The sequence below is a fragment of the Schistocerca nitens genome, chromosome 1, assembly GCF_023898315.1.
Source record: "Schistocerca nitens isolate TAMUIC-IGC-003100 chromosome 1, iqSchNite1.1, whole genome shotgun sequence".
In the NCBI taxonomy this organism is placed as follows: Eukaryota; Metazoa; Arthropoda; class Insecta; order Orthoptera; family Acrididae; genus Schistocerca; species Schistocerca nitens.
In genome coordinates, this window is record NC_064614.1 from 419,660,126 (window position 1) to 420,146,881 (window position 486,756).

A 486,756-nucleotide genomic window follows, 5' to 3' on the forward strand; every position below is an offset into this window, starting at 1 on the left:
TCCGTCGACAACGGCATCATTAGAGATGAAGCGCGGGAAAGGAATCGGACGTGTACGTTTCAAACGAATTGTCAAGGCATTTCTCTTAAGGGGGGTAGGACGTCAAACGGGCCGACTTGGAGCAGGAGAGTCACCACAGGACATTTTAATTTCTACTGTCTATACTTTTACAAATAAATTCGTAAAACTTTGTCACCAGACCAGGAAGGATTGAGGACTCACACTCATCGCAGTGGAAGTTCAAAAACGTAGCAAAATACCTTTTTTTTTTACATGTGAAATTTCATCATTTTTTCACTTATTACTGGCTGCATTTGTTGCTATAGGTACACTTTTCTTCCTAAGTAAGAGAGATTCTTCGATGAATTTTTCATAGCATACAAACAGTAGTTACAGGTGTATGAAACTAGAATTTTCCAAATCTATTAAAAAACGGTGCAAAAGATTGAGATAATTAACTATAAAACTTGAGTTTTTTCTAAACACGAAGTTTAAAATGTAACAGTTCATTGATTTTTTCAAACTTCTAGAGTTTCATACACCTGTAAGTATGGTTTGTATGCTGTGCAAAAGTCATCGAACAATCTCTCTTACTTAGGAAGAAAAGTGTACCTATAGCAACAAATGCAGCCAGTAGTAAGTGAAAAAAATGATGAAATTTCACATGTAAAAAAAATGTGTTTTGTTACGTTTTTGAACTTCTACTGCTATGAGCGTGAATCCTGAATCCTTCCTGGTCATGCTGTTAAAGTTTTGTGAATTTATTTGTAAAAGTATAGACAGCGGAAATTAAAATGTCCTGTGGTGCCTCTCCTGCTCCAAGTCGGCCCGTCTGACGTCCTACCCCCCTTACGCGGAATAGCAAAACTAGTTTGGATCAGCGGATGGGGATTTGAACAACCCCCTCCTGAGCGCATATGAAACGAGGAGTATCTCACTGCAACTACTTCTACCGTCATTTTCTCTGTAACACGCCTAGTGTCTGCAGCAAATGCGCCATAACTCTTCTGTCGCTGAAGCGTGTCGCCGGCCGGAGCGCCCCTCAGCCTCACTTCGATTGCACTGAGCCTCGCGGCGCTATAAAACGGGGAGGGGTAGAGCGCGATCACAGGCCGGTGACGGGGGCCATACGGTGCGGTTTTACTGCGGAGGAAGTGAGGGGAAAATAAAACCTCAGCGCCGGCGCAGGGGATCGATCCCCGTACGGCGACGGAGGCAACTAGCGCCGCGCCAGCACTTCAAGGGGCAACTCCGCCAGCATAGTTGCTGGTCACGTCACATGCTGCGGACCTCCACTGCAGGGACTTTAAACACAGGACACGCTGAAACCATTACACAAAGGTACCTCTGGTAAAATGTCTTCCAGCAATATCGTCACTGTCCGAGTAATAATATACATGCCTCAGTCTATACCACGGACGTAGTAGAATAATGGTCAACAGCAAGATAATCTCTGTTATACAAAAGAAGAATCCCTGACGAGCTCTCGGGCGGTTCCAGAGCTAACTCTAGTCTAAAAACAAACAACACAACTTTTCACAGTGAAGTGCGTGGCAGAGGTTCAATGACCCACCTTCATGCTGTCTCTCAACCGTCCCAATTTCGAACGCGTGCGGGAAAAACGAGCACTTCAATTTTTCCGTGCGAGCCTTGATTTCTCTTATTTTATCGTGATGATCATTTCTCTCTATGTAGGTGGGTGCCAACAGAATGTTTTCGTAATCAGAGGAGAAAACTGGTGATTGAAATTTCATGAGAAGATCCCATCGCAATGAAAAACGCCTTTGTTTTAATGATTGCCACTCCAATTCATGTATCATTTCTGTGGCATTATCTCCCCTATTTCGCGATAGTACAAAACGAGTTGACCTCCTTTGTTTTCGATGTCATCCGTCAGTCCTACCTGATGCAGATCCCACACCACACAGCAATACTCCAGAATAGGGCGGACAAGCGTGGTGTAAGCAGTCACTTTAGTAGACCTGTTGCACCTCTTAAGTGTTCTGCCAATGAATCGCAGTCTTTGGTTTGCTCTATCCACAACATTATCTATGTGATCGTTCCAATTTAGGTTATTTGTAACTGTAATCCCTAAGTATTTAGTGGAATTTACAGCCTTCAGGTTTCTGTGACTTATCGCGTAATCGAAATTTAGCGGATTTCTTGTAGTACTCATGTGAATAACTTCACACTTTTCTTTATTCAGGGTCAACTGAAACTTTTCGCATAATGCAGGCATCTTATCGAAATAATTTTGCAATTTTTTTGTCATCTGATAACTTCAGAAGACGGTAAATGAAAGCATCATCTGCAAACAATCTAAGAGGTCTACTCAGAATGTCTCCTATGTCGTTAATATAGGTCAGGAATAAGAGAGAGCCTATAACACTTCCTTGGGGAACGCCGGATATTACTTCTGTTTTACTCGATGACTTTCCGTCTATTACTACGAACTGTGACCTTTCGGACGTGCTTTCTATTAGGGCTTTGAGCTCTGGTTCTTTCCCAACAGAGCACAGCTACGACACTTTACAGGAACAATACGGTACCGATCGGTTCTACAACTACCTTACTGTGTTTTACCTGCCCCCTTTTAGACTGACGCCCTTTCTGTGGTTTCCTGGGGCCCTGTAACCTAAAAAAACGCCCAGTCCCTTCCACACTTCCCTTGCTACCCGTGTAGCCGTTTCCTGTGTGTAACGGTCCTACGATTTTTCGTCACTTATCGCTTGATTTACCTCTAGCAACGATTTCTTAATGTGGAAGATACCCACTGCTTCGGACTGCAAGTTAAGCAATAGTTTCCCTACAAGCGGCTGGGTAAGTCAGTTCAGAGGTCGGGCATGCGACCTCCAATAGGACCAAGCCTAGTAAAGCGCTGTGCTGTTCAGACATTCAGGTTGTGTACAGCTTTTTCTTTTTCTTTCTTTTTTTTAACTTACAGTTCTGTTACTACAAGTTTTATTTGACATCCTTCCGGTATCGTATCTGTCACTGTGATTTCCATTTCGTATTTTTGCGTTAAGGTCGATGTATTCGAGCCAGTGTAGCAGTTGCAAAGTAAGTAAGATTTCTCCGTATATAGGGACAGTATGCCGTCCTAATTCTAGAATGACAAGTTTCAATATCTTTACCAGATGTACTTAATTCGGGCTTCCATTTCCAATCACGATTATTAATGGAAAGATCAAAGCAAGATACACAAATTGTTGCATATATCAAACGTTTGAAATGCCAACCCTGTACTGCAACGTAACTTTGCAATCGCTGGTGTAAGTATTATTGGACAGACTGATCAGATTCCGTACAGATCACTGCACATGTTGCAAATCATCTTGGGTCGCCGGAACCTGTGCATACAGTCCACCTTTTGATTTCCCGCTAGCGTAAAAGTCTGTCGGCGCCAAACCAGGTGAACGAGCAAGCCAAATGATCCCATGCTCACGCCCTATCCAGCGACCAGGAGATAGCCGGGTGTGCGCGTTCCTAGACACAATCTAGTAGCGACGCGGGCACCCATCGCGCTGGTACCACACACATCTGCGTAATTCAAGTGATACTTCCTCTAGGAGGGCCGATAGCACTCCGTATCTTTTAGCGGGTAACGTTTCTTTAATGAAGTACGCACCAATCACCCAGTCTTCAATAATCCAGCACCAACCTCTCACACTCCACTACCGCTGAAGCTCAGCTGCCCCAGCCAAGGCGTATTCTGAGCGGTCGAATAATGCATATTTTTTACATTTAGCTTTCATTATATGTAAAGGTAGCTAGCGCCATTGGTACAGACAACTATTTGAATTAAGAACCTACTGTTCTGATGTCGCATCAGAAACGACCGACGGAATTCCATGCGTCTTCTGCAGTCCTGCTGGTGAAGTGACACGTGTTGCACATGGAAGCTGTCTGCAGGCAAAACGCGAACAACGCTGGACTGCATTATTCCAGAGGCACTCGCTCTTTCTCTGGAGCTAACACGTGGATCATTAGCAACAGCTGCCAGAATATCACTTCGTTCGCTCTACTCGTTGTAGGTTTGCTCCTTACCCACTGGTCAGTACACCAGAGCCCTTCCAAAAATAATTTTTTGCACAGTCGCTGAATTGTCACTGTTTCTGGACAGAGTCTGTCGTGATACTTTTTTGCGTAGAACTCTATTCTTCCCTTCGCTTTCCTTCTGCACTCTTTGTAAAGAAGTAGTATATCCAGTTCCTCTTGGTTTTTTGAGGACATAAGGTGCCTTGAAAATCCTGAAAATATCAAAATTCTTTTCGCTGGTTATTATGACTGAGTATGCGTTGTGTGAATATAAAAGTATTTTACAACAAATCTTTATTTAAACGCCCTAAATGTCAGTTTCAATAGCAGCATTCAGAGTCGTACACGCCCACTTGCTGCTCTTTGACTTCTCTTCCTCGAATTCTTAAGTAAAGTGACAATGTTTCCACTTATGTGAGCTCTGAGCTATTAGCTGCACTATTAGTGTCTTATACTCAGTTGTTTCCTACATAGTAATAACGTAACATGGGTGTTTCTGGTTTCTGAGCACACAAATGCCGAGAACGGCCTTCAAAATTGACAAGAAAATGTCTGGAGGAAAGGAACCTGTGAATATCATAAAAATAATACTAAGTTTCTGGATAGAAAGCACACTATGGGAAACGTGTTAACAGCAGGGCAACTTTATGTGCCATATGAACTTACGACGCTACAAAATTTCAGGAATATAATTCTTTACTGCATTTTGCTTCCAAATTCGTGCCAGAGTAATCTATGATAAATGTCTTGAAAGAAGCTGTAAATTTAAATGAGACTGTGTAACAGGAATCTGTTAAGACCCTGTAAGTGCAATGAAACATTGAACTCAGTTTCCCATACATTTTGTTTTTTCCAGCCTTTTCTCTGAAACCATTTATTCCAGAAATTCTAGCGGTCAGTTCTCTTTGTACACGTGTGTAAACTGGAATTTTTTTTAGCGTTCAAGCTTCATTATAAAGGAACCTATAACATTTTTTTTATTTTAAAAATTTGCCCGGGTAACGGGTCATTATTAAACATTTTTCAAAATTACAATTTCAGTACACTTGTCTTACAAAATGTCTTCTTGTTAGCAAATAATGTAAAAGTATGAGAAAAAATTTCACTGATCTACAGTTAATAATTCCTGAGAAAAGGTGCAGTGAAAACCGTCAATTTACATTGTGCAGATAGACGTTATGTTCTCCCCTTAAATTAATTTATTGTTTCAAACTAACCAGTACTTGACACACGACTTGAAAGTTACATTTCTGCTGTGACTCTTTACTATTGGCATCGCGGCACTGAATTACAGTTTCCTGCTTATATGACATCATGTATTCCCTTATTGGAGTATGAAATCACAAACTTCCGCGTAAGACAGGAATCTGTTTCATGCTCAAAACAGATAAATATAATTTCCCCGAAAGTACTAATCGCATTCTGAGGAACGAAATGCCACTGCTTTCACCTCTAAATGGTTCAAATGGCTCTGAGCACTATGGGACTTAACATGTGAGGTCATCAGTCCCCTAGAATTTAGAACTACTTAAACCTAACTAACCTAAGGACATCACACGCATCCATGCCCGAGGCAGGATTCGAACCTGCGACCGTAGCGGTCGCGCTGTTCCAGACTGAAGCGCCTAGAACCGTTCGGCCACAACGGCCGGAATTTCGCCTCATTTAGATTGACGATACTAGCAGCAGAAATTACTATGGGCCTAGTTCCATTTGAAATAGCAAAGTGGATACAGATACCTACTTATTACTACAGACTTAGTTTCATTTGAAAAAAGCGAAGTTGACACCGATATCTCTGCAACGCTATGGAAATGGGAAAAGGCTATGCGTCATTTAATGAGGAATTGATCACAATTCATTTGGGTAAAAGCGGAATTACGATATGTTAAACGGTTCCCCAAATATCCGCGGTGAACAGATAAGCTGAATCATAGTAAATTTGGAGGAATGGTCAAAATTTAATAATCTACGGGTGTAGAGATCATTACAAAGTACATACAGTATGATGTCCAATTTTATTCCTGGCATTTTTCTTTTTTATCCAAATGGTTAATTATGAAAAAGCTCTTTCCAAATCCTGCTCGTTCTTTAGATGGTTTCCCTTCAGCGCAAGGGCGGTCAGGAAATTGGCTCGCGAGACGTGCCTTGGCACGAATGCCTTAGCGCCAGGCTCTCACATTTCCCTCATCGCCACAGCACACTGTCTGAGCGCGAGGAAGAAGAGACGGAAACTGTGAACGTGCCGCATGTCAATGGCAATGCAGTCGCACTGCATACTATTTGGTTTTATATTTCACATTTCTCAAGAACATAGATCATAAATAAAACAAATGTTCGTCAATATTTATTTTTGGCGCGCCAAAGACGTAATTTAGTTTTTATCTGGTGCAAACTGTCGGCATACGGACAAACACAGACATTTCACAGATTTTCGCACTCAAGTTGCCATGTAATCGTGACTTATTTAGTTTCAAAATCTACAGAAAGTCTTTCACAAACATATGTTCTTCGAAACATTGCAGCACTTTTGCAACATCATTGTGGAGATGTGGAAACTGTACCTGAGGAAAAGAGTATAGACATCCTGGACAGTTTTAACGTGAAAGGTTTTGTCTTTAAAACGGCCATTACACTGCAGATCAGTCAGTTACTTCTGCACATCCACAAAGTGCGCTTTCAACTGAAATTGCAAGTGGTCTCGAAAACAGCTGTGACTGATTGGCAGTGTCCTGAAAACGCTTAGGAAACCAACCTTGTAATTCATGTGTCCCTTCTACAACGCGATGTTATTCTTAAATGCGTCCCTATCAGATCATAAAGAAGTTGTTTCTCAGTTTCCAGTGTCTTACTGTGGGCACTGTGCAGTCCACTTCAAATGCGAGGTCTGCAATCCATTCCGGATGATCTACTTTTCGTTCCCGCACTCCTTTTTCCTTTATAAATTCAACAATGATGGGTTTTAAAATGAAAAATCGTTCCAGGCGTGCCCTTTGACTAAATGAAAGCACTTTGCAGTAATATATAAAGTCTGCATACTTTTTCGTTCACTTCCAGCGAAAATTGTTGCCATTGACAGTGGAATAATGCGTGTGACTTAAAAAATTTTACTATTCGTACCACCAATTCACCACGTGCTCCATGTCTACAAATTTAGCACAAAGTGCTTCCTGATGTGCAGAACAATGAATCGCGTCCGCACGCGTGAAGTTTCGCACGCCCTGCTTTAGGTTTTTGAAGACCGTTACATCAGAAACGTTAATTGAACTACCGCTTGTGTGTAACATAAAAAAGGCAATCAAATGACAACCAGAATTCCTAGTTCTGCTTGCATTACCGCTAGAGAAAGGCGAGACAAATTCGTAGATCGAGAAAGAGTAAAATGTTCACTAGTGTAGTCGAAAGACGACGAAAAGCTCTAACAGCAAAACAACCCGATCCGAAGGATTCCTGTTACTTCCAGTGAATAGTTTCTCCGTGCGAAATCGTTTGTTGGTTGGCACAGCTCAGCAATGAAAAATCGACACAATATTTCGTTAATGTACAACAGTACTTCGTAAGTCAGATACTGTGAACAAGCTTTCACTGAAGTGAGTAATTATAACAGCGTTACGAGTTGCATGTCTGGTTGTAAATGGTACAATTGCAGGAGAGATTCTGTGAAGTTTAGAAAGTATGACAGCGGTATGATAGAACTTACGCTGCTTACGCGCATCATGTGTTGTACCTGGCTGGCCCAGTCGGTACGCGCAATGCTCGGAAATGGAGAAATTCCAATATCGATCCGACAGCCCTTAGTCGTAATTTGCCTGGGACTTCAGAGGCGTCGCCAGTCTAATATTTCCAGGGCACTGATTTTTCAGTACCTGTAACCACTTGAAAATGACCTACGGTCTAATTATCAATAGTGGATATTATAACAAATACTGCAGTCGATGGCAAATATGACGTCATTTAAAAAATATACGAGACTGAACGCACTACAAATACAGTTGTGTAAGCGTTGAGGTTTGACGAATGGCTGGAGATGGTTACCTGCCATCAAGCGTAGTTCCAGCAGTGAAGTATGGAAGAGGTTGTGTTACGTAACAAGGGTGTTCCCTTTTTGCACTTACGGAACGTCAAACGCAGATGGATATCAACACACTGTACAGCATCGTAAATTGCGCGCAGTAGAGGGACAGTTCAGAGATAATGACTGTATCAGCACGACAATACACCCATTCAGTAATATTACTACCCAACCATGAGATAACTGCATTTTTCCTCCCGTGGCCCTTATAGGAAACATGTGGTGCCGTTACAGAAAACATGCACAGTAGTGTTTAAGAAAAGCGCATCGCACTGAGAGTGATAAGACAATTGTGCATATTTTATCAAGTGCCGACCGAAGCGCCGTCACTCCCAAGTGCAACAATAATGTGGTCGACTAATAACTGTGAGGCAATGGTTTGTGGACAATAACTTCCCTGAAACCGACTGATCTGCCCAGAGTCCCCACATAAACCCAGTGGAGCATCTATGAGATGAGTTACAACTTCGACTTCGCTTCAGGTCCCAGCTTACGACACCACTCTCTTCTCTGGTTTCGGCTCCTGAAGAAGAATGGCCTGCCATTCCCCCCACACACATTCAGACATGTCACTGGAAGAGTCGATAGCGGTTCTCGAGCCGTCACAAAGGCCACTAACAGATGTCCGGATACTTCCGATCACTATTTTCTTACCTTACATTACACATCGTTTTACTATTTAACCTCTGCCAAACTATTGATGTGAACAATTAGAGTCTTTGGATGCATATGCGGGCTAGCAACATCGTAGTGAAATATATTTGCGCAAGTCTCTTCTTCAAACTTCATACCTACACTCAAAGCACATGTGAAATAAAATCGTATTTTCATCTTCATTTTTTTAGGAGAGGTTCCTAAACAAAATATCTTTGTACCAAAGAAACTGCATGTGAACCAAGCACCAAAAATATCTGTAAAGACCAAAAACGGTAACAGTCGTTTAGTACCTCAGTAATTCACAGTAACAACCGCGGCTAAAACAAGCTGTGACTAAGTTCAGACAAATTACGTTCGGAATGTTGTGCGTTTTAGGATAGCTGCAAGGGTCACAACGAAAATGAACGTTAAGATCATACCAGTTAAAGAGAAACCTCATTCTACTCATCATTAAGGACTCCACTGGATGTGCCGAATGGAATCGAACCCGGACTGTCGCTTTCGCGCGCAATGTACTTATTTCCATGCAGCAGCTATAAAGACACACCTCGCGATTCACTCACCGCTTCATTTGCAAATACCTGTCTCTTAATTTTCCACATAGGTTCAGTTGTATGTACTGTTCAATTTCCACTCCGGGGAGAATACCTTACGTAAGGCCACAGAGATGCTGCTCAGTCATTTGAACTTCCTCGCAGACTGGACACGCAACTTGTTAAGTGCCGACATGGTATTCTGCGGAATATTTACGACATACAGTAGCAAACATCCGCAGTTCGGTCCACTTTATTTAAAGACAACGTTAATGGTTTCGAATTTACAAAATCTGTATGTGCACATTACATTCGGCTTAGAGAAAAATCTCTAGTTTTCTTGATTGTGACATCTTTTGTAAGCATCGACAGGTGAAGTTATGAAGAGTAGTGTGCTATCCCCATATCCCAGTAAATTTTATTTCATATGTATCTCGGAATATGATTGAATTGAGGATACAGAACCTCTCAGTTTTTTCACATTTTATGCAACTTTATGCTACGCGATAGAGTGCATCCAGAGACGATGTTATGATTTTAGACAGTTAGCTGGATGGTCTTTGGACATTAAACGAGTCTTACTCCCAAGAATTAAAAGATGGAATATTCGAAGGGACTTATATACATCTATCTGCATCTACGTGCTTACTCTGCTATTCACAATAAAGTGCCTGGCAGAGGGTTCAATGAACCACCTTCAATCTGTATCTCTACCGTTCCACTCTCGGACGGCACGCGGGAAAAACGAGCACTTAAATTTTGCTGTTCGAGCCCTGATTTCTCTTATTTTATCGTGATGATCATTTCTCCCTATGTAGGTGGGTGGCAACAGAATGTTTTCCCAATCGGAGGAGAAAACTGGTGACTGAAATTTCATGAGATCCCCTCGCAACGAAGAACACCTTCGTTTTAATGATTGCCACTCCAGTTCACGTATCATGTCTGTGACACTATCTCCTCTATTTCGCGACAATACAAAACGAGTTGACCTCATTTGTTTTCGATGTCATCCGTCAATCCCACCTGATGCGGATCCCACACCGCACAGCAATACTCCAGAATAGGGCGGACAAGCGTGGTGTAAGCAGTCTCTTTGGTAAACCTGCTGCACCTTTTAAGTGTTCTGCCAATGAATCGCAGTCTTTGGTTTGCTCTACCCACAATATTATCTATGTGATCGTTCCAATTTAGGTCAACATATAGTTGAGCTTCAGCATGTGACGCATTAGAACTCCGTGTATTAAAGAAATCGATATTAATTCTGCGTTATGTTATAGAAAGCCATAATGCAAGAAACTGTAAAGTAATGAAGTAGTCTGTGGCCGAGTATCTGTAACAATTGCTAAGGACGTCGTTCGGGATTGTGAACGGATAATTAACACCCTTTGGGCCATATCTTATGCATAACTAATCTCTTCAGCGTAAGTTGCAGGAATGTGTGAAATATGACGGGTTAGTAGAACCCTTCTCCACGATCCTTGCACTTCTGCGTGAGTTTATAATCATCGTAATTGCAGGTCATGGTACAACATAATTCAAATCCGTTCAACCTCCATGCAGTGCTTCGCACTGGCACAGATATGCGAACTTAATTTTTCTTTATTAAAATGCAGAAAAAAAATCCGAAGATAATTGCTTCGCTAACAAGCTGTATTACCGCAGTACGTGCAATACTGGTGAATGCAAACTCCTCAAGGCAATAATATTCGATAAATATGAAATTTAGAGAAAGATATTTAGTGCGTATTCTTGATACACAAGTTACAGATTAAATTCACTCTTACAATACAAACGTACACTTGTGTTATTGTAATTGCTGCGTTTCATTTAGAGATACAATAATACTAACGTTTCGATTTTTTTTTTCATTATGTTAGACCTACACATTTGTTAACGGCTAGCCGTCCAAAACACACGTTTTTGGTGGTAAGCGCCACCTATTACCGTACTGCAGAAAAGTATAGACGAACAGCAGAGCTTGTTCTGTCCTAAGTTTTCGATGGGTAGCTACTGAGCATTTGCATTTGTAATTTATTTGGTAAGAACTATTGGAAAGAGTCAGTTTAGACAGATCACTCCTGAAATGGTAGACCCATTCTTTTCGTTTGATAGGCAGAAACTGACATCTACATCTAGATATTTTCTTTTATTATTCCTTTCTAGGGAAACGACGAGGCAAGGTGAAAAAGCACATGATTTCATACGCTTATTACGCTACAGCACTATTGTACTATATCGGTGATTAAAATTTTGTACGTTGTTTTAAAGGAACCTCGCGTGGGAAATGTTAGCAAAATAGTAGCTAACGTTTTAATTAAAATGCGTGGGCACTAAATGTATTGTAAGCTTGTCTGAGCGTTAAAGCTGAGATTTAAAAGTAAAGTTATTTAACGATGCTACACCCATTACGATCACTTTTAGGGATACGAAGAGAGAAAAAAGATTTAAACCAAAAGACGAAGATTGGTGTGAATGTTATTTATAAAATAAAAGCCAGACTAGATTCTTTATTTCAGTTTTTTCCTCACAAACGCCGCGTTACCATCAGTACGCAATTGATTCCTTTGCAGAGAGAGAAAAACTCTCTTTACAACAATAAAATTTCTACCACAACACACTAAATTGTTCTCAGGTTTAGTATTTTTCGATACTTTTCAAGAGTCAGAGGCGTTCAGTTTAATATATGTGGGTTTATATTCGCAACTTAATTTTACGCAAAGGGGATGATTTGTTATACACATGAAAAGAAAAACAGAGAAGAAACGAGTAGCTGTACTGGCGAAAGCAAAATTAATATCTTACACTTCTCGCAATACTAAGAAACGATTGAGGTATTAATAAAGACATTTTATTAATTCATCTGAATCAAGAATTATCATTCATTAACCAGCTCATTATCTTACGCAAGTCATGAACCTGCTATCGTAAAATTCGATTATATTCGTTATCGATTTAAACCCATTGAGCAGGCCGCTTCGGAGTGTTGGGTCGCGTTGCGCGATTTTAGAGCGAGATGGAGCCCTGCAACGGCGTTCATTATGTTATGTTCAAAAAACACGATATAGTCTTTAAAGATATGCTGCCGCGAAATAACCGCTTGGCAGATTTTACTTCAATCTAAGCCGATTAACCTTCATGTTCCCCGTGAGGTATGATCAGTAACATTAAGTGGTCATCATCATTATTTGTTGGACAAAAGCACTAGTTGTTAAAACGCACATGTTTCGACTCGCTCCCATTGATTATAAGTGTGTGCCGGATCGGCATTGTAAAACACGTATTCCTCCTTTCGCAATAAACGACTGAGCAAAATGGGCGGACCTGTCGGCGAGTTTCAGGTTCACAGATTTAATCTGTCTGAAAGTTCCATTATACCGTACAATTCGCACAAGGTGGAAAGAGCCAGTGTGGCGTACGTTTGCTCAAGGTATCCCTTCAGTAATTCCCTTAGCTGAACCGTGCAGACTTTTAATCACGCCATGGGAGCAAGCTCTACTTCGTCTTTATTTATTGTATTTATTTGGCTTCTAGTTGCCCCGCTATTTAGCAAATTATATAGTCGTCTATATTGCCATATAAAGACTAGTCGTCGTCTTAATATTATTACCAGAAATCTTGAAAAGTTCTTGATCGATGTACTTCAAATTATTAGACGATACTGTCATGAACATTCGGTCGGACATACGCTACCTTCCTTAATATAAAAAAATGTATAAGCAATACATAAATGGAAAACATTGTTCCCAAAATTCTCGACGATTTCTTCGCCGATTTACTTCAAATTTTTATACGATACACTAATAAACATCCAGACAGACATAGGCTGCATATTTTTTTACACGACAGTGTACAAGTTTTCCGTTACAACTGACTGCGAAATAAAAAACGTCAAAGCGTGCTGTGAAAATGCGCGGGTTCATTTTCTTTCTTGCAATCAGTTTCAACTACGACAGCATGGCATGTACAACGTTAGATAAACCGTTTCTCTCTCTCTCTCTCTCTCTCTCTCTCTCTCTCACACACACACACATACACACACACACACACACACACACACACACAGAGTTGACGCACTCATTTACAGTCCAGCGTTCGTCAACACTGTTAAGCTGAAACTTTTAAGCTGAAACTTTTACCTTTTTCTCCCCATGTTTCTTCCTGTGATGTTACCTACGTCGTCGATATCATTTTCGACAATTTTTCCGGCGAAATGGACGTTTTGAAGTTACGCCATTTTGATTTAACACTGACTTGCTGTATTACTATTTGATGAATAAATCCACGACACGCAAATAAATTTCATACTAACTTTATATATCATTGGCCTCCTCTCATGTTAGCAACAACAAAAAGGAAACGAGAACATCTCGAACATGCGGAATGACACAGGAGAATGAATCTGACAAAAAAGCGTTGTACAGCTTCACTTCTCATTTACATCCACAATATTCTCTGGCAACTTCAATGATTCTAATTTTATTAGACCACATGCAGTTATGTTTCACCAATAAGTAAGTATTTTCTTATACACCATCGTAGAATAATCTTTTTCCTTTACAAAATTTTCGTGACATAGCAGTAACAGCACATACAGAATATAACTTGAAAGTTTAGAATCATAACCATTCGCAGATTACAGCTATGCGAGATACTGCCATCGAAGCTACTATCCTCACAGAGCCAGCAGTTGAGGACTCTCAATATCCCGCATGGCAATGATTCCAGTCGATTTACCCATTCGTTTCAAGCGACTTCAGTTCCCAATTAAGGCTTGGTTTGGAATAACAATACACAAGAGTCTTGGTCATAGATAGGGGTAAGGAGAACAGAGGCGGGGGGAAGAGAGAATGGACACAGAAAGGGAGGACGTGATACAGAGAGGGAGCGGACAAAGAGAGGAGAGAGGAGAGAGGAGCAGATGGGGAGGGGAGAGAGAGAGAGAGAGAGAGAGAGAGAGAGAGAGAGAGAGAGAGAGGAGGGGGGGATGGTAGTTTAGGCTGTATATCCTGTTCCCACACATATTTAGCAACTGAGAAGCTCTGCCGAGTTCGCTAGTCTAATATAATTACAATCACATGTTGTTTGTTATGTTATTAGCTGATTTTCGATACACCTTGCTAACTTAATTATTACTGCTACAAAAAGACGAGCTTCCTTATCCTACTTGGACAAATGAAGGGTAACTTCGGCGATTCGCCGCCACGGGGCTCTGGCGCTGGGATCGCGGAGTCTGTGGAGAACAACGGCCTGAGGAGCGCAGCCAGCATCGACCGGCGCCCCTTTTTAAAGCGACGGCCAGCCGCACTGATTCACAGCTTCCGTTACGTTACGTTAAATCCCTTGTCTCAACTGACTACACTAGACAAGTGACTCTACTGTAGCGCCCCTGGTGTTTTAGTCCTGAACTGAGTCTCGTCTGTTTCGAGTGGTCATTTTCGTTTAAACGTCAGCGCAAAATTGCGTATGTTGTGCGAGCGGTGCGCTGTGCAGTTTGGCATCCGCACGACGAAAGTAAGGTTATGAGGGACTACCCTTTTTACAAACAAATCGAAATATAGTACAAAATGTAGGAACAAGCAACGATAAAGAGTTTATTAATGTCCAAAGCAGAATTCATAGTGGAGGTTCTTGTCACCCAACGTCATCTGATAAATTCTTTACACTCCTGGGAACCTAAAGAATACGAGAACAGTCATGCAAAAATTTCTGAACAAACATTTGTTGGAGAAAATATATATATATATATATATATATATATATATATATATATATATACACTTGCAAATACATCAAACAATGCTTTATTCTTTGTATCTTGTTTTACTGCTAAGTGCCAAATAACTGACAAACTGCCTACTGCGCCCGCGAGCTCGGCTCCAGTTCACCACCGGCAATGGAGGGTGAAGCTTTGACAATGGCAGCCAATCGTGCTGGCGAAACGTCAGAAAAATCATTAGATGAACGTCGACCGAAGAACCCGAGACAGAAGCCAATAGGCAGTTTGTCAACAAGTGGCCACGAAAGCCTTAAAAATTTTGTGCCAAATAACTATTTTTCTCGTCGAATAATTGACTTTTCGCTGTTGAAATAATTTTCAATAATACACGTTTATCTAGTTACGTTTTTATTTATGAATAGTGTAGACTTTTTCTCTGTTAAACGCAAATGCCTTTTTGCTTTCAGATACTTCGCCTCTCTTGTACGAGAACAGAAGTCGGAAAAATACCAGGACCTTGTGTAAGTTTTCAGTGTGTCATGAAAAGAAAGCAGACAACACAATAAACATTAAGACGACACGGAAACACAAAATCCGTTTCTGTAATACGAGTCAGCTCAGCCAGAATAGGTTAACTTCCGTTGTTAGCAGGCGTTCCCCCCCCCCCCCCCCCCCTTCCCGCGCCCAATGTTTCTGCGCATGCGCAGTGTCCAGCGTACTCGGACACAGTCTATAGATCATTGACTTCATACACACAGTCTCGCATCGCCGTTGGGTACTCATTTACACGCAGGCACGAAAGGCGCACGCACTTCGAGTTGTCAGTTTTGACCAGAAAGTTGCTCGGGTGAAATGGCCTTTATACCGAAGCCGGCAGCAGCAGTAGCTGATCGTACGGCCGCCCCGCTTCCTCGCCAAATGCGACCACACTACGCGAATGGCGAAACGTCTTAGCTCCGCTACGGACCGCAGTACCGGTTTTCACCACTACTCTGTGTGTGACAGGAGCATTTCGGAGACGTTTCAAATAGCCTGTATAGCCAAAAAGGAAACAAATCCAACCAAGTACGAGTGCCATACTCAGATGAATCCAACAGAGGTCGAAATACTTAAATAATAGACACAGATCGTTCATATTGCACATGTAGTTAGTTGCACATGTAGTTACGGTCAAAGTAGATCCTATTTACAAAAGTTCATTTTATTTTCAGTTGAACAGTGAATTATAAGCAGAAGTACAGGGCTATTACAAATGATTGAAGCGATTTCATAAATTCACTGTAACTCCATTCATTGACATATGGTCACGACACACTACAGATACGTAAAAAAACTCATAAAGTTTTGTTCGGCTGAAGCCGCACTTCAGGTTTCTGCCGCCAGAGCGCTCGAGAGCGCAGTGAGACAAAATGGCGACAGGAACCGAGAAAGCGTATGTCGTGCTTGAAATGCACTCACATCAGTCAGTCATAACAGTGCAACGACACTTCAGGACGAAGTTCAACAAAGATCCACCAACTGCTAACTCCATTCGGCGATGGTATGCGAGTTTAAAGCTTCTGGATGCCTCTGTAAGGGGAAATCAACGGGTCGGCCTGCAGTGAGCGAAGAAACGGTTGAACGCGTGCGGGCAAGTTTCACGCGTAGCTCGCGGAAGTCGACGAATAAAGCAAGCAGGGAGCTAAACGTACCACAGCCGACGGTTTGGAAAATCTTACGGAAAAGGCTAAAGCAGAAGCCTTACCGTTTACAATTGCTACAAGCCCTGACACCCGATGACAAAGTCAAACGCTTTGAATTTTCGGCGCGGTTGCAACAGCTCATGGAAGAGGATGCGTTCAGTGCGAAACTTGTTTTCAGTGATGAAGCAACATTTTTTTCTTAATCGTGAAGTGAATAGACACAATGTGCGAATCTGGGCGGTAGAGAATCCCCACGCATTCGTGCAGCAAATTCGCAATTCACCAAAAGTTAACGTGTTTTGAGCAATCTCACGGTTTAAAGTTTACGGCCCCTTTTTCTTCTGCGAAAAAAACGTTACAGGACACGTGTATCTGGACATGCTGGAAAATTGGCTCATGCCACAACTGGAGACCGACAGCGCCGACTTCATCTTTCAACAGGATGGTGCTCCACCGCACTTCCATCATGATGTTCGGCATTTCTTAAACAGGAGATTGGAAAACCGATGGATCGGTCGTGATGATCATGATCAGAAATTCATGTCATGGCCTCCACGCTCTCCCGACTTAACGCCATGCGATTTCTTTCTGTGAGGTTATGTGAAAGATTCAGTGTTTAAATCTCCTCTACCGAGAAACGTGCCAGAACTGCGAGCTCGCATCAACGATGCTTTCGAACTCATTGATGGGGACATGCTGCGCCGAGTGTGGGAGGAACTTGATTATCGGCTTGATGTCTGCCAAATCACTAAAGGGGCACATATCGAACATTTGTGCATGCCTAAAAAAACTTTTTGAGTTTTTGTATGTGTGTGCAAAGCATTGTGAAAAAATCTCAAATAATAAAGTTATTGTAGAGCTGTGAAATAGCTTCAATCATTTGTAATAACCCTGTATTGCGCTGTGATGTGTTCTTGAGGAACGAGCCGTGCCAGCTGTCCGGCGTCCACAACGAGCGACACAATGGTACGGAAGTGACAACCACAACTAACACTTTAACGCCGAGAACCGTCATATGATAGTTCTACGAGGGCGCACCTTCACTACCACACGAGACAAAAGTTTTAAACTGCTCAGTATTCTCAACGAAGGGTTATAACATAACAACCAAGTTCCAATTCCGACCTTGTTTCACTGTCGAGCAAAGTCGGATATTCCTTTTGAGAACGGAGATGAGCCTAACATCTACTGGCCTTTCTTGCGTAAAATTCTAGGTTTCAAGTGAAAAGAAATAATAACGAACAGAAACACGTACTTATAGCCTGAGCAGCGTGTGTCCAAAAACCTGATCCAAAAAACAGGTCGGGAAACATGTACTTCTTCCCGGCGTCTATAGTCTCGCGTAGGTTCGTCGATAATTCTCGTGCACAGCGGTGCTCGATAGCGCAGACGATTCTCTACTAGTTGATGCATAAATTCGTAACGTTTGTGTTTTGCATGTTGGTGTTCACTTTGCTACGGTTTTTTTATAGTCTTAATATTTAATATAATCCATTATGGAGTCGAGGTAGCAGTTGTTGTTATACTGGTTATCACTGTTAGCATTCAACCGCGATTCTTATACATACATTTTAACAACGCGTTTCAAGAGACAATGCTCTCATCATCAGGTTGTAAAGTCTATGTCATGAAATTAAACGGACTAAAAAGACAAAATACCATCACAAATAGTTGGGAAGTCCATAGAGTAAAACAGAATTAAAAGTATATTGGACTGTGGGTCCTCGTCTTACATTGAAGTTGTTGACACAAGTCGATGGCCGTCCCATAGCTACCAAGTATGCTGTCGCACTGTGCCGGCTCGGAAGCTGTTGTGGACTGACGTGCCTAGGTGTTATGGCGTGGTAACAGCCGTGTGCTTGACGGTATCGCTATGCTATTGGGCGCCTTCTATTCTTATTGCATTGGTCTGCCATCGTCAGCCTCTCGCAACTCCGCCAGTGACCTGCTACAAGTTTAAAGTCGCATACCTACCCTAAAATAATTCTAAAAACCCGCTAAAAAATCTAATTTCTTTAAAATTATTTTGTGCATTTAGAATATTGCTTTTTTTCTTTTCATGGATAGCTATCTCGAACTCCTCTAGTAAATCAAGTTTCCTCCCTTTCTTTTCTACATGCAATATTTCTACGTTATCTTCTATGCTATTAAGGGGATGGCCTGTTTCATATATATGGTTCGCAACAGCTGATTTGTCATAATTTCCTAACCTGAACGCATCTTTATGTTCTTTATACAGGATCGCGAATGATCTTCCTGTCTGCCCTATATATTTTGCATCACAAGTTCTGCACTGAATCTTATAACCTCCCGATCTTTCAAACTTATTTCTCTTCTCGCCAATATCGTGCTTAAGGCTATACCTCACTAGGTTTTATAGTCTTTTTTTATTTGTAGTTCGTTGTTGCTATTCGAGTTTACATATTGTCAGTTTATTACTTGGAGATAGTGGAGTCGTAGATGCTAGAAAATGGAGTGCCAAGATGGGAAATCTGAACAGTTCCGACATATTCTTCTGTCTGAGTTCAATAGAGGTGTGATAGCAGCGTAGTCAGCCCGAAACATTTGAACTGTGTTTGGAGACAATGCCATTAGACAGAGCATGACAAGGGTTTTCTCGTTTTCAGGAGGATCGTTTTGACATTAGTGAGTATCCACGTACGTTCAGGAAGACCTTCGGGGTCTGAAGAAGATCGTTTAAATGCACTAATCCGCAATGATCCCCGTCATTGTATTCGAGAACTGCCAAATATGATGAACTGTGATCATTCCATCAGCGAGTAACATTTTCATGCAATTGCGAAGGTTTAAAAATCTGGTGTATGGGTACCGCACGCCCTAAGCTAAAATCACAAAGATCAGCAGGTGGCCATATGTGCGTCTCTGCTTGCTCATCATCAATTGGCTCGTGAATAACACTAACCATTCATACCCTGTACCGTTACTGGTGACGAGAAATGGGGTCCTCATGCTAACGTAAGGAAATGTAGAGCCCAAACAATGCAGGAATTACCCGTACAAAGATCTGTGGGCATGCACAAAAGATAATATTACGCATCTGGTGAAACAGCGACGGTGTGATGTACTACGAATTGCTTCACCGAGGTGCAAACATCACTGTTGACATGTACTGTCAACAACTGAAACATGTTGCAGACGCATTCCAACAACAACGACCAGGAAGACTGCGTGATGTTACTCCACATTAACGCCCGACCCCATTCTGCTAGACAGAGAAATAATACTATACACGAGTTGCGTTGGAAAGTCGTTCCGCACCCACCTTATTCACCTGACCTTGCGCCGTCACATTTTCACCTTTTCCACTCTCTATCAAACAATCTTTAAGAAACTTCCTTTCCGGATGAAAATGCGCTCCGAACATGCCTCGATGAGTTCTTCGTGTCAAAACCGCGTCATTTCTACAATCGCGGTACCCAAAAGTTGATTCCAGCTTTGGCAGACTGTTGTAAATAGTGAGGGAGAATACCGATGACTAAACCTCTGTTATATATCCCCGCTGTGTTCATTAAAGTTATGGAAATACGCTGCGAACTTATGCACCAACCCAATCCGTGATGCCATACAGTGAAGCTGTCGCCGGCGTTAAGTACAAAATTTGAGTTTTGTATATGAAGGGCTTATTTCAATAGTAGTACAAGTACATTTTCGTTCATTCTGAGATACAGAGTCCTAAAGTTAAATGAGCGATGAAAACTCTGCAGTTGAGATAACAGAAATATTCAATTATATATATATAATCTTGAAGTATATATACCTTGAATACATGCTTGAATATTTCTGTTATCCCAACTGCAGATTTTCCAGCGCTCATTTAATTTTAGGGCTCTGTATCTCAGAATGAACAAAAATGGACTTGTACCACTATTGAAATAAGCCCTTCATATATATCGTAAAAGTTGTTTCGGAAACTGTATTCAGAGTGACAGCTGCAGCACGATTTATGGGAAAGACGTATGTGATTTTGTACTGACTGCTTCAACATCTACATGTTTGCTCACATGCCACTGCATGATGTATGGTACTTTGTACAAACATCAGTTTTCTGTGCTTTTCCTTTCGCGTATCGAATAAGCAAGAATGTTTCTCGCGGCAAAAGTCGACTTTTCTTTGAGGAAGTTAGCAGTCAATGGTTGTGTGAAGATTTTTTACTTTCTGTCTAGATTGCAAACACTGTATTTAAAATTTTATGACTTATTTCGGTTCTCACAATCCATCTTCAGATCTGCGTGTTGTTCTACGACGTGGCATGCATGTGCGGACGGAAACCGGCGGGTTACGCTTGCAGCCGGCATACTCGGAACTGAAGGACAACCGAAACCGGTCACGACATTAGAAATATATGCAATCTAGACAACAATAAACTTGTTACTGTTTCCAGTAACCACGCTGATCTCTGTTACAAACTGGGCATTTTAAATTAATAAATGAAACCTTAAGCGGACTTTTGTACTAAACCTGCCATCCTCCTCCATTTTCTGTTACGCGACTGTGCCATTAACAGTGAGGGGTACATAGATAATGCTCTTACTAGTGATTCCCAAAGTGGTCTATATCTACTCCCCAGAGGTCGACACCAACTTGTAAGGGATCCATGTCGGCGAGGTGGGAGTCCACGAGACTGAATCCTATGTAAGCGGGTCGCAACCAAACAACCAAATTCTTCTCAGAGTTGAAGCATGCTCCAGTGTACGTCACCGTTCGTCTCATCGAGTGAGAGAGAGGGCGGAGCATCTCTGTTTTCTCTCTTTTTCTCGACATTCAGCGACGTTATTAATTATTTTTCTCGCAATTTGAGACACTACACGGCACAACTATCAGTTCGCTAGCTGTATACGCAAGGTTGTGTCTTACGTTGCTGAGGTTGCCAACATGAGCACGCCGGAGTCGACAGACTTCTGCCGATCCAGAACTAAGAAGTCCTCGTTCATCTCTTTGTGAACAGACTATAGTTAGATACCATACAAATTAATCACTGTCGTGTCGTTTGTAAGTGCCGGAGAAAGACAAGTAAATTATTATTTTTTTTTTCTTGTAGTCCTTTGATAGCGTAGAGGCGTAAATTGAAGTTCAAAGGGTTGGTTTTAATTGTTATGTCTTATATTTACACAAATAGCTTAACTTCCGTTCACAGATAAATGATACTAAACATGGCCATATTTAAAAATAAACGTAGACAGTACAGTCGGGCCGGCCGAAGTGGCCGTGCGGTTAAAGGCGCTGCAGTCTGGAACCGCAAGACCGCTACGGTCGCAGGTTCGAATCCTGCCTCGGGCATGGATGTTTATGATGTCCTTAGGTTAGTTAGGTTTAACTAGTTCTAAGTTCTAGGGGACTAATGACCTCAGCAGTTGAGTCTCATAGTGCTCAGAACCATTTGAACCATTTGAGTAGAGTCGGACAAACGATAACCAATGTATCTTATATGCAACAAAGTGATAAGCAATGACGCTGAAACCTTGCAAGCTGGGGTATCATCTGAGGTGTCACCCTGATAAAACAGGTAAAGATTTGGAATACTTTGAAATACTTAAACACTTCAAAAGAGACCCGCATTGGAGTAGTGGACAGCATGTTTGCTTCGGCGTCGCGAAGAAATAATGATGGGTTTGCGGGCGTTTTGTAGTATACCACTACTTATAGTGAAATCTGGAAAACCGCAAACTGTCGGTAACAACTGATTTTGCCATGCATTGAAGATTTTTTAAACGCTGTTCTATAAAAACCTGCTTTTGGGCAGCAACAAAAATGGTTCAAACGGTTCTGAGCACTATGGGACTTAACATCTGTGGTCATCAGTCCCCTAGAACTTAGAACTAGTTAAACCTAACTAACCTAAGGACATCACACACATCCATGCCCGAGGCAGGATTCGAACCTGCGACCGTAGCAGTCGCGCGGTTCCGGACTGCGCGCCTAGAACCGCTAGACCACCGCGGCCGGCGGGCAGCAACAGCTCAAAGACGTGTTGATGAAGTTAGTTACCATATTTAAAGAATATGGTGTAATTATCTGCAAATGACCCATTTCTCCATAAAACTGGACGAGTCAACAATAATGAAACATTATTACTGGGCTATGTTCGTTTTGTTATGGACAAAGAATCCATGGAGAACTGCTCCTCCCGAGAACTGAGACAGCAGACACTAAAGTTGAATCCACACCTAACATTTTGCAAGATTATTTCACGGAAAAAACGATCCCTTCATCAAATATAATATCAGCGGTGGCAGGTGGAGCACCTGCCATGTTTGGGTGCTATCGTGGGGATTTATAGGACATTTAAAACAAATATATCCGGAACGTTTGCAATACACTGCCTCCTCCTCGACTGCATCTAGTTCCTAAACATCTGAATGGTAGATTGCATCAATCTCTTCAGTTTTTCATTAACGCAGTAAACGAAATTCGAAGCAACGTGCTAAACTGCGGGTCATGTGTGCAGTTTCGTGAAGAAAATTCTGAGAACTTTGATCAATTACTCCTCCACACTGATGCATGTTGGCTGTCGAAAGGCTTATGTATTATAAAATTTTTCTCACTTTCTGACACTGTTTTATAGTTTTTGGATGCTAAAAATACAATTTTAAAAGAAAATTTAGTCGAGTGGAGACCAGACAGCTTATTTAACAGACTTGTTTATTAAATTTAATGGGATTAAGTTACACGGCGACAGACTAATCTGACAAAAAACGAAGTTCATCATTTGAACTTTTCTCGTCAGAATTGAACTAATGATGCAAAACATTGGACAGCGCGTATTTTCCCAGTTTCCCAGTTTGTCACAGACAAACTGCCAGGGTGATGACTTTTCAACCTACGCTCAACATTTAAGTCCTTCGCAAAGACTTGATTATATTCTGACTATAGCGGATTATCAGACTATACAATGATACTGCACAAACGGATGTCACATTACAATCACTGACGAAGAATGTAAGGTAAAGTTTGGAGACGGATATCAGCAATTCTGACTTAAGAGAGACGTACCTATTCCTTATCCTGTATTATGGAATATCGCGAGGAAGTTTTTGATAGCTCCTCCATTTTCGTACCTCGTGGAAAGGGATTTCGAACACGCTTGCGGAAATCAGTGACCGAGGAAATTTTTTATTATTACACTTAATTAAATTGAAGCCAAAATTGAAAATTTGCTAATAAAGCACCAGGCTCAGCCCACCGACGAAACTCATTTATGTATAATTTTACTAAATTTGCATTTTGTGTCGTTTAAATAAATACGTGTATAAAAGTTGACACTCTACATTTCTACAGTTAAATCTATCACAGTGAGCAGCACTGTATTCATACTATGAAAGGCAAGGGGGTCTAAGCAAAATAGAAAAAATTGGCAGATGGCCTTAGAGGCAAAAAGCTTGGCGACCTCTGGACTAGAACAACGGTTGCGAGAAACTCGTACGTTACGCGCTTAAGAGAGCTGACAATGTTGTTCCTCGGACGCGCATCGGGGTTTGTAGACATTTGTGTTTGAAAGCATGCATCGCAGTGACACCTTGTGCGACGAACAGCAGGGTCGCCACACCACACAGGTCAGAGATCACTGTCTTCGTTGTGTGCAAACCGTAAAGCGGGAGATTTGAAAGTAATTCGACATTCAAACTCATTTCACAGCCAAACATTTCAGACGACGGGCTCCTAAACCAAACTCTGGCTGCTAAGTCCCGCGTACAAACTCTAGAAGCCATTAACAGGAATGTACATAATCGTGAGGTGAAAGAATACACATGATGGAATGAATACATTTCCCCACGTTCATCACTGCAGAAGCAGACCCACCGGTTGGACAGCACAGGGGATGCGCTGACTGAAGAGAAAATTGTTCTTGACTTGTTTGATTTTACGTTTATCTAAACATAAAAATCACTCAACAGCGATGCTAAAAATGTAAAATTTCGCTAACAGCTGAAGAAAACGATTGAGCTAAAATGCCACAACGTTACAAAGTATAAAAATTGTGTTGAACACTTGAAGGATTAATACATTTGAGTATAATCATTACTGATTCATTAGTTTATGGAAAGCACTTACAATCGATGCAACTGAGTCTGTGATAATGTAATTTCAGTAATTGTTACGGTTGTTTGTAGAATCGTAGGAGAGACGTGAAGATTATGGTTTAACAGATGAAGTAGAAGTTCATATTGGGAAAGCGTGTGCAGGAAATCAGCCGTATCCTTTTGCAAGTATCCACCTCGCACCGTCATTTTCCTTTGGTGACTTAGAGAAACTATATCTGGGTGGCCGGACGGAGATTTGAACCGCCATCTTCACGAATGACACGTGCTAACCATTGCGTCACATCACGATGTGCAGAAATGTGAAGTGCAAAAACTAGATCTTGTTACGTGAGAGCGATTAATTATCTTTGTAATTGCTATATGCAGTAAATTTTATACTGTCGCCACTTAAAAGTGGTACACTGTGAATACCCTGTCCTAATGCCATGGAACATGCTTCAGTATTTCCAAGTCAGTGCGAGATTTTAGTTAAAAATTCGTCCTTGTGCAATCTTATTTTCAGCATTGAAGAAAACCAATCCATGCAGAATGTTGTTGAGTACATGGTTATTGGGTCTGCCTAACATCAGTGGAACCTTTCCGGTAGAAATCGCAACACAGCACGCGGAAAGGACGAGCAGCTACCGCCATCTTTCGGACTCTGGTGGCCTAAATATCGAATCATTAACATGAGGGACATGGGACGAACTTGCCGACAGATCGCATTGTATTGGAATGACTGTGGAAAGTGTGTTGACGAGATATGGGACTCCGGACAACAATGTTGCACATTAATTCTGAACAACAGACGTCTTCAGACGTAGAAGTAATTTCGGGCATTCCCCCGGGGAGTGTTATATGACTCATTACTTTTCACAGTGTACATATAAACGATCTGACAGATAACGTAGAAAGCTCCATGAAGCTTTTCGTTGATGACGCTGATATATATTGAGAAGTCGCAACGCTGGAAATTTGTAGCGGAATGCAGGAGGACCTGCAAGGTATCGATGCTTGGTGCAGGGAGTGGCAACTGAGCCTCAACAAAGACAAATGTAAAGTGTCGCGAATACATAGACAAAGCCGGCCAAAGTGGCCGAGCGGTTCTAGGCGCTACAGTTTGGAACTGCGCGACCGCTACGGTCGCAGGTTCGAATCCTGCCTCGGGCATGGATGTGTGTGATGTCCTTAGGTTAGTTAGGTTTAACTAGTTCTAAGTTCTAGGGGACTCATGACCACAGCAGTTAAGTCCCATAGTGCTCAGAACCATTTGAACCATTTGAACATAGACAAAGTCCATTTATTGTATGATTACAAAATTGCAGAACAGTCACTGGAGGCAGTTACGTCCATAAAGTATCTAGAAATATCAGTACGGAGAGATCTGAAATGGAATGACCCCACATAAAACTAATCGGTGGTAAGGCAGATTCCATACAGATTCATTGAAAGAATGTTCAGGAAATGTAGTCCATCGATAAAGGAAGCTGCTTACAAAGCGTTCGTTCGACCAGTATTTGAATACTACTCGTCAGTAGGGGATCCGAAGCAGATAGGACTGAAATAGGAAATAAAGAAGATCCACAGAAGAGCAGCACGACTCGTTACAGATTCATTTAGTTAACGCGAAAGTGGGACGGAGATGCTCAGCCAGCTCACTGACAGACGCTGCAAGAGAGGCTTTCTGCATCACATTATAGTCTACTGTCGAAGTTATGTAAGAATAAGTTCTTAGAAGAGTCAATCAATATGTAGCTTCATCTACGTATGTCTCACGAAAAAGGCACCGAGATAAAATTAGAGATATTCGAGCCCACAGGAAGGCTTACCAGCAATCGTTCTTCCCATGAACCATTCGCGACTGGAACTAGAAAACGGAGAAGTGACGCTGGTACAAAAAGTACCCCCTGCCACACACCGTAAGGTGGCTTCCGGACTACAGACGTACCGGGTTGTGATTAAAGTGCGGCTTCTCACAGAGGTCTAGAGTGAGCTGTAATTATCGTATGGGAGCGAAACTTGGTAGATATTCTAATGCGTTATTGCGAAACCAAAAAAATGTGTTCCAATTTTTGCCACCAGTTGCAAATCCGGCTCTGTGAATGCTAGAAAGACGTATAGAAATGTTTCCATATATAATGGATTAGTTACGGAACGTGGGGGAGAAAAGGTCAAACGAGTGAGAAAAACATAACGTTCGTTTTATTATTAACTGCCGCTTACACAATTCGTTCAACACGAGCACCAGAGACGTCGACGAGATGCTGTACAGCGCCACATTTGCACCTGCTGGCGAAAACTGGGATTAATTTTTTTTCGGCGTAAATCGGTTCCGCAGCACGCATTATCATATCTACGAAATTTCTCTGCCATACGATAATTACAGCCACTCTGGACCTCCGTGCTCAGGCAGCATATGCTTTGCTAAGGTAGAGTACAAGCTTCACACTGAACGTCTCCAGTTTTCGGAAACAAAAAAATGGAAGTATACTGTGCCGAAAAAGTGTGTTTTCTGTCTAGCCCAAACACCAGTTTTCGTCATATTAACATCCGTCAATAGCGACGGCGATAGATTTCGTAGTTTCTGCTCCAACAGTAAGGTCAAATATTTTGTGTAGCAACTGTAGTTTTCAGCTGATCATCTCGAATCTTCAGAAGCAGAAGAAGATAACCAAATCAGATCGCAAACGATCGGGTTTACAGGGAAAATTCACAGCTGCAGGACAAACACTGGAATTCTGAAGCAGTTTCCGTGACCATTCAAAACATTCACAAAAAAAACCATACTCATACTAGTACAGCAGCCATGCTTCTCCGGTAGCTCCTGACTTTTTTTAAAATTATTATTACACAGCTTTCATAATCTCCCAGTTATTATTAGGGCAGAACCATAATATATCATATACTATTGTATGGAGTACTACCTGTGTGTTTTTGACAAGGAAATCTTACTGAAGCAAATTACTGCGCAAAACAAATGCATTACGGATCACGGGAAAAAATATGAATCCCAGTATGGTGGAAATACCACGTTACTCTATTTCAGCCAATCACGAACTGCAGACGTCGGCAAGCGGCAGGGAAAGGATGGTCATACTTTAATTATCCAGAGCTTTAGTAGTTAGAGTCAACAGAAACACTGATAGGCTTTCTGTCGTGTTCACTGAAGAGTCAATTCTTCTTTTCGGCCGGGCCCGCAGCATAGAAGTCATATGACTTTTGTAATAAATAATTGTAGGTAAGCAGCAAATAGTTTAATTAGTAATACTTATTTATTATAAGCTTGTTTTGTCTCAAGTAAACACGTAGATGTTACATTTGGTGAGACTGCTCACGTTTGTAAAAGTTGTAGGTAAAGGTCAGTTTGCGTACATACATACGTCTAGTTGAAACAGAAACCCATACTGCATCAATGAGGTAATATTTTGACTGTCTACCTGTTGTTAGATCGTCATAATCAGTAAGCTTTGTTTGTATAAATTATTTTCGTGAAATATTTTTGGCAGTCTGGTGACAGTATTTCACGAAAATATTGTATACAAACAAAACGTACGTCATTATAACAATCTAGCAACACGTAGACGGTCGACAGTTTACTCACTGATGAAATATGGGCGTCGATTACTACTAGATGTGCAAACTGACCTTCATGTATAACGTTTACACTGAGGTGAAAAAGTCACAGGACAGCGGCATCTACGTACACAGTTGGTGGTAATATCGCATACACAAGGTATAAAAGGGCAGGGCATTGCCGGAGCTGTCATTTGTACTCATGTCATTCACGTGAAAAGCTTTCCGACGTGATTACGGGTGCACGACCGGAATTAAACTCTGAACGCGCAATGGTAGGTGCGGCTAGACGCACTGGACGTTCCATTTCGGAAATCGTTACGGAATTAAATACCCCGAGATCCAGAGCGTCACGGGTGTGCCGAGCATACCAAATTTAAGGCATTACCTCTAACCACGGGCAAAACAATGCCGAAGGCCTTCACTGAACGACCGAGAGCAGCGGCGTTTGCGTTGAGTTTCTGTGCTCACACAACAGCAACACTGCGTGATATGACCGCAGAAATCAATGAAGGACGTACGACGAACTTATCTGTTACCACAGTGCGGCGAAATTTGGCATTAATTGGCTATACCAGCAGATGACCGATGCCAGTACCTTTGCTAACAGCACGACATTGCTTGCAGCGCCTCTCCTGGGCTCGTGACCATATCGGTTGGATCCTAGACGACTGGAAAACCGTGTCCTGGTCACATGAGTCCTGGTTTCACTTGGTAAGAGCTGATGAGTTCGAGTGCGGCACAGACCCACGAAGCCATGGACCCAAGATGTCAACAAGGTACTGCGCAAGCTGGTGTGGCTCCATAATGGTGTGGGCTGTGTTTACATGGAATAGAGTAGGTTCTCTGGTCTAACTGAACCGATCATTGCTCAGAAATTGTTATATTTGGCTACTTGGAGACCGTTTGCAGCTATTCATGGACTTCATGTTCCCAAAAAAACGATGGAATTTGTATCGATGACAATGCGCCACGTCATCGGGCCACAATGGTCCGCGATTGGTTTGAAGAACATTCTGGACAATTTGAGCGTATGATTTGGCCACCCAGATCGCCCGACACGAATCCTGTCGAACATATATGGGACAGAATCGAGACGGCAGTTCGTGCATACAGTCCTGCACCGGTAACACATCCTCAATTATAGGCAGCTCATAGAGGCAGCATCACTCAATATTTCTGCGAGAGACTTACGACTTGTTGAGTCGAGATGCTGCACTATACCGCGCAAAAGGATGTCCGACGCGATATTGGGAGGAATACCATGACTTTTGACACTTCAATGTCTAAACCGCGTAGACTCATCAAATTAACACCTACAGGTTTACTTGAGAATGGTGCTAGCTATGGCCGAAACAAGCTTACATTATTTGCAGCTTAGCTGCAATAATTTATTTAAAAAAGTTTCAATTCTGTCTGTCGCATTTCAGATCGACACAGAAGTGTTTCTAGATGACCTGAGGAATTATGGCAGGAAGTAGTGATTCTGTAGTCCCATAACTTCCATGAATCATGTTGTGAGGAGGTATAGGATATCACAACATGACTGATTTGGTGATAGGTGAAGAGTTGTTGTCATTCCCTTCATTACCGCGATACTAAATGTCATGCTCCAGTGGGATAACACAGGACTCCACACAGCAGTTCACGGCATAAACGCCTCGTGTAATGTACAGAACCTTGACTGGCCTGCTCGGTGTCCTCACTTGTCACCCATAAGTGTATGTCTGGAATGTGGAGGCAAGACTTACGTCTCATACTAGTCTAAAGCCAGCAATCTTCATGGCGTGACAAAGAATATACTTCACGCACGACAATAAATTCCTTGCGTGATATTTGGGAGCTGTTTGCTTCCATGTCACAACAAATACAGGACTGTATTGCCATCATACTGATGATGATGAATGTTAGTTCCAAATGGAATAAAAGTTTGATAACTTATTATCCATTATGTGATGAACATATCAAAGTTTTTTAAATATCGGACTGGTGTTTCATGGTGTAACGGTTTCCACTTCCGTCTTTGTAGTTTGTACGCTACTGGCCATTAAAATTGCTACACCAAGAAGAAATGCAGATGATAAACGGGTATTCATTGGACAAATATATTATACTAGAACTGTCATGTGATTACATTTTCACGCAATTTGGGTGCATAGATCCTGAGAATTCTGTACCCAGAACCACCAACTGGCCGTAATAACGGCCTTGATACGCCTGGGCATTGAGTCAAACAGAGCTTGGATCGTCGTAACACATCTGAAATGAAACGTCCACTCTTCAAAGAGCCGTCTATGTGAACAAGAGGTAACCGAGACGAGTAACCAATGGCACCCCATACCATCACGCCGGGAGATACACTAGTATGGCGAAGAGGAATACACGCTTCCAATGCGACCATCATGATGCTGTAAACAGAACCTGGATTCGAAACTTCATTCTAGAACCTGGATTCATCCGAAAAAATGACGTTTTGCCATTCGTGCACCAAGGTTCATCGTTGAGTACACCATCGCAGGCGCTCCTGCCTGTGATGCAGCGTCAAGGATAACCGCAGCCGTGGTGTCTGAGCTGATAGTCCATGCTGCTGCAAACGTTGTCGAACTGTTCATGCAGATGGTGGTTGTCTGGTAAATGTCCCCATCTGTTGACTCAGGGATCGAGACGTGGCTGCACGATCCGTTACAGCCATGCGAATAAGACGCCTGTCATCTTAACTGCTAGTGATACGAGGCCATTGGGATCCAGCACGGCGTTCCGTATTACCCTCCTGAACCCACCGATTCCATATTCTGCTAACGGGAATTGGATCTCGACCAACGCGAGCAGCAATGTCGCGATACGATAAACCGCAATCGCGATAGGCTACAATCCGACCTTTATCAAACTTGGAAACGTGATGGTACGCATTTCTCCTCCTTACACGAGGCATCACAACAACGTTTCACTAGGCAACGCCGGTCAACTGCTGTTTGTGTATGAGAAATCGGTTGGAAACTTTCCTCATGTCAGTGTAGGTGTAGGTGTCGCCACCGGCGCCAACCTTGTGTGAATGCTCTGAAAAGCTAATCATTTGCGTATCACAGCATCTTCTTCCTGTCGGTTAAATTTCCCGTCTGTAGCACGTCATCTTCGTGGTGTAGCAATTTTAATGGCCAGTAGTGTATTTTAATGTTGGAAAGGGGCTAGGCGTACTCAGATAACACGGCGCACCGGCCGCAACATGCGCAACGACGCAACACTACAGACTGTGTTAGTGTGGCTCAGTGCTTCTCGAAAGTGAAATACGTCATGGCAACGCTTGTCTGTTTTGCAGCATCCTATCATTTGCAGGTGTTGAATGGAAAGGTGTAACCGTGTCGAGAAGACAGACTACAAAATTAAATTGTGTGATTGGAACAAGCAGCGACGACGAGTGATTCAGGCAGAGCAGATGCAGTGGTGTGGAGAGTGGAGCGGGCGGCTCCAGCTCCAGCGGCAAGTGTCTGCCGGCCGCGGCTGCTACTGGCAGAGGCGGCGGCGATCAATAGGCAGGCAGCGCCGCCCACAGAGGCCCGGCCCGGCGCCGTCGCCAGCCGGCAGGCGGCCTCTCCGTCCCACCTCGCCAGCCTAACAACCCACCTTCTACAAAGATACCGCTACACCTCTGTATCTCATCACAACCGCAGCCGAGATCAACTAGACGTACGTATGCAATTGGGAACTTACTACCATTTTCCGGATTTCTGGTTCTCTGTTGCAAACTGTGATGCAATATGTGTAGTATGTCGTGCAGAATGAAACGATGTCCATGCGCAATGTGTTTCAAATGTCTCTCTCTCTCTCTCTCTCTCTCTCTCTCTCTGTGTGTGTGTGTGTGGGGGGGGGGGGGGGGTTTCGGGCGCTAAACAGCATGGTCATCAGCGCCCAAACGCATAGAAACAGGAACACATGCGGTGAAGGGACGAAGATGGACAGCAAACAAGGAGAACGGTTAAAAGACACAGACCTGACGCAGTTCCAAATCCTCACATACAGAGGCAAAACAAGAGGAGAAGAAACGCACTAAAAAAGGAAAGGAAACAAGGAAAAGAGAACATATCGAAGTGAAACAAGTAGATAATCGTGACTGGCGGACCTCTTACCTAAAACCTGGGTGATCCAGTCACCCAGCAGCACATTAAAATCCTCTCCTTAAAATCCGAGGCAACAAATTGGACAGTCGTCTTGCAAAATAGAGGGCAAATCCGGTGGCAAGGAAACCACCGCCCTCTGGTCAGAGAATAAAAGACAGTCAAGTAAAATGTGGCGGACAGTAATCTGGACGCCACAAGCACTGCAGATTGGGGGGTCCTCCCGCCGGAGTAAAAAACCATGTGTTAAGGGACTGTGCCCGATGCGGAGGCGAGTGAGGAGAACCTTATCCCGCCTGCATGACTGATAGGACGTACGCCATGGCCGCGTGGTGGCCTTGACCAGACGCAGCTTATTTTCACCGACTGCCAGCCACTCCTCTTCCCATTGACGCATAACACGAAAACGCAGAAGGGAGGTAACAGCATGGAGGGGGACGGCACATTCAACAACGTGAGGGAGGGAACATGCATCTTTGGCAGCCACATCCGCCAGTTTGTTTCCCCTAATACCCACGTCCCCCGGCACCCAGCAGAAAGAAACGTCCTTCCCCTGCCGTTGCAGGCGGAGTAGGGCATCACGGATGCTCTGGACGACCGTATCCACTGGGTACAAGTGTTGCATGGTCTGAAGGGCACTCAGGGAGTCAGAACAGGCACTATGGGACTTAACATCTGAGGTCAGCAGTCCCCTAGCCTTAGAAAGACTTGAACCTAACTAACCTAAGGACATCACACATCCATGCCCGAGGCAGGATTCGAACCTGCGACCGTAGCAGCAGCGCGGTTCCGGACTGAAGCGCCTAGAACCGCTCTTCCACAGCGGCCGGCGCAATGTTTTTCTTTCATAGCTTGTAATAAAAAACTGAAATCTGTTCTTCCCTTTTGAATCACCCGGTGTGTCTACAGCAAGGGTTTTGATTTTGTTTCTGACATCACGATATCACAAACAATTGACAGACAATGGAAAAATCAACTTCAGATACGGAAAGTTTCGAGGTTTCTTATAGATCTAAGCAAGGTGTGCAATGAAATATTATTAAAAATTTGACAGCATATGCTAAATTGCTGGCTAACACTGAATCAAGTTACACTTCAAACATTATAGCACGTTGATACGATATAGCACAATAATGATGGTGTTGTGTTTCTAAATCGTACAGAGCAATTAATTTCAAATGCCATTTCTGTATGCATTGTATGGTGTTTCCTTGCACGGTGATGCCCGCTGCCTCACACTCAAAACATTTCAGAATTTCACTAGTTACTTGTTGCCGCTCTCTAAACTGTGTTAAAATTTATTCTCGTGAAGTTACGTACGAGGGCAAGAAACAGCTCGTCGATTTTCGATCAATAATTTCTAGATATCAAGCAACCCAAAAATAAGACGTCATAGTTTATGACATAACGGTAGCATTATTTGAGGGGGAGAGGAAAACAGCGTTAGTGGCACGACATTTCCTGTGAATCCACTCAGGGAGGTATTGCACACTTATACCTAGCAACAAAAAAATGAGACGTTTGTGCAATTCCACGCGGTGGCATTGTCGCTCGTAACCGGACCAGTATTTAATACCAGATGGCCTTCGGTAAGTGGACCTTCAGTACTGACGGACAACAATGTTGTTGGTACTCGTTTGTTGGCGAACGTTTAAACTGCTGGCTTCCGTGCTTCGTTCTCATATACTGGAGTTTTCAGTCAATAACACGAAACAGACCGAAATGTTTACTCTTTAGGTTTCCACCTGCATGCTGCCATTGAGGAGGACTATTTTCGAGTCAAGTACAGCCTCAGAAGGAGGCAGCTGTCTGACGCAGTAATCAAACTGTAATCACAGATATAAACACTGTGTACGAGAGTGATGATAGTAAGCTTCGTTTGTTACTGCCAATATCACAGCGCTACTGCGATTCTGATTATGCGTCCGGAACGGTGGTTATTTCGGGACTGCTTTTAGTGTGTGTGTGTGTGTGTGTGTGTGTGTGTGTGTGTGTGTGTGTGTGTAATAAAAACATGAAAGCAGTATCATCTACTCTGAGAGATTACGTAGACGAGGTAGTGAGTCAATCGACGACTCATGAGCCGATGGAATTTTTAAATTCTGAAAACGAAGATACTCGTGGTGAAGAGCGAGGAAGGCTACTGCCAAATACGACAGGATTTGCCTAAAAATGTTTAATGCTCGGATAAGACAAAGCCTACACATCGCGATGACGCCACTTGAATTCGCTTTTCAGAATATTACCGAAAAACTGTGCGTGAAATAGCCATGGATACAACCGACATATTCCTCTGACGACGATACAACTCGTTCAGCAATAAGCATAAAAGCAACTGAAGGTAACACGAGTACTTCTCACATGCAATGCAGATCAAAGAGCGTCTCCAACCAGAGGATCACCTACTCACGCTGCATCACGCACCGGCTCCACGGGCCACCCAAGGCTAGCAAAGCACACCATCCTTCACTAAGACTATTATATTCGACGTCAATATTACTAATTTTGTATATTAATACTGGCAACAGATCCGTTTCCTACGAGTGATTTGCTTCTAAATACTGGTGCCTCACATGTTTGAGTCCTCCTTCACGCTGGATTGCAACCAGCAAAAAAGATACTACTATCGAAGCACAAAAAATTCGAATATGCTCCTGTTTAAAAGACTGACTGAAAATTGCCTCATTACCTTCCTCAGCACCTTCAAAAAAATTCCAAAGATTTTGGCATGCGAACATATTTGCGCTCTTTTTAACATGCAGCACACCTCTCACCCCCATGAGCTCGCCTAACCGTAACTCGCTCACACACTAGTGAATCGCTGTATGTATCTCATATCCATCCACTACCACTTGCCAGTCTTCACACACTCATTCAGCCCAGCGCATTGTCATTATCTCTTTATCTCTAACTTCCACAGTCTCCTCCGTTCCGTCCTACCACTACAGTCACTTCTTATTGCTCTCTCTTACTGCGAATATCTCATTCATTCCTTCCCATAGCTGCTGTCTCCTCTCACTATGTCTCTCTCCCTCGTTGTCATATACTCTGTCTCTCATTACCCGACTCTCATCCACTTTCTCTTTCTCTTTGTTCCTCCCCTCTGGCACTGTCTACTTCACACTTTTCCTAACACTGTTCTGTCACTGTCCCTATGTTCCACTGCCACTGGGCCCCTCTCTTTCTCTCAAACTGCCGCTGTCTCGTTCGCTCTTTCTATAACTCAACCACTGTGCACTATCTTCCAGTATTTATTACTCTTCCTTCGCTTTCCCACTCTCATTGTTTCCTTCTCTCTCAGCATAAAAAATCATGAATACGAAAGCCGGCCGAAATTTTTGGGAAATTTTTTAAAGAAGCTGAGAAAGGTAGAATGAGGCAGCTGGTGTCCCACATTTCAGTCGGAGTCTTTTTGATAAACAGGAACTTATCAGCATTTTCGTGTGCTCCGATAGGAGTATTTTTCCACTGGTTCCCTTCTTCTATCTGCAACAGCAGGGTATGTCATTCGCACGAAAAGAACTTTAAGGTCAGTAAAATTTTTATCGTTTACTTATGCGAAATTGAAATAAAGCAAAAGTAACTTTGCACCTCAAACCGGATTTTACGTGTACAAAATCTTTTACGAGCTTCAGCACTTCAACATGAGGTTCCCAGAAGCCTTCTGATGTAACGGAAACACTTAACAGCATATTTCCCCGTGCTACGTGACTTCATAAACTGTGTTTTCGCCTCATACCGCATTTTACGTACACAAGTAGGGTAACTTTGAACCCCTGTTCCTCGGGAACAGATACACATGTCACGAAAATTTTGAAGTTTGTTCCAGATCTGGATCTTCGGAATATATCGTAAAAGTTACCGCCGTATGCGGTGCATAGTCATCTTGGAATCGGCGGCTCGGTTTTGGTACCCAAAAACCACGTTTTTCGGGTGTTTTTCAATAACGAATGGTTCAAATGGCTCTGAGCACTATGGGACTCAACATCTGTGGTCATAAGTCCCCTAGAACTTAGAACTACTTAAACCTAACTAACCTAAGGACATCACACACATCCATGACCGAGGCAGGATTCGAACCTGCGACCGTAGCAGTCGCGCGGTTCCTGACTTAGCGCCTAGAACCGCTAGACCACCGCGGCCGGCTTTCTATAACGGATAAAGATTTTTGAAAACGGGAAGATGGCACTTCTAGATAAATGGGTGGAGAATACACCAATAAAAATCGGCGCAATTTGCTGCGGTTATTATTTAGACAACCGCTGCTGACGAGGAAAAAAAGGAATAACGTTGTTTTCGGTTTTTTTCAGGAAAGGCCATGAGCTAATGGTGGAAAAAGAACCAACCGATTTACTGCATTTGACTATGTGGAAGTGAGTGTGCAATGTTAAAAAAAAACTGACCGTGTAATGTAGGATAGTTACAGTAAGACGATCCTTCAGTTGGGTATCCAAATGGTCGCTAGCCCTAGGACTATCCAAAACACTGGACCCTACCTATCGCCAATAGAACCGGAGGTACGAGCCCTGGAAAAATCCCATTTTTATGCTCCGCGTTTTGGAACATATTACTGATACATTAAGGATTTTGGGAATACCAAAGCTCGGAAATTAAATTTGCTGTTAAAATTTGTTATTTTTGAAATTGGGTGACTGAATATATCTTTTCGTATTGTATCTCTGACAAATAACTATTCTATAAAATTAATACCCTAAATAATTTTTGAATGCTAGAATTGGAACAGCTAGTCAACCTAATTTCAATATCGGCTGGGAGCACCAAGATAGAGCCCCCTTGCGGGCGACGGACAAGATACGACTGTCTCTGTCGTCAAGAAGGCATCGGAACTAATGTTCGTTAAGTACAACGGATCACCGACTCTCCAGCTTGTTCCAGGCGAAATGTGCTGATGCTAGTGGATGAATTAATGCACAAACGTCATTGCATCACATTTCACTATAGCAGTTATTATGAACAGCGGGGAAATTAAAACAAGTAAACAGGCGGTAAGAAAAACGCTCGACACACAACGGAAAACATTGACGGATTATTTGTCCGGAACGTATTACATCTGCAGAAAGCTGTTGTTAAATACGACAGCAATACAACGTCATTTGTCACGGTTATTTGCGAGCAAGAAGATTGCTGAAAGCCGTGAGTTATCCTCGCACTGTTTGCTTTCTCTCAGATCTCTACTGAAATGTCACTTTCGCTGCTGCTCTTCTCCAGCGAATCCGTGAAGCGTGCATGCCTACCAATACTTCAACACGGGTCACCGAGGACGAGAACACTAAAGCCTTTCGCAAAATACTGTTCCGAAGTTTCGTCTTGGAGACGAAGCACAACATGGTCAAAAACTTCCGGCGTATTTCTTTATGAATCTTTTTACTCTATATTAGATGCATCGTGGAAAAAGATTAGGAAAATAACGAAACTTAGAAAGTGAGACATTTCTGACACGTACAGAACAAATGTGTTATTTACAAGATACGTTTTTTTCCAGTTTCAGTCACTTTTAGCCAATATTTATTGGCACTGCGTGTTTCGGCAGGATACTGCCATCATCGGGCGCCTAAATATAATTTATACATCAATTGTTAACTGTCAATATATGTGAAGTGACGATACGATTTTTTGATGTGTGATTAATAATTGGTGTACAAATAACATGATTTTGTTTGCACATGTGCCAACAGCCTCGATATGTTTTTCAAATGAAAACATTCTCTCTTACGACTGTACAGTTTTCAAATTTGTTGTCGGCCAATTTCGACTTTTTGGTCATCATCAAACAACGACTTCCGTAAGTTCCGCAGCGGCGCACAGCAGATACAATCCATTCGTAGAGGATAACAGAGAAGGCAGGCGATAAGAGTGACGACTTCCTAGCAAACAGAATTCAGTATTCAGTTCTTAACGTAGAGGCTTCAGTAGGGCCATTATTACATCTACATTGTTACTCTGCAATTCACACTTAAGTGCCTGGCAGAGGGTTCATCGAACTATTTTTATACTACTACTCTACCATTCCACTCTCGAATGGCGAGTGGGAAAAAGGAACACCTAAATCTTTACGTTCGAGCTCTGATTTCTCTTATTTTATTATGATGACCATTTCTCCCTACGTAGGTGGGTGTCAACAAAATATTTTCGCATTCGGAAGAGAAAGTTGGTGACTGAAATTTTGTAGATAGATCTCGCCGCAATGAAAACCGCCTTTGTTTCAGTGACTGTCACCTCAACTCGCGTTTCGTATCAGTGACACTCTCATCCCCATTGCGCGATAACACGAAACGAGCTGCCCTTCTTTGCACTTTTTCGATGTCCTCCGTCAATCCTACCTGGTAAGGATCCCACACCGCGCAGCAATACTCCAGCAGAGGACGGACAAGTGTAGTGTAGACTGTCTCTTTAGTGGGTTTGTCGCATCTTCTAAGTGTTCTACCTCGTGGTAGTGTGGCAGGAGCTACAAACAGTAGGGTCACACTTCCATGCGCGAGAAAACGATAACTGCAGAAAGTACAGGCAATTTGCAGACGGTAATTTCTTTTTTTTTTTCGCTTGGCCAACGTTTAGTCAAAAATTAACACCAAGGTGTTTTGTTTATAGGAACTATCTTCACAAAGTGCGTGTAGCTAGGAAAGGAAGCCGCGTGCGGGTGACACATCAAGTACCCACGCGGACGTCCTTGTTCGTGATGACAACACGTGGCGGATGCATAAGCCACAGGCTCTTGAAGGGACTCGCCACGCAGCTGTTAGACGCAGTGCGATCTGTTCAATGTTACGACCTTCTTCCGTTCGGTTCTCTACTGAAACTTTTTTCAGTTTCCAAAGAACACGATTCGTTTAGCCGAAGCAGACCCTTGTACCTCTGTTTGTTATGACCAGTAGCGCTGTTAACAGGACCACTCGGCCGGCACTGTGGCCTAGCTACCACCATATGTTAAATATGTCATCTTCATCTACATCTATACTCCGCAAGCCACCGTAAGGTGTGTGGCGGAGTGTACTTTGTGCCACCACTGGTCAGTTTCTTCCCTGTTTCACTCGCAAACGGAACGAGGGAGGAACGACTGTCTGTATGCCACTGGTTGATCCCTGATTTCTCGTCTCTCATTTTCGTGGTCCTTACGCGAAATTTATGTTGGCGGCAGTACAGCCGTTCTGCAGTCAGCTTCAAATGCCTGTTCTCTAAGTTTTATCAACAGTGCTCCTCGAAATAAACCTCGCCTTCCCTTCAGGGATTCCCAGTTCAGTCTATGAAAGACATGTTGTTCGAAGCTACCAGTAACAACTCTAGCAGCCCGCCTCTTAACTGCTTCTATGTCTTCCTTTAATCCAACCTCCTGCAGATCCCAAACACTCCAGCAATGCTCAAGAATATGTCGCAATAGTGTCCTACATGCAGTCTCATCTGTACATATGGAGCACGCTTTCCCAAAAATTCTCCCAATGAACCGAAGTCGACCATTCACCTTCCCTGCCACAGTCCTCACATGCTCGTTCCATATCATATCGCTCTGCAAAGTTAAGCCCAGATATTTAAACGATGTGTCAAAAAGGACACTACTAACCCTGGTACGAACATTACGGGTTCGTTTGCTATTCATCCGCATTAACTCCAATTTTTCTACATTTAGTGCTAGTTGCCACTCATCACCCCAACTACAGTAGACATTTTGTCTACGTTATCTTGTATCCTCCTACACTCACCTCCGACACCTTCCCGTATTCCACAGCATCATTAGCAAACAACCGCAGATTGCTGTAATATTGTTAATATGTACAACGATGCTAACCAGTTTTTGCGATGCCAATATGACTTCACGATATTAGGACATGTTTTAAAGCAGGTATGCCTCGTCGTATTTTAGGCACATGTTATGCACAAGTAATTACGGCATATTTTATTAAGACGTAGACTGTCCATTAGTCGTTTTAGTTCTTCCATGTTTTGCTGCGGATCAGAAGATGGTCATCGCTGACCGAAACTGGCAAGCTAAGGACTAACAGATTGTGTGATCATAGACGGACATAAAGGATATCTATTGTACACTTTCTGAATCAATATTTTGTTCGCGACTACATGGGAGCTTGTGAAAGCTCCATGAAATGATTATAATATCGCCCATTTTACTCATGAATTAGTTAATGTTCTTTCGATTTGTTGCTTGTGAGCTACATGAGAGTATGGAAAGCTCCGCAAATGTTCAAACAAATTTCGGGCTTGCAGCCGGTCGTCATTCAATACTTTGCACGATATTTCAACTGGGCACCTGCCAGTCATCTTCAGGTGAGCCGTCGCAGACTGGCGAAAACGTCCTCCGTTCCACAATATATAGAGTACTGTAACTACTCTGCGCATGCGTCGAAAATTTGTGGACCCGGAATAGCAGATTGAACGTACGTCGCATAATGTTGCATTTATATGTAGTCAAAACTTCAAACGCGTTTTTCTCGAAATGACTTTTTTTGTATCGCGCGGTATGGTAACTTCAAATCTACTGAACCGATTGGCATTATTCTTTGTTTCCGAAGAAGCTAACTAAATTGTCTAGGAGTTGTACCACTTTTATTCCGATCCATCAACTATAAATGTTTTTACTAGGCTGACGAAGTCGAAAATCGAACGGAGGACGTTTTCGCCAGTCTGCGACGGCTCACCTGAAGATGACTAGCAGGTGCCCAGTTGAAATATCGTGCGAAGTATTGAACGACGACCGTCTGCAAGCCCGAAATTTGTTTGAACAGTCAATTCGCCGGGAAAATTTTAAAATTCACAGCTCCGCAAATATTGGTTTGCGTGAAACATGCTACATCACCTTTCGATTTCAGCATTTCCTGTACCTACCTTCCTTTTCCGTTCACTTCGAGAAGCCATCCTGCATACAACTTACATTACACGACAGATAACAGCCGTCAGGCTGTTAGCAGATGACGCAGTTGTGTGCGTGTGCGATGGGTTCGTATCGTTAGTAAGTGGTTACGAGATGCTGGAAGAACATTTGACGATGGTCCCTAAACATAAATGTATCCAAAATAACGTATGTAAGTACACGAAAAAGACCTTAACTTTGTTAGAAAGATGATCGACAGTCAGTCATCGGAATAATTCACAGCAGCGTATATACTGATGGACGACAACATTGTGAGACAGAATGCCGCCTAGTGGCGTTGAAGACGCGTGTCGCGGTTAGGAAATATACAATGCGGTGACAAACGTCGTGGGATACCCCCTAATATCGTTTCGGACCTCCTTTTTGCTCGGCGTAAAGCAGCAACTCCACGTGGCATGGACTCAGCAAGTCGATGGAAGTCCCCTGCAGAAATACTGAGCCACGCAGTCTCTATAGCCGTCCATAACTGCGAAAGCGTTGCCGGTGCAGGATTTTGTGCGCGAACTGGCCTCTCGATGAAGTCCCGTAAATGTCCAATAGGATTCACGTCAGGAGATGTGGGTGGCCATATCATTCCCTCGAACAGTTCAGAATGTTGATCAAACCATTCGCGAACAGTTGTTGCCTGGTGACAATTCCACCGTTGTTTGGGAACATGAAGTCCACGAATGGTTGCAAATGGTCTCCAAGTAGACGTACATATCCAGGATCCAGTCAATTCCAAGTAAACACAGTCCACACTACTATGGAGCCACTGCCAGCTTACACAGTGCCTTGTTGACAACTTGGGTCCGTGGCTTCGTAGGGTCTCCTACAAACTGTAACCGGAACTCATCTGACGAGGCCACGGTTTTCCTGTCATCTAGGGTCCAACCCATATGGTCACGAATAGAGGAGATGCCCTGCAGGCGATGTCGTGCTGTGAGCAAGGGCACTCGCGTGGGTCGTCTGCTGCCATATCCCATTAAGGGGAGCTTTGCTATCTCTGGCCCGAAAAAAGCATTTTCTTTGAGGATTTTTTTTAGGGATGTGTTACAGATATCAATGTCAAATTTGGTCAAATTGTTTATTGATATTTCCTCTACAACATGGAATTTTTTCGACAGGAAATGTCGAAAAGCAAAGACGGAAGTGCCGTCGGAACGAAACAAAATTTCGATGTGGACCTCCACGCGCGGTACGTCACAGGTCAGCCGGCTCGTCTGAAATCAAAATTAAGTTGACGTTAGCGAAGTGTATAAGATTCTTTAGGAGTTGTACCTCGCTTAAGATATTTGGACCATAGGAAACAAAATGGCGGCCATTTGAAAAAGATAGGACTTTTTCATCGATTTTCGACTTCGTCGGTTTAGTAAAAATATTTATAGTTGATGGATCATGGTACAACTCCTAGACAATTTAGTTAGCTTCGTCGGAAACAAAGAATAATGCCAATCGGTTCAGTAGATTTGAAGTTACCATACCGCGCGATACAAAAAAAGTCATTTCGAGAAAAACGCGTTTGAAGTTTTGACTACATATAAATGCAACATTTTGCAACGTACGTTCAATCTGCTATTCCGGGTCCATAAACTAGTCCTTCCTCTTACTCATAGAGGGCGTTCTGCTCGATCTGGGCCATCCTGCGCTGCTCCAGAGCCGCTCGTACGGCCGGTGACAAGCTGTTTTTGGCCGCTTGAATCCGGTAGTTGTCTGAATGCTTGGCGAACTGCGTCGAATAGTGTCCCAGGGTGACGTCCATTGTTGTCCATGATCTTCAGAATTGCTGAATACCCTTCGCTGAAGCCGCTCACTGCCAGGAAAGTCGCAATCTCCACAGTCTTCGCACCAGAATGCAAATGCTTGGGGGCTAACTTCCAAACACACACGTTCAAACTTTCATTTGAATTTTGTGTGTTTCCTCCCATGCACCGGTACAATAACTCGTCCTATAAAAGAAAAAACTGTTGCGTGAAAAACGCCGATTTCAGGCAGGTGCATTTTTTGTTCAACCGCGAATAACAAACATTTCCGTTCCGTATTCGGAAAAACCGTTTCAGGGTGGATTCTAAACACTTATATGGATCCGAAAATGCATGTTTTTTTAAAAAATCGTTTTTTAACCAAATGATAGTAAACCTCCCCTTAACGCCAAATTTCGCCGCACTGTCTTAAAGGATACGTTCGTCGTAAGTCAAACGTTGATTTCTGCTGTTATTTCACGGAGCGTCGACTGTCTGTTAGCAGTGACAAGTCTATATTAACGATGCTGCTCTCAGCCGTTAAGGCCGTCGGCCATTGCGTTGTCCGCGGTGAAATGCCTGAAATTGAGTATTCTCGGCATACTCTTGACACCGTGCGTCTAGAAATGATGAATTCCCTAAAGATTTCCGAAACGGAATGTCCCATGCTTCTAGCTCCAACTACCATTCCGCGTTCGAAGTCAAGTCCCGTCGTGCCGCCATATTCACGTCGGAAAAGCTTTCCACATGAATCATCTGAGTACAAATGGCAGCTCCGCCAATCCACTGTCCTTTTATACAATGTCTACGATACTAGCGACATCTGTATATATGCATACCGCTATCCCTTCAATTTTGTCACCTCGGTGTATAAGCAGAGCAGAGAGAATGGGGAATGATTCTAGCGATGACAAGAGAAACCACTGATATAAGCGACTTGGACAAAGGTCAGATTGTTTCGGCCAGGCGCCCAAAAACCGACATTTCGGAATCAACGAAGCTGGTCGGCTGTCCGCGTGATACTGTCGTGTACACCTATGGAAAGCTGTCGAACGACAATGAAATCCTGAGTACGTGACAAGCGGTTGAATTTCCTCGCCTCTTTGCAGAAAGACGATGTCGAAAGCTTCCCGCTCTGTAAAACAGGGTAGTCGGCAATTTGTTGCAAATTTGACGGCAGAGCACAACGCTGGTGCAGTTGGAAGCGTTTAGCTGCGTACCTTTCAGCGCACATTGCTGAACATCCGACTCTGCAGTAGGCGACCCGTACGTGTTTTCACGTTGAACCAAACAGCCGGCCGCGGTGGTCTAGCGGTTCTAGACGCTTCAGTCTGGAATCGCGCGACTGCTACGGTCGCAGGTTCGAATCCTGCCTCGGGCGTGGATGTGTGTGATGTCCTTAGGTTAGTTAGGTTTAAGTAGTTCTAAGTTCTAGGGGACTGATGACCATAGATGTTAAGTCCCATAGTGCTCAGAGCCATTTGAACCATTTTCGAACCAAACATATTGTTAGTTACGATTGCTACGGACACGTGATCACGGACACTGGACTCTTGCAGTGAATACGTGTCACCTGGTCGGATGAACCACGTTTCTTATAGCACGAAGTTGATGATCGTGTCTGGATACCTGTCATCTAGGCGAATGGTTGTTTAAAACATGTACGAAGCCGCAAATGTTGGCAAAGTATTTTGGAGTACACCGTTCAATGCACATTGTTGTATGTGGGGTTCCGCAGATGAATAGTCCTACGAGTTCCCATGCTGACTGAGTGACACTGTCAATTACGATTTCAATGGGCACTGGATCTCCGAGATTGGAGCGTAGATCAATGGAAACCTGTCTGCTCGGAAGATTAATCACGTTCCTTGTTGCACCCTGTCAGTGGTCGTGTGGAGATACACCGTCGTTCAGGCGAACCGGAGCTAGAAACACGCACCGTTCCATGGAAGCAGGATGATGGGGTAATATGCTACGTGGGATACTCACCTGTGCTTTCAAATGGTTCAAATGGCTCTGAGCACTATGGGACTTAACATCTGAGGTCGTCAGTCCCCTAGAACTTAGAACTACTTAAACCTAACTAACCTAAGGACATCATACACATCCATGCCCGAGGCAGGATTCGAACCTGCGACCGTAGCGGTCGCGCGGTTCCAGACTGAAGCGCCTAGAACAGCTCGGCCACAACGGCCGGCACCTGCGCTTTCATCGAAAGTGTTGTAGTAACAAAAGGCACCATGGCAGCTATGGACTACATGAACAATATTGTGGACCAGCTGAATCCTTCCATGTTTGCCGACGTCATTGGTATCTTCTAGCACAATAACTGTCCCCGTCACAATGCCAGAGTAGTGCTACAGTGGTTTGAGAAGCAGGATAGTGACCTCACATTGACGTCTTTGCCAACAAATTCGCCTCACCTTAACCCGATGGAAAATACACTCTAAGAGAGGAAAAAAGGCACATCGCGAAAATCCGAATGGGACGGAAATCGGTAGATGTAATGTACATTTAGGGATACACAAATGAGTACACTTTCAGAAACATTGGATGATTTATTTACGCGAAAGAGCTTCAAAATTGAGCACGTCTATAACGTGTTGGTCCTCCTCTGACCCTTACGCAAGCAGTTTTCGACTTGGTATTGATTGATAGAGTTGTTGGATGTCCTCCTCAGGCATATCGAGCCAAATTCTGTCCAATGGGTGAGTTGGATAGTTAGAATCTCGAGCTGGTTGGAGGGCACTGCCCATAATGCTCCAAACGTTCTCAGCTTGGGAGAGATCCGCCGACCATGCTGGCCTAGGTAGGGCTTGGCAAACACGAAGCCAAACACCAGAAACTTTCGCAGTGGGCGGGCGGGAATTATCTTGCTGAAATGTAAGCCAAGATGGCTTGCCATGAACGGCAACAAAACGTAGCGTAGAATATCGTCGACGTACCGCTGTGCTGCAATGGTCCCACTAAAAAAAAAGTGGCACCTCAGACCATCACATTTGTTTTTTGTGCTGTATGGCGGGTGACAGACAGGTTGGTCTCCCACCACTGTCCGGGGCGTCTCCAGGCAGGTCTTCGCTGATCATCGGGGCTCAATTCAAAGCGGGACTCATCACTGAAGACTCTTCTACTCCAATCACTGAGACTCCAGGCTGAAGAAGTAACTGGAGACGCCATCCTGGGCTTACATTTTAGCAAGATAATGCCCACCCGTACACGGCCAAAGCTTCTACTGCTTGTCTTCGTGCGTGTCAAAGCCTACCTTGGACAGCGAGGTCACGGGATCTCTCCTCAATTGAGAATGTATGGAGGTTTATGGGCATTGAGATCGTTCGTTTATGGTGCTTTTTTTCCTTAGGTGTATCTGGAATACTATGGGGCACGAGCTTCGTGAGCACAAATGAACGAAGGACTTTCAGAGTCCATACCAAGCACAATAGTTGCTGTATTGTGTTACAGAGGTGGACCAGCAAGCTACTTAGCAGGTGGTCATAATGCTTTGGTTCATCAGTGCGTGTATGAAGGAGTATCTGCCCAGTGTAGTTTATAGTGGAACGACTACCAACTCTAGCAGTAGAGAAAGCAGATAAGACATCGAGATTTTATGTAAAGAAATCTAACAAAGCATGACTGACCCATGACTGGTACTGAATTATCTGGGACTCTTAACGAGGTCCTCGCCAGGCTGTAAAGGCTCCTAGGGATGTGCAACGACCGCCGTGTCATCCTCCGGCTTGCAGCCATCATGCATATGCAATATGAAGGTGCATATGGTCAGTACGCCGCTCTCCCGACCGTTTTTCACACTTTACAGACCGTGGAGTCGGTCAACCAACTCCTCAATTGGCATCACGAAGCTAAGTGCACCCAGTAACAGCCGGTTCCTCCACATGGCAGCCCGCCGTGCTGACCACTCAGCTACGGAGGCAGACTTAGAGCTATAACCACTTTGGATTACCAGATACGAAAGAGAAGATGCAAGACGAACACTTCACAAAAATACTCCGCAAACACCAGTGGGAGCCGTCACACCATCAAGGAGAATTTTACTTTTACAAATTTAGGAGACTCACGTAAAATACGAGTCACGAAACACATCTCCTCCTGCAACACACATCAGACACGTGTCGACGATCTTTCTACCTTGTTACAATTCGCCACTGAAATTGGAAAGCGGGTGGAGGGAATTAAAGTAAACTGTTTGGCAATGGTGGTTCTGTGCAGTACTGTTACGGTAATAGCATACCTACTTTATCTGTCAGGTACTCTACTGTTCGGAACTTATTGCTGTTTTCGTAATTTTTTGTAATTTACAGAAGGAATTTAGGTTTCATGGTAGAGGTGTCCCTTTTCCAAAGGCAAATAAAGTTATGTGGCTATGATGGACGATGAATGCGCTCAGCTACGTGTGTAAACTTCTTAAAAATGTTAATCTCTGAAAGCCGCCAGAGTCCCCTTTAACACAGACGAGCCAGTGTGTTCTCTTAGCTTTGTTTGCAGCTCTTACCTTGGTTTCCGCGATGGGTAGCACGTCGTCCATAGTGCAGTAGGACTGGAACCTGTGCGCCGCCGGAGAGGTGGTGTATGCATATGCTTCCTTCCCAGCCTTACACGACATGCATGAGCCCATAAATGACTGGTTTTGTGGCACCGGCGAACGCTGCAAACGGTTTCAACGTAAGCCATTTAGTAACAACCAAAGACTTGTATGCTGCAAGTACACGTTTCAGTAAGATATACTGGCCGAAAAACTTAAAATATTACATGCAAATCTAATGGCTAACACCTTTAACAAGTTAGCTACGATTTATTGGGTTCGTGCATACGTTCGTAGCGTTTTTGTTTTCCATGTTGGTATCCCCGTTGCTACGGGTTTATTTATCGATTGTCATTTTTTATTTGTAGTTCACTGTCGCTATCAGTGTTAACATATTGTCATTTGAATATAGTGAGTGAAGCTGCGGACGCTACAAAATGGAGTGTCAAGAGGAGAAATCGGAACATTTCCGACATCTTACTCTGTTTGAATTCAATACAGGAGTGACAGCAGCGGAGGCAGCCAGAAACATTTGCGCCTTGTATGGGGATAATGCCTTTAGACAGAGCATGGCAAGAAAATAGTTTTCTCGTTTTAAGGAGGATCTTTTGACATTGGTGACTCCCCCACGTCAGGAAGACCTTCGGGGTTTGATGAAGATCATTTTAACGTATTAATCCACCATGCTCCAAGTCTACTGGATACACGTCATGCTACACGTAAGAGGTGTCCCACGAGTATATGCCTAACATACGATTACAAGCAGATAGAAGAAGTGGACGGTGTTAAATTCTTGGAATTACAGCTTGATAATAAATTCAACTAGAAAAATCACACCACAGAACTGCTGATGCGTCTTAACAAATCTCTATTTGCAATGCGAATTGTGTCAGACATAGGGGATATAAAAATGAAAAAGCTGGCATAACATGCTTACTTTCATTCCATAATGTCATACGGGATTATTTTTTGGGGTAATTCATCAAGCCAAGCTAAAGTTTTCCGGCCACAAAAACGTGCAGTAAGAGTTGTGTGTGGTGTGAACTCAAGAACATCCTGCAGAAGCCTCTTTAGGGGACTAAGGATACTAACTACTGCTTCCCAATATATATATTCTTTAATGAAATTTGTCATTAAAAATATATCACTTTTTCAAACCAACAGCTCAATTCATGCAATCAATACTAGAAATAAGAATAATCTTCACAAGGATTTAAAGTCACTTAGTCTTGTACAAAAAGGTGTGCATTATTCGGGAACACACATTTTCAATAACTTGCCAGCAGGCGTAAAAAGCTTAACAACCAATGAAATTCAGTTTAAGAGAAGCCTAAAGGATTTATTGGTGGCCAACTCCTACTCCATTGATGAATTTCTCAGTAGAACCAACTGATTTGTGTATATACAATTTCAGTGCAGTAATGTGTTCATTGTAAATAAGTATTATAGGAGTTGTATTACACGTTTATGACCTTATAAATAAATAAATAAACTTTATTTTAAATTCAGTGCATTAGTATCTGTAAAATGATCCTTTCATATAGTCTTCATTACAAAATGACGATCATTCCACCTGTGACCTGTGGAAGGGTACATTAGCTTATTTGTTTGAGTTGTAAATATTTGTCATCTTGTTTTTCTGACATGTTCTACATCGTGGAGGACCTCCTCACTACGGATCAATTGGAATGAAAGTAAATCTAATCTAATGTATGTACTCGAAAGTGACAAATGTGATGAACTGTGATCATTTTACTCTCGTGCGACATTTTCATACAATGGCGAAGGTCCAAAAACCGGATGTATGGGTACCGCATGCCCTTTCACTAAGATCAGCGGATGACCATCTGTGCATCTCTGCTTGCTCGTCATCAACTGGCTCGTGAACGACACCGACCATCTTTATCCTGAATCGTTACCTAACTTAAGGAAAAGAAAGGAATGGTTGATCACTAAGTAGCAACTCCCCATACAAAAACTTACGCGAATCCTCAAGAGACTTCATGCATCTGGTGGAACAACCACGGTGTGGTGAACTACCAATTGATTTCCCGAGATGGAACCATCGCTGTTGACATTTATTGTCAACAACTAAGACGTGTCGCACACGCAGTCTACGAACGACGACTAGGAAGACTGCGTGAAGTGATGCTACTCCAAAACGCCCACCCGCATTCTGCTGGACAAACAAAAACGCTATGCAGGAGTTGGGTTGGGAAGTCATTCCGCACTCACCTTATTCACCTAATCTTGCGCCCTCAGATTTTCACCTTCCCTGTTGTCTATCTAACAACCTACAACGAATTTCCTCTCCGGATGAGAATGCGCACCGACAAGTTCTTCGCAGCAAAACCAAGTAATTTCTACAGTCCGGAACCGAAAAGTGACCGCAGCATTGGCAGACTGTTGCAAATAGTGAAGAACATACTATTGCTGACTGAAGTTCTTTTATCTGTACCTGTTGTACTTATTAAACCTATGGAAAAACGCTACGAACTTCTGCACCAACCTAATACAGAGACAGCTGTAAACTAAGGGATATTGCCACCAAGATATTTTGTGCATAATATAGATTGACTCTTACATAGAAGATAACGGCAACCAGTCACTTTTAACAATGCTATTTATTTGAATAGCGCCGTTACCGGTTTCGAGCAGACAGGTTCATCTTCTGACTGCTACCTCACGTTTTACAATAGCTTTCGCCTTTTGTTTCCCCAACTGACAAAATTTCCTTGGGGTGGTGCAGCCTATGAAAAATCCGCGCCATTATGTTCCAGTGCAGACTGGTTATAATCCTGCAGCACGAAAACTGTATGATGCACTGTATGATGCAGTTTCAGCACATGGAGGTGTGGATACAAATATAGCGGTATTACATGTATTGTATACATACTTTCATGTGATGAAACTTGCTAGTGCGTGAGTAGTGTTTTACATTATGTGCATACATATACATAAAAAATTGCATCATACAGTTTTCGCTGCTCTAAGATCATACGCAGTCTGCACTGGAACCAATGGCGCGGATTTTTCATAGGAACCACTACCCCAAGGAAATTTCGTCAGTTGGGGAAACAAAAAGGCGAAAGCTAATGTAAAACGTGAACTAGCCATCTGAAGATGAACCTGTACGAAACCGGTAATGGCGCTATTTAAAGAAATAAATAGCATGGTAAAAAAGAGTTGGTTGCTGTAATCTTCTATGTAAGAGTCAACCTATATTTTGTACACAGCCAAGGGCGCAAAATGACATTTTTCGACCAAATAGGATTTTGTGCATACAGTTTTATACAGGGTTATTACAAATGATTGAAGCGATTTCACAGCTCTACAATAACTTTATTATTTGAGATATTTTCACAATGCTTTGCACACATACAAAAACTCAAAAATTTTTTTTAGGCGTTCACAAATGTTCGATATGTGCCCCTTTAGTGATTCGGCAGACATGAAGCCGATAATCAAGTTCCTCCCACACTCTGCGCAGCATGTCCCCATCAATGAGTTCGAAAGCATCGTTGATGCGAGCTCGCAGTTCTGGCACGTTTCTCGGTAAAGGAGGTTTAAACACTGAATCTTTCACATAACCCCACAGAAAGAAATCACATGGGGTTAAGTCGGGAGAGCGTGGAGGCCATGACATGAATTGCTGATCATGATCTCCACCACGACCGATCCATCGGTTTTCCAATCTCCTGTTTAAGAAATGCCGAACATCATGATGGAAGTGCGGTGGAGCATCATCCTGTTGAAAGATGAAGTCGGCGCTGCCGGTCTCCAGTTGTGGCATGAGCCAATTTTCCAGCATGTCCAGATACACGTGTCCTGTAACGTTTTTTTCGCAGAAGAAAAAGGGGCCGTAAACTTTAAACCGTGAGATTGCACAAAGCTCGTTAACTTTTGGTGAATTGAGAATTTGCTGCACGAAAACGTGAGGATTCTCTACCGCCCAGATTCGCACATTGTGTGTGTTCACTTCACGATTAAGAAAAAATGTTGCTTCATCACTGAAAACAAGTTTCGCACTGAACGCATCCTCTTCCATGAGCTGATGCAACTGCGCCGAAAATTCAAAGCGTTTGACTTTGTCATCGGGTGTCAGGGCTTGTAGCAATTGTAAAAGGTAATGCTTCTGCTTTAGCCTTTTCCGTAAGATTTTCCAAACCGTCGGCTGTGGTACGTTTAGCTCCCTGCTTGCTTTATTCGTCGACTTCCGCGAGCTACGCGTGAAACTTGCCCGCACGCGTTCAACCGTTTCTTCGCTCACTGCAGGCCCACCCGTTGATATCCCCTTACAGAGGCATCCAGAAGCTTTAAACTGCGCATACCATCGCCGAATGGAGTTAGCAGTTGGTGGATCTTTGTTGAACTTCGTCCTGAAGTGTCGTTGCACTGTTATGACTGACTGATGTGAGTGCATTTCAAGCACGACATACGCTTTCTCGGCTCCTGTCGCCATTTTGTCTCACTGCGCTCTCGAGCGCTCTGGCGGCAGAAACCTGAAGTGCGGCTTCAGCCGAACAAAACTTTATGAGTTTTTCTACGTATCTGTAGTGTGTCGTGACCATATGTCAATGAATGGAGCTACAGTGAATTTATGAAATCGCTTCAATCATTTGTAATAGCCCTAGTGACGCGAGTGTCGCTTCGGAAATTCGAAATTCTTAGTTTCACATGAGCTTAAATTTTCCCAACAGCTTAGAGAAAGCACAATGTAATATCTGTTTAGAAGTGTGAGAATGGGAGTGAGGTTATTGTACGAAGCCTGTTCAAAAAGTATCTGACCTTATTTTCTGTTGAAACTAACAATGGTATTGGGGCGCGAGCGCGCGATCTATGTTCGTAGGGCACCTAGTACGCATGCCTAATTTTTTTTCGCGACTGCGGAAACAACCATTGCTGGCTACACGTTAACACGTTTAAGTGGTAGTCGTCGGATTTTGTGTTGTGGGCAAAATGACAGAAAAAGTGGAACAACGTTATTGCACCAAAAATTTTAGGCTTGGCGATTCTCAAGTTGAAACATTCCACACGATTCGACAAGTGTTTCGGGACGAATCAATGCGTACCAAAAAGATAAAGTAGTACAACTGCTTCAGAGATGGCTGCTCATCAGTGAAGAAAGAAGGCCGTCAACATCTGAAAATGAGGTTTATCTTGGTCATGTGAGAACCCTGATGATGCAGGATAGACGAATCACAATCAGACAGCTCACAGTCGAGGTCAAAATTAGTACCGAATGCGTTCATTCCATTTAATGTAAAATTTGGACCTCAGCAGGGTCTCACAAAAATTTGCACCAAAGTTGCTAACAACCGAGCAGAATCAACTTCGTTTGGAGATGGATGGATACTGTGAACAGTAATCCCAACTTTCTCAATACAGCTACCACTGGTGATAAGGCCTGGATTTATGTGTACGACTCACGAACAAAGTTCCAGCCATCGCAATAGAAGCATCCACCATCCTCTAGAAACAAAACGCGTCGTGCGAAAGGTAAAATAAGGAAAAATCGTGACTGATAGCAGAAGATTTATTTATAAACAAACCTATTGTTTTCACAGTCGCATGCTTTCAAAAACCGTTTATAACAGGTCAAATTAGACAGAAAGACTAATATTACTAATAAATGTCAGATACTTTTTCAACAGTCCTCGTGTATCTGGAAACATCTAGCAGTCACAAACATATATTTATGATTTATCTGCGATTGGAGTTCAACATGCTCACAGAATTTTTCACTAAGAGCAAATCAGTATGAGTCCGAAGGACACCCCAGCAGATGCTTCAGATCAAATGTAAACAAGACCTGAAGATAAGTAGCAATCTCGAAACGCGACGTACAGCATTAATAAAATTATTTGGGAGTGGTTATTTGTGTTTCTGTACTCTCGTTTTGCACAATCACGGTAAGCGTACGCTATGTCTGCTTTTGAAAGTCAAAGAAATTACTTCCTGAACTAGCAAGGTTCTATTAATCCCCATACCGCCCTCCGGCTTAAATGCCTAAGACGTACGCGATAGACTTTCATCCCCGTACCTGTCCTATCCGAGCTTCTGCGCTGGCTCTAATGAGAAAATTGTCGAGGGAGCGCTAAACCCTATCTTCCTTCCTTTAGAAAAATTAATTTACACTTTTATCACACCCAGGAACGAAGAGAAATGGCTTTGTTGGTATGGAAATTTTGTACTATTCGAGAGAATTACCTACTTTAATTATAGGTGTTTTAACGCATTTTATACTATCTTACATCAACTGCCTTGTTTTGATATTACCACGAGGTTTCAGCTTGCCTTAGTTTTCGTTGCTTTATCCTTCTTCACATGTACTCTTTGCATTTTACTGTGATGAACTGACTGGATTGTGGTTCTACGCTAGAAATTATCTTTCTTTATGGTCAGAACACGAGGTGTTGAAACATGTGCAAGTTTAGTGAAAGTAAGTGACTGCCTTGCAAAAAGCGGATTTTTCACAGATTTTTTTCTAGTTGACATTGTAGTCTAATGAGCACGGTAAGAGCATGGTATGGTGAAATTCGGTAAATGATCCAGTGAAAACTGGTAATCATGCTAAAGCATTTCGGATGTTTCACAGTTGCTTTTAAAAGGAGGTATGCCATTTGATGATACCCGTCGCAAACACACAGACTGCGTATTCTGGAAAATATTTAGATGTTTCACCTTCTGTCTAAATAATTCTCAACAGCCCGTAGTCCTGTCAAGTTCGCGCAAAGTACAGGCAATCAAATTTTCTATGCAGAAGGAACTGGGTGACTGCAGCCTGTCAGAAAGCTACAAGAGACCTGATTTCCGACATTTTCATGGAGGAAATTAGTTTCTTCCTAATAGGTTCGGGACTAGCGTATTCAGGGGCATCTCAGTAAGTGTTTTGCACGTAACATGCAAACAGAAGATATGAACAGAAAAAACCAGTGAATTCTATGCAAAAGGATTTCTTTCAAAAATACGAACTGGAATGATTACTACCACGTACTAATAAAATACACTAGATGACGATACATAAAATAAGGAATCTATCATGTTAAGATAACACTTGCCGACAACGGCAGTCTGCTGTCTTCTTTCACGTACTGTAATGTTACATGGCACCATAACCAGTCAGTTTTTGTAAGCAAAAGAATGTACTGCTGCAAAGCTTGAATCCACAATATTGCTTACAACAGACGATGTACCATAAGGAATAAACGAACATACACTATTACCCATGTGTAGTGAAAAGATTAACCGCGCCAGAATAACAAGTCGACCATAAGTTTAAAAAACACCTAGTCATGTAATTAAGGGCAGATATAGAACCTCTTGTAGAGGTGTTACTCTTGGCTAACCCTGAATTAACCTACTACGAAGATTCAAAATTGTCGCAAAAGCCTTGAAGCGATATCGAGGGGCACATCCACCGCACATAAGACCGCGTGTGTGTGTGTGTGTGTGTGTGTGTGTGTTTCAAGGAGGCATTCTACATGTAGAAAGGCTCAAAATGGCGTCTTTTCTACCTCACCTAGTAAACTTCAGAGGAATTACATTCTCTTCACAATGGTAGCCCAAATACCACTGAGACATCTCGGGTCTCGTGCACTGATTATCATCTGCGTGAATCATATGTCGATACGAACAACGACTTCTACTCTCCTGCAGATTGTACAGCTGAAACCTTAACTGTCATTTCACTGACTACTCACCTTCTGTCTCTCCCGTACCACGTTCTGACTTCTAAAGACAAGTCTACCTTTTGGGGTAATGTAGATTTGGAAACTTTGTCGGTTGGCTGACTGGCAAGTTAAGGGAGTAAACAGCGAGGCCATCAATTTCTATGTCAAGAGATGGGTCGTCTGGAGTTAGTGACGTCGGCCAGACATTCGATCAAGTCACCAGTGACTTGTTTCTTGGAGAGCAATGCAGATTATAGAACTAGAGTAAATAAGTTGTTCTGACAGATGGTATCTCCATCTGTTCTAGATCAAAGTAAGGGCTGAATAAATTGTTTTGTTCTCAGTCTTCTGGTTCTGGCTTTTCCCTCTTCCCATCAGCTAGCCAGGTTAGGGAAAGCAGTTGGACAAACTGTCGACACTGAAATATCTGTACCACTGTGGAGACATCTAGATTAGCACACCTATTATTTTGGTTCATGTGCAAAGCACACCTACTCCGTTCATGATCTCTCCGCCGGGGTGGCACCCAATCACAGCAAAGTTCATCTGCCACGACCGCCATTCCCGGGAATCGTGATGCCCCTAAAATGTAGACATCTATTACTTGGCATGTGTGGGGAAAGTAACAGCTCAGACACCAGATTGGATTGGATTGATGTGGTTAAAGGAATCAAAGTATTAGGCCTTCAGCCCCTTCATACTATATACATCAAGCTGGGAAGTCACCAGAGAGGAAGGGCACAGAAGACAAATCCTGATGAACCCACTTGTAACTGGGAATTAATAAAACAGGGTAAGAAGTTAATAAAAGTGAAAGAGGCTAAGAGGGTGAAAAGCGAGAGAGTAAGAGGGTGGAGCTGGAGGACCCTGGTACATGTTATGCAATGGGAGTCGTGTCCTCTGCATCTGACCAATGTTTCCTCACCCTCAGTTACCACAAGAAAACTACCAATGTGGGCAACTTTATGAACTCTCAGGAACGAGAACAATGACGACGAGACAGGAAACCGACAGCAGAGGTAATAGAATAAGACGAATTAGAAAGGTGGGGAGTACAGGAGCCAGGCCAGACCACCAAGTAAGCACAGCTATGGGTCCCCCTGGGTCAGAGCCGGTGATGGAGCTTCCCTCCAATCCATCAAGTGGCTGAAAAGGCCAATGTGCCCTTCCTCACAGACGAGCAGAAACCACTTTCATGGGTGGAATATAAAACCAGACCAGCCACTTTCGCGTTATCCACTAGTACCAGAGGTAGCATGTCACCAATTTTAACATTTTGCTTTAGGGTGGCCAAATGGGGGCAGCAGTCCAGTAAGATGGGTGTCATATCAGATGGGCACCACACCAACAGTGGGGGGGGAGGAGGTTCTCATGTCATAGAATGTGACCATGAGCCAGCCAAATGTGGCTAATGCGAAGCTCACAGGATGGTAGAATCCCTGCAAGAAGCACGAAGGGAAGACTGCCACATAGTCGCGGCCCCCTTTATTGCTTGCATTTTGTTTGTAGAAACCAGTGTACACCAATCCTTCTTCCAAGCCTCCAATAACTGAGGACACATGGCTGACAGAAAGTCTGGCTCCAGTATTCCCTCTCTGAAGTCAGCATATTGGTAGCCAACTGGTCAGCATCTTCATTCCCTGGGACCCAAACGCCACCTGAGGTCCAGACAAAGACACTCGACCATCCAGCTTGATGGAGGTTGGACGAGAGATTCTAGACAGTCACAATCAATTGACGTCAAGGGTAGCACTGCTTGATAGCCTGAAGACTGCTCAGGGAATCACTGCTGATTAAGGACATCTCACTGGTGTGAATATAAACATGACTTAGGCCTTGGGCACTAACCATCAGTTCTGCAATGAATAAACTGCATCAGTTCAGCAGGGAGTGTAGCTCACTGCACCTTTCATTTGCGTAGGCAAAACCAGTTTATCTGTCAACTGTACAGCTGTCAGTATATACCACTTCTAAACTATATCATGGACTCAACAGAATCTTTCAGTCCATAGGATAAATCGACAAATATCCAAGGATGATGTAAATACTATGGTGGCATATGCAACTGCTCCATGACAAGAGACAACAGTGGGGCAACTCAGAATTCCAAACAGAGACCTGGTACGTGAACTGCAACTGTGACCCCAGTCCTAGGCCACTGTTGTGAGAGGTGGATATCACTACCAAGAAAAAGGACATAGTAGTTCAGACGCTCAAGGGAGCGGTGAAAGTATATCATATAGTTGAGGAGCAGTCATTGGTGCCTGTTCTGCAGTGGAGGGACTTCAGTCTCTGCGAGTAGGTTGTTCAAAGGGCTGGTTCAAAAAGAACCTGTCAGAAGTCTGACACCACAGTAGTGTACCTGGTCCAGCACCACAGCAATGAAGGCAATGCTCAGACATATGCCAGGCTATCATAATCAAGACAGGATAGGATCACAGCTTTGTAAATTCACAAAAGTGTAGAGCAGACTATGCCGTGGCTGGTGTTACTCAGGCAGTGACGAGTATTAAGGTGTAATCAGCACATTTACTTAAAATGGTGAAGCTACATCAACCAGGCATTGAATACCAGATATAGAAAGTGGTAACACTCCACCACATTGTGCAATTGGTCGTCAAGGTAGATTTGTGGTTACGGATGGAGAGTATGACAGTGACAGAAGTCCATGATTTACGCCTTTGTGGCTGACTACTGGAAGCCATGGGTGACAGCCCAAAAGTGGGCCTTTAATATGGCACTCTGTAGTTGCCGTTCAGCAACACCCACACTGGAGCAGAAATAACTGCAAAAATTGTCAGCATACAGAGATGGTGATACTGAAGACCACACAACTACAGGCAGACCACTGATAACATAGAAACATGGGCACATTCAATAAAGCTCCCTGAAGGACCCCATTCTCTTGTATATGGGAGGGGGGGGGGGGGTACTGTGGAAGCACCGACTTGGATCGATAAACTACTGTGACAAGAAGTTCCAAACAAAAATCTGGAGTGGGCCCCATGGACTCAGATTGTAGGGGAATGAAGATGTGATTACATAAGCCTTTTGCAAGTCAATCAAGACAACGGTAAGGTCTTGATGCAGAGCAAAAGTTGGCCATATAGCACACTACACAAAGACTAAACTGTCAATAATAGAATGGACTGGATCAAAATGCCCCAAGATCAAGAAGCCATCACTGCTGCTAGCTCACCATTCGTTCGAGCAACTTGCAAAAAACATTAGTGAGAATAACTGGGCAGTAGCTGTCCATATAAAGGGTGTGTGCACCCAATTTCAGCACTGGGACGATCAGGCTTTCTAGCCGTTGAGATGGGAACTCACTCTTGCTCCAGATACAGTTGCAAATTGCAAGGAAGTGACATTGGCAATCCACTGGTAAGTGTTTGAGCATTTGGCTATGGATGTCATCTGGTCGTGGAGCTGCGTCATGACAAAGGTCCAGGGCACTGAGTACTTCTCACTCACTGAACAGAACATTATGTGACTCCAGGTGATGTCTAATAAAAATTATGTGAATTCGCTCCACCTGCTGTTGAGGACACTAAATACTGGTTGACAATATAGGACACAGAGGCTCTAACGTAATGCAGGGCAAAAAATTTCAGCAACCAGATCCAGGTCAGCCAGCCGGGGTGGCCGAGTGGTTCTAGGCGCTACAGTCTGGCTCCGCGCGACCGCTACGGTCGCAGGTTCGAATCCTGCCTCGGGCATGGCTGTGTGTGATGTCCTTAGGTTAGTAAGGTTTAAGTAGTTCTAAGTTCTAGGGGACTGATGACCTCAGAAGTTAAGTCCCATAGTGCTCAGAGCGATTAGACCCAGGTCAGTGCAAACAACAACATCCAGGGAGGCACCAGGAACACATGTGGGGGACTGGTGTCCATAAAGGCACGAATTTTTGTCCAAATTTGCAAAGGAGGGGTAAGCAGTCAAATGGTAGTAACATACTGTTCCCAGCACTCTTTTTCTGTCGTTTTATTGGGTGGCAGATCCAGGCACAGAGCTGTTTAACAGCAGTGATATGCTCCTTCGATGGATGTTGCTTTTGGCCTTGGAAAGCCTGTCTGCAATCTCTAAAAACTATAGCGATTTCTGAAGTCCACCAACATACTGTCTTCCAACAGGGGGATTCTGAGGAATAGGGGATGACTAAGTCTGCTGCCGATAGAATGGCTGTCGTCGTGCTGTGGACAGGTGCACTGATACATCCATGTGGTGTGGTGCTATGGGTGACAGCATAGGCAAAGGCATCCCAATCAGCATCGTTCAGAGCCCATCAGGGCGGACATCCCAGCAAATGACGCTGAGGGAAAGACAGGACGATCAAAAAAGATCACTGTCACACAGGTCATCATGGACTCTCCAATGGATGGAGGGAAGAAAACAGAGCTGCAGATGGAAAGACCAAAGGCCGAGTAAGATCCATACACCACACCGAGGTGTGTGTGGGCAAGAGAAAAAGATTGAACTCTGTGAGCAAAGTTGAGATACTTTCCAACGTCCAGTGGTCGTGGTTCCATCCCACAAATGGTTGTGGGCACTGAAGTCACCCAAAATGAAGAAGAACGGGGGAGCTGAGATATCAGTGCAAACAATGCATTCTGATACACCTCACAGTTGGAAGGAAGATACACATTACAGACAGTAAAATCCAGAGGGCCTCAACATTAACAGCCACAGCCTTCAAAGTCGTATTGAGCAGCATGTGTTCTTTGTAGACAGAGTCCATAATGTTGTGCAAACTCGGATCGAAGTTTGGTCACAGACAGGTAGATTCTTCAAATAGCCTCAATGGCATGGAGGGCATAGAACTGTAATGCTGGGAACCACATTCTCTGGAGGGCAACGCAGAAAGCAAGCAAAACATTAAGACATGGTGTAGCTCAGGCAGGTTGTCGAATAAACCGCTACAGTACCACTGGAGACTCACTCTATCAGTATCCTGTGGGAGCATGAAGGGATTGAGGTAGCATATTACGCCCTAGGGTAGCCTGCTACCACCAGTTCCAAGGATACAGCATGAACACTAATCAGTTCTGAAGCAGGTTGTGGGGAGGAGGGGAGGGAATCCTATGCCACAGGGGCGGCCAGGAACTATGCCTTTGATACAGAGTTCTCTACAGGCACCATACAGTCACAGAAAAGCTACCTGGCTAGGTAACTGTTGCCCGGAGTACCCGTTCCCAGGGCACATACTCATAGAAGGCACCAACAGCGTGATCCCTTCGTGGTCAAGTGGCTACCACCTCACAGATACCTGACGGTCTCCTCCACAATGGAATGACTACTTTGTTGGGTTTTGGGTATATTACTTTTTGTCAGAGAGGAAGGGTGTAAAGAAAGAACAGCATAAAAGATGGAATGTACAACACATTGAGTGACCTTTCCCGCATGGCTCACACTTCTGTAAAATTTGGAAGAGGAATGGTAGGTCAAACCCAACAATGAGGACCATTCTACTGAAGGATGAGAAGTCGTACAAAGTGCTGGACGAGAAAAAACACGAGTCTCTAAAATCATAAACAAAAGCCAAGCATGGTCAGCACCAGTGGAAAGGCAGAAGGGTACAGGAGTAGTAGAAGGGTGTACTTGCAGCGGGAAGCATGTGATGGCCAAGCACGTACACACAAAAGAGACGTGACCTCCATGGGTGGTCAGCCATCAGAAATGTGATCCCTGTGTTGTCAAGGTACATAATGACCCAATCATGTCAGATTGGCTACCATGGTGGCTTTTAAATGCATGTATGGTATGCCTCCATACTGTAGCGTATGGTCCGCCTCCACAGCGTAGCAGTAGCGTTACTGCCTAAAACGCAGGAGGCCTGGGTTCAGTTCCCAACAGGGGACTGGGTGCTGTGTGTCCATCATCATCATTTTCATCATCACTGACTCGCAAGTCGCTGAAGTGGCGTCAACTAAAGAGGATTTGCAATACGGCGGCCGAACTCCCCCAAATGGGGCCTCCCGGCCAACAATGCCATACAATCATTTCAATGCATGTATGACTGTGTAGTTAATATGCGCAGAAGATCTTGAATGCTGTAGACAGATGGCGCTATTTAAGATATTCTCTCCCCAGTCAGTCCAGACTCCAGAAAAAATTCTGAACATGGAAGTCAAACGCAGAAAAGGACCAAAAATTACTTTAGCTAAAAAATTTATGTAAAGTAATGTGTTAAAGAGGCAAACGAAAGAAAGCAGAACCTATAGAAATAAATGGGTCAACATCAAAGACTACCATCATGGGAAAGAAAGTAAGAGAAGCCCTGAGGGGGCAAATTTATAGAAATGCCGCCGCCATGAAGGAAGAGACTCAGAACAGTTGTCGATTTTGATGTAGCCTGTAGAGATTGGTTCACACAGGATGGAGAGGCATAAATTTCCAAGGAGGCGACGTAGCACTCTCAGAATTACTTCTTACTGGATTTTATTAGATACCAACCCTCAGCACGAAGCTGCTTAAAAGTGAGAAGTGTTCTGTGAAAGATGTAGCTTGAGAAGTTGCAAAACCCTTCAACGAGCTTGAATAACTGTTGCAATATCTTTGGTCCATCGTGGTACTGACAGCGGAGGGGGCCTATAAAAAGGAGAATAGCAATTTCAGCAGCATGGGCGATTGCATCAGATATGTCTTCCAGATGGCTCTGAGCACTGTGGGCCTTAACATCTGAGGTCATCAGTCCCCTATACTTAGAACTACTTAAACCTAACTAACCTAAGGACATCACACACATCCATGCCCGAGGCAGGATTCAGACCTGCGACCGTACCGGTCGCGCGGTTAAAGACTGAAGCGTCTGGAAGCGCTCGGCCACACGTCTTCCGCAAGCCTGTCGACGCAGTCTGACGAGATGGGACGAAGGTAGCTGCAGAAATATAGAACTGCCAGTTGGCTCTTCGAAGAGCCCAGTATGGTATCTGCTCCATGAGTGGTGGCAGGATCAACAGAAAAAGGCCACAAGGTAACCATTGTAACGAAGACAAGAGAGTGGCAAAAAGAGACTGTAACTAGAACTTGATATTTTTAAAAATATTGGGAATCCAATACATCGATATTTAAAATGTATCATTAACTGCTCTCGATATATCAAAGAATAGTATCGATATATCAACAGAAAGAATACCGACGTACCTGCCTATAAAAATATCAGCTGCATATTATGAATATACTGTCTGTTTTAGAGCTGTATATTTAAGTATTGATTTATTATTAGATATCCTGTATATCGACAAGCTAGCAGCCTACCTATACCCCTTACAAGAACTGAAAAGAAAACGACGCATGTTCACTTTTGGCGATAACCACTTTCCTAACAATGGTGACAGCACACATGTGGCACAATGAAGTGTGTCTGATGGGTACTTCGTTCGGTTTCGTCACACGTCGAATTAGTCGGGAACATTTCATTTCACGTCGAATTCCCTGTTTTCTCATTTTTGCCGTCGCCAGCGACCTAGCAGTTGTAGAGTCAAAATTGCGTGGTGAAGCTGAACGTTACAGCTTCTGTTGGTAGTGCCGAGCGTCGATTACGTTAGTATTTCCCCCTCACACGTCTCCGCCCATCGTAAAGACCATTATTTTCATTTAGAAATTGTTTTTAACGCAACTAGTGTGCTATTTCTTCATATCGGAAAGCTTGTTATTCCGTTCACACACCTTTACCCTACATACACACACACACAAAGTGCAATAGGACTACTATTGTTCCACAGTACTTGCTTCACACAGCCAAAAAAAAAAAAAGATTGGACGTGATGAAAGCTCAAAAAGTAGTGAGACTCCTTCACACAGTAAAAATAAAACTATGTTATACTGCAGTTTCAAAAAGATAACTTCAAATATTAACCGAAAATTGTGAAAAAATATAATATAAAACAAAAATATAGGCACAGGATATTGTCATTTTGATATCGATATATCGAGAAAAATATCTCATATTTTTGCTTTGGAAAAGATATCTGTGTATCGATCTTTTATCAACAGCTCTAACTGTAACGTCGATAGCTGGAGAGGTGCAATGAGCGGCACTGAAGTGGGTACGAGTAACCATATTTGAAGAGATACATTTAAAGATCAGATTGGTTGGTTGGTTGGTTTTGGGGGTGGGGACCAAACAGCGAGATCATCGGTCCCATCGGTTTAGGGAAGAATGGGGAAGGAAGTCGGCCGTACCATTTCAAAGAAACCATTCCGGCATTTGCCTGAAGCGATTTAGGGAAATCACAGAAACCTAAATCAGGATGGCCGGAGGCAGATTTGAACAGTCGTCTTCCCGACTGCCAGTCCATTGTGTTAACCACTGCGCCACCTCGCTCACCATCAAGATCAGAAAGAAGTTGGTCAATGAGAACCTCCTTACCAGACAAAGTGGTACTTCCCTACAAGTGGCCCCTCAAGGGTAGCGTTCTCCCGTGATTTCTTCCTTTCCTCTTTCACTGTTTTAGGCAGCCAGGATTTTGCGAATGCTGAATGCTTATCCACTGTGGATATGTGAGTGGAAGAGGAGTGAGTAGCCCTCGGACAAACAGTCCGTGACTTCTTAATCCACAAGCTGACGTCAGGTTGCTCATCTGTGGATTTCCAAGGACAGGGTTCCCAAAAGGGAAAGCTGTATGCAGGGAGTGGTTCCTGAATAAGACTGTGCTGGAACCACGAGAAGTAAGGACCTATTGCCCTCACAGTGTAATTTATTTGCGTGACTATCAGAGCTCGACATCAATGGAGTAAATGCACTAGGTACCTGCCCACAGCAATGGCAAAAAATCGATATCATGGAGACAGTATATAAACCATCTATTTCTTTCCAAGCTTCAAAATATGAAACGTGATCAGAGACCTTCAGTTCCTGTATTTTGTGTTCCTTAATTATGGTAACACAGTTCAGGGTTCGGGGAGGGCGATCCTTCCCGCAACTGACGCAGAAAGTTGAACTCATCGTGAATGGTTAATTTCTGTTCGGTGGCTGGCCACAGTCTCTACAAATTGGGTCATACATACACTGGGAAGAGACAGGCCAAAAATTGAGATTTACAGCACCCCGTCTAGATTGCAAAATACATAGCAGTGGTAAATCGTGATTTTGACCTTCTATGGAAGCGAATATCCCTCAAAAGTGAGAACGGTTGCTCAACCTTGTTGTCTGACAGGTCTCGACCTTTACAAGGACAAAGTGGATTCCTCACTTCTCCAATTCTTTGTGTAGTTTTTCATCCATCTGTCATATTATGTCCCGCATAAAAATTAAACCCTGCACCATGTTTAGCGTCTTAGGTGTAGTATGGTAACAGGTACATCACAAACGTTTTGACAAGAGAGTAATGTCCAGGACTGAATAGGATTTGGCATCGTAATTAAGATACATCTATTTTGTAATTTGTTAAGGTAAAAGAGCTCAATAAATACATTTTCAGTAGTCGTCACAAACAACACTGGTTTAATAGACTCCATCTGTTCGGATACAAACCACGAATTGAGAGGAGTAAGTGTCCAACTCGTGGCCAAGGGGGAGAAGTTCCTAGCATTGTAACAATCTGCACCAAATTGCGGTCTGTCTGAAGGAACTGTCAGAGTCTCGCATCCACCATCTGATAACTTTGATCATTTCATAACACCGCATATCCATCATGATGCTGCCTACTCCGACTGAGGGCTCTCCCCATGGGCGTCATTCTACCACAGCAAAGGCCACGTAGCATAATCGCCAGTGTCCGAGGTCCCAGTGCCCACAAACGGACAAACACCTACACCGTGGCATGCGCGCATGTCAGTTCAAATATCAGTCGTGCGATCCCTGTGTGGTCAGGTGTTTACGACTATACAGATATGTGATGACCTCATACGGACCGGCTACCATGCGGGGTACTGGGCTACCTTCCTCACATAATTTGTTACAAAAATTGTGAGATGAAAGTCAACCCTAGGTGTGGGGACTGAACATACACTAATCGAAATATGTGGTGCAAAATAAAAAAAAGTTGGAGAAGCCATACTCTATATTCTATGAGCGAGATAGTTCGACAGTAGGTAGTCTATCCTAGACACTAAGTCAGAGAATACAAGTGCAGCACAGGAAAGAAAGAATTACTGCAATAGCTTCGGGCCCCGCACTCGGCACGCACGTAAAGAGTGGGGCAAATAAAAGTGACCTGAATGAGTGGATACGATTGGATGTGAATGTATGCACCTAACAACCCCCCCCCCCCCCCCCGGTCCCATGACACGCACACAACGATTATGTCTGCCACATGATCCACACTGGTTCAGAGTATAGTGCAGGCTGTATCAGTGTGAGTGGAGCAGTTCAAAGAGGGCGTGGTACCCACAGTTCAGCAGCGGGTGTTCGTTGTGGAAAGTTGCATGACAGCAAAGTCGTAGAAATGGTGTGATCAGTTGTTTGCTGAGAAGTTTAATGGTGTCAAAGTGCCAGCAAAGAGAGCCATGCAATGTTTAGTACGAAAATTGCGTCAGACAGGATCTGTTTTGAACAAATCAAAAAACATTCCAAAACGTGCTCGCACACTAGAAAATGCTTCAGAGTCCTACCAAATCAACCAGCCTGTCGCAAGAGACTGGCATATGACGTCGATCTTGCAGACAAATACTCCATCTGGATCTCACGTGCATCCCTAGCAAGTGTCTGTTGTTCATGCATTAAATCCAGCAGATGCTTCTCAGCGCCTCCAGTTCTGTGAGTCGCTTTTCTCTGAGATAACAGTGAAAGGCTTGGATGTGGATCTGTACTTTACGTCTGATGATGCTTGGTTTCACATTAGTGGTTATGTCAACTCACAGAATTACAGGTTCTGGGCAGTGGAGAATCCACGTAACTTCCACGAAACACCGTTGCATGATCAGAAGGTTATTGGTCCCTTCTTTCATCCTATGCTGACTTTGTCACGTTACATTGCCAACATTTTGAAACGCAGCATTAACGGAGGACGAAAAGACCTACACTTACTTCCGACAGGATGGGGAAACTGCCCACATAGCCAGCCGAACCTTGGAGCACATTTTCACTATCTTCACGCCTGACCAAGTTGTTAGAAGAGGTCAGTCAGGTTGCGGCCCTAGCCGTTCATCCAGGTCACCTGATCTGTCAGTGGGGAGATTTGAAGTCTAACGTACATTGCAACAACCCCCATAGTCTTCAAGAACTGCGGCGTAACTTTTTGGATAACACTGCAGTAATTCCATCAGACTAACTTCGATCTGCCTTTAGCAACTTACTGACCACGCTTCTTTCTCCTCTGGCAATGGTTTGTTAAAATGAGAAATGTTGTCGTGCTGTTGTTCGGAGTCCACATTAAACCCTAAGTACCCCCATAACTAACTAGGTCCGTCAGCCATTTCAAAAATCGAAGGAAGGTAAGAGCACACCACAATGAACAGGACCCGAACTAGTGAAACACCGCCATTTTCAGGCCAACTTTTCGGTATTTGTAAGCAGCTGAGTGTTGCTTGCATAAGGAAATCTCGAACCTAATTTCGGACCAAAATTACTTTACCCATTAAAAACAAACGCTACTGAAATTTCTTTAGGTCTATTCAGGCAATAAGACATACACAAGCTAACTGCTGATTTATCAGAGTACATGTAAGGATAAAAAGAGTCACACATTGTTTAAATTATATTGGAGCTGCCTGATTCATATGTCTGTCCAGATATAACAATCAAGATTCCCGTCATTTCCTCTCAGTCGGTCAAGGTTAAAGCAGGAGTCGTTCCTGAAACAGGTTACAGTTGATCTCCCTCCTAGCCACAGCCAAATTTGATCGAGCACAAAGCCACTAACCGACCTTGCCAAAAACAGCTATTAAATCTTAACTAGGAACATATACTGTGAGAGTATAATCTAACATTAGGGGCACCGTCTTCTACACCCAGATAGCTAGAGCTAGCTGTTGATGCAAACTGTCGCTACATGCATTCTTCAAATTATAATGTACGAAGATTAAAAGACGATGAGACTAGGTGTTCACGAAGACATCACGTAATTGCTGTAAACCACTAAGTATTGGGTTATTAGTTAAAACTTGAATCTCGATGATTCTATAATGTGTACGGCATATATGGTATAATATGGTATGCGTCGGATAGCGTGTTAACGGATTTCACTGTCGTGTTCCTGAAACCATTTTCCTGTACAGTGGGTGAACCACGGGTATTCCGGATGCATTTCTTGCTTCTAGGACATGGTCACTACGTTGGTGACGATATGCACATAGTTTTACAAGAAATGTAAAGCTAAAGTTGGTTTGAACAATGCAGTGCTTCACTAGACGTGGTCTCTTGAAAGTGGTATGCCTTCCCTCTCCCCCACTTCCGAACCAACTTTTACTGTACACTTGCAACCGGCTAAGTAACACACCATTTTTCACGCAGACAATTCATGGCAAGACGTAAAAGAAGCTATAAGAGACAGAAACATCCTTAGACTCACTGCAAATCGAACCCCCCGACTATGGGTTTGTAGTCCAACACAAACTATTCACAGAGCTAACGAGCTACAATTTTCTGAAAATATCACCATCTGAGTATGATTTCCCACAGGCTTGCAAGTTAGCTCATGGGAAGATAACTAGCTCACGGGAAGATAATTTCAAGAGAACTCTCGCAACTGGTTGCTGTTTCTGCCTTCATTTCTTTAGCCTACTCTAGCTCCAATATTCATTTTCTCTCGTTCATTTTTCCAGCCTTTTTTCCTTCTTCTCGGCCGCTGTTTCCGCCTAGTGGGAACCCTAAATACTGTGTTACCTTTTATCTAAATGTTATTGTATAACAAGTTTCGTTCTGTATAACTTTTTCTTCAAAGTACTTCTTGATCGTTACAAACTTTTCCTGTTGGCCTTCTTGAAGTAGTGGAAAGATATTCTTAGTGAGGGAGCTTAGTGTCACTCATTGACGACATGTAACTAAAAATTTTTATTTTCCCGTGGTGCTGATATCCCGCCACAAGTTTTATAGATTAATTTGCTTTGTGCACGCACAGCTGTGCGTCTGCGGTTTCTCGGTCCGATGATTCCTCCTCCTCCCCCCCCATGTATTTTAAACGTAAACATGGTTACACTGTGTAAAAACGACTCATGCGTTTAGAATAGAACGTGAAGATGCAACTGCAACTAACAGGATTTGTGACGGTATAATAGAACATGCGAAAAGTGACAGCTTACGGGATACGACGATCAAATGTTGCCGTATGCTGTAATCAATTTGAGGATATAATGTTCTGCATTTGCCATTCACGTTGTAGCGCTGCATTGACGCAGTCGCGGTGGATGGGACCTGTTGCTACCCTAATGACAGAGTCAAGCAGACAGCTGACTGAAGTAATTTCGACATTCGCTAGAAATTATTTAGGTGTAAGCCATAAGAGACTCACATCGTGGTGGCCGAGGACGACGATCATATTCAACTTTCCAAATTAAAGAGTTGTAGCGTTCAGACTTCTGGATTGCACCAATCCAGAGCCATGTTAGTTTAAACAAAAGTTAGCCTTCTCTCAGTTATCGTTCAGATATTTAGCAAGGTTCGTCAATCTCTAAAATAAGACCACGAAGATACCCATATCAAGAAACAGTCAACAAAAGATCTGATAAAAAATGATCAAGTGTCTTTCTCAAAGCCAGGACTTCAAACGTTCTGGTGTTGTGTGTGTGAAATCTTATGGGACTTAACTACTAAGGTCATCAGTCCCTAAGCTTACACACTACTTAACCTACGGACAAACACATACACCCATGCCTGAGGAGGACTCGAACCTCCGCCGAGACCAGCCGCACAGTCTATGACTGCAGCGCCCAAGACCGCTCGGCTAATCCCGCGCCCAAACGTTCTGTAAGGAATAAACTGCAAAGATCAATTTCAGAAATTTTCGCGCAATTTGTGGACTTCCGTTTAATCAGCTGCATGCTTAACATCTGAGCGCGTTATATTGCTTTAAGGGCAATGCTCAAGAAGACAGCTTGGCCACCCGGGCTACAAACCTATTACAGTATGACTAACTTTCATAATGTTTAGTAGACTTGCTTGGTAAAATAGGATAAAGCTTAGGCTACCGACTGCAGCATCACCTACAGCATTTCTCCAAATGGTTGCAGGACTCTTGTTCCGATTCCCTTTACTTTTTGATTTCGCGACAAGCATAGGACGAAAAGAACGTCTTCGGTGAAGCGTGTATAAGTGTTGCACATATCCAAAGCCGTCAAATGACATGGAAACAAACAATACCTGAAAATAAGTTACCGTGTACTGGATGCCAGCATCGCGACTAACCAGAGTACAATTTGAATGTGTTAACTGTAATAAATTTCGGCACTGTTTATATGTTACACAGTCGTCAAGTCTGCCCAAACAGAAAATAGAGGGGCGAAACAGGGAAGCACAGGAAAAGTGCGCCAATACACATTAATATCCCTCAAATACAATTTTATTTACGACTACAACACCTGATCTGTAGATTTTACCTGACATTTCAGCATCTATTACACATGTATTACCTGCGAATATAAACAGAACCATTCTTTCCATGTAGTTGCAGTACATGTTAGGCATATCAATACAGTCCAACTTTCCCACTTTAATCCCAAAACAAAAAATAAGGTTCCCAGGAAAAAAAAAAACACATGCAGAGTATGTGTATGAGCTTCTTTTTTCATTTGCGAAATACCTGCATATGCTTGAAGATCAAATTTCAAAACATTGTTTTTATTTCCCATGACCAGCAGGAACAAGCTTCATTAAATTAAATGTATTTTGGTAAAATTATCAAAGTTGTGAAACTTGGGGAAAGAGAGAAAGTTGATTAACCCTGGGTTAATTTTTTAAATTTTTTATTAACTTTTTCAAACACTATTTCCACACAGTATTTGCTGAATATTTATTTTGTATTTTAAATGAAAAACATCTGGACACAAGGTTTTTTACAGTACAATCAGATAACAGTGTAGCGTTCATCCTATGACACAGCATAATGAAAGTGTTTTTTTATTAAACATCTTTTTTAGTCCGTCAGTTGCTTTTTATTATTTCATGATTACCTGTCTCTGACACTATTGCTCATCCACTAATCATACTCATATTTACAAAATTATACCTGTAAGGCTGGTTACTGCGTAGCTATGAATATGATCTGGAGTTGGGTGACAGTGTCTGAAACTAGTAAACAGGAATAATAAATTACGACTGACCGACTGAAAATATGTTTTTTCTATGTAAACAGATTGCAGATCACTCTTTTACTGCCAAACATGTTCAGTTTTGGAAGATACTAATTCAAATCAGAAGCACTGTTCAATTAATTTCTCATTTCTAAGAAGACTTTATCTTTCCCTAAATGTGACGATGACTTGTACGGAGATGCAGTACTCATAGGCCTGCTACTTAATGGGTTAAATTATCTTTACTGCATTTATGTGATTTCCCTGTAATGTGCTGAACAGCTCCACTGCAGCTTCATACTTGACATTACCATCTTCCTGTTGTAGCAAATACAGCTGATCTATCACTATCAATACTTCTCTCTTACATTCCCCACTTCTCATGTAGGACTATCAACTGCAAGTACTTTATTTATGTCTTGAAAAAAATTTCTCACAGTGAAAAAGGAGGAGGGAATGGAGGAGTTAAAATGCAAACAATACCAACAAAGAAGGCAAATAAAAGTGAAATGTCATATTCACACTGAGGTTGTTAGGGTCTCACAGTAGCTCACCTGAACAAAAGATTTCAGACAGAATTCATTATGACCTGCTAACAGGACCATCCCAGAATTTGTCTAAAACCATAATACAGACACCATGAAACATCTAAGTTACGGTGGAAATTTGCCCTCAATACAAGTCATGAACAGCACCACTGTATTAAAACAGCACCAGAACTTAATAAAAACATGAGCTACTCAGAGTAAATTAAATGGAAAGTCCCTACTGAGCAACTCTGAATGTAACTTCCTCGCAGCTTAAAGCTGAGTGCCAAACCAGGACTCAAACATGGGCCCAATGCTTTTTGGGGGCAGGTGTGACTCGTGACCCATCCTCACAACTTTACTTCCGTCAGTACCTCATCTCCTGCCTTCTTAACTTCAAACTCCAGAGAAGTTTCCCAGTGTAACTGGCAGCATTAGCATTCCTGCAAGAAGGGATATTATGGAGACATGGGTTAGCCACAGTTTGGCGGAGGTTTCCAGAATGAATTTTCACTCTGCAGCAGAGTGTGTGCTGATATGAAACTCCCTGGTACATGAAGACTGTGTGCCAGACCAGGATTTGAACCTTGGACCTTTTCCTTTCACGAGCAAGTGCTGACCACATTAGCTACCCAAACACAACTCTTGATCTGTCCTCACAGCTTTACGTCCACCAGTACCTCATCTTCTCAGATCCTGGGCTCGAGTCTCAGTCTGGCACACAACTTTAATCCACCAGAAAGTTTCATATCAGCACACACACACACTGCTGCAGAGAAAAAAATTCATTCTGGCAACATCTGACAGACAGTGACTAAGCCATGTCTCTGCAATATCGTTTCTTTCAGGAGTTCCAGTCCTGAAAGTTTTCCAGGAGAACTTCTGTGAAATTTCGAAGATTGGAGATGAGGTACTGGCAGAAGCAAATCTGTGAGTTTGGATCACAAGTTGTGCTTGGGTAGCTCAGCTGGTTGAGAACTTGCCTGTGAATGGCAAAGGTGCCAGGTTCAAGTCACTATCTGGCACACATCTTTAATCTGCTAAGAAAGTTCATAACAGCGCACACTCCACTGCTGAGTCCAAATTCACTCTGAAATTCTATGTGTAATTTATGAACATCATAGTGCTGCAGTTAAAAAAAAAATATTTATGACAAACATCAATGCTCGTGCAAAGGAAATGAGTAGGTGTTGAGGAAAAGATAAAATCTGACTAACTGTATGCTGACAATAAATGACGCAGAACCAGAAATAATGTCTGAAAGCTACAGTCTACTACCCATTCACCTGCACATCAACTTCCACATGTGATACCCTATCCTACATAAAAGAAAAGGTCTATGTCAGTTTTCACAATATAACACACATTGCAGCAAAATGTCTAGAGTGAAGCCTGAAATGTGGGCAACCAATATCCCGACATTTCTGTACAAACATTACTCTTCCCAGTTAGGCACCATAAATGACAATCACTGGAACTTAAGTTACTAACAGGAATTCTGGGCAGAGATTGAACCACTGATTCTCTTTGAGAATGTGATTGTTCTGACACACATTATGTGCACAGAGTATAAATAATAATGTAAATAATAATAATAAATACCTGCCACATAAACATACAAGGTTGCTTAAGAGCATTCGAAAGAAGGCTATGGTACAGCTGTATGTTTCACTATTGGATTATCTGGCAACTGTGTCAGATGCACTAGGAATAACGGCATATTAGCTTGACAATGAGGCATGTTATACCTACAACAACGCAACAAACATTTGAACTGTTACGTACCAAATAATAACAGACAGTGCAAAACATTCTCTCATTCATGTGAGAATCTCTAACAGTGACAGTGTGTTAAAGCCTTTATTTGTTGTGCCTTGTCCCACATTGGCACAGGTTTGGCATGGTTTTTAACGGATTTAGCAGGGTTAATTTAAGAGGTGGTCGGATGCACTTCCTGTTGCCAACCCATAATCCCCGGTATGGTGTAAGTGTATCCCAATGGTCTATGTTTGGTATTATTCATGTGAAAGTGAGTTTTTTAAATATTAGCAACTCATGTAACTGATGCAGGACTCTGGTACCAGCCCGGAATTAACCTAATGGGATGTAGGAACCACCTAAAAACCACATCCAGGCTGGCTGGGACACTGACCCGCATCGTTAACCTGCCAGGCAGATACAATCTGTGTCCGGCGCACCTCCCTGTCCCACAAGTGGTGCTGTAACATGCATGGCTATCCACGTGTGAAGTGCCTGTACGAAAGACATGCAAGTAATGACCCCTCTATAATATCAGCACAGTTTATGAAAGTTTGGCATGTCATGTGGAGATATATTCACAACAGATTATTATTCTAATAGTTTTTGTTGCAGTCTTACCATATTTGTCTTTGAAGTGATTAGTTACTTATGGAGACTGCACACAGCACATAAAACTGATGGTTCTCTGCAATTACACAGAGTATGAAGACGTTCAAAATTTGAACAAAACTGGTAATCATAGTAATGACAAATATGACAAAATGATATATTTTTAGAGTGATGCTTGAGTTATTTCTAATCTTAAAAAAAGCCAATTTTAGATTTAAGATATTCACTTAAAGCCTCAGTTTTCACAGTGATTGATGCTGTTGAAATGTAGAATATTGCTATAAATCTACATGACGAAAACATGGATGATAACTTCAGTAAAAATAGTGATGAGCCACTGGGATTCAATTTCTTGGCTAATATTACAAATCTAACTAGGTGCATCCTATGAACTGGGAATGTAAAATGCTTTTGTTGATGATCCTTCCTATCTTTGTTGCTGCTTGAAAGAGTCAGACTGCACAAATGAACTAAGCTTCTGTTTCGTTCTTCTCTGCAGCTAAGTTCTTATTACCAATAAATTATTAAATTTAAATAGACACATATTACAATTATTTATATTGTATCACTATATGACATTCTGTGCATCAGGTTAGAGGATGGGCAAAATAAGAAGTCACTATTAGGACATGACTTCAGACAGTGTATGAAGTTTGTTGCTACAATTATTTTAGATGCCAATTTAAATAGAGTAACACAGTTTTAGAAAGACTGAAATCAATACCATATCATATTGAAATAGAACCAAACAGATCAACTGTATTAGGTCAGACAGCATAATATTTGCACCAAACTGAAAGGCCAAGAACAGCAGCAGCAGCTCTTTCCAGTGCCTATCATAATTCTCTCCCAATACAATAAAACTACATGATTCTTCTCCTCTCAGCTTACAGGGGCAATTTTAAACACACACACACACACACAGTTTCATCGCAGAAGAAAGTTAAACACCCAGCACCTGCAAGAAATATTCATCTATCATGATATCAGTGGCATTATTTTCGATCTCCAGGCATTAAGAAATGAAGAAAATACTTACTACTAACTATGAAAAACCAAATCAATTCTTTGGGAGGTCTCAATTGCACGGACGAACTTCGATTTTTTTTTTTTTTTTTTTTTTTTTTTTGCCCACGTATGTCTGATGTAGCCCACCACACGTAAATTTCACTTGTGAAACTCTTTAACCTGCTATTCAATGAGATACTAACACTCCATAAAAAGTCAATTTGGTTACGTCAGCGCAACATGAATGTTGTTTGTTGCACGAAAATAACACTGAATGTAAGTCTGTCAACTGAATGCACAAAACTATTCATTTGACAGAAACGCTACAGCTATTAACTCACGAAATACACAGGGGCATAGAATACTCCTCGAGATCGAAAATGCACCACATCCAACTAATAATTGATCGATTATCATTAATTCCACATGCCCCTTCCAAGCACCCATTCCTCCACCATGCAGCAGACACTGATGCAGCAGGCTTGAAAACTGAAATAATACTCACAAATATGAAAAATTAGTAACTCGGATTGGACTCGTGGGAGTCGAAGGGCAATGACACGCTGTAAACAAAATATTTTTGCAACCAGCTAGAGATACAAACTCCACATACACTGCCAAATCATAATAAACAAAACTGTATATACGAATTTCCCACCTATTGTTTTAGCTATCTAAATTATGTGGTCCTGAACAAAATCCAGGAACTGTAAGGGCGATTCTTACAAGCAGAAAGCTTTGTAAAAGTTAGGTGTTCGTAGAAAAACTTTATTGAAGTTAACAGAAAATCCATTCCTAATTCTAATCAAGTAAAGTTCCACGTCGTTTACTTACATGGGGCAATTAATGAGTCGTGAGCACATAAAATATAACTTTCAAACATATTACACATAGCTCCGTGCTTTATTGACCATGGGAAACAAAACTTCACCACCGCGCCTCTAACACACCCTCTCCCTTCTTGAACTCTCAATACAAACAGACCACCTGTCACATAGCATCGCGCCAAAGATCTCACGACAAAGAGAACACAACAGCAATGTAAGCACACTGTGTCTGTACGTAAGATCTATGAAGTGGCACCAGCATAATGTATCCATGGTTTAAATAGTTTATTACAATAAATAAGCAATATGATGCCTTTGAATTTTCGTATTTTTATACACATCCTTCGTAGAGCATATTGTGATTAGGTGTTCTTAAAATAGCACGTCTGCAATGTATGAAAGCGTACGATGTCCAGAATGACTTAGGCCGATTCACACTAGACGTCAACGGAACGTGTGGAAGCAGCACCTCAGTAGGGGGTGCTGGTTGAAGTAATGTCGGTTTCATAATTATGCTTTGATTTGTTTTCCATTTGTTTTCTGTACGTGATTTTTTCAGTGTTTTTTCTTATGTCGGTGCCTGTTCTTCATGATTGCACTGTGGGTGTTGTTGTTGTTGTGGTCTTCAGTCCTGAGACTGGTTTGATGCAGCTCTCCATGCTACTCTATCCTGTGCAAGCTTCTTCATCTCCCAGTACCTACTGCAACCTACATCATTCTGAATCTGCTTAGTGTATGCATCTCTTGGTCTCCCCCTACGATTTTTACCCTCCACGCTGCCCTCCAATACTAAATTGGTGATCCCTTGATGCCTCAGAACATGTCCTACCAACCGATCCCTTCTTCTAGTCAAGTTGTGCCACAAACTCCTCTTCTCCCCAATCCTGTTCAGTACCTCCTCATTAGTTATGTGATCTACCCATCTAATCTTCAGCATTCTTCTGTAGCACCAAATTTCGAAAGCTTCTATTCTCTTCTTGTCCAAACTATTTATCGTCCATGTTTCACTTCCATACATGGCTACACTCCATACAAATACTTTCAGAAAAGACTTCCTGACACTTAAATCTATACTCGATGTTAACAAATTTCTCTTCTTCAGAAACGCTTTCCTTGCCATTGCCAGTCTACATTTTATATCCTCTCTACTTCGACCATCATCAGTTATTTTGCTCCCCAAATAGCAAAACTCCTTTACTACTTTAAGTGTCTCATTTCCTAATCTAATACCCTCAACATCACCCGACTTAATTCGACTACATTCCATTATCCTTGTTTTGCTTTTGTTGATGTTCATCTTATATCCTCCCTTCAAGACACCATCCATTCCATTCAACTGCTCTTCCAAGTCCTTTGCTGTCTCTGACAGAATTACTATGTCATCGGCGAACCTCAAAGTTTTTATTTCTTCTCCATGGATTTTAATACCTACTCCGAATTTTTCTTTTGTTTCCTTTACTGCTTGCTCAATATACAGATTGAATAACATCGGGGAGAGGCTACAACCCTGTCTTACTCCCTTCCCAACCACTGCTTCCCTTTCATATCCCTCGACTCTTATAACTGCCATCTGGTTTCTGTACAAATTGTAAATAGCCTTTCGCTCTCTGTATTTTACCCCTGCCACCTTTAGAATTTGAAAGAGAGTATTCCAGTCAACATTGTCAAAAGCTTTCTCTAAGTCTACAAATGCTAGGAACGTAGGTTTGCCTTTCCTTAATCTTTCTTCTAAGATAAGTCGTAAGGTCAGTATTGCCTCACGTGTTCCAGTATTTCTACGGAATCCAAACTGATCTTCCCCGAGGTCGGCTTCTACTAGTTTTTCCATTCGTCTGTAAAGAATTCGTGTTAGTATTTTGCAACTGTGGCTTATTAAACTGATTGTTCGGTAATTCTCACATCTGTCAGCACCTGCTTTCTTTGGGATTGGAATTATTATATTCTTCTTGAAGTCTGAGGGTATTTCGCCTGTTTCATACATCTTGCTCACCAGATGGTAGAGTTTTGTCAGGACTGGCTCTCCCAAGGCCATCAGTAGTTCTAATGGAATGTTGTCTACTCCCGGGGCCTTGTTTCGACTCAGGTCTTTCAGTGCTCTGTCAAACTCTTCACGTAGTATCGTATCTCCCATTTCATCTTCATCTACATCCTCTTCCATTTCCATAATATTGTCCTCAAGTACATCGCCCTTGTAGAGACCCTCTATATACTCCTTCCACCTTTCTGCTTTCCCTTCTTTGCTTAGAACTGGGTTTCCATCTGAGCTCTTGATGTTCATACAAGTGGTTCTCTTATCTCCAAAGGTCTCTTTAATTTTCCTGTAGGCAGTATCTATCTTACCACTAGTGAGATAAGCCTCTACATCCTTACATTTGTCCTCTAGCCATCCCTGCTTAGCCATTTTGCACTTCCTGTCGATCTCATTTTTGAGACGTTTGTATTCCTTTTTGCCTGCTTCATTTACTGCATTTTTATATTTTCTCCTTTCATCAATTAAATTTAATATTTCTTCTGTTACCCAAGGATTTCTACTAGCCCTCGTCTTTTTACCTACTTGATCCTCTGCTGCCTTCACTACTTCATCCCTCAAAGCTACCCATTCTTCTTCTACTGTATTTCTTTCCTCCATTCCTGTCAATTGTTCCCTTATGCTCTCCCTGAAACTCTGTACAACCTCTGGTTCTTTCAGTTTAGCCAGGTCCCATCTCCTTAAATTCCCACCTTTTTGCAGTTTCTTCAGTTTTAATCTACAGGTCATAACCAATATATTGTGGTCAGAGTCCACATCTGCCCCTGGAAATGTCTTACAATTTAAAACCTGGTTCCTAAATCTCTGTCTTACCATTATATAATCAATCTGATACCTTTTAGTATCTCCAGGGTTCTTCCATGTATACAACCTTCTATCATGATTCTTAAACCAAGTGTTAGCTATGATTAAATTGTGCTCTGTGCAAAATTCTACCAGGCGGCTTCCTCTTTCATTTCTTAGCCCCAATCCATATTCACCTACTACGTTTCCTTCTCTCCCTTTTCCTACACTCGAATTCCAGTCACCCATGACTATTAAATTTTCGTCTCCCTTCACAATCTGAATAATTTCTTTTATTTCATCATACATTTCTTCAATTTCTTCGTCATCTGCAGAGCTAGTTGGCATATAAACTTGTACTACTGTAGTAGGTGTGGGCTTCGTATCTATCTTGGCCACAATAATGCGTTCACTAAGCTGTTTGTAGTAGCTTACCCGCGTTCCTATTTTCCTATTCATTATTAAACCTACTCCTGCATTACCCCTATTTGACTTTGTGTTTATAACCCTGTAGTCACCTGACCAGAAGTCTTGTTCCTCCTGCCACCGAACTTCACTAATTCCCACTATATCTAACTTTAACCTATCCATTTCCCTTTTCAAATTTTCTAACCTACCTGCCCGATTAAGGGACCTGACATTCCACGCTCCGATCCGTAGAACGCCAGTTTTCTTTCTCCTGATAACGACATCCTCTTGTGTAGTCCCCGCCCGGAGATCCGAATGGGGGACTATTTTACCTCCGGAATATTTTACCCAAGAGGACGCCATCATCATTTAATCATACAGTAAGGCTGCATGCCCTCGGGAAAAATTACGGCCGTAGTTTCCCCTTGCTTTCAGCCGTTCGCAGTACCAGCACAGCAAGGCCGTTTTGGTTATTGTTACAAGGCCAGATCAGTCAATCATCCAGACTGTTGCCCTTGCAACTACTGAAAAGGCTGCTGCCCCTCTTCAGGAACCACACGTTTGTCTGGCCTCTCAACAGATACCCCTCCGTTGTGGTTGTACCTACGGTACGGCTATCTGTATCGATGAGGCACGCAAGCCTCCCCACCAACGGCAAGGTCCATGGTTCATGTGGGTAGTAATAGTAAATGCGATAAGTAATAAATTGATGATATTTATCTAGATACCTGGTAATTTCTAGCTTAGCAACAGATTATGGGCTCAGGCGCCATCTTTTACAGTACAACAAATAAAAATTGAAAAACTTATTAATTCAATACATAATTCACAGTCATGGCTCAAGAGATGGAGAAGTTCGGGACACCATTCTATGATTGGCACGAAATTCAGCAACTGAAAATTTAGGATTGAAACATGTGAGATGGAATTATTGAGTTCTGTGGAAAATCTCTACACAGAAATGGTGGAGACTACTCAGTATTACAGCCGAACAATGTGTACAGAAGGTAGCTCTTATGGGAGAAGTTAGCAAAAACAATGAGATGTGTAAGTTACTAATAACCCAAAGAATTTCACACAGTTACTTGTAGTATGTCAAGGACAAGGAAAGTGCCTATGATCTGTAGAACTCATTAACTCAAACTCCTGCATGAGTAGGTATGTCTAATAAACTTTTATCAAGAAAGACCCTATTGGCAATGAAGTTTAATGTAAATGACGATACTGCTAAAAATCATTTTCTGAAGTTTGATGATATCTAATCAACTGAGTTGTCGTGTCTTGAAAGCATTGTGTAGTAATACTGAAGAAGCTGATATATTGCGCAGGTTGCTACTAACAATGCCTTTAGAATACAAATTTGTTGTTACTGCTCTAGAAACCTCATCAACTGAGTAGTTGAGATTGAGTTTAGTAAAGTGCAGATGAAGAAGCAAAACTTAATACTGAAATTCTAAAGGTAATAAAAGGTCATTAAATCAAATGTCTTTGCTGGCAGCATTTGTCTTGCAGCAAGGTCAAAGGAAATATCAAGTGACAACTAAGTCCCAATATTTTGTATAATGCAAACAAAGCGCTATTTAAATACCTGTTGCTGGTGTGAATACCAGGTCATATTGGGGCACAATGCAAAGTTAAATTGCCAAAAAAGCATAAAAATGACAATTCTACAAATGTAGTGAACATCTGCAAGAAATATATGAAAGTGTGGATAAGTTTTCTTTCTCAGCTGTTACTAGATGTTTTACAGATGATAAAGTACAATGGTTTCTAGATTCGAAGCCAACACAACATTTGGTTAATGAATCTGTTCCTTTCATGAATGTGAAGGAACTGGAAAATCCAATACGAGTAAAGGTTGCCAAAATACATAAATTTTTGTTTACAGAAAGGTTTGAGAAGCTGAAGTTGAAAACACTGTTTGTGGTAAGAAATTTCAAATATATGTATAAGTTGCTCTTGTAGCGTCAGATTTATGAAATACTTTATTGTCAATGTGTAAACTAGATAGCTCGCTACTGAATTGTTTTTGAAAATCCAGTAGGTTCAACTCAAAAGGGCGATAAAACTATAGCTGTATCTCAAAGAAAGTATTCAGGCATGTATAACCTTTTCTTCAAACGTACCAAGAGTTCTATGTTTAGTGATTGTGTTTCAGATAGTGATGTAGACTTATACACGCTTAGGACCTTGAAAATATGAAGAAACGTAATTATCTAGCAAAGGTACTGGCTGAAACAGAGTTTTCTGAACTTGTAAATAAATGTTTTACCTGCTTAGAGGGTAAAAACGACGATTACCACTTATTCAATTCCGTGTTCGAACCAAATGACAGCTTGGTCAGATACACAGCGATGTGCTTCGTGCTGTAACGCCATCTCTTTTGATGGAAAGAAATATATAGTGATTTCACTGTTGATTATACTGACTTTACAGCTACCTATAGTCTTCAATCAAAGGCAGAAGCATATCGATATTTTAAAGTATGCTGCAGAATGGCTACAGCTCATTTTAACATGAAAATCAGCAGATTTAGATGTGACAATGGTTGTGAATACGTTTCAAATGAAATGTTCAAACTCTTTGAAGAAAACGTAATGCAGTTTGAGTAAAATGGAGTTGCAGAACTACTAAATCGTACTATCATTGAAAAGACTCATTGTAAGATTCCTGGATGCAAACTTGGAAAGCAGTTTTGGCTGGAGATGGTATTGGCAACTGTTTTTATCATTGACTGTTGTAATCCTGCTTCAGCTTTAGATAGAGAAATTCTAGCAAACCCTATGGTATGAATGGAAGCTAAATTTGAAGAAACTACATCTGTTTGGATGTGTTCCATACTTGCACTTTCTGAAGGAAGTATTCACATGTAAGTGTGTCACCAAGTCATTAAAATGTTTCATAACTGGGTATTGTTCCAATGGTTACAGATTATGGTGTCCCAAACAATGCAAGACTGTATTTTGAAGATATATATTTTTTTAAGAAGACAAGTTTCTATTTGAATGAGCAAGTAGCGATGATTGGATCTTGAAGGAGGCTGTTCAAATGGACAACATAATGCAGAACATAGTAGAAAACCAAGGACATCAGAATGAAACTAACTTTGAGGAAACTGAGAAAAAAACTATTGAACATATTTAGAGCGTATGACTTCAGAAGAAATTAAGGAAGCGCAACCTCCACATAAAACTAGTATATCAAGAAGAAAACCTAGATACTTGGAAAATTATGTAGTGTTAGCCTTGACTGCAGAAGCATTTGTGGAAAATTTGCCTCAGAATTTTGAATGTGAAGGGTCAGTATGATTAAGAAGAATGGACACAAGCATTAACATCTATATCTACGTCTACACTCTGCAAACAACCGTGAGATGCATGGCAGAGGGTACATCCCAATGTACCAGCTGTTAGGGTTTCTTCCTGATCCATTCATGTACAAAGTGCAGGAAGAATGATTGATGGAATGCCTGTGTACATGCTGTAATTATTCTAATTTTATCCTCATGGTCCCTATATGAGTGACACACAGGAAACTGTAGTATATTCCTAGAGTCACCATTTAAAACTGGTTCTTGAAAATTTGTTAACAGATTTCCACAGGACAGTTTATGTCTATCTTCAAGTGTATTCTAGTTTAGTTCCTTCAGTATGTCTGTGACACTCTCCCATAGATCAAACAAGTTTGTGACCATTGGTACTGCCCTTCTCTGTATACATTCAATATCCCCTGTTAGTCCTATCTGATATAGGTCCCACACACTTGCGCAATATTCCAGAACCAGTCCCACAATTGATTTGTAAACAATCTCCTTGGTAGAATAATTGCACGTCTCCAGTATTCTACCAATAAACCGAAGTCTACCACCTGCTTTTCCCATGATTGAGCTTATATGACATTCCATTTCATGTCTCTACAAAGTATTACACACAGGTATTTGTATGAGTTCGCAAATTCCAGTAATGACTCATTGATACTATAGTCATATGATACTACATTTTTTTCGTTTTGTGAAGTGCACGGTCTTACATTTCTTGAAGCAAGTTGTCAATCATTGCACCACTTCGAAATCTTATCAAGATCTGAATGAATACTATAGCAGCTGCTTATAGATAGTACTTCATCATAAATAACTGCATCATCTACGAATGTCTGAGATTATTGATATTGTCTATGAGGTCATTAATATACAACATGAACAGCAAGGGTCCCAACAAACTTCCCTGCATCACACTTGAAGTTACTTCTACATCTGGTGATGAATCTCTATCTCCAAAACACCATAAAGAAAAAAAATAAAATAAAAAGGAAAGAAAAACCCAAATCCAGTCACAAATTTCATTTGATACCCCATATGATGACACTTTTGAAAATAAGCATGGGTGTGGTACTGCGTCAGATGCTTTCTGCAGATCAAAAAAATACTGCATCTACCTGGTTGCCTTGATCCAAAGCTTTCAGTCTGTCATGTGAGAGAAGTGCGAGTTGAGTTTCACATGAGCGATATTTTTGGGAACCATGCTGGTTGGACTTGAGAAGGTCATTCTGCTCAAGATACTTCACTCATTATGTTTGAGCTCAGAATATGTTCTAGGATTCTACAGTAAATCAATGTCAAGGATATTACACAGTAGTTTTGTGGATAACTTCTAATGTCCTCCTTGTAGAGGGATGTGACCTGTGGCTCTTTCCAAGAACTGGGCACTGTTTTTTGTTCAGAGGAGCTGCGATAGACTATAGTTAGAAGAGGGTGTAACTCAGCCACAAATTCAGTACCGAATCTGGCAGAGACTCCATTGGACGTTGGAGCGCTGTTCAGTTGTGACGATTTCAGCTGTTTCTCAACACCACGGACACTAACACTTATTTCAGTCATCTTTTCAGTGGTATGAGGAATTTGCGTACTTCTCCTGAGTTTTCCTTTGTAAAGGAAGGTTTGAAAATAGAGTTAAACATTTCAGCTTTTGCTTTACTACACTCAGTTTCAGTTCCCATCACATTCTTTAGGGACTGGGCACTAACTTTGGTGCCACTAACAGTCTTTACATATGGCCAGAATTTCTTTGAGTTTTATGAAATATCATTTGGCAATATTCTGATATGGTAGTCACTGAAGGCATCGCACATTACCCTCTTGACACCCACATACTTTTCATTCAGCATCTTTCTATCTGCCCTACGCTTTGTTTTACACCTATTACGCTGTAATGTCTGCTTTTTCAGAAGTTTCTTAATGGTGAGTGTATACCATGGAAGTTCCCTCCCATTATGAACTGTTCTATTGGGTACCTATCTATCCAGCGCTTTTTTTTCTTAAAGGGTGGATCCTCTTCACGCCCACACCGACATGGTAACTATCTCAAAACACCTACAGTCACCCTTGTATTTATTAGTTACTAATCGATGATTTCACAGGATGTGGGGCTGTGATGTTGTCCGAATGTCTGGGTAATGTTACTCTCTAATATGGTTGCATTGAGGAGATAGATAGTGTATGAAAAGGAAATGAAGGGTAGTTGTTTCAGTAGCAGAAGGAAAAAAGTGCCAAGACAAGCGCCAAGGGAAAAAAAACCTCTGTGATAGTCTGGATGAGCAGTAGTGGATTTCTTGCTGCCTGCGACAGATCATGCAAGGATATATTACGTTAGTAGTGGGTATCATGCACTGATACCGTGTCAGAGCCAAAGGTTGTTATAGTAAGAGGAATCCAGTGTAGCGCCAGCCGAAGTGGCCGTGCGGTTAAAGGCGCTGCAGTCTGGAACTGCAAGACCGCTACGGTCGCAGGTTCGAATCCTGCCTCGGGCATGGATGTTTGTGATGTCCTTAGGTTAGTTAGGTTTAACTAGTTCTAAGTTCTAGGGGACTAATGACCTCAGCAGTTGAGTCCCATAGTGCTCAGAGCCAATCCAGTGTAGCAATGCAGTGTGGTGCCATGAACATTCAGGTGTGCCATGTCAGTGGTGACTTGGTGCAATATTAGGCCGACGTTAGCCAGTGGCATCTCCCTGGTGTTCGGCGTCTTCGTTACTGCATGGCACAGTCCTTCTGCATGTGGTCCTCGAGCAGTCCCCCCTGCTCACAGAGCATCGCTACGGATACATCTGTGAGATGCACGCCGGCTTCTCACGCTTTGGCGATGGCTGCTGCTCTTCTCTCCTTGTCGGTGGTCGCCCCCACGGCGTTAGGCGTTGCTGCCATAGCCAGAAGGGCGATGGGCGTCTTCTTGTTGGCGCCTGACTGTTGCAGTGCTGCTGGTGAAGCTGCAGGGGCAGGCACTCGAATAATGGCCGTCTTCTTGGCGGCGCCTGTGTCCTGCATTCCTGCTGGTGCAGTCACTGGGTTAGGCACCAACCTAGCTGCTTGGAGGCCGCAAAGCTCTGCAGGAAGTTGCCATAGGGCCTGCTCCTTCTCAACAGCTAGAGAAGCCATGAACGTGACCCTCTCTGCCGCCATGGCGGCTTTAAGGACCGTGATTGCTTGGCTGACGACATTACACACAACTGCATGCTTGTTCTAGGTCGTCTGTTGCTATGTCGTCTTCTCTGGCCTAGGTTCTTACCGCACCTCCTACCTCCTGCTGCCGGTCCTCCCTACCGCTGGTGGGGCATTCAGACCAGTCGTGGACGGCGGGAACCGCCGCCAGTTCTCCTTGCTACTTCCCTGGATTCCTCGTCGCCTGGCGACGACCTCTTCTTCTTCTCCTGCATGGTTTTACGGTTGGGGCCGTCACCCTGCCACTGGTCTGGCTGCGGCTTGAGAAAGTCAGGCAGCCTCGCCAATGAGGAACACATCATCGAGCACACGTCGCAAGCTCCTGCTGCAAGCATGAATGGCGTGTTTTCTGGAGCACTTGATACACTTCGCGCTGTTGCGGTAGTATTTGGTCACATGCCCGACTTCCTGGTGCCTGAAGCACTGTGGGTTTGTGTCTAGGTCAGGTAGGAGCTGCTTGCGGTTGGTCTTGTTATGCAGTTAAACTGACGCATCACTGAACCCTGCTTGTCGCTGTCCTTCTGCTCTGTGGTTGGCCCCGTTCGTCACCTGCAGTTCGACGGTGGTGTTGTCGCCCATGGACGAAACAACCACTTTTGCTTACAGCAGCCAGTGATGATGTCATACAGTGTTGTCCATGCTGTGTCTCTGCACAGAATGTACTGAGGCGGGGCAGGTGTAAGGTCAACTTCTTCTTCTCTCTTCTTTTGCCGTTTCCGATAGGCGCTTTTGGCAATCCGAACGTCCGACCCACCCTTAACAGCGTCGGTTTTCACGTGCGCTGAGCGGCTGCTCTTGCCCATACTGTGGCGCGACAGATACGACAATCCTCTCCTTAGAAGCACAACAGCACAGGCGAGCCTTGTCAGCTCTCTGTCAACCCATGTAAGCGAGAGCGGCTGCTTGAGCCGAATGTGCCAGCTGCGGTGGCCAAGGGGTCCTAGGCGCTTCAGTCCGGAACCGCGCGACTGCTACGGTCGCAGGTTCGAATCCTGCCTCGGACATGGATGTGTGTGATGTCCTTAGGTTAGTCAGGTCTAAGCAGTCTACGTCTAGGTGACTGATGACCTCAGATGTTAAGTCCCATAGTGCTCAGAGCCATTTCAACCATTTTTTGAGCCGAATGTACTAAGTATTCAGTGCATGGTCAACAATTCTTTTGTACACGAGCCATAGTTCGTCTACATGTTCCTGGCCTGTGCTGAAAGTTTCAAGTTCGTCATTGAGATGTGACGCTACTGATATTTTATGTAGTTTTCTAAACATATATATCTATCTGCTTGTTGTTGTAGTTGTCCCTTGTGCTTTGGTAATGATTGTTGCCACAACTGCATCATGTTCACTGATACCAGTTTCAATGTGGACATCTGCAAATAGGTCAGGTCTTTTTGTTGCCATTACGTCCAGAATATTACCATCATGAGTGGGGTTCCTAAATATCTGTTCTAGGCAGTTTTCAGGAACAAATTTAGTAATGTTTCACGGGATATCACGGGATATCACTAACAAAACTCAAATTTTTTTAACATATTTTTCAAATCTAATTTTTCTAATTAATTGTTGTATGATTAAAGTCTCCTGGATGATGAAAGTCTCCATCAATGGTTATAATATGACTGGGGAACTTACGTACAAGTGAACTGAGATTTTCTCTAAAGTTTTTGGTCACATTAGGAGATGAGTCTGGTGGGCGATAGAAGGAATAAATTATCAGTTTATGCCCATCCCTGGTACTGAGTCTTGCCCAAACAACAATCACATGTAGCTTCAGTTTCTATCTCAGTGGATTTGATGGTATTTGAGTTTCTTCTCTACTATGACAAATACACCGCCCCCATTCCCCATTTGTCCATCCTTTCAATATACACTTAAATTTCCCACAATAATCTCAAGGCTGTTAATTTCAGTTTTCAACCCACTTTCTGTACCTAGGTTGACTGCTTTTCATTTTCATGAGTGGTTCAAATTCTGGCACTTCGTTGTGAATGATTCAACAGTTTACCATTAGTATTTTAATACTCTCGCCATTGGGAGGTATTTCTTTCGATTTTACACTGATACTTCTAGCTTTTCTACAGCTACCCTTTTCTGGATTGGATGGAGAGTCGCATAATCTAAAAAAAATCCTTGTGTGCACCCATCTCACGGTCAGCTACCGGAGTAGCAGCCTCTGATGTGTAGTGCACACCTGAACCATTTATGGGTACCCTACAGTTCTCAATATTATGGCGCAAGTATGGGAAATCACGACCTAGCTTGTCACAGAACCTTTGAAGTCTCTGGGTCAGTTCTTCCACTAGACTCAGAACCAAAGGGTCATGATCAGTTCTTTGGACAATGCTGCAAATTGTGAGCTTCGTTGAAACTACGTTTGCAAGATTGGTATTCTCAACGTTCTCTGCCAGTTGCTAGAATGAATCGAGAATGACCTCGGAGCCCAGATGACAGACATCGTTTGTTCCAACATGCGCCACAATGTGGAGTTGGTTGTACCCTGTTTACTCAACAGCTGCTGAAATAGCCTCTTCAAACATGTTGAATGAGGCCTTCAGGTATACACACTTGGGACCTTTCCTGTCTCTTGCTGCCATTTCCCTAAGGGTTACCACCATACGTCATATGTTTGAACTGTAAACGACTCATAGGTCCTTACCCTTTTGCGTTTGTCTACTCTTCACACAGACAAAAGAAGTTTCCCAAAAACAGGTGAAGTGAGTCCTACTGGCTCAGTTTCAGTTTCAGTGAAAGACAACACCTCAGACGTGTTGGTTAGGGGGCTCGATACAACACCCTGAGTGCTTCCTGGTCTCTGTCCACCTTGTACAGGGCGCCTAGATCTACCATTGACAACGCATTCGCAGTCAAGTGGACGAAAAAAGACAGATCCTGCACTTTGTGCAGAGATGACATGATCCAGAGGCGAGGATAGTACTTGAGGTACCTCTGGTACCAGTACCACAGGTACATGACTCTCGTGAGCTCTTCCAGCACACTGATTGGAGCAGTTGACAATCGTCTGGCAGTAGTCAAGGGGCTTTCCAGCTGCTTACGAATGTCACCCAACTCATCCCATGTTTGAGAACAGCATTCAGAGTGGAGCTGAATTTTGGCTTGTGCAACACATTACAAGGCAGCTAATAAAGAACTTTGAATCAAGTCTGCCGATTATCTTTTAATCTGTTGAGCTAAAAGTTGCTAATTCCCTATAACAATTGAAGCAAATACTCTAAACGAGATTTTTATAAAGGCAACACAAAAACCTGTGGCAAAAATGAGTATTTTTTAAAACGTTTTGTGGTTATAGTTGTTAGCAAACTCGAAAACAGAGTAATTTACAATAAATGCAGATAATATATAGGGCTACTCCTTTTTAAGGGAAAACTAGATGTGACACAATATGTTAGTTAGTATATCTACTACAACACTAAATCACAAACGCCAATTTACTACAAACTGCTCGTAGATTATGCAAGGATAATGGCAACTTCCGAAAATTATATAAAAAGAACCGCACCTTTATTTCCATTGGTGTACAATGACATTCAGGAGTGATGTGTTCTTTGGCAGAATTGTGAGCCACAAACGCTGATTTGCTATGAAACAAGTTACGTATCCAAAATATTCGTGCTAGTAACTTACGAAAATATACGAGGGCGGTTCAGAAAGTAACCTCCGATTGGTCACAGTGCGGGTTGTGGGGGGAGTAGCGACGCCATCTGTGCGTTCACGCACTCAACAGGTCAGTCGGCATCAAGCCGTGGTCGAGTGAACGATGTACCTGCGCTAGTTTAGTTTTTGTGGCAGTTTGAAATGTGTGCTGCAATAGAAAACCCCGCCAAATGTGAAGTGCGTGCTGTCATAAGGTTTTTTACAGCCAAAGGATATTCTGCAGCAGCTATTCATTGTGAGCTTTGTGCCGTGTACGGACCAAGAGTTATGAGTGAAGGAGTTGTCCGTGAATGGGTACGTTTATTTAAAAGTGGACGAGAAAACGTTCATGATGAAGAGAGGAGTGGTAGACCATCATTGGTGACTGACGAACTCGTTCAGACAGTTGATGCAAAAGTTCGTGAAAATCGACGTTTCTCAATGTCGGAGTTGTCTACTGGTTTTCCACAGATTTCTAAGACTCTCTTGTGCGAGATAGTGACAGCAAGATTGGGTTACCGTAAGTTCTGTGCACGATGGGTGCCGAAAATTCTTACCGACCACCACAAAACTCAAAGAATGGCCTGTGCATTAGACTTTCTGTCACGTTATGAGGACAAAGGAGAACCATTGTTAAACAGAATCGTGACTGCTGACGAAACCTGGATTAAGTACGTGAACCCTGAGACAAAAGAACAATCAAAGATGTGGGCACATTCAAATTCGCCTACCAAACCAAGAAAAGCCTCGCAAGATTTTTCTGCCAGAAAACTGATGGCAACGGTGTTTTGGGATGCCAAAGGGGTGTTGTTGGTTGAATTCATGGAACGTGGTACGACCGTTAATCAAATAAACAATAAAAAAGTTACGACGGGCTATACAGAACAAACGCCGTGGTATGCTGACTTCCGGTATCGTTTTTTTGCACGATAACGCCCGTCCTCACTCTGCTCGCAGAACAACGGCCCTTCTTGAGTCCTTCAAGTGGGACGTTATCAACCATCCACCTTACAGCCCAGACCTGGCGCCAAGTGATTATCACCTCTTCATGCATTTGAAGAAATGGCTCGGGTCACAGCGGTTTGATGACGACGAAGAGCTCAAAGATGCGGTCACAGGCTGGCTCCAGGCACAAGCGGGTGATTTTTATGCAGAAGGAATTTCAAAGCTTGTGAAGAGATACGATAAGTGCCTCAATCGCTATGGAGACTATGTAGAAAAATAGTGCAAAGATGTAGTTGTAAGATGTATATATTAAAATATTTTTATTTAACTTGGTGTATTTTTTTAAATCAACCGGAGGTTACTTTCTGAACGGCCCTCGTAGTTTTGTAAGTCTAGAAAAATTCTCAAAAATAACCTATTTCTCATGCAATAGTACAATGAAATTAAAGAATAATTGTTTTGAACAAGGATACACCTACTGTTCTCAAAAATATTAAGAGAGCACAATTAAGTTTGTTTAAGCCTGTAATTGTCGATAACGGTACGAGTTTATCGTGGCACTCGCGAACGTTCGAAATCTCACTATGTATCGCAAAATAAACGGGTATTAATACAATTAATGAAAGATTATGCAGAAACAACGCAAACAGTAAAATATGCGAATCTAGAACTTCAATTCGACACATGAATCTTGTACGCGCGATCTCATACAAAGGAAAATTCCGAAATCTGCTTTTATATATAAATAAAAGTGCTCGTGGTCTCGCGGTAGCGTTCTCGCTTCCCGAGCACGGGTTCCCGGGTTCGATTCCCGGCGGGGTCAGGGAATTTTCCTGCCTCGAGATGACTGGGTGTTGTTGTGTCGTTTTCATCATCATCATTCATCCCCATTACGGTCGGAGGAAGGCAATGGCAAACCACCTCCACTAGGACTTTGCCGTATAATGCGGCGCGGGTCTCCCGCGTCGCTCCCCTACGCTGTGTAAAGAAGTGTGGGACTCATCATCATCATCATCATCATCATTGCACGGATTTTTCGCTTAGCAGTTTCTCTGTACACTTCTACACTGGCGTGCTGAAGAAGAACATTGCAGTGTAAGTTTCTCTCGGTAAAAATCGTTAAAATGTGCAGCAGCCCCAACAAAGCACATCTTCCGCCTGTTGCAGCTAACTATGCCACTTGAAGGAAGAATTGGACTCTCTCTCATGTAATGGGAGTTGGACTTATGTGGAGCTTCCAGTAGATAAAAGAGCCATCGGCAGTAAGCGCGTATTCTACGTAAAAAGAGATGCATCTGGAATCAGTAAAAGGTATAGGGCACATTCGGTGATTAAAGGCCGCACTCAGGTAGAAGGATGTGACTACTGAGGAGACATATGCTCCAGTTACTCGACTCACAACAATGAAAACCTTTCTTAGTGTGATGACTCAACATGATTTTTTTACGGAACAAATGGATATACAAAATACATTCCCACATGAAGAACTGATGGAAGAATTTTATATGAGAGTTCCTCAAGGTGTAAATATTAAGGAAGGACTTGCATGCAGACTCAATAAAGCTTTATATGGACTCAGACAGGCACCAAGAACTTGGACATCTATATTTGACAATTTTATGAAGGAAATTGGGTTTTGACAATCCAACGTTGATAGATATCTCCATGTTGAAAACACTGTTGGTTATAATACTTACTTGTAACTGTATATAGATATCATAATTGCTGAGAATTATAAAAACAAAATCATTGATATTAAGAAGAAGTGAAAATTAGAATTTGGAATGCGAGAATTTGGAGAATCATCATTCCTTGGAATAAATATACACAGGACCAAAAGCAAAATGTTCCTTAGTCAACGTGTTTATCCCGAAAAATTATCGAAAAGATTCAACGTGGGAGACTGTAAGCCCTGTAAAACACCGATGGAAGCCAAGCCTAGTGAAAAAGGTTGTGTGAATTGGTGTAAATAAACCATATAGATAATTAATAGGTTGTTTGAAGTATATAATGACAGCTACAACACCTGACATAAGTGCATCAATCAACTATTTTAGTATACATAAAAATTAACCACCATAATTCAACTGGAAAGGTTTGAAACGAATGCTTGATGTTCATCTGTGTTACAAAAAGGGAAAAATAAATGCTCTTCTCTGCTCTGTTGATTCCCACTAGGGACCTGAAGAAGAAAGAAGTTCTACAACAGGATACATAGGCCAAGTTTTTGGAAATACTCTTTGTTGGTCTACAAGGAGACAGACATATGTTCACAATAGTCAAAAGAAGCAGCTTTGGTAATGCTAGAGCAGACAGTCTGTTGATGAGGAATCTTCTTGAAGAATTTAAAATATTTGTGAAAACTTCAACAGTCATGCCTCTTGGCTAAGATCAAAGAGTAGTATCAGTTCTTATCAGCTTAATAACTGATATATCCTGCGTCGGACGTTTCAGATATCATACATCTATTAGAGAATTGAAGAAATAAAGAACTGAATAATGTGAATATTTGATGCCATTTCGTAAGTCAGCTGCATAACAAAGGACATCTGAATGTGAATATGTTAGCTCCGAAGAAAAAGTGGCAAATATTTTAACAAGAGCAGCTATGAGTTACGGATCAGTAGACTATGCCTGAAGATGACGGTAGTAAAATTTGAAGATACTTAATGAAATTATCAAATTGTTGTTGACATAATAGCAAATGAATAATTACACTCAGACTTATTTTCTCTTTGTTTTCTGTATGTGCTTTTGCCTGTTTTTTCCTTCTCTCTGCGTCTTGTCTCCATCATTGTACTGTGATTGTGGTTGTAATTAAGATAAGTAATAAAATGCTATTACACATCTAACTGCCTGGTACTTTCTGGCATTAACAAAGAACAGGACGTAACTTCAGATGACATTACAATCAAATACATTAAATGAATTCGAAATTGCGAATAAGGACATCTATCAGCTATAGAATGGAATGACGACAATGAAAATTTGTGCCAGACTGTGACTCAAACCAAGATTTTCCCACTTATCGCGAGCAGTCACCTTGCCATTTGGCTATCCGTGAACGACCCATGGCTAGATCCAAACTTCCATATGTCGTCAACCACGCATCCACTGAATATGCATGCATGTCCAAAGGAACTTTTCATCGTAATCTGAATAACATGGGCACTGCAATATCGTATTTATCTGCCGATACTGGGCCAGCGACTTTCAAGTAGAATGTCTAAGCTGTATAGGAATATAAATAATTGGTGTGCGAGTACAGGTTGTAGACGCATGGTTGATGACATATGGAAGTTTGAGTGTGGCCATGGGTTATGCACAGATAGCCAAATTGTAAGGCGACCGCTCGTGATAAGCGGGAAATCCAGGTCCAAGTTCTGGTCCAACACAAATTTTCATTTTCGTCATTCCATTCTACAACTGATGTTTGTCCTTATTTGCAATAGCGAATTGATTTAATGTGTTTCATAACAGCTGTAGACGCTACAGTGCTTGTTCCTTTGGACATGCATGCATGTCCAAAGGATCTTTGCATCGTAATCAGAATAACACAGGTACTGCTATATCGTATTACTATCGAATGATGGAGGGTTCACACTAGACAGGACCTCTAAACGATATCAGCTCGCTTAGCTAGTCCCAAATGACATGTCATTAGTTTAGAAATATATCAATCAGAAGTGCCATTGGATGTGACATGTCTCTTTATGATCTTTGCATCATATACTAGGAAATAAACAGCCAACTATTTGTGACCACGAAGAATTATCACTCTTATCGCTCCTTGTTTTTCTTGCAGCAATTTAAGCTGTCCTCTTAGGTTCCAGCCTAACTACACATTCGGAAATCATATTTATTTCGTCCTTTGCTTTCTAATCAGATGGAAGTGTAAATAGCATAGAATATAGCAGAATGTAATTGTATTACATTCATTAAAAAATCGTCAAATAGTTAACAATGCCGACATGAAAAATGTTTGGATACAGCAGCACACAAAGCTACTTCCATCGACACTGTAGTCTACGATATCATCCATTATGTTACATCAACATCATACAAATTTTCATTTTTCTCTTGGTCACCACAGTATCTCTGTAAGTCTTGTGTTGTTGATGTGTCATTGACTGACATTTAGTGATAAGGACATGTCTGCGATAATTCTTCAATTCCTGAAATTGCATACCACAGGTTATAATACAAAACAGCTAAATACACCAAAATGAATAAGGCATCTGCTGGATCGAGTCAAAGATGATATCAATGTGATGTAATAATCTCTGGCCCTAAACAGAAGTGGTGTAATTCTGTCATTAATGTATATTTATTGAATGCACCTATCTTTGTTTGCACAATGTTATGACAGGTGCTGTGGCTGCACTCCTTTCAAAGATATACTTTGTCTGAGGCCCTATTGACAAATGCTGTCCCAAACGACTAGCATATTGAGGATCTGTCGAAAGGACATAATTAATTGATGTTAAATGTCAGGTAATGAGTTATTGGCCTTAAAAAGCTAATTTGTACTTGCTGCCACAGCACAGTTACCTCACATCACGTCACCATCACATCCAGATGTATTCACACTGTCCATCATGTCACGGAATGCCAAGTCAATTCGTGAATTGCGATCTTTGCAGGGTGATTTTCAGCTGTTTTTATGTGTGAGGTACAGTTGGAGAAACAACTTGTATGTTAGACAGGAAAGACAAAAGTGCAAAACAACGAAGATATAATGTGTGTCCAAAAAATGTCATTACATGGTACAGAAGGGGAATTTCACAGACTGTACAAGAAGTTCAAGGCCGACGAATCTGCATTTTATAAATATCTTAGGAAGTCGAAGCGCCAGATGTAAGGATTAGTTGCCAGTCCTGTGCAAATTTTTGTGAAATAGCCACATCTCCCAGAAAACATTTTCCTTCAAGATTTATAGGTTTTTTTACATCTTGTATTTTGCTTTTAATAGTTGAGATGCCTTATTCGTACTGGGTTTAGCTACTGAAACCCCATAATTTTGGACCACTTATGCTTGCAAAACTGTTTCACTCACAAACCATAGAGCTACTTAACAATAAATGAACCTGCCACAAACCATATTTAAATAACTCTAATACGTTATTTGATGTATATTTAAAAAAATTCCACTGTTGCAGTGCCTGAAAGTTCTGGTTCATTTCTTCATGATATCACAAATGCCTGACAGCACATAAATAATTTCAACTTACTAATGAATCTGATTCTACCCACAGTTCCTTTTTCACTTCAAGTTGCAGCCATATTGCAAACCACCTCATTGTAAAATATTAAATATGTTACTGGAACATACAAAAATGAGCTTTATACATGTAGTAGAAAGCAAGAAATTTAGTACACTCATGTCGTACAGTTCAGACTGCTGCCTCATTGCTTCAATTAATCTGTTGTCATTTTTTGTCATATCATAAATCTTAGCGAAAGAAATAACGAAACAAAGCAAATTATAACAAATAATGAACGAAAAACATCTGATAGCAACCTGAAAACCACAATGAAACGAAGCATGGCGACACGTAAATAGCTTTGTATAGGGTGGAAATGGGCTTTGGGGTCACATGATCAACAATGAATCGAAGATGTCAGCCACCAAAATTTTCTTCTCTTGAAACCTGGATGGTGCTGTGACATTCTCTGGTTGTTTCAGTTACTTTCAAGAGCAAAGGAAGAAATTTGCTTTTCTGGCAGTGAACTGTAGTTTTTCGTGCAAATTAGAACACACTTCACACAACTGGCACATTTATTTAGCGTTGGAGGAAGTTCTTAAGTGCTTTTATATTATGTACCGTCATGTAAAAAACGAGTGTGGAGTGGGCAGATTCTCACTTTCAAAGAAAGAAAAAAACAGCAATAGTTTGCAAATTTGCAATGAATGAACCAGCTGAACATGTAATGAGCTGCTGTTTTAATTCGTCTGCTGGAATGGCTGCCGCAATCGTAATGATACCTTAACAACAGAGACATCAATCGATGCCTTGGAGACAGCCAAAGTATATTTTTGAAAGAGGCGCAGCCACAGTACCTCTCACAAGGCATTTACAAACAAATGCATGTGATGTCGTTGCACAGCTGTTTCTTCAACTGTAAATTGCTGCATTTTCCCCAATCGTCCATTGCAATCAGTCACTGTCGGTCAAAGCAATCAGCTGTCTTGATTCCATTCCTTTCTTTTCCAAAAATCTTCTTTGTTGGGTTCAATGCAGTGATGTTTAATTGTGAGTCATCAGCGACAAATGTCTTTGTGATAACTATCTTTAGCTATTAGGTTTACAGGTTTTATAATAATTTTTCACGAAAAAACAGGTTTCTCTTCCAGTATCCTTTCTCACCTATTTGTTTAATATTCTTTACTTTCATCAATCTCTTATATAATGAAGTCTAAGTTTTTGCTTTACTTTCAAGAATAAACAGTTATCACCTGATCTACATCCAGCACTGGGGTCCTAGAAATAACATGTCATGTTCAAAGTGCCTGTAACTGAAATCTTCTTTATCTTTAGTTATGAGCTGTGCCTTTGGATGTTTCTCGAACTTCAGCTCTGTCTCTTATTGTGTTAAAATTTGGAATTGCTGCAACATATTTCTACAAAATACCATGCAAAATTGCATTTAATAATTTGTGTGTTCTCTTCACAAATCATACTTTAACCAGAGTACACTAACACCGTTTGGGTTCAATATACAGAACTGGAATAAGTAAAAAAGATTTTTCTAACGTTTTTATGAGTAACTTCCATTGTTTGGTTAGCTATGCTTGTGAACTCTGCATATCTTCAAGGCAGGCCAGCAGTCCATGGGATGTATATTTCCAGATCTGAGCGTGTGTTTCCTCTTGTGAATTCGCTGCAGTTGGTGTTCCACATTGAAGATGAGTGTCGTCCTTCTTCACAGATCACCACATGCAAAATAATAACATCCCTGGACATTATATGTTTATATTTGATTAATTATTTTATAACTTTTTATTGTGAGATCATTTGTCTTTAAGAAAACATAGAGATATACATTACTCCTCTGGAGTGGTATGTATCAATATAATACTCAAGGTTCTTATATTGTTGATTCTTCACTCTAAAACTTTGACAATTTTTGGAATAAATTCCAGTTTTATTTTATTTTTGCTACCAGTTTCATTACTACATTATGCCATCTTCAGCTCCCATCGGCATGTAGGAAAAATCACATCTCTTGTATAATCGAAATATAGGCCAACATACAGTCACTGGTGTCTGTAGACTACGCCGTAACATAGTGATCCCTTCGATCATCACTTGCATCACATCACCAGCAATACAGTCACCGGTATCCATAGACTGCTTCTTAACACAGCAATCCCTTCGATCATCACCTGCAAATGATGATCGAAGGAATCACTGTGTTAAGAAGATGTCTCGGATACCAGTGACTGTATGCTGGCCCCTGTTTCGATTGTACAAGAGGTGCAATTCTTCCTACATGTCAGTCAGGATCCTGAAGATGGCGCATTGCTATGCTGAAACTAGTAGCACAGATACAATAAAACTGGAAATTTAGATAGCTGAAGGTCTTTTGATTCGATATTTTGTATTGAACAGCTGAGGTCCCGCAACCATCTTGTATAAAGATGGATTTACAGAGATTAGCGTCAATGGCCTTGCTGCAGTGGTAACACTGGTTCCTGTCAGATTACTGAAGTTAAGCATTGTTGGGCTGAGCTAGCACTAGGATAGGTCACCATGTATGTCTGCCGAGCACTGTTGGCAAGAGGGGTGCACTCAGCCCTTCTGACACATACTGAGAAGTTACCTGATTGAGAAATAGCAGCTGCAGTCTCGTAAACTGACATACAGCCAGGAATGTGGGGTGCTGACCATATGCACCTGAATATCAGCATCGAGTGACACCTGTGGGTTGAGAGTACAGAGGGTTGGTCGGTACTGTTGGGCCTTCATGGCCTGTTCAGGTAAGGGTTTAGTGTTTTTCATAGAGATTAGTTGCAAATGTGAGAGGTGTTGCATAATAGTAAGTAATGGGATTTATTGCACATCTCGTGGGAAATACCGCCATGGCTGGCGGAAGGGTGGGGGTGGGGGTTCAGTGGAGAAATTAAAAATAACAGTCACTCTATCCTGAAACTGCTGTACTGATACGGAACCAAGGAACAGGAAGGGAAATCTTGTACTTTTCAAGGAAAACTGGAGTGAGCAATTAAAATAATACTGAGGATTAGTGTAAATTGTGGGGAGAAGGGTGGCTGGGAACGTTCAGGTGTCAGAAAAGTTGTGAGAAATGGGGTATGAGCTAAATTGAAGTGGAGATGAATCTAATATGGGTGGTAATCTGCATAAGACCGACTCTCAGACATCTGGCACCAATGTGCCCCTTGGTAAGCTGTTCCAATCTATGTGTGACATTTGCTGCGATAGGCACAGTTCGGAAGGTGGTTGTGGGAGTATGGCATGCTCTAATTCAGCACAACAAACACCAGAGAGATAACTGTTACTTCATTTTTGTTTGAATGTCACCAGTGAGCAGTTTTTCTAACTTCAGCATAAGTTCTTGAAGGAAACACCTCTCCTTCTTGAGGAATCGTTCTGTCATTCTGGATAGCTCGGTGACAACAGAAAATACGTGTATTGAGAGATGTGATGTCCACCATTCCAATCAATATCCAGCACAACCAACGATTTGTTGTACATACACAGCTTTATTGTCTTCTCATCATATGACCCTTGTCTACTCCCTATTTATTCTCACTATAGTGAGCAATTACGGTATGTCTTCATTTTCATCATCATCGTTATTAGTGTCATCAAGATGTTGGGCTCTTAGAATTCAAACTAATTTTGTCCACCAACTAATCCTCAGATAGCGGTGTGGAGTAAAGACATAATTGTAGTGATTCTTCTTAAAGCCTAAAGATGTGGTTCAACCACTTTCAGCACAAGACACTGCCTTACTCTCTCTGGTTGTCCTTCATGCCTGCATATACTTGTAGATCATATAGATATTGATTTTTAGCATCGGCAGATACCAACATTTTTATTTTGCACTTTACCAATTTCGATTTCGTGTACAGTCTAAATGAGCAGTTGCCTCAGGGAGTTTCCAGTTTTTCATCAACAGTTAGGTACTCAGCGGCGCTGTAATTTGTTATGCATACATTCACAAAGGGGCTATTCTGTGGCAAATAGTCTAATTTCAGAAAAAGTTCCCACATGACAATCACGGACTTTGCTGATATTTTGTATAAACATTCGCACATATTCCCAATGAACATTTGTAAATTTTTACTTTCGCCAATTTAATATTTGCAGAGGTATAGTCATTTTTTGACCACAATAGGCAGCTATCAACAGTGCACACTTGACTTCGTGGCACTTTGAGTCATACTCTCTCCCGCAATATTTTTTTTAAAGAAACAAATCTATTCCAGCTTGCAATACTTTCTGCGGTCTCTTAAGCGAAATAATAATAAAAAAAAGATTTCGTGAGTGATCTGCATGTGGTTAATTTGAAGCAAAGTCAGCCAAAAAAACAGATGTTCGAAAAAAATGTGAAGTTTAATTTTTTATATCTCCGGAAATAAAAAAGGAATACACCTGAAAATTTGCATGTATAACTTACCATTACAAGATCTAAAAATATAAAATATCATTCTCCTACTCCTTTACAATAGTTTACAAATCGATGGCATAACACGATTTTTCTAAAAACGAAAAAAAGTGTCTTCTGCAAACTGTTTTTGTTTTTATTAGAAAGACCATATTCTAAACTACCTAAAAACTATATTTCGTTTTGCAATGCAAGCATGTCAGGCTTTAAAAAGAACGACAAGGTAGAGATGCATTAAAAAGGGCTCCATTTTCTGCTGGTACTCAAATTAAATCTGACATCTTTTATTATGTTCTACAATTGTTCATTACTCTTTATGGAAGGTAATTTCAAAAGTCCTAATGGCTAGGAAATGACAAACCACCTGTTGGCTTCTGTCTCAGGTTCTTCGGCTGACATTCGTTTGATGATTTTTCTGACGTTTCGCCAGCACAAGTGGCTGGCATTGTCAAAGCTTCACCCTCCATTGCTGGTGGTGGATTGGAGTAGAGCTCGCAGCTACATATTATATGCACCTGGACTGCCAACGTCCAAGGGCTTTTCTGTGGTCACCTGAGCAGGCCTCCCCCTGTTACCTGCAACAGTCGTTTGCTTCGGCATGGGAATCCATGATCTGTTCACCTTGAGGTTTTCTTCTTTCCAGTTGAAGCTACTGCCATGTTTGTGTATTTCTATAGCTTCGCTGAAAAAGCGTGTGGGATAGCTCTTCTCTGACGCAAGAACTTCAGTGTCAGCGAATTTTATGAGTTTTCGGTCTCACACAGTGCATGTTCTGCCACAGCCGATTTATCCACCTGCAGCAACCTGCAATGCCTCTTATGTTCGGTGATCCTAGTGTTGATTGATCGTCCAGTCATTCCAACATAAACTTTTCGGCATTTACATGGTAGGTGGTCTATTCCTGATATTGCAAATGGGTCCTTTACTCCTTTACCCTCTGAGACACTGTTTAATGTTTTTTGTCGGTCTATAAATAGTCGTTATGCCGTATTTGCACAATATATGGATGATTCTGTCCATCAGTCTGGGAATGTATGGTAGAAAGGCCGAACCCAACATTTCTTTTTTTGATGTGTCACTTCGACGACTGTTTGATTCTGTGACACTTATTATGTAATTGGTGGGGTACCCATCGTTCCTCAGAACGCTTTCCAGGTGCTGCATCTTGCGTATGAGTTACTGCGGCTCACATATTCGTCCTGCTCGCTTTTCGAGCATATTACTCATTCCTCTTTTCTGGCTCTGGTGGCGATTTGACAGTCTGTGCAGGTATCGCTTCGTGTGCATCGGTTTTCGACACACATGGTGTCCCTGGATTTCACCATCCCTTGTGACCAGCACATCCAAAAAGGGTAACTATTTGACCTTTTCTACCTCCATGATAAATTTTATGTTAGCATGGAGGCTGTTCTAATGCCTTAGGAAGTCACTGAGCTGTTCCTCACCATGGCTCCACCCAACAAAGGTATCATTGATGTATCTGTACCACAGTTTAGGTGACCATTACTGGACTACGCATAGCGATGCCTTCCAGCCATTCGTAGAAGTTGTCATTCCACAGAGCTTGGTGATGTCATGCAGGAAAATGAAACCAATGTGTTCCGGAGTGTCACTGAGTGGCACTTTGGTAAACAAAGTAACAACATCAAAGGCGACCAGACTGTCGTTTGGTCCAAGCATTAGTTTCTTCAGCTTCTCAATGAAATGTCCTGAGTCCTTTATGCATGTGTCAGTCTTTCCCACGTGTGGCTGAAGCAGAGGAGCCAAGTTTTTCGCCAGCTTTTATGCGTGGGTGAGCCAAGAGGCTAACAATCGGTCTTAATGGAATATTATTTTTGTAGATCTTTGGTAATCTATACAGCCGAAATGGCAGGGTTTCTGTGTTGCTCAGGTTCCTCTGTATGTCCGCCAACAGAGAGGACGCCTTGATTAACCGATTTGTATTCCGTGTGATCCGTTGCGTCGCATCTGCTCTTAGTTTACGATCCGTCGTCGGATCTAGTAGGTCCCAGATCTTCCGCTCATGATCTTCGTTCTTCATTGCGACGGTCGCATTATCCTTGCTTTTCAACAAATGGCCACAAAAGCCTTAACAGTTTTGTACTATGCCTCTACATGGAAGAGTTTTGCAGACTGGAATGAAGCCTTGACCAATGATGGAAGAAGAAAGTGTGGTTTGTGTGATCTGTTGCCTTTCTGTCGTGGTGCTGAGATGAAGGTGCGACACCAAAGCTCTTGAAATGTAACCGCCTATTTACCACTGCCGAAGTACGTCGTATCTAAGACATAATGGAACGGGTTTTTCTTTGTGAGCAAATTCATGCAACCCGGAGATACTTAACAAGAGCAGAAAAGAAACTTTTGGACATTTTCTATCAACTAAGTAGCAGACTGCATCAAGACGACCGGCACAAAATCGACAGCATCACTCTCAGAAGCATGCACAATGAATTCGAGCACTTCACTGAGTGACGGAAGAAGTACTTTGTCAGACGCGGGAAGCAAATTGACAAGGCTTTTTCCGGCATGTCATGCACAGTTGTCAACATCGCTGAACAACAACTGATGAATAATCTTCGGTCTTCATTACGAAGGTCGTATTTCCCTTGTTTGTCAACAGGTGGCCACAAAAGCCTTAATAATTTTGTACCGTGCCTCTATAGGGATTATCACAGTAACTGCACCTATGGTGGACATAACTGCTAATACCAAAGCAGCCATTTCGTCCCTTCCTTGTGAAAGAGCTGAGGAAATACGCATTGAAATTGCCATGATATTCTGCTGAGCTAAACCACCAGCTTGCAGGCTGAAGAAAGAAGAGTTAAAACGACAAGAGTATTTTCGTGCTAGCTGCCCATAAGAGAAATGTAGCAATCATAATGAAGACCTAAGATTATGAGAAGATCGGAGAGCTATTAGATCCAATGACCAGCGCAGCGGATCACATGGAATAGAAATCGATTAATCAAGCCATCTTTTCTTTCGGCGGATATACATAGGAACCTACACATCACAGAAGCCCTACTACCTCTGCTGTAAGGACTAATAAAGATCCAAAAAAGAATATGTTCCATAAAACCGATTGTTAGCCTCCTGGCTCACTGAAGTATAAACTAGCAAATCACTTGGTCCCTCTGCCCAAGCCACACATAAGAAAAACTGACACATACAGAAATGGTTCAGGACATTTAATGGAGAAGCTAAAGAAAAAAAACTTTGAACAAATGACATCCTGGTCATCTTTGATGTTGTTTCTTCTTTTTACCAAAATGGCCCTCAGTGATTCTCTGGAGCACATCGGTTCCGTTTTCCTGCAAGACATCACCAAGCTCTTACATGCATGTGGAATGCGGAATGGCAATTTCTACAAACAGCTGGAAGGCATCGCCATGGGTAGTCTACTTAGTCCAGTTATGGACAACTTCTTCATGGAACATTTTGAAGTGCAAGCAATGGACTTCGCACCTCATAAACCTTAAGCGTGGTGCAGGTACATCGATGATACCTTTTTTGTGTGGAGCCATGGTGAAGAACAGCTCAGTAACTTTATAAGACACTTGAACAGTATCCACGCCAACATAAAATTTAGCATGGAGGTAGAAAAGGACAAACAGCTTGCCTTTCTAGATGTGCTTCTGACGATGGATGGTGAAAACCTGGGACATAGCGTGTGTCGAAAACAGACACACACGAACCGATACCTGCACAGACTGTCAAATCAGTTCCCGAGGCAGTAAAGAGGCATGATTAATATGCTCGAAACGCGAGCAAGACAAATATGAGCCAGAGTGCCTCAGGCGCGAGATGCAACGCCTGGAAAGCATTATGAGGAGTAATGGCTGCTCTACCAGTATCATAAGAGTTGTCACAGGACCAAACACTCGGCGAAGTGACGCATCGGAAAAAGAAATGTCAGCTACAGCCTTTCTATCATACTTTACCAAAGTTATGGACAGAATCAACCACATATTGCGCAAATAAGGCATAAAGACGTTGGCGTGCCAGGTGCATATATGTAGTAGGGCAATAAGAACGCCACCCATGTTGCAGTGTTGCCAAATTTACTCAGGATGGCTCATCCAAGATGGCGGCGATAGATGTGGCAACATCGTAATGACGTCGTGGCTAGAAGTTCAAATTTTGGCGGGAAAAGAGGTCAATTGGACTACCTCCACTAACCTAATGCCCCTCCCCCCCCCGAAAATGGCGGAAAGTTCAAATTTTAGTGGGAAGAAAAGTCAATTGGGCTACCTCCACTAACCAAAGAAAATGGCGGGAAAATTTTGGCGGGAAAGAATGTCACTTGGGCTACCTCCACTAACTTCGTTGGGATTGGCAGGAAAAGGACTCAGCTAGTTCTGGGCTGCTGGCTAGGATGGACATAAGTCCTTATTTTCTTTTGCATGTAGTGTTTATGTAAACAATTTGAGTTGTTATAGGCAGTAGCTCCATCCAGTGTATTCACCATGAGGTCTGGAGTCCAACTGACCTAATACACAGTACCAAACCAGTGGGCACTTTCGTTCCTTCCATAATGTAATCGTAGATGGCGGGCTGGGGAAAAATGACGGGAAAAGGACTCAGTCTGTGTCCAGCTGCTGGAGAGAAGAAGGAGTGTACTTTCTTTCTTTTCCAGGAGAAGTTGGAACAGATTATATAGTGACGGATTTCACACAGTTCATTTATTACATTGATACAAAACGCTCGCCCTGGCGTGCTTGGGGTCACAGTAAATAGCCTACAGACGTGCAAACTACTCATAAATCACCGAAATAATGCAGTACACTGATGTACAGACACGCAAACAATTCGTAAATTGTCAAAAAATGCATGTACGAGGGCTATTCAGAAAGCAGGGAACGTTTTGGCATTAAAAGAAACTAAGTACATTTTATTACAAACATCTGAAAGAGCGACTGACATACAACTTTTCCACATAGTCACCAAACACATTGAGGCACTTATCATAGCAGTGGACAAGCTTTGAAAGACCTTTGCCATAAAATTCTGCCGCCTGAGACATCAGCCAGTGAGTCACGCCTGCCTGGAGTTCCACGTCGTCATCAAAGCGTTGCATTGCAAGCCAGTTCTTCATCTTGAGAAACAAGTGGAAGTCGCTTGGTGCAAGATTATGGCTGTAGGGCGGATGAGGGAAAATTTCCCATTTGAATGAATTAAGGAGTTCCTTAAGCCCGGTCTACATGCAACGATCTGTCTGCGCAGACATCGTCGCAGATGTTTGTACATGCCAAAGATCGCTGCAAATGTGGTGTCTTCACACGACACAAACCCCAATCTACTACTCGCACGCCATCTGTCGGTATAGAAAAGAAATATCAGTGGCAAGCGACTACGCTCCCCGTAAACGTCAAAAATTTAATTCAGTTATTTTGAAATATAGAAATGGAGGAAGGGTTGTTGTGATCTGTGTTCGCAACTTGTGTTGCAAAAAACATTCAGACCAACCGCAGGAAACAGAGAAAGCGGTCAAAATGGTGTAGACAGTGGCTGCTAAAGCGAAAGCAGTTTTCTCACGTAAATTTGCTGCGAGAGTTGCAGGGCGAACCTAACGACTGGCGAAATTATTTGCGGATGGATGTCGAAACTTATAATTATATCTTAAAGCTTGTAACCCCTCATATTATGAGAAAAAATACTTGTATGAGAAGGGCAATTTCTCCCCATGAACGGCTGGCGGTAATATTAAGATTCACAGCAACGGGAAGGAGCTACAAGGATTTGGAATTTTCAACTGCAATATCGAAACAACCGTTGAGTGAAATAATACCCAACACATGTGAAGCTACACTCCTGGAAATTGAAATAAGAACACCGTGAATTCATTGTCCCAGGAAGGGGAAACTTTATTGACACATTCCTGGGGTCAGATACATCACATGATCACACTGACAGAACCACAGGCACATTGACACAGGCAACAGAGCATGCACAATGTCGGCACTAGTACAGTGTATATCCACCTTTCGCAGCAATGCAGGCTGCTATTCTCCCATGGAGACGATCGTAGAGATGCTGGATGTAGTCCTGTGGAACGGCTTGCCATGCCATTTCCACCTGGCGCCTCAGTTGGACCAGCGTTCGTGCTGGACGTGCAGACCGCGTGAGACGACGCTTCATCCAGTCCCAAACATGCTCAATGGGGGACAGATCCGGAGATCCTGCTGGCCAGGGTAGTTGACTTACACCTTCTAGAGCACGTTGGGTGGCACGGGATACATGCGGACGTGCATTGTCCTGTTGGAACAGCAAGTTCCCTTGCCGGTCTAGGAATGGTAGAACGATGGGTTCGATGACGGTTTGGATGTATCGTGCACTATTCAGTGTCCCCTCGACGATCACCAGTGGTGTACGGCCAGTGTAGGAGATCGCTCCCCACACCATGATGCCGGGTGTTGGCCCTGTGTGCCTCAGTCGTATGCAGTCCTGATTGTGGCGCTCACCTGCACGGCGCCAAACACGCATACGACCATCATTGGCACCAAGGCAGAAGCGACTCTCATCGCTGAAGACGACATGTCTCCATTCGTCCCTCCATTCACGCCTGTCGCGACACCACTGGAGGCGGGCTGCACGATGTTGGGGCGTGAGCGGAAGACGGCCTAACGGTGTGCGGGACCGTAGCCCAGCTTCATGGAGACGGTTGCGAATGGTCCTCGCCGATACCCCAGGAGCAACAGTGTCCCTAATTTGCTGGGAAGTGGCGGTGCGGTCCCCTACGGCACTGCGTAGGATCCTACGGTCTTGGCGTGCATCCGTGCGTCGCTGCGGTCCGGTCCCAGGTCGACGGGCACGTGCACCTTCCGCCGACCACTGGCGACAACATCGATGTACTGTGGAGACCTCACGCCCCACGTGTTGAGCAATTCGGCGGTACGTCCACCCGGCCTCCCGCATGCCCACTATACGCCCTCGCTCAAAGTCCGTCAACTGCACACACGGTTCACGTCCACGCTGTCGCGGCATGCTACCAGTGTTAAAGACTGCGATGGAGCTCCGTATGCCACGGCAAACTGGCTGACACTGACGGCGGCGGTGCACAAATGCTGCGCAGCTAGCGCCATTCGACGGCCAACACCGCGGTTCCTTGTGTGTCCGCTGTGCCGTGCGTGTGATCATTGCTTGTACAGCCCTCTCGCAGTGTGCGGAGCAAGTATGGTGGGTCTGACACACCGGTGTCAATGTGTTCTTTTTTCCATTTCCAGGAGTGTATTTACGCTATCCTGAAGGATGAGTTCGTGAAGGCAAGTCAAGTAAATTATGTCTGTCAAGTTACAGATAATATTTTTCGTGTTGTAGACGTGTTTGAAACACAGTAGGCCTATATTATTAGAGATTATATACATACATGACCAATGAGCTACAGTTTACTTTGTTTCTGAGTAGGCATTTTCAGTTCGCTACTGTGTAGAAGTAACCTGTTACAAACTTTTGTTCCAGGATACAAAACTCCACTTTGAATTCTAGACAAAGTTTCGTTATCTGCCTGAAAAGTTTTACTTGTAGTACTGTGGTGGTGAATACTATAGTTAATCTCTAAGTTACTATTGTTATGAACCACATGATAGGTAGTAAAACAAGTGTAATAATCCTTCTGTCCAGAACACACAGTTGCAAGACCTTCCAATAGTAGCTTAACACAATCTTCTGACTGCACTTTCTTCAGAACAGATAGGGCATGCTTTTTCTTATTGCTAGAATGTCAAATAAGATTATGGCATAGGACAGTACTGAGTGGAAGTGTGCTAACAATCCCTGTTGCAGGTAAACATAATGAAAAAGATTTCAAAGGGCAAAGCAAGCAAATTTTCCAATTTTGTTTAAGTTATCCAAATTGTGGTCCCACCTAAAAATTTTGATGCGTAAGGTACACCTGGATCCTCAGCGCCTACTTCAGTTTTGAGTATGCCTTGGTAAAAAAGAAAACAATTGGATGAAATTTAAACATTTAATAAGGATTATTGCTATCCTTTTAAAACTACATTAATCATTTCTGGTCATATCTTATAGATGTTATTTAAAAAAGGCAGTGAAGTACATAAAATATATAATGTGAAAAATATGGCCTACTTTTCCAAAGTCCAACACATCAGCTACAAATAATAAGCTAAACTGAACACATTTAAACACAAAATAGAATAATCTTCAAAGCAGTATACCAAAAGAAGAGTGCAAATTCAGTGTATAAATTTCTGCAGGGATAACTTATGGGGTGATTTTATTGCAATGTTTTCAGCTGAATGACTACATCATTTATGAAAACAGTACACAGCGATATAAATTGCTGTAAAATCTTAGTTTTTGCTCATTCAGTTCATTTCAGTACTTTTAATTCACACACACTACATACACTTTTAGCACACAAAACAATGGAACATTCCAAACACAACAGTGCTCAACATCTGGTCTTTCTCCTCTTTGACTTAGTCATAGAAGCTTATGCCATCAATAACAGTCTAGTGGGTTGTTTAGAGTACACATAATATCTTCCTCATTCATTTTTCATAAGTATGTTAGCATTAATCCAAAATATTTAATATGATACTGGGAAAAAAACCTTTCACTCAAGGGACACCTGGCTCCTTGGGACCCTATCAACTTAAAAAAAGTCAGACTAGCAAAGGCACACCTGCAACAAGGTTGAGCTGGTAGCCAACTGACTGCTGGGTAAGTTCCAGGGGGGGGGGGAGAGAGAGAAATTTATCTTGTAGAGAAGAGAATAGTAGCAAAAGTCAAGTAATAGTGTTATTTACAAGAGAAATCTTAAACTGTTTCTTATGATCCATCTTCAGTGGAATCACTATTCCTGGAACTTCTGTGGTGGTACAAATAAGACATCACATTGATTATTGATAATGCACTGCCTATGATGAATGAATTATTTGTTGCCAGAACTTGAAAGATCTGAGGATTTCTTCAGATCATTTCCTGAATAACTAATTATTATATAACCTTCATTATAGCATATCTTTCTATTAAATTCTCAAATACTTTAAGGAACAACTATAAAAGTTTATGTCCCTATAAGGGACACAGTCAGGTTTCAATGATACAATAAAAGAAATGAAATTAGTCTCTCCCCAGGTACTTCATATATAAGGCAACCCACCGCAATTTACACAAGACACTACCATAATTAGGTATTCTAGAAAATATGTGGTACAATAATAACATGCAAGGCACAAAAGATTTAAGGCAACAAAACATGTTTTGAAATATAACTTTATTGGCTATCAACTGTTCACAGTATGCATCACTTGCACTTATAATGTGACATTAAAAACAACATACGGAAACTTTTGCGTTATTGAAAACCTTTAAAAAACTGTGTCAGGTTTTGGCTTTCCATGTTTGAAAGTGTCTCAACCTCAACAACCTTAAAGTTTCTATTTAAAGATTCCATGTCACCTTCACACAGCACATCATTGATTAATTTTTGTGCAATGATATTCTGTTGGGGGGTGCGTGCACGTAGCTTGTTCACCACATGCTGGCCAAATGTGTCGAATGGATCTGGTGGCTGCATTGTGTTCAATTTTTTGCCCACCAGTGACAATATTTCATCTGTTTTATCCTCCATTGAACGTTTCCGCTTCCCACGAGGAGCGTCACTCAAGCTGTTATTGGAGTTTGATGATCTCGGAGTAACTGGTGTCATTGGAGTTGACTCTCCAGTTATTGGTGGCACTGGATTCGAGTCAGTATCTTCAATGGCTACATTTTCTATGCCATTCTCTCCTTAAACCTGAAAAAAAGAAAGACTGTATGTTAGTGATTTTTGCTTTGGATTTTGTTTCTTATTATATCTTTATAGAGCCTATGAATAATTTTTGTAAAAGAGTATGCATATTGGAATGTACAAAACGGATACATTGTGATACGAGCCAAGCTGTAAGTATTGTGGTGGTATATGATTTGACATGGTGTAATGAAAAACTTAACAAATATGTCTAGCTAACAAAAACTGAGAAATTGTTAATAAAAGGCCTTATAGATTTCCATAATCTCACATCTTAAAATGAAAACAGGAATGCTTACGAAACACACACTGCACTGAGCAACTAACTCTTTATCCACATAAAATTCTGATATAGTGTAGAATGAGTACTGAACAAAAACACTTTCAGACAAAGAACAATTCGATGGAGTTTCATTTTTCTGTTACTGTTGCGATCATGTACATTAACAATTAGCTGAATGTTACTGTTAACAGAAACTTTACACAAATTTATTTTAATTCTTTTTGTCATTGCAGTTCCCAAAATGTGAAGAAGACTGGCTGAGAATTGCAAGTGATTTTGAAAGCAAATGGCAGTTCCCTCACTGTTTAGGAGCTATTGATGGGAAACACATCATAATTGTACCTCCTAAAGAAAGTAGATGGTTTTTCTTCAATTTTAAGAAAACAAATAGTGTTGTCTTAATGGCTGTAGCTAATGCGAATTATGAATTTGTGTACTGTGATGTGGGAGCAAATGGGAGAGCATCCGATGGAGGGGTTCTGCAGAATACTAAATTTTACGAACTTCTTGTTAATAATAGTTTAAAAATTCCTCAACCTCAATGAATTGCAAATTCGCAGGAAATAGGCCTAATGGAGTATGTTTTTGTTGGTGATGATACCTTTGCAATTCGCAAAGATTTAATGAAGCCATATCGTCAAGAAAAATTATCAAAGGAAGAAAGAATCTTTAATTACCGCCCCTCTAGGGCACACAGAGCTGTTGAAAATACGTTTGGAATATTGGCATCAAGGTTCCATATTTTCCATACAACCATAAACTTGAAGCTGGAGAATATTGACACTGTGGTATTAACTTGCTGTGTTTTACACAACTTTTTGCGCAGAAGAAACCTGCAATTTTATACACCATATGAGTCACTGGATCGCGAAAATATCAACGAATGTTCTGTTGAACTGGGCGAAAGATGTGATGAAGAAATTATGCACACCCTGCAACGTGGAAGAAGTGGACAAATTTTTGAAAGCGCAAAAACTGTTAGAAATAAATATAAACATTATTTCAGTACTACTGGAGCTGTTCCTTGGCAGGATGGATTTGTTTCGTAATAAACTTTGTTTTGTAAAACATGGACAAGTATATTCACGTTTCTTTTTATAACAGCAGTTAATTTTCTATTATGTTTGCACACAAATATATTCTTTTGAATAAACGTTTGATATACGTATGTGAAATATATTGTTTTACATTACCTTGTGTTCCATTTCCTCGCACATTGACACTCCAATTCCATCTTCAATTGTACTCCTGCTTGGTATTGGCGTTTCTTGATCACTAAGAAAGCCAAGCAGATCAAAATACCATAACGTTGGCTGGTATACTTGATCTACTCCTACACCAGATCTTCTAGATTTCTGTGCTTTGGACAACTCTTTTCGGTAAACAATTCGCAACGAATTTTTTTTTATTACTTGATCTACTCCTACACCAGATCTTCTAGATTTCTGTGCTTTGGACAACTCTTTTCGGTAAACAATTCGCAACGAATTTTTTTTTATTACTGTTTCTCTGTTTGCCGAGGCGTCAACTGAATTCAATTTTACAATTAGAGAATTGTATGCTGCTGCCTTTTTGTCTCGGTCACTATATTCTTTTTATCTACCACAAACATGGGTGGTTTCTATATAATTCAATGAATTCACTAATAAACTCTCGAGAACACTGACGAGTATCAGCCATTTTGATGTCCTGTGCGCACAAATACAAACACTAGACAGAGCATACAGCTGTTTCGCGCCAGATTTGAGGCGATCTCCTGTCCACATGCTCCAACTTGTCTGTGCAGATATGGTTTGAACCCACAGATTTGAGAGGTTTTGCTTAAACCTCCAACTCCAACTTCCAGATTTGCACACACCTCAGGTTGGTGCAAATCTTCTGTCTACACGCAACGATCTGTCTGCGCAGATGTGATGCGCGCAAACATTTGCGCAGACAGGTCGTTGCGTGTGGACGGGCCTTTAGTGCGGTTTGCTGTGAGGTCGGACATTGTCGTGCAAAAACAAAATTTTGGACTTCAGCTTTCCTCCGTGTTTGTTTTGAACTGCTCTTCTAAGGCTGTGCAAAGTTTGCAAGAACTGAGCAAAATTTATGGTTGCTCCAATTCCGAGAAAATCAATAAGAAGCACACCTTGCCTATCCTAAAACACTGTCACCATCAACTTCGTTGCTGACAAGGTTTGCAAACATTTTCTTGGTTTTTGGAGGGTCCTTGTGTGCCCCCACTCCATGGACTGCAATTTTGTCTTGCAATTGAAATGTTTCACCCAAGTCTCGTCACAGGCTATGATTCAAGCCAGTAACGAATCACCATGTTTTTGGTAGGTCTCCAGAAATATCATTGCTGTTCTTTATGGCGCTCTGCAAGCATTTTGCCACCTGTCATGCACAAAATTTGTGGTAGCCTGGCTTTTGAATGGCTATTTCAAACAACAAAGTCATGTAAACTTGTGGAAAAGAAAGCGAAAGCTCCGTTATTGTGCAGCGACCGTTTTCACGAATTGTTTCAACTTTAGCAACAAGATCGCCAGTCACAATGCTTGGGTGTCCACTCTTCTCTTCATCATGAGCGTTGGTTTGGCCATTTTTAAACCGAATGCACCATTTCGGGACGCAACATTCAGTCAGCACCTTGTTTCCATACACTTTGCACAGTTTATGATAAATGTCTAAAGGTTTTAGATTTTTTGCCAACAAAAACCTTATCACAGACCGCACCTCACAACTGGCGGGATTTTCGATTGCAGCGCACATTTCAGATTCGAATATCGAAAAAACCAAACGCTCAGCGATGTTCCCGCTGTCACGGTTGGATGCCGACTGAGCTGCCGAGCACGCACTTACCAAAATATACGCGATCGGCGCGCGCCTAGCGGCGTCAGACGGAAACGTTCCCTACTTTCTGAATAACCCTCGTAAAACGCTCTGCAAACACGCTCATTAATTATAAACTGTCAAAATAATGCACTGCACAGCCTACAGAACTGTTCACAAATTAATACAACAGACATGTTCACTAGGCATGAAATCGTAAAAAAAAAGTATGTATTACACTCTGTAAACACGTTCACAACGCTTAAACAGCTGAAGTAATGCACTGCAGAAACACTCATTGCACTTAAAAACACTTTCGAACTACCATTAGGAAATTCGAGCGCGACATACAAGCAAACTGTTCCCTACAGATTTCCAAGGCGGAATGATGACTGGATGCTTTCTCCCTAGCGTTCCTAACGGGACAGCCTGTCCCACGTACAAGATGTGTCCAGCCACGCACATGTTTACTGTGGCTGACGCATATTTTTCAGAGTTGCTTGTCCAGCGCCGTTTAAATAGCCCACAGTAGACCTGAGTTACCGTTCGAGTGTGGATCTGATACGCATTATATCCAGAGTGATGTTGGGATGTGGATAAACAATATGCCATGTCTGGGATAGGGATTGAAGGTCGATCTGCCAAGTATAATGTCCAATGTTAGGATGCAGGTACACAATATACCACATCCGAATTTGTGTTTGAGTGTGGATCTGCCACGCATTATATATCCAGAGTGATGTTCAGAGGCGGATCCACCACACGTCATATCTGGGCAAGGGCTCGCAGTATGTCTGAAGATGTGTTCTATGTGTGAGGTTGGGTCCACCAGTGGGAAGACCAGGACCTGGGTGGAGGCCATCCACGACACATGCACAGACACAGACATACAGGAAACAGACCAAGCGCGAACGCGACGTGTAGTCATGATTTCATGTATCGAAGTGACATAAAATCGACAAAGTTACGAAAAATGACAGAAAGTACGTACAAATTGAGGAAAATACACCGAAATGTGGGGAAATTGAGGGCGTACTTGCGTGCCTTCTGGCTGGTGTAGAATAATTCTTGTACTTGGAAACGAGTATGCGACAGCAAGAGAAAACGAGAAAACGTTGACATGGAAGCATTGGGAAGCAAGAAAACAGTCATTTTTTCATTGAGGCAGCATTCTAATGTATGTCTATTGAGGTAATACAGATACAGGTAAGTTGACTACTGTCTTTGATGCTTTCCTGGGAAAACAGAGAACCATCTGCGTTAAAGGATGACAAAGAGTTGGCGGAGTGATCAGTCGAGACAGAGTTGTAACGAGGTATGATTTAATAGTAGACTGATGATGCATTCCAGAGACAGAGGGAGTTGTTGCTGCAGGTCATTTGACCATTTCTTTCCAATGTTCTGTCAACATGCATCAGTTGCGTGACATACCCTGTGTTTGACTCGTATGCAACTGCATGTTCTGCGTGTGTCTTAGAGCACTGTCTACTTGCAATCGTTAATAGCTAACCTCGTGGTCATCATAGGACTTCCACCTCATGTGTGATGAAATGTAACCATCCTGTTCCAATGCATTCCTCTAAACGAACCAAGATTTATGCGATGTACTCCATTCTGCTGTTGCATCTTGGGTTTAAAATCGAGACTTCAGTTTCATAACTAAGATAATTCTAAGTTAGCGATAGGTGTTTCTGAGGCACTGCAATCCCCATTTATATATACATTTGCTTGATAGATGTCCTATTTACATAGTTAGTGGCTTAGTGGTGGCATGGTGTTTAGTTTCACATGTCAAACGCCACTCCATGTGTTTATCTGTTTCCTTGTAAGAGGTATTCTCCGTTACAAACCATCATTTTAAATGGGACTGATGCGGGCATAGTATAATTCCTGAACCATGATCAGATGTGGACGTTATACATCTCTGGAAAGCTATATTGTTAATGTATTAGGCAGAACCGATGTTTTAAGGAAGTAGTCTCTTCAATTTGCAGTTTGTTACCATAGTTTATCGTAGAGAAAAATGCGATAAGCATGTGTGTCATGCGCTGGAAATATATTTATTACATTGGAATATTAACAGCGCTGCATACCACATGACTAATAGGTTGGAAACTGAAGCGATCTAACATTATAGCCTGTTTTAAGTGCAGAAGCGTGTAGCCTTAGGAGCGCATGTGTTTATGTTCTCTCTTACCAATACCGTCCTGGTACTGATCCAAAGCACTAGAACAATACTTTAGTTGCTTTTCTTCTAAAAAGTCTGCTATTACATAACAACAATTTCAAATCTACTACTACTATACACCGATAAGACTTGCTAACCTCCTCGACATGTGTGCATCTGTAGAAATCTTGTGCACTTGGATGGGTGCGGACTCGGCAAGCTCCATTCATTCACGAGACGTGGAATGTAGCGGTCTACTCCTGGTCAACTGCAGATTAAATCAGTAATGGTGCTGCAGGGCGGGTGGTCAAGGACTGTGTGAGGGGGTCTTTCAGTCTCTAACTTTATCCTAAGAACGCGAGAATGTCTTGTGACTGCCATCTGCATAGAAACAGATCGTAAATTACGCACTATGCTCGAGGTGTTAGAAGAATGTACATCACTGTCTCATATACTTTGAAGATGTATAAGTTCGAGGATTAACAATGAATGGATATACTGCACAGTTATCTATCTACATTCGCAATGGTACTTGCAAAGTAGAGGAGGGGTGGTTTTGCGATGATACTGAAACGGGGAAGTATGCTGTCGCATCATAGGTCAGTGTTGAAATTATTGTAAAATTGCTAAAACTGTTTGCACTATCAACTGCGATGTTTATTATTACAGTACATCAATGGTGTCTGTTCCATCCCATCTTTCCACAGGTGCGCTGTTGATTACCACATAATGACTGACTGATATCACTTGTTTGAGATGGAGGAAGAGTGTTGGTGGCGGCCAACGCCTTCTGGGGGTGGCTAGCACCAAAACAGTGATCACGTACATGACTGCAATATGAAGAATAAATCGAAATGGAACACAGAGTCATCAGCTATCCCGTCACTGTGACAGATGAGTTTAAATGTAGATGTTGTCAATCATCCTCTGAGGGAGAGCAGTTTGGAAATGCTTTACAAGACCGCAAAACTCTTCCAGTTTCCTTATGTTGTGACTTTTATTTAAAATCATACAGTGTGTGTGTGTGTGTGTGTGTGTGTGTGTGTGTGTGTGCACTTGCACGTGTGTGTGTATTGTGGTAGCAACAGCAACAACATCATGATTTATACTGTGCGACATTAGTTTTCTGTGAGAGGTAATGGATCGGATCGTGTTAATGTCAGTTTAGGACCTGACACAGACCTCGAAGTCGTGGCGGTAAAAACAAAATGTATGACAGTGTACAAAATGTGTTACGGCAGAAAAACCACAATGTTTGAAACGATGACACAGGGAGCCTCTCTTGTGACTGACAGTGTTGCCTGTCGGATACGGTCATCTTCCTACAATATGGGAGTTGACACTTTACACTGGTCTGTGCATGCGACTTCGCTCACTGGCCACATGCTCAAATGGTTCAATACCTGTATATTTAATTGGATCACCAGATACGCTCGATGCCGGCAAGTAGATGGTATTTGTTTTCGTTATATGGGAAGTGAGAGGTGCAGTAAAAATCTGGTCAAGTTCTCCATCGGATGAAGTTAGCAGAGCTTTTATAGTTCGTGATCTTTCTTTGTTGGATGTTGGGGGCATAGACGTGAACGGACCCTGAGGGATGCGGATCTGCTTTGGACTGCAGTACCTGTATGATGTTGAGTCTTCCTAATTTTCCTGATAAGAAACACCACCGTAACTGTTCGTACTGTCTGTATACTGCCTCGTGTTCCAGGAGAGGGCTTCCTTTGGCGCTGAACTTACACACCGTACACTGTTGGCAGAGCTATGACAACATGTTCCCATTTCCATCGAATGGCCGGCCAGTGTAGCCGTGCAGTTCTAGGCGCTTCAGTCTGGAACCGTGTGACTGCTACGGTCGCAGGTTCGTATCCTGCCTTGGGCATGGATGTGTGTGATGTCCTTAGGTTAGTTAGGTTTAAGTAGTTCTAAGTTCTAGGGGACTGATGACCACAGTGTTAAGTCCCATAGTGCTCAGAGCCATTTGAACCATTTTTTCCATCGAATGGTCAAAACACGGTCCTTCACACTAGCTCAGCTTAGCCTGCAGAATGTGGTAGATATAGCTCTCTCCGACTTCTGCTCAGTTCTGACTTAAATTGGAACTATCACGTGCGCAAAACCGCAGGGTGGCAGCACAGAGTCTGAGGGGTAGTTGCAAGATGCATGGGGACTATCTAATATTTTACTGTGGCAGATAGGTTCGAAAAACGTGACCCGTTTCGAGATATGAGAGTGCCGGAAATATGATTCACTAGTGGCTGTAATCATTAAGAGACTACTCCATAGGATCCAACACAGGTATGAGGTTGAATGGAAAGACTTGATTCCAAATCGCAGACAGCATTTCTACTGGAGAGCGTAACACTAGAGATCTGAAAAGCCTGGTTACATTTCTTACGACCTCAATCAGCACAGCATCTACTGTATGTGATACTTCTCAATCAACCATCGCCTATAACCCAGTGGATATAATGCAGAACCTCTGACATGGTGTCAAGACATAACGCGTTACAAATACTGGAGAAATACAGTATCTAGCTCTGGCGTGAGGGAGTTGTTAATACAAGGTTCATACCGTATTCCTTATCTGAATCACTTTCTAAATTCGGTGATTTTTATTATGAGGTTGCGCCGTCGGCAACGTGTAACCACAATGTTGGTCTGATAATATTCACTCCTGTGATCACCATCTATATTCAGTGTAGTGGTATTTGTCTGGAAAAGACAATTTCATTCGGAGGAAATGCAATACCTCGATTTATAAAGTCAGTATAGTTTTTAACATGGATACTTGTGTGTGCTGGTAGAACCAAAATAGTTTTGCCGCTGAAAGTCTCGTCTGCAGAAAGAAAAAGGCGGACAGTTCTTCCACACTGGCAGCATCAGTAATTTGGCGGGTAAATTCAGTAAGAACCTATCAGAATGTTCCATTCATTCAAAGACGTCATTTGTGCTGGGACACAGAAGCCTGTAAATAGCGGTGAGAACGTTTACCTTTTCAGAGACATTTGTTGAAAGCATGATGTCACGATTTCCAGGAAGGGTGCCTCATTAGGACCACCAAGAGGAATGCATTTGGCGTTATTCTGGGCTATTTTCGTAAGCAGATCCTGTTAGGACAAGAATGTCCATGCAGACAAGCTAAGACATCACAAAAGGTACTACACCAACAACAAAAAAATGGTTCAAATGGCTCTGAGCACTATGGGACTTAACTTCTGAGGTCATCAGTCCCCTAGAACTTAGAACTACTTAAACCTAACTAACCTAAGGACATCACATACATCCATGCCCGAGGCAGGATTCGAACCTGCGACCGTAGTGGTCGCGCGGTTCCAGACTGTAGCGCCTAGAAACGCCTGGCCACACCAACAACAAAAGCGACCGTTAACTATTTCAGCGACACTTTACACTTTCTGAGATGTAGACTTGGCTCTTATTTACATAGACATATGACGTCAGTATAAAACTGACAACCTTTTAGCATTGTCTGTGAGGGTGAGGTGCTATGCAAACATTCTCGGTCAGCACTGGACTCACAGCTCTGTAAATATGTATCAGCCACGGTAAACACAGGCGTGGCTAGATGCATCTCGCATGTGGGACAGGCTGTCCTGTTAGGATCGCTATGGAGAATGCATCTGGTCACCATTCCGCCTTGGAACTCTGTAGGGAACAGTTCACTGGTATGTCACTTATTTCTTAATAATCCGAAAGCGTTGTTAAGTGTGATGAGTGTTTGCGCAGTGCGTTACTTCGGCAGTTCAAGCGTCGTGAGTGTGTTTACAGAGCATAATACATGTACCATTTATGACAGTTTTGCGCCTAGTTAACGTGTCTGTTGCATTATTTTGTGAACAGGTCTGTAGGCTGTGCAATGCATAATTTCAACATTTTACTAGTTGCTTGCGTGTCTGTACATCAGTGTACTGCATGATTTCGGTGATTTAGTTTGCAGATCTGTAGGCTATTTACTGTGACCCCAAGCACGCCAGGGCTAGAGAGCCTAGGGAGTGTGTGGCCAATTGGCCCATGGTCGCCGTGATTTTACCAGATTGCGCGTGAGACGTGCAATTAGGTAGTGATGTCAAAATAGATAGCCAGTCACTTCACGAGTAAAATAAGGCATGTGTTTGACGCATGAGACCGAAGCAGATCTTCTAGCTTAATACTCGGTACATGATTAAAACAAATGCCATTCGTCTATGTTTATATAGGCCTACTAAATTTGTTAGCAAATGAAAGCATCATGGACAGTGTGTATGTCTGCCGAATTTCAACAGCTGTATTTCATGATGCTATATAATAATAGGCAACTGATTAATAAGAAAAAGAAGTTTCATTTAATGTATCTCAGAGTACATGATGCGATTTCAGAGTTTTCTGTGCAGATATTCATCGCTGAAATTGTTAACTCTTGTGTCTTTCCATCCCCACATAATGCATTTTAAGTGTGTTATAGCCCTTAACATAAAAACACTTGCATGCGGTGCAATACCTTCATGAGAGGGAAGAGTTGCATTTCCAAAGAAAGAGACTGTTGACATATCAAATTCCCTATTTGGAATTATTGTCATCTCGTCAAGCAGTAACAACAGTCACGTTCACTGTCACTCATTGCTTTCACTTCGTTCATCATAAGATCAAACACTTGATGTAAAATTCCAGAATCAAATTTGAGATTTTGGAGTTGCCTTCTTAGTGTTCGTTGAGAAGGTAGAGGAAAATGATTACTGACTAAAAAGTCATAACCCTTGCTACCACATGCAAATTTCAACTTCAGTGCATTTTGCACTATATCTTCAGACCACCTCACTTTCTTTTGATTCAATTTTAGAATCTGATTTTCAATAAGTACTTTCTTAACTACATTAGTTTTCAACTTTACTCTAAGGCGTGAATGCTGCAGTGTCAGACTGCTTATCTTCTTTTTCATAACTGAAATTTGCGTTTGCTGTTTCTTTGTGGCATCTTCTAACCTACTTATCTGCAATTTATAATATCTGTCACTGTTTCTTAGGCTTTGAACATCTGCTGAAGTAGAAAATTGTGGTGCATTCTCCACCTCAACTGTAGAGATGTTGGCCTCTTTGGTATGCACAGTAGGACATGGCAGGTGGTACTCCTTGGGTTTCTTTCTTGGTGTCTTTGGCACAGAGTGAGAGAAAATTGTGGGTACAGCATTAAACTTTAGTTTCTTCTTTCCATCAACTCTGACTTTCTCCCGCTGATCATCAGCAAAATGTTCCTGTTAGGAGAAAAAAAGAGTGTGTTGCTTGTATGATAAGTTAGAGGCAGTAATGTAAAACAGAAATACCTAGTAGTATTACCAGCTAAACCCACACATTGATTAAATTGCTTGTACTGAAATGGTTATGATACCATAAAAAATTGTTTACTCTTCTAACGGATGCAATCTAAGAACTTAACTGCTATTACAACCCAGTAGACTTTTCCCCGAATTACTGCCTTCAGTTACAAGAATATGAATTTGACCCTCACTACCCCAGCAGAAATAATGTCCATCATAAAATCTTTAAAATCAAAAACATCTAGTGGGTATGATGAAATATCAACAAAATTAATTAAAGAATGTGATTGCGAGTTAAGTAACATATTAAGCTATCTGTGTAACCAGTCGTTTATCAGTGGAATATTTCCTGAATGGTTGAAATATGCTGAAGTTAAGCCACTGTCTAAGAAGGGAGATAAAGAAATAGTATCAAATTTCCATCCAATTTCTCTTTTGCGAGCATTCTCAAAAATTTTAGAAAAGGTAATGTACAATCGGCTTTATAACCATCTTATCTCAAATAACATACTGTCAAATTCACAGTTAGGATTTCTAAAGGGTTCTGATATTGAGAAGGCTATCTACACTAACAGTGAAAATGTGCTGGAGTCATTAGACAAAAAATTGCACTCAACTGGTATATTTTGTGATCTGTCAAAGGCATTTGGCTGTGTAAATCACAATATCCTTTTAAGTAAATTAGAATATTATAGTGTAACAGGAAATGCTGCAAAATGGTTCAAATCTTATATCTCTGGCAGGAAACAAAGGGTGTTATTATGAAAGAGACATGTATCAAGCTATCAGGCATCATCCAACTGGGATCTAATTACATGTGGGGCCCTTACTTTTTCTTGTGTATGTCAATGACATCAGTAACATTACCAGATGCAAGTTTGTTTTGTTTGCCGATGATACAAACATTGCAATAAATAGCAAATCAGGTGTAGTCTTAGAAAGATCAGCTAATAAAATATTTGTGGACATTAATCACTGATTCCTAGCCAATTCTTTGTCACTAAACTTTGAAAAAACACACTACATGCAGTTCAGAACTTGTAAGGGGTGTCCCACGAGTATATGTCTAACATACGATGACAAGCAGATACAAAAAGTGGACAGGGTTAAATTTTTGGATTACAGCTTGATAATAAATTCAACTGGGAGGAGCACACCACAGAACTGCTGAAGTCTCTTAACAAATCACTATTTGCAATTCGAATTGTTTCAGACATAGGGGATATAAAAATGAAAAAGCTGGCATACTATGCTTACTTTCATTCCATAATGTCATAAGGGATTATTTCTTGGGGTAATTCATCAAGCCAAGCTAAAGTTTTCTAGGTACAAAAACGTGCAGTAAGAGTTGTATGTGGTGTGAACTCAAGAACATCCTGCAGAAGCCTGTTTAGGGGACTAGGAATACTAACTACTGCGTCCCAATATATTTATTCCTTAATGAAATTTGTCATTAAAAATATATCACTTTTACAAACCAACAGCTCAATTAATGGAATCAATACTAGGAATAAGAATAATCTTCACAAGGATTTAAAGTCACTTAGTCTTGTACAAAAAGGTGTGCATTATTCAAGAACGCGTATTTTCAATAACTTGCCAGCACCCATAAGAAGTTTAACAACCAATGAAATTCAGTTTAAGAGAAACCTAAAGGATTTATTGATGGCCAACTCCTTCTACTCCATTGATGAATTTCTCAGTTGAACCAACTGATTTGTGTGTGTGTGTTTGTGTGTGTGTGTGTGTGTGTGTGTGTGTGTGTGTGTGTGTGTAAGTACAATAAATAAGTGAGAGAGAGAGAGAGAGAGAGTGTGTGTGTGTGTGTGTGTAAGTACAATCTAACTTCTGCACCATTTCAGTGCAGTAATGTGTTCATTGTAAATAAGTATTATAGTAGTTGTATTACACATCTATTATCTTATAAATAAATAAATACACTTTTTTATTTTAAATTCAGTGCATTAGTATTTGTAAAATGATTTTTTCATATGGTGTTCATTAAAAAAAATGACGATCATTCCACTTGGCACCTGTGGAATGGTACATTAGCTTATTTGTTTGAGTTGTAAATATCTGTCATGTATTACTGTTTTTCTGACATGTTCTTCATCCTGGAGGAGCTCCTCACTACAGATCAGTTGGAATGAAAGTAAATATAATCTAATGTAATCTAATCTAAATGTCTAAACATCAGCCTCTTTCTGTATTGTTTCCAGGATAAATGTAGTGGATCTATGTTATCTGTTTACAATCATAAAAAAATTATTTTGTGCAGTTTGCTAAAGGAATAGGAGACAAACATACTTATAAAATACGGTCACAAATATACTACAAATCTCAGTATCTCTCTGCACAACTACGGATATTTGCATGTATTTTACTGTATAACGTTGAATTTCAAAATGCTTATAATTATTATTACAATTGAAAAGAAACTGAACTATTTACAGGCCAGTGCATTTTATTGCTCGTATAGAAAGGCACCATATAAGTAAACAGCCTGTGAACCTTCCAAGTAAAACAAAATATTATTGCTTGGGCCTTATTAATGGTGTATCACAGGAGAAAATTACTTATTTCACACAGAAAGGAATAATTTGTTGGTTTCCATATGTCGCCTTTACAATTCCCACTTTCTCGGTTGACTTTTAGTGCCCACTGTTTATGTCTTTCTTCATTTATTGGAAAACGAGCATCATATATCCATCTTCACTTCGGTTTTTGCATCCAACAGTGGAGCAACCAGGCATTCCTCTTGACTGTCCTTGATGATTTTGTAGTTTATATTATTAGTGACACCCAGTAAATCACTTTAAATAAAAATTTTGCCTCTAAAATTGCTGTGAAGTTCTAAAAGTATCGTCATAGATCCGACCAACAGAGTAACTGTAAGATAATTTACATAAATAGAACCAACAGAGAACATGCGAAAGCCCGTCAATTCCTACCATATTACAACTTGTACATAATTGTACAAAGGAATTGGCGTTTGAAGTGTTGAAGAGAACAGATAGTACAGACTCACACACAGTATCTATTTTTACTACTACAAAGTCAGTGTCAGTTTGGTAAAAACATGGCATCCTCGGCTCTCAGCCTATCAGCGATGCTATCACCATTGGCCACACACTCTCTCTCTATATATATATAGGCCAGAGCGAGTGTTCTGTATTGGTGTAATAAATAAACTATGTGAAATCCATCCCTAAATAAATTGTTCCTTCCTGTCTGCAGCAGCTGGACACAGACTGAACCCTTTTCCCGCCATTTTCCCCAGATTGCCATCTCGGATTATGCCACGGGAGGGACGACAGCACCCTCTAGTGGCGGTACTGTGTACTAAGTCAGTTGGACTCCAGACCTCATGGTGAATACACTGGATGGAGCTACTGTCTATGACAGCTCAAATGGTTTAAATAAACACTGAATGCAAAATAAGGACTTATGTACATTGTATCCAGCAGCCCAGAACAGACTGAGTCCTTTTTCCACCAATTCCAAAGAAGTGTTGGTTGATGGATGACTTAGGTTAGTGGAGGTAGCCCAAGTGACCTTTCCTCCCGCCAAAATTTTTGTGCAATTTTCTTAGGTTAGTGGAGGTACCCCAATTGAACTACACTCCTGGAAATGGAAAAAAGAACACATTGACACCGGTGTGTCAGACCCACCATACTTGCTCCGGACACTGCGAGAGGGCTGTACAAGCAATGATCACACGCACGGCACAGCGGACACACCATGAACCGCGGTGTTGGCCGTCGAATGGCGCTAGCTGCGCAGCATTTGTGCACCGCCGCCGTCAGTGTCAGCCAGTTTGCCGTGGCATACGGAGCTCCATCGCAGTCTTTAACACTGGTAGCATGCCGCGACAGCGTGGACGTGAACCGTATGTGCAGTTGACGGACTTTGAGCGAGGGCGTATAGTGGGCATGCGGGAGGCCGGGTGGACGTACCGCCGAATTGCTCAACACGTGGGGCGTGAGGTCCACAGTACAACGATGTTGTCGCCAGTGGTCGGCGGAAGGTGCACATGCCCGTCGACCTGGGACCGGACCGCAGCGACGCACGGATGCACGCCAAGACCATAGGATCCTACGCAGTGCCGTAGGGGACCGCACCGCCACTTCCCAGCAAATTAGGGACACTGTTGCTCCTGGGGTATCGGCGAGGACCATTCGCAACCGTCTCCATGAAGCTGGGCTACGGTCCCCCACACCGTTAGGCCGTCTTCCGCTCACGCCCCAACATCGTGCAGCCCGCCTCCAGTGGTGTCGCGACAGGCGTGAATGGAGGGACGAATGGAGACGTGTCGTCTTCAGCGATGAGAGACGCTTCTGCCTTGGTTCCAATGATGGTCGTATGCGTGTTTGGCGCCGTGCAGGTGAGCGCCACAATCAGGACTGCATACGACCGAGGCACACAGGGCCAACACCCGGCATCATGGTGTGGGGAGCGATCTCCTACACTGGCCGTACACCACTGGTGATCGTCGAGGGGACACTGAATGGTGCACGGTACATCCAAACCATCATCGAACCCATCGTTCTACCATTCCTAGACCGGCAAGGGAACTTGCTGTTCCAACAGGACAATGCACGTCCGCATGTATCCCGTGCCACCCAACGTGCTCTAGAAGGTGTAAGTCAACTACCCTGGCCAGCAAGATCTCCGGATCTGTCCCCCATTGAGCATGTTTGGGACTGGATGAAGCGTCGTCTCACGCGGTCTGCACGTCCAGCACGAACGCTGGTCCAACTGAGGCGCCAGGTGGAAATGGCATGGCAAGCCGTTCCACAGGACTACATCCAGCATCTCTACGATCGTCTCCATGGGAGAATAGCAGCCTGCATTGCTGCGAAAGGTGGATATACACTATACTAGTGGCGACATTGTGCATGCTCTGTTGCCTGTGTCTATGTGCCTGTGGTTCTGTCAGTGTGATCATGTGATGTATCTGACCCCAGGAATGTGTCAATAAAGTTTCCCCTTCCTGGGACAATGAATTCACGGTGTTCTTATTTCAATTTCCAGGAGTGTATTTGCCAAAATCTGAACTTCCCGTCACGACGTCATTGCAACGTTGCCACATCCATCAGCGTCATCTCAAATAAATTTGGCAACAGTGAAATCTGGGGTGGTGTCCTTGTTGCTCTAGTATTCATATAATAAGCAGCCGCAAGCTCTACTCCAGTCAACCATCAGCAATGGAGGGTGAAGCTTTGACAACGCCAGCCACTGGTGCCAGCGAAACATCTGAAAAATCATCAAACACACATTGGCCGAAGAACCCAAGATAGAAGCCAACAGGCAGTTTGTCAACAAATGGCCACCAAAGGCTTAACAATTTTGTACTAGGGAATGAGCTCTAGTCAGAAAAACTGCAAGTAAATAGTCTTTTTTGTTTCTTTTTTAGACTTCTCTACAGTGTTCTGATCTACAAAAGTCTTTTTATGAATAATGAAATGGGATAAGGAATCCCATAGAAAGAATAGATTTCTCTGTTTTGTGGTTCTAATAATCTGAGGTAATTACATTTAAAAGTGCAATGTTTAGGAGTCTTATCTTTTCATAAGTTCTTCCCAAACAATCCAGTGACATTATCTGGCTGGCAGTATAGTTTTCCTTGTGATAGTCTACATTAAATTGATGAAACCTGTAAAAAATCAAATAGTTTGAAGTGAACGTAAGCTTCGGAGTCTAAAGAGACCTCTTCTAGCATTGGCCTGTGACACCTGCAGAAATATATCAACAGCTGTGTAAAGAAACCCTTATCAGGTTTCAGAACCTGGTGGATGCTGGTTTTCTCACTTTAAAAGAAACAATCAGTGGTTAAGCCACCGTGGACCTTACCAACACATTTATACAATTTTTCATGTGTACACTACTGTTCCACATTAAGTGCAAACTGTGCTAACACAAAGTATGCAATACCTTAAACTAGAATTAAACCAGCACATCAGTAGCATTGCACAGTAAAAAGACTTATTAACAATTCTCAATAACATGAATCCATTCAAAAAAAATGTAAGGAAGAACTTCATCAACATTTATGCCATGTGACAACTGAGTAAGACCTGCAGTCTATTTACATGACGTGTGCGGCAGCCATTGTAAGATAACTATACTACCAAGAACTCCACTGCCTTGGTAAAGTACAGCCAAAACGTGAAATTTATAAGCATTTTGATTTTGTAGTTAAAGCAGAAAAACATTGAAATATGTCACGATGAGTCATTGCAACAGGTTTTCCTTTTTTAACGTTTTTCAAGTTATTTGGACTTTATCTCACTTCTTAGTCATCCAGACTGTTGATATTGGTTTCGCCAGAGAGTACTAAACAACTGCAGAAAAAATAAAAGATTTTAGATTTAATTTGAGTACCAGCAGAATATGGGTCCATTTTCAATGCACCTCCACCCTGTCGTTCTTTTTAGGACCTTACACACTCACGTGACAACAGTCTTGGGATAACTATTAATATCGTGTCTGACCTCCTTTTGCCTGGTGTAGTGCAGTAACTCGAAGTGGCATGGACTCAACAAGTCGTTGGACGTCCTCTGTAGCTATCCATAATTACAGAATTGTTACCGGTGAAGGATTCTGTGCACGAACTGACCTCTCGATTATGTCCCATAAGTGTTCGACAAGATTCGTGTTGGGCTATCTGAGTGGTCAAATCATTTGCTCGAATTGTCCAGAATGTTCTTCAAACTAACAGCAAAAATTGTAGCCTGGTGACATGATACACTGTAACGAAGCCCATGGATGGCTGCTAGTAGTCAAACATAACCAGTTCCAGTCAGTGATGGTTCAGTTGGGCCAGAGAATCAGGTCCATTCCATGTAAACACAGCCCACACAATTATGGAGCCAGCACCAGCTTTCACAATGCCTTGTTGACAACTCGGGTCCATGGTATCATGGGGTCTGTGCCACACTCGAAATGGACCATTAGCTCGTACAAACTGAGATCAGGACACATCTGACCAGGCCATGGTTTTCCGGTCATGTAGGGTCGAACCGATATGGTCATGAGCCTAGGAGTAGTGCTGCAGGGGATGTCGTACCGATACCAAAGGCAATCATGTCTGTTTTCTGCTCCCACAGCCCATTAACGTCAGACTTCGTTGCACTGTCATAACGAACACATTCCTTGTACATCCCACATTGATTTCTGAGGTTGTTTCATGCGGTCTGTTGCTTGTCTGTTGGCAATAACTATTCGAAGCAAATTCTGCTGCTCTCAATTGTTAAGTGAAGGCCATTGGCTACTACGTCGCTCATGGTGAGAAATACTGCCTCAAAATTGGTATTCTCGACACACTCTTGTCTCTGTAGATCTCAGAATACTGAATTCCTGAACGATTTCCAAAATGGAATGTCCTATCACGCTGGGAATCTCTTCACATGAATCACCTGAGCACAAATGAAGGCTCTGCCAATGCACTGGCCTTTTATACCTTGTGTACGCAATACTACCACTATCTGTATGTTACGTGCAAATTGCTCTCACTAAACACAGGATGGAATAAGACAAGGAAACCATGGAAGGGTGTAACTAGAGTAGCAGCATCATTGCAGCAGCATTAAATATTTGGGCATAACATTGCAGAGCGATATGAAGTGGGACAAACATGAAATGGCAGTTGTGGGGAAGGCAGGTAGTCATCTTCAGTTCATTGGTAGAATTTTGGGAAGATGTGGTTCATCTGTAAAGGAGACGGCTTATAAAACACTAATACGACCTATTCTTGAGTACTGCTCGAGCGTTTGGGATCCCTATCAGGTCGGATTAAGGGAGGACATAGAAGCAATTCAGAGGCGAGCTGTTAGATTTGTTACTGGTAGGTTTGATCATCGCGCGAGTGTTACGAAAATGCTTCTGGAACTCGGGTGGGAGTCTCTGGAGGAAAGGAGGCATTCTTTCGTGAATTGCTACTGAGGAAATTTAGAGAACCAGCATTTGAGGCTGACTGCAGTACAATTTTACTGCCGCCAACTTATATTTCGCGGAAAGACCACAAAAATAAGATAAGAGAGATTAGGGCTTGTACAGAGGCATATAGGCAGTCATTTTTCCCTCGTTCTGTTTGGGAGTGGAAAAGGGAGAGAAGATGCTAGTTGTGGTACAAGGTACCCTCTGCCACGCACCGTATGGTGGATTACGGAGTATGTACGTAGATGTAGATGTAGATCACATGTCGTTTGAATGGTTACATTTATTTAACCACCACATAATAGCATGAATAAATAAATACATTAATCACAAATAATTATGAGTGACAGAGTAACACTAATTAGTAGCTTACAGCAATAATCAGCTTTAAAAAATGATTTTAACTCAATAAGCCACAAGACACAGCGCCAGAACATATATAAAACAGCAATTTTTTTTAAAAAGAAAAGCGTCTTTCCTTATTAAACAGAAGCTGCTCATGGCAACAGCAAAAATCTCTAAAGACAATATAAGGAACATCGCTTAAGACCTTCAAAACATTATTGAAAAAATAATTAATTTTTTTAAAAAATCAAACACGCCTTTAACACACAAGAGGACAAACACTATGTTAAAATCAGCATAAAATCTACTGAAAATTTTGTCAAGTACCGAATCAGTAAAACAGATTAAGGTTATCCACATGCCAGGTAAGTATAATCCCAAAATAGGCTCAAACCAGTAATTATGGTTAATGTTTTGGAAATATTCATGTAAGATAATAATCAAGACAGTACCTTGTGCTTAAGCAAGTTAAGAAAAAAACTTATCTACCTGAAATTCATAACATGGGCAATACAAGCATATTCCAAAGGAGATGTACAGCTTTAAGTAAAATCTTAAATAAAGTTCCATAGATCAGAACATTAAGTAATACAGCCACTACTTAACTTAAAAATTTATGAGCAGACAGCATGAACCAGCGAGCTAAGTGCTATAGTGAACATGCCTCAAAGGCAGCCAATAAACACCAAGGCATTGCGTAGCAGCAACAAGCCCCCGTGGCCACTGGCCACTGAAATACAGGGAACAAAGCTCAGAAAACGAAGTAGGTTAAGCAAATATTAATGGCCACTTTCTCAAGAAATCGTCAGCACAAGGCATCTTAATATGCCACCAAATTTCAAAAAATTATCTTTAGCCAAATTTACAAAATATCAAGAATGCATAGTAATGGCAAAGGTTATGTCTCATAAATCATTTAGCTGAATGAAACTTGATACAGGGAAACCTAACACATGCCCAAAGAATAAGATGTGACAGTAATTTAGCCACACCACATGGCAAGGAACCTTGTGTGAACCAACAGTTGTGTATAGAAAATGACAAGCTTACCTCTACAAGGTGGTACTTAATAATTGGATCTTACAAGCAATGCTTCCTTCCAAGGAATTTAGACATGAAAATCTACAACTCAATTTTAGCACACACATTAAATACAGGAAATTTCTGTTAAAGCAAAAAAAATATTTAATTATAAGACTAAATGCAAAATCCTTAAAACCACACGAGATCACAACTTAATCTGCAACAGATTACTGTCAGAACACTACCAGAATAATACAGCAGAAGAAAGTCAATGGCCATATCAATGGAAAAATCTAATGATGAGGTTAACCACTGAATTTAGTCTTTCACATGGTGTGCAGCAAACACAGATACACTACAATGAAGCTCTCAGTGGTACACAGAAATCCCCAATATAGACACAATTACAATTATAGCCAAATATTTGACTGATCAGAAATATAAATAATCTACAGCAACAGAGTCTTATCTCAGAAAGCCACAAAGCGCAGGCAATAGAGGTGGACGTACCATAGTGTGAGAAATATTGACTATAAATGCGCAATGTGGCCGATATTTGGTAATCCTGGAAATACCCAGTACAGCTCCCAGCACACAGTCCCACACAGCATGGAATATCAAAGCCGAATAAATAAGCGGGCGTGAACAGAAGGATGCTATATCCAGCTACGTGTCGTAACACCGACTTCACCATTTACACCAATTCTTGGCATAAACAGAGCTAATGGCCAACTGACCCATTACGTCTCGAACTCAGCCCTTGATGCCCTCTAGTCCGGTGTCACTCTCTGCCTTGCTCTTACTGCCCCACCAACACTGCTTAAAGCCTACTTTAGGACTCGCTGTGCCAGAGATGATCAGCGACAAGCTACAATTGATTCGCACTGCCAACATAGTGAATAATGCCCAAAATCAAGGCAGATGAAATCGATAGTGAGAGCCCCCCCACCCCATTGCTCAGGTGAACTGAACATACATGAAAAAGTTGATCTTCATCTTAGTTAAGAGTTGATCATCATCTTAGTTGATGTTTTCTCATAAATTTTCTGCCCTGGTGACCGTCATTCGATGCATTTCACTCACTCCTATGACATCATCAACTTCTTCAATAATTTCAACAACATCGTTTTCATAACCAGAGTACTCCAAATCACATATTCAGATCTGTATCACACATATAATCTTGATTAGCAATATTTACAATCCTTTAAACTTGCTCAGACTGTAATGCTTGTACATGTACTCAGAAGTGCAAGCTAAAAATGCCGCAGATCAAAAGAATAACAAAGAACTCTAATAAAACTCATTGCACCATAGCAACAATATTGCTAATAATGTAACTTTTGCTGCTTCTGCGAGGAGTAACAAGCTACAAATGAAATTCTATTTGGTACAAATTTCATAGCAAGCACTACCAAGGGTGATAACACTGCTCTACACGAATAATGGAAAATAAATAAAACATGGGTAAGGACAGCTGGATGTACAGGGTGCCCACAATTAATGTTCCATTTCCAAAAAGCTGTAGAAAGAGAACCACTGCTCTGAATGACATCAAATTTGAATAGTACATCATTGATGAAGGCAGAAAAGTCATGGATCAAAAGGAGTTTAACAAATATTTGTCTAATAGATGGCACTATAAGCATCTGAATATTCACACAACAAACATGAGGCACATGGCTGATCGTCAGTTTGTGCGTGAGATGCCCAACATGACTGTCTCCATGAAGGATTGCATGCTGCTGGGAAAGCTGTTTTACAAGAATGGTGACAGTGCACCAGCAGCCCTGCAGAAGTTCTGGACACTTAAGGGTATAAAAAAAGGCACTGGTCCAATATCTGGTAAGAATCTGGAGAAAATGATAACAAATTTTGAAAAAAAAAGGAAAATAAATACAGTGTGGGAGAGGGAGGAAAGCAGATGATCTGATGCTTGTCAAAGACATAGCCTCAGCATTACAAAAGGGGTCAAGTGATGGTACGTAAACATGCAATGCACAGGGAATTGCCCAAACATTCGGCATGTGTGCAAGCACAGTGCATAAAATCCAACAAAACATCCTGCATTGCTATCCATACAGAATCACCCATGCTCAGGAGCACCTTCCTGCTGACCTGCCAGCAAGACAAACATTCGCTCTGCAATTTCTTGCTTGCATGGAAGTGGACAATGAATGGCCATGGAACATTCTGTAGGCAGACAATGCCCATTTCCATCTCCAAAACCATGTCAATACAAAGAATTGTAGAATACAAGCAGTGGAAAATCTGCATGCATATCAACCGGTACCACTTCATGCTGCAAAGGTGATTGTATGGTGCGGGTTGACAGCATCGATGTGTGGGTGGTATCTTTTTTATCCAAGATGCTGCTCCATCACACGTTGCACAGCTAATGAAGCGGCTACTGCAGAGACATTTTGGAAACGCTAGAATTATCAGCCATCATTTCCCTACAGCCTGGCTGTCCATAGCACTTGATCTTAATTCGTGTGACTTCCGGCTGTGGTGTTATCTAAAAGATGTGTTCAGAGCTCAAATTACAAACACAGTTGACTTGAAGTCATGCACTGCACAACGTATACTGAATGTGACCTCTGAGATGGTCCGATCTGTTATGGAACATGCTGTTTCTCGATTTCAACATGTGGCAGAAAACGGCAGACAGCAAATCAAACATATCTTGTGCCAGTCTCACAACTGGAAACTGATGTCATTTTCCTTTTTATATAGCTTTTGGCTCCATGACAATTAAAAACTAATGTCATTTTGCTTTTTTGTGGTGTTTGGCTTGAGGGCAATTAAAAACCGATTTTCCCAGCTGATGTGGTATGACCTTGTCATGATAGATGGACTTACTCACATAACAGTGCCACAATGTCGACTGCTGAACTTGTGGAGTCATATACATTGAATAGCACAGATTGTGTAATGTGCAGCTCACACCATAGCCATCCTACTGCGATTCATCTGCCATTTGTAGGTGACCTCATTTACGTTAAGAAACTTACAGTGCCGTCTACTGATAAAATTTTCATTATATTTTTCTTTTAATTTCATTATTTTTTTCTTTTAATTTCATGACATTTCCCACCCTGCATCAATAATACGTTATTCAAATTTGATGTCATTCACAGCAGTGATTCTGTTTCTACAGTAACTGGAACTTTAATTTATGGATAACCGGTGTAAAGTGAAAAACACCAATGGATATATAGTGAATATATACACAGACTTTCCAAATGTAAGCAAGAGTGGAAGTATGAACATACATGAAAAATGTTAACTAGGGAAATCCCCCCCCCCCCCCAATCCACCATCCCCCTTGGTAGCAGAAGTGTTACTGGCTGAGCCCTAACAAAGGACAGCTTCTTGAGCATAGGACAGTCTGAACAGATAATACTAAACATCTCTTGGCACAGAAAGAGTATTTGTGTAATATGAACTTATTCCCAGGGGTGTGGCCAATGCAGCTGGCTTTTGTTGCCAATAACTCAAACATCGTTCAGTCACAAAGTAACAAATTAGCACCAAGTCTTGCTACTACATGATAATGCACTCCGTTGATTTTACAGACAAAACTTTTTAGGGAAGTAATCCCTTGCATAATTATTCTTCTGGTCTTAAGCCCTCATACAGTGCCATATTTATGGGAGCGAGGGATTTTGGGCTTAACTTACCACCACCCCCCCAAAATGTGGCATTATAGACATGTTTTTCTTACACATCTGCACACAATATCATAATAATATGGGTAGAAAACAAGGGTTAACAACACCTCTGCTTCAGTATATGATGAAGTGGGTTGTATGCTGCCACAGTAAGCCAACAAAAGATTGTTTCTGAATGAATCTGAGCACAAAAGAGGATTGCTCATAACTGGCATGGTTGTACATTGTGACTGGTTAATAATAAAAGCTTTTTTAAACAATAAAGATTATTTATTCAAGCAATATGCTCCATTATATAGAACATTGCATGCTTCCAGTTTTCTTTTAGTAACGCATATCAATTTAATATCAATGTCAAATTACACACGAAGTTTATGAGCTAGGTCTCAGCATATTACAGTACCCATAAATGAACATTAATGAAACAAGGTGGTGGACACACTGTTGGAGCATGTGCAGACCAGGAAATGTTCTAGTTCGTTTTGTACATGATTTTCTGTGTAACCTGTTATTAAATCATTGATGCTAGTGTAGTGAAACCTTGATTTTGAGAGCTATGACAATGCAATTATTTATTTCTTAAACCATCCACCCACCCACTCACAACATGGATATTAACACTTTCATGACAATATGATAATCACATGCACATTTTCACAATATTATGCTTTCACCGTCACACTTCAGTAGTGTACACCACATACTGAAAAACCTTTGCTGACTTACACTCTGGCAGCCTCACTTTGTAACAGCATCCCTTCCAATGCCCCTAAAACAAACAAAAAAGGGAAAGCAGCAGCGGGATCATTCTTATACAATAAGGCATTAGATGTTTTCTATATTTTTGCTTACTGGTTTATGCATCGCAAAATAAAATGTGGAAATATTTTTAACCCCTACTCCAGAATGCCGCAACTAGAAGAAACTCTGCTCCCCAAGGCCGGGAAAATTGATACTCCACAACCAAGTGCCGCTGTAACGTCACGAGTTAAGTGCGATAACATTCGTTGCTATACAGCCCGCAGTATTGGAGCCAGAGGCTGTGAAAGAAACTGCCACTTTTGGCTTAGCCAGTGAGTCATGTACACCTGCTACTACGGCAGCGTGAGAACGGCTCCTGTGTCACTTCTTAGCGACTGCGCATTCACCACCTATAAGAACCTAAATAAATGATATTAAATATTATTCAATCATTTTCAAAATCAGTACACTACTTTTTGACATTCAGGAGAAGATTGTATCAAAATTTCAGCTTTATAACTATCATGGTTTCAAAGATAGAAAAAGGTGCTAAAAAAGTAAAAAACTGACACTTACGGAACTAAATTCAGTTTGGAAATATAATAGTTTATCTTTTGGTATAATTGGAAAACATAACCAGAACTCTCAGTGTGCAAAATTAATTAATTGAGATTTTTCATATTAAAACTTTAATTATTTTTCATTGTGATACACAAATCAAACAAAATTATTATTGGTGTCCAAGATTGTTGTGGGAGTATATGTGAGTGAATGAGAGTGTGTATGTGGGACATTCGTCAAATTTTAATGTCACATTGTATACCGTCTTAAGTAAGCGGCAAGAGTTACACAAACCTGTAGTGGGAAAATGGTCGTAGGGAATTTACTCACTTTGCTGATGGCGTATGTCTAGGTGTGATTGCTATTGTAACAGAGCAGCCAGAAAGTCAGCTGAAGTATTATCTGTATCTAAAGGATATTTCCAGATTTATTGCCTTTTTTCATTTATTGAACATTACTATAATATTGGTGTATCAGAATGACGAAGATGGGTCTGTATGTAAGGATGGTGCAGACCAGTTTTGGCGCGAGTATGATCATGGAGCATACTGATAGGCAGCGAAAATGGTTAGCCAATTAGAATTGAGACGGTTCTCGTTTGTTACCTGATAGTTACACTGGGAGTGAGGCTGCAAGAAAAAGAGTTGCTCGCCAGCTTCGGTCGCAGAAAGGTATGTTAAATGTGATGTTTCTCATTATAAATTTTTTAATGAAAGTTTTTTTTTTGCAGAACTTTATTTCATTACTAGAGTTTTGTGGCCTCAGAGTAATTGTAGGTATTAGGTGGTGTTTTTAATCAATGCTGCTTTTACATCATCTTGTAAGTATCTACGTTGCCGAGTGAAGGGATATCGAACAGTCACCGTTCTGAGGTAGGTGAATTCTAATTTGCAGCCAGCACACGGAATGTCAAACCCCACCACGCCGCACTGCCACGTCAGTTTTCAAACAATTGAAGCCTTATTGCTAATTCAAAATCACCTTTGTCGGGTCTTGAAGCAAAATCAACATCTCTCACTGACACATCAAGCTTTGACAATCCAGCACCAGGCTGCGAGTATCTCATATGTAACTTCCTGGCAGATTAAAAGTGTGTGCCGGACCGAGACTCGAACTCGGGACCATTGCCTTTCGCGGGCAAGTGCTCTACCAACTGAGCTACCCAAGAACGACTCACGTCCCGTCCTCACAGCTTCAATTCCGCCAGTACCTCGTCTCCTACCTTCCAAACTTCACAGAAGCTCTCCTGCGAACTTGCAGAACTAGCATTCCTGGAAGAAAGGATATTGCGGAGACATGGCTTAGCCACAGCCTGGGGGATGTTTCTAGATTGAAATTTTCACTCTATAGCGGAGTGTGCGCTGATATGAAACTTCCTGGCAGATTAAAACCGTGCTGGACCGAGACTCGAACCTGGACCTTTGCCTTTTGTGGGCAAGTGCTCTACCAACTGAGCTACCCAAGCACGACTCATGCCCCGTCATATCAGCGCACACTCCGCTGTAGAGTGTAAATTTCATTCTAGAAACATCCCACAGGTTGTAGCTAAGCCATGTCTCCGCAATATCCTTTCTTCCAGGAGTGCTAGTTCTGCGAGGTTCGCGGGAGAGCTTCTGTGAAGTTTGGAAGGTAGGAGACGAGGTACTGGCAGAATTGAAGCTGTGAGGATGGGGCATGAGTCATGCTTGGGTAGCTCAGTTGGTAGAGCCCTTGCCCGTGAAAGGCAAAGGTCCCGAGTTCTAGTCTCAGTCTGGCACACAGTTTAAATCTGCCAGGAAGTTTCATATCAGCGCACACTTTGCTGTAGAGTGAAAATTTCATCCAAGAAACTATCTCATATGTGATTGTTTATTATCAAATAATTAAAAAGTTGATGACCACATGAAGCTACATTTCCGAAACCTTTTCGTGCAGGACGTGACTTACAAATTTACCCTCACTTTGCAAAGTGGCCAATATCGTAGTTCAAATTAAGTTGAAAGGAGAAATATTTTTGGTTAGTATACGCTCCCAAAGTGGACAGTCCCTTCTGTAAGTAATTGCATTTTTCGCTAAGACAATTTCGTCAAGATTTTGGAGCCCTGGTAATCTCAAAGTTTTCAAAGTGGAAGTGAGTATTTCGACATTCATGTGAGCAATGCTTACCATAAGACTGCTGTAATCCATGCGACCATTTTGTTCATTTGGTGATGAACAATTACCTAGACCAAGCAGGTGGAAAAAGAAGAAGAAACAGAAAATGCTTAGTCTCTTTCTCATTGAGGTGTTGATCTTCTGTGGACATAGGGCAATTGCATTAAGGGGACACTGGTCCTTGGGCTATTGAAGCTGACAAACAAGATATGAGAAAGTTTGAAAGGAACTGGTAAATGTGAGAAGTACATTAGTGTCCCAATCCAAAATCAGATCATCAGTTGCCTCAATAACCAACTCCTGAAAAGAATTGTTCAGTGCATTAAGCTGCCAAAGATTTCACGGTTCTAGTGGTGATACTGCTGATGTTCTGGAATAGAGTAACTCCCTCTTTGTATTCATTATATTCTCTGGACCTCAAGATCCTTGAAGATTTCCTGAAGTTTGTTCCAGTGTTTCATGTGACTGGCAAAGGATTAAATTGATTTGTAATTGAAAACTCAGTGAAATTTGGTATGATCACAGAGTTATGATACTGCTGCATCCATGTCAGGAAAATCCCATAAGGCTCATGCATTCCTACAATTGGACTACCCTTTAGCTGTATATTCTCAGTGTACAGTTCAATTTAAATTTGATAGTCACCAACATATGCAACCTTCCACTTGACAGGAATCCACTAGCAACACAGGAAATGGCAAGTAATTTCTTTGGGCCACCAAATTGTACGCAAATATTAAATGATGCCCTTCAATCATTAACCGATGTTCAAGTCAGGAGTTTTGAACATACCACACTCACTAGATGGATTGAAAGTCTGCAGCACACAAGAATTCAAGGAAATCTGTGTGTTGTTTTGGCTCTCTGGAAGATTCAAGAACTTGACAAGACCACTTCCCATGAAGCCATAATATTTTCTGTTAGCAGCCATCACCAAAGGAGATTTTATCATCTGCTCGGTTATACTTTCTGAGCTGTTTGCACTGGGCAGTTCCATCTGTCGTCAACTTCAGAGCTGATATATATAGACTTTGGAGGGTTAATAAAAATTGCCAGTAATCTCAAAAAGAAGCTGCTGGCAATAATAGAAAATGTTGTGATGTTTTCAGCTGCCTTTTCTTCAAAGACAACAAATTACCTTTGGCCGATTGAACTGAAATCAAGCAACCATGCATTTCTACCAAGCAAATGCATCACGCAAATAAGATACTGGTGATGATATTGAGGGTAACTACAAAGTGTCTGTATTCATACCCTTTCTAAATACCTTCCTTACTTCGCTTCAGTAGTCTATTAGTTCTTGACACACTGTGAATCTTCTTAACAGCTTTAATTGTCTTCTACCACAATAAACCAAAGACTTAGATATCACTGATGGAGTTACGAAACACTGTTCATTCTATTCTTTAGATCTATTACACGCCAAATTACCAATGACAATGGCTGAGCTGAAACTTTTTCATCAACGTCTGAGTCGACCGGAGTGGCTGCCTCAAAACACAATGGAAGCTTTGTCTGTCTGTGACTGTCAGCTCCATCCTAATGTGTTTCAGTTTTTGGAGCTCTTGGCAGCTCTACCAGTGACACAACAGCCAAGAATGAGATCAGTTTCTGCCCCTTAAGAAAATCAAAGACATACCTTGGGAAAACAGATAGTGAGGCACATGTAAATGATGACAGTTCATGGAGCAGAAAGTACTGATGTCCCAAATGTGATTAGTGGTATGGCAAAACAAAGCGACTGCAGTCATTCTTTTTATTTTAAATTTGTACTAAGTGGTTTAATCATTTGTGCTATTTGTGTGTATTACGAGTATCAGAAAAAAGCAGATTTTATACACTTCAAAGTAAATTAACATGGAACTAGACTATAGAAATAGGCAGTTATTAGAACGAGCACAGAAAATTCCCTTAGAAACTGAATTCTGTTTTATTAAAATTATTTAAACTTCTTAACCTTTTTAAATTTATTTCATGATTAATTCATAAACTGAGTAAATTGTTTTTGTAGTCATTAGTGTTCTAATTAAACAAATATAAGTCAATGACACACTTTATTTTTATAATTTTGGAGATTAAATTAGTGCGTATGAATGAAACTAATTTTCAAGAGAACGCAAACATGCCACTGCCCTTGTATATTCACTTTTCCCATATCTTATCCGACAACAGTCCTGAAAATTCCTTTCCAGATGAAAATGCACTTCAAACCTGGCTTGATTGCATCTTCAGTTTCAAATAGTTTTCTACAGGCATGAAATAAGTTATATTTATTATTGTGTTCAATAAAATAAAGGATAAACATTATTAAAACATGCAGTGCACTACTGCAAATTAATTATAGATTACTACAATAACCTCACAATGAAAGTCTATTTTAATGAAATATAAAGAATTGTCAGATAAATGTGGCTATATTGGCACTGTACATTAACATATCACACACTTAGGACTTTGAAATGGTCTGTATTGATGTGCTGTCCTGTCATATTCAAGTAGTATGGAAATGAGGCATCTGGAATGGATGAATAAAGAAACCCAGTTAATAATTTCACAAATAAAAGTGTGTATTCACAATAGAATAAAATGTAGGCAGGAGGAGGAAAGGGCACTCTCAAGTGTGGAGTATCACAAGTTTTTCACACTTTCACTATGGGGTACTGGGAGTAACAAGATGATGTGAGGGAGAATTTTTCTTATAACTTCCTTATTCATTTTCGACCTGGCTGCCTGTAGCTCTGTCACAGAACAAGTAAAATGCTGGTTTTGAGCGAGATGGGAACAGACAGCCAATGTACTCTTTATTTTATAGTGCAAGTCTGTTAGCTCTGAGCTATCAAGGAACTGTGGCATTTTTCTCTCCCTTGCTGCAGCAGTGATGGCTAGGACAGCTATAATGCAATGTAAAAGACAAGGTTATTTGAAATTTGCACTTGGAATTACCTTCATGGTCTCGAAACCACACACTGATAACTTGCTGTTGCACCTGAAGTGAAAAATCACTCAGGATATTCAAGGGAAATAATAAGTAATGAATTTAGCTAGATAATTCTGTGTCCTCCTGGGAGCAACTTGATAATCACACAGTTGCTGAACACATTCTGCACTATTGTCAAGTTTCAGTTACACTACCAGCAATAGAATACATTTCCAAGCCAATCTGTTCTTTGAGTAAACTCAGAAGTGAGCACAGTTTTCATTTTAAAGATGCAGCCATTGAGTGTGGGAATATCAAACGTATAGGCCAAGGAATTTATTCTCATTTCTGTAATTAGATTTAGCGACGGTAGTGTAGTTATAATACTCACAGATGCACTGACTACAAACACAACATCATAAATCAACAACTGTCACAATAACTTTTGTTTTCTTGTCTGAGAACTGAAAAGCTTTTTCACAAGATGCCATTCACATTTCTGGAGCATCTCCAGTCGTTATACTGTAAACATTACAAGTTGGCCACATATCTTTGATCATTATGGACACAGAGAATACTTTTCTTAAGAATGTTGTCATAAGCACTAACCCCAAAACAGAGGAACACAAATGAAAAAACAACACAATATTGAATGAACACAATGCAAGAATGACACAGCATTGAACAAACACAAATGGGAGAAAAAAAAACAACAACAACACAGCATTGAACGTGAACATTCACAGAGAGACTTTGTACATAAAGTTCCAAATCGAGAAGATCTACTGTGCCACATTGCCAGAAAACTGCATGCAATGACCAAAAAACCTTGCTCCAAAAACTAGGAAGAAAATGAAAACAGCGAATGTGTGCAGCGCAAGTTCAATTCCAGCTTCTACTACCACAGAAGAAGAAGCAATTCAGAATAGGGAACAAGGAACACAAAACGCTGACGTTAATGTCTAGAATGTGCCATCGTTAAGCAAAACTGTTACTCAGCCCAAAAATACTGCAAGAACACCAAGTATCACCTACTTGTAATGATTACAATGTAGCTGCTGCTGGTGCTTTGGCAATAAAAGAAAAGAGTGCCTCTGCTAAAGAGCTTTTCAACTTGCCGTAACCTGAAGTAAAGGGTTGACCAATGTAAGTAAGGAGCTGACTTTCTACGCAGTACCTCTTGGTCAGCACACAGTCCCTGATGGTGTCATATGAACGATGCCTCTAGCTACTACAATATTCATAAGAGAATTATCAAGGTGTAATGCAATGGCACATATAGGCTGCTGCTGGGTCAGGAAATGCTCAAGCCTAAACTGTTCCAATCTTGCCACAGCCAAGGGCTCTTTTATGGAAAGTTTTGTTATTATTGGTGAGTTAGAAAATGAAGCAAATTATCTTTGAGATTCCATCACATTGATATCTCCAGCAGACAACCAGAATGCTGTTTAAAAAATAAAGGAATGAGTGGACTCAAACTCACAACTTCGCATCTACACTGTGTGATCGTGATGTCTACCACTAGACCACTAACAGATACATCACTGTAACTGCTCGAGTGGAAGACAACACTTTCTTGAGACACTTCCGCATGCTACAGTGTTTCCAGATCATGCAGATGGCCTGATGTTTGAGGGGCAGTCAATTTTTGTGGCATCAAGCGTACATGTCATATATAAATGAATGTTGTGAAGAAAAATTTAAGCATATGAATGTGTGGTGTCTTTTCTTTTGGACATGTCTGAAAGAACAGACACCACATGGAATCTGCAGCTGTGAAACATTATGTAAATTGAAGGTGGAGGAAGAGAAAGGAAAGGAAAGGGAAGGGAAGGGAGTTTACGCAGCTCCCCCCCACCCCCCCCCCACCCCCACATTGTTATGGGTAACTTTTTATCACTTATTGTTTGACTTGCACAGCAATCTAAGACAAATACTCTATTTTATATTAAACTGCAATTCGCAATGCCTTCTATGATGGCATACATATCAGTCAGGCCCAAGAACTGGTGCAAAATGCAGTTCCACATCAGAGCATCAAATATACTGCTTTCAAGCTTACCAGCAGCTGCTTAACAAGGGGGATACTTGCTCTGTTGCCATAAATAGCAACATCTCTGAGCTTTCTTGGCTCAGCTTTATCAGTACTGCTCCTCTAGATATGTTATTTTCTTTTCTTCTCAAATTTATCACCCTGCAAACATGCCTCCATTAAGTTTCCCACTCTTTTTTGATCATTTTTATTTTCTTCTAAAATTTATCACCTGGCAGACATGCCTCCATTAGGTTTCCCTCTCTTTTTTTATCATTTGATAATGATTTTCATATTCTAAATTTTAGCATCTTACCTTCAATCACTGCACTGCTTCTCTCACTCTACTGCACTACAAACACACTGATTTAGACAGTAGGTATATTTCTAATTCTTTATTTGCATTATACTGAGCTCTATCACCTACCTGTGCACTATTTGTTATTTTCATTTCATGGAATATTGGCTGTCACTTACCTCTTACACCATTTTAATTGTAATTAGATCAGTGCTCCAGCATAGTAAAGTTATACATTTGTATTTCTGAGCAGTATTTGAAACAATTGAGTCACTTATAGAATAAATAAAACATCAACTTTTTCTAAATGTTGTATTTGCCTATTGTAGATCTGCTATAGTAACTGAGGAACTCACAAGTGGAATGTTATAATGAATAATTACTTCAGTGATGGGCTTTGCAATTGTAGTTTCATCTAAAAAAAGTATGTGGAACCGGTAACCTGTTTAATCCAAAAATTGTATCTGCGATGACTTCCATCCTCGCACCACAAATTCTGTTGATTCCTGCTGAGAGTAATCTATTTAATAACAGAAAGTCTGTCTAGTTCCAAATATTTCACAGTCACAATAAAAAAGTAAGGTAGACCTTTTGAAGAAGCTGATATATACATGAATGAAACATGGTTAGGAATAATGCAGAACTGGCACAGATCATGCTTTAGGTTTTACAATTTCCAGCAGGTTACACACAAGTTTAACACTTTTTCCCAAAATGTATTTTGTTTTTACAGAACCTCGGACATCAACCATTTCTGCATTGCCTCTGTTGGAAATATAATGTCACTTGCTGTAGAAATGACACCTCAGCTAAACGAAACATAGTAGTTTCAAACTTAGTCTTTAATTATATGAATGATGTTTCACAGCATTACTTTCCAAAAAAAGTAACAATACAGAAACAAAACTAAGTTGCTTTCAACAGTTATCATCATGAGTAATGAAACCTCGATGAAACTTTGAGTGCCAATTCTTGCATTTTTTTGCAGACTACCACACAAAGGAATGTAAAAATGGAAGGTAGTAACTTGTGCCAATACTACCCCAGTGTGTTGTACTTCTTAGTAAGGTAATTCTTACAGGAATGAGAATGTCTTAAGCTATTAGTTTGACCATTTATCTGTAGCATTAAATATTTGAAACAGAAGGTGAAAATAAAATTTTTATTATTTTAGACTTCAAGTGTTGCTCTGCACTTTGTTACCTTGTAAGAAATTTGTATGGAAAGGTTATTTTTATGCAGTTTTTAAAATTTGTTAGTGTCATCAAAAACAGAAGACAATGGAGGCGTACGAATATGATAATATACCATTGCACTTCAACACTACAGACTACTGCTATCTCATGCACCAGGAAAAGAAATTAAAAAAAAAAAACAATTGGTTGTGTTCATTATCATTGTACAACTACACGGCTAATTCCAGAATAGTTCTTTTACTAAACTTCACAAATGTATCACATTAAAATGGAAGTTATTAATGTTTTTGCAGCAACATGACACAAGTGGACCAACATTATTTGCCCAAAACCTGCTAGGTTAAATGCTGAAACAAAAGTAGAGAGAAAGAGACATTTTTCAATGAATTTATTCTTTTCTGGCATTCTTTAACGTTCCATTGACAAGGATGTGAGAAGAAATCTTCTGTGGCATTTTTGGGAGAAGATGTTGTTGTTGTTGTGGTCTTCAGTCCTGAGACTGGTTTGATGCAGCTCTCCATGCTACTCTATCCTGTGCAAGCTTCTTCATCTCCCAGTACCTACTGCAACCTACATCCTTCTGAATCTGCTTAGTGTATTGATCTCTTGGTCTCCCTCTACGATTTTTACCCTCCACGCTGCCCTCCAATGCTAAATTTGTGATCCCTTGATGCCTCAAAACATGTCCTACCACCCGATCCCTTCTTCTAGTCAAGTTGTGCCACAAACTTCTGTTCTCTCCAATCCTATTCAATACCTCCTCATTAGTTACGTGATCTACCCACCTTATCTTCGGCATTCTTCTGTAGCACCACATTTCGAAAGCTTCTATTCTCTTCTTGTCCAAACTAGTTATCGTCCATGTCTCACTTCCATACATGGCTACACTCCATGCAAATACTTTCAGAAACGACTTCCTGACACCTAAATCTATACTCGATGTTAACAAATTTCTCTTCTTGAGAAACGCTTTCCTTGCCATTGCCAGTCTACATTTTATATCCTCTCTACTTCGACCATCATCGGTTATTTTACTCCCTAAATAGCAAAACTCCTTTACTACTTTAAGTGTCTCATTTCCTAATCTAATTCCCTCAGCATCACCCGACTTAATTTGACTACATTCCATTATCCTCGTTTTGCTTTTGTTGATGTTCATCTTATATCCTCCTGTCAAGACACTGTCCATTCCGTTCAACTGCTCTTCCAAGTCCTTTGCTGTCTCTGACAGAATTACAATGTCATCGGCGAACCTCAAAGTTTTTACTTCTTCTCCATGAATTTTAATACCTACTCCGAATTTTTCTTTTGTTTCCTTTACTGCTTGCTCAATATACAGATTGAATAACATCAGGGAGAGGCTACAACCCTGTCTCACTCCTTTCCCAACCACTGCTTCCCTTTCATGCCCCTCGACTCTTATAACTGCCACCTGGTTTCTGTACAAATTGTAAATAGCCTTTCGCTCCCTGTATTTTACCCCTGCCACCTTCAGAATTTGAAAGAGAGTATTCCAGTCAACATTGTCAAAAGCTTTCTCTAAGTCTACAAATGCTAGAAACGTAGGTTTGCCTTTTCTTAATCTTTCTTCCAAGATAAGTCGTAAGGTCAGTATTGCCTCACGTGTTCCAACATTCCTACGGAATCCAAACTGATCTTCCCCGAGGTCAGCTTCTACCAGTTTTTCCATTCGTCTGTAAAGAATTCGCGTTAGTATTTTGCAGCTGTGACTTATTAAACTGATAGTTCGGTAATTTTCACATCTGTCAACACCTGCTTTCTTTGGGATTGGAATTATTATATTCTTCTTGAAGTCTGAGGGTATTTCGCCTGTCTCATACATCGTGCTCACCAGATGGTAGAGTTTTGTCATGACTGGCTCTCCCAAGGCCATCAGTAGTTCTAATGGAATGTTGTCTACTCCCGGGGCCTTGTTTCGACTCAGGTCTTTCAGTGCTCTGTCAAACTCTGCACGCAGTATCTTATCTCCCATTTTGTCTTCATCTACATCCTCTTCCATTTCCATAATATTGTCCTCAAGTACATCTCCCTTGTATAAACCCTCTATATACTCCTTCCACCTTTCTACCTTCCCTTCTTTGCTTAGAACTGGGTTTCCATCTGAGCTCTTGATATTCATAGAAGTGGTTCTCTTATCTCCAAAGGTCTCTTTAATTTTCCTGTAGGCAGTATCTATCTTACCCCTAGTGAGACAAGCCTCTACATCCTTACATTTGTCCTCTAGCCATCCCTGCTTAGCCATTTTGCACTTCCTGTCGATTTCATTTTTGAGACGTTTGTATTCCTTTTTGCCTGCTTCATTTACTGCATTTTTATATTTTCTCCTTTCATCAATTAAATTCAATATTTCTTCTGTTACCCAAGGATTTCTATTAGCCCTCGTCTTTTTACCTACTTGATCCTCTGCTGCCTTCACCACTTCATCCCTCAGAGCTACCCATTCTTCTTCTACTGTATTTCTTTCCCCCATTCCTGTCAATTGTTCCCTTATGCTCTCCCTGAAACTCTCTACAACCTCTGGTTCTTTCAGTTTATCCAGGTCCCATCTCCTTAAATTCCCACCTTTTTGCAGTTTCTTCAGTTTCAATCTGCAGTTCATAACCAATAGATTGTGGTCAGAATCCACATCTGCCCCAGGAAATGTCTTACAATTTAAAACCTGGTTCCTAAATCTCTGTCTTACCATTATATAATCTATCTGAAACCTGTCAGTATCTCCTGGCTTCTTCCATGTATACAGCCTCCTTTCATGATTCTTGAACCAAGTGTTAGCTATGATTAAGTTATTCTCTGTGCAAAATTCTACAAGGCGGCTTCCTCTTTCATTCCTTCCCCCCAATCCATATTCACCTACTATGTTTCCTTCTCTCCCTTTTCCTACACTCGAATTCCAGTCACCCATGACTATTAAATTTTCGTCTCCCTTCACTACCTGAATAATTTCTTTTATCTCGTCATACATTTCATCTATTTCTTCATCATCTGCAGAGCTAGTTGGCATATAAACTTGTACTAGTGTAGTAGGCATGGGCTTTGTGTCTATCTTGGCCACAATAATGCGTTCACTATGCTGTTTGTAGTAGCTAACCCGCACTCCTATTTTTTTTATTCATTATTAAACCTACTCCTGCATTACCCCTATTTGATTTTGTATTTATAACCCTGTAATCACCTGACCAAAAGTCTTGTTCCTCCTGCCACCGAACTTCACTAATTCCCACTATATCTAACTTTAACCTATCCATTTCCCTTTTTAAATTTTCTAACCTACCTGCCCGATTAAGTGATCTGACATTCCAAGCTCCGATCCGTAGAACGCCAGTTTTCTTTCTCCTGATAACGACGTCCTCTTGAGTAGTCCCCGCCCGGAGATCCGAATGGGGGACTATTTTACCTCCGGAATATTTTACCCAAGAGGACGCCATCATCATTTAATCATACAGTAGGGCTGCATGTCCTCGGGAAAAATTACGGCTGTAGTTTCCCCTTGCTTTCAGCCGTTCGCAGTACCAGCACAGCAAGGCCGTTTTGGTTAATGTTACAAGGCCAGATCAGTCAATCATCCAGACTGTTGCCCCTGCAACTACTGAAAAGGCTGCTGCCCCTCTTCAGGAACCACATGTTTGTCTGGCCTCTCAACAGATACCCCTCCGTTGTGGTTGCACCTACGGTACGGCCATCTGTATCGCTGAGGCACGCAAGCCTCCCCACCAACGGCAAGGTCCATGGTTCATGGGGGGGTGGGAGAAGATATGTGCACATTTATTTCCTGAAATGATTTATTAATATGAATGATATTGTAAACCAGTTTTATAAGAGAGGGAATAAAGGTTGAATAGTAGATGTAAATTCAGGCTAGCACACTTGCTCATTCCTTCAATATCCATTCCTAAAGCTGTACTCTGCTAATCATAGAAGGCTACGTGGCAGAGGGTACCTTTTTTTATTTTAAGGTATACTGGTCTACATGAAATGTGTTTGCATTTGAGAATATGAACAACCATCAGTTGTATATGGGAATGATGACAATGAATGTATGCATGTCTGAAGGAACACTGCTTCATTTTTCTTAACACCACAGGCACTGCAATATCATACACTGTACTAATCATATTGGAGCATGGTAAGAATGATTACATCTGTGTAAGATATAATTAATCTTTTTTTTTTTTTTTTTTTTTTTACCTCACAGTTCCCAGACCAGGCAGATTAAATTTACAGACTACACTCTGAAAACTGGCTCCTTGAATATTTTAGTAGGCTTATGTTACATATGGTGCACATTCTTCTGATTGTCAGCTAGTTCATGTTTTTTGAATTTCATTGAGACTCTACCAAGATGTTTGCACTCAGCTGTCCGTACAGGCAGTGACTGCACAGAAATATTGTTGTGTGTGAATGAATCGCTAACTGAAAAATTTGTTCATGTTACTTTCTGTGTTCAGCCTGTGTGAAGTCTAGCAATTCTTGAACTGCTGCAGACCAGACAAAGTGCTTTATACTTCCTATATGGCACATGTTTCCACAATACCTGAGTGAATAATGAAGGCGAAGGTGCTAAAAGAGCAGAAAATTTCAGATCTGCATAGCATCTGCCAACTGCATTACTTTAAGTCTTTCATAAGCTATGATAATGATGGAAAGCTGAAGAAATTAATTAAAATTTGTGCCACGACCAGGACTCGAACTCAGGTCTCCTTGTTTACTAGCTAGAAATGCTAACCATTACAACACGCAGCAGTATGGTCAACATTGCTGCACAGACTACCCAAGTTGAATGCCCTCCCCCAACACAAACATCAATCCATATCTTCACCTTATTTTCCCCCTACATTGTCACTATTGCCAATGCTCCCCGGCACCAGAATAGCACCCTGGCTTTGGACATAATGGGGAAGTCCTGTACCATAAGTGATCTTATAATCAAAATTTCCCCCGAGACATTTAAGTCTCAACTTTATCTATGATAATGACGGAAGCTGAAGACCCCTGTTCTTGCTTACTAGGCCAAAATGCTAACCATAACACCACCACAGCAGTATGGTCAACATTGCTGCATTGTAAGATCACCTATGGCACAGAACTTCCCCATTAGGTCCAATGTTGCGATGCTATTCCAATGCCAGAGAACCCTGGCAATAGCAACAATATAGGGGGAAAAATAAGCTGAAGATATGAACTGAAGTTTGTGTCTGGGAGGGCATTTGACTTGGGTAGTTTGTGCAGCAATGTTGACCATAGCACTGCAGTGGTGTAATGGTTAGCATTGCTGGTATGCAAGAAGACCTGGGTTTGAGTCCCAGGCGTGCCACAAATTTTAATTCATTTTTTCAGCTTCCATCATTATCATAGATAAATATGAAGCTTAAATATTTCAGGGAAACTTTAATTATATGACCTTTCATAAACACTTATTAATTTGCTCACTACAGTATCATTTGTACTTATATATGATGTAATATACTGCAACATCAAAAAGAATGTCTCTTTGTCCAAGAGAGTTAAGCCAGTCCTCTTTTTCAATATTTAGATCCTCCAAAATCTTAACATGCGAAAACATTACAAATTTAGAAGACATTCTTTTGTCCATTTTCTCTGTATTGATCTTTCTATTTTTACAGCTTTCGAAATAATAGCAACACACAGAATAACTAGCTTACATAAGCAAATTTAATTAATCTGGACATGGCCAGATAATACTCTGCACCTTCAGACTACTGATTCAGGACTGTACTGCAATTGGAAGATGCCAATGCAAACTGAATATTGCACACCGGATGGGCAGAAAGTTGTCGCGAACATTGCCTGCCCAGACAAACCTGAGCATGTAAAAGACCCATGAGAAAGCCCTGTGATCATTTACATGGCTATTCTTTACACAATATGTAATGCATATTGTTTAGAGTTTCAACCAGTTCATACTATTCAGAATTTCTTTGCATCTTGTCCACATTTATCGGACTCTTGAGACTCTTCCATAATTTAACTACCCTACTGCCGTCCAAAATCCCATTTTTTACATAACGTTCCCCCTCTACACTACCACTAAACAGAACAGCGTACCAATCTATATGAGAAGCCAGTAAATACAACTGTTGCAACACATTACTTAAAAATTTTCTTTATTTCCCTAAAAATGGAGGGTAGGGATTTCATGAACCACTTCTGTGTCATACATACATCTCTAAAGTTGCAATATACATCAAAACCAACACTCCTTCTTTGTACTTTCAAGCAAAGTCACTTGTAATGCTATACTCATATTACAATTGTATGCACAAAATAGTATCAGGGATATTTACATATAAAAATGTTTGCTGTAATAAAACTCTCCACAGTACACACAAAGCATAACAGTTACACATAGGCTACTACCCAAATTTAAACAATTATTACATTTCTTTCAACTTACGCATAAAGTCACTAATATTTATATTTTCCTTCACTGCATTAATTATTGTACTTGACATTGCACATTATGCATTTGTGTAATATACCTTTTACCAAATGCATGCGAAACAAGCCCACAAAGGATTAGTTTGACATAGTCACTACTACATTCACTCGTAAAATCTAGAAAATTAAATAGAACTTCTTGACTGACACACAGTAAATAAATATATCCTCTGCAGGAATGTTTCTCTTGATGACAGGATGAAACGTGACACTACATCAGTTCCAAAAACAAATTTCCCACATGGATCAGTCACATTCCATAGGAACTGTACTACCTGAGGTTTCGCTTGTTTCATTTTCTGTATTCTCTACAGTTTCCATTTGTTCACAAGGCGCACTTTCCCCTACAGTAGTTTCACTTTTCGCCCTGTCATCTATCTCACTTTGTTCACTAGCCTGTGTATCTTCATCCACTCTTGTAGCCTCAGAAATCTCTTCAGCTTCCAGTTTACTTTCTGCTATTTGACTTGAGCTCTCCACTTCTTCACTTTCAGGACTCTGTGTTGTAGCCACAGATTCTTTTTCTGAACTTTGAATACAAGCTGCAGTGCTGTTTTCTGAATCCTCTGCTTTCTCAGCAGAATCTGTTTCCAGGTTGAGTGTGCTTTCTGCAGTTTCACTAACTGTTTCTAGATTGAGTGTGCTTTCTGCAGTTTCACTTATTGTTTCTTGTTCTTGCTTAACTGACTCATTTCCATTCAATTCTGTGATCTCATCATCCAAATAAATACAGACTTCAGTCTCAGAATGACATTCCAGTTTTACTGTGGCCTCATCTGGGATGTCAGATTCTACAGAATTACTTGTCAAATCACTTTGAACTGTTAGGCAAGTAACAGGTTTCTCCTCGTCCTTAAGCACTTGCTGCAACTTCCTTTCGTCGTCGTCGTCTTCTGGCGTTGATGCGCATGCTTTAGACTTCTCTAGCGTCTTGTTGCCAGTTGACAGTCTCGCACCAGAATTTTCAGATGCGTTTTCTGATGCTATTACTGGTGCAATTCTTATTTGGACATCTTTTAAGGCAGAATAAAATACATCAGACTTTGCCTGTAAGGTATAAATCAGGAAGTCAATTTAAAATGCTGATAACATGACTTAAAAATGTACTCAAGTTATGTTCTAGCTAATGCAATAACCAATATTCTTTAAAAGTTACTACAATAGAACATGCTTACCAAATGTTATAAATTTACTTTGTTTTCCACTGGACATGGTACACATATTTTAAATATATCTAAAAACAAAGATGATGTGACTTACCGAACGAAAGCGCTGGCAGGTCGATAGACACACAAACAAACACAAACATACATACAAAATTCAAGCTTTCGCAACAAACTGTTGCCTCATCAGGAAAGAGGGAAGGAGAGGGAAAGACGAAAGGATGTGGGTTTTAAGGGAGAGGGTAAGGAGTCATTCCAATCCCGGGAATGGAAAGACTTACCTTAGGGGGAAAAAAGGACGGGCATACACTCGCACACACACACATATCCATCCACACATATACAGACACAAGCAGACATATTTAAAGACCAAATATTCTTTAAAAGTTACTACAATAGAACATGCTTACCAAATATTTTAAATAAATTACCAATATTTTAAATAAATTGATATACATTTGCCGGATATTTCATTACTACTATTACTAAGCAAGTAAATCAATACGAAAATAAATAAGCACATAACACAAACATGTAAACCAACTGTGAAAGTCTGCAGCATACAATCATCTAAACAAGACATGAATGAACTGTAAGTGATAGCTCAATACATAAAATGAGGTAAGAATGGTCAATGACAATATTGCCTGTTCAGATTAGAAGTGGCTTTTGATGAGACCAAAAGTTCACTGATGTCTTGAATGGAATTCCGCTACTATACTGTAACTTTAGACTGTTAATGATCATGATCATGATTTTCTCTGCTCAGTGACACGTAGCATGACCTCACAAAAAATGGTGTGGAGGCAATGATGTGAAGGTTAATTCAAAAAGCTCAATTATGAGATATTTACGTTAGAAAAATGAGGAGTCTCTTTTAATTAACAATTTTGCTCTTTTGTTTTAAAACTGAAGTGTTTTCAATGTCCAGAAATATAACTAACTGAGTTGCTGTATTACCAGGCACTTCGGGAAACACAGGACAGAGAAAGAAGGGGAGGGAAGTTGGCAGTGTTCTCTTGCGAAAGAACTATCATGGCATTTGTCTAAAGCAATTTCAGGTATCAGGAAAAATCTAAATCTGGACAGCCAGGTACAGTTTGAATTGCAAGTACAGGCTTATGAGGAACTCCTGTTTTTTCTTGATGTGAGACAAAGGTATCAAGGTAACAAGACAAGAGAATGAATCAACCACCAGAAATGAGATTTTTATGACAGATCAAGTGAGTGATTTTACTAGGTAAAATTAAAAGTGATGGTATCCTTAGAGCGCTTAATAAAATGACCAATGAACTACACAGACACCAAAGATTATGGATGACTGAAGAGTGTCTCCCTTGACTCACATTCTTTCATAAACTCAAAGCAAGATGAAACACCTGATGATTGTAAGCCAAGTGAAATCAACAGTTTCATTAGTTTTATAATCAGATATTTTTACTGAACCTTGGTGGAAGAAGGTGAAGAAGAAAACATAAGAAGAAGATGATGTGTTTTCCATGGAACTTACTTTAACATTTGTTAATTCCTCTTCAGTTTCTGCTAGTTTGCTTCTATAATCATGGAGTTCCTGAGTTAGTTCCTTTGCTGTGCTTGTCAATACCTTAGTGTGTTCTTTCATCACACCAAGATCACGCTTAATATTCATCATTTTGTTTTCGGTATCAAGGCGTGCCTTCTCACTCCTCTGAAGCTGCTGCATCAGCTTCTCTATATCCAGAAGGCAACCTTTATACATTATGAAACCTGAAAATCCAGAAGAATTGCATTAAAGGTGATAAGTTATTTAAGGATTCTGATATTGGAATGAGGAGTCTTCATATGGTGTGGATTTGACACAAAGAAAAACAAACTCCAGTACACTACCAACTTTGGTGTGATATGGTTCTTCATTTTCCCCTGGCACATTTAATAACAAAACAATCCCTAATTGTTAGTGTCTAAAGAGAACAGCCATGGATTATTTGTGCTAAATTGGAAAAGGCTTTGAGCTCAATTTACATGAGTACTATATTTTCAGCCTCAACATTTTCTATAAGTATCTCAAAAATACTCATACAATACTGTGTAGACAATGAAAGGCTTTCATTTACCTAAAGATGGTAATATTATCTCCAATTTGTCACACTGACACTTCACTTTATTGACAAAAGGTCCTGTGATATTTGAGACACACATAATGTTTTAGTTGTAATCTCAGCACACTGCAATAGCAGCTATTTCTTCTCACTTTGGAAGTATGTCACACATAAATTAAAAACACTAGTAAATTCCAACTTGGAGCTTCAGTATATAATCCTACGAGAACAGATTTTTTTAAATATGGGGTATGATCTGCCGTATAAAATTCCAGACACATAAAAATAGAAAATGCTGTTACTTACCACACAGCAGCAAGCAGAGTTAGTTTGCCTTTTACTAGAAACTTGCAGCTTCGTCAAAAGTGATGATAATGATAAAGATAATTAAAAGTTCCGAAAACCCTCAGTATTTGAAATAGGGTTTCCAATTACTGTCACTGTGGTCTAACTGGATGACATGTCAGTTCACATTTTGTGATGTCTTTCCCATAAGGCCACGAGCTAGGAACACACGCTAAATGCTGATACCTCAACTATCACTTTCAATACTTTGTAACATTACCAATTCCCCACACTGGCCCTGTCAGACCACTGTGCTGTACGGCCAATATGTTATGATCTGCCAAAGGCAATATTTGGATGCAGTATGCAGGGTATGAGTTCAGTACTACTCTCTACTGGACATTTGTCAGCATCCCAGATCTTGGAGCCACTACTTCACACTCAAGTAGCTCCTCAATTGGCTTTCAGATTGAAATTCACAACAGCTGCTAATTTGTGTCCACTTGTCAGGGACTTCTAACCAGAATAATTAAGTTTCCCATACAAAGCTTTTCACTTAATGAGACAAGAAGTAAATCAACAAATACTTTTTGTTGATCAGGTCATCCAACTGCTACTCAGGTACTACAAAAACTGTAATGACAAGAAATGCATGTGCTATCTTCCCCACACTGATGTACATTGTGTACTAATTCCTCATTTACTGCCTTTTGTTTAAAAGTATACTCTATCTCAAAATGTTCAGTTGCAGATACAAATGTTTACTGGATATGTTGATGATCAAATTCCTGAATTTCTGAAACAAACTTTTGAAACAGCTCCTTGAGTAACTTGTAGGATATTGATATTATTATTATTATTATTATTATTATTACTATTATTGTTATTAAACTATATTTTTGTTACATTATTCATGTTTTCTGTTGTGAGCGGGAGCAAAATGCTGTATAACCTGTATAACTAAAGAACACTACACTCTACAAATGAGGTTTCTTGTAGAACATATGCGTAATAGCCAATGGCAATTTTGCACTATCTTAAATACAGATTAGAAGAGCAATTTGCACATACCCTCAGGAGTTGATGAACTCTCCTTTCCTTCATCAGCTATGTCTCTCCTTGCACGTTTTGAAGGTGGTGAACCAGCAGAACCAAAGTGTGTGAATACAGGCAGGAATCTCTTATTACCTACAACATTATGTTTGAATTATTGCAATAAATTTGTTTTTATGACATTTATAAATTCCCTATCCATGAAAGTTGAATTGGACTACATAAATGTTTGATGACATTTGAAAGAAAGTCTTCTGGTATAATATTAACATGTCAAACAAAAGGGGAATAATATGAACAAAACCACAAAAAGCTCTCTGATCACAACTGTAACTGCTGTTGGTTTTGTTGTGATGAGTGTAGCCCCATGTGTAGATCCATGTCAAACAGTAGGTGCAATTGCAACCATATTTAACAGGACCACAAGGCACTCACTTGGTGATTGCATGGGGGTGGTCTCTTTTCCTGGTGACCAGTATGCTGTGTTCCACTGACACACACACACACACACACACACACACACACATTGGCGGCACAACTCGCTATGGCACCAAGAACACTGTGACTGGACAAACGAGGAGTGGGGTCACGTGTTCTTCTCAGATGACAGTAGATTTAGTTTGTGTAGTGATTCTGGATGTACCCTCATTTGGGAAGAGGTAGGAACACATAATACACCCCGGAACATTGTTGAACATGATCATTTTGGTGGTCCACGTGTTATGTGTGCGGTGGCATAATTTATAGGTGTATGGAACTCCACATCTTTGAACACAGTACTCCCAGTGGTCAACATCACTGTGACACTGCACGCCTTCCCCTTGTGTCTTTTCAGGGGTGTATTCAGTCCTGACTTAATTTTTATGGATGGCAGTGTGTGACCGCATTGAACAGCGTGGGTGGAGGAGCTCTGGGAACAAGAGGATGTTTTGTGAATCGACTGGTCTGTCCATTCTCCTGAACTTAGGCCCACTGAACACATGTGGGATGTGTTGGGGAGACGTATGCAACATGCCCACATGTGACAATGACCAGCCAGCTTGTCAACCATGCTGGTGGAGAAATGTAATGCTCTGCCACTATAACACCTTACCAACCATGTGGCAGTATGGGAGCATGTCACAGAGCATGCATTATCATCTGTAGTGACCACAGAACCAATGAAGAACCATGTTCCGCCTTTTGTATTATCCAGGGGACCACCATAAAATTTGATGACACAGCAGTAATTATTGTCTTTGAATAAAAGTGTCTATTCTGTTTTTCTCACTGAGTACTTCTTCCAGATACTTTCTGATTTATACTGTAGCAGTTCCTTTTATGCACAGTCAAAGTTTCATTGAGCTTGTCACTTGGCAGTGACTTAACAAGCAAATGTTACTTTTGTCCCTAAGTTTCGTGGTTTCACTTCCCGTCTGTTCTTTTTGCTAAGAACTAGCTTGCCCAGTAAGCAATACTCCTTAATGGTGGCATTTGTTAAAACAGTCACCAACTTGCAGGACTGGTCTGAACGTGATAGAGCTTATCTAGGCTTTGTCCATACTCTGAGGTAAACAACACTGAGTTGCAGATAATACTTGTGATGTAAATGATGAAACATTGTAATCAATGGCTATCAATATTAATGAATGTTCCTTCAAATGGCAGAAAACATTAAACTTCCTCATGAACACTGAAACAAAGGTCTATTATTTTAACTCCGTCAAACAGTGTTAAAATAAAACATTATTTTGAGCTGCATATCTAATTAAAATGGAGCCAGCATATACAAGAACTAGCAGCTTATTGTGTGTCCTTTCACTTCCTGTTTAACTTATAGAATTATTTTCTGGGGCAATGCAGCTTAAAAAAAATGTATTTATTCAGGAAAATCAAGCACTACAAATATAGTGCGAAGCAGGTAACCAAATATCTTGCAGAGGGTACAGGGTGTCATGAAACTCACTAGACGCAAAACCTGTGCAATAAACATGTTTGTTTAAATACAATTATGTGTATAAGACCATTTTCGATACTTCCTATAGGTCTGAGTAAAATCGAGTGTGTCAGGTAAATTCATTTTGAAAACTTTGTTTTGGCAACAACATGTAAAATTAAATTTCTTTTTCCATGTCAAGATATACTATGGATTTTTGTATACCAAGTACAGTGAATAACATGTTTTCTGCTACAGCATCAGCTGTAATTACCTTTTGTGTTTTATAGAATTTTAGCATTAGTATTCTTCTAGAATGAAATTTTCACTCTACAGCGGAGTGTGCGCTGATATGAAACTTCCTGGCAGATTAAAATTGCGTGCTGGACCGAGACTTGAACTCGAGACCTTTGCCTTTCGCGGGCAAGTGCTCTACCGACTGAGCTACCCAAGCACAACTCACGCCCCGTCCTCACAGCTTTACTTCTGCCAGTACCTCGTCTTCTACCTTCCAAACTTTACAGAAGCTCTCCTGCGAACCTTGCAGAACTAGCACTCCTGAACGAAAGGATATTGCGGAGACATGGCTTAGCCACAGCCTGGGGGATGTTTCTAGAATGAAATTTTCACTCTACAGCGGAGTGTGCGCTGATATGAAACTTCCTGGCAGATTAAAACTGTGTGCCGGACCGAGACTCGAACTCGGGACCTTTGCCTTTCGCGGCAGGCAAAGGTCCCGAGTTCGAGTCTCGGTCCGGCACACAGTTTTAATCTGCCAGAAAGTTTCATTAGTACTCTTATTCTAAGAATTCTTCACAACGAATTTCAGTGTATATCAACACGAATAGACATATATTTTTGAGAATTTAAGGAAATTATGGGTGTTGAGCCTAACATAAACCATCAAAAACATTTGTCAAATTTTACTATGTTGGCCAAATATTTGACAGTGGACTATGCTGTTTGACATGTTTGTCAAACATAGAATGTGTCTGATGTGTTTGGCAGAAATTCTGATTGATGGAAAGTTAGACAATATGGCGATCATTGTGTTGACATTTTTCTGCAGGTATTCAGTGAAAAATAACGTTATTACAATTTATCTCACTGTCGTAAGATTCCATGATTATGGAAACTACAATCAAGAATAAGAACAAAACAGCACAGGCAATTACAAAACAGATGTGTCACATCTTTCCCAGCCATATATTATGCAGGTAAGAGGTTAAGAAGAAACTTAGTGTTCTACACATGGCATCAAGTGTGAGCGCAATAAAATAAAAAGCTGGACTTCTCGAGTTCTCCCACGGAAGATGCAGACTGTATGTCCACATTGTGATATTTTAATACACTGCCCCTTGTGGACCAAGTAGAGGAGAGCAAATTTTTACATACTTGTGTCACCTTATTCAAAGTGAAGGTGAAGTGACTCATTTTACAACTTTAACTCTTCATTTGGAGAAAGTTGATGTAACCAACAGGTTCTGAGTGTAATATTTCCTTTAGCAGATTTTCATGGATATATTTCTCTATCAATTCAATCATTCCCGGGAACAGCATCTTGTTTCCTTTTTTTTCTTTATACACAATGCTGACCTGTACAGGCTTGTTTGACAAAACCATGGGTAGAAAAGAGCAAATTTGACAAACAAGTTTGATCATTTATAATAACCTTAAGGGGAGCTTCCAAGAATTGTTTGCTAGAGCCACATAATACACATGTCAAGTATTTTTCTCTCCCATGCATCTTGTCTTCTTTACGGGAAGTATGGGCTCTGTCACTACTCACCCACTTGACTGTGAGTGGTGTGTCAGCAACATGGCTAAGTTGCTTCTGCAGGGTAGACCGGGACCAGAGAAAACTAGATGTGTTGTACCCACCCCCCTAACCAACATTTCTGAGGTGTGGGGACCTTTCTGTGTGCTGTGCGAAGAGGAGGAAAATGCAAAAGCATAAGGATCTATTACTCACTGGCACTTCAAACATATGGCAAATAATGATACCCCTTATGGAAATGGCAGTGAGGGATGGGAAGGAACAACAGGTGCACTCAATATGTATGCCTGAGGGCCTTGTTCAACATGTCGAAGAGGCTATCCTGGCAACCATAGATGGAACAGGGTGTAGCCAACTGCCAACTATGGCACATGTTGGGAAAAACAAAGTTTGTCATCTGGGCTCCAAAGTCATACTTGGATCATTCAGTGACTTGGCAGAGAAGATTACAAGGTCATACTTACTCATTAGGTTTCAATGAAGCTCACAATTTGTAGCATTATCCCTAGAACCAATTGTGGACCCCTGGTTTTGGGTTGGGTGGAAGGATTGAACCAGATACTTTGAAGCTTCTGTGATAAGCTAGGCTGCTATTTCCTGGACTTGCACTATGAAGTTGAGAACTATAGGGTCCCCCTAAATGGGTCACGTGTGCGCTACACATCAGAGGCAGCAACACAGGTAGCCAACTGTGTGTGTGTACACAAGTGTTTTTTAGTTTAGGCAACTTTCCATCCAGCCCAGATAACAACAGCCATAGTGGCACCCAGATGCATCGGTAGAAGATCCAAAGAAATGTCTTGTACAGGCAACAGTATTAAAATTCTAGCAATTAACTGCCATACCATTCACAAAAAAGTGCCAGAGCTTGAAGTGCTCCTAAAAAGCAATAGAGCTCACACAACACTAGGCACAGAAACATGGTTAAAACCTGAAACTGATAACAGTGAAAATTTTGGGGTGAATCTAAATGTTTATTGAAAGGCTAGGATAATGGTAAGTGGATATGGTGTATTTACTGCAGCAGACTAGAAATTCAAATCCACTGACACACAAATTGAAACAATGCAAATTTTCTGAGCAACACTCCGTAACAAGGCTGGGCATAAACTTCTAACCAGATCCTTCTATTGATCATCAGTTTCACATTCATATGTCACCAAAACCTATAAGCAAAGCTTAAGTGCTAGAGAGCTTAAGTTCCCCAATCATACTGTAATCATCAGGGGAGACTTTAATCATCCAACAATCAACAGGAAAAATAAGTTTCAGGATTCTGATGTTGGAATGAGGAGTCCTGCAAAATATTACTAAATGCCTTCTCAGTGAACTACCTAGAACAGATTGATTGGAAACTCACTCATTATGGAAACATATCGGATCTAATGGCAACAAACAGACCCAACTCCTTTCATGATGTCCACGTTGACACTAATATCAGTTATAGCGTTTGTGACTAAGATGAAATACACGCAATGATTGAAGGGCCCAAGCAGCACAGAACAATTGTAAGTTTATTAACTCCAAGGAACGGAATACAATAAGACAATTTACTTGGACATCAGTCCGCACTACTTGATTGATGCCGAAAGTCAATCATTATGATGCACTGGAATGTTCTTACACAAACAAAGTTTGTGAGGTCGACATCTTGGGGGGAGCAGTACACTGCTTACGGACAGACTGAAGATATGAGTCCAACAAGGCTGTGAGCTACGGCGGTGAGGATGAAGTCCAGTGAGGAGGTGAGCTAGAGGATGGTGAGGACGGAGTCCAATGAGGCAGTACACCTAGAAGATGGCCAATATGAGGTCCAGCGAGGCAGTAGCTCAAATGCGGTTGAGACAATGTACAACGAGGTTTAGCTCAAAGACCGTCAAAGACCATGGATGCTGCGGTGAAGTACTCCTTGATGACTCGGCGATTTGAACTCCAATTGATAAGCTGCTAGTCACAGCTGGCGCTAAGCCTGGAGTGAGAACTGACTGTAGATTGGTTGGATGCTGAGCTAAATGCCCGCCTGGTAGAAGGATACTGGCTCAGCGTTCCAGGGGCACGCGAATCATGGAAAAGTGTTGCAATGGCAGCATTGTTTATGGTGATGCCACTCACGCCAAGGATGGCACCCCACAGTAATGTAGCAGCTGCTGAAGGTTCAGCTGAAAACAACCTGGTATGTTTTTATTGTCATTGGATTGTTTTCGTTTGATCTCCAAAGGCAGTGTTATTAGCGAGCTGGAGCTTCACCATCCGTGGTCCACGACTTTATGGTTACCTGCTGTGTCACAAGCATCCCTGGCTGCCTAAGAGAGGAATGGTGGAGCCTATCTTGGGGATGTCAATGGGAGGAGGTGCCCCGGGGTCGGGGAAGCAGTCCTTCAAATGAGTGCTCGTAACAGAGGAGGCCTGGACATAGGGAACATTAGCCGAAGGCAGGTGGCCCAGATGTACTCATGACAGATTGGTCCGGCTTGGACCAGAACTAGTAGCAGCGACATGCAATGTTGTCATCTGGGAAGGACAAATTGTCCCCTCAGGCAGAATATCATCATCATAGTGAAATGTCAATCGGGCCGCCAAAAGTGACGCCTGGTATAATATCTGGACTGGCATAGGCTTGTGTCAAAATTACCAGGAGTACAACCAGAGGCCGAGGTAAGACCAGCTGGTAGACTGAGAGGGTGTACTGACAAGTAAAGGCTGTAGCCCTGCATGGCACAAGAGGTGGCTGTGGCTGCAAATGGTTCCACTGGCACAAGGGTTCCTAGGAAGGCAGCTTGGCAGGGGTAGTGCGGGCCGTGGATCATTAGAAGGTGTGAAGTAGCTTGCACTGTTGCTTGTCTGAAAACAGAGCAAGAAAATAAGATGCGTGGCCTTTCTGGGAGGAAAGAAGAGGGATGACGGGAGAAGCACGAGATCCTGTAGAATGGAGCATAAGGGACCCAACAAGTGTGAGTTGTGGGCAGGCATAAACAGAGGTGTTGGTCTGCGAGGGATAAAACAGAAGTATGTGGCTTCCGTGGCATGGGGCGGCTGTGGCTGGGCTGGCTGCGGATGTGCCTGCAGCAGATGTGTTGGTGTACTGACGAGAATTAAAGACAGGCAAGGAGCCAAAGAGCAGTGTGGAGGATAACATGGGTTGTGTAGTATGTGCAGGAGCACAGAGGAATGGAGGAGGAGGTAGGATGAGGAATGAGTCTTGTGTCATCGAGGGAGGTGCTTTGGAATGGTGAGTAAGCACAGGAATACGCACATTTGGCACCGAGGAAGGTGTCATAGAAATGGTTAGTGTGTGCAGGAGCATGAAAATTTGGCACTAAGAAAGGTACTTCTGAAAGGTGAGTGTGTGTAAGAGCACGAAAATTCAGCGTAAAGGGAGGTGCCTTGGAATGGGGAGTCTGTACAGGAGCACGGAAAGTGTCATAACAGACACTGATTTCGTCTTGTAAATGAACGAAGGGCACGGTAGAAATGTCTGCACCAGGATCGAGTAAGTGAAGAACACAATAGGTAGGAGCACCAGATTAGGCACGAAGAAAGGCTCATCATTCAGCATCATTATGAATTGCAGAGGCCCCTGAAGCAATCAGACTGTCCAGCCATGTGAGGAAGGTAGGCCAGGCTACAACATTTCACTGAATTTCTGAGGTAGGAGTGGCTGGGTTGTCAGTGCTGGGGTGAGGGCAGCATCCAGGTATTAGAGTCATATTGTACGTTGCAGACACTGTAAGTGCAGCAGGAGTTGCACTGGTATGTCAGAAGACTGTGGTGCCATACTGAAAAGACACAGTGGGCATCGAGAGCACGCGTATGCAGCGAGAAACTGGCAACAGTCCAAAGCAGAGCACAGGTATGGAAGGCTGCATTGGGCAAGCACGACAGCATGGAAAGTTTGACAGTCTGGATACTAGTCACTATTGGGACTTACCTCTAAGCCAATTATCTTCATTGCCATAGTAGTGTTTATGATGAAGGAGAACATACTGCAAATGAAGTGTCCAGGTAGCAAAGTACAACTGTATGTTTATTAAGACTACATTACAGAATATAATAAAGCAGTTTCCTTTGGTGTCAGTCTGCACTACTCGTTTCAAGCTGAAAGTCAATCACTTATGTTGTACTGGAATGTTCTTACACAAATGAAGCCCACAAGGCCATGGTTGATGGACAGTGGTACATTGCTTGAGGATGAACTGAAGATAAAAGAGTCCAGTCAAGTGTGTTGAAATACGCCTTGTTGGCACCGTGATGTGAATTCCAACTGATGAGCTGCTAGGCCTAGCTAGTGTACACCCAGATTGTGACATGGGAGCAGAGCATTTGGGTGGTGACCTAAATACCAACCCGCTGGAAGGATATTGGCTTGGTGTTCCAGGGCATATTGAATCACAGGAGTTAGGTAACACCATGATAGCAGCACTGTTTGTGCCAATGTTTATGCCTCTGGAGGTAAGACTGGTGTTGCATGGTAGTCTGGCAGCTACTGGAGGTTTGGCTGAAAACAACTTGGCTTGTGCGTTGCTGTCAGATTACTTTTATTGAATCTCCAGAAGTAGTGTTATTAGTGGGCCAGAGCTTCGGTAACCTGCATTACACAACTGTATGGTCGGTTGCTCTGCTGCAGGCAGTAGCTTGGTGATACAGCATCAATGACCATGAGGCAATTTTAGCAACATAAGAAAATCTGGAAATACGTAAAAATGATACCAAATTTAGTGTCCACATGCTCATGAACAATACTGGAACTGTAGGCAACATGAGGCAATCTTAGCAACAATGATTATCAAAGTAGAAAGGGCAATTAAAAGAAGTAGAAGGATTTATATGTTCAGTAAACTAAATAAAGAGGCAGTAGTGTCATATACCGATAAGGAAAACATTTAGTTATGGAGGAGAGCATGTAGGAGAACTGTGACTCACACTCAGAATAATAATTGACCACAAACTTGACAGAAATGTACCTAATAAAACAGTTCAAAATGGGAGGGACCATCCATGGGACAGTCATTGTAAAGGAACTTATAAAAGAACAGTGACTACTGCAAACAGGTGTAAAACAAATCACAGGGCTAGAGATAAGATAGATGTCGTATGAAAGACATTTCTCTATCAAGACAGCAATACATGAAGCCTTCACAGACTATCATAGAAAAATGGTATCAAAGGACCTCTCACAAAACATAAGAAAATCTGGCAATACGTAAAAATGATACCAAATTTAGTGTCCACACGCTCATGAACAATACTGGAAGTGAAATTGAGAATATCAAAGCAAACGCTCAGATGCTGAACTTTTTCATATACTACTTTACACAGGAAAATTGAGGGGTACTGCCCAAATTTAATTCTTACACCACTCTACCTACGTACAGACTCTGCAAGCAATCGTACAGAGCATGGCAGAGGGTACCTTGTACCACTTGCTGCCTTTCATGTTCTATTCGCAAATCAAGCAAGGGAAAAACAACTGTCTGCCTTCAGCGTCAGCACCAGGAGACCAGCAATTCATATACTTAGCTTTTCTGTTTGTTTTACTAATTTAATTCTAAGTCAGTAGAGGGCAGAAGAGCTGAAGGCTGCTGGCCTTGTTGCGAGGTGCTAGCACAGCTCATAATCTGCAGCATTGTATCCAGAGGCAATCGGGGTCCTGTAGGAACACCCTTGATAGGCCACATGTGCAATACACAAAAGCAGCAGCTACTAAATTAGCAGAGTACTTGTGGGCATGGGTTTTTTTGAGGTTAGGCAGTAGTCTGAGGTTGTCTGATGAACACTTGCCAGTTGATACGTAGAAAGTGAAAGCGGACTGTGTGAGAAGTAGAGCATTTTGACTATTAAACTGAAGTAAACTATCGAAGCATTTGTAACAAGAAACTTCCTGGCAGATTAAAACTGTGTGCTGGACTGAGACTTGAACTCGGGACCTTTTCCTTTCGCAGGCAAGTGCTCTACCGACTGAGCAACCCAAGCAAGACTTGTGCCCCGTCCTCACAGCTTTCATTCCACCAGTACCTCTTACTGCTTGGGTAGTTCAGTTGGTAGAGCACTTGACCGCGAAAGGCAAAGGCCCTTGTTTGAGTCTCGATCTGGCACACTGTTTTAATCTGCCAGAAAAGTTTCATATCAGTGCACACTCTGCTGCAGAGTGAAAATTTCATTCTAGTATTTGTAACAAAGTTACTGAACTTACTGCCCTCCAGGAAAGTTATTGTGCTCAAATTATTCCCAGAGTGCTGACAGAAATGCAAAGTACAAAGTTCCAAATACTTAGTGAGGAAAGGAACAGATATTGAAAAGACAGGTTAGACACCACAGGAAGGAGAGTGTTTATTGCGGTTGACAAAAATATTGTGTCAATCATGGTCAAAATGAGTATGAATGAAATTATCTGGACATGAGTAGCATATCTAGGTGAACTCCAGTTAATTATTGGATATTTTTATCAGACACATGATTCTGGAATAACAGTTGTAGAATAGTTTAAGGAAAGTCTGCATTCGGTAGTGTGGAAAAACTTAGATCATGCAGTATTAGTTGGAAGCAACTTTAATCTACCAACTATAGACTGGAATCTCTAGTGGATTCATTGCATGTTGTACAGACACAAGTCCTTTGAAGTACTTTGGAACACTTTTTGGATAACTGCTTGAACAACTAGTTAGACAACCCACATGTAATGGAAGCTAAAAATGGGCTTGACCTTATGTGACAAAGTCAGTATAGAGACGGGGATAAGTGATAATAAGGTCATCATTATGATGACTGTTGCTAATAAATTCATGAAGAAGGCTAGGAGATTACTTACGCCAGAAAAAGCAGATAAGCAGCTGTTGGCACCCCACTTAGACAATAAATGGATATCATATAGTTCCCAAATGATGGATTTAGAGGAATTATAAGCATCGTTTAAACTGATTATAAACCACAAACTAAAAAGTATGTGCGCATTAAGTGGATTAAGGATGGAAAACACCCTCTCAGCGTTGATAATCAAATTTGGAAAGAGCTGACGAAACAGAGGTTGTTGCACTCTCAGTTCAAAAAAGAACATGCAAATGTTGACTGACAAAAGTTAATAGAAATTCATGTGTCTGTAAGAAGATCAGTGTGTGAAACATACAACTTCCACCTCACTCCTTATTAATGCCCTTCATACATGGTTCATAGGGTATCTAGTGAGGGAACACCAAGCTGAGCTTAGCATGAGTAATATCTTCTAAATCCTTGCTGATTTGTGGACACAAGCTTTGTGCCTCAAGGAAATTTATTATATTGGAACTTAGAATATGTTCAAGAATTCTGCAGCAAAGCAATGTTAGGAAGATTGGTCTGTAACTTGGTGGACCCTTTTCTTTTACCCTCCTTATACACAGGAGTCACCTGTGCTTTTTTCCAGTCACTTGGGACTTTACACTGGGTAAGTGATTTGTGATAAATGCAAACTAAGTGAAGGGCCAATGTTGCAGAGAACTCTCTGTAAAACCAAATTGGGATTCTTTCTGGATTTGGTGACTTATTTGTTTCCAACTCTTTCAATTGCTTCTCAATGTCAGGGATGTCTATTTCTATGTCTTCCATATGGCCATATGGGAGTCTGTGTGATGATCAAACAATGGTGTGTGTGTGTGTGTGTGTGTGTGTGTGTGTGTGTGTGTGTGTGTGCGTGCCTCCCACATGAATGATTTTTTTTTTTTAAATACACAAAATTTTAAACTACAGCTTTCCTTTGGCTGGCTTCTTTCTCACACCAAACTAGTCAAGGAGTAATTAGATACAAGCCTTCAACCCACTTAGCAATTTTATGTAGGACCATAATTTTCTGGGGTTCTCTGTGTGCTCTTTTGTTATGGTATGACGGTGAAAGCAGATGTATGATTTGCACATTAACCTTTCTATCAATGCAAGAATTTCTACTAACTTTCACCTGTCAAAATTTCTGCATTCTTCTTTTAACTGAAGTTGAAGCAGTCTCCGTTTTCTCAGCATTTTGTTATTGAGACACGGTTTCCATTTCTTGAGATTTTTGAGATTAAAAATTTCTTTTTCCTTCAGCTAGTTTCAGTTTTTTTGTATTCACTTCAAATTTTTTTCTCATTAATCTAGTAACAAACCCGATAATGCTCCCCCACCCTCTCCCTCCATCTCCTCCTCTTCCCCCCCTCCCTCCTTCCCCTCCTATGTCTGTTTCCTTCCCATCTCTCTATCCACCTCCTCTTCTTCTCTCTCTTTGGCCTTGAGCCTTGTTTTTTGTTATTGCAAATGAAACCTTGATTGGGAACTGAAGTTGCTTAAAATAAACAGATGAATCAGTTGGGATCATTGGTATATGGGGTGTGTGAGAGATCTCTCCAGCTGCTGGATCTGTGAGGATAGTAGTTTCAGTGACAGTATTTCACAGTTTTAATCTACAAATGGATACGATTACAAAGTTTTGGATGATTTGATTCAAGTCTGCTTCTAGTCATAAGCCATAAATTCAACTGTCCTGTTTTCTATAATACCAATGATGAGAAAGAAAACAAGACAGCACATTCTTGTGCATACAATGTGTGTTAAAAATTATATACATAAAAAAAGAACTTTTATGGGAACGGTTTAGTAGTTTAGTAGTTGAAACTGACTGCTAGGAAGAAAATGAAACAGCACATTTTCACAGTAAAGCACAGCATTTTATCTCTCGCAGTCATTTTTAAAAGACAACTGGCACATTGTTATTTAAAAAAAAAAAAAAAAAAATTATAGCCTAAGTACCTTGTACAAATCTGAAGTAAACTGGTCAAGAAATTTTTGCAATGTTTCCCCATTGTGTATTTAAAAATTATGTAGTCTATTTCTGTCTGAACATTTATTAGAGCATCATGTAAAAACCTGAAGTAAATCAGGTCAGAAATTTTTTTGGTAATAATGTTTCCCTCTTTTTATATATTCTGAAGAGCCAAAGAAATTGGTACACTTGCCTAATATAGTGTAGGGACCCTGTGAGCTTGGAGAAGTGCTGCAATATGACATGCAATCAACTAATGTCTAAAGTAGTGCTAGAGGGGAAATGACACCATGAATCCTGCAGGGCTGTCCATAAATCCATAAGAGTATGAGGGGGTGTAGATCTCTTCTGAACAAGCACATTGCAAAGCATCCCAGATATGCTCAATAATGTTTATGTATGGGGAGTTTGGTGCCCAGCGGAAATGTGTTTAAACTCAGAAGAATGTTCCTGGAGCCCCTCTGTATCAATTCTGAATATGTGTCGCATTGTCCTGCTGGAATTGCCCAAGTCTGTCGGAATGTACAACGGATGTGAATGGATGCAGGTGATCAGACAGGATGCTTACATCTCTGTCACATGTCAGAGTTGTATCTAGACGTATCAGGGGTCCCATATCACTCCAACTGCATATGCCCCACAACATTACAGAGCCTCCACCAGCCTGAACAGTCCCTGCTGACATGTAGGGTCCATGGATTCATGAGGTTGTCTCCATACCCACACATCCATCTGCTAAATACAATTTGAAACAAGACTCGTCTGAGCAGGCAAAATGTTTACAATGATCAGCAGTCCAATGTCAGTGTTGACGGGCCCAGGTCAGGCATAAAGCATGGTGTTGTGCAGTCATCAAGGGCACACGAGTGGGCCTTCAGTTCCGAAAAACCGTATCGATAATGTTTCATTGAATGGTTCGCATGCTGACGCTTGTTGATGGCCCAGCATTGAAATCTGCAACAATTTGTGGAAGGGTTGCAGTTCTGTCACGCTGAATGATTCTCTTCAGCTGTCATTGATCCTGATCTTGGGGGATCTTTTTCTGGCTGCAGCGATGTCGGAGATTTGCTGCTTTTCCGGATTCCTGATATTCACGATACATTCGCGAAATGGTCTTATGGGAAAATCCCCACTTTATCACTACTTTGGAGGTGCTGTGTCCCATCGCTCGTGCGCCGACTATAACACCACATTCAGACTCACTTTAATCTTGACAACCAGCCATTGTAGCAGCAGTAATGATCTAACAACTGCGCCAGACACTTGTTGTCTTATATATGCATTGCCGACCGCAGTGCCGTATTTTGCCTGTTTACATATCTCTGTATTTGAACATGTATGTCTATACCAGCTTCTTTGGCGCTTCAGTGTATTTTGAATAAGGCCGAATGAAACAAGTGACGATCCACTGAAAATACCAGAAATTAACAATGAAGTCCTAGAATCTGTTCATGTGTTGTTGTATCTGAGACAATCTAAAGGAAATAAACAGAAGAATAAAACTGGAGTAGAATGATTTTGATAAACTAAAAAGAATTTCCAAAACCAAGCTCCCGATGTATCTAAAAAGGAAAGTTTACAATCAATTTGTATTACCAATTTTGAATTACCAGAGTGAGACATAGATTTTCAATGTCAAGACCATCAATGAAATGAGGCTTCCTCAGTGTTAAATGGAGACACACATATTAGGAATTACTAGGAGAGAAAGGAAAACAATGAACTGGACCAGAAAACATACTTGAAAGATGATATAATAATTATGATCAAAATGAAAAGGAGGTAGGTTGAACATGTAGGCAAGTCAATGTATGCTAGATAGACCACAGAAGTTCTTTTCTGTTTGCAAAAGACGTATGCAATTATTTAATGGTAAATGAATGGATGACCAGAAAACACGTACAACCAACATGAACACGCATAGCTGAAAATGATGATACCTGGTAAAGCTTAAAGGATGTCTCCAGCGGCATGCATTAAATGGTTCCTAACTGTAGTTATGAATACAAGATGTAAAAATACTTAGCATGGAAGCTTTGCCAGCTTGGCTTAAGTTTGAAGTGGGATTTTGAACTCACAACAAGATTCCATCAAACATGCAGGAGTAAACTATTAATCCCTAAACATTCAAAAGACAATAAAAATTTAACTTATTAATTACTCATTTTATTTATTATCTGGTTATCTAGATTCAAAGGTTGACAATTCCTGCTCGTCATATGACAGGTAGCAATGTTCACTGTAGACAAGCCTCTGTTGTTTCAAATGTAGTTAACTGTTGTTCTATGTGATCACATAATTAGACAGCAGCAGGAGATTAACAGATGCTATTACCTGTAATTGAGGAAGCAATTCAAAGCAGTGGAATTATCATTAATGTTATTAAATTTAATTTAACCTGCATAAGCATAAATAACAGTGTAATTATAAATCACTATTAACATAGTTTTTTCACAGTTATTTTTCTTTACTAATGTAGGTTTTGAAGATACTACAAGATGGGCTATACAAAACATGGTGGATGGATAGGTGGATGGATGAATGAAAACTACTGACTTTACTGATAATTTCAATACATTTGTTTTAATATTCGGAAGCACAAATAGAACACAGTAGATTAGTGATAGTTATTTGTTAATAAGTATGGCAAGGGAATTTCTGGCATTTAAAAAATTAGAGGTGATGGAAACAATTAACTAAATAATAGAACTCTCGAGCCATTGACAGGCACACAAAAAAATTGGCCAAGTGCGAGTAGGACTCGCACACTGAGGGTTCTGTACAAAATTATGTATACAGACAGTTCAATCATTCCAGGAATCGAGTCTCTTGATGATTTTTGCCTTTATCGGCGTTGATAATGGCAAGATCTCTGTTACGTCCCAGGACACACTAAAAATTCATCCAAGTTCTAGCTTGGCAGCTCACGGAAGACAAACTGCCTGTGTCAGTGACACTATGGGGAAATTCTGAGAAAGCTCTGGCAAACACGGAAGCTATCACGGCATGGGGGAACTATTGAGCACCCAGTTTGCAGGTGAAGTGTAAGGACATAACAGTGTTTTGTAAGGAAGGCTAGGTTCACTGCAACACTATGCATTTGGGTGCCAAACCAGCAGAAAAGAGCATTTGAAAGGTGAATCTGCAGAAGTCTCAAGTCACTAGAGAGCTGACAGTGAGGGAAAACCAGTACACACGATGTTCTAGCCAACGACACCATCGCAGAGTGCGTGGGGATTGCCAATACGAATAACTCGTCCTTCTTAACAAATGTCTTATTGCTGAGTGCTGATTGCAGACTGTCCAGTGCACAGTCTCAGCACTCGTGACAGTTGCACCTATCCAGCACGAGGGGAGGCTACGGTGGTCGACCTCGGTACATCTAGCTGTCTTTGATCGTTTATGGAAGCACGAGTCTGGCTGGAAGGACTCTGTTGCTGCCAGCTGCATTGCCATCTTCAGAGCCAACACTGACAGGGCATGGAGGCCATCGTCAGCCTGCAGGTCTGCTGGAGGCTTGACCTGCATAACCTGGATGCTGTCCATCGTCCACCTTTGAATGGCAGACACCGATGCTGCAGTGCATGCCGGCTTTCCACTGCTGACAAAGCACTGCTCTGACAGCCCCACAGTGGGGTGGCACTTCAAAAGGCAATCCTGTCTTACTGCCACATAAGTGTGTTATTGTCAATGATGTTTTCTTGGCGCTCTCGAGCATACCTAGGGCCTCACCGCCGCTCTCTTCTGATTGCTGTACAGGGACTGGACTGCTAGATCTGGTGTTGGCAAGTGGCTGCCAGTGGTAGCGACATCTACACCTGATGCCATATCCACACATCTAGGACAACAGCAGCTGACCATCTACGCAGCTTCAATATGGGGTCAACAGCTACAAGTTGAAGTTTGTACCAATGGAGTGTGGTGAGTGACTGATACTTGTTTGCTTTCTTGTTTTGTATTTCCTTATGGCCATGTTGAGCTGTAGGGACATTATGTTAAAAGTGCCATTTGCTAGACCGCAGGAACCTACAGACTTGTCTCAGTTCTGTGGGGACACTAGAAAAGTTTATTTGCAGTCAGTGAGGTATCTGTACTGTAATTTATCTGACACGTGTTGCAATGTGTTCAAGCTGTGTCAGTTACCTCTAGTATGTGTAGAAGGGTTGGTTACAAAGCACACCAGAGCGGAATAGAGCAATGGGAAGCCATTGGGGGCAAAGACTCCTTGATTCAGGAGAAAATAAAACCGTGTTGAGTGTACCCATCCATCCTGTCGATCCCGCAGTGGCTAACCTCGTAGTTCCATTTTTGGGGTAGGCAACCAAGTTTTTATTAGTGATATAAAGGCTGCTGCCAAAGTTGGAAAATGGTCAGAAGGAATGTCTTTGAATACAGCTAGATTAAGGTCAGTGGGTGACACTAAAGCATATGTTATGTACTCCGATGCACTCAGGAGGCCCAAACACTAGATGATCTGGCTAACAGTCTAATACAACACTATTGGAAGCAGAACAGCATGGGGTTCTTTAGGAAAAACTATGTGATATCACAGATGAACAGTGAGTCAGTGGATTCCTCCTCTGACAGGATTAGGAAACTGAACTCGCAAACATATGAACTACCACAGAATGCGGAGACCAATAGACTAATTCTGAGTGAGGCAAAGAGTAGGGCTCTGGAAGTGTTTCTAAGAGGTATATCTGCTGATATGTTACGGAGGGTGAGAATGGAGAACCCAAATGAGTTACCTGCTGCCATTAGGATTGCTATGCAATTGGAGGAGACTGACATTGCTACATGAAGACTTAATGATCACGGGTGTTTTTTGTTCTGAAGTGAACTGTTTTAAATGTGGGTGCACGAGCCACATCCGGAAACACTGTCATCAGCTCAAATGTTATAAATGCGGGAACAGCAACATCCTAATAATCGAGTGTTAATCAGGAATCGGGATGCCTCATCCATCGGGTGGCATTCCCAGTATAACACAACACTGCAGAAATGTATGCAGAGAAGCAGTGCTGCTTGTTTTTTCGAGAGCATGTTTAGTGAGGGGACTGTGTGATCCTGGGACTGTACCTTCTTGCTACGTATCACGCAAAAATTGACCTTTGCAATGTACAACTGAAGTTAACAGGACATTGTTTCTGCTAGGGGCAACAGCTACAAGTGTTACACTGTTGCAAGAGTCAGTGATCATGAAGGTGGTACTCAATGAACTATGGACACAGACACTAAAGATCAGTTCAGTTGATATGATGTCGCAAGGTACAGGAAAGTTTTTCTGGGTGAGCAAAGATAAAGACCTACCAAATGATGTATTATAAAGTGAGTCTACCAAAGGGTTTACTGATTGCTAATTTGGATGTTTTAGAGGAAGATGACATGGATAGGTCAAGTGAGGACCTCTGCCACAAGCAAACTGTCAATGCATCTGTATTACATGAGAAAGTGAAACATTTACAGGAAAATGATAGAGAAGCAATGGAAGCTTTGTTACTGAAGTTCATGGAATTGTTCAATCTGAATAGTTCGTCACCAGCAACACTACTCATGTAACACAGAATACTAGTAAGGAATAATGCTCCAGTGTACAAGATCCCATATTGAGTTCTGAAGTGTGTGCAACTGATAATGGAAGAATCTATGGACAGCAACAAGCTGATCATATTATTGGGTGTAGCAATAGTCCCTGGAGGACATCCGTAATTTTGGACCTGAAAATGTCACCAGAAGGCAATAAAAAATACATATTTTGTTGTGACTACTATTCCTGAATGCTCAATCACCAGTGCATATCAGATACCAAATGTAACAGAGATCTCAACACCTTGTGTCAGTAGAACTATTTCTCTACAATTAATTTAAAGATCGGATATCATCAAATAGAAGTGGCACCAGAAGATCAACCAAAGACAGCCTTTTCCATCCCAGGAGGTCATTTCCAATACCATCTAAAGCCATTCAGACTCCAGAATGCACCCACCATGTTTCACAGCTTACTGGATGGCATACATAGGGGACTGATATCAAAACAATGTTTGGTCCATCTGGATGACATAACAGGGTTTTCAAAGGACGTGTAAGAGCATGGTGGTTAGAGGAGGTATTCAAAACACTAAGAACAGCACAACTACGCTAAGCATCAATAAATGTCATTTTGCAGCAATTGAAGCAAATTATCTTGGGCATATAATTAGCAAGGAAGGTTCACACTTTAAGTTCAGTTCAGAATTTTCCACCACAGAGGCCTTTCATCAGTCTCTGTAATTATTATTGTCGATTCATTGCTGAAATTGGCAGACCTCTGAACTGTTTGTTACGGAAAGGAGCAAAATCTGAATGACCTACCGAATGTCATATGGCTTTTGATACTTTTAAGTGAGCACTGACATCAAATCCAGTTTTGGTATTCCTTGATTTTGAAAAAGCATTTATTTTGTTTTGCGATGCAAGTAACATTGTTCTGAGGGTTGTCCTAGGGCAGAATACAGATGATAAAGAGCATCCAGTAACCTACAAATTCCAACAGTTGAACAGAGCTGTTATGTACTTCTGCTGTTATAATATGGACAAAACTTTAATGTATTGACACATCACGCCACTCTCAAATGGTTATTAGGATTGAAGGACCCATGCAGCACATTAACAAAATGTGTACTCCATTTGAGTGAATTTGATTATAAGGTAATGCACAAGCCAGATAAAAAGCAATGCTGACTGTCAACAATTCAAGTCACAACCTCAGTCTTTGACGCACGACAGCTTGTTGTGCAGCACAACAAAGAGTGGATTACGAGTGGTAGTACCTGTAGCTTCCCAGTACGAAGTCTTGGCACAAGTACTTGACCACACGATGTCACGACATGGTGGGCAATGAGCAACTGATAGGTGAATTGCTGAAGGTTTGAAAATGAGATGTCGAGCAATATGTCAAGAATTGCATACTTTGTCTGTAATGAACTGATCTTAGTCACCAACTGATTCCATCGCTATGTCTACTGGAAGCATCTAAATTGTTTGAAAAGCTTGAGAGGGACATTTTGCACCCATTTAATAAAACACCAGTAGAAAACAAATACGTATTGACTATAATTGACCATTTCTCACATCATATAGTACTAGCTGCAATTCTTTACCAAAAAGCAAGTACGGTTGCTCAAGTGTTAATAAATGATTGGTTGCTCACATTTGGCATACCAGATATGTTAATTACACGCCTGGGTACCAATTTCATGTCTGATCTTATGAAGTAATTATGTCTACTGTCCAAATATGCAGGCTGTGAACAAGCCACTTCCTTCCACAAGCCAGTGGGAGAACAGAGAGTTTATTGCATATTTTTGAATATGTTGAGCTATTATGTGAGGAGGAATCACAGAAATTAATTGGGACATTTATTTAGATAGTGTACCAGCAGCATGCAATTCTGAAGTCCATACAGCTATTGATCTATCGCCACATAAGGTAATATTTGGGGAAAAATGCTGTCACATTTTGAAGTTATTGAGCCAAAGCTTGGTTCTGATGTCGAATCAGGAAAAAAAGTTTGGCAAGAAATTGTGAGACATTTGGCAACAAGTAAAAAGTGCAAATATGAAAGACAAAAGCCTCAGAATGACAAGAACAGGTATGACAATGTATAGGGAAGTTATCGCAATACAAGGTTGGCCATTGGATATTAGTGATGAATCAGTACACACCAAAATACAAAGCAAAGAAATTCCTGACCCGATACCATAGACCATACAAGTAGTGGAAATGACATCACCTGTCAATGTTAAAATGCAGGTGATACTAACAAAGACTTTGATTATTCATGTGGGACATATTAAACCTTTTAAGGGAGCTGTCAATGCTTTGCTGCAGATACCTGCAGCATCTACAGTATAGAATGCAAAGCCTCGTGGAACAAGGAAGAACCAGATGACTGATGACCAGAGATGTCTAAAATGCCTTATGCCGTTAAGCCACGAGGCCATGTCATTAGGAATGATTTGATATTGTTGTTTGCTTATGCTGTAATTTACCTGTTCTGATGTCGGTTATTAGGAAGTCATCCAGTGTTATTTTGTTCTATTTACAGTATGTTTTAAAGTTCTCTCCCCTCCACATGATTGAGAATTGATAATGTGTTATTTCTGTATATTGGAGTATAGTTTTGTCTTGATAATCTTGCTTTCTGAAGGGAGTGGGAGATAGTGACAAAGGTTCCTTTATCTCAAGTCACATACCAAAATGGGTACAGGTATTGACCAAAGACGTATTAATAATTCAGAGCAAAGAGATGGCTGCACTCTAATGTCACTGGAAGACCTAAAGAGACGACAGAGGGAAAGCGTAACTATCTGCCCAAGTAGGATGATACAAACTGGTGTACAGGCATGCAAGGTCCAGTTATTATTGGGAAAAGCCAAAGCAAGTGGATGTCAAAGGGAAGTGTTAAGGCCATATCCACATTTCCAGATAGTAGGCACCCACTGGGTCTACTCAGTTTTTTCACCAGAAGTAGTCATTTAAACTGTTACGAACACAGGCAACCAACAAGTATGAATTGAATGGAATTATGGGATAGTGAAATAATAATAAACAGTACGACTTGTGACTTACTAGGCGTGACATTTCATCTACCAGCCATGATCACCGGTATGACCACACGTAAGTGGGAACAACCTATGTTGTACTGGCCTGAGAAGCCACTAGAGGTGCTGCCTACCCAAAATTTAATCTTCCCAAATAATACCCTGAACCCAGACATTCTATGCTCACTACACAAACTAGTAGCAACACAAAAAGGGAGAATTACAGATGATCAAATCCAGCACATACAGGAACACTGTGACAGACAACACCATAGCATTCTGACTATATCCAGCAGCATGGGGAAATGAGCGAGTGCCCAAGTCTGCAAGTGAAACATAATGACATCATGGAAGCCAAGAGATACTGATAGACTTGTGACAAAGTAGAGTGTCATAAGCAATGCTAGGTACAACACAACAATAATTTTTCAGGTGCCAAACCAGCAGAAAAGAGCCTCTGAGGGGTGAAAATGCGAAAGTATGAAATCAATAGGAGAGCTAACGGTGACGGAAAACCAGGACACATGATGTCATAGCCATCCACAATGCCACAGGGCATACAAGAAGTGGCAACATAAGTACCCCACCCTTCTTGACAAATGCCTTATTGCTTAGTGCTGACTGCCCTGTACATGGTCTCAGCTTTGTGTGAGCTGCAGTTATCCAGTGTGAGCAAAGGCTATGGAGGTCGACACTCAGTGCATCTAGCTGTCTTCGATTGTCTGTGTAACCACAAGTCCAGCTGAAAACACGCTACTGTTGCCAACTTCGGAGGCTATACTGATGGGGCACAGAGGCAGTGATCAACCTGCAGGTCTGCTGGAGGCTCGATCTGCATGACGTGGGTGCTGTCCATCATCCACCTTCGAGAGAGAGAGAGAGAGAGAGAGAGAGAGAGAGAGAGAAGGGGGGGGGGGGCAATGCTCTTGCTCATCCCATTGCTGTGGCAGGTTTTGATGTTGCTGATTCCTCTCTCCTAAGTGGAGGCTGAGAGCCAACTCCTGTAAGCCAGCGAGTACTTCAGCTGGACTTAAGCCTGACGCCCGAGTGCAAATCTTCGACATCAATCAGTGCCTTTGGAGATCCATAAATAAGAGTTGTAGGCCACAGGAGTCCAGGGGTTGACGGATGTTCCACGAAATAACAGCCACCACCTGAAGCCTCTTGCACTGGCAGTGTTGCAAGTTGAGCAAATGCGAGCCTTCTGCTGCTGACGAGGTGCTGCTCCATCAGTCCAGCTGCGACATGGCACTTTGGAGGACACTCCTGATTACTGCCTAACAAATGTGTTACTGTCAATTATGTTTTATTGGCAATCTTGGACATAGCTAGGTCCTCACCACTGAATCCCTCTTGGATCTCTCCTGATGACTGTAGGAAACTATGACTGGACTCCTATATACTGGTGCCAGGGATTCCAAGACTTTCGAGAATGTTTGAATTTCAAGTTCGAAGATGATAAAAGAAATATTTTTTTGTTTGTTATGATTACAAATTAACAACTTCTTGATTTTTATCCCTTATTTGTGCTTGCAAAATTTCTTGATTCTACATCAAGGGGAAGTACGCTATAAGTTTTAACGAATGAGTTTGCAAGTACTGAAATACGTGACATAAATGCCCATATCTTTTTATTGCACTGACTTAGAAGCTTAATATTTTTACATCACAAAAGAACTATGAACTTCAATATGTGGCATACATTTCAACTTGTTACATCTACGTGGTGCTGAGAAAAAGGGGTATTAACAGATGGATGGATGGACAGACAGACAGACTGAGAACAAACGACAAAAAATTTATTTTTCATGTGATATAATCACAAATTTTTTTCAGATTTATTCCTTTGGCTTTAGTGTGAAACCTTGCTTCTGGCTAAATTTCATGATTCTAGGTCAACGGAAAGTACACTGTAGGTACTGAGTGAGTGGGTTTGGGTCTCAAAATATGTGACATAATGGTCGTATCTTTTGATTGCACTAATTTAGAAACTTCACTCTTTTACATCGTCAAGGGGCCATAGATACAAGCAGCAAAGGAGGGCGCCGCCAAACCCCCCCCCCCCTCCCCGTTTTTCACCCAGTACCATCCCAGATTGGAACAACTGAACCACATCCTTTGTCAGAGTTTTGATTATCTATCATCATGCCCTGAAATTAGGGACACCCAACTCAAGATCTGTCCCAGCCCTCCTAAAGTGGTTTTCTGTCACCCACCCTAACCACCACAATATCCTAGCCTATCCCTTTTGAGTTACCTGTCTCTGCCTGGTTTGATGTGGCCAGCCATGAATTCTTCTTCTGTGCCAACCTTTTCATCTCAGAGAAGCACTTGCAATTTATGTTATCAATTATTTGCAGGATGTACGAGGTGTGATTGGAAAGTTCTAAGGACGGATCCGCTACTGCTTACTGGTTTGGCAGGCAGGTACACGGTGGGTGGGGAGTGAGTCATTGCCTTGTCCTTGAACGCCCTCTGACAGGAAACTGTGTTTCCTTTATTCAGTTTGTTGTGGCAGCTGGTTGAGTGCGGGTCTGTTAGGCTTGTTGCCGGATTCTGTCTGGGTGAAAATGGATATAAAAATGGAGCAACGAGTTTGTATGATATTATGTTTTAAAACCGGGAAATTAGCTTCTAAGACTTATGAACTATTAAAAACAGCTTTTGGCGATAATTGTATGAGCCAGTCAAATGTTTTTATTTGATTGAACACATTTAAAAATGGCCGCGAATCATTTGAAGATGAACCTCGGTCTGGCCGTCCTTCGAGCTCAAAAATGAATGAAAATGTTGTGAAAGTTCGCGACTTAGTGCGCTCTGAGTGGTAGACTTACAATTAGGGAGATGGCTGATGCACTTAATTCAAGTTTCTAAGCAGTTCAGTCAATTTTAACTGAAAGATCTGAACATGCGTCGAGTGTCCGCAAAATTCATTCCAAAAGTGTTGTCAAGTGACCAGAGACAATACCGACTTGAAATGTGCCAAGAACTGATTAACTGGACTAAAAATGACCCAGATTTGTTAAATAGGGTAATTACAGGTGATGAATCGTGTGTATATGGATAAGATACTGAAACCAAAGTGCAGTCTTCGCAGTGGAAGACTCCAGGTTCACCACGACCGAAACAAAAAAGCACAGCAAAGTCGATTGATGGTGAAGACAATGTTGGTGATTTTTTTCGATTTTACCAGTATTGTGCAGCATTAATTTACCCCTGGAGGAACAATTAATCAGGAATGCTACAAATGTGTCCTTGAGGGTTTGCGCAAAAAGGTGCAGAAGAAAAGGCCTGCATTGTGGAAAGATAGGAGTTGGGTGCTACACCATGACAATGCTCCGGCTCATCATGCCTTCTCCATCGTTGAATTTTTGACCAAATTCCCCAACAACCATATTCCCCTGATTTGGCCCCTGCGGACTTCTACCTGTTTCCTAAACTGAAAATTTTCACTGAACGGGAAGCTCTTTTACATTCTGATTCTAATACTAGATCCCCTGTGTCCTCCCTGTTGATTACTGTTTCTTCTTCTATAGCATTATCAGACAAGTCCTCCCCCTCACAGAAAGTTTCAATGTACTCTTTACAGCTATCTGCCCTTTCCTCTGGAATTCCCATTGCACTCTTATTGTTCCTGGGTAGACTTTACAATCCAGTATCTGATTTCGGAATCTCTGCCTGACCATGATGTAATCTAACTGGGATTTTCCTCTATCCCCTGGCCTTTCCCAAGTATACCTCCTCCTCTTGTAATTCTTGAACAGAGCATTTGCTGCTTCCAGCTGAAATTTATTGCTGAGCTCAATTCTACCAATACCCTTTCTTCTACTCCTTCCCCTACACCCATTTTCAAGTCTCACATGACTTTAGATTTTAATCTCCCTTGATGTACTGAATTACACTTTTAATATCCTTGCACACTCTGTCTCCTCATCTTGTGCTTGTGACGTTGGGATGTATACCTGAACTATTTATAGTAACTCGCTCTCTGCCCTACCTTTCTATTTGTAATGAATCCTATTCTCGTTACACCATTTTCAGCTGCTATTGATACTACCCTACACTCGCCTACTCAGAAATCCTTGTCTCCTTTCCATTTCACTTCACCGACCCCACTATATCTAGACTGAGCCTTATCACGTCCCTTCTCAGATTTTCTAGCTTTCCTACCAAGGTCAAACTTCTGACATTCCATGCTCTGGCTCACAGAATACTATCCCTTCTTTGGTTATACAATGTCCCCTCCCCACCACCAATGTCACTTCGTTTTGGGCAGACCATTCCCAGAAATCCAAATGGGGGACTAGTCCGGAATCTTTTGTCAATGCACAGATCATCACGAGACTTTTTCAATTACAGGCTACATGTCCTGTGCGTGCACATTATGTCTCCCTAATGCAGTTGTTTCCATTGTATGTGGTCTCCTCGTGCCATTGATCATTGCTCATTCTTCCATCTTTTAGTGGCCATTTCCCACCTAAGGGCCAAGAGAGTACCTGCAGTGGTGTGGTTCGAACCTGGTACCCAGAAAGACTTGATTAGTAGTCAAAAACACTACCCCTAGACCATGAGTCCTTCCCTGTGCCATTCCCAATCCCAACCCCTTGCTAGAGTGATCACATTCCTCTGGAAGACCCGGATGCAAGACCTGCCAAATCCACCCATACAACACTTCCTGTCATGGGCTTATCCAATCCCATCAGAGGCTGGGCCACCTGTGAAAGCAGCCATGTTATATAACAGCTCTGCTGGAATCATTGTTCAGCTTTTTATACTGGTATGACTACTGACTAGCTGCTCGCGAGGATGAATGACCACCACCAAACTGTGGGCGAGAGCAAAGTGGACCACCTTGTGGCACAACATACAGTTGTACATAACATATTTGATTTCAATGGCTGCTTCACACCATGGACCATCTGGATCCCCCTGTCCACCACCTGTTTTTCTAAACTGCACAGATGTAAGTTCTCCTTACAACAAATTCTCTGCTTCTGAAATTATCTTGGCCTCAACCTATGATAACCTAATGCCCCCACACCCTCTGCTAAACTTGTTTTCACCCCCTCTGTCCTGTTATCACCTCAGAGTTTAGCTTCCCACACCCTCATTGTGCAGTGCTCTCTGCCAGTGCGCTCACTGATATTTTCCACTTCTCTGCTCCTCTCCTTTCTGTTTCTTATTTTTCTCCTCCTCTCCCTCTGCCACAGCCCCCACTGCTGCACCTGCCACCCTTGTCCTACCACCTCTAGTCACAACATGCTCTGCCAGGTAGTGCCGATTCCTCTTCCCCTAAGTGTACCCTGCTATCCCTCCCCCTTCCCTGTCCCACTCTAGATTGTTGGTCCCACTTAATGCATTTCTGTTGCAGTCTGGTCAGAGGCAGTGATCACATGTATTTTGCAGGGTGCTTGGGTGGGTGAACATGTGTGTGTTTTTCTTCTCTGAAGAAGGCTTGGGCCAAAAGCTTATGTAAGTGTGGTTTGTTAAGAATGGTAAATTTCCACAAAAGAATTGAACATTTCTGCTGCACTATCATGGTTGACAAGCTTGATTGTTCCAAGGACTGAAATAGAATTTCAACATTGTATAGCAAATAGTTCAGGTCAGTGTGTTGACTGTGACTGAAAATGGAAAAAACACTTTTATCTGAAGGGTTGGGCTGCTCCATAAATAAAAACAGAACTGGATGAAGTTCACGCAGACACTGCACCATCATTGAAGACCACTTACTTTTGGAAAAATAAATTTTAACGTGGTCAGACAAGCACCAAAGTGCAATCTGTCCATACAATTGAGGTCGCTGCAAAGGAAACCACTGACAAAATCCATGATATGATAGTACAAGACCATAAAAAAAAGTAATTGTGAGATTGCTGAGACTCTGGGCATCTCAGCTGAGTGAGTGCTTTATATCCTGCACAGAGAATTGGCTATGAAGAAGCTGTGTGCCATGTGGGTGCCACAACTACTCACAGCTGACTAAAAGCTCACCCGGCATGGCATTTCAAAGCAATGTCTGGTGATGTGTAATCTCAATCTGCAAGGCTTTTTGTGCCAATTTGTGACTGACTGTTGATGAAACTTGGATCCATTAGTACACCAGAGTCAAAACGGCAGTCAAAATAATGGACAAAGGCTGGTGAAAGTGCACCAAAGAAGGCAAAGACTATGCTGTCAGCTGGTAAAGTGATACCCATTGTTTTTTGTGAGTCACAAGAATAATCCTTGCAGATTACTTAGACCAAGGCAGAACCATAATTGACCCTATAATTCTTCATTATTGTATTGTCTGAAACTTACATTTTCTGAGAAAGACCAAGGTTGGAACACAAAAAAGTGCTCTTTCACTAGGGTAATGCAACACCATCTCACACATCAATGACAACAGTAGTGGAAGTGCATGAACTGAGATTTGAATGGGTTCCTCATCCATCCTATCAACAGACTTAGCCCCAAGTGACTCATTCCTGTTACCTAACTTGAAACTTTGGCTTACTGGGAAGAAATTTTCATCAAATGAGGCAGTGATAATTGCAGTCAACGAGTATTTTGCAGAGTTTGACAGAACCTATTTTTCCGATGGGATGAAAAAGCGGGTGGATTGTCGGACCAACTGTATATCCCTCAAGGGTTGGGTTGGGTTGTTTTGAGGGAAGAGACCAAACTGCGAGGTCATCGGTCTCATTGGTTTAGGGAAGGACGGGGAAGTCAGTCATGCTCTTTCAAAGGAACCATCCCGGCATTTGCCTGGAGCGATTTAGGGAAATGACGGAAAACTTAAATCAGGATGACTGGACGCGGGATTGAACCGTCGTCCTCCCGAATGCGAGTCCAGTGTGCTAACCACTGCGCCACCTCGCTCGGTTATCCCTCAAGGGAGACGATGTCAAGAACTAAGGAGATTTTATTATGAAACAAACATTTTTTCTTGTTTTTTTTTTTTTTTTTTTTTTTTTTTTTTTTTTTTTTTTTACCAGACTTATCAAACCACCCCCATATGTAAGAATCTTTTCACCATACCTGTCTGTAACTCAACACGTCATCTTTAAAGTTTGAAATAAACACATCACATATACACAATTAAATTAATCATGTATTACTTTAACACATTCTATATTTAAAATCTGATTACAGACAGTTTATACCTCATGTTTAATGCCATTTATGATGATCTCATTCACTTCAGCAGTAATTCTGCCCCTCTCTTAAACAGTTTTCTCTGAATTTTCTCTATCATTATACCATACTAAACTAAGGACTAATGCCAATATTTTCATCCACTTCACAGTGTTAGCATAATAAATTTACTGTCACTTTTGAAAAACATCAGGATGCATTGCAAGCTAAAGGTTTCCCTGAACATTTTATTTACATATTTTCTTGAATAATATTGTTTTGAAATCAGGATACAAATTCACAGATACTCTTGTCGAAGATGAGGATTTGGCTCACTAATGTTCACATGTTTTAAACTTCTTCCTGATGGCTCACTAATTAGTTGAACTGATTTCTATCTTAATTCATCATTTGCAAGTGTAATGGAGGTGTGTAATGTTAATATGTATAAAAATGGTGTGTAAATGATGTGCTGTAATATGAAACTGCAATTTAGAGAGCTTAATCATTGATACTGGGTTGTAAGTGGTCAATAATATTGTTAGATTACTTTTTAAAATCACAATCAAAAACAAATTTACCATGAAACAGTTTCCATTTACTCAGTAAGCACAAGTACACTGATACGCCAAAACATTACAACCACTACCCACTGCAATGTTGGATGACTCCTGATGGCGTTGTGGCACATGACACGGTAACAAAAGTATGCAAGCAGAGCAGACATGGACGGGGGATCACCCTAGCAAAGATATGGAGTGCAAATGGGGAAATACATTGAGCTAAGTGACTCTGACAAAGGGCAGATTGTTATTACGCACAGCCTATGGATGAGTATCTTGAAAACAGTGAAGCTGGTCAAATGTCCATGTGCTACTGTCATGAGCATCTACAGAAAGAGGTAGACGGTCAGTGAAACTACCACTAGGCGCTAAATGGTTGGACGCCCACGACAGTTCACAGAATGTGGTGTTTGGACGCTTGTCTCCTCTGTTAAGTCAGAAGGACGGTAATCTGTGGCATCTCTGAGAAAAGAACATAATGCTGGTGCACACACAAGTGTTTTGGAGCACATTGTACATTGTGGAACATGGAGCTCTGCAACAGACCATCTCTATGTGGTCATATGCTGATCTAATGACACTGTCAATTATGATTGCAGTAGACACAGGTTCACTGGGATTAAACTGTCAATCAATGGAAACATGTCGGTTCTCCGGATGAATCACATTTTTGTTACACTAGGTTGATGGTCGTCTCCACAAATGCTGTCATTGCGGTGAATGGCGGCTTTGAAATGTGCAGCATGCCACAGACGCAGGCTAGTGGCGGCAGTATTATGCTACGGGAGATATTCTCCCGCATTTTCATGGGACCTGTAATAGCAATCAGAGAGACACACTGACAGCTGTGAACCACCGGCATCCCTTTATGCTTTATGTCTTCCCCAACAGTGCTGTCATCGTTAAGTAGTGTAATTGTCTATGCCTCAGAACTAGAACCGTTCTACATTGGTTTGAGGAGCATCCTAGTGAACTCATGTTGATGTCTCTGCAACCAAATTTGCCTGATGTAAATCCTATGAAACCCATATGGGTCAGAATCAGCGGCCCATTATTTATATGAATTACATGACCTGTGCATAGACATCTGATGCCACATACCTCCACAAACCTACCAACAAACTGTCAGATCCCTGACATGGAGAAACTGTTACATATTTCTTTCCAAAGATGGGCAAACAAGCTGTTAAGCACATGGTCATAATATTTTGGCTCATCAGTGTACACTGTTCTAATAAAACAATGGAAAATCCAGGATGGAATAAGACAATATAACCGAAAGAACAGACTGCTACTCACCATACAGAGGACAAAACACTCACATTCACACAAGCACAGCTCACACATACGTGACCACTTTCTCTGACCACTGAGGCCAGTGTGCGTTTCCTGCTTTAGAAGAAGGCCTTGTCATTGAAACTCAAATGTATAGTAGTCTTTTTGTTGTGCCTATCCGCAACTATATCTATCCTCTGTATAGTGAGCAGAAATCTATCCTTTCCATCATACTGACACTATTGTAATAGTTTTACAGGGCTGCAACTCAAACCTGCAAGAATTTCAGGTGTATGGAGGACGATGGTGTCAAGAAGCTCCTGATAAATTAATGGTGAGCAGGAGTGAGGAGGAAGGAGGATTGGGGGGGGGGGGGGCAGCATACCACAATAATGACTGTTTTCCTCTCAGATGAGCTATATACCAGCCATAAGCAATAGTTTAATGGCAGCTTTTAAACTTCTATAATTTATATGGAATAATATTCATATAATTAATATGCTTTGAGATATTAAGTATTTTAAAATTTATGGTTTATAAAACTCATAAAATTCAATTTCAATGCTAGGTTAAAAATGCAGAATTGCTCAAGATTTTATGAAGTTCCTTGAGATTTCTCAGATTTTGCCAAGTGAAATGTAATTCTCTGAGAGTTCCAGGTTTTCCAGAACAATTACCACTCTGTTTTATTTCTATTTTCAAATACTGCTTCATGTTTACCACATGTTTCAATATGTGCACATTTCCCTTGTGTAAACACTATTTCCAAAACACAAGAATAAAAATTACTTTCATCTCTGCAATAATTTCTGCAACAGGAAAGTTGACACTATATGACTATTAAAATTGTGGTGTATCACTGTACTGATTACTGATCTGATTTAGTTTTAAATGAATTTTATGTAGGAATCATCTGAAAAGGTGGCCATGAAAAGTTAAATTATTCATCAGTTATACTAAATCCTTTCTAAATTTATGACTCACCTCTGAATGTATGCTATCAAATTAAATATACCATTCCCTTTTCTACAAAAGTGTACTAGTAAAAACTTCAACCCAGTTATAATTTTCCATTCATCATTATAAGAATTTCTCTGGTGTCTTTATGAAATTGTTAGTGCAATCTATGGCATTTTTGATAGGTACAATTAAAGTTGCTTACCGTAGGCTAAGGCAATTACAATTAAAGTTGCTTACCGTAGGCTAAGGCAATTAAGTTTTCACTAGATGGAACTGATGCCAGTTCTTCTTTCTGTCTATCATGTTCCTTCTCTTTTCCTTCCTCTTGCTTAGAAATTGGCTTATCCGTTAACTTTCTGTAGTGGAGGGAATCTCTTGTCACAACTTTCTGAACAAGTTTTCTGACCTAGAAAAAGACACACTGTTCCCTATATATATATATATAATGAAAGACAACACAATAAATTGAATTTATCATTATTGGCACAACTAAATGACCACGTACTTCACAAGCTTCACAACTGTTTCCAGAACCATATGAATCATAATCGGTGTTTCAATTCAAGTTTTTCAAGTCTACTCTTCTAAATTAAATTCTAATGATTAACATTAGTCTTCATAAAAAACTGAAGAAGGAAGGTTAGGGTTGAATGTCCTGTCAAAATTGGGGTCATTAGGGACAGATCTTAAGATTGGATTGTGGAAGGGTAGTAAAGCAAGTTGGCTGTATCTTTTAAAAAGAATTATTCTCGCTTTTGGAATTAATGCAAACAAAGGAACACATACAGCCAGATAGGTATTTGAGCCCTGGTCTTTCTGAATAGGAGTTCAGTGTCCTACCATCGAGCTGACATGATCTGTGTGAACAAAAGGTTGTATGTATACTATTAGCACTCATTTTGACCTTTCTTTTTAATTCTCAAATTTCATTTATATATAAATAAAAAATTGCCCTTTTGTACAAGAACGGTAAGTACATACTTCCAGTTACTCTACATGCTATTACATAGCAGGATATTCACTTGTACAGCTGAAGAGTAATATATGTTACTATGGCTCTTTATGTGGGGAAACCAGTAAAACTATATAATAGTGAACTGTGCCATCACTAACATTCAGTATTTAACAACATTATAGTCCTTTGATAAGAGGCTGTAACGCCGGACATGCATATCCTTCTATTTCCATCTATTGTACTATAGATTTTTCCTTATTTTGTAACCTGAAGATATGACATTTCTGTGTCTCTATATATTGTAATTGTTTTACTATATATATATATATATATATATATATATATATATATATATATATATATATATATATCGATGTGTAATTGGTTGTTTTGTAAATATTATTTGTATTTTTACGCTGGGTCTTGCCTAGGGAAAACTATGCTATCAAACGAATACATCGATAGGTCGTGTGGAGAACCAAAGTGTTTAGGATCTTTGGTAGTGTTAACTCGGCCGCGTGGAGTGCGGGCAGAATAGAGGGAGTCTGGCGGGAGTAGTGCAGTGGAGCAGGTGTGCTGTGTGACACTCCTACGAGCTGCCGCACTTTCGGGGTTTGGCAGCATGTAATTGCGCTCGACTTGCTATGTTAGCCTCTGACATGGTTTCGCGGACGGGAAGCGTTAGCTGGCACACATCAAGAGCCCGTTTCGGCTGGAGACCGTGTCGAGAAGAAGGCGCGCCAACATCCAGCTTCTGCAACAGCGACGGCCGACAATGAGTGACTGTCGCCACCTCCTCGATCAACGGCTTCAAACCTTCAATCAACCCACAAGGAAGACTAAAAGCACGTAAAGTTTCAGAACTGTATGGCAGACCTCAGCTTTTAAAATTGTTGCATCACAAAATTACAGCAACTTAGCATGAACCTTTGTTGCTCATTGTCCCAATTGCATTGCCAAGCAGGGTCCCTTCCTTTTCCGAAATGAACCCGAGTGTCGTTGAAATTCAAACGCCAGCATTAAAGTAATATAATTCGATTTCACTGCTTTAATTTCAAAGTCCAGTTAAAGTATTCATAGCTGGCTACAATATTTAGATTACACAAGCACAAATTAAGAGTGCAAGTTTTGTTAGCATATTTTAGCTTACCTGTGACTGCAGCTCAGCTTGGTACGTACAAAATTTTACTATTGTTAATTGTTCAGAATCATTTAATTCAAGTTCAAAGTTAAATCTCTTATTTCTAAATTGCGTAGATTCAAGTAGCTTTTGAAATGATTGTTGAGGTAGCCCAAGACTAACCGTATTTTACTGCATTTCGATATGCTTCAGAAACAAAGCTCACTATTAATTTCAGCCACTAAATTAACTTTCAATTTTCCGGTTTTATTAATTCTTTTGCTAAATTAAGTCAGAGTGTAGCGAAATTTATTACTTCTGACAAACTTTCAGTTTTCACACTACACGTGTCAACCTTCAGTTGCCACGCTTCTAGTGCTAATTATATGTGTAATAACCTTTATTTTTCAGTTACTATAGTAATTGTCCTTAGGACTGGCGACCGTAATTTCCCCCAAATCTCAAATATCTAATTACCGCTAGTTAACTGTTAACGTAACGGCCGCACATTTACTTTCTTTATTAACTTTACCCCTTTTCAAAATTAATTTCCACCAGTTTCATTTGCATTTTTCCTTTCATTTAGATGTAACCCTTTCCTCCCTCTTTACCGACAGATTAACTTCGGTGACGATTGCTTTTCCCAAATTTCCATTAGGTACACGCGGTTTAATTTTTCACTGTCATTAAGGTCGATAAGTGAGGGGGAGGTTACAAGGCTACAGTTCAAAGGTATGTGAATGCAAATAACCAGCTGGAAGTGACAATTGGAATTGTTACACATTAATCCTCTTTCCTAGTTGACATACTTTTCCAGGTTCTACACACCATTAATTTCTAGAATACATGTATTTAAGATGTTACTTTCATTATTAATCTACCATTGTCCTTAGGTAGCATGTCTTAGCGTCAGACAACTCACCTGAGCTCTAGAGAGATTTAAACCCAATGTATATAGTAGTTCTTCTATATCCTTATCAAAAATGTAACCACAATGTGATTGATCAAAATAGAGAAAAGCAAGGAGTAGCAAAGGATCTTCTGTATAAAGCTTCACTTTATCTTTCTTCTTTTTGTCTTTATCCCGTTTTCTGTCCTTATCATCTTTGTCTTTATCTCTTCTGTCATCTTTCAAGTCATCATCATCCTGCAACAACAGATGTGAACGATTTGTTTGCTATGATGTGTAATATTTATTGTGTTTAAATTGAATATGACAACTACTTACCTCATCATCATCCTCCTCATCATCCTCATCTTTTTCTTCATTCCTCTCCTTATCATTTCTACTTTTGTCTTTTGAATGTCTGTCTTCTTTCTTTTCGTCCCTTTCTTCTCTTTTGCCATTCTTCTTTTCAGATTTTCTGTCATCTTTTTTGTCCTTCTTTTTGTCCTTCAGCAGAAAAATATGTTAGTTACAACCAACACAAAAAAGGAACACTGATGGAAACAAATTGCCCAGTACAAACCTTGTCTTTCTCTTCTTCTTTTGGGCGCTCTGGTGCATCATGTAGAGCTCTGTAGATTCTAAATCCAAAATCACGCATAAGCATCTCATTGAACAGTTCTGCAAATAACGATACTTCAAAAGAATGCTCCTGAAAAATGAAACACAATTTTAATTTAATATTTTACTTCTTTACCTCAGGCCTTTAGTAATAGGTGAGTAATTTACAAAGGGCATTCTACAAGTAATACAACACATTTTTTTCTGGAAGCAAGTTGGTTTTATCCAGTATTCCAGTAGACCATATTATTCCCCACTCTTTTGGCTACAAAACACTATTTTTCAACATAATCTCCATTCAATGTGATGGCCTTACCCCATCTTACTGGGAGGGTCACTAGGCCTGCATCATACCTCTCTACCGGTCGCCATTTGGAGCCAATGTCTTGTTGCATCAATAACCTCCCCATCATTCATGTACTGCTTCACGCAGAGTGCATCCTTCATTGGGCCAAAAGGATGGACATTGGGAGATGAGAGATCTGGACTGTAGGGTGGATGAGGAACAGCCCAACAATGTTTTTGTCTGAGGCCTTGTGTTGCCATGGAGAAGGAGAAGTTCATTTGCATTTTTGTGGTGACAAACAATCTGAAGTTGTTTCCCAAATTTCCTGAGGGAAGTAGCACAATACATTTCAAAGTTGATAGTTGTACCATGAGGGAAGACATCGAACAGAGTAACCCCTTCAGAGTCCCTGAAGACTGCAACCATCTCTTCACCAGCTGACGGTGCAGCTTTGAACTTTTTAAAGGAGAGGTGGTGTGGCAACACTCCATGGATTGCTGTTTTGTTTTTGGTTCGAAGTGATGAACCCACATCTCCTCGCCTGTGAAGATGTTCAACAAAACTCCACACAGATGGTCCTTCACTGCTCTTCAGGGTCTTCCGTTATGCAGTAAGGTCTTCTGTTTTCCAGTAAGGAACCCAGCACTCGCACACCTCCGAGCAGCCTAAATGGTGAATGTGTGTAGCAGCACTACCAACAGAGACATCCAGTTGTACAGCAAGGTGTTTGTTTGTGATCTGTTGATCGCCTCAAATGAGAGTGTCCGCACATTCCACAATTACAGGAATCACATCAGTATGGGGGTCGTCCGGCACGAAGGAGACTGGAATGGTTTGCAAGACCTTGCTGTGATGAGAACAGACACATCGCCCAATGACTCACCATGCTTTTGTTCACTGCCACATCTCCACAGACATTCTACAAGTGCCTTTGAATATCTGCAGTGCTCTGGTTTCCCACCAAAAGAAACTCAATGACAGCTCTATACTTGGAATTCGCTGTTTTACAGACATCACTTCGAAGGCTACATACAGGGTGGTCCATTGATCATGACCGGGCCAAATATCTCACGAAATAAGCGTCAAACGAAAAAACTACAAAGAACGAAACTTGTCTAGCTTGAAGGGGGAAACCAGATGGCGCTATGGTTGACCCACTAGATGGTGCTGCTGTAGGTCAAACGGATATCAACTGTGTTTTTTTAAATGGGAACCCCAATTTTTTATTACATATTCGTGTAGTACGTAAAGAAATATGAATGTTTTAGTTGGACCACTTTTTTCACTTTGTGAGAGATGGCGCTGTAATAGTCACAAACGTGTAAGTACTTGGTATCACATAACATGCTGCCAGTGCAGACGGTATTTGCTTCATGGTACATTACCCTGTTAAAATGGAACGTTTACCAATTGCGGAAAATAGCTATTGTGATCAAAATGCCCAACGGGCATGTGCTATGTACGCTGCTCGGTATTCTGGACATCATCCAAGTGTCTGTACCACTCGCCGGGTAGTTACATTATTTAAGGAAACAGGAAGTGTTCAGCCACATGTGAAACGTCAACCATGACCTGCAACAAATGATGATGCCCAAGTAGGTGTTTCAGCTGCTGTCGGGGCTAATCTGCACATCAGTAGCAGACAAATTGCACGAGAATCGGGAATCTCAAAAGCGTCGGTGTTGAGGATGCTGCATCAACATTGATTGCACCTGTACCATATTTCTATGCACCAGGAATTGCATGGCGATGACTTTGAATGTCATGTACAGTTCTGCTACTGGGCACGAGAGAAATTATGGGACGGTGACAGATTTTTTGCACGTGTTCTATTTAGCGACGAAGCGTCATTCACCAACAGCGGTAACATAAACTGGCATAATATGCACTATTGGGCAATGGGAAATCCACGATGGCTGCGACAAGTGGAACATCAGCGACATTGCCCGGTTAATGTATGGTGGGGCATTATGGGAGGAAGGATAATTGGCCCCCATTTTATCAATGCAATCTAAATGGTGCAATGTACGTTGATTTCCTACGTAATATTCTACCGATGTTACTACAAGATGTTTCACTGCATGACAGAATGGCGATGTACTTCCATCATGATGGATGTCCGGCACATAGCTCGCGTGCGGTTGAAGCGGCATTGAACAGCATATTTCATGACAGGTGGATTGGTCATCGAAGCACCATACCATGGCCCACACATTCACCGGCTCTGACGTCCCCAGATTTATTTCTATGGGGAAAGTTGAAGAATATTTGCTAGCGTGATCCACCGACAACACCTGACAACATGCATCAGGGCATTGTAAATGCATGTGCAAACATTACGGAAGGCAAACTACTCGCTGTTGAGAGGAATGACATGACATGTATTGCCAAATGCACTGAGGTTGACGGACATAATTTTGAGCATTTATTGCATTCATGTGGTATTTACAGGTAATCACGCTGTAACAGCATGCGTTCTCAGAAATGATAAGTTCACAAAGGTACATGTATCACATTGGAACCTACCTGTTACCAACTGTTTGTCTAAAATTGTGAGCCATATGTTTGTGACTATTACAGCGCCATCCATCACCAAGCAAAAAAAGTGGTCCAACTAAAACATTCATATTTCTTTACGTACTACACGAATATGTAATAAAAAATGGGGGTTCCTATTTTAAAAAACGCAGTTGATATCCGTTTGACCTATGGCAGCGTCATCTAGCGGGTCAACCATAGTGCCATCTGGTTTCCCCCTTCAAGCTAGACACGTTTCGTTCTTTGTAGTTTTTTCGTTTGACGCTTATTTCGTGAGATACTTGGCCTGGTCACGCTCAATGGACCACCCTGTATAGCGCCACCACCTACTAGAACTTCATAAAACTATAGGGGATGAAGCGGGAATATTTCACTAAGCCCCACAAAGAATTCGGTTTTTTTTTCCAGCTAAAACTGACTGAGAAAAACAATATGTTGTATTACTTATTGAACATCCCTTGTAACAACATTAGCCTGTCTCTTCAAAACAGTACTATATTACTTCGATTATAATGTAATACCAACAACAGACCAATTGATTGCACAAATTATTACCTTTGTGTCCTCAGGCCTGTAGTCCAGTAACACTGACAATGACATTACTGTGCAATCAAATTTGCCAGATTTTGCTGTACGTGATGGGTGAACGAGGATGTGTGGCCCATCAGGCAATGTATAACGCTTTTCTCGTGCCAGTTTCTCTCGCTCATCTTGCTTTTTTCGATCTTCCTCCTGTTAAATTTATAATAAGAATGTCAGTTTCTGTACATTTAAGTTCACACAGAAATGTATTTAAAAGAATAAAAGGAAGTTAAGGACAATGAGTTCCTGTGTTATTTTATGCATTTAAGTTGGGATGGGGATTGTGCACAGAATATTGTGCATTTTTTTATGCAAAACTTGTGCACCTAACAACCCCAAAACTGTCCGGCAGATATCACACCCTGAGATGAAGTCCTGTTGAGCACTGAGGGAAATGAATTACAACATGACCGTTTTTCAGTTTATATTGCAGCACCCATGTGAAAACAGTCTAGTCAATATTCTAGACCCTTTGGAATTACAATACAATCATTACCTATGGATACACTGCATAGCAACTGTGTAGATGGGAACTACACAGGGGAGGGTTTCTTTTATTTTTATATCACAGACTGAAACCAAATACTCAACGTCCAGAATGTGTGTGGAGAGGATCCAAAATACGAACGTAAGTTTACTCCAAGTAAGTCGAAACCTTATAAAATATTTGTTTCCAAGACAATAGAAACAGTCAGAAGACGTAATACTTCTCAACTGATGATCCAATAGTACTAAAAGTATTTAGAACTATTTCTTAGATACGAGGAATTGGCTGAACACTAAAAGAGTGTGAAAGAGTGTGTGATATATATATATAGCCACTATGGTGAGAATCACAAGTGTAAGATACACACTACATTCTTCCTATCATTACCCAAAATAGCGGAACACATCAGTGCAGGAAGCCATGCATTATGGAGTATGACGAAAGTGTGTAAGAACAACGTCCATCTCTTCTCTGCAGCAGAAGGGAAGTAGCCCATGATCTTGCTGTGGGCTTCAAAAGTGTTAAGTTCTTGTTACTTATGCACATCTTTTCCTGTTGACACATTATTTTTTGGCTCAATAGCGTGATACCAGCATGCAAGGAAATGGCACACCATAATATGATTGGCTCTGCCCAAGTCTCTCTATCTGTTTTCCCAATTGTTTCTTTTCCTAAGGTACCACATGGAATGCTACTGCTTCTCTTATTATTGAAGCTGGGAGAAGGTATCAAGGATTTATGATCAGTATTGTTTTCTGTGTAAAAGGCTAGCTCTTCAGAGATTGGAACAATATTATGAAAAGGATAGATTGCTACTCAAGATAAGGAACTTTTTCTCTTGACCATTTCTCAGCTGCTCCAATACCTCTGGTATGCATAAAATTCAACACCAAAGACAGGAGATTCATTTGGGGGGAGAATCCTGAAGATATAATTAGCAACAATGATAGTGTGGTCAATGCTGATCTCCTGCTTAGACCTGTACACGCATACAACTTTAAAATAATGTTTCTGTTTTAAAACATCACAAAATTTGAACTTAAAAATATAATTTTTTTATACTAGTTATTATATTTAATACTAATTACATACTAGGAACAGAGAGATGATTCACTGAAAGGCACAAGCACTGCGTCGTTGAGAGATACACAAACAAAAGGTACAGAGCTTTGCTTTGCTAACTTTCAGAATGAAATTCCTTCCTCAAGCTGTACGATAGTCCTACAGCATACTGTGTGAGGGGGTTCTCATCACTGCAGATGTGTCTGCCATGGGTGGCCAGACTGTATGCGAAGCTCCCCCAGACCTAATACACAAACAGATCTTCTGTGGCATATCCCCACATTCACCTGATCCTCACACGCATCCCAAGAACCAACCACAAAGAAGCAATCCCGATTATCACCCAATATCGCCTGGGATTGGAATGACTGAACCACATCCTTCGTCAGGGCTTTGATTATCTATCATCATTCCATGAAATGAGGAAATACTACCCAAGATACTTTCATTCCATATCAAAGTGTTGTTCCACCACTCACTCAACCTCCACAACATCCTAGCCCAATCCTACGCCACTCGCATCCCAACCCCCTCCCACAAGGATCATATTCTTGTGGAAGACACAAATGCAAGACTTGCTAATCCGCCCACACAACACCTCCTGTTCCAGTCCCATCACAGGCTTATTCAACCCCATCAGAGGCCAGACCACCTGTGAAAGCAGTCATGTTATATACCAGCTCTGCTGCCACCCTTACACAGTGTTTTACATTGGTATGACAACCAACCAGCTGTCAAACAGAATGAATGGCCAATATCAAACTGTTACCAAAAACAAGGTAGACCACCCAATGGCACAACATGCAGCAGAGCACAACACGTGAGATTTCAATGGCTGCTTCACAACCCGTGCCGTATGGATCCTCCCCACCACCACCACCACCACCACCACCACCACCACCTTTTCTGAGCCGTGCAGGCGAACTAAGTTAATAATTAGCTCCTTCTACCGACCCCCAGACTCCGATGATATAGTTGCTGAACAGTTCAGAGAAAATTTGAGTCTCATAACAAATAAATACCCCACTCATACGGTTATAGTTGGTGGTGACTTCAACCTTCCCTCGATATGTTGGCAAAAATACTTGTTCAAAACCGGTAGTAGTCAGAAAACATCTTCCGAGATTGTCCTAATGCTTTCTATGAAAATTATTTCGAGCAGTTAGTCCACGAACCCACGCAAATTGTAAATGGTTGCGAAAACACACTTGACCTCTTAGCCACAAACAATCCAGAGCTAATAGAGAGCATCATGACTGATACAGGGATTAGTGATCACAAGGTCATTGTAACTAGGCTCAATACCGCTTCTTCCAAATCCACCAGAAACAAACGCAAAATAATTTTATTTAAAAAAGCAGATAAAGTGTCACTAGAAGCCTTCCTAAGAGACAATCTCCATTCCTTCCGAACTGACTATGCAAATGTAGACGAGATGTGGCTCAAATTCAAAGATATAGTAGCAACAGCAATTGAGAGATTCATACCTCATAAATTGGTAAGAGATGGAACTGATCCCCATGGTACACAAAACAGGTGCGAATGCTGTTGCAGAGGCAACGGAAAAAGCACGCGAAGTTCAGAAGAACGCGAAATCCCGAAGATTGGCTAAAATTTACAGATGCGCAAAATTTGGCACGGACTTCAATGCAAGATGACTTTAATAGGTTCCACAACGAAACATTGTCTCGAAATTTGATAGAAAATCTGAAGAAATTCTGGTCGTATGTAAAGTACACAAGCGGGAAGACGCAGTCAATACCTTTGCTGCGCAGTGCCGATGGTACTGTTACCAACGATTGTGACGCTAAAGCGGAGTTATTGAACGCAGTTTTCCGAAATTCCTTCACCAGGGAAGACGAATGGAATATTTCAGAATTTGAAACACGAACAGCTGCTAGCATAGGTTTCTTAGAAGTAGATACCTTAGGGGTTGCGAAGCAACTCAAATCGCTTGATACGGGCACGTCTTCAGGTCCAGATTGTATATCGATAAGGTTCCTTTCAGATTACGCTGATACAACAGCTCCCTACTTAGCAATCATATACAACCGCTCGCTCACCGATAGATCTTTACCTACAGATTTGAAAATTGCGCAGGTCGCACCAGTGTTTAAGAAGGGTAGTAGGACAGGGTGTCTACATGGACAAGGAAAAATAATTCCCGGATTTTTCCCAGATTTCCTGGTTGAAAATACACTTTCTCCCGGGTGAAAATACAATTTTTCCGTGTTAAGTGACAGTATTCTTTTTCTCGGCACTTATCAATCCTTTTATGGTTTATGTTTATATACACCGGCATAGAATTTCGCGGCACTTTAGAAAATGAAACTCAGGGTAAAAAAACACGTTTTGGAAAGATCTTTGATGTGCAGCAACATATACACTGCATTATTTCCGTGTTACGAAGGTATAAATTCGAATTCCACCATCAAGATTGCGACGTGCTTTTGTAAGCCAGTCACAGCTCATGTCACCTGACATCGCCAGCTGATGACAGCATTTGACACGTGATGTAGTCGGCCAATAGCAAGATCACTCTTAAGTAGCGCGAACACACAAATAAGAAAAATTAATGGCTTAAATTAATGTACAATTGTTGCTACAAGAAAAGCAAAGCTATCACATATAATATTGGTCTCTAAGATTAATAAGCTGCAAGAGAAGCTAAGCTTCCACATACATTGTTGATCTTTTTTGCGCGTCATACATCACATAAATGTGCCAGTAAAATTTTTTAATAACGACGTAAATGTCTCATCTTCTGGGCTCGAAATTCTTCATATGGTCATCCCCACAGAGTTGATTTTTAAATGAGAGTCAAACGCTCTGTGATTTAAGAAATTCGTCGTACACTCTCTCACATAGTTTATCTTACATAAAAGGAAATTTACTCTGAAAGTAACGCTTTTCAAACCAATATTCGCAATATTTTTCCGTGACCTATTACAAAGTTACGTTTCAGCAGTTGCCAGAGAGCGCCAGATAACAGGCGTCACTGCCCTGGCGCAGCTACAATGACACAGGAAGCCCGCACATTCGTACGTGTGAAACATTAAAAGATCTTGCATTAAAACGAATCTAATGTAAAAAACTGTCACGTCACACTCATTGGAAGCAATTTGCTGTTAAGAAGCACTGCACAGTATTCCTAAAGCCTTTGACACACTTTGCTGTTGGCAGGCGCTTCTATGAGCACTGTGTTTTGTTGTTGTATATGGCGCATTTTCTTTGCGACTTAAGTTTTAATTTCGTTTTTTTCTCTCGTTCATGTTTTGTTGCTGCAGTATTATTCTGCAGAAGGGGGATACAGTAAATTTTTTTTGTTAGAGTATTGGTTCTTACCAGTCAAAATCACAAAAATTTAACTGAAAACTAAAACAATGAAAAATTCCCGGAACTCAAAAAGATTCCCAGGTTTTTCCCGGTTTTCTCCCGGATGAAAAAATCCCCGGGTTTTTCCCGGATCTCCTGGTTGTCCCGGGTCGTAGACACCCTGTAGGAGTAATCCATTGAACTACAGACCTATATCATAGACGTCGGTTTGCAGTAGGGTTTTGGAGCATATATTGTATTCAAACATTATGAATCACCTCAAAGGGAACGATCTATTGATACGTAATTAGCATGGTTACAGAAAACATCGTTCTTGTGCAACGCAGCTAGCTCTTTATTCGCACGAAGTAATGGCCGCTATCGACAGGGGATCTCAAGTTGATTCCGTATTTCTAGATTTCCGGAAAGCTTTTGACACCGTTCCTCACAAGCGACTTCTAATCAAGCTGTGGGCCTATGGGGTATCGTCTCAGTTGTGCGGCTGGATTCGTGATTTCCTGTCAGGAAGGTCGCAGTTCGTAATAATAGACGGCAAATCATCGAGTAAAACTGAAGTGATATCAGGTGTTCCCCAGGGAAGCGTCCTGGGACCTCTTCTGTTCCTGATCTATATAAATGACCTGGGTGACAATCTGAGCAGTTCTCTTAGGTTGTTTGCAGATGATGCTGTAATTTACCATCTACTAAGGTCATCCGAAGACGAGTATCAGTTGCAAAGCAATTTAGAAAAGATTGCTCTATAGTGTGGCACGTGGCAGTTGATGCTAAATAAGAAAAGTGTGAGGAGATCCACATGAGTTCCAAAAGAAACCCGTTGGAATTCGATTACTCGATAAATAGTACAATTCTCAAGGCTGTCAATTCAACTAAGTACCTGGGTGTTAAAATTACAAACAACTTCAGTTGGAAAGACCACATAGATAATATTGTGGGGAAGGCGAGCCAAAGGTTGCGTTTCATTGGCAGGACACTTAGAAGATGCAACAAGTCGACTAAAGAGACAGCTTACACTACACTCGTTCGTCCTCAGTTAGAATATTGCTGCGCAGTGTGGGATCCTTACCAGGTGGGATTGACGGAGGACATCAAAGGGAGCAAAAAAGGGCAGCTCGTTTTGTATTATCACGTAATAGGCGAGACAGTGTGGCAGATATGATACGCGAGTTGGGATGGAAGTCATTAAAGCAAAGACTTTTTCGTCGCGGTGAGATCTATTTATGAAATTTCAGTAACCAACTTTCTCTTCCGAATGTGAAAATATTTTGTTGAGCCCAACCTACATAGGCAGGAATGATCATCAAAATAAAATAAGAGAAATCAGAGCTCGAACAGAAAGGTTTAGGTGTTCGTTTTTCCCGCGTGTTGTTCGGGAGTGGAATGATAGAGAGAGAGAGAGAGAGAGAGAGAGAGAGAGAGAGAGAGAGAGAATGATTGTGGTTCCATGAAACCTCTGCCAAGCACTTAAATGTGAATTGCAGAGTAATCATTTAGATGTAGATGTAGCTATCCTTACAGCACATCCTATGCTCCCGTAACTTCCCTGGCCTAAACCTAAGATAAATTGCTGTCCCCCCACCCAATAGTGTGTGTGTGCGTGTGTGTGTGTGTGTGTGTGTGTGTGTGTGTACACCATCCCCTCTTACCGTCACCCAATATGTGTCAGCTTGTGTCAGCTAGTTGTGTGCTGCCATCTCATGCCTCAGTCAGTGAAATTGCATGCTCAGCCGTTCGCCACCTTCCCCCTCTACCTGTGCCCCTAGCTAGCCCAAGGACAGTTCCCCACTCTCCCACGAGTCCCCCCCCCCCCCTCCTTCCCAACCCCCTTCCTGTCTCCCGCCTCTCTCCATCCCTCACCCTATCCCACTCTGCACCCCCACCTCACCCCAGTACACTCACCATGAGCCAGAAAAGAGTTGGCAGTCGAATGAACACCATGTTGGGAGACAGGTGTGTGTGTTTCTCCAACAGTTTTCATTCTGAAAACTTTTAAAGCAAAGCTCTGTACCTTGTGTTTGTGTATCTGTCGACAACGCAGCACTTCTGCCTTTCGGTGAGGTGTCCTTTATTCCTAAATAATTCGTTATTCCAAACCAGTACATTCCGTGCATTATTAATTTTAATACTACTCATAATTATTATACTAAATTAAAAAATATCCCGGTCTTTCCAATTACAAGGGCAGATAACTACACTATCCCTGAGATAAACTATTTATGTGATGCTACTTTACTGGATTAGCAAGTGCAGATGTGGCGTTAGGTTGCAGTGCATTTATGTGCTCCATTCATACATGGGCAATGATTGGTTAACATATAGTCACACGATGGAGTGAAATCTGTACCTATGCTGCATCATGAGTGGGATGAACTTGAGAGAGTCACTGATTAAGTATGGGATAGGTTTGAGCAGCAAAGTGTCCATTATCTTATAGGTGACATACCAAGGACTATTTTGATTTCACAGATGTCCACTTATGAACAGATTGCCTACATTCTGATTAAGGAATGTTTCATACAAACGTATTTTGTAGTTTCATAAAGCTTGCTTCTTCATTCCTTGCTCCCCTTGAATCGAAGACCATACATGTTCACACATATGTAGCTGGTAAAAAACTTTTTTTTGTCTATGAAAGGATACTTCAATTGTCACAATATATCATTTGTTGCTGTTCTTGTTGTTGAACTTCAGACAACAAAATTTCATATCATTACTGCTATTTACTATAGGGGCAGTTATTGTATCACTAAACAAATACAAGAAGACACACTTAATATAGTTGCATTGCATTTCTCAAATTTCTTGTTCATCTTTCTGAGAACACATGCAAATTACAAATTGCCATAGAACGAACAGAAATAAGTATCAGATTCTTCAAATTTTGATAATGAAATCTGGACCAATTAGTGTCACATTCTCTTCACAGATGAGAGCAAGATTTATTTGTTGCCTGATGATCATTGTAGAAGGGTGTGGAGGTGGCCAGACACCAATGGTCGATACAAGTCACAAACATGCATTACCAGAGGCTATTCTATGAAGCATATGGGTGATTTCCATTTGACTCTATGAGGTTCCAAAATTTTCAAGAAGCCTTTCAAGAGATATGCAATACTCTCCTTGTATTATCTCGAATTTGAGTTCAACAGCTCTCCAATGTGCACCAAGCAAATTGAGTATCACATTGTTTGGGCTTTCATGACAACATAATGAAATGTTATTCACATTTTTTTCTAGTCAACATGTGTTTTTTACATGGTTTGACGCTTTGTTGGCACACACACATCCAGCATTGTAGAAGGATAGGAACAACTTACCAATATCACTGATTTCTCTTAGCAGACTAATGCTGTTGCCACAGACTGCAATGATGGAAACATGCAGTGCTGGTCTTTTTCATTTATCTTTCATCTGGCAGAGGACTGATGTAACACTGGCATTTATGCACCATATGTTTTCATTTTTTTGTGCAAGTTGTTGACATTCAATGGATCTCTCAAAAGTCTCTACGTAAATAAGTGTGAAACTTGTGCCAACTTTAAGTAAGAACTCTCATGTTTTTTAAACAGCACAATCACAACCACTTGTAATGTATATTCAGCCCTTGAGGAAATATTTTGCATGTCACTGTCAACATTGTCTTTTATGTTTTAGAATCTTAATATTTTTACAGAATGTCCCATCACGTAATTTCCACTAGTACACTTAACATCACAGTCTCCCACTACTGTGATTCGATTTTGTACATATTTTCTTCCAAAGTAAGTACACAATGTTTACAATGCAATTTTGCAAAATCTAACTGCTTGTGCCACTTACTCAAGGAATACAAGAACCAGAAGTTTGTCCTAATGGTGGATTATTTTTACTTGCTGTGGAAGCAGTCTAAGTTCTCACAGTCATCTTTAATTTCTTTGTGTGTGTGTGTGTGTGTGTGTGGGGGGGGGGGGGGGGGGGAGGGGGGGGGGAGGGAATTTACTCTGCGAACACAGCTCAAGTATTGCAGCTGGCCTCCAAGACAATGTGGGCCAGATTTAGTTTTTGCATGAGCCACCAACAGACTGATAATGCCTCTTTTCTAGCCTCTGTCATTAATGATCTCTGTATGCTAGCTTCCTATACATTGTGTAGTCTGCATATTTACCTTTTCTCATAAGTATGGTCTCACGAGACAGTAACTGGTAAGTTTCACTGTTTCAGCACAAAGCTGGATGTTCAGGCAATTAACACTAAGGTAATGATATCAATATAATAGAGGGAAACATTCCATGTGGGAAAAATATATCTAAAAACAAAGATGATGTGACCTACCGAACGAAAGCACTGGCAGGTCGATAGACACACAAACAAACACAAACACACACACAAAATTCAAGCTTTCGCAACAAACTGTTGCCTCATCAGGAAAGAGGGGAAGGAGAGGGAAAGACGAAAGGATGTGGGTTTTAAGGGAGAGGGTAAGGAGTCATTCCAATCCCGGGAGCGGAAAGACTTACCTTAGGGGGAAAAAAGGACAGGTATACACTCGCACACACACACATATCCATCCACACATATACAGACACAAGCAGACATATTTAAAGACAAAGAGTTTGGGCAGAGATGTCAGTCGAGGCGGAAGTGAAGAGGCAAAGATGATGTTGAATGACAGGTGAGGTATGAGTGGCGGCAACTTGAAATTAGCGGAGATTGAGGCCTGGTGGGTAATGGGAAGAGAGGATATATTGAAGAGCAAGTTCCCATCTCCGGAGTTCGGATAGGTTGGTGTTGGTGGGAAGTATCCAGGTAACCCGGACGGTGTAACACTGTGCCAAGATGTGCTGGCCGTGCACCAAGGCATGTTTAGCCACAGGGTGATCCTCATTACCAACAAACACTGTCTGCTTGTGTCCATTCATGCGAATGGACAGTTTGTTGCTGGTCATTCCCACATAGAATGCATCACAGTGTAGGCAGGTCAGTTGGTAAATCACGTGGGTGCTTTCACATGTGGCTCTGCCTTTGATCGTGTACACCTTCCGGGTTACAGGACTGGAGTAGGTGGTGGTGGGAGGGTGCATGGGACAGGTTTTACACCGGGGGCGGTTACAAGGATAGGAGCCAGAGGGTAGGGAAGGTGGTTTGGGGATTTCATAGGGATGAACTAACAGGTTACGAAGGTTAGGTGGACGGCGGAAAGACACTCTTGGTGGAGTGGGGAGGATTTCATGAAGGATGGATCTCATTTCAGGGCAGGATTTGAGGAAGTCGTATCCCTGCTGGAGAGCCACATTCAGAGTCTGGTCCAGTCCCAGAAAGTATCCTGTCACAAGTGGGGCACTTTTGTGGTTCTTCTGTGGGGGATTCTGGGTTCGAGGGGATGAGGAAGTGGCTCTGATTATTTGCTTCTGTACCAGGTCGGGAAGGTAGTTGCGAGATGCGAAAGCTGTTGTCAGGTTGTTGGTGTAATGGTTCAGGGATTCCGGACTGGAGCAGATTCGTTTGCCACGAAGACCTAGGCTGTAGGGAAGGGACCGTTTGATGTGGAATGGGTGGCAGCTGTCATAATGCAGGTACTGTTGCTTGTTGGTGGGTTTGATGTGGACGGACGTGTGAAGCTGGCCATTGGACAGGTGGAGGTCAACGTCAAGGAAAGTGGCATGGGATTTGGAGTAGGACCAGGTGAATCTGATGGAACCAAAGGAGTTGAGGTTGGAGAGGAAATTCTTAAGTTCTTCTTCACTGTGAGTCCAGATCATGAAGATGTCATCAATAAATCTGTACCAAACTTTGGGTTGGCAGGCCTGGGTAACCAAGAAGGCTTCCTCTAAGCGACCCATGAATAGGTTGGCGTACGAGGGGGCCATCCTGGTACCCATGGCTGTTCCCTTTAATTGTTGGTATGTCTGGCCTTCAAAAGTAAAGAAGTTGTGGGTCAGGATGAAGCTGGCTAAGGTGATGAGGAAAGACGTTTTAGGTAGGGTGGCAGGTGATCGGCGTGAAAGGAAGTGCTCCATCGCAGCGAGGCCCTGGACGTGCGGAATATTTGTGTATAAGGAAGTGGCATCAATGGTTACAAGGATGGTTTCCGGGGGTAACAGATTGGGTAAGGATTCCAGGCGTTCGAGAAAGTGATTGGTGTCTTTGATGAAGGATGGGAGACTGCATGTAATGGGTTGAAGGTGTTGATCTACGTAGGCAGAGATCCGTTCTGTGGGGGCTTGGTAACCAGCTACAATGGGGCCGCCGGGATGATTGGGTTTGTGGATTTTAGGTAGAAGGTAGGGGTGTGGGGTGTCGGTGGGGTCAGGAGGTTGATGGAGTCAGGTGAAAGGTTTTGCAGGGGGCCTAAGGTTCTGAGGATTCCTTGAATCTCCGCCTGGACATTGGGAATGGGGTTACCTTGGCAAACTTTGTATGTGGTGTTGTCTGAAAGCTGACGCAGTCCCTCAGCCACATACTCCCGACGATCAAGTACCACGGTCGTGGAACCCTTGTCCGCCGGAAGAATGACGATGGATCGGTCAGCCTTCAGATCACGGATAGCCTGGGCTTCAGCAGTGGTGATGTTGGGAGTAGGATTAAGGTTTTTTAAGAAGGATTGAGATGCAAGGCTGGAAATCAGAAATTCCTGGAAGGTTTGGAGAGGGCGATTTTGAGGAAGAGGAGGTGGGTCCCGCTGCGACGGAGGACGGAACTGTTCCAGGCAGGGTTCAATTTGGATGGTGTCTTGGGGAGTTGGATCATTAGGAGTAGGATTAGGATCAGTTTTCTTCGTGGCAAAGTGATATTTCCAGCAGAGAGTATGAGTGTAGGACAGTAAATCTTTGACGAGGGCTGTTTGGTTGAATCTGCGAGTGGGGCTGAAGGTGAGGCCTTTGGATAGGACAGAGGTTTCGGATTGGGAGAGAGGTTTGGAGGAAAGGTTAACTACTGAATTAGGGCGTTGTGGTTCCAGGTTGTGTTGATTGGAATTTTGAGGTTTTGGAGGGAGTGGAGCTGGAAGTGGGAGATTGAGTAGATGGGAGAGACTGGGTTGGTGTGCAATGAGAGGAGGTTGAGGTTTGCTGGAAAGGTTGTGAAGGGTGAGTGAGTTGCCTTTCCGGAGGTGGGAAACCAGGAGATTGGATAGTTTTTTGAGGTGGAGGGTGGCATGCTGTTCTAATTTACGGTTGGCCTGTAGGAGGATGCTCTGAACAGCCGGTGTGGATGTGGGAGAGGAAAGATTAAGGACTTTTATTAAGGATACGAGTTGACGGGTGTGTTCATTGGCTGAGTTGATGTGTAGGTGAAGGATTAGGTGGGTGAGGGCAATGGATTGTTCAGTTTGGAACTGGTATAGGGACTGATGGAAAGAAGGGTTGCGGCCAGAGATGGGAACTTTAAGTGTGAGGCCTTTGGGGGTAATGCCAAATGTCAGACAAGCCTGAGAAAATAGAATATGGGAGCGTAATCTGGCTAGGGCGAAGGCATGTTTGCGGAGGGAATGTAAATAAAACTTAATGGGGTCGTTGTGGGAGTGTTGTGAGGGTGACATGGTATTAGAAGGTGGAAAGTGTAACATGAGGCTGAAATGAAAATGAAAATAAAAATATATGGGGAGAGATAAAGGTGGACTGGAAAGTAACTGGAGATCTGATGTGAAAAAAGGTGAGAAGGTGTTGGTTACAGCTGGGCTATGTTGGACTTGGGTTGGTAGACAACGATGTGCACAAAGGTTAGGTGGCTGTGTTGCCGCCAAAACACGTTAAAGGACGGAGAAATTCGGGAAAATTTCGAAAAAACTGCGTGTAATATATTAAAAGGAGTGGTTTTGTGGTGGCAGATTATGAAAATGAGGCTAACAATTGTCTGACGAAGAAATAATGACGTTAAAACCTGTGTGAAGCGGATGAAAATGATCAGTGATGTGGGAAAAACGGAAATGGAAATAAAGCGAAAGTTATTAGAACTAGCCGAAATGGTTGTTTAAAAGGTGAAAGGAACTGTTTGTGAACTAGAAATGGTGGATTTTATAGCGGCGGTAGTGTTGAAAGCGGTAAAAAAATTTTTTTGGTTATGGTTTGGAAGTGGGTTACGTATTATTAAGTATATATAGGCGGGATAAAATTGTATAGCAGATTACGGTAAAAAGGAGAAGGTGAATACAAAGTGAAACTACTGGCAAAAACAGAAAGAGAAAATAAGACGACATAAAGATTTCGAAATGCAACAGTGACAATAACAAACGTAATTGTTGGGTTCAAATTACTGATATAAATATAATAGAGGGAAACATTCCACGTGGGAAAAATATATCTAAAAACAAAGATGATGTGACTTACCGAACGAAAGCACTGGCAGGTCGATAGACACACAAACAAACACAAACACACACACAAAATTCAAGCTTTCGCAACAAACTGTTGCCTCATCAGGAAAGAGGGGAAGGAGAGGGAAAGACGAAAGGATGTGGGTTTTAAGGGAGAGGGTAAGGAGTCATTCCAATCCCGGGAGCGGAAAGACTTACCTTAGGGGGAAAAAAGGACAGGTATACACTCGCACACACACACATATCCATCCACACATATACAGAAACAGGCAGACATATTTAAAGACAAAGAGTTTGGGCAGAGAAGTCAGTCGAGGCGGAAGTGAAGAGGCAAAGATGATGTTGAATGACAGGTGAGGTATGAGTGGCGGCAACTTGAAATTAGCGGAGATTGAGGCCTGGTGGGTAATGGGAAGAGAGGATATATTGAAGAGCAAGTTCCCATCTCCGGAGTTCGGATAGGTTGGTGTTGGTGGGAAGTATCCAGGTAACCCGGACGGTGTAACACTGTGCCAAGATGTGCTGGCCGTGCACCAAGGCATGTTTAGCCACAGGGTGATCCTGTGGCTAAACATGCCTTGGTGCACGGCCAGCACATCTTGGCACAGTGTTACACCGTCCGGGTTACCTGGATACTTCCCACCAACACCAACCTATGTGGCTAAACATGCCTTGGTGCACGGCCAGCACATCTTGGCACAGTGTTACACCGTCCGGGTTACCTGGATACTTCCCACCAACACCAACCTATCCGAACTCCGGAGATGGGAACTTGCTCTTCAATATATCCTCTCTTCCCATTACCCACCAGGCCTCAATCTCCGCTAATTTCAAGTTGCCGCCACTCATACCTCACCTGTCATTCAACATCATCTTTGCCTCTTCACTTCCCTCGACTGACATCTCTGCCCAAACTCTTTGTCTTTAAATATGTCTGCTTGTGTCTGTATATGTGTGGATGGATATATGTGTGTGTGCGCGCGCGAGTGTATACCTGTCCTTTTTTCCCCCTAAGGTAAGTCTTTCCGCTCCCGGGACTGGAATGACTCCTTACCCTCTCCCTTAAAACCCACATCCTTTCGTCTTTCCCTCTCCTTCCCCTCTTTCCTGATGAGGCAACAGTTTGTTGCGAAAGCTTGAATTTTGTGTGTGTGTTTGTGTGTCTATCGACATGCCAGCGCTTTCGTTCGGTAAGTCACATCATCTTTGTTTTTAGATATATAACACTAAGGTAATATAGACAATAATATATCACTAAATTACTGCCCATTTTGGCTCCACATAAGGAAAAATAATAATAATAAATATACTGATTTAATATTCAATTCAGGTTCTACAAATAATTATAATGTTATAATAGGTTTCACCCTGCTCTGCATGTTACCCTCAAACATTTTGATACATTAATTATAACCTACAATAGCCTCTGTGCTCTATCAGGCATCCCTTGAATCAAACATGTTTCTTCAATGCTTTCTGAAGTTTCTCACAGTCATCTTTGTGAATAATGATGCAATTTTTTCCAGTCACATTTTATGGTGGACTTATTCATCTTAGTGACTGTTTGGGAATATATTTTATGACACCATATTTTTAGTCCTCATAAGACACTGTATCAGCTATACACTCAATTTCTTGTACACCAGTCATGACCAATAAGTGATTATCTGTGCCACAAGCCTTTATAACTTCCCTACTCTTATCTGTTCAAATATAATGATAATAGTTTGGTCTTACACAGAATTTTAGGTTTCTTAATTAATGTTTATTCTGCTTGAACTTAAGGCACACATCATGCAGAGCTGCTTCTCTATTTGATAATACAAACTCTGTCTTCAGCACAACGGAAAAAATCATTTCTTCAGACAGAAATAGAAAATTCTTTTTGAATTTGTTTAAGGCTGTTAGTCTACTGCAGTGTGGTTTTCAGTCAATATTTTTGCTTCCTCTTGTATAATCTCCACATTTAAATACTCACTTCTTTGACTTCTGCTGTTAGCAGCATCTGAGCTTACTTTATATCTGTCTGTAGGTTATGGCATTCATTTTTTTTAACAATAATGCAGTTCCTCATTTAAACAGAAAATATTTCAAGGAAAAGTTTCTTGTATTTGGCCAAATCATTCAGTGTGCATGAATCCATTCTTTCAGGGAAGTGTTGGAATTGAGCTATAAAAAGATGTCAGAACAATACGTAAAATAAGGGAAAGGCAACCACTGACCTGTAGCAGATATACGTGTGGCACACAGAAACACACAGCAGAAAACAGTATTCACACAAGTGTTTGAGCACTGGCTCTTTTCTAGCAAAAATAGCCATGGAAGTGTGACTTTAGATGTCTGAGTGGTCGCGAGTATGACTCTGTAATATTTTGCTAGAAAAGAGCTAGTGCTCAAAAGCCGATTTGAATGCTGTTTTCCACTGAGTGTTTGTGTGTGTGATGCATTGATCCGCTATAGGTAAGTGGTTGCATTTTCCTTATTTTATGTATTGCTCCATCCATGAATTTCCATTATTATTATAAGAAGGCACAATTTAGGCTTGGTTCAAGACTAATAGCACCATTATGAAATGATAAGAAATGCAGGAAACTCACATTCTTCTTCTGAAACTGATCAAGATACCATAATAACGATAATATCTCCATCCCACACAACTACCTAATGTAAGTTCTTGCACCTATCAATTTAACTATAACCCAAAGAATAATCCTACAAGTATTTGGGGCGATACACATGTCTGGTAAATGAAGTTAACAGTGGGCCACTAATCTATTATCAAGGATGAGTAGACACAGACAAAGGGTGTATGATTTTGATTCTGTCTTCCAGTAGCCTAAAACTTCGCTAGTGTGAAACATGTCTGGAGTATGAGATTGGTTTCTGCCTCCCTTTCGGTCTCACAATTTATGCTGATGTCTTCTCCTGTTATCTATACCCTTATTGCTCCTCTTACCTCCACCAACTACTCAGTGGTTTATTTATTTGCTGTCCCTTTTGAATTCCGCTTTATGCTTTGTGTTGTTTGTTCAATTACTCTGTCTTCTTTCTGTCAACTACTTCTCCATTATTTACCCCTTCCTATTTCACTAGTAGATACACAGTAGGAAAAGGAAGAGAAGGAAAAATAATAGGTGAATATGGACTGGGGGGAAAGGAATGAAAGAGGAAGGTGCATGGTAGAGTTTTGTACAGAGAATAATTTAATTATCTTCAACACTTGGATCAAGAATCCTAAAAGAAGGCTGCATATATGGAAGAGACCTGGAGACACCGAAAGTTTTCAGACTGATTACATAACGGTTAGACAGAGATTTAGGAACCAGGTCTTAAGCTGTAAAGCATTTCCAAGGGCAGGTGTGGACTCTGACCACAAATGATTGGTTGTGAACTGCATATTGTAAGTGAAGAAATCTGAACAAGGTAGCTAATTAAGGAGATGGGGCCTGTTGAGAGGACCAGAGGTTGTTGAGAGTTTCAAAGGGAGTACCAGGCAACAGTTGACTAGAACAGGGGAAAGGAATCCAGAAGAAGACGAATGTGTAGCTTTATGAGATGAAATAGTGAAGACAGCAGAGGATCAAATAGATGAAAAAACAAGACCTAGTAGGGATCCTTGGATAACACAAGAGATATTGAATTTAACTGATGAAAGGAGAAACTATAAAAATGCTGCAAGTGAAGCAGGTGAAAGGGAATACATACATTTAAGATATGAGACTGGCAGGAAGTGCAAAATGGTTAAGCTGGAATGGTTTGAGGACAAATGTATGGATTTAGAAGCATATCTACATACCACCTACAGGAAAAAGACATCTTTGAGAAAAGAGAAGCAGCTGAATGAATATCAAGAGCTCAGATGAAAATCAGTCCTAAGCAAAGAAGGAAAAGCAGAAAGTTTGAAGTAGTATATAAAGGGTCTGTACAAGGGACATAAACTTGATGACAATATTACAGAAAGGGAAGATGATGTAGATGAGATGGCAGATATGATATTGCAAGAAGAATTTTGACAGAGCCCTGAAAGATCGAAGTCAAAGCAAGGTCCCGGGAGCAGATGACATTCCATCAGAACAGGGGACAGCCTTGGGACAACCAACCATGAGAAAACTCTTCCATCCGGTGTGCAAGATAGATGAGACAGGCAAAATATCCTCAGAGTTCAAGAAGAATGTACTAATTCCAATTTCAAAAAAAAAACAGTTGCTGACAGGTGTGTGAATTACTGAACTATCAGTTTAACATGTTATAGTCGCAAAACACTAATACAAATTCTTTACAGAATAATGGAAAAACTGGCAGAAATCGACCTCAGGGAAAATCAGTTTGGACTCCAGAGAAATGTAGAAACATGTGAGGCAATACTGACCCTACGATTTCTCATAGAAGACAGGTTAAGGAAAGGCAAACCAATATGTATACAGGTAGCTTTTGTAAACTTAGAGAAAGCTTTTGACAATGTTGATTGGAATGCGCTTTGAAAATCTCAAGGTAGCAGGGTTAAATACAGGGAGCAAAAGGCTATTTACAACCTGTACAGAAACCAGACATCAGTAATAAGAGTTAGAGGGGCATGAAAGGGAAGCAGTGGTTGAGAAGGGAATGAGACAGGGTTTTAGCCTATTCCAGATATTATTCAATATGTACACTGAGCAAGCAATAAAAGAGACAAAAGAAAAATTTGGAGTAGGGGGAATTAAAGCCCAGGTATAAGAAATAAAAACTTTGAGTTTTGCTGATGACATTGTAATTCTCTCAGAGGTGGCAAAGAATTTGGAGAGCAGTTGAATGGGATGAACAGTGTCTTGAGAGGAGGATATAAGATGAACATGAACAAAAGCAAAACAAGGACAATGGAATGTAGTTGAATTAAATCAGGCAATGCTTAGAGGAAACATGACAAAGTAGTAGATGAGTTTTGCTATTTGGGCAGCAAAATAACTGATGATGGCTGAAGTAAAGACGATATAAAATGTAGACTGGCAATGACAACAAAAGCATTTCTGAAGAAGGGAAATTTGTTAACATCGAATATACCGGGTGATCAAAAAGTCAGTATAAATTTGAAAACTGAATAAATCATGGAATAATGTAGATAGAGAGGTACAAATTGACACACATGCTTGGAATGACATAGGGTTTTATTAGAACAAAAAAAATTGCACGGACTGGGGTCTGGGGATCTGTGAGGCCAAGCATGACGAAAATGGCGGCTGAGCACACGATCATCACCAAATGACGTGCGCAAGAGATTTTTCACGCATCTAGCAATACTTTTTTTTTCTTCTCTTTTCTCTAATAAAACCCCATGTCATTCCAAGCACGTGTGTCAATTTTTACCTCTCTATCTAAATTATTCTGTGGTTTATCAAGTTTTCAGTGTTATACTGACTTTTTGATCACCCGGTAGATTTAAGTGTTAGGAAGTCTTTTCTGAAAGTATTTGTCTGGAATATAGCCATGTGCAGAAGTGAAACAAGGACTTTAAACAGTTTACACAAAAAGAGACTATAAGCTTTCAAAATGTGGTGCTACAGAAGGATGTTGAAGATTAGATGAGTGGATCATGCAACTAATGAGGAAGTACTGAACAGAACTGGGGGAGACAAGAAATTTTGGCACAAATTGACTAGAAGAAGGGATCAGTTGATACGACACATTCTGAGACAACAAGGGATCACCGTTTTAGTACTGGAGGCTCAAATCAGTATTCGGACTGAAGACCACAACAACAACATTTCACTATCAATACTCATCTTTATCTCACCTATATTTCTGGTTCCAGTGTGTTCTGCTCTTATCCCTGCAATTTATTTATTTGGTGAAAATGAGCAGTAAGATTATGTTTGTAAAGTCATCACAGCCAAAAATACAAATTATTTCTGTTGAACTGTGATGTACATAGTGCAGAGAAAATTGTAACATATTTTATAGAGACTTTACGTACATATCTGGAATGAACGATGAAGCAATAAGACATACATATATACTGTATTCTTCTGAAGATTGAAAGACTGTAGGAAGTACCACTGACTAACAGCAGCTTGACACCACTACCAACATTTAACAGTTGCTCTCCTAACTTATTAATTAACTCTTTGAATTCAATGTATCTTCTCCTTCACACTACAATCCACAGTGAGTTAGCATGGACACTAAACAAGAACCATAATAAACTTTTTGCAATGCTTATTGGAAAGTGAGTAACTTATTCATGATGTGGTTGATTTTACTATCTGATGAGATGCATTTATGTCTAATTAGCTGCATTTATTATGTGATAACTTTAGATTTTACTGTCACTGTAAGATATATTAATGCTTCAGAGGATTTTCATAATGTAATGTATTACAAAATGGAATTTTAACACTTCCTTTTAAGGGCTTGTTGTCCCTACTATCACTTGTAACTAAACTGCACGGCTCATTGAGAAAAAGGAGTCTTAAGAACATTCCAGTGTGTACAACTAGTTGGTGATGGGAAGAACAGTAAGTGACTGTGTCCTTCACACTGATACTAAGAATATCATGCAAAGGTAAATTATTTGACAATGAGAAGAACCAGTATGAAGAATGGAAACTTTCTCTTCATAGTTATTTTTCCTTCTTTCACACTGTGCACTCATTACATACTTTGTTTTAGATTCTAGACACATTGACTTCTCAAAATATCAGCACACATACATATACAGGCCAAATACCTCACGAAATAAGCATCAAACGAGAAAACTAAAAAAGAACAAAACTTGTCAAGCTTGAAGGGGGAAACCAGATGGCACTATGGTTGGCCTGCTAGATGATGCTGCCATAGGTCAAATGGATATCGACTGCATTTTTTTAAGAAGGAACCCCCATTTTTATTACATATTCATGTAGCACATAAAGAAATGTGAATGTTTTAGTTGGACCACTTTTTTCACTTTGTGATAGATGGCGCTGTAATAGTCACAAACGTATAAGTACGTGGTATCACGTAACACTCCGCCAGTGCGGATGGTATTTGCTTTGTGATACATCACCCATGTTAAAATGGACCGTTTACTAACTGCAGAACAGGTCGATATCGTGTTGATGTATGGCTATTGTGTTCAAAATGCCCAACAGGCATGTGCTATGTACGCTGCTCGGTATCCTGGACGACATCATCCAAGTGTCTGGACCACTCGCTGGATAGTTACGTTATTTAAGGAAACAGGAAGTGTTCAGCCACATGTGAAATGTCAACCATGACCTGCAACAAATGATGATGCCCAAGTAGGTGTTTCAGCTGCTGTCACGGCTAATCCGCACATCAGTAGCAGACAAATTGTGTGAGAATCGGGAATCTCAAAAACGTCGGTGTTGAGAATGCTGCATCAACATTGATTGCACCCGTACCATATGTCTATGCACCAGGAATTGGAATTGCATGGCGACGACTTTGGAAGTCATGTACAGTTCTGCCACTGGGCACAAGAGAAATTATGGGACGATGACAGATTTTTTGCACGCGTTCTATTTAGCGACGAAGTGTCATTCACCAACAGCGGTAATGTACACCGGCATAATATGCACTATTGGGCAACGGAAAATCCACAATGGCTGCGACAAGTGGAACAACAGCGACCTTGGCGGGTTAATGTATGGTGCGGCATTATGGGAGGAAGGATAATTGGCCCTCATTTTATTGATGGCAATCTAAATGGTGCAATGTATGCTGATTTTCTACGTAATGCTCTATCGATGTTACTACAAGATGTTTCACTGCATCACAGAATGGCGATGTACTTCCAACATGATAGATGTCCAGCACATAGCTCGCGTGCGGTTGAAGCGGTACTGAATAGCATATTTCATGACAGGTTGATTGGTCGCCGAAGCACCATACACCATGGCCCGCACGTTCACTGGATCTGACATCCCCGAATTTCTTTCTGTGGGGAAAGCTGAATGATATTTGCTATCGTGATCCACCGACAACACCTGACAACATGCGTTAGCGCATTGTCAATGCATGTGTGAACATTAGGAAAGGCGAACTACTCAATGTTGAGAGGAATGTGTTACACGTATTGCCAAATGCACTGAGGTTGACGGACATAATTTTGAGCATTTATTGCATTAATGTGATATTTATAGGTAATCATGCTGTAACAGCTTGCGTTCTCAGAAATAAGTTCACAAAGGTACATGTATCACACTGGAACAACTGAAATAAAATGTTCAAACATACCTATGTTCTGTATTTTAATTTAAAAAACCTACCTGTTACCAACTGTTCAACTAAAATTGTGAGCCATATGTTTGTGACTATTACAGCGCCATCTATCACAAAGCGAAAAAAGTAGTCCAACTAAAACATTCATATTTCTTTATGTACTACACGTAATAAAAATGGGGGTTCCTATTTTAAAAAAAACACAGTTGATATCCATTTGACCTATGGCAGCGCCATCTTGTGGGCCAACCATAGCGCCATCTGGTTTCCCTCTTCAAGCTACACAAGTTTCGTTCTTTGTAATTTTTTCGTTTGACACTTATTTCATGAGATATTAGGCCTGGTCACGATCAATGGACCACCCTGTATATACAGGAAAGAAAGATAACACTTTGATTTGAACGTGAAAGTGCATTAATGTAAGTTTGGGGAATAATTAAACACTGGAAACTCCAGGTAGGAATATCAACCATGTGGAAAAGACAGATTGCTACTTGTGGTAAATAGGACACGTCAAGTTGCAGATAGGCACAAATAAAAGACACTTACTTTTACTGATGAAGATTGTGACTGAAAGCATTATATGAGTGTCTTTTAGTTGTGCCTGTCTTCAACCTGACATGTCTTATTTGGGGAATAACATTTCTGTTTGTTTATATATTAAGAAGGTGGGAATTAAAATACAAGAGATAAATATTTTATGAGAAAGAATGCATTATTAATGTCAGTGCAAGTGCAACAAAATAATGTTAACCCCTTAACAGATTGTTTTCTTTTCTTTTTTACAAATTATGTCCCAAAAATAGTTTTTTTAAATTAATGAAACATGTACTTTAATGAACATTACATGCAGACGTGTAAGGATAGCTCTTACAACTTAATAATGATTTACAAATTTTTAAAGAAACCATAAATAAAATCCCGAGTACACTCATATACTAGACTCTGACTAAAGTATCCTGAAACTTAAAAGTAATTTTTTTTATTTTCTGTTTAGATATGAAATCAGAACGGTTTTTACAATGGGTTTGAATGTTTTGTAGTTGTGGATGGAAAACATTGGCAAATCAGTCACCTGTGTTTGGTGCTTGACGACATGCTACTTTTGACACAAACTCCTCTTTCTGATGTTTTTAAATAGCATTCTTGATAACAACAATACGAAACTCAAGAAATTGTTCTTATTTACATGTTTTTCGATCAAGGCATATGCGTTTCACAAATCAAATTTAATGAGATGGAGAAAGATTTTCCTGTAATACTTCTTTCCTTTCACTGCATGGCTGACACTCTCGTCATCTTCAAAGAGGTAGAGAATCTTTAAGCGGCCCAAAGAGATGGAAGTCCGAGGGTGCCAGGTCTTGACTGTAGGGTGGATGACGAAATGATGTCCAACACAATTTGGTGATGTGCACCTTTTTGAGTATCCGAGAGTCTTGATCATCACAGACACACTTCCAATGCTGATCGACAACTGTAGAGCCAATTGTTGAGTTGTGATGCGCAGGTCAGCACAAATAATGGTATGTGCACGATTCAGCATGTCTGGAGCAGTGGCTGTAATAGGACATCCCGAGTGTGGCTGATCATGGAGCTCTGTTTCTGCATTTCCTGAGGCTGTAACTTTCTTTGCCCAATGCCCATCTGTATCTTTATCAACTACAGCATCACCATACATGTTCACCATGGTTTCTTTTTCTGCATAAAAGAATTCAATAATAGCACGCTGCTTGTAACATGAGTTGTATGTAGATGCCACTTTGACGCTGTACTACGGCTCTGCCATCTGTCAGAGCAGTTCGAAACTTCACTGGCACACAGAACCAACATCAAATGTGAAGCACCAACAAGGATTTTTTGTCTATGTATATTAATGGCTATTTCTTTCTTTCTTTTCTTTTCTTTTTTTTTTTTTTTTTTTTTTTAATGTGGGGAATTATTTACTGAACAACCCTCGTCGTCATTGACAATAAGACAACAGCCTTTAGTCAGCATCATTACAATCTGAGTTGAATCTTGCATATCATTCACTATTTTATTGAATTTCGTTCCTTTTCCTACAATGTGAGACCACACATACCTATTTAGAAACTCGTGTACCATGAACACAGTGAGTTCAAGCCTCTGTCTGGTGTGCATAAACATTTGAATTTATTGTTAAACTGTTCAAAGTCTAGCCAAATTTTATTTAGCTTCATCTGTGGGAGGTTCATAGGATTCTACAGCAAATTGCTAGAAAAATTAAGGCACATATTTGGCATCAGAAATCTGCAATAACTCAACACCTGTACAAATATCAGAATAATGAGCAATATGTGTTTTCTTATACACATTTGATAGTTGGGCTATATCACAATGCTTTGAACCAATACAGCACTGATAAATACACTTATTTTGTTGCTGATAGTGTATTTTCACTCAGAAATATGTTGTACTTTAGCATATGTGTTTGTCTCTGTGATGTTAATGTTTACAAGTCACTGTCAATGACCTGATCGACGTAAGACAATATATCTGCGCAGTTATTCGTGAAATGAGCTGCAAGATTTCTTGTGAACAGAAGTATTGGAAGAGGTGGTTGGAGTGCAGTAGATATACTTATCTTGTACCACTGGTTAGCAACTGTCAGTCAACTGATGAACAGTCGTCACTTTCAATCTCAAACATCACGTTGTTATGCACTCTCTGAGGCACTAAATTCAATAGCAAACTCAAGACCACTATAATCATCCATTTTTGGAAGAACTGCCTAAACAACATTACAGGACACAGGCTGAAAGTGCATGGTTTGTTGAGGAGTATCAAAAGCTGCACACAGTAAAGGCAATATCTGGTGGCAACTACCTAAACTAAAATACAACAGGCAGGCTCTAAATGTTGGACTGGATGCTCTCCAGTGGCCAAACTCTTAATTATCAGCTCTGAAATGGATATAAGAGAGGTAGTTCAGGAGTTAAAGAGTTAAAACAGTGAAGCAGTAATCTGTATGTTATTTTTGATCAAGATACACTGAGGAAATGTCTTTGGAATGACATACTTCTCTGTTTCTCTTCTCATCTTCCCTGCTATCCGAATCCTGTTTTGGAGGTTCTGGTTCAGCCTTCTTCTTCTCTTCTTCCAATTCTTCTGCCTTCTCAGCTTCTGTTTTGATTGCCTTTGTAAGCCTAGCTATTAGCTGCGATTTCAGTCCCTTAGGACTCAATGTGCGTGCCTCTAGCTCTTGCCTCAGCTCACTTACCTGCAAAGAAAGCATCACCATATGTTACAAACACACCTATTACTACTTCTCCAGCAATAATAATAATAATAATAATAATAATAACGTGTTATTATTATTAACGTGGGTGTTATATTACATGAGTTAAATACAATGTCCTTCAACAGACAAAAATTGCCAATCTGTCCTATATAATATTTTACTCAATTAAAAGTGGTACTGACTCTAGGAATGTCATGCAACATTCTTTTATCTGCTATATAATCTGAAAGATACAGCAGACAGATACTTGTTTGTCACTTCACTTTGATATCACTCTGTCATACACAAAAGTCTATTTCTGTCCCCCAACACTATTAAGCTTCAGCCTTCCTTCCTCATTTCATGAAGATTCAGTATTTTCTGCATGTATGTCAAATGTGGCTGAAAAGGAGGAGATGTTTGGAGTCGAGCTGATGTCTGAGCAAACAGCCAAAAAGTTACAGCTGAAAGAACTTGGGGAATTCAAATATATTAGTTTGCTATTTTCAATTAAAAGCAAATGAACACAATGCATAAATCTATATTATCAAAGACCTGCATAAGACGTAGAATTCCATAAAAATATATGCAGTACATTCGATTACTCAGTGAGAACATACTGTGGACCCCAGAGTCACCACTGTATCATCAAAATTATTCATGAAGGCAGCTTGCATAAAGGGAAGTGTACTGCAAATCTTTGCAGAGAGATAGGCACTCACTAGGTGAACAAGTAGTTCTTTGCTTTATTACTTTTATTTGTGCAGGTCATACTCTTCAGCCAGCCAAAAAACAGTAATTTAACTGTAAGTAATGAAGTCTTACGATGTGGGCGTTCAGGAAATGAGACAACTATGACCAGTACATCAATTTCAAAATACTACATTAATTAAGAAATAGCACACTAATTACTAAATATGACATAGTGAAGAATTATCTTGAATTCTCAATATTCCAATACAGGAAAAGAGCTTTATCATGGTTAAAAATATATAATCAACCTCACAGACAGACAAATAAATAAAGTAATATAACTATTGTAGAAAATTACTCAAAACTATCTGAGTAGCTGGTGTTGCCCTGATATGTATTTATTTCAATTCTATTAGTTCATCTCCTCCTTCCCCCTCTCTGTCCATTTCCTTCTCCCCCCTTCTCTCTGTCCACCTCTTTCATCCCCCCATACACTGTCCATCTATTCCTGCCCTTCCCTCTGCCCACCCCCCTCCCTCCCCCCCCCTCCCCCGGCATCCATCTCATCCTTATCCTTCCCTTGTACCTCCTGAACAGTGCATCATACAATGATATATATGGTATATATTTTTTAGGTACATTCAGCAGCGTATGTGGATACTGTCTGCTAAATGTGTCATGAATAGAGTTACTAGCACAGAAGCAATAAATGTAAATGTCATGATGCCATGGCTGACATGACAGTTTTACTGCATGACCAGCAAAAATGCAGCAAGTAATAAACTTTTTCCCTCTTATCATTCTGAAGAGGCTGCTAGTGAGAAAAAGTTTCATGAGGGTTTAAAATTATGTGTAGAGTTTGTTTCAAGTCTTTAAGTTTTCCCTTTTGAAATACTGGAAAGAATGCATAGTACCTACACATTATGCAACAAATTGTGTGGAATATGGAATAAACACATTAAAGATTGCATAATCATTTATTGGTTACTTTGCATTGTATCATGTAACACACACGAACCATGAAAAAAATTTTCAACAACATTATAAAAGTTCAAAAGTCAAGGCCTAAATAGATTTTTCAAAGAGAGAATATTTTTCTCTAATTCAAGTAATATTCTTCAAATCAATAAGTATATTGTACTACACACTTTCTAAAGTAGCCTATGTTCTTTCTCTGTATCCAAGCTATCTCCTTGCCAAACTTCACTGAAATTGGTTCAGCGAATTAGCAATAATAAATCCAAATGTTGTGCATGATGTGGCAATTTTTCACATATCTCAGTTTATGTCGTCATATATCCTGAACTATGTGCCTTACATACATATAATTTTGCAGGTACATTCAGTGGTATATATGAACACTAACTGTGAAATCCGCCATGAGTATAGTTAGTACTAAAGAAGTGGTAAATGAAAATATCATGCCTGATGCAAAAATGAACAGTGACAGTGTAGTAAGTGATTAAATATTTTTCTTTCATTATTGTGTGTGTGTGTGTGGTGGAGAGCTCCAGAGAAAAGATGTAAAGATTTAAAATTATTTGTAAAGGTCATTACAAGTCACTTAGAGCTCTCATTCTCAAGTAATGGATGAATAAAATCTGGGTACTTGGGCATAGTGACTCACAATTCTTTTTCAACCTCACCTCCCACACCTTTGATAGGTAGGTGGTTCTTAACCCCCCGCCCCCCATGTTCCAAGTTTGGTCTAGTGGTTTCAGAGATGTGGAAAATATATGCTGAAGTTACCTGTGATAACCCCATAAAAATCTGTCAAGTAGTTTTGGAGATTAGCGTACACAGACAGACAGAAAAGAAAGTTTTAGTAAAACGGTACAGTGAGGTGACAAAAGTCATGAGGTACTTCCTAGTATCATGTTGGACCTCGTTTTGCTAGGGTAGTGTAGCAACTTTAAGTGTCATGGACTTAACAAGTAGTTGGAAGTTCCCTGCAGAAATACTGAGCCAATGCTCCTTTATAACCATCTATAACTATAAAAGTGTTGCCAGGACATGAACTGACCTCTCAATTACGTCCCAAAAGTATTTAAAGGCATTCATATGGCCAAACTATGTGCTCGAATTATCCAGAACATTCTTGAAACCAATCACTAACAATTGTGGCCCAGTGACATGGTGCCTTGATTAATAAAAATTCCCTTGTTGTTTATAAATGCCCTCGCGTCAGTCATCTGCTGCCACAGACCATTAACGCCAAATTTTGATGCACGAGTGTAACAGAAATGTTTGTCGTACATTCCACATTGATTTCTATGGTTATTTCATGCAGTGTTGCTTGTCTGTTAGCAATGACAACTCTATACAAACGCCACAGCTCTTGGTTGTTATATGAAGACGGTCTGCCACTGAGTTGTCCATGATGAGAGGTAATGCCTCAATTCTGACATTCAAGTCACACTCCTGTGGAACTTAGAATACAGCATACTGAATTTCCTAACAATTCCCAGTTCTATGCATCTAGCTCCGACAATCATTCCATGTTCAAAGTCTGTTAATTCCCATCATGTGGCCATAATCATGCTTGATGCCTTTTCACAAGAGACACCTGAGATAGCTCCAACAGAGCACTGGCATTTTGTACTTCGTGTATGTGATACTATCGCCAAGTGTATAACTGCATATCACTATCCCATGATTTGTCACCTCAATGTAAATTATGATATCTTTTTCTGTAATCCAATTTTGATGACCTAAAGCCTATATGGTGTCCCAAACTATGCTCAAGTTACCTGCGAAAACTCCATGAAAATTTGTCTAGTAGTTTTGGAGATAAGCGTTTTCAAAGACAGACACATAGATACAGCATTTTTACAGACTTATTATTAATAAAGTTTTAGCTGCAAATGTTTAACAGTCTTTGTAGTACTACCATTGTGCACATACATGTTCTTTTTCCAGAGATTTTCCCAGACATGGTAGGCAACTTGGATGGTCTCAATGGGAAATTTGTTCAGAGTGGTCTTCAAAGAAGCGTGGACTGCCTCACTGATAAAATGGTATCTTTTGAAGGCAGTCTAAACCCTCAGAAACATAAAAAGGTCTGCTGGAGCCAACTGGGGAACGTAATGGGGCCTGGGCAGTGTTATCAAGTGTGCTTGGCCAGGAACTCATGGACACAATGAACGATGTGTTTGGCAACATGTCATGATAGTGAGATCTCCTTTCACATGCCAAGGACACTTTTTTTAACAAAGTATTTTGAGAACTTCAATGTAATAGGCAAGTAGGCAGCTTCAATGGTCTATCCTACAGGTACTACTAACTTCTTGTGGACCTGGATCACACCCTTAGTTGTCAAAAAAGACAACCAGCTTTGTTTTCACGTTTGTCTAGTTCAGTCTTGAATTTTTTTGTTTGAAAGAAGCCAAGGTGTGCCATTTAGCACACTGGCGCTTTTTTTTCAGATTGTACTCAAATAATCATGTTTCATCCCAGTATAACATTGTCAAAAAATCAGGCTGAATTTGAACACTTCTGGAAATTTATTCATTACTGTCCCTTGATTGGCCATTTGCTTGTCTGACAAATGCTTTAGAAGCAACTTGGTGTACATTTTGTGCATGTTATGATGCTTGTCATACATTGTTTACAATGGCTACTTGATGGTTCAGTGTACCAGCAATCATCTTAACACTCATTTGACAGTCAAAGAACAACATCCACACTTGAGGCACATGGCTGGTTGGTGGCCATCCACAGTAGGGACTGTCAATCACTTCTTCCCGGTTCTACTTTAACATCTTCAACCATCTTGAAATTTTCAAAGATTATATAGCTTAGTTCCTATAGACTTGTTGGATCAGCTGATAAGTATATGTATAACTTTGGTCCAGAACATGATCGTGTACCAATGTTCGGTCATTTGCTCCATGAGGCACTGTAATACAGCCTTTGGGCCAAGTTTCAGAAAATCGACAATACTGACACAAACATTGTTTGAAGCAATAAAGCCCAAGTGGAGTGAATACACTGTGTCAAATATTTACTTCACAATATAATCACTTACATTACTTTATGAACACATCTTGTATCTTTCAACAATTCTGGCAAGGTACCTAACATAAATAGCTGATGTTTGTTTTTTGTTCACCGATACGACTTTCCTAAATAACTGATCCTGACACCATATACTCTATCTTGGGAGAAAATAGTTATATCACTAAAAAACAAGCCTAAAAAGAATATTTCTTAACACACAGCAGAACTGTTAATGTTTAACACTGTATTCTACCTCCACATTTTATGAATACAGAAGATGCAGTGTTCACCACACACGTTAATGAAACATTAATACATTTAGTGACTTTTTGCATGTCTGTTGAACGGTTTCTTCCAGCCCACTGTATCAAAATCTTCCTCCCGACTATTCACATGACAATTGGGAGAGTGTCACTCCAAGCTATGGTTCTCAGTCATCAACTCAAAATTGTAAATATAAGGCAATAAAACAGCTGCAGAACTATTAGCATAAAAGATGAAAATAACTGGCATCTCTACACACTTAAACATATGTTGGTGGCAGCACACCACTACCATGTGTATAGTGAGGTATTGAGAATTATAAAAGTAAACATTACTTTTAGCCCTATTGCCACTGAGTGAACTGTAAACAGCACACTCATTGAAACTTCCTGGCAGATTAAAACTGTGTGCCGGACTGAGACTCAAACTCGGGACCTTTGCCTTTCGCGGGCAAGTGCTCTACCAACTGAGCTACCCAAGCATGACTCACGCCCCGTCCTCACAGCTTTACTTCCGCCAGTACCTCGTCTCCTACCTTCCAAACTTTACAGAAGCTCTCCTGCGAACCTTGCACTCCTGAAAGAAAGGATATTGCGGAGACATGGCTTAGCTACAGCCTGGGGGATGTATCTAGAATGAAATTTCAGCTTAGGATTTGAAGGTTTTCCTACCAGTGAGACAAGAGAGGCAAAAGATACGATGAATATTGCAGAGTAGTTTTGTGTATGTATGGAGAAACTATGTACACAGAGAACATAAGAGTTGCATGTGACTGTCCTTTGTTGTTTCTTTGTGTTCATCATTGTTAGTGTTTGTAACAGTGTGTGAGTAATAAATGGCTTACATGAAAATCGGACCCCTTTTTCTACAGATTTTGGAGGCCCCACCATGAACAACAGTATGAGGAGCAATGCTGATTTGGCCATCTAATCTTCGATATTTACCATGAAATTTTCAGAGGGCCATTTTACCCACAACAATGTAACAATGTACGAGTTTATGGATTTTGGTTATATAACAAGGATGCACATTTCAATGATGATCAGCAGTAGTAGAATTATGCAAGTAGAAATTTTAACCATTGTGACAAAAGGAGAAATATATTCAACTACTTGACAAAACATGTTCATATGTGGAAGACTGAGTTATAATTCATAATGGCTGGTTTATCTATGCATCAATTTTGAGCCATTATAAATAACAGATTTGTTTGGTATTTTGGAACGATGTGAAAAGTAAAGGAGGCAGATAAAATATCTATAATAGTAATGTTAAGCAAAATCAAAAAAGTAAATAAAAATATAGCCTCTGCACAGATTAAAATCATATAAGTTAATTTTCCAAAAAGTTCAAATCACAGGAAAAAAATGCAAAAGCCTCTGAGAATTTTCTGGATTTACTTTTCAATTAGTAGCTGGTGAATCTGCAATCTATTGTGTGTAGATAATGGGATGAAAAATGAAATGAATAACTATATTTGTTCTTATTTCTCCAAAAGAGATAAGCTTGACTTGAAAATTAATGATGACATAGAACATGAAGAGGATGATGATGATGATGGTGATGCAATCCAAAAGGATAGCAATAAAAGGTTGCGTTTACTGGAAAAGATGATGGGGTAAAAAAACACAATTTTCTTCACATGCATAGGATCAACACAAATTTTCTCTGTTGTTTCACGATGTTGATGGTGCTCTTACGTCGTTTAGTGGCAGTTATGGATACTCAGTTAAAAAGTGGATCCCTGCCTTCAAGGAAACAGCATTTGTAATTAACTGGACCAACTGAAATGCTTACTTCCACAAAAAAAAATTTTTTTTGCTTGCATTGGTTAAGCTTTTTACACAGCGTGAGAAGGGTCTTAACATCATGGGCTGCACTGAAGAAAGCTTTGGAAGAAGAATTTGATGTGAAGAAAAATGCTGCAGAGACCCACAAACTGCTGTCTTGATGACAGAAGAACCAGGAAGTGTCTATTCAAGAACATTTCTCAGAACGAAAGAGAGTGCCAGCTGTGCTGATACTGTCAATGACGCACCGAGCGAGGTGGCGCAGTGGTTAGACACTGGACTCGCATTCGGGAGGACGATGGTTCAATCCCGCGTCCGGCCATCCTGATTTAGGTTTTCCGTGATTTCCCTAAATCGCTCCAGGCAAATGCCGGGATGGTTCCTTTCAAAGGGCACGGCCGACTTCCTTCCCTAATCCGATGAGACCGATGACCTCGCTGTCTGGTCTCCTTCCCCAACACAACCAACCAACCAACTGTCAATGACTTTTAGTTCCACTATGTGCCTGATGGGATACAAGATGATTCAGGAACAAAATTTCTACTTTATAACAGTGAAGATATGAAAGAGTTTCAGGAAAGAAATGAGGTATTATGAAAGAGCTGTGAAGTCACTGCTGAAAAGGCAGTAAGTCACAACAACAAAAATTTTGGGAATTCTAGTAACATGCTGAAACTGCTATTCTTCTTCTTCTTCTTCTTCTTCTTCAATTCCTTTATGCTTTCAAGTGTCAGGATAATCTCACTCTATCCACTTCTTCCATTCCCTTCTATTCACACACAATATTTTCATTTCCTCGCCATTTTCCCAGCTTCTCCACCTTGTTTTCCCATACAGTGTGGGGTCTTCCTCATCCAGCTGCTTCCTGCACACACATTTCAAATACTTGTTTAGCTTTTCTTTTCTCTCCCATTCTCGTAACATGACCATGCCACCTCAACTGAGGCTGCTCAGCCACCACACTCACTGCTTTCTTCTGCTGTGTCTCTTCTCTAATTCTTTCATTCCTAACTCAATCTCTTTTTGTCTTTCCCATCACTTTCTTCATAAACTTTATTTCTGTGGTAGTAATCACATTTAGTAGTTCCTCTTGTAGTGCCAAACTTTTCATACTATGCACTGTAACTGATATCATAATTGCATTATAAATTTGCATTTTAGTTTTCATATTTATCTCTTTCTTCCATAATACTGTGTTGATCATTTGATTAGATGCTGTCCTATGCAAGTGATATAGTACCACTAACTGATATACATGAAAGATTTCAGCAGGGCATAGTGGAATGGTATGAAGAAGAAGAGAAGAGAAAAGGAATGACAGTGAGTGCAGATAAAACCGAAGTAATGTGCATTTCAAAACAGATCTAACAGAAAGAACATCTCCATATACTACATAATGGAAAGCCTCTTGAAAAGCAGACAACTATGAATATCTTGGTACCATACTAAGTAGTGATGGGAGAATAGAACCAAGAAAGCAGTCTCAGCATACTATCAGGTGACAGCTACAAACTCTAGTAACAAACACACTAAAACTGCAGCTTGGGGTCCAAACAGAAAGTGTTTCAATTCTGGTGCCAGTAGCCAATGGTCAAGTGACTGCATGCGTAACGGCAAAGGATGGAGATGCTTCAACTGCAATGAGTTGGACACTCTAGTGTGAAAGGGGACGCAAAATCAGATAAGTGGCAAAAGCTGTGCAATTCACACATTTATTTACTTACACTTATGTATATACTCTGACTCCTGGAATTCCCTTTGTCTTAAAGTAAAATTACATGCTTTACATAAATTCACTTTGAAAACTTAGGTACCAATACTTGATGTAAAAGTTAAACGTGTTTGTAAAATGTTAACTTTCACTGCTGGAATTGTCACAATTATTAAATATTCTGCGCTATATGCCATGGTTGAAGGTATTTCACTTTAAAACCTACAATAATTGAAGCCAATTCCTTTGTGAATAATGTCAGAGAAACTTCTAGTGCACTAGCATTTGCTGTAAGTGTAAGATTCACACACGAATGTTCTCCATCAAAATTGCCAACCCTGAGCTCTCTCCTGTACTGTTGAAAATTATACACAGGCTTCACTTTTTTTCACTGGGAGCAACCATCTTCATTGTCATTACTGCTGTTGGTCACACTTTTGGAAGGTGAAAGGGTGCAACAACAAATCCAGATGGGCACGAATCTCAATTGGGTACCTTGTCCTTACTTTCACACAAAGGAGAAAGGAACTCACTCTCACTACCGCTTCCCATAAGACTGCTTTCTATTGCATCAAACTATGGCCCTACTGAAACCGGGAAAACAGCCAACAGATGCCAAAAATTTCCAACCCATATCACTCTTATGTCATCTATACAAAGTTTTAGAGAGAATGATCATCATCAATCGAATCTCAGACCAAGTCAATCAAACACTGATCAGAGAATAATCTGGGTTCCGCACTGGGAGGTCGTGTTGTGGACAGATCTTGAACCTGACACAACACATAAAGGATGGATATGAATGTGGGAAGATCACCGGTGTCGCCTTTGTGGATCTTACTGCTGCATATGACACCATTACAGGATGAGAGGAAAATGTTAACAAAGATCTATGCCATCACGAAAGACTTCCACCTAACACAGTTTATAAGACGCCTGCTACAAAACAGATGTTTCTTTGTTACTCTACAAAACAAGAGGAGCCGGTGGAGGGCAAAGAGAAATGGTATCCCCCAAGGAAGTGTGCTAGCCCCACTGCTGTTTAATATTTACACTAATGACCAGCAAGTTAATTCTGTCACAAGATCTTTCATTTATGCAGATGACACAGCACTTGCGTGCAAGGTGGAAGAAAAACTCACAATAAGTCTTGAGGCACTCTCTAACTACTACAATAGCAACTACCTGAAGCAAAACCCCTCCAAAACACAACTGTGTGCAATCAACTTACGGAACGGAGAGGCACTGAGGAGACTGAGAATAACCTGGAGAGGTCAACAGTTAACCCACTGTGACACCCCAAAGTACCTCGAAGTGAAGTTGGACCAGTCCCTCACCTTCAAGAACCACTGTACAGATACAAAAATGAAAGTCAGTGCGAGGAACAATATTATTAGGAAACTGACGGGCAACAATTAGGGAGCACACCCACAGGTCCTCCGCACATCTGCCCTCACTTTGTGCTTCTCCGCTGCTGAATATGCAGTTTCTGTATGGCAGAACTCCAGCCATGCCAAACAGGTAAATATTGCCCTAAATGAAACAGGATGAACTGTAACCGGCTGCTTGCGGGCAACCCCTTTTGATAAAATCTACCACCTCATGAGCATAGCACCTCCAGACATTCAAAGGAGAACAGCAACTGAAGCGGAAAGAAAGAAGCACGAGACGGATCAGAGACACCCCCTGTTTGGATGCGAACATCAAACACCAAGACTCAAGTTGAGAAAAAGTTTTCTCCGGACAAGGCAACCAATCCAGACATCACCTGCAGACCGTAGGATACAACTCTGGCGTAGCTCATCATCAGAGAAATATTGGGACAACCCCAAGGAAGAACTGGCTACAGGTCATTGTCTCCCATACACGACATGGAAGTTACTCAATAGACTGAGGAACTGGAGTATTTCGGTGTAAGGAGGACATGAAGAAATGGGGATACATCTCAGGGGATGAACTATGTGAGTGTGGTGAACCTCAAGACCATCACCACCTACTCAACTGCAGGAAACTGTCGGAACCTGTGTCCACGGACGATCTGATTATCACCAATGATAAGGCAGTCTGTGCAGCGGAATTCTGAGCAGCACATGGAATATAAATATGCACATATTCTCTGTAATACATGTAATATATTAAATATGCACATATTCTCTGTAATACTTGTAATATATATGTATGATATGCTATGAATGATAAATCATATTTAATATGTTATTTCTGGACACGTATAAATAAATAAAAATTGCCTCAAGAGACAGCACATAGTTACACATCTCACATCATCAAGGACAATTTTAACAATTTAAAATAAACCATGAAACTGAAGAAGTGCTGCTCTGAAATAATGTTTCTGCTATGTATGAGACAAATAGAGGAACCAAGGCAGTCCTACAAAATGCTTTTAGTACAGCATGTGACACCACATAAAAAAAGTGGCAAGCATTTTCAAAGAAGACTTTGATACATATGTTTTTGATTTTAGCAGCGGTTGTCACATATATACATTATTAGCACTTGCAATGCAGGTCATGTGTCATTATATGCAGATAACAATTAAAGAAGTACTGATAACAAATAAACTGAAGTTCACTAATATTTATGAAGATGAATCAATAACTAAGTTAGAAAGGAAAATAGAACAGAGTTTCCCAAACTGTGTTCCACAGAGCACTGGTGTTTTGCAGTAAGTGAGTACGCACTTGGCAAAAAACTATTAAGAACATGGCAGTTCTTTTTTTAAGACTTTTGACAATACTAATTATTTTATTATAATTTCTGTGTTATTAGTTATGACTTAAAATTGAAGTAATCAGTACATAAAATGAGATTCTCTCTCTCTCTCTCTCTCTCTCTCTCTCTCTCTAACCTTCAGAACATACAAGGTGTTCCACCAGAGCACCAGGATGCTCTAAGTACTCTGTCAGAGGAAACGTTTGGGGACCTCGACCCGACACAGGATATTGAATAATTTCACCCTGCAACAGCAACACACTTTCTGTGAGGCATTTTATATTGCTCTACCATCCCTGTACCCTCATTACTGTTCCCAACTACATCAAAGTAGTGGGTTTCAAATTATTTTGCAAAAGTTTTTGAGATTTAAAAACCAAGTTCCCAGTCACAATCCACTACCAGTTATCTAACTATTAACTGTATACATCTATCTACATTATAGCACAAGATACAATTTTGGAAATCCATGCAGACAGCATCTACTTTCACAATTAAAAAATTAGCACTTAGGCTTGAATGTAAACTGTAAAGAAACATTATATGTTGCGGTAAGAGAACAAATCATCACCACTGTTATCTGTATCCCATGCAAGGAATGAATTTTAACTTACCTTCATTGTTTTTGGGTCAAGTTCCGAAAAATGTGTTGGTTCTCTTTTGACATCTTGTGTTTCTTCACCAACTTCCTGCAATTAAGTACTGTATGTTTTAATTCATTCTTGCATCTGGGATTCTAGCACAGCACTACTGCAGGACTGGATTAATGGTGTGAGCAGGGAGAAACAAAAAAGCTAAAAAGCACTGATTGGGCAAATGAATAAAACTCAAAAAGTGAAGAAAAGAAGTGTCAGCAATTAAAAAAAAAGGTTTACTTATGCCAGCATCTATCATATGCTGTCAGTTGCCACCTGAGAGACTGAACTCTCAAAACAGCATTTTTTCAAAGAAATGGCACTGCCTTACTGAAACAGCATACAACTGCTGCACGATATGTAGTTAGAAAATGCTGTGTAAGAATTCAGTATCTCTTGAAATAATAAACAGATGACAAGTTAAAAGGGAACAGCCAACTGCTCTAATCCTCTAATAATGGCACAACACCATAATTAGGCAGCAGTTAATAAATAAAACTTACGACGAGAACACACACATCTGGAACATTCTGTGAATTCCTTACATCACTCGAAGCTCTTGCACCTGCACAGCTGGAATCCGCCAATTGGTTGGTCATCTTCTGTTACCTACAGCTCCACCTCCAGGAGTATCACACAATGAAAACAGATCCTCCATACAGGAGATGCTTCCCTACTACGCACATGAACTGCAGCAATCTGTAACGCTCTGTTGGCTGTCTATCACACAATAAACTCCTTGGGGTACAGATCTTGTCGTTGAAGATGAGAATGTCACGGCTTCACCAGTGATGGGGAACCAACTATGTCAAATAGTTTGCAGTTTTGTCACAACAGGATGAGACTGTCAGCAGGTCTGAAGCCTGTCGGTCTTTCCCTATTTTGATTATATGTCTACATGTACATCTAGTTAAACTCAGTCAAAATAAATAAATAAATAAAAACTTGCTAGTCCATATTCAGAAACAGCTGATACGTATGTGGACTGTCTGCATGCACATTATGCATTTGTTCAACTGGTTACAAATGAAATGATCACTCAATGAAATAACACAACACAATTAATAATGAAGTCTAATTTCCTCTCATGTTACGTACATAGCCTTCAAAGAAGTTGGTTGACTATCAGAAGAACATAAACAAACAGGAATTAATTTCACAGCTATAAGTAAAACCATCATGTGACTTTCCACAAAATTGTGATGTCACCACTACAAGAGCACACCCTGCAAATGGGCTGAATACAGAATTGTACCCAATTTATGGCTTACTTTGTTCTTAGCATAACGAAACGAGCAGTGTAATACGAAAAGGGAAGAGGAGTGCGAAGAATATAGTGAATGCACATTATTTTAATGTGATTATTTTTCTACAAGCTGACAGTCCCTATAAAGTACAAATAAAAAAAATAAAAAAAAAGAACATATGAGTTAAAAGCAGATCATCTGTAAAATAACGACATAAAGGTTTGGACATAATGTTTCCCCAAAATGCTGGCTCCACCTCGATCCGCTGTCACATGAATCATTCCACACTGTGCTGCCTGATAAAGAAAAACAAGATATGGTATACATTATGTTTCCAGAATGGACACAACACTCGAGGCAAGGAACAAGGGGAAGAGAAAGAGAGAAAATATAGGGTTGATTGCTGTGCCTTTTCATCGCCCGTAGCGCCGTTGGCCGCGTCTTGGTCAGCCTTCTGCTTGCGTTCCAGTTGCTTCTTGTAGTTGAGATGCAAGCCATCCCATTCAAGACGGGTTGGCACACAGCTCCAAACATCTGGGAGAAATAGTACCACTGTTTCAACCCGCGCCGCCACCGTTCGACCCTTGTGCGTGGTCTCTCCGCGTCGGTAGTAAATCTCCAGGAACCGATACCTGTGAGGGCCAAAGTAACCCTCTAATTAAAAACAACAAATGCCCGTACAGGCCAACTGATATCACCGTAAATAGTGGGCAATACCAGCAAGATGACACTTGCATGGCATTTCTGACATAGCAAGAAGCAAATAATGTTACTTGCATCCCTCACAGAATTTTTTTCCTGTGACACCTGGAGCTAGAAACTGAATAACTTCTACATAGCCAGAAGAAACGATACCGGTACAAAAATTTGGAAGCTTTCTGAAAAAAAATAAGTAGTGCCTGGAAAAACAGAAAATAATGTTAAATTTCTGAGCAGCAGCTTACCTCAGGTTGCACATTCTGCAGTGTCCGTGCTTTCCCAGAATACATTCAGTTTCAATACGACAAAATGGAGGGATTACAATGTATGGCTTATCAGTACAAAACAATTACAGAATACTTACTTGTTGTAATCACTAGCAGGAACAAATTAGGTGCTTTTCAGACACTGAAATGCTAAGTGGACTAAATAAATCAGTATCTCTCACCATAAAACCAAATACAATAGATAAGACAAAGAAAGGTCTTGCATGAATTCATTTTAGAGTAAATAATCAAAACTAACACTTGAAGTAAGGTGAACATATTCTGTGTGTATGAGAAAGTGATGTCTTAATGTTCTAATATATCAACAGAGGAAACACTGGTTTCATATAGAAAAGTAAAGGGAGCATTTATATTTAAACTCCTTTGACATTTTATGTTATGCCATATCCTTAAGAATACTGCAGATATAATGCTGTGATGTAAAGAGTGATAACAACACAGTTACACTGTAGTATTAACACATCATTTGGAAACTTTGCTATCATCCTTTTATCATCTCCTGGTAAAGACTAATAGCTCTCATTATATCTATCAATGTCAGTGTTTCATGTTGCAAGTCTAATATGATATAAGAGATTATCAAGGAGTGTGCTGCTGCAATTTATTTCTTTGATGTGTTCTATGATTTCCTTTTAAATACAGGCTTCATTTTTGCTAGATTAGTGTACTGGTTTTCCTGAGACTTCCAATTTTTTTGTTCTGTCATATGCACTCAGATTTTTACCTTACCTCTTTTGAGACCCATCCACACAAGGACTTTTCACAAACTTCATATGAGTGTGGATCAGTTCATCTTGTTTTCCTCCTCAAGACTTTGACTCATAACTACACTTGCCACATTAGCTGTTCAGTTATCATGTCAGTCAATGGAGGGAGGAACACAAGAACAACAGTCCCAAAATCTGTGCAAAGGTCAGAGAAATGTTTAATTACAGATGCTATTCGGAAATTAAAGATACAATGAATAACAGGAAAATAAGGAGAAAATTGTATTACCACTGAACAGTGCAATTGAAATTGTTTAAGAAAGAAACAAATGCGAAGAGTGTGATTTCGTTAAATGTAAATAGTACGAACAGCAACCTCATCCTACTTTGGACCAGCCAAGGTCATTATTGATTCCATACATGAAAAAAAACCCTCTGTAAACAGAACACAGCTAATACAGCACTGTTTCTGTTTACTGTGATTTGCAACTAATTACCAATTCTCTAAAGCAGCTTGCAGAGCACAAATGTAGGTGTAGATTCAAATGTTTCTGGCTACATTTGAAATTTATCTGATCTTTCTTAACAAAGATTTGTTCTTGATTATTGTTATAAGTACAATGTTAAGACAAATTAAAAATGACCTGTTTTGTATCCCAAAAGCTGTTCCTTCAAGATGGGATTTACTGAACATTACACCGAAAGACTGTATTAATGATAACTGACAATTGTTATTTTCAGTGAAACTTCCATAAATAATAAAGTAAGCAGAGGAAACATAAGACACTGTAAAGGGACGGAGCTAGGAGTCCTGAAAAGAGGTATATTAAAAATAGGAAGAACAGGAAAGGGGAAGAGACAAGGAAAATAAAAACCTGACCACAGGCAGGTTAAAGGTCACATTTGCCAATGTGTAGCCTATATTGTTAATCAATGCCAAAGTCAAGCTGTGTATGACAATGCTGAAGACTATGGGCCTGTATATTTGATTTTGCTCTTACATTCTCCTTATGTTTTTCTGTTTCTCTGTTTGAGAACTACATGAGGTTCAATGTATACATGCTTTTATGTGTGTTTACACACGTCCTCTACTTCGCTTGATGAACATTTACTACAAATAAAAATAGCTGCAAAGAAAACAGTACTAGTATTTTAACCTCAAATAGGACTCTATGGTGTTACAGGCATCTTTAGAATAAGTAATACCCCTTAGGCCTTCACTTGCTAGTATCAGCCATATTGGCAACAGATACAGTACTATAGTAACAGTCAAATGTGTTAAAATGACATATTATTCCATTATCACATGGAAAACCACTATTTTACATTCTCATACTGATAACAATATTTGTTTGTGTGCAATAAATTTTGTCAACATTTGTATCTTACAACTGAAACAGAACTGGTTCTGTTCATATCTCATTCTTCACTCTTGAATTCCATGATGTCTTAAAGAACCCTTACTCGTTTGCTTCACATTATCCTTTAACACCTTGCATTGTCTACATACACCTATCTATTGTTCTCCTACCTTCTAACATCCTTCCCAATCCTCTCTTTCACTGCAAAACTGAATGAATGTACATGCAACACATTCTATTTGTTGACTATAACAATGATTGAAGGATACACCAAAGCAAACATATAACAGTGGTAATGTTACTCTGGTACTGTGCAACAATGCTCTCTTTCACTCAGATGAACTAATGCAATCTGGGCCGAACATTACAATCTCAATACTACTGGGGTCAAGTAACATCCTTAGTTAAGTAGCTTAACTGGATTCCTTAACTATGTTTTGAGCTGTTCTTCAATCTGTTACACATGTCATGCACACATATTAATTTCATTGATGTACTATTATGAAATAAAGCAGAATGACTCAATTTTGCACTGTGACTCTTAAGACACTGAACAGTCTGCCTTGGTCCTAACTACTTGAAAGCTACTGTTAAAGTTAAGTAATAACTATCAACTGTTAAATTCTGAACAATGGCACAAAAATGAAATAATACCATTTAGAATAAGAAGCATCCACTACCTAAGACTGAATCTTTATTACAACCTTTTTATTCTATTTTTTTTAAATCTCTCTGCATATGGCAACAAGTAACAGCATTATATCCAAACTGAATATGTGAAAGCAAAACATCTATTTCACAAAGGTTTTAATGTAGCCTGTAGGAATTCACTTCTTGCTAGAATACAAATGTCATGCCTATAAGGAAACTGGAAAGGAAGTCTGTTCACAAGTGGGATTTGCAATGTATCTAAGAGAAGTGGCTTTTTCATAAGGTGGTTGCATTCCACATATTGGTCTCCATCTAAATAAACTTACTGTTGGAAAGACTTACACAACAGCAGAAAGAACATTTAAAAAGAAAGAGGAAATATTATGAAGGCCCGACAATTATTAGAGAAGAATTTTCTATTGTGAATAAAAATATGCAAAACCAAGATTTAAAGACCTGGGAAGAAATGGAAACAAGGTCACTACAAACTTTTTAAAGTGAACTTATCACCAAAGTACTCCACTGTATGGTAGACTACATTACAGCTGATTCAAACTCTTGCTCTTTCAGTGTTCCATTTTGGTTTGCAATATTTTATGTCCAGTTTAAACATACATTTGGATCTTCTACCTTTCCAAACTTCCTTTAATTAAACCATTTCTTGAACTGAACTGTACATGCATAAAATGACTGACATCATTCCTATGGAATATGTTCTTTCAGACAGATTAGCTATCCTATCACCCTCAGTTATACTGAACTACTTTGACCACTCTTGGTACTTATGAACACCCTAAGTGGTAAACATAGGGAACCCAAACTCTACTGACGGACTGCTAGAGGTTTATCAGAATGGTTTAATAAGTTTTTTACATTAGCCTTGTTACAGAGTAATTATTCAAGTTTATTACCAAAATTATGTTTGTCACTGTTTCGCATTGGGAACATCTGTACACAGTACAAATACCTCAACAAAGATAAAAAGTCAGTTGTCAGCTGCACACGAAAAGCTTTATTTACTTCACTTTACTGGGTTTTATAGTTTACACAGTCACCTTTAGAAGTGAACAGGGTGAGATTTGTGCTTTTACCTGTGGGAGGGGGGGGGGGGATGTCTTAGGGGGTTAGTAGAATGATATATGTTACTAGCTTGGACTGTGGCGTTACGCATGGTTAAACAGCTATTTATAAATAGATGTTAATGCCGAAACTCACTATTGACGCGTATGCACTATCAGAAAAGCCATCCCTTTTTATATCTTTAAAAGTACATTATAGGTAAAGCTTATTTACAAAATCATCTACATACAGGTACAGATATACGAGGGGAATTCAAAAAGTAGTACTTATTCTGATGATAGAAAACTGAAACATATTAGTAGTATTAATAGTAAGACTTATTAAAAACTTTCAGTGTTCGGCTCCACAAATTTAAATTATATGTAAAGTTTTACTCCAGTGCGTGGGAAATAAACATCCCAGGTTGGGATGCATAAACTAAAACCAGAGGAGGGGATGGTCTGATGCAGAGGGGGGGAAATCCCCCCCCCACAAATCGCACACTGGAAGTGAAACAGGCTCAAATAATTGGAAAGACAATGTCAAAATAAGAATCGGGCAGCAGCGTGTTTTGCATCTTGTGTTGACCGAGAGACAGAGATTATATGAGTCTATTTTACTTCTGAAGATGGGAGTTTAAACTGTCTATACCAGTCAAGTGAACTATACAAAGGTTTTCTTATGCAGCTGACGACTGACTTATGATCTTTGTTGAAATATTCTGCAGCTGCTGAACTACAGCTATAAAAAAAAAAATCACAATACATTTAAGCTGGAATGTGAGTCATATTTTCACTGAATCATGGTGGAAAATCCTCTTGCATTTACATTCTCATACATGCACCGTGTGCTGCTCAGTACAATATCTGCCTGTGTACAACTAGCACAGCCGCAAACAAAATCCACGATGCTGTATGGGTGCATTTTACTTATAAATACAAAACACATTCTGTATTATGTGCAACCGTATTAATGTGCAAGTGTTTTAAGTGCAACCGATTAAAGAAAACACCTGAAAAATCGCATCTACGCCCTGTTCCTTCCAAATGCAAGTCCATTGCTTTAAATACTGCACCGTTATGTTTTGCAGCCTGTAACAAGACAGTTTTCCAAAACTTATACAAGGCTGTGAGTGCCTCCATACCTACCCTTTATCAGTTTGGCTTTTCCAAGTCCTGTCTGCTGGCTCTTTGCCTTCTTAAGAACTTCCACAACAGCTTGTCTGTGCAGCTTATGACTGGATTATGGCCTATGCATCACCTTTCATACTCCATTATTTTTTGTGTATCATTCTCTTATATCAAACTTGAGATTACATGAGCACTTTTGTGTCAAGTTTTGCTGTCTGCCATGGTGAGTCTTCATCTTTTGAAGAGTACTACCTCTGCTAGTGAGTATCATTACATACTTTTTATAGCAATTCACCCTGACTGTGTTGTTTGCAAAATTATCCCAAAGTCACTACCATGTATTGACAAAAATCTCATCTCTGAGCTTCTATTCATTTTTTATCCTCTGTCTTAATGACCAGAGATCACAACCATGGAACCAAGGAGAGGTTATGGGACCAGGTAATGTTTTGTCATTTTTAGGAACATACCTCACATTGTTCCCAAAAAGCATCTGAATATATCAATTTATAAATTTTTGAGATAGAACTGCTGGCCAACGAAGTATCTAGTAATGACATAATACAAGTTCTTTCCTCATGGACGAGACAGGGAAAAGTTGTGGGAACTTTCAAAGAAAAGGCGTGCCACTAAGTCCCCTGGATGGGAGGAATCCAGTTCCTTTTTTAGGGCAAGGGGAGACAAAGATGAAAGAAGAGGAGAGGTACAACATGATGTCAAAGATAGTACACTTTTAAGCACTGTGCCAGTTTCAGTCCAGATATAATGAGGACAATATGACAACTATAGACGGATTAAAAAAAAGATAGTGCAATTATGAACTTAGAAATGATATGAAAGAAACACTATGGAGGAATGAGAATCACTGTTAATGATGTACACGTGTTTTCAGTAAGTTCTGCTGATGATCAGTCATTCTAGAATGAGATGAATGTGATTTTGAGTTCATGATATGATGTTTAATCAGGAATATGACAAACGTGGACTACAGATGAGTCTAACATAATCTGAATATCTGGTGGTGAATACTGACACTAGATTTGAAATATGCATCAAAGATGGAGCAGTTATCAGACAGTACAAAAAACTAATACCTAGATGCATATACTGACAAACGTGCATTGGCTAATACGGAAGTAAAATTAAGAATACTATAAAGCAAAAATTGTAACAGAGTTCATGAATTCTTTTTGGTGAGACAGGAACATTTCTAACAACAATAAGGCGAGAGTGGATAAGCTGATAGTTGGATCTGTCCTATACTATGGATCACAACCACGAATTTTAAATGCTGACCTCTAAAGAAGACTGACAGCTCTGGAAATAGATTATTTACAAAGGAGCACGGGAATATCAAGGATCAATATAAAACTGATGATGAAGTAAGAGGTAGAATAAGGGAAAATGATATAGATAGGATTGAAAGAAAATCGTTTTAAGTGGTGGTGACATTTGCTGAGAATTCCAGATTATCAGTGGCCAAAGAAAATGTTTGAACTGAAACTACCTGGCAGACGTAAATGCAGCAGACCATGACATTCTTGGAAAGAACACTTCAACGAAGTAATCAGTTAAGTGGTAATTCCCATACAATATGGTGGAAGTTGACAAAAGTTTTCTGAGCGTGAACAACATATTTGGTTCTGCAAGTTGCTATGCCTTTGATATTATAGAATTTACCAGTATGCTGCTGGAGCAGATAATAGTGGGTGTGTGCAAGGGCCAGGTTAGCAGGAATGATTGAAGGGGAGGAAAACTTTGGGTAGGGATAATGGTCTGGGAATGTCATCTGGTTTGGACTAGGATGTTACGGAGGTTAGTGGTGCAAGGGAAATGGGTGGTGAGGATAGGATATCAGGGAGAGATGATCTTATTACAGATGATGATGATAGTGATTATGATGAGGTTTTGTGGGCCCATGACAGCAGTTTTCAGTGCCCGTACTAAAATGTAGCGAGACGAGTATGGGGGACTATCATAAAATTACTAAAATGAGAACTGCAAATAAAAACGTGAAAAAATCCTGGAAAGCTGAAAACACACACACACACACACACACACACACACACACACACACACACAAAATAAACAGTAAAAATCATGTTGTCAAATCTAACACACAGTAAAATAAGGAAAAAGCAGTAGAAATAATTAAAAGAAGACAGCAGAGACATGTAGCTGGTTGCTCGAAGAAAAGGATTTGAGCTAGCCACTCTTCAACACATAAAAATCGCCACGCCTAAAGCTTAGGCTAGAGTCCAGTCACATCACAATATTTTAAAAGCTTGACCACACGTGTGTGTGTGTGTGTGTGTGTGTGTGTGTGTGTGGGCGCGCGAAGGCGCGCGCACGTACGCGCGCACACACACACACACACACACACACACACACACACACACACACACACACACACACACACACACACACATATGCACGCGCGCGTGTGGTGAGTGGTGTTACGATGTTTAGGGAGAATTTGTGCACTGTCTCCAGTGGTCACAGGTTCCTTTCACTGCTGTAACACATCACATGCATATGGTCATATTTTGTAAACAAATATGGCATATCAATTCTGATAAGTCTTAGGTATATTGTAGAGGGACCTGTCCTAAGTACCTGGCCAATGGCATTTAATGTGATGGCCTCCAGATCCAAGAAAAATAGAGGTTACAGTATTATGTGTACCTCCTATATCTGTAACATTTGTCATGTTTTGACCAAGTGCGCATAGTGTAGTGGCTAAAGTTCATGGCTACCACGCTGGAAGTACATGTTCAACTCCAGAGCACCTACTTTTTTTTATCATATATAATATCATTAAATACCATACATCATGCCAAGTTATTTAAAAGTAATAATTTTTGCCATTGTTAATTTCATTAACAAATATATTATTACAGCAAATGTAGTAACACTGTTCACGTTTACGTCGCACTTCACTTAGCGTAGACCGGGACTGTGTCCCAGGCATGTCCGATGTTGACTGACTGGGCACGGCCCGTGCTGCTGGAGTTGTTGTTGTTGTTCTTGTTGTTACGCCGGCAGAGGTCGCGTCCGAATTCTCGCGTGCCCTCTGGTGGACGGGACTCTACTTGCGGCAACTACCCCCCGTGACGCGCCGTGCCAATGTGCGCCTCCCGCGATCTTTCTGGTGGCTACTACACTCCTCCTCCTTCGGGGGGTGAAGCCACTGTGATCCACTGCGTCGGAAGGTGGAGCGTCGGGCAGGAGCGATGACCTCCACATCCATTGGATGGCCGGAGTCGAGGGGATCTGCCAACCCTCGAGCTGGAACCTTCGAATACGGCTGGAAGTGACCCACACGAAGAGGCCCCCGTCGTCCCACAACCGGAGCTCGGGACAGAACGGGTGACAAGCTGTCGATCTCCGGATCCCGTTCCACCTCGGGAGGGGCAAGACCCAGTGGTGGGGACGAAGGGGAAGGGACAACCACAGGTGAACTAGCCCCCTGAGAAACCGAACCCGCTAGGGGGGCCGGCTCTCGCTGGGGCATCACGAATGATGGCGATGCCGGTGCTGGAGCTACTGGAGGCTGCCAAGGCTGAGAACCATCGCAGTGCGGCAGAGTCACAGCGGGGAGAGGAGGTAATGTCCCCTGTGAAACCAATACAGGTGCCGGCAATGGGGAAGCCGGTGTCCGAGAGGTCGGAGGGTGGGTGCCCGAACGTGGACATAGCTGATTTCCGCGACGTCGCACCACGCTTCCAGCTGTTGACCTGCCGCGTGAGAGACTTCATACGATTGAGCAATGGACAGAACTTCCTCGAGGGAAGGGTCTTCTAACTGCAGGGCCCGTTGCCGGACCTCCCTATCAGGGGCCGAACGAACAATGACATCGCGTACCATAACGTGGGCATACGACTCTCGCGACTGCTCCGTGACAAAATGACACTTGCGACTAAGACCGTGCAGGATAGCGGCCCACGCCCGGTAAGACTGATGGGGCTGTTTCTTGCATTGATAGAACTCGACCCTAGCCGCCACAACATGCGTGCGGCGGCGATAATATGAAGACAGCAACGAACACAATGCGTCAAAAGACAAGGACGAGGGTTCCTGCAACGGCGCTAGCTGCCGCAAAACTTGATACAGCGAGGGAGATATCCAAGACAAGAAGAGAGCACGACATACCTCCGCATCGGCAACATGAAACGCCTGGAAATGCTGCCGAAGGCGATGTTCATATGCGTCCCAATCCTCCGCCGTCTCGTCATACGGGGGAAAGGGAGGAGGGAACTGCGCCGGACCAGACGGCGTGGAGAGCAACGCCGGAAGCACTTGTTTCATGGTGGCCATGAGTTCCGTCTGCTGCGCAACCAAAACTCGCACCAAATCCTCCATGCCGTGGAGAAACTGCGAAACCGGAACAACGACGCAACACGCGAAAGAACGATCCCATCCTCGTCGCCAATTGTGTAGTAACACTGTTCACGTTTACGTCGCACTTCACTTAGCGTAGACCGGGACTGTGTCCTAGGCATGCCCGATGTTGACTGACTGGGCACGGCCCGTGCTGCTGGAGTTGTTGTTGTTGTTCTTGTTGTTACGCCGGCAGAGGTCGCGTCCGAATTCTCGCGTGCCCTCTGGTGGACGGGACTCTACTTGCGGCAACTACTGCCCATGACGCGCCGTGCCAATGTGCGCCTCCCGCGATCTTTCTGGTGGCTACTACAGCCAACTTTCTGAAATGTGTGTTTTGTTTATTACTGAAGATTGTTCTTTCTTTGATCAACTTTTATGCAAACCATGCATATTTTGATCAATTCCTGTGGAAACGGGTGAACTAAATTGATACAGAATTAAAGAATGTACTTTTCTGGAATCTTCCCTTAAAGAGATTTCTCTATTTAGTTTGCAGCAAGTCAGGAACATTTTGAATTGTTTTCATGAAAATTTTAACCTGGCAGGGGCTGGCAAAGTGTAGTACATTTGGGTGGTATAATTTCTACGTTGCAGGTGCACATTTCTCTTCCATCTGCACCAATTTGATCGCACAGTGCCTGATCAGTCTGCCTTTCCCACAAATCAATATGGTAAACAAGATTTTCTTGTTCCACTTATGGAAGAAAGACAGAGTTTAAAAAATCTTTGTACAGCACTTTAATGAACTTCCCTGATTTTGTGCAGGTCACAATTACATTGTTTAATTTATGAGTGAACTTGTCAATTCTTTTTTGAACAATCCGACGAAATTTCCTGAATGATTCTTGCATGCATATGAAAACACAAGAGAGTATCTTTCCTGTTGCAATTGTAGTATATTCTGCTGTGAAGGACGGTCTAATCTTTTTCACAACTTTTTTGAGCACAGGTATGGATTTCACTCCTTTTTCCACAAGGGATCAATTGTACATAGATTGGTACTGGCAGCCATTTTGTTCAGTATTAATTATATTGCTGAGGTCAAAATTAGGGATGAGTATTTTTGTCTGTATCTGGGATTCTTCTGCAGCTGCTATTGCTTTGTCCACCGCTGCAAATTCTTTAGAGCTGTCCAAATATTTGAATTACAAATGGGATCCACATTTGAAGAAAGAGTGCTGTAATGGTTGATTTATTAATTAAATCACTATGGCAGAAATGACTATTTTAATTATATCCTACATGATGAAAAGAAGAAGGAGAAGGAGAAGAAGAAGAAAAAGAAGTACTTGAGCAGCATGTGAACACAACTTCCAGTGTGGTAGCTGCGGACCGAACTCACTGTGCTACACTTGCTTGGTTGAAACGTAATAAACATTATGAATACAGGAGGTACTTGGGACAGGTCCCTCTACAACATACCTGAGATTCATCAAAATCTCTGATCAACAAGTTTGATAGTCACCTTGTAAGAATTTTAAAACACTGAGTGCTTTCAGGGCGTGTGTTTCCAGGCCCCTACCACAGATCCAGGGATGAGAATATCTATGAAAGTATTATGAAAAGGACAGATTGCTACTCACAATATAGTGGAAATGTTAAGCTGGAGATAGTCAAAACACAAAGACTGGTAACAACTAAGCATTTCTTCCAAATATACAAGACACATGCACATTCATGAAAATGCAACTCAAACATACATAACATGCGCGCGCGCACGCAGGCAGGCAGAAAATAAAATTTCATCCAGGGAATATCAACACTCATCCAGGGGATATCAACACTCATGCTGATGATGAAGTCACTGCAAATGAAATGACAGCCATATAAAAAGAAAGTAAATATTCTTTATCAGAGCACAGAAGTGCACTCACCCCCTCCCCCTTTTCTACTATAGGTCTTGTATTTTCAACCAGTTCTTTTATTTTTATTTCCATTTGTGCTTCTCTAACTTACAACTCTCTTCCTTTGCTTGTTTTTCTTTCCTCCCTACTTGCACCATGGCCTTCCCTTTTTATTGTGTGTGAATTTATCAGTGTTTTCTTTCATCACTGGTGACTGTTTCAGAGCTCTTACTCCCTTACAGTTGCTTATCCCTGTTTATTGCTTCATCGACCTTTTTACTTTCATAAATCCTCCAAAAATCGTTTTTTCCTTACGAAATACCATTTTTTCTAGAAAAGAAGTTAATTGTGTGTGTGTGTGTGTGTGTGTGTGTGTGTGTGTGTGTGTGTGTGTGTGAGAGAGAGAGAGAGAGAGAGAGAGAGAGAGAGAGAGCGAGAGCTACCTGCAATCATTAACTATTAGTTCCATTTTGGTAAACTGAAAACATATGCAGTTTTCATGCAAACCTGTACTTTCTGATTACATCACCAATGTCAGTGAGTTTCTATCAATTTAGTACCTTTTTTATTCTAGCCAAAATAGGTTCTACGGCAAAGGCTGGCATCATTCCACTAGAATTTCTCGATAAATGTGTTACTGATCATCTCACTTTTTGTTGTTGTTGCTGCTGTTAATTTTGTTAATTTAAATAATTAATCCTGCCATTGCCTCCAGGCCATCAATTCACATATTTTTGTTTCTTCTCCTCTACTATGTTTTCACTCTTGCTAAATTCTTGCATTCAAATGAGTTGGATGACCCCAAAATTATTTTATAAAGTCCACCATCTTCCAAATATTAATTTGTCTTTGCATTTGTTTTCACGCCAGCCTCCTCCATCATGTCTGTTGATGTAAAGATTTTTTAAATTATTTTTCATTAATTAAATTAAGTTCCTGCTGTAGATTTCTGTAACTCAATGCTACAGCCCATGCTTAATACGTCAATATTTGCACACTGAAATTAAACAGCACTTAAAATACTCAGATAACGAATTCTGTAGAACATTTCCAAAACTTAAATTATCTGCTTACAGTTAAAAACCACTTTACTTTTTACTTTACTTTACTTTACTTTACACTGGCAAGTGCTTAATCAACCATATGCCTGCTTTATGAGCCTCCTCCTCTTCTTTCTATCACGTGGATGGTTTTTTTTTTGTGTCAATGTTCGTCCTAGCTGTGTTATCCTAATTATGAGTCTTCCTGTCTTTTCATCTACTGTCCAGCAGAAAGCTATAGTAGGTAGTATATTCTCCATCATTCTTGTCAAATGGTCAGGCCAGTTCAACCCTTTCTTTTGTAACACTTCGACAATGTTACAGTGTTTGTACAGCTATTATAATTCTTCATTTCCTCTTATCCTCAATATTATTTTCATCATATACAAGTCCAAAAACTTTCTTTAATATTTTTCTTTCAATGTTGATATTTTTTTCTTCATCTTAATGCTTCACATCCATATGGTACTGGTATAATAGGCTACTGATACAAGCAAATTTTGAAGTTAGTACTAAGTGATCTTTTCCATAAGATTCTGAGAAAACTGAAAAGTCTTTTGTTTGCAGTTGCTAGCTGAGGCATTATTTCTATATCCGCTCTATTTCTGGTATTACAAAGACTCCTTAAACATTTGAAGTGCGCAACTGTCTTGAAAGCAAATCCATCTACAGCCAAAGGTGCTTCACCTTGGATTTTCTTGTATATGGCCAGATATTCTGTCTTTTCTTCATTACCATTAATCCTGTTTTCACAGGAATTTTGTAATAATTTTGGGTAATTCTGTTCTAGAACCACTCATTAATGTTACATCATCTGCGTAAAGAAGTCTAATAATATTCGTTCCCTGCAATTGGATCCCTTGAGCATTAGTTTTAGTTAATTCTCTATCAGCCTTCTCTAAGATGAGGATAAATAAAGTATGTGAAATGGCACCCCCCTATCTCAATATGTATGCACCTTAAATATTTCACTTTCTCCTATAGGTGTCTTAATATGACAAAGTTTCGTATACACAAATTTTAAATAATCTAATTAACTTTGGGACTGTTTCACATTCCTGCATTCTATTGTGCCAGTGTATGCTGCCATAGGCCTTTTTAAAATCTAGAAATAATATGTAAACATCTACACTTGAGTTCTTATGCCATTTTAGTCATCTGTCTTAGTGTAAATAAATGTTCTAACATGGATCTAGTGTATTTCTGTGGAAGCCGCAGCGGTAGTCACCATTTACTACTTCTTGCACATATCAGCTTGTTTAATAGGCAAATGGATGGATTTTATACATTACATCCAGTAAAGCAATTCTTATATAGTTATTGCACACAAGGGGATTATTCTTCTTAAATGTGGGACACAAATTGTGGTTCCTCAGTCTGGGGAGTTAGTTTCTATATTCCAAATTGCTTCTGTTAAAGACTATAGTTGTAATTCTAGTAGTGGTCCTCATTTTTTTAACAGCACATCATATTTCTGGTCTTCACCACAAGCCTTGTTATTTTCAATTTCCTTTTTAATTTCTGTATTTTATTTACTGTTGTGATGGTGATTCATACATCAACTGTACTACATTCTTTAGATTTAAAGTAAGACTATGGGTCATTGCAGTTGAGTAGTCATGAAAAGTCAGTCTTTCATCTTTTTTTGTATGTGACTCTTTTCCAATATTTTGCTGTGTTGGTCCTTTATCAACTGTCCCCTGTTAGTGACTTACCAAAAGCTGTTTTTTAATATTGTGATACAACTGTCTTGCCCTGTGGTGCTTAAAATCATCCTCTGCTTCTCTTATCATATTGTTGTAGTTTGAAATGATAGAGCACAGCAATCAGCCGTCCTTTTCTCGCAGGTTTTATTTAGCAAATCTAGATTTTGGCTAGTGCCTAGCCATTATCAGTGCTAAAAATACAAGAAGTACGTGGTCAGGTGCTAGCATAAAAAGTTTCAACTTGTGGCATAACCTATATGGTTTACAAATTAGATTACATACCACCATTTCATAGTATCAATGCATGTTCTAGTGCCTCAGTCCCCTGTTATTTGGCCTTCTGTCACAGTTCTTTCAAGACTACCGTATAATGGAGGTAGGCTTTGCGGAGAACACATCAATTGGCTGTATGGCGCCCTCTATATGGACTATGTAGTATATAACACTCAAAGGAAAGCAGTTACTGACTCTGGAAAAAAAAACTTCAAATTTGCATATGAATAACACAAAATTAAATACAAGTACAATTATTTATGTTGCTGTCCCACTTATTTCCCCATTTAACAGTAAACATAGAATTTTTTTTAAAAAATTCAGATTCACTCCTTGTGAGTCAATTGTTTTGTTAGTTTTTAAAACACATATGTAATGTCAGATGGTAAAACGTTTCAAAAAATATTTACAAAACACAAGGAGGCACATGTTATATGCTGCAACTACTAGGATTTATTTGATTTAAATGTTTTTTATCTTTTGAACTATAATTCTCTTTATTTAATCATTGTGATGGGTATATGATTCCTCTTATTTACTGAATAGTTCATAGATTGTGCCAAATGTCAACAAGATGAAGAGTTGATGTGAATTGCCATTTCATTACAGATGTAGAGAATACTAGCCTTTGAGTCACTTCAAAGAGATTTTAATTGTAAATTAATAAAACCAATACACTGAATTGCCCTTATTAACAATGGACATGCACCTAAACTAATGTACCATGGGGAAAGTTCTATGGGTTCAATGTTATAACCATCATACTCATACAGTATTGTGTTAATGGCTGCTACATATTGGCAAGATGGCAGGTGCTACTTTGTTCCCCCTGGGTCAAACCCTTCACTGTTTCCCAGCAAGAAGTTATCAAACAATTCCCAAATTTTTCATAATGACCTGATCATTAATCAGGTTGCAGTTGACATTTTTGTGACAGCAAAAGATCTCCATCTCTTCTAGGAGGTCGAGGAACCTGCACTTCTCACACTTATGCAGCAACTTCACATTAGATGTCAAAGTTGGCAACTTATGTTTTGTTGTAAGTAAATGAGCAACCATACTCAATTTCTCAGTGGTATCTTTTCTGCCCAATGCGACGTGTTCCCCAAACCTAATTTCCAGCCTCTTTCCTATTTGGTCAATGTAACAGACCCCACAGTCTGGGCTATCAATTTTATAATCTCCAGAAGCATGAATTAGGTTCTTTGTATATACAGTATGTTGCAAAATATATCCTATGTTATTTTTGGTTTCAAAAGACACTGTCACATTGTACTTTCTAAATACAGTTGCTATCCTTGTACTCATTTCCCCATAGTAAGGTAAACTAACAAACAATGCAATATCAAAAAGGGAGGTACAGAGCCTAAAGGTTAAGAAACCCTGGCACCCACACTTAGGGCACAAACAAAGGTACACAAAGATGGCTATCTGATATGCCTGGTTGTGGATGGTAGGAGCAGTCCTTTCTATAAAGTAGGCGGAAAATGCCTGCAATTTCTTAACACTCATTATAAATTCTATAACCAATTTCCCAATAAAAAGAGTTTTGAAATTATCAATAAAATTAGATATACACCAATAACTGATGAAATGAAATTTGTTTTTCTTGATATTGCCAATTTACACACAAACATACCTATTGACAAAACTGTGCAGGTAATTCAGGGTAATTTAATGGAACAAAATAAGCTTTCTATGAGAGAAATAGATGAATTTATTGGGCTACTTACCATTATTTTGAAATTTAACTTCTTTAAATTTAACTGTTATACTTATTTGCAACAAGACAGTCTAGGTACGGGGAGCTCAATATCTGAAATGTTCACTGACATAATTATCAATCATCTAAGAGTTTATAAAATTGATTGTCCGGACTGTGGGGCCTGTTACATTGACCAAACAGGAGGAGGCTGGAAATTAGATTTGGTGAACATGTTGCACTGGGCAGAAAAGATACCACAGAGAAGTTGAGTATGGTTGCTCATTTACTTACAACAAAACATAATTTGCCGACTATGACATCTAATGTGAGGTTGCTCCATAAGTGTGAGAAGGACAGGTGCCTTGAGCTCTTAGAAGAGCTGGACATCTTTTGTCATCACAAAAATGTCAACTGCAACCTGATTAATGATCAGGTCATTATGAAAAATTTTGGGAATTGTTTGAAAACTTCTTGCTGGGAAACAGTGAATGGTTTGGCCCAGGGGGAACAAAGTAGCACCTGCTGTCTTGCCAATATGGTGCAGAGATCAACACAATACTGTATGAGTATGATGGTTTTAACATTGAACCCATAGAACTTTCTCCATAGTATGTTAGTTTAGGTGCATGTCCATTGTTAATAACAACAATTCAGTATATTGGTTTTATTGTGTTTATAATTAAAATCTCTTTGAAGTGGCACAGACTAGTATTCTCTACATCTGTACTGGAATGGCAGTTCACATCAACTATCCATCTTGTTGACATTTGGCGCCATCTATGAACTATTCAGTAAATAAGAGGAATCACATACCCACCATGACGATTAAATAAAGAGAATAATAGAGCCAAAGATAAAAAACATTTAAATCAAATAAATCCTAGTAGTTGAGGCATATAACATGTGTCTACTAGTGTTCTGGAAATATTTTTTTTTTTTTAAGTTTTACCAATATGACGTTACATATGTGTTTTAAAGAATAACAAAACAACTGATTCACAAGAAGTGAATCTGAATTTTTTTATAATTTCTATGTTTACTGTTAAATGTGGAAATATGTGGGACAGCAACATAAATAATTTTGCTTGCATTTTATTTTGTGTTATTCATATGCAAATTTGAAGTTTTTTACTAGAGACAATAACTGCTTTCCTTTGAGTGTTACACATTACATAGTTCATATAGAGGGCACCATACAGCCAATTGATGTGTTCCCTGCAATGCCTACCTTAAATTATACAGTAATCACCGTTCGCCTGGTGCAGGTCTTTCGATTTGACGCCACTTCGGCGACCTGCGTGTCGATGGGGATGAAATGATGATGATTAGGACAACACAACACCCAGTCCCTGAGCCAATCGATGTGTTCCCTGCAATGCCTACCTTAAGTTATACAGTAATCTTGAAAGAACTATGGCAGAATCCTGAACAACAGGGGTTTGAGGCACTAGAACATGCACTGATACTATGGAATGAATACTGATGTGTAATATAATGTATAAGCCATATAGGTTATGCCACAAGTTGAAACTTTTATGCCCTGACCATGTACTTCTTGTATTTTTAGCACTGATAATGGTTAGGCACTAGCCAAAATCTGAATTTTCTGAATAATACATGCAAGAAAAGTATGACTGATTGCTGTGCTCTATCATCTGAAAGTCATATCACAGTCGCTGAGTGCACCCATGTTCCTAATGGAAGGTAACCTGATATTGTTGTAGTACTCCCTGTTTTCGAGTTCATTGTGTTTTCTGGAAGATTTTATAGTATCTTTGTGTAACCCCGATTTCCTCACATTTCCTCTTTTCAGTACTTTTTCTTGCCATTTTATGTTAAACTAAATTTGTTAGGTTATTTTCTTTTTCAAGCGACTTTGGAAGTTACTTCTTGAACACTGTTCATCAAGTGTCTCCCTCTGTTTTTCACATCATCCTGTTCCCTATGAATCAGTATAGTGTTTGGTTACTTTTTACTTCTTTTGTGAAGTTTTCTCTTATATTCCCTCCCCTGTATTTCCTACATTGCATCTAGTAATTTCCAAGCTATTTCTATTTAACTTTCTTTTGAGTTTTATTTCAATTTTTGATACTATTAATATGTGGTCTATGCAATAATTCACACCACTACAAGTTCTATTATCTTTGATACTCGAAGATCGAAATTAACGCCTTATATTATTTTCATACATAATTATAGTTTTTACTGTTATTGGATTGTTCCTAGATTCATTTTAGAATAAAGTAGCAAGTAAAATAGTGTTTTCTTATAACTGCAAGTTCTGAATGCAAACAAGACATTGCTTTGAGACCGCTTTCATATATTTTCCAGATCCAGATTTCTTACAGCTGTCACATGTTTCAACTGACTTGGCCTTGCATTCTGATACTCTGCACTGCCATTTATGTTTCTTACTAGCAGTTTCATCTTCACTTTTTGACCAGTTGTTCATCACAAGAAGTATTTTCTGGAACCTATTATCCTTGCATATTTGTATTAGTTCTTCACTGAGATGTTGTACACACTGCCTAAGGCTGGTAAATTTCTCAGTAACTGCACTTTAAAGAATTCATGCACTTTTTTGGCAAAGTGAATTATACTGTAAAGAACTTGCACAATTCAACACCATAAAACTGATTTCACTTAATGTTTGCTAACCATCTGGTCCATTATATCCACTCCGTATTTTATTTTATTATAAAATTTCACAGATAGGGAAAGATATTTCGAACCATTTCCAACTTCTATACTTGAATGAAATGAGATGACAACAGTTTTATTATGTCTGCATATGATTTTATGGAAAATTGTACACACTCTGTATAGCTTACTCATAACTGTACAAACTACTTTTAGAAATTTGTTGTGTGTTTACACATCTATTTTACATACAGTAATGTCAAGAGAAAAGACACTGAGAGCCATTGATATTCATTCACGTATTTTCAAAAATTGCGTATAGTGTCAGTTGGTAATGATACTGTATGATATATCTTCTAGTATAGTGAAAAAAAAATTATATTATAACAATGGACAAATAGTCAAGTTTTACAAGGTTCATCTACAAAGAGTATAAATAATCAGAGAATTTTCATTTAGTTAGAGCCTTCCATGCACTAGGATAAGCCTTTTAATATGAATATGTTAATGCAATGAAAGTTACCAATCTGAATATAGATTGACAATGGGAGGAAGACACATCACATGACACAAAACATTTTGGAAAGTGGTACTACACATTATAAAGTCCATAGAATACTTATAAGCATCTCCCTGAATGAACTAACTTTAAAAATTGACAACACAATGACCAACCATGTCTGTTTAATGTTTGTCTGAATAGAAAAGTCTCTGAAGATAAAATCTTCTAGCTTGTTAGACTGCATTATACTCCTCTTCAGTTTCTTTTTTACACATTTGACGTTTCAACCTTTCTATGGGATCTTCTTCAGGTTCTTAAATGCTCTCAGTTAGCTAAACAGTGTTCAATTAACTGGGAACACCAAATTATCATGAAGAAGATCCCAGCAGAGTGGTTCAAATGCTGATTACGTAAGAAGAAATTGAAAGAGGAACATGACACTTCCTAATAGCCTAGAAGATTTTGTGTTCAACAACAATGGCCACAACAGCCTGCAGATTTACACAGAATAGTCTTTGTTGGCAGTTCTGCAATACATCACCAAACAACATTCTCATTAAACAGGGCATGTTGAGGAGGTCACTGCAGCTATGTCTGAGGCTGATGGGATCTCACAGAAGACAATCTTTAGTGTTTTTTTAACTAAAATATTATTATTGTTCTTTAATTAAAATATTATTATCGGAGACGTAAGAAGTACCTGATTTTCATCTTACTATACAGAAAGTGATGGCAATATTAAGAAATTGTAGTATCATGCCTAATGAAAAACTTCTTTAGAGTCAGAAAATATCACAATTGGAATGTGGTAATGGTAAATACTCAATCCAAAATTCAATGTTGTTGCACACAAACATTTCTATTACACATTTAAAATGCTGAAGCAGTTAGTTTTGCTGATGATGCAAGCACTGTAATCATGTTCAATGATGGTAATTTAACCATGGAAAAGGTAAATGAAATTTTCCTGGAAATCATTGACTGGCTCCGCAAAGTGACTGTGACTAACACCAGATAAAATATCAACAGTTTCAATTCTGTACTGCAGCAAACCTAGCATCATGCTTAACAGTAAAACAAGGGCAAAGATAACTAAATGAAATGGAGTTTGTTAACATTTGCAGCCATTCTTCTTCAGTCGCTACTTCTATTAAATTTATCATGTATATAGGAATAAATATTATATGTCTTTTACAACTGAATATTTAATTTGTTTTTAACGTGTATCAGCTATTCATAGTAGACATAATCAGTAGCTTTTATGTTTGCTATTCTTTTTGTTTGCCCACTGTTTCTTGTGTAGGCACTGTATGAACACAGCATGGGTTTCCAGTTGATAGTACACAGCTATGCTGTTAATAATCTTTCTTCTTGTCCACTGACCAAGACCTCACAGTACGGTACGCAACTGACCACATTACAAAGAACTAATTATCAAATGCCTTGAATTGAATGACTTTTGCATTACGGATGAAAACACACTTTGGAGAGAGAGAGAGAGAGAGAGAGAGAGAGAGAGAGAGAGAAACCATTTATTTGTATTTTCATTCAGTGGTTTCTTAATGCATGATATTCGGGGAAATTCTTTTTGAGAAACAGTACATAAATGACCAAAAACATGTAATATGGATATGTGTTATTAACCTTGGTTCCTTGTATACATTTCTCTAGAAGGCTAAGCATGTTGACCATGGCTTCACAATTTCTTTGCTGCATTATGAACTTTTTTGCCAACAATCATCACAGTTCATAAAATACAGTGTCTTTTCCATAAAAGTAAATCAGATAGGAAAGCTATCTAATCAATGCACTATGAAGTGTTTTTCTTAATGGGTGATACTGCACACAAGTTTGTGTATTTTTCTCTACAATCATAATGTGTAGGCTTTCACGGCCAGCACCTTCACTAATTATAACTTTCAGGCTAAGAGGCCATGGTCAAACAGTAGAAATTCTTCCCCCTGATGTTTTGTTGGCAATTGCAGGCGACATCTTCCAAGGTGAGTCAACAACTGACTGCTGGTGATCATGAAATCAAATTTAGGGAGATAAGCGTGCTAGCTAATACATCGCATTATTATACACTTATATACAGAGAAGCCACAGAGATTTATAAACACCACAACAATTTTAACAGAAAAGAAGGTTTAAAGTTAGATAAGATATGGTGGTCCACTTTGTACCAATGATATGACAATCGATTACCTTTGATCGAGAGTAATGATATTAGTCAGAGATAATTTTACTGTCGACAGATTGTGATGAGTTATGGCACCCTCTATGTATTCTAATATAAACGAGACCTCCATGACACAGAAGCCAGTAGTTGACTCACCTCGGAAGATGTTGCCCGCAGTTGGCAACAAAATGTCAGGAGGAAGAATTTCTGCTGTTCAACCACGGCCTCTTAGCCTGGAAGTTTTAATTAATGATTTCTCTATAATGTTGAACATAAAATGAAGATTATTTATCACAATGGGTGGGTAAACAATCTTAAGCACAAATGTGTAAATGGCCACCATGCAACCACAGGCACATTCAGAAGGTGTCTCTCTTCTACTATTTATCGAAATATTCCACAACAATATGAATTATTTTGTATGTGAACCACAGATAACTAACAAAATAAATTAACCTACATCTGAACTTACTAACAGCACACCATTAGGACAAATATGTCCTTTTATATGAGATCGTGAGACACATCTTTCTATTATTTTACCGACTACAAACAATTTCACCTTCTTTTTAAATCTATATTGGGCCAAACTATAATACATGGTTACACATAATTAAATTATATTAAACTGTAGTTCTGCAGTATATGGTGTAAAATAAAAAAAAATCAATTAGAAATGACAACTAGAATGTTTAGTGAATTAAAAGTTAATACTACTGCAGTGAAATAGTGTAAGATGAAAGGGAAACAACAAAAGTTCATGAATTTTTTTCTAGTTAGAACAAACTGATGACAGTATCTAATTGTGTAACCCAATAAAACTTCTGGACCCAAATTATTTGATTACACTGTGTAACATAACAGTTCCTCTGAGTATTTTAAGTGTAAACAGATATTTTGTTTAAACTAAACCAATCGCTGAATGAAAATTGCTATGTCCAACTGGTAGGTGAAGAAGAAAAAGGGAAGAAGATTGGTTTCTGTCATCTTGTTGTTGGTGCTGTGGTTAGAGAAACAGCACTAGCTTGGAGTGGGGAAGGGTAGGTAAGGAAGCCTATCATGTATTTTCCGCGTGATTTTAAAGAAAACATATAAATCATGAATCTTGATTGTGTTAGGTTCTGCATCATCTCCCTTAAAACACACTTAATTTGTAAACAGTAATATCTAAATAAGCACAGTTTTTTGTTTATTTTTGAGGCTTTTTGTTGTTAATTTACTGTCTAACATTGGAGGGCAGCTCCTTAAGTACAAAGAGCATTCAAAAAGTTTTGCACAGTTGTCTCTAATTTTTTTTATTTTTTGCAGGTGGAGAATGAAATTTTTTGTGAACATACTTGGAACATTTAACTATATGCGGGTATAAAAAAGTAATTTCTTTTATTTACAGGTGAGCCATAATGGACCATGAAGTAGATGTCAGGTTGAAGACCTGTACTGAAGAGTGGAAATAGTGTTTTGACAGCGTCATTACCCAGTGTGAAACATGGTTGTTTTTGTCCAAACCTGAGAGCAAAATCCAATCCATGGAGTGGCATCATCCGGGTTCCCCTTGGAAGAAGGGGCCAAGACTTTCACAAACAGTAGGCTGAAAGGTGATGACCTCCTCCTTCTGGGGTCAGTGTGGTGTCATTTTCAGTGATTTTTTGGAACCTGGCTCCACAATTAACCGGGAGCATTACTGTTTGTCATTGGACAAGCTGCAACGTGCCATCAAGACCGACAGACCACAGCTTCAGGGTCATCTCATCAGACTACACCATGAAAATGCCAAACCCCATACAGCCCTTATGACGCAGGAGAAAATCAGGGAAATGGGTTGGAAAATTGTTCCTTATCCTCCCCACAGTCTGGACTTGGTTCAGTCTGATTTTTACCTCTTTGGTTGTCTGAAGGCCCAACTGCATGGTGAAACATTTGATAGTGAGAAAGACTTTATTTCCTGTGTCAAGTGATGGTTTAAAAGTCAATCCCCAGAATGTTACCAAAGTGCATTTACATCAGAGAAAGAACATTGGTCCGGATGTGTCACAGCTGATGGAGGCTACATGGAGTAGGCTCAATGTATAGCTAAATGTTCCAAGTATGTTCATAAAAAATTTCATTCTCCTCCTGCAAAAAATAAAAATAGAGAAGACTGTGCAAAACTTTTTGAACGCCCTTTGTAGTTTGCTTTTTTATAAAAATGATGAAAACCAGCTTGTAAGGTGAAACTTACTTAATTTCTTGAGAATGTGTGATATTCACTGTCTGGAACACTAATTAACAGTTTTGTGCAGATAATAAGGAGAAAAGAGGTCATCAGCAGAGAAAGAAGCTGTTAGATGGGATGGTGAAGGATACGGAGTGTGAAAAAGAAATGTAAATAATTTAGGAGTAAAGGTACAAATTACTGAAAAGTAGAAGCACTGGGTCATCGACAGACACCCAAAAATCAATGACACCTTCTCTATCTCACAGATTAGTCCTTTTTTGAGCTACAGCACTGCCCTATGCTCTGCACAGTTGCCCATCCCCCTCCCCTGTGTGTGTGTGTGTGTGTGTGTGTGTGTGTGTGTGTGTGACCACCTATTTGGGTGGGAAAAAGTGTGAGTGCAAACAACCAGAGGACGGGACTACTATAGAGTGGGAAAGCAGGGATGGGTTGTGGGACCAAAGGATATTTTGGAGTGAGTTCGCAACTAAGACAGTCTGAATGCTGGGGTAGAAAGACAGGTTAAGGTTTAAGATCCTATTGGCAATGGTACTATTATGTGAAGCACAAGCTAAAGATAGGAAAAGGATGGGGAAGAAAATAAGCTGTGTCCTTTTCCAAGGAAACTTCACAGCACTTGCCTTATTTTGATACATGGAAACCACAGCAAACATAAATCTGGACGGTTGAATAGATATCTGAACACCACTTCTCGCAAAAGAATAATGTTAAGAATAACATTGTGACATTATGCTGAGCTTGATGATGATGCTGATGATGATATTGGTTTGTGGGACGCTCAACATCATGTCCATTAGCGCCCATACAAGTTTTGCCATTACCTGAATGATGATGAGGACAACAGAAATACCCAGTCCCCGGGTTAAAAAATCCCCTACATGCTGAGTCTGAAAAGGATGATTTGGATTGGTATGGGTTGAAAAGCAGCAGCTGTGCCACAGATAAGTATAGACATAGATTTATCAAAATCTTGAAAATTTTGTACAGCTATGGATGGAATGTGAAGTTATGGAACTGGTGGACACATCAGGAAAATCTACATCTACATGGATATTCTGCAAATCACTTTTAAGTGCTTGGCAGAGGGTTCATTGGACTACCTTTGCAATTCTCTATTATTACAATCTTGTATAGCACACAGAAAAAATGAACACCTGTATCTTCCCGTGCGAGCTCTGATTTTCCTTATTTTATTATTGTGAACATTTCTCCCCCTGTAGGTCAGCTTCAACAAAATATTTTCGCATTCAGAGAGAAACTTGGTGATTGAAATTTGATGAGGAGATTCTGCCGCAACGAAGAACACCGTTTTTTTAAAGTTATGTGCACCAGAAATCCCATATCATTTCAGTGACACTCCCCCCCAATTTCACGATAATTCAAAATGTGCTGCCCTTCTTTGAACTTTTTCAGTGTATTCCATCAATCCCATCTGGTAAGGATCCTACACTGCACAGGAGTATTCTAAAAGAGGACGGACAAGTGTAGTGTAGGGAGTCTCTTAGCCTTCCTCACAATATTTTCTATGTGTTCCTACCCATTTAAGTTGTTCCCAACTGTAATTCCTACATATTTAGTTGAATTTACGGACTTTAGATTTATCGTGCAACCGAAGTTTAATGGGTTCCTTTTAGCACTCATGTGGATGACCTCAGACTTTTCGTTATTTTGGGTCAATTTCCAATTTTCACACCATACAGATATCTTTTCTAAATCGTTTTGCAATTTGTTTTGATCTTCTGATGACTTTACTAGTTGATAAACAATGTCATCTGCAAACAACCTAAGACAGCTGCTCAGATTGTCTCCCAAATCATTTAGAAAGATAAGAAACAGCAAAGGGCCTATAACATTAACTTGCAGAATGCCATAAATCACTTCTGTTTTACTTGATGACTTTCTATCAGTTACTATAAACCGTGAACTCTCTGACAGGAAATCACAAATCCAATCACACAACTGAGATGATATTTCATAAGTACACAATTTCACTACAAGCTGATTGTCTAGTACAGTGTCAAAAGCCTTCCGGAAATCTAGAAATACGGAACCAATTTGAAATTCTTTGTCAATAGCACTAACACTTCGTGTGAGTAAAGATCCAGTTGTGTTTCACAAGAACGATGTTTTCTAAATTCGTGTTGTCTGTGTGTCAATAGAGGTAGCAGAAGCTGGCAATGTTGTTATTAAGCTGCGAGGTAGGTTTACGACACAGCTCACTGGTGAGGATGCACGGCCCGGTGGAGACAGATGTGGAGTAACCACACGCAACACACGGCAGTGATGTGCTATGAAAAACCCCTACATTGCTGTTACAACGGTGCCTAACAACCTATATGTGGGGGTCAAAGCAGGCTATAAGAAATTGACATTGTAATTATTACCACTGGTAACCTCCAGATGGACTATGTCAAAGGCATAGGAAATGGAGCATAAATAAGGGAACCTAGAGGCACCAGGCAAAGTAGTTTGTGTCACCAGTCAATCCGCATCTGGAACCGGAGAGAACGACAATTGTGTAAGTTGCAGGCCAACCATGCTGATCATCTGGTGATTAATTCTGGCGACCAACCGGCTCACTCAATCAGCTGTCAAGCTCCGTGGTATGGACGCACTACAGCCATCGCAAGGCTGGTCTGAAACTTGGCACTGGGCAGATGCGGGGAGCAGTGGGGTGGCCAGCCTCCACCCTATGGTTGACATTATCTGGCAGACTACAAGCTGCCAACTGTGAAGGTGGAGCCCTGTCGTGATCCTGCGGCCTACCGTATCTGAGGCCACCCTCTATAACCTACCAACCTGTCCAAGGCATGTGACTGGAGATGCTGAGGCTCTACCACAATGGCAGCTGCTGGGTGTTACCCTTCAGCACTCTTCATGGTGACCACGAGTAGCACTCGAGGAAATAGCTGCCCATACTCCAGAGGGAAGGCGAGTGACTTCCAGCTCTGCTGACACAGGCTGCTGGATATGCCATCCGGGTGAGGATTGGAGACATTAAGTTTGTTGGTTGGTTTAGAGGCAGGAGAAAGGACCAAACTACAGGGTCATCGGTCCCTTGGTCCTAATAAAACAATGCCACAAGTGTGAGAATAAAATGAATGACACATATAACACAAAACGGAAAGAAAGGAAAACCACAATAATGAAGGGAAGGCAACAAACACTAAAAGGAACAAAAGAGGACAAGAAAGCAACAGAGAGACACTATAAACAGAAGAGAGTAAAACATGAGAGCAGATTACTGTAGCTGGCCAAGCATGAGAATAAAAAGGGAAAGCCAGCCACTCTGCAGTACATTAAAACCTCCACCCTAAAAGCACTAGGGTGGAGGACATAGAGGGACAAAGGACATGCGCTAAAACCTAAATATAAGTATAAAACCCACTCTCACGGATAAAACGTAAAACTAAAGCTGCTGTGGAGGCATTGTCGCCCAACACCGAAGGCAGGGTGCTGGGAAAGTTAAAAGTCTGCCGCAGAGCAGCTAAAAGTGGGCAGTCCAGCAAGAGGTGGACGACTGTCATTTGGGAGCCACAGTAACACTGAGGTGGATCCTCGTGATGGAGTAGGTAACCATGCGTTAGCCACGTATGGCCAATGCGGAGCTGGCAGAGGACAACTGATTCCCTGCGAGAGGCCTGCATGGAGGACTTCAACACATTCACAGTCTCCTTAATGACACGCAGTTTGTTGTGCGTGATGTTATGCCATTCCATCTCCCAAAGCCGGAAAACCCTGCGGTATAAGACAGAACGCTGGTCAGCTTCAGAGATGCCTATCTCCAGACGCGGTTTCCGCATTGCCTGTTTGGCCAGCCTGTCAGCAAGTTCGTTGCCGGGGATTCCGACTTGTCCTGGGATCTACACAAACACCACGGAACGGAAGGACTGTTCCAGGGCATAGATGGACTCCTGAACGGACGCTACCAGAGGGTGGCGGGGGTAGCACTGGTCGATAGCTTGTAGGCTGCTCAATGAGTCAGTACACAGGACAAATGACTTTCCAGGGCATGAGCGGATGTACTCAAGAGCAGCTGTGCAGTGAAAACATTGCAGCCAACTGGCAAAGAGTGCTGCTTGCTGCGGCTGAGGAGTAAACCATAGATGCGTACATGAACGGAACACAAGTAGAGGTGGTAGAGAGAAGGACTTCAGTTCAGAGAGAAGGGACCGCATGCAAGCCGCAACTTTAGCCCCGATCTGGGCCGCCAATGTGGGAGATGGACTGCCGCAGGCGGGAAAAGGAGATGGTAATTCAGATGCTCAGGGGAACTATGAATGTGTACTGCGTAACTGGCGAGCAGTTGCGCACGCCTGATCTGCAGTGAAGGGACACCGGCCTCAAGCAGTACACTGGTCACTGGAATCGTCCTAAAAGCTCCTGTCCCTAATCAAACCCCACAGTGGTGCACAGGGTCGAGTAAATGCAATGCTAAAGGCACTACCGAACCATAAACCACACTCCCATAGTCAATTTGAGATTGGACAAGGGCTCTGTAGAGCTGCAGCTGCGTAGAGCAATCTGCACCCCAATTGGTATTGCTCAGGCAACGGAGGGCATTGAGTTGCTGCCAGCACTTCCACTTAAGCTGACGAAGATGAGAAAGCCAAGTCAATCGAGTGTCGAAAACCACTCCTAGGAATTGATATGTCTCCATTACAGTGAGTGGATTGTTATTAAGGTAAAGTGCGGGTTCCGGATGAATGGTATGACACCGACAGAAGTGCATGACACACGACTTTGCCGCTGAAAACTGGAAGCCATGGGCTAGAGCCCACGACTGTGCATTGTGGATGGCTCCCTGGAGGCACTGCTCAGCAACAACAGTACTGGAGCAGCAGTACGAAATGCAGAAGTCGTCTGCATATAGAGAAGGTGAGACGGAGGGCCCGACAGCTGTTGCTAGACCGTTAATGGCCACTAAAAATAGAGACACACTCAATACAGAGCCCTGCGGAACTTCATTCTCCTGGATATGGATGGAACTATGGGAGTCACTAACTTCGGCATGGAAAGTACGGAGTGACAGGAATTTTGGATAAAAATCGGGAGTGGTTCCCGGAGACCACACATATACAATGTGGCAAGGATATGATGTTGCCAAGTCGTGTTGTATGCTTTATGTAAGTCAAAAAAGATGGCAATCAGGTGTCACCATCTGGAAAAGGCTGTTCGGATGGCAGACTCGATGGACAGAAAATTATCAGTGGTAGAGCGACCCTGGCGGAAGCCGCCTTGACATGGAGCCAGCAAGCCACATGACTCCAGGACCCAACCCAACCACTGACATATCATACATTCCAGCAGCTTACAAAGAATGTTGGTGAGGCTGTTGGGCCGATAGCTATCCACATCAAGCGGGTTTTTACCAGGTTGAGTAATGGAATGATGGTGCTCTCCCGCCATTGCAATGGAAAGATGCCATCGCACTAGATCCGGTTGAAGATAACGAGAAGATGTCACTTGTAGTCAGATGAGAGATGTTTAATAATCTGGTTGTGGATGCGATCAGGTCCAGGAGCTGTGTCGGGGCAATCTGCAAGGGCACTGAGGAGCTCCCACTCTGTAAATGGGGCGTTATGGGATTCACTGCAGTGTGTAGTGAATGAGAGGACGTTCCCTTCCAGTCGCTGTTGGAGTGTGCGAAAGGCTGGTGGATAATTCTCCGTTGCAGTCGCTCGAGCAAAGTGCTCGGCAATCATGTTTGCGTCAGTACATAACTCACCATTTTTGAGGCCTGGTACCCAAAAAGACATCTGATCTTTGCCCAGACTTGGGAAGGTGGCATGTGGCACCCAATGGTGGAGACGTACCTCTACCAACACTCCTTCTTCTGTTGTTTGATAAGGCAGAAAACACAGGCATGGACCCATTTGAAGACTATGAGGAGCTCCAGGGAAGGGTGCCGCTTATGTTGCTGTAGAGCTCGCCGATGCTCCTTAATTGCTTCAGCGACTTCAGGCGACCACCAAGGGACTGCCTTACGCCTCGGGCTCCCTAAAGAGTGAGGGATCACATTTTCTGCCGCAGAAACAATTGTGCTAGTCACCTGCTCAACCATCACATCGATGTTATCGTGTGGGGGAGATTAAGCGGTGACAGGAGAGGTGAAAGTTCCCCAGCCCGCTTTGTTCAAAGCCCATCTGGGCAGGTGTCCGTGCGCCTGATGCTGGGGCAGAGACAGGAAGATGGGGAAGTGGTCACTACCACACAGGTCGTCATGTGCTCTCCAGTGGATAGATGAGAGAAGTCCTGGGGTGCAAATTGGTAAATCAATGGCCGAGTAACTATCATGAGCCACAATGAAATGTGTGGCGGCCCCAGTATTTAAGAGGCAGAGGTCAAATTGCAACAGTAAAGTTTCGACATCTCTGCTTTGGCTAGTAAGCATGGTACCACCCCACAAGGGGTTATGGACATTAAAATCTCCCAGAAGTAGGAAGGGTTTAGGGAGTTGATCAACCAATGCAGCTAACACATTCAGGGGTACTGCACCATCTGGAGGAAGATATACATTGCAGACAGTTATTTCCTGCACTGTCCTAATTCTGACAGCCACAACTTCAAGAAGGGTTTGAAGGGGCACATGTTCACTACAGACCAAGTTTAGGACATAAACACAAACTCCACTTGACGCTCAATTATAGTCACTATGGTTCCTGTAATATCCCTTATAGCTGTGGAGGGCAGGGGTTCGCATTGCTGGGAACCAAGTTTCCTGGAGGGCAATGCAGATAGCAAGTGTAAAGCTTAACAGTTGACTTAGCTCAGCCAGGTGGTGGAAAAAAGTGCCGCAATTCCACTTGAGGATGGCATCATGAGACTGGGAAGGCATGCGACATTCAATGAGGCAGTTTACGCCTCAAAGTCACCTGCTGCCACTGATTTATTGCCTGAGCAGTCTACATCCATTGTGTCTCAGGGTCTGGCGAGATCTAGGTCCTCAGTGGATGCCAAAATCTCCACCCCATCTGCAGCCGCAGAGCCTGTAGGTAACGGTGGTGTGGGTGTCACCTCAATTTCCATGGTTTTAAGGGTTTTCTTTTTGGATTTCTCTCGCTGCTCCTTGCGTTTCCCTGGCTGGGAGGATTTCATTGGCTCTGTCTCCGGGACTGAGGATGAGTGTGAAGCCCTACGACCAGCTGCTTTTGGGCTCTTCAATGACTGGCGGGTGTCGTCTTTCCCACTAGAAGAAACCTGGGAAAAGAGTTACCCAAGGGGACCCTTCCTAGTGAGAGAAGTTGAAGAAGACTTATGCTTCTCTGGCTTAGAAGTGGGGACGGACATCCCCGATGGTTGGGAGGGGGGTGTGTTGCTCCCGAAGCAGGTGGTGCAGGAGCAATAGGGAGGGAGATGCCAATCACCATCAAGGGGGCAGGTGTAGTCTTCCGGCTCTGAGAGGTGACCTGGGTTGGCGGAGCTGATGGTGCCAGAACTGTTGTGGCAGCGTAAGACAATTTCATACACACAGGATGCAGGTGTTCAAATTTTCTCTTAGCCTCAGTGTAGGTCAGTCTGTCCAGGGTCTTGTACTCCATGATTTTCCTTTCTTTCTGGAGAATCCTGCAGTCATGCAAGCAAGGCGAGTGATGCTCTCCGCAGTTGACACAGATGGGAGGCGGGGCACATGGAGTATTGGGATGTGATGAGCGTCCGCAAATTCGGCATGTGATGCTGGAGGTACAGCGGGAACACATATGGTTGAACTTCCAGCACTTAAAGCACCGCATGGGTGATGTATTACCCTCAAAGGCCAAGATGAAGGCACCTGACTATCCTTCGGACCCCAGTGGACACATCGGACAAAATGTACACCTCATCGCTCTAAACTGGTGCGCAGCTCATCGCCAGACTGCAAAAGAAGGTCTCTGTGAAATTTGATACCCTGGACTATATTTAAGCTCTTATGGGGCGTGATGGTTACAGAAACATCCCCCAGTTTGTCACAAGAGAGTACCTCCCATGACTGGGCAGAGGATGCTGTTTTGATCAAGACTGACCCAGATCTCATTTTGGACAAGCCCTCCACCTCCCCAAACTTGTCCTCTAAATGCTCAACAAAAGCTGAGGCTTCATCATCATAAAAGATTCCCCACCAGCTCTTGAGCATACAAGGTACCGGGGCGAATAAGATCCGCTGCCATCCTTATCCTTACGTTCCTCCCATGGTGTGGCCAGGGAGGGGAACGATTTGGGGTCGTACTTCTGTGCGTTGAATTGAGCTCATTATCGCTTAGAGACTGGTGGTGTTTCACCACCAGCAAGAGATGATGGACTACGCTTCATTGCATGTCATCCACCCTGATGCCACCCACTCCGACCAGGGGCCCTCCCCACGAGCGCCACCTAGCCACAGTAAAGGCCACCTGGCAGGATGGCCATTGCCGCAAGTCCCGATGCCCCAAGGGGATGGGCATATACCCCTTGGCATACGTGGGGAGTTAGCGGTGCAGGCATCAGCAGAGCGATCCCTGTGCGATCAGTGGGCTACAACCAACAGGGTACATGGCGGCCCCACCACAACGGACTGGCTACCATGCTGGATATCAGGTGCAAAAGAATCCACGGTCATCGTCGATGCAGAAATCGACACTGCATAGTGCATGGTGGAAAACACAACCAGGAAGGTGTCCTTGTCTAAGAGATGGAGAATGGGCAGAGCTGCAATGTGATGACGAGAAAGTGGGCTAAAGATCTCAATGCACGATGGACACGGTGCACCTTGTAAGGCACCCTTCCCCAATTGGCTCCCTCTTTGGGAAAATTTTGAAGAATGGAGGTCAAACCCTACAGAGGACCATCACATAAAGGCCGAAACGTGTTAAATTCCTTTTAGTCACCTCATACGACAGGCAGGAATACCTCGGGCCTATTCTAACCCCCGAACCCGCAGGGAGGTAGACATTAAGTCAAGGAGATGGGGCAGCAGTGCTGTAGCAGCAGATTCCGGTGCTGGCATTTTCACTGACGCATGTACACATGACGTGCCACTGTCATCTAGATCAACAGTGGCACTGTGTATTCTTCGGCAGAATTAAAGTCAACTCCAAACTCTTTCAATCATCGTGGAGGGTTACATCCCCCCAGGCCAGCAGGTCCTAACAATTTGGTGTCAGAATGGTTGTTTCGCTTCCCAACACAAGCTGTATAGGAAATTGTTCGTTTGTGTCTAAAACTGCAGTTTGGTGTGAGAGTAGTTGTTGAGTGAGGCAGCAGCACTTGATGGGGGTTTGGTGGTTTCACCTTAACACATTGTGGTATAGTGAGTCACATTTTATTTGTGTTATTTTTCAGACGTCAGAGTTAACTGTGTGAGCTAGAGTACAATTTGTTTAGAGTTACTTTTGTAAAGCCACAGGAACCTGCAGAGTTATCTTTGTTTAAAGGTTACTGTGGACATTATAATTTAGTGTTAGTGAGGTGTCCATTTTGTAATTTGTCTGGGCAGAGTTTCCTATGTCCCAGAATTGTAGCAGCTGTCGAACTATGGAGGTGAACTGTCCGGCTACTAGCTATACTACATGTAGATGGGTGAAGATTCGCCAGAAGAATTAATTTGTGGTTAGATTTTTGTATGTGGGTGATTAAACAGGAGGTTTTTTCAACAGCTGAATTAAGATAGAAGTAAAGTATGCAAAATGGTGGAGACACATGCTACTACTACCATGGAAGCAGTTGCTGTTTCAGCTCAGTGAGTGCATGGGTTAATAAAGGAACTGGTGCATGAGATGCAGAGAAATTTCTTAAGTTAGAAGCTGGGAAAGCGAGTGAGGTTCAGCTGCAATTGGAGTCAGATGAAAAATAAATCTGGATTGCGTGTGCCTTCTGCTCCATATGAACAGGCAGTGGTCAAATTAATTAATCCCTTCTTGGGCAAGGTAATGGCAAACATGACAATTTTTATTAAGGATGTTAGGGACGCAGAGGAAGCACATAGGTGGTCAGATGATACAATCCTCCATGTTGCTAATATGTGGTTGGCAGAGGATGGCAAAACATATGTTGTATACCATGAGACCTTGAATAAAGCACAAACATTTCGGATGTGGGCCACTGGACTGTGCCAGCAGTACCATGCAAGTGCTATGAGTCCATGGAAGAATTCTTGGATAGAATCCGCAAACAGAATGCAGATACATATCTACAGACCCAGAATGCAGAAGCTAATAGGCTGTTATTGCAAGAGGAGGAAATACAGCTGTGGGCATTTTTGTGTGTGTGGTATGTCCGCAGAGCTGCACAAATAGAAAAACCAGAGGACCTAGTGTAAGCTCTTGGATCTCAACACATATACAGGAGGTGGATATTACAACAAAGCAACAATGGATCATCAGGTGCTGACTTATGAAATTAGGTATTATAGACATACTGTGCATGTAGCAGAGGGGGCCACCAGGATTCTGATTGTTGAAGTAGGAAATGTGGAAAACAATGGCGAGGGAAGCAGCTGTAAAACACGAACAGGAGTGTTGTGGCCATCAAAAGACAGTCCCGGACAGACCGCATTGCTGCACAAGTTAGTACACAGATGGAACGCTGCTTAGTGGGCAAGGCAAGCGGCAGGAAACAGAGGCTTTTGGTAGACACAGGGGCAGCCAGCCTCTGCTCTTTGGGTGATGTTGTCCAACAGACAGCACATTGCCATCTGGAAGGGTGGAGCCAGGATGCGATCTCGTGGCCTGCTGTGTCCAACAGAGTCCTCTATCACCAACTAAGCCACTCTGGGTGGACAAATGGAGCTGTTGAGGCTCTACTGCAATGATGATTGCTGGCTGTTATCCTTTGGCACTCTACACAGTAACCAATATTAGTGCTTGAGGGCATAGCCAGCCACACTCTAAGAGGATAGGTACAGGGTTTCTGGCTCAGCCATGACACCCAGGCAAGGATGAGAACTGTTCAATCATGGAGACAGAGTACCTGGGTGCCACAGCAGCATATTCTGGTGCTGGTGTTTGTGCTGACACAAACCACACTGCCATTATCTGGACCAGCAGAGGCACTGGGTATTTTTCGGTGGCTGGGTGGTCATAACACAGCTATTGAAATCAATCCCAATTACACTGCACAGGAAGCTCAAAAAGTATGCGTTACAACTGATTCTCTGGCATAGTTTAAGCGTAGCCATCCATCTGTGTGGATAGGTGGTTCATTGTAATTTGCCCTTAAGACTGGTGTGCAGCAGTTGCAGTACAGATGCTAGGCAATAGGGCTGCTTTCACGTGTGTCCCTACCCTGAATGGATGTGAAACGTCACTGGTAGGGCTGGATGGGAGGTGGTGGGTAGATGTATGGTAACGTCTTGTACTGGGATTTCCATATGGATAGGAATCGTGCAACAGAGAACTGGGAGCAGGACTAGTGCAGATTGACAAAGACATTATGAAGGTGGTTGGTAAAATCATTAGTGATGGACAAGAAGGAGAAGGATAATGGAGTTGATGTTCTTCACTTTAGGACATAATGAGAGGTACTTGTAATCCTGATGGAGAAAATTCAGTTGTTTCATCTCTATGTGCTATTGCGTGGTCAATGGATGACTTCTTTATGGCCCATCAGTAGATTTATGAAAAATATTGTGTACGTTTGTTGTTTGTGTATGGGAGGAGTGTGGCGGGGGGGGGGGGGGGGGGGGCGGTTGATGACCAATTCCCTCCTTTCTTTCTCTGCTAGTGGTTTCCTCCCTTGACTTCTTGCACAGTTGCAAACCATCTTCACTATGTATTCCCGTCAGCTCCACAGTGGCACAATCCCTGCTAATTCATTTCCCTATTGCTCCTCACTTTCTCCACCTCGTGTCTCACCGATATCACCAATATATCTCTGACCTGAAAATAATACTTGTCCCAGTCAGTGACTGTATTTGTTTGAACTTTGATGTTTGTGCTTGTCAGCACTCTTAATGAGAACATTGAAAACTCAGCTAGTAATATTCATTTCCTACATGTAAGTGTGCTGCTGAATGTTGAACACCTCTTATTTGCAGCAAGTAGTGATCCAAGCACATACTGTAGATCTATCTTTACACTGTGTGCTGAATTTTCCACCAACTGATGATTTATTTAATGCTTGCCCAGTCTCTGTTTCAAATTAGACCTGTTAAACTGCTCTGGAAGCTTTCTGTTGCCAATTATTCATAGAAGAATGTAAGCAAGCAAACAACAAATCCTGTAAGCTTTTCCATGGATGTATGGTTGTGCATGATTTAGAAAGATAACAGAAAAGCATCACTTTATTTCTCTCTGATTCAACAGATTTAGAATTTCAATAGAGAGATTGCACATAGTTTTCTCTATTGAGTACCCTTTGCAAACACAAAATTTTGTACCAGAGTGATTCTGTAACATCCACATGGATTATGCATCCCTGTAAGTTCTCACTCTGATAGCAAACGGAGGCATTGTTCCTTGGTACAAAATTCCTTACACTCTGATTAAATACTCTAAGACTACAATAATTTTTAGACTGTCCACATCTTTTATATGAAGTTTACGATCTGCTTTTACCAGTCAGTTCCAATTCTGCAAATTTGTGGTAGGCTCCTTTAAGGTGAAAGAAAGAGTAACACTGTCAACTATGGTACTCAGATAGGTACTGTTTCAGTTATATGTAACAGTTTCAATAATGAATTGGGCAAATATCATGTCTTTCAAAATGGATATCAGGATTTTAAGGCTTTGAACCATTTATTACATTCAACTCACAATTACAAAAAATACATCAAATGACAGGGCAACTCAAATAGTTTTGTTTGTACAGTTGTGTGCATGCACAAACACCGATTCCTTTGTCCTCCATTAGAAAGCACTAGTAGCAAAGAGGGCAATTACTGAACAGAAAGCTTTTTCTGTTTTACAGTTTTCAAGGACTGAATCTGTTGTTACAGTGCAACGTGTGTTCCATATTTAGTTCCATTATAACCTTCCAAGTGACAATAACATCAATGGATGGTTTCATAAGACACCTGCTATCTTTGTAAAGGGAAGAGTACAGGATGCCCAGTAGTGTCCGAAGAACATGTTAAATGAGTCAGAGTGTCTTTCACACATAGCCCCAAGAAATCGGTTTGGAAGGCTAGTTGTCAATTAGCAATTCCAGTGATGTCTGTATGGAAATTTTTAAGGAGATTCTTACAATTACATACTTATTGTTTGCAGCTGTTACATTGTTACAAGTACTAAAGCCTACGGACTATTGTTTGAGTGCCAACTTTTCAAACAAAATGTCACTACATGACTATGATGAAGATTTTCCGCATTGTATCATCTTTAACGGTGAATCGACATTTCACCTAAATTGAAAACACACGATGTGTGCATCTGGGGATAAGCAAATCCCCAAGAGATGATACAGTTGCAATGAGACTCCACTAAATTTAATGTTTTCTTGCCATATCCCAGCGCAAAATTTATGAGCATTTCTTTTTCGGTGAAGCAACTGTCATTGGTGTTTCTTATCTTGATGTATTAAAACTAAGGCTCTTTCCTGAATTGGAAGAAGTCAGCTCAAGCAACTTTATTTGGCAGGAAGATGGCGTGCCGTGTCATCGTCATAAATCAGAACATGGTTGGGCAAACAATAGTGTACCTGACCACTCAATTGCCCACAAGGGGTTGGATGGCAGAACTTGTTTCACATGCCCCCCCCCCCCCCCCCCCAAGTTCATTTGATCTGACACCGAGCGATTTTTACCTATGGGGATACATAAAGGATTATGTGTATGTGCCTCTACTACTAGGTGGTCTACCCAACTTAAGAAACAGGACTTACGCAGTTATTACAACAATTACTCCTGACATACTGAACAATGTTTGGGAAGAACTTGCCTATCAACTCGTGTGAGGAATGGTGTTCATACTGAACACTTATATGAAAAGCTGTTTGAGGTGCTCTTTCATTTAAAGTATTATTTACAATTGTAAGATGAATGTAATAAATGCTACAAAGCCATAAAACCCTGATATTCATTTTGAAACACGAGATAAGTTTTCTGTTTTTGTGTTAAGATACGAGCCATACCAATTATAGAGTGTTGCTGATTTAATTTATATGCAGTGACAAGCTCTACAAGCTATTTCATGCAAAGCTGATTCATACATTGAAAGAGTAACACTATTTTCTCAACAATTTTGCAACAAAAAGTGTTACTGACACATGTTACAATCAAAATAATGTCTCGATTATGAATTCCTTTCTACAAAGAGCGCAGAGCCCAAATAGGGTATTTCAGCTCAGTGAAAGGCTTATGAGACTTGAAATTTTAGTCACCATAACAATTTTTCCTTCAAATACTAAAGCAGTAAACATAAGAAGATGCTTATAAGGATCATTTTGATGCTAACTTGTTTATGCATATCAAAAATGTCTCATCTGGTACTGATTCAATGAGGTAATTTTTACAGTTCCCACATATACTCAAGATACTCTCGACCTCATTCTTTCGGAGCGTCAATATCTTTCTCAAATTTGTTTCACTTTGTTCTTGTTGCTCTGCAAACTACCTTCCTGCATTTCACCTTCTCCACTTGTGATGCTTCCTATGAACTTCTTTCATTAAAAAAAAAAAAAAAAAAGAGGTGGTGTAAAATGCAGGAAAAAGTACATGTGGGAAATAACGTTTTAAGCCATAATCTTATATATAGGATACCCCTTTGCATTTTCGCACTTTACGTATGATATATGTACATAACAGGCATCAAAAGACTTGTCAGGGACTCGTTTATAATTTAATAAAGGTTTATTATCTAATAGAAACCGCTGATGTAACTGGAACTGCTAAACTGTCTGGAAAGAAGGAACATATGTCATAATAAATGTTTTTGAAAGCCTGCAGCTGTCATTCGTTATTTAAATACTGAAATAATGCACTAGTTACGTATCTTTTCATGTTTAGCATGACGTGTTTCGAGTATTTTTTCTCGTTGTCAAGTGTAAATATGTGCATAGATATTTTGTGTGGTGTTTGAATGTGTGTTTTTCTGCGTCTCTTGCACTGTAATTCTCGTTTTAAGTTTATCAGGTACTGTTCCTTCTAAGTTGTGTGGAAAACCAAACACATGCAAACTATCACTCATATTGTTTGTTTGTTTAACATCACAAAAAAATACATATGTAAATACTGCACTCAACAACGAGAATAAATTTTCAAAACATGTTTTGCTCAACATGAAAAAAAGTACGTAATCATGCTGTGTTTAAACTAAAAACATTTGAGCAATGCAAAGTGAATGACGGTGTCAACTAGCGCTATCATCGGCCAAACATTGAAACACGCTAAATATGGTTAGACAAAGGTGTCGCGACGATCACAACAACCATGAAACTGCATTTGCGAAGTAGACACAGTTTGGAAATAGTTGTGATTGGTCATGAATCTTTATTTGAACGAACCTAGCTACTCCCATCAGCCAAGTAGAGCTTGACAGCAGCGGGAAATACAGCATGAATTGTTCCCACTTTTATACATTTACCAGTTCAAATTCGCTGAGTAGAGTGCCCTGGTGTCAAGAAACCACATAATATTTGTAAACACTACTGTACGGTCATCTTTTCCTCCAGAAATATATTTTTGTAATGCGTAAATCACAGGAAAATTATCAGTATTTTGACGCAAAATAGCATTGTGGACATAGGAAATTTGACAGGAACGATAAAAAATGTCGTAAACTGTGGGAAAATGTTAATTCCGGGAACGTAAAAGCGGGGTTATATTGTAGTCCCACTTTCAACATGGAAAAGATCTTGTTATTGCCTTTACAGCTACTGCCATCCTCGCTTGGTCCATCAACTTTGCTCCACTGTCACAAATTTCCTTATTCCTAAGACTAAATACACTTCTTTAAATCGTCCACAAGGCAGCAAACTATCGTCACAGCTTGCAAAAAACTGAACCATATGTTCCATTAATGCCCTCATTGCCCATTTTCTACCCCTAAAATGATGAATCTTCCTCAAAGTCCCTTCTGCGATCTCTCAAAACGGTACTCCGCTACACATGCAACCCACACAACACTAATTTTCATATGAAATTACACAGTTTCAGAGCCTTTACTGGTCTCATACAGACATGATTGTATGTATATATACTGAAATGGTGTACAAAAATTTGTACCAAGTCTGGGAATCGAACCTGGGTCTCCTGCTTACAAGGCAGGTGTGTTAGCCTCCAAGCCACTTCGGCATAGCATTTCACACAACTGCACAGATTACCCTGGCACACCTCTCCCCTCAACCCAAATTTTCAGTGCCTTAAGTGGGAATTTAAAGTAGACTGGGATGTCAGTTAGAATCTGGATGGAGAAGGGAGACATGTCAGGGTAATCTGTGCAGTTTTGTGAACCGCTGTGCCAATGCACCTGTCTAGTAAGCAGGAGACCTGAGTTTGATTCCTGGCTTTGATTCAAATTTTCACTCACCACTTCAGTCTATATACATAAAAATTAAATTTCATCTTTATGTCATTGCTGTTCACAACTACTCCTGTGCATCATGTCCCTTAAAAGACCCGGTGCATGACATGTCCCAGTTATGTCACCAAACTCATTCATCCAATGCATCAACTTTGCTGAAATTAAAGCACCCCTTCTATCCTTCAAACCAAGTTTCTCTGAACTGCACTTGTGGGAACTGACCTTTTTACAAGGCATATAGTTCTGTAATCATCCTGGTCTTATTCTCTGCTGGTCTCTATTGTCTACCTTAATCTGTCTGTTGATCCCATACCCACACACCTTCCTAGTTTTGTACGTTTCCCTGCTTCCTTTTACTTTTTGTGTATTCAGTTTTCTCCTCTCACTGTCCTTCTTACAGCTCTTCTCTCTTATTCCGCACTACCTATTTTTTTTCCTCTCTCTCTCTCTCTCTCTCTCTTTGTGTGTGTGTGTATGTGTGTGTGTGTGAGAGAGAGAGAGAGAGAGAGAGAGAGAGAGAGAGAGAGAGAGTGTGTGTGTGTGCTGGAAAGAAGTAGGGGAGATTCTTTCCAAAAGCAGTCTACAAAGTTAGATACCAGAAAAAAAGAAACATGCACATATAAAATATGGTAAGTATAACAATTTCATGCAAGCCAAATAACTCCTTGAGACATAATAGTTTTACTGGTGGAATACCGTACTGTGCTCAGTGACCCCAAATTCTGATGCAGTGGTAACCAAACCAAAGTATTTATAATGCTATACCCAGTTGGATGTATATACAACACAAGAGCCATGTCCTGCATTTCCAAGTGATCCAAAATAAACTCCACAAGATTATCATGTTGTTCACGAAGAACGGATCAATGACAACCTGATGTAGCGAAAGTCCCAGGGACTATAGGATCCCTGTGGACACATTGCCACTTGTATACGATAATATTATATGCCAACACTGCATCAGATGGAGCCAGAAAGTGCTTTGTACCATTACTTTTTAGGGTAAATTTGGCTCATCATTACTTTCCCTTCCAATATTTTGGTGGAGAATCTTCCAGACTTTCTCAAGGGAAGCTGGTGATCGACTTCTGGGTGTGAAAATGTGTCTCTTCATTTTAAGAGACAAAACTTCATAACTCAAGCTCTACAGGGGATTACAAAGCCCGAATATCACAAACGAAATAGTTGGCACAACAATGTCAGTAATGGATAACACTTGTCTGTCAAATATAAAATGTAGGAAGCAGGAATACAAAATAACAATGCAGTCGTTCAGGAACCTGCAAATCCACAATGATAAGTCTTGTCGTTCACTGTTGAAAATTGTGGCAGATAGCAGAATATCAAGTGGCAAAGTCTCAGAATAGAAACTACTGTGATAGTGAAAATGTGACATGCCAGCATTTCATCTACTGTCTACATGGAAGTCCCACCTCAAAAGGCGTCACATTTTATTTTCTTACCAGTCACTAGGCAGCTTCCTCAGGCTTCTAAAATGGCTCTGATAAAATGAATAATGGTAAGGATTTAGATGTCAGAGCTGATTCATACATATTCTAATTTCTCTCTCTTCTCAGCGATCACAGGCCCTGCAGACCACGCGCTGCATTAACGATCTGCTTCCATCGCCTTCTATCTCTCGCAGCCTCTCTCCAACCTGTGGCAATTCCTAATGCTGCAATGTCCTTTTCTATGTCATCTTTCCACCTTGTACGGAGTCAGCCCAATGGTCTTGTTGCCTGGAGAGATCCTTCAAATGCTTTCTTGGTGATTCTGTTGTTTTCCATTCTAGCCACATGTCCAGCCCACTAGTCTCCTAATTTTTAATTTCTGGATGATAGTGGGTTGCTTCATTAACTGACAAATTTCATTGCTTTTTTTAATTCTCCATACACCATTCTCCAACGCAGGTCCGCTGATTTTTCTCATTACTTTTCTTTCGAAAACATTCAGTTTTCCTCTTTCATTCTTTGTAAGCATCCAGCTTTCTGAATCGTACAGTACTATGATAGTGTTGAATATCTTCATCTTTGTGGTGATTGACAAAGCTTTACTTTTGAGTGGGTTGCTTAGTGAGCACATACATCTTGACCCTGAGGCTATATCCATTGTTATGATATTTTTACTGTTGAAACATGATCCAAGGTATTTAAACTGGAGAACGTTTATGAATTTAGAATGCTGGTCAATTTCAAAGTGAGGATTTGGGATTATGACTCGACCTATTTTCATATATTCGGTTTTCTCTTGGTTAATCAAAAGCCCCATTTTACTGGCACTGTGCCTGAGAGATCTGTACATGTCTTTCAGTTCTTCTTCAGTTTCACTCAGCAACACTATATCAACTGAATAAGCCAGGAGTTATACTTCACTGTGTTCGAATCGGAGACCATTGTATAGATGTACATCACTCTCTCGAACCACTTTCTACAATGCAAGGTTGAAGAGGACACATGAAAGAGCATCTCTCTGGCCTAAGCCTGTTTTAATTGGAAAGGTGGGGGATATGGATCCTCTGAACTTCACTGCTGCCTGGGAGCCATCCATGCACAGTTGTATCATCCTAATGATTTTACTGGGTATATTAAATTCTCATAATGTGTTGTAGAGGAGACATCTGTGGATGCTGTCGTAGGCTCGCTGAAAGTCAATGAAGAGGCAGTGGATGTTTTTGTTAAATTCCCAGTATTTCTCAAAGATCTGTCGTATAGTAAACAAATTATCAGTTGTGGAACGGTTTGTTCGAAATCCATGAATAATGTTTTCTGCGTAAGGTTTAAGTTTTTCCGAATGATCATTGAGAGGATTTTGTATGTTATGTTCAGCAAACTGATTCCTCTGTAATTTCCACATTCCATTCTTTTTCCTTTCTTGTGTATTGGACAAATTATTGCCGTTTTCCAATCTTCCGGCAGTGTTTCAGTTTTCCAGATCATAGTGATAAGGTTATAAATTTCTTTGTGTAGTTTGCTTCCGACCTCTTTTAACATCTCTGCTGATATCTGGTCCTTGCCTGCTGTCTTGTTGTTTTTGAGCTTTTGAATGGTGTGGATCACTTCCTGTTCTGTCATTCTACATTCACCATTATTAATGCTGTCACTCTCAGACATTGTGTAATTGAAGATTATGTGTGGATCGGTGCAATTTAACATTTCTGAGAAATACTCTTTCCATCTTTCTAGGATATCTTCCAGCTGTGTTAGCATATTTTGCTTTTTATTCTAATTTCCTAAGTTAAAAACAGAACTTAAATAAATAATTTATAAAAATCTGTCTGTGAAAGAATTGTCAGTTGCAGAACTTTGTGACTTGTTTTGTGGTGGAGTCTTTATGGACACAGTCTGATTTTTACTGGATTACATCATCAGCATACTTCCAAGCAAATGGGAAAGGATGAGCTGCTATGACAAAATGCAAGTTGTACATCTCTTAGGTGATGGAATCTAATTTTCTACAAGTGTATAAATTTTTTTTCCTTTTACACTAGTGCTGCAGTTATTTTACTGCAATCTTGTTGGGAGTGGCAAGCAGGCTTTATGAAATGTACCACTTTTGGAAATTCAGATATAATTTCAAGCCTATGACATCTTTGGAACGTTGATTCTGCAGTCAAGTTCTAAACTTGTCAACCTCCAGCCACATGAAACCACCTGCTCACCAAAAAGTGTACTATGTGTCCTTGAAGGCTTACACTTCATTGCCTGGCATTTTGTCATGTATAATCAATTTGAAAGATGCAACATTTGACTCTTAAGCAGTGTGGGTATTCAGTTTCTCAGGCAGCTCTATGTTTATTTGTACTCGACATGAACATTCTCTCCTTGATACATAAGTTTTATCTGTTACTGTGCTGCTATAACAACTATGACATCTAGATGACACACACGAGCCTTGCACCCCCCCCCCCCCCAAAGTATAGCTCAAATTACAATAGGAATTAGTCACCAATTTTCTTTGGTAGTGTTTGGTAAGGAAGAGGAAGTTATGATGTCCAGATGCATGCCAGAAAAACAATGGAATATTCTATCTGCCAGGAAAATTTCAAAAATACTGTTTGTGATGTGAAAATATATGCATTTACTCACCTCACCTATGTATTATTTTACAACGGAGATGTAATGAATGTAAGATAAAAATCACCCACAATTTCTATTATTTTATCATTTTCATCTACACAATAATACTTTGGACTGTTAATAAAAAGTTATCAAAATTTGTATCATATAGTACACAAATGGGCGAAGGTATAGTGAAACATTAAGTTTGTTTTACCACAGTTTTCAATAGCTAATATGCCAAGTAGCTTCTTATCATTGTTGATGGTCACTACTCTATCATCACATACACACTGATGAGCCAATACATTATAACCACCTGCTTAATAGCTTGTTTGTGCACGTTTGGAATGAAATACATACTGATTCTGCATATTAGGGATCTGACAATTTGTTGGTAGGTTTGTGGAGGTATGTGGCTTTAGATGTTTACACACAGGTCGTGTAATTCATATAAATAATAAAGGGCCACTGATTTGCATACCCAGTGATGGTGCCCAATAGCAACCCCGATGGGTTCCATACGATTTACATCAGGTGAATTCGGTCACCGAGACATGACCAGAAACCTAGGGTAGCAAAAGTGTGATTCACACAAAAAGCCATCCCATTTCCACAGATCGATGATCAATTCCCGATGTTCTATGTCTGCTGCAATCACAACTGATGATGTTGCTGGGTCAACATGTGAACACATAGGGGTGGTTCGCTGCAGAGCTCCAGGTTCAACAATGTGCGATGAACGGTGTGCTACGAAACACTTGTGCGTGCACCAGCATTGAGTTCTTTCAGTAGAGATGCCACAGGTCATCATCCATCCTACTTTACAGAGCAAACATGCCTCCAAACCCCACATTCTGTGAAGAGTCGTGGATGCCCACCCATTTAGCACCTAGTGGTAGTTTCCTGCCTCTTTCCATAGACGCTCATGACAGTAGCACACGCAACATTCGACCAGTTTCACCATTTTTGAGATACTCATTTACAGGCTCTATGTGATAATAATCTGATCTTTGTCAAAGTCATTTAACTAAATAGATTTCCCGATTTGCAGCCCATATTCTCACTGAGGTGATCCCCTGCTTGAATCTGCTCCACTTACATACTTTTGTTTACCGCGTAATGCGCCCGCAATGCCACTGGGTGGCATCCAAGGTTGTGGTGGGTAGTGGCCATAATGTTTTGTTTTGGCTTATCAGTGTACATGAGGCTGAAATTTCTCAATGATTAACATGAAGAGCATTTCATGTCACTTAAACATGCATCAATGTATGACAGGTTAATGAAGTGTTTATTAAAGATGATTCAGACAAGGAACAAGCATAAGATGCTATTAAAATAACTACACATTAAATGATGATGAGAAAATGTAGATGCTTCAAGTTGCTACTGTTCCGAATGACCATGTGGGGGAGCAGACATAACATACATAACATTAAAAGACTGTCATGTGAATGGAGACAGTTTGGAATTTCAGTATGAAGATCTCATCTTCATCCTACTCAAACAAAGCCTTCAAATGTCAAGAATAACAGCAAACCCTCAAATACTGATGACAGGTTCTGGGTAACATCTTTGTTATATCACGCTGGCTCTAAGGTGACAAGGGAAGGCAAGTCAACAGAAAAGGGGACCACTGGAGTCTTCAGCTTATGACCACATACGACTTTTTATCAAGCAGTTTTTACCATTACAAAGACTTACATAGCAGATTCTACCCAAGGCAGAAACAAATTGGCACTAGAAAAACTATTTTTATGCGTGCTTACATTCAGCATTCTGTTTTGGAAATATCTGGAGAGTGTACAAGTCATTATTTCAAGCTGTCTTTATCACTCTTATCCATGGTAATAAACAAATAATGTGTAAGATGTAGAAGTGCTTGTTTCAATACCTCACTTTTAATAATTAACATTGTTTTTTAATAGTCAGTGGAGGGCTAAGAGATAAACAAAAATAAGAAACGACTGAATATAATAGTGTATTTGTCAGGCTTGCTCCAGTCGTATAAGCCTGCAATGTGTGTGTGTGTGTGGTTTTTGGGAGGGGGGGGGGGGTGCAGTCCTCGCTTTAAAAGGTTCTTGTATCTTACCCTCCAATCTGCAGCTGTTTTCCTCTATTCAGATGCAAGACTGAAAAACTACAAAGCAATCTCATGGCACATACCTTTCCTCTCTGTTGTACATCTCTTGCAGTCTGTTGCACTGAGAATAAATCAAGTAATTTCTTTCTTTTTTTACTTTTCTTACCCTTGTGAGCAATGGTAGCAATAATAAATTAAATTGCAGGAGTTACAAAAAGTACCACATCTTACTAGATGTGTGTCCTATCACAGTTCAGTGCCCAAAACAAAAAGAATGAAATGGTAGAACTTACCACTGAGTGCAACTGCTGAGATTGACGCCAGTAAGAGCCTGACACGTACGGATGGCTGTACGAATGAGAACTGCAGGGTCCTTGTCAGGATTGGGACCATCGAGTGATGGGCTCCATGGACCACCTACTGCCATAGTTTCATTCTTCCCACGAAGTCCAACAAGGAAATTGATGAGCCGTGTTGGGTGTACAAAATCACGCCCATCATCTGAGTCCTTGTCTTTTTCTTCTGCAAGTTGACAGCATTTGCGGTACACCTCTTCCATCAATGGCATACTCATTAACATCACCTGCACAATATAATGTTTATTAATTTTAGGCATGAAGTGGGTCGTTGGAGAGGTTTTATTAGATGAGACTAGAATTATGTAGAAACATCTGGGGAAGTCTCGACATATGATGGATTTGAAAAGAAGAGAAAAATACGAAGAGAAAAAAGTCATAATGATTATCATTATTTTGCTATCCACTTTTACAATGATTTCCTTCAATCCTTTATGTTACTTTCTCTTTTCTGTTCCTTCCTATTTAGTTTTTGTAACTGCTATTTCCCCGCCCATCTGTATCCCCTTTTATCAGTATATTCTTCCCTTTCACTGTACACCACCCAACTGCAACATCTTTCCCTCATTTGGTTTCTTTGTCCCTTTCTGTTACAGCTCCCATATTCTGGTTGGTTGCTTGCTTGGTTAGTCTTTCTTGATTTTACTCTGGTTGTCTAAAAATAATGAATAGCACCTCTTTAGTTTCCAGTAGGATATATGATAACACACCACCTACCAATTATTTTATTAGTCAAGAGATAGAAGGAAGCTCACAAGCAGCTGGCTATCCTCATGTTTTGTTTGCTGTTTACATCTGTAATTTCCAGTATTGTAATATTTATTATTAATTATGGTGATGCAGAATTCATCTGGTCACGATTCTAAGCATAACAGACGTTATCCACTATTGGTTCTTCTTCCTGACATTTCACCCATGATGTTTCAAGCCAAGTACGCTAGCAAGACACTGAAAACAAGAAATGCTACCAAACAATGGCAAATATACCTGAGAATAATCCACCATGGCAATTCCACAACAAAAAAGGGAGAGGTGGCCGTGAAAGCCTAACTAATTACATTAAGTATAGTAAAGTTAAGTGAGCACAGTAAATCATTGTTAAATCCCTATAGCTTCTGCTTTCTCACAAATATAATATTGCCTGTAAGCTATGGTACAAATTCAAGTATATAGACAGCATCAAGACCACTTTTCTTTAGTTTTCATGTTCACTGGAGGCACACAACAGAAAATTCTTTCCGTTTGCAGATAACTAGGCCACAGAATAGTATTTCATTATTGTAAAACATATAAGTTGTTCATTTTCTGCTCAACAGGTCAACTGTCAAGACTTGCGTATGATAAAATACTTTAAAAAGGAATACTGTAAGTGCAATACACAAGATGACTTTTCTTGATGGGTAATCTGGAAGGACTGATTCTATAAAGCAACACTAGTAGTTGACACTAGATATAAACTAACATGACATACATTATTGCACACGAACAGATGGAAGGATCTACTATTGTTTGATTACAACAACCACTACTATTAAATATCTGAAGGTATGTGTACAGCCTGAATTATAGGAGGACAACAAAGAGAAGACTGATGCCAATCTGAAAGGGACTAAAAGAATGTTAAGGATACGTAATTTACTCGCACAGGTAGTAACTTACAAAACCATATTCTGACATTCTCTACTCCTGGGCTCCTCCCTGGTTGACTTACCAGAGAAAAGAAAGGCAGCATATTTTGAAACAGGTTCATTTAGTAAGCATAATAGCATCACATGGGTGAGCAAGCAACTCCAGCAGCAGATGATACAAGACAGTTGTTGCATATCACAGAGACACCTACTGATACAAATTTTGAAAGTATGTTTTTCAAAAGGAGTCAAACCAACATATTATTTACTCCAAAGCTTGCAAAATGAACATGGCACTAATATGACAGAAATCTGAACTCATGCAGGAGCTTAACAAACATGGTCTCCCCAGAAATCATCCACAACTGGAACATCAGAGGGAGGAAATTACAGCAGTACACAAAGTACCTGCCTTCATGCTTCATTAGACGGCTTGTCGAGTATAGATATAGATTGTGAACAAACAGGCCAAGAAAACAGTAAAGATAAGATGAGAGGGTTTTGACCTTTGGAGGAAATTTGTGGCACTGACATCCGTGTAAATAGTTGAACTCACAGTCTTGCTTGCAGTTTAATTTATTTGACAGATAACCACTTTTGGCTTGAATTTTAAGCATCATGTAAATTGTTAATTAGTTCAGTTAACAGCATTACCTTATCTACATCATTGTTTTTATAAGATGTATTGATGGCTACTAGATGAAACTGGTTATCTTTTCAAATAAATTAAATGAGACCAAAACTGTGAAGTTTTACATTTAAAATGGTGAAGATTCTGGATACAATAGAGGACACCTTAATTATGCAGTGTTAAGCTCTGCTGCTACAACAAAGTTACTAAACATACTTTTCTGAAATTCCTTCACCAGTTTAATACATCACAGCTGCAAAGTACTAACGTGAATTCTTTACAGACGAATGGAAAAACTGATAGAAGCCGACCTCGGGGAAGATCAGTTTGGATTCCGTAGAAATGTTGGAACACGTGAGGCAATACTGACCCTACGACGTATCTTAGAAGAAAGATTAAAGAAAGGCAAACCTACATTTCTAGCATTTGTAGACTTAGAGAAAGCTTCCCCCAAGAACCATGGATCTTGCCGTTGGTGGGGAGGCTTGCGTGCCTCAGCGATACAAATGGCCGTACCGTAGGTGCAACCAAAACAGAGGGGTATCTGTTGAGAGGCCAGACAAACGTGTGGTTCCTGAAGAGGGGCAGCAGCCTTTTCAGTAGTTGCAGGGGCAACAGTCTGGATGATTGACTGATCTGGCCTTGTAACACTAACCAAAACGGCCTTGCTGTGCTGGTACTGCGAACGGCTGAAATCAAGGGGAAACTACAGCCGTAATTTTTCCCGAGGGCATGCAGCTTTACTGTATGGTTAAATGATGATGGCATCCTCTAAGGTAAAATATTCCGGAGGTAAAATAGTCCCCCATTCGGATCTCCAGGCGGGGACTACTCAGGAGGACGTTATCAGGAGAAAGAAAACTGGCATTCTATGGATCGGAGCATGGAATGTCAGATCCCTTAATCGAGCAGGTAGGTTAGAAAATTTAAAAAGGGAAATGGATAGGTTAAAGTTAGATATAGTTGGAATTAGTGAAGTTCGCTGGCAGGAGGAACAAGACTTTTGGTCAGGCGAATACAGGGTTATAAATACAAAATCAAATAGGGGTAATGCAGGAGTAGGTTTAATAATGAACAAAAAAATTGGAGTGCAGGTAAGCTACTACAAACAGCATAGTGAACACATTATTGTGGCCAAGATAGACACGAAGCCCATGCCTACTACAGTAGTACAAGTTTATATGCCCACTAGCTCTGCAGATGACGAAGAAATTGAAGAAATGTATGATGAAATAAAAGAAATTATTCAGATAGTGAAGGGAGATGAAAATTTAATAGTCATGGGTGACTGGAATTCGGTAGTAGGAAAAGGGAGAGAAGGAAACGTAGTAGGTGAATATGGATTGGGGGTAAGAAATGAAAGAGGAAGCCGCCTGGTAGAACTTTGCACAGAGCACAACTTAATCATAGCTAACACTTGGTTCAAGAATCATAGAAGAAGGTTGCATACATGGAAGAAACCTGGAGATAATGACAGGTTTCAGATAGATTATATAATGGTGAGACAGAGATTTAGGAACCAGGTTTTAAATTGTAAGACATTTCCAGGGGCAGATGTGGACTCTGACCACAATCTATTGGTTATGACCTGTAGATTAAAACTGAAGAAACTGCAAAAAGGTGGGAATTTAAGGGGATGGGACCTGGATAAACTGACTAAACCAGAGGTTGTACAGAGTTTCAGGAAGAGCATAAGGGAACAACTGACAGGAATGGCAGAAAGAAATACAGTAGAAGAAGAATGGGTAGCTTTGAGAGATGAAGCAGTGAAGGCAGCAGAGGATCAAGTAGGTAAAAAGGCAAGGGCTAGTAGAACTCCTTGGGTAACAGAAGAAATATTGAATTTAATTGATGAAAGAAGAAAATATAAAAATGCAGTAAATGAAGCAGGCAAAAAGGAATACAAACGTCTCAAAAATGAGATCGACAGGAAGTGCAAAATGGTTAAGCAGGGATGGCTAGAGGACAAATGTAAGGATGTAGAGGCTTATCTCACCAGGGGTAAGATAGATACCGCCTAAAGGAAAATTAAGGAGACCTTTGGAGAAAAGAGAACCACTTGTATGAATATCAAGAGCTCAGATGGAAACAGTTCTAAGCAAAGAAGGGAAAGCAGAAAGGTGGAAGGACTATATAGAGGGTCTATACAAGGGTGATGTACTTGAGGACAATATTATGGAAATGGAAGAGGATGTAGATGAAGATGAAATGGGAGATACGATACTGCGTCAAGAGTTTGACAGAGTACTGAAAGACCTGAGTCAAAACAAGGCCCCAGGAGTAGACAACATTCCATTAGAACTACTGACGGCCTTGGGAGACCCAGTCCTGACAAAACTCTACCATCTGGTGAGCAAGATGTATGAGACAGGCGAATTACTCGCAGGCTTCAAGAAGAATATAATAATTCCAATCCCAAAGAAAGCAGGTGCTGACAGATGTGAAAATTACCGAACTATCAGTTTAATAAGTCACGGGTGCAAAATACTAACGCGAATTCTTTACAGACGAATGGAAAAACTGGTAGAAACTGACCTCGGGGAAGATCAGTTTGGATTCCATAGAAATATTGGAATACGTGAGGCAATACTGACCCTACGACTTATCTTATAAGTTAGATTAAGGAAAGGCAAACCTACATTTCTAGCATTTGTAGACTTAGAGAAAGCTTTTGACAATGTTGACTGGAATACTCTCTTTCAAATTCTGAAGGTGGCAGGGGTAAAATACAGGGAGCGAAAGGCTATTTACAATTTGTACAGAAACCAGATGGCAGTTATAAGAGTCGAGGGGCATGAAAGGGAAGCAGTGGTTGGGAAAGGAGTGAGACAGGGTTGTAGCCTCTCCCCGATGTTATTCAATCTGTATATTGAGCAAGCAGTAAAGGAAACAAAAGAAAAATTTGGAGTAGGTATTAAAATTCATAGAGAAGAAATAAAAACTTTGAGGTTCGCCGATGACATTGTAATTCTGTCAGACAGAGCAAAGGACTTGGAAGAGCAGTTGAACGGAATGGACAGTGTCTTGAAAGGAGGATATAAGATGAACATCAACAAAAGCAAAATGAGGATAATGGAATGTAGTCGAATTAAGTCGGGTGATGCTGAGGGAATTAGATTAGGAAATGGGGTGCTTAAAGTAGTAAAGGAGTTTTGCTATTTAGGGAGCAAAATAACTGATGATGGTCGAAGTAGAGAGGATATAAAATGTAGACGCAATGGCAAGGAAAGCGTTTCTGAAGAAGAGAAATTTGTTAACATCGAGTATAGATTTAAGTGTCAGGAAGTCGTTTCTGAAAGTACGAGTATTTGTATGGAGCGTAGCCATGTATGGAAGTGAAACATGGACGATAAATAGTTAAGACAAGAAGAGAATAGAAGCTTTTGAAATGTGGTGCTACAGAAGAATGCTGAAGATTAGATGGGTAGATCACGTAACTAATGAGGAGCTATTGAATAGAATTGGGGAGAAGAGGAGTTTGTGGCACAACTTGACTAGAAGAAGGGATCGGTTGGTAGGACATGTTCTGAGGCATCAAGGGATCACCAATTTAGTATTGGAGGGCAGCGTGGAGGGTAAAAATCGTAGAGGGAGACCAAGAGATGAATACACTAAGCAGATTCAGAAGGATGTAGGCTGTAGTAGGTACTGGGAGATGAAGAAGCTTGCACAGGATAGAGTAGCATGGAGAGCTGCATTAAACCAGTCTCAGGACGGAAGACCACAACAACAGAAGTAGATTCGCCTGAAATAGCAAAGCAACTCATATCACTTAATAAAAGCAATTCTTCCTGTCCAGACTGTATACCAAATAGATTCCTTCCAGTGTATGCTGGTATCACAGGCTCCGTACTTAACAATATATACAACTGCTTGCTTGGTTAAAGATCCTTATGCACACACTGAAAAGTTACACATGTCACATCAGCAATCAAGAAAGGAAAGAAGGGTAATCTGCTAAATTACAGACCCATATCACTGATGTCAATTTGCAGTACAATTTGGAATATATACTGTGTGAGAACATAATGGATCAACTCAAAGGTGATGATCTACTTACACACTGTCGGCACGGCTTCAGAAAATATCTTTTTTGTGCAACATAACTAGCTTTTTATTCAAACCAAGTAATGAATTTAGGAGAAATCTGAGCAAACCTCTTAGATTGTTTGCAGATGATGATGTTTTTCCGTTTAGTACAGTCATCAGAAGATCAAATCCAATTGCAAAATTATTTTGTCAGGATATCTGTGTGGTGTGAAAAGTGGCAAGTGATTCTAAATAATGAAAAGTGTAAGTCCATTCACACACATATTAAAAAGAATTCATTAAATTTCAGTTACACGATACATCACACAAATATAAAGACTGTCAATTCAACTAAATAACAATTACGAATAACTTAAACTGGAAAAATTGTGCTGATAATGTTGTGGGGAAGGTGAACTAAAGATTTCGTTTTATTGGCAGAACACTTAGAAGATGCAAAAAAATTCCACTTAAGAGACTGCCTACATGACACTTGTCTGCCCTCCGCTAGAGTACTGCTGTGCAGTATGGGATCCCTACCAGATAGGATTGTCGGAGGACATCAAAGAAGTTCAAAGAAGGGAAGCTCATTTTGATTATCATGAAGTAGGGAAGAGATTGCCATGGATTATACACAAGTTAGGTGGCAATCTTTAAAACAAAGGCTTATTCACTGTAGAAAGATCTTTCCATGTAATTTCAGTTTCCAACTTTCTCCTCTGAATGCAGATATATTTTGTGATAATCATCTACACAGGGGAGAAAATGATCATCATAATGAAACAAGAGAAATTAGAACTCACACAGAATGTTTTAAATGTTTTTTTTTTTTTTATGTGCATTGTTTGAGAGTAGAACAGTCAAGAAATACTGTAAAAGTTTTGATGAACCCTCTGCCAGGCACATTATTAATCAGCTGCTTTAGAAAACATGCTGCTGAATTGGGGTGTAGAAAAATATCCGCTACCAGTCACAATAAAAGGTTATTTATTTGTCACACGACCGGTTTCCTGCTTGCGCCCATCTTCAGGTGTTTATACATTCATATAGCTTGGTAAAACTGAAATATGGACGTGAAAACGACCATAAGTATGTAACTAAGTGGCAAAACTATCACCACAGCATAACTGTAACAATGGTGCTTCATCTTTATTGATCTCCAAAAGTACAAACATGTACATGAATGTATAAACACCTGAAGATAGGCGCAAGCCCGAAACCGGTCGTGTGACAAATAAATAACCTTTTATTGTGACTGGTAGCGGATAATTTTCTACAGCCCATAAAGGAACAGTCACGGAGTTCGACAGCATCCACTATGGATAAAATTCATTATATGCTGCTGAATGTAAAATCTGAAGCCCATATGAGGTGGCCAATTACATTAACACAAAATTTCCACATGAGGGAGCAAAATGGTGTAATAAAGTGAACATGTTCCTGTTATTTCCTTGGCTTCATTAACTTTAAACTACTCTTTACACAACTGATCAAAATTCTTCTGAACTCTTTTTCCATTACGAAGTGAATGTGAAAGACAATTTTTGTAGTGACTATTTTCTTACTAGATAGTCTAAATTCCACCCTTGAAGACACTACAGTGAACTAAAAGCTTATGAAAACAAATTCCTTAGCGTTGTTCTACAAAATAAGATGAGAGAGAAGTTCAGGAATCTGCACATAAGGAAATACATAAAATTCAGGAATCTGCACATAAGGAAACACATGCAAGTGGAAATGATCATGGAGGGAAGGCTGAGTACAGTGAGATGGGGATGGGTTTAATCATATGCAATGACTGTAGCCTAACCAAATTCCCTGTCAGTACTTGGAAAGGAACATGGCAGGATGAAGGCCAGTTGGATATCCTACCAAGAGACAGCTGGACCAAATTAAAGAAGACCTCAAGAGAAAATGAGAGATATGGGATGATGTGATGTGGGAGTACATCTACTATGACAAAGATATAGAGGTAGAAGCAATAAATAAACAGTACATCAATTTCCAAGTGTCAGTATTAAATGTATGATATATTACTTTGAGAAAACAGCATCACTAAACAAAACCCCAGTGTACTTTCTTCATGTAATCTGAAGGCATATAAATTATTTAGACAAGTTTCCTGATGGCTTCCAAATGTACTTACACTCACAGACCCTGACTTATGATTCAATTCTGCTTGTAATGCCAGTAACAAATGAACAACTGTTGTCACTTACTGAATAACTTGGTACATCTCAAAAAGTTACATTAGAATCCAATATAGAGCAACTGACAATTTAATTTTTTTACGAATGTATGGTATTATAGTTTGAATTACAAAGATAATTTGGCTGTGTGTATTTATGTACAGAATATGTGTTTCAACAAGAATCTAATGTTAATCATATTAATTTTATGATTTTCCAAAAAACTTAATTATTTTCATATAAGGAATTTAACCAGAAATGCTATCTGATGCAATAACATTTGAAGACCGTGACATTCAGATTGTTAGTTAAAAACTCTCAAATTAATTTAGGGAAAAATCTTGTTGAAATGTGACACTTTTGTTAATGCTAAAACTGTCTTTGATGCATGCTTTATCTTTGTTGGTCTTGTTTTGCTTGCAGTTAGCAGGAAGTTGCCCTAAGAGTTGTCTGTATTACGTTTTTGCTGAGGATATTTACTTGCAATATCATACTTGGAACAGGGAAGTTAAAGTACTGTGCTTCAATTTAAGCGCCTGCATCTTTTGATTAATAGTTGTACTGAGGACAAAACGAGCCCAAAAATATTTTGCTCAACGTAAGTCATACTCTGACACTGTGCTAAGAGGAAGAAGAAACCATAATAGATGTCATCATACATGACAAATAATATAATTACTAAAATACTCATGTTCAAAATTAGTGAATTTCTACCCACATTCTCTTTGCTTCAGCTTTTAAACTCTACGAGCTTTTTTTGTCAACAAAGGAAATAAATTCCACACGAGTCTGTAATCATGTTTGTAAACTTTCTTCAAATATCTGTGTATACCTTATCTTTAACTTATTTATTTTCAATTCTTACCAAGGTTCAGCATACAAATATCATCAGATACTGTTCACTCAAGTCTTTGCTTTAAAGTACAAAACATATAGCAGCTGTTATATCTGTTACATCAAGAGTAAAAAACAAATCATTACTTTCATAGTAAAGGTAACACAGATGACACAGAATGCACAATCCATCTTTGATTGATGAGGCCACATACCCATGGTCATGACTCTTTATGTTGTGCTACAGTTGAAGTAAAATTTATTAATAGCATCTGATTATGGCGGCATGATGAAACAAGCTATGCAGTTTGAATTAGGTGAGTTAAGGGTGTGATTTAGATGATAGCTGAAATAAAGAATATGAAGCCTTTAGCTTCTCATTCCAATGAAATATTTTTACAAATTGGTTTCATTTCTTATCTTGTATATTGTGATTGCCCACTACTATAGAGAACAATGACATACATGCACTTAAAAATTTGTAATTTTTACTCTGGTTCTTGAGTTTCTCTAAATAATGGCACTGCAGATGTGAGATATTTTATTCTACGTCCATAATTTTTTTTCTAACTTACTATCTTATAAATGAAATACAAGCAGGGAATGGATTTTTAGGGACTTCCTTATTTTAATGGAACAGAAATCATAAACAGCCACTGTAACTGTGACACTTACCTTTGCTGAGAACAAGTAGTCAGCATCTGGTGGTTCCAGTACAGCCTTATTGTCAAGGACAGCATCCACTTCCTTATGCATGACATGAAAGGAGCATGGTCGATCTAAAGTGAATGGGGTATTTGGTGGGAAAGCATCAACCCATCGAAAGTTCGCAGAGAAGAAATCAGATGGTACATACATGTTTGAATATCTGCGGCGAAGTTCCAACACATCTGCTTCAGGACTGCAAGGAAGAAATAATATTTGAACTATTAGTAAACCTTGCATTGAGAAATTCTGAAAGGTATCTTTATTATCATAAAAAGTAACATTGTGTACCTATATTGCTGATATAGCATGAGCATATCACTATTTATTTAGTCATTAACGTGGATTACAGTATGACAGAAGACTTTCTAGTTGATGCCACTTGGACAGCTAGCATATCGATCGTCTTGACTGTAATTTTTTTGAATAAGTGATTGATCAGTTCATGAATAGTGTAGTGTCATTTTGTGTTGTTGTTGTTGCTGCTGCTGCTGATGATGATGATCATGATAGACGGGAGAGGTGCCAGCACACAGCTTACTGATCTCAAATAGCACAAACAGAGCCTTTAGACTTGATGTTCCCATCCAATGGATAGATTACCATCAAGAATATCCCATGCCCACCCCGTGACACACTGGGAGAGGTTTGGAATTCAACTCAAGACACTGGCATTTGGTGAATAGCAATTTTACAGCCGCATCTCTTCTTCCATTGGGGATTGGATGTTTGTGTTGTCCTCAATCACTTCATCATCATTCATGAAAATGGCAAGACTGGACTGTGTGAAGACTGGGAATTTGTACAGGTGCTGATAACCACGCAGTTGAGTGCCCCACAAACCAAATATAATCATCTTCTTCTTCCATTGCCAGCTAAAGAATGGTGATGTGAATTTTTTTTTCTCCATCAGGATTCAAACTGGCTTGTGCCGAGTCCAGGTGTAACACGCACACACACATAACTTAGCAGCCTCAGTTACAGTGATTGTTTATCTCTATGCACGACCTCACAAACAACCATCTCCGGAAAGTTTTTCTGGACTATGTACATACATGAGAAAACACATCCAGTTATTTCAGAGCACCTGTGAAACATGGCAATAAGGCTGTGGGTATCATTGTCAGTGAGAGGTTAGTATATCTGCGACTTTAGCAGACATCACAATGTGTAAGCAATTTGAGACAGTACACTTGTATGTATACACAAATTCAGATACAACTGGCCATGGTTTGGATTACTACACAGCAATCACAGCAGTCCCAAAGACAGAGCTCATGCCATACTGTATAATTGTATGCTTTCTTGGTGCAAAAAATTAGCATTAAAAGTAATACTAAGCCGAGTTGCTGTTTGACACTTTCCATTAATGTGCTTTAAATACAATTATCTCAAGAATGTAGAAGCAGTTCAAAAACAGTCACTGATCTGAGGCTGTAGTCAACTGTTGTGCAAGCATGAGCACTTTTATTTGGCACACTCTCCTTATGTTGGTACATATTGTTTATTTTAAATTTGATATGCTGATATCTAGTAATTTTTGTGACCTTCACATGCATATTCGTGATGAGACACAATACATAGCACAGAAAGAGGAAATTATTTCTATTTGTAGAGTGTTAAGATCTGAAGATGATAATGTAGTCTTACTGAAATAGGTTATCGAAATGAATGCTTTGCTGGCAATCTTGGGTTATTGAAGTTTTTCTTCTGAGTTTATTACACTGCAGGTCACCCCTGTTCTGGCACAATGTCAGAAATACATATATCTCTGCAGCTGTGGCTGCCTTGATAACTTCAGTACAGATGCACAACAGGGGCCAGTGTCTTGCTAGCAAGCAGGTGAATGGCCAGTGGATATTACTAGCGTGTGACAAGTTGAGAATTTGGGTTGGACAGGAAGCATGTCTGGATGGCTGAGGTGGTTAAGGCAACTGATCGCGTTAAGCGGGAGAATCAGAGTTCAAAGCCTGGTCTGCCACAAATTTTCAACTTTCACCATAAAATTTTTTCGATTCCTGATTGCATCTGGTGTCAGTCTTTCATCCGGAAGGGTTATAAATGTTCATTCACAAGTAGCAGGTATTTTTGATAATATTTTCTTGAATATAATAGAGACAGTACAGTAAATGAGTTCAGCAGAAAGAAATCAAGACAGTATGTTCACAAAGCAATTTCCGTAAAATTTAGAGATCTCGTACTCTCACTCACTTCTCCATCTGAAATTAAGACAATAACAAAACCTCACAAATATAAAAGTTTATATGGATTTAATGGTAACATTTAATGTGACACTAAGTTGAGTCTGTTTTCTAGAGAGATTAAAATATATGAATCTGTTAAACACATTTATAAAAAATGTGACAGGAGGGATGCCAATCATTATTGAGCTGTTTCATGATATCATTTTCTAGAATTTTTGGGTAAATGATATACTTCAGTATACTGACCTATTTTGGTACTAAAAATCATACCACAATTTTGATTTCAGACAGGTTGTTCAACTGCTAATGCTGTCAATATGTTCAATCACCATATTTTACAATGATTAGATAACAAAACTGTGTCTGTTAGTCTTCCCAAACACTGGAAAGTCCCGGATGGACTAACAATAATGATATTATGAAAAGGATAGATTGCTACTTACCACAGAGAGAAGGCATTAAGTTGCAGGCAGGCACAGTGAAAAGACTGCTAAACATTAAACTTTCAGACAAAAACGTCCTCCTTTGGAAATAGGAAACACATACACACTCATTCGAGCTGAACTCACTCACACATGGCCACTGTCTATGGACCCTGTGGATGTGCATCTGATGCGAGCAGCAGAAAAGAGAGTGGAGAGAAGAAGGAAAAGGCAAAAGACTGTAGATGCATTGCCAGAATAGCAGGCATGTGTAGTGCTGCAATGCGAGCATGAAAGGTTATGTCTTTCCTGCTCCCCCACCTCAGCATGGCCTGCCCTATCCTCAAATATGACGAAGTGGAATTAATAATACTGCTAACAGACAGTTCAAGTCATACCTAACAAAAAGTAAGCAAAATTTTGCACTTCATAATTTGTGAACTGAAGGTGGGATGGGGGAATATTTTTTCGATTGGAGGGGAGGGGGGGGGGGGGGGGGAAATCATCAATGGACTACTGCAAAGTTCAATATTGCTTCCACATCAAGCAAAGGTCATTTATTTCTGACACAATGATTAGAATTTAAATTGGGGAAACAAATCTGTATTTTTGACATTCTGGCTTAGTTCCAGCCACTTCTGCACTTCACATTATTGCAAGTTTTGGGGAGAGACAAATGAAACATGGTGCCCACACTTGATTACCTTTCAGACAACTGTTTACGGAGGTATTTTAATTATCGCACCACAGTACAAATTCTCTGTCATGAAATTCGTTGTAAATAACCCATCAGAGTTCTGAACAAATAACTACATTCAAAACTACAAAAACAGAAAAAAATGTCCTGCTTTATTTGTGATTAAAACTTACTTTAGCTCCAAAAGGGGTGAATACTGTTGTTTCCCAACTCTTTGTTCATTTACTCATGGATATTAATTACCTGACAAATAGCAAAATTTAATCTGAAAGTAAGTTGTTCCTTATGGGTGACTTCTCCTGTCATACAGAAGAAAGATTCTTTAGAAACTAACAGGTAATCTAATGCATAAGTTGTATATAATACTTGTATTATTGAACTACATATTGTGCTCTTTTGTGTGAACTCAACTGTAAATTCTCTCTCGATCCATCATGGACAGAGGACATCAGATGGTTAAGTAATTGTCAATATCAATGAAATTCACCTACAAAGCAAACTTATAGACAGTGACGGGTAATCATAATAATGGTTGAAGCTACAAAATGAAAGTAGTGGGATTAAACCAAATCTCTGTGTACATACAGCTCAACAGAAAAAAATATGTTCATATTTGTTAGTCAAAATATTCTTTAACACCACGGATTTTCAAGAGAATATGCAAAAACATTAAAAACATCAGAGACAGACAGTGTATAATTGGGAGCTTCGCTCAATTTTTTTTTTAAATGTACAATCCTATGTAATTCTTATAGATGAAGAACCCGCTGGTATATATGAGGACCTATCTTCATTTAAAGTAAAATGACACACTGTATTCTATGAAGTACAATAATATGCATATTTACGGCCTAGGTAGTATCACAACTGGTAATATAATTAGTTGTCATGGCACCAAAAATGCAGCTTGATGCAAAACCCAATGGCAGATGACATATTAAGAGAAAAACAGCATACAAAGAGCATGCTAACAATATTCACAAATACTTTGTGGGCCTAGGTTACACAGCAAACCAAAATAAAACAATATGATTTGGTATCCTTTATATCACTTAACACGTCGGCAACCCATCTAAATATACGGTTCCAGTCAATAAACTCTTTTTTGTGCACAATCTGTGCCCCTTTGGCACGCAAATACGTTACTCATTTAGTGGGATTCAACTTTGATGATATGGTAATCTTTGGACACTAACTTACATTTTATCTTTTCCATACCCACATTACCTATCACGACACAACCCACTATGGCTTATTATTTAAATGGATTCGTCATTTATAGATAGGTAATTAGTGTATTGCCTTCCACTCCCAGGGAAATAGAACTTCGAGGCTCCCCTTGGTTAAGTAGGACTTGAGATCCTTGTTGGTTTGTTTCACTGTGGTAGTGCTGACCTATTAAGTGATATAAAGTATTCTTACTGTGCACTTTGCATGCTGTTTTTCTATGAATAAGTCATCTGGCATTGGGTTTTGCATCAAGCTGCATTTTTGATGCCATGACAACTAATCGTATCAACAGTACAGTACCTAGGCTGTAAATATGCATATTGTTGCCAAAATATACCCCTTTTCCTAGAACTCTCCAGTCCTTTTCCTTCACACTCCTTTTCTCTTCAACCCTTCTGCCTGAAGAATAACAAATATGTACACATTTTATTCTGTTGTGCTGGATGTACACATAGATATGGTTTAATGCCACTACTTTCATTTTGTAGCTTTAACTTTTTTTATAATTACCTGAGGCATCAAGGGATCACCAATTTAGTATTGGAGGGCAGCGTAGAGGGTAAAAATAGTAGAGGGAGACCAAGAGATGAATACACCATGCAGATTCAGAGGGATGTAGGTTGCAGTAGGTACTGGGAGATGAAGAAGCTTGCACAGGATAGAGTAGCATGGAGAGCTGCATCAAACCAGTCTCAGGACTGAAGGCCACAACAACAACAACAACAACAACAACATAATTACCTGTCAGTTTCTGTGAGTTTGCTTTGTACACTCTGATATACACTACATGTATACTCTTTTATTATGCAGGGAACTGATTATGGCACAGTGGAATACCAAAACTGGTGGCGAATTTCACTGATATTGACAATCAACTGTAAATGGTCAGCATGTAGCCATTTTATTCTGTAAACTGACTTACTCCACATCATTATTCACGGAACATGCAACACCAATGGTAGCAGTAAGTATGAGTTAATTTCTAGAAACTAGTCTTCAACAATCTTCAGGGCAGTCTGAAGCTTATCTCAAGTGACTTATGTACTTTGACAAAGCATTTTTTTAATGTTCTAGCAACACATTTCGCAATGCAATGACTGTTTAGTATACTGAAATATGAACACTTGCAGTATGACATGGCAAATGCCTCAGAATCCATTACTCATAGCTCAGAAATTTTCTAACACACATCTGTATAGGTGGTGCTTGGTTAGGTTAGTCATCTGATAATGTACAATGCCTTCAGTACATCCTTATCTACCACTCAAGTTTGGCTTTCTTTGGAAGAGAGCTAATTGCTTAGGAATCATAACCAATTTCTTCTCTCTCTCTCTCTCTCTCTCTCTCTCTCTCTCTCTCTCTCTCTCTCTAACACACAAAGCACATACGACTCAAACAAAGCCACAGATATTATTCACATGCTATTAACTTACTGCAAAATAGTAACGCCTTAATTATTACATCATAGCAGTTTCAATGAAAAGAACTTACAGATCAAGTGCCATTTTCGGTATATGAACCATGTAACGTGGAACAATTCGCTGCCTTCTGCGAGGTCTAGGGCTTTTGCTCCGTTGTCGGACAGAAGGGCTTCTCTTTTCTTTCTCCTCTCTCTCCCTAAAATAAAAGTATCATTTATTTGCTCCTATTTGGTCAAAGAATAAGAATGGCAGCTTTAAACTGTATTGAATAAAGGGAAAACACATATATTGTGAATAATATAACAGCTTTAATACCTGATCCTTTCCTCCCTCCTCTTCTTTCTATCAACTTCTTCATCATCTGTTTCTCTTGCTCTGTCCTTTCTATCCTGACGGCTGGATTTGCGCTGATTGCTCCGATTTCCATAATTGCTTCCACTTCCTGAATTTTCGGCTAACACAGTAAGAATACAAGATACAATGCAGCATGCATAATATCTACAAAAAAATAGTTATACCCTTACAACAGACTTTATGTACTCTTATATCAAAAGACAAAATGCTCTATCATGATGATGTGTGAAGTCTTCAGAGCATTTACTAAAATAATTTGAGAGAGATTTAAAAATGATAAAACATTAATATTTTTCTCACGGTAAAAACATAACGTATCTGCAAAACACAAATCTACTTGTTCCTCAATGCCAGCTATTCCATCTTTCACTTGCTTCTTGGATGTTTCTCCAATTTGGCAATCGCATGACAATTTTCAATGGTGGCTATATCTACTTGCATATTTCTCGGGATTCCTCCATGTTCCAGTACTCAGAGGGTACCCCTTCCTTGTAAAACACTCCCTTCATTACTGGCTAGGCATTGGTGGAAAATTTTTCTGTGCCAACGTCATATCTTTCAATAACTTTTCCCAGGTTTTCCACTAATGCAACTACCCTACGGACCTTGTTAAAAATGGATCTCTTGGGCTGTTTCCTATCCTCACTCTCCAATGAACACAGCTCTCACTTTCAAAAAAATTAGGAAGCACCTACTTTGTCAAGAAGTAAAACCCACACCAGAAACACATTACTCATTACTCCCTGATATCTTTACCACACCACCCATTGTTGCCTTCCAGAATTCTCCTAAACTCCATAATATCCTTGTAAAATCATGTAGCAGTCGCATACCATTATTCCTCCCCAAGGTAAATATCTGCAACCATTCCCACTGAAAAACCTACCCATACACCCACCTAGTACCAGTTAGTGTAGGCCCACCACTCGTAAAGCCAGAAACATCAAAGGCAGAGAAATTGTTACCGACTAACTTATGTTTATGGCACAGGTTTTTTTAACGGAATGACCACCACTGAACTAGCTGAGTGCATGCATGGGCACGGAAGAACTTTCTACCTTGGGTATACCTAGTAGCCAGCTCTCGAGCATTTTCTACAGCTTCAGTCAAGGGACCTGAGTGCCTGCTACACCCCATGGGCAATTTACATTTATCTTCACCTCTCACCCCCCCCCCCTCCCCCACCCACAATTCACTCACTCTCTTTAAACTGACACAATGATTATCGAAGTACTATCTGTCACCTTCAGCTTTATCTTGGTCTCTCATCATATTAATAACAAATGGGTCACTCAAAATGGGGTATAAGTGAGATGCCTCTCCTTTCCAACTTTCCCCTGAAGTATAAGTTTCAGAAGGTGGGTACTCATATAATATTTTCACTTTTAAGTATTTTTATGGCGGCACTTGGAAATTTGCCTTCTGAAAGTAATGGTACACAAGCTACTCTGTGTTGTCTTTTAATTTACAATTTCTGTATAATTTGACTCAATCACTATTACTTAAGTTTCTTCTTATTTATGGGATCTACAGAACACGAATGAATGAACCAATGAAGGTTCTCTACTTCAACTAAGTGGAAAATATTGATATCTGTCACATCAAATCTAAAAGGCAACCTCAAAAGGAGTTGTTAATTGCACATGTGTACTAGGAATCTGTTTCATTACTGGATGAGCAACTGGGTCTGCAATGATGGTAGATCTTATACATTTGCCAAATCATGTAACAGAGATGGTACTGAAATGCTCTTGTGGCCAGCCTACGTCCCTATTGATGACTTTGTCTAATACATTGCAACAACATAGTATAGAAGACTAACAAATCAAGTGTATATAATCAAGTCACAATAATAGAAATGTTCTGTAAAACTGCAGCATTAAGGTTTTTGGCTGAGAACATAAAACTTTCCATCTCCATAAATTCCTTTAGCCATATAACTGTCATTTGCTAGTGACATGTTGTTGTGAGGTCATAAGAATAGTAGTCAACAGACTGTATGTTGTTAACTGTGAGAGCAAACACTACCTTGAGGAAGCATGTTTTCCTATTCTAAATTGTCATTTTGTATTTTAAAATCATGAAATGTACATTATACAGAAGTACTGTTTGGATGTTCTATTTGGAGTAGTTTAGAACATTACATCACATAACAATAGGTCAAAAGTCTGGTTGTTTTAGAATGTTTCTAAGATGTATTCTGTGCACATAAATTTGAAAAATAAATCTCAAGTGTATTCTTACATAAAAAAAGTGAACGAGCCTATTTAGAACTGCACAAAGTACTTAAAAATGTTGGTTGGCAGTATTTGTGCCCATATCTCTCTCATTCTTTGCTATGAGCTTGTGTTCTTGCTTCAGACCAAATTATTCTGGTCTTCTTTATTCCCTTCTTCTCCTGGTTACCATGGGCATTAGATTGAAAAGCTTCTTTATTCTGGGTATCTTCTTGTGTGACTCTTGCACTTTAGAGCCCAAGTTTGCTAGACTTTCATTCTCTTGTTTTGATCTACCAGATCTCAAAACATGGAAAGCAAAGAGCTTGCAGTATAAGAGATTTGTTTCACAGGAGGAATGGCAATTATTCAGGGATATGACATGAATGCTCATTTGAAACAACAAAAAGTTTCTATGGACATATGCCCTATGCCAAATGGTTTCTGTGATAGAACACATTTAATGAAATAAAGAATATTTAATGCACATTTGTTTTTGGGCTAGTGGCACACAACCTTTTTATTGTTTTATTCTAGCCCAACCAACATTGTTTTCAACTCTATGCTCAGGGTGTATCTGGTATTAAACTAGCTTGCTGGATGTATAGTTGATTACGGTGTGTTGCGAGTGAAGTAGTGTGATTGATTGAGAGGGTATCAAGGAGAAGCATTGGTTAACTGTATTTCTACATGTGCTGGCTAAAATGCCACACATCTAAACTAATGAAGAACACGCAGACATTATGTATGTTTACAGATCCCACAACGGGAGTGCTCCCGCTATTGTCAAAGAATACTGTTGGCACTTTCTAAAAAGCCAAATTCTTGGTTGTGAAGTGTTTACTAAAGTATTCAGCACACTGTGTGAAACAGGTATTCTTCAAAGTTTCCATTTTTAGTTTGAATATATAGTTCAACAATCTCTGCAGGAACAGCAACACATTGTCGAAATGATGAAGCATAATCCTATTATCAGCATATGGAGACTTTCTGCACATATCAACGTCACACAAAAACATACATGATGAACATTATGTGTGGAAAATTTGTACTCATTTCACTTACAGTGTGTCCACAATCTTCACATTGGTGACAATGCCATATGACTTCGATGATTGCAAGAAAATTCATACACTACAATGAAAACCAATTTCCAAGTTCTTTTATTGATCAATGTTTGATATGGCATGGTTGGTAACATGTTGATAGGTCCAGTAATGTTAGAAGAGCGAATGATGGGACAGAATTACTTGCGTTTTTTTTTTTCAGGAATTCTTTGAGGACATTCCTTTGGCCATGAAGACTGCAATATACTGCCAGCATGACAGAGCCCCTCAGCTCCTCATTTACCCTAATCTCTGGATTGGTAGTGGTAGTGCAACTTACTGGCCATCAAGATCGCCAGACCTTATGCCTTTAGATTTTTCTTTCTGAAGTTGGATGAAGTCTTAGGGGTACAAACAAAATGTGAATTGCTTGTCGCATCACAGATGCTGCTGTCCTCATCAGTGCATGTAAAAGGCACTCAGACAAGCAACACAAAATGTTTTCCAAAAGAGTGCACAAATGTACTGAAGCTGACAATGGAGTATTCATTTATTGTGACCTGTACTACAGTTGTAATGTTACGTGTATGACAATGCTTTGAGGTGAATATGTTAAAAATATGTGTTCTTCAATCAATATTTTGTAAAACACATGTTGTAATGTTCACTAATCATTGTGCACGTGTAAACCGGACAATGTATTCAAGAACACAGAAAATAAATAAGAACGTACATTAAATGAGTTGTATCTCGGAAATCGTTCAGAATAGGGCATACAGGATGTAACTAAATTCCCTTTACCAGGGGGTATACGCGGACAAGGACAAAAAATAATTCCCAGATTTCCCGGTTAAAACATACACTTTCTCCTGCGTGAAAATATGCTTTTTCTGTGTTAAGTGACGGTATACTTTCCCTCGGAATCGTAAAACTTATCAGTCCTTTGAATGGTTAAGATTTTATAAACTGGTGTAGAACCTCCCACCACTTTAGGAAAGTGATACAGGATTGCATTTTCGAAAGATCTTTGATGTTTCCACGAAACACAGATTGTTAGTTTCTGAAGCTTTGAAATTGAGATTGCAATGCGCTTTTGTAAGTACATAGTCGAATTCCACCAAACACAGAACGTTAAGTTTCTGATGCTTTGAAAACGAGATTGCGAAGCGCTTTTGTAAGCCAATCATAGCTCATGTCGTGTGATCTTGTCAGCCAATGATAACAGATATTCACCACTTTACATGGTGCTCCCGAAAGCGGATTTCGTAAACCGATCTCCTAATACCGCTTCTGGGTGGTCATATAAACACTTCAAAATCGATTCTGGAAATCCGCTTCTGGTTGCCGGTTTTCCAATTCCGCAATAGTTTTTCGCTCCTATGTAAAACACAGCCGGCATTGAAACTTGCTTGGGCTTTCAGGTTTCGTTCCCCCCCCCCCCCCCCCCCCCCCCTCCCCCGCTAATATTGACGGAGTGGCTTTTTGCACAGTAAAGGATAAGTAGAAGCATTAGATTGAAGCTGTTTACACTTCGAAGGGAAATAGCGATTCTGCTGACTTGAACTATATCAGTTGTTTTCCAGGCGCCGTCGTTAACTGGGCTAGCAAATCCGTTTCAGACCTTAACACGTAAACATGACAGCGAAAGACGGTTTCCGAAATTCGGTTTTCGTCTTTCAGAAGATGTGTCACATGTGTAGTGATTTAGAGAATAGGACAGTTGATGCAGTCAGCCTATAGCAACATGACTGTTAAGAAGCACGAACAAACAAATATGGAAAGTTAATGGTTTGAATTTACATAGTACTGTTACAAGAAAAACTAAGATTTTAAGTATACTATTTGTCTTTTTGCATGTGTTGCACTTAGATACATCACACAAATGTGCCAGCAAAATGTTAAGTAATGACCTGAATGCCTAGTGTTCTGGGCTCGAAATTCTTCTAAGTGACTGGCCCTCAAGGTGTTAAGCTGAGGATCAAACACTCTGTGATTTGATAAATTCAAAGCACATTCGGACAAGGAATATTGTATAATATGAAATGTACTTTGAAAGTAACGCTTTTCAAACCACCAATTGCAATGTTTTCCCGTGACCTGTTACAATCCGTTTCAGCTGTTGTCAGAGCCAGGAAACGGCGTTACTGTGCCTGTGCAGCTATGATGACGCAGGTAGCCCGTATATTCATATGTATATAGCATTAAGAGATCTTAAATTACGTCATAAATGAAACAGGACATCGGAGGATACTCCGAGAGCATTGGGATTTTGTAAACCATACTAAAAAGGCATAATTCAACTTAAAGGGCTTGTATTTCCAGATTCACACAGAAGTAGGCCCCAACCTGATATTAAACTTTTCATTGTGGTTTTCAGGATGCAAATTTGCTTGGATTAACAGTACTGTATTATCTCATGTTTACTTCTTTATTATGGCATGATGCCATACGCCCCAGGACATAAAGTGCACTTGAAATTCCAGGAACACTTGACACTAGTAATAGCGTTTCAAATAAATTGACTGCCTCTGCGGGAAAGATTTAAAGTCAAAATTTTTTTAGCAAATCAACAAAAATAAATTCATCGTTCTGCACGGCAATTAATGCAAGACTGGCTAAATCCTGGAAATAAAACAAACTAATAACATATTTTAGCCTTCCATAATTATGTGAATGTATTTTAATTCACTTTATAGTTCCCGGCCACAGAAATCCGTTTTGTTTTCATTTGATGTGAGAGATGTAAACCAAGAGGAAACAGCAAAATCACTAAACACGGTTTACGTGGAGACTACCCCTCATCTCACTAGAACTCAGACTGCTCTGCGCATGCGTGAATCTGGCAGCTTGGGTGTGCCAGAAAAATTTTTCTGGGTAGCATCTGGCTGCTTGTTGCTATTGCTGATATAGCTCGTTGGGAGGAATGAGTTGCACGCAAATGGTTTCATGTTTGATTGTAGACACGGCGCCACCAGTATACACTTAAGTTTTGTCGTTTTGAGGGTCTCTCTGTCATGCCTGAAATGAAACTTTTGGCAGCTGCACGTTGCACGAGTTGTGATGGAGTTCAATCTAGTTGCATGGAATCGCTACATAAGAAAAAAATAAGAAACGTGTTTCGATTCGTGATTGGAGTTGCTCAGCATCCTTGCTGAAATTATTTATAATGGAAGACCCAAGAAGTTCTTCCAGTTATCTTAGAATGTCACCAGAACTGTTCACGTTTCTTCTAAGTAGAGTTAATTACGCCATAAGGAGTAAAGATACTGTAATGCACGAAGCAATGTTGCCAGAACTGAAACTACATATCATATAGCGTGCATAACAATCGAGAACACTCAGCATGTTATAAGATGCCGTTTTAGTTGGTGATGATGCTTTTTCATTAACACCAATTATTATTGTTAACAGTAATAATTATTCAAAGCAGGCCGCATTAAGAAAAGGATGGTTTGCAAACTACTCTCTTGAAAATAGATCTGTACAGTGACAATATTTCAAAATTCTAAATTACGTGAATAGGGATCACTGTTGCGACGTTTTAAATAGATGAATATTGAATAAAGAATGCAGCTTCTTCATTTGTGGAGCCTTCCCTCCTGTCAACAATAATCCTTAACAAAGAGTTGGCCAACTCGAACGATTGGATTTTAGTCTTGTAGACAAGAGCATTGCCACATCTAGAATTAGTCGCTTTTATTTTTCTTAATTCAGTTGTACATGTGCTCCTAACCCAAAAAATTTTGCCCTGCAGCTCAGATACTGTCAAACCATCTATGTTATGATCACCCATGAAGGTCCCAGGTGCAGCAATATGTTGCTATTTATGAAATCAGCATCACTGAAATCCCACAAATACCTATGCAAAGCATAGATATCCAAAAAGCAAACATTATTCTCCATTCCCCATTTGATGTTTCAGTTGGTCTACACTCTATGAACCCACATAACCTCAAAACTCATGCAACCAGTGTCGCCAAAGTTGGAACACGGCGAAAGTGTTTAGTTTCAACAAGAAGTTGCGCAAACGCGCGGCGCGCCATGTGCAGTGACCGCTAGCATAAGGTTCGTATGAGCAGTTGCCAGCGGGCTCGTGCGCATGCGCAGAGCTGAATTCGTGTATGAGCAATGCCTTCCTCCCGCCTTCCCGCCTCCGGCAACTTGAAGCGTGGCTGTTTGCTGTATGAGCAGTAGCAGCAAGTAGCCAGATGCTAGCCGGAAAAAATTTTGTGGCACGCCCAAGCTGCCAGTTTCATGCATGCGCAGAGCAAGCTGAGTTATAGCGGAGGCGGGGGGGGGGGGGGGGGTGTTGTGTTTCCTTCTCCACGTGACCCGTGTATATGTTTCGTGATATTGCTGGTCTCTTCGTTTACAGCTCCCACGTCAAATGAAATCGAAACAGATTTCTGTGGCCGGGAGCCATCAAGTGAATTAATATACATTCTCGTAACCATGAAAGACCAAAATAAGTTAGTTTCAATTTTCAGATTTTATATTATTTCCACATTATTAGCAATCAACCATTAATGTTTTAATGAAGCTATTTCTGTCTGTTTTGTAGAGAAATTTGCTTCTATTAATTTTTTCCGCTGAGGCAGTTAGTTTATTTGAAACAAAGTGTTTCATTCCACACTATTGGCTACTTTCAACTTCGTTCACTTTCAAATGCAAATTTTCATTTTCAGGGACAAATGACATTACATTATAGCATAATAAAGAACCAAACATGAGAATACCGTACTGGACCTCCGAGAAAATTGGTATCACGAAAACCATATGAAAAGCTGAATATCAGGTACTTCAGAGTGCATCTGGACATAGTAACGTGCAATTAGAGCGAAATGAAGCATTTTAGTATGGTTTATGAAATTCCAATGCTGGCTGGAGTAGACTCTGATGTCCTGTTCCTTTTATGGCACTGTAAGACCTCTTAATGCTATATACATACGAACATACGTAAACATTTATTGAAGGTGACTAAGTAGGCAAATTTGGTCAGTAGTTTTGAACTAAATATTTTGTTTCAAATATAATGACAGCTGTAGCAGAATTTTTGCAAATCTGCTTTCTGTGAAAGTGTTTTTCGATCACACGGCACTTGTCTAGCACTTCCCCTAGGCCTGAAGTTATTTCTTAATTTGTGTTTACGTCTTAAATTTATACAAAGCCATTCTATGGTAAATTGTAGACTGACAGCACACCGTGTTTTATCATTTTAACTCCGCACATGGCTTCATATTTAATCCTAGAGTAGAATATAAACTGTCAGTTGTACAGTTTCTTTGCCTCACAGACAACATTGTTAATTTTTTGCACATTTTGAAATAGTCACGAACTTTATTGTCCTTTATTCCGGTGTAAGCTACACAAGAAACTGTTTCTTTTTCTTTCATTCTTTCTTTTTTTTGTAAAAAATTTATATTTCATCCTACTAGCTTTTTGCAGTGCTGTGTAGATGTAAACCTGTTGAAAATGCTACATAACAATATTGCTGAATACGAATTAAAAAATCTGTCAAATTCACCCCATAGCAAAATATTATGGTACTTAGAGCTGTGGAGTCTAATTTTTAATTGATATTTTGCCAAGAACTGTTTCCTTATTTGAATCCTTTATCTGGGTGGGATAAAACAATTGCACTAAGTACAACTCTGTTTGTCCTCTCATCAACATGTCGCAGGGCTGCACATGGTCACGTGATGCCCCACCATACATGAAATTCCACCAGAAAAGCGACAAAAAGTGTATGAGCAGAGCAAGCAGTAAGCATGGGCTGCCTACGTCATCATGCGCAGTACAGTCTGTTGTCTGGCGCTGTCTGGTAACTGCTCAAACGAACCTATAGTTGCCTGCAACCTAAGGTTCATATGAGCAGTTGCTAGCGGGCTCATGTGCATGTGCTGAGATAAATTCGTGTATGAGCAGTGCCTTCCTCCCACTTCTGGCTACTTGAAGTGTGGCTGCTTGCCGTATGAGCAGCAGCAGCAGCAAGTAGCCAGATGCTACCCGGAAAAATTTTTCCGGCGTGCCCAAGCTGCCAGTTTCACGCATGCGCAGAGAAAGCTGAGTTATAGTGGGGAGGGGGGGGGGGTCCATCCCCACATGACCCGTGTATATGTTTCGTGTCTTCATAATATTGCTGGTCTTTTCGTTTACAGCTCCCACATCAAATGAAATCAAAACTGATTTCTGTGGTCGGGAGCAATCAAGTGAATTAATATACTTTCTCATAAACATGAAAGACCAAAATAAGTTAGTAGTTTCAATTTGCTGATTTTATATTATTTCCACGTTATTAGCAATCATCCATTAATGTCTTACTGAAGCTATTTCTGTCAGTTTTGTAGAGAAATTTGCTTCTATTAATTTTTTTTTTCGGCTGAGGCAGTTAGTTTATTTCAAACAAAGTGTTTCATTCCGCACTAATTTCATTCAATTTCAAGTACAAAATTTTCTGGGACGAATGACATTATACCATAATAAAGAACCAAACATGAGAATACAGTACTGGATCTCCACGCTGAATATCAGGTACTTCAGAGTGCATCTGGACATAGAAATGTGCAATTAGAGCGGAATGAAGCATTTTAGTATGGTTTATGAAATTCTGATGCTGGCTGGAGTACTCTCTGATGTCCAGTTCCCTTTATGACACTGTAAGATCTCTTAATGTTGTATACGTACGAACTTGAAGCTGGCTAAGCAGGCAAATTTGGTCAGTAGTTTTGAACTAAATATTTTGTTTCAAATATAATGACAGCTGTAGCAGAATTTTACAAATCTGCCTTCTGTGAAAGTGTTTTTCGATCACGAGGCACTTTTCTAGTACTTCCTCTAGGCCTGAAGTTATTTCTTAAATTTGTGTTTACGTCTTAAATTTATAGGATGACATTCTATGGTAAATTGTAGACTGGCAGCATACCGTGTTTTATCATTTTAGCTCCGCAAGTTGCTTTATATTTATTCCTGGAGTAGATTATAAACTGTCATTTGAAATAGTCATGAAATTTATTGTCCTTCATTCTGGTGTAAGCTACACAAGAAACTTTTGTTTTCTTCAAAAAATTAGTATTCCATCTTACTAGCTTTTTGCAGTGCTGCGTAGATGTAAACTTGATTGGAAATGCTACATAACAACATTGAAGAGTACGAATTAAAAAAAATTTGCCAAAGTCACCACATAGCAAAATGTTATGGTATTTTGAGCTGTGGAGTCTAGTTTTGAAATGAATAATATGCCAAGAACTGCTTCCTTATTTGCGTTCCTTATCTGGGTAGAATTGATAAAACAATTGCACCAGGTACAACTCCCTAGGTCCTCTAAAGAACACGCCACAGTTCTGCAAATGGTCATGTGATGTCCCACCACGCATGAAATTCCACACAGAAATGTGAGCAGAGCAAGCACCAAGCATGGGCTGCCTACATCATTGTAGCTGCGCATATGCAGTACAGGCTGTTATCTGGTGCTGTCTGGCAACTGCTCAAACGAACTTAAAGCGAGAATCTCACAACTATATGCTGCACTGCTGCCGTATTTCGCGACAACAGAATTATTCATTCAACTGTCTTGTGGTGTTGGCAAGAGAACTGTAAAGAGAATTGTAAATGAAAGTGTCAGAGCTGTAGGAACCGTAGAAAAAGTTGGTTTCGTGTTGCCTGAAAAGCATCGAAATCGCAAGGAACCTGTAAAACAAATGGATGGTTTCAACAACGATGTTCTAAAGTACTCCACATGAATGGCGAATGCCCGACATCACAAAAACGTATTACAGTTATGCAGGTGAGAATTAGCTTCAATGGTAAGTGCTTCGTCAGTGTAAGGAATTTTAAAAGAAGTTGGTTCCTGATATGTTAAGAAGAGAGCTTTAGGTTCAAAGAAGTGACAGGTGCAGCATGAACTACATCCCATATAAAGATTCACAATGCATGAGAAGGAGGGAGTTCAACAGTGTATTACCTTGATGAAACCTGGGTCAATTAGAATCATTCCAGGAATATCTGCTGGAAAATGAGTGATGGTACTGGCGGTTTTAAAGTTTTCATAGGATAAGGTCCTCAGATAGATTATATAATGGTAAGACAGAGATTTAGGAACCAGGTTTTAAATTGTAAGACATTTCCAGGGGCAGATGTGGATTCTGACCACAATCTATTGGTTATGAACTGCAGATTGAAACTGAAGAAACTGCAAAAAGGTGGGAATTTAAGGAGATGGGATCTGGATAAACTGAAAGAACCAGAGGTTGTAGAGAGTTTCAGGGAGAGCATAAGGGAACAATTGACAGGAATGGGGGAAAGAAATACAGTAGAAGAAGAATGGGTAGCTCTGAGGGATGAAGTAGTGAAGGCAGCAGAGGATCAAGTAGGTAAAAAGACGAGGGCTAATAGAAATCCTTGGGTAACAGAAGAAATATTGAATTTAATTGATGAAAGGAGAAAATATAGAAATGCAGTAAATGAAGCAGGCCAAAGGGAATACAAACGTCTCAAAAATGAGATCGACAGAAAGTGCAAAATGGCTAAGCAGGGATGGCTAGAGGACAAATGTAAGGATGTAGAGGCTTGTCTCACTAGGGGTAAGATAGATACTGCCTACAGGAAAATTAAAGAGACCTTTGGAGAGAAGAGAACCACTTGTATGAATATCAAGAGCTCAGATGGCAACCCAGTTCTAAGCAAAGAAGGGAAGGCAGAAAGGTGGAAGGAGTATATAGAGGGTTTATACAAGGGCGATGTACTTGAGGACAGTATTATGGAAGTGGAAGAGGATGTAGATGAAGATGAAATGGGAGATAAGATACTGCGTGAAGAGTTTGACAGAGCACTGAATGACCTGAGTCGAAACAAGGCCCCGGGAGTAGACAACATTCCATTAGAACTACTGATGGCCTTGGGAGAGCCAGTCATGACAAAACTCTACCATCTGGTGAGCAAGATGTATGAGACTGGCGAAATACCCACAGACTTCAAGAAGAATATAATAATTCCAATACCAAAGAAAGCAGGTGTTGACAGATGTGAAAATTACCGAACTATCAGTTTAATAAGTCACAGCTGCAAAATACTTACGCGAATTCTTTACAGACGAATGGAAAAACTGGTAGAAGCGGACCTCGGGGAAGATCAGTTTGGATTCCGTAGAAATGTTGGAACACGTGAGGCAATACTAACCTTACGACTTATCTTAGAAGAAAGATTAAGAAAAGGCAATCCTACATTTCTAGCATTTGTAGACTTAGAGAAAGCTTTTGACAACGTTAACTGGAATACTCTCTTTCAAATTCTGAAGGTAGCAGGGGTAAAATACAGGGAGCGAAAGGCTATTTACAATTTGTACAGAAACCAGATGGCAGTTATAAGAGTCGAGGGGCATGAAAGGGAAGCAGTGGTTGGGAAAGGAGTGAGACAGGGTTGTAGCCTCTCCCCGATGTTATTCAATCTGTATATTGAGCAAGCAGTAAAGGAAACAAAAGAAAAATTCGGAGTAGGTATTAAAATTCATGGAGAAGAAGTAAAAACTTTGAGGTTTGCCGATGACATTGTAATTCTGTCAGAGACAGCAAAGGACTTGGAAGAGCAGTTGAACGGAATGGACAGTGTCTTGAAAGGAGGATATAAGATGAACATCAACAAAAGCAAAACGAGGATAATGGAATGTAGTCAAATTAAATCGGGTGATGCTGAGGGGATTAGATTAGGAAATGAGACACTTAAAGTAGTAAAGGAGTTTTGCTATTTAGGGAGTAAAATAACTGATGATGGTCGAAGTAGAGAGGATATAAAATGTAGACTGGCAATGGCAAGGAAATCGTTTCTGAAGAAGAGAAATTTGTTAACATCGAGTATAGATTTAAGTGTCAGGAAGTCGTTTCTGAAAGTATTTGTATGGAGTGTAGCCATGTATGGAAGTGAAACATGGACGATAACCAGTTTGGACAAGAAGAGAATAGAAGCTTTCGAAATGTGGTGTTACAGAAGAATGCTCAAGATAAGGTGGGTAGATCACGTAACTAATGAGGAGGTATTGAATAGGATTCGGGAGAAGAGAAGTTTGTGGCATAACTTGACTAGAAGAAGGGATCGGTTGGTAGGACATGTTCTGAGGCATCAAGGGATCACAAATTTAGCATTGGAGGGCAGCGTGGAGGGTAAAAATCGTAGAGGGAGACCAAGAGATCAATACACTAAGCAGATTCAGAAGGATGTAGGTTGCAGTAGGTACTGGGAGATGAAGAAGCTTGCACAGGATAGAGTAGCATGGAGAGCTGCATCAAACCAGTCTCAGGACTGAAGACCACAACAACAACAACAAGGTCCTCAGATAATTATTCTGCATGCTGACTCTTCTTCTGGTTTTGTTTTTGAGAGTAAACTTGTATTTACGTGTAAGAAAAACAGCAGTGACTACCATTCGGAAATGAACGCTGTCAGTTTTGTGATGTGATCCACAACTCTTGTTATACCTTGTTTCGAAGTTGGTCATTGCCAGTTATAATTCAACTGTTACATAGAGAACACCTGTAAACACCAGAAAAGTGGATATATTTTCCTGGCTTAAAAACAAAAATATTAAGCACATTATAAACCAGATTTGTGCCGACCTCCTGTAGCTCGTAAATTTATACAAGTCTCGCAACAGAACGTACAAACTTGACTTCCTTGCACATGAATGGGGTCTCACAGTTTTGCGTTTACCCACGTTCGTGTTGTTGTCAGTGTCCCCTATGGAATTAATCTGGGCAGAGGATAGGGCTAAACATTCAAGATAACATTCACTGAATCGCTTGGCATGAGGCAATAGAGAACATCCCACCTGTAGCGTGGCCACAGTCTATGTGGCATGCTGAGAAACTTCAGAAAGAATAATTTGATAGGTAAGTGATGATGGATATAAGCCTTGAACCTATATTTGTAAATTTACAATCAGATTGTTCGGAAACAGATTCAAATAGAAGTGATGGTGGTATTGCAATGTAGACTTTGAAACAAAGTAGTATATTTTTTAGTTTTGAAGACTTGTGGTTTAAAAAACGTGTTTTGTCAACATATCTGCTGCATACATAATAATGAGAACTTCCTAGCCTTTTTCATTAGAACTTTGTATCCTTTGAATTATGTAGACTATAATGTTCAGCATATTGCTCTAATAACACGCGAGACTGCAGCTGGATAAATTCATCAAAAGTCCAATATTTCCACATGTAAACTCGTGTCAAACTGGACAAGGCCCTAAAATGACAGTAACCATTACTTGTCGAGGTACCGGTGGTTTTCGATGTTATAGGTCATCATTCCCTGGAGTTATTCACTGATGATGATTAATTGTTTGCTTGTACAATGGATTATAAATGTGGTCTCTCACTGTAAAGTCGAACGAGTTAGTTTACACTGATAATGCCTGTCAACAGAGAAAAATATGACAACTTAATAACTGATTACACTTAACTACAGCCAAACACATCAACACGTGCACCTAATACACATTTTTAAAAATTCTATTGAGTAGAAGCAGTTGTCAAGCAAATGTAATGGTTTCAGTTTATGCTTTAAGTTAATTTTGTTGTGTATTAAATTCTTACTTGTAGTAAGTTCAAATGGCAATAAATGATAATTATTGCAAGCAGTTTCAATATAATTGTCATTTTGAGAAAAAATTGTACTTCAAGTTTTCACAAAATTGTGTGAGCTGTTCTCACCTCCTGACGTCATGCAGAGTAAATCTGTGGAGCAGTGGATGCAATGTCATGAATTAATATTTCTTGCATGACGACTGATCAAAATTGGTTTGAATATTTACTACTCCCCTCATAGATTTGAACGTAATACGATGTACCGTAGGCAAATGAACCTGTTGTCGTCAATGTGGACCTTATTTGCCCGCTCTCTGCTGCCCCGCAAGTGCAGTTCTCATCCCTTCACTGCTCTGCCTCTATGTGCAGAAGCATCGTCTTACGTGACGCGAGCTGTAATATAAACCGTTGTGATGTCATGTCTATCGGAAGCAGTTGTTGTTATGAAGTATTGCATAGTCTTCATCCTAAAGCCTTTGACACATTTTGATGTTGGCAGACGTTTGTGTGTGCACTGAGTTTTGTTGTTGTAAATGGCACATTTCCTTTGCAACTTAAGCTTTATTTTTTTCCCTAGTTTATGTTTTATTGCTACAACATTATTATTGCAGTAGTGGGCTAAAGTAAAATTCTTTGTTGGTGTACTGGTTCTTACCAGTCCAAACTACAAAAACTAAAACAACGAAAAATTCCCAAAATTCTGAAAGAATTCTTGGGTTTTCCCCGGTTTTCTCCAGGCCAAAAAGATTCCCGGGGTTTTCCCGGAGCATATACACCCTGTTTACAGACTTTGAGGACTTGCAGTGGGGACCAAGATGATCAAGTTTAGCATATGAACTCACGTCTGGAAATGTACTGTTTTCCTGCTAAACGCAAAATACTACTACACCATACTGCTCTTTGGCTCCTCCTGCTTGTCACTCCACTTACAAGCAGGGCTCTATATATATGACAACCACTGATGACAACACAGATATGGTTCCTCCGTACCATGTTCCAGTACACACGATCAGCAATCTTTTGTCTCCTAGCATCTGCCACAGTCATAACCAGTGCCAGTAGGTTTTCCTTGGATGCCACAGGTGTATCGTAAATCAAGGATTTCATGTGACCGCACAGGTAGTAATCTAGCAGAACCAAGTTGGGAGAACATGCAGACCAAGCAACTGGGTCACCACTACCTATCCACTGTTGCAAAAATTATTGGTCCAGATGATCTCAGACTGCACATGAAAAATGAGATGGTGTGCCATTGTGTCGTAACCAAATGTTTTGCTGCACATGCACTGCCACATGTTCCAAAATCCCATGCAGTAAGCCATCAAAGTATGCGGCACTCTTGAGATCTGGTGAAAGAGGATATGAACCAATCAAAAGCCCATCCATGAACCTTGCTCATATGTTCAGATGGGCACATAGGATGTGTGTTTTCATCAGCCCACATACGACTGTTGTGGGAACTGAGAACACGTTTCCTAGACAACTTGACTTCATTAGTAAAAAGAATCCACTGTTGGAAGTCATGATCATCCACACAATGGTGCAAGAACTTCCTGCAGAAATGGGCTCATGATGCAAAATCCTGTAGCTGCATTGCCTGTATCTTATGGAGGTGGTATAAGGTGTAGCTGCTGCTCATGCAGAACATGCCAGACACTGTGGTGATACACATTCACTCCACCTGCTACATTTATGGTACCCATTGTGCATCCTCTTCCATTGCATGGAGCACAGCCTCTTTAAATCCGGATATGCGGGACCACCATGGAGCATGAGGTGGCCCTGCTAGTGGTGAATGTATCTGTCTCCGAGGCCCATTGATACATCATAGCAAATAGGGAGTGTGAAGGTGTCTGGCAGTGTGGAAAATGCTCGGCATACAAACGACAAGTACTCCTCCCAATGCACCGAGTTTCACTATACAATAACATCAGGTCAGTGTATTCTGCAAACATGTAGTTCATCAAGGTCAACACAAACACACTATTATGTACATCTTGCATTCTATACAATAAAAAATGATTACTACTGCACAGTATGAACAAAGACCACATCCACAACAGCAGTTACAAACCTATGTGGGTATGTACAATGGTACAGTATGAACAAAGACCACAAGCACAACAGCAGGCATGAACCTATTGGGGAAAATCTCAAACTCAATTGAATGGCATGTAAACAAACATGTACTGAGCACTGGACATCAGGTGATCACTGAATGGCGTACATAGTACCCCAGTCAGTGAGCCCAAAAATGCAGGAGATTTGAATGTGTGTTGTGATATTTTGTGTGTAGTAGGAAAACAGCATGTTTCTAGACATGAGTTCCTATGGAAAACTTAACTGTCCTGGACCCCACTCAGCATCTGTAAAGTGAAATTTAGTTACATTCTGTGTGTCTATGCAGTTTTTCTGCTTCAACTAATCATTCCTGTAATATCTCTTGAAACTGCCCACTCCTCCTGGGACACCCTGTATATATAAGTCCGCAGAAAGTGATGATTCATAGTTGCTGCTTCATTCTATAATCTGTTAAGGCTTGAAGATTCCATTTATCAATACCTATCTCCAAAGCAAGCTTGTCCCTTGGCTGACTGAACTCCTTTTTTTATGAGGTTTGTGTTAACTTTAATAAATCTCTTTTACATTTCAGAAAGGAGACTTATAGGTAGTGTTACAAACTCAAAATTATCAAAAGTAGGACACTGCTTTATAAAAGCCTGACATTTTTGGAAAAAGCCTGACAGTCTATTTTTTGCACCAATAAATTGTTTATATTTTACATAGTGGGGTTATAAACATGCTCTAATCTCAAAATGAGTAGAAAATAATACTACTGTTAAACAATGGTATTTAATTGTTACAAACACAATACAATAACCTTGAAGTTATTTTCAGTATTTTTCAGTGATGTATCCTTTGAAAATGTATTTTTCAAAAGAATATATGCTGAGAGAAGAGGTAAATTATTATCTTGAAGCATGTAGCTATAAAATTCCTCACAAGACATATCCTTTAAATTGCACTTGACCAGTAACATTACTTTGACTGAATCTGTCAACAAATGGTTCATCTCTTTTGTCCACTGAGCAATTATGAGAGGAAATATGGATTCAGTAGACACATTGTTACCAGGAATTGCAAGGAAAAATTGGCAAATTTTCGAAATTTCAAAAAACGTTTCATTTTGACACTTTTTAAACAAAGAACACCATTGTTGGTGTAGTTTAGAGTTTTTGTCCGGCATATAGATTGTGCACAATTCTTGATGTTGCTGTACTGATCAAATATTTTGAATCATCTGTTTTCACACTTTTAGTTTATAAGTACATGAAAGAATGTCCACAAAACAAAGGTCCTTCAACTCTTTGAGTTTAAGCCACTTGGAGCACTTAAATTATTCCATTGGCTGTATCAATTTTTCTAGGTATTCAGTGCAAGTTTAATGTAAAGTAGATACATTTGTCACATATGCCTGGCACTTTTTTTCCAAGCCAGCTTCTAAAAAGGTATTCAAGGATTGACTTTGAGAGAGATGAAATTATTCTCAAGACTGTTTTTCAGAGAAATTAAAATAGTTTATAATAAGTTAAGCACTTCTATGCTCTGCAGATGATGAAGAAATTGAAGAAATGTATGATGAGATAAAAGAAATTATTCAGGTAGTGAAGGGAGACGAAAATTTAATAGTCATGGGTGACTGGAATTCGTCAGTAGGAAAAGGGAGAGAAGGAAACATAGTAGGTGAATATGGATTGGGGGGAAGAAATGGAAGAGGAAGCCGCCTTGTAGAATTTTGCACAGAGCATAACTTAATCATAGCTAACACTTGGTTCAAGAATCATAAAAGAAGGTTGTATACCTGGAAGAATCCTGGAGATACTAAAAGGTATCAGATAGATTATATAATGGTAAGACAGAGATTTAGGAACCAGGTTTTAAATTGTAAGACATTTCCAGGGGCAGATGTGGATTCTGACCACAATCTCTTGGTTATGAACTGCAGATTGAAACTGAAGAAACTGCAAAAAGGTGGGAATTTAAGGAGATGGGACCTGGATAAACTGAAAGAACCAGAGGTTGTAGAGAGTTTCAGGGAGAGCATAAGGGAACAATTAACAGGAATGGGGGCAAGAAATACAGTAGAAGAAGAATGGGTAGCTCTGAGGGATGAAGTAGTGAAGGCAGCAGATGATCAAGTAGGTAAAAAGGCGAGGGCTAATAGAAATCCTTGGGTAACAGAAGAAATATTGAATTTAATTGATGAAAGGAGAAAATATAAAAATGCAGTGAATGAAGCAGGCAAAAAGGAATATAAACGTCTCAAAAATGAGATCGACAGGAAGTGCAAAATGGCTAAGCAGGGATGGCTAGAGGACAAATGTAAGGATATAGAGGCTTGTCCCACTAGGGGTAAGATAGATACTGCCTACGGGAAAATTAAAGAGACCTTTGGAGAGAAGAGAACCACTTGTATGAATATCAAGAGCTCAGATGGCAACCCGGTTCTAAGAAAAGAAGGTGGAAGGAGTATATAGAGGGTTTATTCAAGGGTGATGTACTTGAGGACAATATTATGGAAATGGAAGAGGATTTAGACGAAGACGAAATGGGAGATAAGATACTGCGTGAAGAGTTCGTCATAGCACTGAAAGACCTGAGTCGAAACAAGGCCCCGGGAGTAGACAACATTCCATTAGAACTACTGATGGCCTTGGGAGAGCCAGTCCTGACAAAACTCTACCATCTGGTGAGCAAGATGTATGAGATAGGCGAAATACCTTCAGACTTCAAGAAGAATATAATAATTCCAATTCCAAAGAAAGCAGGTGTTGACAGATGTGAAAATTACCGAACTATCAGTTTAATAAGTCACAGCTGCAAAATACTAACGCGAATTCTTTACAGACGAATGGAAAAACTGGTAGAAGCAGACCTCGGGGAAGATCAGTTTGGATTCCGTAGAAATGTTGGAACACGTGAGGCAATACTAACCTTAAGACTTATCTTAGAAGAAAGATTAAGAAAAGGCAAACCTACGTTTCTAGCATTTGTAGACTTAGAGAAAGCTTTTGACAATGTTAACTGGAATACTCTCTTTCAAATTCTGAAGGTGGCAGGGGTAAAATACAGGGAGCGAAAGGCTATTTACAATTTGTACAGAAACCAGATGGCAGTTATAAGAGTCGAGGGGCATGAAAGGGAAGCAGTGGTTGGGAAAGGAGTGAGACAGGGTTGTAGCCTCTCCCCGATGTTATTCAATCTGTATATTGAGCAAGCAGTAAAGGAAACAAAAGAAAAATTCGGAGTAGGTATTAAAATTCATGGAGAAGAAGTAAAAACTTTGAGGTTTGCCGATGACATTGTAATTCTGTCAGAGACAGCAAAGGACTTGGAAGAGCAGTTGAACGGAATGGACAGTGTCTTGAAAGGAGGATATAAGATGAACATCAACAAAAGCAAAACGAGGATAATGGAATGTAGTCAAATTAAATCGGGTGATGCTGAGGGAATTAGTTTAGGAAATGAGACACTTAAAGTAGTAAAGGAGTTTTGCTATTTAGGGAGTAAAATAACTGATGATGGTCGAAGTAGAGAGGATATAAAATGTAGACTGGCAATGGCAAGGAAATCGTGTCTGAAGAAGAGAAATTTGTTAACATCGGGTATAGATTTAAGTGTCAGGAAGTCGTTTCTGAAAGTATTTGTATGGAGTGTAGCCATGTATGGAAGTGAAACATGGACGGTAAATAGTTTGCACAAGAAGAGAATAGAAGCTTTCGAAATGTGGTGCTACAGAAGAATCCTGAAGATAAGGTGGGTAGATCACGTAACTAATGATGAGGTATTGAATAGGATTGGGGAGAAGAGAAGTTTGTGGCACAACTTGACTAGAAGAAGGGATCGGTTGGTAGGACATGTTTTGAGGCATCAAGGGATCACAAATTTAGCATTGGAGGGCAGTGTGGAGGGTAAAAATCGTAGAGGGAGACCAAGAGATGAATACACAAAGCAGATTCAGAAGGATGTAGGCTGCAGTAGGTACTGGGAGATGAAGAAGATTGCACAGGATAGAGTAGCATGGAGAGCTGCATCAAACCAGTCTCAGGACTGAAGACCACAACAACAACAACAACAACAAGCACTTCTATGATAGAATTGTTTTCCTTTTCAACAGACTTCATATTGCAACGAAAAGTGAGCATGGTAGAGAAGAGAAACAGAAGATTCTGTTCCGAAAAGTCGTTCTGCAGAAAATTTCTAATTGTTGTTAGCTTAGATTTCCTACCCTGAGAGAGGGAGTAAGATTTCAGTGCTGGGTACAACTGCAGAATCATTTCTATTGCTGAATACAATGGTAGCCATCTGGTCCTGGAATGATTTAGCAGCTGTTTGGTAATTTATCCACAAATTAGTAGAAATATTTCAATTCCTCCGTGTATACTGCATACACATGAAAAATATTAAACACTTTCATTACAAAAGATTCTATATTGAAAGGTAGAGAATCAGTTTATGTTGTAAGGTATTACGTAATAAATGTGTAGAGTATACAACTCCTGTTATGCTTTCATATAACTTATGCTTGAGAGCAGAATACACGTTATTCTCCACTCTGTGTAAGACCACGAAAGTTAACATTTGCATTGTTATGAACAAAAGCAGTGCATTTATATTTAGCAAGATATGCTTTAGCAAACTATCTGCAATATAATAGGCAATACTTTATGAAGTTTCATTTGGACAATTTTATACGTCAAAGACCTTTGTTTTAATACCATGTTTCACTGTTTTCATAATCAAAATACTGATTTATAATTGGGTATATTTTCAATACACCATGATTACTTGTATCTGTCACCAGGCAATCTGTCATTCAAAGTTTTGACAAAAATATTTACAGTGTGAGGTGAAACGACATTATTTACAATGGCTTCCGTTTTAGTTCTTTCACAAGACAAATTTTGAGTACTATCATATTTTGGAAATAGTTTAATTAATATGCTTGTACAATCCATTGATTTGTGCGAATGATGGTGGAAAACTGGGTTGTATGAAATCAAGCTTTAAGCCATGATGGTGGAAAACAATGTTGTACGAAATCAAGCGTTAAGCCAAGTGGAGCTGGTCTGTACCATCCTTTTATGTTTTTTTCAGTAGTCTTTCCAAATCCATGGCACCTGTCCGCCCCTGGTAGCTGAGTGGTCAGCGCGACGGAATATCGTACATAACGGCTTGGGTTCGATTCCCGACTGGGTCAGAGATTTTCTCCGCTCAGGGACTGGGTGCTGTGTTGTCCTTATTATCATCATTTCATCCCCATCGACATGCAAGTCATCGCAGTGGAGTCAACTCTAAACACTTGCACCAGACGACCGGTCTACCCAATGGGAGGCTATCGCCACATGGCATTTCCATCCATGGCACCCTTTATCCCGTATTAATATAACTATCACACACTGCACATTTAGCTTCACTTTAATTTTGTGCAAATAAAAAAACATTGCTATTTTGCTTTTAATTATCTGAGAACTTGCATTGCCTTTTTCAGCTATCTAGGTATTCAGACATAGAAGATGACAAACTTCAAATCAGAAATTAACTAAGAAGCTTTTGTTTCAGAATATGAAAATATCAGAACAGTGCTACACAAATTACAGTATCTTGAATCATGATATCGTATACTTTGATTATGAAAATATTGAGAAAGTGCTTGACAAACTACAATATCTCGAATCAAGATATCATATACATCAGCTACAGTAGCAACATTTCTCCAATGATTACAACAATGATAGCGAACCTCATGCAGAAATATAAAGTCAAGTTATGCTACACTGAAATTTGTCAGATGATGAAATGTGACCTCATTACCAAAGAGCCAGAATTATATATAAAAAATCTGGCTTGACATTAAAAAAAAAAGCATCAAAAAGCTGGGGGTCCGGAAAAAGCACGACAGTTGGTAAACCTATTTACAGGTCTACAGATTTTTCAATTGTCCGTATCTCCTTTTTTGTGAAACATGAATACCATGTTCTTGTTCTTGTTTTGAGGAAATGTATTCCTTCATAAACATATCTTAAGTAATTTTAAAAGTTCCTTTTGTATTAGATTTCACCTAGTTTTGACAATTTCAACTGAAATACTATCACCTCAGGTTGTCTTTCTTTTCTTCCTACCTCAAATAAATTTATACATCTTATCCTGTATTACTTCTAGGATGCCATTATTCCCGTTACTAATTAACTGTGTTTCTGATTCATCTCTTATAATGTAGAAACCTTTAAAGATGCCCATTTCAAATTTTTATTCATTTCGGAAGCTTTAGAGCTAGCATACACATCGCCCCTCCATGCTATATCAGACTCTTCTTTCTAAAATATGCGAAAGTACTTTGTGTCTGATGCTAAAACCACAGTTTATTTACTTATTTAATCCACTTGTTACAAGTTAACCTAAGAGCCATATCTTTTGTACATCAATATGTAGGTGGAAGTGAATGTCAAATACTAACCAATAAAAGCCATTGAAATGAATAGCAAACAAAACTAAAAAATGAAGCAACTACAGTTAAACAAATACAATCTATACATGTAAACATAACAAAACAAAATGGTTCATTGTCATCTATAGGCCTGAATTACACTGTCAAATATTTTACAAAACACTGTTTATAAAAACATATTTGACAAAGTTATTTTAAAGTATTATATGGTCTTTAACAGTAACAATAAATATGTGTTCTAACCTGGTGGAGGGACTGCATTGTAAGTATTCTGGTTAGGAGCAGTAGTGAAACCCTGCTTGTTCTGGGGCCGCTGAGTACTGTTTGCTGTAGACATTGGCAGGACTTGGATTCTGGTTGCATTCCACTTAAATGGCATATTAGGGTTGTATGATGCTTCCACAAGAACCCTGTCCCCCACGACTGGATTTGATCCCTTGACACAGCAACTGCAAATTTAAAAATATAATGAAATATGTGAATCAAAATTTATGTCATACAAAAAAAAATATTCACAACATAAAAATAACCATATGAGGATAGTTCCTATATTTCAAGTAAGCAAAGTTAAGCTCCACATCCTAGTCCAGACAGTTCAGGACTGACTGACCACCACATCATCCAATGGTGTCATTTTGATGCAGTATAGGGGAATGGGGTGGAGAGGTGGGGGGGATCAGCATACAACTCTCCTGACCATTGTCAGTTTTCTAGAACTTGGAGGTGTTACTTTTCACTCACGTAGCCCCTCAATTAGCATTAAGAGGTGAGTGTATCCCGTTTCAGTACTTCCTCCAAGGAAGAATCCTGGCAATACTGAGAATCGAACCAGGGTCCTCTGCATTGCAACCACACAAACCACTGAGCATAGCAATATTTTAAGTATGGCACTTTTATTGTGAACAATGGAATATCCAGACTGAAATAACAACTATATTACGAAATGGATAAACTGCTACTCACCATGTAGGGGAGAGACTGATGTGCAGACAAGGGCAACAAAAAGGTAGCTACTGCATGTATACATGATTTAGAAGAACTGAGCAAGCAGTAAAGGAAACCAATGAAAAATTTAGAGTACAAATTGAAGTTGAGGGAGAAGAAATAACAAATTTGGGTTCTGCCGCTGATGTAAATCTCTCAGATACAGCAAAGGACTTCAAAGAGCAGTATCTTGAAAGGAGATATAAGATGAACATTAGCAAAAGTAAGACAAGGACAATGTACTGTAGTTGAATTAAATTAGGTGATGCTGAGGGAATTAACTTAGGAAATGAGACACTAAAAATAGTAGATGACGTTTGCTGTTTAGGCCGCAAAATAAATGATGATGTCGAAGTAGAGAGGATATGAAATGTAGACTGGCAATGTTTTTGAAGAACAGAAATTTGTGAACACTGAATATAGATTTACATGCCAGGAGATATTTTCTGGAGATATCCATTTGGAATGTAGCCATATAGTTGGATGAAATACGAGATGTCTCTAAAGAAAGTCTATATTTGATGTGTCAGAATAAAATGGAGGTTAAAGTCTATTGACAAAACCTTTATTTATTACTGAAATATACAGTTTAGTAATATACTTCTTAAAAATAATAATGTCGTTTAAATGCAATCCAGCACCCCTATGGCACTAATGTAATCGATGAACAAAATTTCCCATGACAACTTCGCATGCAGATACATTGATGACTGCCACTTCACTGCGGATATTTTCTTTCTGTTGCTCCAGAGATGTCAGATTATTGACATACACTCTACACTCGACATATCTCCATAAGAAAAAAATCCTTGGGGCTTAAATCTGGACTGCATGGGGGCCAATTTATGTCTACCCTCCTGAAGATCAATTTGCCAGAGAAAGTTTCATGAACTTGCAGTATAGATGCTTTGGACATGTGTGCTATCACTCTGTCGTGCTGAAGCAATGTCCTTTGGTAATAATTGGGAAAGTTTTGCAATTCAGACACCAAAAATCCATTCAGCATCTTCACATAATGTTCTGAATTCACTGTAACTGCACGACTGCTCTCATCCTTGAGAAAGTAAGGGCCAATTATTCTTTGAGCCAACATCACAGCCCATACGGTAACTTTTGGCGAATGAAGGGGTTTCTCACACTTCTGTTCAGGATTCGTTGCACTCCAGTAGTGGCAATTTCAATTATTGATGTGACTGTTAAGGTGAAAATTAGCCTCATCAGAAAACAGGGTGTTATTAAATGAAGACCACTCAGTCACATCATTAACAAACCGCAGCCTATGTTGGGCATCCTGAGGCTTTAATTCTTGCACCAATTGGATTCTGTAAGGGTGCAGTTTAAGGTCTTTCTGCAGAACTTGGTGCAGTGATGATCTAGGCACATTTAAAGAAATTGCACACTTATGAATGGAGAGGATAAGGTCACGAACAAACCGATTTACACTCTCTATGGATTTGCCTGATCTTGATGACCTTGGTTGTCTCAAATTTGGTTTGGCCAGTGTTGAATGGTCTCCTCAAATGTTTTGATCCATTACCGGATATGAGGAACACTTGAAGCATCATTTATATTGTGCAATCCACAGTTACTGCAAAATTTTCTCCTTGCTAGTTGCCGAATCACTGTTTTTATAAAATTCTCGCATACAAAACGCATGATCCACTCCCAAAAAGTGCTCCATATTGACTGAATTTCTAAAGGCCAAGCAAGCGATGAACAAACCCACCCACTCTCCTCCGATTTGCTATGCATGCACAGAGAGTTCTTCAAAGATAAACTTTCTTTTGAAACACCCTCTCTTGTAGGAAGCGGATGATCAAATAGACAAGGCCTCATAGAAATACTTTCATATCACAGGAAATATTGAATTTAGTTGATATAAGGTGAAGATTCAAAAATGCGACAAATGAAGCAAGCAAAAGGGAATATGAACGTCTAAAAATGAGACTGACAGAATCTGGAAAATGGCAAAGCAGGAATGGCTAGGGGGCAAATGAAGGCTATAGAAGCATTTATAACAAAGAGAAAGATAGATACCACCTATATAAAAATTAAAGTGGCCTTTGAGAAAAGTGAAGCAGCTGTATGAATATCAAGCACTCAGATGGAAAACAAGTATTAGCAAAGAATGGAAAACTGCAATGAGTATATTAAGGTGCTGCACAAAGAAACTGAACGTGAAGGCAACATTATAGAAAGAGAAAGATGAGATGGGAGATACAATACTGCAAGAAGACTCTGAGAGAGCACTGTAAGACCTAAGTTGAAACAAGGCCCCTGGAATACATGACATTTCCTCAGAACTCTAGTGATATCCCAGGGAGTGCCAGTCATGACTGAACTATTCTATCTGGTGTGCCAGATGTACTAGACAGGCGAAATACCCTCAGACTTCAAGAAGAATGTAACAATACCAATTGCAATAAAAGCAAGATACTAACAGATGTGAATATTACCAAATTATTGGTTTAGTAAGCCATGGCTGCCAGTGTCTTGAATATCGACAAAAGTAAAACATGTGTAATGGAATGTAGTTGAGAGGATATAGAATACAGGTTGGCAATGGTAAGAAAAGCTTTCTGGAGAAGAGAAATTTGTTAACACAGAATAGAGGTTTATGTATATGGAAGTCTTTTCTGAAGGTATTTGTCTGGAGTGTAGCCTTGTATGGAAGTGAAACATGGACAATAAGCAGTTCAGACAAGAAGAGAATAGAAGCTTTTCAAATGTAGTGCTACAGGAGACTGTTGCTGATTAGATGGGTATATCATGTTACTAATGAAGAGGTACTGAATAAAATTGGGGCCAAAAGAAACATGTGGCACAACTTGCCTATAAGAAGGAATCCATTGATAGAACACATTCTGAGACATCAAGGATTCATTAGTTTAGTACTGGTGGGAAAAGGGGGGGGGGGGATGTAGAGGGGAACCAAGAGACGAATACAAGAAGCACATTCAAATGGATGTAGGTTGTAATAGTTATTCAGATATGAAGAGGCTTGCACAGGATAGAGTAATGTGGAGAGCCGCATCAAACCAATTTTCAGACAGTAGATGATGATGATGATGACAACAACAACAAAAACAACATCATGCTGAAATGTGAACTCATACCTATGAGAAATGAAGAATATGACACTGTGATTTTGATGAAAAGCAAATCTATTGACCTTTTTTCCTTATTCTTTCGGTTATATAATGTAAACTTTTGTGAATAAGTTGTCCACCTCAGAAAGGATGTTGATTGGTCTAATAAGTTCTCTCTCCCCCTTTTAATTTCTTGTGAAACAAGTTCTGTTGCTTTGCTTTTAAGGAATACTGTTTCTCTACATACTGGGATCATCATTGTCTAAGGAAAGCAGGATGTTTCACGAGGAATAGTAAATATTTTAGGGGGGTAAACACTGCTGCTGGTTTTAGGGGGTATAGTAGATAATTTTCTAATTCTAGAGTACCACATTCAAGAATAATTACTCCTATTTTCACTAAACTGTGTCATACTGGTGCAGAACCCAGCAGACATACCTCATCTCAATGTGAAAATGAACAGTGAGTAGATGAAGAAGAAGACATTATTTAGCTGGTATAATGTACTCCGAGACGGAAAAATTGAAATTTTTTTATTCAAATTAGACTACACTAACACTTCCTAAAATCACATCCTGGAACACCATGTACTACCTACATATTCTTGGAAGTATTTATATGGTAACTGTATGAATGACTAGATGCAAATCCATTAAAATGAACTACATTTTATGGATTTCAAAATGTAGTGAAACTTGCTGCTACCATAATTACAATTGAAATTTTTTGTCTCGCAAACACAACTGTGCTTTAAAATTTTTAATTTATAACATTTCCGAGATACATAAGCAAAATAACTTTTTTCTCACAAACTACATTAGCTCTCTAACTGCTTAGGTTATAAAAATTACAAATTGAAAAATCTGGCATTCTGGTATAAAAGCCAATGATTGCCAGGTCTTCCAACATTTTCCAAGCAAATGAGTGATTCCATATTACACCTTAAATATTTAACTGACAAAAGCAAGATTATGAAACATCAAAACAAAGTTTATATATTATCTCTTATGAAGCCACTGTACATTTGTATCACAGAATCAGTACAGAGATTATTATGCACCAATTTTTGGAAATGTGTAATTTATTTATCACATTTCAGAACTACATTATTCCATTATTAAGTTCTATAAAACAAGGAAAACATAAATCATTACTACACCTACTAACAACAAGTAATGGAAATCTGTCCACATTACACACCTTAATATTAATGTCATTAGGCACAGTCACAAATAATGAGCAAGTAGCGAATATGCATTATCAAACATATAAAACACTTTCTTACACATCTCACGGTGGTGTGTAGCACTCTCACAGAGCTCTGTTTACAAATGAAAGTCAACTGTCCATCACGTACCAAAGACTGTAATATCTTGTTACATATATATATCAGATCCATCAACGATGCTGCTGTCAACAATAAAATCGGTGAATGTGTAGGAATCACGTCATAGAAAACTCTGAAAATAATCTTGCACTTATATTGATAATGCTTGCACCGAGAACTGAGACAGCATAATATGCAATGGTATAACATCCATCTTTTAAAGTGCAAAAATTTCTACTTCCTCTACATCTAACAGCAACCAACTTTTTGCCTCTGAATGTAATACATTCAAGCTGTTCATGATGCTTCCAAAAAAAAGCTGCTCACTCTTACTGTGCTTGATTACTGGTGATGAACCATTCTCTTTATTATGTTCTTTGGATCTTATTCTAAAGTTTCTTCCTATTTGACTCATCTCACAATATTGACATTTTATTTCGTATATTCCCACTTTTTAGATCAAGTTTTCTCCTCTTGGTAATCTTACGTTTCAGCCTTGATCCACTTAATTATCTGCCCAGAAAGCAATTTTAACTTATTTGTTGTTTAATAACCTCACCAATTGATGAGATAATTCTGTGCCTAATGCCATATTAATTTAACGTACCTAATACTACACAGCAATGTACACAGATTTCTATTACACATGTGTAGTATTTGTAGTAATGAGAACATAGTGTTATCTTTGTTTTATAGAACTTGATAATATAGTCCCGAAACATGTTGTGTAAAATAAATCCCACACTGACAACAACTGATGCATAATAATCTCTGCACTGATAAAGTTTATACAGGGTGTTTCTGTGATGATGTTACAAACTTTCAGGGATGGTGCAGGTGGGTAAATGTATCAATTTAAAGTAAGGGTCTCTGGTCTGGAAATGACAGAGTCTAAAGTTATAAGTGAAAATCATTCTGATCTTTCTGACAGTAGATCTCTGCTTTCTATATTTTGGTAGGAAGTAATTTCGACAAGAATAAGAAAAAAGTCCAGTAAACATGGGCTCTGAAGTGTTTACCTTAAGAGTTATGACTGCTTGTTCATCTTTGTTACTGTGAAACCATCTATTCTAGTGAACAAGTATAACTTTCAACTTGGTTGTTTCCAGACCAAGGTCCCTTTTCTCAAATTGATGCATTTACCCTTCTTCATCATCCCTGCGAGTTTGTAGCTTCATCATGGTATCATCCTACATAACCTCAACGATTTACCATGTGTTCTCTTAGAAGTACTATGATGAATTACCATGATAAGCCTAATAAAGCATAAAAACCTACCTGGAAGCAGGGATATGCCAATCCAAATACAAGCACATTTAAAACTGCAGTATTACTGATAAGAAAAGGAGTGCAATTTCCAAATCTATGGTCAGGTACCACCAATGTTATCATGCGACTCATGCTACAAGGATGTATTTTTTTTTTTTTTTTTTAAAAGTTTGATAATGCAGTGTTATGTATAATTTTATTTTAGTCATGTGTTATGTATAATTTTATTTTAGTCATGTGTGTCTTCTTACTACCTGTGCAACCCAGAGTTGTCATCAGCCTATAGGTAAATAGCTAATTCAAAAAGTTCTTTTATGACTTCACAAGGCTTCTTTGAAAAGTAAAGGCTGCTGCTTATACTAAAATGTTGGCAGCTAAGAAAAATTGAGTCATAGTGGTCTCTTATTGTTAGAGGGCCCGCAGAACTGACACGCAAGATGGGTTGTTAACCCAGCAGCGCGCAGAGAAACATCGCCAGTGGACAGAAAAAATAACAGACTTTCCAAATCAACACGGAACTACTTCGCCAGACAACATGTGACAGTGTTCCACCAACCGGAACTCATATGACTGATGTACCACTCCGCCGACCGAGCTTTATAAGCACGCCTAGACCGTCATACCAGCAGTGTTTACCAACTGCTAGGAACAGCTCTGGCCAGTACTTATGCTGGCCCTAGCAATGTATTCACTCACTGTAGCATTGTAGTAGCACGTTGTATTTTGTATTGCGCAGAGTAGATGTTGGTCAGTAATTTTCCTCCATCGTCTTGTTTCCTTATTTGGTTTGTCACAAGAGTTGTGGATTTTCTTGTTGTTCTTGCATTTAAAACTTAGTATATGCCAAGAAGGCATTTTGTTCTTTAATTATAATAAAGTGTGTTCAAATTGATTGCTAGTTCTTTTTCCTGCTGACCGCAGGACACAACAGTTACTGGCGACAAGAGTAAAACTTTCATTTTCAAACAGAATGGCCTCCTCAGAGGAACTTCTTCAGTTCTTGGTGGAAACTGTACAGCAGATTCAGGCAGCGCTCACAAGATCAGAAGATTGCTCTCACTCAACAGAGTTGCAAGAGGTAGCTTAAAAAGTAGATTCCATTACAGGTAAATTGAACACTTCGCACGTGGCTCCACCGATATTTCCAGTTTTCAACAGGTCTGTTGAACTATGGTCAAATTATGTAGAACGGTGGGAACAACTTTTATTGGCACATGGTATCCACGACGAAAATCGAATTTGGGCTTTCTTTTTAGCAGCAGTCGATCCACAGGTGTATCGTTAAATTCAACAACTGAACCCTGAGCAGTGTACTTGCCATCATTCATTTACCCATATTATGGGCAGCCTTTTTGAGTACTTCGACACACAAATACACATCACCTCCCCCTGTCAGACTTCCTTCTCTTGTTGCAAGTCATCAGGTAAGACTTATCGGGAATGGATTATGACGCTCCAGGGTCTCTCCCGCAATTGTAAATTCTGGTGTGCCAACGTTGCCTGCAAGCGGTCTTGTGCCTCTTCATTGATTCATGATATGGTGGTCTTTCACGCACCAGACAAGGGTCTTCAGGCTGATATTTTGAAGTTACAGGACCTTCCCTTGACACCTGTCTGCTGATCATTCGTGCGTTTAAACAGCCCCACCAGCTACAACCACCACGTCTCCAGCTGTTTTCACGGCTCACCAGTTGCCTAGCGCCAAGCAGGAGTCTCATCAATCTGCCGGTCCATCCCATGACAGGAAGTCTTTCTCCCGGCTTCCCTCCTGTCCAGGCTGTTTCCGGACTCACCAACGGTCGGAGTGTCCCAACCAGCGAGCAAAATGCACAGCTTGCAACTGAGCGGGCCACATCACCGTGGTGTATCAGGCTTCACAGAAACATAGCGTAGATGCCACGCTTCCTACGGACGCACAGGCTCATCGGGAATTGTCACCTCAGGACCTGGACGCCTCGCACTCCATTGAAAGCAGAGTATTTTCCATTGTTCCCCAGTCGCGTACCCGTTTTCTCCTTATCTTGGAGGTCACGCATATTCCGGTGGTCTTCCAAATTGACACGGCATCGTCTGTTTCTATTCTGGATGGTGCCACATACCAAAGCTTGGGCTTACCAGCTTTATCCCTGTACACTCACGCCTTGAGTAGTTTCAGTAATCACTCTATATCAGTCGATGGCGTTTTTTTCCACACAAATCTCTTACAACAGTCGTTCCTTCACTGCTCAGTTTTTGGTGGTCAGATCCCCCAGCACTACTAACCTTCTGGGTGTGGACATTTTTGGTCATCCGGGTTTATCAGTGCAGGACGCGGTATCAATTCCATCATCCATTACTCTCCTCGCCCTGTTGCTCAGTAAATACGAAACATTGTTCTCATCCTCCACACCGGAGGTGAAGGGTTTCACTGTGCATGTTCAACTTCTTCCTCTGCTGTTCCTCGTTTTCTTAAGGTCCGCCTGGACCCCTTTGCTCTCTGAAACAGGCTCCAGGTGGAACTTCGCTGCTTACAAGATGAAGGCATCCTTTCTCCTGTCACACACAGTCACTAGGCGATGCCTATCGTGATAGTCAAGAAGCCGAATGGCGCTTTATGCATCTGTGGCGATTTTAAGTTCATCGTCAATTCTCAGTCCGTCATCAATGCCTATCCTGTCCCATTGGTGGATGACATACTCATACGTCTTGCAAGCTTGACCATTTTTGCCAAAACTGATTTGTGTGATGCTTATTTGCAGCTGCCATTGGATGAGGAATCACAGCAGATTGTAGTCATCAATACCCCGTGTGGTCTTTTCTGGTACAACCACCAACCCTTTGGCATTGCCAGCGACCCTGTCATTTTCCAACGTTATTTGGAATGTCTCATAAGCCAGGTGCCTGGGGGCAGCCAATTATCTGGATGATGTCATCGTCAGTGGCTCGCCCATATGAACCTTGCGGACAAGCTGGACCGGCAGTTTCAGGTTTTTGCTGAGGCTAACCTGTGTTGCCGGAAAGAAATGTGTGACTTTTTTGCATGAGATTTCACCTATCTTGGGTTCACGATTGATGCCCACGGCCTTCACCCTTCTAAGGAGTATGTCAAGGTGATTCAAAACCCGCCTCCTCCCACCAATGTGAAGCAACTGCAATACATCGTCGGTCAAATCAACTATTATCAGTGTTTTATACCCCTGACCAGGTTATTGCGCATGGGTGTGCGTTGGGTTTGGGACATGGCGTGTGAACAGGCTTTCACACGTCTCAAGTCAGCTCTCTCCCACCCTCCTTGTCTGGCCGCTTAAGATCCTTCCCTGCCCCTCACTGTTGCCGCCGATGCCTCGGACTATGGCCTGGGTGCGGTCCTCTTGCAAGTGGTCAACGGCATTGAGAGTCCAGTGGTTTTTGCATCCAAAAAATTGACTGACGTTCAAACCAAATATAGTCAAACTGAAAATGAAGCTTTGGCATTGGTTTTCGCCCTGATGAAATTCTACAATTTCATGTATGGCTGTCATTCACGCTACAGGCTGACCACCAACATTTGTTTCTTTGTTTCACCCAAGTGCTACAGTGCTCACCTGGATGGCACTCCACTCCAGCACTGAGTGCTCTTCCTGGCAATGTTCGACTTTGATATTGTCTACCATACCTCTGAAAGGCATGCAAATGCCGACTTCCTGTCCTGACTGCCTGCCGGGGCGGACCGTGAGTTTGACAATTCTCCCTTGGTTTGTTTCCATATGGGACGGGACGTGGACGCAGCTCTGGAAGCGCTTCCTTTGGATGCCGAAGCGGTCTAGCAGGTCACTGCTCAGGATCAGACACTGCAAGCTCTCTGCCGCCAAATCGCTGCGGCTTCGCCGACCAGCCGTCATAGCGTTCACAATGCACAGGTCCAGCATTTTTGGGATCACTGTCACAGTCATCCTTTTGCATAGTGATCTGAACATTCCCCGGGTGGTCATACCGCACGAGTTGCGCTGCCATGTCCTCGACCTCCTCCATGCTGGCCATTGGGGCATCGTCCTCACCAAACAGTTGGCCCACTGACACCTTTATTGGGGCGGTATGGATAAAGACATTGCCTCCCTCGTGTCATTCTGCACCACATACCAAACACGTCAGGCAGCAACCCGCGACAGTATTTTTCATGGCCGGATGCAGCTGCTTCATGGGAATGTCTCCATTTGGATTTCGTAGGGCCTTTTCATGGTTTCCAGTGGCTCATACTGATCCACTCCGAGTCGGGATACCCTTACATTTCCCGCATGATGAACACCACTTATCCTGAGACTATCAACTTCTCCGGCGCCTCTTTGCTGTCGAGGAACTCCCCAAAACGATTGTTACAGATAATGGTCCACAATTTACTTCGACCGAGTTTAAGCAGTTCTGTACTGCATACCTGCCAACTTTCAAATACAGAAGGCCAGAAGATCCCAAATCGCAAAAATTTAATGCATTCATTCATTCATTGCTAGGTGTTTGAACAGAGTGAGGAAAGACAACACACAAAGAGATTACGAGTAATGTTAACACATAATAATAGATCACTATTTTCAAATTTGAAGTTAGGTACTTACACAAGTTATTTAGTGATGAGTGTTCATTTGTTGTCACTTAACATTGAGAACAGTTCACGCACTACACAAAAATGAGCTTTCCTGCACTTGATCTTGCAAGCCACAATATGAATGACACTGTCAAAACTACTATACTGAACATTTATTTACAAAATTTTCTCAAATTCAAAGAACACCGGCCACATCCCATCACAGATTGTAGAGGAGAGATAAAGATGAGTAGCTTTCTACGCTTTCTTCAGAAATTCTGAAGGAAAACTATTCATGTAACATAGACCACTGTTTCTTGTGTTCAAAACAGAAATGGATCCCAGAGTTTCATTCGACATGGAGGACCTAAACTGATTGCGTTTCTTTTTCACCTAGCTGAACACACGCTCCAACTCAGCAGTGCTGTGCAGAAGAGTCAAAACAGAAAGCATTAGCCTGGATAAGGTATCGTACCTAGGAACACCACTAGCTCCACGAATGCTCATCAAAGTGAGCCCATTTGGTATAATCTGTCAAATTCTCGCTCCCACAGTAACAGAGTCATAAACCTGCAGGGCCACAAATTGGCTCTGAAGCACATTCATTGCATCCTCGGCTGACTCACTTCCCTTCCTTTGCAGAAGTGATGGAAACCTTTCTATAAGAAATTCTACAGAAGAAAATTTGGCATCCTCAATTTTGGAAACTTCTTCATCACTGAGGCGAAACTTGTTTATGATATAATCGCATGCAGAGCAGAAGTAAGCCCTGACAGATGAAAAGAATGTTGATTTGTCTTTATCATTACATTTCCATTGTCTGAACGCCAATAGCTAAATCAGCATTTTCTCTCTGATATTCAACAAGATGGTACTGAACTTCCTGTAACAAGGAACTCTTTATAACTTTAGGTTTAACAAACCTGGAAAGAAGCTGCTGTAAATGGTTTGTCATTAGTTCTAACAGTTTATGAGTTTGAGGGGAAGCACTGTGAAATACAGAATTGAGATTCTCAAATAAAAGAATGACAGCACACAGAAAAGCACAGTATGCCTTATAAAAATCTGAAGAGAGAAACATAAACAGTCTCTCTTCACGGGTTTGAATAATGTTGTTGTTCTGCAGCAGAGGAGTGTCAGATTTTGTGGCAGATGCAAATGTCTTGGGGCAACCAGTTCTGATGACTCGATAGCTTTCCTCTTTCCATGGTCTTTAGAATCACCAAGCTCAGCTTTTGGGATTGTAAACGACGTTATGCTACTTGATGCACACTGAGCACTAACACGCACCTCATCTTTAAAGAGGCCAACTAAAGGATTCAACTGCTCCAACAGTCTCTGCAGACACTTTCCGAAAGATAGCCATTAGGAGCACTGTGTGAAAAGAACACTACACAGTCTTCAATTGGTATTTTGTAATACTCCAACAGTGAAATTAACAAATCCCCAATATTGTGTCCTGTTGAATCACTCACCAAGGCAATGCTTAGCATCACTGTCGTTGCTCCACCTGTAGCCAAAGTAAATGGTTCCCATTGCATACAACTAATGACTTCATTTCTTGAATCTGTAGCCATTTCTTTCAAAATATGTGAAGTCTTTGTACAACCACCATTGTATTCTTTTTTGCTACTTCTGAATCAGAGAATATCTTCTCGAAAAGGGCACCAGCGCGATCAACAGCAGCTAACAGAATATTATGTTCAAATAAAACTGAAGTGAACAAACATTCTGCTCTTATAACATCTAGGTCAGATCGGAGTGGTAAAAAATGAATCAATTTTCCTACTGCTATCCTTCATTTTCATACTGCAGATATGTTTAATGGATTTAATATGATTTATTAATTCAGTTCTTCCTCTGTAAGCAATATTTGTATCACACGAACAAATGGAACAGAATGCGAATGTTTTGCCTTTCCACGATCACATAATACCCGGAAATTCAGCAGAATATCCATCCCTGAAAGACTGATGAAACCACTCCTTACAAGAACTCATCACGAAAACACTAAATCACACAAAAATTCATCACACAATTGCACAAATACCAGAACCACAGCAAGCACCGCATAAAACCAAGCATAAACAAAGCTTTCCCGCTAGGTCACTAACATGTAGTCAAAGCACAAAGAGTATGCAGCAATAATCTGTGAGAAGTTGTTTATCAATAGAACGTTTGGTCGACTTTTGCCGGCAGTGTTTCAAACACACAGTTAATGACAAAAGCGCAGTGATATTCTGTGAGAAGGGATTATTGATAATATCATTGGTCGACTTTCAGTCGAATTTCAAACACAGATATCTGAGAATAACAGCTATTATGAATGCAGAGGGTGGGAACAAGCCTGGGAATTGAAAATTCGGAAAAAAACGATGTTCAACTGGAAAACTACTCCAAAATCCGGAAATGTTCTGGGAAAACCAGAAAACTTGGCAGGTTATGGTACTGCCAATGACATTTTCCTCGTCCATACCGCCCCATTTCACCCTGCATCAAAATGGCCGGGTGGAATGTTTTGTGTGGACATTCAAGACCCAGCTCGATAAGCTGCCGAGCCGTCACCTGTTGGAGGCAGTGCTTCGCTTCTTTTCTTGGCTACGTACCATACTGCCCCCATGCCAGTAAAAGTCCAGCGGAGATACTTCACAGTCGATTATTCGCTCCCTGTTATCTGCCTTGGTACCCGAGGCTTCTCACCCTCCCCCGCCCGCCCTCCGACGCACTCCTTTCATGTCGGGCAGAAGGTCTGGGCGCAGACCTTCTCTGATCCGTGGGCACATAGGGTGCCCGCTGTCATCACTGAGCTCTGTGGTCGGGTGATGTCTCTCTGGTGGGCTGACAGTTCCGCTGCCTGCTGGTGTCTCAACCATCTCTGCCCCCGTCTGGTGGACCACGACCCCTGGGGGAGCTGCCAGTGATTATCGCCGACCGCCCTGTGGCAGAACGTCCACTTCCACCTCCACCTCAGCTGCTGTCTTCGCTGCCAGCTGCCCGTGCTGCATCGCCGCCTCCCGTCTCTGCTGGCCACGAACCAATGGATGTCGACCAGGACACCCCTACTCCTATGGACAATTGTGGTGCTGTGCATTTCTTTTCCCCAGGGGGAGAAATGTTGTAGTGGTCCCATATTGTTAGAGGGCCTGCAGAACTGACATGCGAGATGGGTTTCTAACCCCCTTTCAGCAGTGTGGAGAGAAACATTGCCAGCGGACAGAAACAATAACAGAATTTCCAAATAAACAAGGAACTACTTCACCAGACAACATGTAACAGTGTTCCACCAATCGGAACTCATATGACGATGTAGCACTCCACTGACCTGGCTTTATAAGCATGCCTTGACCGTCAGACCAGCGGTGTTTACCAACCACTAGGAGCAGCTCCGGCCAGTATTGCAGCATTGTAGTAGCACGTTGTATTTGGTATTGTGTAGAGTAGATGTTGGTCACTATTTTTCTTCCATTGTCTTGTTTCCTTATTTGGTTTTTCACCACAAGAGCTGTGGATTTTCTTGTTGTTCTTGCATTTAAAACTTGTTATATGCTAAGAATGCTTTTTTTTCTTTAATTATAATAAAGTGTGTTCACATTGACTGTTAGTTCTTTTTCCTGTCGGCCACAGGACACAACAAATTGCACATATGCTGCTCCATCTATTCACTGTTTACAAAGGCACAGCAGTCATCATTTTTATGGAGTAGTCATTTGAGTATGAGGGAAAGAAACAACAGTGACTTTGGAAAGTGTTGCTCCCAGCACATGTGAAGTGCATGCTTTAATTCAATTTTTGTGCACGAAAGAATACACAGGTGCTCATACTCTCCAGGAGTCCATGTCTAGTAATTGAGCCCACAGTAATGTGTGAAGGGAATATTAGACTGATAACTATAAGCGGCCATACAAATAAATGTGCATGGTGAAAAGCACAGTGGCAGTCTCAGTATTCAGAATGGTGAAACAGTGAAAGAAGTGGACAAAAACTGCAATCTGATCCAGGACTGATGGTTTTCATTCTGGTTGATGAATTTCCTCATGCTGGACACACCACTATTTAAGCAATTATCACAGGAAACCTCTGGTACTGCAAATTGTGTGCAAGGTAGGTATCGAAAACGTGGTTCCACATGCTGCTACCTGTACTAAGGATATTAGTCAGCATTTCTGTTGCAAACATTTCAAATATCCATCCTCAATACTCGACGTTGCACTCAGGAACCTATTCACGCTTTTGGGAGATAAGATTTGTTGGACAATAATTTAGAGATAACGTAGAACTTAAGATCATTGTTGTCAACTGGTTCAATTCTCAGGTGGAGACTTCTATGCAGGGGTTTGAAGGAAATAGTGTAATGTTAAGAAAACTGCTTGGATGTGGAAATGTGAAGTAGGTTTGTGGGATACTAAAACTGGCAATAAAAGATTTTTTTATGAATGTAGTTTTTATGACTGAGCAACCTGACTTTACCAAAAAGCTCTGTACCTGATTCACACTCCTTTATCAAGATCATATTAATTTAGTTTTATAAGTTAGGCAGTATTTGTCTCTTTTGGAACCCTTAGGAGATACAAAGTGTGAGCTCAGAAAGATATTTATAAACAGGCTTAGTTTGAAGTATGTATCTCAAAACTCATCATGAGCAACAGTGGTTCCCTCCCTTCTTTCTTTTGAAGCTCAAACACAATTCCTGTCTTATGGATGAAACACTATTCTTCATTTTTGATACACAATACTGCACTTATTGAGATCATGTCTGTCTAGAGACACTTTTTAAAAACAAAATGACGAAAATATCATTGATTAGCATTATATTTTGAAGTTATAATAAAATACTTTCACTGAAGAAAAGATACCTTGTCTGGAAGAAAACATCTTCATCTATAAAGCCAAAATTGTCATGGACTTTTGTAACTGTTCCTGTGAAGACTCGCTGCTTAGGTGATGGGTTGGGATTTGCAGGTGGCACTGGTGGAACAGCTGTCACTGGTGCACTTTGGAAAGCAGTAGGATTCAAAGAACGTGGTGTTGGGTAGCTGACAGTAGCAACTTGTGGGAACATCTGCAACACAATACATCAAATTATTGACATTATCCTTGGCATCACATGCACTTTGTTCAATAATAAAACATGATTTACCACAGGAAAGAAATACACAAGCTTCAGTGAACCCATTCATAGCCAAAGCACAAATCAGAGTACAACTTGGAGGAAGTCGGTTTGATTCCTGGTGGCATGCCAAATTTCTAACACTGGTACTTTATCAACAAGGGGTGGAAAAGTTCTGGTTATCAGATCTTGTGACAAAGCTCTGGGTTAAATTCCAAATCTTTCCAGCATCTCATGGGAGGAAGGATGGGATTTACACTGCATATAAAGATCCACTTATTAAAGGGGGCTGTTAAGCTTAGTAGTCCACTTTGTGTTGATTGAGAGACATACAATATGTGATGGCACCAGGATTCATTCACTCCATTCTGATGATTAACAACAACAGTATAAATATGACACTATGCTTATTGTAAACCCCTGAACATATATTAATACATCTCTGGCATAAAAGCTGCCAAAATGGCATCTAATTAACAAAAAGTAATGATCAGTGCAAAAAATAACTGAATTGTCATTTTGCTTTGATACAAATCTTTGTAACGTTTATGTGAGGCAAGCAAAATTTTTTTCATTGCTAATTTATCAAATTTTACTACAGTGTAGTTCACAATTTGGGTTTAATATGAATCTTGTACAGCATAGTGAAGTGTGACATAATGGTGACATTGAGAGAATTGTAGGTCTTCCTATTCTTGTGTGGTTACTTGCTGATATTGTATTGTATTGTACTGTACTGTACTGTATGTTAACCGGGGACCTAGAAACGACAGAGAGGCTCCGTCCCTGCCGCAGCCGCTGTGGTCCACAACCCCCACGACGACTACCGCAGTTGACTTCACTCCTCCGCCGCCCTATTTGCTGATAACTTTCATGTGACTGCATAACTGATGGTGTATGACCATGGAATCTGTGTAGATTTCAGAATGCTCACTATAATTCAAAGTATCTCAACTAAATTCCTTGTATGTGTTTTGTGTCGAAGAAATGTAGCATAGTACTTGGTGAGTTGCTACCCCAAAGTTAGAATGGTAGTGGCTATTGTGCATACATAAGCTTCTCTACACTTGCCTGTTCAGCAGATCCTCTACGTGATGCTTCAGGTCTTGAGCATAAGACTGGTGTTTCCCACATGTCTATAGATCAAAGAGGAGGAAGAGGAGGAGGAGGAATGAAGATTGGGATTTAACATTCCATCCACAACAATTGCATCGCACATGGAGCATAAGCTCAGATCAAGGAAGGATGGAGTAGGAAATCAGCCATGCCCTTTCAAAGGAACCGTCCCGACATTAAGTGATTTAGGGAAATCACTAGAAACCTAAATCTATATTGCCAAATGGGTGTATGAACTATTTCCGCCTGAATATGAGTCCAGGGTCTTATCATTGCATCACCTCACTCAGTATGTCAAAGAGGGAACCAACACAATGGCAATGTATTGAGGAGAGTAGCTGTGGATGATAATCTGTAGAAAGAAAATAAAAGTTACATTCACATCTGTTTCCCTAAATTAATTAATCAACAAAAGAATATGACAACAGAATAGGTGAAAATGATCATGAAGATTTCTCACAAAATAGAATTGTGCTCCCTACCAGTAACTGCACTCCCTCCACTTCAAATAGAAATGTGATTCGAAGATAATGCAATGTTACATATTGGCGATGCAATGACTTGTACACTGTCCAGCTTAAAGCTGCTGGAAACCAGCAAGGGCACTTCAAGATAGGCAATCAGAGAGACAAAGTAGACAGCAGGCAAAAGTGGTAGACACACTGAGCAGCTGTCCCAGGGGGGAAATTTCACATTACCGAATTAACTGGTAACTCCATCCACCACCTAGACACTGTTCTAAGATGTCATAGTAGAAGGTGATCACAAATATGCGCATCTTAGCAAACGCAGCAAGCTTGATACTAGCCCCTGAGAACTGCAACATCAGTAGGTTTACACTATCAGAGTGCTACGCAAGGAGTTTCCACTCTCAAAAGCCCTCTGGGTGGAGCCACGTGAGGTAAAACACTGTTATTGCTAGCCATAAGAGGAAGGGCAGTCAGTTGAACACTGTTGCTACCAAGCTTGGCGTCTGTTAATGTAAAAGTCCAGAAATATCCCAACCTACCAAATAGGAGAAGTAGAGGACTCTGAAAGTGGTTGGCCAGAGGTGGCCTGAAGGTGCAGAGCCTCCCATTGGACTGGCTGAAGCTTATAAAGTGCCAGTGAACTGAGGGGCCCGACTATAGCAAGAGAGAACTAGTGGGTCACCACAATCCTTTAAAAACCCATGTTTTTGTATTCAGACAGAGTTCTCAATAAGATCATCGAGATGCCAACTTTGTGTCACTCGTTGCCAGCCTCAGTAAGCTCCGACAAGTCTGTTTCTCTCGCTCTGAGTGCTGCTCTCAAAGTCTGGACTTAAAATGCTGCTAGTGTTCACTGCTTGTGTTAGCACTCACCCCAACAGCTCAAACAATGATTTCTGTTGTGCATCCAGTTGCACACACTGCTTTTTCTAACATTTAGAATTGGCCTTCTGTGTAATAGTTAGTTTGATTGCTAATAAACAGTGTTAATCAGACTCCCTGAGCATCCTTGACTCTCCTGCTGTGAGCATCCTATCGAGACTTACAATCAGCACCAGTAAACTAGCTACCTTAACTTGAAGTTCGTCTTTCTGCATTTGCTCGTAACTGCTCAGAAATTGCAGACTGACTTGTAACCCCCTGTCTTCCTTCTATCCTGACAGAACAGCAGACCATGAGATATATAATGTCTCACTTGCATTTGCACTTTCACTGTGAGCAGAGTGTCCTGGTAAAGTTCACAATATGACAACACAAATATATGGACCCTGTATTGGATGGCAGAATCTTCTGATACCTGAAGAAAACCCACATCCATCACAGCATCAGCAATGTTGAATGCACTACAGAGTGTCATTTAAAGATTTGGAGGACAGTTTCTAAACACAGGAAATTTTACTCTAGATCACCAAAGGTTGAAGCTTTTCCACCCAATAAGAGGACCAAGTATCTGCCCTTAAATGTGTGAGAAAGTCAACAATATGTGCAAGCTGTCTCAGGAATTGCAGTTTCCCAGCAAACTATCCAGCATAGGCTATTCTGCAATGTACTTCTCCAAGGGAGTGAACAGAATTTGTGTATTTTACTATGTAGACTAGTGTTTACTAATTTACTCTAAGTTTATTGCATAAATTTTACTGCATACAGTAGTGTGAGGTGATTTTCTCATGTAGCTTTCTGCTGCCAGAAGCATCAAGTCACATGACTGCTTAAATCTCGTGTTAGTACACAGCATATAGTTTAGATCAGTGCTTTAGAGTTTGCACATTTATGTCCTGCGGAGGCTTTTGTGAAAGAAGAGTTTGTAGTAAAAATAACAGCTGATGCATTTATTTTCAGTGCAGAAATTTATTTCTGTTTTACGAGCTTGCGGATCTTGCAATCTTAGGCTATACTGAGAACTCTGCAGAACAGATTGTTTATTCTCCTCTTTTATAATTTGGATACATTCCAACCTCACTAGTGCCAGAATCGGGTAATTTTTTCTTTTGCGGAGGTGTGCTTGTGCCTTCTCAGTTGCTCTTGAGTGTTTTGTTCATATTTAAAATCTTATACATTATTTTACACAGTGCTATGTGGATAGAGGCAGTGCTTGTTGTGAGGGTACACAAGGACAATTGGCTGTTGTCTGTGAACAGCTGGAAACTGGATTGGCCATGGTTGATGGGCTTCTGGCTGTTGCTCAAAGCTACAGCAACATCGTGGCATTGGTGATGGAATCTGTTGAATTTATGGTGATCTTGGAATCCCCTGGTGACCTGGTTGTCACTGCGTCTTCTAATACAGAATACCTGACTGGTCCATCTTCACTCGAGAGTGAGTGGCAGACAGTGGTGGGTTCGCGTGTCACTGAGTGGAATGTGAACGAGAGAATGGACAAGCGCAGCTTGTTCCTTATGTCTTAGCAACAGACATGAGGTGCCAGCCAGTGCTGCTAATACTTCAGAGCAAGCCTTGGATACCTCTCCTGTCGGGTCAGTGGCCAATTTTCCTACCCAGTCTGAACAAGTGTGGAGGACAGGTATGCTAGTCATTGGGAGATCCAACATTAGGTAGGTAATTGAGCCCCTAAGGAATGAATGCCAGCATATACTTAGTACATTTGCTGGCAGATCTTGTCCAAGATGTGGAGGAGGCTCTACTGGTGATTATCAAATCCGTTGTGTGCAACTGGCTGCAAGTAGTGACACATAAGCAGAATGACACCTGTTGCTTGGTTTCTGAGGCCACCCTCTGTTTCTTTCAGTGGACGGCTGATTAGGTGAAGGCAACTAGCATTGCACGTGGCATGCAGGCTAAATTCACTATTTGTAGCATAGTACTAAGGGTCAATTGCTGTCCTATAGGTTGGAGCAGAGTGGATGGTCTAAACCAGAGGCTCGGACAATTCTGCAATGGTATTGGATATGAATTTCTTGACTCTGTTATTGGCTAGAGAACTGTAGGGCTCCCCTTAACAGGTCGTGCATACGCTACACACAGGAAGCAGCTACTAGAGTAGTAGAGTACCTGTTGCGTACACAGGGTTTCTTTCCTTTTTTTTTTTATTTTTAGGTTGGAGGAGCCCTCCCACTACGATCAGAAACAACTTGCCTGCCAAAATCAAAGAAACATTAGTCACAATGTTCTCAAAGAAAGCTTATCCTCGCAGATTTGATATAGAAAATGGCTGTATGATATTAGTAACCTGCAGGAAAATACACGGGAATGTCCCAGAATCAGTACTATTTATTGAATGTTACAATACTCAGATAGTATTACGAACAGAAAGCTACTTGAAAGCATAAATGAAGAGCACCAAAATCCAAAGTTCAGATTGGAATATTTATCGTAAGAATATATTAGTCATCAATGGTGGCAACGTATTTATTACAGTAAAGAATATGATAATATCTCGCGAGGTTATCATGGATTCTGAACGTGAATTAATCTGGGTGAAGATAAACATCACAGGTAAGTCAAAAATGGTAACTGGATGCTTTTACAGCATAGAGGTCAGGAGTTGTAGTGGTAGAGCCCTTCACAAAAACTTGCAGAATATCATTAATAACTTTCCTGAACATGTCATTATATTAGGAAGCGAATTGCCATGTATAGACTGCGTAAGTTGTGCTACCAAAACTGGTGCCAGAGTTAAGGATTTCTGTGACATTATTCTGAATGAAGGAGATGACTCACCGAAAGGCAGAAGTGCTGCGTCGTTGACAGGTACACAAACGACTGACCACAATTTAGGGAGACGTGCGTGTGCATGCGAATGAGTGTATGTTTCTCCCACTAGCTTGAAAAAGAAGTTTCATTGTTAATGATAGCCAAGTCTGTAACTTTTGTTTGTGTACCTATCGACAAAGCAGCACTTCTGCCTTTCAGTGAGTCATCTCCTTTATTCCTAAATAATTTGTTATGTCTTATATGAAAATTATTTCAAGCAGACAGGAAACCAACTCATAAAGGTAACATCTTAGACCACCCACCAACCAACAGACCTGACTTACTAAATCAGTTAACACAGAGGAAGGTATCCAGTAATCATAAGGCTGTGATGCACAACTATAGGTATTAGAAGGAATGTTGAGAAAGGTACGAAAATAATTTTGCTTAGCAAGAGTGATAGTATACAAATTGCAGAGTATCTGAGTAGTCAACATCAAACACTCAGTGTTGAGGATGAAGATGTGGGGTACAAATGAAAAAAATTCAAAAGCATTGTTCAATATGCCATAGACAAGTACTGGTATGTTCTGAGCAAAGTCTGAAGGGATGGGAAAGACCCACCATGATTTAACAGCCATGTTAGAAAACAGCTACATCAACAAAGACAGCTTCGTCACAGATTCAAGAGAAGTCAAAAGCCAGCTGACAACAAAGGCTGAATGAAAAAAAAGGAGAGAGAGAGAGAGAGAGAGAGAGAGAGAGAGAGAGAGAGAGAGAGAGTATATGGAGGCCAAGGAGACAAACATTCAGTGACTTTGAAAATAAAATTTTGTCAGCCGGTCTAACCAAAAATCCTAAGAGGTTTTGGCCTCACATAAAATCAGTAAGTGGTTTAAAATCATCAATTCACTCAGTCAGTGACTACACTGACACCAAAATGGATGATAATACAGAGAAGGCCAAAATACTGAATTCGGTCTTCCAAAAGTGTTTCACAGCAGATCTTAAAACCATCCTTTCAGGATAAGATGAGATATCTATAAGTTTCTACAAATATTATATGAAAGAACTCACTCCCTTCTAGTAACACTTTTTCGTAGTTTGATGGAGCAATGACGGATATGTAGTGTCTGGAAAAAAGTATAGGTAATTCCCATTCTGAAGATGAACTGCAGGACAGATACACATAATTATAAGCCTAAATTGTTGATGTCATTTGTTGTAGGATTATGCAACAATTTTTATGCTAAAGAATTATGAGGTTTTTGGAGAACAAAAATCTTCTCTATAAAAATGACCATGGATTCTGCAAGCAGAGATCTTGCAAAACCCAACTCTCTCTGTTCCTTCACGAGATCCACTGCATGGTAGACAATAGTGCTTAGGTTGATGCTGGGTTCCTTGATTTCACTGCCATTGGTTAAAAAATAAGAGGTTACTTAGTATCCGACCAGATTTGTGACTGGATTCAAGACTTACTTGCAGATAGAACTCAAAATATTACTCTTAATGGAACAAAATCAACAGATGTAAAGGTAACTTCCAAAGTACCCTTAAGAAATGCCATTGTAGTGTTTACTGTTTATAAAGTATATAAATGACTGAAGCCCGGTCTACACGCAACGATCTGTCTGCGCAGACACCGGCGCAGATGTCTGTACATGCAAAAGATCGCTGCAAATGTGGTGTTCACATGACACAAACCCCAATCTACTACTCGCTCGCCATCTGTCGGTGTAGAAAACAAATATCAGTGGCAAGCGACTACACTCCCCGTAAATGTCAAAAATTTAATTCAGATATTTTGAAATATAGAAATGGAGGAAGTTCTGTTGTGGTCTGTGTTCGCAACCTGTGTTGCAAAAAACATTCAGACCAACCGCAGGAAACAGAGAAAGCGGTCAAAATGGTGTAGACAGTGGCTGCTAAAGCGAAAGCAGTTTTCTCATGTAAATTTACTGTGAGAGTTGCAGGGCGAACCTAACGACTGGCGAAATTATTTCCGGATGGATGTCGAAACATAAAATTATCTCTTAAAGCTTGTAGCTCCTCATATTATGAGAAAAAATACTTGTACAGAGAAGGGCAATTTCTCCTCATGAACGGCTGGCTGTAACATTAAGATTCCTAGCAACAGGAAGGACCTACAATGGTTTGGAATTTTCAACTGCAATATCAAAACAAGAGTTGAGTGAAATAATGGCCGCAATTTTTCCAATTAGAGCATTGTATGCTGCTGTCTTTTTGTCTTGGTCACTACATTCTTTACTTTTAATCTTCCACAAACATGGATGGTTTCTATATATTTCAATGAATTCACTTACAAACTCTTGAGAACACTGAGAAGTATCAGCCATTTTAATGCCCTGTGCGCACAAATACAAACAATAGACTGAGCAACCACCTGTTTCGCGCCAGATTTGCGGCGATCTCCTGTCCACACGCTCCAACTTGTCTGCGCAGATGTGGTTAGAACCCACAGATTTGAGAGGTTTCGCTCAAACCTCCAACTCCAACTTCCAGGTTTGCACACACCTCAGGTTGGTGCAAATCTTCTGTCCACACGCAACGATCTGTCTGCGCAGATGTGATGTGCGCAGACAGATCGTTGCGTGTGGACAGGCCTTTAGTACAAGCACTGGAAGCGACTTTTTGCAGATGATGCGGTTGTCTATAAGAAAGTAGCACTGCCAGATGACATTGTTGTTTTGCAGAATCACCTACAGAGTACTGATGAATGGTACTGGCTCTGGCACCTGGCCATGAATGTAAATAAATGTAACGTATCACACATACATAGGAAAAGAGGTCCACTACTGTAAAACTACACTATTGATGACAAATCATTGGAAACAACATCTGCCGTAAAATATCTAGGAGTAACTATCCAGAGCAACTGTAAGTGGAGAAAATGCACAGTACAAGAAGCATGTGTAAGGAAATGTAACTCATCCACAAAAAACAGCTTACAAGGTGCTCATTTGGCTGATTCTGATCATATTCAGGTACAAATCAGAGAAGATATAGAGAAGAGCTAATGAAGGGCAGCATGTTTCATCGCAGGATTGTTTAGTTGGCACAAAAGCATTACAGAGATGCCCAACAAACTCCAGTGGCAGACACTACAAATGAGGCATTGTGCATCATGGAAAGGTTCACTATCGAAACTTTGAGAGAGTACGTTCCATAAAGAGTTGGACAACATATTACTTCCTCCCACAAACATTTCAAGAAATGACAAATGATGAGAAAATTTGAAAAATCAGAGCTAATACATACGCTTACTGACAATCATTCGTGCCATGCACCATTCGTGACTGGAAAAAGGTTGGCTGGTTTAAAAGAGGCGGTGGCGGGTGGGCAGGGTGGGGGGGAAGGGACCAAACTAAGAGGTCATTGGTCCCTTGTTCCGAAGCAAACAATGTCACAAGGGTGAGAGTGAGAATAAGACTTACAACACAAAACAGAATGAAAGGAAAACCCACAACAATGACTGAAGGGCAACAAACACTTAAATGGACAAAAGGGGACAAGAAAACCACAAAGATGCAAGAAACAGGTAGAAGAGGTCAAAACAAGAAAGCAGGTTACCAAGGCTGGCTGACAATGAGGATGAAAAGGAAAAGCCAGCCACTCTGCAACACATTGAAACCTCCACCCTGAAAGCATTAGGGTGGAGAGCACACAGGGACAAAGGACATGTGCTAAAACTTAGAGCAAATGATAAAACTCACCCCCATGAATGAAACATAAAACTATAGCTGCTGTTGTGGCATTGTTGCCTAACACCGAAGGTAGGGTGCTGGGAAAGTTAAAAGTCTGCCGCAGAGCAGTCCAGCAAGAGATGGATGACCGTCATTTGTGAGCCACAGCGACACTGAGGTGGGTCCTAGCGACGGAGGAGGTAACCATGTGTTAGGCACATATGGCCAATGCAGAGCTGACAGAACCACAGAGTCCCTGCGAGAGGCGCGCACGGAGGTCATCCACACATTCATAGTTTCCTTAATGGCACGGAGCTTGTTGTGCATATTGAGGTTTTTCCATTCCATCTCCCAAAGCCGCAAAACCTAGTGGCATAATACTGAACGCAGCTCAGTTGCAGAGAAGCCGATATCCATAAGCAGTTTCCACATAGCCCGACTGGCCAGCCTGTCGGCAAGTTCCGTTACCTGGGATTCTGACGTGACCTGGGGTCCAGACAAACACCACTGAGTGACTGGACTGTTACAGGGCATAGATGGACTCCTGGATGGTCACTAACAAAGGATGACGAGGGTAGCACTGGTCGATAGCTTGTAGGCTGCTCAAGGAGTCAGTACACAGGAGAAATGACTCACCTGGGCATGAGTGGATGTGCTCAAGACCACGAGATATGGCCACCAGCTCTGCAGTGAAAACACTGCAGCCATCTGGCAAGGAGTGCTGTTCTGTAGGTCCTCCATGGAGGTGAGGAAGCCAAGTCAATCGGGCGTCGAAAACCAGTCCTAAGAATCAATATGTCTCCACTACAGTGAGTGGATCATCACTGAGGTAAAGTTCTGGTTCCGGATGAACAGTACGACACCGACAGAAGTGTGTAACACACGACTTTACAGCCGAAAACTGGCAACCACGCCCACGACTGCGCCTTGTGGATGGCTACCTGTAGGCACTGCTCAGCAACAACAGTACTGGTAGAGCAGTACGAAATGCATACATAGAAGGTGAGACCGGCAGCCCTACAGCTGCTGCTACACCATTAATGGCCACTAAGAGTAGAGAAACACTCAATACGGAGCCCTGTGGGACCCCATTCTACTGGATATGGGGGGAACTATTGGAGGCATCTACTTGGACACTGGAGCAAAAATTTTGGATAAAAATCGGGAGCAGGCCTCGGAGGCCCCAATCGCATAATGTGACAAGGATATGATGTATCCAGGTCATGTCATTCACTTTTCATAAATCAAAGAAGACGGCAACCAGGTGTCGGCGTCTGGAAAAGGCTGTTCGGATGGCAGACTCGAGGGACACAAGATTATCAGTGGTAGAGCGACCCTGCCACAAGCCGTCCAGACATGGAGCCAGTAGGCGATGTGACTCCAGGACCCAACCGACCTGCCGACACACCATACGTTCCAGCAGCTTACAAAGAATGTTGATAAGGCTGATGGGCTGACAGCTTTCTACATCAAGTGGGTGGAATGATGGTGCTCTCCCGCCATTGTGATCGAAAGATGCCATCGCACCAGATCCAGTTGAAGATAATGAGGAGACGTCGCTTGTAATTAGATGAGAGATGTTTAATCATCTGACTGTGGATATTATCTGTCCCAGGAGCTGTGTCGGGGCAATGTGGAAGGGCACTGAGGAGCTCCCACTTTGTAAATGGGGCATTACAGGGTTCACTGTGGCGTGTAGTGAATGAGAGGACTTTCCCTTCCATCCGCCGTTTAAGGGTGTGAATGCCTGGGGGGTAGTTCTCTGATGCAGAGGCTCAAGCATAGTGCTCAGCAATCGCATTTGTGTCAGTAGATAACACGCCATTGACGTTAATGCCAGGGTCATCTGTTGGGGTCTGGTACCCAAAAAGACGTCTGATCTTCTTCCAGACTTGGGAAGGTGACATATGACACCCAACGGTCTCCCAACACTCCTGCTTCCGTCTTTTGATAAGCTGGCGAACGCGGGCACAGAGCCACTTAAAGGCTATGAGGTCCTCCAGGGAAGGGTGCTGCGTATGCTGCTGCATGGCTCGCCAACGCTCCTTAATTGCCTCAGCGACTTCCGGCGACCACCATGGGACAGCCTTTCGCCGGGGGCACTCAACAGAGCGAGGGATCACGTTTTCTGCCGCAGTATTGACTGTTGTAGTCACCTGCTCAACCATCACATCGATGTTGTCATGTGGGAGAGAGTCAACTGTGACTGTAGAGATGAAAGTTCCCCAGTCTGTATTGTTTAAAGCCCATCTGGGCAGGCGTCTATGAGCCTGACATCGGGGCAATGACAGGAAGATGGGGAAGTGATCACTACCACACAGGTTGTCATATGATCTCCAGTGGATAGATGGGAGAAGTCCTGGGCTGCAAATGGATAAATCAATGGCCAAATAACTACTACGAGCCACAATGAAATGTGTGGTGGCCCCAGTATTTAAGAGGCAGAAGTCGAACTGAGACAGTAAAGTTTTGGCATCTCTACCTCAGCCAGCAAGTACAGTGCCACCCCACAAGGGGTTATGGGCATTAAAATCTCCCGGAAGTAGGAAGTGTTTAGGGAGTTGATCAATCAGTGCAGCTAATACATTCAGGGGTACTGCACCATCGGGAGCAAGATATACATTGCAGACATTATTTCCTGTGTCGTCCTTATTCTGACAGCCACAGCTTCAAGAGGGGTTTGAAGGGGCACAATTTTACTACAGACTGAGATTAGGACATAAACACAAACTCCACTTGACATTCGATTATAGTCACTACAGTTCCTGTAATATCCCTTATAGCTGCGGAGGGTGGGGGTCCGCATTGCCGGGAACCAGGTTCCAGGTTTCCAGGAAGGCAATGCAGAAAGCAGGCATAAAGCTTAACAGCTGCCATAGCTCAGCCAGGCGGTGGAAAAAACTGCCGCAATTCCACTAGAGGATGACGTCGTCATGAGACTGGGAAGGCATGGAACATTCAATGAGGCAGTTTACACCTCAGGGTCACCTGCTGTCACCCACTTATTGCCTGAGCAGTCTATATCCATTATGTCTGGGGGTCCAGCAAGATCTAGGTCCTCAGTGAACTCAGAATCTCCATCTTCTCCCGAGATGCAGAGCTTGTAGGTAGTGGTGGTATGGGTGCCACCGCAATTTCCTTGGTCTTAGTGTCTTCTTTTTGAACTTTTCTCACTGCTCCTTGGGTTTCTCTGGCTGGGAGGGCTTCACTAATTCAGTCTCCGGGATTGAGGATGAGCGTGAAGCCCTACGACCAGTTGCTTTGGCCACTTCAGCCACCGGTGAGCATCATCTTTCCCTTCCTGGCGAGAGAAGCTGAAGAAGACTTGCACTTCTCGGGCTGAGAAGTTGGGGGGGGGGGGAGGGGGAGGGCCGTGATACTGGGGTAGATGATGCGGGAGCAACAGGGGGGGAGTGCCCCCCCCCCCCCCCATCGGGTGTAGCCTTCTGGCTCTGATAGCTGACTGCAATTTGTGGAACTGATGGGGCTACAACTGTTCTCGCAGCATATAAAGAGGTCATAGCCACAGGATGTAGGCGCTCATATTTTCTCTTAGCCTCAGTGTAGCTCAGTCGGTCCAGGGTCTTGTATTCCATGATTTTCCTCTCTTTCTGTAAAATCCCGCAGTATGGTGAGCAAGGTGAATGATGCTCTCCGTAGCTGACACAGATGGGAGGTGGGGCACTTGGAGTATTGGGATGTGATGGACGTCCACAATCTCAACATGTGATGCTGGAAGTTCAGCGGGAAGACATATGGCTGAACTTCCAGCATTTAAAGCGCCACATCCGGGGAGGGATATATGGCTTGACATCACAGCGGTAGATCATCACCTTGACCTTTTCAGGTAAGGTGTCACCCTCGAAGGCCAAGATGAAGGCACCGGTGTCAACCTAATTATCCCTCGGACCCCAATGGACACGCCACACGAAATGAACACCTTGCCGCTCTAAATTGGCACGCAGCTCATCGTCAGACTGCAAAAGAAGGTCCCTGTGGAATATAATACCCTGGGCCATATTTAAGCTCTTATGTGGTGTCACAGTAACAGAAACATCCCGCAACTTGTAACAAGTGAGTAAAGCCCGTGACTGGGCAGAGGATGCTGCTTTTATCAATACCGACCAAGATCGCATTTTGGACAAGCCCTCCAACTCCCCAAACTTGTCCTCTAAATGCTCTACAAAAAACTCTCTTAACCGATACAAAGGAGTGCCCATCAGTTCTCGTACACACGAAGTACTGGAGTGAATAAGGTTCGGTGCCATCCTTAGCCTGGCGTTCCTCCCATGGTGTGGCTAGGGAGGGGAATGATTTAGGGTCATACTGTTTTGCATTGTACTGAGACTTTGAACACTTACGGACTGCTGGTGTTTGATCACCAGCAAGTGATGACGTGGTATGCTTCATCGCGTGTCATCCGCCCTGATGCCACCTACTCCAACCAGGGGTCCTCCCCACGGGCGCCACCCAGCATCAGCAAGGGCCACCTGGCAGGATGGCCATTGCCAGGAGTCCCGATGCCCCAGGGAGATGAGCATCTACTCCAAGGCATATGTGGGAAGTTAATGGTGCAGGCATCAGCAGAGTGATCCCTGTGTTGTCAGGGGGCTACAACAGGGTACATGGCGGCCCCACCACAACGGACTGGCTACCATGCTGGATATGAGGTGCTAAGGAGTCTACATCTACATCTACTACATCTACATACATACTCCACAATCCACCATACGGTGTGTGGCGGAGGGTACCCCGTACCACAACTAGCATCTTCTCTCTCTGTTCCATTCCCAAACAGAACGAGGGAAAAATGACTGCCTATATGCCTCTGTACAAGCCCTAATCTCTCTTTATCTTATCTTTGTGGTCTTTCCACGAAATGTAAGTTGGTGGCAGTAAAATTGTACTGCAGTCAGCCTCAAATGTTGGTTCTCTAAATTTCCTCAGTAGCGATTCACGAAAAGAACGCCTCCTTTCCTCTAGAGACTCCCACCCGAGTTCCTGAAGCACTTCCGTAACACTCGCGTGATGACCAAACCTACCAGTAACAAATCTAGCAGCCTGCCTCTGAACTGCTTCTATGTCCTCCCTCAATCCGACCTGATAGGGATCCAAAACGCTCGAGCAGTACTCAAGAATAGGTCGTATTAGTGTTTTATAAGCGGTCTCCTTTACAGATGAACCACATCTTCCCAAAATTCTACCAATGAACCGAAGACGACTATCCGCCTTCCCCACAACTGCCATTACATGCTTGTCCCACTTCATATCGCTCTGCAGTGTTACGCCCAAATATTTAATCGACGTGACTGTGTCAAGCACTACACTACTAATGGAGTATTCAAACATTACGGGATTCTTTTTCCTATTCATCTGCATTAATTTACATTTATCTATATTTAGAGTTAGCTGCCATTCTTTACACCAATCACAAATCCTGTCCAAGTCATCTTGTATCCTCCTATAGTCACTCAACGACGATACCATCCCGTCCACCACAGCATCATCAGCAAACAGCTGCACATTGCTATCCACCCTATCCAAAAGATCATTTATGTAGATAGAAAACAACAGCGGACCTACTAAACTTTCCTGGGGCACTCCAGATGATACCCTCACCTCCGATGAACACTCACCATCGAGGACAACGCACTGGGTTCTATTACTTAAGAAGTCTTCGAGCCACTCACATATTTGGGAAACAATCCCATATGCTCGTACCTTAGTTAGGGGTCTGCAGTGGGGCACCGAGTAACACGCTTTCTGGAAGTCAAGGAATATGGCATCCGTCTGATACCCTTCATCCATGGTTCGCAAGATATCACGTGAAAAAAGGGCGAGTTGCGTTTTGCAGGAGCGGTGCTTTCTAAAGCCGTGCTGATGCATGGACAGCAACTTCTCTGTCTCAAGGAAATTCATTATATTCGAACTGAGAATATGTTTGAGAATCCTGCAACAAATCGATGTTAAGGATATTGGTCTGTAATTTTGAGGATCCATCCTTCTACCCTTCTTATATACTGGCGTCACCTGCGCTTTATTCCAGTCGCTCGGGACTTTACGTTGGGCAACAGATTCGCGATAAATGCAAGCTAAGTAAGGAGCCAATGCAGTAGAGTACTCTCTGTAAAACCGAATTGGAATCCCATCAGGACCTGGCGATTTATTTATTTTCAACCCATTCAGCTGCTTCACAACCCCAGAGATGTCTATCACTATGTCCTCCATACGGGAATCTGTACGAGACTCAAACAGCGATATGGTCATCGTTGGCACTGAAAGCAACACTGCATAGTGCATGGCGGAACACACACCCAGGAAGATGTCCTCGCCCAAGAGATGGAGAATGAGTGGGACTGTAATGTGATAACGAGAAAGTGGGCTACAGATCTTAATGCATGATGGACACGATGCACCATGTAAGGTGCCCTTCCCCAGCTGGCTCGCTCTTCAGGAAAATTTAAAAAGATGGAGGTCAAAACCGACAGGGGTCCATCACCTAAAGGCTGAAACGTTTGAGATTCGTTTTAGTCACCTCTTACGACAGGCAGCAATACCTTGGGCCTATTCTAAGCTCCGGACCCGCAGGGGGTTTGGAAAAAGGAAAGGGGGGAGGGGGGGGGGAATCTGTTAGCAGTACCCAAAGTACCCTCTGACACACATCACCATGTGGCTTACGTGAACATTTCATTTCACTCATGGCGTACTTCTTGTGAATGTACCAACACTGTGATTTTGCCATGAATGAAGAAATTAATGTGCACTTCAGATGTATCCTGGTTCACTTTACAGAATCCTTGTTGCTCATTCATTGGGTGGAAAAGTAGTAGCCAGCACAGTTACAGGAACATCATGCAAAGAGCCCAATTTGTTGGTGATGCAGTCCTGATGTGAAGATGCATAAAATTGAAAGACTGTATGAAACTTCACATCCTTGTTAGTGTTTGTAGCAATACTGATAATGCCCACAAGGATGAGGTACTGTAACAACATATGCTCTTTTCCGAGGTGAACCACCTCATTGTGAGTTTGCCATATCACTCCCAATGATAGCTAACGTTATTCTTTACCTCTATTAATAGTTTGATGTTATGAAAGAGATTTTCCCAATTTCGCTGTTTGTCCTTCAGCAGTATAGTTTGGGTTGCACAACCTTTTTATGTGCCTTTTCTGGACACAATCAAATGCCCTGTGAATGCAATTTTCCAACTTCTGTAACTTTGACATCCTATTCAGGAAACAGGCACTCATTTCTCAACTATATCTTTTGCATACTTCAGAATCTTCATGAAATTATTAAGCCATCATGTACATTAATTCCCAGTTAATTACATCACTCTTTTCTTTCCTCTATGCTCTATGTACAATGCTTCAGCCTGACGCAGTTTTTTTGTGCATTCTTCTTGGATTTGTTTTCCCCCATCTGCTTTACATTTGTATACAAATTTACCCCATTCCCAAGTGAAAATTAAAGGTCTTCTTCTGTCTTGACGTATGACAGCAAGTTCGATAGAGAAGGTGATAAAAGTGACATATAAGAATGTAAGTCTGGCTAAACCAGCAATTAAGTCTGCCCCCGCCCCCCTCCTCCCGTGCTGCCCTGTTCTCCAACAATATAAAGAGGGCAGAGCAAACAGAAATAGGTCTTTAAGTTTTGTGTACTTTGGGTCTGTGAATGGTTCCAGGTTTTGAGAAGTAATGCCGTGTAGAGAGAATCTTTATCTAAGGGATGCCATGTTTATCTAATGTAAACTACTGAAAAATACCTGTTATGACGAGAAAAAAAAGTCTACAGTGAAACAGGAGTACATAACACAACACACTTCTTTGTGAGTGCAATTGATAGTGCAACTGACATTGCCTTTTATAGTCACAGTTCAATGAAAGAAAACTGATATGGGCCTGGATAAAAACATAGTGGAAATAGTTGAAGGAAGGTCTTGAGTGAATTGGAAACATGATACGTATGTCCCTACACTGCCTCAAGAAGGCACTGAAAGCAATCAGTAAGTAGTTGTGCCTACACTCTCACTGGAAGTACAAATCAACTATAGTAGTATTGAAGTGATTGAAAGGTACCAGAACTCTAGAAAGAGGGCACTCAATGGGGTTCAAAATTATCCAATACTTGATGAATAGGGACACTTCTTTGCTGAAAATCATCACATTTTAACAGAATCTTCCGTCGGTTCTTGGTAGAGCAACATTATAATAATAAATAAAAAGCACCAGTTTGCTTATATATATTGTAGAACAAAAGCAAACTGGTGCTTTTCATCTATTATCATCACATTTTACAAGACACACGTCAGTTTACAACCCCAGTCAAAGATGTATAATAAAGAGAGCCAGAAGAGCTCTGAGGGAAAATCAGTGGAATAAGTGATGCTATTGTTGGTAGTCAAGGCCTTGATCACTATGTTTTGACAATTAAGTTCTTTGAGGAATATTTAGCTGCAAGTACACCTTGCTACTGTAAGCTTCTTTATGAAGTTGATACCAGTACTTGTCCCTCCATGTTACTCATATGGAGGGATACTATAATATGTCATATTGTAGCAACAGCCCAAAAAACTTTGGATGGTAGGCATTGGGTTGACTTAAAACACCCACTTCCCCAGCCGAAACATTTTTGATCCAAAAGCCATGGAAAAGTGCAACAGTCTTGACACAAATAATTTTCCCTGTATATTCCGTGCAAAATACTTTAGAAATTATCTGGCTAATACAACAACTGTACAAAAAAGTTGAGTGACTGTTTTGAAAAATAAACTAAATGGAGTTTTCATTTCAATGAAAAACATAAAAATACTGTCAATATCAGTCCATTTATATTTCAGCCATCTTCCTATTCTTGAAAAGCAATGCACTGGAATGAAATATGCTTAGTAACTACAGGAAACAGAAACATCCAGATGTAAATACATGGAAAAAAATTTTTTGCAGTCATACCTGTGTGTTTCCAAGAGCTGTCTGCATGGCTACACCAGCTGTGGCCATTCCAGTAGGCATTGTTGACATTGCCATACCAGGCTAAAACATAAATATTTAAAATGTAAATGATATACACTAATCGCTTTGTGTACTTCAATGTCTGTGACAGAAACAACACATAAATGTGCAAAATCTGATAAGGTACATTATTATTTATACATCTATCATTAAATATACATACACAATTAAATACAAATTTATTATTAATTACCTAGAAGCATATATTCAGAGCTATTTAGAAGAGAATGATTAAGAAAATAGTTGAAGTAAAGTTCAATGCTACATTAAGTGATCTGAAAAATACTCAGGAATGTAATCCACCTATGAAGAAAGTTTCTTACAAAAATCGTTGTTTGATTTTTGAGTTTGATTGTCTGTCTTGGATGCTTACCAGTTAGAATTAGTAAAGGATATAGAGAAAATCTTAACACAAGACACATATTTCATGGTAGTTTTTTTAAAATGTATATATGCCTGATAAAATTATAGAGGTGCCTATTCAACTCCAGACTGAAGAAGAGGGGCTATGTGTGTCATGCAGAGGTTTACGTCATGGGTATCCACAGAAAGTTATCAAAGAGTGGATACAATTCCAAAATTTCACTTTGTCACACAACTTATTCTGTGAATTTAAAAACGTGTCATGCTGCAAGAACTAAATTTGTATTTTTGAGAAGTTATTTAATATATGAGGCAACAGTTTGTTGCGAAAGCTTGAAGTTTGTGTGTATGTTTGTGTTTGTTTGTGTGTCTGTCGACCTGCCAGCACTTTCATTTGGTAAGTCACATCATATGTGTGTCTGTCGACCTGCCAGCACTTTCATTTGGTAAGTCACATCATCTTTGTATGATATCCTTATGAAGACAGAAACAAGAAGTACACCCTGGCTTACAGCTACCTCACAAAGGAACCCTAGCACTTGCCTTTTTGTTGGTGATGAGCTTATTGTATTTGACAATGAAAAGAAAATACAATGATTCATATATAAGTTAATGCTGGGCAGAGAATACAATATGGAAATCTCAATTACTAAAACAAGGGCAGCGACATTTGAAGAAGTTAAGCCAATCAGATCAAAAGTTGTTATTGATAACAGAATAATTGAATAAGTTAACACTTTAATTAGGAAACTAAATAAGTTACTGCATAACAGAGATACAGACTACAAGTCTTATCCATTTCAGTACACATGTGGTGCTATTAATAGTACCTTAAATAATGGAGTTAGAAGGGAACAAAAATAAAATTTTATAAAAATATGGCTGTGACTTCTCTGCTGTATGGGAGTGAAAACTAGGCTCTTACAAAGTGTGTGTGTGTGGGGGGGGGGGGGGGGGGGTGCTTACAGGCAATCAAAAGCGAAGTTAACAGCACCCTTAAACACATTAAGAGAAATGAATGTGGATAAAATTACTACAATGTGATTACACATGTTAAGTCAATGGGAAAGAATAAAAGATGCTGTACAGGAGACTAAAATACAAGTAAAACGACAAGGGAGCTACAAGGAAGGCAAAGAAAAATGTCATTGGCTGACCACTTATGTAAAACATGGGTGAGGCAGTTACCCTGTTTACACATTAAAACCACTTCCTAAAATCTTGGAAAAAAACATTGGACAACTCGCAAAACGTTAAACTCTAACCACATTTATTTGCACATTACCTATAATAGATTGCAGATCCATCGGCAAATTAGCCGTGGCCCACTGGTTGGGAAATAAAACACAGTCCAATATAATGTGGCGCACTGTGAACTGTATGCCACAAGCACCACAAATTGGAGGGGCCCTTCATCAGAGCAAGAAGGCATCTTAGGGCTGTGCTCCATGTGAAGAAGAGTGACAAGAACCTCATTCCAGCTACTTGGCTGGAAGGAAGTACATCACTGCCGCATTGTGTGCTTTATTAGATGGACATTATTGTCTGTCACTTAAAAGCACTCATTCTCCCACCAATGCAAGACTCTGGAGCTTAACAGCGAGATTATAGCATGCAGAGAGATGGCACAATGAAATACCTGAGGATCATGACATGCCTTCTTGGCTGCTAGATCCGCCCTTTCGTTCCCCAAAATTCCCATGTGCCCTGGCACCCAGCAGAAGGGTACCTCCTGCCCCAGTCATCGTAGTTGGAGGAAAGCATCCTGGACAGTCTGGACTACTTTGTCTGTTGGGTAAAAACATTGCAGAGAGTGAAGGGCACTCAGAGAATCTGAACAGACAAGAAATTCAGTACTTGAAGAATGTCTCATCTGCTCCTTTGCCCGCAAGATCACACATAATTCTGCTTCAAAGTCAGTAACGTCTTGAGGCACTTGGACCTTGAGGACACGACCTGGGAAAACAACAAACAAACCAGCAGAGTCCTCGTTTCGAACCATATGTAAAAACAGCTACATAGATGTGGCGCCCAGATAAAATGTCAAAAAATATTGTATTTAAGATGAAAGCAGGAGTGCAGTCTCTCCTGTAATGCACCAAATCTAAAATTACTCTGGGCCTCTCCAGTGGCCAGGGTGTCAGATGGTTAAAATCCTGGACTTGGGGTCATACTTGCTCCACACTGAGTGACTCCAGCAAACGCTGCACATGGATCCCAAATGGCATCATGACTCGTGGACAATTGGAGAAAAGGCACTCCAAAGGTGAACGAGCAACAGTTTGGTGTGCGAGTTAAGTCCGAGTTGCGAGGAACTTACATGCCTGATGTACCATGAGAAGCTGCCACTGGATGGTAAGTACCAGTTCCCCAGCCTCAGCACAGAGGCTGGGTATGGGACTGGTCCTAATAAGCACAGGTGGCCAGCCAAATCCCCTCATGGTGGACAGCATCAATGACCTTCAAATAAGAAGGCCTCGCCGATCCACACACTGCACACCCATAGTGCAGCTATGAATGCACGAAAGCCCTATGAAACTGGATGAGATGTGCCCTGTCTGCTCCCCACGACCTGCGTCTAAGGCACTTGATAATGTTTAATGCCTTGAGAGATCTGGCTTTCATGTGAGGCAACCACAACAATTTGGAGTCAAAAATGAGGCCCAGAAAAACCTCACTGAGTCACTAAAATGGAGGATGGTGTCTGGTGTCCCTCAGCTGCAAGTCAGGTAAATTAAACACACACACTCTCTCTCTCTCTCTCTCTCTCTCTCTCTCTCTCTCTCTCTCTCTCTCTCTCTCTCACACACACACACACTCACTCACTCACTCACTCACTCACTCACTCATCTGTAGAAAACTGGAAACCCATTTTTGGAGGCCACTTCTCTAGTCGCCACCAAAATTGTACACAAATAAGGAGACTGTACAGGACTCCTTACCACAGACGTGACACTTCCCCCCAAAATAATATGACAGCGTGTAAATATGTCGAGTTCCAAAAAAAATCACTGAGACCAGACAATGGTTAACCAATCGCTCCAGGGACTTTCCTACACAGTTCGTTAAGGCTCTGTAACTACTGGGAGATGTGCAGTCGTTTCCTGGCTTTAGGAGAGATATCAGACTCGTCTCCCTCCACGAGTCGGGGAAGTTGCCTGTCTAGCATGTAATACGAAATATTTGAGGAAGATTCCTGTTGACACTGATGGCAAATGTCTAAGCATGCAGTACTAGATTTGGTCATGACTGGGTGCACTGCCACAAGTCTCAGACAGTGCTGATTCCAGCTCCACAGATAAAGGAGAGTTGTAGGCCTCAGAACTGTTGGATCTGAAGTTATACTTGCCCCTCTCTACAGTTGCACAGGAGCAACAAAATGCCGAATCCTGGCTTACATCAGATGTAGTTTTTGCAAAATGATCAGCCAGTGTCTGAGCGACATCTCTGAGCATTGTTTGGAGACAACCCTTGTTTCAGCACTGCTGCTAACGGTAAACGAATGTGTTTACTGGAAATTCTCCGGATGGTTTCCCGTACTTTTGTAGAACATGAGGAATGGTTGATGGAGTCTAGGACTGCTTGCCATGACATTTTCTCGGTCTCCTTAATGATGCATTGAGCATTAGCTCTCGTCACTCGAAAGGCTGTGAGGTTGTTTGCTGTTGGGTGGCACTTAAACTGTCGAAGAGCCACACACCTGTCCTGGATTGGTGGATGGCACTCATCTGTCCACAAAGGTACAGGTCACCTCCTAAGATGACCTGAAGGCTGTGATATTGATAAGCCAGTGACATGAAGAACGACATGTATGACGTGATCCACCCATTCCTGGACATTGCTATGATGTTCAAACACAGCCAACTGGCTGAACAGCACTGTTAGCACTGCTGATTGTCCCATTTTGGTGGCTTCTGTTCCTACAATCCTCCATCCAGTAGGTCATCCATAGTGGGAAGTGATCACTGGAATGAAGGTCATCAGTTGTTTCCCACTTCGTGGAGTGTGCAAGAGCTGGAGAGCAGAATGAGAGGTCAAAGGCTGAGGATGACACAGTAGCTGAGAAATTCGTGCTGAGGATGCACAGCTCCTGAGACATAATGAGATTCTCCAAGACTCGATCCCTGGGGCAAGTATAGTTTGAGCCCCATAATACATTACGGGCATTGAAATCACCCAGTAGGAGAAACAGGCAGGGGAGTTGTTCAATGAGGCCTGCAAGAGCCTCACAATCTATCACATCCTGTAGAGGTAAGTACAAGGAGCAGATAGTGATCGTCTGACTCGCATGAACTGCAATGGCTACTGCTTGATCAGTAACTAAGGTGAGAGGAGAGGAGAGGAGAGGAAATGTGTATGGTACTGATAAACACAGTAATACCTCCTTTGGCTTGAGTCCCGGTCAGGTCAACCTTATGGTGGAGGGTACAGCCCCGTAGCACTGGGGGTCAATAGCTTTAAATGCATTTCCTGTAAATGCAAGCACAGGGAGTGGGCCTTTACCAGGAGTTTTTGTTCCTCCACATGAGTCCTGAACCCAGTCATGTACCACTGTAGGATGAGAGCCACCTATCATGGGGGTTGTGTTTTCACCCCGTTTTTCCGCCAGGGTGGGGAGCCCACAACAGTAGGAGTTTTAGCCTTGTGGCAAGATGGTTGCCTTGGGCAGACTTCGCAGTCCCTTGGCTCTGATGCAGAAGCAGCAGAGCCGTCAAGTCGGATGACATAGACGTGGTCTGACTACCGCCAGTTTTTGCCTGTGGTGGAAACTTCCCTTTTGTTTTCTTGGCTTGGGAGGGCTTTGTGGGAAATATCGTAGAAGTGGGAGAGGTGGTGCTGAATTTTTTACAAGAGGTACTGTGAACTCTGCAACGGTGGTAACAGTGGCTTTCTTTGAAGTTCTCAGTGGGGCTATGGGCTCTGAAACAATTGCAGCTTGACAAGTACAAGACCTTTTAAGGGCATAAGCTGCCTATCCTTATAGATCTTCTTGGCCTCTCCACAAGGGATGCACTTCGATGTCTTAATCTCCTGTATCTTCTGTTCTTCAAGGAAGACGCTGCAATCCCTACCCCAAACAGGGTGATCTCTAGAGTAATTTACACACTTTGGAGGGGATGAGCATCCAACACCATCATGGGCAGCCTTCCCACATTTGCCACAGGTGTCTTCACCCTTGAAACCCAAGGTGGTGTGCCCAAAGTGCTGGCATTTAAAACAGCATATTGGGTTGGGGGCATAGGGATGTACACAGGAAACCTGCCTTGATATGCTCCGGGAGTTTTGTGCTATTGAAGGTAAGGATGAAGGAGTCAGATTTTACCAGATCCCCATCCACTCTTTTCAGTATATTCTACACACTGAAGATCACTTCTTGAGCCAACTCATCTTTCAATTCCTCCTTAGGAATGTCTATTAGATCTCTACATCACACAACAGCTTTGCTGTAGTTCAAGGTGGTGTGGAGCTCCGTTTCGATGACATATTCTCCAAGGCACTTAGCTTCCTGGAGGTTTGTTGCTTGTTGGGAACTAGCTGTTTCAACCAACAGTGTGCCATTAAGCAATCACTTGATGGATTTCTGTGTACCTGTGATTCCCTCCAAACCGTTTCGAATACAAAAACCTTTTCAAAGCTGCCCTTTTTCTATTTCACAATTAAAATCACTTTCCGACTGGCAGAATGCATTCTGTTACTATTCATGGACAAATTCTGTATCACCCCTGAGTCTGGAGGACTGACTACATGAGCCCTCTTATTTGATTGGGTGTTAGTACCTACCAGCGGCTCACCCTTGCCACTGGGAGGAGAAGGAGAAAACTTTGAGAGCTCCATTTCAATACCACGAGCAGCCACGGAAATAATGGTCCACTCAGACAGAGCCCCACATGCCGAGTAAGCTTTACACAACTGAGGTGCAGCAGGGTCCCCAGACTGTTCCACCTCAACAGCCATGCACCTCATTAGTGTACGGCACACCTTGAGACTGAGGTTTTTAATAGAAGGCACCATCCTTGCGAGCTGGACAATCAAGCCAAGATCCCTGTGACACACAATGTTCCACTGTTGCACCATACAGTCATTGCTGAAGCATTCCCAGAGCTTATGGTGACAGGACTGGTGGCGCTTACCAGTTCCCAGCTCAGGAACCCCGGGTTCGCCAAGCTCGTATTCAGAAAATGGATGCTGAGCCCCTGATGGGATTTATAAGAACAGTGAAAGATTGCACATCCTAAGACCACATTAAGAATTATTGCACATCCTAAGGCTGGATTAAGAATGAATAAATTAGAGAAGAACTGAAAGTCAAAGGGATAAGCAACATAACAGATAAATATAAAAAAAAGGTGAAGAGAGCATGTGAGCAGAACACCATAAGAAAGTCTGATGAAACAACTATTGAGATACAAAAACCTGGATGGCACAAAATGAGATAAGCTCAACAATAACCTTTGCAAATGGAACAGGTAGATGCCTTAATCCTTGGAAGTGAAGAACATGATTATCAACGTTTTGTGAACTATTTGGACAGAAGGTTGGTCTAAGAGTGTCCAGTATAGCTAACAGAACTACAGAATATCATTGCTTATGCCACGATAAGTCAATCAAACGAAGCAATGTCCAATCCACTGTCTCAAGTACTGTCTTGAGTATAATTCCTCCAGCATCTATCCATCCCCTCTCTTTCATCTACATTTCTCATGGCGCTGCCACTACTACTTCTTGCCTCTGTTCCCTCAATCACACATATGCCACTTGTAACTTCTTGTGTTCCACTGACACCTCACTAAATACTCTAACGCTGCTCACTAACTGCTGTAAACCCAAGAATGTGACTCATCGACGAAAGAAGTAGCTTACAAAACGCTTGTTCGTCCGATTCTTGAGTATTGCTCATCAGTATGGGACCCTTACCAGGTTGGATTAATAGAAGAGATAGACATGATCCAGCGAAAAGCAGCGCGATTCGTCATGGGGACATTTAGTCAGCGCGAGAGCGTTACGGAGATGCTGAACAAGCTCCAGTGGCGGACACTTCAAGAAAGGCGTTACGCAATACGGAGAGGTTTATTATCGAAATTACGAGAGAGCACATTCCGGGAAGAGATGGGCAACATATTACTACCGCCCACATATATCTCGCGTAATGATCACAACGAAAAGATCCGAGAAATTAGAGCAAATACGGAGACTTACAAGCAGTCGTTCTTCCCACGCACAATTCGTGAATGGAACAGGGAAGGGGGGATCAGATAGTGGTACAATAAGTACCCTCCGCCACACACCGTAAGGTGGCTCGCGGAGTATAGATGTAGATGTAGAATACCTCTTCCAATCTCCTTATTTCTTTTCGTAGTTCACATACATTAAATATAAAACATTGGTGACTAGACAATATCACATCCTGTTGCCTGGAAAATAAAACTTCTACTTCCAGGTGATCTTGCAGTGCCCCTACTCAGCCCCAGGCAAAGAGGTACAGCACCATCAAGCCTGGCACACTTCCTTCCTTGCCTTGCCTTGAATGGCAACCTGAGGACAATGATCACCACCACCACCACCACCACCACCACCACCACTACCTCCATCCAGAAGCCTACTGATAGCCAGCACCTCTCACACAATAACTAAAGATAATCCTTACCCTAACACATAAAAATGCTTTTACCTAACACTACTTTAACAGACTATACAAAATACCCCAAGAAACACAATGAAACAAAATACATCAACTACCTTCTTGCCCTTAATGCATCTGGTATATCGGGTACATGGTCCTTCTCCTTGTGTTAACACACTTTTCTGCTCCTTCTTCTTCACTGTCTTTTTTTGTTCAGTTGATACTCCTCCTGGGACCAATCCTGGCGCACCCTTGAATGTATGATTGCTGACCTCATTGGTAACTGTAGCTTCGCATTCCCAGGTGATGTGTTTTCAATCACTTGGTACAGGTCCTGTTATTGTGTCATGAACTACTTCGGTTTTCCTTTTCGAGTATATGAACTCAATAACAGCAGTACTGGCCACCTTGTACTGAGGTAAGGTTCCCAGTGCTTCTCTGTCTCCTCCTTCCTCTACAACACCTTGGTATTTGCTTTTTGAACTCTTTTCCAAACTACTCCCACATTTCTCATGAGCTCTTGGACTGGTTCACTGTCTCTCCTCCCTTTCTGCATTATCATACTGAATGGTGATGGCATCTTTTTACCAAGCACCACCTACAATGGTGACAGTCCTGTGCTGATGCACATTTTCAAATTATACTCACTCACCACAAAAGATAAATACATATGCCAATCACTATTGTGGGAGCTGATGTAATAACTGAGCATCCTTTCAATTGTTTTATGAACCCACTTGACTCTTCCATCCGACTGCGGATGAAATGGACTAGTTCTTAATTTCTTCACTCTCAACACCTGACATAACTTAATCAGATCCGACATCACGTTTGTCCCCTGATCAATTATTATTGCCTCTGACACCACAGACTTCAACACTCATTTATTCACCAATGCTTGCACGACTGAGACTGCCTGCTGGCTCGGCACTGGCATCATCTCGATATAACAAGAGAAATGGTCTATTATAGTCAGCACAAAATGATTCCCTGCTGGAGTTTGGTTAAATCATCCTAACACATCCACCCCAAATATCCAAAACAGTTCCGTACTTTCTGGCAATCTCTGATCTCTGCAACAATACTCATTTTCGACTCAAATCTGCACATCGTGCACACTGAACACGATTTTTGACACACTAATGAACATCATTTTTTCTTCCTGTCAGCTCCAGATCTACAATTTTTCGAACTGGGGCAAAAACTTGATAGTGGTCCCCCCTGACCCCATTCTCACTTGAGCATTTGAGACAGGATGTCAAAAATTTAAAAAGTATCAAATTTTCAAAAGTATGATCATTTTATATATATATATATATATATATATATATATATATATATATATATATATATATATATATATATATATATATATATATAGAATCAAAACTCTTCAGAAAATTTGCACTCTTCATTGCCTATCAGTTAATAACTTTCTCTTTTGCGTGACACAAAATTAAATATAGGAAACTTAAAACCAGTAAAGACAGGTGACAAGCAAGACAGTACACATTTCTTCAATCCTTAGATCCCAGCATTTTTTCTCTCTAATCTTGTTACAGGTTTAAATGGCATTCTTTCCTTTCTGCAAAAGAATCTATTACCTCATCAAAGTTCGTCAAACATTTTGCTACATGAAAAATCAAAATGTTCCTGTCTAATACCGAAAAAGCTGTTAATGCGAATAGTGCCCGAGATTGGTGTGTTTTCTAGATTTTATTAGATCTATTTTGTCACTGTCTGCTAGATAAAATTAAATAGGCCTTTTTAATATAGCAGCAATTGTAACACACACCAAATAAGCAAGGCTGTTTTGGCACAAATTGTCATTTTTATCTTCCTCATTCACATAAATAATACAACAGAATATGAGGTGTGACAATAAACTAATGAGACTGATTTTCTTTGCAAGATGTGTCAACCCTGCAGGCTTGCATAGGAACAATATCTTTGATCTTGGTCTATAAGCTGCTTCTAGTCCAAGCAACACATCAATGCAACTGCTCAGTCGTGAGTTGAGCTGTAATAAGTTAACACGTGTTTGTGTCACTCGCCACGGAAATGGAACCACATAATATTGCACAACGGTATGCCATTTCTTTTTGCGTTAAATTGGGTGAAAATGCGACGACATCTTACGGTAAGCTTCAGAAGGCGTTTGGAGAGGAGGCTATGTCAAGAGCTCAAGTTTTTCATTGGTATAAAATGTTTAGTGAAGGCAGAACAAATGTTGAAGACGAAGACCGCAGTGGATGACCATCAACCTCACGGACGGATGTCAACTTGGCCAGGGTGTGTGAACTCGTACGATCTGACTGAAGAGTATCCATGAAAATGATTGCAGAAGAACTGAACATCAATCGAGAAACAGTTCGTCTAGTAATAACTGAAGATCTTGGTATGAGAAAGATTCGTACAAAAATGGTCCCCAAAAATCCCACACAACAACAGCGAGAAACACGGAAAAATGTGGCAGCCAATCTGTTAGAGCAAACAGAAATCAATGCAGAATTGTTGAGCCGTGTTATCACTGGTGATGAAAGTTGGTTTTTTCAGTACGATCCAGAGACAAAATGCCAAAGTTCGCAATGGTGCTCAAAAGGATCACCCAGACCAAAAAAAGCTCACATGTCAAAGTCAAAAGTGAAATGCATGCTTGTGTGCTTCTTTGATTCCAAGGGAATTGTTCATAACGAGTGGGTGCCTCCTGGACAAACAGTTAACCATATTACTACACAGAAATTGTAGAAAGACTGTATAAAAGAGATCGTTGTGTCCGTGCCAACATTGTTGATAATTGGATTCCGCATCACAATAATGCGCCATCCCATACTGCTCTGTCAGTACAGCAATTTTTAACCTCCAATCAAATTTCAGTACTACCACAGCCACCTTATTCACCAGATATCACTCGGTGTGACTTTTTTCTATTTCCAAGAGTCAAAACAACAATCAAGGGACATCATTTTCAAACAACACAAGATGCCCAAAAAGTTGTGACGAGAGTCTTGGAGGATATTACAGAAGATGAGTTCCAGAAATGTTACCATCAGTGGCAGAAACGCTGGAAAAAGTGTTTGCAATCAGAAGGGAACTACTCTGCAGGAGACAACCCTAAACTTGACTAAAACGGTAAGTAACTTTTTTTTTTTTCACATCAGTCTCATTACTTTATTGTTGAACCCCGTATAATTCACAAAGTACCAATATCAAATGCCTATTAGGCCTATTACAACCAAAAAGTTTTTTGTTAGGAAATAGTTTCTCATTTCATTAATATGTTCGTTTTTCAAGCATGAGATGGAAAAGTAGTAGCAGTACGAACTTTTCATAAAAATTTGGAATCGTCACAGTTTACCATACAGGGTGTTACAAAAAGATACGGCCAAACTTTCAGGAAACATTCCTCACACACAAAGAAAGAAAATATGTTATGTGGACATGTGACCGGAAACGCTTACTTTCCATGTTAGAGCTCATTTTATTACTTCTCTTCAAATCACATTAATCATGGAATGGAAACACACAGCAACAGAACGTACCAGAGTGACTTCAAACACTTTGTTACAGGAAATGTTCAAAATGTCCTCCGTTAGCGAGGATACATGCATCCACCCTCCATCGCATGGAATCCCTAATGCGCTGATGCAGCCCTGGAGAATGTCGTATTGTATCACAGCCGTCCACAATACGAGCACGAAGAGTCTCTACATTTGGTACCGGGGTTGCGTAGACAAGAGCTTTCAAATGCCCCCATAAATGAAAGTCAAGAGGGTTGAGGTCAGGAGAGCGTGGAGGCCATGGAATTGGTCCACCTCTACCAATCCATCGGTCACCAAATCTGTTGTTGAGAAGTGTACGAACACTTCGACTGAAATGTGCAGGAGCTCCATCGTGCATGAACCACATGTTGTGTCGTACTTGTAAAGGCACATGTTCTAGCAGCACAGGTAGAGTATCCCGTATGAAATCATGATAACATGCTCCATTGCGTGTAGGTGGAAGAACATGGGGCCCAATTAAGACATCACCAACAAAGCCTGCCCAAACGTTCACAGAAAATCTGTGTTGACGACGTGATTGCACAATTGCGTGCGGATTCTTGTCAGCCCACACATGTTGATTGTGAAAATTTACAATTTGATCACGTTGGAATGAAGCCTCATCCGTAAAGAGAACATTTGCACTGAAATGAGGATTGACACATTGTTGGATGAACCATTCGCAGAAGTGTACCCGTGGAGGCCAATCAGCTGCTGATAGTGCCTGCACACGCTGTACATGGTACGGAAACAACTGGTTCTCCCGTAGCACTCTCCATACAGTGATGTGGTCAACGTTACCTTGTACATCAGCAACTTCTCTGACGCTGACATTAGGGTTATCGTCAACTGCACGAAGAATTGCCTTGTCCATTGCAGGTGTCCTCATCATTCTAGGTCTTCCCCAGTCACGAGTGATAGGCTGGAATGTTCCGTGCTCCCTACAATGCTGATCAATTGCTTCGAATGTCTTCCTGTCCGGACACCTCCGTTCTGGAAATCTGTCTCGATACAAACGTACCGCGCCACGGCTATTGTCCTGTGCTAATCCATACGTCAAATGGGCATCTGCCAACTCCGCATTTGCAAACATTGCACTGATTGCAAAACCACGTTTGTGATGAACACTAACCTGTTGATGCTACGTACTGATGTGCTTGATGCTAGTACTGTAGAGCAATGAGTCGCATGTCAACACAAGCACCGAAGTCAACCTTACCTTCCTTCAATTGGGCCAACTGGCGGTGAATCGAGGAAGTACAGTACATACTGACGAAACTAAAATGAGCTCTAACATGGAAATTAAGCATTTCTGGACACATGACCACATAACATCTTTTCTTTATTTGTGTGTGAGGAATGTTTCCTGAAATTTTGGCCGTGCCTTTTTGTAACACCCTGTATAATTAGTGTCATGTCCACATTTCTTCTCCTTCCTCATTCTACCAAACAATCTCATCATCGCTAATTATGTAACTATTCCTGACATAGTCAAAACTTATTCTCTGGTTAATTTCACTAACCATGCCAGAATACCAGTTCAGTTACTCTGCATTTATTCTCTGTTTAGACATTATTACGTGTTCATACAAATCATTTTCCATGCTATTCTGAGCTGCTATTTGTGGCTTTACATCTGGCCCTTAGCAGTGTAGCAATCTGGCAAAACTTTCTTGTTAAAATTTCATTTTCATGGTACACTGAGAAGATACTATGTAATCTTGCTTACCTGTTATTCCTGTTAGTTGTTTATTTCCACTCTAGTAGTCTGAATTTATGGATTTCGCTAATAATTATAACAATGCTTATCATTCGCACACTCAGTTAACCACATAAACAAACAGCGATTGGTATTCACCCATTCAGGTTTATTCGGCTAAGCTTTTATAGCCCCGTCCCCTTTTGGCTGTAGGAAAGTTTTTTATTTCTCGGTGCGATGGGGGTTCACCTGGCAAAAACATCACGTACACTATGTACGCATTCAAAAATCAACTTATGAATCTTTCAGAAATCAACTTAGAATGTGTTCAAAAATGTTCGAAAACCAACAGGGATGCATTTCAAAATCATATGAATAATCGATAGACCAACATGTGCTGAATGCTAGGCTCTCTTTGAAACAAGTTTTTTTTTCCTTCTTCTTAAAGAATATGAATTTGTCCCCCCCCCCCCCCTCTGCCCCCTCTCCTACATCCGGTCCAGTTTCCTTTCCATCAGTACTTCTCTGTCACCCTCCAATTCATTGTTCTGCATACTCCATGGCCAGACAAAATATGATACTGAATCTCTTTAATCACCTCTTCGCTCAGCTTAGCTGGTACTACCACTTGTGGTGTCAATCTTGTCTCCTTACATAACAACCTGTCGCATATGCTGAACTGTTGTCCTGTACTGTATTGCTTACATTCTCTATCAGTGCTCTGCGCTGCTTGCCATCCAGCAAGGTCTAGACCTAGTACTTGTATCACTGCTACCTACCTGCTTAATGCATCTGCATTTCCGTGTTTCTTCCCCAGTTTGTGGATTACTTCGGACTCAAATTCATTGAGTTTTAATGCTCATCTCATCAGTCTACTGGATAGGTCCTTCAAATCTAGTAACCACGTCAAAGCAGCATGATCAGTCACTACTTTAAATTTTCTCCTGTAAAGGCAACACTGGACATATCTTACTCAATACATAATGCTAAGCATCATCCTCTCTGTAGTAACATGGTTTCTCTCACATCTATTCAGTTGTCTCAATGCAAAACCAATACAGTTTTCTTCCCCACTGACCTCCAGACTAAAACGGAACCGAGAGTGTGGTTTGAAGTATCACATAACAGTATAAATTCCTTCCGATAATCTGGGAACACCTGCAATGGAATCTACATCAACACTTCCTTCAGCTCATCAAACCCCTTTTGACACTCCTCACACCACACAGACTTCATACACTTACTCAGAAATTACTAAAGCAGCCACATTATACCTGCAAACCCTTCTCACAAATTTCTTATAATAACTTGTGAGGCTCAAGGAGATCGTAATTTTTTGCTTGTCCCTGGTGGTGGAAAAAGACACACAATTTGTATCATTCTTGGTTTGGTCCTCACACCATCCATACTAATTACAAGGCCCAAGTGATTCACTTCTTACACCACAAAATGACACTTTTCAGAACTCACTGTTAAATGTGCAGCCTGCAATCTTCTGAATATTTCTCTAGTCACTGTCTATGCCCTTGCATATCTCTTGAAAAGACAATTATGTTGTCAATGTACAATACACATTGATGAGGCTTTAATTCCTTCAACAATCTGATGACAAATGCTAATATGTTGTTGAAGGACTCTTCAAACCAAATGGCATTCTTCTATACTGAATCTGTCCTCAAGGCAAAAAAACACAGTCTTTTGGACTCACCTGCAACTGATGGTATCCACTCCTTAAATCCATCATCGAGAACTACCAGCACTGCCCAAGATTATCAACTGTTCCCATGACGTTTGGAATGGGGTAAGCATCTGTGATCATCGATGTTACAATAGTTGCAGCAATATCAATACTTCCTTGAACAGTCTGTAGATTTTTCGAGTACAATTACAATTTCTGCCCACCATGGGCTATTATTTTCTTCTATTATCCTGTCAGCTAACTGCTGATTGATAAATTATTCTAGAATCAGCTACAGATACAGTGGTATTCTTTCTGTACAGTTTCCGGTACACTGGCACTTCATTCCCCAAAGGAATCCTCTGTTGAGTCATGGACATTGTAGGCAATGGCTCCCATGGAAAAAAAAAAAAAAAAAAAAAGAAAAAAAAAATAACAAATCTTGAAAAACCAAGAACAGTTCTTCCATATGCGCCCTCTCTGTTCCTCAAATGCTTAACTTTCTCATACAATGCAGACTTAGCAGTGTCCTCTGCTTCTTCTTAGCTCATGCCTTCTCTGCAGCAATCTTCCTCTTCTGGAATCTCTTAATGTTGCTACTAATGTTCCTTCCAACAACTTAACCTCCTCGGTGCCGAAATTATCCATTCTGATAGATATTACCTTGTCTCCATCCTTTTCCTGTGCACAAACAACACTTTCTCACAAAACAACATGCTGCATGTAAAAAAATCATTACTCTTCAATGGTTCCACTATACACAACATACTAACTGGCAAGTCAGACTCCACACTCACACACAGCAACTTCCCAGTGCCTCTTGAGAAAAACCTTCAAATTAAGCCTTAATTTCACTGCTCATATTCAACAGGATTGTCTGCTATGATAGACGCTTCTGTGATAAATCATCATTAACAACAGATTCCCCCAGCCGGAATGTCTTCTCACTAAATTCCAACACACATAATTGGAGATCAATTATGGAATGATGCCGACGCAAAAAGTCTAATCCTAAGTCATACGTTAGACCTCCGTTACATGAGACACCACTCCTATGCCCTGCCTAAACTTGGTTGACCCCAACTGAAAGTTCATTACAAATTACAGAGGCTATTGTAACACCATTATCGATTGTAAGTAGTTTATACAGTGTTATTAAGTGTATTTAACTATGAAGTGATTGCTCTGTACTAATTAAGATCTTTGAACTGTCAGAGAGAAAGTGGAAGTTTATGATGTATATATTGTAAAGATATAATAATATTCAAAAATAATGAAACTTCATAAAATATGTATGCTCATAAAAGAGAAATTGTACTCTGAATACTGGTTCATACTTAGGGAAGCTGTATTATATAAAGGAAAAGGTGTAGTGAAACCCCTCCACTGCAGAAGGGGCTTGGCGTGTGAGAAAAGGTAGATTTGGCGGTCAATCTGGGTGGCAAGACAGACAGCATATTTTGCAGCCAGTGGCCAGCAGTTATACAGTCAATACTGTAGGTGCCAAGTGAGGCAGTCAGAAGCCGATTTATGTTGAAATTGCCTTGGATGTGGTTTCGGCTGTAATGTGGTGCTCTTGTATTATGGTATGGCTCTGAAATGATTTATACATTGCCAAGAAGAAATTTGAAAAGAGCCTTAAACTGCAAGAGGTGAGACCAGATAGCCGCCATATGCTTGTCACCACTATTGCGCCACTGCTCTGCTAACTTCGGGAAATCAGATATGTATTTTAGTATGAACCAGCATATTTTTGTGGTTTTTTTTTTCAATAATAATTTCAGTGATAAAATTATGTGTTTGGACTTCGAAATTGCCCTGATCATGAAACCTATACAGGGTCCTATCCTAAACGTGCTAAAGACTGAGTATCCTGTTTCTGAATCATCAGTGATTTGTTTCTACTTTGAATGTACCCAAGTTTCGGTGCTAGAGTGTATAAATAATGCTAGTTAAACCACCTGCTTCACAGGTAATGAAAGAGGCACATAATTTTAACTTTCATGAAACTTAACTTTGTTGTGACTATTGTTGTTGTTGTTGTGGTCTTCAGTCCTGAGACTGGTTTGATGCAGCTCTCCATGCTATTCTATCCTGTGCAAGCTTCTTCATCTCCCAGTACCTACTGCAACCTACATCCTTCTGAATCTGCTTAGTGTATTCATCTCTTGGTCTCCCCCTACTATTTTTACCCTCCACGATGCCCTCCAATACTAAATTGGTGATCCCTTGATACCTCAGAACATGTCCTACCAACCGATCCCTTCTTCTGGTCAAGTTATGCCACAAACTTCTCTTCTCCCCAATCCTATTCAATACTTCCTCATTAGTTATGTGATCTACCCATCTAATCTTCAGCATTCTTCTGTAGCACCACATTTCGAAAGCTTCTATTCTCTTCTTGTGCAAACTATTTACCGTCCATGTTTCACTTCCATACATGGCTACACTCCATACAAATACTTTCAGAAATGACTTCCTGACACTTAAATCTATACTCGATGTTAACAAATTTCTCTTCTTCAGAAACGCTTTCCTTGCCATTGCCAGTCTACATTTTATATCCTCTCTACTTCGACCATCATCAGTTATTTTGCTCCCCAAATAGCAAAACTCCTTTACTACTTTAAGTGTCTCATTTCCTAATCTAATACCCTCAACATCACCCGACTTAATTCGATTACATTCCATTATCCTCGTTTTGCATTTGTTGATGTTCATCTTATATCCTCCCTTCAAGACACTGTCCATTCCGTTCAACTGCTCTTCCAAGTCCTTTGCTGTCTCTGACAGAATTACAATGTCATCGGCGAACCTCAAAGTTTTTATTTCTTCTCCATGGATTTTAATACCTACTCCGAATTTTTCTTTTGTTTCCTTTACTGCTTGCTCAATATACAGATTGAATAACATCGGGGAGAGGCTACAACCCTGTCTCACTCCTTTCCCAACCACTGCTTCCCTTTCATGCCCCTCGACTCTTATAACTGCCATCTGGTTTCTGTACAAATTGTAAATAGCCTTTCGCTCCCTGTATTTCACCCCTGCCACCTTTAGAATTTGAAAGAGAGTATTCCAGTCAACATTGTCAAAAGCTTTCTCTAAGTCTACAAATGCTAGAAATGTAGGTTTGCGTTTCCTTAATCTTTCTTCTAAGATAAGTCGTAAGGTCAGTATTGCCTCACGTGTTCCAGTATTTCTACGGAATCCAAACTAATCTTCCCCGAGGCCGGCTTCTACTAGTTTTTCCATTCGTCTGTAAAGAATTCGTGTTAGTATTTTGCAGCTGTGACTTATTAAACTGATAGTTCAGTAATTTTCACATCTGTCAACACCTGCTTTCTTTGGGATTGGAATTATTATATTCTTCTTGAAGTCTGAGGGTATTTCACCTGTTTCATACATCTTGCTCACCAGATGGTAGAGTTTTGTCAGGACTGGCTCTCCCAAGGCCGTCAGTAGTTCCAATGGAATGTTGTCTACTCCGGGGGCCTTGTTTCGACTCAGGTCTTTCAGTGCTCTGTCAAACTCTTCACGCAGTATCGTATCTCCCATTTCATCTTCATCTACATCCTCTTCCATTTCCATAATATTGTCCTCAAGTACATCGCCCTTGTATAGACCCTCTATATACTCCTTCCACCTTTTTGCTTTCCCTTCTTTGCTTAGAACTGGGTTTCTATTACTAGGAACTAATTTCTGAAGTTTTATTTGAAAATATTGAGTTAATAGCTATATAGTGTTGAAATATAAACAAATTCAAGTGGGGGTTAGAAATCAACATTAGTTAATGAAATTGTCTCTGAAATAGTTACAGAATTTACTACGGAGTAAATGACAGTTTATGGGGCTCCCTCTATATTCTTTTCCACTATGAGAAAGTCAAACTAAAGATTGAGTTTTTTTTGGTTGCTATTAAAAGAAATCTGTGACACTGCTAATAATGAAGGTATAATAAGTATAGGTGTAGGATTATTTAATTTTATTTGTGGTATGTATGTGTTAGCAGAAATCAGAACTCTTTCCATGCCCAATTTCAGTCCAGTGTGTCTTTAGTAACATCTTAATGTTGAATTAGTACTGAATTAATTAATGACTGCAATAGTAATTTTTATTACTATGGGTGAAATATTATTTAGTTCTCTATGTCTGCTGGTTTGTATAAAAAACTATCTACTGCTAACCACTGCGTAGTTCATTCATTAGGTATGTGTATCCATTGCACTGTTTAAAAGGAGCATTAATGGAAGTCTCTCCAGCAATCCATGTTCATTTTTCTTTAAACTTAATGTTTCAAAGTATTATGCCTAATTAGGCTGGCAACCGTTTAAGTATTTCATTTACGTGAACTTTGTTACTTTCATTACTTACAAAATAAAAGTCTTTCAGCTTTCTATTAACTGCCATAATCACGAAATCCATGTTCGATACCCTCCGTCCATTAGGTAAACGCATGGTCAGACTTCAAAATTCCTCCCAGAGGGTAGCGCTAATTGTATGTTAAAGTCATATTTGGCACAACATACGTACACAGGTGTTACACTTGGCACTGCGTGACAGGACATTTATTTTAAGCTTTAATTACAACAATAGTTCAGAACGTAAATATTAGGCAAAAAACAATAGTAAGAAGATTATTGAATGTACAGCGGCACGAACTTGTAATATATCAGGTGAAATAGTTAGTAGAATTTTTCCCAGATCTGAAAGTTAAAGATATAAAATAGTAACAAAGTAAAAATTGATACAAAAACTAAAGTAGAGCAGGACGGGAAAGTACAGAGTGCATTAGGTGGCAGTAGTTCACTAGGTGCAAACACAGATGATGCCACGAGTTGGCGGCAGGCTTACGTGGAGTATCATACACACGTAAACAATCAAATTGAAATAATGAACTTGTCACACATGAAAACAGGCAGGAAAGAGGACATGATCGAAGACAGTGGTTATATCAACAAATCGATAGATATGTTTAATTCATCGTAGGTCAAAAGTGAAATGAGTGAGTCGCGAGGAGCAGAATTTGAATATGAGGATGCATCAGAACAGGAAAGTGAAAACCACTAGATATGACTGAATTGTCAAAAATGTTGGCTGCTCAGATTTCAGTACAAGGCCAACAAATTGCAGAACAAAGTCAGAACATTAACAAACAAGTTGCAGCACAGGGTCATTACATGAAAGCATTGAGTAGTGACATTAACAACCAAATTAAAACACTTGAGAAAACACAAAGTAAGCAAACTGAAATGCAAGGGGTTAAGATCAGTAAACAAATTGATGAAGTAAATTCAAGAGTAGGTGTAGTGAGCAATGTAATTAGAAATTTAAAAAGTAAAATGAATATTATTAATAGTAATGTTGCCACTATGTGACGACAAATTGATGAAGTTAACGATAGATTTGACACTGAAATAATGAAAATTCAAGATAAAGTAGAACTTTGGCAATAACTAAAGATGAAGAAAAAGTGTTTGGTCTCAAAACCGAAGTAATAACTAACTGTAACTAAGTGGTCTCAAAACCAAAGTAATAACTAACTGTAACTAAGAAGTTTCTCAATTGAGACAATCGGTGACTGAGTCCGAAAGAGAATTGAGCAAACAAGTAGCAACATGCGAACACAAAGGCGAACAACACACTTTGCAGATTCAAGGTAAAATGTGCAATCTTGAACAAAAGACAAGAGAAAAACCTAATTATACTACTGAAAGAGTAAGTTACAGCAGATTACTGGAGGGAAAAGAACTTTTCGACCCGGCAAAAAGACATAATGGATGGCATCCTTTAGACTTTTAGAAAAACTGTGAAAGAAATTTTCCTGATTATTTGACAGATCAAGAGAAAATTAATGTGGTTATCAGTGCAGGGATGCAAACAGGTGGGGATTAAATCTAGGAATGAACCGGCTGTCATTTGAAGGGTTTAAGCAAAAGTACTGGAATACTGGTTGAAACAAATGCCAGACTATTTATGGCGAGAATTTATTATGGCCAGACTATACACTAATAGAGGCAGGAACTCTAGGAAAGAATTCTGCGAAATGTGGTACCAGAAGTTGACCCATTTAAGAACTAGATGAACTGAAACTGAGATAGTGTGGGAGCTATGGAATAAAAGTCCCAGAGGATTTTAAATGATACATGGGAAGCAACCACAGAAGCTTATCATCATTTTTGGAGAGGGTAGAAGATGAGAGGAAACCGTGACTATTGTCAAAACAATAATAGCAATCGAACAAGGGAAAATCATGAACAGAGCGAACAAACAAAAAACGAACGTTACCAAATAAATACAATACAAAGAGGTAGAGGCAGAGGATGCGGTAACATATCATTTCGCGGTAGGGGATTTGTGCCGCGAAACTAAAAATAGAAATTACATGGAAAACTGAGACCTGCGTGTATTAAGGGCCAGATTCGCGTGGATAATTATTTTGGGCCCGAACTGGAGAAACCATACTGGGTTAAGGACAAATGCAAGACTGGAGCTAATGGTAGAAACGTGTCACGAGTTGGTGTACGCAAAATGACAGGTGCGAACACGTATGAGTCACGCACGGGCTACAAAGCGACTGGCAGTAGCAAGGGAACTAGGCCTCAGTGTGATTTGAACCTTGCGGAGCGATCAGCTGGCCGCTGTGAGACTGAAGTAGCTGCAATAAAAAGAGATGATGTCATGAAAGAGGTCAATGGAACTGTTTCATTGGAGAATATCACCGAATTAAATAAAAAAATCAGACGTGTTAATTAGCAGAAGTGAAAAGGGGGATGTTGTGTGGAAAGGAGTTGTCGAAGATCGAAAAAGAGCGGGATGATGTAATTAACAGTGTAAAGCAATTTGAACAGGGAAGTGTTAAAGAAAGTTATAAGGCCAAAAATGTGATAAAAGAAGGAAACATTGGAATAAAGATGTTATCCATAGGTAGAAATGAGGTGGAAATAGGAAGTGCCATGCAAGGCGTATGTGCAGCAACTTTAGAAGAAGTTAGTGAGAGAAAAGAAGGCACTGCGCAAAGTGCGCAAGCTGCCATTATTCGGGAAAGTGGTATAGGGAATAGTAAAATGGCCAGTATAAGTAAAAATTGGGAGGAGGATGAAATCCTCAACAGTGTAGATGCAATCCTGACTGATGAACATCTCGCACAAACAATTATTAGCAATAGTGATGAAGATGTCGATTTCTACAATTACATGAGAACCGCTTAAGTCAACAATGATTATACCAAATACGAAGTGGGAGTTGACATCATCCAAGGTAATGTTGAAGATGTGCCTGTGACAGTAAATCAAATGTGGAATTTAGGAGATGAACAGAAAACCGAAAATAATGAAAGATCAAATGATGAATTAGCTTGTGATAGCATAGATTTTCCTGGCGTATCAAAAACTGATGATTTTCACGGGTTTGCAGCCGGGTTCCATCGTCCTGACGACAACACGATATTTCGGCGGAACATCTGGCCGCCATCTTCAGGTGAGATTGAGTGCACAATCATACCAGAACTGAAGAGACCTCAGATTCGGCAGCTCCTTTGTACCGCGGGTACTGGCCGTTGCGCGTGCGCAGGCAACAGAAGAGATGCCCTCTGTGAGGCGAAGAATTGCAGCGGCGCCAGCGGTGAAAACTGTCAAAAGCGAGGAATCGCAAAATTAAAATGCAGCCGGTCCGTATGCGTAGGTTTTCGGTATACACTGTGGCCGAAAGTTCCATTTTCTTTCTTATGTACTAAGACATCCAAAAATGGTAATTTGCCATCATTTTCAATTTCCATCGTAAATTTGATTCGTGGATGAAGGCAGTTAAAATGATGTAAAAATCAATGAAGAGATTCCATTCCATGTGGCCAAACGATGAAAATATCATCCATGTATCTCAAGAAACATGTTGGTTTAAGAGATGATGTCGTAAGTGCCATATGCTCAAAATGTCCTTCAAAGAGACGCAAATTATTGCCTCGGCTTCCCATTACTGGGATTGTGTATTTAAAGAATCAATTGAAATACGTCTGTCTGATGATACTATTAATAGAGACAAAGGATTTCCTTTAAGCAAGACATGGAATACTATTTTATCACAGATAAAACAACAACGGTCTGGTTTCCGACCGGCTGCATTTTAATTTTGCGATTCCTCGCTTTTGACAGTTTTCACCGCTGGCGCCGCTGCAATTCTTCGCCTCACAGAGGGCATCTCTTCTGTTGCCTGCGCACGCGCAACGGCCAGTACCCGCGGTACAAAGGAGCTGCCGAATCTGAGGTCTCTTCAGTTCCGGTATGATTGTGCACTCAATCTCACCTGAAGATGGCGGCCAGATGTTCCGCCGAAATATCGTGTTGTCGTCAGGACGATGGAACCCGGCTGCAAACCCTTGAAAATCATTGATGAATTAGCTTGTTGTCTTAGGGTTGCATTCATGATTGAATCCGATAGTGAAGGAGAACTCAGTGATAGTTCAGAGGAAGGATACATAGAAATACAGGAAACGGAGCAAAACTTGACCGAAACTGAATACGAAAGGCTAAATGAAGTTTTTTCAAAGCAAAATCCAGCAGTAGAGACCGAACCAAAGAAGAAAGAGTCTCCAGATAATACAATGCTGGGGCAAGAATTGATTACAGTAGTGAAAGATTTTGAACTTTCAGGACCAAAGCAGCCACCTGAAGATACGATATGATGGCAAGAATTGAATAGGATAGGGTCAATCGATACCAAGTGGTCCAAGAAAAAAGTAATTGGTTGCTTGACCATCTCAGAAAAATGTTACATTTGCTGGGTGAATTCCCCATTGTTTAGCACTCACAAAAATATTTTTAAAAAATTTATTGTTTATTATTTCGAAATGGCGGCCATACTTGTTCCAGGCCGCATACGTTTTTTCGTATTTGCAAGCATCTACATTTTTTACAATTATTCAGTAGTGGATTGTCCTAAGCCTTTCAGATAAAATGCATTTAGTTCAACACACTATGGGCTACACATTAACATCATTATCATTTAGCTGAATGTATTCTTTAATATATTTTTAATAGTTCAAAGTTATCAGCCACAAATTAAAAAAACTCAATTTTTGAACAGTAGTTTTTCAAAGAAAGATTAATTTCTCAGCTTTAAATTTTTTTCTGCTATTACACTGTATAATGTAGTTACTTTTTATAGAGTATCAATGGTGAGCAGCTTACACTTAAAAAATACACTATTTTAAAAAATGGACTTTTTTTATTTTTTCCATTTTGTGGCCTGCAGTATCTTTGTTGGGGGGCCAGATAAAAGTCTGAAAATTTCACAGTCAACAGACCTTTATGATATCAAACTTCAGTATCAATTTCAACTTTGAGATTCAATTGGAAGTTATGGAAAAAAAATTACAAACACTTGTCAAACATACATTTTTTAACATCTGCGATATCTAGGCTTTATAAGTTCACCCAGTCACTGTTGTAAATTCCATGGGAGACAGCTTCCTTATTACATTTTTAAGTGGCATCCAAACTTGATCCTTCTCAGTTTTTTTAAAATATGTCCTTGGTCCTGGAGGGCGATAAAATACAACATGTGTAACTTGGTTTTGCCAATCCACAACTGTTTATCGTAAACAGAAGCCACTATGTCTTTATTTTGAAGAACCAGTTGTACAAGTTTTCCACTCTATCAGGTGAAGTTGAAGTGATCTTACACGTCAGTAAGTTGTGTGAATAGGGTACAAAACAATGAAAAGATCAAGTGCCTTTAATCTTCTGACAAGTGTTGTACCTTTCCTTCACGACACTGCCATAGACTTCTTGTATTTCCTCACAATGTACAAAAACACAGGTAATTCCTTTGATATGTTTTTTTACAGAATTGAAACATTTCCTAAGGTGTTATGATATGATTGTCATCGGCCCGCCACAGACTTGCTTCTGTGACAGGTCGCTTCGTTGTACCCACGACACCACCACGAGCATTCTTCCCATGGCATGAAGCGAAAAAGTGCCATTCTACTCAAACCCCAAATCTTCTTTTTGAAAGGATATGCTAATAATTTGTTTTGTTTTTATATTGACTTCCTGCCCCATGCGAAAAGTAAATCAGTTTTTTTATGAAAGGGTGGTGCTGTTTAATGTAGTTTGTTAATTTTAGTTGAAAAATGTGCACTCCTGTAGTGCTGTGTTCAAGGTAATAAATACCTTATGACACAAAAGCTGTGGCTCATTAGTTTATCTTCATCTTTATAATAAAATACAAATGGATGAACTGTCGCCTGTTTGTTTACCCAGTGGTGCCCTTGTACTTCATCTTGAACAACAAAGGAATAATTTTCCGAAAAGTCAGCAACAACAAAGGTTTGCTTTTTGTCTTTCAAAAATTTACTTCAAACTTTTGCAATAAAATGATGCATTTTCAGAATTTCAAGGTTAGCCACGCCCACTTTGAAAAAAATCTTATCGTGATTTTATGACTTGTCACCATTTCAGTTCTGTCTTGTGTCACCCACTGTTTGTGTTTTATATTGTCAGGTATCAAATCATCTTCTTTGGATTCTTCAAACATGTCAAGTAAGGATTCTTTGCCTGGATAATCTTAACATTTTCCCTTGATCATACAATTGTAACTGTCAATATTGCATACCATAACTTCCAAAAGGTCTTTATAGTCAACTCTAAGATTGGCCCCATCTATCATCAACTTTACGTTCTGATGATACAAACAAACACGAACATTATGGGTGCCAGATGCCCCTGCAAAAATACACCATCTTGGTCTCAACTCGCAAAACTCTGATCTTCCAATTATAATATCAGGATTTTCTTTTTTAAATTCAATGACTAGTTCATTTAAATTAGACAATATTAACCTTTTTTGTCTTTGAAACGTAGAACCATTTTCTTTCACAGAAACACAGTCTTTTTTTATAATGAAATTTTCACTCTACAGCGGAGTGTGCGCTGATATGAAACTTCCTGGCAGATTAAAACTGTGTGCCGGAAGTTTGGAAGGTAGGAGACGAGGTACTGGCGGAATTAAAGCTGTGAGGACGGGGCGTGAGTCGTGCTTGGGTAGCTCAGTTGATAGAGCACTTGCCCGCGAAAGGCAAAGGTTCCAAGTTCGAGTCTCAGTCTGGCACACAGTTTTAATCTGCCAGGAAATTTCAGTCTTTTTTGTCAGACATCAAACAGCTGTTATTGTCATTGTCATAATACTTAATAACTTTATTGATTGTCTTTTCATCTGCCAAATTAGATGCACTTTTCTTTTGTAATGCTGGTACAATTCCCTGTTCTTTTACTAATTGCCTTGTTAATTTAACAAGACGTTCTGACAAATTGAATTCATCACTAACTTTTGCTCGACTCCAAGAATTCGGAAGTAAACTGATAATTTTATACTCTTTGTTTGAAGTACTGGATTTAGTTTTAAGTTTTCCTATCAAATAATCATAATCGGTTGGTGAAGATTTAGAACTTCCATCTGTTATGAAACTTCCAAATTCTTTCTGACTGTAGCTGCCACTTTTTCAATTTTTGTATTCACGGCACTTGGTCTTTTATCTTGACTTAGTTTTCTAATTTTACTACCAGGCGATACACCCAGGATTTCACAAGCTGTATCTACAAAATGTTTTAATGGTTGCTGGTAAGTCACAAAATTCTGTATCAGAGGTTTCACTATCCTTTCTCTTGTGAATTACAAATATCTTTGAATAACATGTTGGACACAATGATTTTTCTGGTATGAAATTGACAAAAGGGCTTTTATTTTTAGAATAATGATGAAATATTATTTCTCGCAGACCTTCTGTTATAGGTTTCTCAAAAGGGCAAATGCAGAACTAACTAAAAAGGTGATGAAACTTTTTTAAGTATTTCATTTCATGGTACTTGCATGTTGATTTGACCTCTGAGCCGACTCTTAAGTAAAACAACACATTTTCTTTTTCACTGTAATCTTTGATTAAAGTAATGTCTTTAGGATACAATCCATACACACTTTTATGACTTGCTTCATTAATAATAACGCCAACAGAACACTGAGACACAATTTTTCAACTGCACACTTCAAGAACGTCTAGCTAATACAGTGTGAGTACACAACTGTTGGTGTAAGGGGGAAGACAACAATCAGACTTGTATAGACTTGCAGATGCAATTGTTAGCCTGCTGATAACCACAGAATTGTTTCGACAAATAATCATTAGCTAGTGTAATGTGGTGTGTTACATTATGCAATTGGTATACTTTATTTGATTAGCCTATCAGATATCGCAGATGTTAAAAAACGTATTTTTGACAAGTGTTTGTAATTTTTTTCCCCATAACTTCCAACTGAATCTCAAACTTGAAATTGATACTGAAGTGTGATATCATAAAGGTCTATTAACCATGAAATTTTCATATTTTTATCTGGTCCCCCCAACAAAGATATTGCAGGCCACAAAATGGAAAAATTTAAAAAAAAATCCATTTTTTAAAATAGTGTATTCTTTTAAGAGTAAGCTGCTCACCATTGGTACTCTATAAAAAGTAACTATACTATACAGTGTAATAGCAGAAAAAATATTAAAGCTGAGAAATTAATCTTTCTTTGGAAAACTACTGTTCAAAAATTGAGTTTTTTTAATTTGTGGCTGATAGCTTTGAACTATTAAAAATATATTAAAGAATACATTCAGCTAAGTGACAATGATGTTAATTTGTAGCCCAGAGTGTGTTGAACTAAATGCATTTTATCTGAAAGGCTTAGGACAATCCACTACTGAATAATTGTAAAAAATGTAGATGCTTGCAAATACGAAAAAACACATGCGGTCTGGAACAAATATGGCCGCCATTTCAAAATAATAAACAATAAATTTATAAAAAAAATATTTTTATGACTAACAAACATTGGGGAATTCACCCAGCAAATATAAAATTTTTCTGAGATGTCATGCAACCAGTGCTGGACCATTTGGTATGGACTGACCCAATTTAAATGTAACTTGTCTACAAGTGAAGATAAATTCAGGAATATATATACCAACTTTTAGCCTTTTCTGTAACCTTTCAGGGCCTATAAAGTTCCCAACCTAAGGAGGTGATGAAATCTGGGGTCCCTATCTTACAAATGCATTTCTCATACAGTAGTTTGTGTTATAAGACAGAGCAGAAGACTACCCCCTTACCAGATGCTGTACCTCTTATTGGTTGGCATATTCCAGTGCTATACTTTTTTTATTTGTGGCAATGTGTTTGCAGTGAAAACATACTTTCTGGAAGAGCACACCCCTTTAGGAATCAGACAGTCCCAATATTGTGATTGCCTTCCAGGATCTTTAAAAACACTCCTGAAAACAGATTTGGTACTTTGGTACCTGATTTACTGCACTTCTCATGTCACTGCTGTTGATCCAAGAACGCATTTTGGATGTACTGGTAATATGTGGCCTCTAAAATTTTTTATTGTCTAGTCCACATTCTTCAGTAGTGGAATTGGATTGACTCTGAAGCTGGCATAAACCAAGATCTGATGCCTAGCCTACCGTTTGATAGATGAAATCCATGAAATTAATTGTTTAAACTGGAATATCACAAAAGAAATGTGAAAGTTAAATAAAAGATGTAACGAATGATTTTACAGGTTATCTGTGATATTTGAGGTGAAATCACTTTATACAATGCAACTTGAAGGAGGAACGGAAGAATAAATACAATAAGCAAAGTTTAACAAACAAATTTACTTTCTTTTATTTTTCCACAGTACCAGGGATATTTTGAAATTTCACTTTTCTTGAGCTTCACATAATTTGGTTAACTATTTTGTACCTCCATAAAACAAATTTTTGATGAAATTTGGAAAGAAACATGAATCGTATGAACTTCTCATGAATTAAAGAAGCTGACTGAATACTACAATCTTCTCTCCAAGACTAGAATTCATGACATGTCAATTGCCAAGAATGTTTGGTGCATTGTGTCTCAGTTAACAGAAGCCCACACTAGCAGGGAGTCACAGGCCAAATGTTCAGCAATGACTTACAGGAATAGTGAGTGCCCCTAAGGCAGAGTCACAAATCTTTAGTCACAAATGGACAAATACTTTGATAATGATTGTAACTACATGAGGCTAGTGTAGCAGTTTATGAAGGGAACCTATTTTATGGTGCAAATATTTTTAAAAGCTACAGGAGAAACTAATCAATTAACACTTACTTGATCAGAAAAATTGTTTGATCCTTTAAAATGAGACCACTATAATGTGGACACCACAATTTCTCACCTGCTGCATGCCAATTGGAGTTTGAAACACTGGTTGCTGCTGCTGCTGATACTGCACCATTGTAGGAGTTCCCAAAGTTCCCATTGTATTTTGGCCAATCATTTGTGTTTGCATTTGCTGCTGCTGTTGTTGTCCAACTCCTGTTGCGAGTGTTTGTGCTAGAACATAATAAAAAGAAACTCCTATCAAAGATTTGAGAGGATCCAGAAATTTAGTACAAGCTGTAATTTAGTTAACTACTGTTCAATGCCAAATATGTCTTGAGGATGAATCTTTTGCTCTGCAGCATAGTGAGCATTTTCAAACCAGTCCACTCTCCTCTGAAGAATGAAATATTTATTCTAGAAACAATCCCTTTGCTGAGATGAAGTCATTTTTCTCTGATATCCGTGTTTCCAGGACTGAAATTGCCCCAAGGTATGCACAGGAGGTTCTGGAAAGTTTGTGAAACAGAAGACAGGTACTGGCAAAACTGAAGTTGTGTGCATGGCTCACATGTGAGGGCACTGATAGTGAAACAACAAACTATTCTTATTGCCTTATTGCTTTTATGACAGACGGTTCTATGAGAAGAAACAATTGGTAAGTCTTTCTTTCTTTTAATCTAATAAACTGAATATTACTTTAAGAACAAACAACTTAATGCAATAATTACATTATTATGTCTAGCAAAAGCCTAAATTTTACAGTTAAAGAGAGAAAAGTTCTTCTTAAATGTATTCCTTAAAATGTTTATGTGGAAGCTGGCATTCTGTCAGTTCTTTAACAAGACTCTCTTATCACAGTCAACAATTTTCTCAGCTCATATAGCAGATAAAAATTGGGAAGACAACAGTGGAAAAGATGTCAAAAAAATCTTTATAGTTATGCATACATTCAGCACTCTCATATGTGTCATACAGTGTATAGTGAAATGTGTTTACATGTAATACAGTTCGGGCATGTAATTGTACTTTAACTGATTTTTCCATTCCAGTTAGTTAGTTCATGTTCCACAAATAATTTCTACAATTAATCATAAGATGTGGAATGAGTTATTTTACATTCACATTACACATTAATTTGGAAATATGGCTATACGCTCACTATTTACAATGTTTCATATAAAACATGATCAAAACAGAGCATGTATAACTTGGAAATCTGGCAAAACTGTACAAATATTTCAGTCCTGATGCATTAAATACACTTTTATATGCTGATTTCTTGTATAAAGCAGTATGTGCCTAAAGCGGAAACGGAATTCAAACTTTAAGACTTAATTAATAATTCATTGTATAATGTGGGAAAGAAGCTTATACAGTACTACTGTATTACAGTGTATCTTCCTTATTCACATCTATACATGGACATTACTTTTAACATGAAGATTGTACAGCCCCGACAATACTGTTATTTTTATGTGATTGTTTTTGCGTTACGCAGTGGGTTTATGCAGCAAGGTCAAGCATTCCAAAGAAATGCACTACCTTTATTATTTTCTGCCAGTTTTAGTTGACCCATAGCACTTTAATGACAACATGATGTCGAACCAAAAGTATGCGTACCTTACACTTAACAAAAAGATTAAGGTAATCAAAGAGGATGAGAAAGACAAACTCTCTGTGTGTGAAATAATGTTACATTTTAAATGTGGTAAAATACCAATTTATGGAACTTTAATAAACAAGGATACATGAGGGGGGGGGGGGGGGCTAAGAAGGTGGAAAAGGAAGAAATTAACGAGATAGTATGAGAAAAGTTTGTAAGTGCATGGGCAAGCAACTTAACTTTGGCTGAATCCATGATGTAGAGTGAGGTTCTGAAAGCTGCTAAAGAGCTTGGAAATATGGAGTTTAATGCATCCACACAACGACTGAACAGTTTCAAAGCTGGAACTGCATCATGTGGAATGAAATCTGTGGGGAAGCTAAGGACGTGCTGTGATGTGTAGTAACAGAATGGAAGACAAAAGAAAACATTGCACACCCCAATTGCGAATTATGACCTGAAAGACACGTTCAGTGCCAATGAAACGAGACTACATTATCATTCACTTCCTTCAAAATCTCTCGCAATTTAAAGTGGAAAAATGTCCGAGGAAAGACTCACTATACTGCTGTGTGGAAACATGTTAAACGAAATGGATAAGTCACTGGTGATTCAAACAGTGAGAAAAGATGTCAGTAAGGTTCCAGTCACATGATGAAGCAACAGAAAGGCATGGACGGTGAGTAGTCTTATGGGAGAGAGGCTGGGCTCTTTGAATGTCAAAATAAGAAAAGGTCAAGTTGTTGTTTTCCTACACAGTGCAACCTGCCACCCAAAGTCAAGTCATCAATGTGAAATTTGCTTTGATCCTGCCAGCTTCAACGATTCATCAAACAGGGGGTTATTTACACATTAAAATTCCATTATAGGCAATTATTGATGCAATTTGTAATTCTTAGCACTGAAGAAGCTGAAAGAGCATTTCCTCTTGCATGGTCAGTTTCTGTCCTGGATACAGTAAATTGGATTGGTTTGACAGTAAGAGAAATATATCCCAAAATTATCGCCAAGTGCTTCACCAAAGCAGGTTCCAAAGGTGATGAACAAGACACTTCTGTACATCAGAGCTCAAGTAAATGGAGCAGCAATTGAAAAATTAATTCAAATGCACAACATTTCATGTACTCCAGATCATTATTTTTGAACTGATGACTTCATTCGAACTGATGACTTTCTGTAAGCTCACTCCACTTTTACTTCAGCAACAGATCTAATAGAAATCCACAGCACAGAAGATAATGAGGAGGAAACAAAGGAAGAAGAAGAGGAACGAAATGATGTCCTCAGCAAAATTAATATGACTGAAGAAACTATTGCATGTATGCAATTTGCAGCACATACAAATTCTCCAAAGCTGTTCAAACTACTTAACAGTGCAAAAAATTTGTAGGGGAAACAATTTTGAACAGGAAACTCAGACAGGTTGCAGTAAAACTGCACACATGCTATACAGGGTTATTACAAATGATTGAAGCGATTTCACAGCTCTACAATAACTTTATTATTTGAGATATTTTCACAATGCTTTGCACACACATACAAAAACTCAAAAAGTTTTTTTAGGCATTCACAAATATTCGATATGTGCCCCTTTAGTGATTCAGCAGACATCAAGCCGATAATCAAGTTCCTCCCACACTCAGCACAGCATGTCCCCATCAATGAGTTCGAAAGCATCGTTGATGCGAGCTCGCAGTTCTGGCACGTTTCTTGGTAGAGGAGGTTTAAACACTGAATCTTTCACATAACCCCAAAGAAAGAAATCGCATGGGGTGAAGTCGGGAGAGTGTGGAGGCCATGACATGAATTGTTGATCATGATCTCCACCACGACCGATCCATCGGTTTTCCAATCTCCTGTTTAAGAAATGCTTCTGCTTTAGCCTTTTCCGTAAGATTTTCCAAACCGTCGGCTGTGGTAAGTTTAGCTCCCTGCTTGCTTTATTCGTCGACTTCCGCGGGCTACGCGTGAAACTTGCCCGCACGCGTTCAACCGTTTCTTTGCTCGCTGCAGGCCGACCCGTTGATTTCCCCTTACAGAGACATCCAGAAGCTTCAAACTGCGCATACCATCGCCGAATGGAGTTAGCAGTTGGTGGATCTTTGTTGAACTTCGTCCTGAAGTGTCGTTGCACTGTTATGACTGACTGATGTGAGTGCATTTCAAGCACGACATACGCTTTCTCGGCTCCTGTCGCCATTTTGTCTCACTGCGCTCTCGAGCGCTCTGGCGGCAGAAACCTGACGTGCGGCTTCAGCCGAACAAAACTTTATGAGTTTTTCTACGTATCTGTAGTGTGTCGTTACCATATGTCAATGAAGGGAGCTACAGTGAATTTATGAAATCGCTTCAATCATTTGTAATAGCCCTGTATTATGCATCAATTAATGTAATAGCCTAATGTTCTATAGTGCAATACACAGTAAGTGAACATCTACTGCATAGGATTAGAAGGTACATAAATACATACATAATTTCAAATTTACACTTTTGTGAATAGTACTACAAAAAAATCTAAGTAGGCTAGTGTGTTTTGTGTAATTGGAAACTTGTCCAATTTGCAAAATTATTTTAGTCCCACATGGTTCTGTTGAGTAGGTTTTACTTTATATCACTGTATACACGTGCGCGTGCACATGCACATGTACACCCGCACCCACATTCTGAGCGAGCAAGGAAGGGAGGTGAGGAGGGGCAAGGAAGGGAAGGAGGAGGAGGGGGAGGGGGAGAGGGTCATATGGGTGAAGTGTGCTTGCATTTGTGAATATATATATATATATATATATATATATATATATATATATATATATATATATATACACAAAGATGATGTGACTTACCAAACAAAAGCGCTGGCACGTCGATAGACACACAAACAAACACAAACATACATGTGAAAGATATAGAAGACAACGCAGTCTGTGGGTGCGCCATTCTGTACGTCATCTTTCTGCTGTAAGCGTGTGCTGTTCACAACGTGCAAGTGTGCTGTAGACAACATGGTTTATTCCTTAGAACAGAGGATTTTTCTGGTGTTGGAATTCCACCGCCTAGAACACAGTGTTGTTGCAACAAGACGAAGTTTTCAACGGAGGTTTAATGTAACCAAAGGACCGAAAAGCGATACAATAAAGGATCTGTTTGAAAAATTTCAACGGACTGGGAACGTGACGGATGAACGTGCTGGAAAAGTAGGGCGACCGCGTACGGCAACCACAGAGGGCAACGCGCAGCTAGTGCAGCAGGTGATCCAACAGCGGCCTCGGGTTTCCGTTCGCCTTGTTGCAGCTGCGGTCCAAATGACGCCAACGTCCACGTATCGTCTCATGCGCCAGAGTTTACACCTCTATCCATACAAAATTCAAACGCGGCAACCCCTCAGCGCCGCTACCATTGCTGCACAAGAGACATTCGCTAACGATATAGTGCACAGGATTGATGACGGCGATATGCATGTGGGCAGCATTTGGTTTACTGACGAAGCTTATTTTTACCTGGACGGCTTCGTCAATAAACAGAACTGGCGCATATGGGGAACCGAAAAGCCCCATGTTGCAGTCCCATCGTCCCTGCATCCTCAAAAAGTACTGGTCTGGGCCGCCATTTCTTCCAAAGGAATCATTGGCCCAATTTTCAGATCCGAAACGATTACTGCATCACGCTATCTGGACATTCTTCGTGAATTTGTGGCGGTACAAACTGCCTTAGACGACACTGCGAACACCTCGTGGTTTATGCAAGATGGTGCCCGGCCACATCGCACGGCCGACGTCTTTAATTTCCTGAATGAATATTTCGATGATCGTGTGATTGCTTTGGGCTATCCGAAACATACAGGAGGCGGCGTGGATTGGCCTCCCTATTCGCCAGACATGAACCCCTGTGACTTCTTTCTGTGGGGACACTTGAAAGACCAGGTGTACCGCCAGAGTCCAGAAACAATTGAACAGCTGAAGCAGTACATCTCATCTGCATGTGAAGCCATTCCGCCAGACACGTTGTCAAAGGTTTCGGGTAATTTCATTCAGAGACTACGCCATATTATTGCTACGCATGGTGGATATGTGGAAAATATCATACTATAGAGTTTCCCAGACCGCAGCGCCATCTGTTGTTGAAAATTGTAACTACTGTAATTTCGAAAGTTTGTCTGCCTGAAAATGTACTGTTGTCCCAAGCATATTGCAACAAACGGTGTATTTCTATCGCTGCTCGTTTAGTTTTTATTGCCGTTTCAAATATATCGGTCATTTTTGAAACACCCTGTACACACACACACATTGATCTTGCCAAAAGTCGAGAAGCGATTCTTCTTAGTGTTTTAGCTCTCTGGGGCACTCTGGGATGCTCTCTGGGTCACTCTGGGATCCTCAATAGATGTCGAGCACAGTCTCTGATTGGTTGTTGTGTTTTTGGCGCGCGATTCAAATTGCGTTGGAGCAATATATATATATATATATATATGTGTGTGTGTGTGTGTGTGTGTGTGTGTGTGTGTGTGCGCTCTTTTCTGAAGAAGGCTTTGGTTGAAAGATAAATGTGTAACAGTCTTTTCATAGTTTCTGTCTGCAATGCACTGTCATCTTTATGGTGAGTAGCAATCTATCCTTTTCCTAATACTGCTGATATTCCAACCTGGACTTTCCACTGTCTGATTGTCTCTCTACAGGAGAGAAATTGAATTGTAAATGTGGCTGAACTGAACTGTTTAGGAGTTCTAAAACGTGTTTTTTTTTTTTTTCCTGCGTAAATTCTCATCAACATGGACACCAAACAATTTTGAAGTTTCCACCCTAGTTATTATTTCCTTGCAATATGTTACACTTATTAATGGTGTAATATCTCTAGATGTACAGAACTGAATATGTCGTGTGTTTTCGAAATTGAGAGTGCGACCATTTGCAGAAAAGCACTCAATAATACTTTTAAGAACATTATTTACTATTTCTTCTGTTGCTGTTTGACTGATTACAGCAGTTGTGTCACCGGCAAAAGAAATAATTTTGTTTGTTGTATATTAGAAGGAAGGTTATTACATAAATGAGGAACAACAGTGGATGTAAGGTAGAGCCTTGTGGAACCCTATAATGGATTTTTCCACAGTTGAAGAAAGTCTTCTGCTTTCATTACTTAAATTATTAACTATAACTTTCTGCACCTTATAAGACGTTTTCCACTGGTTGGCTTACCATCAATTCCATAATACCTCAATTTTTTGACGAGAATATTGACATTCACTCAGTCACATGAATTACATTGGTCACAGAAAATACCACCCACTGCTATTTCATTATTTAATTCTTTTCAAATCTGATGAATGAATGTGTGAATGGCAATCTCAGTTGAGCAACTCTTTTCAAATCCAAACTATAATTTACTGAGGATACTATTGTTGCTCAGGTTTGTATACTATTATACACTATTCAGTCACATTGATGTGACCACCTGTCAAAAGCCTCATTCTGGCACCAACGCTACGAGTAGATGCATACCTGTGTTGATCCACACTGCCTTCCAGAATAACAAGATCACCCAGAGAATAAAAGGATATCATTCCCCAGACTATAACACTTCCTCTTCTGGCCTGGACCCTTGTGACAACTGTTGCACAGCATTTGCTTTCAGATGTTTCACACCGTACTTGCCAATGGCTATCTGTCAATGGAAAATGTGATTCATCTGAAAACGATACGTGTCACCACACAGTGGTTGTCCAGTTGTGGTATTAACGAGCAAATTCCAACCTCCATCGCTGATGAACAGCAATCGCCATGGGTGCATGAAGGAGGTGCCTGAAGCAGAAGCCTATACACAGAAATGCTCGCTGAACATTCGTTGAGGAAACACTGTCAGTAGTGTCTTGGTTCATCTGGTAGTCAGCTGCTCAACAGTTGGACGTTTATTTGCCTGTACACATCTCCACAGCAATCATTTACCCACAACTGCCTCACCGCCAGTTTTGGATAACGCCATTTTGCCATGCACTGTATACTTTAACCATGGTGGCACATGAACAATTTACGAACTTAGCCGTTTCAGAAATGCTTCCACCCTTGCCTTAAAGCCAATGGTTGTGCCCTTCTGAAAGTCAGATACATTGCTCTGTTTCCACATTACAACAACGAATGCACTGTTTTCAGCATCCCTCCCCCCCTCCCATATGCTATATAACCCTCCACTGCTAGTGCTGCCAACTGGTGTCTGTGAGTGGTTATTGTACGTGCGAACATAGGCAGTGGTCACATTAATGTGACTGGACTGTGTAGAATACATCATCTTCCGAAAATGGGTCAGCAGTTACGGACATCTCCCCCATCACATTTCTTATAGAGCGGTTTAACAATGGCATATTTCAATCTCTCAGGGAAAATGACCTGCATTATTGCTGAACTACATATTTAAGAAAATATAGCTCTTATTATAGGGAAACAAGTCTTTAGTACTCCTTTGGAAACAACATCAAATCCAAGTGAGCTTTTATTTTTGAGAGAAAAAATGATTTTCTGTAATCTCAGAAGAAGTTGGTGAGACATTTATATAACAGAGTTTTGTGTGTGTTTATTTTTCAAAATATTGATTTGATGTTAAACAGCATGCTCATCAGTCCCCTGACCACGAGTTCGTTCATCCAGAGGTTGTTTCATCCACTAGGAATGCGATCATATGAGGAAAATAAGTAACAGCGGTAAAAGTGAAGCAACGAAAGCAATATTGATGCTATAGCTGAAAATGACTTACAGAAATGTACAAGTATATGGAATGGACCAGTACATAGGTTAGAGCAGACAAATGGTCTCCCATGGCTCAAGCATGGCAACGGAAGCCCAACCCGCATCTGACCCCCTCCAACCCCATTAAGAGTGAAGACAGTTACAGAGCAAAAAATGCCTTCTAGTTGAGGGATCCAGAACAGTGAAAAGGAAATGGCTAAAATTGTAATGAAAAACTGGTGGACCATAAACAATAATAAATGATGGCAGAAATAAAATAGCAAGTGGGTGCCCACAGGACTCTGTGTGCGGAGCAAGCAGGTCCTCCTACAGCATCCTACCCCTACATCATAGGCAAAGTGCTAAAATGGGGGAGAACACCCACTATTCAACAGAGCACTACTCCTAAAATGTAAAAAAGGGTGTAGCAGAAAAAGAGACAAACTACATCTAAAAGCAAATACAACAGAGGAAAGCAGGGATAATAGACACAGTAGGCAAAGGAAGCAGGGTCAAGGCTCCCCCTGACCCAACAAGTGGCAGGAGATGCCTCCAACCCCAACCAAACTGTCCTTGCCCTAAAAGTAGTTTAAAACATCATATCTGAAAATACAAACCACAGTCATGAAGAAAATGGCAAACCAGTCAATTGTCCGTGAATTGTCTGCCAACATGAGAGGCAAGGAATTATGAACCAGAAGGAGGGGGCATTCCACCACAATATGAGCAACTGTCCACAAGGCTCCACAACCACAATGTGAGGATGGCTCACTTTGTAAAATAAAACCATGCACCAGTCTGATATGCGGAGGTGACAGATGACAGTGGATTCCTTCTGGGAGGAACAGAAGGATGATGGTCATGTAGCAATGGTCCCCTTGATACTATCATCATCATTTCATTCTGCTCTAGGGCAGGGCCGCACATGTAACTCTCCATAAAGTCGAGTCATTTGATACCCTCTTCGTTTCCTCATAATTGTGTCTTATCCTTGTACTATCCACTATCTGGTATTTTCTGCATCCTATTCCTCTTCTGCCATTCACTGGTCCTTCCATAGCATCCATTAGTAAACAAAAAATCTTTCCCAAACCAGTGTCCAAGTCAATCGTGTTTTCTCTCCCCAATTACCTTTAAAATTTCTCTCTCTTCCTCCACTCTTCTCAACACCACCTCACTTCTCACTCTGTCTACCCTTTTTATCCCTTCCATCCTCCTCCATATCTGCATCTCAAATGCTTCTATTCTTCTTTCTTCCTCTTTCCTCAGTGTCTATGTCTCAGCTCCGTATAATGTCACACTCCATATGAAGCACTTCGCCAGTCTCCCCCTCAGGTCCTTGTCCTTGCACCCACATAGAAGCTTCTTATTAAATACCTCCTTGGCAATTGCTGTATGTGTTTTCACCCCCTTATTAAATCTCATGTTGTCTGTAATAATGCTTCTCATTCTGAATTCCTTGCAGGTTTTATTGAATTCTTTTAACATTCCAGTTCTTTTGCTCTCACCATGTCGTCCACAAATCGAATATATTCTAAGCTCATACCACCACCCTGCACTCCTCTGTTTTGTATCAATCATTTCTGAATAATATGCTCCAAATATATGTTCGGCAGTACTGGGGAGAGGGAGAGGGAGAGGGAGAGGGAGAGGGAGAGGGAGAGGGAGAGGGAGAGGGAGAGGGAGAGGGAGAGGGAGAGGGAGAGGGAGAGGGAGAGGGAGAGGGAGAGGGAGAGGGAGAGGGAGAGAGAGAGAGAGCAGCCTTACCTCACTCCTCTTCCAATTGTATTCCCCATCTGTACTCTTTTATTTTCTGTAGGAGGTATAGGTTTTTAATCAGCCTTCCATCCCTTGATGGTGTGGATTTTATTAGAGGAGGCGGTAGTCCACCACACGATGTTCCATTTCTGAGTGAGCAGAGGTCTTATTTACACCAGAAAATCCACATTTGGTGTCATCAAACTTAATGGGGGAAGAATAATCACTTCTCAAGCCAAACTGTAAGCCAGCTCGTTTTCTGGGATGCCCATGACTTGGGGCTTACAGAAAGACATCTGAGCAGGCAGTACAACCAAGTTCAACAAGAAGCTAATGAATAAAGATCACATGTTGGCAAGGGTAACATCAGTCATCTGGAGACTGCTCATTAAGTTACTACATACTAAAACACAATTGTGGGAAGCCTGTTTAATAAAACAGATGGCTCTGTTAATGACTTACAGCTCAGCCCAGCAATTAATGGTGTCCCTGATTAGTGGAGGTAGTTACAAAAGCATATCCCGTATTATCCACAGTTTTAAAGCCGCCAGTGTAAAAGATGGCAGCATGCTGAAACTCCTGAAGAAACGACAGGATGATATGCCAAAAGGTCATGGAGTTACAAACTTTAGGACCTTGAAACAGATCGGTCCTAATTCGTGGCCTGTGTACCAACAAAGCAGTGTGTCTGGGAAAACATGAGAAGTGTCTAGGAAAACAAAAGGTGGAGGTCTGGGCAGAGGATTGTGAGATGCATTCCACCTGAGAGAGGGTGTCAGGTGGACGATGCCCCTTGTATGCAAAATGTCACCAGTGCGAAGGTACGAGATTGATAGTAGGTCTTACTGTATCTTCTCATAACTTCTGAGAAACATTTAACCTTCTGTGCCCACAGGAGCAGCCTCCACTAAGTCGTCTTAAGTGGATCAGTCACACTTGTTGAATCAGCCATTTGCTAGAGTTAGTTGGACATTTTCAATGTTGATGACCTAGAGGTGCTACATTGCCATATAATTTGATTTGGTGGTCAAGTGTGAAACTTCTACTTGGTGCCTTCTACATCCAATGTGCTTCCTGCAGTCCAGGTATTTCTTTTAACTTTGAGAAGCACCTCAAGAAGAAAGTGTAAGTCAATGAAATTTGGTACACAACATCGAGGCTATGGGTCTGTTACTCCAAGGCAATGCACAGTGAAAATTACTTGGCGAGAACTTTATGCTAAAATTGCCAAGGAAACTGGCACTGAACATTTACTTATTGCTACTTGCCATAGTTAAAATTTCACATGTCTGTTTATCAATAGCATTTATTGTGACTGATGACATTTACCTTATCTCTTTCTGAGTGGAATCAAAATGGGTTAATACTGTCATAAGTTTCTTATTATCTCAGCTTTTATAACCAGTGTTTTTGTTTCTTATGACATATGATAATCTAAGGAGTGCCAAAGGAGAACATGGTTTCTGCAGCGCTTAACCACAATTAATATTAATTCTCTTTTGTAAGCTTTAAATGTTTTTAGGTATTGTTTAAACTGATGTTTTAACAATCTGAATTCTCCTTTTTGATTGTGTTTATTTCTGTCTGTTATAATTCTGTATTATTTATACTAATTGTTATACCTAATTCAAGGCTCCAGTGGGTTTAAGTCAATATCAGTGAACCAGAAAGATGTCCTGTTGTCTTGCACTAAAAGTTGTTTAGTTAACTTTGTGTGTCAGAGGCTTTATTCGCATCAACCTCACAGAGACTGCCTGATTGTTGAACTGAGTAAATGTTCTTTCATGATTAAATGTTATTCAAGGAATAGCAAGTTTGTCATTTTGGTAAAAGACTGAGCTAAATAAACCTTGTGCTAATAACTTGGTCAAAATTAATCCTAGCAACTTACCATTTAACTGCCTTCTATCTATCAAAAACAATAGGATATTTTAATGCGAACATTTTTAGGTTAGGCTTTACCGTGACTGTTACTGACATTAAATGAAACAACAAGTTCACTGTTACCAGTCACCGTTTTATTTTTATTTATTTCCATGACGCGTTTCGAAGGCTTAAACCTCCATCATCGGGTGGATTTACATTAGTTAGTATTACATGTGTGTGTGTGTGTTGTGTTACGATTTTTGGAGGAACTTGTGGCACTGCCTAATGGAGAAACAAGACACTATTTCAAAATATTGTTTAGGATTACTTTTGACAAAAAATTAACTGATATCTAATGGTAAACATTAAATAAGTAAACTAGAGTACCTTCAGTGGTCATAGGTTCCTTTTGCTGTCGTAACACATCACATGTATACTGCCACATTTGTAAACAAATATGGCGTCTGGAATCAGCTGGGTACAAGGTTCGTATAGCCGAAGAGAAGACATAATCGCAAAGTGCAAAGAATATACATTGTAACAACATTATTACAGAATAATTGTTTAAAGCATTTGGAGGTGTTTCTTTTGAGGTGTCGAATATATGTGTGTGTACTTCACGTGGTATATAAATCCAATTTTGACAACTTAAAACAGCTATACATTCATACTCGTTTATACAATCAGGTGAAATGTCAAAATGGCTTAAACTTCATACTTGTTAATAACAATTAGGTGAAATGTTACAGACTTAAATTACAATGATCATATTGGCTACAGCAGTAAAATCATACATAAATGACACTCTCTGATTGGGATTAATAAACAGATGTGAGGGGGTGGAGGCAGAAGGAGAGGAAGAGAGAGAGGAAGTGTGTGTGTGTGTGTGTGTGTGTGTGTAATACATTGGTTAATGCTATAAAATATGCAGATAGATATACATTTGTGCCAGTAGTTGATGTACATACAGTTTTCAGCTGACAAGGGGTACAAGCTGTTGGTGTGATGAATAATCTGTGAATGAGGTCAATCTCTTGTACTCTTGGTGGCTGTCAATATTTATGGTAAATAGTAGGATGTGTGCACGTGTGTGTGTGTGTGTGTGTGTGTGTGTGTGTGTGTGTGTGTGTGTGTGTGTGTGTGCGCGCGCGCATTTTTAAGAGTGTAGGCAGTTGCTGAAAACAGAGATGATACTATTGTAAATATTGTCATTTCTGTCATTTAAGATGGAATCTGGTTGTTTTATTTGGTGTTTGTATATTTGGAGTGTTTCAAGGATGTCTAGTTTTCTGCCTTTTGGTTGGATGTGTAGGATGCTAATACTTGTATTGTTAACATGGTGTTTTGTTTCATGCAGGTGGGTAGCTATTGCTGATGTGTGGTATTTTTTGTTTTTAGTGCTGCCATGTGTTCCTTGAACCTAATCTCAAATGATCTGCCTGTCTGGCCTATGCAGAAGCAGTCACAGTCCAAACATTCAATTTTGTACACACCTGTGTGATTAAGTGGGTTTCATGTGCCGATGTTGTGGGGTAACTTCTGTCCAATCTTCTTGTCTGTTGTAAAGGATATGTTTATGCCTTTTCATTTGAAGACATTGGCAATCTGGTATGAAATGTTACCCAGAAAGGGGATTGTATGGAAGATGTTATTTTCTTTTTGTTTTTTATGTTGTGATTGCTTTGCCATTATTGAGTCTTTTAGGGTGTCTACTATGGAACTGTTATAACCATTTTCAATAGCTGTTTGTTTTATTATTTCAATTTCTTGATCACATTTATCTTCTGAGAGTGGTAGTTGGATAGCTCTATTAACCATGTACCGGAATGCTGCCATTTTGTGTGTTGCGGGGTGGCAAGAGGAGTTGTGGATTGTGGTATGTGGTATGTCTGTTATTCTTTATTCTAATGGTAAGGTCTAGGAAATTTATACTGTCATCTTTTTGGTGTTCAACTGTGAATTTTATGTTTTCATGGGAGTTGTTGAAAAACTGATTCAACTCACTGATGTCATCTTTAGTGCCTTTGATTAAAATAATGGTATCACCTGCATATCTGTAGTAGTAGATGATATTTTTGAGGAGGTGGTGATTGGAATTCAGGATTTTGTCTTCTGGGTTACTTATAAATATTTCTGCTAGCAATCCGGAAAGATTTGAGCCCATTGCCAGACCATCTGTTTGTTTGTAGATTTTATTGTTAAATTTAAAATAGTTGTGTGAAAGTGTGAATTCAAGCAGGTCCATTAGTTCATTAATGTGAGTTGAAGGGATTTTTTTGTGTTTATGTAGGTTGGCATTGATTATCTGTAGTGTGGGACCTACTGGCACAGAGGAATAAAGGTTTTGTATGTCAAATGAGGCAAGTGTGGCTCCATCAGGTACTTGTATGTTTTTGACATATTGTGTGAATTCTGTTGTGTTTTTAAGTGTTCTCTCATTATTGAATGTGTATGCTTGTTTGAGAATTCTGAAGAGTATTTTATTGAGCTTGAATGTTGGGCTGTTCCTACAGTTCACTATGGGCCTGATGGGGGTCCCATTTTTGTGGATCTTTGGTTGTGATCTAAGGCAAGGTGCTTGTGGGCTCATTGTTACAATGTTTCTTGCTTCTTGGACAGTGAGTAGAAAGTTAATGTTGTTTGAAACGTGTTTAATCTCCTTTTGTATTCTGGTTTTTGGATCTTTATGTATTTCAGTTATGTTGCTGGTTTGGAAGATGTCTAAAGTTTTTTCTATGTATGTTGTTCTGTCCATTACAACAGTTGTGTTGCCCTTGTCAGCTTTTACAATTATTGCATTATTCATGTTTAATTTAGTCTTAATGGTAAGTGTAAGGGCTGCTTCTCTTTTCTTGTATGCTGGGAATGGTTTTGCAATTTCCTTTTCAATGATTTCGTTAATTTTGTGGCAGGCTGATATTCTGTCAGTTTGCTTCTTAAAGGCGATGGTCGAGATCTGTGTGACACAAGTGATGAGCTTTTCTTGGCTCTTTTGGTCCAGCGGAGCTTGAACATTGTGTTTTAAGCCTTTGCAGAGTAGTGCCTCTTCTTCTGCAGTGAATATTATGTTCGTGTTGTTGAAGAAAGGTGCGTAGAATGTGTGTTTCTTTTGGCTGTTTTGGTTCAGTTTGGGAGGTAATTGTTGCTTCATAAGATTGGCTAGTTTTTTTCTTCTGTGTAGCTTTCGTTTTCTGTACGATGAACTCGGTGTACTCTTTGACTTTTTTGGTTATGGAATCATATTCTAATCTATGAAGCAAATTTCCCAACTGTAATTTTGCATTATAAAGCTGTGTGTTGAACATTTGTTTTTTAATATAAAGTTCTTTCAGTTCATTTTTCACCCAGAGTTTTCATGCGATTTCCAGCATTTTCTTCGCAGTTGTCGTATTTGTTTTGATGTCAATCTTGACATAATTTGGGATGACGTTATTCTTGAGACAATTCCTATTGAAGTGTATGTGTTGTGTCGTCATTGTGACCTTTTCTGCACTGTTTTTGTACTCAAAAATAGCCTTGATTGCCTGTCTGGGCAGATTAACTTTAAACGCAAACATTTTTAGGTTAGGCTTTACCGTGACTGTTACTGACATTAAATTAAACAACAAGTTCACTGTTACCAGTCACCGTTTTATAAAAAAAATAAAACGGTGACTGGTAACAGTGAACTTGTTGTTTCATTTAATAGTAATAGGATATGTTAAATGATCATGTCATTGTCGAATGGCGATTGCATAAGAGACTAAAAGTTGATACTGTCACAACTGAAGAGGGAAGATACTGGTTCGGCAAGGTGACTTTCTATGGACCTAGTCTGGAAGGTAATAGTGACCAGTCTAACTCCACAATGATGGACTGAGTCTAACAATTGAAAAACTGAAGGTGCCGCTGAGCTATGGCAACCGGTAGACGCACACAAAATTAGCGCTTTCCGCTCCACAAGAGGTGTGAGCAAGGAAGCAGAAAGCATTAAGCTTTAACATGCAGTTAGCCTTTAGCTGACAAATATGGAAGAGACAAGTCAACTTTTTGTCAAAATGAAGTCCCAAAAATCGTGTACATGCAACAAGGTCCAAGAAGAGGTCTGGGTCTGGATGAACCCTGGTATGATGACACCATTCTCTTGGATCCATGGAGAGCAGAGAGTAGCACCAACTCTACCCCTTAATAACCAGTGGGATAAAGATCAGCAGTGTAGTAGTGGGTGTTAGAGCTGTACCTTATTTAGATTGAAGTCAGCTGATAGGTATTCCTGCTTAAGGGAAATCTCTCTAACAAAGGAACCACTTTCGACAAAGCTTACGTAGCCGATTAATGAGGGTATTAGTATATTTCATCAAAATATACAAGGTATCAGAGATAAAGTTAACGAACTGCTTATAGATGTTGACTCTGAAATTATTGGTATATCTGAACACTTCTTAAAGAAGGAGATAATTCAGAGGCTTCCTTTACCAGGATACAGGTTGGCTGGCAGCTTTTCTAGGAGCTCTTTGCAGTGTGGGGGAGTAGCCACGTATGTGAAAAATGGTATCCCATTTGAGTCAATTGATGTTTCAAAGTACTGCACTGAAAAGGTGTTTGAATGTTGTGCAGGTGTGGTTAAATTTAAAGGAGCTAAACTTCTTACTGTTGTTATTTATAGATCCCCAGACTCCAATTTCACAACATTTTTGCTAAAGCTAGAGGAGGTTCTTGGTTCACTTTATAGGAAATACAAAAAGTTAGTTATATGTGGTGACTTCAATATTAATTGTATAAGTGATTGTACAAGGAAAAGGATGCTGGTAGAACTCCTTAATTCATATAATCTTATGCAAACCATATTCTTTCCAACAAAAGTGCAAGGAAACAGTAGAACAACCATAGACAACATTTTTGTTCCTTCCTCATTACTAGAAGGGCATTCTGTTAGCAAAAAGGTGAATGGCCTTTCAGATCATGATGCACAAATTTTAACTCTAAAAGATTTTTGTGCTGCAACACATGTTAAATATAGTTATCAACTTCTTAGGAAAGCTGATCCAGTTGACGTAGAGACCTTTGTAAACCTTATCAAGGAACAAGAGTGGCAAGACGTTTATAGTGCTGATACAGTAGACGATAAATATAATGCTTTCCTCAAGACTTTTCTCGTGCTCTTTGAAAGTTGCTTTCCGTTAGAACATTCAAAACAGGGTACTAGCACGAACAGGCAGCCTTGGTGGCTGACTAGAGGGATAAGAATATCCTGTAGACCAAAGTGGTAATTATATCTGAACGTTAGAAACAGTCAAAATCTAAATGCAGCAGCCCATTACAAACAGTACTGTAAGGTGCTTAAAAAAGTTATTAGGAAAGCAAAAAGTATGTGGTATGCAGATAGAATAGCTAAGTCTCAGGATAAAATTAAAACCATATGGTCAGTCGTAAAGGAAGTGACTGGTCTGCAGAGGCAGGTCGAGGATGTAGAATCAGTGCGTAGTGGGAATGTCCGTGTTACTGATAAGTCGCATGTATGTACAGTATTTAATAATCACTTTCTGAATATAGCAGGTGAACTAAATAGAAACCTAGTCCCAACAGGGAATCATATAGTACTCATAGAAATAAGTGTTCCGAGACTGTTGCCTGAAATGCTCCTCCATGATACTGACAAGAGGGAGATTGAGTTAATAATTAAATCACTGAAGACCAAGAACTCTCATGGGTATGACGGGGTATCTAGCAGAATACTGAAGTATTGTTCTATGTATGTTAGCCCAGTACTTAGCCATATCTGTAACTTTTCCTTTAGGAGTGGTTGGTTTCCTGACCGATTAAAGTACTCGGCAGTGAAGCCACTTTATAAAAAGGGAGACAGGGATAATGTTGACAATTATAGACCTATTTTTATGCCATCGGTGTTTGCTAAAGTTATCGAGAGGGTTGTATATACATGGTTACTGGAGCATTTAAATTCACATAATTTGCAGTCAAATGTACAGTTTGGTTTTAGAAATGGTTTAACAACTGAAAATGCTATATTCTCTTTTCTCTGTGAGGTTTTGGACAGATTAAATGAAAGGTTGCGAACGCTAGGTGTTTTCTTTGATTTAACAAAGGCCTTTGACTGTGTTGACCACAAAATATTACTGCGGAAGTTGGACCATTATGGAGTAAGGGGAGTAGCTTACAATTGGTTCGCCTCTTACTTTAAGAACAGAAATCAGAAGGTAATTCTCCGCAATATTGAGAGTGGTATTGATGTTCAGTCCCAATGGGCCACTGTTAAGTGGGGCGTTCCCCAAGGGTCGGTGCTGGGGCCACTGCTGTTTCTTATCTATATAAATGATATTCCTTCTAGTATTACAGGTGATTCAAAAATATTTCGGTTTGCTGATGACACCAGCTTGGTAGTAAAGGATCTTGTGTGTAATATTGAAACAGTATCAAATAATGTAGTTCATGATATAAGTTCGTGGCTTGTGGAAAATAATTTGATGCTAAATCACAGTAAGACTCAGTTTTTACAGTTTCTAACTCACAATTCAACAAGAACCGATATTATGATCAGACAGAATGGGCATATTATAAGCGAGACGGAACAGTTCAAGTTCCTAGGTGTTCGGATAGATAGTAAGCTGTTGTGGAAAGCCCATGTCCAGGATCTTGTTCAGAAACTAAATGCTGCTTTATTTACCATTAGAACAGTATCTGAAATAAGTGACACTTCAACACGAAAAGTAGTCTACTTCGCATATTTTCATACGCTTATGTCACATGATATTATTTTTTGGGGTAATTCTTCTGATTCAAAAAGGGTATTTTTGGCTCAAAAACAGGCTGTTCGAGCTATGTGTGGTGTAAGTTCGAGAACCTCTTGTCGATCCCTATTCAATAGTCTGGGAATTCTTACATTGCCCTCACAGTATATATTTTCTTTAATGTTGTTTGTTGTTAGCAATATTAGCTTATTCCCAAGAGTTAGCAGCTTTCACTCAGTTAATACTAGGCAGAAATCAAATCTGCATGTGGAATGCACTTCCTTGTACTTGTGCAGAAAGGAGTGCACTATTCTGCTGCATCCATTTTCAATAAGCTACCACAAGAACTCAAAAATCTTAGCAGTAGCCCAAACACTTTTAAGTCTAAACTGAAGAGTTTCCTCATGGCTCCCTCCTCCTATTCTGTCGAGGAGCTCCTGGGAGAGCTGAAAAATTAGGCAAATTCCAGTGTTACATTGTCGATTTTCTTTATTTAAACTTACGAATTGTCGCCTGAATATGTTTCTTATATTTCATTTTATCTGTTTCTACTATCGTGTTATAATTTCGTGTATTGACTAGTTCCATGACCATGGAGACTTCTCCTTAATTTGGTCCCACGGAACAATAAATAAATAAATAAATAAAATAAATAAGGGAAGCTATGATTAATAAGGATCGGCAGAGAAGCTCAAAAGCCACAGTCATAGAGGGGTAAATAAAATGTGATGGCGCCAGGCGGTTGCATGCCTTGGATACATAAAAAAAGACTGCAATGAGGTTCTCGCACAGTGAAGTTCACAAGCGGGATAAAGGGGGGGTGGGGGGTGGGGGTGGGGGGGTGGGGGTGAGGAGAAAGAAACTGTTGGATTAAGGGGTTTACTCAATGCAAGGGGCCTGCCTGGAGGTAAATAAACATTATAAATGGTGATCACTGGGATTGTTTAAATGTGCTCCACTACTGCTTACAATGCAACGCAAAGGCGAATCACAGATGACATCTATGCGAATCAATGTACAGACCCATGAAGATGCCCTCTAGGGGCCAGCACGGTTCCAACATAATGTACCACAGTGTGTTGGAGAATGGTCATCAGTGAAGCATGGTTCTTTTAAGGCAATGCACATTGCAAAAGAGGAAGAGGTGGTTGTCTTCGTCAGATGTGAAGAGGCTAGGTGGACCAGTCACACCCCAGAATCACTGCCTGTCACTTCATTGTCTATTCAATCCAAGGCTCACCATAAATTTGATCCAAAGCTTTTCATTCTTTGTTCTGTATTGTTTACTACTTCTCTACATGCTTGTAAGTTTTTGCAGTCATGTAGTTTTCTCATTCTACCACACTCAAAATCACAAAGGAAGCTTAACTGCAATATAAATGTGACCCAAGTTATGTTAATTTCTCAAGCAAATTGAAGTATGGAGTTTCATGCTTGGAAGCACCTGAACTGCTTGTGATCTTTATGCTGGATGAGAATCACATGAAGCAACATATAGATTATAAGGCAGGAAATATTACTGGAATGACTTTGGATACTGCCAACATAGCAACTAGTGCACATGTATGCACAATTCAGAGTATTCTTGCTCCTTTCAAAAAGGTAATACACATATTGCCTGTGAAGCAACTGAATGCTGAAAGCTTGTTTAATGTAGTAAGGTCACTAGTAGTAGGTGTACAAGCTATTAGTTTTCACATTGTTTCACTTGTTGAAGAAAATAATGTCACCAATAAAAAAATCTGTTACACATTTTGCAAATCCACTACAAGCTAGTTCTGTGTATCTATGTCCAACAGAGAATAAAAGACGACAGCAAGTGTTCATCAGGAGATCCCGAGAAGTGTTACAGGACTGCTTGCTCTTTATATACATAAATGATCTGGCAGATACAATGAGCAGCAATCAATAACTGTTCACTATTGATGCTCTAGTGTATGGAGAAGTGTTGTCATTGAGTGACTGTACAAGGATAAAGGATTGATTCAGACAGAATTTCTATTTGGCATAATGAATCACGGCTTGCTCTAAAAAAGTGAAACACTATCAGGAAAATTGAGAAAATTTGCATCCGCTGATGACTGCAGAAGGATACTTCTGCCACCAACATACATTTCGTATGAGAATTTGAAAGATAAGAGAAATTAGGGCTTATATCGCAGTGTTTTGACAGTCTTTTTACCTTGCTCCATTTGCAAATAGAACAGCAAAACTAATGATGGGTAATGGTTCAAGGTACCCTCCACCATACACCATACAGTGGCTTGCGGTGTATGTATGCAGATATAGGAGGATTGTGGGTTCAGTGTTCACTACCTATCTGCTGGATGCGGGCACAGAATCTCAAGTTATAGACTGAACCCAACAAACAAATCAACTGCTTCCAAACTGAGTGGGACTGGATTTGCCCCTTGCCTATTCCCTTACAGAACCCCGTGCCATTACAACCTGAAGAAACTTCAAAAAGGCAGTTCCGCCATGGCAGCTCGGTTTGCTGGTCTAACTGCATCTGGCACTAGTATCGGTAGTCACCCACCTTGTGACTTATCTTTGGATTTCCTGGTTGAGGTGTGGAGGCTCAGCGCAGCAGGGAGAGTTGTGAACCACACATGACGGAAGGAGGGGGCCTATGGTTGTTAGTGTGTTTTCTTTGAAGCCACGTGATTCTGTTCGTTGGTAAACCACTTGCTTGGGGTACGATGTTATGAATTGAAGTGGTAACACCAGTGACTGGCACTGTACCCGGTGGTAATGTTATGGTAGTGTAACAAGTACAGCGTATGAATTTGAAATCTAATTGTGATTTTGTAAAGTATTCATTCTAACCTATGTTAATGTGTTTTAGTCATAATTTAATTACATAGGGCTACTACTGAATGAAATTTTCTGACTTGCTTAAGGGTTTGACTGCAACTGCTCTGTTGTACCCGCACCTTGTCAGCTATGTGTGCTCACTTATCATCTTACTTAGACAGAGGCATATGTACACTACTGGCCATTAAAATTGCTACACTAAGAATAAATGGAGATGATAAACGGGTATTCATTGGACAAATATATTATACTAGAACTGACATGTGATTACATGTTCATGCAATTTGGGTGCATAGATCCTGAGAAATGAGTACCCAGAACAACCACTCTTTGTCTTTAAATATGTCTGCTTGTGTCTGTATATGTGTGTGTGTGTGTGTGTGTGTGTGTGCGTGTGTGTGTGTGTGTGTGTGCGTGTGTGTGTGTGTGTGTGCGCGCGCGCGCGCGAGTGTATACCTGTCCTTTTTTCCCCCTAAGGTAAGTCTTTCCGCTCCCGGGATTGGAATGACTCCTTACCCTCTCCCTTAAAACCCACATCCTTTCGTCTTTCCCTCTCCTTCCCTCTTTCCTGATGAGGCAACAGTTTGTTGCGAAAGCTTGAATTTTGTGTGTATGTTTTCCACGTAGGAAAAATATATCTGAAAACAAAGATGATGTGACTTACCAAATGAAAGTGCTGGCAGGTCGACAGACACACAAACAAACACAAACATACACACAAAATTCAAGCTTTCGAAACAAACTGTTGCCTCATCAGGAAAGAGGGAAAGAGAGGGAAAGACGAAAGGATGTGGGTTTTAAGGGAGAGGGTAAGGAGTTATTCCAATCCCGGGAGCGGAAAGACTTACCTTAGGGGGAAAAAAGGACGGGTATATACTCGCACACACAAATATGTCTGCTTGTGTCTGTATATGTGTGGATGGATATGTGTGTGTGTGTGTGTGCGAGTATATACCCGTCCTTTTTTCCCCCTAAGGTAAGTCTTTCCGCTCCCGGGATTGGAATGACTCCTTACCCTCTCCCTTAAAACCCACATCCTTTCGTCTTTCCCTCTCCTTCCCTCTTTCCTGATGAGGCAACAGTTTGTTGCGAAAGCTTGAATTTTGTGTGTATGTTTGTGTGTCTGTCGACCTACCAGCACTTTCATTTGGTAAGTCACATCATCTTTGTTTTTAGATATAATATATATATATATATATATATATATATATATATATATATATATATATATATAGTCAGTAATACAGAAGATCAACAGATAAAGTGCCTTACCTGTAGTCCTTACCCATGGAGGGTTTTTTGTGGTTTGTCCAAACTGCGACATTTCAAACGTCTGTTCCTGAAAAATAAAAAATTACAGACATAAGCAGTGATAATAAAAAATGCGCTTCACTTGCGTAAATCACAACACAGAGAAATTATTTATTTAAAGAGACCTTTGTACATTGAACAATATCAGTTTTACATATAAATGTTTAGGAAAGACACAGCCCCCTACCTCCTCAATTTCTAAGTAAGTCAGGACCAAAAGGTCATACATCTTACATCATCATCATCATTATTGTAATTATGCAATTACATCATCAGCATATTTCTGTACAAGATTTTGTATTTTCACAGTCCCAGTGACATGATGAACCAGTTGAAGGTAGCGAGGACAATCAATTACTAGTGTGGCTGAATTGTTTCTCCTCACACAGGTGCTTTATTTTTCACACCTCATTGCTCAAGGTAAGGCTTTTATTATGCAGTGAGCTACAAATACATTCTGCAAATAAGACCAATATTTGCTCATTCCTGGTGACTGACAATTCCAAACAATGGATCTGCAGGGTAGCATCAGACGCAACTGAAATGATGACTATATGTTTATGATTTAATGTCTCATATCCTTTTGGATGCCACCATTATCCAGTAACTGTGACAACTTCAGGTGTCAATAAATGGAGTGTCACACTTCAATGTGTCACTGACAATAAGGTATTTGGAGATGGAGCAGAAACTTAGATTGAAGAAGAATTGGGAGCAAGGAGGAAGAAAATTAGTTCCTTTGCACAGGCAGCAACACTACATTTACATCAGTTCATAAAGGTGAACCATGGAAAACTTAAATCAGGCCAGTTGGGTGGGATCTGAACCCTACACCTCCAAACTTCAGTCTCTTACAGTACTTTATTTATGATTTGTGGTGGGGACATGCTCTTGGCCTTCTATTCATCAGTTATTCACAGTTTCTACCAATTTATAATTTGTACTCGCCCTTTCCACTCATTTATATTTAACTGTCAAGTTTTGCTACTCTTGTATCCATTTTCATTGCATTCCTCATTATCTCTAGAAGGGTTGCATATACAAAAATTTTAATATACTTTTCTTTCCAGTTAGTAGAATTTATGATTTTATCATTTCTCAACATTGTCACCTTTGTGGTTCTGAGGAACTAAACTTCTGTTGCTTGGACTCTAATTTTCAGCAGACTGGCACAAAATAATATCTAGCCCTCAAATGGGCACACCTACATATGAAGTCCACCTACCACAAATAACGTTTTGTATCATTCCACCGTCAGTTTACAATTGCAAGTCCATGCCAATTCGTTCATTACTGCTTCAGCTAATACAAGTTATGTTGTCATATGTCCACGTGAGCAACAGTAATATACAATAAACAGTGTACTTAAGAGAGACAAAAATTATGATCTGTGTGAGAAAATGACCCAGATTCTGAGCTAGCAGCACAATCCCACAGTGAGGCTGTTATCTACAAGATTATTAGTAATCAAATAAGCAGTTGGCATGGATCTGGTGCGATTGCACTGTTTAGTGCTTCGAGTGGGTCTTGGGGGACAGTGGGAGGGGGAAGAACATTTGTACATGGCAACAGAGTGATACAATGAAATTTTATTTTATTATTGTTTAGTTAAACAGTAGTTTAGCTCATAAGTTCCTTTTTTTCATTGTGTAACTTTTCGGGTAGACCATTTGCGAGGTGCAAGTCTTTCGACTTGACGCCACTTCGGCAACTTGCATGTCAATGGAGATGAAATGATGATTAGGACAACACAACAGCCAGTCCCTGAGCGGAGAAAATCTCCGACCCAGCTGGAAATCGAACCTGGGCCCTAGGGATTGACATTCTGTCGCCCTGACTGCTCAGCTACTGGTGGAGGACATTGTGTAATTAAACTAACATTTAACTTCAATTCTGTTAATACACATTTTTCTTGATAAAATAAAGGCAGGTATTCATTTCATTTGTACATAGTATGCCACAAGCCTGCTAGTGGTGTGCATCCACTCGATGGTTAATGAATTTTTGAATGTTTTTAGCATTCAGGGTCTACTCCCTTAAAACAAAAGTGGTAATACACACTGATTACTCTCTCTCCTTTTAGATCCATTGGAAAATCTGTTTTGAAAACCCTGCCCGAAATACAAAAACTCAGCAACTGATTCCATGGCAGCACTATTTATTAGTACTATTTCTTTTTGATACATTGTTTTTACATATTCCAGAATTTGTTTAACTGATTTTCAAGCCTAGTTCCACACTTATTGTACTGTGTTATTTCATTCATGGTGAAGTATATCTGCACCAGAGACAAAAAAAGTAAAAAGTCATAAACTCAACAAATGTGATTCAGATACATTTCATTAGCAGGTGTTCCATCTTTGTAGAAGGACCTGGAAACTTCCTCTAGGATTACCAAGTTAGATTTTGGCAGTATGTCGACTTATTACCTGACTCCTCTTTTTGTTCTGAATTACTCACTATCCTGGTGAACCATCACAGAAGTTGTACTGCTGACTTATATATTTATTTCTCAAGAGCTGTCAGCACAAGTTTAGCTGGAACTGAGTCAAAATCTTTCTCAAAATCTGAAAATCCTAGATAAATTTGTAATTCATACTCATTCTACAATTATGTCTACAGTACATCTTGCAAATGGCTCACTGTACTACATTCATTTCTAGAGCAAGTTACTTCCTGTCTTTTTAAAAAAAAAAAATCTCGTATGTTTTCTAAGTGGCAGATGATAAAGTTAGTGAATACCTCGTACATTTGTTGACGAGAGAGTATGTTTTGCTTTATTAATACTCGCAGCTGCTAATTAAGGTATTTGAACTAACTTACGATGTCACTTTTTAGTGGCTATTTCAAGTTTATCTGGAATTAATAAGTAGATCCATAGAAAATAATTTTTTTCATTGGATAAGAAATTATATTCAGTTACAAAACTTTTCTATAAAGTTTTTGCAGAAAGTTTTAAGTGTTTTAGTACAGTTAATATGAGACTCAAGACTAGATATGACAGTGACATAGAACTGCTGACGTGCAGTGACCTATTCTTCTTCTCCTTATTCTTAGAGTGGCAAACTCCATCCATAGAGTGGCTCTGCCATAAATTTATTCATACTTTTTAACTTTCTGGCAGATTAAAACTGTGTGTGATTTAGGGAAACCATGCTCCACAGGTTACCTGGTTGTTATGCAGCCAAACATTACTAAAGGCCAAAAACAAGCACTCACTGGGCTATACCAGTTAGGTGCCATTGTTTTATTTTTTATAAATTAGAGACAAATTTAAAATTAAGGCAAGAACTGATAATATGTGCCCTGCATTAATTAGGAATATGGTACCAAAACCAACACTAAATTAGAGATGATATCAATTAACTGCCATATACAAGTTCGGCAAGACACTTGGGAAAGTGTTATGACATAACATTCATTTAGTCATGAAAAACAAGTATTCTAGGGATGTCTCATGCTCTCCTGTCAATATTTTTCCATGATAATGGAGATACTTAAATAAACTCCACCATCATACAAGGCGACACTAATGTTCAGAGGTAGGCCTATTATATTTTTAGGTGGGAAGCAGTACTGTATTGATACTGCTACTTGTTACTGTGTAGTATGCATTAAATGGGAGATGGCAAAGGTGCAATATGATGTCTCATAACATTAACGTCTCCTCATTGTATTTTTCTCCATAAAATAGTACCTCTGATGTCTTTTCATGGTACTTTTCAACTGTCCTCACAAGAGCAAACAAACATATAAAAACGGCCAAAATACTTTGCACGAGAAGGAAGGAAGGTTATAGCTTAATTTTCGATTTGACTATTCAGTTGCAGGCAGACGAAATAAATTAGCAATGGCTACGAAGAAATCATTACTATTAAAATGGCGAACAACAGCATAAGAAAATTGCATAGGAAGTGTGCAAATCACCTCAGCTACAATTGTCAACATGCATGCTTTCCATAATTAATTAATTTGTAAGAACCCATACACGACAACAGTGGATCTTAAGAACTATGTAAAATCATGTTTTTTGCAGTTTTAAAGATAGAGATGATCATAACAACTACAGTTCAGAGCATTAAAAATAGAAAAGATATTTCATATTATATCTGGATCTAAAATACTGGGCTGCACACAATGTTTCAAGTGGCACAATGTCTTAAAATGATTTAGCCAAGCACAGGTCACCAGCAACGATGAATGGTGGATTCTATTAGCTACTGATAATTATTTTGTCTTGTTTTACTGACTTTCTAGAAACCATGGTTTAATCACAGAAAAATCATATTAAAATAAAAAATTAAATGGTATGACATACCAAAATTGTTACCTTCGTTTTACATGTGTCGTAATACTGCAAAACACAATATAGTGTTATTTAATAACACTTAACAGTGATGCAATGAACAAGGTAAAGTAAAAGTATGCAGTGGAAGTAAGGATGATGGCAGAAAGATGTGACTGAATTAAAACTCATACGATTTAAGACTGACAAACTTAATTATGGGTTCCCCTCGATCGTTACAGGATTCCTCCAAAAGCTAGTAAAGTTTCTATTCTTTTTTTGTGTGCCTGTCTTCAATGCAATGCCTTTACCATTCTGTGAAAGGTCTGTTCCTGCAAGATTATTTACTGCAAGCACTAACTGACAAATGGGAGAGGTAGTAGAGCCCTTCTACACTTGCAGAGTTCAAGAATAATGACAACTGTGGACAGGTATAATTGAATGTAATAACAAATAACTTATATACTGACAAGCAAATTTTGCATCTTTAACTTTCCATGTATCTGTCCAATTACACACTAGTGAACAAATGATTCACCAATGGGCCTACAAAAATGATTGGAGGTTACTACCTTGGGCACAGAGTGAGTCATTCTACTTAGTCATGGTTTTATTTAGTCTGATATGATACATTGTAAAATGCAAGGTGTAGATATTGTGCTCTGCACTTAAATATCCCAATCAAAATGGATCTAACAAAATAATAAAATGAATGGGAATTACCTCCGGTAGACCACATTGTCAAATTATGCAAAGACTGCCAATACACAACATGAAGTCAGTGGTTGCCTTTCTAAGTTGTCAATATTTAATATTCCGAACCTGTAGCCTAACATTTCATTCCAATAACGCACTAATTATTTTACGCTTTCAGTCTCTGATGATTAAACTATCTTTGTATCTTTTATCCCCTGACACCAATTACATTTGGACAAGTTAAATGACAGATTGGTTGCTAGAGCATTCCATGTTTTCCCGCTTTGTAGTTTTAAACTGTAAGGTTGACGTTTCTATAAAGAAGTCCACTACTGAAAAACATTTACCTAGCAACAATATGCGCTGTCAAGTACTAGAACCGTAGGAGAGCGTCTGCTGCATTTCGCTGATTATAGATGTGTGTTTGTGCAAACAACTTTTTGAACATGAGACAACATAAGAATAGAATTCGCTACCTAATATTTCAAAATAATATACATATGGAATTATTTGTGGTTGAACTTTCGCATTTCTCTCTAATCCGCCTACACAATACACATCGTTTATAACAGTATGAAGTCATACTTCGTCAGCACTAACAACAACATCAACAACAAGGATATTTACAAAATAAGCAGCAAAACTAACTGCAGTAATAGCCAGTCTTACCAATGCGAATCTTTAATTCCTTTAAAAAAATCTGCCTAAGTTAAATTCTTCTCGTAATTAATTTTCAGCCATCAACATACACGGAAACACAGGCGCTGATTTGGGCAGTCATGACAGAATCATAGCTTGATACTCCTTAATTTTATGTATAAATTATATAATGGTAAATATACATTAGAACATAGAAAATATAGGGAAACCGTACGTTTATTGATAATCTATATGACTTAGAACGGAAAAGTGACGAGACATATGATTATATTTTGAATCACGTAGTGCAGATGACTATACGCATGCGTGTGAATACAAGTATCATTAATTTTTAAAAAAAAACCATGGATAATTCTGAAAAATAACTGGAGTTGCCATAAACATTCAGCAGAAATAACAGCTGTTTCAACTATTAATTTATGACATAACGCATAAAAACGCCCCAATTTCCATTTATGTGATTCCGCTATGTACGCAACTAGTCATCATGTTCATCCGCACAAGAAAATAGTACATATATTTATCGATGAACACGACTATGTATACTGTCTTATAAAATTAATTAATCTGTTTCCTTGTAAAATTATTTTTTAAAAAATATTCTGTGTGTCATTTACGATAGTATTGTGTTCCCTAGAACTACTTCGTCAACAGTCAGTACGTAGTTATGGCTCTCGCAGTGTTGAACTTATGCCGCCAATCCGGCTCCTCTTTGCAGAGAATCGGTGGCAGTCGAGGTTTGCAGTTGAGCTTAAGCAGTAACGTAACTCGTTATTTTGCTACGAAAATGAGCCGTCCGAAAGTTTTCTTCGATATGGCTGCTGATGGCCAGACCATTGGACGAATTGTGATTGAGGTATGTTTCCAGTAGATTTAATTTACTTTTATAGTAGTATCTCGTTCCAGGCATTTCTCCATTGCAGCGTGGTTTAGTAGGTTGCCGGCATGTCGCGTGGAAATGCTGCTTTGTGAAATGTATCGTGAATATAAAGTCTTCTGGGTCGTGTGGGAGATTTTTACCGTGAAAATCCTAATCAATATTTATCCAAGCCAAAGAATTCTTTTTTTCCTCTCTTCATGAACGTATTTCAAGGTCGGTGGAAATAATGTATTATTCCACTTTTACTGTTACCAAAATTTAAATTTCGTTTTAGAAATTTTTCAACATTAGGTGTGTATAAAAGTAGCCCCCTGTGCTTAAAAAGTAATTACAGTAATAATTAGCATGATTTGGCTATCTTGGAGGTAATGGGTGGATCATAATAGGTCAGCGATAAAAAAGTTAAAAAATAGGAATTAATAAAAAAAAAAAAAAGTAAATACTTTTGCTCGTAGGTCAGACCACGTGCGTCAGCGGTAAACTTGTTTGTGCCTATATGTAATAGGAACGCGGAAAAAGGAAAGCGGAATATTCAGAGCTGAGTAAAATGTTGCCTTCCTGTTTTGCTAGTAAGTGCAGAGCTGTTACATTCCAGTCAAATCTACAGCAACTGTTTAACATGTTAACGAGACACGTGATAGATAATTGGAAGGTTGCCACCAAATTCCAGCATCGGGTGGGACAGCCGGAAGAGAAATTAAAGGGGTGCTGGTGATTCGACAACGTCCTCGAATAATTTTTATCTAAATGAGGTGTTAAAGTCTAAGGAAAGGTAAACTGTGGGAAAATTGTGCTTGATTTATTGGAACTGTTAATGTAGCAAGTGCACGTGTAGGATTGACCGTTAGGTTGCAGAATCTGATACAGCCCGGCCAGATGATAGTGCTTATTTCGGTTCCGTGCGTAGCAATTTAGTATCTTGTAGTGAAAAGTATAGAACCGAAGTAGACATTTTGTCGATTTGTGAAGTATTAAGTTGACAGTGGGTGGTTCCGCCAATCGTGACTAAGTAGTAATTTGAGCGCAAGTAGTTAGTGTAAAATGTCAAATCTGCAGTATACAGCACACACTTGCTGTAGCATATTTATTTCTGAAACTATTAAACTTTTTACAGCTACGTGCGGACGTAGTGCCTAAGACTGCTGAGAATTTTAGGGCTCTTTGCACTGGAGAAAAAGGATTTGGCTATAAGGGCAGCACATTTCACAGAGTTATCCCAAATTTCATGTGCCAAGGAGGTGACTTTACAAACCATAATGGCACTGGTGGAAAATCTATTTATGGCAATAAATTTGAAGATGAAAACTTCACGCTAAAACATACTGGACCAGGTAGAGTAATTAAAATTTAATGTGTCTACCAATATGTTTTTAGTGTGTGGATACTAACAATGTCTCTTCTCTAGGAATTCTATCAATGGCTAATGCTGGCCCCAATACAAATGGCAGCCAGTTTTTCATAACGACAGCAAAGACTAGTTGGCTGGACAATAGACACGTTGTATTTGGATCAGTTGTTGAAGGCATGGATGTAGTTAAAAAGGTAAATTGATGATGCATAATACATACCTATACTTACGTTATCAAACATTTTGCAAGTCTTGAAAACCAAATTTCTTTTCAGATTGAATCCTTTGGCTCTCAAAGTGGCAAAACAAGCAAGAAGATTGTAGTCAATGACTGTGGTCAACTTTAAGTATGTTGTCTTCTATGCAGAACATTTCTTTTACCTGCTGCATTTTGAGAAAGAAAACTGGTACTTTATACAAAAGCTCATTTAATATCCTGGAAAGACTAATACTGTTGAACTGCAGCATTGTGTTCAAATTCGAATTCATGGAAGACACGTTTTGTCTTATCATTCCAGTAACCTGTTTTAGATGAAATGCCACAACTGTTTCAGTATCGAGCTAATGTTTTTGACAGTTGGAAGTTAGAATGTTGTAGATAGTTGTGCAATGTGAACTTAGCTTCTGTCAGGTTCAAACAGTTGAATCTCATCTAATAGGCATTTATGTAATCTGTGAAGAACTTTCATTTGACTTCGCATTCCTTGAATTGTTTGTTCATTGCTCCAAAAGTTCATATTGCTTTTTTCTGTAATGTTCTTGTCACTAGTTCAGGTGAATAAATAATATACAATAACAATCATGTCAAATCTTTTTGCATCAATTCTGTGACATAATCAAATAGTAATAACCTTTCAGCATTAAAATGTGGCCCTTTTAATGTCTTAAGATTACTGAAATGTAAATTGTCTAATACATTTGACCTGTTGGGTTCAGGGATTTTCACCTGACTCGAGGTGAATGGGTATGTTGTCCTCATCATTTCATTATCATTCATGAAAGTGGCAAGATTGGACTGAGCTAAGGTTGGGAATTTGTACGGGTGCTGATAACTGTGCCGTTTCAGTGCCCCACAAACCGAACATGCTCTAATACATTTGATATCTTAATGTGCAGAGCAGGGATGTGTGTACAGTTTTTTTCAGTAGGCATACTTCACATTGGCAGGTTGATACTTGTTAAATTAAAATTTTGCTCTGAAATGAATTCAGTTAGCTGTAAATTGTACAGCTGTACACATTTCCTGCATCAAATACTTCATTTTGAACTCGTAGTGATGGTAATGACATCAGAACTGCCATGAAATCAGGTTCTAAAAGGCAACAAAAATCATTACAAAGAGACGAGTTTCTTAATTTTCATGGTGGATGTATAGTGAATAATATGCAGTGAAATTTGTTGTGCATATGACACTAAAGTATACAATAAGTAACTCAGGTGCAGATGTTGGCAACACTTGTGTGTGATTAAGAGCAAATGTTAAACAAAACTGACCTTCCTCTGTCATAGGAACTAAGTGTGTGTAGAGTTCATTGTAGTACATGACATTAAATGGTAAATGAGGAATACTTAACATAAAGATTTTGGTAGTATGGAGTACGGTTGGTGGTTTAAATTGTTCTTGTGATTATTCAACACTATTGTTGACATTTAATGAATTGTAGCACTGAAGTGTTGAGTTTTGGCCCTGCTTGTAATTTCTGGGTTTACCAAAGACATTGGGTATAAGTGAATCTGATAGCAGCAAAAAGCTTAAATATACAGATCTTACCACTGCATTCTTGTCAGTGTGTGTGTTCTCGAGTTATTCAAAAATGTCAGTTCAACATGGAATTACTTTTTTGGTTATAGGAATAAAAGGTTGCCACAAGTTGTGGAAATTGCAATTTCAAATGTCAGGGAAATATGGAAAACACTGGAAAATCTGTTTTCTCAGTAGATGAAATGGTTTGTCTACTGAGATGACGTGCATTGTAGCTGATAGGGCAGCTGAGAATGTGTCCTGCTTCCTTAGTCACTCATTCTTACTGCTTCTCCTCTTCCTACCATTCCCCTTGCTTGCAGTCAGTGCTGCCACCACTTCTTGCCACTAGCCGAGCAGCTTTGATCTAGTCTCATCTGCCTGCAGGCGAGGTCTGTTTGTGTATGGCAGCAGATATTCGTGGTTTATCCAAGGACCTGGGACTGCAGTGCTCCTCGGCAGGTAGAGGCCACGGGTTATGGATCTCAGGAATTGACTGTCTCGTTGCAAGTACATCAGTGTGCTGCATTTTATAGATATTTATTTTAGTACATTTTGGCACTTTGAAAATAATTTATATACTAGAAAGTATGGATAAGAAAATGGTGGCAGTCACTGGCTGTTTGTACTCTTATGTACTCAAATATTTCTTGAAAGAAAACTCACACAGTACCTGTGAAATAAGATAGAACAGTGACTAATAACTGACATTAATGAACATAGTAGAAGCAACATTTTATCACCTGTAGTGTAGGTTTACACAAGTCTTCTCTGCCTTACACATTTCTTTCAGTACTTTTTGTGAGGTTATTCCTGAAGTCAGTGAAGGTACTTTAAATCTGTCTTGCGACTTCAAAGCAATGTGTGTTTTCGTTACTAATGTTTCATTTTGTTGAAATCAGAGTGGTCTTAATGAAACAGGTACGCCATTTTTGATTCCTTTATCCATTTAAAAACAGTTACAAAAGATGATGTTAATACTTAGGATTTTTGCTCACAAGGGAAGAATGATTGAAGTGACTTATGTCTTTACTTACGCTTTAGATCTAAAAATGTCAGGGAAAATGCTAAAATTTGTCTGGCAATCAGGGAATCTCACTTGGGGAAACTTCTGCCAACCCTGGAATACCATTTTTATACATTTGGGCTGCATATTGGTTGTTAAATTAGATAATTCATCTTGGTTGAACAAAGCAGTTCTGTAGCATGATCAATCATTAACGCAACCACTTTTGTGGTAGGCTGCTGTACCTGTGGTACGGATGACAGGAAATCTGCAGTAAGTATAGTAAGATGTATCATTTGTGTACAACATGCACCAGTTTTAAAGAAAAGTGAATTACTTGAGTATATTAAGCAAAGATATGCCAGAACTGCCTCTCTCCATTGATAGGGCTGTAATGCCTGCTTAGAAAATTACTCATTACACCCTCCAGTTCCCTCAGAGAAATGGCAGCAATTTCTTGACAAATGTTAAAGTTCATCTAAAACGTGGATTTGATTTGTATGCACTCTTAATGCAGTCAGAGATGATAAAAAAAAAAATGCTGGCTGTTATACTGTGGGAATGATTCCATAACTCATACTTAGTTTGCATTGCCCAGCTGACCTTTCTCCGGTAGTTTTAATCATACATAAGTAGCGATGTACAACAATATGCATAAGGTTTATTGTTTATGGAGTCACTGAATGCATAGTGAGTGACCTGGCAACATATGCTGTTTCTTGTGGTGGTGACAGCTGCATCAGTTTCACACTGCGGAGTTGCCACATTAACCTGTTCCCTGAGGTTCATTTTGAGGATTACCTGTTAGGCTTTTTCAGTGTTCAGGCATTTTCAGATGCTGTTAATTGGAATAACTGAATAAATTATCATCAGCCAGCAAGTACTGCAGATTACTTATATCAGAATATCTGGAAAATAAAACATCCCAAAATTTTGTTGAGGTTGAACTTCATCCACTATAATCCCAAGATTTCTGTAATGAAATTGAGGGTAGCTGCCATTTTAAACTGATGCAATTAGAGGTATTTAGATTTTTGTAAGAGTTTCATTGCAATAATGCTGTGTGGGTTGTAACTTCCACACTTGTGACACCTCAACACTGCTGATACTTTTATTATGGAGATGACCATATCAGAGTTGGACTGCTGCGGTTTTGGAATGTAAAGACTTACTGCTCATGTATCTTAAGGTTACAACAAAATGGTTCAATTTCAAACTATGCTGTATCAGTTACGAAGAGTTGCATTGCCCCCCCCCCCCCCCCAAGCTTTACTTTACAAGAATTTCCATCTACTGTGCACCTAGCTCTGGCTGAGATATAATTTAATATAAATGGGTAGCTACCTGTCAAAAATCTACTTGCCAAGTGGTGGCAGGGGAAAAAACACACACAAACAAGGATTTAAGTTTTACAAGCTTTTGGAGCCAATGGCTTCTTTAACCCTTCTGTCAGGAGGAGGATCTGTTTACCAATAATTATTTTTGTGATGGTAATTTGCTGCATATGAGTATTCTAAGGGCAAATTCAGTAATCACAGAACATGATTCAGTAGAAATACTATGTATGGAACAAAACTGAGAATTGATTAGTGCAGCTGTTGCAAACTTATTATAGTTGTCACTGTACGAGCTGAATTGAATTTAAATTCCTAAATAGGTAGGGCAGACACCACACTGAACCGATATGCTGTCAAGCAGAAGAAATCCATGAGAATCTACAATGCTAATAACAGAAACTGCAAATTTTAAATTTTCTGTATTCTTAATAATGTGGAAGGAGTCATTTTACAGAAGATTAAATGTGGTTGCTTACTGACCATTTATAGAAGTGTTCACGTAGCAAATATCACACCAATTAGAAGCTATACAGAAAGAACTTCCTTGGCTTTGAAGTTAGCTTTGCAATTTGGTAAGTGTTTTGATAGTGTTCACCCTTTTGAATTATTATGAAGGGCAGTTTTTTATGTATAGGAATCAGTCCTTCTGAACATGTGTGACTTGCTTACAACCAATTCAAGAGGTTTGTTGTGTGATGCTGTCGTCAAAATATGTAGCTCCTTAACACTTTCGCTGAAGCATCGGTGCAGGCATGCAACTCTCCAGTGCGGCCCGGCAACGTGCGAGTGTGGGCCGGTAACACTGAAACGGCAGGTACAGCTCGGAGCCGACACTGCTCAACACATCTGAGCTTACAGGTTGACTTAAAGACCTTGTAAGGTCTATAGAATCATGTTCTATACTGACTTAATGATGACACCTTCGATGCATTACTTCAAATAAGCTTCGACTGTATTGTGGTCATATTTTAGTCTGCTGTCTGACACATACGGGTCACAGGCGTCATTCAAATGTTCGTGATTTGTTGATAATGTAACAATACAATCCAAACAAGCAACAAATCCACTGCACTGAGGAAAAATTTGGATTACAAAACGCGAAAATTCTTAAGGAAAAAGGAAACTGGATTCATTTGAAATTGTTTACTTCAAATGCACGTTTTTAAGATTGACGCTGATAGAGGTCGTCAATTTAGTAGCATGTTTGCTTCTGGTATGAGAGAATTAGCCGTCTACATTTATCGGGGATGCCCGGATGTGTAGAAATTAGTAAGCGAAACATACCCTACGTGGAGGCTTCTCTCGTGTCCCCCATCACTTCAATTGCGGTGCTATTAAAACAAATTTAGCACAACAAATTCTTTCGCAAAAAACTGAAGTGAACGCTTTACAACGCAATGTATTGTCTAAATGACAATCTTCCCCTCCAAAGAATCATTGATTCATCTATTGATTAAATCTCTTCCCGGGTAATACACTTGAGACAGTCTCGTGTTAAAATAATCCAATATAGGTCGTATCTTATATAAACGATCGTCTGGTTTCGGGTTTCCTGGAAGTGGATTTTTTGCGAAATGCAGAGAGCGTAATATGATGAAATACCGGTCTCTGCTTATACTCATCGCTATTCCTCTATTCTCCAACAGCGGTCCTTTCTTCCAGTAGTCTTGTAATCGCGGATATTTAACGTTACCCATATGTAACGAAACACCCATCATTTACAGATCCTAGATCCCTCTTTTGTATTTTCGCTCAGCAATATGTTGACTAAGTTATCGTTCGACAACTACAAATTACAAGAAGTCGTCTGTTACCAATAATCTGAAGAAACCCATAGGAAAATTGCCAGCAGGATGAATTTGCAAAACTTCTTCCTTCGTAAATGGGTGATACTGCATATTATGTGGTTCTTTATGCCAGGACTCACCTGGATTATCTCCGTCTGACTGGTCGGGCTCTTTTTCGTCGTCGATTTCCACACAATCGCCGTGATCCGTATCGTCAGATTCGGAACTGTCGCGAAACAGATCCGAAAGCTGTGCTTCCACGCTATCATCACTCTCATTTAGAGGCTGCAGAAGAATTGCAATCTCCGTGGTATGCCTCGTCCTCAGTACACAGCAAATCACTGTCGGCTAGTACACTAACTATTCCTCTGTCAATTTAACACTTTCCGTGCTCCTTTGTTCAAATGTGTGTGAAATCATATAACTAAGGTCATCAGTCCCTAAGCTTACACACTACTTAACCTAAATTATCCTAAGGACACACACACCATATGCCCGAGGGAGGACTCGAACCTCCGCCGGGCCCAGTCGCACAGTCCAGACGTAAACCGCTCGGCTAATCCCGCGCGGCCCGTGCTCCTTTTCACATTGGAAGGTCCAGGTGTCGGTTCATTAGCCGCCCTTACGAACAATATACGTTCGATAACTGACCACACAAAACAAAAGTTTACACGCTTTGATGCTAGCTTAGACGCTGCAACTAGACAGAGTAATCAGACAGTAAGCGCGGACGCTTATAAGCGTCAGCCGCACTGGCTCGTGGCTTGTTTTCACGCTTATAAGCGTCAGCAGCAGCGAAAGTGTTAAACAGTTGCCTAAGATATGGAGGTAGGGCACCATGTTAATCTTATGGTATGTTTTTTGTGCAAAGTAGTTTTCTTGTAGATGAGTTACCCCAGAATAGAATCATGTGTGATGTTACCGAAAGACGTTTATCAGTCTAAGAAGAGTGAGACTTCAGACATGGCCAACTGATGTGGCAGGTCACTTTTGTACAGCCTAAAATGAAAGACTAATATGGTTTGAGAAAACCATCCCAAAAGTTCGACATACAATTGATGAGATTGACAGTGAAAACAGAGTATTTTTTGCCATACATGGATTCTGAAGATGCAAATTTACAAAGAAATTGAGGAAACTTTTCAGACTGCCTCTCCTATCTTATGTACCCCTAAGGTAAAAGCTGTGGAATGAAAGTGCTGCTGGTGTGGTGACAAATATATCTGCCTGGGAGCAGAGAACCTATTAGATTCCCAAGTGTATTCACGTTTTTGTTTGTATTTTTCAATTGTACATTGAGCCCGGTTAAAGTGTAGAATTGAGCCGAAATACTTTCTTTCATTTTGGGTTGTACACAGGCGAGTTCCCAAAACCGTTGGCTTTGTCCGAGGCCTTCCACATGAAAGGGTTGCAGTAACACAGTCCAGAAGTGGCTGAACTGAGGTGTTAAGAAACTAGTTATGTTTTCACGTCTCGGGTATGTTTAGGCCTGGCAATGCTTCAAATCGTCCAAATTCATGGGTGTAAGTATTTAGCATTTCTCTGTTAGCAACACGGCAGGAGTGCACGATAGCTCCAGCTCTCCTAATGTTTCTTTACGAGAAATACGTCCCATTTCCCTGCAATGACGTTTATCACTTCGTAGGATGTCTAGGAAGATGTAGATAAGGTTCGAGAGACAGTGATTTCACGTCCACTACTGGATGAAAGTCTACTCCACTCTTCCATACGTAACGACCCTCTGTTGTATACTCATCCGCATTGGTCCCCTCAAGCCTATCTTAATTTATAAGGTTAAGGTATAGGGTGAGCCAGGGGTTATGGAACCCTAAATTCCAAAAATGCAAATCCTTATTAATGTAGTTATATTCTATACACTCAAAACACACATTTTCTCGCAACAGATTCTGGAAATGCCGCCCTCCCTCCCCCCCCCCCCCCCCCCCCCTGTGCTGCAAAACATGCCTCAACACGTTTCTTCACAATAGCTGCTACTTTTTTATGGTAGCTAAACTTTTGTGAGCCGGCCGCGGTGGTCTAGCGGTTCTAGGCGCTCAGTCCGGAACCGCGCGTCTGCTACGGTCGCAGGTTCGAATCCTGCCTCGGGCATGGATGTGTGATGTCCTTAGGTTAGTTAGGTTTAAGTAGTTCTAAGTTCTAGGGGACTGATGACCACAGATGTTAAGTCCCATAGTGCTCAGAGCCATTTGAACCTTTTTTTGAAACTTTTGTGGCATATTTCCTTGTCGATATTGTGCTTCAGTGTTTGTGTGAGGGTTATTCTTAGACATCCTTCAGACGTCCCCAATGGAAAACTTAGGCAGATAAATCTGGGGATATAGGGGCGCTGCAGTCGGTAGCGTCGTTAATCAGCCTGTAACAATGCTACAAATTACACGATGATGATCGCTATTTTGTTATGGTTTCAGAGGAGGAAAAAAAATTGGTCCTACAATTCTTCTTCTCGAAATTTAACGCCAAACTCCAACCTTCTGTTAGTGTACTGGGGTCTCGTGGGGACGTGAGGATTTTCTTAACTCCAATATGTCATTCTGGATGTTTACACAGCATCTCAGATGAAACCATGCTTCATCAGAGTAGAAAGCCATTGACAGTAGTGTAGTTTTTCCCCCTAACAAGTTCTCGAAGCTCATCCAAAGCGTGGATGCGATACGAAGTTTCAGCTTCTTTGTGACTCGTGTAAGATATTCTAGTTCGCTGACAGTTTTCGTAGCTACTTTCTTGGTGAAAGTAGCAAGGATGTGTGAATACTTTCCAATGAGACGTCACTTGACACCGAAGATCGGCGTGAACGTACACACTAATGCCCTCTACCTGTTCTTCTGAAAAGCGCGAGTATACTTGAAATTGTTGAATGGGTAGGCATCCTTTCTGGAACAGCTAGCCTAGTCTTCCTGACATTTTAAGAAAGATTGCCATTTGGATTAATGCGCAAGAATAAACACACGTTCAGCTACGGAAATACGTGTGTTGGTCCGCACACACGGCAGGGAACTGCGCCGATATCAACAGTGTTACCTGCAGAACTGAACCAAGTGTCGCTAGACTGAAGGTGAAAAGTCGCTAGATGTTGCTAAAATAATTCGATGGGATTAACGAGCTGAAATACAATTACTTTTATATGTTGTTGTTGTCTTCAGACCTGAGACTGGTTTGATGCAGCTCTCCATGCTACTCTATCCTGTGCAAGCTTCTTCATCTCCCAGTACTTACTGCAACCTATATCCTTCTGAATCTGCTTAGTGTATTCATCTCTTGGTCTCCCTCTACGATTTTTACCCTCCACGCTGCCCTCCAATGCTAAATTTGTGATCCCTTCATGCCTCAGAACATGTCCTACCAACTGGTCCCTTCTTCTTGTCAAGTTGTGCCACAAACTCCTCTTCTCCCCAATTCTTTTCAAAACCACCTCATTAGTTATGTGATCTACCCATCTAATCTTCAGTATTCTTCTGTAGCACCACATTTCGAAAGCTCCTATTCTCTTCTTGTCCAAACTATTTATCGTCCATGTTTCACTTCCATACATGGCTACACTCCATACAAATACTTTCAGAAACGAATTCCTGACACTTAAATCTATACTCGATGTTAACAAATTTCTCTTCTTCGGAAACGCTTTCCTTGCCATTGCCAGTCTACATTTTATATCCTCTTACTTCGACCATCATCAGTTATTTTGCTCCCCAAATAGCAAAACTCCTGTACTACTTTAAGTGTCTCATTTCCTAATCTAATTCCCTCATCATCACACGACTTAATTCGACTACATTCCATTATCCTCGTTTTGCTTTTGTTGATTTTCATCTTATATCCTCCTTTCAAGACACTATCCATTCCGTTCAACTGCTCTTCCAAGTCCTTTGCTGTCTCTGACAGAATTACAGTGTCATCGGCTAACCTCAAAGTTTTTATTTCTTCTCCATGGATTTTAATACCTACTCCAAATTTTTCTTTCGTTTCCTTCACTGCTTGCTCAATATACAGATTGAATAACATCGGGGATAGGCTACAACCCTGTTTCACTCCCTTCCCAACCACTGCTTCCCTTTCAAGTCCCTCGACTCTTATAACTGCCATCTGGTTTCTGTACAAATTGTAAATAGCCTTTCGCTCCCTGTATTTTACCACTGCCATCTTTACAATTTGAAAGAGAGTATTCTAGTCAACATTGTCGAAAGCTTTCTCTAAGTCTACAAATGCTAGAAACGTAGGTTTGCCTTTCCTTAATCTTTCTTCTAAGATAGTCGTAGGGTCAGTATTGCCTCACGTGTTCCAATATTTCTGCGGAATCCAAACTGATCTTCCCCGAGGTCTGCTTCTACCAGTTTTTCCATTCGTCTGTAAAGAATTCGCGTTAGTATTTTGCAGCTGTGACTTATTAAACTGATAGTTCGGTAATTTTCACATCTGTCAACACCTGCTTTCTTTGGGATTGGAATTATTATATTCTTCTTGAAGTCTGAGGGTATTTCGCCTGTCTCATACATCTTGCTCACCAGATGGTAGAGTTTTGTCAGGACTGGCTCTCCCAAGGCAGTCAGTAGTTCTAATGGAATGTTGTCTACTCCCGGGGCCTTGTTTCGACTTAGGTCTTTCAGTGCTCTGTCAAACTCTTGACGCAGTATCATATCTCCCATTTCATCTTCATCTACATCCTCTTCCATTTCCATAATATTGTCCTCAAGTACATCGCCCTTGTATAGACTCTCTATATACTCCTTCCAACTTTCTGCTTTCCCTTCGTTGCTTAGAACTGGGTTTCCATCTGAGCTCTTTATATTCATACAAGTGGTTCTCTTTTCTCCAAAGGTCTCTTGAATTTTCCTGTAGGCAGTACAATCTTACCCCTAGTGAGATAAGCCTCTACATACTTACATTTGTCCTCTAGCCATCCCTGCTTAGCCATTTTGCACTTCCTATCGATCTCATTTTAGAGACTTTCGTATTCCTTTTTGCCTGCTTCATTTACTGCGTTTTTATATTTTCTCCTTTCATCAATTAAATTCAATATTTATTCTGTTACCCAAGGATTTCTACTAGCCCTTGTCTTTTTACCTACTTGATCTTCTGCTGCCTTCACTACTTCATCCATCAGAGCTACCCATTCTTCTTCTACTGTATTTCTTTTCCCCATTCCTGTCAATTGTTCCCTTATGCTCTCCCTGAAACTCTGTACAACCTCTGGTTTAGTCAGTTTATCCAGGTCCCATCTCAAATTCCCACCTTTTTATGGTGTTTTACGTATGAAAGTAAACGAAGAAAAGAGCAGAAAAAAAATTTATTCATCATCTTCATCGGAATTATCAGATTAAAAGAGTATCGAAGTTGCCCCAAAGCTGAAGCTGAAGGCTGTGCATCACTATAACCTTTACCCTTAAATGAGTAGGAATGGTTGGTTTCAATAAGTTTTAGTACGTTTGTCGGTAACTAGTCAAAACATTTTTATTTATTCTTTCGAAGATACTTTTGATTATCAAAATAGGATTCAATGAAATAAGACCAGGGCGATTGCAAAGTTTTGATTTGACCTTATTCATGGCACTAAAAATTCGTTCCATCTCTGTATTTGAAAGTGAGAGCGCACAATTCTTTGAACGTATTTAGATTTCCAGCATATTTACATGTTCGCACTTCAGTCCAAAAATAGACTGTATTCTCTATGTTTTGCCATCGAATGAAGTTGATATTAATCCATTTTTGTGGGATTTCTTCCAGCCCATTAATATCATTATATCCCTGTTCTTCTGCTAGGTCAGCGACATCATTAGGACTTGTTTTAGTGCCGGCCGCGGTGGTTTAGCGGTTCTGGCGCTGCAGTCCGGAACCGCAGGACTGCTACGGTCGCAGGTTCGAATCCTGCCTCGGGCATGGGTGTGTGTGATGTCCTTAGGTTAGTTAGGTTTAAGTAGTTCTAAGTTCTAGGGGACTTATGACCTAAGATGTTGAGTCCCATAGTGCTCAGAGGCATTTGAACCATTTGAACTTGTTTTAGTTCGCAAAACTTCTCTTAGAGACAACTTGTTCGTCTTGGCAAAAATTTCCGCATTGGGTGGAAATAAGTGTAGTACTTCTTTTGAAAGCTTCACTGTAAAGTCAGTGCATTGTTTTGTTACCAATTTGAAACTGTCCTCAGATAAGTACAACTTGCTGGCGCAGGTTTCAAAAGCAAAACAGAGTGTAGTATAGGGATTAAGATGACTTTCTTGAGCAGATATAGTTAGGACGTTCGCGGTAAAATAAGGATCGTAAATAAATTTTTTACGGACTGATCGCAAAAGAAAAATAAGCGGGTCCAGGAATTTTGTGAGATCGTAGTTTTCACTGTCAAATGCTTTATTTGTTGTTTGGACTTCACCTAAAAATGTTTGTAAATGCGTTAAGTGCAGCAAATTGTTTGGATCTTCAAGCATAAAATGGAGCATTTCCGCTATGTAACAGTTTTCTCTAGTTTTAATGTGGAGAAATGCAATTTCGGTTCATCCTATTGTAGTCAAATACGACAGACAGCTGGATATATAGAAAGCCTTCGCGTCGCACACTACTTTCAAGTATTTTCAGTGGTGCTGTGCTGCAATTTATTGTTTCAGATATTTTTCTGATTCGTCTTGACGACTTTGAGAAACACAAAACCAGTTGTAGGTTTCTCTTACCATACATTCTCTGTTTCCTGAAGTGTAACTCACTGCCAGTTGTAAAGAATCACACACGCAAGACACCACTACGAAATTTGGCTGGTTCCTGTCATGACTGTCGCTCCGTCGTTTGTATTCTATTCAGATTATCGGTTTCCGGGTTGTGGTCTTATAAAGCTATAACGATTGTGTAGGCCACCACCTCCGGATCTACGATATTTCTAACCGGAGCAAAAAGTTTATAGTGCCGCCGCCCCTCAAGAGTTTCAGATGGGACGTCAAAGATAAAAATGAAAACTATTTTTCAAAATATGGTCTTTTGTAGCGCACATGTTTCTGAAGAGTGTGATATGTAAAACACATATGTTAGAGGAAATGTAAGGCATGTTATTTGGTCTTAACTGTACCAGAGTGCAGTGCCACGCCACTTCACACAGCATTCTTCTATCGCATATCACTTTTTTTCGCTCTGTGGAATTCAAACATGTATATTTTGTAATGGAAGCCGTCAAACTTGTATTCAGGACAGTGGAAATTAAAATGTTCTTTGGTGCCTCTCCTGCTCCCAGTCGGCTGGTTTGACATCATACCCCTCTTTAAAAAAAGTCACGGTTAATACTGGGTGGGATTATTTGTGACCGGGAGAGTAAGAACTCTTAAGAAAATTTGCACCTTTCGTTGCCTATTAGCTAATAACTTACTCTTTTGTGTGACATAAAATTAAATATAGGAACACGAAAACCAGCAAAGGCAAATAAGGCAGTGTGCATTTCTTCAAATATTAGGTCCCATCATTTTTTTCTCTCTAATCTTGCTACAGCTTTTCGCGGCGTGCTTTCCTTTCTGCGAAAGAATCCGTTACCGCATCAAAAAGTTCGTCAAACGTTTTGCTACATGAAAAATCAATGTCGTTGTCTAATGCTGCAAAAGCTGTTAATACAAGTTGTTTCCAAGGCTGGTGTGGTTTCTTGATATGTCTATCAAATGCACTAGAAAGAAACGGAATCAACAATAGAAGTTCCATACACATAAATTACCGAATGACGTCTTCATTGGAAAGTCGCCCTTATGTTATACGTCCTAAGGTACCTATTGGCTTGTCGCTTTCACCGTACGTATTTGTTCACAGTCGACACAAGTCTGGAAGCGAACATTCTGGCATTGTCTTAAATATAACTTTCTTAAACTTTGCATGTGACTTTTTTTACGGAAAAGTAAAGGTGGTTCAAGATACCTTTAGCGTATCTTCCTTGAGGTTTATCTGTATCCGCCAGATTGTGACACACTCCAAATAAGCGGGACTGTTTTGGTATAATTGGTCATTTTTATCTACCTCATTTACATAAATAACAGGACGGAATGTAATTCACGAAGTACCAATATCAAATGCCTATTAGGTCTATTACAAACAAAAAGTTTTATTTTGGGAAATAGTTTCACATTTCAGTCGTATGCTCCAGTTTCTTAAGCTTGAGATCTTAAAAAAAAGTAGTAGTACTACGAAATTTTTATATAAATTTGGAATCATCACATTCTTCCACATAATTTGTGATGTCCCCGTTTCTTCTCCGTCCTCGTTACACTAATTCTCTAAATATTGCTGCCATTGTCAAAACTTATTCTCCAGTTAACTAGCCGGCCGAGGTGGCCGAGCAGTTCTAGGCGCTTCAGTCTGGAACAACGCGACCGCTACAGTCACAGGTTCGAATCCTGCCTCGGGCATGGATGTGTGTGATGTCCTTAGGTTAGGTAGGTTTAAGTAGTTTTGAGTTCTAGGGGACTGATGACCACAGATGTTAAATCCCATAAGTGCTCAGAACCATTTGAAACGTTTGATTTTTCCGGTTAACTTCACCAACACACCCCCCCCCCCCCCCCCCGTCCCAGTCACCGGTTCAGTTATCCCGCGTTTATTCTCCAGTTGGGCGTTATTACGTGTTTTGCGCGCTATTCCGAGAATAGAACTTACGCGGCTGCTAACCGGAGACTGTACAACTTGCTTTTAGTAGAGTAGCGATCTGGCAAAAAAAAAAAAAAAAAAAAAAAAGTTTGTCAAAATTTCATTTTCTTGGATACATCGAGAAGACACTGTGTAGTCTTCCCTACCTGTTGTTCCTGTTCGTCCTTCGTTTCCACTCTGGTACTCTGAATCTGTGGATTTCGCTAATAATCATGACAACGCTTATCATTTGCGCCCCAATCAACCACATAAGCAGAGATTGGCGTTCATCCATCCGGATTTATTCGGCTGAGCAAGGGGATTCCCCTTGCGCAGACATCAAGTAAACTATACACTCATTCAAAAATCAACTTACGAATCGTTTAGAAATCAACTTAGAATGTGTTCAAAAATGTGTAACCTCCCTCTTACTAATGGTCCAATCCTGCTTGCGATATAAAATATGACCGTGGATCGCGTGTATGCCTAATGGATTTTTTCTAATTGTATAAGGCTATCTTTCCCGAAGAAGTGATACCAATAAGTAGGAGGAAAGTGTACAACTGACCCTTCTGATGGAAAGTCTACTAAAAATAAAAGTAATTAAACCAAACAGGGCTATAATTTGGAAAAAGAAAGTTATTTTGTTCATTCACTCACGAACAACACTGGACAGAAAGGGGTACCACTGATCATGAATCCAAAAGTTACACTAATGAAAGAAAAGGAAGTAATGAACAGTCGCCAGCTCACTAGGACAATTTACATCCAGAATCCTGTACAAAATGCTGGGAAAGAAGAACATGTATTATTAAACACTGATGTGGCAACTAAAGGTTGCCACGCTTTTTTTACACTAATTGTAAATGAGTATGTAATGATAAAGAAAACTGAGAAGCAACTGTTACGTTATGTATGGCATTAAATTTTGAAAAATATTTACATACCATTAAAAAAAAGTTATATATCGGTAGCAGGTACCATGCATCCTGCATTTTCGCTGTTACAATTGTTCGAAAACTAACAGGGATGCATTTCAAAATCGTATTAAAATCGGTAGACCAACATGAGCTGGATGCTAGGCACTTTGTGATAAAAGGTTTTTTTCTTCAACAATATGAATTTGGCGTCCCCCCCCCCCCCCCTGAAATTGCCGTCCAGGGCAGATATCCCGGTTTGCTCCCCCCCCCCCCCCCCTTCCCTTCATAGATCCGGGCTCGTCGGCCAAACCCGCATCGGATTTTTCGACGGCAGAGGGCGATAAAAATATCGACACTATTTTTAGATTCACTATAACATCTTAGTGTGGTTCCTAGGTGTTTTAAAACACGTATGTCAGTGGATTCGTCTGCCAGCAGATTAAATTTTTCGTTACCGATATCAACTCTCAATACTTTCTTGAAATGTGGACCCAACATTTCACTCATTAGGTTTTTTGTAAGTCTGTGGTAGATTTAGTCAGAAAATGTATTTTTACACAATTATCCCAGATATTCCACTATCAAAACCGAACAATGTTCAGCAATGAACAATGCAAGTGATGCTTCTGCTTTACTGGTAGGTATAATATTGTCAATTTTTATGATTGCAAGGTCTTCTGTGCCGATTTTACGTAGTATGAAATTCAGTTTGGCAGTAGCGAAACATACATTTAATATCATTTCCAGGAACTGGCGTCAGCCGTCCTTGAAATTCAGGTTTATTCTCCCATTATTTTCTGTATTTCTGAGTGTAGCACTTTTTCTTAACTGGTGATTCCATTACACTTCACTGTATTCGCTCACCAAACACTATGTGATCGAAAGTATCCGGACATCTGGCTGAAAATGACTTAAAAGTTCGTGGCACCCTACATCGGTAAAGCTGGAATTCAGTATTGTGTTGGCCCACCCTTAGCCTTGATGAAAGCTTCCACTCTCATAGGCATACGTTCAATCAGGTGCTGGAAGGTTTCTTGGGGAATGGCAACACATTTTTCACGGAGTGCTGCACGAGGAAATGTATCGATGTCGGTCGGTGAGGCCTGGCACGAAGTCGGCGTTTCAAAACATCGCAAAGGTGTTCTTTAGGATGCAGGTCAGGTCTCTGTGCAGGCCAGTCCTTTACAGGGATGTTATTGTCGTGTAACCACTCCGCCATAGGCCGTGCATTATGAACAGGTGCTCGATCGTATTGAAAGATGCAATCGCCATCCCCAAATTGCTCTTCAACAATGGGAAGCAAGAAGGTGCTTAAGACATTAATGTAGGCCTGTGCTATGATAGTGCCACACAAAACAACAAGGGGTGTAAGCCTAAAACACGACCACACCATAACACCACCGCCTCCGAATTTTACTGTTGGCACTACACACGCTAGCAGATGACGTTCACCGGGCACTCGCCATACCCACACCCTGCCATCGGATTGCCACATTGTGTACCGTGATTCGTCACTCCACACAACGTTTTTCCACTGTTCAATCGTCCAATGTTTACGCTCCTTACACCTAGCGAGGCGGCATTTGGCATTTACTGGCGTGATGTGTGGCTTATGAGCAGCCGCTCGACCATGAAATCCAAGTTTTCTCAGCTGTCGCGTAACCGTCATAGTACTTGCAGTGGATCCTGATGCAGTTTGGAATTCGTGTGTGAAGGTCTGGATAGATGTCTGCCTATTACACATTACGATGTTGTTCAACTGTCGGCGGTCTCTGTCAGTCAACAGACGAGATCGGCCTGTACGATTTTGTGCTGTACGTGTCCCTTCACGTTTCCGCTTCACTATCACTTCGGAATCAGTGGATCTAGGGATGTTTATAAGTGTGGAAATCTCGCATATGAACATGTGACACAGGAGACACCCAATCACCTGACTACTCCGTTCGAAGTCCGTGAGTTCCGCGGAGCGCCCCATTCTGCTCTCTCACGATATCTAATGACTACTGAGGTCGCTGATATGGACAACCTGGCAGCAGATGGCAGCACAATTCAACTAATATAAAAAACGTATTTTTTGGGGGTGTCCGGATACTTTTGATCACATAGTGTACATGATGCAACACAAAGAAACGAATATGCGCAAAAATACACTTGTGTCCAGCCATTAACAACGCCATCCCAAGCCTCCAGAACACTCCCCAAATGACACGGGACAACTATAGATTCTATGCTACCCTAACAATTCCGAAGTGGCACGAGAGAAATGCGAATTTCAGAGTGCCTTGCTCTAGATTTTTGAAGTATCAAACAGCTATTCTTTTAGCGTTTGGTTAGCGTTTTCCAGTAGAACTGAGAGTTAGGGCATTTTTATTCCCAAGACAAGTTGCATGTAATAGTTGAAAAAACGTAATTAGAAATGTTGCTAAATAAGTATAGACGCTAAATAATTTTAAAATGTTGCTTAATGTAGTGACAAAGTTGCTAACTTGGCATTGCTGGATATCATGTGCTGTGTATCTCCCACATGGCCATCCGTTGCCAACATAAACATTTCCATCGGCAACTCAATTCTCACCACACCGTGTGTGTGTGTGTGTGTGTGTGTGTGTGTGTGTGTGTGTGTGAGTGAAAAGTTTAGGGTTACTTAGGTCTTTTCTTAGCTCTTGCAGTGCAGCAGAGAGTATCTTGATCCCTCTACCACCTAATCACCTGACTACATGTCCCACCCAGCCCCATTTCATTTTTATTACGATCAAAATTAAATCTTGTGCAGTCTCTTACATGATCCATTTTTGTCGTCCCAGTACCTGTCAATATGAATCTCTCCATTGCTCTGTGAGCACCCCTCAGTTTTTGAGATTTTTGTGTTAAAGGTCCACATATCACAGCTGTAAGTCAGAACTGAAAGTACACACAGACGATAAATTTTCGTTTTCATATACATAAAAAGCTTGGTTTTTGAAACACTTTAATTCACCAAAAGCACTTCGAGCCGTTTTCACTCTTGTCTTCAACTGCATTAAATATACAAATCACCAACTGGTTGTGTGACTTCATTTTAATTTGTATTTCATTTTCAGCGCTATTTCTAATCCTGCTCTGTTATGAGTTTCTATTTGTAATTTTAGTTTATCTGTACTAAAGACAAACAGTAGAATGTCATCAGATTAACGAATGTAGTGTGTTCCTTTATCACTTATTCCTTCGTAGATTACTCAGATTAAGAATCTGAACACTTTTTGTAGAGCTGCTGAGAATGGTTTTAGTAATATAGAATACCGTTTCCACACGTTAAATTCTGATTTTTTCATTTACTTGTTTCTCAAGAGCTGATAATATAGATGTTGAAACGAAGTCAAATATTTTGTTTTATTTTTTTTTTTTTTCAGAACTACGATGTGCTTCCCTACTTCATACCTCTATTTACTTTATACACTCAGTGTCATGATTTTTCATAAGAGATGTGTATAATCATATTTCAGTTAGTTCAGTCACATTTCTTGAGCTACACAGGTTGTAAACGGTGATTGTTTACAGCACACCACAGTGCTGTGGAGGAAGTCAATCCGAACGATTTTATACAGGACACTTCTCGCCTATGAAGTCGGGAAAGTACCTCATCTTGTCTATAAAACCACCTAAGGTACAACGCACACGTGTTACGCAAAATTTTCATATTCTCTCTCTTTCTACGAGAAAACTATTAGCCCTAGAGAAAAAAAGTTAATAGGTCTATTTCTGTAGGAAATGAAATTTAATTTAGCACTGGGAAACGTATCTGCTGGAGGCCACGTTGTTAGTTACTCAAGAGCAACGTACGAAAGCGACCTTCAAACGGAATGTCAGACACATTGCCTCCCCCCCAACGCACTCATTAAGAAATTTAGTACGTTGCTCATGGCATTCTCTCCTAGTAGCCTACAAAAATTTGCGACTACGCTGATTATTTCCCGTATCCGAAATTATTTGATCTTCGTTGACCGGGCTACAACACCACAGGCTTAGTCAGCCATTTCGTTAATATCATGAATGTAAACGTGACAGTTAGGGCAATGAAAGAAAGATTGTCTTTGTAAACTTGACGCAAAAACTAATTACACCGACAATTCAATCCAAGCAACAGTAGTTTTGCAGTGAGAAAGCCAGACAAACAAAACGCTTTGTTAATTTTATGCTATTAGAATTCACAAAACTGTTCGATAAAATTTACACAAACGTCAGTTTTACAATTTATAAGAGCACGGATAAGCTAGTGCCATAATAATAACCCAGTCAATAAGCAAAAAAAAAAAAAAAAATAAATAAATAAATAAAAAAATAAAAAAAATAAAAAAAAATAAATAAATCTAATATGGGAAATAATTCGAGCAGTCGCAAATTTTTGTACAGTTATAGGAGAGAGTGCCATGAGAAACATAGTAAGAACCTTGACGAATCCGGGGTGAGTGTGAGGGTGTGTTTGCAGGTCACTTTTAAACATTTTCCTTAAATAACTCTAAAAAAGTGGTTTCCAGTGAAAACATATCCCATTACTAAATTAAACTACATTAAATTTCACACAGAAAAAGTCCTATTCAATTTGTCTCTACAACTAATAGTTTGCTCTTATAGAAGAGAATATGAAAATACCGTGTGATGTGCATGCCCTGTAGCTTGTGTGGTTTTTGTAGGCCAATTGGATGTAGTCTACTTTCCTAACTTGGTAGAGTGCGTGTCCTCTATAAAATTGTTCAGCTCTGCTTCCTCTACACCACTGTGATATGTTGTAAACAATTATCGTTTACACCATGTACAAGCAATTTCCTCTCTATTGTGTGTTAATATACCATCTACTATTTTTATTAATGAAATGTGATTTGCTGACTTGCTAGACACATTAGAGTAGAACAAGCAGACGATGAATCACTCTCTCTCTCTCTCTCTCTCTCTCTCTCTCTCTCTCTCTCTCTCTCTCTCTCTCTCACACACACACACACACACACACACACACACACACACACACACACACGTCTGTGGCAGGGAAGGGGCACTGCCCTCGTTCCCTGCCAATTTCGAGTGGTGGTGTGGACTAGAGCGTAGAGCAAGGCGTTCAGAAAGGGGAGCAAAACCTGTTTCAAGTGTCCTCAGTTTGTCTCCATACACAGAGGTGAGCACATCTGGTTGATTCAGTCTGCGGTAGTGGAATATGACGAAATTGTCCCCTGCACTGTGGATTGACCAGCCATTAAAAAAAAAAAAAAAAATATGAGCAGCTCCATCACAGGCATCCTCAGTTGATCCTGCTACATCACCATTATTTGCTGAAAAGTATTCCACCTACACTCATCCATTATCACCTTCTTTCACTCCTCATGTAGGAGGCTATAGATGCAATCCTCACCTCTATGCTTACAGGTAATACACTTACTAAACTACTCCACATGCAACACCAACATTTCAACAGTTGAGTACATCTCCAGCCAAAAATGAAGACAGTACCTTCGACTCTAGCCTTTTTCCGGCCAGTTAACATGTAGGAAAGAGGCTGGCAGAAAGTGGGGGTGCAGGGTGATGAAGTGTTGACGCAGCAGGATAACAGCCTAAAAAATAAATAAAGACACTAGTTTCATCCTTTATCTCTAGCAGCTCATCACAGATTGAGCCTTTTCCTCATGAGTTTCCAGATCAGGGAAGTGCAGCTGGTGAAGCATGGGTGATTTCACAGGACGGGAAAAAGAGGATTGGAACTGAACTGGAGAGGGATGACAAAAGAGTGATCCCTTTCTCAGTGGAGGAGATGGAAGGGGAGAGGAAGGGGTGGGGGTTTCTCAGAAGGATGGATTATCCCCAGAGGATCATAAATCAAACCTCAGGTGATCATAAACCATTTAGCAGAAGATAGGTTAAGAGGAGGTGTCAGGGAATAATTTGCCCCTGAATATATACTTGCCCCACGCAAACAAAATTCGCCAGAACCCACTTTATCCCACTACTTAACAATACTGTTCCAGAAAAACCAAATTCAGAGGAAACCCACAGACATCAAAAAATACTCTGTGCACTTATCACACTGCATGCATGTATTTAAGGCAATCACACAAAATAAAACGAATTCAGCAAAATATACAAGGAATAAGAGAAATATTGTCTTCACCACAACTTTGTTACAGTTACACTGTCGCTTTCCGGCCCAAGTTCTTCATCGAATAAACCATTGCCATTCTCACACTCTTGTGTCCATCCTGTTACTAATAACCCCCCCCCTCCGCCCCCCCTGGATTCCACCGTCTCATATATGTCGTATATTTAGCCAGGAATACTCTACCCACAAATTCTCTCCAATCTTGGCTCAGTGATACATTCTCTTCTTCGCAAACCAAGTTGCAGATCGGAACACCCTGTTCCCTGTTTCTGATTCATCGCTCTCCACATCTTCTCATTCTTCATTATCATCATTGTCATTATGACTCTCACTGTCTTCCACATGCATTTGTTTTGGCTCTCCATTGTTTATGGTGGAGGTGCCCTGTTCATTTTCTGTTCGTCAGCTTCTGAGTATTCTGTCACATTCTCTGGCATGCACATTATCCTGTTGTCTGCTGATCTAATTTCGATCCCTGGTGAAACTACCAATCTGTTATCATTTCCTGCCCGTTTTTGTATCGGTTTCCATTCCCGTAAGTCTTTCTACACCAGTTCCACGTAACTGTGCTCTCCTGGTGACGATTCCCCCGTATTCGTAATGCCCGTTATTTTGTCGATTCCACCCATTTGAACAATAGAATTGGTGTCACTCATCAAATCTATCACTTCCGCGATTCCTACCGTGCCCGTTCTGTGAACTCCTAGTGCATCCTCTATTATGTGGCGGTTCATTTTAATACAGTAGTTCGGACCTTATTGGTCATTTCGCATCACGTTTTCTGCTGCACAGTGTTCCAGTTCTTGGAGTAGGCTTTGAAAAGCTTTAGCGTCATCTTTGCATCTCCCAGCTAAAATGATATGCTTCAGATGCACTGGTGGTTTGGTGATGCAAATCCCGATCAGCTGGGGAAGCCTGTATGGACTGTACAGAAACTGATTCCTCTGACGCATATGCTGAAAGAATCTTGCTGAACTTGTGAATCCTAATTGGTGATAATTCGGTAACATTATGATGCCGTGGTTAACGTGATCTTGCTCAGCCTCTGACCAGTACTCTGATAAGAGTGCTTGGCAAAATTCTCAGTATGTGCGACGTTCACACACAACTGGTTTCATTCAGAGGGCCGGTTCTTGGTCTAAATACCCCCCAATGAATTCGATTCTCTATAACTAGGCCATGTAGGAGGCAGCGAATACTTAAATACTTTTAAACAAGCGCTGAGATGGATAACGTTTGAGGAATTACAGACCACTTCGAACTTCAGCATGGACAAGAAATGTTCATAACTGAAGCCATCCATTTCTTCCCATCCTGTTACTTTTCGTGCCGTGTATGGGCGCTACGTTTCTGGCCATTAATTCCATTCGTCTTTCTGTCTGAAATCAATGGGACTACCGCCCAACGTTTATCGTTTACCATGCGTTCCTCGCTTTTGTGGATGTGGCGTAATCTCCTATCTATCTCTGTTATACGATCTTGAAACTCATGCGTCCATCTGCGATGCCGCCGATTAATTTCACATTGTCCTTCTTTAAACTTTAACAACGACTTTAACTCCGGCACTGTCGGCCACCGCAAGAGGTGCCGTACAATCGCTGCTTTTATTCACAACCGCTAATGCCCTCAGGCTCTCGGTTCATTTATCTACTTCACCTTTCAAAGGTAAATTGTTTTTCTCGGTATTTATCATGAGGATTCCCACTGACCTTCCACAGTCTGTATAGAAGTGCTGTAGACTGTAATCTGTACCTAATCATTTATCTGTTGCGCTTGTATTGCTTCAATATCTTGCTGCACTGTTTCCACAAGCCGTTTAACCTTTCTCGTAATTTATTCTGTTCTACTTATATGGTTACAACCCTTTCCTCTATCTTTATAAATGTTAGGTCTTGTTTGGCCCGGAATTCTTCTCTGAGCTGAAGTCTAAGGGTTTGGAACCGCTCATCTAAAGTATTACTGGTCTCCTCGGTTTTATTAGTAAGCTTTTCCCCTGTTTCGTGGCGCATGTTTTTTGCAGTTTACTCAGCTGGTTTAACTTTTTGTCTTGACCCTTGCCTTGCTCATCAATTTTTTTATTTAACTTTACAGTTTGATTGCTTTGTTCAGCCATTTTTCCTCTTAAAGTTTAGCTTAATTTGTTAAAACACTGTAGGTACCATTTTCGACTCATAGCTGCTAATGATTGTTTTCCGTTTTCAGCATTTGCTTGTTAGCGGAGTCAGAATCTTCTGTCTCCTCTTGTGTACAACCAATATCCATCTCTGTACAATCGCTAGGTGCTTCAACTTCCTCACTGACAATTGCTGTATCTTGCCCCCTGGACAAGGAAGCTGTTTTCTGTGCACTGTTTGCTTCATTGAATTCAAAAAAATTGGTTCAAATGGCTCTGAGCACTGTGGGACCTAACATCTTAGGTCATAAGTCCCCTAGAACTTAGAACTACTTAAACCTAACTAACGTAAGGACATCACACACATCCATGCCCGAGGCAGGATTCGAACCTGCGACCGTAGCAGTCCCGCGGTTCCGGACTGCAGCGCCTAGAACCGCACGGCCACCCCGGCCGGCCATTGAATTCGATGTGCACATTTGCTAATGCATCTTCTAATTCTGCTAGTCCTTCCCCAGGTCACACTTCAAACTACAAATGAGTTGCTTGTATGCACAATAAATTACCATGTTAAAAATCCACAAAAAGAATGTGTAATACACACCTCTCGATTTCCCTATAGTTGCCTCTTGAAAATCACCGTACGCACAAAGTTTTATGAAAACATCAAAATCGCAACCTAATCAGAAATATTATCAAAAGAGCACATCAGACTAACAAGACACATAACATGAAACAATGCTGAAAGACTATGAAAAATTTTGAAGCTGAGAAAAAGTTGAATCTTTAGACATCCTTGGTCTCAGTAATAAAGTGTGCTGCAACCTGAGTACTTATCAGAAGATTAGCACTAGTTCACAGATCTTGTGACAGGATTTTCCAAATGAAAGAAGTCTATTATTGAGGAATATGTGGGAGAAACTCAGTATCCTGGTAGGATCACCAAATGAAACCTATTACTATGTGGGGAGGTACTAAGTAAGCTGTTGCGGTTTGTTTCAACTAGTGATTCAATACAACGGTTGCCAGATGCCTGAACATCAATGATTAACACAAAACAAATGAGTGTATCCTATGGCACTTACGATGATTGGAATCTGTGTGTTAATTAAAAGAAGATTTTCACCAGGGTATTATGTAAGAAACAATGTTCTTCATATATAGACGTGGCTGATGGCCTTGGTTAATTCAATGTCACTTGAATAGGTTAATCAAGGCCATCAGGCTGTTTATATGTGAGGTACATCGTTTGTTATGACAATTCTGTGGTGCAATTCTTCTTTTAATTAACAGATACAGTAGTTTCTGAACAGCCTAAGGGCCATAGGATATATTCCTTCATTTTCTATTAACCACCGATGCCCTGGCATCTGGCGACCCTTGCATTAACTCATTAGCAGAAACAAACAGCAACAGCTTACTTAGTTCTCCCCAAAATAGTAACAGATAGGTTTCGACACCTGCGGCACTGTCAACTCCCTATCAGCGCCTCAGCCGGCCGAGTGGTGCCCGCCCTGCTCTCTCTTGCCTTAGCGGTGCTCAGTGAACGCTCTACTCACTGGCTGACACTGTTCCGTAATTTTGCTATAACGAACTCTGCCCGTTATCGGACTCGGCCTGGGCTGTTATTCTTCTGTTAATCTTATCATGTGCGTGTATAATTCTGGTGCCCTACATTGCCATGCGTTTCTCGTGTCTTTGGTTATTGTAATAAAAACTGTGGATACTACACTGTTGACTGGTATAAACTTGTGTAGCCTATTGAATGTGCATCTGACTTTTCTTTGGACTAAAATGACGCGGACAACTCTCACATTCCATGATAGACTCGTGATGAGCAGTAGTGCTGTAATTTTCTAATCTCGACAAGGTTTTATGCAACATAGTGGTGTATATTTCTATTAGTAAGTTCAATATTAATGGATTTATGGGTTTCTAGCAATGGTCCTTTGTAGTGTAGCATACAGCAGTACAACATAAAATTCTTCCTCGTATTCGGAATATTGGATGTCATAGACATTTACTGAGAAGTCTTCATTCTGCTTTTCACATATGTGAACAGACTTGAAGTCTGCAGGAAACGGTATGTTACCATAGTTTAATTTGTTTGCGTATAGGATATATTTAAATACACATTCGCATTCTGGATTACAGGATATAGTCTGTGTAAAACTGACGACTTGAAACAGGTATAGTCTTTTGACTGAACATTTATTATTGTATGTTTAATTTCTAACACCCTGACCAGTATAGTGTGTAGTCCTGCATAAAACCCTTTACTTTCTTTTACTGTAACATACAATTATACTATTTATTTCAATACCCATTTGGAATCTCTCTCCTGAAGAGCCTCAGGTTTCTTTAGCAACTTGTCAGTAATATTAGTCGAGTACCAGTAATTATTAATTTCTAATGACATTAAACTTGCATTCTCTGTATTGAGGTACATTGGTTTATTTCACCTGAGTTGGGCAAGAGAAAGTAGTGAAACACTAATTTTAAGAGTTTAGTTAATTAGATGACCTCTGTTCTCAAAAAGTAATAAAAGGCTCTTTAACCCCAGCCCTATTAGCTGTCACACCTGCACATGTTAGACTTTTAAAAGTAGACTCAGAAGCAACCCATTCAAGATCGTTGATTGGAACTAATTTAATGCATTTTGATGCCAGTTCATCCAATACTGTGAACTTGAGATACAGATACATTAACACTTTGCCGTCCGCACGTGTCGTACAAATTCATTCGCTTGGCGCCGGCAGCGCTAAGTCGGTTTACTTGGCTTGTCGCCGGCCGCTTGTCACCTTTCCGTTGATGACAAGCTTCAAACACATTGACTGTTGCGCGCTTTAATTTTCTTTTCAAGTAACTTCTCTGCAAGTTCTACACTGTTATAATTATCCATGCAGGGGTGATGCTACTTTCCATCAGAAGGTGTCAATAGTTCAGTCTCTGTTTTTGCTAAAGGCTGTCCAGCGTCGGAATATATCTTGAATGAGGAAATGTATCCCGTACTCGAATCACACAGCATCCGAATGAGTATGCCGTATTTCGCAATTTTCGACGGATTGTGAACTTTAAAATTTAACCGTCCACGCCACAGTATCATTCCTTCAACAATTGAGATGTTTTGACTTGGATTAAAGGTTTCTTTAAACTTTTTGGAAAAATAATCAGTTACGAATTGCACTTTGACAAGCCGGTCGGCACTATCCAGTTTATTGTTGCTGACGGAAAAATGTAAAAATTAAAATATTTGTCTGAATCGGTTGTGGGACATCGTTTTGTGAAATATCGGTGTGTCTATCAACGGATAATCATTGATCCTTGCTTTTCTTACAATTTCCATAAAGATAGCAAGACCAAACCACTTTCTAAGTTCGGATCCCGTAATGTTGACAAATTTGGCATTTTTTTAATCCAGTTTCCTTCTAGTGAAATTTTGAGTGTAGTACTTTTTGGTTTCGTTGCTAATATAATCAAATAGATCGTTCCCAATATATAATTGTACGATATCCTCGACGCTCTGTGTATCTTTCGGAAATATGTCTGGACCCGGGGATCCTACGAATTTATTACTGGTCCTCGGTAAATCAAAGTCGGACCACTGTGCACTGTCTTCGTCGTCTGATTCAGCCGGATCAGTTGGCAACCGTAGCGTTCGCCGAATTCTTCTTGGACGTATTTCACAATCTTCCTACGATTCTGCTTAACTTTTTTTTTTTTTAATATATGTCCAATGTCGTCTTCCCAATCGGCCAAATCGTCAAGAACGTCAGACAAGACGTCCGCGCATTCATCGTAAATAATCCTATTGTCTCTTTCGTCCGCCATGATGAAAGGGCACAAGTACTTATAAAAACAAAACACTTGTTGACGTGTGTAACTTATTGTTGCTTAAACAAAACACCACCAGAATGCAAAAGATACTAACGTGCTGCCGCCGGCCACTGCGCGATACTATGCAGACGACACCACTGTGGTGTCGCCGGCCGTTGACCGCTATTTCGCGGACGACACCAGTGTGGTGTCTCAGGACGGCATAGTTTTAATATAACAATGCTGCTAGGTTAGGCTCAAAGTCAGTGATGTTCAGCCTACCAAGAGACTTATCTGTCGATGGTCTTCACGAATCTTCTTTGATCGCTGTTCCCAGATTTGGTACTAGATGACAGTTGCTGCAGTCCTTCTACTTGTGCTCCAATCAGGTACCAGCTGGCAGCTGCTGCCACTGAATGAGAATGCATCCCTAATTTACAGCAAGTAATCGGAAGATGACTTTGGAAAAGACATCATAGTTGCGTTCGTAGATATAAGGAAGGCTTATGACACTGTTATAAGGGAAGAGAGATGGCAAGGTCTGAATGGGTTGGAAAGTGTCAAAAGGAATTCAACTCAGAAAAGTACCTGAATTGTCCTACAAAAAATCAGAATGGAAGGGACAGGATGGGATTTGAAATGAAACAATATCAAACGAGCTTCACATCAGTCCTCTAAAACGAACGTTTCAAGAAGAAGAATTAGTTGGTGAAAGACGTCAGACTCAACATTATTTTGGAGAGTTACCATGCATGTCTGAGGGGTTCGAATTTCCTCACAATCAGATATTGGATGAAATGATCGTGTGGCATTGAGGCCGGAAGGCCCCATCTGGGGATAGATGACAGCTGCTCCAGTCCTTCCACCACTGTTCCGCTTAGGTACTACATGTACATGTACATGCATGCTTTGCAAGCCACTGTATGGCGCGCTACGGAGGGTACGCTGTACCACTGCCATTCATTTCCTTTCCTATTCCACCCGCAAATACAGCGAGACAAAAACGACTGTCTATACGCTTCCGTACAAGCCCTAATCTCTCTAATCTTAACTTCGTGGTACTTACGCGGAATGTACGTTGGTGACAGTAGAACTGCTCTGCTGTCAGCGTCAAATGCCAGTTCTCTAAATCTTCTCGATAGTGCTCCTCGGAAAGAACGTCGTCTTCTGTCCAGTGATTCTCATTTGAGTTCCCGAAGCATTTCTGTAATACTAGAGTGTTGGTCCCCTTTACAAATGAATCATACTTTCTTAAAATTCTCCCAATAAACCGAAGTTGTCAATTCGCCTTTCTTACAACAATCCTTACATAGTCATTCCATTTCATACTGCTGTGGGACGTTACGCCCAGATATTTAATCGACATTACTGCGTCAAGCAGCACATGACTAATGCTGTACTCGAACATTATGGGTCTGTTTTTCCTACTCATTTGCATTAACTTCAATTTTTCTACATTTAGATCTATCTGCCATTCATCACACGAACTAGAAATTTTGTCTACGTCATCTTGTATCCTCCTACAGTCACTGAACGACGACATCTTCCCATGCACCACAGTATCATCAGCAAACAGCCAGAGACTGTTGCTTACCCTGTCTGCCAGATAATTTATGTATGTAGACAATAACAGCAGTCCTATCACACATCCGTGGGGAACTCTTAATGATAGCCTTGTTCTGATGAACACTCGCTGTTGAGGACAACATACTGGGTTCTGTTAACTGAAGAAGTCTTCCAGTAACTCAAATACCTGGGAGCCTATTACATAGGCATATAAACGAGGGCTATCCACAAAGTACATTACGTTTTCGTTTGTGTCCGTTAGGGGCGGGGCTAGCGCGGCCGTCTTGGTGTCATGGTATTCCGCCGCTCAGTCGGCATCCTGCCGTGCTAGTGAGAGGTTGGTGCTGTACTCCTTTGAGTTACTGTGACAGTTTGAAATGTCAGCGTTAATTGAAAATGCCGCGAAGTGTGAAGTGCGTGCTGTAATAAGGTTTCTGACTGCAAAAAACTGTACACCGATAGAAATCTATCGGCAGCTTTCTGAAGTGTATGGGGACAACATAATCACTGAAGGTGGAGTGCGTCAATGGGTCATAAAATTTAAAAATGGCCGAACTAAGGTTTACGACGAAGAGCGAAGTGGGAGACCCAGCATAGTGACTGCCGAACTTGTCGAAAAAGTCGATGCCGCGGTCCGTGAAAACCGTAATTTCACAATAACGGAACTCTCTATGAGTTTTCCACAAATTTCACGAAGTTTGTTGCACGAAATCATTACCGAAAAGCTTGGTTACCATAAGTTTTGTGCAAGATGGATACCAAAATTCTTGACAGAGATTCACAAAAATCAGCGAATGTCTGCAGCGTTAACGTTTTTGGACGCTTACGAGAAAGATGGCGACTCATTACTCGATCGCATCGTTACTGGTGACGAAACATGGGGTAAGCATGTGAACTGCGAGACAAAATTGCAGTCAATGCAGTGGTGGCACACAAATTCCCCCCAAAAAACCAAGAAATGCATGCAGAAAATGTCGGCAAGGAAGATGATGGCGACTGTCTTTTGGGACAGAGAAGGTGTGATTTTTGTGGATTTCCTGGAAAGAGGCACTACAATAAACTCTCAAAGGTATTGCCAAACTCTGCACGACCTCAGAAGAGCAATACAAAACAAGCGCAGGGGAAAGTTGGGCTCAAAGATCTTGCTGATTCACGACAACGCCCGGGCCCACACGGCAAATGCCACTCGTGAAGTTCTCGAATCTTTTAAGTGGGAGTTGTTTCCTCATCCCTCGTACAGTCCCGACCTGGCACTGAGCGACTTCCATTTATTCCCAGCAATGAAGAAGTGGTTGGGTATGAGCATTTTGATGACGACGCACAGCTTCAAGAAGAGGTAACCATGTGGTTGAAGGCGCAGGCGGCAGAATTTTACGACGAAGGAATTTCCAAGCTGGTCAGTCGCTACGATAAGTGCCTTAATTTAAATGGCAGCTATGTAGAAAAGTATTATGTAAGTGTGGCTTTCATCTGTATATAATAAAAAAAATTTCCAATACTTTATTTATTTTTAATTCCAAAACGTAATGTACTTTGTGGATAGCTCTCGTACCTTACCTTGTTTTACTTTACCTGAGTTGGGCAAGAAAAAGTTGCAGAATAGTGCAAGATTAATATCAACAGTGCTTTGTAATACAGTATATACCAGTACAATCCGAAATTCTTTCTCATATCTCTTGACTTTTATGCCCATCCATTTATAATCAGCCTACTGGAATGCAGAATTTACTAAATGGCATCCACTGCAGATTATGCAACATTGACTACTAAGTAAAGCATGCCCGAGGTACAGCAAGTAATCAGTAGGTGGAAGATATACACTGAGGTGACAAAAGTCATAGGGTACCTCCTAATATTTAATTGGACCCAGGAGTAATGTAGCAACTCGACATGACATGGACTCAATAAGCCGTGGGAAGACCCTACAGAAATACTGAGCCTTGCTGCATTTATAACGGTCCATAATTGCGGAAGTTTTGCCAGTGCAGGATGTTGTGCATGAACTGACTTCTCGATTATGTTCCATGAATGTTCAGTCGATCTGGATGACCAAATCATTCGCTGGAAATATCCTGAATGTTCTTCAAACCAATTGCGAACAATTGTGGCATGATGACATGACATCATTGTTTGGTTACATGGCCTCAAAGTAGCTGAACAGAACCATTTTCAGTCAATGATTGGTTCAGTTGGACCATAGGACATAGCCCACACCATTATGGAGCCCACCACTGGCTTGCACAGTGCCTTGTTGACAACTTGAGTCCATGATTATTTGGGATATGCGCCACACTCGAACCCTACCATCAGCTGTTACCAACTGAAATCGGGACTCATCTGACCAGACCACGGTTTTTCAGTCGTCTAGGATCCAACTGATATGGTCATGAGCCCAGGGGAGGCACTACAAGCGGCTTGTTGCTATTAAAGCCATAGCCCATTAACGCCAAATTTCCCCACCCTGTCATAACGTATACCTCTGTCGTTCGTCTCACAATGATTTCTGCGGTTATTTCACGCAGTGTTATTTGTCTTTTAGCACTGACATTTCTACATAAACGCTGCAGCTCTCGAACGTTAAATGGTTCAAATGGCTCTGAGCACTAAGGGACTTAACATTTGAGGTCATCAGTCCCCTAGAATTTAGAACTACTTAAACCTAACTAACCTAAGGCCATCACACACGTCCATGCCCGAGGCAGGATTCGAAGCTGCGACCGTAGCGGTCGCGCGGTTTCGGACTGTAGCGCCTAGAACCGCTCGGCCACTCAGGTCGGCAGGTCGTTAAATGAAGGACATCGGATACTGCGTTGTCTGTGGTCAGAGTCAAAGCCTGAAATTTGGTATTCTCGAGACACTCTTGATGCAGTGGATCTCACGATATTGAATTCCCTAACGATTTCGTAAATAGAATGTCCCACGCGCCTAGCTCGAACTATTATTTCGCGTTCAACGCCTGTTAATTCCCGCCGTGCGGCCGAAATCACGTCGGAAATCTTTTGAGATGAATCACTTGAGTCGAAGTAGCAGCTCCACCAACGCCCTGCCCTTCTATACCTAGTGCACGCGGTACTACCGCCATATATATATGTGCATATCGCTATCCCATGACTTTTGTCACCTCAGTGTAAAATCGCTAGTAGTAATACAAACATGTTAGACTTACTGTTTTCTGGCGAGCTGCGTGTGTGTCCTAGAAACAAAAACGTTGAACGACAATGTTGGCATGACATTAATACCTTGCTTCAAGTGGCAGCCTTCTCCTTTTAAGACCCACCGTGTTGCGTAATTGTAATCAGAAATTGGTGGTGGGGAGGGAGAATCTGTACCATGTACATTCAAGACATTGTCTTATCTCGCTTGAATGCGAGTGTGTGAAATGGCCAATCAACAAGTACCCACCAGTTCCAAACTTGTTACTATGTGTTCAGACCTGAAACTTCCTGGCAGATTAAAACTGTGTGCCGGATCGAGACTCGATCTCGGGACCTTTGCCTTTCGCGGGCAAGTGCTCTACCACCTGAGCTGCCCAAGCACGACTCACGACCCGTCCTCACAGCTTCAATTCTGCCAGTACCTCGTCTCCTACCTTCCAGCTCAGATGGTAGAGCACTTGTCCGCGAAAGGCAAAGGTCCCGAGCTCGAGTCTCGGTCTGGCACACTGTTTTAATCTGCAGAAAGTTTCATACCTGTGCACACTCCGCTGCAGAGTGAAAATCTCATTCTGTATTCAGACTTGTTCCAAGGGGCAAAAAAGTGTTAGCAAGTTGCGACAAGTCCTGTCTTGTCAACATATGCATTGTATTTCGCTTGCACATCACGAGTAACAGGAAACAAAATCTCGACGATATACAGATTCAAATGCATATCTTTCGTTTTCATTTTTGCATTACGTTTACATTGACCGACAATAACCATAATTTTGTGGTGAAAGTTAAGTGTCACTGTCGAACTCGTAAATGCGCCAGGATAAGCTGAACCACTGCTGTGCGTTTGTCGGAATCTCATCGCTGCACCGCATGTCGCTCACCTGGCTGCTGAGCTCCGCCATCCTGCTGCAAGGACAATGAATCCATTAAGAGGCAGTGTTACCAATAAAGAGGGAGCATGTACTATATAGTGTGATATGAAGAGCTTGCAAAGAGTGTAATGAGACAAAGTCATTTTCTCATTATTTACTTCATCTGTCTATCTAACATTTTTTAGCATTTTTTTCTCATCTTGAACGGCATATCGTCCATGTTCCAGTGCTGTATACGGCTACATTCCATATTGCATTCGACTTAAGATCATGATTCGAAAATGCATCATCTTATAATTTGTTTTTTCTTTATATTTATCGATCTTACAGTTGATAGCATGGAGGGGGAAGAGGAAGTGGAGGAGGAGTGGGAAAAGAAAGAAGAAGGTGACAGTATTATTGAAACATTCAATCATATATGTTGTTGTGGAGAGAATGAGACTGGAAAAATTGAAGGCAAGCTGTTTTTATTGAATTATATAAGAGTTCACATTTTGTTACAGTTGGCCTGGAAAATGCATTGTCTCATGATTTATTCTTTCTTTTGTAGTTATTGATCTAACAGAATAAGACGATATTGATAAAGATGGTATTGTGGTAATGATGCTCATGAAGATGTACTGATTAATTGATTGATGAAGTTATAAGGCAGTCAATCAAGCACTATAAGCAACATTTTTGAAACTTTGTTTCTTTACAATTTATACTAGTTTTATCTATTTTATTATAAATTTTATCTAGATTAGTTTTGATTTCATTGCTTTTCCCCTCCATTAGAGCGAGAGAGTGTGTGTAAGAGAGAGGGATGGAGAAAAAGGGGGATAGAGAAAGAGAGAGAGAGAGAGAGAGAGAGAGAGAGAGAGAGAGAAAGAGAGAGAAAGAGAGAGAGAGGGGGGGGAGGGAGGGAGGGAGATGAGTCATAACATGCATCACCTCTGCAACTGAACTGAATTATGAAACATCTCAGGATGATGATGTGAGAAGGTCTTTCTCTCTCTCGTGCTTGACAAGGTCTCTCTCTCTCTCTCTCTCCCCCTCTCTCCCCCCTCCCCCCTCTCCCCCCCCTCCCTCTCTCTCTCTCTCTCTCTCTCTCTCTCTCTCTCTCTCTCTCTCTCTCTCTCTCTCTCCCCCCCCCCCCCTCTGTCTCTCTCGTGGTTATTGAAGTGTTCATAATATGTTCTTCAGATATGTGTGTGTGTGTGTGTGTGTGTGTTTTACCAATAGCTCCAAATTACACAGTTCAGGTGAAATTTAGGTATCTTCTTTGGAAATTCTGTAGCATCAGCAATAATTCATTTGATTCAGTTTACACTGTATGTCAGAGAAAACATTGCTATCACAAGAAGATGAAACACAATTTTAGGGAAGATGATAATAAAAGTGATAGTCCACAAAGTGTATATGGAAGTCTTCGTTAGGTGTTGAAGAAAGGGTAAGTATATGAATTTCAAATCAGTACACATTCCTTTCCATAGAAAATTCATTTTGGAAACGCCAGATAGGTTCCAGGAGCACATTGAAACTCTGCAGATACTGTAAGAATGCGGCTGCCAAGGCTCTAGCTACTCGCCTAAGCAGTGAAGGTAACTAATGCACACTTGTGCCGTGGCGCTCGAACCTGTGGTATACTGGTTCGAATCCCCATGGTGGAAAAAATTGTCACTGTCAGTGTATGGTCAGCAATGGGAGGAGAGAATGTGGTATAAATTTCCTGATCACTAGACTTTGCACCAAGGTCCTGGTTTAAACTCCAAACCTTTCTGCAGTGTCTTGTGAAGTGAGGGCATGTTACACTGCTGATCATAATCCATCTGTCACATGGGGACGTTAAGCTTGGCGGCCTCCTTGGTGCTATTCATGAGGAGTTGGCTATGTGCCAAAAGTGGGTTTCACCCTCTCCCTTCTCTCATCATCATCATCATCATCAACATCAACATCAAACAATACAAACATTGCACTACACACCACACACATTCATCTAGTATGGCAAATATTGTAACGGAGCAAGTTGCAAATAAACAATCTCATGCTGCTATACTAGTGATATCTGTGTAGAACCATGTGTGGAAATATTCATTAGTGCCAAAGAAAGCTAAATATTACTCTTCAATATAAGAATTTCAAATCAGTACGTACTCTTCTGTAGAATGAAAAGTCATTCTGGAAATGATAGATTGATGACTACTAAGTAAATCCGTTAGACAACCAACAAAGACAGGCATCATCCCAATAACTGGGAATAAAACAAATTCTTAAAATAGAAAGTTTATACTCTATTTTAAAAGTGTAATGTCTAGAAATGAATCACTTGGGGAATTAATAAAACCAAAATCTGATTCGATGTGTGATTCAATCTAAAACAGAGCTGTTTTATTGGTTTTAAAATGATGGAAAAAGAAAATGTATCAGTGTGTCCATCTGATTCAGAGTGTTTTTCAGTCTAGCATGGAGCTGTTTTATTGTTTTTAAATGTTGTAGAAGGAAAATTTTAAGGCCCATAAAAATTTCAAATTCACAGAATCGAGCAAACCAGGACCATAATCTACCTTTTGCTTATTTTATTATCACTATAGATAATGTGAAGATACGCCATGAAGGTGAAACGTTTTGTTAATAAAAGAATAAGTTGCAACCAAGACTGTTTTTAATTAAAATATTTAATTAAAATATTCTACATACAGTTGTTGTATCAAGCAATCTTATGGAGTGGACGAAATTTTATGTTACATGTACCTGTGCTTGAAAACGATTTATTTCCAGAATGAGATTTTCACTCTGCAGCGGAGTGTGCGCTGATATGAAACTTCCTGGCAGATTAAAACTGTGTGCCCGACCGAGACTCGAACTCGGGACCTTTGCCTTTCGCAGGCAAGTGCTCTACCATCTGAGCTACCGAAGCACGACTCACGCCCGGTACTCACAGCTTCACTTCTGCCAGTACCTCGTCTCCTACCTTCCAAACTTTACAGAAGCTCTCCTGCACTGTGCTTCGGTAGCTCAGATAGTAGAGCACTTGCCCGCGAAAGGCAAAGGTCCCGAGTTCGAGTCTTGGTCGGGCACACAGTTTTAATCCGCCAGGAAGTTTCATATCAGCGCACACTCCGCTGCAGAGTGAAAATCTCATTCTGGAAACATCCCCCAGGCTGTGGCTAAGCCATGTCTCCGCAATATCCTTTCTTTCAGGAGTGCTAGTTGTGCAAGGTTCGCAGGAGAGCTTCTGTAAAGTTTGGAAGGTAGGAGACGAGGTACTGGCAGAAGTGAAGCTGTGAGTACCGGGCGTGAGTCGTGCTTCGGTAGTTCAGATGGTAGAGCACTTGCCCGCGAAAGGCAAAGGTCCCGAGTTTGAGTCTCGGTCGGGCACACAGTTTTAATCTGCCAGGAAGTTTCGATTTATTTCCATTTTGGACGTCAGTTTTACAACTCTTCAAGGCATCAATCATCTACTCTGAAAGAAATCCTTGTCTCATGAACAATACTTTTGCACCAAAGTGAGAGAATGAAAAATTCGCAGAAGTGTACACATGCAGGGGGTTCCAACTGCTGATAGTGGCTATACATGCTGTACATGGTATGGATACAAGTTCTCATGTAGCACTCGATAGATAATCATTACTTATTGCAGCTAATTGTCTTGTGCTGGCACAAGGGTTGTTATCAACTGCATGAAGAATTTCCTCTTCTAGTTGAGGTGTCCTCATCCTTCTACATCACCCATAGTTGTGAGTAGTAGGCTTAAACATCCCTTACTCCCTAAGATGATGACCACATCCTCCTTTCAGGGCACTGTTGTTCTGGAAATCTCTCCCAATACAAACGCTGAGTACAACATCATTATTATCTTTTAATCCAAATAGATAGTGGGCATCTGCCAACTCTGCATTTGACTACATTTCCATTGCACAAGTCTGTGATGAACACTAAACAGTTGATCCTACGTGCATGACATTAGCAGAGCAATGAAATTATTTACATTTCAACACAAACAGTGAAGTGAGTCACATGTTAACATTACCTTCATTCAATTACAACAACAGTCACTGATGGTGAATCTAAAAATTACACCTTACTTTGTATTCCAATGAAACATAACCAAGAAAGTACTTTGAGCACTTGATGTAAGAAAACTTTTCATATAATACTGGTACATTCTGTTTCTGTGTGTTTCCCATGAGCAATGTGATTATGAAGAGAAGTAAAAAATGACTTCTAACATGCATATAAGGTGGTTCTGGTCCTGATCCACATAGCACGTATAATTCTCTTATATATGAGTAATGTTTCCTGAAAGTCTATACACACCTTTCTGTTACACCATGTATAGTAGGATTGTGTAGGAAGAATTGCATTCTTATTTAAACAAATTCCACACCAAAGAGGACTTCTGCAACTTGCACCACAGCCACATGCCACCCTCATTGCCCTCACCGCCCCTCCCACTTCCACTGTCCCCATTCCAGTCTGCTGGGGACAGCCAGGAGTGAGGGGGTTGGGTTCACTAGCAAACGACCACTGCCGAATCCCTTTCAGGCACTGTGCTGCAAGCTGGTTAGGCTAGATGTCTTCCTGTGCTCTGCAGCCAGTCACGTCTTTCAGTACAGCAGTTTGAACATAAGTGTCTGGACACCACACTCTCCGCATACCCCCCTCCCCCCCCCCCCCACTACACCGTCTGTGTCGTGTAGATCACTAGATCTGGTCGCCAGATCTCGTGACATAACACGACGGCCGCTAGCACACGTGAATGAGGTGTCTGTAGCTGGCATTATCAACCAGTGGCGAACACATGACACACTGCACTGCTGCACATATGCTGATGGGGTGGAACCTGTATGATACTATTTTCAGACGAAACCGAACTTGTCTGATATTTGCATGACATTTGTGACACTAGGATTCTCCCTGTGCTATTTGTGGCTGACATAGGAAAACATTTTTGAGGGACAAACGTTCCTTCTCCTTACCTTACCGTGACTCCTCTGCACAGAGATGTCTGAACATACTATTCATGATGCAGGAATGTGACATTCTGACACAGGAAACCACTTACAAATGTAAAAACATGCTATTTCTAGTGTACTTTCCCTATATTGTTGCACTGCAGGATGAAACCTGTAACAGTTTCCAAACTTAGTAACATCAGTATTTATGGCACACAAACATGTTTTTCACTCGCCAGTTATGTGCCTCTTTGATATATGAAAGCACATAGTAGTACCATGCTATTAACATCCCACTTCCTGACATACTTTCCGCAATTCTACTTGTAAATAAAAAACCACTCGCCAGGAATGTGAAGAAGTACTTTCTAGCGCCGTGGTTTTTTTAGAGCTTCACACATAATCAACAAAGACAATAATCCCTCAACAAACTTCCAGATATTGGTGTAGCTACAAAACCTACAAATGTGACAGTGATAACTGTACAGTCAGAATGAAGCGGTATGGTTAGTAACCTACATTTAAACCATTTGTGTGGCAGTGATATTTGAGTGTCACTAGGCTGTTGTGGTACTCTGTGGCATAATAAGAATTTTTCTATTTTAATACTCATAAAATATCGTATTGGATATGAAATGGATCTGTCTTTCTTTTATTTTAGTGTGTCACATTCCCCATTTTCTGGCTTTACCCTTTCAAGAGTGTGTGATTTCTTGAAGTTTGAATGTGATGGGATATGGAAAGATGGGGGACTAACCAAAGATGGTTGGAGTGTAGTGGGTTTGCCAAAATATAACTTGTGGGGAAAGCTTAAGAGATTGCCTGAACGTTTCAAAAGATCGACAGAATCCAGAGAAGAGGGTGTCAAGAAGCTACAGCTAGTAGGACATGTTCCTCTCCAAGTAGTCCGAACAAGGAGATGTCTCCAGAGGTCCGCTGTCAGACAAGCTGACCTGAGGTGTTGACACTGTTGTGCAACTCTTGGTGGTGTGGCGAATAAAAGGTATAAAAATGAATTATGTCATCGTGAATAATGTTTGTAATGTGTCGTTTAGAGTCAATGTCGTCAGTGAAGTGTTAGAAAACTGTTTGATTGTCATAATGTTTATGGTATAGAGTAACTGGCAAATTGCGGTCATGACTATTGATAATGAGAATAACTGCAGATGAAACTTGTTCAGCCGAGAGAACGATTCGGTTTTTTGCATTATTACTATAGTTTTTATGGGATAAAATTGAATCTTATGCTATTTTCTTTGTTCTGTAACCATGAGCACATACTTGCGCCATTTCTGTGAGTGAAGATAAACAAGAAGAAATTCAGAGTTTTGTAGGTCGTTCAGCATGTTAAGAGCAGTAGGATGTCAAAAATTGACAAAAATTCGATTTTTCAAAAATATGCCATCTTCCTGAATAGTTTGATGTATAAAACATATATATTTGAGAGATTATAAGGCACATTATTTGGTCTTAAGTGTACCGAGATGCAGCACCACACCCCTAAGCATAGCATACTTCTGTCATATGTGAGCGTATTTCGCTGTCTAGAATTCGAATGTTCGTCCTTGCGCCAGAGATTGCCATACGTGAAACAAAGGACTATTGATATCGATACTTTCTCTGTTGCTATCGACGTGTATTGTTTTGGTCGCTGATTTTGTTTGTTCTGTGTTTTGAAAGGCTTGCAGTGTGGTGTTGTGAATTTCAAAACGATTTTCATTTGGCTGTGTTGTTTTGTGTTCGTTTGTGGCATATTATCGCACAAGATGCCTAGAATTCGTTGCTTCAACCGTAAGCAACGTCACCAAGGCAACAGATACACAGTAAAGGTTGCTACAACAAATGTTACACCAGTGGCTCAAGAGTGCAAACTCTCAGAGCCGGTAAACAAACCACTGCTGAGTGTTTCAAGAAGGGAACTTATTTTTGGTGATAATGGAAATGAAGGCTGTGAATCTGAATGTTTGTGCAATATTATTGTTGATGTTAACATACTATCACAGTTAATATTGAACAATGTTATATAGAAGCACTGCTTTGGTGTGCAGTGTGTTTCTGTGGTGGAAGATGAGAGTGTCAGGAAAGACCTTGCTACGAATTTATCTGTGATATGCAGCAAATGCAGCATTGGCGCGTCTTGTGTGACATCTAAAATCATAAACAAAGGTTCTGATGTGAATTTGAGGGTAGCATATGGCTTGCACTGTATTGGCAGGGGACAGAATTCAGCAAGAACACTTTGTACAGTGATGAATCTTCCACATTCTACACCAAAATTTGATAGACTGTATGGCTTACTGTTTAGTGCTGTAATAGAAGTTGCAGAATCATCAATGAAAAGTGCTGGAGGAGAATCTACTATCGCAAATGATGGTGACACGGACATAGTGGCTGCATTTGATGGTACCTGGCGAAAGGGTGGACACACTTCATTGAATGGGGTTGTTACAACAACAAATGTTGACACTGGCAAGATACTAGATGTTGAAGTGCTAAGCAAATTTTGTCATAAATGTGTGAAATGGATTACAAATCTTGAATGTAATATGAACTACAAAGGCTCAAGTGGAGGTATGGAAGTGAAGGGAGTTGTCAGCTGTTGCCTCCTGAGGCCTGCTATATGTGAAGTACCCTGGTGATGGTGATTGTAAAGCTTTCCTTGAGGTTCAAAAGTGTGCTCCATATGTGCAAAGGTTAGAATGTGTGGGATATATACAGAAAAGACTTGGCACTAGACTTCAAAGGCTGAGACAAGATTTGTCAGGAAAAAGTTATCTGATGGGAAGGGAATAAAAGGGTGATGCTGACTGACAGATGCAGAAATTGACAAACTACAGACATATTAGGGCTTGTCAATAAGAAGGAACACAAGGGATTTGAAAAATATGAACAACCAGTTTGGGCCTTATACTTCCACAGAATGTCCACAGACAATAACCCTATCATTGACTTGTGCCCAAAAGAAGCGAATCATGGTGTGGCTACTAAAGGTGAATTGCTGGCAGTGCAGAATATCACCACATTAATTCTCTACCAACTTCTGTAATGGAAGCCATCAAACCTATATTCAGGGGCCTTGTAAATGAAAAGTTACTGAATAAATGTCTTCATGGCGGAACCCAAAACCCAAATGAAAGTTTTAACCAATGTGTATGGGAAATATTGCCAAAAATCATTTTTGTGGGAAGAAATGCTCTTGTTATTGGTGTTTATGATGCAGTTTCATGTTTTAATGATGGTGTGAAGAACAGGAAATATGTTTCATAGAAAATGGGAACTAACCCCAGAGTGAACTGCATCAAAGTTTTGAATGTGATAGACAGAGAGCGTGTAGTGAAAGCAGATAAATCATTTTTGGAGGTGATAAAACCAAGAAGTGTGCATCATAGGAATGTGAAAAGGAAGGAAACTAATTTAGAAATTGAAAAAGAACATGCTTATGGTGCTGCATAGTTCTAAGAGAATGCCAAATATAAGCAGAAACTTTAACAGCCATTTTCCGCAAAACACAAAGTTCTGTACTAAAGTACATGTGACAGCCAATATAAATATCCTATTACTTTCAAACTTGGTATGCTTATTAAACACACAGTTCTTAAAGCGAAACTCTAGAATTATCTAAATTTATTAAAAACTGTGATAAAAATTGAGATAATTAGAGTTTTTTTCTAGATATGAAGTTTAAAGTGTAGCAGCTCATTCATTTTTTCATAAATTAAATAAATTCTAGAGTTTGATATACCTGCAAGTATGGCTTGTATGCTGTGCAAAATTAATGAAAGAATGTCTCTTACTTATGAAATAAAGTGTATCTATAGTAACAAATGCAGTCAATAGTCAGCAAAAAAATAATGAAAGTTCACATGGAAATAAATTGTTTTGAGACGTTTTTGAACTTCCACTGCTATGAATGTCAACCCTGAATCCTTCCTGGTCATACTGACAAACGTTTGTGAATTTATTTGTAAAAGTATAGACAGTGGAAATTAAAATGTCCTGTAGTGCCTCTCATGCTCCGAGTCGTCCTATTTGATGTCCTACCCCCGTTAAATGTGTGCTAAAGAAAATATAAGTTGTGCCAGTGTATTTTTATTCCCTTATTTTATGAATTTTGGGTAGTATCTTTGTGACTTGTTCTGGAACTACAGTGCTCAAATTTTTATGTGAAACCTGTTGTAAGTCCTTGTAAGGTATCAGAGGGTGTTAAAATGTTTTAATGTTTTTTATAAATGATTCTGAGAAATTTTGTACCCACTACATGAGGATTTCCATTCGAATTAACATGGTTCTCTGTAAGTGAGGCCTGATCATGCATGTAGCAGTAGTTCATGTGGTACCTAAATCAAGAGTTTAATTTTTTGCTCAGCGATATAATGGTCTTCATAGTCCTCAGTCACATTTTATGCAATAATTCGGTAATTTTCGATGAGTTGCCTTTGTGAATGGCAATGGAGTCCAAGTATTCTTGCATTGTGTGTTTGTCAACCCAAGTTTGTCTCAATCCCTCAGTACTAACCATGTGCATCCCCTCTCTCTCTCTCTTGTAGTGTTTACATGTTCTTGTGTGAATATTATGTTGCATTCTTATATGCTGAAAGGCACTGAAGTTAATCTATGTCTCTTCCCTATAGTGTAACTGAAGTTTCTTTTGTACATAGGACACGAAATGAGAGAAAATTCTTAACTGTTGTCATTATTTGAAACGTGATTACCGTACCACAAGATCATTGTTATATGATATCATATTGAAAGGTGTGTTCTAGAATAATAAAAGTAAATAATTGTAAGGAATCACATATTGAAATCAATATAACCACATCACCAGTCCCTTTCCTCATTCAATGCAGATTGTCTTCAATGTCACTGAAAAGAATGATTTGAAAGGTGATATAAAAGACTATAGGAATAATAAGTAAAGCTTTAATGAAACAGAAGTCAATGGTAGCTTAACTATGGTCATGGCAAAACCAAACAGTTACTGCCCCCTCAGCTGAATGTGTGGGTTCAAGGTATAATTCATGTTACCTGTGCATTGTTCAGCTGCTTGGAGTTCTAGGTTCCATGCAGAACATATATTTAAAGTTGATGCAACATTATTAATTAATCTCATGCAGAAAGAGGTTGTCATTTGTGTGGAATTAATCAGAGAATATTTAAAGGTACAAACTCAAGTTGCAGAGGCATAAATAGAGAGAAAAATATAACAAAAGAGGAGACTAATTGCGATTCACATACCATATTTCTGCCTAACCCCAGAGGCATTAAATTTGCAGGGAAACATTAAATAAAAGTTTATAAAGACTTATATTTATTGTGGTGCTTTTGGTATAGTGGTGGTAGTTGAGGTAGTAGATTCAAACCAAAGAACCAAACCAAAGGTTCAAACAGTTGTATGAAATCTTATAAACTCGATCCAGTTTGGCGTTTTACTCCACCTAGTTTTTCTTGGGATTGTATGTTAAAAATGGGGAAAATCGAATTGGATTTATTGAATGATTACAATATGATTATATACGCTGAAAAAGGAATTCAGGGAGAAATTTCTGAAAGTATTAAATGATAGGCCCAGTCTAATGATTAATATACAAAAAACTTTAATCGAGAAAAACGATCAAATCACAACATGAATTTGCACACAAATGCTTTATATGGCTGGTTTATGAGTCAATTTTTACCATATAAAATTTCAGTTGGTTAGAGCCAAAATATTGTAAATCTAGAAAATACTTGAAATATCAGTGAAAATAAATGGAGTTATATTTTACAAGCTAATTTAGAATATCCTAGAGATTTACATGTTGTACAGAAGAATTTACTATTGGCACCCAAAGGAGGAGAAAAACTATTATCCACTTTAAATAACTAAGAAAAATATTTTTTATGTTACAGAAATCTTAAACAGTAATTTAAACTAGGATTGAAATTAATGAAAATCCGTAAAATCTTGACACTTGAACAGTCTAATTAGTTCAAAAAATACACTGATTTTAATAAAAGAAAAAATGCAGCTAATGACTTGGAACAGGATTTTTATAAACTGATGAATGAATCCGTTTTCGATAAAACAATGGTAAATATTAGAACTATATAGAATATTAAAATAATAAAAGATAAAGAAAAATATCCAAATATATTTCAAAACCAAAATATGAACATACTACTGTATTTTCAGAAAATCTAATGGCAGTTCATATGAAAAAAAACCAACAGTAAATTTCAATAAACCAATTTACATTGGAATGCCTATTTTAGATATTTAAAAAATAAAAGTGTATGATTTTCATTATAATGTAATGAAACGAAAATACGATGAAAATATTTATTTACGTTATGTGGATACAGATCCTTTTATTTACGATATAAGAACCAAATATTTTTGTAAAGATAGGTATTCGATAATAAACGTATCTGAGACAATTGATTATCCAAAAATTTCATTTATGAAAATCCACAAATAAAGGAGGTTTTAGAAAAAATGACAGTGCAAAATTTTTGTTAGAGTACATTAGTTTATGATCGAAAGTGTTTGCTTCTAAAGTAGAATAAATACAAAAAATCTTGAGAAGTTGAAAAATCCATTAAAAATGAGATTACTTTCAACAATTAAAAAATGTTTAAATGACAACTTGATTAGGCCTTACAAACATGAATTATTTACTACTGAATGTAATAACATTGTTTTAAGTTATGACAGAAAAAGGTTTATATTAAAAGATGGAATAAATACTTTACCAAATGGCCATTATAAAATAATGGAGTTACATCCGAACAAAATGAAGAAAACAATAATAAATTATGATAATGATGATGATATTGAGTTAAAGAACTGCCGTAAAGATTACCCAAAGACTGAAGTGTAAAAAAATGGAAATGAGCGTTTGGTGTCATTGGCCAGGAGACTCCTTACAGGGCAGCTCCGGCCGCCTTGATGGAGGTCTTATTACATTCGACGCCACTGTGGGCGACCTGCGAGCTGGATGGTGATGAAATGATGATGATGACAACACAACACCCAGTACCTGAGCATAGAAAATCCCCGACTCAGCCAGGAATCGTACCCAGGCTCATAGAGTGGCAATCCATCATGCTGACCACTCAGCTATTGGGCCAGACAAAGACTGAAGTGAAAGATGATGATTTATTACATGAATTAAACACTTGTGGTAAAGATTATCCGAAAACCGAAATGAAAGATGGTGATTCCTTACATGAATTAAACAATTGTGGAAATATTAACCAAAAACCGAAATAAAAATGATGATTTCTTGTGTGAATTAAACAGATTTTTGAACAGATAAGATTAACTAAAATGAATTATGAAATTAATGCAATAAAAATTGATCTGCATCTGAGTAGTTTGATATTTTTGTAAATATATTTTACAAACAAACTTTACACAGAAACATTCAACTTTTTGATAATATTTTTCTTTGTGTTTTTGATAATTAGCTTATTTTTTCAGGGTTTTGGTCACAACTGTGGAAGAGTTTACAAACTTTTTAATTTCTTATTTAATAATTTATCAACTACATTTTTCATTATTCCATTTATTAAAATTATGTTTTATGCAGTCTAGATTATTTTCTTTACATTGCTTTGTTACTTTTTTAAACAGTCAATACAACCCATTTTTTAAGTCGAATTATTTTGTTTAACTTTCATTTCCTTATTAATTTCTTTTTCTTATTTACACAGTGGGAAATCACTTTATTTGTGCCTTCATTTATAAAAAAAGTTAGAAATTTTTATTATGGATGAATGGTTTCATTTTTAAATATAACAAATTTATGTATAACGATATACAAGTGAAATTACTGATGAAAAAACAATCGCTGGTTTTATGATAATCATGTGGATGAAATTTTTGGATATGAACATCCTAGGAAATCAATTACAGGTCATGTTAAAGAAAAATATTGTAAAAAATGGGAAAATTTCAGTAGGCCACATATAGGAATATTTAAAAATATTTATCCTTATATGAAATTTGTTAATGAAACCAGTTCATATACTTTAATCATGATTTCCAAAATGCATTTTGTGGAAAATTTTCAAGACTGGATTTATGAAGAAGTTTTTCCATCAGTTAGAATACATGTTGATTATAAAATAAAAGATAATGTAAAACAACACTTTGAAGCTCTAATTAATCATTTACAAGATCCAAATAAAAGTAAGAATCATTATAAGAAAATCAGATGAAATATATAATGGAGTTATAGAAATTTTTCTAGAAAGAAATGAAGAAATAAATAGATTATTACATCATATTGTTACTTCAATAACTGATGGTGATTTAAGACAATTTTTGTTTTTAAGATATATGATTATAAATTTAATTATGATTACTGTGTTACTCGAACATAATTTAAATATCTGTAGGATCAAATAAATACTATTAGAAATAGACATACAAATGTGAAGAATTTTTAAAAATTTTTTATTATGTTTCTAATTCAATAAATTGATTTCAAAGAACGAAAGGTAGAGTGGATATTTGTTATTAAAATTATTTCAATATTTGGGATAATTATTCATGAGAAGAATTGTTTGGTTATATAATTAATTTTGAGACTGCTGAAACTGTTTTAACACTGATGAGTGTGAAAACAGTCTTCAGACACTTGTTCATGTCTTAGTGATATTACTTAGAAAATAAAACTGAATTCAATACTGCTTTTTTCATATTCGAATTTAGATCAGCACTCATTAAAATTTTTGTAATGTTCTAATAAACTAATTGGATTACAGCAACCTGATTCAATTAATTCTAATTTAAAATTCTCAATTAATTCTGACATAAGCATATTCTTATTAATTCTTATGTTAATATCAAAATATGCTATATCTTCCTTAATAAAGCAATAAGCATAATGAGTATTATGTTCAGTACCAAACGTGTTTAAATTTTCGGTAACTTAATCCATTTATGTATAAAATATTTTTAGAAGACAAATTTCCTTTTATCGATCCAACTTTTGTGTGGATTATTTAATTCCAACCATTTAAAGTATTTATAGCCTTTCTTTTTCCAAACTTTTTCAGCAGGATAAATGTTTGGATAATTCATTTTCAACAGTTCTTGTTCATAAAAGTTTCCTTTTACTTCTTGAACACTAAAATCTGTTAATTAGTAAGTGACTGGATTAGAATGAATTACACGTTCAGTGACAGATTTCCATTGACCAGTTGTCAGTATATCATTTATCGAATATGCATTTAAATTTTCTTGTTCTTACTGTATTATCTATTTTATACTTAGGAAAAATATCTACTCATTCTTACTATATCACACGTTTTTAATTTAGGAACAGTATTTGACAAATATGTTACATTAACCGGTTTTTCAGTTTTTTATGTCGTTTGGATTCTTTTTTATTGTTGAATGTTTTGTGTTATTATATTGATCAACTAGATTTTTAACTTAATCTATCCATTCATAATTACCTTGTAAGTCAAATTTTTTCTATGTCTTTTCTTATAATGTTCTATAAAAGACTTTCAACAACAGATGCTTTTAATTCAGAAAACGTTGAATAATGATTAATTCTATATTTTTTCACTAGTTCTAGAAAGACATTGTTATAAAATTCTTTATCATTATCTATTTGTAAATTTCTAGGATTTTTCAATTTGAAAATTTTTTCAAAAGAAGCAGATATATTGTTATCTATTTTATTTTTAAATGGAAGAGCAGAATAAAATTTCGAAAAAATCAATAACAGTTAACAAAAGCTTTGTTTATTTTGAAATTCCTTTCAAATTATCTGAATCCATTTAGATTGAATCCACTTGTCATAAATCATCTTTCTGAAAGAAACGATGTTTCATCTTTTAAAATTTTTCCTCATCGGTTTGTGTATGTCATTAATAATTTCTTTACGAATATCTTCACAAAAAATGTTTTTAACTAAGTTAATCATTTTAGATTTACAATTTGAACAAAGCCCTAGAATGCTTTGCCTTCTAATTTTAATTGTTACTCTTTGAGGATTATTTGTTTCAGTAATATTTTTACACATGTAACAACATAGATACAAGTTATAAAGTTTTAAATTTTTGTTCTAATGTATCATCATTATTTTATTCTAAAATCAGTTCACCAAATGTGAGTAATTCACCTTCAACAGATAGAGTTTTAACCGATTGGTTTAGAGATATAAGTAGCATATCTTTCCCTTTCATTTTAAATGATGGATTATTGAACCATGCAGGATGTAAAATTTCCAATTCATCAAAATTACGTCTTTGTATGCCTATTTTAAAATTAGTAGATGGCAGATCACTATCTAGATTGTCCCCAAACTAGAATAATTATGTTACTGTATACATCATAATGAAATGTGTGTTTCAATATATTCATAACCCCTAAAAACGAAATTTTATGTTATGTTTACAACACATTCATTTTTCATGATCGATTATTTGACATATACATAGTGTTAAATCTGTCTTTGAGAAATAATATGGTGAAGCTTTCTCCACCTCCTTCTTATTAAAGTAATTAGTAAGATTACTTTTATTAAGTTGATTAGTTTTTCACCAAAATCCGTTTTATCGACATAATTATTGAATTGTGTTAAAATACTTGTTTATTCAGGTTTTGTAACTAGATGTTTTTAATTCTTTTTCTATGTTCTGTTTATTGACAACATCTTAACCCTTTATTAGATCTTTTATTTCAACTAATATTTTATCTTTAAAATCAATATAATTGTTACTTACCTAATTCTCTATGAAACTGTATAAATAAACTTTTTATCTTTTGGTCTAATCATGATTGAAAACTTTCTATATCTTCTATTTTTGATTCCAACGACTCTATTGTCTGTTTTATGTTTGGATGTAATGGTGATTGAAGATCTTTGATATGTGATTCCAATATGTTTATTCTCTTGACAATGTTAGATAATTATTCTTTAATTTTAAGTTCTAGTGATGGAATATCTTCGATTTTTTGAATTCTTCATTGTGTTTCGGATATAACATATTGATATTAATTAATAAATACTATTTAATAAATTTAAAATTCAATTGAGGTTGTAAATGTTTGATAACAGTTTTAAGATAAATAAGCACTAATGAGCAAAAAATTCGTTAAATTCTGTATGATATCGAAGTTATAATACAAGTCATTTATTCTCAAATAATTTATTACTACTTTTGGTATATTCCATACGAGCGAATATAAAATTATTTTGTAATTTTTATATTTGTAGTAACAAATTTTTTCTTTTCGTTTTTTTCTGTTTTCAGTCCTTTTCTTTATGTTCATTCCTAGAACGTATCTTTTTGTTCTTGTTATTGTTCTTTATTGACTTTTGTCTTGTTTATTAATATATTTGCGATGGCTGCAGAACCACTGGCTAGTGAACGAATTGCAAATAATATTTCTTGTAAAATTGGTAAAAAATCTTCTTGTTTTGTTAATCTGGAACATTCTTTCTTGTTAATTAGATATTTTTTCACAGTGGGAATATCTAATATGGTAACTAAGTTTCCATCAGTTTTCTAATCACCATGATAGGTACCTATAATTTTGTTTCTATCTCTCTTTCTTTTTTGAGTGTTTGTTAAAAATTACTGATGGTATTAATCGTTTGTTATTTAATCTAACATGATTTAATTTTGTTGATGTTTACTACTTGGAAGTATCATACAATCAAGTGAAAAGTTATTTATTTATAAAGATAAAACATAAATATTTTTCAAAACCTGAAGCAGTCTTAAGACTGCAACTTTCTAAACCTTATCCTTTATCATTAGTTTCTATACTCATTCCTAATGTTCTTTTTTCATACATTATTCCTGTATGTTGCAGTCAATTTATCACAAACTGAAGAATCTTTCTTTTGCTGTTAATTGAAGTTATTTATCAGTACATCATGTCTTTTTCCAAATCCCTATTATCTGTACAAAAACTATCGTGTTTCTTACAAGCTTTGTCTAATGGATTAATTTCTTTATCACCTCAAGATAATCTCACTCTTAATCTTGTTCCAGGAGCATAGTAATTATATCTTGGAGTATGTACTTTGGTAATTAATGTATTCAACAAACCTTTTCCATATTTTTCCCATTTCCAAAACGTGTGAGAAAAATCATTCGAAAATCGAAGCAGATAGAAATTCTTTTTGCATTATTAAATTACAATACCTGTTTCTTAAAATTTATGGTATTCCAACTTTGTCACTGTGATGATTTTTATTTTCAGCTAATTCTTCTCCATGAATTACTTTTAATCTATAGATCAAATTTCCAGTTTGTCACCCAAACATATTAAATTGGTTCTTCTTTATATTTTTCAATTAATCCTTCACCATTTTTTCTAATTAATTGCTAGTATTTTTTTCAGAAAAACTAAGAAAATATTCTCCAACAGTTGTGTTCATCAAGTTATCGTATTTACGTCCTTTACATGATTTGATTTAATTTGGATTGTATTCATTATCTACTATGTTTAATCAAATTAAATCCTAGCATAATTTTGTTAACCAATGGAATCGAATTTTTCACCTAAATCGTCCATAGTAATGTTTTTTGGTTAAAAGATTCATTAATCCATCTATATATTCTTTTCCACCAATTATTAAATTTCACCACTGAATTCAACTGTATGTTTACCAATGTATTTGAAAGTACCAATGGGTCTTAACCCAAAAACTGTATCTTTTCTATGGTTGATAAATTCTAACAATCTTTTACTTGTATCTATTTTTTAAGTCTTTGTCTTTTAATTTTTTGTGATTAATTTGTACTTCATAATTCTCTAACCAATTATTTATTTCTGTTTCACTTAACATATAATCATGTTGTTTTATTGGTAGAATATCTTTAAATTCTTCTAAATAAAATTGAGGTTAGGGAACGATTTGTTTTTCACCTTTTCTGTTTTCTGCAGTTGCTTTCAGAACATTATCACCTAATCCTCTGATTCCTTGTTTACATAGTTCGATTCATCGATAACTGCTTGATCTTGTTTGTTAAATTTCTAAATTCCAGTCTTGGTTGGTTTTTCCATTCTTTAAACTCATCTTTTAACTGTTCTTTTGTGTTTCTCTTTTGTTTAGCTTTTTTTACAAACTCTGGGTCATACTTTGTAAACATTTATTACAGACAAAAAACAATAATCTACTCCTTTTTTACGTTTATTAAATGTTCAACACTTGTGTTCACCTATGTTTTCATTCATTATTTACATTCATTGTTTATGTTCATTGTTTATGTTCTCTATTTATATTCAGTGTTTATGTTCAAAGTTCTTGTTCAGTGACAAATTCTTAATCTTTTCTCTATATTTACCATTATTAATTTTTCTTGTCATAATTATATTAATAAAAGGAAATTCGTCATTATTAGAACACTTCGCAACACCGAAAATGCAGGATGCATGGCACCTACTACCAACATATAATTTTTAAAACTTGTATGTAAATATCTGTAATTTCAATGCTTCCTTTTTAATAAGTAAGGACATTGCTTTACTCTATGTGTACATTTAGGTAGAAGTCTGTTGACGTTTTATTGTATTTACTTGTGTTTTACTGTGAAACTTATAAGCTGTGGTAAAAAGCTAAAGGAACTGTTATTTGCATTGACAAGCAACGATAATAGCAGTGCTTGTACATTGTATAATCTTTGGGTGGTTTTTTTTTCGCAGAGTGCACGGAGAGAGCGAGAGACGGGTTCCAGCGCTTGTATTGTGCGGAAGTGTGGTGTTAACGCTCTCACAGTAGAGTACCATTTTTGGTGGCATCATGTACGCACGCCAGCCAGATGACTAGCAGGAGGAAGGACAGTGGATGGGCAGAAGAGGCTGTATTAATTACGATTGCCTGATCCTGTAAGTAGCTGTGGCCCCACAAGATGCTACCATCTTCAACAACAGCAGCAGTTCCAGCAACACAGATTCCCTGTAGGCTCCAAGTTTCGTCGCACGCACAGCACTGAAGTGAGACTGTTCATTGGTAGAAAGTATTAACCCAGGAGCGCAACTGAATGTGATTTGACTAATGAACTTTATTTAAATGATAATCAGTTAAATTCAGGGCGATTGTGTCCTCATTGCCCCCAGACATTGCTACCAAGCAGGGTCCTTGTTCTCTTTTTCCGTTATATGCTAACGAAAGTTTGAGAATCTATCACTGGAAAAAATCCAGATCTAAATAAAATACACAAATTAAGAGTGCAGAAGTTTTATTTATCTTGCATATAGCTTGCAGCACATGGCTGTTTGGTTTGGTATGTATTCTAGTATTTATTTCTGTTCAAGCCAGTAAAAAAGGCTCAGTTGTTCAGACAATTATATGAAATCCAATTTGAAAATTAAGTAACTGCATAGTAAAAATTGCTTGCCTTTCAATAAATTTCTTTGATGACGTTATGTTGAGGTCTCTGAAACTCGTTGTTTATGTAACATAGTTTTATACTAACATACAGTTTAAGTCTATATTTTCAAATCATTACTCGACTGCCTTTCACAAAATTTAATGACAAACTTAACGTAAAAGTGACTTTTCAGTTTGCTTTATCATCACATACTCACTTAAAATTAGTATCAAAACACGTGACAACCTTCAGTTGCAACGCCAGTGTTTAATAATAAATGTTTTTGTTTCCCATCATATTGTACAGGATTTTGGATGTAAATCGCCCTGGTGGGCTGGCGACCATATTTATTCCCTTTTCATTCATTAGTGTAACTTTTGGATTCATGATCAGTGACCCCTTTTCTTTCCACTGTTGTTCCTGAGTGAAAATAACTTTCATTTTTCCACTGTTTGGTTTAATTAATTTTTTACTTTCAGTGGACTTTTCTGTCAGAAAGATCGGTTGTAAATTTTCCCCCTACTTATCAGTATTACTTCTTTGGGAGAGATAGCCTTATCCAATTAGAAAAGTTCCATTAGGTATACACGCGATCCACGGTCATATTTTATATCGCAAGCATGGTAGGTTGATTAGTAATGGGGAGGTTACAACTTACTACAGAGTTCCTTTAGATTATCAAATTTAAAATCACCTCCAAAGAACTCATGGTAAATATGATTTAAATTTGTGTCGTCTTGTTTGAAACTATTTAAAAAATTAAGATTTAGTCTAACTAATTGTTTAGGTATTTTTGAATGTGTATCAGTCAAACAAAAACAATCTATTTTTATGTCTACTTCTAGTAAAATATTCTGTAACTATATCCTTACTATCGAGGATAAAATCGTCAAATATAGCAACTTACTTATCTTCACATTCATCTAAAGGAATAATTTCTTCAATATTTTCAATAAATGTAGTAATTTTCTCATTAATTTATCTTCAATTTTCCACACCTTTTCATAAATTTTTGATATTTTGGTTGTTCCAAGCTTTTAGAATAAACATATATATGGTTAATTTTATACCATTTCAACCTCCTGGGCTAGAATATAATTATCAGTCACTTTTGCTTTTCCACAACCACTGGGTCATATTACTGTACACTGAGAAGAATTTGGAAAAAGCTTACAATATTTATTTTTCAATTTCTTCTCTTGAATACTTATTTTCAGTCCTCAATCAGTTTTCATTTATTTATGTAACTTTTACTAATAATAAGTGACTCATCTATTTCAACTGAGCACTTAATCGTCTGTCCTGAAAAAAGTATTAAGCATTCCAATAAGAGAAAATTCTGAAAATGTTACATTAGTTGGTTTTCATTCAATTTTTTGCGTGCAATATTACATCGAAAAATAATATATTATCCTTTAATTGAGAAATAACAGTCAATATACTCCAAAAAACTTGGAAAAGTTTATTCTTTGGAGAAGCCTAATATACTCATTAACTCAAATAAAACTTCAAAAAGAGTTGTCATCAAAAGTAATGTTGAGTTATATTTGGAGAAAGAAGATTGTATTGGTTACGTTTTAGACTTAATAAACATTCCAATTAACTAATATAAATTTTTATCTAGATTTCGGAATGTTTGTTAAACATACTGAATATTTTCAGCAAGAAACTAATACTATTTCTTCATTTAAACCGAATGATGAACTAGGGGGACCAATAATTTATGAACTGAATTATCCAATTTATATTCCGTTTTTTGATACTATATATGATCTGAAAATAACTACAACTGATGAAAATAACAATCTGATTGACTTCAATGGAGCCACTCTAACAGTTATTTTGAAAATGTCTTGATAAAATTTTTCTTTAAAAGTCATGTACAGAATCTAGATTACTAGTTTTACTCTTTCCCTCTGAATAAGAAAACAAAAAATATATTAAATCTTGCAAAGAAAGAAACAGATACAAATAGAAATACTGGAGATGGATGAATTCATCCAATCCACCACAACTTTATATGAATTTCAGTATTATTGGAACTGAAAGAAGAGATTACCATTCATGCAGTGGAAAATCCAATAAAAAATTAATTGGCAACTATGTGACAATACTGTTTAATGTTATCACTATAATAAAGACAAACTATATTTTTTCAAGAATTAAACATTCATTTTTTTTCCTCATCGACTCTTACTTGATTGACTTCGTCTCTAGCACATGAATTAAGTATGGAAGAACATATTCTTAATAATAGAAAATAAAAAGTAAGAAAAACGAAATTTTTATCTGTTAAAATTTTTCGACAGATTTTTAAAGATTATAGAGAAATAATGTGGGAAGGGGATTTAACTGTAATAGTCACTTGTAGTTCAAGTTCAAATGATTCGATTTTTCGATGACTGACCAATTGGAGTTGAAATTAAAGATTCACTTCCAAAATAAGGTAAAATTGTCGTAGAATCGATGGAAATTAAATTTGTGTTCCAGTCGTTAAATATGAACCAAAACATTCACACAAACTAGAACAATAAATATTGAAAAATCCTAAAATTCCATTTTCTTTCTCTGAACTTCAAACAACAGATACTGCAGGATGAAGTAGGAAACGAAATTTTGAACTAGATTTTACTAATTATTGTAATTCAGCAGAATCTGATACAGCTTACTTTATTTTCATTGTTTTCCAAACTAATCAAAAATATAATCAGTTAATTGATTCTTCTTTATTTGACCATATTAAATTACAAAAGTCTAAATAAACAATGGAAGAAAAGAAATATTTCCTCAACAATTATGGAAGCTAGATCCACCACAGTAATTTTTAAAAGCTTGAATTGCATTTCTGATTTTAAAAGAGTAATATAATTAAATAATGATGTTAATGTAAACCTGTCCAATTTTATAGAAAATCATCTGATCTATGTTATAAATATGTTAATAAGAATGAATATTTTGACTACACAGAAAACCATGAAATTAGGTACCACTTTTAATGATAAAATTCCGAATGATACTTTGGCTTATATAATTTTCCGTGGAAAATAGAGTATAACTTACGATGTCCGAAACAGAATATCAACCAAAAATTTTAAATGATGTATGTTTGATGTAAGAACATAAAAGGTCTTTCTTCTGTGAAATCACTAAGTTGACTGAACAGTATGTAGGGTGTGTTAGTAGGTAAGTATGATTGCAAGCATCGCATCTATATATCAAACCATGACGTCCTGATTCTCCATGTGAACGGCTGATGGCAATGAAACCATGTCCATTCACTTTGCTGCGGGAACATGTTTCATTTCAAACATAAATTATTCTTTTTTAATTCTGATTTCAGTATAGTTACACAGGCCTCTTTACAGTGAGTTACACTACCAGCAGTTGCAAAGTAAAATGGAAGCCACAGGGCCGTAGACCTGCTGAAAAGAGTAAATGCAGCGATTTGCACGGCGCAAGTCACATGCAGAAGGGGCCCACTGTCCAACCTAAGTGTTATGAGTGAGTGATGTGGAGCATCATGTTAAGCAAAACAAAGGCGCCCAGCTGCATATAAATAGGTGTTGTCACCCGTGATCTCAACCACTACGGCAAAGAAGTGTGCAGTCACGAGATGTGGTGAGTTTTGAACAGTTTTCTTTTGTGTTGGACGTTTTCTTTCTTTCTTGTGTTTTTGAGTATGGCTCATGGCAGGCCATTTTAGATGTTCTGCATAGGCATATTATTTTTTGTTGTTGTGAGAGTAAGTGTGAGTGTATTTGGGGCAGTAGCATTTATTATTTCTTTTCGTGGCATTTAACTACTTTTGTATTGGTTTGAGAATGATGTTACTGAGTATGGTGGTACTGAGGTGTAGGTAGTCGGGCTATTTTTGTACTTAATGGTTTTTTTGCAGTTAATGGGGAACAAATTCAACACAATGGCAGAGTCAGGAACACGAGGTGTGTTGGATCCAGAAGCGGTACGGAATTTGTTGGACAAGGTAGCACAATTCAAATGGTTCAAATGGCTCTAAGCACTATCGGACTTAACTTCTGAGGTCATCAATCCCCTAGAACTTAGAACTACTTAATCCCAACGAACCTAAGGATATCACACACATCCATGCCCGAGGCAGGATTCGAACCTGCGACCATAGCAGTCTCTCGGTTCCAGACTAGCCCCTAGAACCGCTCGGCCACTCCGGCCGGCTAGCACAATTGATGTAGCACAATTGACAGCAGGTTGTGAATTAGCATCTAGAAGTGAGTGGGAAACCGCATGGGATCAGTCGTATTTGCCTAGGATGCTGCAGCAGGAGATTGATCCAGCTGCTGTGAGTTTGATTACTCAGTTTTCTGGCAAGGCATCTGAGGATGTTTGTTCGTTTGTAGAGGACTTGGAAACTTCAGCTGTGATGAATGGTTGGTCGGATGAACAGTGGTTACATGTAGCCAAGATTAGATTAATTGGTGTTTTGAGACCTTAAGGAAGGCAGGACAGTTTAAGCAGTTGAAGGAAGGGCTTTTACGGAGGTACAAGAAACAGAAGAGCGCTTGGTGGTTCAGGGAGAGGTTGAGTACAATGACGAAGAGGCAGTGGGAGACGGTAGAGAAATTTGCGGACAGATTAAGAGAAATTACCGAGTACACTTACGAGTTGGGTCAGAGCAATGAAGCGGATGGTGTGCTGTTGCAGGAGGCTGAGCAAAGGGCACTTGATATATTTTTGATGGGTTTACCGGTGCATATATCGCGGAAAGTGCGTGAAGGTACTCCGAAAGATTTGTGTTTGCCCATTCAGCTGGCAATGAAATGTGCGGAAATAGACGTGGGAATGTGGTACGTGATAAACAAACAGTGTTTACAGTGGGTATAAACTGTTATAAGTGTGGTAGTATGGGACTTGTGCAGAAGCAATGTACCCAGTCACCAAGGAATAGAGGAAGGGAGGGAAATCAGCAGTGTGGACGATGGAGAAGTGGAGTTAGTAGAGGTGGACAATCGTTAAACGGCAGAGGGGGCCCAAGACCCACGTAAGGGAGCTCCCATTTAATTTCAATGCTACAAATACATATGCAAAGGTAGAATGTTCATTGGTAGGATCCATAGGAACTAAAAGGTTTAAGATTTTGTTGGACACAGGGGAGCAAGTGTCAGTAGCTACTAAGAGTTTAATGGGATGAAGGAAGTTAGACCCACCACGTTATAGGTTGTGTGGTGTGGGGATAAGGAGGTCACACCTTTGGGGTCAGTGACAGTTAACTTTTGCGTAGGGGAAGTCCAATTTGATGCACGCATGGAGGTAGTACCATGGGTAAGCGCGGGCTACGACATGATCCTAGGAGTAGATTTCTTGCATCAGCATCATGCCAAAATTGGCCATGGACAACGAACTGTGGAACTTGGTGGAATGTTACTTCAGCTGAGGGAAACTGTTGTCGATACAGAGCTGTTGCGTAGGGCGTTCAATGTAATGAACAAATCAACTGAACCACGTACATTAGCATTAAGACTTAATTCGCATGAGTGTGTGTTGGTGGCACCAGAAAGTCGCTTTGGGTAAGTGTGGAGTCGAGTCTACCTGTGGGTACAGTATGTCTTATTGAACCATTGGAGGATAATGATGTTTTGGGTCCATTGGCTTGTTTTGTGAAACGTAGTATTGTACGCATACAAGAGGGAAACGACGGGCGAGTAGTTCCCATGAACGTGGATAATTTTAGCACAGTAGACGTGAATTTGAGAAAAGGAGTTTTTAGTTGCAAATTCTGATGTGCCAGATGATGAAGACTGGTGCTCAAGAGGTGGGCAAAGTGATCAACCACTAACTGCCGATAGAACTGCATTGCATGACAAAGTTAAGCATTTGAAATGAGGAGAAACAGAGCACATAGAAGAATTATTGTGTGAATTTAAGAATTTGTTTTTTCCGCAAGGGCCGTTGCCAGCAACTCCATTAGTTCAACATAGAATACCAATAGGCAATGAAGCACCTGTTTACCGTAAACCAAGCAGAATACCAAGGTATTTGCAGCCAATCGTGGAGGATTTCATTGATCAGCAGCTTGCAGACGGTATTATAGAGCATAGTAATAGTTGCTGGGGAGCAGGCATTGTCATTGTGCCTAAAAAAATCTATGGATAGAACTAAGAAATACAGGTTCTGTTGTGACTACCGATACCTCAATAATAAGAAGCATACCCCATGCCAAACATATCGGAGACTTTGGATCACTTAGGACAGTGCCAATACTTTTCTACGATGGATTTGACAAGTGGTTATCATCAGTTAGAGGTGGCTCCAGAGGATAGTCCAAAAACTACGTTCTCTACTCCTGGAGGCTATTGCCAGTGCATCAGAATGCCATTCGGTTTGAAAAACGCTCTGGTGACGTTTCAGAGGTTACTAGACAGTGTCTTGAGGGGTTTGAAATGACGGCAGTGTCTTGTCTACTTGGATGACATTATAGTGTTTTCAAGTAGAATGGAGCAACATAGATATACCACAGGGCTGTAGACTCACTGAAAAGAGTAAATGCAGCGGTTTGCATGGCGCAAGATGAGGCCCACTGGCCAACCTATGTGTTATAAGTACATGACACGGAGCGGCGCGTTTAGCAAAACAGAGGCGCACGGCCCCATATAAACAGGTGCTGGTTCACTGACAAAGCATTCAAGTCTGACAGCTCTCCCGGATGGCGGGGCGTGTCACACTACCGGCTACATGCAGCAGCAGATGGGGCGCCAGCGTTCCAGTCCACAGCGGGTTGCTGGTTCGACCCTCTGAGGCTGATACGGGGTCTGCAGCCAGCCAGCAGTGGGCCATGCCACGGCTCACTACTGCGAGCAGACCTTTTGGCTCCCAACACACGCCGGAGGCATCCCGAGGCGAGGGCCGCAGATTCGGATGTCAGATTGCAGGCGCTTGTTGTAGCCCGTGATCTGAATGACTATGTCGAAGAAATGTACAGTGGGCTGCCTGCAACTCCCGGGGATCGGCGCTAAGGTGGCAGGGGCGAGGACCGGTGAGACGACTGTTTGCGCATCATGGCCGTACAAGGCGGACACACGACAGTGTGTGCACAGATCGTGCCAATCCATTTTGCGGACAGTGAAGTAGTGTCCTCCGCATTGTGGGACCCATTGACACTGACTGAGGGGAACGTGGCACTGTAGCTGGAAACAATAAATCACTTGGAAAGCTCAAACGAGTTTTAATATGGTGCCTTCTACCTCTTCCTGCTACATTTGGTGTTACTGTTACATTTGGTGTAAGAAGAAACCACGACATAATGCATGGAGAGAACTAGTCATGTGACAAAACATTTTCTATCATCACCTGTGTACTTAATAATGACCCAAGAAAATGAAATATGTCAGTTAATTCTGAAATTACAGTTCATCGTGTACACAGTGTCAAAGGCTCGAAACTTAGAAAGAAAGGAAGGTATTACATGGAAAACGTTTTGCAGTTTTAACAGAATAAGTTTACTTTCCTTTTGTGAAACGGTTTTGAAGATGGATTTCAAGTGAAATTTTATTATTTTTATATAAATTCCCAAAGACAAATATTTACCCATTGAAATTCCGTAATAAATAAAGAATAAAATTTGTTTCAATTTTCCAGCTTCCTGGACACTGCTGTAATTCTGGTTTAAACGAATAAATATATTCAGTTGAAAATTAAATTTTAAGCAAGAGGATTAGGAAAACTGTAATCTAGAAAACATTTGTTTACACTGAAAAACGTTAAATGTTTAATTTTTATTGAAAATGGGGCCAGAACATAAAAACTACATCTACTGAACAGAATGCAATCATATTCAGGAGAATACGTTTCAGAATTTAGTGGTTGTTAGTTATGCCACACTATATACATTCGATCAGAGGTTGAGGTGGTTGCCACATGCACATAGATTTTATGAAAACTTAATAGAACTCTCATAGCAAGCTCTGAATGCCACTGAAGATAATGTAGCTTAATATATCTTGTCTTGCACATCTGCACACTGTAATACATATGAGCTTAGGAAATAGGTGTAGGCACAGAACTGCATTTTTATTTGAGTACTTACATATAATGTGACCCAGCTATATATCAGTGCTTATAAAGTATGTGTACAATATATGCGAATGTTTCTTCCTATGGTTCAAATGGCTCTGAGTACTATGGGACTTAACATCTGAGGTCATCAGTCCCCTAGAACTTAAAACTACTTAAACCTAACTAACCTAAGGACATCACACACATCCATGCCTGAGGCAGGATTCGAACCTGCGACCGTAGTGGTTCCAGACTGAAGGGCCTAGTACCGCTCGGTCACACCGGCTGGCTTTCTTCCTATAAAACCCTATTATGATAATATAGTCATACAGTCAACACCATGAGCTGATGAACAAAACATCCTCTTCACAAAGGCACTGTTGGACATGATTGGTCAGAATATAATGCAGGAAAACAGAATAAGAAGAGTGGTTTACTAGTTGCAGGCATTATACTATCTATAATTGTAGGTCCATCACATTGTGGCTAGGCATGTGTCCTCATGTCACTGCTAATACATGCAGACGAAATTTGTTTTGAGCATGTATATGCAGGAAATACTTTCAGATATTGATAGGATTATATGTAAGTCATTCGTGAGAAACAGCGATTTCCCGCCACTGGAAAGAGTAAAACCCTTTACAGTGCTTATGTTTGATGATATTGGAGATGACAATCATGAACAAGTATGAAAATACTTCTCCCTTTTGCTGATCTAGGAGGGTTGATCTTTTTTACCCGAATCAGACATAATCTAGGATTCCAAAGCATTTGATAAGGGATAATACAAACCTGATTATGACTTTCAAACAAGAGAATGTGAATTTACAAAATATTTATCATTCACATGTGAGAACCGACACGATATTACACGAGTTTACAACTTTATGTGGAGAGTGCTGGAATCATTCATCATACAGCATTTTTTCATCAATAAAACAAGGCAACTGAGTGAGGATAGATACCAATGAAAGTTTTGGGAGCTGTTTGAAAGATGATAGTCACTGCGCAACGCAATTACAGGGTCACTTTTTCGAAATTCCATAATTGTCTACCAATGCGATGCAGAAGTCGAAAATTTGGCTCAGAGGTACCTACAGCCTTCTTCTGTTGTAAGTAGGCTGGTTAGGTTTTCTTATTGGTAACGCCTCGTAGCACTCTGTATGAAAATCACTTGCTGTGGTGTGTGCAGTCTGTGGCTAGCTTGCATTGTTGTCTTCCATTGTAGTGTTGGGCAGCTGGATGTTAACAGTGCGTAGCGTTGCGCAGTTGGAGGTGAGCCGCCAGCAGTGGTGGATGTGGGGAGAGAGATGGCGGAGTTTTGAAATTTGTAACACTGGTGTATATGTCTATTTCTATTCTTTTGTAAAGCCTGTTTTACTACAAATGTTATCTGTATTATTATGTTCTTTAATGATGTATTTTGTACCTTTGTTGTTGTATTCTTATGTTATTAAATTGTAATTGACACCAGTTCATCAAATTAAGTAACTTGTAAGTTCCATTTCACTGAACACGTTTCTGTTGGTCATACTACATGGACAATATGTGAGATGTAGAGTTTGCACGTGTGTTAATAATTCAGCAAGGGACTGGATAACAGCATTGCTGGTTCTAAGGACAATTTCAAAAACTTTGTGAGTGCACAAGTGGTGGTTTATGGACTTGCTATATTGTCCGCAATACTCTTCGATGATGATTGTGTACCTGCACAGTTGCAACAGATGGCTTCTGGCCGTCTCTACAAGAACTACAGTGGGTCTACACCTTTGATGATCCATCAATACCATTATTTCTACAAGGACTGCAGTGGGTCTGCACCTCTGGTGGCCCACCAATACCACAATCTCTACCAGGGCTACAGTGGGCCTGCACCTTTGATGACTCACCAATACCATACTCTCTACCAGAACTACAGTGGGTCTGCTCTTTGATGACCTACCTACCAATATTCTTCAAAACTTCGACTGACTCCGCAGTGGGTTTGCTCTGTTGTGGCCCATTACCTGTCAGCATGTCAAGAGTCAGCACTGTCTTTCCGTTGGAAAGACTGCATGGAAATCCACTACTTCCATGTGCATTGTCTTTTACTGCTCAGACTTTGAGAAAAGAAACGGCAGTTTTACTGTGATGAATGATCAGGACTGTCTTTATGGACTGTGAGAAAATTTTAGCTTTTGACCAACATTGTATTTTATTATCTTTGTTATTGTAATTATGAAAAATTTTATCAAATCATTATTGGTCACTGCCCAAAACAATTTGTAAAATTTTTTGTGGGGAGCATGGGGGCTATGTAAGTAGGCTGGTTAGGTTTTCTTATTGGTAACGCCTCGTAGCACTCTGTATGAAAATCACTGGCTGTGCTGTGTGCAGTCTGTTGCTAGTTTGCATTGTTGTCTTCCATTGTAGTGTTGGGCAGCTGGATGTGGGGAGAGAGATGGCGGAGTTTTGAAATTTGTAAGACTGGATGTCATGACCTGCTATGTATATTATGAGTTTTCAACACTATTAAGGTAAATACATTGTTTGTTCTCTATTAAAATCTTTCATTTGCTAACTATGCCTGTCAGTAGTTAGTGCCTTCCGTAGTTTGAATCTTTTATTTAACTGGCAGTAGTGGCGCTCGCTGTATTGCAGTAGTTCGAGTAACGAAGATTTTTGTGAGGTAAGTGATTTGTGAAAGGTATAGGTTAATATTAGTCAGGGACATTCTTTTGTGGGGATTATTGAAAGTCAGATTGCATTGCGCTAAAAATATTGTGTGTCAGTTTAAGCACAGTCATGTATAATTGTTCAAAAGGGGACGTTTCACTGTAATGATGCAAAAGCCGAGAACTTTCCAATGTCACTCTTGAGCTCGACGATAACTCTTCAGCAAGCTGTCGACATATGTCAAGAAAAAGGCCAGAGGTCAGGAATTTATGTGAAGTGCAAGGTGGGTTGCTGACATCACATTGGCACGAAATTTCACCACATCATTTCATCGATTAAGCTTCAGGACTGATATCATACACTTCGACTTTAAAAGAGCAATCATCAGTACTACATATGAATTTCTTTCCTCCAGTCGAATTAAACAAGGGAGTTGGATATTGCATACAACCAGAGTATCAAGCTGCGAACTACATCTATAAAGTGGTAGAGTTGTGCAAATAACCAGCAGCACATATGAGATTAATGATTAAAACATGTTTTTTAAAAAGGTCATACTAGGTTTTGAATTACATACGAATGTCCATATGCTTAAAAAGGAAATAAGAATTACTAAGATGGTAGTAGACCAGGACTGAAGAATTCGCTAATTTTGAGCGTGAGTACTTACACCTGCTCAAGCTCTTTCTCATAAGCAGAGCAGTTGCAGCATGGTGGGGAGTGATAGGAAATGCGCGCCAAGTATGAAATGGAGGACGGTCAACAGTCAGAGTCGTGCAATACCGGCGAAGTCTTCACATTCCTATTTACAGTGTGAGGAAACTTCAGATTTGCTTGGTTTTGTTATTAAACAAGACAATGATATTTCAGTTCATTTATGATATGACAGACTGCAGTTCACAGGCAGCTTGTAAATTTTTGTAAAGTGTTTGTTACAGTGCAGTTAGCCAGTTTTATCAGACAGGAAAAAATTGAAGAGCACCTGGACTTGTTAATAACAATGAAGAACGCAGAAGCTGTGTTTATCACGAAATTTATTAGTTTCCATGTCTAAAGACAGAGCTCTAGTCACATTGTAAATAAATCAGAGCTCGTAGTGCAACTGAACGAGAAAATGAAAAAACTTCCAGTACCCAGTGAAATCAGAGATATTCTCTGCACCTCACCAGGAGTATATATGTGCAAAAAGTGTCACTTTGATAAATGTAATGAGAAGCAGGCCAAGTGCATGGACTTCAACAGCACCAATTAGGCAACTTTCTTGAAGATATTGACAGCTGGCAAAGTAGTCTGCCTTAATTAAGTAAGTAGCAGAGGCTTAGTAGGGGCTCGATGTAAAATCAATTTATTTGTTGTTTGGATGAGATACATTCTGTTTATGGAAATGAGTAACATCTATATTCTTGAACTTAAACATTCTTCATGGAAAAGTGACCTTATTTTCCTTATTGGTACAACCAGTCGTCTGAACAACTTAGCACTTCACTTCAGGGTAAGGATCTGTAGGTAAGCATTTCTTCAGTCGTATACAAGCATTCGAAGTGAAACTGTCACTTTGGGAAGAATCAGTTGGAGAAAGGAAATGTAGTTCATTTTACAAATTCTGTTCATCACAGGATTCTGATACCAACAGATTTAGAACACTATCCACCTATAATACGTAATCTTAAGAAGGATTTCCAGGTTTGATTTAACAGTGTGACAAAATTGCAGATTGATTGTCATCTGTTTTGCTCTCCATTGCAGTGAACATTGATGACAATTCGCTTTGATCTGCTGCTTGAAGTAACTGACATGTAGTGTGACAGAGAATATAACAACAAATTCAATAACAGAAGAAACATTTTGGATTTCTACAAGCATTTCCCTCAGGACAGATTTCCTCTTGTACCCAAGATGGCTGCAGGTGTAATAAAAATTCTGGAGTTGTATAAAAACACAATTAATTTTGGCGAGATGAAAAGTTATGGTAGTAGTATAGTACTCACCAGGGCCTGTCTATTGGTAACGTATTTTCTTTTACACAAACACCATGCTGGACATGATGTTAGTTACTGTTTTCTATCTTCTGCAACTATAATCTGAAATGATAAGTATTGAAAGTCCTCTTCTCTGTCATAGTACGACAACGCCGATGTTGACGGGGCGATCGTCTAAAATCGCGGACTGTCCGTGAAATCCGTGGCGTATGGTAACCCTACCTGTTCACAGTAAAGGATGATGGATACCTTAAATCACTGAGCTTGAAACCATGCAAGAACAATGTCGTCACTCAAAATAACTGACCCAGTCGACCACATCTTGGAGGGAAGGGGGTGAGGAAGAGTTTTTACCTAAGTCTGATGGACAGCATCGGCAACGTCACCCACACCCATAGTGTCACAGGCGTTGCTGTCTGCACGACTGGCGGCATCACCAGTGTGAGGACCGTGGTGAGCTGGTACTGTTCGCACCCATGCCTGGCACCACCAACACTGCCTTCGTCGCCGTCTATATTAGGATCATTCGGATTATCATAAACACCAACACTGCCGACACCTTGATGGGTCATGTAATTTTAATGAGGATCATCTATTGGCTAGCAGCAGCTTCTCCACTCATCCTGGAAGTGACAACAAGGATTAGGTACGTCGCATGATAGTGACTCTGTGATTCGAGGTGTTCTTGGAGACGTGATATCGTTTGCTTGTATTAATGATAAGGTTGGGCATCATGATCTGCTCCCTTTCCAAAATGCGTGTATGCACATTTTGAAAAGAAACTAATCAACAGTTGTTGATGTTGTGGTCTTCAGTCCAGAGACTGGTTTGATGCAGCTCTCCATGCTACTCTATCCTGTGCAAGCTTCTTCATCTCCCACTACCTACTGCATCCCACATCCCTCTGAATCTGTTTAGTGCAGGGGCGGGCAAACGTTGCACGCGGCTCATGAGCACACAGCGCTGCACGTGTGCTGCTCGCGTGCAATCGTCGAACGGAGCAGTGGCGAGAGCCGGCAGGTTGCCGCAGTGTAGTTCCAGGCTAAGCTGCGGACGTTGAAGCGAAGCGACCACTACGTAGTGAATTTCAGTAACCGGAAAATGCAGAGTGAATCAAGGAAACGTAGAATTGGAGATTTGCTATCTTTTAAAAAGGAATGGGAGAATCATTTTTTCTCTGTGCAAAAACGTGAAAATTGGAAATGTATAATATGTGACAGTATTCTCGCTGGTCAGCGGAAGTTTGATATTGAACGCCATTATAATAAATTTCTAAGTGCAATAAAAGAGGAATTTCTCAAGCGATTTGGAGATATATCTTACTTATCCCAAGGTTTTGAATAGTTCTCGAGACAATCTGCTGTTTCTGTAGATGATATTCATCCCAGTTTGCAAATGGAATTAATAGGTCTACAGCGTAATTCTCGTCTGAGAGACAGGTTCCTTTTGGCAAGGCGTGTGATAGATTTTTATCACGACTTTCCACAGCAAGTTTCCTCGTCTCCATCGTGAAGCCGCGAAGATAATGTCAATGTTTGGCTCGACATACGTTTGTGAGAGATTTTTTTCTGTTATGAAAATTAATAAGTCTCGGTTAAGAGCAAACATCAGTAATGAAAATTTGCGTAACTGATTGCGTTTGTCTGTATGTAGAAATTTTGTTCCAGACATTAAACGTATTGTAAACTCCACCTGTGATAATTAAAACGTATCGTGGGTAATAGGTACTCTTTCAAACGATGATTACTTTCAAGCACTCCTACTACCCTTATTCCTTCATTCAATAAAGCAGGCCAGGAAACAAAACGCATTACAAAGGAAAAAGAGGAGAGACGGTATGTTGGGGAGGGGAGAGAAGCGGGTGGCCAGCTTGCCCGTGTGTGCACGCAGAACACCTGTTAACTGCACACGTGCATGTGTACCGCACACGTGCAGAATTCCTGCCCGCCCCTGGTTTAGTATATTCATTTCTTGGTCTCCCTCTACGATTTTTACCCTCCACGCTGCCCGCCAATACTAAATTGGTCATCCCTTGATGCCTCAGAATAAGCCCTACCAACCGATCCCTTCTTCTAGTCAAGTTGTGCCACAAATTTCTCTTCTCTCCAATTCTATTCAATACCTCCTCATAAGTTATGTGCTCTACCCATCTAATATTCAGCATTCTTCTGTAGCACCATATTTCCAAAGCTTCTATTCTCTTCTTATCCAAACTATTTATCGACCACGTTTCACTTCCATACATGGCTACACTCCATACAAATACTTTCAGAAACGACTTCCTGACACTTAAATCTATACTCGATGTTAACAAATTTCTCTTCTTCAGAAACGCTTTCCTTGCCATTGCCAGTCTACATTTTATATCCTCTCTACTTCGACCATCATCAGTTATTTTGCTCCCCAAATAGCAAAACTTCTTTACTACTTTAAGCCTCTCATTTCTAATCTAATTCCCGGTGCAGCACCCGATTTAATTCGACTACATTCCATTATCCTCGTTTTGCGTTTGTTGATTTTCATCTTATATCCTCCTTTCAAGACACTGTCCATTCCGTTCAGCTGCTCTTGTAGGTCCTTTGCTGTCTCTGACAGAATTACAACGTCATCGGCTAACCTCAAGGTTTTTATTTCTTCTCTATGGATTTTAATTCCTGCTCTGAATTTTTCTTTTGTTTCCTTTACTGCTTGCTCAATATACAGATTGAATAAAATTGGGGATAGACGACAACCCTGTCTCACTCCTTTCCCAACCACTGCTTCCCTTTCATGCCCCTTGACTCTTATAACTGCCATCTGGTTTCTGTACAAATTGTAAATAGGCTTTCGCTCCCTGTATTTTACCCCTGCCACCTTCAGAATTTGAAAGAGAGTATTCCAATCAACATTGTCAAAAGCTTTCTCTAAGTCTACAAATGCTAGAAACGTAGGTTTGCCTTTCCTTAATCTATTTTCTAAGATAAGTCGTAGGGTCAGTATTGCCTCACGTGTTCCAACATTTCTACGGAATCCAAACTGATCTTCCCTGAGGTCGGCTTCTACCAGTTTTTCCATTCGTCTATAAGGAATTCGTGTTAGTATTTTGCAGCCGTGGCTTATTAAGCTGATAGTTCGGTTATTTTCACATCTGTCAACACCTGCTTTCTCTAGAATTGGAATTATTATATTCTTCTTGAAGTCTGAGGGTATTTCGCCTGTCTCATACATCTTGCTCACCAGATGGTAGAGTTTCGTCAGGACTGGCTCTCCCAAGGCTGTCAGTAGTTCTAATGGAATGTTGTCTACTCCCGGGGCCTTGTTTCGACTTAGGTCTTTCAGTGCTCTGTCAAACTCTTGACGCAGTATCATATCTCCCATTTCATCTTCATCTACATTCTCTTCCATTTCTATAATATTGTCCTCAAGAACATCGCCCTTGTATAGACCCTCTATATACTCCTTCCACCTTTCTGCTTTCCCTTCTTTGCTTATTACTGGATTTCCATATGAGCTCTTGATATTCATGCAAGTCGTTCTCTTTTCTCCAAAGATCTCTTTAAATTTCATGTAGGCAGTATCTATCTTACCCCTAGTGATATGCGCTTCTACATCCTTACTTTTGTCCTCTAGCCATCCCTGCTTAGCCATTTTGCACTTCCTGTCGATCTCACTTTTGAGACGTTTGTATTCCTTTTTGCATGCTTCATTTACTGCATTTTTATATTTTCTCCTTTCATCAATTAAATTCAATATCTCTTCTGTTACCCAAGGATTTCTACTAGGCCTCGTCTTTTTACCTACTTGATTCTCTGCTACCTACACTATTTCGTCTCTCAAAGCTACCAGTATTGCATTGTTAAATGCAGCACTACACTTTGCTGTGAGTTCATTCTTCTACCTTAACTTTACGGTGTTTCTGGAAACACCATTATGCATATTAAGTGTGTAAATGGCGTGATATTTGGGAGGACCTCAGTTGCACAGTCATTTGAGAAATCTTCCCTGAGTTTCATACAGGCAGGATTCTCTAAATTCCAAGAGAGAGATTCTGGGAAAGCCTTTAGTAAGTACTGTATCTGGATATTCACACATATGTGTTTGATCCAGTATGTGAGATTCTCCCAATACCGTCTTTCAGAGGACCTTATGTCCTTCACCATATTGCTACGAGGAATAAAAAGTTAAACGCAGTCGGCAGCCCACGGCCTATAACTCAGACGACAAACATACACTAGAACGTAAATGGTTAAAAACGGACATTGGGACAGGAAACAGCGAACCGTCAAATGTTGACGACAATGGGAACAAAGTGGTGGCGCATCACCACTTAACAAATGGTGATGGTTAAAAAGACAGTGGGCAATACGCAACCTAGGTAAAATGTTCTCCTAGAGGCGATAGGGCCGAGAAGACGTCGGCCAAGACAATGGGTGAGCTTTAATTACCCAGAGCTTGTTCCCGTGAAGAGGAGAGCAGTGTTGATGCCAAGTGACACCATCTGCCTACAAACGACAACACGGAGATCATCCAAAGGAATGGAAGACGTAGCCGGCCGAGGTAGGAGGACTGCAGTTGGTGCTGTTACTCTCGTAGATCTGCGCAGCCGGTCAGCAGATTTCGTCCTCCTGTTACTTTTCACATCAAGATATGCATCAAACACAATTGTGACCTTTCTGCCATACAAACGCTTGACGTAATCTACGTACTACGTACTTACAGAAGAATATAGTTCATTTGCCCCCCCCCCCTCCCCCAACCTATACCACTCTATGCAACAGAAATCCTCCATGTAGAACCAACTCTGCCTTTTTGAAGTCAGTTGGGTCTTTAAAGGCATAAAACAACTTGTAAATTAGGGCTTTTTGTGTTTTCTGCATACCTACAACCACCTCGTATTCGAAATAGCGCTGAAGCTCTTCTTTGAACTATCTGTGGAACGCGATTCTGCCTAAAATAGCTTTGCCGTTGATGGGGATAACCTTGACGTGCACTGTGATTTTAAATGTCATGCACTTTAGACGTAGGACTCGATTCCTTCTTTGAAATTTCACAATTTGTTGCTCTGCAACTTGTCTCCCATACAACTTTGCGTCAAACTGGCTGCACGTTTGAGAAGACGATACGAGTGCTTTTCGAGAAGTACGAAAAATTTCCATTATCTCACGTAGCATTTATATGGGAAAATTTAATCAGACAGTAAAGTTTCGTTATCTAATCGATACGGAATTTGATGCTCTACATTTCTGGTAATCTTGGCGTTTTCGATTAAACGCTTAATTTCAGGGAATTTAACAAAATACAGAAAAAGTCTTAAATTTTGATGATTTTCTTTTCATTACGTCTGAAGGTTTATACAGAAATCGGGGAAAACTCAGGTTATCAGGTTATCATGGGCCCCTGAGTGATTAAAAGTTTCCAGAATTCCACTAATTTTTGGAAAGAGGAACTCTAATTTTCTTGGAAAATATGACCGATGACCAAGTAGCAGTTGTCAAACGCGCTGGTGAAGCAATGGAACGTCCTACCACAAGAAACCCTTACCAAGCTTGTGGCCAGCGTGGGTGAACGTTGGCGTGCGTTGTGATCATGCCGTGCGTTGTGATCACAGACACTATTAAGAACTATCTCCTGCCTCTTTAATGTCCAGAGGCCATCATAAATCACAGTGACTTCGGTGTAACTGCCGTCTTTCGGTAAGTGTCATTTCTGCTGAGTATTTATTTCAGTTACCTTCTGTGTCATTCTAGAGCAGTTCTCTCCACGTATGGTCCAAGTTGCATCGAGCTATGTTACTTGCCAAGCCGCATCATGCGAAAGCTGTTTTCGTTCTTAAGTTTTGCATATCAGTGTACAACTTGTAAGACAATCAGATGCCATTCTGAGGTTCGTTGGAAGAATCTTAAGGGAATGTATTTCATAGTCCCCGAAAGAAGTGGGCTACAAAATACCTGTTAGACCGATGGTTTTTACGAGTATTTGTTCGTCGCTCTGAGACCCTTACTAGCTTGTTTTGAATAAAAGAGCTGATCGTTTTATCATAGGATCGTTTCGTCAGCGCTATAATATTACAGGACAATTAACAAAGAGTTTCTGTGGTAGATGCTTCGAGGTGGGCATTGCGCACCACAGAAAGGTTTCTATTGTTGAGAAAAAAATCCAGGAGAGCATTTGCAGACGATATATTACTTCCTCGCACACACGTCTCGTGAAGATACTACAACGAGGAAATACGGATGTTTACCAACAACCATTCTTCCCAGACGAATGAAACAGGATGGCTGTTAGTGTAATCTCGGCCGCACACTGTAAGGGCGGATGTGGGTGTGACGAATCTGATTTTTCGGTACAGTTCCCGTATAGACACCAGGGTCGTCTCAGAAAGCTGTTGTATTTCTTCCATTGAATCCTGTTTAAGTTTCTACAAAACATATGTAGGTCTCTAGATAGTTTTGTAATAGCACAGAATGGTAAGGGATAGAAATTAGAAAAAAATATTATTAAAACTCACTCACTTACCCCAGGCAAATACAAGTCATGTCAGAGACAGAGGCGGAAGCAAGCGATTATGTCGCAAATGGGTCTGATCGACGACACTGTCTGTCGAGTAAGAAATAAGCGTTCAGCAGAAAAGAGGACAGAGAAAGAAAGGAAGCGAGACAAGCAAACTCGTTAGCTCGTAAGGCATGTTGCGAGAAACTGTGTCTATATCAAAATAGCACATAGCGAGAGACCAGCACAGTAGCTAACAGCCTGTTAAGTGAATGCAGCAGAATCAACAGGGCACATGAGTAGTGGGACAAGGGGGATGCCACACCACGTTGCACTGTTGCCAAATTTATTCAAGATGGTGGATCCAAGATGGCGGCTGTAGATGTGGCAATATAGCAGACACATCATGGCAGGAAGTCAAAATTTGATGTGAGAAGTAGGTCAACTGGCCAATGTCCACTAACCTAACATCCCTCCTCCCTTCCTCCCCACCCCCTTCCCTCCCCTTACCTCTCCATCTGGAAATTGGAGGGAAAAGGACTCAGTTGTGCTGGGTTGATGGGTAGGATATATGTAAATCTTTGATTTGTATGCATTGTTTATTTAAACAATTTGACTTGTCACAGACAGTAGCTTAATCCAGTATGTTCGCCGGATTCCATCTGACCTAGTTCACAACACTGCCAACAGAGGGCGCTGTCGGTCCTCGCCCTCTCCCCTCCCATGGTGTAATCCAAAATGGCTGACTGGGGAAAAATGGGGGAAAAGGACTCAGTTTGTGTCAAGCTGCCGGACTGGGAGGACGAACGTAATTGTTTACTGTCTTCAATGGATGAGATGTCTACGCTAGAGGAGGAGGAGTTTAATGGGTATATTAGCTGTAATCATGCAGCTGAGGACTTTGTTGGTAAAGACTGACACACAAATAATGAAGATGGAGCAGTATGGGGCTAAGTTACACTTCACAATTTATATAGGTAAGAATAGAAGGTTACTATACTTTCAACTGCCTACTTTCAACTACTTTTCAAGGTCATGAAGCTACACAGTTTTGGACGGGGAAAGTGTATAGTCATGTGACCTAGAAAAGTAGTTGAAACTAGGTAGTCGAAAATACTGTAACCCCCTTTTCTTACCTACATACAGAACAGACACTACAGCAAATGCTGTTCCAAGGCAGAGTCTACTGCGATGCATTGACTAAACACAACACACACTTAAACCATGATCCAGTCTGTAGTAATAAGCTGTCATGGCTAGATATCAGAGGTCACTATCGGTCAGGAATCTGACGTCGCGATTGGGTTTTTAAAGCACTATAGAATTCCTAAACTGGTTCTCTTCACAAAATTCGTAAGAAAATGAGGAGGAAAGTTCTGCTGCGTGATAAGATACAGACAGCAGCAAATACCAGAGCAAGACAGAGTCCACTGTGACGTGTTGAAAAGCATTTAACATGACACACTTAAACCATGACCCAGTCCTTAGCAGTACAAGACGTTGGCAGATGTTGGAGATCACTGAAACAATTGCACATCCCATGGACTCACCTTCTGAACATCCATACACAGCCCTCCCATCCCCTCATAAACTGCCAGCTCCAACGTTGATGTAGATAAGAAAAGTTGGTAACTATACTTTCATCTATCTAATTTCTACTACTTTGCAAGGTCATCCGACTACACACTTTCGGATGAGGAAAGAATATAGTCAGGTAACCCTGAAAAGTAGTTGAAACTAGGTAGTCGAAAATATAATAACCCCTTTTCTTACCTTTATGAGACAATAGATTGACTACGACTGCTCATGGCATCAGCTGCTGTGGGCAATACAGTTCAATTGAATGAGGTTGTATCGGTAATTTCGGAGGATATAGAGAGAGGTATAATTGAATAAGTACAGAGACAGTAGTTTGAGAACTACACAAACCAGCACACAAAGCAAACCCTTGTAGCGACATAAATGTTTGGATGACTCATGGCAGGCTGATATCGTAGATGTGAGAGAATATTTACACTAGAGTAATGGATTCAAATATATTTTAATGGTTATTGATACATACTCCAAATTTGCCTGGACATTACCCATTAAAACAAAAATGGGGAGAAATGTTGTGAATGTGTTTGAGTATTTGTTGCAGACAGTCAGTGCCTGGACAACCTCCAAACTGATCATGGTGGAGAGTTTTACAATAGGTATTTCAAGACTATGATGTAGAGATATGGAATACATCACTACTTGACATTCACCCACTTGAAGGCATCTATCATGGAACTTCTGAACAATAAAAAGTCAAATGTTGTTGCGTTTTAATCTTCACAGCTCACACAAATGGACAGATATCGTCCTAGAAATAACTGCGCAGTATAATCGATCCAAACATAGCACAATGAAAATGAGAACAATCGATGTCCATGATAATGGACTCATGGATACAGTGTACTGACGTATTAAAATGCTTGATCCATGCAAACAGAAATTTAATGTAGGCGAATTGGTACATACCTCAGGATACAAGACAGTATTTGACAAGTCCCAAACAGGTCGAGTGAGCTATTCACTGTCTCCAAAGAACAGAGAACAAATCCCAGAACTTACATCTTAAAGGACAGCAATGGCACTGAAATTTGGGGATGCTTTTGCACCAAGGAAATGCAGAAGAGCTCAGAACCACAGGTTCAAAATGGTTCAAATGGCTCTGAGCACTATGGGACTCAACTGCTGTGGTCATAAGTCCCCTAGAACTTAGAACTACTTAAACCTAACTAACCTAAGGACATCACACACATCCATGCCCGAGGCAGGATTCGAACCTGCGACCGTAGCGGTCGTGCGGTTCCAGACTGTAGCGCCTTTAACCGCTTGGCCACTCCGGCCGGCCAGAACCACAGGTGTTTCTCATAGAGTGTGTCATGAGACATCGAGGGAATAGAGCACTAGGTAAATGGCTTGGTTGTCCTGCAACACAAAACAGCTGGATTAATGCTGACGATTTGCTACATAATGGGGTGCACAGAGCACAACTGGCGCATTAGCCTAACATGCGTGACAAGAGACGCATTATAGAAGGTTGTGGTATTCTAGACAAACTGCTAGTGGAATTGCACATTCTGGGTTACAACTACTGTGGACCTGGCACAAAGCTTCAAAAACGTTTGGCCAGTAGTGATAATGGGATTAACCTACATGGTGAAGTGTGTATGGAACACAACATTGCATACACTAACAGTCACGCCACAGATCGAATTTCAGCTCATAAAGCCATGATGATATGAAGAAGAAAGGATATTGGTGTAGGGCAGCACATTCCTGCGTTTGTATTTGATAAAAACATATGTAGTAGAATTAAGTTGGGGTTAGGGGGGATGAAATTCAAGCAAGTTATGAATGCTGCTTGTTGTGCACTGAAGAAGAAGAAGACAATGAAGAAGAAGAAGAAGGGATGTTAAAAAAAGTGTGTCTCTGCTTCTCCCTCGGATTTGAACGGTTTAGAAAATGCTGGATGGTTCACTGACGACCCAGTGGATAGAACAGTGGAAGAGTGGAAGAGATTTACTGCATGTATACCTTTAAAATTGCTCATGGGATACTATGAGGAGATGTGATGGATTGTTATGAATGCTAAACAGGAACTTAATCTGGTACAGAGTTCAATGGATAACACGTCAAATGGGAAAGAAAAGGGGATTACTATACTATCAACTACCTAGTTTCAACTAATTTTCAATGTCACCTGACTACATACTTTCGATGGGGAAAGGTTGTAGTGAGGTGACTGACAGTTCAGGGACAAGTTCCTTGTAGTGCTGGTGTGCGGTAATAGTTTGTTTCATCTTGAGATTGAAGCTCTTCTATCTGTCTTTGCTTGCAAATAGATTTATTCCTGGAGAGAGTCCGCCCTGAGCAATTTTACATGTTTTGCCGAAGTATTTGAAATTGTTCTTTTGAAAGTGTAGTAGAACATAACTTTACTTACACTATGTGAAGGAGCCTTACTACTTTTTGAGCTTACATCACATCCAGTTTTTCTCTTTGACTGTGTGAAGCAAGTACAGATGGCACAAAGAAGAATTCTGACTGCATTGGCGGATGGCGATGTGAGTGTAATAACAAGATATCTGATAATCAAAATATCCACGGGTGTACTGCCGGTCTACAGTGTCCAACGGGCACAATATTTCGGCGATCATACATGTCGCTATCATCAGGTGAACTGACGGACTGAGCTCCTGTGAACGTGCCGGCACGGAGATCCGTACACTATGGCTGCTCAGGGGGAACTGGATTCGGTCGCGGCGGCGGCCGATTTAAATACCCTCCGCCCGCGGCGCGCTCACTCCGCTGTCCGCGCCCAGCGCCACGGTCGCGCGGTGGAACAGATTGCGACGGCGTCTGAGATGACGTCGGTGTGATGGCTCTGTCCGCCGTGGTCGTCACAACTATACATTTGCTCGATTTACTCTTGATTAACCCAATCGCTGGTTCCCAAGCATTGCTAAGATTATAGCCACAGTCACGGTTTATGAGGTCGTCATTGGTGCGAATTTCGATGGCCTCTCTAACAACGCTGTCCCAGTATCTCGACGTCTGTACCAGAATCCTCGTGCGTTCATACTCCACAGCGTGATTTTCCGACAAACAATGTTCAGCGACCGCAGACTTGCTCGGATACATCAGTCGAGTGTGCCTCTGGTGTTCACGGCATCGATCGTCGACGGTACGCATCGTCTGACCAATATACGACTTGCCACATTGACACGGAATCTGGTACACGCCGGCCTTCCTCAAACCGAGGTCATCTTTGGCGCTCCCCACCAGTGCACGAGTTTTATTCGGAGGACAAAACACAGTTCCGACCAGGTGTTTCTTCAAAATGCGGGCGATTTTCCCCGAGAGTGCGCCTGTATATGGGATAAACGCAGTGCCTACCTCCTCCCTCGTGATTTCATCCATCTCCACAGGTTGTGCTGTAGTGGGTGGGCGGTGAGCACGTTGAATCTGCCACTCTGAGTACCAATTTTTTCGAAATACAGTTCTCAGATGTTCCAATTCCTGGGGTAGACTCTCTGCGTCAGAGATAGTGCGCGGCCTATGTACTAGAGTTTTAAGCACCCCATTCCCCTGTGAAGGGAGGTGGCAGCTGTCTGCGTGCAAATACAGATCAGTGTGCGTTGTCTTCCGATACACCCCATGGCCTAGGGTGCCGTCAGGCCTTCTCTTGACCAAGACGTCAAGGAAAGGTAGTTTACCCTCCGTTTCACAGTGAATTTGATGTTGGGGTGTATGGAGTTTAGATGTGTAAGGAAGACAAAGAGTTTATCCATACCATGTGGCCAGATGACGAACGTGTCGTCCACGTAACGGAAAAAGCAAGTAGGTTTCCATTCGGATGACGACAGGGCTTCCTCCTCGAAGTTCT

The 486,756-nt window shown here is 40.2% G+C and overlaps 3 protein-coding genes and 1 pseudogene across 8 annotated transcripts in view; 2 read left to right on the forward strand and 2 right to left on the reverse strand.

Moving 5' to 3' along the window:
- LOC126250148 (uncharacterized) overlaps positions 1-75,293 on the reverse strand; it is a 637,275-nt gene extending 561,982 nt beyond the window's left edge. For 4 of the 5 annotated variants that reach the window (XM_049951540.1, XM_049951537.1, XM_049951535.1 and 1 more), the window contains exons 1-3: positions 75,157-75,293; positions 74,828-74,885; positions 47,550-47,702 (exon numbers count right to left, since the gene is read on the reverse strand). In XM_049951540.1, coding sequence (XP_049807497.1) covers positions 47,550-47,672 — 123 coding nt within the window. In that variant the 5' untranslated portion in view covers positions 47,673-47,702; positions 74,828-74,885; positions 75,157-75,293. The remainder of the gene's footprint in view (positions 1-47,549; positions 47,703-74,827; positions 74,886-75,156) is intronic. The other variant, XM_049951536.1, reaches the window with a different exon arrangement.
- A 16,526-nt stretch (positions 75,294-91,819) lies between these two features.
- On the forward strand, positions 91,820-91,998 carry LOC126204924 (U2 spliceosomal RNA; annotated as a pseudogene).
- A 56,387-nt stretch (positions 91,999-148,385) lies between these two features.
- LOC126250230 (cell division cycle and apoptosis regulator protein 1-like) lies at positions 148,386-407,839 on the reverse strand. Of its 2 annotated transcripts, none has more exons than XM_049951541.1 (21): positions 407,704-407,839; positions 402,015-402,081; positions 379,340-379,497; positions 350,139-350,219; positions 331,989-332,194; positions 316,173-316,378; positions 292,547-292,685; positions 292,302-292,427; positions 286,228-286,453; positions 276,179-276,468; positions 229,364-229,586; positions 227,687-227,761; positions 215,682-215,882; positions 191,250-191,426; positions 187,833-187,961; positions 187,592-187,756; positions 187,286-187,510; positions 184,526-184,694; positions 153,352-153,468; positions 151,428-151,663; positions 148,386-149,801 (listed from the first exon to the last, which is right to left on the reverse strand). In XM_049951541.1, the coding sequence occupies exons 2-21, from the start codon at positions 402,064-402,066 to the stop codon at positions 149,001-149,003; spliced, it is 4,002 nt and encodes a 1,333-aa protein (XP_049807498.1). In that variant the 5' UTR covers positions 402,067-402,081; positions 407,704-407,839; the 3' UTR covers positions 148,386-149,000. The 2 variants fall into 2 exon arrangements, with proteins under 2 accessions (XP_049807498.1, XP_049807499.1); XM_049951542.1 differs by lacking the exon at positions 407,704-407,839 and adding an exon at positions 407,382-407,397.
- Positions 407,840-408,135: 296 nt separating this feature from the next.
- Positions 408,136-410,721, forward strand: LOC126250256 (peptidyl-prolyl cis-trans isomerase). Its single transcript, XM_049951544.1, has 5 exons — positions 408,136-408,204; positions 408,332-408,550; positions 409,689-409,905; positions 409,980-410,116; positions 410,198-410,721. Exons 1-5 carry the CDS (start codon positions 408,163-408,165, stop codon positions 410,267-410,269), a joined length of 687 nt encoding a protein of 228 aa, XP_049807501.1. The 5' UTR covers positions 408,136-408,162; the 3' UTR covers positions 410,270-410,721.
- The last annotated feature ends 76,035 nt before the right edge of the window (positions 410,722-486,756 follow it).

Coding starts and splice junctions, on each gene's coding strand:
- LOC126250230 (XM_049951541.1), bottom strand. CDS start 402,066: ATGTCGCAGTTTGGACAAACCACAAAAAACCCTCCATGGGTAAGGACT. Junction 316,379..331,988: donor GATGTTTTCTTCCAGACAAG/GTATCTTTTCTT, acceptor TTAAATTTGCAG/TTGCTGTGTCAAGGGATCAA. Junction 187,511..187,591: donor ATGAGGAGGATGATGATGAG/GTAAGTAGTTGT, acceptor CTGTTGTTGCAG/GATGATGATGACTTGAAAGA.
- LOC126250256 (XM_049951544.1), top strand. CDS start 408,163: ATGTACGCAACTAGTCATCATGTTCATCCGCACAAGAAAATA. Junction 408,205..408,331: donor TTCATCCGCACAAGAAAATA/GTACATATATTT, acceptor TGTGTTCCCTAG/AACTACTTCGTCAACAGTCA. Junction 410,117..410,197: donor GCATGGATGTAGTTAAAAAG/GTAAATTGATGA, acceptor ATTTCTTTTCAG/ATTGAATCCTTTGGCTCTCA.